Source organism: Schistocerca americana, chromosome 6 (assembly GCF_021461395.2).
Source record: "Schistocerca americana isolate TAMUIC-IGC-003095 chromosome 6, iqSchAmer2.1, whole genome shotgun sequence".
NCBI lineage: Eukaryota > Metazoa > Arthropoda > Insecta > Orthoptera > Acrididae > Schistocerca > Schistocerca americana.
Genome location: NC_060124.1, coordinates 29,689,336 through 30,266,051, shown reverse-complemented (window position 1 = coordinate 30,266,051; position 576,716 = coordinate 29,689,336). Strand labels below are relative to the sequence as shown.

The 576,716-nt window shown below is 43.8% G+C and overlaps 1 non-coding gene across 1 annotated transcript; it reads left to right on the top strand.

The window, feature by feature from the left end:
• Positions 1-471,087: 471,087 nt before the first annotated feature.
• Trnat-ugu lies at positions 471,088-471,162 on the top strand. Its single transcript has one exon. It is a non-coding gene; the product is annotated as a tRNA-Thr (tRNA).
• Positions 471,163-576,716: the final 105,554 nt, after the last annotated feature.

The following is a 576,716-nucleotide window of genomic DNA, read 5'->3' as shown; positions in this document are numbered from 1 at the left end:
CTATCACTAACGTCGATTTGCGATAGGGTTTTGGAACATGTACTATGCTCTAAATTATCAATTACTTCGAAGAAAAATATTTATTGACGAAGAGCCAACACAGATCCACATAATATCATTCTTGTGAAACACAAATAGCAATTTATGCTCATGAAGTAATGACTGCAGTTGACAAGGGACGTCAAATTGATTCAATATGTTCAGATTTTGGCACTGTTGCTCACAAGCGACTTCGAGTTGGTTGCCTATGGGGTACCGTCTCAGTTGTGTGACTGGGATACGTGATTTCCTGTCAGAGAGATCACAGCTCGTAATAACTGACGGAAAGTCATTGAGTGAAACGGAAGTAAAATCTCGCGTTTCCCGAGGAAGTGTTATATGCCCTCTGCCGTTCCTCATGTACATAAACGATTTAGGAGACAATCTGTGTAGCCTTCTTAGATTATTTGCGTATGATGCTCTCATTTGCTGTCTTAAAAAGTTATCAGATGATCAGAACTAATTGCAAAACGATTTAGACAAGATGTCCGTTTGGTGTTAAAGGAGGAATTGACTCTGAATAATGAGAAGTGTGAGCACTAAAAGGAATCTGCCAAATTTCGGTTACACGGTAAATTAGACCATTCTAAAGGCCGTAAACTCAATTAACTAGTTAGGGATTGGAATTACGAGCAACTTAAGTGGGAAAGAACACATAAATAATGTTGTGGGGGAAGCAAACTAAAGCCTGCGATTTATTGACAGAACAATAAGAACGTGTAACAGAGCTATTGAAGGGACTGCTTATACCACGTTTATCCGCTCTCTTCTGAAGTGTTACTGCTCGGTGTGGGACCCACATCGGATAGGATTTAAGGAGGACACTGAACAAGTTCAAAGACGTGCATCACGTCTTGTATTATCGCAAAATAAGGGAGAGAGTGCCACGGATATGATGCACGAATTGGGGTGGCGGTCATTGAAACAAAGGCGTTTTTCGCCTGAGGCGAGAACTTCTCTTGAAATTTAAATCGCCAACTTTCTCCTCAGAGTGTGAAAATATGTTGTTGGCGCCCACCGACATAGTCAGAAATCATCACCACAACAAAATAAGAGAAATCAGTGCTCGCACTGAAAGACTTAAGCGCTCGTTTTTCCCGAGCGTTCTTCGAGAGTGCAACGCTGGAAAAGTAGCTTGAAGGTGGTTCGATGAACTCTCTGACGGGCACTTCATTGTCAAATGCAGAGTACTCTTGTAGATGCACATGCAGAAAGTTCATGACGCACAATCGAAATCTGGAAAGTCAAATAGTAGAAAATTGAGCATTTTTCATCATCACCTGTGGTGTTCACAAACACACACATTCCGAAGAAAGAAACCACAAAGGTGTGCTACTCCGAACACGGCGACAGCGGCCGCCCACAACAGCAGACGGCTGGTGGCAACGCTATGGCCTGCAGTCGGTGCGTAGCGGAGCGCAGCGAGAACGAGCAGCGCAGTCGCTTGTTAGAAGGCGAGAAGTGTGTTAACTCCGCCGCGGATATTGCGCTGTTATTGCAAGAGGAAGGGGATGACGTTTTACTCTTATTCTTACATACCAGGCCGGCAGAAGTGGCCGAGCGGTTCTAGGCGCTACAGTCTGGAACCGCGTGACCGCTACGGTCGCAGGTTCGAATCCTGCCTCGGGCATGGATGTGTGTGATGTCCTTAGGTTAGTTAGGTTTAAGTAGTTCTACGTTCTAGGGTACTTACGACCTCAGCAGTTGAGTCCCATAGAGCTCAGAGCCACTTGAACCGTTTTACATACCAGGGAAAGACGAAAGCTGGTGTTGCCTTTATATAAAAGCAGAAGTTAGTTACACAGCGTTAATTAAAAAACATTTGTCAACTGATGGAAATATAATCAGGAGCTATTGTTGTTTAAATCAAATACAGTTTGATTTCGTGCTCAATTTTATTAAAGATGACAAAACTGCCTAAAAATACAATAAGTGCAGAAGAAAAATTAGCATTGACGTAGCGGTAAGTGTACAAAATTTTATACATTATTATGCTGTGCTGCACTTCCAGGACAAACTGCAAGAGCCGACAGTGCGAGAAATATCGCACAATTAAGTTAACAGCTTATGCATTCAACTTGCTGACAAGAATAATATACAGAAGACTGGAAAATTAGGGATCTGTTAGATGATCAGTTTGGCTTTAGGAAAGGTAAAGGCACCAGAGAGGTGCGGTTGATAATGGAAGGGAGACTGAAGAAAAATCAAGAAATGTTCATAGGATTTGTCGAACAAGAAAATGTGAATGGTGTAACATTTTCGAAATTCTGAGAGAAATTGGGTAAGCCATAGGGAAAGACGAGTAATACACAGTACGCAAAAGAAGCAATAGGGATCAACAAGAACGGAGGACCAAAAGCGAAGTGCTCGGATTAAACAGTGTGTAAGACATGAATGTAGTCTTTCGCCCTTGCTGTTCAATTTATACATCGAAGAAGGAATGACGGAAATAAAAGAAAGATTCGAGAGTGGGATTAAAATTCAAGATGAAAAGATTTCAATTATAGGACTCGCTGATGACATTGCTATTCTCAGGGACAGGGAAGAGGAATTACAGGATCTGTTGAATGGAATCAACAGTCTGATGAATACAGAATATGGATTGAGAGTAAAGCGAAGAACGGCGAAAGCAATGAGAAGTAGCAGAAATGAGAATAGCGAGAAATTTAGCATCAGACCTGGCGATCACTGAGTAGACAAATTTAATGAACTCTGCTGCCTCGGCAGCAAAATAAGCCATGACGGACGGAGTAAGGAGGACATAAAAAGGGCCACTCCTGGCCAAGAGATTGAGGACGTGGATTGCAAGTGCTTCTCCGAAATGAAAAGGCTGGTGGGCCGCATAAGAAAAAGACGACAAGGACCCTGTTCACACAGCTCCCATCGTCCATTACTTGTTTCGTAAGCGTGAGGATCATTCGTCGCGTCCCACCAGGCCACCAGTCAGCTGATCTCAGTATTATTGAGCCCTTGTGGCCTGCTATGGAGAAAAATGTGTGTGATCAAATCCACCTTCATTATTGTTCATCGAATTTGCCATTATTTTCCAGGAATAGTTGTACAAAATTCTCCTGAAAACCACACAGGACCTGTATGCATCCTTTGCGGGCCAACTAGAAGTTATTTTCAATGCAAGCGGTTTTCCTACTTCGTTTTAGGGCAGGTAATATGTTTTTTTTTTAGTATTTCCTTGTTTTTGTCGACCCCTGCTCTTTTCTCTGTAGCATTGAAAACAGCCTTCTAATAGGACTTCGTAATAGCTTGTGTAGATGCTTGTCAAGAACAGGATAATTGCGCTACAAATCACCATCCGCCTCCAGGGGAGGACAGAAAAACGAGTGCCCCTACTGTACAATACATGAGTGTTTGTAACCCAAGAGTAATTCGTATGATTATTATTATGAATTTCATTTCGAGTGCTCCCAATGTTGAACGCGGTCACTGACATTTGTTACGAAGCCATGCTGGACAAACAATAGTGCATCTTCAGTTTGATCTGGACTTATTGTTAGCACAGGCACGTTTACACAGCATTTCATGTCTTCGGGAGTCGTCGTTGTTTCCTTGTAGTCCCGATACTTTAATTTATCCCAGAGATAGGTGTTCAACGGTGTTACGTCTCTGGGCATGCAGGTTGATCGTTTTATTCCTGAACGACCGATGCAACTACCTTCAAATGTTGCGTTAAGAAGGTCGTTAATTAGCTTTGCAAAACCGGTGGGGCATACGCAATGTTCGTACCACGTCGTGTATGCTTCAGTACCTCTTGTATTCTTCCGTATTTACATGTGCCCTATCACATAGCAGGTTCCGTAGATGTTATTCGGAGAACTTTGGAGAACTTTAATCGATTCTGAAAGTCATGAAGCTCTTGATGGAGGGAAATGTGGAAAGGATTAAATTCTTTGAAATGCAGCATTCGTAGAACATTCCTTCGTCTGAGCCCAATCGTACATCCATGCTGCCTCGTCACTATATGCAAACAGTGTGTTATCGCTATTGAAATGTTACTTGCTTTTCTTTCATCAACTGCTGCTCTGTTTCGTTGGCGCATTTTATTCTTCTCAATTCCAGTCACTTGTCGTTTTTTGTAACGCTTGTAAAGACAGATCGTGAGAGCTTGGTATTACTATGACACGTTTCAGCGCCGTTGCACTACGGCTCGGTGACATTAGTCGTTAACGAGAACTGTATTCGTTTTTTCGACTGCCGTATAGCTCATGAAGGTGCGAATAGCTCCACATGCAAGTTTCCTGATCGCTGAAAGAGCAAAGTACGTGATGAGCTTCAGGTCCACAGGTAAACATATAAATCATATCCGAATTGTGTGTATGTTTATATTTGGTACAGTAGGGCACATCCCTTACGGCGGGGCACGGGTGACTGAGGCGCCGTTGTCTTATTATTCTTTGATATCTTCCATACAAGTTATGTCGTTCAAGTGCACTTCGAAGTCTATGTAAAAAGGCATAAGTGTACATCTCCATTAAAAAAATAACTGTTGTAATTAAATATTAGTTGCCTGCATTAGAAAATTCCTTACCGAAAACTGCACGGGGGTATAGTTACTCGTTGTGGATATATTTTAGGTGGCCTGTTTTAGTCTTTTACGGGTCAGTCGTTACTCTAAGCGGTATAAGAGATATATCGAGACAAGAGTTTTGTGATTTTGCGTTTGTTATTGTTCGCCGAAGGCGAACCTCTCGACACGATGCTGTTTGCAGAGAAAACTTTACTTTGTCTTCACCTTCATGTTTAACGCATTTCTCGCCAGCTTTTACCACGCTCTGCACTACAAGTTTGAGTAAAAGTCTTGTATCTAGATTGTCTTTCTCAAATATTCACGATTACCGACAGCAGAAAAACTCGGGTAACCTTATCAAACAATTGATTCTCTCCGTATGTCGGCAGATAAAACAACGAACTTTAAGTACTCGGATATTTGTCTACGATGACTTGTTGCCATGCAGTTTCTATTCAAAGAAAATATTGATTCAACAACCAACCGTATACACACAGAGAATTCCCGGAGAAAAAATACATAGGTTAAAAGCCGACGATAGGAGCTTCTCTGAAGGGAAAAGAAGCCATATGAAGAAGCAGACCGTTGCCGAGATTTCACTCTTTGTACTCACAACTAAGAGGGAAACACTCTCTAGTGAGTTGACAGACCGTTACCTGCATTGTACTGGCAATTCCTCTTCACAGCACATATTTAAAAGTGCCGTTGTCATGCATTTTGCAGCTAGTGTTGGCGTACGCTGAGTCGCTGGTTGGAGCTGGCGTCTAATTTTAGTTAGTTCACCAGTATTTAAGACTCGAGCATGTTATTACTCTAATCTACACTTTTGTCTGATGAACACGGTTTTTACTAGCACCACACAAAAATCTTGTATGTTGCCAGGCACCAAAAAACAGTCCCAATAACCCAACAGCAAGGAAAGTTTTCCTTGATGCTATCTACCACACGTCGTGAGAAGTTCTACAAGTGCTTGCGAGGACTTATACCCAAAACAATAGCTTTCTATTACTCTTGCCGTAGATGCCTTCAAGCGTCCAGTTAACTGTATCACAGAAGCCGTTGATGACTGGCGGGATTACGTAATGTAGTCTGTACACAATTCCTCATACTGTTGCCTTGTGTCGTATAACGGTTATCAAGCATTGTCAGAAAATTACTTACGGTGAAAACACCAAACGCACAACAATAGATTACACGATATGAAGCGCATCTTTTCTGTTGTCTATAGAACAAACACGACGAGCTGGTACAAATAGCAAAAAGGTCGTCAACCTGTGGCTGTGGATGTTCTCACTGGTATTCTCCGAACTGTTTCTGAAGTTGAACGATTGCGGACAGCCTCGAAGGTATGCTGAGAACGCAGAAATGTGTAAACGTCATTTCCAGTCAGTACCGACGTCGAAAAAATTATTATAGCTATTGAAATATATGCTTACTTACTAAAAGTGTATGTGATGAATAGAAGGGGAAATATGTTTCACTTTAATTTCCCTAAGCGTGATGAAAAATATAAAAGGGTACTGGTTATTATTATTCTTTAAAACTTTTCTTTGGAAGTTCTTTAAGTTTCATACGAGGTTCATGTAAGGTGGATTATTGGGAGAATAATGTACAATTCAAGCAATAGTACACGTAAAGTCGAACGTGTCACGATAATTACTATTTGCTTAAAGATGTGGCTAGCTTCATAAGACTGTGATGGCGACTAATATCTTATACAGCAGATTACATATGAGATCATGAGTTATCTTACTTTCAGAGTAAATGTAGTTTCTGCGTGTATGGTCGCTGACGACCGAGAAGTAGCTGAAAGTAGTAAACGAAAATGCGCTACGTCGTTGTTTAACCTACGCGGCTCGCAGCGTTCTGGTGTACCTGAATTAATTTAGAATTCTGTCCATATGTGTGGTGTCACCGCCAGACACCACACTTGCTAGGTGGTAGCCTTTAAATCGGCCGCGGTCCGGTAGTATACGTCGGACCCGCGTGTCGCCACTGTCAGTGATTGCAGACCGAGCGCCGCCACACGGCAGGTCTAGAGAGACTTCCTAGCACTCGCCCCAGTTGTACAGCCGACTTTGCTAGCGATGGTTCACTGACAAAATACGCTCTCATTTGCCGAGACGATAGTTAGCATAGCCTTCAGATACGTCATTTGCTACGACCTAGCAAGGCGCCATTATCATTTGCTATTTATCTTGTGATGCATGTACCGTCAGACCGATGTTCACCAATTATGGATTAAAGTTAAGTATTCCAGAAGCTACGTACCTTTTTTGCTAGTCTCAAGACTTTGTCCTGTTCCAGACCTCAGGCCAGCCTGCATGAGCTTAAACGCGTGCCTTTCGGCTTCCTGTCAAAGTGGATTGGCTGTCTTGCAAGTCCACAAAAATATGTGCTTGTACTACTTGCACATTTTACTTCTCTTGATTAATGGAGCCAGTTTTTAGCTAATATGTGGACTCCGCGCCCAGCTTTGGATGAATTTAGAGAATGTTGCACAATGTTGGCCAACAGTTAACGTACATCTGCGACTCTGAAATGGCAATAACTCCTAGGAAAGGTACTTTACACATATAAAACGTTAAATGAAATTAGTTATTTTATGTTACTCTGAGATAAACAGAAATTACCGCATCACAGACCTTTCCATCCACGTAATAAAATGTGAGCGTACAAGTTTGCGTCTTATTCTTCCAAGGACTTGTAAGTTTTAACAGTTCAAATGGTTCAAATGGCTCTGAGCACTATGGGACTAAACGTCTAGTCATCAGTTCCCTAGAACTTAGAACTAGTTAAACCTAACTAACCTAAGGACATCACATACATCCATGCCCGAGGCAGGATTCGAACCTGCGACCGTAGCGGTCGCGCGGTTTCAGACTGTAGCGCCTAGAACCGCTCGGCCACAACGGACGGCGGTTTTAATAGTATCACAGTCTTTACACACTCAGTGCTAACAATGAACATTGTACTTTCTTTCATTTTGTTGCATCGCACATACAACTGTTTCTTGATTTATTGGATTTCGTCCTTTTGTCAATTCGCGTCTTTTCACACGCAAGAAAGAAAATACATATTTATTTAGCACTTTTTCCATTTCCAGGTGACAATATACTGTGTATTATTCTGACTGAGTTCGCTCTATTTTGTGGCGATCATCAGCAGCTCCGAGTGTGGTTTTGGCGGAAGAGTAAGGTGCCGAAGCAAGAACGGTACCTCGCGACGTAACAGGAAGAAAAGACAGTTGCTATAAGCCACTTCAGCGAATGAGGTACACCGGCGTAGCCACACCCAGACACACTTTTCTGCGCTGCCGGCTGCAACTGCTTCTCTACTTATGGCCAAACACTGTACCACTCAGTCCAGCTCGACAGCATCGACTAAGACGACAGAATCGTCTTCTAGCAGGCCAGCTGTATCAGGTGATACACTGATGTTCAGAGACAGTTGTAAATACTTATGTCATTCGTGTAGAAATGAACTGTGTGAAAGTAATTCCTGTTATCTAGAGGGTGACAGTTATTGAACTATAGGAAATAAAACATTCGTAACTTCTGAACTATTTGCGTCAGGACGTTCAACCAGCACGGTTGTCCGACGGGTCTGATGGGAATTAGCACTGTTTGGTTTAGCGGCAAAGAACACTTTCATTTGGATGTGTTTGTCAATAAGCAAAATTGGCACGTTTGGATGACTTGAGAATCCGCATTTCGCGATCGAGAAGTCTCTTCATCCACAAGGGGTAACTGTGTGGCGTGCAATGTCCAGTCAAAGAGGTGCGATATGACTTGATGGCCCGTTGGCTACCGAACGGTACGAGAAAGTTTTGGAAGACTATTTCATCCCCATTAAACAAAGTGACCCTGGTTTCAACAAGATGTGGTTCATGCTCGACCTCATCGCAGCATGAGAATGTTTGATGTCCTGGAGGAGCACTTTGGGCATCGCATTCTGGCTCTGGGGTACTCAGAGGGAGTGTAAACTTGATGTCTTGCAAGAACTTTATATCTTTAGACATATGGTTAGTAACAATGGCCTCATATTAAGCGAACAACTGCAGTTAAGAAACAAGCTTGTTAAACGCCTTTAAGTTACTGCTCGCAAATGTGATGTTTTGTTTCATGTTTCCGTTTAGTTTCATTTTGGAAACATTGTTTTTCCTTTCTTTTAAGGACTCTGTAACAGCTTATTGATAGCACGCCGGTGCCGCTGTATGCACATTCAATTTTGCACATTTTGTATAAAGTATATTTCCCTCTTTTTTCTTTTTTTAGCACATTGTAACGTCTTGATAAAATTCTGCAGTACGTATCTGTAAGTAACCATTTATTCATTTTATGTTACATATTGTCGTAGTGATTTTTATAAAAATTACTTTATATCTTTTTTTTCTTTTATACATCGCTTCTACTACAGTACATACAATTTACTCTGTTTGAAACTGCAAATATGTATCATACTGATGTATTAATGTGGCAGCTGTGTATTTCGTAAAGTTAAGCGTTTATCAAGCTGCTAGCGATCAGTACGTGATGCGCTCTACCCTACGCTTACCTGGCATAACTAGATGCCACATGTTCGATCCGATGTCTGGTCTTTTAACAAGCTATACTTGTGTAACAGCTTTTACTGTGTCCATGGAGGACTATCCCATATTTTCTATTGGTTGACTTGAGTTTACTGTGTCCGTGGAGGACTATCCCATATTTTCTATTGGTTGACTTGAGCTTCTTCGCTTATCACGTATGTTTGCAATTTTAATTGGTTAGTTGGTTTTTGGGGGAGGAGACCAGACAGAGAGGTCATCGGTCTCATCGGATTAGGGGCGGATGGGGAAGGAAATCGGCCGTGCCCTTTGAAAGGAACCATCCCGGCATTTGCCTGGAGCGATTTAGGGAAATCACAGAAAACCTAAATCAGGATGGCCGGACGCGGGATTGAACCGTCGTCCTCCCGAATTGCAATTTTAATGTCATGTAATTTATGTAAGTACTAGTTTTATTCCATGTACTTCATTTCAATGTTGTAACATACTAAGTATTTTAGACGTTTATTTTATAGTATATCTAAAACTTTATAGATGACATTCCTTCTAAAGAAGTACTAGTGGTACTAAAATCTGGTTATGAATTTTACAATAAACTTACGCAACCTGTTGGTTGTATGCGTTATTCATTGAATATTTATTATTTACTTATCTGTCAGGTTCTATGGGACCATGCGATGCACAGCTACTTGCTCATAGAAAGTCTTAGTAAACAATGCCGATTAGCAAATTTATAAAAGACACAATTAATAAAACATGAGAAACTTAATAACTAATGCGAGCAATTTCTGTACAGAATAGGACTATGCCGCAAGGCAACCTTTCAACTGGGAATTGAATACGAGAAGGATTTACCTCTCAATTTTTTTTTTCAGTTCTGCTGGAAGCCTGTTGAAAATGAAAACAGCTGAACAGTGCCTACCTCTCTGTACAATCCTTAAGCAAGTGTTACCCAAGTGCAAATTGTTTTCGCCCACTGAATGATTATCGCAGTTTCTTCTGAACGAGTCAATATTGTCATCAACGTATCCCATCATTGTGTATATATATATATATATATATATATATATATATATATATATATATATATATATATATATATCGACCTGCCAGCACTTTCGTTCGGTAAGTCACATCATCTGTGTTTTTGGATATATTTTTCCCACGTGGAATGTTTCCCTCTATTATATATTCATAGGGATGTGACAGAATTCAGAAGCAACCATCTACACGAAGTTAACGAACTTACAGTGCAGATCATTCTGACCTCGCTAGCATTCTGAACTAAGAATATTCTTGGTGAGCGCAATTTGCTGACCGAAAATAAAATACCATACGAGATGCAAGTAAGCAAAGTAAACAAGCCTTCGCGTCACATTGTCAGAGTGGAGATCATTCTTATAGTGAAGATGGCAGCATTTAGTTTCTGCACAAGATCTTGAACTTGTTACTTCCAAGGGAGTCGTCCATCTACCGTCGGTCCTAATAAGTTAAAATGATAGACTTCACTAGCTGTTAGACCACCCTGAGACAGTAGAATTTGGCTTTTGTAAGAGCTCCGCACCAGACATTGTAATCATTGTTTTTTGTTGTTTTCAAGTGTTAATCTGTTATCTGAAAGCCACTTGTTACTGACTACCCTATTGGCTATATCATTTATTTTATGTTCCATTTCATTCACAATAACGCTTTTGTCAGCTGTGAGGAGAAATATTTGCATCGTCCGCCATGTTTAGAGGAAGATCATTGATATGTATCAAAAACAGCAATGAGCCTGGAACAGTACCCTGTGGCATCCCCCTCCCACCCCACCCCTTTTCAACATGACCCCAGTTGGGTGCAAATCTCTTCCCTGTTTGTGGACATTGGAGGACAATCTCCTGCTCCCTACTTTCTAGACATAAAGTGAACCACTGTTGATCTTCTTACCTAACCCCATAGTGTTCCAACTTAAGCATAAGAATTACATGGTCCACACACTCAAATGCTTTTTTTTTTTAGAAAGAAAATATTAGCTGGCAGCGTTTGTAGTGCCCCACACACAAAAGAATAAACTGCATTTTCCATGCGTGACTCTTTCCTGATGTGCAATTGTGAGTCTGACGAACGCTACAATCTTATAAATTGGTATCTCAAAACTTGAAAACATTGGCAGTAAAGAAATTTGCTAGTAATTGCCTACATTCTTCCTGGCTCGTTTTTTATAAAATGGTTTCAGAAACGAGTATTCCAGCCTGCCAGGAAATTGACCAAACTTGAAGCGAACACTGCACATGTGTCCGAGTGTAGAACTTATGTATGGTGCACTGATCTTCATGATCCTACTTGAAATTTTATCACATCAGTGTGTTTACTGTTTCAGTGCGTTGTAGTTCATACAGTTTCATCTTTGCTTATTTCCTGTAGCTGCCTGCGGTGTTGTTGTCTCGAAACATCACCTTTCAGGAGTTCAACATGTTTACCTGTGCCAAGATTTAACTCGACTATTGATCGATAAAACGGTAACAGACATGCATCGACTAGCCTTTTAATATCGGCAAGTTACGTTTAGTAACGAGCTTGCTGTGATTAACGCTATGTTTAGGTACCATTTATAGAGTAGGAATGATTTGAGGATGGACGCAAGTCAACCGAAACCTGTAATCATCTAGCTCTTATTAAATTGTATTTCGATCACGACCATCAAAATTTATGATGATTAATACATATCGTAGTACACTAGCAACGCTGTGAGGTGGCATTGTGTGTTGCGGTGAAAGTGCTCATTCTGTTTACGCTCATGAGTGGGTGTATTACTTTCCGGAAAGCTCATCATCTGACACCTGTTCTATTTCTCCTTGTAATGAATGATCCGCAAATCCTGGCTTTGTTTAACAAATCCCAGTAATTTGTCAGCAGGCGTTATTTAGAAAGTAAGCACTGCTGACCTATAATTAGTCAGAAATGAGAGGTGCAACCGAAAATCACACCAAATGGAAGAAATAAGACCGTGAATTTTGTATTGCACACGAACCGGATGGACGTGTTAAGCGCTAATGATGTCGTGTTTAGAAACGAAAGATGCAGCGTTGATGATGGTGGAGGTTGTCGCCCGTCTATCAGGAGCGAATTTCCATAGAAAACTGACAGACATACTGACGTTTGACGATATGTCAGCAATTTCTCGAGGATTTTTCTTGTTGCTTTACAACAGATTGTGAATTTAAAAAAAAAAATAGGTTTCTTAAATTTCTGTCTGGTAACTATAAAATTCAGTGGATAACTGCTTCTCCGGACTTTAGTACTATGAAACGAAAGGAAATAGTCTAAACCACAGATGAAATATGTATTTCCTACTGTAACAGAGGTATGTTCGGGGTATCGAATCAACGTGTTTAGAGCAATTACCTGTGACGTATATTATGAATTTTTATGTTTAAGTACCTATACCATTTCGGCAGTAATCTTATTTTAATCGTTGGAACATTGTCTACTGTGACAGAGCTTACATACTAATAAAGAGATGCATGTTTGTACACATCCAGACGGTAGGAGTACCAAAATACTGCCAAAATAAACTGATCGTTTATGATGACTGACAGTGATTTTGTGACAACCAATGTTGAAAATTGAATTTTATTTTAGTAAAAAATCCCTTCGTTTATGCAGTACTTTATTTCCGGTCTAAAACCATTTTATACAGTTTTCGCTTATAGACCATATCAGTGGCGTTTACGTTTCATCGTCATTATTCGAAATGAAATGTAGCCGAGTTAGAAAAATTCGTGATCGTTTCTCAAATGTGTGCACTGTTACTTGAGACATTATTCATTCCGTAGAGATGAGTTTTTTCTCAGGAGGAGGACGTAACGTGAAAAAATATTCCCACAGTATCCCTACCTCTCCTGTCTCTATGATACCGCTGTCGAAGCAAGTTACAGATCAATACGTTACTGACAGAACACTCCACACCCATCTACTTCTCCCGGCAGTCATGATAAACGGCAGAGCGTAAAACATTTTTGCACTTACTATATCGTTTACGTATGACATGCATCCATTTCAACATCATATGCCACTTCATCAGATTGGCTTCTTGCCGTTTTATGTAGAAACAGAAATAAATAAATGTTGTATGAGCCATTTGAACCATTTGTCGAATGCGCATAAAATGTATTCTTTTTGTATCTGAACACTTTTGAAGTGTGACCGTGTTGCATGAATTATCCCAATGTTCCCCTGCTTGATTCGGGAAGGTCTTCATAAATCTAAGAATGGTCGGACAGGGGTCTCAACCCAATTTCACTTTAGTACTGTTCCCCCTAACTTGGTCTTGCTTTTTGTCAAAGAACAAGAACAAAAAATTGAATCCTTTATTTAACTTCTAGTATGGCAGCTAATGAGGCCTATGCTTACAAATAAACTACGATAGGACCACGTTTCTTACAAACAATATATTGTAAAGACACTTGTGTATGTATGCATCAGAACAGAATCAAAATATTCTAATGCTGCAGGGTTTTATTCGTATTCATGATACTTGTTAGAGTTCGTGACTGACATAATTCAGAAAGACTATGAGCTAGTTTTCCACATCCATTGTTAGAATTTTTATCACGTCTGATTTTAAGATCTCAAATTATATTGTCAACATGTACGTGGACCATTTCGTCGGATAACCATGAATTTCACATTGACTGTGCAGATAAACTTTACAGTTTTAGTTTTTCGCGGTATTTACAGTCATAGATGTAGTACAGCAAGACACTCGTAAGAACGATGAAGTCTTATTGATTGAAACAAGTAGATACGCGTCACATCTATGGAAGTCGACAAACTGCTTCATGTAACTTGTCATGGATGGAATTTTAGAAGGGAAAGAAGGACAAGTAGGGTGACATGTCTGCTGAATTCATAGATGTAGTACAGCAAGACACTCGTAAAAACGATGAAATCTTATCGATTGAAACAAGTAGATACGCGTCACATCTATGGAAGTCGGCAAACTGCTTCATATAACTTGTCATGGAAGAGGGACAAGCAGGGTAACATGTCTGCTGAATTCGTTTTCGTGGAGTCGGCTACATATCGAATATCCATACGACTATCAGCAGTGTTTTATTTATTCCAATGAGAGTCACTTTCCTTGCAGATCAACATTTAATTTTATATAAACTTATCTCACGTGTGTGGTATCGAATTCAAGACAATCTCATTTTCAGGAAAGTTTAAAACACATACCACACCTGTGATTGCATACATCACTTAACTACAGATACTGATATGTAAATAAAGTAATTCAGAGAACAATTGCTGTTAGATTTGCATAAAATATTATGAATTAGGTAAATCATACTTACTGTATAGCCATGTGTCAGAGATCACCGACAAACACGTCTAGGAGCATACAAAATAGTTAATAGAGATTCCAACTAGGGGACCAAATCACTGAACTTATCAAGAAAGAAAAGGGGGAATGGTTGAGGAGCCTATTCATTTAGTACTAAAGGCGAATCTAATACCTCCATTTTAGACACTGTACAGTTCCCCATGGATACCAGTGACTACATTCTCGCAGACTATACAGTCTGCGGCGTTACACGCGTTATTTATGATGTGAGCCTTTCTAGCCGCGTGTATGTGTCTGCTTCTGTTGTTTAGGACATTTAAAATGACTTAATAGAGGACTTTTGCTTCCTTACACAGTGTTGAAGGTTGGCTCAGTTTAAAATGAGCACCAAACGTTATAATCACCAATGTTGCTGGACATAGCTAGCCAGGTATAACATAGGAAATCAGTATACACACTTTTCCACCCTTTTTCTGAAGTTGGGTGATTTATTGAAGAGAAAGAGCTTTACAAATTGATCAAGCCAATAACGCGTTGGTCCACCTCTGCCTCTTATTCAATCAGTTATTCGAGTTGGCTTTGATTGATAGAATTGTTGGATGTCCTCTGGAAGGATATTGTGCCACATTCTGTCCAATTGGTGCATTAGATCATCAAAGTTCTGAGCTGGTTGGAATGCTCTGCACATACGTCTCCAAACGGTTTCATTTTGGGAGAGCTGACGACCTTGCTGGGCAAGGTAGAGGTTATCAAGTATAAAGACAAGCAGTAGAAACACTTATCGTGTGTGGGTGTGTTTACTTTGCTGAAAAGTAAGGCCAGGATGGCTTTACATGAAGGGCAACAAAACGGGTCATAGAATATCATCGACGTACCGCTTTGCTGTAAGGGCGCGGCAGATGACAACTGAAGGTATCCTGCTATGGAAAGAAATACCACCCCATACCACCACTTCTGGTTGTTAGGCAGTATGGTGGGTGACTTGAGGCTGGTAGCCCACCACCGCCTGAGGCTTCTCTAGACACTTCTTCGCTAGTCATCAGGGCTCAGTTCGAAGTGGGATTCATCACTGAACACTATTCTACTCCAGTCAATGAGATTCCAGTCTGAAGACGTTCTGAACAGCGGTGTGATACCAACCTGACTGTCGCCCAACATATGGCGCGACAGCCAGGTCTAGTGGTCTGGGGTGCCATTCTATTTCGTAGCAGGGCCCACATAAGTCCCTAGCTGAGCACATTCGTAACATTACGTGCAGGACCACCCAACCAGAATGGGATTTTGACGATCTAACGCGCCAGCTGGACACAGTCAGGCACGTTATACCCTTAGGAGGACATTCAACAACAATCAATCCATGCCAAGCCGAATAACTGCTTTCATAAGGGCCTTAGGTAAACCAAAGCGTCCCTGAGTGGATCAATTTGTGAAGTCCTTTCTCTTGAATAAATGATCCAATTTTTCTAAAATTGTAATAATTTGTTTGTGTATTCATGTATATCACATCTAATATTTTCAGTCCCACTTGGATAATTCATTCGTGGTGCGTCGTTTCTCTTTTTGTTTTAGACTGTGTATCATTCCGCCTAATATCATCATTAGAAAGATGGTGAATATGGGCTAGGGCTCTACAATACGTTATGATCCATTTTGAAAAACTGATTGTAAAGACGTGCGGGCAGCTGAGAGGTTCTAAAAATAGGAAGTCAATCCAAATATTCTGTGCTACACGTTGCAGTAAAATATGATCCATAAACTAGGTAGTCAACCTAAATATTCTGTGCTATACGTTGCAGTAAAATATGATCCATAAACTTTCATGACTAGGAGAAGGAATGTAGCAAAATTTGGAGTAGGAATTTAAATCCAGGGAGAAGAAATAAAAACTTTGAGGTTTTCTGATAACGTAATTCTCTCAGAGAGAGCAAAGAACTTGGGAGAGCATTTGAATGGAATGGATATTGTCTTGATATGAGGACATAAGATGAACATTAACAAAAGCAAAACGAGAGTAGCGGAATGTAGTCGAATTGAATTAGGTGATGTTAAGGTAATTAGATTAGGAAATGAGGCGCTTAACGTAGTAGATAAGTTTTGCTATTTGCGAAGCAAAATAACTGATGATGGTCGAAGCAGAGAGGATATAAAGTGTAGACTGGCAATGGCAAGAAAAGTGTTTCTGATGAAGAGAAATTTGTTAACATCTAGTACAGATTTAAGTGTCAGGAAGTCATTTCTGAAGTATTTGTATGGGCTCTAGCCGTGTATGGAAGTGAAAAGTGGACGTGGAGAGAATACGCAGAAGCTTTTGAAACGTGATGCTACAGAAGAATGCTGAAGGTTAGATGGGTAAATCATGTAACTAATTATGAAGTGCTGAGTAGAATGGGGAGGAGATAAATTTGTTATACAACCTGACTAGAAAAAAGGATCTTGAGGCATCAAGAGATCACCAGTTTTGGAGAGAAGCGTGGAGGGTAAAAATCGTAGAGGGAGACCAAGAGATGAATACAGAAGCAGATTCAGAAGGATGTAGGTTGCCGTGATTACTCAGAGATGATGAGGCTTTCACAGGAAAGAGTAGGATGGAGAGCTACATCAAACCAGTCTTTGGACTGAAGATCACAACAATAACAACAGCAGCAGCAGAAGACTTTCAAACTGGAATATTGCACGATGCAGATAAAGCGGTCGATATCAGCTGTGAAGTATCATCAACAAAAGAATTTATTGTAACAGAATCTCCATCAAATCAACGTTTCGCCGGCCGAGGTGTCCGAGCGGTTCTAGGCGCTACAGTTTGGAACCGCGCGACCGCTAGGGTCACACGTTCGAATTCTGCCACGGGCATGGATGTGTGTGATGTTCTTAGTTAGTTAGGTTTAAGTAGTTCTAAGTTCTAGGGGACTGATGACCTCAGAAGTAAGTCCCATAGTGCTCAGAGCCATTTTTTGAAATTAACGTATCAAACCTGCCCTTGTCCATGCTGTTAGGTTTTCCGCGATTTCCCTAAATCGTTCTTGGTACCTTTGAAAGAGCACGGCCGGTTTCCTGTGCCGTCCTTCCTTAATCTGACCTTGCTGTCGAAGGTAGGTTACTTGTCCTCCTTCCTTCTGCCATGCAAGTGTGCAGCGCCATACTGGCTAATATCACTGGTAAATTAAAGAACATATACCGGGTGCTTATAAATGAAGAGCAGCTACTGAGGGAGGTCCAGCGTGGGCTGTAATTATCGTGTAGCAGTGAAACTTGGGGAATAAATGCATTAATGCGGAAGAGATTTACACTGGAAATAATTGGTTTCAATTTTTGCCAGCAGGTGCAAATCTGGCGCTGAACAGTATCTCGTCGACGTCTCCGGTGCTCACATTGAACAAACTGTGTAAGCGGTGGTTAATAATAAAATCAACATTACGCATTTCTCACTTGTTTGACCTTTTTGCTGCCCATGTCCTGTCCCTAATCCATTACATATGGCCGGCAGGTGTGGCCGTGCGGTTCTAGGCGCTTTAGTCTGGAACAGCGTGACCGCTACGGTCGCAGGTTCGAATCCTGCCTCGGGCATGGATGTATGTGATGTCCTTACAAGGGAACCTCCCCATCGCACCCCCCTCAGATTTAGTTATAAGTTGGCACAGTGGATAGGCCTTGATAAACTGAACACAGCTCAATTGAGAAAACAGAAAGAAGTTGTGTGGAACTGTGAAAAAATAAGCAAAATATACAAACTGAATAGTCAATGGGCCACATAAGCAATATAATGGACAATGTAAGAATAGGAGCGCCGTGGTCCCGTGGTAGCGTGCGCAGCTGCAGAACGAGAGGTCCTTACTTCAAGTCTTCCATCGACTGAAAATTTTACTTTCTTTATTTTTGCATAGTTATTATCTGTCCGTTCGTTCATTGACATTTCTGTTCACTGTAATAAGTTTAGTGTCTGTGTTTTGCGACCGCATCGCAAAACCGTGCTATTAGTAGACGAAAGGCCGTGCCTCTCCAATGGGAACAGAAAAAAATTGTCGCAAGGTCATAGGTCAACCGATTCCTCCACAGGAAAACACATCTGATATATTCTGTATGACACTGGTGACGGCATGTGCGTCACATGACACGAATATGTTGTCGACCCACCTAACTTGTACACTTGGCGAATGGGTAAAAAGATTCTTCTACCTTGCCCGATTTAGGTTTTCTTGTGGATGTGATAATCACTCCCAAAAAGTGATGAAAACATAAGAGTTTGTCACATAAACTGAAAATAAAAAACTAAACTTTTTCACTCGATGGAAAATTTGAACCTAGGACCTTTCGTTCCGCAGCTTCTCACGTTACCACGAGACCACGGCGCTCCTGCGTTCTTATCGTCCTTAATGTTGCCAATCTTCCCTTGAACTACTCGGTTTGTATATTTTGCTTATTTTTTCACAGTTCCACACAACTTCTTCTTGTTTTCTCAATTGATCTGTGTTCAGTTTTTCAAGGCCTATCCACTGTGCCAACTTATAACTAAATCTGAAGGGGGTGCGATGGGGAGGTTCCCTTGTTAGGGTAGTTAGGTTTAAGTAGTTCTAAGTTCTAGAGGACTGATGACCACAGATGTTAAGTCCCATAGTGCTCAGAGCCATTACATATGGAAACATTTTACACGCCTTTCTTTCATTCAAGGCGCCAAATTTGCACCTAGTGGCCAAAATTGGAACAAATTTTTTCAATGTAAATCAGTTCCATTTCAATGAGTTCGAATATCTGGTAAGCCAGCCTCCGTAGGTGAGTGGTCGCCGGGTCGGAGATTTGCTCCGCTCGCGGCTGTGTTGTCCTCATCATCATTGACATGCATGTCGCTCAGTGCGGCGTCAACTGAAAGGCAGCTTGGCGGCTGAATTTCCTCAGGTGACGACTCCCGGCTATCAGTGCCATACGACCATCATCATCTACCAAAGTTCGCTGTCATACGATAATTGTATCTCACACTGGATCTCAATGAGTGGCTGCACTTCAATTATTACTACTCGGTATATAGGTACATTACAAAAGCGTAGAGGTTCAGTCCGTACATTTAGACGTCCATACAGCACTATGGATGAATTACGGTCCTAGTGTTGGTGAACACAGCTGGTGTTCCAGCACAGATACGACAATAACCACACTGCTAATCCACGATATTTTAAAACTTTATCACGTAACGACCTAAAGTGAAACATACTTAAATACCAAATTACACCTTACTTCGTTCTGAGCGGACCTTGCCTGTTCTGCAGCTGCAAGACGTGGCCTTCGGAGGGAAAAGCAGGACAAGCAGCGAGGAAAAGTTGTGAGACGGCAGCGTGGCGGATGTTTACCGGCGCGTGGCCCGCACGTCTAAGAACAATGGCGTCAGAGCCAGGGCGGTAACGACCCGCGGTTCGTAATGGCCCGCTAAACCGGCAGCGGCCCCCTCTGCTAATGGCCGGCCGCACGGGCAGCCTAACTCACAGGCGCACGGCGATCGAGCCTCCGCAGGCTGTGACCGGAGGATACGGTTACTCCCACAATTACTGTCTGCCGTGCTCAGACGTTGTCTTGTGTACGTCAGTACACTACACATACAGGTAAATCCAAAAATTACTCATACCCTGGTGCACAGGGACCGAGGAAGTACACTGAATACTGTCTAATATTCAAAAGAAACAGCATTCAGTCCTCCTTTGAGGACAAAAAATTTCGAATGCTGGTAACAATTCGTATAGTTGAAAATTTTTTACCATCGAGAGGAAGGAGTGCCATGGACAACATAATAAAAATCCTGACGGGTGATGAGTATGGGGTGGGGATGGGGTGCGTTTGAGGGTCACCATTCTAGGTTTTTCTTGAATAACTCTGAAACCGCGGCTTCTACGGAAATATATCCCTGTACAAAACTGCATTAAATTTCCTATGAAAATGTCATATTAATTTTTTCTCTGGGATTAACAATTTGCGAGAAGAGAGTGAGAGAACATTTAAAATTTTGCGCTGTTTGCGTGCGCTATAGCTTGTAACACCGAAAACACAGATAAAATACCTTCGGCACCGTCCAGAATTTTTCTCCGTTTAATATCCGTTAATAGTTTGTACTTTATTTTCAATTCTGAATCTTTAAGCCTTATTACAGAAACCATATTTAATACCCATTGGATGTAATAGCGTATTTTTTTCTGGCTGCATATAATTGATTGAGCCGGCCGGAGTGACCGTGCGGTTCTAGGCGCTACAGTCTGGAGCCGAGCAGCCGCTACGGTCGCAGGTTCGAATCCTGCCTCGGGCATGGATGTGTGTGATGTCCTTAGGTTAGTTAGGTTCAATTAGTTCTAAGTTCTAGGCGACTGATGACCTCAGAAGTTAAGAGCCATTTTGAACCCATAATTGATTGAAATTATAGTGAAAATTCTGTTAACTGCTGGGTAATAGCCAAGGAACTTTATTTAAATGTATCTATAACAACAACGAAATGCCAGTATTTGTGTCATTGTTTATCTTTGCGTATGGAGACTCTCGTCGCGCTGCGAGCAGAGAGGAAAGAGCATAGCTTGAGTCTTGAAAGAGTGCGGAAGTGTTTGTTGGGCGCTCCTGCAGGTGTACGAGCACCTACTTTGTTAACCGTTGAGTATTGAGAGCACTGTCGTTGTGGACAGGCAGCAGAAGCTGCAGTTCTAAATATTACTGCCTTTACCATAATTACCCGCGGTTCTGGAAACTCGTGGTTAGCAACCAGCAGCAACAGCAGTAGCTCAGCATTGTTGGCGGCTACATTCTCCGTCGTCCGCATGGTTACAATATCGTAAAACTGTTAATTGACAAAATATAACTTATATTGTAGAGGCATTGCCCAGTGCCATTTTTTCCACAAAGTTTGGCTAACTTCCATGAATAATAATCTACAACAGTTAATACTTGTAGGGCACATATGTTGTCATTGTCCTGAGACATTATCACCAAACACGGTCCCTCTCCGTTCCGTGCAATGACCGAGTGTCGTAAAAAGATGAAAATTGATTAATTATTTACTGTCTGTTTTGTTTGCGTGCTGAAGACCAGTTTCAGGCTAAATTTTGCTGCCTCGGTAATTGTTCACTCTTGTACTGCATAACAGAGACTGAACGGATCTGCAATTCTGAGTATTAACTTCACACTTTTAAAGTAACGTAAAATTTCACTTACAAAACTAATAACTAAAAATAAGCACCAATTAAGCGTGAGTAATTTCATTTATTCTGTGTTTAGGTTAGTGAGTGACTGCTTCTCACTTGGTAATTACTTTACTGTTCTTATGTTAAAAGTAAAATTAGCTGCTCATTCGCTTGGAGTAAATACAATTCTGTCTTTCAATAATCAAAAGTAAATTGCTTGCCTTTTGCTAAATTTTGCATTACGATACACTGAGGTTACTGAAGTGGTTCTTTTTTACATAACTAAGTTCCAGTTACAATCAGTCATTTATTTAACCAGCGACTTCATTTAACTTTGCTTTCAAAATTTAAGGTTTCAGATTAAGTAACTGCAAACTCAATGCTTTCTAATTCATTTATTTTCACGTGAATAGTTGTGGAAAAGCGTCACAACTTCTGTTGCCACACCAGTGATTATCTGCTTAATTTTCTTTGCCATTACCTTTTTAGAATTCTGGATATTCATTGCCCTAGTGTATTCAAATGGTTCAAATGGCTCTAAGCACAATGGGACTTAACATCTGAGATCATTAGTCCCCTAGACTCAGAACTACTTAAACCTAACTAACCTAAGGACATCACAAACATCCATGAGCGAGGCAGGGGTCGAACCTGCGACAGTAGCAGTAGCGCGGTTCTGGGCTGCAGCGTCTAGAAGCGCTCGGCTACTGCGGCCGGCGCCTTAGTGGACTGGGGACCATTTAGATACCCTTGTTTTGCTAATCAGTATATTTTTTTATTAGTACCCTTTTTCCCTCTGTGTGGTGTGTGAGCAATTTCACTAAATTCCACATATTTCAAAATTATTATCAGTATTTGCATTAACTTTTGAACAGATTCTTCGTTCAGAATGGACCGTTGTACACATTCCTCGTACTAATCGGTACTACTTTCCTTCGGTAACGATAGCCTTACTGGGTGTAAAATTTCATTAGGTATACGAGGTCACCGTCAAGTATACCGCAGTCTAGTAGGCCGATATGGAAGGGGGAAGTTACATGCTTAGATGATTTATGTAGGCAAATTTGAGATAGTTTCCCGACTTGATAGGCCGCAGGTGGCTTGTATCAAACTGTTCATTTCGAATTCATTTATTCTACTGTAGTACATCGTAAATAGTTATCGTTTACAAAATGGTCCAAATGGATCTGAGCACTATGGGACTTAACATCTATGGTCATCAGTCCCCTAGAACTTAGAACTACTTAAACCTAACTAACCTAAGGACATCACATAACATCCAGTCATCACGAGGCAGAGAAAATCTCTGACCCCGCCGGGAACCGAACCCAGGAACCCGGGCGCGGGAACGCTACCGCACGACCACGAGCTGCGGACTATCGTTTACACTCCGAATAAAATCAGCAGGTTTGCAGGGCGCACACTGAGCCGCATCTCCCGCCGATATCTGTGGCTTGCCTTATCCGATCCCGGTATATCTGTGACAGTGTAGAAGCGTGCTGGCAACCGCTGCAGTTGATTGGCGGCGGCTTAAAGAGAGAGCGCAGCTGCTCGTTGGGGAGGCAGTTGGTACCGAGCATTGGACAGCGAGTGGCAAGGCGGTTAGTTTGGCAGCACTGCTCGGTGGGACGACATAGCGTGGCGTATTCCTGATAGCAGAACAGGTGTTTGGCTGGGGGGGGGGGGGTCGTGAAGCAGTCAAGGTTGCTGCCGAGGGCTTTAGTGGTTGTCTGCGTCCGCGGTAGCCGGTCCGGGGAAGAGGTAAAGCTGCTGCCTTGCTGCGCTGATCGAATTGATACTGTAATATTTCTGGCTTTGCAGTCATCATATTCACAAACTATAAGCACGTCGTAAAGCAGCTGAGACGGCATGAGTGGAAAGATTACGTAATGTGGTGTGAGGTACCGATGACAGATAGTTCGTTCGGTACGACTATCGTGAGGAAGACCGCCTAAATTGTGGTCCTTCTCTGCGAAAGGCTGCTGCCTTCGGAAGTTACGTAAACGCCGGCCGGAGTGGCCGAGCGGTTCTAGGCGCTACAGTCAGGAACCGCGCGACCGCTACGGTCGCAGGTTAGAATCCTGCCTCGGGCATGGATGTGTGTGATCCCCTTAGGTTAGTTAGGTTTAAGTAGTTCTAAGTTCTAGGGGACTGATGACCTCAGAATTTAAGTCCCATAGTGCTAAGAGCCATTTTTAGCCAAAAAATTAAACAGCGTACTTACTTGCATTTCATACTGAAGAGTCTCTCAAAAGCGTGCTTCCACTCCATTTTTTCAAGAGTATTAATAACTAGCAGAATAACAAACAGCTGCTAAACGAAAAGGCCGACGAAGCACTTCGGTGAGCTTCGGATAGTTGCTAATTCGTATAGCTGGCGATGTGGTTCGGCTATAAAATCAGAGCTGGACTGGCACTATCGGAGGACAGACATACTATCTGCCGCGGTCGGCATCAGGTTAAGACTTCAATAGCAGTGTATGGTTGTTTAGAAATGTAGCTGAGAATGTGATAGCAATTACGAAAACATGCAGTTCATTATTTTGCTGAAGAATGCAAATTATTTGTGACTCTAAAGTGGAATATACACTACTGCCCATTAAAATTGCTACACCACCAAGATGACGTACTACAGACACTGAATTTAACCAACAGGAAGAAGATGCTGTGATACGCAAATGATTAGCTTTCCAGAGCATTCACACAAGGTTGGCGCCGGTGGCGACACCTTCAACGTGCTGACATGAGGAACGTTTCCAACCGATTTCTCATACACAAACAGCAGTTGACCGGCGTTGCCTGGTGAAACGTTGTTGTGATGCCTCGTGTAAGCAGAGAAATGCGTACCATCACGTTTCCGACTTTGATAAATGTCGGATTGTAGCCTATCGCGATTGCGGTTTATCGTATAGCGACATTGCTGCTCGCGTTGGTCGAGATCCAATGGCTGGTAGCAGAACATGGAATCGGTGGGTTCAGGAGGGTAATACGGAACGCCGTGCTGGACCCCAACGGCCTCGTATCACTAGCAGTCGAGATGACAGGCATCTTATCCGCATGGATGTAACGGATCGTGCGGCTACGTCTCGATCCCTGACCCAACAGATGGGGACGTTTGCAAAACAACAACCATCTGCACAAACAGTTGGACGACGTTTGCAGCAGTATGGACTGTCAGCTCGGAGACCATGGCTGCGGTTACCCTTGACGCTGCATCACAGATAGGAGCGTCTGCGATGGTGTACTCAACGACGAACCTGGGTGCACGAAGGCAAAACGTCATTTTTTCGGATGAATCCAGGTTCTGTTCACAGCATCATGATGGTCGCATCCGTGTTTGGCGACATCGCGGTGAACGCACATTGGCGTATCGCCCGGCGTGATGGTATGGAGTGCCATTGGCTACAGGTCTCGGTCATCTCTTGTTCGCATTGACGGCACTTTGAACAGTGGACGTTACATTTCAGATGTGTTACGACCCGTGGCTCTACCCTTCATTCGATCCCTGTGAAACCCTACATTTCAGCAGGTTAATGCACGACCGCATGTTGCAGGTCCTGTACGGGTCTTTCTGGTGCAGAAAATGTTCAACTGCTGCCCTGGCCAGCACATTCTCCAGATCTCTCACCAATTGAAAACGTCTGGTCAATGGTGGCCGAGCAACTGGCTCGTCACAATACGCCATTCACTACTCTTGATGAACTGTGGTATCGTGTTGAAGCTGCATGGGCAGCTGTACCTCTACACGCCATCCAAGCTCTGTTTGACTCAGGGCCTAGGCGCATTTAGGCCGTTATTACGGCCACAGGTGGTTGTTCTGGGTACTGATTTCTCAGGATCTATGCACTCAAAGTGCGTGAAAATGTAATCACATGTCAGTTCTAGTATAATATATTTATCATCTGCATTTCTTCTTGGTGTAGCAATTTTGATGGCCAGAGTGTAATTGTGCAGTTTCTCGTATTCTGCTAATAAAAAGAGAGTGGCATTCCGTATAAACAAAATAATTGAAAATTTAATTATTCACATTTCAATTCCTCACTAAAAGTTTCTTACAGCCTCAAGATAACGGATTCAAGACCTACATGCTGTATCCTGCGCCCGAAAGGTAAATAGAATTTTTGCATTACAGTAAGGGCGGTGGAAGCAAGTAGGCACCTCGCGTGTACTGCAGTCTTAGTACAAATGAGATGTGCGCCCGCTTAGATGCAGTCGGCTTTCAGCCGTGTTACCGTGCGGACGGGCTCGGCGCGCCGGGCAGTGCTCCGCAGGTGTTGTTGTTTACCCGCTAGCGCGCGGTCGCGTCGTTGTCTTGCCGTATAGTACCTGTACCGACCCGACATGGCGTTCTCATATCGAAAAGCTACAATCAAACTAACGTTCAACGCATCGTACACGAGACCGAAGGCCCATGAAATTGAACGGTTTCTACGAGACATCATGCACATCGAACCACAAGAACTGATAGGAATTCATCTGTCTATTGTAACCAACACAGTGTACCTCAAACTGATTGACGAAGCGGCCTGCGACAGATTACTCCAACGATCTGCAAACGGCTTTCGCTTCTGTCACGCAGACGGTAACGTGAGCGTGGTAGGAGTTGACCATGCTGGTCTGGGGGTGCGTACCGTGCGCATCTTTGAACTACCGTTCGAAGTCCCTGCCAACCTAGTCGTTGATGCGCTGCGGCCATACGGCACAGTTCTGAGCCACACAGAGGAGAAATGGAACACATTCGAAACGTACCCTGTGCTTAACGGGGTACGACAAGTGCGCATAGAACTTAAGAAGCACGTTCCATCGTATGTTTTCGTTGGTGGCTGCCGCGCAATTGTTATATATGATGGACAACCGAGGACCTGCTCGGGCTGCGGCCAGGAGGGCCATGTTAGAACTGAGTGTTTGCAGCGCCGCCTCGTTCAGGTGCCCCGCAATGAACTTCCCCAAAGATCCACTATGACCTCTCTCCCGCTAACATATGTGGAGGCGGCACGACATGATGTGATGGATGATCAAAACCTGCTACCTCCTCAAGCCGCTGCCACCTCCGTTGGAGAGTCAGCGCCGTCGACGACGCCGCAGCCCAACGGTGCAGAGGTTCCTACAGCCTCCGCCCACCGCAGCGTCGTGGGCACCCAGCCACCGTCACTGTCGGGATCAGACACAGGGGTTCATAGCGACCGAGACTGTGTCGAGCCCCGCCCTCCAGTGGATGTCGAATCTCGGACCCGAAAGCAAAAATCACCCAAGCGACACAAGAAGAGGCGATTGTCAGCTGACGAACAGGACAGGAATGTGAAGCCGGCGGAAGACATCGACTTCGTTGACTCGCCCACAATTGCAACGGACTCCAGTGGCATCATTCACCAGAAGGTGCCTGAAGACAAGGAACAGTCCCCTAAATCTGGTGGCCCAGAAAACGAGGCGCACTGCGTCGACTCCCAAAATGTGGGCTCCTGTGAAAGCGTCCAGCCCCCAATGACATCACAATCGTCTCTTGGTGATTGGGCAGACGATATGGAGGCAGATGATGCACAGCAAACATCGATATCTCCACCAGAGCCCATGGCTGACAATGAGCCCGGAGGGCTCTGCCAGTCAGGGACTCCTACGGCACAGTAATGCACAGCATGCAGGTGGATGGCTGTGTGGCGTGTGGTGTGTGAAATCACTGTGGGATTGCACCGGCACACTGCCTCCGCCACTTGATATGTCTCAGTCATACCGTGTGGGAACAGTCAACGTAAATGGTGTCCACTCCACTGTCAAGACCCGCATGTTACACGACATGATCAGAGCGGCAGACTTGGACATTGCCCTTCTCCAGGAGGTCCGTCCCGAGCTGTGTTTAGACCTATATGGCTACACCACGTACAGCCTACCCGTAGGTGATGGCGCAGGAGGCACGGCCATCCTTCTCCGAGATGGCATAGGCGCGACGGACGCGACGTACTTGCCGAACGGGCGAGGCATCGCACTCACACTTGGCGCAGTGCGCCTCATTAACGTCTACGCTCCCTCCGGTAATTCGCACCGTGGTGACAGGCATGTCTTCTATTCGGAGGAGTTGGCCCCACTTTTGCAAGGAAATATGGACCATTACATAGTGGGCGGCGATTTTAACAGTGTTCTGCGGCCCGAGGACCAGATACCGCATTACGTCCCATGTCCCGCTCTACAAGCATTGATACGTGACCTCGCGCTCCACGACACATGGCTCTTGCATCATGGGACCCAGAGTGGATATACGCACTTTACCAGCCATTCTGCCAGTCGTCTGGACCGGATATACGTCTCGCGTGCCCTCCGCACAGCAACCCGTGATGCAGAACTCTGGCCGACGGCCTTCACGGACCATCTCGCGTACATCTGCACTGTCACCTTGCCCCGACAACTCACAAGACGCAGCAGGGGCCCGTGGACGCTGAACGTCTCCCTCCTTCGCGAGGAAGCGTGTCGGCGAGCAGTCACTGACACGTGGCGTCGATGTATCAGGCGCCTGCCTATGTATGCTTCCACGTTGCTGTGGTGGCTGGGATGTGTAAAACCTGCCCTCCGAAAGACCTTGATGGCCTACGGGCGTGACAGATCGAACTGGCAAAGGGCAACATCGGAATTTTACTATACAGCGTTACGTGAGCTGGCGACGCAACCGCCGTCTCCCGAACGTCAGATGTCCGTACAACGCATCAAAGCTCGTCTACTTCGCATCAGGACAGAGCAGCTAGACGGTGTCCGCATCCGTGCGCGAGTGCAAGACTGTATCCCCAACGAAACAGCGTCAGTGTATCACATTGTGCGCGAGAGGCGCCACCGCAAACGTCAGCTCATTACGGCGGTAAACACGGAGGACGGCGGGCGCGCAGTGACACAAGCGGACATCGCGCACACGTTCGCCAGACACTATGGGACCTTGTACATGGAAGATCCGCGAAATGTACGTGATTATGACGGGCTGTTGCACGATTTTCCCGCCCCTCGGGACGTGGCACCCGATGATAGTCTGCTGTTGCCCATTACACCCGACGAGCTGACATCGGCCTTGGCACGTGGAGCACCGAACAAGTCGCCTGGACCGGACGGTTTACCCCTGGAATTCTACCGCACTTTTTACCACCTTATGGGTGACAAGTGGCTCCAAATGTTTCAAGACCTGATCCGCCCTGATTTCACTGTCCCCACAGAATTCACAGAAGGCATCTTGATTCCAGTTCCGAAACCGAATGGTGGTTGTAGGTGGCAGGATTTTCGCCCGCTCACACTCCTCAACAACGACTACAAGCTCTTCGCCCGTATCCTCCGCGCGCGTCTCCACACCGCTATCGGGAAAGCCATCCACACCGATCAGACATGTTTAGGTGGTGTCAGCAACATTCATACGGCGTTAGGAGCATACCGCGACGTCATTGCTTTGACGGCGGCCTGCAAAATACGAGGCGCCCTTGTCGCCGTAGATTTTGACCACGCATTCGACCGCGTCGATCACGGCTTCTTACGCGCAGTTTTGCATCGCATGGGCCTCTCTCCGGAGTCTGCACAGGTGGTCCTTCGACTGGTCCACGGAGCGCGCTCCCGCATGATGGTCAACGGTTATCAGTCTGGTCACATTGTTGTTGGACGGTCAGTGCGACAAGGGTGCCCCCTGTCGGGCATATTATTTGCTGCAGCACTTGAACCAGCTTTACATGGTCTATGGCAGCGATTAACTGGTATCTCCTTGCGGGACGTGACCTTTTGTTGTGATGCATTCGCCGATGACGTGGTGTTCCTGGCCAGATCAGAGGATGAAATGCATATGGCGCTACAGTGGCTACGCCAGTACGGGGCGGTCGCTGGGAGCGTCATCAACGTGAAGAAGACCAAAATACATGGATGTCGGAGGGGGGCTTTCCCACACAACGGCGGTGCCCTTTGACAAGGTGCCCGTACTCAAGTGTTTAAGAGTGCAATTCTATAGCAATGTCCGCCGCACGGCGGCGGCTACGTACCGCCGGCTCCTACACCAGACACGTGCTCTGCTGCAGGACAACAAACTGCGTCGCTTGGATATGCTCCTCAGAACACGTTATGTGAACACCTATCTCGTCTCAAAACTGAACTATTTTGCGCATATCCTTCCCTTGACAGCTACGATGGCCGACAGATTTCAAGCAGCATATGGACATTTCGTAAGCACCGGTCTGGTTTTTAAAGTCCGATACGCCACCCTGACGCTGCCGCAGCGGGCGGGCGGTATCGGTTTAATTCACGTATATAACCGTGCGCGATCGCTTTATCTCAACACTATGCGTCGCACGTGGACCTCTGCCCACGCCACTCTGACGGGCACCCTGATAGCGGAAGTGGCACCAAACTCTCTGCATCCCCCGGTTTCTGTAGGACACATTTCGCCGGCACTCACCCACATCAGAGACTTCTTTGTTGACTTCAGCTACTTACGTTCAGAACTTCCGACGACACGGAAGCCCAGCACAAAAGACTATTATCGCCTCTATCAGCAGCAGCAACCTGTAAATACGGTCACCCACAGACACCCTGAAGTTGCCTGGAACACGGTGTGGCGAGCGGTACACACGCCTTTTCTACCTACGACGGTGCGTTCATTGTGGTACGTAGTTGTGAATGGGAAGTTCGCTACACGTCAGAGGTTACATTCCATACATCTGACGGACGACCCCTTGTGTCCGACATGCTCAGTCGCTGACTCGGATGCACACCGTCTGACGTGTGCCGCGACCAGCGAGTGCTGGCTACTGACGCAGCGCATGCTGGCATTACTCTTGCGGCGATTGCCGGAGTCTGTCTCCCCTGATGACGTATTGCGCCCCGACGTCGTATACTTTCCATCAACCAGAACGAACGCCGTTAACTGGCTAAAAGGCATGGCCGTTTACTACATATTTTGCGATGCTCCCAAAGGCACACTCGACTTTTGGTCCCTATTGATGACGACACATGCAGCTTTCAGCCGCCACCCGAAGTACAGAACTCGTTTCGCAAATTATTTAGGTTCATTATTTGCGGATCCTCCTGCTCACTGGGGCGTTCCGGGTATGAGACGCTGAAAATAAAGCAGAATCCTGGAGCATATTGATCCTCTACGGACGGAATAGGGGGGAACCCCTCCCAACAGACGAGAAGACGACTCGGACGCTCGGCTACGGCAGTTGTAGGATCTTTCTTTGTAATGAACCAAAATTAATCTATAATACACAAAAAAAATGTTATAAAAAATTAAATAAATAAATAAATAAAAAGAACAACATCGACAAACCCACTCCATCTTCTTCCTGATCCTTCGATCCTCGAACTCGAACACGTTGCTTGGGCGTGGCGGCGGAATGGCCAGGCTTCGGGTGTCGACCCCTGCCCTACCCGTCGTCCTGCTCCTGCAGCGGTTCATTTAAAAAAAAAAAAAAAAAAAAAAAAAAAAAAAAAAAAAAAAAAAAAAAAAAAAAAAAAAAAAAAAAAGATGAGTGGTAACGTGAATGCCTCTTATGCAGCGGACCTGGGTTCGATTCCCGGCAGGGTTGGTGATTTTCTCCACTCATAGACTGGGTGTTGTGTTGTTCTCATCATCTTTTCAAACTAATCACCGCCACGGAAGTCGCCCAATGTGGCGTCGACCGAAGTAAGACTTGCACTTGGTGGCCGAACTTCCCCGACTGGAGCCTTCCGGCCAATAATGCAGTACGATCACTTCATTTCATTTTCTCATTAGCACTGTTGTTCAGGATTAATAGTTGCATCGATCTGTGCGTCGTCCCAGCACGTTGTTTGGTTCTAACCGTGTCCTGGCCGTTCTTAACGTAGCATTAACAATATAGAAAGGAAACTGACTGTACTTTCTTATTGGGCTAAAGGCACTTACTTCTTTCTGTGAGGTCTCTGTTGAGAATCGTAAGAACATTGTTTTTTGTTAGTTGTTACTGTGGGACAGTCCCAGTTAACATGTTAAACAAGTGCTGCTGAAGCAGAGTTCAAAATTGTTTGTTGGCTTAATATTTCTAGTGGTTGCTTAAGCCATGCATAAAAGGTGCTGTTATAAGAATAGCGCTACTTGAAGGTTACGGGTGCAAATTTTGGATTCGGTGGTATGTTTAAGGTTCGCGCTTCTCTCTTCCTTTTGAAAACTAATTTGGAGCACGATGACTAGCTATAATTGTGTAGGTAACTTAACCACTAGTGCCCTTGTTCACGACAGTGGCCAAGCTTGTAAACTGCCAACTGGCAGATGTAGGAAGGTTTAGCTGCTGAAGCAAGCTCTGTGTGTTAATAGTGTTTTCTTATGTTTTAGATCGAGCTGTCCGTAGTCTATGTGTCCTGCCCTAGGTGCAGTGTGCGGTTGTGTGCCCAAGTTGGCTAAACGGCTTGTGCTGTCGTAAGCTGCTACGCATAACGAGCTTGTGATATCTTGACTGTTTACTTTTTTCTTTTTTATAAAGGAAGTTTTTGCTCTTGCTAGTAGTGTTAGTAACTGTAGTTTGTCCATAAAGTAAAAATTTGCTAACATCAAATGGTGGGAGTCAGGATTGGCTGTTCAGATGTAACTCGTCTAGTAAACATGGGCAATCAAACGCATGCCTTAACAACCACGAGCAGTTCAGCAGAAGAGATGTCTCACTGTAGCGAAGATGAACAAGTGCTTACACAGGGTGTCCAGAGAATGAGTCTCTGATTTCAAAACTAAACATCTCCAAACCTAAACTCGATACACGAGTTCAACAAAAGGTATATTTAATGTGAAAGCTGTAACAATTTTATGCAAAGGCTATACAGAAGTTTCGAAATAGTTCGAAAACTTGCTAACAGATGGCGCTAAATAGTGCACCACAGCGCAGAGCGATCAGTTCCACAGTTGGAACGTGAAAGGACGTTAGTGTACTGAAGGAATAGTTTGAAATCATGTATTCCATTGAACAACATGTTTCTCTTTTACTGGAATGACACAGAATACAGTCCTACGGCATCAAGATGCAGTTTTCAAACAAGACTTAATGTTCTACAAAAGAGCCCGATGCGACACACAATCGCAAGCTCTTCGTCAAATTCCAACGGACAGGCAATGTGGCTAATGAGCTAGGGATGAATGTTGGGCCCAAGCAAATTGTAATTATTCCCGAAAATGTCACCATGGTTTCTCGCACTGTTGAGCAAAATCCAAGGAAATCCTTCCGAAGAGTTGGAACAGAAACTGGTTTACGTTCCAGCGTGCAGAAAATACTGAGACGGCGACTACATGTTTCCTTTCAAAATCGAAAGCCACCAAGCCATACCTGCGCGGGCTGTGCGAAAGAGGGCTGACTTTCCAAACAGGTTCTTACAGTAATTGATATTGAAGGATTTGATGTTGGTTACATCCGGTTCTTAGATGAAGCACACGTCCAACTGATTGTAGATATGAATAAATAAACCTGAAGATTTTGAGGTCCCGAAAATCCCCATTTGTGTTAAAAGAAACCACTGTATTCTTCCAAAGTTACTGTTTGTGCTGCGGTATACAGAAGAGCCATTTTTGGTCCTTTTTTCATTAGGGAAGCGATCACTAGAGAATGTTATGTTCCAACTTTGGAACAGTTGTCGCCACACAGCTAGAGTTTGAGGATCGACCAGGCACCGAAAGGTTCATGTAAGATGGGACCGGACCACATCGCACCGCACAATTGTTTCTCTTTCTTGATTAATATTACGGGAAGGCAGTCATTATGCTGGATTATTGTGAATTTACTGGCTCAGGGATGGACTGACGTCCCTATTCGCCCGATCTGACTCGTTGTGACTAATTTTTGTGCAGCAAAGTGAAAGACACTGCAAATGAATCCATTCCAAAACGCTGGACGAACTTGGCTCCGTGACCTGTCTGGCATCTGAATCCATTTCCGTTAAGACGCTACAGGATGTGATGATAAATTTCACTCTTCGTTTGCACCACCTTCCATCATGCGAGTGGTGAACATTTCGGAAAGATTGTAATGTGATTGCAAAGACTGCTTGCAGAGGACGAGTTTAATTGTACACGCTGATACTATATGAGCTCCAAAACACACAGCGCTATCTATGTGTAGCTTTCCGAACAATTTCTAAATTTCTCTATAATATGTGTACAAAATTCTTACAGTTTTCACAATAAATATACTTTTTGTTACACTCATTTGTCGACGTTAGTTTTCAAGGTATTTCATTTTGAGGTCGGAAATTCCTTCGCTGGACACCCTGTAGCTCTTAAGGCACGCATTTTAGTCCATGTGAACTACAATTTTTTTTATTCACACAAACACCTCTGAAACGTGCCTACCCTACTATCTGAGCAACAATAGAACCGGTACATGTATCAGAATGATTTTCTCTTACAACTTTAGACACGGTCGTTTCCGGACCAGGGGCCCTGACCATAAACTTTTACATTTTACCTTCTGCACCATTCTGGAAATTTTATAACGTCATCACGGAATCACCCTGTAGCACAGTGGTAGACCGCAATCTTACTTCAATGTTTCCATTAAAATTTCAGATTGACCGAGGTTTAGTTCGTCGCTTTCTTCTTTTTTTTTTTATTGCCCCCTACAGCCTATCACGGAAATAAATCCCGACATACAACTAGTGTTTTGGTGACGGTACTCACGACTCCAGAGAGTAGCGACAACGCCATCTTAGGTGGACTGGCAGCGACAGCAATTCATAAGCCGCGCTCGAAACACTAGAAGCGTAGCAGTTGTGTGGGTTGGCAGTACGAACTATACCGAGGTTCGCCAGGGGCCGCAGCAGCCAACCCAGGGGCACCACGTGCGTGGATATGATTGGCCGATGCCACGGCGGACAGCTCTGTTCAGTGTGTCGAGTCGTGTACAGTCGCCAGTTACCGCCGAGTCTACAGGCTGCAGTGTTCGTCGGTCGTCTCCGAGACTTACGCTCTGTAGACATTGTAGGCCAGCTCTGGACTCTACGTAGACATCACTCAGAGGCACAGTGGCAGGACCGCAATATTTTAAAGGATATTTAATAAATTTAAACGTCTAATTGTGCTGGACATTTCACAATGAGAAGCATCATTTAAGTTGGGTATTTCTTCAAATTTAATAAATGTCAATTTATTACCAATTTTTGGCAATCTTTCAGTTTGAAGATAACCTACGCCGTCCGACAGCGCGACGGCAAGCACAGAAACAAAAGTGAGTCGATAAAAATAAACACTACTGATGACCACATAAAACAAAGGCCAAAGCAGCTTGAAGTAAGATGCCGATATTAAAGAAAGTTATTCAGTTTACTGGAGTTCACACCAAGTTGCGCTTCAGTTGCAAAGGAGTAAAGTTCTTTTTTAACTGCGAAGTCTGGCACGGATGTTGATAATTGGTTTCTCTTGCTTCCTTAGCAACGTAGAACTTGTAGGTTGCATCAGCAGGGAGGTGTAAAACTATAGTCTTGTAAATGAGATATGAGCAAGGAAAAGGAAGCATGAAGATTATGACAATGTGGCAAAGATACTGCTTCACTGTTGATAAATGGAAAACCGCTGGGATATGGTGAACGGGAAGCTACGCCTATCGTAAGAGATAAAGACTTCTCAAATGCTGAGGTACAGGTAACAGGGTACTTAATCCACAGTAGTTGTATGGCTGAAATGGAAAATTAATTGGTGTTGTGCAAAGCCGATCCAGCGCTGCGATTGTGGAAATATCTAGTATGTGATGTATGAGGAGCAGTCGAATAGAAAGTGGACACCCGCCACAAAGGAACCGTAGGATGTTCCATTCAAAAGTAATCACCACATAGTTCAGATATTTGTGCCACTGGAATACGAGATAATGAGTTACTGTTTCTCAGAATGCGATCAGCCGTTGACGGTCGAAAACCGCATCCACTCTTGCACTTCCTCGTCCGACCGAAACCGAGCCGGCCGCGGTGGTCTAGCGGTTCTAGGCGCTCAGTCCGGAGCCGCGCGACTGCTACGGTCGCAGGTTCGAATCCTCCCTCGGGCATGGATGTGTGTGATGTCCTCAGGTTAGTTAGGTTTAAGTAGTTCAAAGTTCTAGGGGACTGATGACCATAGATGTTAAGTCCCATAGTGCTCAGAGCCATTTGAACCATTTTAACCGAAACCGACGTCTACGCACGTCTTTTTCGATGTGATGAAAGATGTGAAGGTCACACGGAGAAAGATCTGGGCTATACGGAGGATGCTGCGCCGTTTCCCAATCAAATAGGTGAAGTATAACCTTCTCCTGATTGGCAGTGTGGGAGCGGGTGACTCCGTCCGATGCGTTCCGAGAGCACGAGGGCAAACGGCAAAGCCAACTGTGGAAACATCCCACATCTCCCCCGTCAACGAAATCTAAAGCGGTTCACGCAAGTTCCGGCAAAGTCATGATGACCTTCTTTGACTGCATCCTGCTCATCGAGTTCCTCGAGCGTGCAACCACAAGCAATACGCTACGAAGACTCTTTGCAGGAACTGCGATGCGCCATACACCCAAAACGCCAAGGAATATTGTCTGACGTAATTGTCCTGTTGCACAATAACGTCCTCTCTCACACTGGCAATGAGCGCTTCAGCGCTTGGTTGGGAAACACTGCAGTATCCGTCGTACTGCCCGGATCCTTCACCGTGTCTGTCTAACATTTTTGGCGACCTGAAGAAAGACATGGGTGGACGTAGTTTTCCGTCGGACGAAGATGTACAAAAGTCGCTATAGGTGTGGATCCTTCAACAGCCGACCGCGTTCTGTGAAACACGAACTGACTGTCTCATCTCCCAGTGAGATAAATGTCTTAACGCGTGTGATGATTATTTTTGACCAGACCATTTCAATTTTCATTTGATTGTCCATTATGTTAAGGACACCAACAAGCCAATGAAGTAAAAAGGGCGTGTGAAATGTTGTCGCCTATCCGGCCGCATCCACTCAGATTACAGCAGCTACCAATCAAATAACCGAATGTCACATCCCTCAATGTCCTACCTGTGCTACATGCGTTTCCTAAAAACATTCTTGGCGAGATGGCTGCTGGGAGTAAGTGAATCGCTGGAAACAGAATTATGTTGACTTCTTTTGAATGCTTTCCACTCACTACCAACTCTTGTTCTTGTTGTTGTGGTCTTCAGTCCTGAGACTGGTTTGATGCAGCTCTCCATGCTACTCTATCCTGTGCAAGCTTTTTCATCTCCCAGTACCTACTGCAGCCTACATCCTTCTAAATCTGCTTAGTTTATTCATCTCTTGGTCTCCCTCTACGATTTTTACCCTCCACGCTGCCCTCCAATACTAAATTGGTGTTCCCTTGATGCCTTAGAACATGTCCTACCAACCGATCCCTTCTTCTGGTCAAGTTGTGCCACATACTTCTCTTCTCCCCTATCCTATTCAATACTTTCTCATTAGTTATGTGATCTACCCATCTAATCTTCAGCATTCTTCTGTAGCACCACATTTCGAAAGCTTCTATTCTCTTCTTGTCCAAACTATTTATCGTCCGTGTTTCACTTCCATACGTGGCTACACTCCATACAAATACTTTCCGAAATGACTTTCTGACACTTAAATCTATACTCGATGTTAACAAGTTTCTCTTCTTCAGAAACGCTTTCCTTTCCATTGCCAGTCTACATTTTATATCCTCTCTACTTCGACCATCATCAGTTATTTTGCTCCGCAAATAGCAAAACTCCTTTACTACTTTAAGTGTCTCATTTCCTATTCTAATTCCCTCAGCATCACCAGACTTAATTAGACTACATTCCATTATCCTTGTTTTGCTTTTGTTGATGTTCATCTTATATCCTCCTTTCAAGACACTGTCCATTCCGTTCAACTGCTCTTCCAAGTCCTTTGCTGTCTCTGACAGAATTACAATGTCATCGGCGAACCTCAAAGTTTTTATTTCTTCTCCATGAATTTTAATACGTACTCCGAATTTTTCTTTTGTTTCCTTTACTGCATGCTCAATATACAGATTGAACAACATCGGGGAGAGGCTACAACTCTGTCTTACTCCCTTCCTAACCACTACTTCCCTTTCATGTCCCTCGACTCTTGTAACTGCCATCTGGTTTCTGTACAAATTGTAAATAGCCTTTCGCTCCCTGTACTTTACCCCTGCCACCTTTAGAATTTGAAGTATTCCAGTCAACATCGTCAAAAGCTTTCTCTAAGTCTACAAATGCTAGAAACGTAGGTTTGCCTTTCCTTAATCTTTCTCCTAAGATAAGTCGTAAAGTCAGTATTGCCTCACGTGTTCCAGTGTTTCTACGGAATCCAAACTGATCTTCCCCAAGGTTGGCTTCTGCTAGTTTTTCCATTCGTCTGTAAAGAATTCGTGTTAGTATTTTGCAGCTGTGACTTATTAAACTGATAGTTCGGTAATTTTCACATCTGTCAACACCAACTCTTAACGGTTCTAAAATCTCATTACATGATGTTATTGCAAATGTAGTTACACGTAATATTTCAGTGATGGTTAACATTACGTGTGGCTTTGATTATGTAAACGAACTGAACATAGTGTGTTCTGCCGTTATTGCTGGAACCAAAATGTGATCAATATCGTTCGATGCCATTAGAGCTGTATCGATTGAGCTGCTACGTCGCTGAGTCTTAATAGAGTGCGCGACTTGTGAGTGTCAGCATTAGAGTGCTCCGACAACTCGCACAGTGTGATTCATTGCGGGTAGAATTGATGAGTCGCCTCTACGTCTAGAAGCCGTTGATAAATCATTCTGAGTGTTTGTACTGTAAGCGTTTGGACGGCAGTATATACAGCGTGAATATTTAAATCTCTGTACACAAGTTGATTACTTCAAGGCAAGTGAAAAGTGTTAAATAAACGTATGTGTCTAATTTACACCAGCTGCTTGTACATAAGCTCCGCAACAATATTCTTGCGGATCTTATTTTCTACTTTGCTGAACGGGCTCTTCTTGGTCGGTAGATTTGTGCTGAAAGTTTCTAGTGCCGTTGTAGAGCGGTTAAATACTTCAATACATTCTGTAAATGATTCTGTGAAACTTGTGAAATTATTTCAGTACGAAATTTGTAACTCCGACAGCGTTATCTCTGGTCAGAATAAGGAGTTTTACTGGCAGGACACTTAGAAAATGCAACAGGTCTGCTAAACAAACTGCCTATGCTAAGCTCGTCCGTGCTCTGTTAAGAGTATTGCTGTTTGGTGTGGGATGCTTAACAGCTGGGATTGACGGAGGGCATCGAGAAAGTCCAACGAAGGGCACGTCGTTTTGTATTATCGCAAAATAGACCAGGACACTCGCACGGATATAATACGCGAGTTGAGAGGTGGCTATCATTGAAACCAGGGCGGTTTACGTTCTGGCGAGATTTTTGACGAAATTTGAATCACTATCTTTTTCCTCTCAATGCGAAGCTATATGAGTGATGTCAGCCTACACAGGGAGAAATGATGATCTACGTAAAATAAATCAGAGCTCGTACGGAAAGATTTAAGTGTCCATTCTTCCCGGGTGCTCTTCGTTAGTGCAACTATAGAGATATAGTCTGAAGGTGGTTCGATGAACCCCTGCTATGCACTTAAGTGCGAACTACGGACGCTGATAAGCATCGTCCAGTGCACATGTTGACGGACGCGATGAGCAAGAGTGGAATACGTGGATATTTTGTGTATTTTGCAGTCGCATAGAGTACTATAGATCGTAAGGAGCCTTCAGTTTGCCATGGTTACCTTTGTTCTTTGTATAACTTTTCTTAATCTCTTTTCAGACCCCGAAACCTCCAGGTTTCCGCCAGATGTCTCTGTGTAACATCCATGACATATACCGACAGAACGTTTGGCTAAAGACTTCTAGGGGGTGAACAAGCATGGATAAGAACGTGTACAGTACGACAGTGTGTTTTATTCTGTTCCAGTTGCATGTCATTACGAGTGGTACTCATTCTACAAGCATAATTCTTGTGATAAATAAAAGTATCATGGCATCTATAAAAATATTTAACAAATAACCAAGCAGCACATGAAGCTTTTAGAGATCCTCTTTCAGTAAAGGGCCTACGACCGTGCTATTTCTTCTGCGTAAGGGACCCAGCTATAGAAGACGCAAGGTGAGTAGAACGAACGATCGCAAAATTTTCCTTATGTGTACATGTCCACCTGCAATACTAGCGTGAAATGTCTGCCTGTTGAAAGCAGCACACATCATCGTTCTATGGGCAGTAATGTCGACTGAAGTTGTTGCAACCTTATGTCTCGTATGTTCAGACACTCATCGTCCACAAAACTGGTCCAAATGGCTCTGAGCACAATGGGACTTAACATCTCTGGTCATCAGTCCCCTAGAACATGGAACTACTTAAACCTAACTAACCTAAGGACATCACGCACCCGGGTTCCCGGGTTCGATTCCCGGCGGGCTCAGGGATTTTGTCTGCCTCGTGATGGCTGGGTGTTGTGTGATGTCCTTAGGTTAGTTAGGTTTAAGTAGTTCTAAGTTCTAGGGGACTGATGACCATAGATGTTAAGTCCCATAGTGCTCAGAGCCATTTGAACCATTTTTGACATCACGCACATCCATGCCCGAGGCAGGATTCGAACCTGCGACCGTAGCCACAAAACTGGTTTTTTATCTAGTGTACTAGGGCATCATATATATAGTTGCCATAATGTGGTTGGACGACGCAGTGGCTTGCGCCATTTTATTGTAACTGGAAGCAAAACACTGCAGAGGACATGTATTATCTTCGCTTTATAATAAAACTTAATTTGGTGTTACAACTGCAAGTCAGTTATAAGATGACCGGCTTTGTCTGCACGACCACCTCCAGTTTCAGTACTCCAATCATAATCTGTTAAAGCAGACCCGTATCGGAAAACAATCTGTTTCTGGCATATCCATTCGATCTACACTGAAGCGCCAAAGAAACTAGTATAGGCATGCGTATTCAAATACAGAGTTCCTTAAACAGGCATAATAAGGCGGTGCGCTCGGCAACGCCTACATGAAAAAACATGTGTCTGGCGCAATTATTAGATCGGTTACTGCTGCTCCAATGGCAGGTTTTCAAGAGTGAAGTGAGTTTGAACGTGGAGTTATAGTTGGCGCACGAGCGATGGGACACAGCATCTCTGAGGTAGTGATGAAATGGGGATTTTCCCTTACGACTATTTCACGAGTGTACAGTGAATATCAGGAATCCGGTAAAACACCAGATCTCCGACATCGCTGCGGCCGGTAAAAGATCCTGCAAGAACGGGACCAACGATGACTGAAGAGAACCGTTCAGCGTGACGCAAGTGCAGCCCTTCCGCAAACTGCTGCACATTTCAGTGCTGGGCCATCAGCAAGTGTAAGCGTGCGAAACATTCAACGAAATATCATCGATATGGGTTTTGTGAGCCGAAGACTCAATCGTGTACGACACAAAGCTTTGCGCCTCGCCTGGGCCCGTCAACACGGACATTTAACTGTTTGTGACTGGAAACATGCTGCCTGGTCGTATGAGTCTCGTTTCAAATTCTATCGAGTGAATGGACGTGTGCGGGTATGGAGACAACCTCATGAATCCATGGACCCTGCATGTCAGCAAGGGTCTGTTCAAGCTCTGTAATGGTGCGGGGCGTGAGCAGTTGGAGTTATATGGGACCCCTGATACGTCTAGATACGACTCTGACAGGTGACACGAACGTAAGCATCCTGTCTGATCACCTGCATCCATTCATGGCTATTGTGCATTCCGACGGACTTAGGCAATTCCAGCAGGACAATGCGACACCCCGCACGTCTAGAATATAGGCAGAGCCGCTCCAGGAACACTCTTTTGAGTTTAAACGCTTCCGCTGGCCACCAGACACCCCCAGAAACGAACATTATTGAGCATATCTGGGATGGCTTGTAACGCGCTGTTCAGAAGAGATCTCCATCCCCTCGTACTCTTACGGATTTATGGACAGCCCTGCAGGATTCATGGTGTTGATTCCCTTCAGCACTACTTCAGACATTAGTCGAGTACATGCCACTTCGAGTTGCGGCACTTCTTCGTGCTCGCGGCGGTCTTACACGATATTAGGCAGGTGTACAACTGCACCGAATAATTCAAGTTGTATAACCATGTTGTCATTCCACTGACAAACCATGCTTTTCCGAATATATCATGTGAACATTTTTACTTGATCTACATCTATATATACAAGCCGAAAGCCACTGTATTGTAGATGGCGGAGGGTATTTTTTAACGCTGCTAGTCATTTTGTTTCCTTTTTTACTTGTAAATAAAGCGAGGGATAAACAACTGACTACATCCCTCAGTAGGAGAGCTAATTTCTCTTGTCTTCGTGACCATCATGCAAAACGTACGTTGTTAGAAGCTGAATCGTTCGGAAGTCAGATTCAAAAATTTCTCAACAAGTTTTCGTGAAAAGGATGTCGTCTTCTCCCCAGGGATTCCCATTTGAGATTACAAAGCATCTCCTTAGTACTCATGTGTTGATGAGACCTACCATTCACAAATATAGCAGCACGCGTCTGAATTGCTTCGGTGTCTTCCTTTAATCTGAGCCGATGGGGATCCCAAACACTCGAGCAGTACTCAAAAATGTGTCGCATTAGTGTTCTACGCAAGGTCTTCTTTACGGATGAGCTACACTTCCCTAAAATAAGCCAAAATCAACAATCCTCTTTTAATCGACGGGACAGTGTCGGGCAGAACATCACTAATGCAATATTCGAACAATACTGGACTACGTATCTGCATTGGAGTGCATCTTTCTTCATTTAGAGCAAGCTGACATTTATCGCACCAACTAGAAATTTTGTCTAAGTCATGCTGTATCTTCCTACAGCCACTCAACGGCCACACCGTCATCGACAAACAGATTGCTGTTAACCCTGTCCATCTGATCATACTTGGCTATCTGCATTCAACATTAGTGCATATATTCCACACTGCCTGTGTAATTACTCATAAAAACTCTCGTTGTACTTTTTCATCTGCAAATCTGCAGGTCCGCTACTATTAGCAACTGAAGTAACCCAATTCTTGATTATAGCTGAGTACGATAGGTCCTCACTTTTGAGTTACATCGAATATACTAAGTACCCTCGTCATTAAATAATTCGAAAATAAGACTATATTGTCGATGACTTCACGCGTAGTATGAGGAAAGGCTACGTCGCTTGTGTTTCGCTAAATTTTTCCGTGTTTCAGCTAGCAGCAGAATTATTGAGAGGAGCGGATTCATGCTTAACACGAAATCAGGAATCAGTATTCGCCAGAGAACTCATTTCTCATAATTAACGAAAACTAATACACCTTGTGACACTATTTTGCTATCAAGCAATAATTATTCAGGCAAAGTAAGAAAGGCACAATTTTAAATCAGGATTACAAACAAAAGTAAGAGGCCACAAGCGGTAATGTCTCTTTATAAACTTTATGATAAAACTTCATCCAAAACTGTCCTTGTATTACATAAATAATTTACATTTTGTTTTTGCGGTGGCTAAATTTCGAAATAAGTCGACCAAGCACCTCACATTCAGTTCTTATTTTGCGTATAGGTGTTTTTATTTCGCTTTTTGAATTTCAGATTGGATTGAATTCGTCGCTACAATATGATTGCTAATACCGCTAATGCAAGCGGATTAAGTATGATGCTGAATATGTTGGGACAATAAATTAACTAGATCTCTGAAAATCGCAGATAAATGCTGTATAGTTAAAAGGACCGAAACAGCACAGCTATCATCGACTTTTAACCCAGTTGAGCGTGTATGTTGCAGTAGATCACACATTCAGGAAACTTACGAATCGCGAAATGACGAACTAGGTGCAGTAGCAATGTACAATAAAATCGTACATTTGAGATTTTCATATTTTTGTTCCACTGGGAAAACAGAAGTATCGGAAGGAATGACCCTAATACAATATTTAGGTATGTTTTTTGTTCAGATCCTGACGAAAATTCCTCTTGGGCGTAATCCAAAAAGCCATATCTTGAAAAGATAATATTCTTCTGTGAACTTCAACAGCTGAAGCTACGAATGGAAGCTTCAAACATTAAACAGGCGCTTGTGGAAAATCAGAACAGATGTAGAACTGGACAATTGCTTGAAAAAGATGTTTACGTAACAGACCCAATCACACAATTATATCATTGCACAAGCGCTTACGGGCGTCAAATCTACTATTTTCAGTTATATGCGAAGAACAAGAAAGTGAAAATTTATGTAATGAAAATGAAAAGTAACAATGAAAGTAGCAGAAACTAAATGAAAGTTATGGCAATTAATGTACGACAACAGTTTACTACCACAGTAGCGTTCTAGGCTCTCATATGCAAAATTAAGATTCTCTCGGACTACCAGCCGCGTCAAGTGATTTGAATTCGTATGTGCAAAAGTAATCAGAATTAGCTATTGAAGAAGGGATTAAATTTAAAAATCTCAACACCGATATAAAATGTGTTACTTGCTGGGTGTCACACACATCCTTAGTCAAAATTAAACAGACGGTAGAGGATCCTAATCTCTGATCTTTACATAAAACACTTCTAACAGAAATAACTTATGCACACGACAACTGTTCACAGTGACGATAGCCAGCCGGAATGCAAACTTTTCAAAGTGCGAGAAATTATACCACACTCATTTAAACACCTATACTGTCTGTCAAACAACAGCACAGCCAGGAGGGATACTAATAACCATTTCCTCTTCACTTGGTATTTGGAATTCGTACATCAACGACTCCATGTAACCCCAGCGGAGAAAAACGTCGGATTGAGATCTGGCTATCGTTCTGGCCATAGGACAGACATCACCTCCCCAATCGAAGAGAAGGATATCTATTATTCAGTTACGAAAATTAATACGAGAGTGTAACGGTATACCATCTCCTTCGAATCACATCCTCTCGCAAACAACAATATGTACAATATCAAAGAACTGTGGAAGCAAAACTCCAGTGAACACCAGTTAAAAATCACTATTGAAACGCGGTGCCATCAAATAAAGTCTTAAAAACAAATTAGAGCGTTCATCAGCCTGAGGGTTGGTTTGAACACCACAGTCCCCTAATTGGCATTGTCGTATTGGAGATCATTTGCCGTTGCCCCTTTCCGACCTTCGAACTCCACACCTAGATAAAGTCCTATTAGTTGGCATTGCACAATTACAGCCCACATGATGACAGACAATCATCGCTGGTGAGTGGGAACGAGAGTGTCTTTTACGTATTTTCATCACTTCAGGCTAGGCTATTGCGACAACTGAAAGCTGCATCATTATTAGAGATCTAATCCGGGATCAGCACGTTCTGCAGGGAGGTCGGTATTGCAAAGCGGTGGTGCATAATCCACATCCAGTACTGAGCTTTGAGACTAAACTAATCTGGCTCCGTTACTTGCCCACGTTGTTTGCGACGGGGGTGTAATTGCTTGTTAAACAGTACTTTCCACACTGTATTCCTCGAAAGGTGCATCTCGCATGCAAGTTACTGGTTGTTTATGCTGAGTACTCTCCCACGCAATCCAGTATGATTTCAGTGTCTCTTGACTTTCTATGCACAGCAATAAATTGCTTCCCTTTCAGAAGTGTCTGCTATTTCGCCTCATTTCATTACCTAGCGTGGTTTGTGCTGACAAGTGGCGGAAGTTGCAAAGTACCTGTTTTTGGCTTAGGCACTCTTGGTGGAAATTCTGTAGCTAGGAGGACACAGATATTGATGAAGATTAATGTTATTTTAATTGGTGAGACTGCACTATGCTCTTGCCTGCAGGGGAACATATTGCTATTATATAATTTTCTGCATTAGTTTATAACCTGTTATACTTCCGATGTTTCTTTCACTCGTGGTAAATTTACTTACTTTTATTGGCGGCTTGCATCAACCGGAAAGGTGATTCACAAATGAGTTTGAGCATCACATCCAAGTGGGCGTTATTTTTTTATAATGCTTACGCCGCCTCTCTCAGAGGGCAGCAAGTCCGTTAAATATTTTAGTGTGTTCCTGCCGAGCATCATCTTCAAATACTGTGAAGTATGTTGCTGGATAATACCTTTCTTGTGGAGCTGAAGCCCACGTTTATGAATAGTGGGTACAAGAATTTCCTTGCCTCTTGCACTAATGTACACCTCTTAATACCTCGCACTCTCTCAGTGGATTAAGTATGCTGTTACTTGACGAGTCCACTTTATACACCAGTCCTCTTTGTAAAATGCCAGAACGAAATGTCCCCTCTGTGGCGAAGTGTACACTGATATGAAACTTCCTGGCAGATTGAAACTGTGTGCCGGACCGAGACTCGAACTGGTGACCTTCGTCTTTCGTGGATAAGTGTTCTACCGGCTGAGCTACCCATGCACGACTCACGATCCGTCCTCGTAGTTTTACTTCAGGCAGTATTTCGTCTCCTTGCTTGGGTAGCTCAGTACATAGAGCACTTGCCCTCGACAGGCAAAGGTCCCGAGTTCGAGTCTCCGTCCAGCTCACAGTTTTAATCTGCCACCAAATTAAATATCAGCTCACACTCCGCTGCAGAGCGAAATTTATTTCTGAAAACATCCCCTAGAACGTGGCCAAGTTATGTCCCCGCAATATCCTTTCTTCTAGGAGTGATAGTATTGCAAGTTTCGCAGGAGAGCTTCTGTAAAGTTTGGAAGGATAGGAGACCAGATACTGACAGAAGTAAATCTTTGAGGAACGGTTGTGAGTCGTGCATGGGTAGCTCAGTCGATAGAACGTTTTTCCCCGGAAGGCAAAGGTCACCAGTTCGAGTCTCAGTCTGGCACACATGACTGGGACTAGGAAGCATAGGCACCTTCGAACTTCCCTTCAAGGTTCTGTCTGACTTTGATGCGATACGCCTATATTGAAGAGTGCTTACGTGGAAGAGAAATGGTCCAACTTCACGACCTACCCCACTCTCAACAACATTTTATTTATTTATCGTGTCAAAAGTATATATATATATATATATATATATATATATATATATGTATGTATATGTATATATATATATATATATATAGTTGACATAATTTTACACAAAAGAAGACCAAAACTTGGACACTTCAAGTGCATTTGGTGCAGCTCTCATAAGGTCTTGCATGGTGCAGGTGGTTGGTGATGACGAACACTGAGGAAATGGCTGTTAGTCTGCTCAGAGCCACACTGACAAAGAACTGAGTGCACAGAGAAACCCAATGTCTGCAGACTGGTCTTGCATTTCGTTGTGTTTGATCGTAATCTGTTGCGAGACCTCCATATAAACCACTTATCCGAATGTCCAGTGGGAAGTTCTTCCTTTGGAGCCATCCATTCTCCCAAATACCGACATTTCTCCCGCCATCGCGAGATCCTTGCCGTATTTAGGTTCTCGATGAGAGCCTCAGTAGTGGTCAAGAAGCTCTTTCTTGATTTCAACCTAGGATGTGCGGGCTGATGAAGTGTGTGGATGGGCTTCCTTCGTTGTGGCCTTACTTTTCTCATGTCTCGCACCTACCCCACGTCTGATTTCAGGAGGAGCTATGCCAGTGAGGCAATGGAGTTTGTCCACAGGAGTAGGTCTTCAGCAACCCGCGATAGTCCAGCAAGACTCATTTAGAGCCACATCTACGTTCTTGGCATCACTGGACTTGTACATGCATTCGTACACTCCAGTAACCAAATCATTGTAGCAGAACCAAAATTCATGATTAGTTCAGCTCTAATATCATCCAGTTCTGCTGCTTTTCCACATTTACATTTATTCAGGATTGAACTCAATTCTTCAAGAGAGAAAGAAGCAGATAAGATACTATTCTCTTGATCCGTTTGCCTGAATAATTGTTCCCTCTCTATATTTCTAAAAATGGTTCAAATGGCTCTGAGCACTATGGGACTTAACATCTATGGTCATCAGTCCCCTATAACTTGTTGTTGTTGTTGTTGTTGTGGTCTTCAGTCCTGAGTCTGGTTTGATGCAGCTCTCCATGCTTCTCTTTCCTGTGCAAGCTTCTTCATCTCCCAGTACTTACTGCAACCTACATCCTTCTGAATCTGCTTAGTGTATTGATCTCTTGGTCTCCCTCTACGATTTTTACCCTCCACGCTGCCCTCCAATGCTAAATTTGTGATCCCTTGATGCCTCAAAACATGTCCTACCAACCGATCCCTTCTCTTCTCCCCAATCCTATTCAATACCTCCTCATTAGTTACGTGATCTACCCACCTTATCTTCAGCATTCTTCTGTAGCACCACATTTCGAAAGCTTCTATTCTCTTCTTGTCCAAACTGGTTATCGTCCATGTTTCACTTCCATACATGGCTACACTCCATACAAATACTTTCAGAAACGACTTCCTGACACTTAAATCTATACTCGATGTTAACAAATTTCTCTGCTTCAGAAACGATTTCCTTGCCATTGCCAGTCTACATTTTATATCCTCTCTACTTCGACCATCATCAGTTATTTTACTCCCTAAATATCAAAACTCCTTTACTACTTTAAGTGGCTCATTTCCTAATCTAATTCCCTCAGCATCACCCGATTTAATTCGACTACATTCCATTATCCTCGTTTTGCTTTTGTTGATGTTCATCTTATATCCTCCTTTCAAGACACTGTCCATTCCGTTCAACTGCTCTTCCAAGTCCTTTGCTGTCTCTGACAGAATTACAGTGTCATCGGCGAACCTCAAAGTTTTTACTTCTTCTCCATGAATTTTAATACCTACTCCGAATTTTTCATTTGTTTCCTTTACTGCTTGCTCAATATACAGATTGAATAACATCGGGGAGAGGCTACAACCCTGTCTCACTCCTTTCCCAACCACTGCTTCCCTTTCCTGCCCCTCGACTCTTATAACTGCCATCTGGTTTCTGTACAAATTGTAAATAGCCTTTCGCTCCCTGTATTTTACCCCTGCCACCTTCAGAATTTGAAAGAGAGTATTCCAGTTAACGTTGTCAAAAGCTTTCTCTAAGTCTACAAATGCTAGAAACGTAGGTTTGCCTTTTCTTAATCTTTCTTCTAAGATAAGTCGTAAGGTTAGTATTGCCTCACGTGTTCCAACATTTCTGCGGAATCCAAACTGATCTTCCCCGAGGTCCGCTTCTACCAGTTTTTCCATTTGTCTGTAAAGAATTCGCGTTAGTATTTTGCAGCTGTGACTTATTAAACTGATAGTTCGGTAATTTTCACATCTGTCAACACCTGCTTTCTTTGGGATTGGAATTATTATATTCTTCTTGAAGTCTGAGGGTATTTCGCCTGTCTCATAGATCTTGCTCACCAGATGGTAGAGTTTTGTCATGACTGGCTCTCCCAAGGCCATCAGTAGTTCTAATGGAATGTTGTCTAGAACTTAGAACTACTTAAACCTAACTAACCTAAGGACATCACACACATCCATGCCCGAGGCAGGATTCGAACCTGCGACCGTAGCAGTCGCGCGGCTCCGGACTGAGCGCCTAGAACCGCTAGACCACCGCGGCCGGCTCTATATTTCTGGGTTTAGTTGATTTGCCATTAATGTGGAGTTGGTGAGCAATTTGGTGTGGTTCAATATTAACATGTGTGTTGACCTCAGTGTTAACATTATAGACATAATAGCCTCCAGGAATTTTGGTTACTTTTACTCATGTCACAGTCGACCATTAATTGTATCCATTCCTCTCTATTAGCCTCAGATATTGGAGTGAGGACATTTTGTGCAAGGCTTGATGTGGCTTCACTGAAAGGATCTTTTTAAAAATTCCTGCAGAATTCTTCAAGAAGAGCGGCCGTTTCAGGTGTTATACCCTTGATACAGTTCATTCTGCATCCCCTTGGAATTGATGCTCGGGAGGAGGCATTAACGATGTTAACAAAATTTTCATATTGATCTACCACAGGACCTATAGTTAAAATTTTCTCATCTAATAATTATGAAAATTTTTGCCAACCAGCCTTTTTGAAGTTGTTCCTTCGTCTGAAAGGGACTTCTTGAGGTCTTACTTGTGGGAGAACTTGACACATAATGGGTTGATGCTGTGTATTCGGTATGGGCTTACAGGCGGATTTAGTGCAGGTATGAAAAATACTTTCACTTACAAAAAGCAGATCCGGATTATAGCCACGTTCCCAGCGTCAAATGTAGAAAGAATGCGGTAGTTTGCTGTCATGAAGGAGGGAGAGATGGAAAGTTTCAGCCCACAGAAGGACAGCCTCACCATTTTGATCCTCTAGAGTGTACCCCCAAACATGACTGTGACTGTTGAAAGCACCTCACAATAGAAGCTTTCCCTGTAATAAAATTTTCAGGTGGGATGAAGGAAAAATCTGTTGCTGGAGGTTTATATACCGATGTGTCTGTACAGTTACTTAACTCAACAGTAACTGTCCATCGACGGATGGAGAGCAATCGTCATCTACGATGGACAACACAAAACATGCGCTGGACGTGGGGAAGAAAGCCACGTCCTTTCAGAATGGGTGCAGCAGAGGATTGTGGAAGTTCCAAATGGCGCACCCGAGACTATGTCCACGCCGACGCCACCGACACTGACGTATGTGGACGCGTTTCGAAATACAGGGCTATTACAAATGATTGAAGCGATTTCATAAATTCACTGTAGCTCCATTCATTGACGTATGGTCACGACACACTACAGATACGTAGAAAAACTCATAAAGTTTTGTTCGGCTGAAGCCGCACTTCAGGTTCCTGCCGCCAGAGCGCTCGAGAGCGCAGTGAGACAAAATGGCGACAGGAGCCGAGAAAGCGTATGTCGTGCTTGAAATGAACTCACATCAGTCAGTCATAACAGTGCAACGACACTTCAGGACGAAGTTCAACGAAGATCCACCAACTGCCAACTCCATTCGGCGATGGTATGCCCAGTTTAAAGCTTCTGGATGCCTCTGTAAGGGGAAATCAACGGGTCGGCCTGCAGTGAGCGAAGAAACGGTTGAACGCGTGCGGGCAAGTTTCACGCGTAGCCCGCGGAAGTCGACGAATAAAGCAAGCAGGGAGCTAAACCTACCACAGCCGACGGTTTGGAAAATCTTACGGAAAAGGCTAAAGCAGAAGCCTTACCGTTTACAATTGCTACAAGCCCTGACACCCGATGACAAAGTCAAACGCTTTGAATTTTCGGCGCGGTTGCAACAGCTCATGGAAGAGGATGCGTTCAGTGCGAAACTTGTTTTCAGTGATGAAGCAACACTTTTTCTTAATGGTGAAGTGAACAGACACAATGTGCGAATCTTGGCGGTAGAGAATCCTCACGCATTCGTGCAGCAAATTCGCAATTCACCAAAAGTTAACGTGTTTTGTGCAAACTCACTGTTTAAAGTTTACGGCCCCTTTTTCTTCTGCGAAAAAAACGTTACAGGACACGTGTATCTGGACATGCTGGAAAATTCGCTCATGCCACAACTGGAGACCCACAGCGCCGACTTCATCTTTCAACAGGATGGTGGTCCACTGCATTTCCATCATGATTTTCGGCATTTCTTAAACAGGAGATTGGAAAACCGATGGATCGGTCGTGGTGGAGATCATGATCAGCAATTCATGTCATGGCCTCCACGCTCTCCCGACTTAACCCCATGCGATGTCTTTCTGTGGGGTTATGTGAAAGATTCAGTGTTTAAACCTCCTCTACCAAGAAACGTGCCAGAACTGCGAGCTCGCATCAACGATGCTTTCGAACTCATTGATGGGGACATGCTGCGTCGAGTGTGGGAGGAACTTGACTATCGGCTTGATGTCTGCCGAATCACTAAAGGGGCACATATCGAACATTTGTGAATGCCTAAAAAAACTTTTTGAGTTTTTGTATGTGTGTGCAAAGCATTGTGAAAATATCTCAAATAATAAAGTTATTGTAGAGCTGTGAAATCGCTTCAATCATTTGTAATAACCCTGTAGATTACATCCCGAAGAGTGACCACCTCCACTATTATGACAGTTTACGGGGACCACCTGTGAAGAAACGACGCACACACTTCTGCCACTCCGGCTCCGGCGACGCCGTTAACCGACGAGAAAGTATCGGCAGGAGGGACCGAAACTGATGTACCGACAGCTGCTTTCGTCCCTGAGCGCCGGGAGTCAGTTCCACTCGGACACTGGGACGCGCAAGTGCAAACAACTATAGCCGAAGCGCCACGAGAAAAGACCGCTAGCGCCGTCGTATACCTGCTTTAATGCACTCCACAGCAGACGAAGATGAGTTTAAAGACGACACAGTGAATCCGGATGCGCAATGGGAGGTTCTTCTTCCCACACCGCAGTACGATGCGAGACAGGGGTTGAACACAGACCCACGAGACGAAGGTCCGCCGGTAGGAGTCGCTCCATCCACCGCAGCAACACCTTTGCCTTCGATCAGACCGGCGGGGAAAACACGACGAGAGATGGACCTTCAGCATGGGAACTGGGCCGATGAATCCGATACTTATCCACAGATCGATGATGCAGCCGCAGTGGCGGGTGCTGCGTCTACCGGATGCTAAGCAACCAGAAGATGCAGACGGTCGCATAGACAGCATGTCGCCGAGCAGCGACACAAAAGATAACATGAGCTTTCAAGTGCGCTTTACGCGCTGGGGAACAGCGGCAGGCGGATCGAATAGCCTCTACTAACATTAATACAATTAGAACACCGGTCAAAGTGCAATTGTTACGAAACCTGCTGCGTGCGTCAGACGTCGACATCGTCTTTCTGCAGGAAGTATGAATCGAGAGCTTCCAGGATACTTTTGAGTACGATACATACATGGCACCCACGACAAACGGCGGCAGCGGAACAGCGATCCTTTGACTTGAAGGCATACTAGCCGAGGACTTTGTGAACCTGCCGTCAGCGCGAGGACTGGCGGTCACAGTGCTAGAAGTATGGGTCCGCGATAAGGCGCGATCTATCCCGATTGTAAACAGAGGAGATTGCGCCACTATTCTTACAAGGGAACCTCCCCATCGCACCCCCCTCACATTTAGTTATAAGTTGGCACAGGGATAGGCCATGAAAAACTAAACGCAGATCAATCGAGAAAACAGGAAGAAGTTGTATGGAACTATGAAAAAAATAAGCAAAATATACAAACTGAGTAGTCCGTGTGCAGGATAAGCCACATTAAGGTACGTATACACAGAGGTGCACCGTGGTCCCGTGGTTACCGTGAGCAGCAACGGTGCAGAAGGTCCCTGGTTCAATCCTCCCTCGAGTGAAAAGTTTTAATTTTTTATTTTCAGACAATTATCAAAGTTCATGCACTCAGACGTGATCAACTTCGTTCTCCAAAATTCCAGGACATGTTCAGATTTGCTTGGACACATGCAGGATTTGACGGTCTACACACGGAAAAACTTGAAAACGTTAAAAACGTATGTTTTGACAGAGCACAGGGAAAACTGTGCGACTGTGAAACTGTTGCATTCATTTATTGCCATTTATGTGACAAACTCTTATGTTTTCATCACTTTTTTGGGAGTGATTATCACATCCACAAGAAAACCTAAATCGGGAAAGGTAAAAGAATCTTTTTACCCATTCGCCAAGTGTATAAGTTAGGTGGGACGACAACATATTCCTGTAATGTGACGCACATGCCGTCACCAGTGTCGTATAGAATATTTCATACGTGTTTTCCTGTGGAGGAATCGGTTGACCTATGAATTTGCGATCAAATGTTTTCGCTTCGTATTGGAGAGGCACGTCCTTTCGTCTACTAATCGCACGGTTTTGCGGTGCGGTCGCAAAACACATACACTAAACTTATTACAGTGAACAGAGACGTCAATGAATGAACGGTCAGATCGTAACTTTGCGAAAATATAGTAAGTAAAATTTCAATTCCAAGGAGGACTCGAATCATGGACCTCTCGTTCCGCAGTCGATCACAGGGACCACGGCGCTCGTCAGCTTATATAGTCCTTGATGTTGCATATCTTGCACTTGGACTACTCAGTTTGTATATTTTGCTTATTTTTTCATAGTCCCACACAACTTCTTCCTGTTTTCTCGATTGACCTGTGTTCAGTTTTTCAAGGCCTATCCACTGTGTGAATTTATAACTAAATCTGAGGGGGGTGCGATGGGGAGGTTCCCTTGTTAGACCAGTATGAAAATGTCTTCTTTGGAGGCGACTTCAGCGGTGTGCTCGCACTAAAGGTTCAGCACCCAAGCTATAATTCACACCAGGGGCCGCGGCAACTGATACACGACATGAATCTAATCGATACATGGGAGACAGTAACTGGCAACACACGCAGCTATACATGTGTTACAAGTCACTCTGAAAGTCGCCTCGATCGAATTTACGTAACATGTCGTCTCGAATACGCGATCCTCGATGGGGAATTATCATATGGCGCCTTTTTAGATCACATACCATACATATGCACACTCGCCCTACGTCGTCAACGAGTGTAGAGAAGTCGCGGTGTTTGGAAAGTGAATACTGCGCACCTCAGGGAGCCTGAGTGCATACGCATAATCGAAGACACTTGGCACATGTGTGAACGACGCCTCCCGATATATCCGACGACGCCGCATTGGTGGCTGGAATGCGTTAAGCCTGCATTGCGCCGAGCGTTGATTGCATACGGAAGGGAGTAGATGATGTGCAGGCGCCACACGACGGGATTTTATTTCACGATGCTCCGCGAATCTTCTGTACAAGCGCCTTCACAGGCTTGCCGTGCTGCTTTAAAACGAGCGCAGGCCCAAATAATTTCCATAACGCGACGCCGTCTGGAGGGGGTTCGCAGTGCGTGCGACGGCCTTTGAACGAGTCCATGGAGATTCGCCGTCGATATATCACGTTATCAGAGAAAAACGACGTAGCCGCAGAACCTTAATACAGACGATCGTACTGCCGGATGGCCGCCACATGACAACCCAAAAAGGCACTGCCAACTGTAACACCTCCGATTTACGTGTCCCGCTCGATCGGGATCTGAATAGCAGCCCAAATAAATATTAATTAATGTGACCGTGTACCTAATGGGGCTGCCAATCGGATTTGACTGCTAGGGAGTTGTTACATTCCATTTTGTCCTTCTCAAATGCTGTAATAATGAAATGTCTGGTGACAAGAAGAACGCCAACACAGCTTCACTAATCAAGACCTATATTCGTCTCAAAAACACAAGAAAAAGGAGACAGCCACTGCCTTCGTCATACATATTTAATAACGGCTAATCTCAGCACAGGCTTCCTCGCTATTCATTATCGTCACACGCAAATTCAATCACTGTAATCCAACACTGCAATCCAACACTGCAATCCAACACTGCAATCCAAATGATGCCGGCGAGGTAGACGCGAAACCAAAAATATCGGCACAGAAATATCACTGATCACTCTCGTAATTATACTTTTTCACTTTCCCGTATTATTTTAACACAAAGGGGTTAAACCGCGGCGATGGCCACTCCCTTTGTCGGTACAGCCTTGGGATATAGCCACAGGCCTCCACACGGCTCGGCCCGCAACCTGGGAACTGACTCCACTCACACTCGCTCTCGCAACACGACACACTATCGATTGTTTGCCCCCTCGACCTGTGCCGAGTGCAAACTTATAGTAAGGGCCTACGGACCCCTTACACAACGCCACTGTGGAACAATACGGCCCTCTCTATGAGGAAGCGGAATAGGACGAGGCAGCCTTCCGCGATGTCCCGCGGAATCTATCCGCGTCCCTCGATGCAACGGCCTAGCGAGAGTTAACGGGGGAAGTCACAGATGACGTAATAGAAGCGCTCGACAAGGGAGCGTCGAACAAGTCGCCGGGCCATGATAGGTTTCCGTTAGATTCTATCGGATATTTAAGGATCTCATGAGTCCGCGATGGTCTGACATGTACCGCGAATTGATGTCTCCCAACGTGTCTCTTCCGCTCGCCTTTGTGGAAATAATGGTCGTCACTATCCACAAACCATTCGGCGGTACAGGGATACAGGCTTGCCAGCCACTGACCCTACTAACTGCGACTACAAGATCTACACCAGGATACTTGCAGCACTTTTTAAACGAGTACTGCGTCAAGTGATATCACTCGCCGAAACACAGCTAGGAGGGACAGCAATATACAAACTGCACTCACCGATTACCGCGATGTGATCATATTGGCGACAACATGTCGTCTCCGGGGTGCACTGGTGTCGATAGACAAGGTGCCTTTGACAAGGTGGAAGCGATGACGCAAATGAAGGTTCCACAAAGCGTTTCACTGTCGTGATGCAACTAATCCACGGCGCTTCATCCAGAGTGCTCATCAATGGAAATATATCATTGTTCTTATACCAAAGTAGGCAGCAGCTACAAAATGTGAACAGTACCGAACCCTAAGCCTAATATCACATGCATCAAAAATTCTCATAAAAATAGTTCTGAAGAGACTTGAAGAGAAGGTGTAGGTTATGCTGAGTGAAGATCAGTTTGGTTTCAGAAGGGGATTGGGAACAAGAGAGGCGATTCTGGCACTGAGACTCGTTACCGAAAAGCAATTACAGAAAAATAAACCAGCTTCTATTGCCTTTGTAGACATGGAAAAGGCATTTGATAACGTTATCTGGTAAGAGATGTTCAGAGTGATGAAGAAAAATGGAATAAAGTACAAAGACATCCGTGTGATACTCAGTTTCCATAAGAATGAGGTGACAGTGATCAGGAACCGTCACCAGGAAAAAGAAACAAATATTAGAAAAGGGGTAAAACAAGGATGTGCTCTCTCTCCTCTTATATTCAACCTTTACATCTAGAAAGCTACAGGCCAGGTTCGAGAAACTGCTGAGTTGGGGATCAAAATTAATGGGCAAAAGATAGACATGCTATGGAATATCAGACCAGCTGTGTGGCTGGATTGAAGAGTTTTTAGCAAACAGAACACAGCATGTTGTTATCAATGGAGAGACGTCTACAGACGTTAAAGTAACCTCTGGCGTGCCACAGGGGAATGTTATGGGTCCATTGCTTTTCACAATATATATAAATGACCTAGTAGATAGTGTCGGAAGTTCCATGCGGCTTTTCGCGGATGATGCTGTAGTACACAGAGAAGTTGCAGCATTAGAAAATTGCAGCGAAATGCAGGAAGATCTGCAGCGGATAGGCACTTGGTGCAGGGAGTGGCAACTGACCCTTAACATAGACAAATGTAATGTATTGCGAATACATAGAAAGAAGGATCCTTTATTGTATGATTATATGATAGCGGAACAAACACTGGTAGCAGTTACTTCTGTAAAATATCTGGCAGTACGCGTGCGGAACGATTTGAAGTGGAATGATCATATAAAATTAATTGTTGGTAAGGCGGGTACCAGGTTGAGATTCATTGGGAGAGTGCTTAGAAAATGTAGTCCATCAACAAAGGAGGTGGCTTACAAAACACTCGTTCGACCTATACTTGAGTATTGCTCATCAGTGTGGGATCCGTACCAGATCGGGTTGACGGAGGAGATAGAGAAGATCCAAAGAAGAGCGGCGCGTTTCGTCACAGGGTTATTTGGTAACCGTGATAGCGTTACGGAGATGTTTAATAAACTCAAGTGGCAGACTCTGCAAGAGAGGCGCTCTGCATCGCGGTGTAGCTTGCTCGCCAGGTTTCGAGAGGGTGCGTTTCTGGATGAGGTATCGAATATATTGCTTCCCCGAATATATTCTTCCCGCGAACCATACGCGACTGGAACAGGAAAGGGAGGTAATGACAGTGGCACGTAAAATGCCCTCCGCCACACACCTTTGGGTGGCTTGCAGAGTATAAATGTAGATGTAGATGATATTGCTATAGTCACGGAGACAAAAGAAAATCTAGAGGAAGTCCTCAGAACAATGGTAAAAATTCTATGCAATCAGTATGGAATGAGAATAAACAAGAAAAGACTAAAGTGATGGTATGCAGTACGGGAGCAGAATATGGAACTGTGAAAATGAGAATTGGAAGAGAGGAGCTGGAAGTGATAGAGGAATTTACTTACCTGGGAAGCAAAATCACAAGGGATGGTAGAAGCCGGAAAGAAATTGCGAGCAGAATACAAAAGGCCAAAACTGCATTTAATCGGAGAAGAAACTTACTCACCAGCAACAACATCAGTCTGAAAATAAGAAAACGTATCATGAAAGGTTTCGTTTGGAGTGTGGCCCTATGCAGATGTGAAACTTGGAGAAATGGAAGAGAAGAGAGAAGACTGCTAGAGGCCCTGGAGATGTGGTGCTATAGAATGATGATGAAGATCAGCTGGAGAGACAAAGTAACAAATGATGAGGTGCTTAGAAGAGTACAGTAAACCAGATCTCTGTGGAGGCACATCTAAACAAGAAGAGACAAACTTGTAGGGCACATCCTACGACACAACATCATTGGAACAATAGCAGAAGGAGCTATTGAGGGAAGGAATCGGCGGGGGCGACCAAGCATATCATACATGCAACAGATCATGAATGACGTTGGATATAACACATACGTGACAATGAAGAGGAAGGCAGACAGGAAAGAGGAATGGTGCTCTGCTGCAAACCAACCTCAGGGTTGAACACTAAAAGAAGAACGGCATGTGATATACATTGTATCGTGACTCGAGGATGGCAGAGTACTGCTGTAGAGAGGCGAAAAGCAACAGTGACATGGTCAGTGGTACAGCGTACAGTGCACAAGTACCCCATGATACGGGAACGCGCGCACTGAGGTATCAGGTAGTAAATGGAAAACATGTGACTTGTTGTAGGTTACGTACAAGTCATACAACGAGTACGCCATTGTGTCCACAGTGCAGTGTTATACACACGGAAGAAAATCCCCTGATATGCGGGCCTTCGACGGCAGTGTAGCGTTTGATCCAAAAAATGATTGCCTTCCTCCTTCGCGTGGAGCCGTAGGCAATAGAACAACGGATACTACTTCTTCAAGATATATGTTTTCCCAGAACGAAGACCAACACTGTGACTAGGGTTCAGGGTCTTACTGAACTTTACCTTTTCCGGGGGGCAGAAAGAATGTGCTAGACGTTTGGGTCTTACTACAAGAACGTCACTCATTGATTATGCAAAATCCGAGACATCGAATACATTTCGCTAGTTTTTTTTAGGGAGTACCTTGGTTGATCCCCCACCCAGTTGGGGTGTACCGGTTAGGAGAATGTAATTATCGTATATAAGCATTCTGCACAAGAAAGGACCAGGACGGTGGAAAGAACCCACCACCATACTCGAAGACGTACCCGGCACTAACGCGAGCGAGATAGATTGGGATCATCGAGGAACGCGTCAGCGAAGAGAGACAGTGTCCGTTATTGTTTTGTACTGAACGAGGCAATTTATGTTTATTAATGTTACACCATTCATGGGGAAAAGAAAAGTTACGTTGAAAAAGTCTACTTATTTACGTTTTCTAGAAATATTTTATTTATAAGGAACATCATCTTATTTCCACACAAAAGAGATTTTTATTTGCTTCATCACTTTACCTGCAACATTTTACTTACGTAGTAGGCACTTATAAAAGTGGTCAAAGCCGGCCGAGCTGTCCGAGCGGTTCTAGGCGCTTCAGTCTGGAACCGCGCGACCGCTACGGTCGCAGATTCGAATCCTACCTCGGGCATGGATGTGTGTGATGTCCTTAGGTTAGGTTAGGTTTAAGTAGTTCTAAGTTCTAGGGGACTGATGACCTCAGATGTTAAGTCCCATAGTGCTCAGAGCCATTTGAATCAAAAGTGGTCAAAACATTAAAAACAAAAAATGGGTAGCGTCTAAGATAAAGTTCGGTAGAGCACTTTCCCTGAAAATGCAAAAAAAAAGAATAAAAACAAAATAGAAAAAAATACACCGGTTCTCCTCTGATCAAAATAAAAAAAAAGTCAGTAGAACACTTTCCCGCGAAAGACAAACGTCCCAAGTTCGATCTCGGTCCGGCACACAATTTTAATCTGGCAGTAAGTTTCCCTGTTTGTAAAATGTTAGTGACTAAGTACAGGAAAGCTAAATCAGACCTTGTGTAGGAGCGACTTTTCACAAGATCGTCTTCATCACTAAACGACTGTACCCGGCCTTCAAAATCCTGAAACAAGCAGTGCTAAGCATGTGCCTCTATTATATTAACCGTACTTTGCTCCCCAGATTTCTTGCACTGCTAGCGGCGTGATAAGTACCTTGATTACCTGTAATTTTCATCTTCACAAAGTAAATCGACAAGCAGGGCATCCATTGGGGAAGAGTACGCGAGTTGGTCATCGGCTGTGAAAGCCCATATCGACGACGTTTCGTTGAATGATTCGTACGCTGACACTTGTTGATGGCCCAGCATTAAAATCTGCAGCAATTTGCGGAAGTGTTGCACTTCTGTCACTTTGAACGGTTCTCTTCAGTCGTCGTTGATCCCGTTCATGCAGGATCTTCTTCCGACCGCTGCGATGTCGGCGTCGTGATGTTTTACTTGATTTCTGATATTCACGGTACACTCGTGAAATGGTCGTACGGGAAAATCCCCACTTCGCTACCTCGGAGATTCTGTGTCCCATCGCTTGTGCGCCGGCTATAACACCACGTTCAAACTCACTTCAATCTTGATAACCCGCCATTGTAGCACTAACTGTTCTAACAACTGCACCAGACATTTTTGTCTTATTCAGGCGTCGCCAACCGCAGCCCCGTATTCTGCCTGTTTACATAACTCTGTTTTTGAATACGCAGGTCCGTAGCAGTTTCTTTGGTGCTTCAGTGTGCATCTGAGCTAATAGCTCGAATCACTGATGCTTTCTCCAAAATCCAACAGCACCCTGATTTGCTCTCCTGAGTTGGACTTGCAGAAGGTGCGCAACATGTATTGAGGCACTAGGTAGATTTTTTGAACCGATACTGTAGATCACTGTCAAATCATGCCTAATAACATACGGTAATTTTTGAAACACCTGTATAATTTACTATGGACATACAGTACCTACATTACACCTTTAGGATAACCCTCACAATTCCACGGCGGGGGGGGGGGGGGGGGGGGGGAGGGTTGAATGATGGGTTACTTTACTGCAATCTGCTCAGTTGCTAAAAATTTTAATATCCTGAAAAAATATCCCAAAAAATTTAAGTCTGAATAGTAAATGTCACTTTCCCGAAACAATGTCGTATTCAACATTTTCCGGTCAGGACCTTCTTTACACATGAGTTCCTCTTTCAAAAGTATGTTGCGTTATAAAAAGGTTTCAGGAAAGATTCCTCACACACAAATAAAGAAATGATGTTATGTGGACATGTGTCCGGAAACGCTTAATTTCCATGTTAGAGCTTATTTTAGTTTCGTCAGTATGTACTGTACATCCTCGATTCACCACCAGTTGGCCCAATTGAAGGAAGGTAATGTTGACTTCGGTGCTTGTGTTGACATGCGACTCATTGCTCTACAGTACTAGCATCAGGCACATCAGTACGTAGCATCAACAGGTTAGTGTTCATCACGAACGTGGTTTTGCAGTCAGTGCAATGTTTACAAATACAGAGTTGGCAGATGCCCATTTTGATGTATGGATTAGCACGGGACAATAGCCGTGGCGCAGTACGTTTGTATCGAGACAGATTTCCAGAACGAAGGTGTCCCGACAGGAAGATGTTCGAAGCAATTGATCGGCGTCTTAGGGAGCACGGAACATTCCAGCCTATGACTCGCGACTGGGGAAAACCTAGAACGACGAGGACACCAGCAATGGACGAGGAAATTCTTCGTGCAGTTGATGATAACCCTAATGTCAGCGTCAGAGAAGTTGCTGCTGTACAAGGTAATGTTGACCACGTCACTGTATGGAGAGTGCTACGGGAGAACCAGTTGTTTCCGTACCATGTACAGCGTGTGCAGGCGCTATCAGCAGCTGATTGGCCTCCACGGGTACACTTCTGCGAATCGTTCATCCCACAATGTGTCAATCCTCATTTCAGTGCAAATGTCCTCTTTACGGATGAGGCTTCATTCCAACGTGATCAAATTGTAAATTTTCACAATCAACATGTGTGGGCTGACGAGAATCCGCACGCAATTGTGCAATCACGTCATCAACACAGATTTTCTGAGAACGTTTGGGCAGGCATTGTTGGTGACGTCTTGATTGGGCCCCATGTTCTTCCACCTACGCTCAGTGGAGCACGTTATCATGATTTCATACGGGATACTCTACCTGTGCTGCTAGAACATGTGCCTTTACAAGTACGACACAACATGTGGTTCATGCACGATGGAGCTCCTGTACATTTCAGTCGAAGTGTTCGTACGCTTCTTAACAACAGATTCGGTGACCGATGGATTGGTAGAGGCGGACCAATTCCATGGCCTCCACGCTCTCCTGACCTCAACCCTCTTGACTTTCATTTATGGGGGCATTTGAAAGCACTTGTCTACGCAACCCCGGTACCAAATATAGAGACTCTTCGTGCTTGTATTGTGGACGGCTGTGATACAATACGCCATTCTCCATGGCTGCATCAGCGCATCAGGGATTCCATGCGACGGAGGGTGGATGCATATATCCTCGCTAACGGAGGACATTTTGAACATTTCCTGTAACAAAGTGTTTGAAGTCACGCTGGTACGTTCTGTTGCTGTCTGTTTCTATTCCATGATTAATGTGATTTGAAGAGAAGTAATAAAATGAGCTCTAACATGGAAAGTAAGCGTTTCCGGACACATGTCAACATAACATATTTTCTTTCTTTGTGTGTGAGGAATGTTTCCTGGAAGTTTGGCCATACCTTTTTGTAACAGCCTGTATACGCCAACAACAATTACCGAATTTTTAATGGGGCGGGGGGGCATAATCTACCCTCCCGCCCTTATACACAGTGTAAACGGCACGTTTGAAATAATAATGACAGGCCTATACCGCCTACCTCAAGCTCGAGAACATTTTGCTCCTTCCTCTGTGGCCCTTTAGCTCGTAGATATGCTGAAATTGTATACTGAAATACAACATTTGAATCAGCGTCAATTACGGTAGCACAGTTATTGTAAAATCGATCCTTAATTTTTCCCCCATCTTAGGGCTGAATAATTCACGCGTTGTTTCGTAAATAAACCTATGTCATTTCCACAGCAAACGACATAAATCTACTTATCTCTTATTGTTTCAGTCAAGTGTCTGCGGTAGACATAAACTTCTATAACTTTATAACACGCACGCATTAGCTTACACTGTGCACTGAACATATCGGTTTTACTGTTATGCGGCACATATGTATACGGATTACCAATTAATTTCCTTTTACGACTCAAACTTTTTAATATCACGTCCCGCTCAGCGCTCCCACGAGTGAGCCAGGCTTCTGCTTCTCTATGCCGGGAGACCGACCCCAACCCAACACTCTTCGCCTCAACCCTCAACCGACCGCGTGCTAAAGAAACAAATGCGAAGCTAACAGCGGACTGCTTAAAATTGGACTCGCATCTGTCTCTATAGCAGATGTCGCTAACTCACGCCTTTGCAGTGGTGTCCGGTAACAAGGTGAGTCTCAAAATGTTCAAATGTGTGTGAAATCTTATGTGACTAAACTGTTATGGTCATTGTGGTGTCACCGCCAGACCCCACACTTGCTAGGTGGTAGCCTTTAAATCGGCCGCGGTCCGTTAGTATACGTCGGACCCACGTGTCGCCACTGTCAGTGATTGCAGACCGAGCGCCGCCACACGGCAGGTCTAGAGAGACTTCCTAGCACTCGCCCCAGTTGTACAGCCGACTTTGCTAGCGATGGTTCACAGACAAATTACGCTCTCATTTGCCGAGACGATAGTTAGCATAGCCTTCAGCTACGTCATTTGCTACGACCTAGCAATGCGCCATTATCATTTGCTACTTATCTTGTGATGCATGAACCGTCAGACCGATGTTCACCAATTATGGATTAAAGTTAAGTATTCCAGCAGCTATGTACTTTTCTTGCTAGTATAACTCCTTTAACTGTTCCAGACCTCACGCCAGCCTGCGTGAGCTTAAACGCGTGCCTTTCGGCTACCCGTCACTGTGGATTGGCTGTCTTGCCAGTCCACAACAGTCATCAGTCCCTACGCTTACACACTACTTAACCTAAATTATCCTAAGGACAAACACACACACCCATGCCCGAGGGAGGACTCGAACCTCCGCCGGGACCAGCCGCACATTACAAGACTTCAGCGCCTCAGACCGCTCTGCTAATCCCGCGCGGCCGGCGACTCTGCAGTACTATAATACTATTATTGATATTTACTATAATGACTTCATTTAACTCCTCTGATTTTACTTAGTGTGACTTCTGTGTAACTGTGCTCTTTGATGTAACATCGATGGAAATGTTTTATTCATTACTTACGATAATTTATGTAATTTTAATTAATCTATGGATGTAATTTCAAAATTAATATGCCATAAAGGAATGTAAAAGTTAAAACTTTAATCGTAATACTGGTTTATGCGTAGAGACAGTAGGTTTGTAATCATGTAAAACTTGGAGGGGTGTCCTCGACAACGGACCTGCCTCGGCGGGAGTAGGAAAGGTCGATCTAGCGGGCGAACTGCGAAGCTCCTTTGTGGCATAAGTCAGTCGCTGGCTAGGAGGCAAAGGATGCGCATATTGTAAACCGAAAGAGGAAATTTAAAGTGTTTAGTTCAAAGATTCTTCTTATTCAAATAATAGTGTTTTCAATTTCATGTGCTGTGTAGTTAGCAGTGTTTCCCACATTGTGTTGTGACTAAAGTGTTCAGCCCCGATCTGAGTCCACCGATGGATTAGGTTTCGGATCCCCACGCTAATAGTTGAGCTAGATTTAAAGTTCATATTACAATAACGATAATCAAGAGTAAGCAAACTGGTTACAAATATTCAAACTATCCTAGATCCAGATATCATATGTTCCGTTTGAACTAAGTAGTACGAGGGCAGTTCAATAAGTAATGCAACACTTTTTTTTCTGAAACAGGGGTTGTTTTATTCAGCTTTGAAATACACCAGGTTATTCCCCAATCTTTTAGCTACACAACACTATTTTTCAACGTAATCTCCATTCAATGCTACGGCCTTACGCCACCTTGAAATGAGGGCCTGTATGCCTGCACGGTACCATTCCACTGGTCGATGTCGGAGCCAACGTCGTACTGCATCAATAACTTCTTCATCATCCGCGTAGTGCCTCCCACGGATTGCGTCCTTCATTGGGCCAAACATATGGAAATCCGACGGTGCGAGATCGGGGCTGTAGGGTGCATGAGGAAGAACAGTCCACTGAAGTTTTGTGAGCTCCTCTCGGGTGCGAAGACTTGTGTGAGGTCTTGCGTTGTCATGAAGAAGGAGAAGTTCGTTCAGATTTTTGTGCCTACGAACACGCTGAAGTCGTTTCTTCAATTTCTGAAGAGTAGCACAATACACTTCAGAGTTGATCGTTTGACCATGGGGAAGGACATCGAACAGAATAACCCCTTCAGCGTCCCAGAAGACTGTAACCATGACTTTACCGGCTGAGGGTATGGCTTTAAACTTTTTCTTGGTAGGGGAGTGGGTGTGGCGCCACTCCATTGATTGCCGTTTTGTTTCAGGTTCGAAGTGATGAACCCATGTTTCATCGCCTGTAACAATCTTTGACAAGAAATTGTCACCCTCAGCCACATGACGAGCAAGAAATTCCGCACAGATGGTTCTCCTTTGCTCTTTATGGTGTTCGGTTAGACAACGAGGGACCCAGCGGGAACAAACCTTTGAATATCCCAACTGGTGAACAATTGTGACAGCACTACCAACAGAGATGTCAAGTTGAGCACTGAGTTGTTTGATGGTGATCCGTCGATCATCTCGAACGAGTGTGTTCGCACGCTCCGCCATTGCAGGAGTCACAGCTGTGCACGGCCGGCCCGCACGCGGGAGATCAGACTGTCTTGCTTGACCTTGCGGCGATGATGACACACGCTTTGCCGAACGACTCACCGTGCTTTTGTCCACTGCCAGATCACCGTAGACATTCTGCAAGCGCCTATGAATATCTGAGATGCCCTGGTTTTCCGCCAAAAGAAACTCGATCACTGCCCGTTGTATGCAACGCACATCCGTTACAGACGCCATTTTAACAGCTCCTACAGCGCTGCCACCTGTCGGAAGTCTATGAAACTATACGAGACGAAGCGGGAATGTTTGAAAGTATTCCACAAGAAATTTCCGGTTTTTTCAACCAAAATTGGCCGAGAAAAAAAAATGTGTTGAATTACTTATTGAACTACCCTCGTATAAGGCTGTGAATGTTCCTTGAAAACGCAAGTAATAATCACTACAAAAGATACAATTACTTCAAAACTATTTCAATAGTAGCATTTTTCTGTAATTAAATTGACTCACGTCAGTAGTGCTCCACTATTAGTAATCATTTGTTATTATCTTCCTACCGTAATGTACCCAGTAAGTGTTTCTTAAATGTGTTAATACTCCTCTTGTGTAGTTGAAGTCAAATCACTGGTAAATTAGTAGCTAAACTGTGCTACTGTTTTGTATCTTAAGAGCGAAATAGAAGTTCAGTACCAAGTAAAGTCAACCCCAAAATAGTTAACTTTCTTTATGAACCATGCTAGTACTGGGTACAAACGACTAACCTTGGTTCAATTCCCGTTTATCTTGCTACTGCTTCCTTTCAATATAAATCTTTAGGGAAACAAAATTAGTCCGATACCTTGCCATTACACACCGTCACTGCCAGAAAATAAAAGCCCTTTAACAGGAATAATGTTATCGGCATGTCACTAATTTAATAGTAGTTGGTAGTGTTATAAGTCGACTGGAATGCTAGTGGTTGGTGAGATTTTCACTGGTAACAACTGGCAAGGGGAAGAGATATCGTGACGTAAAGTTCCTGACAGTCTTTGCGCCAGTGTTCTGCTTTAAATTCCAAACCTCACAGAGTGACGACGTGTGACTCGGTTGATGGCGATCCGTCCGTCGGATAGCAACATTACGCCCGGCGGCGCCTCTGCTGCAACTGGAGAGGAGAAGGCTACGTACTGGCACCGGGTTTCAGCCCCTCTCGTCCTCATCACTTAACACAAACGTAACACCATACTACACACGCCGCCGTTGCACTCACCTGCATGCTACAAATACACATACAACACAGCTCTCGCACATCCGCAAGCAAAGTGGCCAATGTGCGCGGAGGAAGTATACCATTTCCGCTGGCGGATGAACTCCGCCGCCCAACCGTACAACACATACATTTACACTGGTTTAAATTATACGCTTAACACATCGGTTGCGTGTGAGATCTGAGTTTCTCACAGTGTATACAATGTTCAAATAACTTACAGGAATACAAGCGGTTGTCTTCGTCGATAGCCTGTGATGTTTCGACGTGAGCAGTAATTCCATATTCAAGTGAAACTGCACCAAGTGAGCGCTGAGTAACAGAATTTAAAACCTCGGTTTGCGGAGAAACTCGGAAAAGATATCGCACACATACTGTAAACACTAGCGCCATCATAAGCCAAAAATGAACAACGTCAGATGCTATCGATAGTGAAATTCATAATCAACGGGTGAGGTGGCAGCAACTCTGTCCCTCCGATTTTTTATAACAGAGAGGGTAGGATTCCAAGAAGAATTTAAAGAAAAACACACCATCTCTATTTATAAGGTAACTTGCTAATTTAATTTCAGCTGCTTCCTTAATAAGACAACCCTAATAGCTGGAAGTGCATGCCAGAATTTCAGTATTGTAGTCCATATGATGACTAGGGCATGAAAGGAAGCAGTGGTTGGGAAAGGAGTGAGACAGGGTTGTAGCCTCTCCCCGATGTTATTCAATCTGTATATTGAGCAAGCAGTAAAGGAAACAAAAGAAAAATTCGGAGTAGGTATTAAAATTCATGGAAAAGAAATAAAAACTTTGAGGTTCGCCGATGACACTGTAATTCTGTCAGAGACAGCAAAGGACTTGGAAGAGCAGTTGAACGGAATGGACAGTGTCTTGAAAGGAGGATATAACATGAACATCAACAAAAGCAAAACGAGGATAATGGAATGTAGTCAAATTAAATCGGGTGATGCTGAGGGAATTAGATTAGGAAATGAGACACTTAAAGTAGTAAAGGAGTTTTGCTATTTAGGGAGTAAAATAACTGATGATGGTCGAAGTAGAGAGGATATAAAATGTAGACTGGCAATGGCAAGGAAAGCGTTTCTGAAGAAGAGAAATTTGTTAACGTCGAGTATAGATTTAAGTGTCAGGAAGTCGTTTCTCAAAGTATTTGTATGGAGTGTAGCCATGTATGGAAGTGAAACATGGATGATAACTAATATGGACAAGAAGAGAATAGAAGCTTTCGAAATGAGGTGCTACAGAAGAATGCTGAAGATAAGGTGGGTAGATCACGTAACTAATGAGGAGGTATTGAATAGGATTGGGAGAAGAGAAGTTTGTGGCACAACTTGACTAGAAGAAGGGATCGGTTGGTAGGACATGTTTTGAGGCATAAAGGGATCACAAATTTAGCATTGGAGGGCAGCGTGGAGGGTAAAAATCGTAGAGGGAGACCAAGAGATGAATACACTAAGCAGGTTCAGAAGGATGTAGGTTGCAGTAGGTACTGGGAGATGAAGAAGCTTGCACAGGATAGAGTAGCATGGAGAGCTGCATCAAACCAGTCTCAGGACTGAAGACCACAACAACAACAACAACAACATGATGACTAGTGCCAAGAAACTGTTCTGCAATGGCGGATTTGCTCGGCTGCTGTAGGCAAGTGTGTTGCTTATTCTCAGTACGCCGTCCTCCAGAATCCTGATAGTCTGACCAATACATGACATGCTACAACTGCGAGGAATGCGATTAACACCCGCCCATACGCAAACCAAGATCATACTTTACGGAACCTAAATGGACCCTGATCTTAGCTGGTGGTCGAAAAGCACATTTCACATCATGTTTCCACAAAATACAACCAGTCATGTTCGAAATTCTTCCTGGGTCAGACAAAAGGGCTGTAGACTTTGATGCCACCTGTGTATTATAGCCACACATCCTTTGCATTGTTGGTTGATAGCGCGACGAGAGTCTGATCTGTCTCACTCTAACCAAACTGCCGAACTCGCAGGGTCCGAGATGACATGCGACCTGTGAACCAAGGTACCCCTTCAAGTTGAGCCGATTGGTGACAACTATCATCCTGCAGATACAAGTCAGTGTGAATAGGCTTCCTATAAACGACATACCCTAACGTACTATCAACCTTCCCCCTGACCAAGGTATCAAGGAAGGGAAGGCAGCAGTTTTGCTCTTGTTGAAATATCGGAGGTTGTCGACGCCGTCACCCGGATATAGGCCCGCAAAATATCTGAACACCGGTTGCATTATCAAGCGGCACACATGTACACGCAGCACCAAATTGTTGTCTTTTACCAGTCAAATAAACTATTTAACTTTGGATCCTGCTCCGCGCTTCGACGAACCAGGCTTTCGTCAGTGTGCATCGGGGGATCCTAAAACGGCCCATGGACGGTCAGTAGCAGTATTCTTCAGTATTAGTGACGTTCTCCTTAGACTGCTCAAAAATATTGACAGTATTACTGTACAATGATGCTGGGTTCTGAGTACTGTATGACACAGACGATGCTGCTGTGACGTATGATCTATTTTACTGCGAGCGCAACAAAAAGTGGACGAAAAATTGATTTAAGGGCCGTCGGAGAGCAGTCTCGAAAACTTATTGAGAGAATCTAAGTTGAAAAAAAAAGAATATTAGCGTAATTTTTGTGTGTGTGTTGATGGCCTAATATTTGATACATTACCATGAACGTTTGCGTCCCTATACATAGGCATTTACCCATCCCCCTCCATCCACCACCGGATACACTTCTGCGGACGAACATATCCCCGTCATAAAAAAGAAAAGAAAATACGATTACAGACGCAGTTACACCAAGCCTGCGTTTATCATTATTCGTGGATACCTTGCTACTGCTAATTATCTCGAAGACTTGAATTTAGCCGACCGCGGTGGCCGAGTGGTTCTAGGCACTTCAGTCCGGAACCGCGCGACTGCTATGGTCGCAGGTTCGACTCCTGCCTCTGGCATCGATGTGGTGTGATGTCATTAGATTAGTTGGGTTTAAGTAGTTCTAAGTTCTAGGGGAGTGATGACCTCAGCAGTTGAGTCCCATAGTGCTCAGAGCCATTTCAACCATTTTTTTGACCTCAGATGTTAAGTCCCATAATGCTCGGAGCCATTTGAACATATGAACTTGAATTTACAAGTGCAGTTCACCTTATAGTCTTTGAGACAGTTATGGAAACGTGTCATGCAATAAGTGTGCACTAAAGGCAAGTAACGTATACACAGCGATAAATATCTATATGTATTTCTATTCATAACTTTGTATTAATTAAAGTCTTTATAAACAACTACCTTCGTTGCCATTCTCTGTTACTTCTGGGCAATAAATCATCAGATTCATCATGAAACTTCTGTTAAAAAAAAAAAAGTTGCCTTAAGGCAAATCGTAATTTTACTTAGATGTGCGATGCAATTTAGTTCAATACTCATTTGTTATCTGTTTCCTGTAGTGGTTACATACCTTTCAAACAGAGTAGTATTAAACTAAATACTAAAATTGGTGTAGAACTGTCAAACACCTGCAGATGAGAGACCCAGGGCCCGACATGCACCACGCGCATTGAAAAAGAATGACTAAGGCTGTTTCTTCTTTATTTTGCCAAAGTAATACAGTCACGAGAGAAACACTAACAGGAATGGGTAAAATCATCTTCAGTTTTTGTACTAATCTTGCACTACCAACCGACACTGCCGGCAATGATATATACATTTCGATGCAGCCTAATAATAATGCTCGTTCGTTTTGTTTTGAACTCGTTTTCCATACAACAACAAACCTAACCTAATGTAACCTTCTTGGTCTACGTAGCACAAGAGAGAACGTCAATGATATTGACAGTGCCCCCAACCATAGAGAACACATATCTATAAAGCGAGTACAGGCTACTGCGCATGTTCTCAACATTAAACCGGGCTAGTCACGTGAATTTGGGATGACGCTGTTTGTCTACAATTTGCTGTAATAGCCCTTTGTTTTGTATACATTTCTGCACGTTTGAGTTTTAGCAACAGCTATGGTGCAGTACTGTCGTTGCTACGGATGTAAAGATAAGTATGTGAAAGGGGGGCCAGTTACTTTCCATAGGTGTGTACAACAAATGTGTAATTGTAAATGTCATATTCATATGAGGCATTTTATATGTTGAAAAATATCGAGACACGGTATTATGAAGCCTTGCGTAATAAACTGCCAGTCATTGTATACATATTGGTACTCTCTTCATATACAGATAAAATTTATACATGACATTCTGATTAATCTCCTCCAATTCAATCCTCATGTGTTTTTAAGTATTTCTGCACTAGACAGTTTTCTACACAGTTTCACTGTAACGTAATTAATTAGAAGAGATTCAGCAATGTGAATCAGTACAATACAAGACGTAAAAAAAGGTTAGCTGTCACTTCTTTTGTTATTCCTAGATTCGAGCACTGATTCTTGTGCCTTTTTTTTTTTTTTTTTTTTTTTTTTTTTTGAGCATACTGCATGGTTTTACTTTTCAGGTGGGACAGTGAAACAATGTTATAGATATTTTACTCGTCTATAAAAAGCACAAAGGTAAATAAACAAAAACTGAAAATAATAATGGACAAGCAGGTGGTACAAATCGCTTACCGTATTTACTGTAACAATTTCACAGTTCCAAATGCTTAGTATCTTCGTGACTCTTAGGCGTCGTTTACAGTGTCATTGTAACGTAATTAATTAGAACAGAGATATGAAAGACAAATAAGTGCAATAGAAAATGTAAAATAATATTGTTTGTTGCCACTTCTTATCCTGTTACTGAAAAAACGTGAATAAAATGGAATCAGCGCTGTTATACTGTGGCGCAAAAGCGCAACACGATTGCTCTTCACATCTTTGAGCCAACTTCATATCCTGCTAGTAGATTCTCAAGATGACAGTAAAATACGAATACAAAGTTTAGCGGTATTTTGAAGGTGATCTATCTGTAGCAACGACGTACTAATACCCACAATACGCTAAGCGCTATATGGACTGAAATGCGCCGTCCCAAAATCACGTGACTTGAACTGCAGGAGATATTGTGGACAGGATTCTTGTTATGCGCATCTGAATGCTGACCCCGTTATACTCTGTGCTACCCATAGACGGCACACTATTTATCATAGAGGCCTATTGCAAAAGTTTTTTTGTGTCCTAATTCTCACACCTACACATTCAATATTACTACGCATCAGGAAGTGTAGCGCACTATTACTGACCGTCTAGGGAGGGGAGCGCTTAACAATCTGCATTAACCGTCTGTCAGCGATCGTGTACTAAAGAAACAAATGCAACGCTAACCGGGGACTACTGCTACATAGAACGACATGCAGCTTAAAATTGGACTCGTATTCGGGAAGATGACGGTTCAAATCGTTGCCTGGTGATTCAGATTCCTAAATTTTCCACCGTTTACGTAACTCGCTAAAGGCAGATGTGGGTACGATTCCTGTGAAAAGAACTCCGCATACATCTACCTGCAGACAAGCAAAAAAGTCATAACGTAACTTTATTTTTTCGAGGTGATGGTTCAAATGGCTCTGAGCACTATGCGACTTAACTTCTGAAGTCATCAGTAGCCTAGAACTTAGAACTAATTAAACCTAACTAACCTAAGGACATCACACACATCCATGCCCGAGGCAGGATTCGAACCTGCGACCGTAGCGGTCGCTCGGTTCCAGACTGTAGCGCCTAGAATCGCACGGCCACTCCGGCCGGGTTCGAGGTGATAACTAAAACTTTATGACAGACCCTCGGGGGAGGGTCGGCATTGTACAGGGTGATTCAAAAAGAATACCACAACTTTAAAAATGTGTATTTAACGAAAGAAACATAATATAACCTTCTGTTTTACATCATTACAAAGAGTATTTAAAAAGGTTTTTTTTCACTCAAAAACAAGTTCAGAGATGTTCAATATGGCCCCCTCCAGACACTCGAGCAATATCAACCCGATACTCCAACTCGTTCCACACTCTCTGGAGATGTTAGAGAATTGGCTGTTCCCTCAGCTCGAACACGAAGCACAACAACTCATATTTCAGCGGGATGGAGCGCCACCACATTGGCACTTATCTGTCCGTAACTACCTGAACGTCAACTACCCGAGGCGATGGATCGGCCGCCAGGCAGCCCGTGACAGAGCACTTCATCACTGGCCTCCAAGAAGACCTGATCTTACCCCCTGCGATTTTTTCTTATGGGGGTATGTTAAGGATATGGTGTTTCGGCCACCTCTCCCAGCCACCATTGATGATTTGAAACGAGAAATAACAGCAGCTATCCAAACTGTTGCGCCCGATATGCTACAGAGAGTGTGGAACGAGTTGGAGTATCGGGTTGATATTGCTCGAGTGTCTGGAGGGGGCCATATTGAACATCTCTGAACTTGTTTTTGAGTGAAAAAAAACCTTTTTAAATACTCTTTGTAATGATGTATAACAGAAGGTTATATTATGTTTCTTTCATTAAATACACATTTTTAAAGTTGTGGTATTCTTTTTGAATCACCCTGTATTTTCCTCTTCTACTACTTGCGCCAGGTGAAGTTAAAAACCTCGTCAATTGAAACTATGTTATAGACGCTGAGTGACCGAGTGCCACTGATCTGCACAGATTCCAGAGGACGTGCTTTTTTATATTGAGGAAGGGTTTGGAAGTCTGTTACAACTAAGCTTCAAAATGCCACGTATTTTAAAAACCACAAATTGTTCCCGATGATATCGGATTGCTGAGGTCATAAGGTAAGCGTTTTTTTTTATCTCTAATTATTAACCAAATGTCTGCCAAACGAGTCTTTGAATCAGCACTCGTTGACCCTTCGAGTCGCAGATGAAAGATACAAAAATGTATAAAACAGAAAGCGAGTATTTTAGCAGTGCCGCCATCATTTTTAAAACGTTGGAGAGCTACTATACGACACAATGTGAAGAGAAAAACGTCCAGCAAGCCTATGCCGGGCACCGTGAATTAGATACAGAGAGACAAATTTTGCTAGAGAAGGGAAAGTATTCAAAGCGAGCCAGTCCGTTATTTATGCGAAACAGCGCAAAACTAAATCCGCGTGTTTACTCGCCGATGGAGGTGAGCGCACCAGGCGGGCGTGTTTGCACGGCAAGCCGGATCTCCAGAATCAATAGAGCCAACAAACACTGTCCGTCGCCGGTTAATGTATTAAGTGTGTTATTTATCCAGCGCGCGGAGACAGTGTGTGTGTGGATTTACAGTGCAGTGTTATAAAATACTGCAGGGCAAACAAGTGCCTGGGAAGGTAGCGAGGGGCGGCCGCGTGCGGCGCTCACGTGTCGGACGCGGAGCAAAATGCGTTCAGCGTTAAAAGGGGCAGGCCGGCGCGCTTCAAGGGGACTAATTGGATGGCGGCAGCCGTGAAGCGCATGTTTCCTCGGACTGCACCTTGCATCAAGCGAGGGAGAGAGACAGAGAGAGAACGCTGCCGCTTTATCTGGCGCGCCGCGCTGTGAACGAGTATTGCCGTTAGTAAGAGAAGGCTGGAGGAGCCATCTGGAGTAAAAAAAAGGAGAGGGCGAGACAACAAAGCGGAAAACTTTGCCGGGCCGCCTGTGAGAACCGCCAGTTCCCGTAATTGTGCGAGAGCAGGGGAGCCCCCTGGCTGCGGCAGCCATCTCCCCACCAACTTCATTCCCCGGACGGGCGGAGCCGCAACCCGTCTCGCTCTCCGAAGCATCCGACACAACCTTCACGCTATTGTATGTAATTTTTTCTTTCCGCCTGTCATCATTTACTCGGCTGTTTTGGACCTCTGTTATCCATCTCGTCCTAGCTTCCAGTAATCTTTTTTACGCTTCAAACTTATACACAGAGCATGCCCAGTAATCTGTTTTAATTATTTTAACTGCTTAGAAGTAGACGAACAGAGCCACAACTGTTTTTAGAGGTGAGTTTACACCTGTGCACCTTGCGCCTTGTCGCCGTCCGCCTATGCCTTCCTCACGAGCAAGTAGAGTAGAGGGTGCTTCTTTCACGCCTAGGGGGAACTACGGACGCTGCTCCAGTGATCAAGCTGCACAGAACACTACATGCGTCCTTGTGCCCGGTCAATGGACAGTGGGTTTGTTAATGAGAGTCAGTAAGCTACGCCACTGGGGTTGCCACATATAAAAGCAGAAAATCACGACTACTTTCTATATATAAACAAAAATGTGAATGTTCGTTTGTTGAAAATATCTCCGAAAGTAATTCCCGATTGCTTTCAAATTTTCACTCAACGCTACACTCAAATAGGAGTGTGTTTTTATTTGCCACATATAATACATAAATGCATATCTAATAATTATATCTGAAATCAATAAAAATGTTCGTTTGCACAAAATCGTAAGGCTACGAAAGTTCTTAGTAGATTGCTTTGAAATTTTGACACAACGTTCCATTCGAATACGCGCGTTTCAGTGTACCTGCTTTTAAATGTATATAATACGTAAATAAATATGTAAATACTGTATAAAGGTGAAATGTTATTCAAAATGATCTCAAAGTTTTCGACAGATTTACTTTAAATTCTTACACAATATCTAAATAAGATTCTAATGGGCAAAGGCTATGTATGGAAACGTTGTTAGAAAGCAGGAAAGTCAGTTGCATTTATGGCTTATTGACTTTGATTAGAATACTAAGAATACTACTACCGAATCTGAGTACGTAATAACATTAAATAAAGATAAAAATCAGACACTGGGGGGGGGGGAGGAGGGGGGTATAGGAGATGGACAGAGGCGTGGAATGAAATGGAGATAGAAACCGGGAAGATCAACAGAGACAGGCAGTAGGAGAAAATGGAGACAGAGAGGTGGAGGAGCAAATGGACACAGAAAGGGTGGACGATATGATGCACAGAGGCACAGAGACAGAGAGCAGGAAACAGAGAGATGGGAGAAGGAAGGGGTATATGGAGAGGGGGCGAAAAAACGGGGCAGATGACGATGGTGAGAAATGGTGGAGGAGAAGACAAACAGAGTGAGGGGGAAAGAGGTGGTGGGCAGAGAGAGGCAGAGAGACAGGAGAAGAAAGGGAGATAGAGAGAGAGGGGCAGGAATCAATGGTGAGAAACGGTGGTGGAGGAGACGACAGCGGGAGGGGTGAAGAGGTGTTGGGCAGAGGGGAAGGTAGGAGGGGGAATTGGACAGAGAGAGAAGGACATATATCCAACCACCATACATGTAAGAAACGTGTGCATTCTCTTTTCCTTCATTTCAGTTTAATCAGAATGAGTGTCAGAAATAGTTACTCTTAAATAGAAAAAGTCAGTTTGTTATTTCCAATATCAGTTTTTGTGAGATCGATGTAGGACACACTTATAACAATACAAATGTCAGTAAAAGTTGAATATATCTGTGTGGACACGACTGTGAAAATCCTGACATGTCTGGCAAAAGCCAGACACCTGACAAATCTATGTTCTAGCGATCAGCACTATCTAGGTTGCAGTGTAAAGGTGTCCCATAAATGCAGGCTGATGACCACATAATATTAATTGCAAAATTTCCTCTAAGAAACAAAAGACCACTAGTCTCACAGCATTTACAATGTACAGGTGAAGTGTATTTTATTTATCACGCAAAACGTGTAGCCTTTATGATGAGTTCTAAACACGACAAAACTATATATCAATAAAAGAAGTAACAGTCCTCTAATCAATATACTTGTAAACTCCTTCAGTTTACATTAAGAATGCATATTCTTGATTCGCTTGGGGAGTTCGTAGACTGAAGCATTACAACCCACGGAATTAACTAGCTGGGACAACGGAAATCCACGACAGTGCTCTTTAAATTCCATGCGTTTCTCGTTTGCCCAGTGGATCGAAGCGTTAACGCAGAGACAAACTTAAATAGGAGTGAAAAAATGAATCTTTTAACGGTGGGATGTACAGGGTGTTTCAAAAATGACCGGTATATTTGAAACGGCAATAAAAACTAAACGAGCAGCGATAGAATTACACCGTTTGTTGCAATATGCTTGGGACAACAGTACATTTTTAGGCAGACAAACTTTCGAAATTACAGTAGTTACAATTTTCAACAACAGATGGCGCTGCGGTCTGGGAAACTCTATAGTACGATATTTTCCACATATCCACCACGCGTAGCAATAATATGGCGTAGTCTCTGAATGAAATTACCCGAAACCTTTGACAACGTGTCTGGCGGAATGGCTTCACATGCAGATGAGATGTACTGCTTCAGCTGTTCAATTGTTTCTGGATTCTGGCGGTACACCTGGTCTTTCAAGTGTCCCCACAGAAAGAAGTCACAGGGGTTCATGTCTGGCGAATAGGAGGCCAACCCACGCCGCCTCCTGTATGTTTCGGATAGCCCAAAGCAATCACACGATCATCGAAATATTCATTCAGGAAATTAAAGACGTCGGCCGTGCGATGTGGCCGGGCACCATCTTGCACAAACCACGAGGTGTTCGCAGTGTCATCTAAGGCAGTTTGTACCGCCACAAATTCACGAAGAATGTCCAGATAACGTGATGCAGTAATCGTTTCGGATCTGAAAAATGGGCCAATGATTCCTTTGGAAGAAATGGCGGCCCAGACCAGTACTTTTTGAGGATGCAGGGACGATGGGACTGCAACATGGGGCTTTTCGGTTCCCCATATGCGCCAGTTCTGTTTATTGACAAAGCCGTCCAGGTAAAAATAAGCTTCGTCAGTAAACCAAATGCTGCCCACATGCATATCGCAGTCATCAATCCTGTGCACTATATCGTTAGCGAATGTCTCTCGTGCAGCAATGGTAGCGGCGCTGAGGGGTTGCCGCGTTTGAATTTTGTACGGATAGAGGTGTAAACTCTGGCGCATGAGACGATACGTGGGCGTTGGCGTCATTTGGACCACAGCTGCAACACGGCGAACGGAAACCCGAGGCCGCTGTTGGATCACCTGCTGCACTAGCTGCGCGTTGCCCTCTGTGGTTGCCGTACGCGGTCGCCCTACCTTTCCAGCACGTTCATCCGTCACGTTCCCAGTCCGTTGAAATTTTTCAAACAGATCCTTTATTGTATCGCTTTTCGGTTCTTTGGTTACATTAAACCTCCGTTGAAAACTTCGTCTTGTTGCAACAACACTGTGTTCTAGGCGGTGGAATTCCAACACCAGAAAAATCCTCTGTTCTAAGGAATAAACCATGTTGTCTACAGCACACTTGCACGTTGTGAACAGCACACGCTTACAGCAGAAAGACGACGTACAGAATGGCGCACCCACAGACTGCGTTGTCTTCTATATCTTTCACATCACTTGCATCTGTTGTTGAAAATTGTAACTACTGTAATTTCGAAAGTATGTCCACCTGAAAATGTACTGTTGTCCCAAGCATATTGCAAGAAACGGTGTATTTCTATCGCTGCTCGTTTATGTTTTATTGCCGTTTCAAATACACCGGTCGTTTTTGAAACACCCTGTAATAAAACAAATCAACATACACAGGTAACTGCTGACAGACGCACGACTGTTGCACGTGTCTCCCCGTCTGGGACGGTGAGAATCCTGCTCCTGTGCACAGTGTCTTATCTGCACAAATCAGAGGCAAGTGCGACTTTCCACCGCTACTTGTGCTTCCTTGCTTCTTCGTGCACCGTCCGCATGCGCATACTGCATACGGACGTTGCACAGATATAAGTGCACCTTAAGGGGACCTTACCGATAGGCGTACCCTGTAGCAATCAGGAACGGAGCGACTACCAGCCTAAGGTTGAGGGTTGCGCACATTCTAAACCCAGGCGTCGCTTTTACGTTAGTTCTACGTACAGTGGCTTCCTTACAGTTCAGCGAGTATGGCGAGTATTCAGAAGGTGGTGCTGCGGTTCCTTCCACTTTGTCGACTCGTTTCGTCTTACTCAAGGGTGCACGAGTGTTAAGCTAGTCGTGACGTAGTACGGAATTTGAGTGTACGATCTTGTTCTTGTAGAGTAGTACTAATAAGGCGAAAACGACCGACTGTCACTATCAAATGGCTCTGAGCACTATGGGACTTAACTTCTGGGGTCATCAGTCCCCTAGAACTTAGAACTACTTAAACCTAACTAACCTAAAGACATCACACACATCCATGCCCGAGGCAGGATTCGAACCTGCGACAGTAGCAGCAGCGCGGTTCCGGACAGAAGCGCCTAGAACCGCTCGGCCACCTCGGCCGGCTGTCATTATCAGATGGTCTTTAAGAAAGCTCTGTTTTGTGAGACTGTGGAGAGTGTAAGGCGAAAATTAAGTTCCGCTGCATACATAATTGCGAATCTGCTCCACAAGAGGAAGAAGTCTGGAAAAATTTCGATGCTATGCTTCACTTTTCAGAAGAGAAACACGCTAAGTTCTTCGAATGCAAATAAAATGATTGTATTCTTGTTTATCCCATCACCACCATATTTTTGCTCTATCAGACGAAAATAGGGCAAATAGCAACACCACTGTCAAGTCCCTGCAACCAAAAAGTGCTCTATTTGTGCTTTTATTTCATGGCAACTTACATTCATGGGTAAATAGCGAGTTGTATAGCTTCTCATCTATCTCTATAACTTCTTAGAATGTGACTAAATTCATTTAAATAATTGATTAATGTTCAGAGAATACTCTTCATCCTCACGACCTGTGTTCTTGTCTGCCTCGTGATGACTGGGTGTTGCGTGATGTCCTTAGGTTAGTTAGGTTTAAGTAGTTTTAAGTTCTAGGGGACTGATGACCATAGATGTTAAGTCCCATAGTGCTCAGACCCATTTGAACCATTTGTGTTCTTGTCCTGGCGTCACGCGCTCGAGAATGGGTGTACGCCAATATAATTTGTGTGTGTTTGCAGATGAGGCTATTCAGCTGCAAAATAATTGTTAAAATCCGTGATGAAACATTCAACTGTCGTTTATTTTGCACAATGCGCTACTAGTTTCGGCCAATGAGCATTATTAAGCTTGATAATGGTCATTGACCGAAACTAGTAGTGAATTGAGCAATGTAAATGACAGCTGAAGGTTTCACCATGAATTTTAAGAATCACCCAATATAATTGTTAAACATTTTCTGAATAGAGATTAAATATTAAATTTTTACTATCACTGAGTAACGGCTTGTTGGTCCACCTGTGGAACGCAATATAGCAGCGAATTTTCCGTGGCATAAATTCTGTAAGTCCTTGGTAGTGTTCCGGAGTAACTCAGAATGTCACACAATATTACGCGCCTGTGGTTAATGGTGATGTAACAGAAAATGTATAGATTTATTTTAAAAAGTCGTTACAGCCATATTTGTTAATGTACAGATCTAAAATTTTGCATGTGTAAAGAAAAGACTGTGTTTTAACGGAAAAGTATAATAAAATAGGCAGGTTTAATATTTTGCCAAAAATTTGATTTTTAATTCTTATTGGCTTTTTTACAAGAAGCCATAATTCAATTTCTAATCATGCAATTAATCTGAAAATTTTATTGTAGTATCCTGAGAAGGTTATACGACCACTGAACTACAGTTAGTAATTTATGGTACAAATTGTGTCATTAACAACGTTTTTAATTTTGCACATCCAAAATTAACTTTTTTTTCTACAATTTAATCATCTAAAACACAGAATCTAATTGCAGGACCTCGTATTTTTAGTTCCAGGGAGACAGCAACAAGTTGCCAACAGTTCCTGAAAATTTCAGAGCATTAGCGCATATACTTTTTGAGAAAAGGCTTCTAATAACGTAAAAAATGTAAAACAGAGAAAATGAGGTTCAAAGATTTTCTTCTCAAGCTTCTAAGTTTAATAAGCTTACCTCAATTTTAAAATTCTCCATACTGATACTCCTCATCCTCGCGGTTTGTCTTCTCTCCTCTTCGAATCTGCCTGGTCTGTATTTGCAAATGAGGCACTGATCCGTTAGCTTTCTTGACCCTGCTCTCATCGATGGTGTAAATGCTTTTGTTTAAACACACCAGGATCCATACCAACTCTCTTCAGCACTTCAATTCAGCCATTATTTTTGTTACTGTAACATAAAACTGCATCATAGACACCTATTTTGAGTACTTCAACTCCACAGAATGTCCTTTTTGAGCATCTAATCCAAATTAAATTATTGAGGCTTTCATTATCACTTTGTGTCTTTCCGTGAAGGCACTTCCTCAATAAATCATGGTTTGCAAGAAACATTAATGTGGGCTTAATTGCTTTCATAACAGATTCTGATAATGATTGTTTATGTGAATACGCCTCATTTCTGTTGCTGAACGTACACCAATCGTCCTTCGGACACAGATTGTGTATTGGTGTTTGGTCAGTGGACCGTTCGTAGAAAAAAATTGCCCACACAGCACGCCTCATTGCCTCTAAATTATGTGTGTTTTTCCTGATAGCTCTCCCATAAAAAACTAAAGAGAATCAATTTCTTTCAGAGTAAGCCTGCCTTTTCCTGCTAGTGGTTTTCCATTCTCAAGTACTTCACCTTTCTTCTCTTCCAGCAAGCAACGAAGCTTACCACCAAGCCTTTTTTGGATGTGGCCAACACATTCCGAATTTTCTATTATTGTATTCTACGGATATTTATCTGTTACAGCTTCGAACGAAGAGGAGTCCCCATCACCAAGGTATTTAGTATATATAACACCATACTGGTCCTCAGATCTGAAGAACATCCTCACAACTGCAGCAGCCTCCATGCCTCCACTTGAGCTACTATAATTTTTAGAGCATGGTACTACATGCTTTTCTTGCCACAGTTTCTCACTGCCTTCATTGCTGGACATTTTCCTTGTTGCACACTGGTGGCAGAATTTATAAATAATTCCTACATCTAAAACTTTACCTGAGTTAATACCAATAACAGAAGCAAGTCCATACAGAGATGTGTGACCCCTTTTCATCCAGATCCCATCTACAGACACACACAGGTCAGTAACATTTGCAGGAGATTCACTATCATGAATATCGACCACAGGATCTATTTCTTTTTGGTTTATTTCCACCAATTCCTCCACTGCTTTCTTCATAGAAACTTCGCAGTATCGCATGCTGCATCAGAAATTTATTTATGTATTTTTTTCAACCCTTGCGCAAGGTTGGAGGATGTTCAGAAAACCACACAACAAATTACCTCCTTACCTGCCCTGTCCAAGTTATCTCAGAGCATATGCTAACATAAAATTGCTTTCAGAAGTACCAGTGTCACTTTTTTGGACGAAAAAATGAAAATTCATTGCCCCACGAATTACAAATTAATTAAAATCATAAGCTATTCCCACTCCACTGTCTTCAACAACAATCACGCACTCCATATTTTTACAGCTAACACATGAACACGAAAACCTTTTAAAGCCTGGCAGAGAACCTCTAAATCAATAAGTCTGAATACAGTGGAATCCATATCAACATCATTCACGCACCAGTACAATTCTCCTGTCCGAAGTATAGACGCTGAAGCTGAGAGCTTATGTTCTCCATTTCGAGCTGCTTCCTCTTTTTTGTTGGTAAACATATTTCCATGAAACCTCCATTCCATAAACACAGTTTTTCCACCATCCATTATGCATCAATCTTGACTTCCATCTAAAGGTTTGCGAATCCAACATTCCACCTACTAATATGCGTTAGTGTTGCCAAAAAGTAAATAAACCACATGCAAGAAAGTTTTCAGGCTAAGACATAGATGTCAATCAGAGAAATAGATGTCTGCCAAAGATATCGAAAGAAAATAGTCTTCACACTTACAAAAATTCTGCTGAAGCAAGCAGTTTCCCGAATGTCGTAAAAGGTGGGAGTGGCCGCCAGTGCAGAGATAATCAGTTTAACAATTTAAAGGCAAGCTACTATCTCGACAAAATTGACACACAACATAGATTAAACTGTGTAGATCAAGAAAATAATAGCCGGCCGGGGTGGCCGAGCGGTTCTAGGCACTTCAACCTGGAACCGCGCGACCGCTACGGTCGCAGGTTCGAATCCTGCCTCGGGCATGGATGTGTGTGATGTCCTTAGGTTAGTTACGTTTAAGTAGTTCTAAGATCTAGGGGACTGATGACCTCAGAAGTTAAATCCCATAGTGCTCAGAGCCATTTGAACCATTTTTGAAGAAAATAATATTTTTGAAAACTCGATTTTTTGGACCAAAATCCATTACATCCCCCCTTGAAATTAGGCGGACGTGGTGGCCAAAACAAGCTCCTCAAACCACTGTAGCACAGTTCAGGCCTTGTGAAGCGGACAGTTATCCTGCTGGGAGATGCTATCTCTGCCAGGGATGGTGTTAAGGGTGAACGGCTACAGGTGACCTGCACTAATTCCACCTCCAACCTCCACGTTTTGTCATGGCTGGACGCCTAACAGCTTCTTGCCTACTTGTGGTTTCATCGTTCTTCAAGCAATTTTCACACATGTTCATTGCAGCAGTGCGCGAACAACCGAACATCTTCGTCTTCTGTATGATTCTCGTTTCCAAGCGACGGGCCGCAACAATCTGGCCTTCGTCCAAGTCCCTTAGGCCACTGCATTTTTCCCATTTGCGCCCTGTATCGTCGCTAGAGTAATTCCCCATTCGTGCCTGCTCCGTTTATGTGCTTTCCTCTCGCCGCCACGTGGCCGCAACGCTACAGGCGACAGTGAGTTTCAGTGTGGGAAAAGGTCGCAATGTTTCGCCTCATCATTGTACAGGGCTGTTACAAATGATTGAAGCGATTTCATAAATTCACTGTAGCTCCATTCATTGACATATGGACACGACACACTGCAGATACGTAGAAAAACTCATAAAGTTTTGTTCGGCTGAAGCCGCACTTCAGGTTCCTGCCGCCAGAGCTCTCGAGAGCTCAGTGAGACGAAATGGCGACAGGAGCCGAGAAAGCGTATGTCGTGCTTGAAATGCACTCACATCAGTCAGTCATAACAGTGCAACGACACTTCAGGACGAAGTTCAACAAAGATCCACCAACTGCTAACTCCATTCGGCGATGGTATGCGCAGTTTAAAGCTTCTGGATGCCTCTATAAGGGGAAATCAGCGGGTCGGCCTGCAGTGAGCGAAGAAACGGTTGAACGCGTGCGGGCAAGTTTCACGCGTAGCCCGCGGAAGTAGACGAATAAAGCAAGCAGGGAGCTAAACGTACCACAGCCGACGGTTTGGAAAATCTTACGGAAAAGGCTAAAGCAGAAGCCTTACCGTTTACAATTGCTACAAGCCCTGACACCCGATGACAAAGTCAAACGCTTTGAATTTTCGGCGCGGTTGCAACAGCTCGTGGAAGAGGATGCGTTCAGTGCGAAACTTGTTTTCAGTGATGAAGCTACATTTTTTCTTAATGGTGAAGTGAACAGACACAATGTGCGAATCTGGGCGGTAGAGAATCCTCACGCATTCGTGCAGCAAATTCGCAGTTCACCAAAAGTTAACGTGTTTTGTGCAATCTCACGGTTTAAAGTTTACGGCCCCTTTTTCTTCTGCGAAAAAAACGTTACAGGACACGTGTAACTGGACATGCTGGAAAATTGGCTCATGCCACAACTGGAGACCGACAGCGCCGACTTCATCTTTCAACAGCATGGTGCTCCACCGCACTTCCATCATGATGTTCGGCATTTCTTAAACAGGAGATTGGAAAACCGATGGATCGGTCGTGGTGGAGATCATGATCAGCGATTCATGTCATGGCCTCCACGCTCTCCCGACTTAACCCCATGCGATTTCTTTCTGTGGGGTTATGTGAAAGATTCAGTGTTTAAACCTCCTCTACCAAGAAACGTGCCAGAACTGCGAGCTCGCATCAACGATGCTTTCGAACTCATTGATGGGGACATGCTGCGCCGAGTGTGGGAGGAACTTGATTATCGGCTTGATGTCTGCCGAATCACTAAAGGGGCACATATCGAACATTTGTGAATGCCAAAAAAAACTTTTTGAGTTTTTGTATGTGTGTGCAAAGCATTGTGAAAATATCTCAAATAATAAAGTTATTGTAGAGCTGTGAAATCGCTTCAATCATTTGTAATAACCCTGTATATGAGGGATATTCGGAATGCAAGGTCCGATCGATCGTGAAATAGAAACCACAGTAAAAATCAAAAATATTTTAGTGGAAACAGTTAGCTACAACTTCTAGCTACTTCTCTATACATTCGCCGCTCCTACTGAGACATTTGTCGTCACACTGTACCGACTTTCCAATACGGTCGTCATAGAAGCCTGTACCTTCTGCCACTTCACTGCTCTGATCTTCCTTGCTGTCTGAGCCAAAATATTGTTTTCACAGCGAGTAGTTTATGTGAACAGATATGATAAACGGAGGGAGCCAAGTCCGGGCTGTATAGTGGATGACCAAGCACTGCCCATCAAAACACTGCAGGACCGTTCTCTTTTCCCCTGTTGTGAGCGGCCGAGAAATGTCGTCAAGAAATAAATGCTTGAGAATTACGTTGTGTACATGAAATCAGGTGAAATCTCTCACAGGTATTCATACTTGGCAGGAGACACTATTTTCTAGGCATCATTACGTGCATACTTGAGACCCTGTCCAACATATCAACGCAAGGCTTCATATTATTTTCACTCTAGTTTCCATTTCTCGATCTATAGGACTTCACTTTACGAATAGCGAAGTTGGACGAAGTAACGTTTTCTGACTTGCTTTGAAAGTTGAGCTCTTTGAAATTAGCATGGCTCTCCGCAATGTTCTAAGATCTCCCAAGGCACTTTGCTAAGCACATCTATGACACACCTGTGACAAATCAAGCACCCATTTTCTGAATTTCTTTTACATTTGTCGTTAATCCAGCTGATAAGGGTCGTAGGCGGACAACCACATTTGAACGAGGATTTCGTAAGTGACCTAATTCGTCCGAGAATTGCACTACCTCAGTGCCACGCAAACTCCCGTACTCAGGGTATCAGTGTAGGGAATCTAATGCAGGAGCCCTGCAGCGGCGCTAACGGCAAGGTCCTAGCGGAGGTGGTCTGGCGTTGTCTTTCCCGGAGTGTTACGAAGTGTCAAGCGTGTAGCTCTGTCGTGTGCATCACTGTGATAGGCTTTTTGGATAATGTGTTGGATTTGTGTTGTAATGGATGATATCAAGGGAGAGGCACATAGCCTACTCGTCTCGAATAACACTAAGGGGGCCGCCGAACTAGATATTCCCATCCGACGGACGGACCACCTCAGAAATGTCACATTCCCTCACTTTCTGCGACACTGTGGAATGGTTTGGAAATGAACCCAGGGCACTGGGGCAGAGACTGATGAACAGCAACTTTACACCCCCACCTCTCGTCCCGTTGTCAGCAAAAAGTCGAGGGCCACCGCGCTACCGTGTCTTAGTGACCAGCTTTTTCTTTTTTTAAAGAATTAGTGTGGTCAGTTTCAAGCTGATGGAGACAGGGTCGGCAGGGGTCGAACCCAGGGCTGGCCATGATTCCTCCCCCATCCTGTTCCTGAAAGGCCCCATCTGATTTTTTAACAGGAAGCAGGTTAAACAGACATAAGTACAATAAATACAATGTAAGGGTCGCCGTTCCAGCGATATATATATATATATATATATATATATATATATATATATGTATGTATATATATGTATATATATATATATATATATATATATATATATATATATATATATATATACACTCCTGGAAATGGAAAAAAGAACAGATTGACACCGGTGTGTCAGACCCACCATACTTGCTCCGGACACTGCTAGAGGGCTGTACAAGCAATGATCACACGCACGGCACAGCGGACATACCAGGAACCGCGGTGTTGGCCGTCGAATGGCGCTAGCTGCGCAGCATTTGTGCACCGCCGCCGTCAGTGTCAGCCAGTTCGCCGTGGCATACGGAGCTCCATCGCAGTCTTTAACACTGGTAGCATGCCGCGACAGCGTGGAAGTGAACCGTATGTGCAGTTGACGGACTTTGAGCGAGGGCGTATAGTGGGCATGCGGGAGGCCGGCTGGACGTACCGCCGAATTGCTCAACACGTGGGGCGTGAGGTCTCCACAGTACATCGATGTTGTCGCCAGTGGTCGGCGGAAGGTGCACGAGCCCGTCGACCTGGGACCGGACAGCAGCGACGCACGGATGCACGCCAAGACCGTAGGATCCTACGCAGTGCCGTAGGGGACCGCACCGCCACTTCCCAGCAAATTAGGGACACTGTTGCTCCTGGGGTATCGGCGAGGACCATTCGCAACCGTCTCCATGAAGCTGGGCTACGGTCCCGCACACCGTTAGGCCGTCTTCCGCTCACGCCCCAACATCGTGCAGCCCGCCTCCAGTGGTGTCGCGACAGGCGTGAATGGAGGGACGAATGGAGACGTGTCGTCGTCAGCGATGAGAGTCGCTTCTGCCTTGGTGCCAATGATGGTCGTATGCGTGTTTGGCGCCGTGCAGATGAGCGCCACAATCAGGACTGCATACGACCGAGGCACACAGGGCCAACACCCGGCATCATGGTGTGGGGAGCGATCTCCTACACCGGCCGTACACCACTGGTGATCGTCGAGGGGACACTGAATAGTGCACGGTACAGCCAAACCGTCATCGAACCCATCATTCTACCATTCTTAGACCGGCAAGGGAACTTGCTGTTCCAACAGGACAATGCACGTCCGCATGTATCCCGTGCCACCCAACGTGCTCTAGAAGGTGTAAGTCAACTACCCTGGCCAGCAAGATCTCCGGATCTGTCCCCCATTGAGCATGTTTGGGACTGGATGAAGCGTCGTCTCACGCGGTCTGCACGTCCAGCACGAACGCTGGTCCAACTGAGGCGCCAGGTGGAAATGGCTTGGCAAGCCGTTCCACAGGACTACATCCAGCATCTCTACGATCGTCTCCATGGGAGAATATCAGCCTGCATTGCTGCGAAAGGTGGATATACACTGTACTAGTGCCGACATTGTGCATGCTCTGTTGCCTGTGTCTATGTGCCTGTGGTTCTGTCAGTGTGATCATGTGATGTATCTGACCCCAGGAATGTGTCAATAAAGTTTCCCCTTCCTGGGACAATGAATTCACGGTGTTCTTATTTCAATTTCCAGGAGTGTATATATACCCGTATATATATATATATATATATATATATATATATATATATATATATATAAAAATCATGATGCACAAATTTTAAGTCTAAAAGATTTTTGTGCTGCAACACATGTTAAAAATAGTTACCAACTTTTTAGGAAACCTGATCCAGTTGCTGTAGAGACTTTTGTAAACCTTATCAAGGAACAAGAGTGGCAAGATGTTTATAGTGCTGATACAGTAGACGATAAATATAATGCTTTCCTCAAGACTTTTCTCGTGCTCTTTGAAAGTTGCTTTCCGTTAGAACGTTCAAAACAGGGTACTAGCACAAACAGGAAGTCTGGGTGGCTGACTAAAGGTATAAGAATATCTTGTAGAACAAAGTGGCAATTATATCAAAACGTTAGAAACAGTCACAATCTAAATGCAGCCGTCCATTACAAACAGTATTGTAGGGTGCTTAAAAAAGGAAGGAAGGCAAAAAGTATGTGGTATGCAGATAGTATAGCTAAGTCTCAGGATAAAATTAAAACCATATGGTCAGTCGTAAAGGAAGTGGCTGGTTTGCAGAGACAGGTCGAGAATATAGAATCAGTGCGTAGTGGGAATGTCCATGTTACTGATAAGTCGCATATATGTACAGTATTTAATAAGCACTTTCTGAATATAGTAGGTGAACTAAATAGAAACCTAGTCCCAACAGGGAATCATATAGCGCTCGTAGAAAAAAGTGTTCCGAGACTGTTACCTGAAATGCTCCTCCATGATACTGACATGAGTGAGATTGAGTTAATAATTAAATCACTAAAGACCAAGAACTCTCATGGATATGACGGGGTATCTAGCAGAATACTGAAGTATTGTTCCATGTATGTTAGCCCAGTACTTAGCCTTATCTGTAACTTTTCTTTTAGGAGTGGTCGGTTTCCTGACCGATTAAAGTACTCGGTAGTGAAGCCACTTTATAAAAAGGGAGACAGGGATAATGTTGATAATTATAGACCTATTTCTATGCCATCGGTGTTTGCTAAAGTTATCGAGAGGGTTGTATATATAAGGTTACTGCATCATTTAAATTCACATAATTTGCTGTGAAATGTACAGTTTGTTTTAGAAATGGCTTAACAACTGAAGATGATATAGTCTCTTTTCTCTGTGAGATTTTGGACGGATTAAATAAAAGGATGCGAACGTTAGGGGTTTTCTTTGATTTAACGAAGGCTTTTGACTGTGTTGACCACAAAATATTACTGCAGAAGTTGGAACATTATGGAGTAAGGGGAGTAGCTTACAATTGGTTCGCCTCTTACTTTAAGAACAGAAAGCAGAATGTAATTCTCCGCAATATTGCGGGTGGTAATGATTTTCAGTCCCAATGGGGCACTGTTAAATGGGGTGTTCCCCAAGGATCGGTGCTGGGGCCACTGCTGTTTCTTATTTATATAAATGATATGCCTTCTAGTATTACAGGTGATTCAAAAATATTTCTGTTTGATGATGACACCAGCTTGGTAGTGAAGGATCTTGTGTGTAATATTGAAACATTATCAAATAAATTAGTTCATGAAATAAGTTCGTGGCTTGTGGAAAATAATTTGATGCTAAATCACAGTAAGACTCAGTTTTTACTGTTTCTAACCCACAATTCAACAAGAACTGATATTTTAATCAGACAGAATGGGCATGTTATAAGCGAGACGGAACAGTTAAAGTTCCTAGGCGTACAGATAGATAGTAAGCTGTTGTGGAAAGTCCATGTTCAGGATCTTGTTCAGAAACTAAATGCCGCTTTATTTACCATTAGAACAGTATCTGAAATAAGTGACATTTCAACACGAAAAGTAGTCTACTTCGCATATTTTCATACGCTTATGTCATATGGTATTATTTTTTGGGGTAATTCTTCTGATTCAAAAAGGGTATTTTTGGCTCAAAAACGGGCTGATCGAGCTATGTGTGGTGTAAGTTCGAGAACCTCTTGTCGACCCCTATTCAATAGTCTGGGAATTTTGACATTGCCCTCACAGTATATATTTTCTTTAATGTCGTTTGTTGTTACCAATATTAGCTTATTCCCAAGAGTTAGCAGCTTTCATCAGTTAATACTAGGCAGAAATTAAATCTGCATGTGGAATGCACTTCCTTGACTCTTGTGCAGAAAGGAGTGCAGTATTCTGCTGCATCCATTTTCAATAAGCTACCACAAGAACTCAAAAATCTTAGCAGTAGCCCAAACGCTTTTAAGTTTAAACTGAAGAGTTTCCTTAAAGCTCACTCCTTCTACTCTGTCGAGACGCTCCTGGAAGAGCTAAAAAATTAAGCAAATTCCTGTGTTACATTCTTGATTTTCTTTATTTAAACTAACGACGTGTCGCCTGAATATGTTTCTTATATTTCATTTTATCTGTTTCTACAATCGTGTTGTAATTCCATGTATTGACTCGTTCCATGACCATGGAGACTTCTCTTTAATGTGGTCCCACGGAACAATAAATAAATAAATAAATAATAAAAAATTATATATATATATATATATATATATATATATATATATATATATATATATATATGTATATACGAGGTGCGACAATAAAGTAATGAGACGGATTTTCTTTGCAAAATATGGCAACCCTGTAGGCTTGTGCAGGCACTATATCTTTGACCTTGGTCTATAAGCTTCTTCTAGTCCAAGTGGCACATCGATGCAACCGCTCAGTCGTGAGTGGTACTGTAATAAGTTAACAAGTGTTTGTGTCTCTCGTCACGGAAATGGTATGCCGTTTCTTTTTGCGTTAAATTAGGTGAAAACACGACGACAACTTACGGTAAGCTTCAGAAGGCTTTTGGAGAGGAGGTTCTGTCAAGAGCTCAAGTTTTTCGTTGGCATAAAATGTTCAATGAAGGCAGAACCAATGTTGAAGATGAAGACTGTAGGGAACGACCATCAACCTCACAGACGGATGTCAACTTCGCCAGGGTGCGTGAACTCGTACGATCTGATCGAGGAATATCCATGAAAATGATTGCAGAAGAACTGAACATCAATCGAGAAACGGTTCGTCTAATAATAACTGAAGATCTTGGTATGAGAAAGATTTGTGCAAAAATGGTCTCCAAAATTCTCACATCACAACAGCTAGAAACATGGAAATATGTGGCCAGCCGATCTGTTAGAGCAAACGGAAATCAATCCATAAATTTGAGCCGTGTTATCACTGGTGATGAAAGTTGGTTTTTTCAGTACGATCCAGAGACAAAACGCCCAAGTTCACAATTCTCAAAGGGATCACCCAAACCAAAAAAAAGCTTGCATGTCAAAGTCAAAAGTGAAATGCATGCTTGTGTGCTTCTTTGATTCCAAGGGAATTGTTCATAACGAGTGGGTGGCTCCTGAACAAACAGTTAACCAATATTACCACAACGAAATTTTAGAAAGACTTCGTAAAAGAGTTCTTCGTGTCCGTGCTAGCATTGCTGATAATTGGATTCTGCATCGCGATAATGCGCCATCCCGTACTGCTCTGTCAGTACAGCAAATTTTAACCTCAAAACAAATTTCAGTACTACCACGGTCACCTTATTCACCAGATATCGCTCCGTGCGACTTTTATTCTATTTCCAAGAGTCAAAACGGCGGTCAAGGGACACCATTTTCAAACAGCACAAGATGTCTAAAAAGCTGTGACGAGGGTCTTGGAGGATATTACAGAAGATGATTTCCAGAAATGTTACCATCAATGGCAGAAGCGCTGGAAAAAGTGCATGCAATCAGAAGAGAACGACTTTGAAGGAGACAACACCAAACTTGACTGAAACGGTAAGCAGCATTTATTTTCATATCATTCTCATTACTTTATTGTTGCATCTTGTATACTTTCCTTTCCAAGTGAAGTGCCCGTCATGTCCCCAGGACTCAAGTAATCTTGCGGTGAGCAGTTACTACTTTACGATCAGTGTATTACCTAATCGATCAGTACATGATTTAGCGACGTCGTGGGTACGTGACGTACCAAATTTTTCCAGTAGCCTAGGAATAATCCCCCTATATTGCAGATTTCTTCGTATCATCAGCGTATACTCATTCGTTCGGTCTTGAACTTTGTGACAAATTTCTGTTGATCTTCACGAGAGTAACATGACATTGAGCTGAGTACGGCATCTTTCTGTCTGTGCCCGCTGATTTCTCCGGCTCTGATATTCCTGCTTTACAGGATTGGGTGCTGGGAGCCGTACTGGATATTTCCAGGATTATCAAGTACCTGCCACATCTAGCGCTTATGATCAGTATTTCTCACACTACGGATACGCCCACCTCTATTGCCTGCGCTTGGTAGCTTTCTGAAATATCTGTTGAGCATAATTATCTGATCTTAGGTTTTGTTGCTTCAAATTATTAATATTTCTGATCAGTCGAATACTTGGCTATATGCGTAATTGTGCCTGTATTGGAGATTTCTGTGTACCACTGAGAGCTTCATCATAGTGTATTTGTGTTGGCCGTATGTGATGTGGAAGACTAAATTCATTGGTTAACCTTAATGTTAGATTTTCCCATTAATATGGCCACTCGCTTTCTTGTGGCGCGATATTCTGGGAAAGTATGGCAATAAGCAGTGGAAAAAATTTTGCAGGTTAAATTGTGATATTTTTAAGTACGCCTAAGGATTTAGTATTTAATCTTTTATCTCATATTTTGTTTGTTTTATCAGAAATTTCCTGTATTTAGTATGTGTTAAAATTGTGTTGTGGATTTCCATGTCTAAATACCACGGAAGGGAACATTGCTTGTAAGATCTAATTAATAAGTACCGCCTCATAAAGGTAAGCCTTGTTTGGTTCAAGCGAGGTTCCTTGCCATATGGTTTCATCCTCTTGGTGGCTGTGCATATAGCCATCATACTGTCTTTCACTGTAGCTTGTTCCTATTTTTCCGAGAGTTTGGAATATCTTGTACCTTTCTACAAATGCGAACGATTTTTCTAGGTTGACAAATCCAATCAACATTCCTTGATTTTTCTAAATTTTTGCGTTATGAATAATAGCGTCACCACTGCCTCTCTGGTGCTTTTACCTTTCCTGAAGTCAAATTGACCGTCATCGAAGTGCTCTCCGATTTTCTTTTCAGTTTCTCGGTATGATGTTGTTGTCAGTAACTTCGAGCACGAGTCGTTAAGGTGATACGGGGATAGTTCTCGCACTTCTCTGCCATCGCAATCTTCAAGTTTCTGTGGATGAATGGAGTCTGGAGGAATGTTCCAGTCTCCTAAAGATTTCCTAGTGATTTTATGAATTCCTAAGGAATGTTATGTCACTTCGGCCTTATTTGAACGCATGTCTACTAAATTTGTTAAACTGTGCTCCTAATAGTGGATCGCCTGTGTCTTTACATATCGACTTCCACTTCTTCTTTTATCTAGTGATCAGAAAATGAAAACAGCTATAATTAAATAATACATTAACTACTGTGTTACGTGTAAGGCAATGTACCAGGCTCATAACCTGTTTGCGGAAGTAGGCCCAATAAAAAGAAATTAATGTTTTCTTCATTTTATGAGTTAAATTTAATTCATTTTGGGTTGAGGGAAACGAATATAACAAAGAACAATTTTTGCTAACTACAGTAGCTGCAAGTATTCTGTTTTAACAGATTAATAGAAAGCGTTATACTTTAATTATGTAAATCAAAAACTATGAAAGTCTATTTGACATTTTTAATGACAATTCTATTCTAAGAACTAAATTGGTTGAAGAATAGCCGTATAGTTTGTAGGCTCCCGAGTAACAACACACACAGGAAAAGCTATAAATGGTCCTTTTTTTAATTTTTCAAGCATTCTTATTATAACTGAACAAGAGTTAAATACATGAGTAGCCCATGATTCATCTTGGCCCCCTACCTCCATACCAAAATAATGCTGATGAGCAGTCTTGACAAGAGGTGTCAGATTGCGTTTCTGCAACGAAAATAATGTTTCACTACATGTGAATCAAAAAGTATTCCCCAAATTTAAACATTTTGAGACATTTTGATTTAAGAAATTTTACGCTTCAAAACCACACGAAAACCAGAAACTCTGCACTAGTTACAACACGATGTATAAAACTGGCACAGCAACAACAGTAATGTTTATAAGTTACGAAAGAGTGAGAGTGTTGTGTTCTGTCATTTATATGTGCGACACCTTCAAAAACAAAAGTACACCCAAACTAAAAATTTTGAGAATGAGATTTTCATTCTGCAGCGGAGCGTGCGCTGATATGATACTTCCTGGCAGATTAAAGCTCTGTGTCGAACCGACACTCGAACTCAGGACATTTGCTTTTCTCCGACAAGTGCTTTCCCGCAATAGCCCGCGAAAAGTAGATGTTCAGAGTTCGAGTTTCGGTGCGACACATAGCCTTAATCTAAAACTTTTGTCTGAAAAAAAAAAAGAAATGTGATTCTATCTCCAAAGTAAGAGATAACCAGTAATTTTTAGGATGATTTTTTAATTCAGCAGGTGGAAATACGGAAAGATAAGCTTTTTTTGAGCCTTAAATATTTTCACTGTTGGGTAGTGAGAAGCTTTTTTGTTTATTTTCCCGTCAGGAATCATGTGGTCCAAATGGCTCTGAGCACTATGGGACTTAACTGCTGTGGTCATCAGTCCCCTAGAACTTAGAACTACTTAAACCTAACTAACCAAAGGATATCACACACATCGTTGCCCGAGGCAGGATTCGAACCTACGACCGTAGCGGTCGTCCGATTCCAGACTGTAGCGCCTAGAACCGCTCGGCCTCTCCGGTCGACCGGAATCATGTGATAACTTAACATCCAATCTATGTATATTAAAGACCATGACCCTCTCTTGAGTAGCGAACAGAAGTCATCTGTTCGCTAACATGTACCCACTTCAACCACATACGTTTTCGAACACTCAGTTTTGATGCATTTTGTTTGCTAGACCGCTATGAGGAAAAGTATCGAAGGCTTCCTAGATGTCAGAAAACACAGCATCAACCGGAACTCCGCAATCTACTGACCTCTGTATCTCACAAGGATCCCCGGGAGAGCGAGGTGGTCGCAAGTTCAGTTTTTAGTAAGGCTCATTTGAAAGTGTTGTATTAATAATAATTATGAGTGGAAAAATATTAGCTGCTAATGACTCGACATGCACATGAGGTGCGCGACAGAAATTGAGTGGTGGTGGTGGTGGTTAGTGTTTAACGTCCCGTCGACAACGAGGTCATTAGAGACGGAGCGCAAGCTCGGGTTAGGGAAGGATTGGGAAGGAAATCGGCCGTGCCCTTTCAAAGGAACCATCCCGGCATTCGCCTGAAACGATGTAGGGAAATCACGGAAAACCTAAATCAGGATGGCCGGAGACGGGATTGAACCGTCGTCCTCCCGAATGCGAGTCCAGTGTGCTAACCACTGCGCCACCTCGCTCGGTAAAATTGAGTGTTTGGGAGCTGCAGATATGTATGTATTACACTTCACAAAATGGACATCATCGACATTCAAGAAATGTCCAAAACAAACCATTAACTTGCGCCATGAACACCGAATGAAAAATGGCGAGTCACGGTCATCACAAAGGTTCACACCATCGAAACCGATGGTAAACTCCTTGGCAGTTCAGCTAGGTATCCACTATTATACACTCTAGCGCCAAAGAAACTGCATAGGTACGCGTGCTCAAAAACAAACAGGCAGAATACGGTGCTGCGGTAGGCAACGACTATATAAGACAATTATCTGGCGCAGCTGTTAGATCGCTTACTGCTGCTACTAAAGCAATTTATCAAGTTATAAGTTTGAACGTTCAAGACTGAAGTGAGTTTGAACGTGGAGCTATAGCTGGCGCACGAGCGATGGGACGCAGCATCTCCGAGGATATCAGGAATCCGGTAAAACATCAGATCTCTGACATCGCTGCGGCCGGAAAAAGATCCTGCAAGAACGGGACCAACGACGTCTGAAGAGAATTGTTCAGCGTGACAGAAGCACACCCTTCTGCAATCTGCTGCAGATTTCAGTGCTGGGCCATCAACGAGTGTCAGCGAGCAAACCACTCAACGAAACATCATCCATATGGGCTTTCGGAGACGAAGGCCCACTCGTGTACCCTTGATGACTACATGACACAAAGTTTTACGCGTCGCCTCAGCCCGCCAACACCGACATTGATGACTGGAGAGATGTTTCCTGGTCGGACGAGTCTCGTTTCAAATTCTATCGAGTGGATGGACGTGTACGGGTATGGAGACAACCTCATGAATCCATGGAACCTGCATGTCAACAGCGGACTGTTTAAGCTGGTGAAGGTTCTGTAATGGTGTAAAGCGTGTGCTGTGATATGGGGCCCGCATCTCGTGGTCGTGCGGTAGCGTTCTCGCTTCCCACGCCCGGGTTCCCGGGTTCGATTCCCGGCGGGGTCAGGGATTTTCTCTGCCTCGTGATGGCTGGGTGTTGTGTGATGTCCTTAGGTTAGCTAGGTTTAAGTAGTTCTAAGTTCTAGGGGACTGATGACCATAGATGTTAAGTCCCATAGTGCTCAGAGCCATTTGAACCATTTGTGATATGGGACCTCAGATACGTCTAGATACGACTCCAGCAAGACAGTGCGACACCCCACACGTCCACAATTGCTACAGAGTGGCTCCAGGAACTTTCTTCTGAGTGTAAACACTTCCGCTGGCCATCAAACATGAAAATTATTGAGCGTATCTGGGATGCCCTGCAACGTGCTGTCCAGGAGAGATATCCACCCCATCGTACTATTACAGATTTATGGACAGCCCTGCAGGATTCATGGTGTGGACTCCCTCCAGCACCATTCCAGACATTTGTCGTACCCTTCCACATTGTGTTGCGGCACTTCTGCGCTCTCACGGGGGCTCTACACGATAGTAGGTGGATGTATCAGTTTCTTTGGCTCTTCAGAGTAGAATGCAAGTAGAATCACACTGATGTAACGGGATTTTGAGAACTGACGGAATTTGACGGTATGCAACCGAATGCGAAACTGTCGTGGAGCTTATCGTGAAACTAGGCATCTGTTAATGCCTAGCTCCAATAGTGCGATAATATGCTTTATAGGCACGGAAAAAAGAAACATACAGAGGCTGAATTTGTCCCTTGCTTCCAGGTTGTATGAACTGCAAAGTGACACACTTTTTAGGAGGAATTGTTTCCTCTAAAGGAATTTGATTTTTATACGCAGACCAAGAATCAAGCAAAAGAAAGTTGTTTTGATGAGATGTTGGCGAAAAGCAGAGCTCATTCTTGCACGCCTGTTTGCTGTGATGTAAATATCCCCTACTGCCCTCGCAAGATCAGGCATACGATAAAGAATCTTATAGGGCAGAGTACCTCCAACTTCTCATAGCACGATAAACAACTTGCCATCCAGTTTACCATCCAGATTAACAGTCGGCATAATTGTATGCGAATGCGTTAAGGCAATGTGGTTAGGTGATCTTGATACAACTCTCTTGGTAGCTCTAATTTCCAGGGTTCCTTTCATGTGAAAATCGATCAATGGGATACATTTGTTTATCTTATCTACAAATTTTTGGGCCTATCCAGCAGTTTGCTGACCTTTGTCAAGTTGAAGCTTTGTTTGAAATTTCGTTACCTTACGTCTCCCAATTCTGCAGCGCTGTTTGACGTTATGCAACCACCCAACGCTTCCCTTTAAATCACTGTAATCTACGTCGCGCACAGTTAGATGTTAGATGTAGTAGGTCGCTACCATGCACAGCCTATAAATTGTATCGAGCATCCATGAAACGTGCAAACATGAGTTTTTCTAACAAGTGCGTCTTGTCCTCCCTTGAGGTCCCTGCGGAGGTTCGAATCCTCCCTCGGGCATGGGTGTGTGTGTTTGTCCTTAGGATAATTTAGGTTAAGTAATGTGTAAGCTTAGGGACTGATGACCTTAGCAGTTAAGTCCCATAAGATTTCACACATATTTGAGCGCCTTGTCCTCCCTTGAATATCCTTAGTTTTTCTTACGCGTTACAATGTCATATAGTTATAGACTTACTCGAAATCTGTTCATAGTCTTCTTTAACTATACTGCGGATGATCGTCCATGTTCGTAATTGTGCTCCTTCAACAACGATTGTCCTTTACTACGTTTCACTAGAGTCCGGATTTGTGACAGCCTGCCCGACAAGGATCATGTACTACATGGCTCGACACCTCGTTCCATATCACTTTCACTTGTTGAACACGATCGTCATCTTTTTGCTCCTCATGTGCATTGCCCTCATAATTCGTATACGACACCACACATTCCAGTGACTCATCTTGCAGAAACGCTAATATTTCACCTGCCACTTCTTTCTCACTCTGCGGAATTCCATGGGTTCTTTTCTGACGAAATTTCAACTTCGGCAACTGCTGTTATACACTCATGCTCATAAATTAAGGATAAGTGCAGAAAGTGGTGCCACACAACGTGTCACTACAAAAAAACTGGCGGAAATAGCATAGACGCATAGGAAACACACACGACACAGATCTATAAGTCCACTGTATTGGTGATAAGTTGAGAAAACCGTCCCGAAACACATGTGCTACGAAACTCCACTGTTTCCTGCGCGTGTACCCAGACATCAAAATAAGATATGATAATCATGTACACGTACACACGCCGCACAACAGGTTGGCATACTTTCTATCAGGTGGTCGAGCAGCTGCTGGGGTATAGCCTCCCATTCTTGCTCCTGTCAGAGCTCCTGAAGTGTTTAGGGGTTTGAAGACGTGCAGCAATACGTGGACCGAGAGCATCCTACACGTGCTCGATTGGGTTTAGGCCTGGAGAACAGGCAGGCCACTGCACTCGCCTGATATCTTCTGTTTCAAGGTACTCCTCCACGATGGCAACTCGGTGGGGCCGTGCGTTATCATCCATCAGGAGAAAGGTGGGACCCACTGCACCCCTGAAAAGGCGGACATATTGGTGCAAAATGACGTCCCGATACAGCTGACCTGTTACAGTTCCTCTGCCAAAGACATGCAGGGGTGTACGTGCACCATTCACAATCCCAGCCCACACCATCAAATCACGACCTCCATACAGGTCCCTTTCAAGGGCATTAAGGGGTTGGTATCTGGTTCCTGGTTCACGCCAGATGAAAATCCGGCGAGACTCACTGTTCAGACTATACCCGGACTCGTCCGTAAACATAACCCGGGACCACTGTTCCAATGACCATGTACTGTGTTCTTGACACCAGGCTTTACGGGCTCTCCTGTGACAAGGGGTCGGTGGAATGCACCTTGCAGGTCTACAGGCGAATAAACCAGGTCTGTTCAGTCGTCTGTAGACTTTGTGTCTGGACACAACTGTTCCAGTGGCTGCAGTCAGGTCCCGAGCAAGGCTACCTGCAGTACTCCGTGGCCGTCTGCAGGCACTGATGGTGAGATATCGGTCTTCTTGTGGTGTTGTACACTGTGGACATCCCGCACTGTAGCGCCGGGACACGTTTCCTGTCTGCTTGAATCTTTGACATAATCTTGAGATCACACTTTGTGTCACACAGAGGACCCGAGGTACGACCTGTTGTGTTTGACCAGCCTTCAGTCGCCCTAGTAATCTACCCCTCCTAACGTCATCAGTGTGTGTTCTTTGAGCCATTTTCAACACACAGTCACCATTAGCTCGACTGAAAACGTCTGCACACTTATTCGCTGCACCGTACTCTGACATGCACCGCCGGCCGAGGTGGCCGAGCGGCTCTAGACGCTACAGTCTGGAACCACGTGACCGCTACAGTCGCAGGTTCGAATCCTGCCTCGGGCATGGATGTGTGTGAGGTCCTTACGTTAGTTAGGTTTAAGTAGTTCTAAGTTCTAGGGGATTGATGACTTCAGAAGTTAAGTCCCATAGTGCTCAGAGCCATTTGAACAATTTTTTTTTTTTTTTTTTTTTTTTTTTTTTTTTTTTTTTTTTTGACATGCACCAACACAACTCTGCATATGTGGACTGCTGCCAGCGCCAAATTGCGACGGCCGCGGGTCAAATGCACCGTATGGTCATACCCCGAGGAGATTTAAACCCGCAAACCGCCCACCAGAGCGTTGTTTCACCATGTATCAGCATTATCTTTAATATATGAGCATGAGTGTAGATATAATTCAGTGTTTGCTTTGTTTATCGTTGCCAGTGCTATGTTTTGTACAACCACCACTAGCACTATAGCACTGCTGTGAGTCACTCGTCGACTCCCTCCGTAGCCTTATGCTGTTCTCACCGTTGGATACCTCCAGTCTCGCCAGCTGTTGCTATCAGCAGCCAATATTGTGGTTGCAGCGTAGACAATGTACGGTACGTCGATTGCCATACACATTATTGGCCTTTTCGACCTCGCACTCAAGGGTGCTTCGTCAGGAACAGGTCATCCTCTGGACTGCAACTCTTCCGTATTAAATACTGCCTCTGTTAAGTCGGTGGCACTTTGCAACTGGGAATAAATATTAGAGCTGAGGAAGTGCGACGTCATTCGTGAGGGACGGCCCGCTGCTCCGGTATGCCACGGAGTTGGTCGCAGTAAGTGAGGCTGAAGTTGTGCAGAAGAGGCGCGCGTGCGCGGCTTCGCCGGCCCGCTAGCGGTGGGGCAGGGCAACTTGCGCCGCCCTAGTTGGTCACTGTGACGAGCGCCGGCCGGACTGCTCGAAATTCGAGACACGAGCCCGGATCTCCGGCGCTCAAAGGCCGGGGCGGCGCGTCGCGACGCTGGCCGACGTGAGGCGCGCCGGCGCCGGCGCCGGTGCTGCCCCCGTCTGGCGCGGCCGCGCGGGACAAAGGCGCTGCCCGCCCGCCTGCAAATCTCATTGGCGTCCGGTGCGGGGGGCGAGGGGCGGGCCGCTCAAAAGCGTCGCAACGGAACCCGGCGGCGAGGGGCGGGCGCGCTACCGCTTCAGACTGCTTATCCGTACTGTCATCCACGGTGGACGGGGTCGGCGAGACGGGGCTAGAGGGAAAACGATCTTCGTGCTCACTACACACAGGAGAAATCGTAGTAGCTTTTTACAATGGCTTCAGATTAGTAGATATATAGGGGAAAGTTGCCTATGTTGTACTGCCTCTAATTTGTACCACTGATACAAAAGTCTTACTACATGTGAGGTCAGTGTGAGCTATGTGCTTTTTAGTGCCACGCAGTCATCTTTGAGTTCTGTTTGTTGAGGAAAGATCGTCCGACGACAGCGTTCATTTTTTTGTAGTTTCCTTCCAATTTTTTTATAGACGGGGTGTTCGGAAATTTCTGTTAGAAACTTCTAGGACTTATAGAGGGGAGTGAGTAGATATTTTAAATTGGAAACCTTGTCCGGATACGTACCATTCCCGTGCTACACAATTTGAAAACATGTGTAAATAGGCTGTTTAGGTTTTTATGTCGGTAACGCCACGTAGCGCTCTGTATGAAAATCACTGACTGTGCTGTTTGCAGTCTGTGGCTGGTTTCCATTGTTGGAATATTTTCTATTGTAGTGTTGGGCAGCTGGATGCAGTCCTGGACTGTGCGGCTGGTCCCGGCGGAGGCTCGAGTCCTCCCTCGGGCATCGGGGTGTGTGTTTGTCCTTAGGGTAATTTAGATTACGTAGCACGCTTAGGGACCTTAGAAGTTAAGTCCCATAAGATTTCACACACATTTGAACATTTTGTTGCAGTTGGATGAGAACAGCGCGTAGCATTGCGCAGTTGGAGGTGAGCCGCCAACAGTGGTGGATGTGGGGAGAAATGGCGGAGTTTCGAGAGCGGAGGATCTGGACGTGGGTCCATCAGAAAGAGTAAATTTGTATATATATCAGAAAGAGTATACATATATATATATATATATATATATATATATATAAAAAATCACTTTTGAACACTATTAAGGTAAATACATTGTTTGTTCTCTATCAAGATCTTTCATTTGCTAACTATGCCTATCTGTAGTTAGTGCCTTCAGTAGTTAGAACCTTTTATTTAGCTGGCAGTATTGGGCTCGCTGTATTGCAGTAGTTCGAGTAACGAAGATTTTTGTGAGGTAAGTGATTCATGAAAGTTATAGGTTATTGTTAATCAGGGCCATTATTTTGTAGGGATTGCTGAAGGTCAGATTGCGATGCGCTAAAACTATTGTGTGTCAGTTTAGTGTTGATCAGAATAAGTAAAGAGAGAAATGTCTTAGTACGCTCAGTTCTCCTCAGCTGTTTGAAAAAAGACGTTTATATCAGCACAGTCATTTATAATTTTTTTAAGGGGACGTTTCAATTGATTAGGCATGACCCTGTACATCACCTTTTTTACAGTTCCACTCATCGATAGCCACAGAAACGGCTCATGTTTTCGATCTTCAACGTGATGCACTTCAGCCTCTTCCAAGTCGGGCATGCGATGTCTCCTAGGAGCATAGCAGTCACGCTTGCTGACGGTGAAAGTGCCCTTTCTCGAAGCCGTTGCGTAATTATGGCGAAAAGGGGTATGCGATGGAGTCGGACGCTGCGGAGGATTATCAGTATAAAAGCGAGGAGCAGCTCTTCCATTACCGTGAGCTTCACCATTCACAAGGGTCACATCGGTCTATCCTGCAAAGGTGTACTGAACCATGTTGCTCCAACACTCACTTGAATAAGGCCCGAACAAGGTCAGGGAGGTAGGATAGACGGCAGCCAATCCGACGTAAGCACCGGCCCCACCCCTTCCACTTACATACCTACCGAGATAATTTGTTTTCAAATGACTGTAGCACGGAAACGGTAGGTTTCCCAACATAGGTTCCAGTTCAAAATACTGTCTACCAAATGGTTCAAATGGCTCTAAGCACTATGGGACTTAACATCGGAGGTCATCAGTCCCCTGGACTTAGAACTACTTAAACCTAACTAACCTAAGGACATCACACACATCCATGCCCGAGGCAGGCTTCGAACCTGCGACCGTAGCAGCAGCGCGGTTCTGGACTGAAGCGCCTAGAACCTCTCGGCCTCAGCGGCCGGCTTCGGTGTGTACCGGGACTCCAAACACGTGCCTCCCATCATATCATTGATGTCTATAGAGAACAAGAACCTCCTTTCATAATTCTCTGGGGAACAAATGGCGGTACGTTTGTCTCCGACGAACAGTTACCGTTGAAAGGTGGCTACACTGAGCCACAGCGCCAGAGATTGCGCCAAAGAGTATTATTCAGCCGCCTCCACTGGCAGTGCTTGGGGAGAACTCGTAGTAGTCAGTGCTTGTTGAGATGTGCTAGTGAAGAGTGCTTGTCGAGAGGTCGTGGTGGAGAGTTCTTGTTGAGATGTGGTAGTAGAGAGTCGGTGTGGAGATATATTGTAATGATTAGAGTGATTTTGGTCAATATATGAAGGTAAAAGAAAAAAAAAATTTCCTTTTCTTTTTATTATCTCAATGTCTTAAATAATGCAGCATTACAGGTTCAGTCAACAAAGCATCTGGCTTGTGTTCTTGTATTAGAGTGTAATTCTGCTTTCCTTATGGAGTTATAGTATTTCTATTTTTTTAATTACTTCAGTATAAGTGATATTTAAAATTTCTTGTCTTAGTGAAGAAGAACCGTGCCAGATGTGTACGTTGAATCACACTTCCACACACAGAACAGCTACACTTGTGCTTTGTTGGATCTGTAGGTTTTATAGTTGCTGGGGACTTAATTAATTAATTGTGTTAACGAAAATTTTCATTTCATTCTTTGTTGTTGTTCCATGCAGTCAGATTGCGGACAAAAATTAGTCAGGGCCAACCGTTTACGAAACAGCGTAATCGGATATACAGCTAGCAAAAATAAAAATAAAAATTATTTTCAAACTTAATAATTAAGCCCCCATGCACGTGGCGACCCTGCCAGGATCGTCCTTTGGAATTCTTCTGATTGTAAAAATAGTAGACAGTAGTATTGTTGTGGTAATTTGTAGTTTAGTAATGGTAGTCTATTTTGCATGTGTAGATTTGGTAATTGTCATTCTTCTAACGGTATTTTTTTCTCAGTATTTGATTTGTTGTCTTGTATACGTGTTTGACAATTTAGGGCAATTATTTCAATTGTTTGTTAATCGTGTTTGAAGGAAACATTTCGTGTAAATGGTATTGTTGGAGATAAAGTGTCATTGTGTGTAATTTTCGTACAGTGATGAGTTTTGTATATTTTGTAAATGATAACACGATCAATGAAAAAGGCAAAAATGATGAATAGTGAGAATGACGAAATTGTTAACATGGCGATCTCGCCAACACAGGACAACAGTATGATGAATAATGGTGTTGAAAACAATTTAATAAGTCGGGAAAATAGTCCGGAAACAGTTCAAAATTTTTCAAACTCGAAAAATTCTCAGATTGCGTGGTTAACGACAGAAGAAATGGAGCAGTTGATGAGTGCTATATTAAAATTGGGATCACAAATAGGAACAATTGAAACCAAGATGAAAGCAATGACAACACGGTTAGGCTCACAAATAGGAACAAGTAAAACCGAGATGGAAACAATGGAAACACAGTTAGGCTCACGAACAGGGACATGTTTCAAATACATGAAAGACGAATAAAATAAAGAAATTAGAGAAGAAGTACAACCGATTTTGAAGGCTCACAATAATAGCTTAATTTCAACAGAAATCAGACAAGAGGACCAGGGCAGGGAACAGGAAGAAAAAGATCGCGTGATAGTACAGAAATTTTCAGAGTTAAATTTACAACGTTCAAAAGATAAGGAAGAAATACTTGAGAGAATCGAGGAATCCGTACCAAATGACAGATTAAATAACCTAACGCAACAGTGTGAACAGTCAACTACTAAATGTGACAATACCGAAACCCGTGTTGCGACACTTACGGAAGACGTAAACTTATTGGAAAGAGATGAGGAGATTTCAGATAAATCGACAAATCTTAGTTTACATGGGGACAGAGATTCGGATGATACAGCTCCGTTACCATTTGCAGAAACCGAAGAGTACCAGGACATAAATAAGCATGTTGAAAATCAGGGAAAATTTAATGATCGCGTGAAAAGGGAATTTGAGGCATTAAAAAAGCAAGTCAAACAAATTGAAGGCGAAATTGTAGGAAGAGACAGCAGAAGAAATTTAGAATCACGGATAGCAGAGGGCTTTGAAGAAAATAATTTATTTCATTTATGGGATGCAACAAGAGAGCGCCAGGCGCGCGAACTTCACAATAATCAACATTGTGACTGGGACAGACGTGGTAGGTCTTTGTCGCCATGAGGCGAAAACTTTGACTATAAACATTTTTTGACTGTTCGGAAATTTAAGATCTTCCGCAATTCTAAGAATGACATACATCCATGTTCATGGTTAGATCAATTTATGTACGCACTCCCGCCAAATTTGCCACTAAGTCACAAACTGGAAATTATGTGCGGCTATTAATGTCCTCAGGGGATTCACTACACTAAGTGAATATGTGCCGTAGCGTGCATAGGGCCCCGAGCTGTAGTGGTGCTATTTCCCTTTTAGTTTTCTGCACCGCTGCCTACTCTTTTACTATTCTTTGCATCTGTCAAAACAACTCTTCGACTATCAGTCTATCTAGAGAATCGGTAAAGAATAACCGGATATGACTATTTTACCCAAAAGTGATTTCGGAAATTACCATTTGGACTTACTGTACCTTCAGCAGCATTCATTCCTAGTTTAAAGGAAATTTTACCTGTTTATCTTCGTGACAATATTACTTCATGTGTTGACGATATTCTTATTGCTAAACATTCTTGGAGTGAACACAACAAAATTTTGGATTCATTATTACGTATTTTTGCAAGAGTTGGCATTACAGAGAACTTGGAAAAATCTGAATTTGGTCGTTCTCAGGTGAAATTTCTCGGTCACATTATTTCTACAGAAGGTACTCTTCCTGATCCAGAGAAACTAGATGCTATTCAGTTCGCAATGACATTCTTTTTAAACGAAAATCGGTCGACAACTCTGTTTGGTTAGTTTGTATTCCTGATGAGTGGGTTAATAAGCTGATTTGGTATATGCATTTCAGTTATGCACACTTTGGTCCCAGAAAATGCTTTCATAAATTACGGGAAAATTGCTACTTCAGTAATATGGAAAAACGTATTCGATCTGTTCTGGCCAAATGCAAATTATGTCAAAAGGCTAAGCCGCCAACAATTTCTCACAGAGCACCGTTGTTTCCTATCATTCCAGCGAAATTAAAGGAGATGGCTGCAGTTGATTTGTTCGGTCCAGTGGTTCGTTCTACTAATGGTTTTGCGTACATTTTCGTAGCAGTGGAGTTGACATCAAAATATGTGTGTTTTACACCTTTACGCAAAGCAACAGCTCGTTCAGTATCTAACGCTTTCATCAAACATTTTCTTAAAGAAGTTGGTCATGTTGATAAGGTTATATCAGATAATGGATCACAGTTTCGTTCTAAAATTTGGCTTCGTGCTCTACGGCGTCGTAAAATTAAACCAATTTTCATTTCACTTTTTCACCCTCAATCTAACGCTTCAGAGAGATGGATGAAGGAAATCAATAAATTGTGTCGTCTTTATTGTCATCAGAATCACAGAACTTGGAATCAGTATCTTCATATTTTTCAAAACATTCTGAATGAACTTTCTAATGACTCAACTTCTTTACCGCCTATACTAATATTAAAAAACAAAGCACCGACAAATCGCATATCTGAAATCGTTCCTTTTCCGCCTTCACGGAAACTGCGGCATTCTGAAGTTGTCAACCTGGCTCTACAAAATATTACATCTGCGGCTGCTAGAAGAGAGAATCAGCTAAGCGTCCTGGTCGTTTAAGAATCTTGTCAGTTGGTCAGAAGGTGTTAATTAAGTATCATCGTTTGTCTCACAAAGGAAAAGGCTTGTGTCGCAAATTTTTTCTGCTTTATAACGGTCCATATAGAATTCGCAAAATTATTCATGATAACACTGTTGAAGTAGAAACTCTTAAATCACGACGCTCTAAGGGAATACATCATATATCTAACGTTAAAATTTTTGTGGAATGACATACTTTAGAGAAACTAACAGCTAGATGTAAACATGCAGAGAATACAAGGATACCGCGCTGTGTTTTGGAGCGGCACATACTCAAAGCAACAGTCAAGTCTGCGCGCCGCACAAGGCAGTCGTTGACCGCAAACAATTACTTCCTACGTCACGCGCCTACAGCTGATCGAGCGCTCAGTAATTTCTCCGATTAAATTCAGTATAAAGCTATAGTGACTTGATTAATTATGTTATTAACATTCAGTATTTTTCAGGATACGGTTCTATAAAATATTTATAAACTTCAGGTAAATTCTGTGCGTGTCCGACGTTAAGACGACTTGCTATCGAGAAATTTTCAGGAAGAATGTAATTTCGAAGAAGAAACTAATAAACTAAAAAGGGTAATTGTTAATTGAGTTTATTTTTCAGGTAACATATTTCCACTTAGGTACGTACTTTAGACGTAATTTGCTGCTCGCGATTACGTGATTCATACTTTGTGCTAATTTCATGTTCTATGAATTTACTTGTGAAGCGACGTGCTTGCGTACATTTGCTGATTTTTGTCAATGTTTTATTAATGAACAGGGTTGTTATTTGTATATATTATGCATCGCTTGGCTGCACTGCTTTTTCACTGATGTCATATTTTTTAAATTATGTGCTTGCTGTGCTTATTTATTTAAATTATAATTGTCACCTGATTAATTGTGCTGACTGTGGTTATGTATGTAAGTTATGCTTTGTGATTTATCTGCTTGCGCCTTCATGTTTACTTATTAAGATGACATATGAATATTTATTTGCTTATGCTGATATGATTCTAATGACCTGTTTATTATGTTAGATAACGTATTTGGTGCCTTGCTTACGGATTGCATATTTACACATTTCTGTTTTGTTGTCATAACTACTCTTTAATTTGGTATATAGAAATGCTGATATACTGTGTATGAACATAGAGTTTAGGTCACACTATTGTATTAATTATAGATTGTTCGCTTGGCAGAGCCTCGTTGTAAGAATTGTGCTGCATCAACTTGTTGACATTCTGTTCTCTACTGGTATATTTACTCGCTATTGCATGTTTTGCTTACGCTCAGTGCCTTATATATTTAAGATAGGAAAATGAACTGCTATAATTCGACGAACGACATTAGTAGAAGAAACTTTATAGAAGTCACATGAGCTGAGGTTTTATGGAAGCTGTATAAATGTATGCTAATAGGAAGGAAGCTAACGACATGACATACCAAAACTAGGTTTAGACCATTGACAGTTATTACACTGCATTTTTCGTGAGCAATTGAAATAGGAAGTGACACTTGACACAAGAAATACTCCACATGTTTGCTTCTGCCATAATTCTTGAAGTGGTGTACACACTGTGAAATATTATGATCATTCACACTCCGTAATCGTACTTAATTACTGAGAGTTATTCGAACTAAGTCTGTTAGAGGTCATGTATGCATTTCTTTTGTTTATAATTCATAATGAGTAGAAGATTTGGGTCAGATGGATTACACAGAGGTTGTGTGTTGACAATGTGTCTTCGGATTGTATGGGATGATGAGGTTTGCATTAGGATTTTATCTGTACTTGTTCGAGGAGACTGACTAGAGGAAAGAGTTGTTATGGAAGTGAAATGATATTGGCGATAAGGTTTATATGTGTCGACGTATTGAAGAGATATTATTGAGGTATTATTGAGATTATGTGAAGTTGATGATTATTGGAGTTTTTGTGGACAAGAGGTAAGGTAAATGATATTGATGATAAGATTTATATGTATCGACGTAAGAGGTATTATTGAAGTATTGAGATTATGTGATGCTGATGATTATTGGAGTTTTGGTGGATAAGAGGTAAGTAAGTGAGGTGCATATTTTTTTTTGTTGGTCTATATGGAACAAGGAGGATGAAGATAGCAGACTAGAACACTAAAGTAGAAGGAAGATTGTCTACACACACTTGTTAAATCAATAAGCAGTACATATTTTTCTTTTTTTTTTTTGGAGAGAGGATGTATTTGCATATCTTGGCTCACTGACAGTTGTTCAGCAACAGGACATTTGATTTGGCTTGGCAAACATTGGTCTTGACATGATGACTATGACGTTGACTTAACTATTATTGACTGTTATACATTGCTGCCACTACTACTTGATACACAAGATGAACATCAAATTTTGACAGAATTGCATTTACACAGTTAACACTATTCAATTACACAGTAGTACTCAATGTGGATGAAAGATGAGTGAGTGTGTTTTGTGTGTTTTCCTTTCCTAATCCTACCCACCTATCTCCTAAATATTATTTTATTTGTTTGTACTGGCTTGCACTGACATCCATAAATATTATAGGTTTACTGATACTTGAGTATTTGTAATAGTTAATATGACAATTATCTGATATCATTTGTGTGTTTATTAGAATTTATATGTTTAGTGTGTAAAAGCATTTGTATATGTATTCAAACTATTGTTCATGCCTGAACTGTCTGATTAGTGATGGTGAATATTATGAACTGTTACCTGCACTTGTTCAGCATTGATGTGTGACACTTAGAAATGTTTAATTTCTGCTGATGAACTGTGTGATTAGTGATAGTGAATATTATGGACTGCTGTCTGCACCTGTTCAACATTACTGGGTGCCACTGATGAACTGCTTCTACTGAAATAATGTCACTTGTTGGTGTCAGCACCTGTTCAACAATGCTGGGTGTCACTATTGGAACTGCTTCTACTGACATAATGTCACTTGTTGGTGTCTGCACCTGTCCAACATTGCTAGGTGCCACTGATGGACTGCTTCTACTGAGATAATGTTACTTGTTGGTGTCTGCACCTGTTCAACATTGCTGGGTGCAACTGATGGAACTGCTTTTATTGAAATAATGTCACTTGTTGCTGTCTGCACCTGCTCAACATTGCTGGGTGCCACTGTTGGAACTGTTTCTATTGAAATGATGTTACTTCTTGCTGTCTGCACCTGCTCAACATTACTGGGTGCCACTAATGAACTGCTTCTACTGACATAATGTCACTTGTTGGTGTCTACACCTGTTTAACATTGCTGGGTGCCACTAATGGAACTGCTTCTGCTGAATGTTGTCACTTGTTGGTGTCTGCACCTGTTCAACATTGCTGGGTGCCACTGATGGACTGCTTCTACTAAAATGATGTCACTTGTTGGTGTCTGCACCTGTTGACCATTGCTGGGTGCTACTGCTGGAACTATCAATTACTTGTTTTTTTTTTTTAATCATTGAAAGCATTTTATGTGAACATTTGTATAAACTAATTTTTTGTGTATTGTGTAAACTATTATGTAAAGCCACATGTATGAAAGAATTTGTATTGCCTACTGTATTTTATATATTAGGTTATTGAAAGGTCAGTGCAAAGCCAAAATTTTATCTAATTATGTGATATTTACGTATTAATATTATCTTTTATTTTTGTCTGTATTTTTGTGGACGAATTTGGTGGTATTTTCACCACCAATGCTGGCAAAAATACCATCAAATTTTGGCCCGTGGAGGAGGGGCATATGAAAGGTGGCTACACTGAGCCACAGCGCCAGAGATTGCGCCAAAGAGTATTATTCAGCCGCCTCTACTGGCAGTGCTTGGGGAGAACTCGTAGTAGTCAGTGCTTGTTGAGATGTGCTAGTGAAGAGTGCTTGTCGAGAGGTCGTGGTGGAGAGTTCTTGTTGAGATGTGGTAGTAGAGAGTCGGTGTGGAGATATATTGTAATGATTAGAGTGATTTTGGTCAATATATGAAGGTAAAAGAAAAAAAAATTTCCTTTTCTTTTTATTATCTCAATGTCTTAAATAATGCAGCATTACAGGTTCAGTCAACAAAGCATCTGGCTTGTGTTCTTGTATTAGAGTGTAATTCTGCTTTCCTTATGGAGTTATAGTATTTCTATTTTTTTAATTACTTCAGTATAAGTGATATTTAAAATTTCTTGTCTTAGTGAAGAAGAACCGTGCCAGATGTGTACGTTGAATCACACTTCCACACACAGAACAGCTACACTTGTGCTTTGTTGGATCTGTAGGTTTTATAGTTGCTGGGGACTTAATTAATTAATTGTGTTAACGAAAATTTTCATTTCATTCTTTGTTGTTGTTCCATGCAGTCAGATTGCGGACAAAAATTAGTCAGGGCCAACCGTTTACGAATCAGCGTAATCGGATATACAGCTACCAAAAATAAAAATAAAAATTATTTTCAAACTTAATAATTAAGCCCCCATGCACCGTTCAGCACAACGTACTTCGTTCTTTTACTGAAAAACTCGTCGATTCGTTAATACTTACGCGTATGGATTCCGTACGGTCGGACCTTCTTTGACAGTCTTCAATGCAGCAATATGTGAAACTCTTTTTGGAAATTAGGAACATGGAATCTGCCTATTACCGTTCTTCCATTTTTTCGCAGAATATCGTACCAACGGCCTTGCCACCTTGGGGACAACGGTTGCCGTTAGATCATCGAGGTAAAGCAACTTGGGGCTCCGTTAGTACATGGATGAGTGGCCGTCTGGGGAAATCCGGGTGTCGTTGGCAGACGGACCCGCAGGCCGCCAGAGTGGCTTCCAGTTGAAAGACTTGCACCAGGCGGGTATGCCTCATGACGTCATTAAGTCCGCCTGCATAGCTGAGTGCTTACCTGCTCCTCTTTGCGGACGCGGGATACTTCCCCCAAGTGAAGACAAACTCCGTGAAGTGGGCATGCAGTTCACTACTTGTTTGCTTACAGCGAGAAAAATGTCCTTAATTTTTGGCATTTCCTTAATGAACGGCATTTAGCATTTGTCCACAAACCCAAATACAGATAATTTTTCTCAATTTCCCTTTGTAGTGTCTTTCTTAATCGACCCCATATTTGGCATGTTACTGCAGTGAGGAGTGGATCCACGCTTTTTCCACTCTTAGAACCGCTTATCCTCTGTTCATCGGAATGTTCTTCTCCGAAAAAGTATCCGTCGATATTCTCACAGATTCTGGCGACTTGCCGTTCACTCCTCCTCGTGACACCAGTTTCGTGATATTCTAGGTGGTATTAATAATAATTTACAAAAAAGGTAAGTAATAAATAAATAAATCATTGACATTCTTTGTACCTCTACTCAAAGTTCCCTGCACTTTTTTTGTTTCGTGGGCGGAGGGAGCGGGGCCGGCCGTTGTGGTCGAGCGGTTCTAGGTGCTACAGTCTGGAACCGCGCTACCGCTACGGTCGCAGGTTCGAATCCTGCATCGGGCATGGATGTGTGTGATGTCCTTAGGTTAGTTAGGTTTAAGTAGTTCTACGTATAGGGGACTGATGACCTCACATGTTAAGTCCCTTAGTGCTCAGAGCCATCTGAACCAATTTTGGAGGGAACGGGACTTGGCGGTGAAGCCTCGGTTTGCGACCCCTGTCCATCTTGCCACCACGCCTCCCTTAAAAAGAAGTGCCAGTTTTGAAAAAAAAAAAAAACTCCTTCGTGTCCATTTTTATTAAAAAAAATTCAGTGCCACAGAATGACATGAAAGGGGCCTGGGTTCGATTCCCGGCCGGGTCGGGGATTTTCTCCGCACGGGGAGAAGGTGTTGTGTTGCCTTCACCATCACTTCATCCTCATCGACTCGTAATTTGCCGAAGTGGCGTCCATAATCTAGAAATCACTTTGCGTTGTGTTGTTCCGCTGCTTCAGCGATTCTGTTTTTATCTCGTCAGTGGTGGCAAAACGATGTTCTTTCAAGGTTCTCTTCAGCCTTGGGGAAGCAAGGAAGTGGCAGGGGCCAAGTCCGGCGAATTCAGCAACTGATTTCGATGATGATGATGATGATGATTGGTTTGTGGGGGCGCTTGCACCAGGCGACTGGTGTACCCGAAGGGAGGCCCTAGCCACACGCGCATCTCCCTCCATTTTTCTTTTTGTATGTCAGTAAATGGGCAGCATTAACTTCGTAATGAACCTCATATTCCACAGATAGCCTTACTTGTTCGTTCCGTGGCTAAGATTTCTCTTATGTGAGGAGGCAGCGAGCACACTACAGCTACCACACATTCCGGTGTTCCCTGCTCTCCAATCTGGATCCGTGACGTGGCGCCGCTCGACCCACGAAAGACGCCGGCCGCGGAAGATTGCGCGCCGCCGTAGCGGGCGGGCGGGTTAGTGAGTGAGGGCCACTCGCCGGCGAGTTATGCGCCAGCCCGGGGACTAACAACAGTAGCGGGGCCATTCACGGCGAGCAGTATTGCCTAAATTATGCATAGCGCAATATCTGAAGATGAACCTCCCGCGGCGGTGCCCGCCCTGCAAGGAGAGCCCCAGAGTTCCACGCGGCCGGGCTGCGTCGCGGCAATAAGGAACGGTGATAGAAAATAAACAGCGGCGGCGGCAATTGGGTGGACTGATTCAGCGCGCGCATCAGCTGCTTTACGGCGTCCCGCCCGCTCTCTCTGAGACTCTGGTGTGCAGCGGCTGGCCGACGGCAGCGGGCCTCCCGGTGAAAGTTTAACTCTGCCCGGAATTAAGAGCGCTGCTTTATGGACTGTGATTACCCTGCGACGCCCGTGCTCTGCGCGTGTGTAAATTTGAGCCGTAAGCCTTCTATTTGCCTGCTGCGGAGAAATACTCGGAGAAAAAGTTCTCGCGGCGCACACAGTCGAGGTGTCGAGAAAAGGTGGCCTGCTTCCTTGTGTACATCCCACGTCCGCTAAAAGAACATTTGGTGCTGGCTATTTCAGCATCGTTATCATTCCATCCACGGCAGCTAGCAGTGTGTTAACGTCAACCTACCGAGAACTATTTAACGGCCTTAAACCTACGTTTTATTAAATAAAACTTTGAACATAGCTGCTAAGGCTCAGTGACCGTGTCAGAATTATATTGTAACAAATAAGCCCTCGGTCACAAATATTAAGTCAAAATTGACCTGGTTTCGACGCTACTATGAGCGTCGTCTTCAGAATTAGACTAACTGTACTAAAACATTAGGTATATAGTACATTAATAAAATTAAAGTTTGTACTGACTCGAAAAGATGCAGTACTTACAAGTCACATATTAAAAATGATCTAAGCCGGAAAGGCGACGTCATGAACATTTGTGAGATGGCGAGCCGCTAAGGGCTGCTCGTACTGTGAGCAAGGGTTGCAACAAGACACTTTAATTTTATTAATGTACTATATACCTAATCTTATAGTACAGTTAGTGTAATTCTGAAGACGACGCTCATAGTAGCGTCGAAACCAGGTCAATTTTGACTTAATATTTGTGACCGAGAGCTTATTTGTTACAATATAATTTTATTAAATATATTAAATACTTGATTAAAATAACTCAAGATCTGTAGGAGAAGACATCAGTAAGATTTGAGACCGTACTATCCGTCGGTAAGAACAAAGTGCTTGCAAGTCAGTGGTTCGATCAGTTGATCTCAATGTTATCAATATTATGTAAGTCTTCAGACTTTCTTGGCCGTTGTCATTGAAGTTAAAATCTTCTGGGTTATTAGGCCGCGTCATGTTTCTTCTCAAATCTTTGACGTTTCGACCCCTCTGCTGGGATCTTTCTCAGGATCTTTTGGTGTCCACTACTGCTAGAACACGGCAGTGTTCTAGCAGTAGTGGACACCAGAAGATCCTGAGGAAGAACCACTGCAGTGTTCTAGCAGTAGTGGACACCAAAAGATCCTGAGAAAGATCGCAGCAGAGGGGTCGAAACGTCAAACATTTTAGAAGAAACATGACGCGGCCTAATAACCCAGAAGATTTTAACTTCAGTTATCAATATTGTTTAATACAGGGTGATTCAAAAAGAATACCACAACTTTAGGAATTTAAAACTCTGCAACGACAAAAGGCAGAGCTAAGCACTATGTGTCGGCGAATTAAGGGAGCTATAAAGTTTCATTTAGCATGAACGTGACTCGCCTAAGGTGAACGTTTTCTGTGCCATTTCAGCCAATAAAGTTTTTGGTCCCTTTTTCTTCGAAGGTGCTACTGTAACTGGACTACAGTATCTGGAGAAGTTAGAGAATTGGCTGTTCCCTCAGCTCGAACAAGAAGCACAACAATTCATATTTCAGCAAGATGGAGCGCCACCACATTGGCACTTATCTGTCCGTAACTACCTGAACGTCAACTACCCGAGGCAATGGATCGGCCGCCAGGCAGCCCGTGACAGAGCATTTCATTACTGGCCTCCAAGAAGCCCTGATCTTACCCCCTGCGATTTTTTCTTATGGGGGTATGTTAAGGATATGGTGTTTCGGCCACCTGTCCCAGCCACCATTGATGATTTGAAACGAGAAATAACAGCAGCTATCCAAACTGTTACGCCTGATATGCTACAGAGAGTGTGGAACGAGTTGGAGTATCGGGTTGGTATTGCTCGAGTGTCTGGAGGGGGCCATATTGAACATCTCTGAACTTGTTTTTGAGTGAAAAAAAAAACCTTTTTAAATACTCTTTGTAATGATGTATAACAGAAGGTTATATTATGTTTCTTTCACTAAATACACATTTTTAAAGTTGTGGTATTCTTTTTGAATCACCCTGTATATTGGACGTGTGATCAAAAAGTAACGGGAATTTTTGATTTGCTCGAATAATCTTTATTTGTCCATCATCGTCAGCTTTGCCCCTCCAGAGTAGTACTCCTCTGATATAATATACATGCGGCAGCACTTTTTCCAATTCTGGAAGCACTTCTGGATATCTCTTTGCGTCGTGGTGTTCAGCTCCTTCAGCGATTCTGTTTTTACTTCGTCAGTGGTGGCAAAAGGGTTTCCTTTCGTGGTCTTCTTCAGCCTTGGGAATAGAAGGAAGTAGCAAGGGGTCCAGGCCCGGTGAACACGGTCACTGATGAGAATGATGATGTTTAGCTTGTGGGGCGCTCAACTGCGCGGCCATCAGCTCCATTGCAAATTCCCAATCTTTACACAGTCCAGTCTCGCCACTTTCACAAAGGATGATGAAGTGATGACAACACAAACACCCAGTCCCCGGGCGAAGAAAATCTCCAACCCGGCTGGGAATCGAACCAGAGATCCCGTGATCCAGAGCAACATAAGGCTTCTGTTTTTTTAGCCAAGAGACACAAACAAGCATTGAGGTATGAGCAGGAGCAATATCGTGACACAATTCCCACGAGTGATTTTACCACAATTCTGGTCCTTATCTTCGGGTTTCTTCTCCCAAATGGCTCATAACTTCCAGGTAGTGTTCCTTATTGACCGTACGACCGCAAGGTAGAAAGTCATGACGTACTGTTCCCTTGTATTGGAAGAATACACTAAGAAGAACCTTCACTCGTGATCGAACTTGTCAATTTTTTTCCGATCTTGGCTCTTCAGGCAGTTTCCATCGCGACGACTGGGCCATGGTTTTGACGTCACACCCGTATACCCACGTTTCGTCACCTGTTATAACCTTCTTTAAAAGTTATAGATCGTTATCGACTTCACTCAGCAATTCCTGAGCGATGTCTACGCGACGTTGCTTTTGGTCGAAATTCGACAATTTCGAAACAGACTTGGCTGCTGTACGCTTCATGCACAAAATACTGTATAAGAAACAATTGCTTGAAGTGAGCCAAACGATATGCTGACATTATCAGATACTTTTATGATGGTGCTTTGGCGATTTTCCGGAGCCATTTTCTTTACTACTTCCACATTGTCGTCAAGTAATTTTTGTAGTAGGGCGTCCAGAGCGGTCTTCTTCTCCATCAGAGTGTTCCAAACCATCTTTGGAGCGTTTATACTACTCGTAAACTCTTGTCAAACTGATAGCAGATTCGCCAAAAGCTACAGCCAACATTTCTAATGTTGTGCTGCACATTAATTCATTTTTCTAGCAAATTCTTTGATCCATTTTTTCGAAAGCAAAAATTCACCAAGCACTCGGAAAAGTCTATAACCTTCTCGACTGTCAGCAATAAACTAAATATTCAAAACAGTTGAAAATGCAAATATACCTTAGAAATATGTGTACCAATAAGATAAAAAATTTAAATCGCATGTATAAACCCCGCGAAATTAAAAAATCACTTTTTGATCACACCTCATGCATGCTGGTCACCCTGCCTGAAGTGCTTTCGAACGCCCTTTTTCATGCAGATGACGGTGTTATTGTCAACTATTCAGAGGCAGACCTACAATTACAGGCTAATACGCAAGGAAAAGTATCCAGAAGTTTCAACCTGAAAATGTCTGTAACGAAACCTAACGCTTCGAGAGAAGGCAACATTAGAAGTCTGAAATATTTGTTAGTGATAGAACTATAGAATAAGTTTTCAATCTGAATTACTTACAGTGTAATCTATCTTACTGCGCGGCAGTAAAAACAGACAATAAAATAAAATACACAAAGAATGTGTGATACAGTTAACAGAAAACTAAGGCGGAAAATCAGAAGTCGACATAAATAGTATTTCACGAGGTGGTTATATTCAGCATAGCAGGACTTTTTATAGACTATGTGAGAGGAACTTAGAAGCTACAAAGATGAGTTTTTAAAGATATATGGAGGGTTATACATACCTGAATAAAGAGTAAACGATATACGATTTCCGGAAATAGTTGGACATGTTCAAGTTAAATAACAGTAAGCATAAACTAAAATGGAAAGTGTATATCGAATGGCTGCATAAGAATATAATTCTAAGAATATTGTTGGAATACAAACTAAAAAGAGGAATGAATGTAGAACTAGCTCTGACCAGACCGGGAGAAAATTTCCCTAGCAAAACCAACAAGTCCCAGGTCTGTGACTAAATTTTTAGAGTTTTACACTAAGTTAGAGGATAAAAAGAGCAGTGGGTCGCTGAACATGTGGATGGAAGAATGACGTAAGGTGTCGTCACAGCTCCTTGAGAAATGAAATATACAGAAAATGTAAGAAGCAGAAGTAATACTGCTACGATAAATAAGTAAAATTATTGAAAGTGATATGTTCGTATTATTAATGAAGACAATGTGCATCTTTACATCTTTGCTGCTTTGGCTTAGCAGGTAGCGGAACCGAAAATTTCGGAGAAGTTATGTTGGAGGAAGCCTCGTTCAGGACGAGGAAAAAGCTGACGTTACAGAAATATGTAGTCTGTAGTTACAGAGAGTTCAAGGTAGGAAGATGATTTAACGCCCGTCGACGACGAAGTCATTAGAGAAGGTGCAGGAGTTAGGAGTTAGGAAGGAAGTCTGCCTTGGCCTTTTCTCTCTGACTTCTGAGTAAAGATGCTAAAATTGATCTTGCTGTCAACTGCGGTGTGTATTACAGTACATCGCTCCATATCAGTGGCGCCTTTCCAGTCCCGACCGTCCACTGGGTATGCTGTTGATTTCTGCATACGAGGTGCATTCAAGTTCTAAGGCCTCCGATTTTTTTTCTAATTAGCTACTCACCCGAAATCGATGAAACTGACGTTACTTCTCGACGTAATCGCCCTGCAGACGTACACATTTTTCACAACGCTGACGCCATGATTCCATGGCAGCGGCGAAGGCTTCTTTAGGAGTCTGTTTTGACCACTGGAAAATCGCTGAGGCAATAGCAGCACGGCTGGTGAAAGTGCGGCCACGGAGAGTGTCTTTCATTGTTGGAAAAAGCCAAAAGTCACTAGGAGCCAGGTCAGGTGAGTATGGAGCATGAGGAATCACTTCAAAGTTGTTATCACGAAGAAACTGTTGCGTAACGTTAGCTCGATGTGCGGGTGCGTTGTCTTGGTGAAACAGCACACGCGCAGCCCTTCACGGACGTTTTTGTTGCAGTGCAGGAAGGAATTTGTTCTTCAAAACATTTTCGTACGATGCACCTGTTACCGCAGTGCCCTTTGGAACGCAATGGGTAAGTATTACGCCCTCGCTGTCCCAGAACATGTACACCATCATTTTTTCAGCACTGGCGGTTACCCGAAATTTTTTTCGTGGCGGTGAATCTGTGTGCTTCCATTGAGCTGACTGGCGCTTTGTTTCTGGGTTGAAAAATGGCAGCCACGTCTCATCCATTATCACAACCGACGAAAATAAAGTCCCATTCGTGCTGTCGTTGCGCGTCAACATTGCTTGGCAACATGCCACACAGGCAGCCGTGTGGTCATCCGTCAGCATTCGTGGCACCCACCTGGATGACACTTTTCGCATTTTCAGGTCGTCATGCAGGATTGTGTGCACAGAACCCACAGTAATGCTAACTCTGGAGGCGATCTGTTCAACAATCATTCGGCGATCCCCCAAAACAATTCTCTCCACTTTCTCGATCATGTCGTCAGACCGGCTTGTGCGAGCCCGAGGTTGTTTCGGTTTGTTGTCACACGATGTTCTGCCTTCATTAAACTGTCGCACCCACGAACGCACTTTCGACACATCCATAACTCCATCACCACATGTCTCCTTCAACTGTCGATGAATTTCAATTGGTTTCACACCACGCAAATTCAGAAAACGAATGATTGCACGCTGTTCAAGTAAGGAAAACGTCGCCATTTTAAGTATTTAAAACAGTTCTCATTCTCGCCGCTGGCGGTAAAATTCCATCTGCCGTCCGGTGCTGCCATCTCTGGGACGTATTGACAATGAACGGGGCCTCATTTTAAAACAATGTGCATGTTTCTATCTCTTTCCAGTCCGGAGAAAAAAATCGGAGGCCTTAGAAGTTGAATGCACCTCGTAATGATTGACTGACACCACTCTGTTGAGATGGGGGGGAACCTTGACAGACCACGGTATATCTGCTACCTGTCGCTGTCTAACATGGGATTAAATATAGAGGCTATCACCTTAATACAGCTGTCTGGAAGCGTTCCCCATTGATACAGACACGTCCTGTTTACATATCCTGCGATACCCTACACATATTTTTACTTTTATTTTAATCTTTTTCACCAAAGAGATAACAACACCTCTATATTTGTGCTATTTCACGCGTGTTTTGAACAGCACCTTCCGCTGATGGTCATCACTGGAATACTAATCATGTACATGACTGGAAAATGAGGGAACAATGCTTTTCGAAACGGAGCACCGAGACATCCGCTACCCTTTCGATGGGAAGATGAGATTAACTGTACAGGTCATCACCTTCGAATAGTTGTTGGAAGCACTTTACAATACCGCAGACTCTTCCAGTTTCCATATGTTGTGATGTCTTCCACATTTTTGTCAATGCGAAACATCGCGTCTGTTTTATTTCTACCAGCCTGTAGTGTGGTAGCTGTACAGTTTATGCCATGCGATGTGCTAATGTCGGTTTAGCAGCAGCTGCCATGGGTCTCTAAGTCATGGTAGAAAAAAACAAAGTGTATGGCGGTGTTACAACTGTAAAACAATGCATTTAACTGTTCATGAAGGAGCAATACAGGAACGCTCCTGTTTGATTGATGTTCTGTTGGATATGGTTACCCTACAGTACACGTGATAAAACTTTACACCGGTCTGTGGACAGACTTCGATCACTAACTAACTGCTCAAATGTACCAATATCTGTATACTGAATGTGGTGTCACCGCCAGACACCACACTTGCTAGGTGGTAGCCTTTAAATCGGCCGAGGTCCGTTAGTATACGTCGGACCCGCGTGTCGCCACTGTCAGTGATTGCAGACCGAGCGCCGCCACACGGAAGGTCTAGAGAGACTTCCTAGCACTCGCCCCAGTTGTACAGCCGACTTTCCTAGCGATGGTTCACTGACAAATTACGCTCTCATTTGCCGAGACGATAGTTAGCATAGCCTTCAGCTACGTCATTTGCTACGACCTAGCAAGGCGCCATTATCATTTGCTATTTATCTTGTGATGCATGTACCGTCAGACCGATGTTTACCAATTATGTATTAAAGTTAAGTATTCCAGAAGTTACGTACTTTTTTTACTAGACTCAACTCCTTTAACTGTTCCAGACCTCACGCCAGCCTGCGTGAGCTTAAACGCGTGCCTTTCGGCTACCTCATAGTGACTTGGCTGTCTTGCCAAGTCACAACACTGAAAATAATTGCCACATATATTTGGGTGATAGATATGAATGCACTCTGAGAGACACAGATCTCCTTCAGAGTAGCTGTATGTAGTTTGGAGATGTGTCGCAAAATCTTCGTCCTTCCTCCATGCCATGTATGATGCGTAGTCTTCCTAATTTTCCCAACAAGGAACACCACCGTAACTGCTTATACTATCTCTCCTACTGCCTCGTGTTGCGGGGGGAAGCTTGGTTTGGTGCTGGTCTTACACGCTGTACATGGCTGGTGTACATATGACACCGCGGTCCCATGTGTATCGAGTGGTCAACACGTTATCCTGTCGCATTAACTCAGCTCGTCCTGTTTGCCTATAGGATGCAGAAGGTCTTCGATACAGTGCTCTCAGAATTCCGTACAGGTCAGACTTAAATTGGGGCGATCACATAGACTAAGCTGCATGGATGGCGGGGGCATAGACTTAGGTGCAGTTGCAAGATGCAGACGGACTCTCTAAAAAACAACGCTGGAGGTTCGGTCGTATGGGATTCTTACCAGATAGGTTCGAGAAAGGTGTCTCATTTCGAGATATGAGACTGCCATGAAAATGATTCATCAGTGGCTGTAATCATTAAAAGATGTCTCTACAGGAGCCAACACAAGTAAAAGGCTGAATGGATAGACTTGATTCAAAATCACTGACAGCATTTCCACCAGAAAGCGTAACTCTATCAGTGGCTCGTGTGTATCTGTAGACTCAAGACCGCTTTTTATCCAGGGTGACGGTGACGCGGCCGCGATCATCGTGTTTTTAATAGCAATGTCCTTGTGCGAAATGTATGTTGAGGGCTGTAGAATACCTCTGTGCCCAACACGGGATGTCATTTCTCTACAGTGCTCCTTGAAAAGGACGTCGTGTTCCCTCCGTGGATTCCCATTTGACCTAACTAGTGAGTGTAATCCGACTACAGAAAAAAAAATTCTCGCCATGCAAAGTGACTACCATGATCAGATTAATTTCGAAATACAAGGACATTCTGCGGTGATAGGTCGTTTTCACATCAAAATAGTCGAAGCTTTTTTTCCTGATTTTATGCAGGGTGGGTATGACTCTGCTGATCATTTATCATGGGTGGCGGTACACTTCGCTGGACGTCACAAAATAATGAGATGCGAGTGCATTCGAACATAAAAAAACTATACCGATTTTGCTCATAAAACTAAATGAAAATGGACTGTGTATTTTCATGCAAAGAGTACATTTATTATCGCTGACAATTTTTTTCCTTTTTTTAAATAGTTGCTTTATTATAGAAGTAAAGAAGATGTTAAATAGTACAGCACTGAATGGCTGGCGACTTCCCTACGAGATTGTGGCTCTCCCCCAGTCCCAGCTGGAGCGTCCTACATGATGTTAAACAAAAGTGTTTTCCACCCCAGAACGAGAGACCCACTGGAGGCATTGAGGACCGGTCTGATCTGTCACAGCTCGTCGTTGCAGTCGTGCTCCCTAACCATCAGAGGTGGTTGTGTCACTATAGTTTAGACGACCAATATGCATTCGGGACAACCATTCCTTTATCTCCTATTGTTTAGTTAACTATACCTGCGTTTGTGTTGGCAAAGGACGATCGTCTCAAGGCAGACAGCGGCCAGCACGTGTCGCGAGGTTGCTGGCGGAGTAGCTTCATCCCTCTGTTCATTCACTTTGTAAGTGGTTGGAGAGAGGGAGGGGAGAGGGCCTCGATTTTCGGCAGTTTGTGGCTTTACATCGAGGAGAACGCATGTTCAGCTACCGCCTCCTCTGCAGTCTTTTAGGACGACGATTTTCCCCAGTACATATGCTGCATTATGACCCGTTCAATCTAGTGCTGGTTATTTCACGACAATTTCGAAGTGTAATTCGAACTGTGACGCATTTTCTCCATCAGCTGTGATAGCGTGTATTGGCTTTGGTTAGCTGGGCTGTAGGGTGATTTCTAGTAGACGTCTGTAGCGAACTCTGACGCCAAACAACGATTGATACTGTATGCCCGCATGTAATATACTTTTTAAACTCCTCTCTGTCCAACACCTGCATCTAGTCAGTCGACTGTATTTCCCACCAAAAATAATAAAGATAGTACTTTACACCTCAGCCTTTTTCCTGCCAGCTTGTACGTGTACGGCAGAGTTCGAGTGTATCTGTCGCTGGTTGCGAGTGGTATTGCGAAATTTGTTCCCTGCAGGATAACACAATGTGTATGGTATCGTCAGTTTTTGAGTTGTATTGCGATTTTATGCCATCTTTCTGCAGCTCTATCCATATAGTTGTGTATTTAGGACCAATCTTTGTGATTAATTACGTAAATAAGATCGATATCTGTGTCAGTTTCTCGACCAAAATAAATGAAGTATACGAACCTAGCCTTCCTCTCCCGCATCTGGACAGTTTCTATGTGTTAGGAGGTGCACTTGGGCTTTCCATCCAGTAGAATCTGGGTTCGAGTCCCGAAAAGGGCACTTCCATTTTTTATTTCCCATCAATTGCAAGCGCCTCTGGTGATTTAATTGTGTTAGCTGGCTACACCTGGGCTTTCCACCCAGGAGGACTAGGGTTCGAGGCCCCGAAAGGGTACTGCCAATTTTTAATTTCCCACATAGGTTGGGCACATCAGCACAACCTTGGAACAAATAAATGTTGGTTGGGGAGGGTGTGGGTGGGTGGAGGTGAGTGGGAGGAGGAGACTGGGGCACACGTGCAGCTGGGAAATCACATGACGTCATCTGGGGGCGGGGGTGGGTGTGATTGGGTCGGGGGTCGGGATGATTTATTGATCAATTTAATTAATTTACGTATCAATTTGATATCAGAAGTGTCCTGACACCGCCACCACCCTAGTACTCACAGTAACTGTATTGGTTCAGAAACATGTGACAGAAGACCGAAACACCGAATTACCAGTTTGTTTCACCACAGGGGAACGTAATTCCGTTGCGCCGTTCAGTCATCGCACAGGGGCCGAAGTGGTATATATTGAGATAAGTGACTGCGCAACAGAGAACCAACCAGAACCGATCAACAGTACATAGGTACCTAGATCATATGAGGCACTTGGGGGTTCTATTGAGATTTAGCAAAAGAAATTACCCGAGGACTGTTCAAATTAGAAATACGCCGGGAAAACTTCAGATCGCATATCAGTGAGATGCTGATAATGACGTCTTTGTGACCCTAAGGCCATTATTATCTAACATCAACTCACCACGTCCACTGCCAATGATAACTAACGTTCACGACCGTTAGAGCGTGTATTTAAAGCAAGCGTGATCTGCGTCCTCGCAATGGCGCACTCCTCTCCTGGGATTGTGTGGTCCTTTCCTGTGCTAACCTCTTCATCTCAGAGTAGCACTTGCAACCTACGTCCTCAATTACTTGCTTGACGTATTCCAATCACTGTCTTCCTCTACAGGTTTTGCCCTCTACAGCTCCCTCTAGTACCATGGAAGTCATTCCCTCATGTCTTAGCAGATGTCCTACCATCCTGTCCCTTCTCCTTATCAGTATTTTCCACATATTCCTTTCCTCTCCGATTCTGCGTAGAATCTCCTCATTCCTTACCTTATCAGTCCACCTAATTTTCAACATTCGTCTATAGCACCACATCTCAAATGCTTCGATTCTCTTCTGTTCCGGTTTTCCCACAGTCCATGTTTCACTACCATACAATGCTGTACTCCAGACGTACATCCTCAGAAATTTCTTCCTCAAATCAAGGCCGGTATTTGATATTAGTAGACTTCTCTTGGCCAGAAATGCCTTTTTTGCCATAGCGAGTCTGCTTTTGATGTCCTCCTTGCTCCGTCCGTCATTGGTTATTTTACTGCCTAGGTAGCAGAATTCCTTAACTTCATTGACTTCGTGACCATCAATCCTGATGTTAAGTTTCTCGCTGTTCTCATTTCTACAACTTCTCATTACCTTCGTCTTTCTCCGATTTACTCTCAAACCATACTGTGTACTCATTAGACTGTTTATTCCGTTCAGCAGATCATTTAATTCTTCTTCACTTTGACTCAGGATAGCAATGTCATCAGCGAATCGTATCATTGATATCCTTTCACCTTGTATTTTAATTCCACTCCTGAACCTTTCTTTTGTTTCCATCATTGCTTCCTCGATGTACAGATTGAAGAGTAGGGGCGAAAGGCTACAGCCTTGTCTTACACCCTTCTTAATACGAGCACTTCGTTCTTGATCGTCCACTCTTATTATTCCCTCTTGGTTGTTGTACATGTTGTATATGACCCGTCTCTCCCTATAGCTTACTCCTACTTTTTTCAGAATCTCGAACAGCTTGCACCATTTTATATTGTCGAACGCTTTTTCCAGGTCGACAAATCCTATGAAAGTGTCTTGATTTTTCTTTAGCCTTGCTTCCGTTATTAGCCGCAACGTCAGAATTGCCTCTCTCGTTCCTTTACTTTTCCTAAAGCCAAACTGATCGTCACCTAGCGCATTCTCAATTTTCTTTTCCATTCTTCTGTATATTATTCTTGTAAGCAGCTTCGATGCATGAGCTGTTAAGCTGATTGTGCGATAATTCTCGCACTTGTCAGCTCTTGCCGTCTTCGGAATTGTGTGGATGATGCTTTTCTGAAAGTCAGATGGTATATCGCCAGACTCATATATTCTAAACACCAGCTTGAATAGTCGTTTAGTTGCCACTTCCCCCAATGATTTTAGAAATTCTGATGGAATGTTATCTATCCCTTCTGCCTTATTTGACCTTAAGTCCTCCAAAGCCAGGTAAGAAATGTTAATGTATATATATTTATTTATTTATTAATAGTATGTTAAGTGGAGACTTGGTATTTAAAAAGATTTTGTTCCTTTTCTTTCATGTCGAGCGTGGCAGCAAGATGATCCAGTGGGGACTCCAGACGCGGCGGACGACGAGAGCTAACCACTATTGCATCGTAGTCGACGGCCGGTGGCTGGAAGAACCGTTGAAACATCATGCTGACTATTATTAAAATATGTTTTATGTTTTTTTTTTATAAAATGAAAAGGAGTTCAATGTTGAATGCGGAATGATAAATTTTGTAATTGGATGTCAGTTGGTTATCAACTGTTAAATAAACTTCGAGTTGGAAGTTAAAACAGTCAGTGGACTCTGTTGTTACGACATACATCGTAAATATTATTTATGTGTGAAATTTGCAAATTTTATTAAAATTCAGATTTCTTGAAGATATTCTGGCAGAATTTTATCAGGAGTGTGGACGATCTCCAATAATTAACTAGTTTCAACTTTTATTAATGAGAAGTCGACACGTATTGACATTTTGAAAATAATCGATACTGTGAAGTGTATTAAAATTCTGTTTTAAAACTTTATCGGCGATTGTGGTGATGAAGATCGGTTTTAAAGTGGAATATTTCGTTAAATGAGAACAAGATTGATTCTTTAGTGACATTAATTAATTATTTAAGGAAAAATTAGGAGAATTTCGGTTTATTCTGGCAAAGATATCAAGGATTGTCAGACCGCGCAACGAACATATAGAAACTCTGTGACTTTGTTGAACTGTCAAAAATGTTTTACGATAAAACTTTTCTACAACAGGGACTGGTGAATTTTGCTGCGTCTATCCTTATCTTCTGGGTCGAATCTGCTACAGCTTAGTGTTTTTCTTTATGTATTTTTCAAGTAACTGGGAAAAGAACTTAAAATTTGATCCACTGCGGACCGTCGGTATTGGGTACACGGTTAGGCTGTTGTGAAGGCTGTTGTTCTGCAGATTGCCTTTCTTTCCACTGCTGCAGACATCGTTGCTGAGTTGCTGCGACAGGATCGGCGGTTCAGCGCAATTGGTATGACATTTGAATAGCAATCATCTTTCAGATGTAGAAAAACGCCTACCAACTTTCGTTTCCGTCCCACAACTCCTTCTTGGTGTTGCGATATTTTTCCGTCATTGTATTTATCGTCTTTCGTGACTCACAGTGAATGTATAAACCGAACACGAAACGTTGCGCTTGTGTCTCGTTCGTGAACTGTAACAGCGGCTGCAGCAAAACTTCACGGGATCACATCGACGGCGCCTAACTGTCTCACACAGTTGTGTCGTAATAAATTGGAGTGATGTGTCCTCGCTTTGTGGCACGCTGATTACGATGCCGTCCCTAGCGGACACAGGTCGGCCCGTCTGTTTCTGGCCTGCATCAAACGCTGGTTTCTAATTAAGCCAGCCAACGTCACATGTCGATCTGAGAAACTTATCGCGCCAACCCAGTCTCACGGTGGAGTCGCATGGCTGACAATTTAATATTTACGAATGAAGTGTGTAGACAGTGATTGTTCTGACATTAATTAACGAATTATTGAGCGAAGCGGAGTCGCCTTCACGTAATCCCTTGAAGAGCTTCTCATCTCCTGTAGTCCTTACTACTCATTCAAAAGCTTTCCTTTATTTATTTATATTTATTTATAAATAAATGAAAAGCACCAGTTTGCTTTTGATCTACAATATTACTTTTATTGTAAACCGGTTTTCGCCTTACAAGGCCATCTTCAGACTGAAGATGGCCTTGTAAGCCGAAAACTGGTTTACAATAAAAGTAATATTGTAGAAGAAAAGAAAACTGGTGCTTTTCATTTATTATAGTGGTGTTCTACCAAGAAACGACTGAAGATTCTGTTATTTTTAAATCCTTCTAAATTCCTAAGCAATCTACAATTTCTACTTTTATGTTTATGTTTAATAGTGACGCGTCCTGAGTGAAGTCAAGTTTGTCTCCAGCATTTTATTTAAATTTCTATTTTTAAACCATAGTCGTCTTAGTATCACCTGTGCATCTCATCTAAAATTTAAATTAGAGCACGGTTTGTAACTGTTTTTTTTTTTAACTTCATGGGTGCTCTAATAAAGTTGAATTTTACTTTGCGAATTTTCTGACATATATTTCGGCCGTAATCTTTCTTTGCCTGAGTTCAGTTCTACAATATGAGTCATCATTGATCAGGGTAAGCAGTTGTCTCTTACTGTCTTGTCAGCAGAAACAGGTCAACAATGAAACTAAATATAATTGCGTACACTTCCGCGGTCAGAGTCAGTTGACATAAGCGTTTCCTGAGTTTCCTATCGTGTCATAATGTAAAAAAAAAAAGAAAATTATAGTGGAGAAGACGTGGCCGAAACGTTGGTTTCGTCAGTATAGTCTTTTTTCTACATTATGACTCATTTTATGTCAATAAGACTAAATACTGCAGAATATGGACACACCGGAGTCATCGCGCAGTCCCGTGCGACACAACCTCCAGTCTGAATAATGAGCTCAGCTCGACGCAGAACAGAATCCAGATGCCTCTTAAGGCGTCCAACAGCCAGGTAAAGCCATTCAGATCCCATGGAGTGGCGATGTTTGTAACTAACTTCCACTTTCTGTTGCAAATATACCATTTCCTATGAGATCAGGTGATTTAGCTCACATCTCTACTTTGACATGGAATTAAGAAAAGAAACAATACATTAGTCGAACACACGTAATTTTTTCCTCAATAACCTATGTGCAATTTTAGCAAATGTCTCTGGCAAAAGGTTATCTTCATCACTTTGTGCTCCACAGTTCAATAATGCAAATGTTGACAGAAACATCAATGTATCCCTTTCAAAGGAAAAGAAGAAATATAACTGGAAAGTAGTGAATGTACTAAACTCCGCCGAAAATTAATTGTTCGGAGTCGGGATGGCCACAACAGGAGCAGAGCAATAAAAGATATCGGATTCGATTTTGACTGAATTCTCCTACTGTTGGACAAAACAAAACTCTTCCATTACCTGTTTCGTAATGGTCATTATAAAGCGAAAAAATCTTTTGGTTTACGCTAAATATATTTATCAGACTTCGTGACAAGAAATTTAGACTGTATGTTCGACTTGTATACATCGCAAATCTCCATATAATGGGGCGCGGATAGTACGCAAATCGAAGCATCACCGAACCATTCGCTTTCCAAAGCGATTAGAAATGGAAACAGAGAAAAATTCTGGACATATCACTACTAACAGGATCTCTCTTGAACTAAAAACCTTTAACTGCAACTGAATTCTATGATAATTATTTGCAATAACATAAGCAACGGGGAAAGATGCTCTTGCTTTAAGGCGGACAGATAAAGGAAGACGATTTCGGGATTCTGTTCCTACCTCAATCATTTTTTAAATTGAATACAATTGTAGCAACGTTGACTACAGAATAATACAGACACAATATACAATCCTTGAAGTATAAAAACACATTAATTAATTACAAAACGACCACATATGTGTTTCAGGTCAGTTTATTACGCCACAACCAGTTTCATTCTAAATGAACGTGTTGAGGTGGCCTGCAGTTCAGACAGATCAGGATTAGGCTGAAAGTCACTACAAGACGCACACAATATAATATATACGTAATATATGAAATACAACTCACATCGTAAGTTCACTAACAGTTGTAATTTATTTTCACAACATGGCAAAAATGTGGCGATCAGAAATGTACAATCGTCATAAACAACTCTAAAAGGTACTTTCTGGAACACCACGAACACACAAACACTTCGTCCCACGAATACGTGCAGGGATCACAGCAAAATGCTGCGCTATACTGGACTGTCCAGATAGGGCCACTCAACGAAAGAAGTGAACATGAAAATATCATGCTTGACTTCTATTGTATCCACATATCGACTGTAGTATACCATAATCGTTTCTAACAAAGATAATGATTTTAAGTGCGAGGGTAATTAATAAATACAGATGCAAGCTTAGGTTAGAGTGAAATGCAACATTACTTAATTCACTATTTACATCACAAATGCGTAAATGATATGTTTCTGCAATGTTTTAATTGTTCAGCACAATCACATTTATTTATAGCGAAATAATAACGGTAAATTCGCAGTGATAGGACTGAAGCACAGCCTCTATTTAATGAGCTGAAGAAGACCTATGTTGGATGAAATCGTATATTTCGTTAGAAGTAAATGTGATTGTACCGGACAACTAAATTATTGTAAGAAATGCTCAATCACTGTGCCTTCCACCTCCACAGTAATTTCATCCTTTCCGAAATTTGTTCGAGATGAATGAGGGACAGATGGTAGTCTGGTGTAACATACACTATAAAGTTATCCAAATAATTAGCAAAAATCGCATCCAGCCAACGCGTAGTACAACTAGCGACCTATGTCGGCTTCGGACTGTCTATCGTCGGACGAGTTGTCTGCCGTATCGGTTTACTCGTGGATCAGCCTTTCTATTCGTTAAGACCGTATCAAAATCGCTACAGTAGTTCCTGAAATTATCCCGAACATATAGACAGAAAAACCCATCGGGGACTTTGGTTTACGATAAGGAACAAAAATCAAGGAACGAAAAGCAGTACTTACAAAGCTTCAGATCGTCATTAAACTGTAAGTTCCCTGTTCGGTGCCTCGTATGCGTCTTGTGGGTGAGTTGTCTGGGGTTCGGCAGTGGTATGTGTAAGCTGCTTGCCACACTTCCCAGCTCAACGCGCTGTATTTAACATTAGGCATTGCAGGCAAAATAATACCATAAAAAATTGGCAATGTGAGTGTAGTCACGCCGCTCTGTGCATCAGTCTCCTCCCATTCGGGAATGTTCCTAATAATGACATCTATTTTACAAGGCAAAACACCTCAGTTTACAAATGTAGAAATGTACTGACGATATTTATTAATTACTAGGTCACTTCATTCGTTAATTGCAAGAAAGAAAACATGACACTAAAGTCATTCATATTCAATTAAAATACTTGATTACTCAGTGCAATTACAAATTGCTGGGTGTGAGATCAACACAAATAGACGTCCAGTTTCGAAAAAATTATCGACGTCAGTTAGCATTATTTAGGGCTACTGATTATCTTCATATGTGCCGAAGACTGCTGAAGAAAGTACCAGACGACTAGTCATAAATCCTACTAAACTCGGGAATATTTATTCACAATTCCTGTAGTGAAACCTCTGTGCGATAAATAAGAAAACAACACCCATTGCTGAATAATAGTGCAAATGACGAGCTGCACTGAGCAGAAAGAAGCTCAAAAGCTAAATGCGACGCTTACTCAAAATAACCGCACCGAAAATACGATAAGATGGAATTGGACGCCTCTGAATCTGTGTGTCGGCGGAAGTGGACTAACGGTTCTAAGTGCTACAGTCTAGAACCGCGCGTCCGCTACGGTCGCAGGTTCGAATCCTGCCTTGGGCATGGATGTCAGTGAACTCCTTAGGTTGGTCAGGTTTAAGTAGTTCCAAGTTCTAGGGGACTGATGACCTCAGAAGTTAAGTCCCATAGTGCTCAGAGCCATTTGAACCATTTGGATCTGTGTGTGCATTCATCACGTTCCCCCCACAGTCTTCAACACCGAAATCTAAATTGTAAACACCGACTGTGTCAAACACCAAGTTCTGTACCGCAGAGAGGCTGATACATATGTCCGTATACCTCGTGTGCCGAAACCTCAGCCGGCCGCGGTGGTCGCGCGGTTCTAGGCGCTGCCATGCCTCGGGCATGGATGTGTGTGATGTCCTTAGGTTAGTTAGGTTTAAGTAGTTCTAAGTTCTAGGGGACTGATGACCTAAGATGTTAAGTCCCATAGTGCTCGGAGCCATTTGAACCATTTTTTGAACCGAAACCTCAAAGACGGGTGGCTCCAGCGCTCAGTCCTGCTCCCGAACGCTACACCGTAGAGGGGAGAACCCGCAAGTTTTGCCACACTGGTAATCTAGAATTTATCCGTTCCCTTCGAAATATCGAGAAAATAACGCAGAATTTTCCCAATAAGCGGCTGTAATAGACCCGTAAACTCACTGGCGCCGTGCAAGGCTCCCGCCGTCATTGGCTGCGAATTTTTTTTTTTTTTTTTTTTTTTTTTGACAACGTGGCAGCTGTTTTGCCACGTTGTGCATGGAAACCCGACAGAAGCTCAAACATGCATGCTTAGGTGGGAGAGTACATGGCCCATGCTGGCTTCACTCGCGCCCTCTCAGGGTCCTCGCGCCTTTTTGGAAACACAGTTCGTATTTCCGGCTTAGGAACGCCACAACCTGAAGTGAGCCCATCCAAGTCTTTCGACCAGGGAAACACAGGTGTCGTTTCCCGCAATTCTTGCTTCGTGCGCGCACTACACTCAGCCCTGCTGCCAGCTACTAGGTCTACAACTTTGCTTGCGCCGTTTTTCCTCGAAGTTTGAGACTTTATTGTGAAAAACTTACGATTCAAAGTATTGGCCATCGTTGGCCAATGGGTTCTCCCAGCTTTATGGGCAGCATACGAATCCCGCAGTGTATAAATTGGGCATCTTTGGAGGGGGCCATGAATCGATCCAATTTTGCACTTGTCCACATGACCTCAAGTGCTAGTCGGCTAGGTCGTGTGTCACAGATCGAGAAAGGTGGCAGTCAGAGGGACGAATATCTGAAGAATACAGCGGGTGGGGTAGAACTTCCCACTTCAAGGTCTACAAGTATGTTTTGACGGGATTTTCGACATGGGGTCGTGCACTGTCATGCTGCAAAATCATTTTTTTTTTTCATGTCTACCGCTGTAGCGTGGCTGTTTGTCTTTCAGTGCTCACCTCAAACACATCAACTGCTTTCGATAACTATCTCCTGTGATTTTTCCCGTCGGCTGCAGCATCTAAAGCTTTCTCTCTTTCACAAACATGCCAGTCCTCAACGCCAAAATCACCTTTCTTGAAGCATGGAAACTATTTCCTGCGAAGTTTTGACACTAACAGGCGTCTCATCATAGGTCTTACCCAGCTTTCTATGAGCGTCAGCCGCAGATTTCTTCATATCAAAGCAGAAAAGTAAAACCTCCCGCAGATTGGGATCATGAGTTGACGTATTCAGTCCAGAATAACTTTATGATGCAATCAAAAATCGACTGAAATTTTGATGGTGTTATGTTGTCGAATTCCTAAGCTTACTGTATGACACGACGAACAACTTGCACCACTACTTTCCACTACTGCCGTCTATTGCAAAACGGCGGAAGCAAAGTTATAGACCTAATACTTTCGATTCTCACCAATAGCGGAGAAATTCTCTTCTCACGTTCCAGACTTAACAGATTTTAAGCCTTTTCGCAGGAAAGTCACACATAAAAAACTACAGCAGTCAATTTATATGCCGTCGCAAAGAGACATGTGACTAACAGTTACGTCGCAACAGGTGTCAAACAGATACTGTTGTTACACAAACTTATGATGTAACAACCGAAGATTACAAAAAATCTTTTCGTCTGGCCCGGAAAATATTTACAATTATACTAATGTTGGACTGATCCCTGTTAATGAAAATCATAAAAGAGGCTATAAATGGCCACTGTTGACCTCGATGCAGTGCAATTTATCAACCTACGAGACACGCGGAGCCCTTCTGCCTGAGGGCAGCAGTAAAAGCCTTTTCAGTGTTCTGTTGCAGCTCTTGCTGTATGGGAGGATCATCTGACTCCGCTTGGTCATTCGATTTGCCCCACAAAGGAAACCTCAGGGGGACAGATCAGTCGGTCGAGGTGGCGAGCAGACTGTACTGCCGGTTGTTCTCTCCTCTGCTCACAGAACACCTCATGCACTCGAGACAAGGTTTCAAGGCGGTGTAAGCTCTTGTTCCGTCTTGCTGAAAATATCCATACTATCGTTGATCCTCTGATTTGGTCCACACATGCGCTAAACAGTTTCTGCACATACCAGTTAACATTATTTCGTAGAATAATGGTCTTACGATGTGGACACCAGACACTGCTCACCAAAGGCCAATCTCCAATTATGCAACTAATCCTCAAATCATTGATGGGGATTTTCCGATCCATAGTGAGTTCACGTAACCTGGCAGTCTGAATCAGTTCTCATATCAGAAAGGAAAAACTGATTCCACTTCACTCAGAAACTACCAGCAGACCTAAACACGAGAAAGTTCGTCTCAGCACCTTAACTCATGCGCAACAGTAAATTTGTGAGAATACAGACGTAGGTCTTTAATCTTTCGCTAGTGCAGTCTCTTAAATCCCACCTGCACAGACGAACGCCGTTGAGATTTCGTCGTATTTTGTCACATCTTTCCTTCACGCGACCAATGTTTTCTGATGTTTCGCTGTAGAGCGTCATTTTGCCACTGTGCTTTCCACTGCAGACATTGCTAGAGGTTTTGTTAGGACGCTTTCTGTTAAATCCAGTCTAGTCATCAAATATGGGGTGACTAGGAAAAATGCTCTCTCGGATCGCTAGAAAACATTCAAACAAATCGTATTAACGAGTTTTATTACAAATGAAAAAGATTACAGTACTTAACTTTGGGATTACGCAGATGTCTCGCGAGCAAATGGCGACCTACGAAATAAACAAGCTTCTTCAATGTAGACAGTTCTAAGTCGCTGCTATAAAAATGCCTAATATTGAAGCTGCTATTCGACTTTGCCGCGACCATTCGGGGGTGGCGCTTATGTCCTCTTCGCCTAGAGGCCGCTACTGCCGCGTTGTCATCCTGGAGAGGGCTATTGGCTGACCTCTTCTCACAGCAGTTACGGTGGCTAGGACAGTTGCAAAGTCGAAGAGGAAGAAGAATGTTCTGCTGTTAGGTAGTTCTCATGGCAGAGGTGTAGGCCAGCAGTTGCAGGAAGTGCTGGGGCGTGAGTACCAGGTCACCAGCATTGTGAAGCCTAATGCAGGATTGGTTCAGGTGACTGCTAACTTAGGGGGGTTATGTAGGGATTTTACTAAAGGAGATCAGGTAGTGATTGTGGGTGAGGCTGGTAATAGTATTGATAGGGATGTGGAGTATGACACAGATAGCCACTCAGACTGGCAACACGAATATGCATTTCGTGGAACTGTTTCAGCGTCACGATCGGCCTCATCTTAATACAGCCGTCAGGCGTAATAACATGAGACTTAGGGGTGCGCTGATGACAGAAAGCATGGGTCACATTTCAGTGGTGTTGGTGGAGTCTATCAGCAGGACGGGGTTCACTAGACATGGCCTGCACCTCAACAGGTATGGGAAGGGGAGGTTGGCAAAGCATATAGGTGACAGCATAGGTGGGGGTGGTGGGATCACTCACGGGAAAATTCCTGCAGTAGTGGGTGTCAGAGCTGCACCTTTTTTAGATTGAAGTCAGCTGATAGGTATTCCTGCTTAAGGGAAGTCTCTCTAACAAAGGAACCACTTTTGACAAAGCTTAGAGTATATTTCATCAAAATATACAAGGTATTAGAGATAAAGTTAGTGAACTGCTTATAGATGTTGACTCTGAAATTATTGGTATATCTGAACACTTCTTAAATAAGGAGATAATTCAGAGGCTTCCTTTACCAGGATACAGGTTGGCTGGCAGCTTTTCGAGGAGCTCTTTGCGGTGTGGGGAAGTAGCCATGTATGTGAAAACCGGCATCCCATTTGAGTCAATTGATGTTTCAGAGTACTGCACTGAAATGGTGTTTGAATGTTGTGCAGGTGTGGTTAAATTTAATGGAGGTAAACTTCTAACTGTTGTTATTTATAGATCCCCAGACTCCGATTTCACAACATTTTTGCTAAAGCTAGAAGAGGTTCTTGGTTCACTTTATAGGAAATACAAAAAGGTAGTTATATGTGGTGACTTCAACGTTAATTGCATAAGTGATTGTGCAAGTAAAAGAATGCTAGTAGACCTCCTTCATTCATATAATCTTATTCAAACCGTATTCTTTTCAACGAGAGTGCAAGGGAACAGTAGAACAACCATAGACAACATTTTTGTTCATTCCTCATTACTAGAAGGGCATTCTGTTAGCAAAAAGATGAATGGACTTTCAGATCATGATGCACAAATTTTAACTCAAAAAGATTTTTGTGCTGCAACACATGTTAAATATAGTTATCAACTGTTTAGGAAAGCTGATCCAGTTGCTGTAGAGACCTTTGTAAACCTTATCAAGGAACAAGAGTGGCAAGATGTTTATAGCGCTGATACAGTAGACGATAAATATAATGCTTTTCTCAAGACTTTTCTCGTGCTCTTTGAAAGTTACTTTCCGTTAGAACGTTCAAATCAGGGTACTAGCACAAACAGGCAGCCTGGGTGGCTGAATAGAGGGATAAGAATATCTTGTAGAACAAAGTGGCAATTATATCAAAACGTTAGAAACAGTCAAAATCTAAATGCAGCAGTCCATTACAAACAGAATTGCAAGGTGCTTAAAAATGTTATTAGGAAGGCAAAAAGTATGTGGTATGCAGATAGAATAGCTAAGTCTCAGGATAAAATTAAAACCATATGGTCAGTCGTAAAGGAAGTGGCTGGTCTGCAGAGACAGGTCGAAGATATAGAATCAGTGCGTAGTGGGAATGTCTGTGTTACTGATAAGTCGCATATATGTACAGTATTTAATAATCACTTTCTGAATATAGCAGGTGAACTAAATAGAAACCTAGTCCCAACAGGGAATCATATAGCCCTCTTAGAAAAAAGTGTTCCGAGACTGTTACCTGAAATGCTCCTCCATGATACTGACAAGAGGGAGATTGAGTTAATAATCAAATCACTAAAGACCAAGAACTCTCATGGATATGACGGGGTATCTAGCAGAATACTGAAGTATTGTTCCACGTATGTTAGCTCAGTACTTAGCCATATCTGTAACTTTCCCTTTAGGAGTGGTCGGTTTCCTGACCGATTAAAGTACTCGGTAGTGAAGTGTCTCATAAAAAGGGAGACAGGGATAATGTTGACATTTTTAGACCTATTTCTATGCCATCGGTTTTTGCTAAAGTTATCGAGAAGGTTGTATATACAAAGTCACTGGAGCATTTAAATTCACATAATTTGCTGTCAAATGTACAGTTTGGTTTTAGAAATGGCTTAACAACTGAAAATGCTATAGTCTCTCTTCTCTCTGAGGTTTTCGATGGATTAAATAAAATGTTGCGAACGTTAGGTGTTTTCTTTGATTTAACGAAGGCTTTTGACTCTGTTGACCACAAAATATTACTGCAGAAGTTGGAACATTATGGAGTAAGGGGAGTAGCTTACAACTGGTTCGCCTGTTACTTTAAGAACAGAAAGCAGAAGGTAATTCTCCGCAATATTGAGAGTGGTAATGATGTTCAGTCGCAATGGGGCACTGTTAAATGGGGCGTTCCCCAAGGGTCGGTGCTGGGGCCACTGCTGTTTCTTATTTATATAAATGATATGCCTTCTAGTATTACAGGCGATTCAAAAATATTTCTGTTTGCTGATGACACCAGCTTGGTAGTGAAGGATCTTGTGTGTAATATTGAAACAGTATCAAATAATGTAGTTCATGAAATAAATTCATGGCTTGTGGAAAATAATTTGATGCTAAATCACAGTAAGACTCAGTTTTTACAGTTTCTAACTCACAATTCAACAAGAACCGATATTTTGATCAGACAGAATGGGCATATTATAAGCGAGACGGAACAGTTAAAGTTCATAGGCGTTCGGATAGATAGTAAGCTGTTGTGGAAAGCCCATGTCCAGGATCTTGTTCAAAAGCTAAATGCTGCTTTATTTACCATTAGGACAGTATCTGAAATAAGTGACAGTTCAACACGAAAAGTAGTCTACTTCGCATATTTTCATTCGCTTATGTCGTATGGTATTATTTTTTGGGGTAATTCTTCTGATTTAAAAAGGGTATTTTTGGCTCAAAAACGGGCTGTTCGAGGTATATGTGGTGTAAGTTCGAGAACCTCTTGTCGACCCCTGTTCAATACTCTGGGAATTTTGACATTGCCCTCACAGTATATATTTTCTTTAATGTCGTTTGTTGTTAGGAATATTAGCTTATTCCCAAGAGTTAGCAGCTTTCACTCAGTTAATACTAGGCAGAAATTAAATATGCATGTGGAATGCACTTCCTTGACTCTTGTGCAGAAAGGAGTGCAGTATTCACCTGCATCCATTTTCAGTAAGCTACCACATGAACTCATAAATCTTAGCAGTAGCCCAAACTCTTTTAAGTCTAAATTGAAGAGTTTCCTCATGGCTCACTCCTTCTATTCTGTCGAGGAGCTCCTGGAAGAGCTGAAAAATTAAGCAAATTCCAGTGCTACATTGTTGATTTTCTTTATTTATACTCACGACTTGTCGCCTGAATATGTTTTTTTATATTTCATTTTATCTGTTTCTACTATCGTGTTATAATTTCATGTATTGACTCGTTCCACGACCATGGAGACTTCTCCTTAATTTGGTCCCACGGAACAATAAATAAATAAATAAAATAAAATAAAATAAAAACAGCCATCTCTTCTCTCTCGTTCCCCACTGGCGTGCCGGCGCTTGACTTTACGCCGTAACAGTTCCAGTCTTGCGCAAGCAGTTTCGCCCACGTTTTCCACGGACTGCACATTGCGTAACACTCGACATTTAACAAGCGCTATTTTATCATGAGCATGTTCTGTTGCATTCAGTTGTTCACTAAACACGTCTGCTCCTCTCATTCACTCAGACGTAATAACACAACGAAGTACTCTGGACAAAGGATGTGGGTGGCAACCATGCGCAGACTTATGACAATACTTGACTGATGGACATAAATCACGGCTTCTAGCATTGTCTGTGCAGGGTAGTTATGCGAAGGCTCAGTTCAGAGCCAGTCTCAAATATTTCCCTGGTCAGTTTCATTTTGCCCAAGTAAAATATCCAATTACTCAATAAGATTGATTCACTCATATCGTTAACAACAAAGGTAGATCAGAAACAGTTATGTGTAATATAATGTAAACAGTACTTGAGATCATACAACATGGTTGTGACTGATGTACAAAACAGATTACCAAATATAGTACGATAAACGCGTGTAAAACAGTTGGATTATTACACAGGATAGGTTGAGTCGTCTGCTGTTAACAAGAATAAAACTAAATTTCGTTAGACTTCCTAAGATATGTTAAGCAAGGACGCTGCAGAACTTTAATTCAAATAGGATGAGAAACTACTGGTATACAAAGAACTCTAAAATACAGCACACATCTAGAGTAGTTTATCCACACGATTTACTAGAATAATTTTAATTTTATGTATAGCAAGTTTTCTATAAAGAACATTAAGTACATAAATTGCATCACTATTACATGGTAACAAAAAATAGCTAAATTGTCCAAAATAAGCGAATTCACTGACTGCTATTAAAAAACTACATGTGAGCTATAGTAAATGTGTAATACACTATTGGCCATTAAAATTGCTACACCAAGAAGATGACGCGCTACAGACGCGAAATTTAACCGACAGGAAGAAGATGCTGTGATATGCAAATGATTAGCTTTTCAGAGCATTCACACAAGGTTGGCGCCGGTGGCGACACCCACAACGTGCAGATATGAGGAAAGTTTCCAACCGATTTCTCATACACAAACAGCAGTTGAACGGCGTTACCTGGTGAAACGCTGTTGTGATGCCTCGTGTAGAGAGGAGAAATGCGTACCATCACGTTTCCGACTTTGATAAAGGTCGGATTGTAGCCTATCGAGATTGCGGCTTATCGTATCGCGACATTGCTGCTCGCGTTCGTCGAGATCCAATGACTGTTAGCAGAATATGGAATCGGTGGGTTCAGGAGAGTAATACGGAACGCAGTGCTGGATGCCAACGACCTCGTATCACTAGCAGTCGAGATGACAGGCATTTTATCCGCATGGCTGTAACGGATCGTGCAGCCACGTCTCGATCCCTGAGTCAACCATCTGCACGAACAGTTGGACGACGTTTGCAGCAGCTTGGACTATCAGCTCGGAGACTATGGCCGCGGTTACCCTTGACGCTGCATCACAGACAGGAACACCTGCGATGGTGAACTCAACGACGAACCTGGGTGCACGAATGGCAAAACGTCATTTTTTCGGATGAATCCAGGTTCTGTTTACAGCATCATGATGGTCGCATCCGTGTTTGGCGGCATCGTGGTGAACGCACACTGGTAGCGTGTATTCGTCATCGTCATACTGGCGTATCACCCGGCGTGATGGTATGGGATGCCATCGGTTACACATTTCGGTCACCTCTTGTTCGCATTGACGCACTTTGGACGTTACATTTCAAATGTGTTACGACTTGTGGCTCTACCCTTCATTCGATCCCTGCGAAACCCTACGTTTCAGCAGGATAACGCACGAACGCATGTTGCGGGTCCTGTACGGGCCTTTCTGGGTACAGAAAATGTTCGACTGCTGCCCTGGCCAGCACATTCTCCAGATCTCTCACCAATTGAAAACGTCTGGTCAATGGTGGCCGAGCAACTGGCTCGTCTCAATACGCCAGTCACTACTCTTGATGAACTGTGGTATCGTGTTGAAGCTGCATGGGCAGCTGTACCTGCACACGCCATCCAAGCTCTGTTTGATCAATGCCCAGGCGTATCAAGGCCGTTATTACGGTCAGAGGTGGTTGTTCTGGGTACTGATTTCTCAGGATCTGCACACCCAAATTTCGTGAAAATGTAATCACATGTCAGTTCTAGTATAATATATTTGTCCAATGAATACCCATTTGTCATCTGCATTTCTTCTCGGGGTAGCAATTTTAATGGCCAGTACTGTAGTACGCGACCAAGAACGCTGCACAGGTGATTAAGGTTCTGTTAACCCTGAATTGCTGAAATGGCGAGAACCAAGTGACCTACAGTTGCTTCTTAAACTCCTGGCACCTTATATCGATTATAATGAACGTAGACGTTTATATCCTGCTATAAAAGATTCTACTTCTTCGTCATAATATCCATTGTCCATTTGAATGGACGGTATGTTGCAACCTTCTGATGGGAGAAACGGTCACTACGATCACATTGAGCCAACTAGCGGCTTTCTTGGCAACTTGCTACCATGGCACTTGGTTGTTCCTTCATATCTGGTTATTTCTTGAAAATATCTACCTACTGGGGACAATATCTACAAGTGTCGTTTATATGGCTCAGCAATAATACATTTTGGTAGTACTGTATGTTTCTTTAATTATGGTTACGAAATAGTAGTGGCCACTGAAATGGGCTCTTGGACTTTTTCCAGCACTAATTCCTAGTCTAAGTGGTGATCATCTTCTCTAATTTTCCACACATTTCCTGTTGCGATTTTTGCTAATTGACATTATCTAATGCATTATTGTTCAGTTTCTGTAAGCAAAATAGGTAGTATGTTAACACAATCATCTTGAATAAAGAATACCCAAAGCTGAACATCTGGCAGCAGACAAGATTTTCCACAAATTTAGGACGTGGGATCTTTGACCAGACGGTGAGACAAGACAAACTAATTTCCACCGTAAAACATCATACCAAAAACCAGCCATAAGTGCATCGAGCAAGATACAGAAGCAACGTATGGATCAATGTAAACAATGCTCGAAGAACGATGGGGGATATAGTCACATTATTTGTCTACCAGTAACTGGCGACCACATTAAAAATACAGGTCGCACAGACTTGACTGACAGTATAATGAGCTAATACAGGATCTGTACCAGAACCAGAAAGTGGACTGTAAAAATCATATTTCACTTCGTTGACCTGGGATTTGGAAATAGCTTGATTCAATACAGGACTGACCGAACTGAGAATGATGAAGCAAAGGGAGTATCCAGCAGTATCTTGATTTCAAACTAAGAGATGCAGAGTATTTGTTAAGTGGTCAAGAAGAAGATATTCTGAAGAAGAAGATGACTCAACTCTAAAAAGGTAAAGACTGTTGCCCTGACAATAGCTAGAGATGTAAGAACGCTGTACAAAAACAACAAAATAAATGCTCTTCAGCTTTCATCTAATATCACAGAACATCTGTTTCTCTGAGTACCATCAAAAATAAAACTGTCAATTTATGTCTATTCTTTTAATTTGTATTCAGTGTACAATTCACGTATTATCTGCCACATAAGACTGTGTTTTGTTAAGTAAATACGAATAAAGTATTTTTTTCTTTTACATTTCTCACTCTCTTCCTGATGCTTACTTATATGTCGCCAAGGCCCAGTGTTCATTGTAATGGACACGCCCCAAAATCGTGAATTGGTTTTAAAAGTTCTAAAATTTTTGTTAATTCCCTTGTCTTCTGTTTAACAGCTACGTAAAGTCTGTTTCATACAAAGTGACGACAATTAACGCCAGCTCTCAGAAGGTTAAGACCATTTCGAAAATTAAATAGATTCCAGAAAAGTGCAAAACAGCATTAATCCAGTTGCTACACAAAAAGAGAGACAAACAAAATTTTAACAGTTACAGAGAAGTGTTACTTTCGCCAGTGGCTTAAAAAACATTATCAAAAAGTCTCAATTGAAGAAACTTTAGAGAAACAACCAGAGTAATAAGAGTGTTTTGGAAAAGGGAAAAATCCCGCGCAGATGAGATTAGTTTAAAATCAGTAATTCCCCATAGAGTGTTAACCAGAAAACCTATCCAGTAAACAGAGAAATAACAGACAAAATCTTTAGAGAACTTCATGTTAAACCAAAATTAGCAAATATAATTTTCCAATTCCAACAAATAAGATATCTAAAGTTAAATTTATGGGAGCAGTATCTCAGTCAATTGAAGTAAAAGTTTCTGTTAGACAAAGGGATAGCTTATCACTTATTGTTTAACTGAGTTTATAAAACGTAAAAATCTGTAATTTAGAGCTAAATATCACAAAATTGGACGAATGACTATGGGAAGGAAAACAAATGAAATTAAGGTAAACTGCCTGTTATTTGCAGACGCTATTCAAATACTTCCAAAAAATCTGACATGTGTAATTACTCAAATAAATCTTCTGAAAAATAACAGTGAAGTGAAATGGGCTCAAAATTTCAGCTGAAAAAAAAAACAATGGCAAATATAAGAGAGTACCTAAATATACAGAACCACAAATATGTCAAACAGAGCGAGTTAGTAAATTCAGATACCTTGGAGGCACTATACAGAAGAATGGACTGAAAAAATTTACAGCAGATGTAAAAATTAAAAAAAATGGAAAGAGCATACGGTTTGGCAAAAACGGTGGAGCACAATAAATGCATACCTAGAAAAAATTGAAAAGAAATCGAAAATAGAGTGCAGTAAAGAAAAAATAAACAACATCAAAGAAACGGAAATAAAAGAATGAAATCTTTTCAGTAGCGAAATATTGAATTTAGAAGACTTTCAAGGCAAAAGAAATAAAAAATTAGTTTTTATAGCTCCATCACATAGATGTTGATCTATTATTCGTAGGAAAAGGGACGTTAACAGCCGTAATTCTTCTTAAATTGTTTGTTTATTATTTAAGCAACCAGATTCGACGCTTCATTAGTGTTATCTTCAGGCCCATATGCAATAAACGAGTAAAAACATTCGAACATTGGTGCACACAGAATAAATACGATATATATGGAACTGGCGACTTGTACACTCGAAATGCACGACAATAACAATCGAAAATCGTACATTTGGAGAGTACACGTCGAATAAATAGACGCCCACGATATCAACATCAATTTACAGGGCACCTGGTCTATGTGCGCCAATGTTTGGATGTCTCCATCCATTATTTGCAAAGGAGCCTGAAAGTTACTATAATGAAATGTCGAAACTGGTTGCTTAAATAATAATACAAAATATTTATGAAGAATTACAGCTATTGGTAAGAGAGAAAAAGACAATATCTGGAGAAATGGAGGAGTTGTGGGAAAGCAGAAAATGCCACAGAAAGAAGAAAGGTTTAAGTTGTTAGGTGCTACTAGTCGGTCAATACGAAAGGAAAAAAAATAGTTGTACAAAAACTGAACCAGAAGCAGATGTGTGGAAGAAATGTTATTACCACAGCTTCTGACCTCCTCCGTTCGTCTTGCTAATTATTAAAGTCAAACGACTGAAATTAGTCAGCAGATATTCAATGATGTGCTGTATAGTGCATATGACAAAGCATAAACGCAGAGGCGAATGATTAGTTGCAAACAGAATACTATACAAAAAGCGATGTTTTTAGCTTACCACTTATATGCAGTCTTCTGGAAGTTTCATTTGGCTGCTCAGTGTCCATTTTGGTAAATTGCTACCTTACAAGAAGAATCCCAGGTTTTCTCCTGATTTCATCATTATATTGCATAATAAGCCGTTATGGAGCTTTCTTCATCTTCATTTATTGTTCCAGTCAGAAAATATTTAACACTTCACACTCTGACGTATAACAAAACAGAACTGGTAATATAGTACGTCACTTCTCTAACACGACTCCAAACGCGCCAGAAGTTAGACAAAGATGACCAATGACGTGAATCTCGCAGTACAAAGATATTGCAAGATATCGATATCGATTTATACATTCAGAGAAAGTAATATATACTTAATAATTTATTTTACAATTTTTTCAAATTGCCATAAAATTCAGAAATAATACTAACAATAATTGTTTTATTTTATTTCATGACTGTTACTCCTAAGATGTTACTTCTGTTCCTTTTGAGCACTCTAACGAATTTTGCTCTGAAGAGATGGAGTGTATCAACCTGTTTCAATTTACAAAATTTCTTGTGTAATTCATTATTATTTATTTTTATGCGTCCATTACCAAGCTTGTTTCATGTAATAAAAACTTTCATTTAAAATATAGCTGTTGTCTTGGCTTTTTTGCCGCTCTACGCAATTCGTGCCCTATAGAAGGTGTGTATTGCGTAGTTTCTACGTAGCAGCGTAATCAGTTGACAAACTTTTCAGTCTGATCTCATCCCTAGCGGCTTGCTAAACTTGTGGTTTTAATACTGACTTTATGAGAAAACCTTTACTTGTTTAACTTGAGCACTTGGGCTGACATGATTTTATCTCTCCATACACTGTGAGCCGATGTAAGTAATACCTATTGTTTTCAATACCTCTTGTGCTGTTTAGGATCTTGCAAATGTTAATCTTCCTATGTTGTTCAAACATTTGTATACGTAACTTTAACTTATTCTGATGGAAATGCTCTTAGCCTGTATCGAAACCAGGTCATTACAATAAAATTTGTGCGACCGACTATCTGTTTTTCCTTTGTTGTAACATAGCTGAAACTTAGCCATGTCCACGGTTTAAAGATTTTTAGCAGCCCAGCTATCCAAGACAGTGGTCAAATACAAAGATGTAAGAAGAAAATTATGCTAAACATAGGTAAGTCAATGAAGAATAACAAGTGTTGTGAAGAACTGGGCTTGTTACCTAGTTACGTAAAAGCCTTCCCCAACGTCAGATACTAAATGAAAGAACCGGTGCAAAAAATAATATCCAAAGAAGGCTGCTTTTTACAAATAGAAGGACAGAGTAAATGAAGAAGGTTACTATCTGTACTTAGAACATACAACAATTTTTCGTGTTGATTTTAATTATCAGACTGATATGCTTTGAGATTTTGTTAGTAGTAGATAAAGGTAATTGTAAAAATCTTGTCTATAGTAGGCATTAAAAGAAATTGGCAGTGCTTAAATGTGTTTTACCTGTGAAATTTTTTTGTTACCAACAGCTTTAAACTGAGACAGATTTTACTCAGGAAGAAATATCCCATTTATACAAAGAGTTAAAATACAATGTAAATGTAATTTAGTCTGATGAAGGTACCCTTAGTCGGTATCGAAACAAGGTTAGTGCAATAAAATTTGTGCATCCGATTGCATATTGTATCGTTCATTAAAATTAATAATAATAATAATAATAACACATTTAAACATCTTTTAAAATTTTTGACATATCTATTTACCACAACTTGTTTAAAGCAATTGGTTGGTTGGTTGGTTGGTTTTGGGGAAGGAGACCAGACAGCGTGGTCATCGGTCTCATCGTATTAGGGAAGGATGGGGAAGGAAGTCGGCCGTGCCCTTTCAGAGGAACCATCCCGGCATTTGCCTGGAGCGATTTAGGGAAATCACGGAAAACCTAAATCAGGATGGCCGGACGCAGGATTGAACCGTCGTCCTCCCGAATGCGAGTCCAGTGTCTAACCACTGCGCCACCCCGCTCGGTTTTAAAGCAATTCTTAATTAATCTATTTTACATATTTATACGTAAGTAGAGTGATAGTCTACAATTTATTTAATTATAATTCACAAACCGAATATTTTAAACGATTTATGATGAGTGCCTGTGTATCAAGTAATACGTTTGAGGCTATCGAGAGGTAGAATATGTATTGAAAATTTCATTTCCAGCTGAAGTCCGCTTCACTTACGTCCTTGGTCAATATTAAATTAAAGTAGCTGATAATAGCAAACAGCGGCCTGGGGCAGTGAAAGCATCTTTTGCGAAAGTCAAGGTTCTGAATTCGAGACTCTGTCTGGCACACAATTTTAATCTTTCACGAAGAGCCAGACGAACGCACACTCAAATGCAGAATGTAAATAATGTATCGTACTTGTAAATATGAATTATTGTTTGCAGGGTGCGTAAATACATTGACATGACAATAGTCATGTGATACCAGCTAAAATCGCGTCGGACCTCCTCTTGCCCTGGGTAGTGCAGCAGCCCGACCTGGGATAGACTCAACAAGTCGTTTGAAGTCCCCTCCAAAAGTACTGAGCCATGTTGCCTGTAAAGCAGTCCATAATTGCGAACGTGTGGTCGGTGCAGGAATTTGTGCATGAACTGATCTCTCGATGATGCCCCACGTGTAATCGCTGGGATTCATATCGGGCGACCTTGGTGGACGCTCGAACTGTCCAAAATATTCTTCAAATCAGTCACGAGCAGCTATGGCCCGCTGACATAGCGCACTGTCATTCACAAAAATTCAATTGTTGTTTGGGATGAAGTCCAAAATCCATGAATGGCTGTAAATGGTCATCAAGTAGCCGAACACAAACATTTCTAGTCAATGATAGATGTAAACACAGACAATTATGGAGTCACCACCAGCTTGCACAGTTCCTTGATGACAGCTTGGGTCCATGGCTTCGTGGGATCTGTGTCACACTCGAACCCTACAGTCAGCTCTTACCAATTCAAACGTAGTAATGAGCATTCCTGCAGTTTAGTAGTTACACGGAATCTATTAATCCATGACTGGCTACGTGTACATCTATACCTACATGGTTACTCTGCTATTCACGATAAAGTGCCTGGCAGACGATTCAATAAACCACCTTCAAGCTGTCTTTCTACAGGCACGCGGGAAAAGTGAGCGCTTAAATTTTTCTGTGTGAGCCCTGATTTCTCTTATTTTATCATAATTATCATTTCTCCCTATGTAGGTGGGTGCCAACAGAATGTTTTCGCAATCGGAGGAGAAAACTGGTGATTGAAATTTCATGACAAGTTCCCGTCGCAGCGAAAAACGCCTTTGTTTTAATGACTGCCACTCCACGTATCATGTCTGTGACACTATCTCCCCTATTTCGCGATAATACAAAACGAGCCGATCTTCTTTGTACTTTTTCGATGTCATCCGCCAGTGGAACCTGATGCGAGCCTCACACCGCACAGAAATTCTCCAGAATAGGGCGGTCAAGCGTGGTGAAAGCAGTCTCTTTAGTAGAACTGTTGCACCTTGTAAGTGTTCTGCCAATGAATCGCAGTCTTTGGTTAGTTCAGATGTGTGTGAAATCTTATGGGACTTAACTGCTAAGGTCATCAGTCCCTAAGCTTACACACTACTTAATCTAAATTATCCTAAGGACAAACACACACACCCATGCCCGAGGGAGGACTCGAACCTCCACCGGGACCAGCCGCACAGTCCATGACTGCAGCGCCTTAGACCGCTCGGCTAAATCTTTGGTTTGCTCTAGCCACTACATTATCTATGCGATTGTGAAAATTTAGGAGATTTGTAATTGTAATTCCTAAGTATTTACCTGAATTTACAGCCTTCAGATTTGTGTGACTTATCGTGTAATCGAAATTTAACTGATTTCTTTTAGTACAGATATGAATAACTTCACACTTTTCCTTATTCAGGGTCAATTGCCACTTTTCGCACCATACATATGTCTTACCTAAATCATTTTGCAAGTCGTTTCGATCATCTGAAGACGGTAAATGACAGCATCACCTGCAAACAATCTACGACGGCTACTAAGATTGTCTCCTATATTGTTAATATAGATCAGGATCGATAGAGGGCCTATACCATCTCCATGGGGAACGCCGGATATTACTTCTGTTTTACTCGATGACTTTCCGTCTATTACCACGAACTGTGTCCTTTCTGACAGGAAATCACGAATCCAGTCGCACAACTGAAGCGATATTTCATAGGCACGCAGTTTGGTTAGAATAGCTTGTCAGGAACGGTGTCGAACGCCTCCTGGAAACCTAAAAATATGGAACCAATTTGACATCCCCTGTCGATAGCACTCATTACTTCATGAGTATAAAGAGCTAGTCGTGATTCGCAAGAACGATATTTTCTGTATCCGTGCTCACTATGTGTCAATAAAACGTTTTCTTCGAAGTACTTTATAATGTTCGAATATAGTATATGTTCCCTACTGCAAATCGACGTTAGTGATATGGGCCTTTAATTCAATTACCCCTTTTTGGGTACTGGTGTGACTTGAGCAATTTTCAATTTTCCGGTCTTTAGGTACGGATATTTCTGTGAGCGAGCGGTTGTATACAGGGTGGTCCATTGATAGTGACCGGGCCAAATATCTCACGAAATAAGCATCAAAGGAAAAAACTACAAAGAACAAAACTTGTCTAGCTTGTAGGGGGAAACCTGATGGCGCTATGGTTGGCCCGCTAGATGGCGCTGCCATAGGTCAAACGGATATCAACTGCGTTTTTTTAAAAATAGGATTCCCCATTTTTATTACATATTTGTGTAGTACGTAAAGAAATATGAATGTATTAGCTGGACCACTTTTTTCGCTTCGTTATAGATGGCGCTGTAATAGTCACAAACGTATAAGTACGTGGTATCACGTAACATTCCGCAGGTGCGGACGGTATTTGCTTCGTGATACATTACCCGTGTTAAAATGTACCGTTTACCAATTGAGAAAATGGTCGATATCGTGTTGATGTATGGACATTGTGATCAAAATGCCAAAAGGGGGTGTGCTATATATGCTGCTCGGTAACCTGGACGACATCATCCAAGTGTCCGGACCGTTCGCCGGATAGCTACGTTATTTAAGGAAACATGAAGTGTTCAGAAACATGTGAAACGTAAACCACGACCTGCAACAAATGATGATGCCCAATTAGGTGTTTTAGCTGCTATCGCTGCTAATCCGCACATCAGTAGCAGACAAATTGCGCGAGAATCGGGAATCTCAAAAACGTCGGTGTTTAGAATGCTACACCAACATCGATTGCACCCGTACCATATTTCTATGTACCATTAATTGCATGGCAACGACTTTGAACGTCGTGGACAGTTCTGCCACTGGGCACAAGAGAAATTACGGGACGATGACAGATTTTTTGCAAGCGTTCTATTTAGCGACGAAGCGTCATTCACCAACAGCGGTAACGTAAACCGGCATAATATGCAGTATTGGGCAATGGAAAATCCACGATGGCTGGGACAAGTGGAACATCAGCGACCCTGGAGGGTTAATGTATGGTGCGGCATTATGGAAGGAAGGATAATTGGCACCCATTTTATCGATGGCAATCTAAATGGATCAATGTATGCTGATTGTCTACGTAATGTTGTACCGATGTTACTACAAGATGTTTCACTACATGACACAGCCCGCATCTCGTGGTCGTGCGGTAGCGTTCTCGCTTCCCACGCCCGGGTTCCCGGGTTCGATTCCCGGCGGGGTCAGGGATTTTCTCTGCCTCGTGATGGCTGGGTGTTGTGTGCTGTCCTTAGGTTAGTTAGGTTTAAGTAGTTCTAAGTTCTAGGGGACTGATGACCATAGATGTTAAGTCCCATAGTGCTCAGAGCCATTTACTACATGACAGAATGGCGATGTACTTCCAACATGATGGATGTCCGGCACATAGCTCGCGTGCGGTTGAAGCGGTATTGAATAGAATATTTCATGACAGGTGGACCGGTCGTCGAAGCACCATACCATGGCCCGCACGTTCACCGGATCTGACGTCCCCAGATTTCTTTCTGTGGGGAAAGTTGAATGATATTTGCTATCGTGATCCATCGACATCGCCTGACAACATGCGTCAGCGCATTGCAAATGCATGTGCGAACATTACGGAAGGCGAACTACTCCGCTGTTGAGAGGAATGTCGTTACACGTATTGCCAAATGCATTGAGGTTGACGGACACCATTTTGAGCATTTATTGCATTAATGTGGTATTTACAGGTAATCACGCTGTAACAGCATGCGTTCACAAAGGTTCATGTATCACATTGGAACAACCAAAATAAAATGTTCAAACGTACCTACGTTCTGTATTTTAATTTAAAAAACCTACTTGTTACCAACTGTTCGTCTAAAATTGTGAGCCATATGTTTGTGAAACAAGTGGGCCAACTAAAACATTCATATTTCTGTGCGTACTACACGAATATGTTATAAAAAATGTGGGTTCCTATTTTAAAAAACGCAGTTGATATCAGTTTGACCTATGGCAGCGCCATCTAGCGGGCCAACCACAGCGCCATCTGGTTTCTCCCTTCAAACTAGACAAGTTTCGTTTTTTGTATTTTTTTCGTTTGATGCTTATTTCGTGAGATATTTAGCCCGGTCACTATCAATGGACTACCCTATATAACTGCTAAATATGGAGCTATTGTATCAGCGTACTCTGAGAGGAAGCCTTGCCTTTATTAAGTGATTTAGGCGTTTCTCATCTTGGCAGTTGTTCTTGATTGGAATTCAGGAATATTTACTTCGTCTTCTTTGGTGAAGTAGTTTCGGAAAACCGTGTTTAATAGCTCTGCTTTAGTGGCACTGTCTTCAGTAACTTCACCGTTGTTAATGCGGAGTGAAGGTATTGATTGCATCTTGCCTCTGGTGTGCTTTACGTATGCCAGAGTCTCTTTGGGTTTTCCGACACATTTCTAGACAGAGTTTCGTTATGGAAATTATTAAAAGCATCTCGCATTGAAGTACGTGCTGTATTTCGAACGTCTGTAAAACTTTGCCAGTCTTGGTGATTTTGCGTTCTTTTAAATTTGGGATGCTTTTTTCGCTACTTCTGCAACAGCGATCTGACACGGTTTGTGCGCAATGGGAGATCAGTACCATCCCTTATTAATTTATGTGGTACATATATATATATATATATATATATATATATATATATATATATATCTCAATTGCTGTCGATACTATCTCTCTGAAATCATTCCACAACTTTCCCACGCTCACATGACCAGATCGGAAGGAGTGAAGACTGTGTCTTAAAAAGCGTTGAGAGAAATTTTATAAGCTTTTTTAAATAGATATAGTTTGCGTTTCTTTTTGATGGTTGTAGGTGTTACGGCATTCAGCATAGCAGCAACTGCCTTGTGGTCGGTAATCATTGTATTCGTCACAACACTCACTATTTGTCCAGGATTATTTCTTGCTAAGAGGTCAAGTATGCTTTCGCAACCATTTACGCTTCGAGTGGGCTCATGAACTAATTGTTGAAAATAATTTTCTGAGAAAGCATTCAGTACAATTTCGGATGACGTTTTATGCCTGCCGCCGGCTTTAAACGTATAATTTTTCCAGCACATCGAGGATAGACTGAAGTCACCACCGATTACAACTATATAGGTGGGGTGCCTATTTGAAATGAGACTCAAGTTTTCTTTGAACTTTTCAGCAACTATATCTTCTGAGTCGGGGGGTCGGTAAAACGATCCAATTAACAGTTTAGTCCGATTGTCAAGTATAATGTCTACCCATACTATTTCGCAGGAACTATCTACTTCAATTTGACTACACGGTAAACTACTTCTAACAGCAATAAATACTTCCCGACCAAGTGTATTTAATGTATCCTTTCTGAACACTGTTAAGTCGTTTGAAAAAATTTCGGCTGAACTTATTTCCTTCTTTAGCCAGCTTTCTGTACCTGTAACTATTTGAGTTTCAGTGCTTTCTATTATGGCTTGGAGCTCTGGTTCTTTCCCAACTCGGCTACGACAATTTACAACTACAATACGGATCGTTACTACAACTACCTTACTGTGTTTCACCTGCCCCCTTTCAGACCGACGCCCTTTCTGTGGTTCCCTGAGACGCTCTAACCTAAAACCCAGCCAGCCCCTTCCACACAGCCCCCGCTACTGGTGTAGTCGCTTCCTGTGTGTAGTGGACTCCTGACCTATTAAGCGGAACCCGGAAACCCACAACCCGATGGCACAAGTCAAGGAATCTGCAGCCTACACGGTCACAGAACCGCCTGAGCCTCAGATTCAGACCCTCCACCCGGCTCTGCACCAAAGGACCACAGTCGGTTCTGTCGATGATGCTTCAGATGGTGAACTTCGCCTTAATCTCGCAAGCAAGACTGGCAGTCTTTACCATTTCCGCTAGCCGCTCGAAACCAGAGAGAATCTTCTCCAATCCAAAGTGACACTCATCAATGGTACCGGCATGAGCCACCACCTGCAGTTGGCTGCACCCTGTACTCTTCATGGCATTAGGAAGCAGCCTTTCCACATCTGAAATGACTCCCTCCGGTTGTAACCTCCCCGCAGAAAAATGTTAAATATTAATGAAAATGGAGCCAAGCGTAACCTCCCCACAAAAAAAGTTAATGATAAATATGAGCCAAGTGTAGCCTGCCCAAAAAAAATTTATAATAAAAAAAATGAATTTTTAATATTGTGACCTCTGAACAAAATTGGCTCCCATTTATTGTCTGTGTGCAGAAATGCATTCACACTTAATATTCCCACAAAATTGTTTTCTCATTTAATGTCAAGTTCGAAACAGAAAAATTCCTAAACACCAAAATAATAAAAAAAGTTTTGTAACCTGATGAATTTTATGAGGACAGCGGCTCTGACCTTCGGCCCTGTATTCTGAATAACAAAAGCAAAAATTCTTACCTCAATAAAACTGCAATTATATCTGCTCTTAATTAGTCATTTTTCGACACAGCTTCGTGCAATGCTGGCGTATATTTTTTTTATTCTTGGATGCAATGATAATGCATTGGAAAAAATCTTTAACTTGAAATGAATGCTTTTCTTTAAAAGAGTTGCTTTATATTATAAAAATTATTATTGGGGCATTTTTTTTGAACAAATTAAATTGCAATTAACATACATTACTAGATACGCGCAAGGCTGCTTCTTTACCTTCTACAACAATACTCATCCTCCAGAGTCCTGACCAGAGTCGTGAGCAGAGCACACAGCCAACGCATGCCGACTCCGTCCGACTACTACTCGACTACTACTGTCGACTCGCGCAGACAAGCGCAGACTAGCGACAAGCAACAACTAACGATAAACTACTCTCTGGTCAGAGATTCTGTCATGCCTCGCCCATCGCCGGCAAAGCATACGTCTTACACGGTATGCACACGGAGTGCACATTGGCTTCCTTTTCCTCCTTGGCAGCCATGTTCCTAAGGGGCCCCATTATGCGCCTAACATTGGAGCTCTCAACTACCAGCAAACCCATCCTCTGTGAATGCCCAGACAATGCGGGCCGAGAAACTTCTTCTGAAACAGTGTGGACGATTGCATCCGGCTCAGACACATCGTCAGCCAAACGCCAGAAACCTGTTCGTCAAACGAACCGGGGAGGCCCTACGATCGGCCCCTCGGAAAGTCTTTCGCTGCCTGCCAGACTTTGGAATGATCTCCCACTCGACCACGGGTGAGGGGTCAACCTCGGTGCAGGCAGTACCCGGGGCGGCCGCAGCAGTGGGCCGATCGGGGGACACGTGGTACGTGCTCGATGTCCCTCCCTGACATCCCCGCGTCCGACCCCCCATAGTGATGCCGCTTGGCAGCAGCCTGAAGCTGTGTGAGGGAAGCCAACTCGCCCAACCAGGCCACGGTTTTACAGTCGTCTAGAGTCAAGCCAGTATGGTCATGAGCCCAGGAGAGGCGCTGCAGTCGATGCCGCCCTGTTAGCAAAGGCAACTGCGTCGGTCGCCTGCTGCCACAGCCCAGTAACGCCAAATTTCGCCGAATTCTCCTAACGGCTACGTTCGTCGTAAGTCGCACATTGACTTTTGCGGTTATTTCAGGCAGTGGTGCTTGTCTGTTAGCGCCGTCAACTCTACGCCAACGCCGCTGCTATTGGTCGTTACGTGAAGACCGCTGGCCACTGCGTTTTCCGTAGTGAGAAGAAATGCCTGAAAATTGATATTCTTGGCACAGACTTGATACTGTGGAACTCCGAAATGGAATGACCCATTCATCTAACTGCAACTGCCGTTCCCCGTTCATAGTCTGTTAGCTCCCGTCGTGTGGTCATTATCAAATGGTTCAAATAACTCTGAGCACTATAAGACTCAACTTTTGAGGTCATCAGTCCCCTAGAACTTAGACCTAATTGAACCTAACTAACCCGCTAACCTAACTAACGCTAACTAACGTCCGCTTAGAAAAATTTATCAATGACTGTGCTGCTAAACCCATTACATTATTTGCTTTTCAAATAGCTGAGCAAAACTGAACGTACTCAGATGTTACTCTCTTTACTTATTCTGATCAACACTAAACTGACACACAATATTTTTAGCGCAACGCAGTCTGACTTTTAATAATCCCTACAAAAGAATGGCCCTGACTAACAATAACCTATACCTTTCATGAATCACTTACCTCACAAAAATCTTCATAACTCAAACTACTGCAATACAGCGAGCGCCAATACTGCCAGCTAAATAAAAGATTCTAACTACAGAAGGCACTAACTACTGATAGGCATAGTTAGCAAATGATAAAGAACAAACAGTGTATTTACCTTAATAGTGTTCAAAAGTCACAATATAGATCAGTTCATGACATCCAGTCTTACAAACTTACTGTTTCTGATGGACACACGTCCAGATCAGCCGCTCTCAAAACTCCGCCATCTCTCTCCCGACATCCACCACTGCTGACGGGTCACCTCCAGCTGCGCAACGCTACGCGCTGTTAACAGCCAACTGCCCAACACTACAATAGCGACTATTTCAACAATGCCCACAAGTCACAGACTGCACACAGCACAGCCAGTGATTTTCATACAGAGCGCTACATGGCGTTACCAACATAAAAACCTAAACAGCCTACTTACAACCTAAGGACATCACACACATCCATGCCCGAGGCAGGATTCGAACCTGCGACCGTAGCGGCCGCGCGGTTCCAGACTGCAGCGCCTAGAACAGCTCGGCCACACCGTCCGGCGGTCATGATCAAGCCGAAAACGTTTTCACATGAATCACCAGGATACAAATGACAGCTCCGTACATGAGTTGTGCTTTTGTACCTCGTGTACGCGATATTACCGCCATCTGTACATGTGCATATCGCTATCCCATGACTCACAAGGGGAGGCCGCCAATTGTGAAATTCAGATTGGATTCATACTGCGCATAATAAGAGCTCATGGCCAGAGGTGTAATGTGGCAAAGCACCAAGATGCACTTCTCAGCCGTTGTCGAGAAAATCGGCAGTTAAAAGAAACCGTTGCGGTGAAATACTCTCTACGATTAATAATTTTCTACAGAGTCGTGGCGCAGCGGTAAGCGCTCGGGTTCGTAATCCGAAGGTTGACGGATCGAATCTCGCGCTGTGCAATTTTTTTTTAATTATTAGTTTTTTGTAATTCAAATTATATATATATATATATATCAATATAATAGAAGGAAACATTCCACGTGGGAAAAATTATATATAAAAACAAAGATGAGGTGACTTACCGAACGAAAGCGCTGGCAGGTCTTTAGACACACAAACAAACACAAACATACACACAAAATTCAAGCTTTCGCAACAAACTGTTGCCTCATCAGGAAAGAGGGAAGGAGAGGGGAAGACGAAAGGAAGTGGGTTTTAAGGGAGAGGGTAAGGAGTCATTCCAATCCCGGGAGCGGAAACACTTACCTTAGGGGGAAAAAAGGACAGGTATACACTCGCACACACGCACATATCCATCCACACATACAGACACAAGCAGACATATTTGTCATTAAATATGTCTGCTTGTGTCTGTATGTGTGGATGGATATATTTGTCTTTAAATATGTCTGCTTGTGTCTGTATGTGTGGATGGATATGTGCGTGTGTGCGAGTGTATACCTGTCCTTTTTTCCCCCTAAGGTAAGTCTTTCCGCTCCCGGGATTGGAATGACTCCTTACCCTCTCCCTTAAAACCCACTTCCTTTCGTCTTCCCCTCTCCTTCCCTCTTTCCTGATGAGGCAACAGTTTGTTGCGAAAGCTTGAATTTTGTGTGTATGTTTGTGTTTGTTTGTGTGTCTATCGACCTGCCAGCGCTTTCGTTCGGTAAGTCACCTCATCTTTGTTTTTATATAAAATTATTTATATATATATATATATATAACTATTAATGAATTGCTTATGCACGCTGGTGAAAGCGGATCGCTCTCCACTTGTACCGCCTCCATTTTTCCGCTTTTTTTTTAACAGGGTGTACCAAAGCTCTCCCGTCCCCACTGATTTTCGACAATGTTATAAGTTGCGCTAGGGACCGCATCTACCTTCTTTCGAAGTTAGCAGGCAACTACGCTGTTATGCGGCGGCTCGTTTCGGCCCATTTAACATCTGTCCTTCAAGTGTAACGAGCGAGTAACGGAGTTTATATTTCATACCTGCCACAGCGAATTTGTGTTCGTGGGGTCTCTATTCTAATTCGAACGTTTGACTTACGCTATACGTATTCCTTTCGGAATATCGTTTCTACGTCTTCCGTTAACTATACGTGGTTAACATTATGAAGACAATTAATAACATTTGTGAAATACAACTTTGTTTGCGGAAAACATAATGATGTTCGAAGTCGCCAGTTTTTCCACGACAAACGACTTTCAACAACTTATTATATGCATAATTGTTGCAACTGATTGCCGGGAATATATATATATATATATATATATATATATATATATATTTGAATTATAAAAAACAAATACTAAAAAAAATTGCATGGCGCGAGATTCGATCCGGCGACCTTCAGATTACAAACCCGAGCGCTTACCGTTGCTCCACGACGCTGTGGGAAGTTGTTAATCGTAGAGAGTATTTCACCGCAACGGTTTCTTTTAACTGTCGATTTTCTCGACAACGGCTGAGAAGTGCATCTTGGTGCTTTGCCACATTACACCTCTGGCCATGAGCTCTTATTATGCGCAGTATGAATCCAATCTGAATTTCACAACTGGCGGCCTCCCCTTGTCAGTGTATAACGGCAGGACTGCGAGGAAAGTGACGTGTGCGGAATATCAGTTGTAGGGGTTGGGAGCTCCGGAAGCGGTCCGTGGCACAGGCCGCAGGCGGCACCGGTAGCAGCGGCGGGTGACCGGTGTCAGGTGGGTGGGGGCGGGGGCGGGAGGCGGCGGTGTGTTGTGACGGCAGCGGCGGGTCCGGCCCGTGTTATGCCAGGCCAGGGCGCCGCGTTGGCGTTAATTAGCGGGCGCGCGATTTACAGAGCAAGTTGTGCTACCTGCCGCCCCGCCGCCGCTAATGAGATACAGCCAGCTGTTACCACAAGCAATATCCGCCCCGGCTTGGCCCGGGCGAGGCCTCGCGCCACCGCCCCGGATAACGAGCGGTCCCGCGCCCACTCGTAAGGAGCATTGTCCTTATCCCCTCCCCCTCCCCCCCCACCCCCGCACGCGAGGGACCCACCGAAATGGGACAAGCGGTGGAGAAAGATTGCGAAAGAGGCCGGGGCAAAAATGGGAGCGGTGGCAATCCAGCTACATACCGACAGCAAAAGCGCAGGTGCAGGTGAAAAGTAAATATCTCGAAACGCAAAATACAGAAATCTAAGAGACGTTCAATACGTAATGCAAAACTTTTTTTCCGAAGGAAGCAGATTGGTTTCATTCAGATTTCTACTACATTATGTCATTCCCCCCTCCTGTTTTTCAACATAACGTAGGGCGAACACCCCTTGTCCAGTGGTGCCGGCACGTAGCTCGTCGTGTTCGGTCAGAGGTTTAGCTGCCCTCTGTAGTAAAAAAACTGAGTTCACCGATCAACAACGAACTGAAACGGATGTCTTACGGCGTCCGCCCCGAGCCAACGCAACGAACGAAAGCGAACAAAATGAAATTTTTAAAAAAAGGGGGGGGGGGGGGAGTAGGGTCTTTCATCAATAATCAAAACGTCCTCAGTCCCGGGTTCAACACCCGTCACAACTTGAATCTTGACTAACAATCAGCATTGGCGGATGAAGACTTCTACATCTACATCCATACTCCGCAAGCCACCTGACGGTGTGTGGCGGAGGGTACCTTGAGTACCTCTATCGGTTCTCCCTTCTATTCCAGTCTCGTATTGTTCGTGGAAAGAAGGATTGTCGGTATGCCTCTGTGTGGGCTCTAATCTCTCTGATTTTATCCTCATGGTCTCTTCGCGAGATATACGTAGGAGGGAGCTATATACTGTTTGACTCTTCGGTGAAGGTATGTTCTCGAAACTTTGACAAAAGCCCGTACCGAGCTACTGAGCGTCTCTCCTGCAGAGTCTTCCACTGGAGTTTATCTAACATCTCCGTAACGCTTTCGCGATTACTAAATGATCCTGTAACGAAGCGCGCTGCTCTCCGTTGGATCTTCTCTATATCTTCTATCAACCCTATCTGGTACGGATCCCACACTGCTGAGCAGTATTCAAGCAGTGGGCGAACCAGCGTACTGTAACCTACTTCCTTTGTTTTCTGATTGCATTTCCTTAGGATTCTTCCAATGAATCTCAGTCTGGCATCTGCTTTACCGACGATCAACATTATATGATCATTCCATTTTAAATCACTCCTAATGCCTACTCCCAGATAATTTATGGATTTAACTGCTTCCAGTTGCTGACCTGCTATTTTGTAGCTAAATGATAAAGGATCTATCTTTCTGTGTATTCGCAGCACATTATACTTGTCTACATTGAGATCCAATTGCCATTCCCTGCACCATGCGTCAATTCGCTGCAGATCCTCCTGCATTTCCGTACAGTTTTCCATTGTTACAACCTCTCGATACACCACAGCATCATCTGCAAAAAGCCTCAGTGAACTTCCGATGTCATCCACAAGGTCATTTATGTACACTCCTGGAAATGGAAAAAAGAACACATTGACACCGGTGTGTCAGACCCACCATACTTGCTCCGGACACTGCGAGAGGGCTGTACAAGCAATGATCACACGCACGGCACAGCGGACACACCAGGAACCGCGGTGTTGGCCGTCGAATGGCGCTAGCTGCGCAGCATTTGTGCACCGCCGCCATCAGTGTCAGCCAGTTTGCCGTGGCATACGGAGCTTCATCGTAGTCTTTAACACTGGTAGCATGCCGCGACAGCGTGGACGTGAACCGTATGTGCAGTTGACGGACTTTGAGCGAGGGCGTATAGTGGGCATGCGGGAGGCCGGGTGGACGTACCGCCGAATTGCTCAACACGTGGGGCGTGAGGTCTCCACAGTACATCGATGTTGTCGCCAGTGGTCGGCGGAAGGTGCACGTGCCCGTCGACCTGGGACCGGACCGCAGCGACGCACGGATGCACGCCAAGACCGTAGGATCCTACGCAGTGCCGTAGGGGACCGCACCGCCACTTCCCAGCAAATTAGGGACACTGTTGCTCCTGGGGTATCGGCGAGGACCATTCGCAACCGTCTCCATGAAGCTGGGCTACGGTGCCGCACACCGTTAGGCCGTCTTCCGCTCACGCCCCAACATCGTGCAGCCCGCCTCCAGTGGTGTCGCGACAGGCGTGAATGGAGGGACGAATGGAGACGTGTCGTCTTCAGCGATGAGAGTCGCTTCTGCCTTGGTGCCAATGATGGTCGTATGCGTGTTTGGCGCCGTGCAGGTGAGCGCCACAATCAGGACTGCATAAGACCGAGGCACACAGGGCCAACACCAGGCATCATGGTGTGGGGAGCGATCTCCTACACTGGCCGTACACCACTGGTGATCGTCGAGGGGACACTGAATAGTGCACGGTACATCCAAACCGTCATCGAACCCATCGTTCTACCATTCCTAGACCGGCAAGGGAACTTGCTGTTCCAACAGGACAATGCACGTCCGCATGTATCCCGTGCCACCCAACGTGCTCTAGAAGGTGTAAGTCAACTACCCTGGCCAGCAAGATCTCCGGATCTGTCCCCCATTGAGCATGTTTGGGACTGGATGAAGCGTCGTCTCACGCGGTCTGCACGTCCAGCACGAACGCTGGTCCAACTGAGGCGCCAGGTGGAAATGGCATGGCAAGCCGTTCCACAGGACTACATCCAGCATCTCTACGATCGTCTCTATGGGAGAATAGCAGCCTGCATTGCTGCGAAAGGTGGATATACACTGTACTAGTGCCGACATTGTGCATGCTCTGTTGCCTGTGTCTATGTGCCTGTGGTTCAGTCAGTGTGATCATGTGATGTATCTGACCCCAGGAATGTGTCAATAAAGTTTCCCCTTCCTGGGACAATGAATTCACGGTGTTCTTATTTCAATTTCCAGGAGTGTATATTACGAATAGCAACGGTCCTATGACACTCCCCTGCGGCACACCTGAAATCACTCTTACTTCGGAAGACTTCTCTCCATTGAGAATGACATGCTGCGTCCTGTTATCTAGGAACTCCTCAATTCAATCACACAGTTGGTCTGATAGTCCATATGCTCTTACTTTGTTCATTAAACGACTGTGGCGAACTGTATCGAACGCCTTGCGGAAGTCAAGAAACACGGCATCTACCTGTGAGTCTCGTGGACGAATAGCGCGAGCTGGGTTTCACATGACCGTCTTTTTCGAAACCCATGCTGATTCCTACAGAGTCAGCCTCATTCTGCCAACGGCCTGTCAAAGATGGCGGAGGAGCGAGCAGAGGTACAGAGCACTCCCTTGTTCTTGAGGCGCGAAACTACCCCTAAAGGTGGAAGAATCAACAATGATCAACGGCATGAGGAATGCAGAAGGTAAAAGCAACTACTGCATTAAAGGCGCATAGCGTATATCCACAGGACATGTACCCTGTAACTAAAAAAGTGTCATGATGATCTAAACTGTTCAAATCACTCTGAGCACTATGGGACTTAACTGCTGAGGTCATCAGTTCCCTAGACTTAGAACTACTCAAACCTAACTAACCTAAGGACATCACACACATCCAATGCCAGAGACAGGATTCGAACCTGCGACCGTAGCAGCAGCGCGGTTCCCGACTGAAGCTCCTAGAACCGCTCGGCCACACGATGATCTCTCCAGTGACAAAATATCTCGGAATAGTCCCCCGTTCGGAATTCCGGTAGCGGACTTCCAAGGGGGAGGTGACCATAAGAAAAAGATTCAATAACGAACAGAAGGATAACGTTCTACGAGTCGGAGCGTGGAGTGTCAGAAACTTGAACATGGTAGGTAAGCTAGAAAATTTGAAAAGGGATACGCAGGGGCTCAACCTAGATACAGTAGGCGGCCATGAAGTGAAACATAAAAAGACAAGGATTTCTGGTCAGATGAGTTTAGGGTGACATCAACAGAAGCAGAAAATGACATAACGGAAGTAGGATTCGATACGAATAGGAAGGTAGGGCATATAGTGTGATGCTGTGAACAGTTCAGTGATAGGGTTGTTCTTACCAGTATCGACACACAAACAAACACTGAGAACGATCGTTCAGGTATATATGCCGTCGTCGCAAACTGAAGATGAAGAGACGGAGAAAGTATATGAGGATATCGAAAGGATGATGGAGTATATAAAGGGACATGAAATTCTGATAGTCATAGGGGACTGAAATGCAGTTGTAGGGGAAGGAGTAGAAGAAAAGGTTACAGGAGAATATGGGCTTCGGACTAGGAATGAGGGAGGAGAAGGACTAATTGAGTTCTGTAATAAATTTCGGCAAGTAATAGCGAATACTCTGTTCAAGAATCACAAGAGGGGAATACAGGTAGGTATCAGTTAGATCATATCATGATCAGATAGATATTCCGAAATCAGATACTGGATTGTAAGGCGTATCCAGGAACAGATACAGACTCAAATCACAATATAATCGTGTCCGGCCCCGGTTGCTGAGTGGTCAGCGCGACAGAATGTCAATCCTAAGGTCCCGGATCCGATTCCCGACTAGGTCGGAGATTTTCTCCGCTCAGGGACTGTATGCCCATATGGTGGCACTCTATTAGTGGATACCGGAGCCAGCTTCTTGCTGCATCAATAACTTCCCCTTCTGGCACGTACTACTCCCTGCGGAGTGCATCCTCCATTGGGGCAAACAGATGGCTATCGGAAGGTGCGAGATCCGAGCTGTAGGGTAAATGAGGAACAACAGTTCAATGAAGTTTTGTGAGCTCCTCTCGGATGCGCAGACTGCTGTGACGCCTTGCGTTGTCATGGAGAAAGAGAGATTCGTTTACAGTTTTGTGGCGGCGAACACGGTGAAGTTGTTCCTTTTTCCTGGGGTAGCACAATACCCGTTGTCGTTGCACCATGAAGGAAGACGGTAAACAGAATAACCCCGTCAGTCCCAGAAGACCGTCTCCACGGCTTTACCAGCTGAAGGTGCGGCTTTGAACTTCTTCTTCGTAGGAGACGTGGTATGGCGCCATTCTGTGGACTGCCATTTTGTTTCCTGTTAGAAGTGATGAACCCACGTTCCATCGGTTGAGGCTATTTTCTCCAAAAAACTGTCGCTCTTCGTTCGATCTTCTCTATCTCCTCTTTCAGTCATAGCTGATAGGGATCCGAGACAGATGAACAATACTCAAGAATCGGGCGAACAAGCGCCTTATAAGCCACTACTTTCGCGGGTGGGTTACATTTCCTTAAGATTTCCGTTGATCATCTGAGTCTGGTGTCTGCTTTTTCCACGATCTGCTTTATACGCTCATTCCACCTAAAGTCGTTCTGGGTAGTTACGCCTGGATATTTTACGGCAGACACAGTCACCAGCTGTTTGTCATCAATAGCGTAGCTGTACAGTAGTGATTTCTTTTCCTGTGTATGCGCAATATGTTACATCTATTTACGTTCAGGGACAACTGTCAGAGCCTGCATCATTCATCAATTCTCTGCAGGTCGTTCTGCACATTCTTACTATCTTCTAGCGTTGCTACTTTGGTACAGGCTACCACATCAACTGCGAATAACCTTAAAGAGCATCCGACACTTTCTTTAGATCGTTTATACAGGGTGTTTCAAAAATTACCGGTATATTTGAAACGGCAATAAAAACTAAACGAGCAGCGATAGAAATACACCGTATGTTGCAATATGCTTGGGACAACAGTACATTTTCAGGCAGACAAACTTTCGAAATTACAGTAGTTACAATTTTCAACAACAGATGGCGCTGCGGTCTGGGAAACTCTATAGTACGATATTTTCCACATATCCACCATGCGTAGCAATAATATGGCGTAGTCTCTGAATGAAATTACCCGAAACCTTTGACAACTTGTCTGGCGGAATGGCTTCACATGCAGATGAGATGTACTGCTTCAGCTGTTCAGTTGTTTCTGGATTCTGGCGGTACACCTGGTCTTTCAAGTGTCCCCACAGAAAGAAGTCACAGGGGTTCATGTCTGGCGAATAGGGAGGTCAATCCACGCCGCCTCCTGTATGTTTCGGATAGCCCAAAGCAATCACACGATCATCGAAATATTCATTCAGGAAATTAAAGACGTCGGCCGTGCGATGTGGCCGGGCACCATCTTGCATAAACCACGAGGTGTTCGCAGTGTCGTCTAAGGCAGTTTGTACCGCCACAAATTCACGAAGAATGTCCAGATAGCGTGATGCAGTAATCGTTTCGGATCTGAAAAATGGGCCAATGATTCCTTTGGAAGAAATGGCGGCCCAGACCAGTACTTTTTGAGGATGCAGGGACGATGGGACTGCTACATGGGGCTTTTCGGTTCCCCATATGCGCCAGTTCTGTTTATTGACGAAGCCGTCCAGGTAAAAATAAGCTTCGTCAGTAAACCAAATGCTGCCCACATGCATATCGCCGTCATCAATCCTGTGCACTATATCGTTAGCGAATGTCTCTCGTGCAGCAATGGTAGCGGCGCTGAGGGGTTGCCGCGTTTGAATTTTGTATGGATAGAGGTGTAAACTCTGGCACATGAGACGATACGTGGACGTTGGCGTCATTTGGACCGCAGCTGCAACACGGCGAACGGAAACCCGAGGCCGCTGTTGGATCACCTGCTGCACTAGCTGCGCGTTGCCCTCTGTGGTTGCCGTACGCAGTCGCCCTACCTTTCCAGCACGTTCATCCGTCACGTTCCCAGTCTGTTGAAATTTTTCAAACAGATCCTTTATTGTATCGCTTTTCGGTCCTTTGGTTACATTAAACCTCCGTTGAAAACTTCGTCTTGTTGCAACAACACTGTGTTCTAGGCGGTGGAATTCCAACACCAGAAAAATCCTCTGTTCTAAGGAATAAACCATGTTGTCTACAGCACACTTGCACGTTGTGAACAGCACACGCTTACAGCAGAAAGACGACGTACAGAATGGCGCACCCACAGACTGCGTTGTCTTCTATATCTTTCACATCACTTGCAGCGCCATCTGTTGTTGAAAATTGTAACCACTGTAATTTCGAAAGTTTGTCCGCCTGAAAATGTACTGTTGTCCCAAGCATATTGCAACAAACGGTGTATTTCTATCGCTGCTCGTTTAGTTTTTATTGCCGTTTCAAATATACCGGTCATTTTTGAAACACCCTGTATATACTGTAAACAGCAACGGTCCTATCACACTGCCCTGTGGTACTCCGGATATTACTGTGAAACCCGGATCTAGAGCGATTAATGCATTATATTAGTTGAATCGAAGAATGGAATGAGAAGAAGGCATCCCGCCTCGTCTCTTGTAATCGTCTCCCCTCTCCTACATATATCCTGTACCTGTTATGTAATTCCTCTCCCTCATTTTTCGTGCATCATCTGCGTAAATATGGCTTTCCTGGATTACGAGAACTTCATGCAAACAGTCGTAACAAGACACAAGTACTGTGTTGATGGCTGCGACATGTGATCACACTGAATTCGCAATGGATCGCCACGTCCAAAAATGAATAACTGTCTCGACCGAAAGTCCAACTTTTCTGTGTCAACGGTACTGCGAATATTGAATTTTTCTTCAAGTTCGGATAATCTGTGGTCACTCTGCAATAATATTGAAAAGGGTGGGCTATAAAATTTGTTGAAAACTATCTTAGTTGTGGTTTCTTCCCAGTGAATACTCGTCGTCTTTCTTTGTTTTGCCAGTTGTCGAGTTTTATGCCAAGAAACCACCCCATTCGCTAAATATCGCACCATGTGACTTTTCGTATTTTTCAGAATTAAGGACGTCCTTTGCATACCACACAAGAAAACAGGATGAATTCAAGATCATTGCAGATGAAGATTCAGGACTCGATTCGCAAGTGGATTCTCTCTGGGACGTGTATGTTAACAGAGGAGGGAAATTCTTTCCATGAGACAACAACTAAACATTTATGAAGTTGTATAAGAACATAATTTAAAAAGTTCTTTTATTTTTTCAACAAGCTTCGTACATCAATAAAATCTCCCCTCCATTTCTGTTTGAGGTCTTACGTGAGGCGATAGCAGGACAATGCCGACACAAACATTTCTCGCCTTTTGCAATGCACTCCTCAAGATATGTGGGAGCCGCTGTGGGCAGCAAGATCACGCGACCAGTGGCAACGGAGCGTGGGACATTACGAGACGGCGTCTGGTCCAGTAAGCGTAACCAGCTACTCTCCATGAGCAACTGCGACAGCAGGTAGAGACTGGAACACCACGGCATGACACGCGACGATTCTGTGACTGTAAAAGTACGATTACTGCACTGCATTGCAGCTGGTGATGGTTGTACACAACACTCTTTTCCAACGCAGCCTCTTTGTAAATATGAATACGACAGTATTGCAAGCTACAAAATTTTTAATATGAGAATAAAAGCGAACGTTTCTGCATCATTGCTTCGCGGTTCTCGTACTTTTATTTACCACAAATTTAGTAATTTCAAGCAATAAAAAAGAACTTTACGTTCATTTGACGACAGTTCCGAAATTTGCCTTAAACGATTTCAAGAAACTCCTTTTCTTTTTTTTTTCAATTATTAGTCTTCTGACTGGATTGATGCAGCCCGCCACGAATTCCTCTCCTGTGCTAACCGCTTCATCTCAGAGTATTACTTGCAACCTACGCCCTCAAGTATTGGCTGGATGTATTCCTCTACAGCTTCTACACTCTACAGTTCCCTCTAGTACAATGTAAGTTATTCCGTGATGTCTTAATAGATGTCCTATCATCCAGTCCCTTCTCCTTGTCAGTCATTTCCACATATTCCTTTCCTCTCCGATTCTGCGGAGAACCTCCTCAATCCTTACGTTGTGAGTCCACCCAATTTTTAACATTCGTCTGTAACGCCACATCTCTAATGCTTCTCTTCTCTTCCGGTTTTCCCATAGTCCATATTTCACTACTGTACCATGTTGTGGTCCGAACGTACGTTCTCAGAAATTTCTTCCTCAAATTAAGGCCTATCCTTGATCCTAGTAGACTTCTCTTGGCCAGGAATGCTCTTTTTTCCAGTAGTAGTGTGCTTTTTATGTGCTCCTTGCTCCATCCATCATGGGTAATTCTGTTGCCATTCTGGCATAATTCCCTAATTTCATCTGCTTCGTGATCCATAATTCTGATGTTAAGTTTCTCGCTGTCCTCATTTCTGCTGCTTCTCGTTATTTTCGTCTTTCTTCGATTTACTTTCAACCAATATCTTGTACTCATTATACTGTTCATTCCATTCAGCAGATCCTGCGATTCTTCTTCATTTTCACTGTGTGTAGCAATGTCATCAGCGAATCTTATCACTGATATCCTTTCACTTTGAAATTTAATCCCACTCTTCAACCTTTCATTTACTTCAGTCATTGCTTCTTCGATGTATAGATTGAACAGTACGGGCGAAATCTTACATCCCTGTCTTACACCGTTTTTTAATCCGAGCATTTCGTTCTTAGTCTTCCATTCTTATTGTTCTCTCTTGGTTCTTATTCATATTATATATTACCCGTATTACCCTATAGCATTGGTTGCATTGGTTCCGAGGATTATCAATCATTACAATGGTGGGCATCATAGAAAAGAAGTTAATTTATATTCATGGACATTTCCTGTTTTTGTACAATATTAAACAATCCTTAAGCTCATGCTGTAAAACTGCCAACTTCACTGATATGATATCTCGAACATCCGTGAACATGAAGCTGGAACTTAAAGTTACTTCCAGCACTTTCAGTATATAAATTTAGAAATCTGAATTTACTTTTACCTTTTCTCGTGTATTACAAGACAATCACGAAACACTTGGTGATAAACTGTACCCCTGATGTGCAGCTTGGGCTTCTCCCGAGTTACAGAGCGTACAAGGTATGAACGGGAATGCAGTCAGGTAACCTTCTCGACAGCCGTCGATATATTTGTAGGTAAACAGCAAGTCATTTCCAAGGCACAAAGGAAGCGAGAGACGCCGTTCATGGCAGGTACTGTTTACTGTGTGTACCATCTTCCCGAATACGCCATGTTTTGTTGTCTTGGCTGTGCAGCTCGACCCACGGAGATTTTCATTTGCTATGCGCAGTTGTCTCTCCTTTCATTTATAGCTTGCAACTCGTATAGTATAGGTTAGTTTTATGATCTATGGATCATATACACGATTAACTTAATGGTGTGGAACGTGTCACTTTACATTCATATTACACATTCATATGTAATTTTTATAAGGTCATATTTATGCAGCTGTAAATTAGTATTTCCTACTCATCACCCTTTAGTTGTTGTATCAATAGAAATTCTTCTGCAGAATAGATTACTTCATTGGACAAATGGTCAAATACGATGGTTATGCACCATTGTTTAGGATAAAGACAACTTCGATGTAAAATAATTAATGTCATTTTTTCTCCTGGGATTTTAATTATGCACATTATTGTTCCTTTTGAACTGGAATTATTGAATGAAAATACACAGATTATGTCAAGATTAACGATGGTTCGAAGTGTAAATGTGGATGAAGTTACTTGTTTTAAAAGCACAAAAACTTTTTTTGTTTAAATTGTCATCAATATGAAACAAAACTTTTGAATTTTCACCCATACTTATACTTCTTACTTTGTGTTACATTTATTGGTGTATTACGTGGATGAATCAACAAATAAGTCGCAAACTGGTATGGAGGCATCAGAGGCGTGTGTACCAATCTAAAATTTATTTTTCGTTTCAACATACTCCCCTTGTAAACTTAAACACTTATTCCATCGTTCAACGAGGCTAAAAGTCAGCGGGATAGAATTCCTGTGGCAACGTTCACATTTAACGAGTGACCCCTCGGGAATTAAGGAGTTTATTTGGTTCCTTAAATTGCTGCAAGCCACAAAACAGATTTTTCCTGTGGGCAGCGAAATACCCGCAGATGGGGAAACAATGTGCCATCACTGGATATCCAAGGTGGCGAGCACGCTCCTTTTGTGTGTTGTGTGTGTGTGTGTGTGTGTGTGTGTGTGTGTGTGTGTGCGCGCGCTTTTTTGTTGTTTGCTTAATTCCTGTATGCAACTGAACACAGAACGTCCTCTACAGACAGTCCCTCCGATCTTACCTAACGGTTTTCTGCTGCTGAATGCAGATTCTCTTCCAAACAGCGTCGCATATGAGCAACCCAGGTCAGTCTTTGCCCGTGGCTATTCATACTTTATGTTCTGGAGCTAAGCACAGCTATGTTTAAAATGAGCAGCGCGATGTAGTCATAGGGTGGAGCCACGGACGTCTCCCTTCATGCCCCCTGCTAATTGTTTGCAAATAATGACTTGCAGCTGTGATCTTCCAGTCAAATTATACGTCGCAAACTGAAGATGAAGAGACAGAGAAAGTATATGAGGATATCGAAGGATGATAGAGTACATAAAGCGACATGAAATTCTGATAGTCATAGGGGACTGAAATGCAGTTGTAGGGGAAGGAGTAGATGAAAAGGTTACAGGAGAATACGGGCTTCGGACAAGGAATGAGGGAGGAGAAGGACTAATTGAGTTCTGTAACAAATTTTGGCAAGTAATATCGAATACTCTATTCAAGAATCACAAGAGGGGAATACAGGCAGGTATAAGTTAAATCACATCATGATCAGATAGATATTCCGAAATCACATACTGGCTTGTAAGGCGTACCCAGGAGGAGATACAGACTCAAATCACAATATAATCGTGTCCGGCCCCGGTTGCTGAGTGGTCAGCGCGACAGAATGTCAATCCTAAGATCCCGGGTTCGATTCCCGAATTGTGAGTTAGTAAAATACATAGAAATATAAAATACAAGTTAACCTAATAATCTAATAACAAGAGTTCTATTCTAACATTTGTAATTGATATAGACGACAGAGAGCTATTTTGCATAATTTTTATTCACGAAAAGACATCTCAAATAAATGGGAAGAGGTCCTGCTATATTCAGTTAAAATACACACAAAAAATGCCCTTAGTAATGCAGTGAAGTTACGCTGAGAGCGTTACAGAAATGGCAGTAAAATCCCCAAACAAAATAGTCAACGAAGATACGTAGAAACTAAGTCCATTTTATAATCACAATACACGAAATATTCACCACCTCAAAACAGTTCAGAGTTCAATATGATGATTTACAAATTATCATATGCAGTACAAAGAATACTAACTTATACTCTGTCAATACTCAGTTCGGTAACACAAGCGGAAAAAGTTGGGGACCAACTCTGGGGCACATTCAGATCTCTCCCCGAAGATTCTTCAAAAGTTGAAGTATTGTAGAGGCCGTTCACCGCCCTGAGTCTATAAGCCACGATACTGAATAAAGCATTATGTCAAAGCTAGGTCTGCCTTCTTCACCTATACGATTGAATCACGCACGTTCCAAGGTCAACGTTAAAGTGTTTAGCATCGCTTCGTTGATCTCTTCACTCAAGAAGTCCCAGTCTGCACTATCCCCCTACTGTCTGGTTTTCCGTTGGCTGAAGGTCGTCCACACCAAAAATACATCGTTCTTAAGCTGCACAGACATTTTGGTACTCAACATGACTACTTCCCAGACTAAACTAATATATTACAACAATATTTAAATAAAGAAATGTCATAAACATTGGGTTACACTCAGATCATATACAATAAATATAGGTAATGGTTAATTCATAAATAAATAAGCCGGCATTCTTGCGCAAATATTCTTATGGCAAATGACATCAGACAGTTGTTGAATATTTTTTGAACGATCATTTATGAGTTCCTGACAGAAGCATTTTTTGGTTCTTTTTTCAGTTGTGGTGTCCTCTAACAAATAGGCCTAAGATCCACCACTTCCAAGTTAACACAGTTTTTAATAGCACTTGCAATCAACATTAAATAAAGTTACTGGCAAAACAGTGAACTGTTCATTAAGTAAATACACAAGTATGTTAAATTTGAGGTATTCGTAGTGAATTCATTTGCATTGTATTACTGTGGAGAATACAATGCTCTGGCAAATATTTACATAATGAAAAAGGTGTAAAAGAGGTTTTAAAGCAATAAACAAAATAGATACAGATATGTAGCTTTCAAGGATGATAACAATAGTGCAGTGCTGTCATCTGAGATATTGTTTGTTGAAACTGTATGAAGTGATTGATTCACTGTGAAATACTAACTTCTGTAGTTTTAAAGATATTGATATATTGTTTTGTCACTGGATGCGCCTTAGTTATCTTATATAGCTAACCCATTTTAAGCTGCTGGCTGGCCGGCAGTGGCCGCGACGTGGCGTCTGCCCTGGGGCAGCACAGCTAGTCCGCAGCCACACAAACAAATTCACTTCCCTTCAATACCAGTCCTAGAGGTACAAATAACGAGCCTACAAACTCGTAACGTTACATCCCTTGGCTCACAATCACATTGTTCTACTCTTGTACATATTCATAGCTTACCAGCCATCTTCAAATGGTTCAAATGGCTCTAAGCATTGTTGGACTTAACATCTGAGGTCATCAGCCCCCTAGACTTAGAACTAATTAAACCTAACTAACCTCAGGACATCACACACATCCATGCCCGAGGCAGGATTGGAACCTGCGACCGTAGCAGCAGCGCGGTTCCGGACTGAAGCGCCTAGAACCGCTCGGTCACAGCGGCTGGCCCAACCATCTTGCTCTTACTGCAGATCATTAACCATTGGCTGTGGAATCCTGTTTATAGTCTACCTTCCACGCGATTTGTGCTGCCACCTTCTAGATACGTATAGGCGTGAAATTTGAAACGATATGCGATATTCTGGTGTTTTCTTCTTATTTATTGACACACCCTCGTACTTCTAGATTCGCATACTGAATAATTTGTGTCCTTTAGAAACTGATATTGAGACTATTTGCAGAAAACCACTCAATAATACGAGTATTTTAAGTACATTATTTACCATTTCTTCTGATCAAGTATGTATGGCTTTTTCAAAATAGTAGTGTTGTCTGAAGAAATAAATAATTCTGCTTGTTTCATATTAAAATAGCGGTGCCTGCTGAGGACGCTACTCGAAAGGTACGCGGTATTTCGTCACCTTTCCTTAGATGTCCTGTTCAGTTATCGACCACAGATCTATTTCCTTGCTGCTTGGATTCCAAGCAATTTGCGAAAGGGACACGTAGCGAGCCATCATAGAGACTGCTTCCCAACACCTCCAAAGAATAAAACAGTCTCACAGAAATTTAAAACCAAAAAAGAGGTAAAGTCAACTGTCAATAAGTAAGAGAATAAAAAATGGTTCAAATGGCTCTGAGCACTATGGGACTTAACATCTGAGGTCATCAGTCCCCCAGAACTTAGAACTATTTAAACCTAACTAACCTAAGGACATCACACACATCCATGCCCGAAGCAGGATTCGAACCTGCGACCGTAGCAGCAGCGCGGTTCCGGACTGAAGCGCCTAGAACCGCTCGGTCACAGCGGCCGGCCCAACCATCTTGCTCTTTCTACCTTCCATGCGATTTGTGCTGTCACCTTCTAGATACTTATAGGCGTGAAATTTGAAACGATATGCGATATTCTGGTGTTTTCTTCTTATTTATTGACACACCCTCGTACTTCTAGATTCGCATACTGAATAATATGTGTCCTTTAGAAACTGAGATTGAGACCATTTGCAGAAAACCACTCAATAATACGAGTATTTTAAGTACATTATTTACCATTTCTTCTGATCAAGTATGTATGGCTTCTTTAAAATAGTAGTGTTGTCTGAAGAAATAAATAATTCTGCTTGTTTCATATTAAAATAGCGGTGCCTGCTGAGGACGCTACTCGAAAGGTACGCGGTATTTCGTCACCTTTCCTTAGATGTCCTGTTCAGTTATCGACCACAGATCTATTTCCTTGCTGCTTGGATTCCAAGCAATTTGCGAAAGGGACACGTAGCGAGCCATCCTAGAGACTAATCATAGCGTGTAGGCTTTCACGGCCGGCGTCTTCAGTAATTAAAACTTCCGGGCTAAGAGGCCGTGGTCCAATAGTAGAAATACTTCTCCCTGACGTTTCGTTGCCAGCTGCGGGCAACATCATCTGAGGTGAGTCTACGACTGACCTCGTAGACTCACCTCAGATGATGTTGCCCGCAGCTGGCAACGAAACGTCAGGGAGAAGTATTTCTACTATTGGACCACGGCCTCTTAGCCCGGAAGTTTTAATTACTGTCATCCTAGAGACTGTTTCCCAACACCTCCAAAGAATAAAAGTCTCACAGAAATTTAAAACCAAAAAAGAGGTAAAGTCAACTGTCAATAAGTAAGAGAATAAAAAATGGTTCAAATGGCTCTGAGCACTATGGGACTTAACATCTGAGGTCATCAGTCCCCTAGAATTTAGAACTACTTAAACCTAACTAACCTAAGGACACCATACACATCCATGCCCGAGGCAGGATTCGAACCTGCGACCGTAGCGGTCGCGCGGTTCCAGACTGAAGCGCCTAGAATCGCTCGGTCACCGCGGCCGGCTAGTAAGAGAACGTCGTAAGACAATGCATTACACTAAAAAATAATTTAATAGACACACATGCATGAGTACAGAGAGAACAATTAATTTTTCGACCTAGTTTAAGCATACTGAGCATCGGAGTCCATGTTTTACTGAGGCTAAAACCTTCTTCCCTGTTCATTAAATGACATGGCAGTCTTATCTCGCTTGCTTCTTTTGTTAAACTGTCTGGGAATATGTCGTTTACTTCACAACACCGGTATCCTCGTATTTCATTCCACGCTTACGGGTGATGCAGTGTTCGGTGACAGAAGGTGTAGTTTGCATCATGAAACGGATCTTATTATTTTATAAGTTACGTCGTAGTTCAACAGTTCTTATGACCGTACAACGTACGACATACCACATTCGCAGAGTATACGGTGTTGACTTGGTTTTTGGAGCGGTAGATAATCTTTGACGCGCCATCTTAACTCATTAAAACGAACTAGGACACAAACCAGGACATTTGTCTTTCGCCCTTTCAGGAATGATACTCGAGCAACTTCCGTGAAGTTGAAAGGGCAGAAGGGAGGTACTGGAGGAACTCTGTTTCTGAAGCCGCGTCGTGAGTAGTGACTGGGTAGCTCAGAGGGAAAGGGCATTGTTCCACGAAAGTCAAGGATTCAAGTGCTTGTACAGCACTGGTACATACCTCTCATTGTAAGGGATTGATATAAACACTAATGTCAATGCAGTTAAATCGCAGGGTCACATACATCGCCGTGTTTTCAGCATCTTCTGCGCTTCCAGAACAAATATTTCACTCTTTAGCGGAGTGTATATCGTTTTGAAACTTCCTGCCTGATTAAGACACCCCGTGAGATTGCCGGTTCGGTCTCTTTCTGGCACATAGTTTCGAATTGGAAGTAAGTTTTACACTGTGAGCGTAGGAGGATTACCGGGTTGCTGACGATATGTCTAAGAGCTTGACACACGTTGCGGATTACCTTTACAGTTTTACTTGCTCAGGTTTGATTCCGTACGCGCTATGATTCTCAGAGAGGTTTCTGTGTCAAGTTGTGAACGTGGCTTCGACTGAAGAAAAGCCGCTGGCCACAGCAGATTGTGCCTACTTGCTTTTTTCTCCAGTTTTCTGAAATCAGCTTCTTGCTTTTCTCGGTCTTGGTATTTTTTCCTTTCTACGCGATTTTGATAACTTTATTTTCGTAGAACGGAGATTCGTCACTCAGTGGGATAAATATAATTAGAATCCCGTGGGTCATCTCGTGTAGCTCCACAGGATTAATATACAATCAGCTGCGACAGAGCGAACTTACTGGATATCATTACTGTGGTTGCGCGTAATAAATTTAATACTGCGGCGACTGTGGACGTATAATTTAGTATATTTAGCAGAAATCATCAAATAACTCGAGCAATGATAAATTACAGTGTGAAACGGCTCAGCGTTAACTTTTAGTTGACTGAATTCAGGAATAGAATGGATATGTCTGTAAATTATTGATTTTGATTAAGAAGCCGGCAAAGGCGCTCTCGTGAACTGTTCTGTTTTATTCAAATAATTCACACCTGCTACCAGCAAAAGTTTAAAATTATAAAAAACAAAGCACATATGTGTTCGGCACTACGGTCGGGTTAGTTACGCAATTGTTTCTCGCTGTTAACCGAATCTTCTGGATGTGTCTGACTGCCTATAAAATATTAGCTCAAAATTATTGTTAATGTAGTGAAGAGGGGCACCAATACCTTCTTGGAAACCAGCAAAACAATAACGTTGATGGAGACGGCACTATAGAATGTAACAAAATTAAAACATAACTGTGTTTAACCACTCAGATACTGCGTAGGGTAAAGAGCGTATGGTTGTGGGGACATCCGGTGAAGTGCCGACGAGAGGGTGAAAAAAGTTGAGTAGTTCATTCAGTATTTTTATTAAGTATTTACGCATCAAATCATTTACATAGCATTACACTTTTTTACAGTGACACTAGAGTCATCAGCAACATTTTCTGCATCACCTGTTATTAATATCTTTTGTTCAATAGTTATCTTCGTATACTCAGCTGCAGAAAAGTTTCTTTTTCTCTTCAGGGTTTGTGAGAGAAACGTGGTTTATTGAGGATCTTGCAGTGTTGTTCTTAAGCAGCTCTTCCGTATCTAGTTTCCTTATTTCGTGGAAATTTTTTGCACAATCCTATTTTTATCATCTCTTCGTCGAACATCCCGAAGTGATTTAATTTCCACAACCCTTCACTTAATTGAATTCTATCATATTTATGAAACGTTTCTCCTTCAACATTTCGTCCTTTGATAACCACACACGCTCAGCCCACTGAGATATTCGCTTCAGTAGGTAAATATTTGTATTCCGCCAGTAACATATCCGAAAGATAAATATGTTTTAAACCTTTCATCGTTGATATACGACTCTCTGCAAAGATGCCGGTTTTCAGTAAACAGATATAACGTTGGTTGCACCTACTTCCTTCATATTTTGTCTATATTATATCATATGTTTTGACTTGATGCTTTCAATATCTAGAATCAAGAGTAAAAGAGGATCTCCGCTCTTAAACGCAGGAGGAAAGAATACACCGAGTGCCTCTACGAGGGGGGCGAACTATCTGATGACGTAATACAGGAAGACATAGAAGTCGACAGAGAAGACATAGAGGATCCAATGTTAAATAGCTTTGAAACATCTATGATGAAATCAGGCGAAAGACACAGATGACATTTCATCACAGTTTCTAAAATCATTGGGCAGAAGCGGCAACCAAACGGCTATTCAAGTTGGTTTGTAGAATCTATCAATCCGTAGATATACCATGTAACTTTCGGAAAAGTCCAATCCGAACGTCACGGGAGAGAACGGGGTCAGATTAGTGCGAGAACTATCGCACAATCAGCCTAATAGCACATGCATCCAAGCTGTTGGCAAGAATAATATATAGAAGAATTGAACAAGAAATTCGGCAATTATTAGTTAACAGTAAGTTTGTGTTTAGGAAAGGTAAAGTGGTCAGAGAGGCTATTCTGACGTTAGGCCTGACAACAGAAGAAATGCTCAAGAAAAATCAAGACACTTTTATAAAATCTGTCGACCTAGAAAAAGCGTTTTACACATGTAAAATGGTGCAACATGTTAGAAATTCTTAGAAAAATAGGAATAAGTCTTAAGGAAAGACGGATGATGTAGATTATGTACAAGAACTAAGAGAGAAAAATAAGAATCGAAAACCAAGAACGAAGTGCTCGGAGTAAAATGTTCAAATGTGTGTGAATTCCTAAGGGACCAAACGGCTCAGGTCATCGGTCCTTAGACTTAAACACTACTTACAGTAACTTACGCTAAGAATAACACACACACCCATGCCAGAGTGAGGATTCGAACCTCCGGCGGAAGGGGCCGCGCAATCCCTGACATGACGCCTCTAACCTAGCGGGCACTCGGCGCGGCTGCTCGGAGTAGAAAGAAAAAAAAATTGTTCAAATGACTGAGTACTATGGGACTTAACTTCTGAGGTCATCAGTCGACTAGAACTTAGAAACACTTAAACCTAACTTACCTACGGACATCACGCATATCCATGCCCGAGGCAGGATTCGAACTTGCGACCGTAGCGGTCACGTGGTTCCAGACTGTAGCGCCTAGAACTGCTCGGCCACTCCAGCCCGCGGAGTAGAAAGAGCTTAAGGTAATAATGTACTCTTTCTACCTTACTGTTCAATCCATACATTTAAGATAGGAATGATCATAGTAACAGAAATGTTCGGGAGTGGAATATATATTCAGGGTTAAAAGATAGGTATTAGATTATTTGAGACATTCCTATTATCAGTGAAAGTGAGGAAGAATTTCAGAATAAAAAGTCTACATATAATGCAAAATATGGACTAAGAGCAAACGGAAGAAAGTCGAAAACAATGAGAAGTAGCATAAATGAGATTAGCGATAAATTTAACGTCGAAACCGAAAGCCAGGAATCAGAAGAAGTTAAGGAATTCTGCTACCTCGGTCGCCAAATAACGCATGACAAACAAAACAATCAGGACATAAAAAGCAGATTAGTACAGGCAAAAAAGGCATTCCAGACTAAAAGAAGTGTACTGGTATCAAACATACGCCTTAATTCGAGAAAGAAATTTCTGAGAATGTACGTTTGAAGCAGAGAATTGTATGTTAGTGTATCACGGACCGTGGGAAAAATCGGGAAACGAGAAAATAGAAGCATTTTAAACGTCACACTACAGAAGGATATTGAAATATGGATGCACCTTCCTTCAGTAACCGGTCAAGGCCATGCGGAGAGGAGGTTTTCCACGGAGCACCTACCACGGCAGGGCTGACTAATAGGCATCAAGGCGTCGACGACAAGCTGCCTACGTGGTCTCCAAAAGCTGCCGGCAGTCGGGCGAAGTAATGTGGATCGTGTTCAGTTTCCATAGTCCACGACCGCGCCACATCCTTTGGTGGCAGAGACTGATGGCGCAGATATGTGCGGTCATGGTCAGAGAACACAGTGGGCCAGACTACCGCAGCCTGCACCCCTTGATAATATCGCGGGAGATATAAACACGATCGAGTCGGCTGGAAGAATGGCTAGTGAGGTGGGTAAACCCCGGACGACCGCAACGAACATGCTTCCAAGAATACACTAGGCTGAGGTGCTGCAGAATTGTCGCCAGCACCACGCACGGTGAGTGACACTGTAATTGGTCTTTGAGTGCAGTTGAAATCGCCTCCCATGATCAATGCATCCTGGCGACCCAGGAAGAGAGGCGTGACTGCCTCTGAGAAGAAGGTGGAAAGTGTTGTGTCTAGACAAGACAGCCTAGACACAAGGAGAGGAAGCCGAAAGGCACGCGCTAAGCTAAAGCAGGAGGGCGTGAGGTCTGAAACAGGATACGTAATGAATGCTATAAAGAAAAGTACGTAGCTCCTGGAATACTTAACTTTAATCCATCCTTTTGGTACATCTGGAGATTGTGGCGATACAAGTGAGACTCTTTAGATACATGCAATGTTACTAATGGCACCTTGCTAGGTCGTAGCCATTGACTTAGCTGAAGGCTATTCTAACTATCGGCTCGACTAAGGAGCGAGGCTTCGTCAGTATAGTCGCGAGCTACGTCGTCCGTACAACTGGGGCGAGTGCTCTCCCGTATCTCGAGACCTGCCTTGTGGTGGCGCTCGGTCTGCAATCACTGACAGTGGCGACACGCGGGTCCGACATGTACTAATGGACCGCGGCCGATTTAAAACTACCACCTAGCAAGTGTGGTGTCTGGCGGTGACACCACAGAAAGTTCACGGCGGCGGCCAGAACCAGATGGCACATAGACATTGACAATCCCGACGCCACTAAACGTGAAAGGTACACTTCTGGCATCAGGGAGACGAAGCTGCATCAGCGAGGATACCGTCACGTAAGAGTATCGCCACCACACTACCACTAGGAGAAGTATGAGAGACATATGCTGTAAAACAATGGGGAGATGTGAAAGTTGCATCATGCACCTCCTAAAGGAGAGCTACGTCCACAGCATACAGCATGTCACGGAGTAAAGCCAGTTTGTGGCGTACGAGAATAGTGTTGACATTGTTCGTGGCTACGCGATAAGTCTGGAAAGCTGCCATCACCAGGAGGACAGGCGAGTCAAACACGACGGAAGCGTAGGGAACTCCCCGTTAGGCCCCCACGGAAGGGCACTTCACTGTGATTGGATGATTATGTGTTTATAAACTGGCATGCGGTGGCGGCGATGACGATACACACGTCGACGAGGCATAGTGCTTCAATGCAGTTGCAGATAGAGCTCACAGCGGAGTGGTTCCGCTGGCGTGCATTGCCCGCTTATATAGGCAACGCCTGATCTTGGTTACGTAACGCGCTGATAACGGACTTGGACTCTGCGCTCTGCGCGCACCAGCGGGAGAGGAATATAGCGTACGCGCGCTGTGGTCGTACTAACAACGCGCGTCCGCTGGTGCGCCGGCCTAGCGCCGAGCCAGGCGGGTTGCGTAACCAGCCGGCTAGGCGCCCAGCGGGCAGTGCGGCACTATGCTTTGTTAATTCTTTCAAATTGTTGCATCCTTGAGCCCCCGATTAACAGATGTACATCTAGCGGTTCTCGGCTGACGCCCCCGGTTACAGGAGTCAAGGAAAACACTTTATTAATAATTATAATAAAATCACCAGTTACAGTTACATTTTCAGCAAGTACACCAAGTCCTTTAATCCATACATGTACGAGGTGTGGCTAGAAAAAAACCGGACTAGTACTGGTGAAACAATAAAACGAATGAAATAAGGCTGAAAGTCGCGTGGCCTGTCACGTGACTCTCGCTCCGCCTACTGCTCGAGTTTCATCTGCCTCCTGCACTCAGTCTGCCCGTGGCGTCTGTTTTAAGTAGTTGACGTTTTGTCTGTGCGTCGGAAAATGTTGAGTGTACAGAAAGAACGGCGTGTTAACATCAAATTTTGTTTCAAACTAGGGAAATCTGCAAGTGAAACGTTTGTAATGTTACAACAAGTGTACGGCGATGATTGATTATCGCGAACACAAGCGTTTGAGTGGTTTAAACGATTTAAAGATGGCCGCGAAGACACCAGTGATGACACTCGCACTGGCAGACCATTGTCAGCAAAAACTGATGCAAACATTGAAAAAATCGGTAAACTTGTTCGACAAGATCGCCGTTTAACAATCAGAGCAGTGTCTGAGTTAACAGGAGTTGACAAGGAAAGTGTTAGGCAGATTCTTCATGAAAGTTTCAACATGAACAAAGTGTGTTCAAAAATGGTTCCAAAGTGTCTCACAATTGAACAGAAGGAACGCCGAAGAATGATTTGTTCTGACATCCTGGAAAACATTGAAAGTGATCCCACCTTCTTACAAAATGTTATTACTTGCGATGAATCGTGGTTTTTTACTTACGATCCCGAAACTAAACGCCAATCGATGCATTGGAAAACTCCTGGTTCTCCACGACAAAAAAAGCACGAATGTCAAAATCGAAATTCAAGGCAATGATGATTGTTTTTTTTTTTTTGACATCAAAGGGATTGTGCACATTGATTGGGTACCAGAGGGACAAACAGTGAATCAGCATTACTACATTAGCGTCCTGGCTACCCTACGTGAGCGAGTACGGAGAAAACGGAACGATTTGTGGAGAAAAAAGTCATGGATCCTTCACCAAGACAATGCCCCAGCTCACAGTGCGTTGTCAGTGAAGACGTTTTTGGCAAAACACAACATTCCCATCTTAGATCATCCACCCTACTCACCTGATTTGGCCCCCTGTGACTTTTTTCTTATCCCTAAAGTCAAGTCAGCTTTGAAAGGAACTAGATTTGAGACTGTTGAAGCAGTAAAAGAAAAAGGGACGGAAGTAATGTATGGACTTACCGAAAATGATCTGCAGCATTGCTATGAACAGTGGAAAATTCGTATGGAGCGGTTTAGAGACCGAGGAGGAGAGTACATTGAAGGAGATAACATGAAATTGTAAATAATTGTAAATAAATGTTTTTTCCAGCATCAGTCCGGTTTTTTTCTAGCTACACCTCATATTTTCTCATCATTAGAAACTTTTATACATGAACGGGTAACAGAGTAAACGGCATATTACTATAAACAAAACTAGGTCTACTTTGCGTCTTCGCGTCGATTCCACAGTGCCAGGTCTTATAGGCGATGACATCTCGGTCGGCAAAAGATTCTAGTCCAGGTAGCGATGAGTTCTCACAGCGGACAATTGTGAATGTAAACCACCGACTGCCAGCTGCTCCAATTGCGACATCAAGTGAAAAATTAACTCGAATCTTTTGCCGACCGAGATGTCATCGCCTACAAGACATGGCACTGTGGAATCGACCCGAAGACTCAAACTAGACCTAGTTTTGTTTATAGTAATACGCCTTTTACTCTGTATACCCGTTCTTTTAGGAAAGTTTCTAATGATGAGAAAATACATGTATGGATGAAAGGACTTGGTGTACTTGCTGAAAATGTAACTGTAACTGGTGATATTACTTTGTATTACAATTATTAATAAAGTGTTATCCTTGAGGGGGGGCAGGGGGGTGGAGGGGGGAAGCTGAGCCCACAAGGAGGTTCCGTCGTGCTGTACACGTCCAGAATCATCCTCACAAGGGAACCTCCCCATCGCACCCCCCTCAGATTAAGTTATAAGTTGGCACAGTGGATAGGCCTTGATAAACTGAACACAGATCAATTGAGAAAACAGGAAGAAGTTGTGTGGAAATGTGAAAAAATAAACAAAATATACAAACTGAGTAGTCTATGGGTCACATAAGCAGTATCATGGACAATGTGAGCTCAGGAGCGCCGTGGTCCGGTGGTAGCGTGAGCAGCTGCTGAACGAGAGGTCCTCGGTTCAAGTCTTCCCTCGAGTGAAAATTTTACTTTCTTTATTTTTGCATATAAATCTGTCCGTTCGTTCATTGACGTCTCTGTTCGCTGTAATAAGTTTAGTTTCTGTGTTTTGCGACCGCATAGCAAAACCGTGCGATTAGTAGACGAAAGGACGTGCCTCTCCAATGGGAACCGAAAACATTTGATCGCAAGGTCATAGGTCAACCAATTCCTCCACAGGAAAACACATCTGATATATTCTGTACGACACTGGTGACGGCATGTGCGTCACATGACAGGAATATGTTGTCGACCCACCTAACTTGTACACTTGGCGAATCGGTAAAAAGATTCTTCTACTTTGCCCGATTTAGGTTTTCTTGTGGATGTGATAATCACTCCCAAAAAAGTGATGAAAACATAAGAGTTTGTCACATAAACTGAAAATAAAAAGTTAAAATTTTCACTCGATGGAGGATTTGAACAGAGGACCTTTCCTTCCGCATCTGCTCACGTTACCACGAGACCCCAGCGCTCCTGCGTTCTCAGTCCCCTTGATGTTGCATATCTTCGCATGAACTACTCAGTTTGTATATTTGGTTTATTTTTTCACAGTTCCACACAACTTCTTTCTGTTTTCTCAATTGATCTGTGTTCAGTTTTCTAAGGCCTATCCACTGTGCCAACTTATAACTAAATCTGAGGGGGGTGCGATGGGGAGGTTCCCTTGTCAGCATCGACGTCGTCCACCGAGGAGGAGACAAATGTGTCACTGGGCCGGTTCAGTGGAACATTATCAGAGGTGCGCCCACAGGTAGCGTCAGACACAGAAAGGGAGGCAACTGCATGAGACGCAGGCGAGGAAAGATCGGTGTGCGGAGGTGGAAACTGACTGGAGGCGAGGCAGGGAAGGACATCGCGTCTCAGGTGTCAGGGCGTCAGAGGACAGTACCACGGTCGTTATCCTGTGCAGACTTCCACTGGACGCAATCATCAGAAGGGGTACGGCGTTCTCTCTTCCTTTTCATCGGCGACCATTGCTTCCTAGCATGCTGTTCCGTGTCGGATGGTGGGCAGCTATCGTCCGACATGTGGCCAGATGGCAGAAAGGCTCCATGGTCAACCACAATGGGGTCGACACTGACAGCTTGTGCCTGCTGGCGGTCGTCGTTCAATGGTATTGCCACCGGCAGGGGTGTACAGGTGAAACGTCGGTCGCGTCGTCGAGACGATCCTACACCGGCACCGACTGATTCAGAGGGTACGTGCAGGCAGCACCGCCGCAGGTGCGTAAGACAAAGGTAACACAGTTGGCGCCGCAGGAGGAGTAACATTTCCTACCGGTGTCTGAAACAGTCTACGTCTGAGGCGCTCAGAACGGGCGTGGTCTTCCTGGCCACAACCTGAACAGGTGCTTGGCTGACCATCGTACATGACAACAGCCCTGCAGCCGGCAGTAACCAAGTAGCAAGGCACGTGTTTCCGTTTTTCAATTTTTATCTGAGACGTCTACAGACGTTAAAGTAACCTCTGGCGTGCCACAGGGGAGTGTTATGGAACCATTGCTTTTCACAATATACACTCCTGGAAATGGAAAAAAGAACACATTGACATCGGTGTGTCAGACCCACCATACTTGCTCCGGACACTGCGAGAGGGCTGTACAAGCAATGATCATACGCACGGCACAGCGGACACACCAGGAACCGCGGTGTTGGACGTCGAATGGCGCTAGCTGCGCAGCATTTGTGCACCGCCGCCGTCAGTGTCAGCCAGTTTGCCGTGGCTTACGGAGCTCCATCGCAGTCTTTAACACTGGTAGCATGCCGCGACAGCGTGGACGTGAACCATATGTGCAGTTGACGGACTTTGAGCCAGGGCGTATAGTGGGCATGCGGGAGGCCGGGTGGACGTACCGCCGAATTGCTCAACACGTGGGGCGTGAGGTCTCCACAGTACATCGATGTTGTCGCCAGTGCTCGGCGGAAGGTGCACGTGCCCGTCGACCTGGGACCGGACCGCAGCGACGCACGGATGCACGCCAAGACCGTAGGATCCTACACAGTGCCGTAGGGGACCGCACCGCCACTTCCCAGCAAATTAGGGACACTGCTGCTCCTGGGGTATCGGCGAGGACCATTCGCAACTGTCTCCATGAAGCTGGGCTACGGCCCCGCACACCGTTAGGCCGTCTTCCACTCACGCCCCAACATCGTGCAGCCCGCCTCCAGTGGTGTCGCTACAGGCGTGAATGGAGGGACGAATGGAGACGTGTCGTCTTCAGCGATGAGAGTCGCTTCTGCCTTGGTGCCAATGATGGTCGTATGCGTGTTTGGCGCCGTGCAGGTGAGCGCCACAATCAGGACTGCATACGACCGAGGCACACAGGGCCAACACCCGGCATCATGGTATGGGGAGCGATCTCCTACACTGGCCGTACACCACTGGTGATCGTCGAGGGGACACTGAATAGTGCACGGTACATCCAAACCGTCATCGAACCCATCGTTCTACCATTCCTAGACCGGCAAGGGAATTTGGTGTTCCAACAGGACAATGCACGTCCGCATGTATCCCGTGCCACCCAACGTGCTCTAGAAGGTGTACGTCAACTACCCTGGCCATCAAGATCTCCGAATCTGTCCCCCATTGAGCATGTTTGGGACTGGATGAAGCGTCGTCTCACGCGGTCTGCACGTCCAGCACGAACGCTGGTCCAACTGAGGCACCAGGTGGAAATGGCATGGCAAGGCGTTCCACAGGACTACATCCAGCATCTCTACGATCGTCTCCATGGGAGAATAGCAGCCTGCATTGCTGCGAAAGGTGGATATACACTGTACTAGTGCCGACATTGTGCATGCTCTGTTGCCTGTGTCTATGTGCCTGTGGTTCTGTCAGTGTGATCATGTGATGTATCTGACCCCAGGAATGTGTCAATAAAGTTTCCCCTTCCTGGGACAATGAATTCACGGTGTTCTTATTTCAATTTCCGGGAGTGTATATAAATGACTTAGTAGATAGTGTCGGAAGTTCCATGCGGCTTTTCGCGGATGATGCTGTAGTATACAGAGAAGTTGCTGCCTTAGAAAATTGTAGCGAAATACAGGAAGATCTGCAGCGGATAGGCACTTGGTGCAGGGAGTGGCAACTGACCCTTAACATAGACAAATGTAATGTATTGCGAATACATATAAAGAAGGACCCTTTATTGTATGATTATATGATAGCGGAACAAACACTGGTAGCAGTTACTTCTGTAAAATATCTGGGAGTATGTGTACGGAACGATTTGAAGTGGAATGATCATATAAAATTAATTGTTGGTAAGGCGGGTACCAGGTTGAGATTCATTGGGAGAGTGCTTAGAAAATGTAGTCCATCAACAAAGGAGGTGGCTTACAAAACACTCGTTCGACCTATACTTGAGTATTGCTCATCAGTGTGGGATCCGTACCAGGTCGGGTTGACGGAGGAGATAGAGAAGATCCAAAGAAGAGCGGCGCGTTTCGTCACCGGGTTATTTGGTCACCGTGATAGCGTTACGGAGATGTTTAATAAACTCAAGTGGCAGACTCTGCAAGAGAGGCGCTCTGCATCGCGGTGTAGCTTGCTCTCCAGGTTTCGAGAGGGTGCGTTTCTGGATGAGGTATCGAATATATTGCTTCCCCCTACTTATACCTCCCGAGGAGATCACGAATGTAAAATTAGAGAGATTAGAGCGCGCACGGAGGCTTTCAGACAGTCGTTCTTCCCGCGAACCATACGCGACTGGAACAGGAAAGGGAGGTAATGACAGTGGCACGTAAAGTGCCCTCCGCCACACACCGTTGGGTGGCTTGCAGAGTATCAATGTAGATGTAGATGTAGATGTAGAAGACCACTGAGGACACAGTATGTTTCGAAAGTCTTCCACGTTTCAACCACGTGACTGACGACGTTGCCGTAAGTGTAAACGTAACCTTCCGTGACCGTTGTCACAGTCAGCAAAATTCTTCTGGGTTTGAGGCCGCATTGTCAGCTATAAAATTGGAATTTTATAGTTGGCAACGCGGCTCAAGCGTTGACGTTGGCGTAAGGTTTAAAAGCGGCCACCACAGCGCGTCCGATGGTACATTAAACAGCCGTTCGAAAGCCCGCAACGTTGGGAGGCCAAAACCAGAGTGATCAACCACAACAGTCTCTCTACGTCAGTCAGAGTATCGAAGCTTGAGATCAGTAGCATGGCGCTGCGCAATGTCGGCGCACAGTTCGTTATTCGCCAACTTTATGCACACATTAGTACTGAGGATCGAGTAATATATTCCGAGAACGTTTTGTGTTAGGAGACGCATTTCATTCCGTGTAAAATGAGCAACTTCATACGCCTTCGGTTGTTTTTGATCTAATGGAAAAGTTAATTTGATTGTGGCTTGGCGGTAAGAAAACGCCATGATGATCAATGAAGTCGGACTCTGAGACAAGCCGTTCGGCGGAAGTAAACAAACGCGCTCTCGCTCGCAAGCAGCAAACAAGGCATGCGCGCCTCACCACAGCCAAAGGCCAACTGCCACAGGACCACGAGCTGCAGACTTTACGGAGCCGGCAAGCCTCAAGTTCTGTCATAGGCGTGGACGTCTAACATCTCGTTGCCTACCCGTGGTTTTACAGTCCTTCAACCCCTTTTCCAGTGTCACTTATTTCAATGTATTTCCGCATTTGCGACCCGCATCGTCGTTAGAACGATTCCCCATTCGTCTCTGCCCCGCTTGTACACTTTCCATACTCTATCTCATCCCGCAGCACCACCAGGCGATACTTATTCACGCGGTGGGCAGTGGTCATAAAGTTTTGGTGTCATCAGTGTATGAGATTAATGGTTCAAATGGCTCTGAGCACTATGGGACTTAACTGCTGTGGCCAAATTAAGCCCCCTAGAACTGAGAACTACTTAAACCTAACTAACCAAGGACATCACACACATCCATGCCCGAGGCAGGATTCGAACCTGCGACCGTAGCGGTCGCGCGGTTCCAAACTGAAGCGCGTAGAACCGCTCGGCCACAGCGGCCAGCATATGAGATTAATGCACGAGGAAATTTCATTGTGTCGTCGTGTGGATGACCGTCTCGGATATAGCGTGTCACCTATCAATGATGATAACACCAACCGATTTTAATATACAGGGTGTTTTTATAAATTAATATCGGGGTTTTATAATATTTATTTAGTTAAACTTATAAATGATATGTCAAATGAAAGAGCAACTCAAATCAGTTTTACCAAGAACCTTATAAATGTTCAATGTGAGCATCGTTTGTCACACGGCACACATCAAGTCTATAGCCGAGTTCTTCCCAAACGTTGATAGGTGTGTCTTCAGTGATTGTTGCAACAGCTGCTTCAATGCGGTTTCTTAATTCAGGAAGGTCTGCTGGTAGCGGAGGCACATACACACGATCCTTGATGAAGCCGCAAAGGAAAAATTCGCATGGCGTTGCGTCGGGTGAACGTGGAGGCCATGAAAAGCAAGCCCTGTCATTGGACCCCTTGCGGCCTATCCAGCGCTTGGGTACAGTGAAGTCCACTATGCCAGTGAGGTGGCGCGCCATTTATAAGGTTCTTGGTAAAACTGTTTGATTTGCTCTTTCATTTGACATATCATTTATAACTGTAAGTTTATTATAATAAGTATTATAAAGCGTTAAAACCCCGATATTCATTTATAAACATCCTGCATGTAAAAACTGTTTTTCAGGATTAGGCTACATGATAGAACTTTGTTCTGTATCACACAGCTCTATATGCTATTATGTTGAACACTTTCAAATCCTACATCCTGCACAGTAAAGTCGTAATTAATATGTTTTGCACTTCAAGACCCACACCACTGTTAGACCCCTCAGGGTGCCGTAAATGGCAGAAGGCAATGACGTCAGTCTCTCCCTCTATGTATATCTGTATGTCTCTATCTACCTAGTAGTCTAAAATAATTTCTGGAGCACATCAGGAGAGTTCACGACTCTTGCTTCTTTCCGCCAACTACAGCCGAATGTCATTTCCTAGCTCGGGCGTCTCACGTGTTTATTATTCCGTTGCCACACAGCAACATGCCCTACATGTCTTATTATCTAAACAACGGCGCGTCCACATAGGGTGCGTGTTCGGTAATGGAGTTGTCCGTACTGAGACGCGTGACCCCGGCGCCACCTCGTGGACACGTGCAGAATGTTGGCCGTAGCTGCCAGCCGTCTGCCTTGTCCGATACTATGCGGTCACCACTGTGCTTCTACCCATTAGACGTTTTAAATTCTCTAGTCTACCTACGCGAGTAAGGGGTCTCACACCCCACGCTCCTACCCGTAGATTCTTCTGTTTTTTTTTTTGTTTTTTTTTCGATGACGGCATCCTCTTAAACAGTCAGTCATCCTGACTGTTGCCCGTAAAATTACAGAAAAGACAGCAGCCCTTCTTCAGGAAACTCATGTTTCCCTGGCTTTCCCGTAGATACCCCTCTATTGTGGTTGCGGTAAACTATCTGTATTGTTGAGGCATTAAGGCCACCCAACCTCAGCAGGGTCCGTAATTCGTGGGGTGGATAAGTCACTTACGACCAAAAAAAATAAGATAGGAAGCGTTTGGGAAACAAGGCGAAATAGCTGCGCGGAAAATTTGAAGTATTCGAGCAAGGAATGGTCGTGGGAAGGACTAAATATCTAGAAAAGTAAAAAAAAGCCTTCTGGAAAATGAAAAGCGAGGGCTACATCATCATGAGCACAATAAAAACTGGTATTTCACGTCCCGTCGACAACGAGCTCGTTAGAAATCTGCCATGCCCTTTCAAAGGAATCTTCTCGGAATTTGTCTGAAGCGATTTAGGGAAGTCACGGAAAAGCTAAATCAGGATGGCCAGACGCGGGTTTGAAGCGTCGTCCTCTCGCGTGCGAGTCCATTGTGCTACCTACTGTGTCACCTCGCTCGGTAAAATAGAGAGAAGAGAGAGTAAATAGGTGGCTGTGGAGAGTGTTCACTGAATACCACTACGAGGGTGAGCTATAGGGAAGTACGAATAATATACAGTCTGTACAGAAACCAAGAATATTGGAAGACCAAGAGCGACGTATTCGGATTAAGTCTTACTCTCCCCACTGCTCAGTCTGTACATCGAAGAATCAAAGATGGAAATAAAACGAATGTTTCAAGAGGGGATCTAAAATTTAGGGTGAAAGGACATCAATGATAAAATTTGATTACGACATTGCTACCTTCAGTGTGAGTGGGGAAGAATTACTTTAATGGAATGAACAGTCTAATGAGTACAGAATATGGACTGAGAAACAAACGAAGAAAGACGAAAATAATGAGAAGTAGAAGAAATGAGAATTGCGAGAAACTTAAAATCAAAATTGGTGAACCTCTTTAGACGATGTTAAGGAATTCTGCTGTCTTGACAGCAAAATAACATACGAGGTGTGATTGGAAATTTTTAAGAATGGATCCGCTACTGCTTACTGGTTTGGCGGGCACGTACACGAAGGGTGGGAGTGAGTCATTGCCCTGTCCTTGAATGCCCTCTGACAGGAAACTGTCTTTCCTTTATTCAGTTCGTTATAGCAGCTTGTTGAGAGCGGGTCTGTTAGAGCTTGTTGCCAGATTCTGTCGGCGTGAAAATGGACGTAAAAACGGAGCAACAAGATGATGTGAAATTTTCTTTCAGAATCGAGAAATCAGCTTCTAAGACTTACGAACTATTAAAAACAGCTTTTGGAGATAATTGTATGAGCCAGTCAAATGTTTTCGTCTGGTTCAACAGATTTAAAAATAGCCGCGAATCATTCGAAGATGAACCACGGTCCAGCCGTCCTGCCACTTCAAAAATGAATGAAAATATTGTGAAAGTGCGCTCTGATCGTAGACTTACAATTAGGTAGATGGCTGGTGAACTTAATTTAAGTTGCTATGCAGTTCAGGCAATTTTAACTGAAAATATGAACACGCGTCGAGTGTCTTCAAAATTCATTCCAAAAGTGTTGTCAAGTGACCAGACACAAAACCGACTTGAAGTGTGCCAAGAACTGATTAATTGGACTAAAAATGACCCAGATTAGTTAAATAGGGTAATTACAGGTGACGAATAGTGGGTATATGAATATGATCCTGAAACCAAAGTGCAGTCTTCGCAGCGCAGTAGAAGACTGCAGGTTCACCACGATCGAAAAAAGCATGGCAAAGTCGATCGAAGGTGGGGACAATGTTGGTGATTTTTTTCGATTCTACCGATGTTGTGCATCATGAATTTACCCCTGGAGAACAGACAATAAACCAGGAATATTATAAATGTGCCCTTGAGCGCTTCCGCGAAAAGGTGCGGAAGAAAAGGCCTGCATTGTGGAAAGACAGGAGTTGGTTGCTACACCACGTTAGTGCTCCGGATCATCGTGCCTTTGACCAAACTCAAAATTCTTGTGCTTCCACAACCGCCATATTCCCATGATTTGGCCCCTGCAGACATCTACCTGGTTCCTAAACTGAAATTTTCACTGAAAGGGAAGTGATTTGACTCGACTGAAGACACCCAAGCAAATTACGGAGTGCGTCCTTAACACACTTCAGGAAAAAAAAATTTCAGGAATGTTTTCAAAAGTGGAAACACCGTTTGATTCGGCGTGTTCAGTCAGAAGGGGACTATTTTGAAGGAGATGCATCACAAAAAAATGGCTCTGAGCACTATGGGACTTAACTTCTGAGGTCATCAGTCCCCCTAGAACTTAGAACTACTTAAACCTAACTAACCTAAGGGCATCACACACATCCATGCCCGAGGCAGGATTCGAACCTGTGACCGTAGTAGTCGCGCGGTTCCAGACTGTAGCGCCTAGAACCGCTCGGCCACCTCGGCCGGCAGATGCATCACAGCAGCATGTAAGTACCACCACTGTACAATTACAAACCCATTCTTAAAACTTTCCAATCACACCTCCTAGGATGGACAAAGTTAGGTGAACGTAGAAGGTAAACTAAGACAAAATGGGAGTTCCTGGCGGAACAAGTCTGCTGTTATATAAAATAGGGCATACTTTTAGGACGAAATTTCTGAAAATGTACGTTCGGAGGACAGCATTGTATGGTAGCGAAATACGGACTGTGGGGAAACCAGGACAGAAGAGTATCTGAGTGTGATACTGCAGAAGAATGTTGAAAATTAGGTGAACCGATAAAGTAAAGGACTGAGGAGGTTCTTCGCAGAGTCGACAAGGGAAGGAATATATGGAAAACACTGACACGAAGAAGAAGGGGCAGCATAATAGGAAATTTTTTAAGACATCAAGGAATAACTTCCATGGTACTAGAGAGTAAAAATTCTTGGGAAGACAGAGAAGGCTTGGTGCGAAAGCTATTCTAAGTTGAAGAGATTTGCGCAATAGAGGAATTCGTTGAACGTCGCATCATATGTCAGAAGACATATGGCTCAGAACATAACGTAAGAACAGTGCAAGACGTAAGCTCCCTCAAGAGTTTTTAGCAGTGAGGACACTGACGTGTTTGTTAACACAGAACTGACCCAGGGTTCTCTGCAGGAGAATGCCATCTCCAAACACGGCCAACAACGACTGAAATATCTGTGACTACATAGTATCTTTATAAGCTCTCACAGTCAATATACTGTATTACTATTCAAAATTGAATCTTACATGCGGTCTTTCCGTTTACCTACATATATGTTTTCCAGTTTTCCTTTAGAGTCGTTCATTAGTCTCCTTGTTACTCTTTAACAATGATACAACTAAGATTTATATTACAGGGCTACTACAAATGATTGAAACGATTTCATAAATTCACTGTAGCTCCATTCATTGACATATGGTCACGACACACTACAGATACGTAGAAAAACTCATAAAGTTTTGTTTGGCTGAAGCCGCACTTCAGGTTTCTGCCGCCAGAGCGCTCGAGAGCGCAGTGAGACAAAATGGCGACTGGAGCTGAGAAAGCGTATGTCGTGCTTGAAATGCACTCACATCAGTCAGTCATAACAGTGCAACGACACTTCAGGACGAAGTTCAACAAAGATCCACCAACTGCTAACTCCATTCGGCGATGGTATGCGCAGTTTAAAGCTTCTGGATGCCTCTGTAAGGGGAAATCAACGGGTCGGCCTGCAGTGAGCGAAGAAACGGTTGAACGCGTGCGGGCAAGTTTCACGCGTAGCCCGCGGAAGTCGACGAATAAAGCAAGCAGGGAGCTGAACGTACCACAGCCGACGGTTTGGAAAATCATACGGAAAAGGCTAAAGCAGAAGCCTTACCGTTTACCATTGCTACAAGCCCTGACACCCGATGACAAAGTCAAACGCTTTGAATTTTCGGCGCGGTTGCAACAGCTCATGGAAGAGGATGCGTTCAGTGCGAAACTTGTTTTCACTGATGAAGCAACATTTTTTTCTTAATGATGAAGTGAACAGACACAATGTGCGAATTTGGGCGGTAGAGAATCCTCACGCATTCTTGCAGCAAATTCGCAATTCACGAAAAGTTAACATGTTTTGTGCAATCTCACAGTTTAAAGTTTACAGCCCCTTTTTCTTCTGCGAAAAAAACGTTACAGGACACGTGTATCTGGACATGCTGCAAAATTTGCTCATGCCACAACTGGAGACCGACAGCGCCGACTTCATCTTTCAACAGGATGGTGCTCCACCGCATTTCCATCATGATGTTTGGAATTTCTTAAACAGGAGATTGGAAAACCGATGGATCGGTGGTGGTGGAGATCATGATCAGCAAATCATGTCATGGCCTCCACGCTCTCCCGACTTAACCCCATGCGATTTCTTTGTGTGGGGTTATGTGAAAGATTCAGTGTTTAAACCTCCTCTACCAAGAAACGTGCCAGAACCGAGTTCGCATCAACGATGCTTTCGAACTCATTGATGGGGACATGCTGCGCCGAGTGTGGGAGGAACTTGATTATCGGCTTGATGTCTGCCGAATCACTAAAGGGGCACATATCGAACATTTGTGAATGCCTAAAGAAACTCTTTGAGTTTTTGTATGTGTGTGCAAAGCATTGTGAAAATATCTCAAATAATAAAGTTATTGTAGAGCTGTGAAATCGCTTCAATCATTTGTAATAACCTGTATGTACGACTATAGCAAACGACATACTTGTCAATCATCACATATTTATGACAGTAAAATTGACGTGGATCTCTGTGGCAGCCACGATGTCGTGTGTACATGTTGTACCTGTCACACGGTGAACGACCACATTTCTTGGTCTTCTGCAGACGGATGAAAATATTTTTAAATGTGAGCCGTGTTCACAAGATATCCTTTAAAAAATACTTACAAGCTGTGGAACACGAAACAATCAAGATTTTCTAAACCATATGCAAAAAGTATCCGAGTTATATAACTCTTGGCCGGCCGATGTGGCCGAGCGATTCTAGGCGCTACAGTCTGGAACCGCGCGACCGGTACGATCGCAGGTTCGAATCCTGCCTCGGGCATGGATGTGTGTGATGTCCTTAGGTTAGTTAGGTTTAAGTAGTTCTAAGTTCTAGGGAACTGATGACTTCAGAAGTTAAGTCCTATGGTGCTCAGAGCCATTTGAACCATTATGTAACTCTTGCATGCAGACGGAGCATCACCAGCATCTTGTTAGTGTGTTCTCGAGCCACGAAAAACGACACCCTCTGGTGAAAAGACGCACACGAAGATGCAAGAATGAACAAAATGTGTTGTTGTTGTGAACTGCGTTATTCTCTCACCTTCTAGTGTTTGTTTCATAAATTGACTATAACTTCACTTATTTTCGTAACTATTTTGTTGTAACACAATGATTCGATCTTCTTGAAGTGCCACATACGCATATTCTTAACCATACTTATAATTCCTTATATTACTGTGTATGTCTGTTACTGACTAACGAAGGCTAGACACAGCACATGAAACCGACGGGTTGTCTTGCAGCTGCAACTGGGATATTATACACTGTTATATGTTTCGTGTGTGTCTTCGAAGTTAGTCATCTAAGACCAAATCTTGTTTACAAAAAGTTGCAACAGCCTGGCAGCTTTATTAATTTAATATATATATCTAAAGACTCAAGTAACGAGACAGGAAGAAATGCTAGGTGAAAACTCGTCTAAACATTTGTTTCAACTGTTGAAATACATCTACATCTACATCTACATTGATACTCCGCAAGCCACCCAACGGTGTGTGGCGGAGGGCACTTTACGTGCCACTGTCATTACCTCCCTTTCCTGTTCCAGTCGCGTATGGTTCGCGGGAAGAACGACTGTCTGAAAGCCTCCGTGCGCGCTCTAATCTCTCTAATTTTACATTCGTGATCTCCTCGGGAGGTATAAGTAGGGGGAAGCAATATATTCGATACCTCATCCAGAAACGCACCCTCTCGAAACCTGGCGAGCAATCTACACCGCGATGCAGAGCGCCTCTCTTGCAGAGTCTGCCACTTGAGTTTATTAAACATCTCCGTAACGCTTTCACGGTGACCAAATAACCCTGTGACGAAACGCGCCGCTCTTCTTTGGATCTTCTCTATCTCCTCCGTCAGACCGATCTGGTACGGATCCCACACTGATGAGCAATACTCAAGTATAGGTCGAACGAGTGTTTTGTAAGCCACCTCCTTTGTTGATGGACTACATTTTCTAAGGACTCTCCCAATGAATCTCAACCTGGTACCCGCCTTACCAACAATTAATTTTATATGATCATTCCACTTCAAATCGTTCCGCACGCATACTCCCAGATATTTTACAGAAGTAACTGCTACCAGTGTTTGTTCCGCTATCATATAATCATACAATAAAGGATCCTTCTTTCTATGTATTCGCAATACATTACATTACATTACATAGTCAGAATCATTAATGATCGAAGTGAAGGGAGCGTGGAGTAATAGCTCCCAACCGTTTTCTCGTAAGATAGTGTACAAATAATTTTGGGACGACAGTACAAGGAGGAAACAAGTTGTTTTCCGAGGAATTAATAGGAAACGCTGCTGAGCTCAACGAAAAATTGTAAGAAAATTCTCATTTCTCTCCATTGGACACTGAGGTCGGTTTCGCTGAAGATAGATTTGAGCAGTTCCGTGACGCTGTAAAAGTATTTGCCTTCCTTCACAACACAAACAATCTAAGAATCCAAAGTTATAAGGAAATTAGAGGTGTTTAATGGATAAAACTTTAATTCGGTGTAACGAAGGAAGAGGAAATTATTTTGCATCCCTGAAAGCCATAATCGTTGTAGGAATTTGCCCATAACTGCCAGCTGTAAGACACTGATTAACACAAAACACAGCACGTCAGTTTAATTTGTGCTGTTCTATATGTGCACCAAGAGATTGAAAAAATGGGTCTCCTACTTCATTTTCAGCCCACACACTAATTTTAACAGTGGTTACATTGGGTAAGACCGGTTTTTTAAAGTTAATTAAAAATTACCTTCTAAGCTCAATCAACCAAAAAAGGTTGGTGAGATCTACAGTTTCAATAGCCATGTATCTTAAAAACTCAATTGTGATTTTGATAAATTTAAAAACAAGGAAAGTGCCACTCGAATGTTAAGAATCATGGGATTCTGAAGTTGATGAATATCACTTAACTTAAAATGTTGCTAGTCATCTAGAAGACTGTTTCCAGTACTGTATTGAGAAATATCCCTGAAACGTTAATAGCTCTGAATAAGTAATAAAAGAAGATTTTATTTTTACTCGGATTCCTGATTACTTTCATTTATTTGTCATATTCAGTCGAAAACTTATCGTGAATTCCAATTTCTTGATTATTACTTTTCCTGCCCACACCAGGGAGTGTGTAGCTCTCATTTCCTAATGTCTACATCAATATACATGAGCCGTGCGCACTTCCGATATCTAATCGAAAGCAAGATTCAGCGTCTTTGGCTGTAGCTAAGTAGTGGCTGCACAGCAGGCCGCGAGGGTGCACGCACGCTGTCTGCAAGGTTGACCTAATGCCGCCCCGGACCAGCTGGCTCTCACAAGGGGAGGCCGCCAATTGTGAAATTCAGATTCGATTCATACTGCGCATAATAAAAGCTCATGGCCAGAGGTGTAATGTGGCAAAGCACCAAGATGCACTTCTCAGCCGTTGTCGAGAAAACCAACAGTTAAAAAGAAACCGTTGCGGTGAAATACTCTCTACGATTAATAATTTTCTACAGCGTTGTGGCGCAGCGGTAAACGCTCGGGTTTGTAATCCGAAAGTCGCCGGATCGAATCTCGCGCCATGCAACTTTTTTTTTTAGTATTTGTTTTTTGTAATTCAAATGTGTATATATACACACACACATATATATATATAATTCCCGGCAATCAGTTGCAACAATTATGCATATAATAAGTTGTTGAAAGTCGTTTGTCGTGGAAAAAATGGCGACTTCGAACATCATTATGTTTTCCGCAAACAAAGTTGTATTTCACAAATGTTATTAATTGTCTTGATAATGTTAACCACGTATAGTTAACGGAAGACGCAGAAACGATATTCCGAAACGAATATGTACAGCGTCAGTCAAACGTTCGAATCAGAATAGAGACCCCACGAACACAAATTTGCTGTGGCAGGTATGAAATATAAACTCCGTTACTCGCTCGTTACACTTGATGGACAGATGTTGAATGGGCCGAAACGAGCCGCCGCATAACAGCGTAGTTGCCTGCTAACTTCGAAAGAAGGTAGATGCGGTCCCTAGCGCAACTTATAACATTGTCGAAAATCAGTGCGGATGGGAGAGCTCTGGTACACCATGTTAAAAAAAAAAACGGAAAAATGGAGGCGGTACAATTGGAGAGCGATCCGCCTTCACCAACATGCATAAGCAATTCATTAATAGTTTATATATATATATATATATATATATATATATATATATATATATAGTTTATATATATATATATAAACTATTAATGAATTGCTTATGCATGTTGGTGAAGGCGGATCGCTCTCCAATTGATATATATATATATATATATATATATATATTTGAATTACAAAAAACGAATAATAAAAAAAATTGCATGGTGCGAGATTCGATCCGGCGACCTTCTCATTACGAATCCGAGCGCTTACCGCTTACCGCTGCGCCATGACGCTGTAGAAAATTATTAACCGTAGAGAGTATTTCACCGTAACGGTTTCTTTAAACTGTCGATTTTCTCGACAACGGCTGAGTAGTGCATCTTGGTGCTTTGCCACATTACACCTCTGGCCATGAGCTTTTATTATGCGCAGTATGAATCAAATCTGAATTTCACAATTGGCGGCCTCCCCTTGTCAGTTGCTGCTGACCGATAACTGGACGACGGCCATGCAGCGGCAGCGGCAGCGGCAGCGGCTGGTGGCTGTTTGGGACATGTTCGCTGCGAGCAGCTACCGGTATGGAATAGCACTTAGGCCTAAGTCTGCACAGCCAACTAGTCAATTTCCACGCCTGAGAAGCACTGGTATTACGTCCATCGTTTGTTATTTACGGACACAACAACCAAAGTGGAACGGCTGAGCCATACGGATACCTCGACGATCGTGTTAATGTGTGAACTGTTCAAGAAGTTAGTTGGAGCATTGTCCGTGCCGTTGCTAAAAAGTGTTTATCTATAGATACGTTCGTAAATTTGTTTTGCTTCGCTCTTACACCTGCCTGTTGCCTTTGCGCTCTCTGGATAATTCACGAGTATTATGAGTTGTGCCTCTAATGTGTAGGGGAGACGGGGGCTAGTTGTTACACAGGGCAAGTTGTTACTTGACAATAAAAATTTCCGCGCTAGAGCAGTTTACTCGTTGCTCCGCCAGATGGTAGCACTGAGAGACCCCCTTCTCCCATCCTACCTATATCAGCTGTCAGTTGGTAACAAGGCGCTAGTGACAGAAAACGTGTTTTTTCTGTGCTGGAGTAATTTTCTTACTGTGTGAGAATTTTTTCGTAGTTCACAGGAAATTGCTAATTTCATTTTAAATTTTGCAACATATCAGCGTCCAACATTCAGGTACGTAGTAGTATACGTTAAACTTCCAAACAAAAATTTTATATTGTTGATTTCGACAAGAGAAAATGGCGTAGCATGGGGTCAGTTTTTACAAAGGCGCAGGGGCAAGTTGTTACGGTGTGACAACTTGCCCCAAAGAGTTTTTGTTTCCTTTAATGTAAGCAATTATGTCTATCAACAGGTATAATGCGTAATTATAGCAAACAAAGAGCTCAAGATCCGCTTTGATGGCGGCATTCTTCCGTATAATAGAACACCAAAGTATCTGGGCGTGACACTCGATAGAACATTGAGCTATAAACAACACCTTGTAAACACTGCTGAAAAAGTCAGAACTAGAAACAACATTGTCCAAAAGCTTTGTGGCACTAGTTGGGGGTCCACTGCCTCCGTTCTGCGTAGCTCTGCACTAGGACTTGTCTATTCTGCAGCAGAGTACTGTTCCCCAATATGGTTAAATAGTGCTCACATCAAGAAGGTGGATGCAGTCTTGGACCAAACGATGAGGATTATCTCTGGAACGATCAGGTCAACTCCCGTCCAATGGCTGCCTGTATTGAGCCATATGCCGCCGCCACATTTGCGCAGAGAACACGCACTTGTCAGGGAGTGTCGAAAAATCCAAAATAGCCCAGATCTTCCTATCCACACCCTGAGTAATGGAATTGAGCAAAATAGACTGAAATCCAGACACCCCCCTCTAGCAAGTGCCAAAGATCTGGTAAAGAACGCTTTTATTCTTGAGGACCGCTGGAGAGAAGAATGGGAGGAAAAGACACCGCCTCAGGTTAACACCTTATTGGGAACATCTAACCGACCTCGGGGCTTTGACTTGCCCCGCAAAATCTGGTCTACCCTTAACAGGATCAAGACGAGCCACGGCCGCTGTGCGGACTCCTTGTACAAATGGAGCATAGTGCCATCACCACAGTGCGACTGCGGCGCTGACAGGCAGACAATTCACCATATCGTGGTAGAATGCCCTCTGAGGGCCTACCCTGGGCCAACAAGGGACTTCATGGATGCGACTAACAGTGCAATCGATTATATTTCTAACCTAGATGTTTGTTTGTGATATTGTAACTGTTTTGTGTGTTATGTACTTTTAGATTTTTCATACGTGATTTGTACTTGCCATACGCTAAATAAAATAAATAATGCGTAATTATAAGAAGAAAACTGACAGAGACACTATTCCCAAGGAAACATATGCTGAAGCGGCAAATGAAGTTCTAAGTGGCTTTTCTTCACTGCGGAAAGCTGCCCAAAAGTACAATATAAATTTTATGACGCTGCAGAGGATTTGTAAACGAATGAAATCAACAAAGGGAGGTAGGCAGCTTATTTTTCATTGTCAGCGTCGCCAACTGTGGCGTTGTAGATTATTGGTGTTATATAACGTGCAATACATCAATATATCTAAGCAAATTAATCTCTTCTGACATAACAGATACGCGCAGAAAAACGTAGCCTATAACAGCCTATTACAATTTTTCTTGTCTGCTTACTTTCAGAATCGGGAGAGATGCTTGTGCCAAACGTTGGTTATAACCGATCTCGGCAGACTTTCTCAGACGAACAAGAAGCAGAGGTGGAAGAACACATTCAGAAAGCTGCTAAGCTCTACTATGGACTTTCTGCGAAGGAAGTGAGGAGTCTAGCATTTCAATATGCCGTGAACAATAATGTCCAGTTTCCCTTTGGTTGGAGCGATGTAGAACTAGCTTCCACTGACTGGTTTGGAGGATTCCTTAAACGAAAGAAAACGCTTTCCATCCGCACACCAGAAGCTACCAGCCTAAGCGGGGTTACAAGTTTCAATAAGCACAATGTAGGTAGATTTTTTACAAATCTAAGTGAAGTTTATGATCGATACAAATTTCAATGTCAAGCAGTGTATAATGTGGAGGAGTCTGCCGTCACCACGGTACAAACGCCTGCCAAAATTGTAGCAAGGAAAGGAGTTAAACAAGTCGGTGCTATAACGTCTGCTGGAAGAGGAACTCTAGTTACTGTTGCCTTGGCAGTAAATGCGTCTGGAAACTCAATCCCGCCTTTCTTTGTGTTTCCAAGAAAGAACTTCAGGGATTATTTCCTTTCGAAATGGGCCAGAAGGTAGCGCAGGGTCTGCGAACAAGTCAGGGTGGATGACAGGGCAAGATTTTCGCTCGTTCATGCTTCATTTCATTCATCATTCCAGGGCTACAAGAGAGCGACCGGTTCTCTTTCTTTTGGACAACCATCAATCGCACCTTGATATTTCAGTGTTGGACGTAGCCAAAGAAAACGGGGTAGTCCTCCTCTCTTTTCCGCCACATACGTCTCATAAATTGCAACCTTTAGACAGAGCTGTGTTTGGCCCATTTAAAAAATATATTAACTCTGCATCAGATGCGTGGATAAAAAGCAGTGCTGGAAACACTATGACAATATGTGACATTCCATTTATAGTTAAACAATCTTTACTTAGCGCTGCTACGCCAAGGAACATCAAGGCTGGATTTCAAGTGACTGGAATTTGGCCATTTAACAGAGGCATTTTACAGACGATGAATTTTGCCCTCTGCCGTGACGGACCGCCCATACAGGGAAGATGAAACTCTGCTTTCTGTGTCTCATACGAACTCAGTAGGGGATGGCGTTCCCAGCACATCAACAAGTGTGGAATCAAGTCCGGCGCCTTGCTCCTCAACAGTTGGTTCTGCAAACTCCATACACACACATGTGCCACCTGAAGAACTGAGGCCTTTCCCGAAACCTCCTGCCCGCAAGAAAACAGAAAGAAGGAATAAACGAGCGAGTGCTATCCTGACTGATTCAGCAGCATTGACAGTTGAGGCAAATAGACAAAAGAAACCTGCAAGACGACGACTGGTGTTGGCGCCGAAAAATCCAAACAAGAAAGCAAAAACGGTGAAACGAAAATGTGAGATCGTAGAATCATCTGATGAGGAAGACGACTGCGTGTGTATTGAGTGTGTGGAACCATACTCTCTGTCAAGACCACCAACCACATGGTTACAGTGCGCAAAATGTAAAAGGTGTGCCAAGCATGACAGTTTCTTTATTTGTAAAAACTGTAGCTCTGATAATGAACTTGATATTTCTTCATCAGATTAATGATGACTGTACGTCAATATTAGTACTGTGTTTCAAGTTTTATGATTTGTTACCAACTCTTGCGCCGGCCGAAGTGGCCGCGCGGTTCTGGCGCTGCAGTCTGGAACCGCGAGACCGCTACGGTCGCAGGTTCGAATCCTGCCTCGGGCATGGATGTGTGTGATGTCCTTAGGTTAGTTAGGTTTAACTAGTTCTAAGTTCTAGGGGACTAATGACCTCAGCAGTTGAGTCCCATAGTGCTCAGAGCCATTTGAACCACCTCTTGCATTAAAACTAATGATTAAATAAATCTGTGTTATGGAACCAAAAATACGAGGGCAGTTCAATAAGTAATGCAACACATTTTTTTTCTGAAACAGGGGTTGTTTTATTCAGCATTGAAATACACCAGGTTATTTCCCAATCTTTTAGCTACACAACACTATTTTTTAACGTAATCTCCATTCAATGCTACGGCCTTACGCCACCTTCAAATGAGGGCCTGTATGCCTGCACGGTACCATTCCACTGGTCGATGTCGGAGCCAACGTCGTACTGCATCAATAACTTCTTCATCATCCGCGTAGTGCCTCCCACGGATTGCGTCCTTCATTGGGCCAAACATATGGAAATACGACGGTGCGAGATCGGGGCTGTAGGGTGCATGAGGAAGAACAGTCCACTGAAGTTTTGTGAGATCCTCTCGGGTGCGAAGACTTGTGTGAGGTCTTGCATTGTCATGAAGAAGGAGAAGTTCGTTCAGATTTTTGTGCCTACGAACACGCTGAAGTCGTTTCTTCAATTTCTGAAGAGTAGCACAATACACTTCAGAGTTGAGCGTTTGACCATGGGGAAGGACATCGAACAGAATAACCCCTTCAGCGTCCCTGAAGATTGTAACCATGACTTTACCGGCTGAGGGTATGGCTTTAAACTTTTTCTTGGTAGGGGAGTGGGTGTGGCGCCACTCCATTGATTGCCGTTTTGTTTCAGGTTCGAAGTGATGAACCCATGTTACATCGCCTGTAACAATCTTTGACAAGAAATTGTCACCCTCAGCCACATGACGAGCAAGCAATTCCGCACAGATGGTTCTCCTTTGCTCTTTATGGTGTTCGGTTAGACAACGAGGGACCCAGCGGGAACAAACCTTTGAATATCCCAACTGGTGAACAATTGTGACAGCACTACCAACAGAGATGTCAAGTTGAGCACTGAGTTGTTTGATGGTGATCCGTCGATCATCTCGAACGAGTGTGTTCGCACGCTCCGCCATTGCAGGAGTCACAGCTGTGCACGGCCGGCCCGCACGCGGGAGATCAGACAGTCTTGCTTGACCTTGCGGCGCTGATGACACACGCTTTGCCCAACGACTCACCGTGCTTTTGTCCACTGCCAGATCACCGTAGACATTCTGCAAGCGCCTATGAATATCTGAGATGCCCTGGTTTTCCGCCAAAAGAAACTCGATCACTGCCCGTTGTTTGCAACGCACATCCGTTACAGACGCCATTTTAACAGCTCCGTACAGCGCTGCCACCTGTCGGAAGTCAATGAAACTATACGAGACGAAGCGGGAATGTTTGAAAATATTCCACAAGAAATTTCCGGTTTTTTCAACCAAAATTGGCCGAGAAAAAAAAGTGTTGCATTACTTATTGAACTGCCCTCGTATATTTTTTCTTAATTATTATGTAACAGCTAACCCCATATAGCGTAACAAGATGCGCCACAGTGGGGTAGGTTGTTACATCATACAAGTTAGCAAAAACGTTGATATAGAGCTTAACAATCAGAGCTTACATTTATGACAAAAATTTCATTGTGAAGACTAAATAATGGGCTAACTTTTGGCGTCTGTCCAATCGACATACGTGTTTTGTGTCGAGGTATACGAGATTCCAAAAAAGTTTGTAACAATTAGCCCCGGTCTCCCCTACTCAACATAAAGGCTAGTTCAGTTTTCCTGTCTTGATTGAAGTTATGGGGGCGGGTTCTGGATGAAATTATAGGTATCCACTTTGATATTAATTTGAAAGAAACATGTGTGTGTTTGCATCACAAATATTCCTCAATGTTGGCTTTGAGCCCGATCTGTAATTTAGGAGAATTATTTGTGTTGATTTGGATAAGCAGGGTCATATAAAACTACAGTTAGTTGAAACATGTTAGCCGTTGTTTCTCAAATTTATTTGTACATCTAGCCGCACGAAGTGGCCGCGTGGTTGGGGGCGCAATGTCACTGATTGTGAGGCCCCTTCCGCCGGAGGTTCGAGTCCTCTCTCGGGCATGGGTATGTGTGTTGTTCTTAGCATAAGTTAGTTTAAGTTGTGTATAAGACTAGTGACCGATGACTTCAGCAGTTTGGTCCCTTAGGAATTCACACACATTTGAACATTTTTGTACATCTTCCAGCGTTTGTTTTATACTGTTCCCTAATTGCGGTTCATTGCCTGCGCTCAGCTGGTATGTATATGTCCATTCATGTTAGTTTAATGGTATGCAACATCTGCTAATGGAAATGTTTTTCTCTATGTTTTAATTAATTCTTTGCTTGTCAAACTACGTTAAAACAAAACCATCCGGACCAGGTGAAGCTGAATAGTTTGCTACCTCCAGTTAAACTGTTCATTTTCTAATTCTAAAATTCTGTTGTATTTTTTTTTTTTTCATTAGGTGAATCGTAGTAGTTTTCTATCTTCAATTCACTTGTTCACTTTGTGAACCTAAAATTGTACTGTTCATTTTCTTGCATTAATTGAACTTACTCATTGGTTGGTTGGTTGGTTTTGGGGAAGGAGACCAGACAGCGAGGTCATCGGTCTCATCGGATTAGGGAAGGATGGGGAAGGAAGTCGGCCGTGCCCTTTTGAAAGGAACCATCCCGGCATTTGCCTGGAGCGATTTAGGGAAATCACGGAAAACCTAAATCAGGATGGCCGGACGCGGGATTGAACCGTCGTCCTCCCGAATGCGAGTCCAGTGTCTAACCACTGCGCCACCTCGCTCGGTCGAACTTACTCATTATTACTACAGAAGTGGTACAGAAATACATAAATATATGCAGTACAATTATTATAAATAAATTATCGTTTCTCTTTCAAATGTTATTTTTTTAAAACCTAGCACCTTACCATTCCCAACTCCTCGCTAGCTACAGTAATTCAACATGTAATTCGAAAGTCACAGCTTATTTCGTGGCGGAGAGTAGGCCTGCTTGGCACTAATATCAACAATTTTCTGTCCTACTTCATTGGCATATTGAGCGACAGAAGGTTGTCTATGTATTTATGTACGCACCCCATGCGATCTCATCTTATTGTCGTCGTCCCTGTGCAGTATTACTATACAAGCAGTAGTGGTAATGCAGGAGACCGTTTGTCTGGTGCAAGTCTTTCGAGCTGACGCCACTTTGGCGACTTGCTTGGCGATGGGGATGAAATAATTATGACAATGACAACACAACACCCATTCCCTGAGCGGAGAAAATCTCCGACCCAGCCGGGAATCAAACCCGGGCCGTTAGGTATGACATTTCGTCGCGCTGACCACTCAGCTACCAGGGGCGGTCATATAAGCAGTAGAATTATATAAAAGACTTCCTTGAATACCGAACCTCAAAATTTTGCGACCAGAATTTCGTAAGAATAGCACCCTTCTTCCATCTAAACTTTCGAGTGGGCTACACCGTTGTACTACAGTCCTAGCAGCTCATCTATGAATTCATTCGGTCTGCTGTCATCCTTACTTCACAGGCACCCCAAACGCTGAGACAGTAGTCTACAGCTGGTCGCACTAGTGTCTTGCATGCAATTTCTTTTACAGATGTAATGCCCATTCCCAGAACCCTTTCAACAAATCCGTTTTCTACTCGCCTTCCGTAATCCCGATTTTCCGTGCACATCTACTTGAGTTTGGTGACTATCCAGTGGCGCAACCAGTTTACGACAGGAGGGGCTTAGGCTGTCGGCGCCATTTGCGTGGAGGCGCTGTTTTTTGGCAGGGTATTATATGAGGACAGTCAAAAGAAATAGAGAAGAGGGCGAGTGAAGAAGGAGGGAGAAGAATAAAGAAGAAGAGGAAGTGAAGTGTCGGAGGACGCTAAGTGGGTGAACACGCTCGAAAGAAAGCCATGGCGAGACTGAATGGAGATGTGGAACAATTCTGTAAGTCCTATATTGTATTGCACCCTAACGGCGACTCATGTCTCTGAATCAGATATCGAGGCAGTACAAATCGTTGGCATACACTGAGGCCTGCGATAGGAGTTTCTCGCAACACTTAAGTGGCACCCTCAATTATGCAGCATATGGGCAGTTACTAGGGCCTGCATTGGCCATGCGACAACACGTACCTCACGCTGCTGCGACCGCTCTTCGAGTACGCCTCCGTGATTTCGAGCAACGCAGCTGAGATGTACGCAGGACGTCTGCGCCTTCAAAGCTCTGCTCCTCCCGCGAGACTTTCCATTCGCCGGCTTACCCAGGAGAGAGAGAGAGCGAAGAATCAGATGGACAGAACAGGAAGAGCAGATGGGCAGAGAAAGGAAAGAGAATGAGATGAACAAACACAGGGTGGAGCAAGAGATGTACAGAGAGAGAGGGAAGAGGAGGAGATGGACAGAGGAAGAAAAGAGGAGGGACAAGAAGTGCAGTGAGGGGGAGACAGAGAGCGAGAGAGACAGAAGTAGGTGGACAATAGGTGAGGGGTGAAGAGAGACAGAAGAGGAGGAAATGGACAGTGAGGAGGAGGTGATGGACAGAAGGGGAGGAAGGAACAGATGGACAGAGAGAGGAAAAGAAAAATAGAATAAATACATACACGGCCAATGACGGGTGATAAGCTAGTATTAAATAAATGATTGGGCGCGCCAGTGGCAGGGATGTATGAGGTTAGTCGCAAACATCTATTATTTTTAGAAACAGAAGTCTATTGGACCACGTCTGTACAAATACAACTGATGCACTACTACAATTTTCTGGGTCATCAGGCTTCTGACCGGCTTGGTGCGGCCCTCCACGAATCACTCTCCTGTGCCAACCTCTTCAACTCTGAGAAGTCGTTGCACCCAATATCCTCAATTATTTGTTGGAAGCATTTCAAGCTCTGTCTTCCTCTATGGTTTTTAACCTCTAAAGCCCCAGTACATATCCTACCATGCTGTCCCTTCTTCTTGTCACTGTTTTCCATAAGTTCTTTCTGCAGATAACCACCTCAGTCGTTACCCTACCAGTCCACCTGTTTGAGTGACTTCTTTAACAATGTGAGGGCGTTATCGTGTTGCAGAAGAACGCCACGTCGCCGGTCAGTTCGTTTCCGCGAGATAGTGTTGTTGTCCCGTAGCATTTGCTGGACGTGAGATTGCGCAGTCACTGTATGGTACCGATCAAGCAGTTCCTGATGGATCGCGCATGTCACGCTTTGACGTCTCTTAACCGCTTAAACCAATTTTGAGCCTCCGTAAGATGCATCGAATCTTCACCATACGCTTCACAAAACTCTTGAGCAGCTTCTGTGGCTCGTTCAGAGAGATTATTCGACAAACGGCGTAGCTGCTTTACACACAGACTGCGCCGGCCGAAGTGGACGTGCGGTTCTAGGCGCTGCAGTCTGGAACCGCGAGACCACTACGGTCGCAGGTTCGAATCGTGCCTCGAGCATGGATGTGTGTGATGTCCTTAGGTTAGATAGGTTTAACTAGTTTTAAGTTCTAGGGGACTAATGACCTCAGAAGTTGAGTCCCATAGTGCTCAGAGCCATTTGAACCATTTGAACACAGTCTGCGCGTTGTAATAAAATACATAAGCGCTCCAGGAAGGAGGGAGGAGTGGTTGAACACCACACGATTGTTGCACGGCGTGACAAATGAGTTGCCAGGAAGGAAGGAAAAAGAAGGCCAGCAAGCACGAAAGGACATTCAAAATGCAAGGCTAACCAAATTCACCACTGAGAGCGTGTAGAGGCATAACTGCATAACTGAACTCCAAAGAGAGTCAGGGGTTGCGTTATCCCCGTCATCTACACTATTAATAGTAAGTAGAACGAGAACCGACAGTGAAGCTCTCTACCGTAGCCGGTGGACTTGCATACATGCCGTTAGCTACAGCGGAGGACTTCGCATTTCAAATGCGCACGACTATTTTATTTTGGAATCCTGGATATTGCGGTTAGACTACCATGTTCCGGTTTCGGACTCGACCGTGCCTCAGCACATACAATAAGATAGGATATTTGCTTACTGTACTGTGACCGTTATTTCAGTACGTGAATAAATAAGAGTATTCGTCAAGTTCAGTACCGAATACTTGTGCCAACATTCCCTTGTTACTAATACTTTTGTTTCTTGTTTAGAATCCGAGCAGCGTGTTTTGTCATGTATCGAATTACATCAAATGAAATGTGTATCTTTGACTTTATTGTAAAGTCATGTTGAGCTGATTAAATGAATGAAGAGGCGCACCAGTGATGGTTATCTGTCGTAGCTGGCACGGGGCGTGGTTCCAACAGAAGCGACGAGCACGGTACGGTCGGTAAGACATGTTCCAGAAGAGCATAGCAGGTGCATTGTTGCCGCGCAATTGGCAGCGAAAGGCTAACGGCACTTTGTGACGGGAAGGTTTAATCACTGGCTGATTTTCAATTTATCAGTTGCTCTATAGTCATTCCTTACTCTGCATGTCGTTAGTTTTATCATTTGTGAAGGTGGTATTTGTTAGTTGAGTTTACAAATAAGGGAACAGTTTCTATTCTGATTTTTAGACATTGCATTGTAGTGCATGTAAGGACGTGGGAGCACAATGAACAAGGATCAGGCTACCATTCTTCTGGAATATTACAGCTACAGCAACGTTCCAGTTTTATGGGAATTGTTTTGTTCTTCCATACTTTTGCAGATATTCGTAAATACTCGTGCATGATCTTTTCTTTTACATTTCCTTCAACCTTATTCATTCCTACTGAAATGTCACACTCTCCATGCACGTTTTTCTACATTGCTCTAATAGCTTTAAACGATTCATCTGGCACTAGTTCTCAGTATCATTATTTTCATTATCTCTTTGAGTTTTATCTTTTGAAATACAAAAACATTTAAGCAATACTTGGAATAGTTTGACAGTTTATCTAGGAGAAATCTTGGCTGATAAAATGTATTACCTACCCATCACAAGAACCTCTTTTTTTCTTCTTCATAATCTCTCTTCAGGTGTTTCTCATATTAGGTCTTCATCGTACCTCATACCATCTCACACACATTTCTGAATAATTTTCTTCAATTCAACATTTACCTTCAAAGATGCGTCGTTCCACTTCGGAATTTCTTTGTTTTACTCATTTAGTACTGTAGTGCTTGAACTTACATTTGATGATTACAAAATATTTATATCTCTTGAGTGACATCCGCATCCGTACATAAAAATGCATATATGTACGTCCTACATCCCATAAATACTGGAAATATTTCGACCAATCTTGATACAGTTATTACTTTCTGTCTCTGTCTGGAAAGAACCACTTGGGGGCAAGAACCACCAGTCACTCAAAGAAGTGGCAGTGGGGTGTTAAAAGACAGTAGCTCACGACCCACAAATAGCCATACTATATTCATCCATTATTTGAGAAAGAGTGCTTAGTGACTTGCAATCAACTTCATACATATTTTCAAACCTGTATGAGACACATTCTTGCTGATACTTCCCACAAAATGATGAAAGAGAGAAACATTATAGCTTACTACATTTTCACTGTACAGAAAGGAGGAGATGGATATAGGATGAAGGAGCAGATAGAGGAAGATTGGAGGAGCAGATGGTCAGAAAGACGGGGGCGGGAGTACATGGACAGAGAGAGAGTAGGAGAAGGTATGGGGAAGACGAGATGGGAGATAGACGAGGAGGAGGAGATGGAGAGAGAGAGCGAAGAATCAGATGGACAGAACAGGAAGAGCAGACGGGCAGAGAAAGGAAAGAGAATGAGATGAACAAACACAGGGTGGAGCAAGAGATGTACAGAGAGAGAGGGAAGAGGAGGAGATGGACAGAGGAAGAAAAGAGGAGGAACAAGAAGTGCAGTGAGGGGGAGACAGAGAGCGAGAGAGACAGAAGTAGGTGGACAATAGGTGAGGGGTGAAGAGAGACAGAAGAGGAGGAAATGGACAGCGAGGAGGAGGTGATGGACAGCCAGCCGGTGTGGCCGTGCGGTTAAAGGCGCTTCAGTCTGGAACCGCGTGACCGCTATGGTCACAGGTTCGAATCCTGCCTCGGGCATGGATGTGTGTGATGTCCTTAGGTTAGTTAGGTTTAAGTAGTTCTAAGTTCTAGAGGACTTATGACCACAGAGGTTAAGTCCCATAGTGCTCAGAGCCATTTGAACCATTTTTTTTTTTTTTTTTTTTTTTTTTTTGGTGATGGACAGAAGGGGAGGAAGGAACAGATGGACAGAGAGAGGAAAAGAAAAACGGAATAAATACATACACGGCCAATGACGGGTGATAAGCTAGTATTAAATAAATGATTGGGAGCGCCAGTGGCAGGGATGTATGAGGTTAGTCGCAAACATCTATTATTTGTAGAAACAGAAGTCTATTGGACCACGTCTGTACAAATACAATTGATGCACTACTACAATTTTCTGGGTCATCAGGCTTCTGACAGGCTTGGTGCGGCCCTCCACGAATCACTCTCCTGTGCCAACCTCTTCAACTCTGAGAAGTCGTTGCACCCAATATTATTTGTTGGAAGCATTTCAATCTCTGTCTTCCTCTATGGTTTTTAACCTCTAAAGCCCCAATACATATCCTACCATGCTGTCCCTTCTTCTTGTCACGGTTTTCCATAAGTTCTTTCTTCGGATAACCACCACAGTCGATACCCTACCAGTCCACCTGTTTGAGTGACTTCTTTAACAATGTGAGGGCGTTATCGTGTAGCAGAGGAACGCCACGTCGCCGGTCAGTTGGTTTCCGCAAGATAGTGTTGTTGTCCCGTAGCATTTGCTGGACGTGAGATTGCGCAGTCACTGTATGGTACCGATCAAGCAGTTCCTGATGGATCACGCATGTCACGCTTTGACGTCTCTTAACCGCTTAAACCAATTCTGAGCCTCCGTAAGATGCATCGAATCTTCACCATACGCATCACAAAACTCTTGAGCAGCTTCTGTGGCTTTGGCAACTCGATCATATATTTTATTTCCCAAGTCCACATCTCTTTTTCTGAACACATACTATTCGCGCAAGGGCGAATGAGGTGTCATTAAAAGGTCTTTTAACCGGCATTTGACAATGCATGTTCCAAGCACTTACTATTTGTGGAAAATTTTAACATAAAAGGGGCTTTTAACTATTACGAGCAAAGGAGATCACGGATTCCCAGCTTCATTCCTATATTTTACGAACCTGACATTAATCACGAATAAGAGACTCCCTTTTCATATCTGATTAAAATACCATTTTACTTGTTTTAAAATACTTATTAACTGTGTAATATGTGTACAGAAATCTCGTAGATTGCTGTCTGTGACCACTGCGGTAGTCCACTATCTCTGACCGTCGTACAAGTTGATTTTTCTAAACGAATATACTTTCCTAAAACTAACATACTTGTCATCGTACCGCTGAATTTTGATTTAGCTATTGCTGCTAGGACTGACGTGCTTACTGTAACTGAAAATCGATGTCGAGTTAAAGTTACAGGTTATTTGGCCCTACTGACAGACCCTGATCTCTGCCTGTCGTTCAAGCAGGACAAATTTTCCGAATGCGAAACTTTTTTGGACGTATGAAAATGCATATGCAAGGTCATATCATAAATTCATGATTAATATTTCGTGTCGTGCGGTTCATTTTTAAAGAACTGTTCTCTTCATTCCCAACACTACCATTATCCCAACGGCTACACTTATTCCAAATACTAACTATAAAAGTGCGAAAGCTTTGCATCGGTCCCCTGGTTAATCACAAAAAGCGTAAGGTGTCGGAAATGCTCTTTTATGCCAACTTGTCACTCCATTTTAATGACCTGAATAGCATAAAGTATACGAGTATCAGCATAAAAAACTAAGCACACTATTTTGTACATCATATATTTCTCTATAAAATAACATAAAATGCTTTGCCAAACAGTTTTATTTTTCACGCAGAATTTTTACTTTGAAAGAAACCGCCATCACTTATGCACCGAACAAACATTGTTTCGCAGTTTACATTTCTGACTTACGAGTACCTCTTTTTACTTAGCTTTGTACTTATTTTCAGACTGCAGCTCACTAGTTTACGGTCGCTTGTGTCATATGTGGTTTAGGAACGGCCCGTCTTGTACAAATTGTGTATTCTTATACTAAAACTTAGTTTCATTTCGGTTTCATTCTGTCCTTGCTAAATCCATTTTATATTCACATAATGAATATTTCACTCTGCACTGTTTTGTAACTTCCTGTTAAATTAGAACTGTATGTGGGACCGGGACTGCATTTGTCTTTCATTGAAAATGCTCTTATCAACTTAGTTTGGCACGAAGAAAAGAGATAGTGGTTTTGTTTCCTTACTGAAGAGTCCGTTAAAGACAGACACATTGCTTTTCTCGAAAATGAGCTCTGTAGCTTCTGGTAAAACATTTCAAGTTTCCTTTGATCATCCTGTAGTGAGATTTTCTGAGAGTAATCAGCTTCTCTAACTATTGTTCCATCTCTTCTACCATCTCATCAGATAGTAAACACGTCGGCGTACAAGCTTTAACGGTTTCCATGGAATACATACTATTTATTTTTAGAACAAGTCTTGCAGTTTTGTGTGATAGTCTTTTAATGTATTTATTATACATTTTAACTTCCTTGTTCACGATAAAGCTACATCTCACTGTTCCTTTGATTTAAAATACACTCCTGGAAATGGAAAAAAGAACACATTGACACCGGTGTGTCAGACCCACCATACTTGCTCCGGACACTGCGAGAGGGCTGTACAAGCAATGATCACACGCACGGCACAGCGGACTCACCAGGAACCGTGGTGTTGGCCGTCGAATGGCGCTAGCTGCGCAGCATTTGTGCACCGCCGCCGTCAGTGTCAGCCAGTTTGCCGTGGCATACGGAGCTCCATCGCAGTCTTTAACACTGGTAGCATGCCGTGACAGCGTAGACGTGAACCGTATGTGCAGTTGACGGACTTTGAGCGAGGGCGTATAGTGGGCATGCGGGAGGCCGGGTGGACGTACCGCCGAATTGCTCAACACGTGGGGCGTGAGGTCTCCACAGTACATCGATGTTGTCGCCAGTGGTCGGCGGAAGGTGCACGTGCCCGTCGACCTGGGACCGGACCGCAGCGACGCACGGATGCACGCCAAGACCGTAGGATCCTACGCAGTGCCGTAGGGGACCGCACCGCCACTTCCCAGCAAATTAGGGACACTGTTGCTCCTGGGGTATCGGCGAGGACCATTCGCAACCGTCTCCATGAAGCTGGGCTACGGTCCCGCACACCGTTAGGCCGTCTTCCGCTCACGCCCCAACATCGTGCAGCCCGCCTCCAGTGGTGTCGCGACAGGCGTGAATGGAGGGACGAATGGAGACGTGTAGTCTTCAGCGATGAGAGTCGCTTCTGCCTTGGTGCCAATGATGGTCGTATGCGTGTTTGGCGCCGTGCAGGTGAGCGCCACAATCAGGACTGCATACGACCGAGGCACACAGGGCCAACACCCGGCATCATGGTGTGGGGAGCGATCTCCTACACTGGCCGTACACTACTGGTGATCGTCGAGGGGACACTGAATAGTGCACGGTACATCCAAACCGTCATCGAACCCATCGTTCTACCATTCCTAGACCGGCAAGGGAACTTGCTGTTCCAACAGGACAATGCACGTCCGCATGTATCCCGTGCCACCCAACGTGCTCTAGAAGGTGTAAGTCAACTACCCTGGCCAGCAAGATCTCCGGATCTGTCCCCCATTGAGCATGTTTGGGACTGGATGAAGCGTCGTCTCACGCGGTCTGCACGTCCAGCACGAACGCTGGTCCAACTGAGGCGCCAGGTGGAAATGGCATGGCAAGCCGTTCCACAGGACCACATCCAGCATCTCTACGATCGTCTCCATGGGAGAATAGCAGCCTGCATTGCTGCGAAAGGTGGATATACACTGTACTAGTGCCGACATTGTGCATGCTCTGTTGCCTGTGTCTATGTGCCTGTGGTTCTGTCAGTGTGATCATGTGATGTATCTGACCGCAGGAATGTGTCAATAAAGTTTCCCCTTCCTGGGACAATGAATTCACGGTGTTCTTATTTCAATTTCCAGGAGTGTATATTTAGCCTTTGTCTCTTTTCGTCCTTCTCAGAACCCTATAATATCGCATTTGATATTACTTAATTGCTCTTCCAAATCTGTCAACCTGTCTCCTGTCTTCCGTTACAGTTATTTCTAGCTAAAAGTGGTACAACCAGTTGTTTCTAATTTTGATTAATATTTATTTAGTTATGCATAGTTAAGTAAACTGGGGGTGTTGAAGAAGATGGGTGTCCTAATGGCCTGAAGCTATTGAGTAAATTTCATGTTTCAAAAGGCGATCATAAAGTTTTTATTCGAAGGTCACACAACCTCGTTGCCTATATGTCGATGCTTGTATACCCGCATCGGAGTCGCGCTGGTTTGCATATATACGCTGTAGCGACAACCTCAAAGGGAAAACCCTTTAACCGTCCCTTTCTTTAATTCCACCAGTCCATATGCGGTCATAAAGTTCTGGACGCCATTGTCTCTACATGAAAGTAGAAGCAATTCTGGCTCCATGTTATTGTGTTTTAAGCCAGATGTCGTGGAGCAGGGTGTGAGTGCAGAAGCAGCTGAGTAATCCAAACCAGAATACTGTCATCGCAGCAACTCGTTCGTGGCAGTACGCCCACAGAGAATACTTTACCACAGCGAGACACATGAAGCGTGCAGATGGTTCAAATGGCTCTAAACACTACGTGACTTAACATCTGAGGTCACCAGTTCCCTAAGACTTAGATCTACTTAAACCTAGCTAACCTAAGGACGTTACACACACCCATGCCCCAGGCAGGATTCGAACTTGCGACCGTAGCGGTCGCGCGGTTCCAGACTGTAGCGCCTAGAACCGCTCGGCCACCACGGCCGGCTTCCGGACTGAAGTGCCGAGAACCGTTCGGCCACAAGAGACCGGCAAGTGTGCAGATCCTGAGCAGAGCTATTCCCACAGCAGACTCATCAGACTCATCCTGGGCTTGCGCGCTTCTACATGAGCAGCACACGTGCTGATCACATACCAGCAGAGACATCATGTCAACTGTGTGATTTTGGAGACAGTGATGAACAAGATTTAAATACGCAACTGCCTGGTCAAACGCCATCGCACTAGAGTACGTCTATAGCCTGGAATACAAAGATGAATTATTGTGAACAAAAAGTATGTATATACTTGGGTCACTTCAAAAATTGCACTAGCGAATAGGGCTGACTATGTATACCGGACAAAAAATTAGTCACCTGTACACCAGCAGGACAGACAATGATCTCAATTGGACACGGAAGAGAGTCCTCGTTTTCTTCAAGTATCCCGGACCCAAATGAAGTCATTCACTGGTGATTAGATGTCGTAGCGCCACCAGATTGCAAGGATGTTAATAGATACGTTTCACCCTCTTTTCCAAATAGCCCCACACACTTCCCACGGGATTAAGGTCGGGTTATTTAGCGTACCAGCGATGGTGCGATAGGGTACCTCAGTGTTTGTCAAACCAGGAACCGTCGCATGCGCCCATGAAAACACGGCTGTTTTCATACTGGAAGATGGATGTGTCCACAACATACTCGCCATGTAGTCGTAAAAGAAAGGGCAGTCAATCTTTTTGCGCTGTTCTTACATCATGTTCCAAGGCTGTGGGTGGTGCATCATTCCTCGTAGACTAGTGGAACAGTTGTTTTCATTCATCAAAAGGATCAAGAGATTTAATTCAGGGTGTAGTCATGGGCTCCTCCAAATGCGATACGTGTTGCCGCTGTCTCACGTCGATCCATCTTCCTACGCTGAAATCATAGAACTGCCAGGCGTACGCTGTTTATCTGGTTGTTGTTGTTGTTGCTGCTGTTGTTTTCAGACCTAAACCTTGTTTGATGCTGTTCTCCATGCCACTCTATACAGTGCAACGCTCTTCATCACCGAGTACGTACTGCAACCTACATCGTTTCGAACCTGCTTACTGTATTCATCTCTCAGTCTCCCTCTACAATTTTTATCCACTGCCCAGTGCTATTATAATGATCCCTTGATATCTCAGAACGTGTCCCATCTTTTAATCAAGCTGTGCCACAAATTTCGTTTCTCCCCAATTCCATTCAGAGCCTCCTCATTATTGGTTTTTTTGAAAATCAGTCTTATGCAAACATAATTTGTTTATTTTTGTAATTACCCAGTCATGTTTCGACATCTATGTCTCATCTTCTGTGGGTCAAATTTTTATCTCTGTAAAGTACAATATGAAATTTATAGTAATTTATCTGTTGTGGGCCTAACAATAACAGTATGTACAATTTGCTTTGTTTTGTTTAGACGCTCACCTTAAAATTACGAGTACGTCTTTAAATGAAATGCATTATTATACACCCGTTTTTTGTGCTGCCTTTCGTAGTTTTTTTTTTTGACAGCATGTCATCTGCAAACTAGCCATGAAGAAAATTAATGCGTATTTATCAAGAACAGTGTCGTGAGTAGAGGTCATGTGCGTTTCTATACTTATTTTTTTTTTCGTCACATGACCTCTAACGACGAAAAAGTTCTTGATAAATACGCATTAATTTTATTCATGGGTAGTTTGCAGATGACATGCTGTCAAAAAAACGAAGAGCACAAAAAAACTGGTTGTATAATAATGCGGTTCATTTCGCGATGTAATTTTAAAGTGACCATTTAAACAAAACAAAGCCAATTGTACACATTGTAATTGTTACGCCTACAACAGTTAAATTATTGTAACAGAAGATGACGCATAGGTGTCCAAAACATGTCTAGGTAAATACAAAAATAAACAAATTGTTTATATAAGGCTGATTTTCAAAACAACCCAATCTTAAATCGCCAGCTCGGAAGAACATGAAGAGGAGCTTCAAACCTTAGTAAAATGAGCCTCCTCATTAGTTTCAATCATCTACCCATCTAATCTTCAGCATTGTTCTGTAGCACCATCTTTAGAAATGTCCTACCCTTTTCGTGAATGCACTGTTTATCGCCCACATTTCATTTCTTTACAAGGGTATACAACAGAAAAGATTTCCCAACACCAACAACAGTTATATCTATACTCAATGTTAATAAATTACTCTTCGTCAGAAATGCTTTTCTTGCCTTTACCGTTTTATACCACCTCTACTTCGGCCATCATCAATTATTTTACTGCCGAAATAGCAAGAAACATCCATTACTTTCAGTCTCTCGTTTCTTAATCTAATTCCCTCAGCATCGGCTGATTTAATTCGATTACATTCCATTAGCCTTGTTTTGGTTTTGTTGATGTTCATCTTGTACTCTCCTCCGAAGTCCTTTGCTGCCTCTGACGTATGGGAACTTTCGGAATTTTTATTTCTTCTTCCTTGAATTTTAATTTCTTCTCCAAATTTTTCTTTGGCTTCCCTTACTGCTTGCTCCAAGTATCGTACACATCCCGTTATTGCTATAAATTCCTCTCAGCAGTGGACAGTGACACGACCGCCTGTTACAAGTCCTGCACCACCCAAAGCGACCACGGAGCTGTTTTTAAGGGCGCGATCAGTATTTGGTAGGGCGAGTTCGTGCGCTAACGCTGTGGTAGCGCTCCATCCGGTAGCGGGCGTGGACAAGTTGTCGCTGGCGGCCGTTGCATCGGGCAGGGTTCGCAGCGAGCTCCAGAGCACCACAAGGCACCTAATTGCTGCCTATTAGCGCGCGGCTGAACTTTTAGTTGCAGGGCGCGCGGTGGGCCGACTGTAACCCCTGAATCGTGAACCCCGGAACCTCAGCGCCAGTTTCACACTCTCGTCAGCTTTGTAAACTTTATGCGGTCACTCTGCTACACCATCATAAGCCACCTCTGAAGTACTTTTTCATATAAACGTTTCTTTCCAACATACACAATCCATATTAGCAACAATAATCGCCAGAGAAAATACAGTAACTGCAACTTTATAAAGGTATCAGCTAGAAACTTCAAATAAATACCACAAACCTTTAATTGTGATATAAATAAACAACCAATGCTTCGAGCCAAAACATGCACATAGCAGCTACAAAAATATGACAATTAATTTTGTATTTTCTTCTTTCGCCAGAACGAAATACCAGTTATCCTTATTGATTCACAACATTTTCGGACTGAAAAGTAAAATTAATGGCTCATTAGCATCAAACCTGAAAGTCGTCCACTATAATTGGCCATCCTTCGTATATTCTGTTTTTACATAGCTTCGCGTAGCGAACTTGCTATTATATCTATGGCACATTGACCGACTCCCGCTTATTCACGGCTGTTTATTCACAGCTGCCTCTTTCTTGGCCTGAGGTCTTTGAGGCGAGCGTGGCTTCGTCCGCTGTCTAGTTAGGGCGTCGTCGCCTCTCGTGAGCTCAAAAAATGTGTGTGAAATCTTATGGGACTTAACTGCTAAGGTCACACTACTTAACCTAAACTATCCTAAAGACAAACACACACACCCATGCCCGAGGGAGGACTCGAACCTCCGCCGGGACCAGCCGCGCAGTCCATGACTGCAGCGCCTAAGACCGCTCGGCTAACCTCTCGTGAGTTGCCGGTGTGGAAGGGAAACAAAGCGTTCTGCTTCAGCTTAATCGATTTGGGCGACTCTGGAGTGAAGATGTGTCATAGTATGGTGTGGTAATGGTTGTGGCTGCTTTCACATACGCTGACAGAACGAGAGGGAGCCATGCCTGAAGGCAGCAATGGGCCTGTATTCACCAAGTGGTAACAACAAGCACATGCAGCTCCTCTCCAGGTGCCTGTTCTGCAACACGAGGTGATGTGTTTCTTTGTTTTACGACCTGCCGAGCTGTATTGGAACCGTATACTTGCATAGGCAATGTTGTCGAATTGGTAGCAGAGTTTCTGTGAAGATCAATGTGGAGAAAATCCCATTCTGTTTAAATGTTGTTCGACTCGTGGTCGGGTATACCACACACACACACACACACACACACACACACACACATATATATATATATATATATATATATATATATATATATATATATATATACACTCCTGGAAATTGAAATAAGAACACTGTGAATTCATTGTCCCAGGAAGGGGAAACTTTATTGACACATTCATGGGGTCAGATACATCACATGATCACACTGACAGAACCACAGGCACATAGACACAGGCAACAGAGCATGCACAATGTCGGCACTAGTACAGTGTATATCCACCTTTCGCAGCAATGCAGGCTGCTATTCTCCCATGGAGACGATCGTAGAGATGCTGGATGTAGTCCTGTGGAACGGCTTGCCATGCCATTTCCACCTGGCGCCTCAGTTGGACCAGCGTTCGTGCTGGACGTGCAGACCGCGTGAGACGACGCTTCATCCAGTCCCAAACATGCTCAATGGGGGACAGATCCGGAGATCTTGCTGGCCAGGGTAGTTGACTTACACCTTCTAGAGCACGTTGGGTGGCACGGGATACATGCGGACGTGCATTGTCCTGTTGGAACAGCAAGTTCCCTTGCCGGTCTAGGAATGGTAGAACGATGGGTTCGATGACGGTTTGGATGTACCGTGCACCATTCAGTGTCCCCTCGACGATCACCAGTGGTGTACGGCCAGTGTAGGAGATCGCTCCCCACACCATGATGCCGGGTGTTGGCCCTGTGTGCCTCGGTCGTATGCAGTCCTGATTGTGGCGCTCACCTGCACGGCGCCAAACACGCATACCACCATCATTGGCACCAAGGCAGAAGCGATTCTCATCGCTGAAGACGACACGTCTCCATTCGTCCCTCCATTCACGCCTGTCGCGACACCACTGGAGGCGGGCTGCACGATGTTGGGGCGTGAGCGGAAGACGGCCTAACGGTGTGCGGGACCGTAGCCCAGCTTCATGGAGACGGTTGTGAATGGTCCTCGCCGATACCCCAGGAGCAACAGTGTCCCTAATTTGCTGGGAAGTGGCGGTGCGGTCCCCTACGGCACTGCGTAGGATCCTACGGTCTTGGCGTGCATCCGTGCGTCGCTGCGGTCCGGTCCCAGGTCGACGGGCACGTGCACCTTCCGCCGACCACTGGCGACAACATCGATGTACTGTGGAGACCTCACGCCCCACGTATTGAGCAATTCGGCGGTACGTCCACCCGGCCTCCCGCATGCCCACTATACGCCCTCGCTCAAAGTCCGTCAACTGCACATACGGTTCACGTCCACGCTGTCGCGGCATGCTACCAGTGTTAAAGACTGCGATGGAGCTCCGTATGCCACGGCAAACTGGCTGACACTGACGGCGGCGGTGCACAAATGCTGCGCAGCTAGCGCCATTCGACGGCCAACACCGCAGTTCCTGGTGTGTCCGCTGTGCCGTGCGTGTGATCATTGCTTGTACAGCCCTCTCGCAGTGTCCGGAGCAAGTATGGTGGGTCTGACACACCGGTGTCAATGTGTTCTTTTTTCCATTTCCAGGAGTATATATATATATATATATATATATATATATATATATATATATATATATATATATCCGGTCGCTCATGCATAGAACAAATATTTAATTTAAAGACAATATTAAAACACAAAGCAATTAGAAATGCCCCCATAATTTGTACATTTGTAGATTTTAAGAAAGCCTATGACTCAATTGACCGGCAATCTTTGTTTAACATTTTAGAGGAACTTGGACTTGACTCCAAAACACTAAGGCTTATCAAAGAATCACTGACAGACACTGTATCTAAAGTTAAATTCAGGGGAGAAATCTCTGAATCTTTTCTCATAAAAACTGGAGTACGTCAAGGTGACGGGCTATCTCCACTTCTGTTTAATATAGTCCTGGATAAAGTCATTAAGGAATGGGAAAAAGAATTAAAAAATCAATCCTACTGGAAACCAATCCATCTTGGTAGAACCAAAGACAACGTGGAGATATCTTGTTTAGCATTCGCGGACGACTTGGCCATACTTGCAGATGATGAAGAAATCGCCACCAAACAAATAGAGATCCTTAAGGAATGCGCGGATAAAGTAGGTTTACAAATTTCGTTTCAAAAGACAGAATTTTTCTGTACGAAATTCCATATACACAGTTTGAACACAAAATATGGAAAAATAAATAGAGTAAAACATTTTAAATACCTAGGTGAAATTTTGGAGCCAACCGGAGGAGAGAAAGTTGCACAGAAGATCAGACAACAGAAAATGAAGAGAGCATATGGTATGACACATGAAATATACAATAAAAAATGCATCTCCTCGAACACAAAAATCAGACACTACCGCGCAGTAATTAAGCCAGCAGCACTATATGCTAGTGAAACGCTCACACTCCACACAAAATGTGATTTAGAAAAAATACTAAAAGAAGAACGCAAAATTATGAGAAAGATTTTAGGTCCAAAATTAACAGAAGAAGGATACCGGATACAATCAAGAAGAACCACAGAAACTATATCAAACCTGGCAGCAGACATAAGAAGGCGAAGATTAAAATTTTATGGACATGTCACTAGACTTCCCCCCACACGACTCACCAACAGAATTCTCACTTACATAGAAAAAGTCAAATCAACAACACCATGGATTAGCCAAGTAAAATTAGATTTACAAAAAGCAAATATTGAACTTAAAGATGTCAAAGATAGAAAAACTTTTAGAAATAAGGTGGAAAAGTGGATTGTATTGTCGGAGAAGGAAGCACTAAAGAGACCAGGAACAAAATGGACAGAAGAAAGAAAAAGAAAACATGGAGAACGAATGAAAGAAGTATGGAAGAAACGACGTCAGAAAGCTTTGCGTGATCCTTCTGGGTCCATTCGCGATAATTAATATATATATATATACCACAAGTATCTCTGGTACAACACTAGGTATTGAAAAACGACTTTCACGGGTGTTCAAAAATGGTTCAAATGGCTCTGAGTACTATGGGACTTAACAGCTGTGGTCATCAGTCCCCTAGAACTTAGAACTACTTAACCCTAACTAACCTAAGGACATCACACACATCCATGCCCGAGGCAGGATTCGAACCTGCGACCGTAGCGGTCGCTCGGTTCCAGACTGTAGCGCCTAGAACCGCTCGTCCACTCCGGTCGGCGTACATAAAAGTAAATGCTATAAGACATTGTAAATCGTAAGAAAATTTAAGTTTAAAAACAAAATTACGTTTTTTTTTTTTTAAATGCATACCCCGTATTAATTCTTATGCAATCAATAATACGAAAATCGCAAGAAGGTTGGCGTTGGCTACATTTACATGCCTCAATTACATCCCGAGAAATTGCAAAGCTAAGAAGACGCTTGAAATAAACGAAACACGCCGCTATTGTACATCACGAGATGCAAGCTTCAACCCCATCTTGCTCATAATCGCGACATGATTGACATACGTATTCGTATTTTCACAGTTTTCACGAGGGTGGAAAGTAGTAATAGCGTTTCCTGCCACAAACACTGATATGTGAGGACCACGTTTGTATATCGGGATGTGCAATAGCGGCGCGTTTCACTTATTTCAAGCGTCACGCTAGTTCAAGGGTCAACGTTATAAATATGAATAATATTCATAAAGGTACCCGTTATTCAGGAACACGAATTTTCAGTAACTTTCCAGCAGTCATACAAGGTGTAAATACCAGAGATGGGCAAACTGAAACACGTAACTGTTTCGAAACAAATGAAACAGTACAATGTAATGTTTCGATACGCTGTTTCGAAACAGTGAAACAGTTTGTGGTTAGTAATGTAATAAACCTGCACATTTTATCATCTTGAATGTCTACTGTGTAAGTATGTCTATATAAACACAAATGAGGAGCGAGAGCGAGGCGTATAGGCATTTCGTATTTCCTGCAGCAAATGCGCTGCTTTCGTGTCGTGTGACTTTCATACTTTTCAATTGACTGAGGACAGCCATAGCTGAAGACAGAAGAACCACCACGAACGGAACTGGAGGTGGGAGCAAACTGCAGAAACAACGGATATGCTACTGGGATTCCCACATTCCGTTAGTATGGGTAATATACTCATCCTGCTAATTTCCATGCACACAAAGGGAATCATTGTGGATAATAGGCCCATTGACTATAGACTCACAGATAATTCGAATAAATAACAAAATATAACAGGAAAAGATTTTGTCTTTCAAGGTGTTTCGAACCGTTACTATAAATTCAGTATGCTCCCCAGCCCTTCCCGATCACCATTACACTATAAGTGATATGTCAAACAGATTGCTTGCAATTATACCTACGTCAGATTTATGTATGTGCCTAATAACTGTCACTCTACGCCTTCTTTATTCAAAATGTTGTAGGTTTACTTGTGTTTCTTAATATGATTACTGTACATGAACAGAGAAGCGTATGTTATAAAAAAAGTGTAATTTAACTGAATGATTTTCACATATTTATTATTTTGAATGTGAATAGTATGCGTTGTTTTATTGTTTGGTTAGTGTTTATAAAGCAGATGTTACGCCATTTCGGGATAGGACAGTCAGCTATAAACGAAGCTTTATTTTTGGATATCTTAAGCTTCATGCTATTGCCTGTCAAAAAGATTTCGACACTCTTGAAAGTGTTTCATGAAGTGGTATGTTGTGTTTCAGTACCTGTGCCGGCCCGAATCTCGTCCGACACAGAGCGGAACGAAACATCACTGTTTCGATGCAATTAGTCCGTTCCAGGCACAGGTGGACTGAAACAGCCTTATTTTGAAACAACGATACAGTTTCTGTGTCTGGCTCGAGATCGAATCTGGTCCGGTTATACGAGACAGGGGCGGAATGAAACACCACTGTTTCGAAACAGTGAACCACGGCCGTTCCGAAACACTGAAACAGTTCCACGTATCGATACACTGTATCGAAACATAGAAACAGTGGCCAAGTCTAGTAAATACCAACGAAGTTCAGTTTAATAGGACTGAGCGAGGTGGCCCAGTAGTTAGCACACACTGGACTCGCATTCGGGAGGACGACGGTTCAAACCTGCGTCCGGCCATCCTCATTTAGGGTCCCCGTGATTTCCCTGAATCCCTTCAGGCAAAGGCCGGGAAGGTTCCCTTGAAAGGACACGGCTAATTTCCTTCCCCATCTTTCCCTAATACGAGATTGTGCTCCGTCTCTAATTACGTCGTTGTCGACTGGACATTAACCACTAATCTTCTCCTCCTGCTGCTCCTCCTCCTCCTCCTCTAGTTTAAAAGGAGTGTCAGCCGTGGTAAAATTTGCTGTTTTGAAGAGCGCGCCGCAGCGCGTAGTGTGAAGCAGTCGCCCTCCGTTTCTGGCGGTGGCGCACTGTGGCAACCGCAGCTTTGGTGTCTCCCTCTGGTGGGAAAGGGGAAATGTTGCCTGTTCACATGCATTTAAGGGGCGCTATGAGCTCAGAGGGGACCTCCTCCTTTTCCTTGAAAGGATACGGATCCTGTACACCTCCCGTAAACTCGATCCTCCTCACCCACTCGTCTCCCCGATCCTCTCCCACCCCCGCCCGCTGCTGCGACTGTATTCCCACGTCCCACCCGGTCTCCATCTCTCAACCCTCCTTACCCTTTCCCAAGGTGGCTTCCACCAGCTTCCCCTCCCTGATGATGTCCTCCTCCCCTCCATCTACCCCTCCTACCAACTTTGATCCTCCCTCCCTCTTCCTGTGTCTGTTCCTTTGGGCACTCTCCGTCCCTTCTCCCCACTCCTCCCCCGGGCCTCCCCTCCCCTTTCCCTCTACTCCTCCTCCCATCTCCTCCACCATTGGCATCTTTGTTCTCCCCTCTCCACCCTCTCCCCCTCCCTTCTTCCCCTCTTGACAGGTCCCCGGACTCGCACACGCTACGTGGATTTTCGCGCGCCGGAGATCGTCGCCATCTGTGTCTCGTGTGTGTGACGTCGTTTTGTGTTTTTAGTGTCCGCCGTCACGCTTCTACGTTCACTTGTGCCGTCGGATTCATCAGTGTTATGTGCGCCATGTCAACGTGTTTTCAGTGTCGTCATCGTCGAGTGTGAACGGCTCCGTGTTTTTATGTGTATCTGTGACCACTATTTTTTGCCCGTCGCTATGTTCATTTTACTTCTCCATTATTGTACTGTTATTGTCAACACTATGGCTGAAGAGCGGCGTAGTATGCCGCTGCCAGCCTACCTGATTGTTCAGGTGTTAAAATAACAATAAAGAAAAAAAAAACTCGGAGGGGGCATCATCGCCATCAGTTTCTCGTGTGTGTGCCATCGTGTTTGTGTTTAGTGTTCGCCGTCACGCTGCTACGTTCACCTGTGCCGTCGAAGTCGTCAGTGTTTGTGCGCCGTGATGACTGTTTTTCGTCGAGTGTGAACGGCTTCGTGTTTTTTTGTATTCTGTGTCGCCTGTTTTTGCCCACCATTTTGTTCAGGTTATGTGTCTTCTTCGTATTTTTCATTGTCAATCTTGAGGCTAAAGAGCAGCGTAGGATGCTGCTGCCAGCCCGTCTGGTGTACAGGTGTTTAAAATAACAATAAAGGGAAAAAAAACTCGGAGAGGGAGTCGGTCTGAGTCTGTCAGTCTCGGGGAGTCTGGTCAGCCGGGTCAGTGTGGGGCAGTCAGTGTCTGTCTGTCGTCCACGGTGCCAGTATGTGTTAGGCCGCCAGTCTGCTCGAGTTTGTTCAGGCAATGGTCATCGGCAGTTGAATCGGTCGGTTGGTCGGTCGCGCACTGGGACGCAAAATGACTTGTCCGCCTGGAGCGTCGGCCCGTGTGAGGCCGCGCCGTATAGCGATGGGTAGTGGCTGCGCGGTCGACACGAGAGCAACAGGAGCCAACCCACGCCATCGGCCAGGCCGGCGCGAGCTGCGACGCCGTGAGACGGGAGACCGGCGCGCCTTCCCGCCTCCGTTGAAGCGGCTGGCAGCGGACGGTTCGGGAGAGCGTTTTGGGGGTGCTGCGCCAGGTCTTCGCCAGACATCGCAGTTTATTAGAAGTTAAGTGATTCGTGATATGTTGTTTCATTTACTTGTTAAATTCTACTTGTTTTCTTGGTTAGTCTCTCGTCCCCAGCTTGCTCGTCTGTCTCTCGTCCTCATTTGTTAGGAAGTTAGTGTCTGTCTGTGTCTGTCGGTCTGCCGTACGTTAATAGCCGCCTCTATCATGTTTGTCGGATTCGGTGTTAACGAATTTATTGCTTAAAGGCGAATTCTTGAAATATGTTTTTGTCTTGCATATCATCTTGCGAGGTGGGATATGTGTAATGTAGAGCATGTTACATCCTGTTACTTCCTGGCAACTACTTCCACGCTGACGTACTGTGTTTAAATGTGTTGATGTTCTTGATGAATCGCTAGTAAACAAAGTAAATTCTTAAGAAAAGATTTTGAAAGTAAAATTCACGGTTCAGAGAGTAAAAACTTTCTCGCTGTCAACTCCTAGTTTGTTTTATGTTCTGTTCAGTATACTTGAGGATCTCTCCACTAGAGATCTACAGAGTGAAATGTACATTTAATCTTACCTAATTCAATTTCTTCTTCTTCTTCTATCTCGTTATCAGAGAGTTACTCTTACTCGTAGAGGATGCCCTGAGTGTACTCTTCCCAACTATCTGTTCTCTGATCTACGTTTAACAGTCAAATTTCTCTTGTATTGTTAATGTTGACGCCTTTGCTTTTGATTTTAAGGAAAGTTGTTTTGATTTTTTTTTACATTCTGAGTAAGTCTTTTCGATCTTTTACCATTTTTTCCTGGAGCCATTTCAGCTTTGCTTCCCTGCACCTCCTATCGACCCCTTCCCAAGTGACTTGTATTTCCGTATTCCTGTTTTTACTGAAATTTTTTGTACTTTCGTCTTTCTTCCATCAACTGAAGTATTTACCGTTTTACTCACGGTTTCTCCAGTTACCTTCCTTGCACCTGTTATTGTCCCTTTATGAGATGTTTATTTCTGAACTGGTTATTCTGGTGTTCGCTGCTCCAGCCGCTGCCAGCGGGCAACATGGCAAATTCACGAAGGACACATCGAACAAAATTCCACTCAGGCGGCTGAATTCGACCCCATGAATGTTAGAGTGACGGTCTCGACATCGTTCGTTCTACGCATTGTACACGATAACTGTCCTGCTCTTGGCAGCCAAATAGAGATGGAAAAATTTCTCTTACAGCTGTGAATGTAATCGGCTACCTCAGAACCGAGTAACACTGCACGAGGTACTGTTAAAAATGGCTTTTAACTCTCATGGAAAAAATGACCGTCTACGCGTAACAGTAGAATGGGTCTGGAGAACTCAGTAACTCCGAACGTGGATTAATCGTTGTGTGTCACCTGAGTAACAAAACCATGAGGGACATCTCAGCCTACTAAAGCTGTCCAAGTCGAGTGTTGGTTATTTGATCGTGAAGCGAACACCAGTAGCTACACCAAGAACAGGCTGACATCGTGTTCCGGTGGGGAAGGATATCGACGTAGTTTCCTATCATATTTGTAGTGATCGACGGCGGAGGATTTCTCTCTTCGGCGGCCTCACCTCCAAGGAAGGTCGCACCCTTTAGTTTTCCAGGTTGCGGCGGCTAGGTGATCGGCTGGAGCTTCTAAATGGCGATGGAGCCCTCGATCGGCGTGTTGGGGAGCGTCCTCTTCAGCGGCTAGCTTGCGGCGATGGTGATCTACGTCGTCCTGCACCCACATCTTCTTGTTCATCTTCGTCGTCCCGGATTTGGCGTCGGCTAAGATCAGTCTGCAATCTTCTCGCGCCGGCGTCATCAAATAGCCGCCGTCTTTCTCGACATTAGCGCACCGCATGTCCCGGTCGTCCGCCGTGGAAACGTACTGGTTGGTTATCCTGGGTCCTCCAGACGTCAGTCTTCTTTGGTGCCCAAACAGGTTCCTCATGCGGCGTTGTAGGAACGTTACTTCGCCTCGGTCTCGACTTTTTTACCGTTTTAAAGGGAAGTGAAGGATGAGAGATTGGGTTCAATGTCTGTTCCACTTCCTCCCTTATGACCTGTTGAAGCGTCTCGGTTTTTTTCCCGCCGTGCATTCCAAGTGCCTTCTGAACTTCCTCTCACTATCTGACGAAGAGCAATTGTGAAATAAGTTTCTTCCTCCATCACAGACATCGATACGACGTTTGGAAGCCGTTCAAACTTCTTGCGTGGAATTCTTTTTTGATGCATTGTCTCGATATACCCGCACCACTTCACGAAGTCGTCTGCCGTCGAGCATTGCGGAGGGTGGCTCTAAAAATCATTTACGTCCAAAGTGCTACCAGCAACGCAATAGCACAACCACTGCGCGTAGGGTGTTAAAAATAATGGGGCAGAATGGTCGAGCATTTTCTCACAAGCCGCACTTTTCTGCAATCAATCCTAAGCGACGCCCGATGTGGCGTAAAGATCGACGCCATTAGACAGTGGATGACTGGAAACGAGTGAGTTCATGAATGACGCTGTACCTTGTGGCAATCCGGTGGAAGGGTCTAAGTTTGGTGAGTGCCTGGAGAACGTACACTGCCATCACGTTTAGTGTGAGTAATGAAGAGCGGAGGAGATGGTATTGCGGTATGGGAGGGCCTTCCGTGGTTGTGATTTGGTCTCCTCACTGCGTTTAAAAAACTCTAAAGGCGGAAGGACAGGAACACATTCTGCATCATTGTGTACTGCGTGTAGGAGAAGGTGATAGTTTCTGTAAGCAAGACAATGCATCCTGTACAGGATGGCGGGTATGGGCAGGCGGTGGGCGCTATGGAATAACAGAGTAATTTTTAGAGAAAGGCCATTTATTGGCTAAAACATGTTGAAAGGGGATACCTAGGCCTAGGGAGGTGAGGGTGAGCCAGAGCTTACAATTTGGCGAACATTGTTAGCGAAGCTACCGTAAGTGGTTGTCTGCCAAAACTAAGTCCACAGTGCCGCAGCACCGGGAGAAGCGGGAGATGTTCAATGCTACAGGGCGCGCATCCGACTCGCGGGTGAGCAAGAATACAAGAGGGCGAGCCCGGCGACGGGCGGCCGGGTATGTTCGACGCACCACGCGGCTTCCTCCGCCCTGATTGGTCAGGACCGAGCAAACCGTGCGGGCGGCATGGAACTCTTTCCAGAGCGTTGCCTGCTAAGCGACGCCTGGGGCGGCGTTACCTCGTCAGCACATGAGAGAGGCGCGTGAACAAGGTGCCCTTCATCGGTGCTGACTTCCTGTTACTAGACCGTGGGACGAAAGAATTTACAGGCAGCTAACACTGCCGACCGTGGCTTGGCCGTAATGGAAAAATGAAGTTACCGTTTGGAGGCTCATATAATAAAGTAAAATCCCTTATTGTCTGGCTCATCCTTTACATCCTGTCGTAAGCAGCATCTGTGAGGCGATGGTCCGAGGGCAGTAACACTCCCGGAATAGACTGGCCTGTCCTGAGCCCCGACCTGAATGAATTACGACGTCGACTTGGCTGCGGACCCCATCTCTCAACATTAGTACCTTCTGAGATTTCGGTTTTTGAAGAAGAGTGGAATGCCATGCTTCCACAGACATTCAAGACACCTCATTGAGAATGTTTCCGGCAGATTTCAAGCCGCGATAAAGGCGAAGTTGGCTACACCCCATATTAATATCCACCAGTAGGTGTCCGTTTGATGAGATTGTGTATGCACAGGTTGGAAAATTTTTTAAACGGACAGACTCTGGACGGCGGCACGGGACTCCTAAACAAATATTTCTCTAATGCCATGTTTTCCTATGAGGGTTGTTTTGAACAGGTAGAGGGATTTTTCTGTGGAAGAAAATCAATTAAACTAACGAATTCTGAGAAGTTTGATGGGACAGTGAAAACACTTTCTCTAATGTGCTCTCCTGTGAGTACAAAAATAACACGGAGTTTTAATTCTTTACTACCAAGAGACAACAACTTCAGCACTGCACAATTAAATCAGTTGCAGTAGTGTAAGGCGTTCACCACCCTGCTGGAGCAAATGTAATCTCGATGTATTGCTCACTTGCTAGAACGAAAATTCACAGGCACTGCCTGAGACATAAAATATCTTTGCCCCTCTCAAAAGAGAGCTGCTATAGAGTCGCAGGTCAGAGCAATCTCTGCCGCAGCTGCAGTACCTCGCTGCTAGAGTGTAGTTGTAGTCTGTCGCAGGTACAGCGCAGTTTACAGTTAGTAGTTGTTAAAGTCACAGTGCAGAACAAACATTTTACTATATGGAACTGAATAATTATTGTGATCAGCCGCAGAGCTAAATGATACCATGGAATGAGATGATGATGAACAAATGAATAATTGAAACTTCCTGGCAGATTAAAACTGTGTGCCCGACCGAGACTCGAACTCGGGACCTTTGCCTCTCTCGGGCAAGTGCTCTACCATCTGAGCTACCGAAGCACGACTCACGCCCGGTACTCACAGCACAGTTTGGAAGGTAGGAGACGAGATACTGGCAGAAGTAAAGCTGCGAGTATCGGGCGTGAGTCGTGCTTCGGTAGCTCAGATGGTAGAGAACTTGCCCGTGAAAGGCAAAGGTCCCGCGTTCGAGTCTCGGTCGGGCACACAGTTTTAATCTGCCAGGAAGTTTCATATCAGCGCACACTCCGCTGCAGAGTGAAAATCTCAATCTGGAAAGATCCCCCAGGCTGTGGCTAAGCCATGTCTCCGCAGTATCCTTTCTTTCAGGAGTGCTAGTTCTGCAAGGTTCGCAGGAGAGCTTCTGCAAAGTTTGGAAGGTAGGAGACGAGATACTGGCAGAAGTAAAGCTGTGAGGTGGGGGCGTGAGTCGTGCTTCGGTAGCTCAGATGGTAGAGCACTTGCCCGCGAAAGGCAAAGGTCCCGAGTTCGAGTCTCGGTCGGGCACACAGTTTTAATCTGCCAGGAAGTTTCATATCAGCGCACACTCCGCTGCAGAGTGAAAATCTCTTTCTGGAAACATCCCCCAGACTGTGGCTAACCCATGTCTCCGCAGTATCCTTTCTTTCAGGAGTGCTAGTTCTGCAAGGTTCGCAGGAGAGCTTCTGTAAAGTTTGGAAGGTAGGAGACGAGATACTGGCAGAAGTAAAGCTGTGAGTACCGGGCGTGAGTCGTGCTTCGGTAGCTCAGATGGTAGAGCACTTGCCCGCGAAAGGCAAAGGTCCCGAGTTCGAGTCTCGGTCGGGCACACAGTTTCAATCTGCCAGGAAGTTTCATATCAGCGCACACCCCGCTGCAGAGTGAAAATCTCATTCTGGAAAATGAATAATGAAAAATCAACAGTGTAATTCACTCAACCATCTACTGTAAGGTAAATTTTATTATTTTTATTGGCATGCACGTAGTTACATCACTTGTCTCATATGTTAATATTAATTTGTTTCAATCTTTTCTTTTGTGAATCGTCAGCACCAGTTGACCCAGATATGTAATATATTCAATTTTCCCGTGTAATGGAGCGTAGATTTTTACGAATAACGTAAAAAAAAATTCAGAATATAATTGTTTTTGCCAGTCAACTATAAAAGTATAATTTCCCCTTAAGTCATTGCCAGTCCAGATCCAGTAATTTATCTAAATTAAAATATTCCAGAATTTTTGTCATTTGTGTTCTTTAGTAATCAGACGACCACCTGTGCAGCTGTGTCACTAAGTCAGTTTTTGTCGTAATTCAGATCTCAGACAAATGTTATCCAGTATTAGTAGATAGGCCAGCATTGCACTAAGCTGTGCCATTTACGAGCAGATATATAGACAGCGTTATCCGGCGACACCATCACGAGGTAGGAATTTTTCAGTTTCTTTCTCAAGGACAGATTCAGATTGATTTCACAGGGCCATGGCGTAGCGCTGCTTACGTCAAAATTTATCGGTTTTTCATGAGTTAAGATTTATCGGTTTTCATACGTCAGATTTAATTATCCAAATTTCATTATTTTTATTTTTTATTTATACGGAAAGGTTACAGTAGCAGTTTAAAAATTCCTCCGTTAACTTGTAAATAGAGGTTACACAAACGGGTCCTGTTCTGTCTAAGACGGCCATAGACTGCTGCTGCTGCTACTACTATTCGGGCAACCACATCCTCTTTTGATTCAGCCACGTTGCACGTCTCTTGTCACAGAGAAAAGTCCATAGGGGTCAAATGAGGGAATCCAGTAACCCAAGGTACAAGATCACCGCTGCCAATCTAGTTTTGTGGAAACTCTTGGTTCCAGAATGGACGCTCGGTACGGTTGAAATGCGCTGGTGCTCCGTCATTCTGAAGCTAAAGGCACTCTCTCGTAGCGAGTGGCACGTCATGCAGCAACCCTGGCAACGCTCTGGCGAGCAAATTGTAGTAATGCCTGTCATTTAATAGTCTAGATGCGAGGTAAAGCCCAGTTAAACAGTCACCAACAACAGCTGCCCACACATTCACGTAGAACGGCAATTGATGAGTGCGACTAACTTTGGTGTGCAGATCAATCTCACTTTAACACGCGAATTGTGGATGTTGAATACCCAATCACGCCCGAAGGTTGCTTCAGCTGAAATAGCACAGAGGGCAGAAACATAGGATTAAATTGACACTGTCCCACTGTTGCGAATGTGAGTGGAAATGCATAAGATTGCATTAGATGAACGCGCAGGAAGGCAACCTAACGTCAGCCAGGGCGCTGGGAAGCAGGAGAGGTTGCGTTTTTGTGGTAAGGGACGCTGGAGCTAAATGACCAACTACGACAGAATGTTATGGAAGGACGACAGGACACGAGAGACGCGCGTGACGTGGGGGATTGCATGAGACGAGCCTACATAAGCAGGGCCGCTGGTGCTGCTAGGACAGGGCTTAACAACTGGCCGGTTTTGAGCGCGAATACTCGCGTCTGCTCAGGCAGGAGCACGCGAGCAGGTGCAAGGTCGCGGAGTAGGGAGGGAGGAGAGGGAGGAGAAATGCGCGCGCACGTTTGAATAGGGCCGCAGCGTGCCTATTGAATTCGCGCCGACTGTGTAACGTTTAAAGTACTACGATCAGCTCTTAACAGTCACTTCGCTGGTTAAGAATCATGTGAAGTCGCCGTTGTGTAACCCCAACCATGCTTTCGCAGTTCAGCCCCCATTGGGAGGAATTGTATCTGTTTACTGAAAAAGATGGTGTTGCAAAATGTTTAGTATGCCACAAAATGCTGAATTCTTTTGCGAAATATAATTTGCAGCGACATTATACACTCCTGGAAATGGAAAAAAGAACACATTGACACCGGTGTGTCATACCCACCATACTTGCTCCGGACACTGCGAGAGGGCTGTACAAGCAATGATCACACGCACGGCACAGCGGACACACCAGGAACCGCGGTGTTGGCCGTCGAATGGCGCTAGCTGCGCAGCATTTGTGCACCGCCGCCGTCAGTGTCAGCCAGTTTGCCGTGGCATACGGAGCTCCATCGCAGTCTTTAACACTGGTAGCATGCCGCGACAGCGTGGACGTCAACCGTATGTGCAGTTGACGGACTTTGGGCGAGGGCGTATAGTGGGCATGCGGGAGGCCGGGTGGACGTACCGCCGAATTGCTCAACACGTGGGGCGTGAGGTCTCCACAGTACATCGATGTTGTCGCCAGTGGTCGGCGGAAGGTGCACGTGCCCGTCGACCTGGGACCGGACCGCAGCGACGCACGGATGCACGCCAAGACCGTAGGATCCTACGCAGTGCCGTAGGGGACCGCACCGCCACTTCCCAGCAAATTAGGGACACTGTTGCTCCTGGGGTATCGGCGAGGACCATTCGCAACCGTCTCCATGAAGCTGGGCTACGGTCCCGCACACCGTTAGGCCGTCTTCCGCTCACGCCCCAACATCGTGCAGCCCGCCTCCAGTGGTGTCGCGACAGGCGTGAATGGAGGGACGAATGGAGACGTGTCGTCTTCAGCGATGAGAGTCGCTTCTGCTTTGGTGCCAATGATGGTCGTATGCGTGTTTGGCGCCGTGCAGGTGAGCGCCACAATCAGGACTGCATACGACCGAGGCACACAGGGCCAACACCCGGCATCATGGTGTGGGGAGCGATCTCCTACACTGGCCGTACACCACTGGTGATCGTCGAGGGGACACTGAATAGTGCACGGTACATCCAAACCGTCATCGAACCCATCGTTCTACCATTCCTAGACCGGCAAGGGAACTTGCTGTTCCAACAGGACAATGCACGTCCGCATGTATCCCGTGCCACCCAACGTGCTCTAGAAGGTGTAAGTCAACTACCCTGGCCAGCAAGATCTCCGGATCTGTCCCCCATTGGGCATGTTTGCGACTGCATGAAGCGTCGTCTCACGCGGTCTGCACGTCCAGCACGAACGCTGGTCCAACTGAGGCGCCAGGTGGAAATGGCATGGCAAGTCGTTCCACAGGACTACATCCAGCATCTCTACGATTGTCTCCATGGGAGAATAGCAGCCTGCATTGCTGCGAAAGGTGGATATACACTGTACTAGTGCCGACATTGTGCATGCTCTGTTGCCTGTGTCTATGTGCCTGTGGTTCTGTCAGTGTGATCATGTGATGTATCTGACCCCAGGAATGTGTCAATAAAGTTTCCCCTTCCTGGGACAATGAATTCACGGTGTTCTTATTTCAATTTCCAGGAGTGTATGTCGTACCACGCGAAAGAGTACGGACGTGGAAAATGTGATTAACCAGATCGTGCACAGGAAGTTATTAAACTTAAATGGAAGCTATCAGAAGAAGAGGTGTTGATAGAGATCTTCAGGTGAGGGAGGAGCTCCTCCATGTAGTAGCCATGAAGAACACTACAACCGGAGGTGATATTTTAAGTAGTGTTGAAGAAAGTGTTGAAAATATAGGATTGTCGTGGAATTCTTTATTTTCAGTGTCTACAGATGGTAGAGGCATACACTAAGCTAATAAAATTATGTGGCACTTGTACATTCTCCTTTATTTGTTTCGTTTGTCGCAGTAATAATTCGTGAGTGATATCCCTGCAGGTGGCCGCGGATTTACATCGACTGGCGGCAGGTGTTGTGTACCCCACGTGACTCTCCCCACTCTTCGCTCTGGTCCCGTAGTGGGGGTAGCGTGCTCGCGATGCTCCTTGCTCGCGCCTTGCTGCTCACAGCTTGCTCCGCGAGCACGTATATTGTGAAGCCCTGTACTTGGAGATTCCTTCGACAGTTGCCTCAGACGCAGGACCTGTGTTACTCTGCCCTCGGGACGGGACTTAGTTTCTCGTGGCTCTTAGCTGCACAGGGTACATGCAGGACTGCACACTTTACATTCAATGTGTTGGTGCCTCTTAGGGCTCGACAGTGGTCTTGTCCTACCTCGTGTTTCGTCTCAGTTATTTCATCAGAAGTATACGTCCTTTATCCCACCGAGTTCCCTTATCTGCAAAGAATTTCCAGCTTGTTTTCCAGCACTAAGACTTCGAGTTGGACGAGCCACCTCATTACTGGATTTAGCGTCTAGCTGCGATCCTGATCAGTTCGCAGGAAACTACAGATGCGACACCACGCACAGCTGCGAAAACTGTGCTCTGAGTGGATAATCATCTGGTTCAAGTTCCTGCATACGCTATAAGTGAAATGGATTAACAATTGCTCATGGTGGTCGTGGTAAGTTCCTATGGGACCTGTCCGCAGCTCGTGGTCGTGCCGTAGCGTTCTCGCTTCCCACGCCCGGGTTCCCGCGTTCGATTCCCGGCGGGGTCAGGGATTTTCTCTGCCTCGTGATGACTGGGTGTTGTGTGATGTCCTTAGATTAGTTAGGTTTAAGTGGTTCTAAGTTCTAGGGGACTTATGACCATAGATGTTAAGTCCCATAGTGCTCAGAGCCATTTGAACCATTTTTTTGAACCTATGGGACCAAACTGGTGAGGTCATCGGTCTCTAGGTTTACACACTACTTCACGTAACTTAAACTACCTTACGCTAAGGGCAACACACACAGCCATGCTCGAGGAAGAACCCGTGCCTCCGACGGGGGGAGCAGAGGCTACTCCGCGCGGTAATTGGTCATCAAGGACGTTGCTACATTCGTCTGATTCGTTCCCATTTTACGTTCAATTGTACGAGAGCTGAGAGCGATTAGGCCTTCTACCGAATTAAAAAATGCTCAAAGGTAATTGTGACATAAGAGAAAAATGTTTGTTTGATGTCCTGTGCTAGATCCCAGAGTTTGTCGGTTCAAGCAGTTTTCAACCCGTAGATGCGTATAATGTAGATGCAATCTCAATACGTGATACATTGTGATAGTAGTTGAAACTTAACAAATTTGCTCATTTTCCAATTCAGCCAACTGCTATAGGTATGGGATGGAGAAGACTTTGTAAGCCAAGTTTCGGAATTAACAACTTCCACCGTCTCGGTTGTGTCAGAGCAGACGGTGGACGGCAGCTCAGGTAACGCATCCGGTATTCCCGCGGGTACCGTGGGAAGATTGCAGAGAGAGGTCCGGTGGATGCGCTGCGCCCTCTGCGTCTGTGGCAGGTCCGGTCTTAATCCACGGGAGGCGGGTTGAAATTCAGAGCGCGGCCCGCCGATGCGCCGTGCGCATTTCACTCGGCTATCGCCGGCGCCCGCGAGGCTCGGCCCACGGGAAAGCTGGCTTCTCCAGCACCGCACGGAGCGTCTTCCACCCAGCGCTACACTGTTCTGTAGTGTCTGCATGTAAAAAATAGAAACGAGATTTAGAAATTACTTCGTAAAGCGTAGCATGTCAAATTCGCAGTAGAACGTGCAGGAACAAACACGATACCGCCACGTAAGCTGCTGCTGTAAATTCCGAATATCTCTACTTACATCGACTGCATGCACAATTTCGAAATAAGAAGTGAGGAGGACTCTGTGCCTTATCTTCGCTAGAAGTTTTATAGGATATTTGACGACGTCATCATATCATTAAATAGACCACTGTTGCGACGGGCCATAACGCTGGAGTACAAATACAGCGGCCCAAACTCTGATCTTTAAAAGAGCATGAAAACGCGGCCATATATCCAGGAATTTATGTTTGAAGGTAACAGCGGCCGCTCGAACGAGACTAAATATTGCACCGTTGTTGCACCGTCAGCTGCTGCTGGCACAGTCACTCCAAGCCGCGAGCAGCGCGGCGGAAGTCCTTATCAGCTCTCATTAAAAACCGGAAGTTAATTTTCCGCAATTATTCGCTATCAGCGCCGTAATCTCCATAAGAATAACACAGACCGGAAGTTAATTTTTCTGCAACACGGGTCAAGTAAATATACGGGACCCCGAAAACTTCTAAGTCCGAATCAAGGTCACGCGCAGTAAGACGCGTAAGAAACGAAGTACACAAACGCCACGCACAGTAAGACGAGTAACAGAAGAAGTGAATTCTTCTGCAACACGGGCCTAGTAATACTAGGGCCCGTGTTGCGCCCGGCCTCGCTCAGCGGCTAAGTCCCGCTCAAGGTCACCCGCCTTACAGAGCGGCATACGCTTCCCCAAACATATACGACATGTCCCAGAATTTTACAAATAAGGTTTTTCAATAAATTTGCAACTTCTTTTCCAGACCTGAATAAACCAGTATCTGAATGTGTCTGTATACGATCAGTATCCTCTACTAGAACTTACGTACTGGCGGTCAGAAACGGCCTGAGAAGCTCGTAAGCCGGCCGGGCTGGCGATCCAGTCTGGAACCGTGTGACCGCTACGGTCGCAGGTTCGAATCCTGCCTCGGGCATGGATGTGTGTGATGTCCTTGGGATAGTTAGGTTTAAGTAGTTCTAAGTTCTAGGGGACTGATGACCTCAGAAGTTAAGCCCCATACTGCTCAGAGCCATTTGAACCATTTTTTTGAAAAGCTCGTAAGAGTATTGCAGGGTAGATTATGTTGAGAAACATCTGCTAAGGAAATAATTCGGTACGTTGTGCCGTTTCCGATTTAATTAGCATTGAACTTAGCCAATCGGACCGTTGCGCGCACTGATAAAGACCTCCTGTCAGATACAACCAGTCTCAGTCGTTTTCATACCGTAGATCACAGCACGAGACTGCTGCGCCGCTGACTCGGGTTCGACCCCTACAGCCGTCCCATGCCAAATTTTTGTATTTCTCTCTTCTCGGTTTTAGGAAACAAAACTAAGAACACGTTTTGTATCTCCGTCTCTGGTAGGCCGCTTGAATTGGTGCGCGCAACGACCCTATTGGCTAACTGCAGTGCTAATTAAATCGAAAACGGCGCAATGTATCAAATTATTTTCTTAAGAATTATTTCGGAGCACGGTCTACCATGCAACACCCTTAAAAGATTTTAGTCTGTTTCTGACAACGTTCTGTAGTTCAGCTCTGTGCTGATTGCTCTGGACGGTCTGCTACACTTGGCTATCATTCAATGCCTCCACTGCGTGGTTGCCGTGTCTAGACCGTAACCATGTACCATATTGTGTTCCAGTTCGTAGATTTCCAATAACCAGAGTTATTAGTCTGGCGCGGTATCGGTATTTTGCGCACCGTAGAATTGTTCATGCGGCTATCATCTTTGATCGGTATTGATTACCATGAATGGAAGACCTGGACTGTTTCCGTGCTCTATAAGAATAAGAATGGGATATAGCACTGAAGCGTAAAAACGACTCTCGCTTGAGTGTGCCATTTTGTCAGTTATATATGATTATACATGCCTTACAGAAAAGGAACAAATTTCTCACTCGGCATGCATCGTGACATCTAAACTAAAAATGATTTGAAGTGTCTAATTTACAACCGAGAATAATTTCAACACTTCTTATCAAGTCCTGACAAGGCATTTTAGTAGTCTGTAGGAGGCAGGTAACCTGCCTTCGGTGACAAGTGTTTCCTAAGAGTTTTGAAAAATTAACGCCGACCATAAACTGCAAAATTGGTGCGCCTTGCACACAGCGCAGCCTTTCACCAGCCATCGACCTCGACGTTAAAGGATTACTCTAACGTAATTATTTGAACTGAACTATAAAGACGAACCCGCAAAAATATTGTTAAATTGTAAAATTATAGCTAGAAAAAGAAAATTCCTAGAAAATCCATCTTCCTTACGAGAAACCTAGCTCTAGCAAAGCATACACCAGCCGAAGAATAATCCTGGTGAATAACAAAGTTCTGTTGCTTCCAGAGCACTGGAAGTGATGGGGATGTCACTTGCTAACTATCTTATCAAGGACGATAAAATTATTAATTACCTTTTATTCTTATGATTTGAATTCAACAACGTGTTATGTTGTTTTAGTTGCAATAAGACTTAGAGCCCTGATAAATTTCTTGAATGATATGATTGTATTGCACTGACTGATATTGTTGCTGTTGTCATGCTTTCATTTTACATTGTTCACTATGTCGCTGTTGTAACAGTATAACGTTTCTCGAATGTCTGCAACACGCAAAATGTAACACAATTAAAATACAAAATATAAAGCAATCACTGATTATTTAGCCGACTGAATAAAAAGATTACTTACAGATTACAAACAGTTAAACGCACATACTGTACGTACTTTAACTGCAGCCAATGTACTTGCCTACATCACAGTGGTGGAACCACTGCGCGGTTGGTCTGATACACAACAAAATTGAACACGAAGTAAGTAAAGTTAGAAGTGGTAAGTTTGCAATAAGGCAGATCGTAGAATAAAATGTTTAACTGCTTTACCGTTACAGGCATGACGGCAGGTGTTATGGGAACAATTGTTTCACAGTATAATCACATACATATGTAATGGGGTACTGAAGTATGACAGAGACACCTCGTGGGTAATTGGTCAGAGGTAAACCTCAGCAGAAACATCTGTTCTACGTAAAATATTTCTGAACTACGAAAGTAACTTAGCACAATACATAAGTGGCAAGAAGGGAAAAATGGAGTGTTCTGTGTGCAGGATTCAATAGGGATGTCTTCTTAAAAAAGAGATAACTGACGATTAAAGGTCTGAATTATTTGTGAAGCTGAATCCCTTCAGTAGACGAATGGAACGTAAGGCAAGACCAAGCACAATTTCCTACTTTTCTTCTTAGGAACAGCAGCAATTACGAACATCCGTATAAAATTATAAACAGTATCAATTAAATGTGGCATTTGTTTTCATAACATTCCATGTTTTATGTAGCGTACAATAATAAATATAGGGCAAGTCTAGTAGGCTCTAGTATTCCTCCGCAACAACAGCAAATATGAGAGAACCGTTGGATTAAAATACGAAAAACACCAAGGTAAAAGGCGAGGGGCTATGCCTTTACCCAAATCAGGTACCATATAACTAATACACAGTCATATATTTGACTGTTAATATGCGACGAGCTCAGTAAAACTCCGCAAATTATGAATTTTCTATCTTTCACTCCTTACGCATTTTAATTGTAAACAGCAGTTGCTGTACAGCCAAACCATGGTATATGGATGCTGCCAGGTGGCTTATTCATACACTTGTGGATGTGTAGCATACCATTCGGCATACTAGGCACCTACAGATAAACGTTTTACTTGTTACTTTGGACACATAGAGAATCATTTGGTCTTCGATCATGTTTGGCTCAAAAATATACCCGTTTAGCTGTATCATCATCATCAGGTTTTAGGGTTTATAACTTTTAGTCAGAGTTAAAGATCTTACTCAACTTCAAATGCCACTTCTTAGCTTGAAGATATTTAGCTCTGACTAGATACTATGTATCCATAATATCTGATGTTACGACGAAACTGGCCATAAGGAGTAGTGATAAAAATAATTGTGACTAAGGCAAAAGTATTTCTAAGACAAAAGTATGTTGTAAGTCTTCTTTGTTTTGTAATCGATTACAAGCAGTGAAAAGCATTTGTATTTTAAAAGCGAGACCAGAATACTGAACTCGGGAGAAAGGTTTTTTTTCATGTCTATTAAGAAATAGATACTAGAACGGCGTCTGGTCATTTGTAACGAAATGAAATGACCGAGGTCGAGTTGATTGTCAGCAGAGTAATTAGAAAAAAAGTTATAATAGGTGTTGGGGATAGACAAAGATATGCTGGTGGTGACTCCTCTGTTCGTGAACAGTGGGCCACGGTGTTGCCCTTTGCATGCTGTTTGTGGCGAATCTTGAACGTAGGCGGCAGTGTCGGTGGGAGGTCGATTATCGATCTTCCGTGTCACTGTCTCGCAGAAGTATTAAAACTACAAACTCGCACAGAAGTACGCTCAACTGGTATTGGGTAAGAGGAGAGTGAAACACCCACGCCCTTCCATTCAGACAGAGGTTGTCCCTGGTTACTCTACAGCTCTTCAGGTAAATAACAGCGTAGATTCTTTCGGAGCTAATGACAAGTTACTAGCCTACTCTTGCCAAACAACTTCCCCCGTCTCTACTGATCGCAGTGCCATCTGATACGAACTACGTGCACACCTTCAATATAGTAGGACAGACTGAACAAATGACTGAAGGCAGTCTTGTTCAAATGTAAACTTCTGATCATATGCATTCGTATTTTACGTATTTTGACTTTATTTGGTAACTATAAGGTTGGTGTAAGAGTTCGTAGCATTTTCCCGTAAGTTTAGTAAACACAACAGATACGCATAAGAGAGACTTTAGTCATCAATAATATATTCTCCTACACTATTTACAACAGTCTGCCAACACGGGGATAACTTTTCGATTTCGCGAATGTAGACATCACGCAGTTAAAGGTGAAGAACTTGTCGAGCCGCGTTCGAAGCGCTTGCAGATTGTTCGATATAGAGCAGAGAAGGCGAAAATCTGAGGGCGTAAGATAAAGTGAGTAAGTGAATGCAGAATGCCTTCCCAACCCAACCCCTGCATAGAGCTTTTTGTCAGCCTAGCAGAATGCGGGCGGGCGGTATCCTGGAGTAGCATCACTTCACGAAGCATTCCTGGTCGTTGTTCTTGGACTGTTTCTGCAGGATGTCTCAGGTGTTTACAATAAATGTCAGCAGTGATGTTTACATTCGAGGAAGAAATTCGTAGTACACCACATAGTCGCTGTTCGAGCAGAAGCATATCATTATCCATCGTGGATGCGTGAAGGTCTTTGAGCCGAAACAAAGAAGCAACTCACCGTACAACCGTTCTTTTCTTGTCCTTATCTGAACAGAAAGGCAGCATTTATCGTCACCAGTAACGATAGAAAATAGGAATGGTCGGTACTGTTCACGAGCCAATTGATGACGAGAAAACAGAGGTGCACACTTCGCTACCCGCAGATTTTTGCGATTATGGTTTAGAGCAAGTGGTTACTAACAAGGGAACCTCCCCATCGCACCCCCCTCAGATTTAGTTATAAGTTGGCACAGTGGATAGGCCTTGAAAAACTGAACACAGATCAATCCAGAAAACAGGAAGAAGTTGTGTGGAATTATGAAAAAAATAAGCAAAATATACAAACTGAGTGGTTCATGGGAAGATATGCAACATCAAGGACACTGGAACCGCAGGAGCGCAGTGGTCTCGTGGTAACGTGAGCAGCTGCGGATCGAAAGGTCCTTGGTTCAAATCTTCCATAGAGTGAAAGGTTTAATTTTTTATTTTCAGTTTATGTGACAAACTCTTATGTTTCCATCACTTTTTTGGGAGTGATTATCACATCCACAAGAAAACCTAAATCGGGCAAGGTAGAATAATCTTTTTACCCATTCGCCAAGTGTACAAGTTAGGTGGGTCGACAACATATTCCTGTCATGTGACGCACATGCCGTCACCAGTGTCGTATAGAATATATCAGATGTGTTTTCCTGTGGAGGAATCGGTTGCCCTATGACCTTGCGATCAAATGTTTTCGGTTCCCATTGGAGAGGCACGTCCTTTCGTCTACTAATCGCACGGTTTTGCGATGCGGTCGCAAAACACAGACGCTAAACTTATTGGCTCTGAGCACTATGGGACTCAACTGCTGTGGTCATAAGTCCCCCAGAACTTAGAACTACTTAAACCTAACTAACCTAAGGACAGCACACAACACCCAGCCATCACGAGGCAGAGAAAATCCCTGACCCCGCCGGGAATCGAACCCGGGAACCCGGGCGTGGGAAGCGAGAACGCTACCGCACGACCACGAGATGCGGGCGCTAAACTTATTACAGTCAACAGAGATGTCAATGAACGAACGGACAGATAATAACTATGCAAAAATAAAGAAAGTAAAATTCTCATTCGAGGGAAGAATTGAACCAAGGACCTCTCGTTCTGCAGCTGCTCACGCTACCACGGGACCACGGCGCTCCTGAGCTCACATTGTCCATGATGTTGCCTATCTTGCCCATGGACTACTCAGTTTGTATATTTTGCTTATTTTTTTCACAGTTCCACACAACTTCTTCCTGTTTTCTCAATTGATCTGTGTTCAGTTTATCAAGGCCTATCCACTGTGCCAACTTACAACTAAATCTGAGGGGGGTGCGATGGGGAGGTTCCCTTGTAAGCATCCAATTCCTGAACCTTCCCCACTGCATGTGCAGATTGGTGGAATGATCATAGTTCACACATACGCTAGCTCTCGAGTACAGTGACGTGTATCACTGTAGATTAATGCATTTAAACGATCTTCACAAACCGTGAAGGTCTTCTTGAACGTACAGGGTCAGTAATGTGAAAACGATGCTTCTTAAAATCAAAAAGCTATTTTCTTGGCATGCTCTCTCCTGTGTCGTTATCCCCATACATTGCACAAATGTTTCTGGCTGCCGCCGCTGATTTCGCCCCTCTTCTGAACTGAAACAAAAGGATATGTCGGAAATGTTCCGATTTCTCCCCTTGGCAACCCATTTTCTAGCATCCACAGCTCCACTCACTATCTCCTAGTGACAAATGACAATACGTAATCTCAGACAGCAATAGTGAACTACAAATATAAATTACAAGCCATAAATAAAGCCGTAGCAACCGGAATACCAACATGCAAAACAAAAACGCTGCGAATTTATGCACCAACCTATTACTTTGGGGTTTCAATCGGAAACGTTAAGCACTACACATTAATTTGCATAAAACTAGTTTCTTAGGCGCCACAGTGGGATGGATGAGGAGAGGCCAGAAGGCAGTTCTACACTCTGGGAGTGTATGCTACATCTGTTACTTCATATGCAGCAGCTAGAGGAGGAGGAGGAGGAGGAGGAAGAGATTAGTGTTTAACGTCCCGTCGACAAGGAGGTCATTTGCGACGGAGCGCAAGCTCAGGTGAGGGAAGGATGGGGAAGGAAATCGGCCGTGCCCTTTCAAAGGAACCATCCCGGCGTTTGCCTGAAGCGATTTAGGGAAATCACGGAAAACCTAAATCAGGATGGCCGGAGACGGGATTGAACCGTCGTCCTCCCGAATGCGAGTCCAGTGTGCTAACCACTGCGCCACCTCGCTCGGTGCTGCAGCTAGAGCCACACACTTGGTGCGAGGCACGTTTTCAAGCACAGTACGGTGTATCACTGGAACGCGCTCTGCTCGATGGGTATGAAGAATGTGCTGCCCTTGCTTCAAACAAGTTGCGTAATCCACGGAGGTACAAGTCCCTTGTTTAACTTTCAGCTATCATTTTGTATTGTAGCTGTTAAATAAACAAAAATAAAAGAACTTTCTGAAACGAATAAATACTACAGGGTAGTGATCATGGTCAAGGATACCCGAGCGTATACAGAGATAGCAGATACATTTTAACGAAAACATGCTTTAGTTGTAAGCAGGTACTTCATTAAATCCAGTGGAGCTAAAAGAGCGTCTAATAGCACTAACGCGATTTTTCATTAACTGAATACTGTTCCAGAGTAGCAGCTCTCTCATTCCCCAGTGTTCATCCCTGAGTTTGGTTTGCAGCTTTACAATGTTTCATTCGCCTGCCTGCCTTCCTTTTCATTGCGAATACGTAGGGCTGCCCGTATCATTCATAATGTGCTGCACATACCAAATCCTTGGTCGTCCCCAAGAGATTCATTCCAATAATAGCTCCTTCTATTGTTCCAGAGGCGTTACTGAGTCTTCAAAGGTTTCCTACGAGTTCGTCCCTTCTTGTCTGGATGTGCATCCAGGCAGATCTGGTTTCCTGTCCTCTTCGGAGAACTCCAGGTGATCTTCATTACCCTTCATTGCCAAATCTCCACCACATCTTCTGCTCGTCTTCACTCTTGTTTCCCTTTCATCCAAGCTTCACACCCATACAGGGCCACACTCCAAACAAATGTTTTCGTAATCCATATCTTTATTACTAGACAGTTGTCCATGTAGGTGAGTAAGTTCCTTCCGAAATTAAATTCATATCTGCTATGTTCTGCTCACAATTTCTTTCCAGCTTCCATCATCCCTTGTGACCCGCTTCCTCCCTTACTTCCCCTCTTACTTCTATCTTCTACCCATTATTTCTGATTTCCAATTCGTATTCGTAGAGGTTCTTATTCTTCCTCATTACAGCACACTTTTACTATAGTCTTTCTTTACCTTCTTCTCACATATTAACAATTACAGAAAATCGTTCCCATTGTGCTGAGGACCTTCTGTAAATCTTCATTCATCTGCGTAACGCAGCCTGTCTATCTTCTGCCCGTTAATTCTAATCCCTACCTCAGGTGATGAAAAGCTGTCGGGATTTCAGCCTAGTGCCTGTTATAAAACTGTGGTGTTTCGACGAGTGATATACTCATCACCTTCTAGCGAACTCAGGCGACGATGAGTATGTCACTCGTTGAAAGGTCGCGATTTTTAATACTGCCACCCTCCTGGAAAGACGGGAGCTTTTCATCAACTCTACGTTCACACACTACTCAGTTGTTTTAAGAGCATGAGTTATAACTCCTTGTACGAGGACCGTTCAGAAAGTAACCTCCGGTTGATTTAAAAAATACACCAAGTTAAATAAAAATATTTTAATATATACATCTTACAACTACATCTTTGCACTATTTTTCTACATAGTCTCCATAGCGATTGAGGCACTTATCGTATCTCTTCACAAGCTTTGAAATTCCTTCTGCATAAAAATCGCCCGCTTGTGCCTGGAGCCAGCCTGTGACCGCATCTTTGAGCTCTTCGTCATCAAACCGCTGTGACCCGAGCCATTTCTTCAAATCCATGAAGAGGTGATAATCACTTGGCGCCAGGTCTGGGCTGTAAGGTGGATGGTTGATAACGTCCCACTTGAAGGACTCAAGAAGGGCCGTTGTTCTGCGAGCAGAGTGAGGACGGGCGTTATCGTGCAAAAAAACGATACCGGAAGTCAGCATACCACGGCGTTTGTTCTGTATAGCCCGTCGTAACTTTTTTATTGTTTCATAGTACACGTCTTGATTAATGGTCGTACCACGTTCCATGAATTCAACCAACAACATCCCTTTGGCATCCCAAAACACCGTTGCCATCAGTTTTCTGGCAGAAAAATCTTGCGAGGCTTTTCTTGGTTTGGTAGGCGAATTTGAATGTGCCCACATCTTTGATTGTTCTTTTGTCTCAGGGTTCACGTACTTAATCCAGGTTTCGTCACCGGTCACGATTCTGTTTAACAATGGTTCTCCTTCGTCCTCATAACGTGACAGAAAGTCTAATGCAGAGGCCATTCTTTGAGTTTTGTGGTGGTCGGTAAGAATTTTGGGCACCCATCGTGCACAGAACTTACGGTAACCCAAGCTTTCTGTCACTATCTCGTACAAGAGAGTCTTAGAAATCCGTGGAAAACCAGTAGACAACTCCGACATTGAGAAACGTCGATTTTCACGAACTTTTGCATCAACTGTCTGAACGAGTTCGTCAGTCACCAATGATGGTCTACCACTCCTCTCTTCATCATGAACGTTTTCTCGTCCACTTTTAAATAAACGTACCCATTCACGGACAACTCCTTCACTCATAACTCTTGGTCCGTACACGGCACAAAGCTCACGATGAATAGCTGCTGCAGAATATCCTTTGGCTGTAAAAAACCTTATGACAGCACGCACTTCACATTTGGCGGGGTTTTCTATTGCAGCACACATTTCAAACTGCCACAAAAACTAAACTAGCGCAGGTACGACGTTCACTCGACCACGGCTTGATGCCGACTGACCTGTTGAGTGCGTGAACGCACAGATGGCGTCGCTACTCCCCCCACAACCCGCACTCTGACCAATCGGAGGTTACTTTCTGAACCGCCCTCGTATATAAGCGCTGAATATACGAACAAATAGAGCATATCCTTGTCTCCAGCCATTTGATTTTTTCTTCTTGTTCCGTATGAAAAGTCCAAATCACAGGCACTCCGGTATTATACGAACTGATTATCACCCACATTTCTTCTTATTTTGTATTGAGTGGAGAAGCTAATAAACTAAATTTCAGACATAGTCTATTGAAATTGTGTTCTTTTCAGACGGCCGACTTAGGAAGACTAACTATTCAGTAAATCAGGTTACCCTCCACTCAGAAAGTGGATGCACTCAGCCACCGTATGTGACTTATAGAGTAGTATTCAAAGAACTGTGACTGACGGCCGAACAACAGGGACTGACATCCATTGAGAACAAAAAAATAGCGCATTGAGAATGGCTATCCACTAGGCGAAATCTGGATTTGCATAATAAAATCTAAAAAGGACGAATGATTGCTGCACTCTATAATTTATATTCAATAAATGTTCTAGGCTACGTTAATAGTGGCTAATTGTTTCAGTAAATTAAATCTCGGTCCCAGCTTATTTCAAACTACACATAAACCACCGAAGGTCATGTATTATTTGTTACACTACAAATTTCTTTAAAATGTCAAAGTTACACACAGCAGCATAGTCAATACAAAGTCTGAAGTAGCTCTCGTCTGAAGAGGGAGACTAGTAACGAAATAAGTAATCAGCGACCTGTGGTGTTTTAGCTGTACAGAAATTCCTCTTTGTCTGTGTGTCTTCTGCGGGTGAAACCTGCGTCTGCTCTGCCCTGTGTTGTCACTGCAGGAGGTCCCGCTTCTACAGCATTTCTGAGACAGTTCACTGCTGAGGGCGTTCCGGGAATCCGATCTGCTGCGGTCGACTGCAAACGAAGTTTCGCGTTGGCAGACCCTGATGAAACGTTAGTGAAGCTGTAATAGAGTGAAGGGGGGAGAACATGTCTCGAGAAATCGAATTTCTGGGTATCCTAAATCCACTGTACCACCCATGACATGAAATCACTAACCCATTCTACACTAATGTCCGTTTGTATGATGTAACAGCCTCAAGCTATATCTGCCTTCTTTTGCACCAATGCTGCTGTTCTACAGCTTCGTAAAGAACACAAGCTACGACTATTCTAGAGAAAGGCTAGAGCCTTTGTATTAAGCTCATGTCAATATCTGAATGGTATTTCCTTTTGGCTTGTGATTCTAACCCTTCGTCATCCATAAAAGTGTCATCGATGAAGTAATATGGGCACTTCCGTATGGTGTTTACATTGACATGTCAGCGAAACAGTAGTGTAATCTTTATCTTAAAAGATTTACATTGCTACACAGTCCCTCGCATTTACCCTCTAATTTGCTTTCATAGCGCCGATTACAAATACGCATTAATATTAAAGCCAGCAATTCAGTGACGTCACACACAAATTAATTCATGTTACGGGATGCTTTCATAGCACCATCGCTGAAGGATTTCATATTTCACTGTCGTGCACTGCCTACACCATTCGACTTCTAGCTTGAAATATACTTCTGTATTTAATGTTCTGTACACTTGTACACACTCATGTGGCTTTCTTTCAACCTTTAACAGTGTGTGTGTCTTGTATGACGCAGTACATTGCTGTCAACTTTTATTTAAATGAAAGCCATTATATGGTTCATCTTTATAGAGATATTATCCTGCCAGAATTCACATTTCCCACTTCTTGGACTACGCAGCGTCTATGTCTAACTCTCTTATCGTTAATTCACTGTTTTTTCTGCATAAACATATTCATTCAAAACAAAATAACATTCTGTTGTTACTGACTTGAATTTAGTTTCGGAAGCTGTTAATGATAAGAATGTGGCCGTGTTTATTTAATCACATCTCTCTCAGTAGCTCTCCCTCTCGAAAGCATACTAATGGAAAATTTTATTTTCAATAACATTTTGTTCATGGTAACAAAGGTAAGTGATGCGGACTTACAAGAAACCAGGTAACCCTCACAAATTATGGTACTACATAAATCGACTGATATTAGTTGTTGTCGTTATGGTCTTCACTAGTTCGATACACCACTCATTGCCACTCTGTACTGTACAAGTCCTTTCATCCCCGAATAAATACTGAAAACTACATGTGTTTGAATATGCTTACTGTATTTATCTCTTGGTCTCACTTTACGGCCGACCGGGGTGGCCGAGCGATTATAGGCGCTACGGTCGCAGGTTAGAATCCTGCCTCGGGCATGGATGTGTGTGATGTCGTTAGGTTAGTTAGGTTTAAGTAGTTCTATCTTCTAGGGGACTGATGACCTCAGAAGTTAAGTCCCATAGTGCTCAGAGCAATTTGAACCATCACTTTAAGATTGCTACCCCTCACACTTCCCTCTAATACTAAACTGGGATCCCTTAATGTCTCAGAATGTGTCCTATCAGCTGATCCCTTCTTTTGGTCAAGTTGTGCCACAAATTTCATGTCTCCCCTATTCAGTTCAGTACCTCCTAGTTATGCGATATGCGCATCTTTTCTTCAACATTCTTCTAACTACTACCTACCTACCTACCTAACTAACTAACTAAGTAACTCCTGCCGAACAGATCATGAAGGTCCAACAGTACTGACCGGCCGCCATATCATTCTCAGCTCATAGGCTTCACTGGATGCGGATATGGAGGAGCATAGGGTCAGCACACCGCTCTCCCTGCCGTATGTCAGTTTCTGAGACCGGAGCCGCTACTTCTCAATCAAGTAGATCCTCAGTTTGCCCAACAAGGGCTGAGTGCACCCCGCTTGCCAACAGCGTTCGGCAGACCTGATGGTCACCCATCCAAGTACTAGCCCAGACCAACAGCGCTTAACTTCGGTGATCTGACTGGAACCAGTGTTACAACTGTGGCAAGGCCGCTGGCTTAAAGATTCTTCCGCACCACCATATTTCAAAAGTTTCCGTTCTCTTCCTGTCTAAACTGTTTATCGCCCATGTTTCACTTCCATACGTGGCTACACTCCAGACAAATACTTTCAGAAAAGACTTCCTAACACTTAAGTGTATATTGGATGTTAACAAGTTTGTCTTCTTCAGAAAGGCTTTTCTTGCCGTTGCCCGTCTACCTTTAATATCTTCTCTACTTTGGCCATCATCAGTTATTTTTCGGCCCAAATAGTAAACCATCTACTGCTGTAAGTGTCTCATGTCCTAATATAATACCCTCAGTATCTCCTGATTTCATTCGACTACATTCCATTATCCTTGTTTGGTGAGAGATTGGCTTGTAGCCTATTCCCGATGTTATTCAATCTGCGTATTTAACAGGCGGTAAATAAAACGAAAGAAAAATTTCGAGTGGGACTTCAAGTTCACGAAGAAGGAATAAGAACTTTGAGGTTTGCCGATGACGTGGTAATTTTGTCCGAGACGTCAAAAAACTTGGAAGAGCAGCTGAACGGAATGGATAGTGTCTTGAAACGAGGATATAAGATGAACATCAACGAAAGCAACAGAGAAAAATTACGGCTGTAGTTCCCCATTGCTTTCAGCCGTTCGCACTAGCAGCAGTGGTTGGCGATAGAAGGCCAGGAAAGTCAGTTATCCAGACTGTTGCCCCTTCAGCTACGGAAAGGCTGCTGCCGTCTTCAGGAACTACACGTTTGTCAGGCCTCTCAACAGATACCCCTCCGATATGGTGCGGCTATCGCTGAGGCACGTAATCCATCCCACCGACGGCAAGGTCCATGGTTCGTGGTGGGGTGGGGCAGGACGATTGGCTGATATCGGTTAGACAAACAATAAAACCGACAGGCAGACTGCACAAATAATTACGTTATTAATGATAGCTTTCCAAAAGGAATTAGGATAATAATAACGAAGACGATTTTGATGAATATGACGAATGTGGATGATGGAGATGATGATGATGATGATGATGATCGCTGTCACAAAAGCCCATAGGGACAAAAGTGCGTAAGGTTTACAGGAAACCGCTAGGAACATTTATAGAACGACGATACTAAAGGAAAATGAAAAATGAACAACCTGAAGCAAGCGCCCGTCGTTTAGGATTATTCAGGCATCAGAAGTTTTCAGCTATTTTGCCAACGAAACGGGAACGTTAGTTCACATATGCAATATGTCCTTGCACCTTGTGGTGATGACGAACCGGATGTCGAAACTGGCAACTGAATTTTGAAACGCTTTTGTGATTGTTGTCGCTAAATGATACGTTGGCGTGCTGAAAAGTAATGCCTCCGCATATCAATGTGCAAACTCTTAAAGCTTTCTAAATGAAACAACCGTAATCAAAATTCTACATTTTATTCTTCATTTACATATTTGCAGCCCTCTGCCGCTAAAAAATTAAAATGGAAATGCCGTGTGGTTAGGGCCTCCCGTCAGATAGACCGTTGGCCTGGTGCAAGTCTTGAGTTGACGCTACTTCGGCGACTTGCGTGTCGATGGGGATGAAATGATGAAAGGCACACAAGGGAGAGAAAATCCCTGGCCCCACCGGGAATCGAACCCGGGACCCCGTGCGCGGGAAGCGAGAACGCTACCGCAAGACCACGAGCTATAGAGCTCCGAATTGTAGTGCGTAACATGGCGGTATGTAAAATAACTATATGGTTACGTGAGAAACAGCGTGTTGTAATCGACTATCGAATTGGAAGACTTCCTCCACACATTGAGCAGGCTCTCCTTCAGTGTGACAATACCCGACCACATAGGAGCGCTGCGACATCTGCAACAATCTGACGCCTTGGGTTCTCTGTTAAAATGGCTCTGAGCACTATGGGACTTAACTTCTGAGGTCATCAGAACTTAGAAATACTTAAACCTTACTAACCTAACGACATCACACACATCCCTGCCCGAGGTAGGATTCGAAACTGCCACCTTAGCGATCGCGCGGTTCCAGACTGAAGCGCCTAGAACCGCTCGGCCACTCCGGCCGGCAGGGGTTCTCTGTCATCCTTCATACAGTCCCTACTTCATCCCAACCGATTTTCATCTGTTTCCAAAACGTAAATAACAGCTTCGAGGACTTCACTTTCAAAGTGATGAAGCGGTGCAAACAGATGTCAACGAACATTCTGTAGTGACTTTATTGACAAACTAGGGTCTCTTTGGGAGAAGTGTGTTCGTCGCCAGGGTGACTATATTGAGAAATCAACATGTAGACATGAAGAATAGAGATGCAGAATGTTAATAATGTTTGTATTATATAAAAAGATTTAATAATTTCCATAGAAAAACTTCGGTGACATTACTTTTCAGCATGACCTCGTCAAAGACTACATTTGACAGTGCAGACAGTTATAGCCACTCCTCTCGACAGATTGAGCTGGGCAAGTTCACTAACAAGTTCACTAACGCTGTTTCTCCGCTTCTAGCTACAATTCAGTCTTGCATTCGTGTACAGAGACCATTACAAAGCCCGAAAGTGTTGCACTTAACTTCTGGAGTGAGCGATTCCTGTGGCCATTTCTTCAGTTCCTGTATTATGACCCAGCCATGTGGGCTCACGTATATGTTTCAGTATTCTGACGACACTGCTTCCTTGGCCTTTATTCTACAGTCAAGGCTTTGCAGTGGTCCCTTCAGATCCGCTTCAATAACTTCACCTCCTGAGAAAGTCTCTCGCACCTCAACGGTAGCCCCGTCGAAGCTGAGACTATAATCACACGCCGCACTACATATCGCTTCCGATGTCCATAAAATCGGTAGTCATCCCATTCATTTTAATAACAGACAAAAACGGACTAAAACACGACCAGGAACTTGGCGTCCTCATCTACAAACTATCTCATAATAGAGTAAAATCCTCAAAACCACTTATTATATTTGTTCATTTAACCTGGTTAGGACTAGCAGGTTCTTTCTTATATCGGACCAGTTTTTCACATACACACAGCACCTTATTGACGTCATAGCTACCAAAAAAAATAACAATTTTAATATGACAAATGATATTTAAATGATTTGATTGTCTATAGTGGCAATGTGAGTATGTAATACTATGAACTAAGCAGCTGAATACTTGCACTACCTGTACTACCGCTGCTGCTGCCACTAATAGTGATAAGTGATAATAACAATAACAATGACAATAATAACAATAATGATAGTAGCAGATATAAAAAGAATTTACAGATCTGCAAAATATGTTTTCTGATATAGCAAAGTCTGAGGAAATGAAGTTTTAGTGAACAGTACCAGCTAAGAATACTGGAACATGCGGGAGATGTGGTTGGAAAGAAGGATGTGTAAGGGTAACGAGTGCGTACAGAGACAACAGTAATCATTATTGTTGCTTTAGTAGATATTCCATTAACTGTCACCTGAAGCCGGAGACGTCATTCAGTTCTCTAATGTACTCCAAAGTCGATTTCCTGATACTGAGAAGGAATTCGAGGAAATGGCTGAACGATGGAGTGGGACAGAAAGGATTTTGCTCTGATGGGAACGGGTGTTTCTGCCATGTTGTTCAGACAATGGCGTTACGGTCGAGCAGAGTTATGAGGGACAGTGTACGTTCATAAGACAGTAGAGAAGACAGAGGATATGGAAATCTCTGCGCTTGTCTGCACGCAGCCAAGATAGCTGTGCATATAATGGTGAAATATAATCTAAGAGTCGAACATCACAGATATACCAAACAGAGGTATTAATGGCTCTGAGCACTATGGGACTCAACTTCTGAGGTCATTAGTCCCCGAGAACTTAGAACTAGTTAAACCTAACTAACCTAAGGACATCACACACATCCATGCCCGAGGCAGGATTCGAACCTGCGACCGTAGCGGTCTCGCGGTTCCAGACTGCAGCGCCTAGAACCGCACGGCAGAGGTATTAATAACCAGTTCGAAGCGCCGTGAGCTTTCCTGAGTAACTCCTTGCAAGATATCATCGCTGTAATCGATAACAGGAAATACGTTTGTACAAGTTTCTTTTTCAGGTCGAGAGGGAAGAGCTTTTTATATTTTTGTAGGATATGGAAAGATGCTTATGCCTTCTTGCACACTGCAGTTACATACTCAGTCCAATTTATATTTGCAATCTATTATTTTTCGTAGACTCTGCTGAAGGAAAAAGTTGATATTTCTCCCATTTATGGTTGAACATGGCAGAGACTTCCGGCATTTGGGGGTAATGAGCCTTGGATGACCAGCCAGTGCCACTTGGGTTTTGGACGGGTTGAGCCAACACCCTATATCCTGCACACATTTTTGTACTACACATATGGCGTTACTGAGATTCTCGACAGCTGCCTTCAGATGGATTACTTTTGCACTTCGATATAAGTGGAGGTCATCAGCGTAAATGTCGTATTTGCAGTAGGACAACGTTTACATACAATTGAAAGAGTACAGAACTTAATATCGAACCCTGGGGAATGTCTGGTAGTATCTGTCTCCGTTGTGACTTTGTGGTGACGGACATGACGCATTGTTTGCGAGATATTTGTGGTCCTAAGTTTGGAAAGTAGACTGTCAAGGTCGACAGTGTCAAAGGATTCCCTGAAGTCTAAGAAGCACATGATGGTCGCCTCTTGTGCATCCATGGTAAGTTTCATCCGCCATCTTTATTACAGCAGACGTTGTGCTGCGAAGTTTAGGGAAACCTTATACGTATTAGTCTAGTAGGGCATTACATTATCACCGCCCCCTCCCCCCCCCCCCCCCACCACCTACAAAAGCATTATCTGATCCGTCCTTACTTTCGCTAATTTGTACTATTGGAGATGCGACAAGAAGTCGTACAAGAAGAATGCTACCATTTTGTATAATTGGAACAATACTACGCTAATGCTGAACAGGTCACTTAGTGAAACGTCATCATTTGGTGAATGAGTGACTTTAATATGACTAACTTCGGGATAATACATCATCAGATGCCAGATACATAGAGTTGCACAGATGAATTAAAGTTATGTTATATGCATAACTGTCATAGTCTGCCTTTGACAGTTATGTATGTACCAATAAAATTCAGTTCATCTGTACAACTCGATGTATCTGATATCTGATGATGGGTTGTCCGGAAACACATAATATCAAAATCTTCATTCACCAAGTGATGACGTTTCACGAAGTGACCTATTCAGCATTTGTGCTGTGTTGTTCCAATTGTAACTTATATACCCCCATCTCTAAGTCCTAGAACGTCAGACACTCCGCTTCGCTTTCGGTATTCGTTTTGTGGTTCCCACACGCATCTGCTACATGGTGACCAAAACCCTCTTCGAATTTCTCCAACATCTTCGAAAACTATATACATCCGGTGAAGTTTAAGGTTAAAAACTCCTAATATTTCAAGTCCCAGGCTGTTGCTGCGCCAATACTAGCCTGTCCTCCCCCTCCTTGCACCTCTATATGGCTCAAATGGCTCTGAGCACTATGGGACTTAACATCTGAGGTCATCAGTCCCCTAGAACTTTGAACTACTTAAACCTAACTAACCTAAGGACAATACACACATCCATGCCCGGGGCAGGATTCGAACCTCCGACCGTAGCGGTCGCGCGGTTCCAGACTGAAGCGCCTAGAACCGCTCGGCCACACTGGCCGGCGCACCTCTATACCCACCATGTTCTGTCCTAAGGAAAATTTCACAGGCTTGCTAATGAGTGGTCGAAGAACGCTTTAGAAAGACGAGGCTTCATGACATGTAGATCCACATATGGGTTGTGCTTGCTAGGTGAGTGAACGATCATCTAGCAGAAAACCTTCAATAATAGGAGAGAATACCCTAGACACTTGTCTGCTCTTTCATTTCCCTGCAGTTCTGCCAAAAAGGGAAACCGAGGCTTTCCTGGATGCATGTAGCCACAGGATGAGCTGTCACCCTCATAAGCGGCGGATGCGATCGTACGTGCACGACTGATTAAGCTGTGATATCTCAATAAACAGCATATGTTTAGGTTGCTGATCACTGAGGAGCGGAAGTATTCACATAATATACAGAGACGAAAAAAAATCGCAGCGCCAATGAGTAGTTGTGCAACATAAGCGAAAGTTGGTAGGCGTGTCGGTACACTTGAAAGATGTCTCGTCAGATTTCGCGCCAGTCGCGTAAGAGTGAGACTGGTAGCGCCACTATGAAGAATCAGGTCAGGTTTACTTTAAATACACGATATAACGGTCCTAAGCGTTAGTTACCTTGTAATGCCGGAAATGCATATCCTCGTATTTCCATCTATTCTACTATAATTTTTTCCTTACTTTATTACCTGAATATATGACGTTTCTGTGTCTTTGTATATTGTAATTGTTTTACTATTTGTATATATATGCATTTATGTCGATGTATAATTGGTTTGTTGTGTAAAGATTATTTGTATTTTTACGCTGGGTCTGGCCTAGGGAAACTATGCTATCGAACCATTACATCGATACGTCGTGTGGAGAACCAAAGTGTTTAGGATCTTTGGTAGTGTTAGCTCTGCCGCGTGGAGCGCGGGCAGAGCAGAGATGGTCTGGTTGGGGTGGTGAAGTGGAGCAGGTGTGTTGTGTGAAGCTCCCGCGAGTTGCCGCGCTTTCGGGGTTTGGCAGCATGTAATTGCGCTCGACTTGCGATGATAGTTTCTGACACGGTGTCGCGGACGGGAAGCATTAGCTGGCGCACATCAAGAGACCGTTTCGCCTGGTGACCGTGTCGAGAAGTAGGCGCGCCAACATCCAGCTTCTGCAACAGCGACGGCCGACAATGAGTGGCTGTCGCCACCTCCTCGATCGACGGCTTCAAACCTTGAATCAGCCAACAAGGAAGACTGGAAGCACGTAAAGTTTTAGAACTGTATGGCAGACCTCAGCTTTTTAAACTTTTAAAATCGTTTCATAACTAAATTACAGCAACGTAGCATGAACCTTTGTTGCTCATTGTCCCAATTGCATTGCCAAGCAGGGTCCCTTCCTTTTCCGAAATGAGCCCGAGTGTCGTTGAAATTCAAGCGCCAGCATCATTCGATTTCACTGCTTTAATTTCAAAGTTCAGTTAAGGTATTCATAGCTGGCTACAATATTTAGATTGCACAAGCACAAATTAAAAGTGCGAGTTTTGTTACCGTATTTTAGCTTACCTGTGACTGCAGCTCAGCTTGGTACGTACTAAATGTTACTATTGTTAATTGTTCAGAATCATTTAATTCAAGTTCAAAGTTAAATCTCTTATTTCTAAATTGCGTAGCTTTTGAAATGATTGTTGAGGTAGTCCAAGACTAACCGTATTTTACTGAGTTTCGATGTGCTTCAGAAAGAAAGCTCACTATTAACTTCAGTCACTAAATTAACTTTCGATTTTCCGGTTTTATTAATTCTTTTGCCAAATAAAGTCAGAGTGTAGCGAAATTTATTACTTCTGACAAACTTTCAGTTTTCACACTACACGTGTCAACTTTCAGTTGCCACGCTTCTAGTGCTAATTATATGTGTAATAACCTTTCTTTTTTCAGTTACTATAGTAATTGTCCTTAGAACTGGCGACCGTAATTTCCCCCAAATCTCAAATATCTAATTACCGCTAGTTAATTGTTAACGTAACGGCCGCACATTTACTTTCTTTATTATCTTTACCCCTTTTCAAAATTAATTTCCACCAGTTTCATTTGCATTTTTCCTTTCATTTAGATGTAACCCTTTCCTCCCTCTTTACCGACAAATTGACTTCGGTGACGATTGCTTTTTCCCAAATTTCCATTAGGTACACGCGGTTTAATTTTTCACTGTCATTAAGGTCGATAAGTGAGGGGGAGGTTACAACCTTTGAGATTGGATGCGGCGAGTTGATGTTACTCAAGAACGTCTTCAAGGCGACAAAGACACCGTTATCAGCAAATCGCTGAGTTTGAACGAGGTCGTTTAATAGGGAAGAGAAGCTTATGTTACTTCTGCAATATTGCAGGACTTGGCAGGAATGTAGCCACTGTGCACTATTTCTGGCGGAAATGGTCACGAGTATGTTCTGTAGCAAGAAGTCCGGCTTCCGGACGGCTACGTGGCACTATCGATAGCAGCAGTTGGCACCACAGTGACGCAGCGAACTGTTAAAAATCGATTACTTCGAGGACAGCCCCGAGTCAGACGCATTGTAACGTGAATTCCACTGACCCCGCAGCACCGCCGTGGTGTTAAGCGAGAGCACATTGGAGGTGACGCTGGAGGTGTGGGTTAGGAGGAGGCCAGCCGAGGGTCTGCAGCCAACCTCTCTGTGTGCTGGACACACTGGATTCACTCACGGAGTTCTGGTCTGGAGCGCAATTTCCTATAACAGCAGGAGCACTCTAGTGGATATCCCACACAGCCTGGCTGCAAATTGGCACGTCAGATCGGTGATCCGGCCTGTTGTGCTGCCATTCACGAACAGCATTGATAACGCTCGTTCACACACCTCTGGTGTAACACAGAACGCTCCATAGAGTAGCGACATGTTTCCTTGTCCTGATCGATCACGAGATCTGTCTCTAATCGAGCAGATACGGTACGTGATCGGACGACAACTGCAACGTCATCCACATTAATCGCCCTTGTATTCGACTACCAAGTGCAACTGGCATGGAACTCCATCCCGCATGCGGTACCTGTACAACACAATGCATGCACTTCTGCATGCTTGCCTTCAATATTCTGGCGGTTACACGGGTTATTATTGCACCAGCACTTCACTTTTGCATTTAGATTAACCTGCGATCTCAAAATGTTAATCACTTTAATACGTTTCCTAGAGAAATGTATTCCCAAAATGTCATTCCTCAACGTTAATTATTTTTTGATGTTGCGATTTATTTGCCGTCAGTGTAGAACGCGCAAGCGGAGTACAGAAATTCTACTATCATTCACTTTTGGAATATTTGTAACGTAATTTTAGAGCCTTTTCTGGCTCATCTTCAGGCGGGAAATACAGAAGGTAGATCTCGTAGCGTGGCTTCGACCCAGAAGGACCCCGGTTCGATTCCCAGTACGTTTTCTTTTTTTTCTTTTTTTTGGTGAACTAAGGGTCCCTGAAACTGGGTGCACTCAGCCTAAATGTGGGACTGCTTGTGTAAAGAAACTGTGGCAACAGCAGAAGTCATCCACTGGCAGTAACGGTTGGAAGGCTTGATGGGGTGTTGATCACGTCCCGCGATCGCAGATGCCTTCTCGCATTGCAGTACTGCCAGCAGTCGGACAGTTGGAACAGCTCCGATAAGCTAACCTGTGAGTGGCATTTACTTGTATCTCATGAAGTGATGCTTGCTACTGGCTTGAGGCATTGTGGGCGGCTCTGTAGTTAATATCCATCTGGCAGCTTCCTTTTCAATTGTGTTGGCCACAGCGTAAACCCTTCTTATTATATACACAAATGCTGATTTTTTACCACAAAACCCCCAATACCAGCACAGCCTGAACAACTGAGACAATGTCACCCTTACGGTCGCAAGCAAAAATCGAGCATCAGCATCAATATGTAACTTCTGACTGCTACAGCTAAAGAGGAGCTTGAAGATGCTCGAAAACTACGGTAATAACGTTGCAAAAGCGATTGGTCACACTTTCCTGTCTTTATATTCATGTAATAGACAGTCACCAGTTCTCAAATATCTACAATGGATTAACATAAACTTTAAACGTCATATTATTCATACCAAACAGATAGGGCTAAACTACAGCACATGCATTAAATAACACTGAATCTGGGGGCAACGCATAGAAGTTCAAATGGTTCAAATGGCTCTGAGCACTATGGGACTTAACTTCTGTGGTCATCAGTCCCCTAGAACTTAGAACTACTTAAACCTAACTAACCTAAGGACATCACACACATCCATGCCCGAGGCAGGATTCGAACCTGCGACCATAGCAGTCGCGCGGTTCCGGACTGAGCGCCTTAACCGCGAGACCACCGCGGCCGCCACGCATAGAAGTAGTTTACACCCAGTGAACAGATATTACTTCAATTAGTTTTACGAAACGTAATCTATATAAGCAAAAAGTGGCGACAGGTAAGTATTTATATGAAACGTGGTTTGCGCCAAGAATAAAGGATTCAGGTTACGACGAGAAATCGGCAGGCTACGTGGTCAGCACGCCGCACGGCTTTGGCCGCAGTCAAATTTGGACTGTTCGTTCATAGTGAGGGGACAACAGGTAGAGTGGAAGGATGATGATGCGAGTCGTCACACACAAGTAAACTGACCAGCGTGAAGTCGAGTGCTCTTTACGCGTACTGTACATCGAAGTGACAAGTCATGGGCTGACTCCCAACATCATGTCGGTCCTCCATTTGCCCAGCCAAGTGCAGCATCTCGACGGGCACGGACTCAATAAGTCGTTGGAAGTTCTCAACAGATATACTGAGCCGTGCTGCATCTAAGGCCGTCCATAACTGCGAGAGCGCTGCTGGTGCATGGTGAGCACCAACTGGATTATGTCCAATAAATGCTCGATATTATTCATGTCGGACGACCTGACTGGCTAAATCATTCGCTCTAATTGACCAGAATGTTTTTCAAACAAACCGCGAACAATTGTGACCGGTGACAGGACATAGTTATTTGGGAACATGAAACCTATGAATGACTGAAAAAAACCATTGCCAGTCAGTGATCGGTTCAGTTTGACCAGAGGACGCAGTCCATTCCACGTCAACACAGCCCACATCGTTAAGTAGCCACCGCAAGGTTGCACAGTGTCTTGTTGACAATAGCTTCGTGGGACCTGCGCCACACTCCAACCCTACTATAACCTCTTACCAACTGAAATAGGACTAATCTGACCAGACCATGGTCTTCCAGCTGTCTAGGGTCCAAGAGATACAGTGAGAAGCCGAGGAGAGGCGCTAAAGGCGACGTCATGCTGCTAGCAAAGGCATTCGCATCGTCGATTTGCTGTCGTAGTTCATTAACACCAAATTTGGCCGAACTGCCCAAACGGATACTTTCGTCGTTCGTCCCACATTCATTTCAGATTGCTTCACGCAGTGTTACATGTCTGTTAGCAATGACAAGTTTTGTGGAATGGCAAGACAGCCAATCCACGAGGACGGGAGGCCGAAGGGCACGCGTTTAAGCTCACGCAGGATGGCGTGAGGTCTGGAAAATGACAAGGAATTGAGACTAGCAAAAAAAGGTACATAGCTGCTGGAATACTTAACTTTAATCCATAATTGGTGAACATCGGTCTGACGGTACATTCATCACAAGATAAATAGCAATTGATAATGGCGCCTTGCTAGGTCGTAGCAAATGACGTAGCTGAAGGCTATGCTAACTATCGTCTCGGCAAATGAGAGCGTAATTTGTCAGTGAGCCATCGCTAGCAAAGTCTGCTGTACAACTGGGGCGAGTGCTAGGACGTCTCTCTAGACCTGCCGTGTGGCGGCGCTCGGTCTGCAATCACTGATAGTAGCGACACGCGGGTCCGACGTATACTAGCGGACCGCGGCCGATTTAAAGGCTACCACCTAGCAAGTGTGGTGCCTGGCGGTGACACCACAACAAGACCGCTGCTCTCAGTCGTTAAGTGAAGGCCGTTGACCACTGCGTTGTCCATGTTGGGAGGCAATGCCTGAAATTTGGTAGCTTCATCAGTCTCTTGACACTGTGAACCTCGGAATATTGAACTCCTTAACGATTTCCAAATTGGAATGTCTCCAACTATCATTCCGCGTTCGAAGTCTGTTAAGTTCGGTCGCGCGGCCATAATCAAGTCGGAGACCGTTTCACATGAACCATCTGACTCCAAATGACAGCTCCACCAATACACGACTTTTTATACCTTGTGTACGTGATACTAACGCCATCTCTACAGGGGCATATCACTGTACCATGGCTTTTGTCACCTCAGTGCAATACGCACAAGGAGACAGCAAGTAAAACAATGAGGGGCAGTTGGCATCATTATCAGGAGCTGACTGGTAACCCCGTTAAAAAAAGATTCCATCCAACGCCAGTTAAACAGAGGCAAAGACACGTGCTCCTCAGGTTGACATCACCTTACATATAAACTCTCAAAACACATTCTCCCATAGCCGGTCCGGTTGGCCGAGAGGTTCTACGTGCTACAGTCTGGAACCGCGCGACCGCTACGGTCGCAGGTTCGAATCCTGCCTCAGGCATGGATGTCCTTAGGTTAGTTAGGTTTAGTAGTTCTAAGTTCTAGGGGACTGATGACCTTAGAAGTTAAGTCCCATAGTGCGCAGAGCCATTTGAACCATTTTTAAACATTCTCCCATAACATATGTGTACCTTTCACTGTTATTCGTTATAGAAAATTAACATTTCCTTAACGAGCAGATATGATGAGTAACTAAAAGGGTACGAAATTACTTCATCGCCCAGAGAACACAATGAGGTAATTTTCGTCGCTCGCGAACTCATAAAAATATTAGATGCATATATGAAGAGTTCATAATTAACACCTTGTTGTATTACGAGTAATTACACAGTGAACATTATTTTAAGTTGTCTCCACATCGGGGTACTCTGAATGAAATGATAGCCGCAAATGTATTTGCATTACCTGTGGCCACAAATATGCGAGGGGTCTGGGTAGAGATGCTTTCTCATTTTTCAATTCGCGAGTCGTAATGTAGAAATTCAGTTGACGACTAACAGTGTTTGGGTGGTAGTTTAATGATTACTATGCATGGAGTCGGGATGTTATTACATCACGCTTCACCCTTCCTAATCTACTAAATGCAAGAATGCGATTTTTTTAAAATTGCTTAACAAATGAGCTTTCTGTTACATATTCACATCCAGTGACCGTTAGTGACGATACAATTTAACAGAAACTTGCTCATTCTTGCAAATGCTAAACCTGTTAAATGCTCATGCTTTCTCAGTTAAATTACAGTAGCTTAACTGAAATAGGTGTTTGATTTTATTACTCTCGGACCTTCATATTTTCGTCTGATGATTGAAAACCTGCGAAGTACTGGCATGCTCACACGCATGCACGGCTGTGTGATTTGTAGCACGGACGTTTCTTTAAATGGGTTGAGCAAAAGCCGCGGGACTTCTTTCGGGCAATCTTGCAGCAGACGTTACATCACAGGTAGGGAGGCACAGCGGAACTGAGTTTCGTTACCTTTGCTGCGCAGGTAGAATTAACATCAGGGTCATGACAAAACTTCATGGGGAGTGTTCAGCGAACAGAGAACACATACACATTGCCATACACACTGAAGCGCTAAAGAAACTGGTATAGGCATGCGTATTCAAATACAGAGATACGTAAACAGGCAGAATACGGCGCTTCGGTCGGCAATGCCTACATAAGACAACAATTGTCTGGCGCAGTTGCTGTATAGGTCACTGCTGCTAAAATGGCAGGTTCTCAAGATTTAGTAAGTTTGAACTTGGTTTTACAGTCGGCGCACGAGCGACGGAACACAGAATCTCCGAGGTAACGTTAAAGTGGGAATTTTCCCGTATGATCATTTCACAAGAGTGCAGTGAATCCGGTAAAACATCAAATCTCCGACATCGCTGCGGCCGGAAAAAGATTCCGCAAGAACGGGACCAACGACGACTGAAGAGAATCCTTCAGTGTGATAGAAGTGACACCCTTCCACACATTGCTGCAGATTTCAGCGCAGGGCCATCAACAAGTATCAGCGTGAGAATCATTCAACGAAACATCATCGATACGTCCAGAATTGCTACAGAGTGACTCCGGGAACACTCTTCTGAGTTTAAACATTTCCGCTGGCCACCAAGCTACCCAGACATGAACATTATTGAGCATATCTGGGATGCCTTGCAACGTGTTGTTCAGAAGCGATCTCCACCTCCTCGTGCTCTTATGGACAGCCCTGTACCAGTTTCTTTGGCTCTGTAATGTAGATGAAAATTAGTATCAATCGGTAACTGTACATCGTTTTTACAGATGTCAGTTAAAATCATGGTGTTGATAGTTGGAAAGTCACCAGTCACAGATGCTATGTCAGCCTCCCAGTTATTCTGAAAATATTGCTTACAGAAATGTACCAGAATTTATTCATAGTACTTCAGACACACGTTTGACATTCAGAAAGTTTTACAATCATATCATGTTCGTACTGGCTACTCAGCTTAAAGATTACACAGCAATTATATTTAGAATCATAAATTGGAAGGTTTAGCAGATACGTTAGAAGTGCAGAAGGGAAGGTTAGATCAAACACGAAAGCATCAATGTTCTGTGTTAGTTCTCTTTATTGCCGGTAGTAACCGTTTCTGAATATTAGTTTCCCCATCGACGACTGTCGTAATTAAACCAAGAATTCCCTTAGAATCCCGTCTATCAATACCCGGAAGCTTGCTACGTCTAACTGCAAAACATTAATGAGGGAAGGCTGTCTTGGCAGAGCTACCAGCTGCACACAGCTGAGCTCGGTTCCATCAACATACAATCTGCTGCCGTGACTTTCACTGGCGCTTTACTGAACGTTCCCGCAAGTGCGATAATGTCCGAAATGTTAATAGCATGTACGGTCCCACTTTTAAAATGTTCATGGTGATTTCTATGGGAAGCTAGTTGTAAATGGGCGTATTTTCCCGAGTGTGCTGCAACCCAATTTTTAGAATCTAATCAGACAGTGCATAGGAAATATGTGTTAAATATCCAAGCGCCACAAAGCGTACCTACTTTTGTAGGGATTATTGAAAGTCAGACTGCTTTGCGCTAAAAAAAAAAAAGTTGTGTGTCAGTTTAGTGATGAACAGAATAAGTAAAGAGAGAAATGTCTGAGTACGTTCAGTTTTGCTCAGCTGTTTGAAAATCAAATAACGTAGAGGTTTTCCAGCACTGTCATTTATAAATTTTTTTCTAAGGGGATGTTTCAGTGTGTATGTACAGGGTGTTTCAAAAATGACCGGTATATTTGAAACGGTAATAAAAACTAAACGAGCAGCGATAGAAATACACCGTTTGTTGCAATATGCTTGGGACAACAGTACATTTTCAGGCAGACAAACTTTCGAAATTACAGTAGTTACAATTGTCAACAACAGATGGCGCTGCGGTCTGGGAAACTCTATAGTACGATATTTTCCACATATCCACCATGCGTAGCAATAATATGGCGTAGTCTCTGAATGAAATTACCCGAAACTTTTGACAACGTGTCTGGCGGAATGGCTTCACATGCAGATGAGATGTACTGCTTCAGCTGTTCAATTGTTTCTGGATTCTGGCGGTACACCTGGTCTTTCAAGTGTCCCCGCAGAAAGAAGTCACAGGGGTTCATGTCTGGCGAATAGGGAGACCAATCCACGCCGCCTCCTGTATGTTTCGGATAGCCCAAAGCAATCACACGATCATCGAAATATTCATTCAGGAAATTAAAGACGTCGGCCGTGCGATGTGGCCGGGCACCATCTTGCATAAACCACGAGGTGTTCGCAGTGTCGTCTAAGGCAGTTTGTACCGCCACAAATTCACGAAGAATGTCCAGATAGCGTGATGCAGTAATCGTTTCGGACCTGAAAAATGGGCCAATGATTCTTTTGGAAGAAATGGCGGCCCAGACCAGTACTTTTTGAGAATGCAGGGACGATGGGACTGCAACATGGGGCTTTTCGGTTCCCCATATGCGCCAGTTCTGTTTATTGACGAAGCCGTCCAGGTAAAAATAAGCTTCGTCAGTAAAACAAATGCTGCCCACATGCATATCGCCGTCATCAATCCTGTGCACTATATCGTTAGCGAATGTCTCTCGTGCAGCAATGGTAGCGGCGCTGAGGGGTTGGCACATTTGAAATTTGTATGGACAGAGGTGTAAACTCTGGCGCATGAGACGATACGTGGACGTTGGCGTCATTTGGACCGCAGCTGCAACACGGCGAACGGAAACCCGAGGCCGCTGTTGGATCACCTGCTGCACTAGCTGCGCGTTGCCCTCTGTGGTTGCCGTACGCGGTCGCCCTACCTTTCCAGCACGTTCATCCGTCACGTTCCCAGTCCGTTGAAATTTTTCAAACAGATCCTTTATTGTATCGCTTTTCGGTCCTTTGGTTACATTAAACCTCCGTTGAAAACTTCGTCTTGTTGCAACAACACTGTGTTCTAGGCGGTGGAATTCCAACACCAGAAAAATCCTCTGTTCTAAGGAATAAACCATGTTGTCTACAGCACACTTGCACGTTGTGAACAGCACACGCTTACAGCAGAGAGACGACGTAAAGAATGGCGCACCCACAGACTGCGTTGTCTTCTATATCTTTCACATCACTTGCAGCGCCATCTGTTGTTGAAAATTGTAACTACTGTAATTTCGAAAGTTTGTCCACCTGAAAATGTACTGTTGTCCCAAGCATATTGCAACAAACGGTGTATTTCTATCGCTGCTCGTTTAGTTTTTATTGCCGTTTTAAATATACCGGTCATTTTTGAAACACCCTGTATAAAAGAAATGAACGAGAGAAAAATAATATGATTCTTTACAGTGTGCGCTTAGTGGCCCTGACAGACGGTCATGTAAGAGGCTTCTGGCGAGGAATGAGAGGCTACAGCTGTAAAAGTCACTGCGGAACTGAATCTCGAGCGCGTAAGTCCTCTCAGCACCAAAACAAGCCCGATAAGCGGGGAACTGCAGGGAAAGCTGGAATTCTAAAATAACTCATCATTGATGCAAATGTTGGTAACAGTACAACGTGGTGCCGAGACCATTAAAACTGGACTATGGAGCAATGGAAGAATGTCATTTGGTCGGATGAGTCTTCTGGCACACTGTTTCCAGCTTCTGGCAGAGTTTACGTCCTGAGCCTGAAACATGGCTGGCGTTCCGTGATAATTTGCGTAGCCATATTGTGGTATTCCTTGGATCTCATGGCTACTCTGCAAGATGGCTTTAAAACAAAGGATTATGTGAGGATTTAGGCTGATCAGCATGGTACAGAGTTTCTTTCCCAATGGCGATGATGTGTCCCAATAAGACAGGACGCCTGTTCATGCAGCTCACATCTTCCGGACTGACCCTTGCACCACTTTTCCATAAGAATGGTGTAAGATTCCAATCAAAACGATACAGGAGCTGTATTTATCCATTCTGACTACTAGAAGCTGTTTGGAAAGCTAGCGGTTTTCCTACACCCTATAAGGCATGGTAATGACTTTTGGTTTTGGTGTTTCCGTATTTTTCTGCGTCCCCTGTAGGTATGCACTGAACATGGCAGTAACCGACATTGAATGCAGGATGACAATCTGTGCAGGACATTTTGGTAATAAGCCAAAGACATTGGATATCACACAAGGATTGAGGTTTTCGAGGTCATCAGTGGCTGTAGTGCATTGGCTGACCACACGTTTTTGGCATACTGGCGTCACGTCGCCTCCACAAAGTCGAAAAAAAAATGTTCAAATATGTGTGAAATCTTATGGGACTTAACTGCTAAGGTCATCAGTCCCTAAGCTTACACACTACTTAACCTAAATTATCCTAAGGACGAACACACACACACACACACACACACACACACACACACACCCATGCCCGAGGGAGGACTCGAACCTCCGCCGGGACCAGCCGCACAGTCCATGACTGCAGCGCCCTAGACCACTCGGCTAATCCCATGCGGCCACAAAGTCGTTCGGGACGATCGTAGCTGTACTGTAAGTCACATTGCCGGCAGTTTGATAGTGTGGCATCAAAAGCGCATTCCTACCAGAAATGGACGCATAGGCTTCAGCAGCCGACTGTGAACATCGCATTGCATGCCTTCCCGTCTCTCTTGGCGTATTTCACAAGAATTAAAGACGATATTATCAAGGATTGGCTGAGAAATCCAACAACAAGAATGTTCATAAAGTTCAATCTTTTACCCTACAGATTGCTGATACGATTGTAGCTATGTTCCCGTCACATGTTCCCTTCACACGCGATGGACAGCTACAAACAAAGATGGCGCCTCCGGCCACGCAGTTTCCAATGTGGCCGCAAGCAGTTATCACATGCATAGTGTATACCACAGAAAACTATTGAAGCTTCCGCCACGTGACTCAGTTTGCTCAATCCGCCAACAGTTACATCAGCTGCCACAGAGGGTGCTAATGCTGCCAAAAGCATCAAAGAGCGTTTATGGATAAATGCGCTCATACAGCTTCACTCGAGCCATTTGTCGCAGGTCAGCTGTTGCCCACTAGTTCCAGTTATCGAACAGTTGTTTACAGGAACGGCAGTTCTAACCCAGCAGCTACCAGTGATCATCAGACAGTCAACACCGATAACAGAATTTGAGGCTGAACTCAGCCTGACGTAGTGGTCTAGACTGATCAACTATTAGATCAGTTAGCCAGCGTTCACTAAATAGATTACACCAGAGTTCATAACTTCAGGGCCACGCCTTATCGTCAGCAAAGAGATGAGTATTTCTACAGTGCATACTTTTATGTGTTGCGTCACGAAATATGTTGGTGCAACGAAATAAAAATTTAGACACATTCCCTGGCAAGGCAAGAAGCAGAGGGAAGTGCGCGAAATTATGACAGCCAAGTTAATTTGCAACAAGGAGAGTTCGCTGATGCTGTAAACATTACGGCTGCACTATCGAGCCAATTGCTACACATCGTATGAGTTTCTCAGTCCGAGACTCCAGTGCAGTAAAACGACATTATAAGAAAGAATAAGTCGGATGCAAGAGTAACTATTCTCAATACTGACACTGCAAAAAACAAATAAAATAAATAAAATAAAATAAAACCAGCCAGAGCGCCTGAATTGTGAGGATGGGGTTCAGGGTGTCGCTCAGAAAATTTGACCAGACAGGAAAAGCAGGCCAGGCGGTGTCATTATTGCCTTATGGTAGCAGTCTCGTGTAACTATTGCTCATTTCCAATGGGAATACTTTTAGTCTGCAGCCAACCAGCCTAGAGGAGAGGGCTATATTGGGCTACCATCTGGTCTTGTAGCTGTCTTCAAGTTTCTGTGGAACAGGAAGTTCCTCTTTGGGAACTTTGATGCTATTAGCCATCCTCCGGGATCTCATTACAACACGCGTCAGAAGTCTCTTATCCCGCACGTGATTTTACGATGAATGATTGTTATTTGTTACTTGTGATACTGCCAACATCATTTGTATTTTCACTATCGTCCAGTGACGAGTCTAGCATGTCACCAAAATACAGCCATTAACCTTTTTGTGATTGGGAGTCGCTTCCTCTTTCCTTTTACATTTGGCACCGAGCTTATTTGGTGAATGCAACAATTATGACAAGGTCTGTGCTGTTTGGACTGCAAACAGCTCTGGCAAGGATTCAGAGAGAATATGACTGCAGTTCTAAACTGGGTTGAAGTGCAATTTATGCCTTCTGTGAGATCCGTGACAAGTGGATTTGTGGAAAGGAAGAATTGCGGCACGATATTAATCCTGAATCTTGAAAAGTGTATGTTCTTGTTAGGGATATCTGTGCAAGACCACGAAGAATACGAGCTACAGCCCCGCTTCTTCAAGTCAGTCAAAGAAAAGTACCGCTAAAGAGATTTCATGGGTTTTGGGTTGCTCAGCTGTTGTCTAAGTAAACCATACATGTGCAGTCAGACTATTTTTCACTTCTGGAATATCACTGCCATAATCGCTCAACTAATAAGCGAACTTCATTCATAAAATATCAGGTGCGGCTATCGGAAGCAGAGAAAACTTCTGTATAATGTATGAGTCCTTAAGGGCTCTCTTCCTGGGAATACGCGGCTTAACGACAGTGGGTCCTGAACGGAGTTTGATGTTACTTCCACTTACAGGTGTCAAACTCTAATTTTCTTTCCTGTTGGCCTCTCTTGGCCAACTCGTATTTTTGCGACCCCAACAATATTAAGATTCGAAATCCATGGGAGTCTTTCGTTTTTTGTCCTCAACTCAGACATTCAGAATTGCTGCCTTGTAGAACAAGGTGTTGGAGCACCAAAGGCTAATTGAAGAAAACCCCGAAGAAAAAAATCTGCGCATCCTGCTGCCTTGCAGGATTAATGCTGCAGGAGCACCAGAAGCTATGAGATCCCATAATTCCGTAATAAAGACTGATGGGACAGGTTGTGGTGAAAGTAGCTGGCCTAGGGAAAGGAAAATCTTGAAAACATACCCGTCGACAGCCAGGCCAGCGGCCTATTGGAATCGTAGTTTCACTGCTCTGAGTACTAGTACTGTGCCTCGGAAAGGACGGACTGCAAATATGACGACCAGGACTAGGAACCGGTGTAAGAGATAGAAAGATAAAAATATTCCGGGAGCTGGAATACGGAACATAAAATTCTTTACTAACAAAGAAAAATGGCTTAAAGAAGAACTGAAACGTCACGAAATCTAGATATGTAGTATCCAAGAGCCAAAAAAAGAAAAGGGCACAAGTAACATAACCATTTATAGCGGAGTTGAGGAGGAGACAAGAGCTAATGCAGTAGTAGGGATAGTTATCCACAAGATGTACAAAGATCGCACTGAAAAGTGCCAATACATTTCTGAGAGAATCGTTTTACTAAAATAAACCGGCTCGTCACAAACTGAACATTATCTTCTTGTTCAGCCCTGAGGATTGTAAAACTAGAACAGAAACAGAGGCATTCTATGTGCAGTTACAAGAGGTTATCAATCTAATACCTTCAAACGAACTTGCAGTCATAGTGGGGCATTTTGATGCTCGTTTGGCAAATAGTGTCATCCCTGGAGTTGAACAACAGTAAATGATAATGACGATATTATGATCAACTTAAGCTGAAGCAACGAAGTGAGAAACAATACCTTCTATGAAAACAAAAAGCAGTACAAACACATTTTTCCGAAGGCAAAAGGTCATAAATCTACAGCGGATCACATTGTTACAAACGGGAACATCCATCCTTAGCCAGTGCAGATGTTAGCACTTTTCAACTGCCAACGTAGAGAGTAATCACAGCCTACTCACGGAAAGAATCAGACTGAATGTAGCCATGCGGAGCGGCCGCGCGGTTAGGGGCATCATATTACGGATTGCACGGCCCCTCCCACCGGAGATTCGAGTCCTCCCTCAGGCATGGATGTGTGTGTTGTTCTTAGCATAAGTTAGTTTAAGTAGTGTGTAAGTCTAGGGACCGATGACCTCAGCAGTTTGGTCCCTTAGGAATTCAGATATTTGAACATTTTTTTCAATTGCATGTAGAAAAAAAAACAAGACTGCTAAAGAACCAACCTTAAAAGAAGACAGAACTAATATGGAGTCATTACGGAATGAATCTACAAAAATTTTATATCAGAAACGATTACCAGAGAAAGTAGAAGAAAAACCCATTAATCCAGAGGGTAACGTAGATCAGGCTTGCGAGAAAATGAAAGAAAGTATTGAAGCAGCAGCTCAAGAAGCGCTAGGTACATGTGTTACACAGTAAGGCTAGAGAAAAAAATGAAGAGGACACCATGGTTTCTTAGAGAGGTTAAAGAAATGTGTAAAATAAGAGATGTGGCTATTTGAAATATAAAATACTAAATACGAGTCTCATGAAGGTTACAAAAGAACTAGTAATGAGACAAAATCACTGGCGAATAGTTTTAAACAGGAACATTGGGAAACCTTTACTAAAAATTTACAACATAAGTTCTGTGGATTGCAGAAACAAATTTGTACAATGATACGACGGCAGAGGAAAGAATTAAATGAAATTTTGAAAGGGAACGATATAAATGAGGAATCAGGTGTTAAATATTTGACAGAGGTAAAAAATCAACAGAAAATGAAGATCAGAGATCAGTACACAAGTAAATGACGACGTAGCTGTTTCACTTGCAGAGATAGAAGAAGCTGTCAATCTGTTAAAAAAAAAATAGGACGTTTCTATGATAAAATAGGATGCCCAATAAATTACTAAAGTATGGACTGTATCACTAACTGAACGGTTAACTAATTTGGTTAACGATGTTATAACTGGTAACAAAATTCCAAACGAATGGACAAATGGTATTGCAATTCCGATTTAGACAAAAGGAGATATGAAAGACCCATCCAACTACAGAGGGATAAATCTATTTAGTTTAGACCTTAAACTCATAACAAAAATAATAGGAAATAAATTAAAAAGCATTACAACCCTTGTAAAGGAGCAGTATGGTTTTAGATCCGATAGGTAATGCACAGATGCTGAAAGCATTCTTCGGCAGGTTGTAGAGAAGTCCACTGAATACAACACACCAGCTTATCTTGTTTTATTCATTTACAGAAGGCTTGCGGCGGGATGTAGGTAACAGATGTGGTAGACCTGCTCTACAAACGGGGGATTAAAACGGGGGATTTAATAAAAACAATTGAAGACATTTATTGCAGCAGCTTCATCCAGGCGAGAATTGATTCCAGGTTAACTAGCTGAACAGCTATTAATAGTGATATAAGAATGGTGACTCTTTGAGACCATTGCTTTTTAATATAGTCAAGGATGAGGAGATAGAGAAGGTACTGTAGTGGTTGTAGGATGTGAGACGAAGAAATAAAAATCGTTTGTTATGTTGACGATGCAGTTCTTCTGGCAAACAGGAAAATAGCCCGCAGAAGTTTTACACATATTTAACATGGCAGCCAACAATATAAATATGGTCATAACCACTCAGAAAACCAAAGTTATGTCGACTCGACATCTGTGGAATCAATTAGATGCAAACTGGAAGTGGACTGAAAGATTATTCAATCGCTAATGACATTTATATATCTTGGTATTGAAATGTCCAGCAGAGGAAATATCGAAAAGGAAGTTGTAACACAAGAAGCAAAAGCAAATAAAGTGGCAAGGTGTTTAAAGGATACTATACGGAAAAAAACAAGCGTATAGATAAAGATGAAAAAGCAAGAATATACAAAACAATAGTGAGAATATTTACGACATACACAGCTGAGACAAGGCCGGAGGCTTTTGGAAACCACAGAAATGAAAATATTGCGAAGGATTACAGGGAAGATACTTTGAGATAGAGAGAGAAGTGAAAGGGTGCAAAGTGGACTCCATTAACGAATAGATACATATGAGAAAGCATGAATGAAACGAACACAGACAGGGTGGACGTGCGAAAGATTGTGAAAATCTTAAGAAATGAATTATCAATTGGTTGAAGAAATACTGGCCGTGTAAGGAAAAGACGGAGCGACAACCTCAGAATACACTGAGGCGTACTGAAGGAAACAGGCTCTAGCTTGGGAAGAAGAAGAAGAAGAGGAAGAAAATAATGTATGACATTAATTTTTGTGTTGCTGTATGATCCTCTCACGTTTTTGTGTTACTCTAGCAGTATCATTAAACTTCTGGATGACAATATTTCACCCCACTGATTATACGTTATTGTTTTAATTTCCTCACTGCACTCTGGCCGTAAGACTGTTTTGAAATGATCTGATGCCGAGTATTCGTCATTAGGACGAAAGGCAATTGCCACGTGCTGTATCCTTCTGCTAGCGAATCTCTGCACACACCAGGCAGGCCTTGCGGGCAGCCGTCACGCCAGGAGAACATGTACACTCCTGGAAATGGATAAAAGAACACATTGACACCGGTGTGTGAGACCCACCATACTTGCTCCGGACACTGCGAGAGGGCTGTACAAGCAATGATCACACGCACGGCACAGCGGACACACCAGGAACCACGGTGTTGGCCATCGAATGGCGCTAGCTGCGCAGCATTTGTGCACCGCCGCCGTCAGTGTCAGCCAGTTTGCCGTGGCATACGGAGCTCCATCGCAGTCTTTAACACTGGTAGCATGCCGCGACAGCGTGGACGTGAACCGTATGTGCAGTTGACGGACTTTGAGCGAGGGCGTATAGTGGGCATGCGGGAGGCCGGGTGGACGTACCGCCGAATTGCTCAACACGTGGGGCGTGAGGTCTCCACAGTACATCGATGTTGTCGCCAGTGGTCGGCGGAAGGTGCACGTGCCCGTCGACCGGTGACCGGACCGCAGCGACGCACGGATGCACGCCAAGACCGTAGGATCCTACGCAGTGCCGTAGGGGACCGCACCGCCACTTCCCAGCAAATTAGGGACACTGTTGCTCCTGGGGTATCGGCGAGGACCATTCGCAACCGTCTCCATGAAGCTGGGCTACGGTCCCGCACACCGTTAGGCCGTCTTCCGCTCACGCCCCAACATCGTGCAGCCCGCCTCCAGTGGTGTCGCGACAGGCGTGAATGGAGGGACGAATGGAGACGTGTCGTCTTCAGCGATGAGAGTCGCTTCTGCCTTGGTGCCAATGATGGCCGTATGCGTGTTTGGCGCCGTGCAGGTGAGCGCCACAATCAGGACTGCATACGACCGAGGCACACAGGGCCAACACCCGGCATCATGGTGTGGGGAGCGATCTCCTACACTGGCCGTACACCACTGGTGATCGTCGAGGGGACACTGAATAGTGCACGGTACATCCAAACCGTCATCGAACCCATCGTTCCACCATTCCTAGACCGGCAAGGGAACTTGCTGTTCCAACAGGACAATGCACGTCCGCATGTATCCCGTGCCACCCAACGTGCTCTAGAAAGTGTAAGTCAACTACCCTGGCCAGCAAGATCTCCGGATCTGTCCCCCATTGAGCATGTTTGGGACTGGATGAAGCGTCGTCTCACGCGGTCTGCACGTCCAGCACGAACGCTGGTCCAACTGAGGCGCCAGGTGGAAATGGCATGGCAAGCCGTTCCACAGGACTACATCCAGCATCTCTACGATCGTCTCCATGGGAGAATAGCAGCCTGCATTGCTGCGAAAGGTGGATATACACTGTACTAGTGCCGACATTGTGCATGCTCTGTTGCCTGTGTCTATGTGCCTGTGGTTCTGTCAGTGTGATCATGTGATGTATCTGACCCCAGGAATGTGTCAATAAAGTTTCCCCTTCCTGGCACAATGAATTCACGGTGTTCTTATTTCAATTTCCAGGAGTGTATAAACGGCGCTGATAAATACCGAGACATTTCCCTTGTATGGCCTGGGCTGTTTAGCACGGAGCTACACGTCGCCTCCACAGCGTCTTGATAGACACGGTATGTGTCGCAGCAGAGAGCGCTGTCGTGGGGCTGCTATTCTGCCAAGCCCGATCAAGTGCCCTCACAGCACCACATGAATATCTACGCACGCCGACTATTTAGGCCACCAGTCCCAATGCTCTAAGTTAACAGTTCGAGCAGTTTCGTCTCAGAGCTCCATGTCAACAAATCCAGCCCATTTCGTCCTGGTCTTCACGAGAAGCACGTCAACCGTCACACGCCGACGGCACCGGCCCAGTAACGTCCCAGGTTTTCACGGCGGCACCTGCCATGACTAGGGTTCGTCGTGTGCGCACTTCAAAGACAGTGTCATACGAGAAATTTCTGCTGTGTGTAGTTGTGTGAATATTCATCCGAGGATATTATAATTGAGTTTTGGTTTTATTAATAAACAGTTATCCTATCAGAGTTTCTTCGAACTCTCCTTAGTACGAGGATACTTTACTAAGCGCAAGATTTGATAACCACGCCTTATACAGCTCTTCTTAGTATTCACCTCGATAAACTGTAAAGACATCTTGTGAGACGTAAATCATGTTATACCTTTTAGTTTCTGCTTGTTGAGTCAGTCCCTCGTTTCTCATGGGCATGTGCAGATATTTCAACTGTCTAATGAGATTGCTTTTGTGGTGTCACCGCCAGACACCACACTTGCTAGGTGGTAGCCTATAAATCGGCCGCGGTCCGTTAGTATACGTCGGACCCGTGTGTCGCCACTGTCAGTGATTGCAGACCGAGCGCCGCCACGCGGCAGGTCTAGAGAGACGTCCTAGCACTCGCTCCAGTTGTACAGACGACTTTGCTAGCGATGCTACGCTGTCAAATACGCTCTCATTTGCCGAGACGATAGTTAGCATAGCCTTCAGCTACGTCATTTGCTACGACCTAGCAAGGCGCCATTACTAGTTAATATTGAGATTGTTATTAATGTATCAACAAGAGCGATGTTCTCCAATTATGGATTAAAGTTAAGTATTCCAGCAGCAACGTACCTTATTGGCTATATTAATTACATTGTCCTGTTCCAGACCTCACGCCAGCTTGCGTGAGCTTAAACCCGTGCATTTCGGCCTCCTCTAGCAACACGGTGTTGGGTCTTCTGCCAACACATCAGCTTTCACAGCGTTGTCTTTCACAGTTTTGTATACTGTTGTTTTCCGTAATACATACGGATAAGTGAGAAAGATGTTCACGCCTGCTAATGCTTTTAGTCGTATTAATCAATACTGATGATCAAAATCCAACCACTTGAAAATTACCTAAGATGATAATTTCGATGTTGGAATTAAAATAAATGGCAATAATATATGTTACTGCATTTCAGAAAAAAATGCCCATGCTAGAAAAAGTGATGGTATCATAACAGTTATAATACATTATTCTGTCTACACCGAGACACTTTGACACAGTAAATAGTAACGCGAGAGTGAAGGACATGTTGAAATACGAACCACCAAAAACGGGTATTGTGAATTCTTACAAAAAGTCTTTACAGTAATATTTTCGATCGCGAACACGTTGAGAAACTGTGTATAAAATATAAATACGGACCTCCATCACAGGCCACATGCATCGGGAGCCGAGCGAGTGTGTTTTAAGAACAGTAATTTTTAAAATACAAGTACATTCTGATAGCGTAACTCTTAGACCTCTTTTTGTCGCACCCAATGTCATCGGTATATACCGCTAGGGCAAAACACCTTAAAATCACCAATTGCTCAAACAGTTAGCCGCGTAACTGAGAACTTGCCTGATAAAGATCTGGAAGCAACGATCTGCCTGTCGAAACAGTAGTGATGCCTAAAGTTTCTCTACATAGTATGCTAACTTCAGATAAATACACAAATGCAAACACAAACACCAAAACCTCACAAACAACTAAATCTGTGAGGTTTATAAAAACTGCAAGAAAAATCACACGAAAAAACCTTCATGCAACTAAAATAGAAAACAATCTGGAACTAATCTTTATCGTCGTTAGCTCCGCAGCTGATTCTCGTTAATATTAATAAAAAACTACCAGAGCTACATGATACACATTTATTATGTCACGACCGGTTTCGTTGAAAAGGACATCATACAGGTTATCTGCAGACGAACGAAACAAAATTATAGCAAAAACTATAGAATTATGCTATTATTACACTGGTGTCCAAACTTACAGCAACAAACGGAAAGTTTGCAAGGTTGCTTTTATTTTGGTGCAAAACAGTATAAACAGGTCATGGTAAAGTAGAAACAATGTATAGAATACAGAACGTAAACAACTGCAACACGCATGACGGCAGACAAAAACGTTTTTAGTTTTTTCCACTTAAATGCTTTGCACACACATTCCGACAACTGGTTAATGTGCTCAGTATGGGACGTGACCGCCTTTGGCAGCAGTACAGGTCTGACAACTACGAGGTATGCTTTGAATGACGTCATCAGTCTCATGTTGAGGCAATAACGCCCTTTCTTCCTGGAGAGCTGCTCGCAGTCTTGGAGAGTGGTTGTTGGATGCTGACGTGATGCAAGCCGTCTTCCTAGTGCATCCCAGACATGTCTATGGAATTCAAATCTGGACACCGAGCATGCCACGCCATGTGTGCAATATCTTTTCTAAGAAAACAACCACCCTTGCTGTATGAGGTCGAGCATTATCGTTCATCAATACAAAATCTGGGCTCACAGCACCTCCGCAACAACCTATGATATCCCAAGATCTCGTCACGATACCTGCCACCATTTGAACCTTGCCGATTCACCCTTACAATTTCATGAAGAGCGGGTCGAGTGGTAAACATAATCTCTAACCATATCATTAGGGATCCTCTTCGATATCAGTCTCTTTCCACAATCTTTGGATCCCGAAATCGTGTTCCACGTTACCTCCAGATGCGAATCCTTTGAGAATCACTCTCCAGACTAAATCGGGAATCGTCTTTGAAAACAACATGGGACCCTGTTCGACCGTCCAGGTGGCGTGTTGATATACCCACTCTAGACGAGTCGGAGGTACACATACAGCAGGTTTCCGACAGTAAAGGTCACCATGCCGAAGCCTTCTCCACACCTTCTGCCTCGATACAACATGTCCAGCGAATGCTGCGAGCTCACGTAGCAGTTGCCGTGCAGTACTAAGGCGGTACTGTCGTGCCCTTACAGCCAAATAACTGTCCTCTTCAAACAAATTTCGGGCTTGCAGCCGGTCGTCGTTCAATACTTCGCACGATATTTCAACTGGGCACCTGCCAGTCATCTTCAGGTGAGCCGTCGCAGACTGGCGATAACGTCCTCCGCTCCGCAATATATAGCGTACTGTAACTATTCTGCGCATGCGTCGAAAACTTGATAGTTGAACCAACACTGCCCGCCGGCAGCGCCCTCGCTGGTGGAATAGCGGAACTCAGTCGCCCTCTGCGTTGCTGTTTGCCACGGCCGTCGACGCACTCTGTCGTCTTCGATTTGAGCAAATCGTGGAGATGATGGGATTCCATGCACTGTCCAGCTGGTAGCCGCTGTCACGGTTTAACAGATTTTCCGCCAGTCGTATTTCTACGGATTCTTTAATAATGGAGTCCCAGAAAGACGTTGCTGTAGACAAAATCATTGTTTTCCCATACTCCATTGAATGTCCAGTAGAAATACAATGTTCAGCAATAGCGGACTTGCTTGGCTGCAAAAGGCGGGTGTAACGTTGATGTTCAGTGCAGCGCTCTTTCACAGTGCGTGTGGATTGACCTATGTAAGCCATACCACATTGGCACGGTATCTTGTAAATTCCGGCCTTTCGTAGTAACAGATTGTCCTTAACTGATCCCACAAGGTCCGCAATCTTCGATGGTGGGCGGAAAACCACTTTTACCTGAAATTTTTGGAGGATTCTTGCTATTTTAAACAAAGTGTTGCCAACGAAAGGAAGAAAAGCTAAAGATTGTTCCGGCATGTTCTCCTCCTTATTCACTTCCTGCTTTTTAGTTTTAACTGTTAGTGCCCTGTTAATCTGCCGGATGGAATACCCATTTTCGCTGAATACTGTCTTTAGATGGGCGAGTTCTTGAGATAAGCTATCTAGATCTGAGACAGTATGAGCTCTATGAACAAGCGTTTTAAGCAAACTCATGGTTTGCGATGGGTGATGGCAACTCGATGCTTGCAGGTACAAATCAGTATGAGTGGGTTTCCGGTAAACTGAATGCCCTAGAGAACCATCATTCTTCCTTCGAACCAGGACATCCAAGAAGTTACAGTACGCTATATATTGCGGAGCGGAGAGCTTTATCGCCAGTCTGCGACGGCTCACCTGAAGATGACTGGCAGGTGCCCAGTTGAAATATCGTGCGAAGTATTGAACGACGACCGGCTACAAGCCCGAAATTTGTTTGAACAGTCAATTCGCCGGGAAAATTTTAAAATTCACAACTGTCCTCTTTTCTGAAGTCACATGTGCTCGGCCCCGCCCTGGTCTTAGCGATACAGTTTCGGTCTCTATACACTGTCGCCACAACCGAGAAACAACAGAACGATTCACACTATGCCATCGGACCATATCAGTTTCCGACTGTCCTGCTTTCTTTCTTTCTCTGGCCCTCCACCTCAGAGAGTCTGGTAAGTATCTTCTTTATGCCAGACTGCACCGTCTGTAACTGTGTACACAGCGATTGTGGATGTGGGGCTACCCGGTGAATACTACCTCGTTTCATAGGTGCCCTGACCTCATCGTTGGCATGATTGTCCGTTGACCGGAATTCCATCTTCCGTGCAGATCACGATTGTACGGATAACTAGCTGACAGTTTGTATGATTATATCATGAATTAGAGAGAGGACGGGGAAATAGTGGTTTGTTGCTTTAATTTTGGACACCAGTCTATAATAACTGTACCACGTCAGGTTGACTTAAAATTTTTGTCTAAATTTATTGCATATACTGGTCTTGGAATGGAATGAAAGTGACAGAAGCAGGAACTCCAGACAGCAGTGGAAGAGATAAGAAATAGCAATCCAAGGGTCAGGGAATCAGATCCCTATGCCGGAGCTTCTCTTTCGTTTTCAGTTTTTATGTTACTTGTATTGCATATAAACCGAGATAATGCCCAGTGCATTATATTTGCTCATATTTTCATAAAACGCATGAAAAGGGAAGGTATATGAAGATTTGGGGTTGCATAGAGGAAGGACTTGTAAGACATATATGTCGATTTCCTATTATTTTACAGTTGATGATTTACATGTGTTATGGTAATATTCATCGTAAAAACAAGAGAAGTAATTATGCACAGCATTTTTAAAATTAGTTGAAGTTTCTAATCAAAGACAAATTTGATTTACATCCATAAATTGTTCCCTCTAGTCGCACAGTTTGCCGATAATCCACATGTAACGCCGCATTTCGCGAAACATTGGTAAGGATACATGGTGATTACAATTTAATGTATTTCCATGAAGTCTTCTAGCGACGAGATATCTTTTTCTGTATCGACGAGATAAGAGCAGTTTTGAAGCTTTCTGATCAAATTCTTCAACTGATGATGAAAATAAATACCACAGAGTTGCAATAGCGGTGTGAATCTGTGGGAAAACACTTAGTAATGGATGATAGGAATCCTTCCTCATCTCGATAAATCCCGTCATATACTTGTGGATTTGTTTACACTCTCCACGAGTCAGTCTCCTGCTCATAGGGCTTAATCACAGAAAATACAAGTCAATCAGCATTTTCTCACTTTACTTCCGCTGCGAGTAATACAAAAATTTAAAACAGAAAACACGTTTCCGCACAGGGACTCGAACCCACGAATAACCATTCTGTACTCTTCCCGCTGCGGCACTGCCTGCCTGGAGACTATGTTTACAAAAATGGCTCATGCCTCACCCGACCCGCGACGAATATAGTCGTATTACCGTCTCGAGCGCCCACTACTGTCGCTTTCATTTCTGGACACGACCTAAATGCACCATATAGTTGGACGAAATCGATGATGAAGCCTTGTCTCGCTCCCCTTATTAGTACATACAAGAACGAATATACATTTACAAACACTAGCTAGCCTTCATATTATCCGTCTGGGCATATCGTCCCGGAATTAAATTATAGATACCATCCCCCGCTGCTAAGGGTTTCGGGATATTTCTCTTGGTTGTAAGGCAAATTGCGGAACTGTAAATCATCTCTCAAGAGCTCCCAACTTGGATTCCTTTTGCCCGACAACCAGCTCACCTGATATTTAGCTGAACAGTCCCTCATTCTTGAATTGGTCATTGCTTGAAGCCTTCGCTCTACTTTTATGGCTACTGAATGGAGAGCTATAGTAAACATTCATAAATGACATGAAAGGGACACTGCCAACAGTCTTTAAAATAAATCCGCATACAGTTGTTTCAATATCATGACGAAAGATGTCTGATTATCTTCCGGTTATCTTGATGATGACGAAGTCCCATACTGCGAGGAGCATAGGGGACGATGCGATAGACCCGCACCACTGTACTAGGCAAGGTTCTAGTGGACGTGGTTTGCCATTGCCTTCCTCCGGCCGTAATGGGGATGAATGATGATGATGATGAAGACGACACAACACCCAGTCATCTCGAGGCAGGAAAAATCCCTGACCACGCTGGGAATCGAACCCGGGACCCCGTGAGCAGGAAGAGAGAACGCTACCGCAACACCACGAGCCGGTTATCTTATGTAGCGTTAAAGGCTAATTCTGGAGCGTGACAATCATACACTGACGGAAAGAGACCGCAACACCAAGAAGAAGCTGCGCGACATAAACGAAAATTGATAGGCGGGTTTCTACATCTGAAATATGATGTCTATTCAGATTTCACGCCAGTCGCATAAGAGTGGCGCTAGTAAGCGACTATTGGGATGTAAATCAGGTTTACTTTAGATATACGCTTTGACAGACGTGAGCGTTATTCACCTTTAAGACCGGACGTGGTGAGTTGGTGTTAGTCAAGAAAGCCTTTTAGGCGAAAAAGACGCCATTATCAATACCTCACTGAGTTTGAACGAGATCGTGTAATAGGGCTACAAGAAGCTGGATGTTCCTTCTGAAATATCGCAGAAAGACTTGGCTGGAATGTAGGCACTGCATATGATTGCTGGCAGCCGTGATCGCGAGAATGTACGGACGGTCATCTGGCAAAACTGCGAGAGAAGACCATCGTGTTTGACATGTGGCCCTGGAGCATCGTACTGCATCTACAACACCAGTCAGAGCGGCAGTTGGCACCACAATGACACAACGAACTGTTACAAATCGGTAACTTCAAGGACAGCTGCGAACGAGACACCCTGTAGCTTGCATTGCACCGATCCCAAACCACCGACATTTTTAACTTCAGTGATGTCAAGAGAGAGCTCATTGGAGGCCAGTGTGCAGATTCTGTTCTGTTTTCTGGTGAAAGTTGGTTCTGCCTCGGTGCCAGGGATAGCAATGTGTTGGATTGAAGGTCGCGAGTTGAGGGCCTCCAAACAACATTTCTGTGTGCTGTACACACTGGAACTACACTTCCAGTTATGGTCTCGGGTGCGATTTGGCATGACACGCATCTTGACTGCAAAATTGTACGTAAGTCTGGTGATTCGACCTGTTGCGCTGCCATTCATGAACAGCATTCCAGGGGGTGTTTTCTAACATGATAACGCTCGCTCACATACCTCTATTTTAACCCAAGATGCTTACAGTAAGTCGAAATGTTGCCTTGGCCTGCTCGATTATCAGATCTTTCTCCAATCGACAGATATGGGATATCCTCCGACGACAACACTAGCGTTATCCACAACCATCCTTAATCGTCCCTATATTGAGCGACGAGGTGCGACAGGCATGCAACTGTACCCCACAAACTGACATCTGGCACATGTAGAATACAATGAATCCAAGTTTGCATACTTCCATTTAACGTTCTGGTAGTTACAGCTGTTATTAACATACCAGCATTTCACGTTTGCATTGGCTCATCACGTGCTTAGATTAACCTCTGGTCTTGCAATGTTACTCACTTAAATATGTTACCTAGCTAAATATATTCTCAAAATTCTTTAGTTTACTTTAATTACTTTTAGGTGATGAGATTTTTTTCCATCAGTGTATAAACACCCCGTCGACTGTCTGGCATAAGTACGATGAACAGCGAATGCAGGCCACTTGGCATACTGCGTACATTAGTCTGTCCAGATATGGTTCACGAGAGAGGTAAATACTTAAACACGCAAAATATTATGCATTTATTCACATCTAAAATGTACGATAAATAAGTTAAATTAATAGGGAAGAGTTAGAATACTGGAGCGGACAGCTGTAGTTGGCCGATCGGTGAAATAACAGAGATTTCAGATAGCGTGCTGTATCACATGTATGACGGTACAGTGTAGAGGGCTGTACTACCCAACCACGATATTATTGCACTCACTGCCGTGACCGTTAACGGAAACGAAGTGACGTCACAGTAAACAAGTACTGTGGTGACTAAGGAAAGCGCATCACAGTGTGAATTATTTCAGAACAACTGTGCATATACTATCAAGAGGTTCAGCGTGTCCTCGTGAAATATCACGACAAAAACTCACAGTAAGTCAACCGAAGCGCCCTCACTCTCAGATGATCTTGTGATCAACTAATAGAGGGTTTTCACGTTTATGTAGAATGTTTAGTCGCTGCGTGCTAACGTCTGTTTCTTACCTGTGATGAAAGAACATCACATAATTAGAATCACGTTTGGTCTCCCCCACAATCCGGCGACCCCACTCACGATGACTGAAGCGGGTTGCAGCTACCGCGCTCCTTGCACGATGTTGGCCGCATGCAATCGCCCATTATCAAGAAGGATTATTAACTTCGCTTGTTAAGAAACTAAGTCTCTCGATTTTCATCTCCTTCCCTCTCGTACTTCATCACTCTTGCCTCATTACGACTCAAAATTAATGCTAAGATGCGTGGGCTCCTAACAAGGCGAATTATCTGAGTACGCACCGCCGGCTCAGCAGTTCATAAGCCTGCGGTTCCGTCGTAATTTCCTCCTTAATGCAATAAATTCAAAGAGATATTAAGATTCAAAGAGATATTAAGATTCAATGAGATATTCCTGCATTCTCGGCTTAAAAGGCTAGTTTTGAAGGTGTTAGGTTTCCATTTGGAGGAGAGCTTTTATGTACAGTACGAGTGTTTAATATCTGCAAACATCAAACACAAGAATATTTTGAACAGAAATCTCCGTCACCAGGCGTAGAAGTGAGATGTTATTTTGTCTAGTGACGAGGATATTCACTTCAAAATTTCTACATGATGTAGCGGCTCGTTAACTTCGTACCTTTCTACAAGCATGAAAAAATAAACATTTTGCATATTTCCGTCATTTTTAGTTAACCATTCTGTGGTTGTTCATTTTTTCGCTTCTTGAATCTCAAATTCTGGAACGTTATTGCTATTAGTTTTTAGTATTTCCCGAGCGTTGTCGCTAGCGTATTTTATGGAATTTTAAACTGAATTCAGTTTCGTACTCGGAGCACAGCTAAAGATTTTGTCGTTTGTTGCATTTAAATCTAGGATGAAATGGGTAGTTGCACTGAAATTTTTTGTTAAATGCAGTATATTTGTCCGATGTTGGAAGTGATTATCATCTCGATTCTCTCAAGAATATTTTTATCAGAGTTTCCTCGCATTTCAGGCCTTAACTAAATTTAACTGTTGGCTAATTACCAGTGCAGCTGAGGTGCATCTCAAATTCCGGTACCCAGTTCTAATTAACTTAGTGTGCGAAAAATTTCGATCTACTTTCCCAGAAAAGGGAGGGAATTGCTGGCATACAACTTGTAGTGTGATTGCCTAAATTTCCTAAATTACAAATATCTGGGCAGCGTTTTGTGGGGAGTGAACATAAAACACAGTTCGGCGCAATTCTTCCATCGGAGTAGATACAGAGATAGGTGGTCCGTTTGGCATGTTTCAAGAGGAGTAAATTGCGTGCAAGTATCTGCATACAGCCTGCCCCTTCCCGTTATTCCACACCCGTCCACAACAACACTCGCGACAAAACACGCGCACAGAGGACAGTTCCATGTGATTGGAAAAGAAATGGAAAATACTCGAAGGGGAGAAAGATACACATGCAAAATTATACACCAATATTCACAACGTGTGTCTGTTACGCTAACCGTCGGCATATGCTTAAGCTCCTGTGCAATGAGTTACCTAGAGCGGGAAAAGTTTATGTCCAGACGTGACCAAAAACACTGCTCGTGCGAAAGTAAGTTCCCACCATCCGCACACGATATCCTGCGAAATTTGGCTGCAGGACACTAGTACATTTTTTTTCCCTACTGTACCATCTTGTAGATTGTTAGCAAAGGTCCGAAAATATGGACCACATTCTCAAGTAAGCCACTAGTTTGAAGACTGTTTTTGTAATGAAACACAATGCGTCGACCTGAACGACGAGTGCTCATCAGAGACAATTAATTTCAGGAACGTACCAGGGAAACGTTATAGCCTTCCTTGTTCTATATGTTTTTAACCGGTAAGATATGTTGTTGTTGTTGTTGTTGTTGTGGTCTTCAGTCCTGAGACTGGTTTGATGCAGCTCTCCATGCTACTCTATCCTGTGCAAGCTTCTTCATCTCCCAGTACCAACTGCAACCTACATCCTTCTGAATCTGCTTAGTGTATTCATCTCTTCGTCTCCCTCTACGATTTTTACCCACCAAGCTGCCCTCCAATGCTAAATTTGTGATCCCTTGATGCCTCAAAACATGTCCGACCAACCGATCCCTTCTTCTAGTCAAGTTGTGCCACAAACTTCTCTTCTCCCCAATCCTATTCAATACCTCCTCATTAGTTACGTGATCTACCCACCTTATCTTCAGCATTCTTCTGTAGCACCACATTTCGAAAGCTTCTATTCTCTTCTTGTCCAAACTAGTTATCGTCCATGTTTCACTTCCATACATGGCTACACTCTATACAAATACTTTCAGAAACGACTTCCTGACACTTAAATCTATACTCGACGTTAACAAATTTCTCTTCTTCAGAAACGATTTCGTTGCCATTGCCAGTCTACATTTTATATCCTCTCCACTTCGACCATCATCAGTTATTTTACTCCCTAAATAGCAAAACTCCATTACTACTTTAAGTGTCTCATTTCCTAATCTAATTTCCTCAGCATCACCCGATTTAATTTGACTACATTCCATTATCCTCGTTTTGCTTTTGTTGTTCATCTTATATCCTCCTTTCAAGACACTGTCCATTCCGTTCAACTGCTCTTCCAAGTCCTTTGCTGTCTCTGACAGAATCACAATGTCATCGGCGAACCTCAAAGTTTTTATTTCTTCTCCATCGATTTTAATACCTACTCTGAATTTTTCTTTTGTTTCCTTTACTGCTTGCTCAATATACAGATTGAATAACATCGGGGAGAGGCTACAACCCTGTCTCACTCCTTTCCCAACCACTGCTTCCCTTGCATGCCCCTCGACTCTTATAACTGCCATCTCGTTTCTGTACAAATTGTAAGTAGCCTTTCGCTCCCTGTATTTTACCCTGCCACCTTCAGAATTTGAAAGAGAGTATTCTAGTTAACATTATCAAAAGCTTTCTCTAATTCTACAAATGCTAGAAACGTAGGTTTGCCTTTTCTTAATCTTTCTACGGAATCCAAACTGACCTTCCCCGAGGTCCGCTTCTACCAGTTTTTCCATTCGTCTGTAAAGAATTCGCGTTAGTATTTTGCAGCTGTGACTTATTAAACTGATAGTTCGGTAATTTTCACATCTGTCAACACCTGCTTTCTTTGGGATTGGAATTATTATATTCTTCTTGAAGTCTGAGGGTATTTCGCCTGTCTCATACATCTTGCTCACCAGAAGGTAGAGTTTTGTCATGACTGGCTCTCCCAAGGCCATCAGTAGATCTAATGGAATGTTGTCTACTCCGGGGGCCTTGTTTCGACTCAGGTCTTTCAGTGCTCTGTCAAACTCTTCACGCAGTATCTTATCTCCCATTTCGTCTTCATCTACATCTTCTTCCATTTCCATAATATAGTCCTCAAGCACATCGCCCTTGTATAAACCCTCTATATACTGCTTCCACCTTTCTGCCTTCCCTTCTTTGCTTAGAACTGGGTTGCCATCTGAGCTCTTGCTATTCATACAAGTGGTTCTCTTCTCTCCAAAGGCCTCTTTAATTTTCCTGTAGGCAGTATCTATCTTACCCCTAGTGAGAGAAGCCTCTACATCCTTACATTTGTCCTCTAGCCACCCCTGCTTAGCCATTTTGCACTTCCTGTCGACCTCACTTTTGAGACGTTTGTATTCCTTTTAGCCTGCTTCATTTACTGCATTTTTATATTTTCTCCTTTCATCAATTAAATTCAATATTTCTTCTGTTACCCAAGGATTTCTATTAGCCCTCGTCTTTTTACCTACTTGATCGTCTGCTGCCTTCACTACTTCATCCCTCAGAGCTACCCATTCTTCTTCTACTTTATTTCTTTCGCCCATTCCTGCCAATTGTTCCCTTATGCTCTCCCTGAAACTCTGTACAACCTCTGGTTCTTTCAGTTTATCCAGGTCCCATCTCCTTAAATTCCCACCTTTTTGCAGTTTCTTCAGTTTCAATCTGCAGTTCATAACCAATAGATTGTGGTCAGAATCCACATCTGCCCCTGGAAATGTCTTACAATTTAAAACCTGGTTCCTAAATCTCTGTCTTACCATTTTATAATCTATCTGATACCTCTTAGTATCTCCAGGATTCTTCCAGGTATACAACCTTCTTTTATGATATAGCAGGCAGTAATCTAAGATTGTTTCCTGATGATCCTGTAATCGTAGTAGGCTGATAATAGGAGCATTCGAGATGACGTGGTCACAATTTGTATTTAGTGCGGCGATGAACGGCAGCTTTCTTTGAATGTGAATTAAGTAATAGACACATTCTCCTAGCGTTCGAATACATACTGCGTGGCAGAAACAATGGAGCACCCACGTGCGGAGGAGGAAACGGAATGAAGTTGCACTAGTTAAGAGCGTGAGTAGTGTCATTTCAATAATTACCAAATAGAATCAAATTTACAAAGAACTTGGCAGAATGAGTTCACATGTCAGTACGATGTTGCAGCTCCTCTGGTCTGCATGCCTGCACTGATTCAAAATTGGTTCAAATGGCTCTGAGCACTATGGGACTTAACATCTTAGGTCTTCACTCCCCTAGAACTTACAACTACTTAAACCTAACTAACCTAAGGACATCACACACATCCATGCCCGAGGCAGGATTCGAACCTGCGACCGTAGCAGCAGCGTGGTTCCAGACTGAAGCGCCTAGAACTGCTCGGCCACAGCGACCGGCTTGCACTGATTCGATTGGGACCGTATCATAAAGTCATTTTATCGTCTCCTGAGGCAAATTGCCCCACAACTGTTATAAACTGGTCTTCATGTCGTAGATATTGGCACTGCGACAGAATTGACGGCCCCACACATGTTCATCATGGGTTCCAGACTGAAGCGCCTAGAACTACTCGGACACAGCTACCGGCTTGCACTGATTCGATTGGGACCGTATCGTAGTCATTTTATCGTCTCCTGAGGCAAATTGCCCCACAACTGTTATAAACTGGTCTTGATGTCATAGATATTGGCACTGCGACAGAATTGACGGCCCCACACATGTTCATCATGGGAAGATTTGCGGATTTTACTGGTTACTGGCTTACAGTTAATAGACACACAGTTAACAGAGTTACGATGGGCGTGGTGCATAACAAGGCGATCCTCTCTTGGTCAGACGTGGTCGAATGGTAGTTTGACGACAAGCATTCCCATCCAGTCCAACATCAGTTGATTGAAACATCTGAAAGCCCCACAAATCTCGATATTGCTCAATTCGGCCGATCGACCAAATGGAAAGCCAGAAGAACATCCGTTCTAAACTCAGTTAGACGCTGATGACGCTATCTCGCAGAAGTACGTGGCATCTTCGTGATCTCCATAAAGATCGCTCAACACGTGACGCTGTTCATACCCCTTATATACCCCATCGGGCCTGGTCTCAGAATTAATATCACGAACAACATTAATGCACTCCGGTAACCAGTTTACTTGTCACAGGGAATTGAAACTCTAGTCATTTACATACCCGCCGATGGTGTCTACACGTACGAAGTTCACCGACGTCTGGTCAGGATGTCAAATTAAACACCTTTCAGCTGACTAGTTTTGAAACTTGTTTTATCTCGATGCCAGTTTCAGCGTTTTACTACGCCATCTTCAGGTCCATGACCGACGTGTAGGAAGATTCTACCTCGGTTCTGATAAACAGAGGCCAGCAATAGTGGTATTGGTAAATTTCTGTTTGCTATAGCGATCCAGCTCTAAGAAATGGACATACCAAGACGACAGATCAAGTCTTCTGGATGCTGCATTTTTCCGGCAGGCAGTGTAGTATTGACTATATACCATTAAAAACTGCTAAACGAGACGAAATGAACAAGCTCATAAGACAGTTGCAGGGAAGGGAAATAGCCAGCGGTGGTTAACTGCGAGAATTCTCGGAAAGTATAATCCACCGATAAAATAGACCGCTTGCGAAACGCTTGTGCACGCAGTTCTTGAGTTCGATTCGATATTTGAGGTACGCACTAAGAATAAAAGAATGTAAGTTGTCTAGGTTAAGTACCGTCTTTAGCAACTGTGTAACTATGTGTCTTGAGTTCGCATTTGCACACAGCACTTCCACTCCATTTAATACATTTACTCTTCTGTGCATGTCCTCTCGTTATTCTGCATGTTTTGTTTTGCAATTGCGCAGAGAGTACACGCAAAATGACGAGACGACAGTGAAAACAATTGTAACTGTGTTAAGTGGAGTGAAATGCTGTGTACAAATACATATATTGAGCATATACAAAATGGTTAAAATGGCTCTGAGCACTTTGGGACTTAATATCTGAGGTCATCAGTTCCCTAGAAGTTAGAACTACTTAAACCTAACTAACCTAAGGACATCACACACATCCATGCCCGAGGCAGGATTCGAAGAGTAGCGCCTAGAACATATACACGTGGAAGGGGAAGAAGAATGGAATTATCAACAGAAAACCTGAACACTGAAGATGATTTAAAATAAAGCGAATCGCACCTGATCTGAATAAAAGTTTTACATCTTGTATATGTGCAACTGCAAAATAAAAGAGGGCTAAAAACAAAGAAAGCATCATGTAGATTAAAAGAATAAATCGTCGATCAGCACGAAAGTGTTATGGAAGTGCTCCGTGTGCTTATATGGGACTTGTCGGAGGAAAAAATACAACCCTCAACGGTATGTAGGGAATGTAGACTATCAGCTTTTGCAACAGAGCGTAGAAAGATTCTGCAGCCTCCTAGTGGAAGAACCAGAAGTGCAAATAAGATTTACCAACGGTACAAAGTACTCTCTACAATACCCTGCACATGTGGCATGTGGAATATCAACGCAGGTGTAAATGCAGAACTTTGTACTGATCAAGCGCTCTCGTCAAAGAAAATCTTGCGATAAAGGTACATACACTATAAATAGAGAAAAAGAGAAAAGAGCGAACCTTTCCGAAATGGCTGAGCGTGCTAGATATTCGCACGTTACTCTCGTGAAGATCAACAGAAATTTGTCGCAACGTTCAAGACCGAACGAATGAGTATACGCTGATGATATGAAGAAGTCTGAAATATAGGGCGATCATTCCTTGGCTACTGGAGAAATGTGGTACGCCACGTACTCACGATGTCACCAAATCATGTACTGATCGATTAGGTAATACTCGTATCGTGAAAGTAGTAAAGTAATAACAGCTCACCGCAAGATTAATAGAGCCGTGGGGCCCTGAGGGGCACTGAGCTTGGTAATGAAAGTATATAAGCAAAACAGAGGTGAATGGAGAATCGTTCTAGCGATAATACGGCGCATATGGCAAAATCGACTGACATGACCGACTTTAGCAACTAATAAGTGTGTTACGGCTCGGCACCTAGGAACGAGCATCTAGGAAACGTTATCATCGATGGCAAGTGAGTGATGTAAGGTCTATACTTGCAATGTTAAAATAACGCTTATAAATTACATCTTTCCTCACAAAGTATTTGAGGTAGGAAGTTGAACTTTTTACAGATTATTTATTGGAATATGGGCTACAACTTAACACAGGGATTTTACGAAATTTTAGTTCAGTTATTAAAGAAGATTTTGTTTTCAATTGTAATGAAAATTCACAACATTTTTTTGCAATTTTTTATTTATATATTCAAAAATATACAGTTTTTTGGAAAAAGGCTGTGTTAAATTATGCAGAAGGTACTGTGTAACATTTACTGAATGTTTAAAACAAATATGTTTGGAAGATCCTTAGAAAACATGTAATTAGTATGAGAAAATAAAAGTTTTGGGAATCGAGCGACAAAGATTGGATTAACTCTTTAGTGCATTCCAGGTCCATAGGATGGATTATCTTCATCCTCTGCAAACTCCTCCTCCAGCTTCCTCTTGTTCCTCCTACTGTTTACTCTTGCTTGTATTTCTAGACTCTTTACAGCCCTATCTGCAGCCCGAAGGCGTTCCTTGTCAAAAGCAAGCATCGCTCGTTTTTGTGTTCGTAGATTTTGCTACCATTTTCTTCAGTTGCAGTTACTGCAACACTGTTCCAAAAGGTGGTCATGTATGAACACTTATCACATCTCAGTTGTATTTCACTAGCAAGTCCTACGTGCTTTATTATGGAGAGTTCCAGACCAACTTCACTACAATGAATACATCTTACACAGTTTGAAAAAATTCCTTTGAGAACCGACATATCAAATATTTCATTCACATCCGATTCGCCCATAAAACATTCATAGTTTTCACTCATTGAACCAAGCTTCTTCTGTGAAGTATTTTCTTTCCCACTTTGACTGCTACGGGCAGGTGTACTTGAGAGGTTAGGTTCACTCACTTGGTTATCGTCCTTATTGTTTACAGTAATAACACATACCTTTGGCTTTCCAACATTTCTCCTTTTCTTAAAAGCCTTCAGAGGATTTCTAATAACTTTACTTTTACTCATTACTATACTTCAACAAAACAGAGACTCAAGAAACACAATTAATTACGAATATTTTCGAGATAACGACAGAGTAAATAAACATGAAACAATCGACAATCACACCAGCGATATATATTGAACCATCACAGGTTAGCCACAACACATACTTTATCTCACATCACTAAAATGTACCTGATGAACACGGACGTTAATAATAACACCATTTGACAGCAGTTTAACAGCGCCACAGTGGGTCACGCCCATGTAGAACACATTAAAAAAAATTTAAAAATAGTTGTAGTCTTCGGAATTGAATAAATTATATATCTATTAAAAGGTAATAGTCTGCAGATTCAGAAAACGCAAAAAAGTAAAAATTGAACTTCTCATGATTTTGAGCCTTTCCGGAGCCCCTTAAGAAGGCGACAAGATGTTCAACGTTCACGCCTCGTCAAAGGCATTACAGAACATGGTGGTCGGAGGGGCGCTCCTTCTGTAACGCAGGATAGGCGTCTGTGTGTGACAGATGTGACGACAGAGGAGAATGCTGGTATGGGAACGCTTCATACACTTGGATTAGCTCATATTGTTGACCATGAGGCTCCACACTAGATGATTCATAAGTGTAGATAGCCATTGAGAGTGTAGCTTGGACCAATGGAAACGTGTCAGCCGCCTTCTAGGGGAACGGCTGATCTAAACATGCCCTGCGCCGTTAACACAGGTTTGTAGGGATCGTGTTATGCTATAAGAGACGTCACCTAGACTTTAATGGGACCTGTGGTAATAATCGAAGTCCCGTGACAGCTGTGGACTGCGTCAACATGATTGTAGATGGCATCTCCGTATGCTTGAGCTCTTCCCCAAAGACTATGGCATCTCTCAGCAGGACAACTTTGTATTAGAAGACCAAAAGTTCCCGCGCCTTAGTGCGCTCGAAATTGGACTATGGAAGCATAGTTTACTCCTCTGCTCGGCCGTCTGTTCTTCGGTGTCTCGACTCTGTCCACCAACGTGGATTACGTTTAGTGTCTGGAGCTTTTTACACCAGCCCTGTGGAAAGCCTTTATGCTGAGACTGCTGAACCTCCCCTGTCCAATCGGCGAGCAGTCCTTCTGAGTCGTTATGCTAGCCATCTGTCTTCCACGTCTGCAAATCGGGCCCATGACATTTTTTTCGACGCCTCCTTTGATGTAGGGTATGCAGGCCGCCTCTCCTCCCTACTACCACCGGGAGTCCGCTTCCGTCAACTGATCCATTTTCTTTCCTTTCACTTTCCTAAACTTTCTTGACAACTTGGGGTACATCACCGCCTTGGCTCCGTCCTCGGATCTGCCTGCTCCGTGGCCTTTGTCAGTTTCCCAAGGATGGTACCCCTTCACTTGTTTATCGTCGGTCATTTGCTGCTCTACGCGCACAAATGAAGGATGTCACATTTATTTACACTGATGGCTCAAAAACATCGTTTGGAGTTGGTAGTGCCTATATTGTTGGGGACACCCCCAATCGATTTCGGCTTCCCGACCAGTGTTCGGTTTTTACTGCGGAGCTTTACGCTGTTCTCCAGGCTGTCCAATACATCCGTCGCCATCAGCGGTTACAGTATGTTATCTGCTCAGATTCGCTCAGCTCTCTCATCAGTCTCCAAGCTCTCTACCCTGTCCACTCTCTGGTCCACCGGATTCAGGACTGCCTCCACCTGCTCCACTTGGCGGGCGTCTCTGTGGCGTTCCTCTGGATCCCAGGACACGTTGGTATCTGTGGACGCCGCGCGGGATTAGCCGTGCGCTCTAAGGCGCTGCAGTCATGGACTGTGCGGCTGATCCCGGCGGAGGCTCGAGTTCTCCCTCGGGCATGGGTGTGTGTGTGTGTGTGTGTGTGTGTGTGTGTGTGTGTTTGTCCTTAGGGTAATTTAGGTTAAGTATTGTGTAAGCTTAGGGACAGATGACCTTAGCAGTTAAGTCTCATAAGATTAATAAAAAAAAAAAGTATCTGTGGAAATGAGGCGGCCGATATAGCGGCCAAGGCTGCAGTCTCTCTTCTTCAGCCAGCTATTCGCATGATTTCCTTCGCCGATCTACGGAGTGTTTTATGTCGTCGTGTTGCTCTTTTATGGCACGCACATTGGTCGACACTTCCCAATAATACATTGCGGGACGTGAAAGCTCTTCCCTGTGCTTGAACCTCTTAGTCCCGAACTCGTCGTCGGGAGGAGGTAATTTTAACTAGACTCCGAATAGGGCACTGTCTTTTTAGCCATCGACATCTTTTAAGTGGCGATCCTCCCCCACTCTGTCCCCACTGCTCTCAGCTGTGGACGGTGAGACACCTTTTACTTGAGTGCCCCTATTTTACTCCGTTACGCGCCCGTCTACAGCTGTCGCCTGATATATCTTCGATTTTAGAAGATGACACGCGCTCAGACGATCGCGTTCTCGAGTTTATTAGTGCCAGTGAGATGACGTCCGTCATTTGAAGCTCTTTTTGGGGACAAACAACCCCCCTTCTATAGTGGCTTTTTAAGCTTACCTTCTGTTTTAGTCTCCCCAATTTTTTGAGTTTCGTTCCCGTTACTGCTGGTTTCCCGTTTCGTTTTTTTTTTACCTATTCCTAAGTCACAGACCGGGCGCTAATGACCGTAGCAGTTTTGCGCCCTAAAACCATAACAAAGAAAACCGAAAGTGCTACAGTGGCTTAAGGAGCATGATTAGCTGCACTCACGATGTTTCAAACATCAAATTCGCCTGATCTGGACCCGACTGAACACATCTGGGCTGTTATGGGGGCCAACTCTGCGTCCCAGAACATGGGTCCTTTACGGGAATTGCGTGACATCTGAGAAAAAAATGCAAACCTACGTATCTCCGGAAATAAATCAAGGACTCTTCGAATTCATGCCACGCAAAACCACTGCTGAAAGTGAAGCAACACGCCACTAAGCAGATTCACCCAGGTAGATTTTTCTGCGGAAAACATCACGGGCTTCATCTAGTTCAGGCTTACATTCTGGCTGCCTTGCCCCCGCCATATTGCTCCGCCCCGACGTACACAGCAAGAGGCGCCAGGAGCTCAGTTCCATAAAATAATCGCAGACCAACAGCTTCCAGTGAATGATGACAAAAGGACAGCTACTACTCACTGATATAAGTCCAGAAGACCACTAGTTAGAATTGGAGAGTTCTTTCGTTTAAAAAAAAAATGGCTAAAGACAGTGCTATCGAAGCAAACTGTTCAGGAGGAATGATTTATTTTCCAAAATAATGATGTAGACAGTTCTTAATGGACACAAAAGATATGGGGCAATCTTCCCAAATGGTGTTAGTAGCGTACAGCGAATAAGAAATGCTACTCTGCGATCGGGCCCAGATGATCTCGCAATGTCGATTGGCCGCCGGGTCGTACTCTACGCTGTGGCGTTATTTGGATACGAAGTGGAGGGCATGGGATCAATAGACGGCTCTCCCGGTCCAGCCTCGGAGCCGCTGCTTACCATGCAAGTAGCCCCTCAATTGGCATTGCAACTGCACCGCGCTCCAGTCCTCCCATCCAGGGAAAAGCTCTGGCAGTGCCGGGAATCGAACCTGGATTTTCATGGTAGTCAGACATGGTGACCACTCAGGCGGACTCTAAAGAATATGACTCATGTTTCACCACACGATTAACCAACACTTCCAATATTTGTAACCAAAGAAACTGGGCACTGTGATTATCACATGCGTGATTATGGTGTTACTTTTAATTAATATATCATTATTAGATGTTTATAAATTTTTGTATATTACTGACATTGCGGTACTGCAGCAGCAATTAATCCATTTGAAAACTCATACACCGCACGACCGCTACGGTCGCAGGTTCGAATCCTGCCTCGGGCATGGATGTGTGTGATGTCCTTAGGTTGGTTAGGTTTAAGTAGTTCTAAGGTCTAGGGGACTTATGACCACAGCAGTTGAGTCCCATAGTGCTCAGAGCCATTTGAACCATTTTTGAAAACTCATACACTAAATAAACAATTCAATAAAAGAGTTCCGTGACAACTGACTTCATTAGAACACCTTTTATAGCTGACTACTTTAAACATGGCTGACGTTTGCAGCAAACGTATATACAAATTTGAAAATTTTGTAAAAGTCAGCCAACCGCTTGCATAGGTCTTCTATATACCCTGACCAGGTTTCGTCACCTTTTAGGGTGACTTCAACAGAAGGTAAAGGTAATTACATGGAGGACATATCGTCAAAGATGTACAGTGATTTAAGAGCTGAGTTGCTCAAGACTTTATATCATTTTCAAATTTTATAGCTGATTAAATATCCATGCGTCGCTTAAATGAAGTCTGAATTCTTTATTAATTAAATTTTAGAAAACTTATCAAGAAACCTTTACTGAGTATGAGCGCTATTTAAGCTCTGACCTTTCGATGAAAATGTCACTAAATCAACACCGAGTTTAATGGAGGCCATTTCCTGTTTTGTGCGCGGGCTGTTCCAGTGACACTCTGTCACAGTATTATCTGGACAGGCGGCAGTTTTGTGTGTTGTGATGAGTCTCATCGACGACTCTTAAATGTTTGAGAGTATCGTTGCGTTCGTTAAATGGTTATGAGGAAACAACATAACTGAATATCGAAAAACTCGCGATATTCATGGAATGAAAGTAATGGCGCTAGGATCCCAGTCAGGCTGTATGTCAATATAATTATTTGATAACAGTAGCTAAAAAAATGTCCTGGAGACAGCACACTATGAGCGTTGAAATATCTCTCAAAATGCATATTTTTAGAGGAGACTTAGATCACCAGAAAATGAGACCACAGGTCGCAGATAAAGAAATAATGTTTTCGAACAGCGCAACTTACACCACTTCACAGGACAGAAAGGAAAGAGCTATCGAATGAATGACAATGTGCTACAAACAGCAAAACGCTGAACTGTAGCTATTAAGGTGCGTTTACACTGCCATTTGTATCGGCACATGTATGAGATACATGTATATGCGACTTTGCGACATGTATCGCGACTTGTTGACAAGTATCAACCTCATACATGTATGAGCGTGCGTTTACACTGGTTGATATGTATCACTGTGCGATAGCTTTCGACGACGATTTGGAAGATTTCACATTTTTATGTGCTGGTACACTTGCTCTTTTGGAAGATGATAGGAAGAAAAGGCGGAGGAAGCGTAGGTGGTGGCAGAGAGAGTTTCTCGCGAATTAACGCTAAAGGATGGCGCATATTTTAGAAATTATGTTAGGATGAGTATGGAGGATTTCCGCGGTTTATCACTTGTGGCTCCTCTTGTGTCCAAAACCAACACAAACTTTCGGGAAGCGATTCCACCAGAGGATGAGTTGGCAGTAACACTCCGTTTTTTGGCCACTGGGGATTCCTCTTGAAACGAAGATTTCATTACAAAACATTTGCATTGTCGCGCGATTGCTAATGCCAACGTCTCACACACGATTTTCGGCATTAGCATCCGTTGTCAACATTATCACGCGAGGCCGCCGGAATAATAGCAAAAAATTGATATACGTGCCACATGCATGAAAAAATTATAGAATGTATTACATACTCTGATATATATAAGCCCGCAGCTCGTGGTCGTGCGGTAGCGTTCTCGCTTCCCGCGCCCGGGTTCCCGGGTTCGATTCCCGGCGGGGTCAGGGATTTTCTCTGCCTCGTGATGGCTGGGTGTTGTGTGATGTCCTTAGGTTAGTTAGGTTTAAGTAGTTCTAAGTTCTAGGGGACTGATGACCATAGATGTTAAGTCCCATAGTGCTCAGAGCCATTTGAACCATTTTTTTTATATATATAAAACTTTTACCTTTACTTCTTGGCATAAAACTTGCACAATAGCCTCGCAAACACGAAGATAATGTTGCATATGGCACTTTTTGATGTTCTATGCAGATACATTAACGTCGAAACGATATTCGGCACCTCCAAAACTCAAACAGCCGCCAAAGAGCGTGGTACTACGCATGCGCTAATCGTCAAAATAAGCGGCAGGCGACAAGACGACAGGAAATGATAGTACTGCGCATGCGCGAGTTCTTCAAATGTCGCTCATACATGTCGCGTATATGGCCAAAAAGCGATATACAAAATGTATACGCGACATGTATGAGCTCGAGGGTCCGCATACAAGTTCCGTGAATTTTTGTATGGGGTGATGTATCGCGACATGTCAAATTGACATGTCGCTCATACATGTCCCGATACATGTATCCCAGTGTAAACGTACCTTTATATAGACATCTAGGGAAAGATTTGCTAGACAGTTTCCACCACCCAGGGCGTACTAATTTTACTCTCTGACGATAAGAGACATCTTTGGTTAATTTAAAGAGGAATGCAACCGAAATTGATGCTGTCATCACGGCGGCAATCAAATCGGAGTCGTGCGAGAAGCTACAGCCTGAAAGGCCAGTTTGTGTCGCACGGGTCTACACGCTCCGTTCCAGTAAGACAACCATTTAGTCTTGCTTTAGAAAAGACATTCTGAATGAGAGAGACATGCGGAGTGGCGTCACTCGTTGTTTCCAGATGAGAGCGAATTCAGTGCATCCGCCATCTATAGCTGATGGCGCTTGACGAAACCTGGATCTGAACTGGGCTCCATAAACGAATGCTGCCCACGGCTAGATATATGTTGGTGGAATCATCTACGATTGCTTGACAACGAAAGATCTCAGAAATTTCAATTTATTGACAATTTACTTGCATCAGAAGATATCTGTATACCCAAAGGAACTATTTTCAAATACGATGCATGGTTATTAAGTAAGTACCGTTTTGCCACACCGCGGCCGCAGTGCTGCGGTCGGCGTTCTGCGCATGCGCACTGGGCACCTACATCTGTTGTCTACGCACTGACGCCATTACAGTCTGATTCTTCCTTGTTTACGTTGTATACTGAGTGTTTAAGATGCCTCCGATAATCGTGAGTCCCGCCGACTCTGAAGTACAGGCTGTTATATGATTTCTTAGAGCTAAAGGCCTAAAAGCGATAGATATTCATCGAACCATGGACATTGCCGTTGGTGGGGAGGCTTGCGTGCCTCAGCGATACAGATGGCCGTACCGTAGGTGCAACCACAACGGAGGGGTATCTGTTGAGAGGCCAGACAAACATGTGGTTCCTGAAGAGGGGCAGCAGCCTTTTCAGTAGTTGCAGGGGCAACAGTCTGGATGATTGACTGATCTGGCCTTGTAACATTAACCAAAACGACCTTGCTGTGCTGGTACTGCGAACGGCTGAAAGCAAGGGGAAACTACAGCCATAATTTTTCCCGAGGACATGCAGCTTTACTGTATGATTAAATGATGATGGCGTCCTCTTGGGTAAAATATTCCGGAGGTAAAATAGTCCCCCATTCGGATCTCCGGACGGGGACTACTCAAGAGGACGTCGTTATCAGGAGAAAGAAAACTGGCATTCTACGGATTGGAGCGTGGAATGTCAGATCCCGTAATCGGGCAGGTAGGTTAGAAAATTTAAAAAGGGAAATGGATAGGTTAAAGTTAGATATAGTGGGAATTAGTGAAGTTCGGTGGCAGGAGGAACAAGACTTTTGGTCAGGTGATTACAGGGTTATAAATACAAAATCAAATCTACATCTACATCTACATCTATACTCCGCGAGCCACCTTACGGTGTGTGGCGGAGGGTACTTATTGTACCACTATCTGATCCCCCCTTCCCTGTTCCATTCACGAATTGTGCGTGGGAAGAACGACTGCTTGTAAGTCTCCGTATTTGCTCTAATTTCTCGGATCTTTTCGTTGTGATCATTACGCGAGATATATGTGGGCGGTAGTAATATGTTGCCCATCTCTTCCCGGAATGTGCTCTCTCGTAATTTCGATAATAAACCTCTCCGTATTGCGTAACGCCTTTCTTGAAGTGTCCGCCACTGGAGCTTGTTCAGCATCTCCGTAACGCTCTCGCGCTGACTAAATGTCCCCATGACGAATCGCGCTGCTTTTCGCTGGATCATGTCTATCTCTTCTATTAATCCAACCTGGTAAGGGTCCCATACTGATGAGCAATACTCAAGAATCGGACGAACAAGCGTTTTGTAAGCTACTTCTTTCGTCGATGAGTCACATTTTCTTAGAATTCTTCCTATGAATCTCAACCTGGCGCCTGCTTTTCCCACTATGTGTTTTATGTGATCATTCCACTTCAGATCGCTCCGGATAGTAACTCCTAAGTATTTTACGGTCGTTACCGCTTCCAATGATTTACCACCTATGGCATAATCGTACTGGAATGGATTTCTGCCCCTATGTATGCGCATTATATTACATTTATAGGTAATGCAGGAGTAGGTTTAATAATGAATAAAAAAATAGGAGTGCGGGTTAGTTACTACAAACAGCATAGTGAACGTATTATTGTGGCCAAGATAGACACAAAGCCCACGCCTAATACAGTAGTACAAGTTTATGTGCCAACTAGCTCTGCAGATGATGAAGAAATTGATGAAATGTATGACGAGATAAAAGAAATTATTCAGGTAATGAAGGGAGACGAAAATTTAATAGTCATGGGTGAGTGGAATTCGTCAGTAGGAAAAGGGAGAGAAGGAAACACAGTAGGTGAATATGGACTGGGGGGAAGAAATGAAAGAGGAAGCCGCCTTGTAGAATTTTGCACAGAGCATAACTTAATCATAGCTAACACTTGGTTCAAGAATCATGAAAGAATGTTGTATACCTGGAAGAATCCTGGAGATACTAAAAGGTATCAGATAGATTACATAATGGTAAGACAGAGATTTAGGAACCAGGTTTTAAATTGTAAGACATTTCCAGGGGCAGATGTGGATTCTGACCACAATCTAATGGTTATGAACTGCAGATTGAAACTGAAGAAACTGCAAAAAGGAGGAAATTTAAGGAGATGGGGCTTGGATAAACTGAAAGAACCAGAGGTTGTAGAGAGTTTCAGGCAGAGCATAAGGGAACAATTGACAGGAATGGGGGAAAGAAATACAGTAGAAGAAGAATGGGTAGCTCTGAGGGTTGTAGTGAAGGCAGCAGAGGATCAAGTAGGTAAAAAGACGAGGGCTAATAGAAATCCTTGGGTAACAGAAGAAATATTGAATTTAACTGATGAAATGAGAAAATATAAAAATGCAGTAAATGAAGCAGGCAAAAAGGAATACAAACGTCTCAAAAATGAGATTGACAGGAAGTGCAAAATAGCTAAGCGGGGATGGCTAGAGTACAAATGTAAGGATGTAGAGGCTCATCTCACTAGGGGTAAGATAGATACTGCCTACAGGAAAATTAAAGAGACCTTTGGAGAGAAGAGAACCACTTGTATGAATATCAAGAGCTCAGATGACAACCCAGTTCTAAGCGAAGAAGGGAAGGCAGAAAGGTGGAATGAGTGTATAGAGGGTTTATACAAGGGCGATGTACTTGAGGACAATATTACGGAAATGGAAGAGAATGTAGATGAAGATGAAATAGGAGATATGATACTGCGTGAAGAGTTTGACAGAGCACTGAAAGACCTGAGTCGAAACAAGGCCCCGGGAGTAGACAACATTCCATTAGAACTACTGATGGCCTTGGGAGAGCCAGTCGTGACAAAACTCTACCATCTGGTGAGCAAGATGTATGAGACAGGCGAAATACCCACAGACTTTAAGAAGAATATAATAATGCCAATCCCAAAGAAAGCAGGTGTTGACAGATGTGAAAATTACCGAACTATCAGTTTAATAAGTCACAGCTGCAAAATACTAACGCGAATTCTTTACAGACGAATGGAAAAACTGGTAGAAGCGGACCTCGGGGAAGATCAGTTTGGGTTCCGTAGGAATGTTGGAACACGTGAGGCAATACTAACCTTACGATTTATCTTAGAAGAAAGATTAAGAAAAGGCAAACCTACGTTTCTAGCATTTGTAGACTTAGAGAAAGCTTTTGACAACGTTAACTGGAATACTCTTTCAAATTCTGAAGGTGGCAGGGGTAAAATACAGGGAGCGAAAGGCTATTTACAATTTGTACAGAAACCAGATGGCAGTTATAAGAGTCGAGGGGCATGAAAGGGAAGCAGTGGTTGGGAAAGGAGTGAGACAGGGTTGTAGCCTCTCCCCGATGTTATTCAATCTGTATATTGAGCAAGCAGTAAAGGAAACAAAAGAAAAATTCGGAGTAGGTATTAAAATTCATGGAGAAGAAGTAAAAATTTTGAGGTTTGCCGGTGACATTATAATTCTGTCAGAAACAGCAAAGGACTTGGAAGAGCAGTTGAACGGAACCGACAGTGTCTTGAAAGGAGGGTATAAGATGAACATCAACAAAAGCAAAACGAGGATAATGGAATGTAGTCAAATGAAATCGGGTGATGCTGAGGGGATTAGATTAGTAAATGAGACACTTAAAGTAGTAAAGGAGTTTTGCTATTAAGGGAGTAAAATAACTGATGATGGTCGAAGTAGAGAGGATATAAAATGTAGACTGGCAATGGCAAGGAAATCGTTCCTGAAGAAGAGAAATTTGTTAACATCGAGTATAGATTCAAGTATCAGGAAGTCGTTTTTGAAAGTATTTGTATGGAGTGTAGCCATGTATGGAAGTGAAACATGGACGATAACCAGTTTGGACAAGAAGAGAATAGAAGCTTTCGAAATGTGGTGCTACAGAAGAATGCTGAAGATAAGGTGGGTAGATCACGTAACTAATGAGGAGGTATTGAATAGGATTGGGGAGAAGAGAAGTTTGTGGCACAACTTGACTAGAAGAAGGGATCGGTTGGTAGGACATGTTTTGAGGCATCAAGGGATCACAAATTTAGCATTGGAGGGCAGCGTGGAGGGTAAAAATGGTAGAGGGTGACCAAGAGATCAATACACTAAGCAGATTCAGAAGGATGTAGGTTGCAGTAGGTACTGGGAGATGAAGAAGCTTGCACGGGATAGAGTAGCATGGAGAGCTGCATCAAACCAGTCTCAGGACTGAAGACCACAACAACAACAACAACAACAACATTCATCGTGAGATCTGTGCAGTTTACGGAGAAAACATTATGAGTGATGGAATGGTAAGAAAGTGGGTGAGAGCATTTAAAGATGGCCGCACAAATGTGCATGATGAACAACAGAGTGGGCGTCCTTCGGTCTTTAGTGAAAGTTTGGTGCAGGAAGTGGACAATAAGGTGACAAAAAACAGACACTTTACGATTTCCTCCTTGTGGGATGACTTTCCTAATGTTTCTCGTAGTGTTTTGTATGGCACTGTGACCGAGCACTTGAATTACCAAAAATTGTGCGTGCGTTGAGTACCGAAAAACGTTTAGACAGTGCATTGACTTCCCTTGAGCGGTACCACAACGACGGTAAAGATTTCTTAAGCCAAATTGTTACGGGCGATGAAACATGGGTGGCCTGTGTCACACCAGAATCAAAGCAACAGTCCATGGAATGGCGGCATTCAGATTCAGCCAGAGAAGTGAAGTTTAAGCGGACAATTTGTGCCTGGAAAATCATGTGCACAGCTTTTTGGGACAGAAAAGGAGTATTGCTTGTGGAATTTCTGCCTCGTAAAGAGACAATCAATGCAGCAGCGTACTGAAAGACATTGCACGATCTGCGCCGTTAAATTCGGAACAAAAGACGTGGCAAGTTGAGCAAGGGCATCGTTTTGCTGCAAGACAATGCCCGTCCGCATGTGGCGAATCAGACCAAAGATCTCATCACATCTTTTCGATGGGAAACTCTAGATCATCCTCCGTGCAGCCCCGATCTTGTGCCCAGTGACTACCAACTGTTCCTGCACTTGAAGAAAACCTGGGAGGTCAGCGTCTTCAAGACGATGACAAAGTCAAAAAAGTGGTGATGCAGTGGTTAGCAAGTCAGGCGGCAGACTTCTATGAGGAGGGTATTCAAAAACTGGTACAACGTTATGACAAGTGCCTCAATACTGACGGAAATTACGTAGGAAAGTAGATTAAGGTACAGGCTTTCATGTAAAAATAAAATTATTGAGATACCTTAGCACGTCTTTCTTTAATATCAAAACGGTATTTACTCAAAAAACAAGCCTTGTATATTGTTTGTACACATACAGAGGGACTGTTTTTAAACATCTTGTCGTACGTTAAGCGGCTGCAGGTAGCACTTGTTTCTAACATAGCGTCCATGTTCTACAGAACTGTTTTCTTGTCAGACTCCAGACCTTATATGGGACAATTCGCAATAAGAATGCCATAAAATGCCTCTACGAAGTAAACAGCAGAAGCAAAAAAATGCTCAAATGTGTGTGAAATCTTACGGGACTTAACTGCTAAGGTCATCAGTCCCTAAGCTTACACACTACTAAACCTAACATCCTAAGGACAAACACACACACACCCCTACCCGAGGGAGGACTCGAACCTCCGCCGGGACCAGCCGCACAGTCCATGACTGCAGCGCCTCAGACCGCTTGGCTAATCCCCCGCGGCAAACAGCAGAAGCAGTTCGTAAACTGTCAGATGGATCATGGGAGAGGAGACACAAGGGTCATCCTATAGGTTGAAAGAAACGCTGAAACATAACTGCATACACTGTGCCATAACCAGCTTGTTAGTTACGCCTAAGAGCACCGGCCACCTGGACAACAGATCCGTGACGTGGCACTCGGACCGAGTAGGGGAAAGCCTGTCTGCCATCAAGGAGCCAACTGTCGCTGCTCATCGGACACGCCGCTACAGGTCGCGACGTACGCGGGCTAGCTTATTGCGCACTGAAACGTGATCGAAAATAGTGCGTAAGGTGTTGTGCCGCGGGCGGCCCATTTAAGGCCTCACAGTCTTCGCGGAGTAAGCCGCTGCCCCCGAGAGGCCGGAGGCAACCGCTCTTCCACAAGCAGGAGCTTACTTCGTTGCATCCCAGGAAACACGTAGCAGTCCGCCGCTATGCCGCCGAGTCAACAAGTAGGCTCCGCACTGGTACGTGTAGCCTACGACGTCGTATCAGTAGTCTGGATCTATAAAGTATACTAGTTATTGACTTTGGTTGCCTGAGATGATACTGTAGACCAGGTGTAGTCAACATTTTTTGCCCCCTTCCCAGTTTTATATGCATCTGTGTTGGTAACTGGTCACCGATTTTACGGTAATGGTGATTTATGAAGTACGGAAAAAACGTTAGTTTATAAAATGTACAAAGCATAGTTTATAAAATGTACAAAGCAGTGTTACAGCTTATAACAATAATTAATTACCGAGCAGAATGAAATTTTTGCTCTGTAGTGGAGTTTGCACTAGGCGACCGCCGTGGCCGTGCGGTTCTAGGCGCTTCAGTCCGGAACCGCGCTGCTGCTGCAGGTTCGAATCCTGCCACGGGCATGGATGTGTGTGATGTCATTAGGTTAGTCAGGTTGTAACGCCGGAAATGCATATACACCTATTTCCATCTATTGCACTGCAAATTTTTTTCCTTACTTTGTTACCTGAAGATATAACATTTCTGTGTATTTGTATATTGTAATTGTTTTACTATTTGTATATATATATATATATATATATATATATATATATATATATGCATTTATGTCGATGTATAATTGGTTTGTTTTGTAAATATTATTTGTATTTATACGCTGGGTCTGCCCTAGGGAAAACTATGCTACCGAACGAATACATCGATAGGTCGTGTGGAGCACCAAAGTGTTTAGGATCTTTGGTAGTGTTAACTCTGCCTCGTGGAGCGCAGGAAGAGCGGAGGGAGTCTGGCGGGAATAGGTCGGCGGAGCAGGTGTGTTGTGTGACGCTCCCGCGAGTTGCCGCGCTTTCTGGGTTTGGCATCATGTAATTGCGCTCGACTTGCGATGATAGTTTCTGACATGGGGTCGCGGACGGGAAGCATTAGCTGGCGCACATCAAGAGCCCGTTTCGTCTGGTGACCGTGTCGAGAAGAAGGCGCGCCAACATCCAGCTTCTGCAACAGCGACGGCCGACAATGAGTGACTGTCCCCGCCTCCTCGATCGACGGCTTCAAACCTTCAATCAACCAACAAGGAACACTGGAAGCACGTAAAGTTTTAGAACTATATGGCAGACCTCAGCTTTTCAAACTGTTCCATTTTCGTAACTATAATTACAGCAACTTAGCATGAACATTTGTTGCTCATTGTCCCAATTGCATTACCAAGCAGGGTCCCTTCCTTTTCCGGAATGAACCCGAGAGTCGTTGAAATTCAAACGCCAGCATTAAAGTATTATTATTCCATTTCACTGCTTTAATTTCAAAGTTCAGTTAAAGTATTCATAGCTGGCTACAATATCTAGATTACACAAGCACAAATTATGAGTGCGAGTTTTGTTACCATATTTTAGTTTACCTGTGACTACAGCTCAGCTTGGTACGTACTAAATTTTACTATTGTTAATTGTTCAGAATCATTAAATTCAAGTTCAAAGCTAAATCTCTTATTTCTAAATTGCGTAGATTCAAGTAGCTTTTGAAATGATTGTTGAGGTAGCCCAAGACTAACCTTATTTTATTGAATTTCGTAGTGCTTCAGAAACAAAGCTCACTATTGATTTCAGTCACTAAATTAACTTTTGATTTTCCGGTTTTATTAATTCTTTTGCCAAATTAAGCCAGAGTGTAGCGAAATTTATTACTTCTGAGAAACTTTCAGTTTTCACACTACACGTGTCAACCTTCAGATGCCACGCTTCTAGTGCTAATTATATGTGCAATAACCTTTCTTTTTCAGTTACTATAGTAATTGTCCATAGGAATGGCGACCGTAATTTTCCCCAAATCTCAAATATCTAATTACCGCTAGTTAATTGTTAACGTAACGGCCGCACGTTTACTTTCTTTATTATCTTTACCACTTTTCAAAATTAATTTCCAAAAGTTTCATTTGCATTTTTCCTTTCATTTAGATATAACCCTTTCCTCCCTCTTTACCGACAAATTGACTTCGGTGACGATTGCTTTTTCCCAAATTTCCATTAGGTACACGCGGTTTAATTTTTCACTGTCATTAAGGTCGATAAGTGCGGGGGAGGTTACAACGTTTAAGTAGCTCTAAGTCTAGGAGACTGATGACCTCAGATATTAAGTCCCATAGTGCTCAGAGCCATTTGAACCATTTTTGAACATGTCCAACTATTTCCGGAAATCGTATATCGTTTATTCTTTATTCAGGTGTATATGACCCGCCACATACTTTAAAAATTCATCTCTGTGGCTTCTAAGTGCGTCTCATATAGTCTATAAAAAGTCCTGCTATGCTGTAATATCACCACCTTGCGAAATACTATTTATGTCGATTTCTGATTTTCCGCCTTAGTTTTCTGTTAACTGTATCAACATTCTTTGAGTATTTTATTTTACTATCAGTTTTTTACTGTCTCGCAGTAAGATACATTACATTGTAAGTATTTCAGGTTGCGAACTTATTCTATAGTTCTATCATTAACAAGTATTTCAGGCTTCTAATGTTGTCTTCTCTCTAAGTGTTAGGTTTCGTTACAGAGATTTTCAGGTAGAAACTTCTCATAGTGCTTAGAGCCATTTGAACCATTTTTTGAGCATGCACTGTAATGAAACCTCCTGGCAGATTAACCCTGCGGCTAAGCCATGCCTCCATAACACCCTATCTTCCAGGACTGATAGGCTTGCAAGTTTCTCAGCAGAGCTTCTGTGAAGTTTGGAAAGTAGTAGACGAGGTACTGGAGGAAGTAAAGCTGTGAGGACGGGTCGTGAGTCGTGTTTGGGTATCTCAGACGGTAGAGCACTTTCACACGAAAGGCACGCAATTTTAATCTGACAGGAAGTTTCACTTACTGAACACTATATTTCAATACTTTATGAAAACCTAATGAAACTGTATTTAAAACCCCAACCACATATCACCCGCCACAAAAGCTCGAACGCCCACTAGTAAGCGGTAGGGACAAGGCTGATTACTTCTGCTGAAGGCGAAAAAGTATACAAAAAGAGAGGGCTCTAAAGAGACTGGAGGGATAAGTACTTATGCAGTCACTGATTTTGTAAACAAATATTACTCTTTGGTGTAAAATAAAAATGACTGTGCACTTGTTAGGAGGGACAGCTTCACCTCTATAAGATTTTGCAGAAAGCAGTTTTTGCTATGTTTCTAAGAAACTACATGCTAAAAGGACGTAGTTTGTATTTCCTTGAGCTTTCTTCTGACATTCGCAACAAGAGTTATCCTTGGCGCCCTTCCAACATAAATGGAAGAAGCTGAAGCATGGTTGATACCCTTTCGTAACGGGATAGTTCTCAGATTCGAAATCGTCCGAAATTTTCTACAGCAGTGAGTTTCTCATTACTGGTTCAACTGCAGTGTAATATTCACCTTTATTGCGGGCGAAAAGGCTGGCAGTTTTCGATAAGCCAGCTTCCGTAATCAGTCCTTGAAATCGGCAGTGGAGTATAGGACGAGAGGCACTGCTCTTCTTCGCCACCTAATCCAACATGTCACTGTAAATGAATCCTGTATCTCCTGTGGCCCATAGAAAGGCAGTTTCCACATCTTTTACATTTTGTGCAAGTGGTGCCCCACGGTTTGGTGTTTCAAGACGGGCGAAATGTGCTGATAAAATCATTCTTTATTTACCATCTATTTTGCCATCTGATCATATTCAAGTATGCCGTATAGGCGTACCAATAGTACCACCTCGACAAACTACACGAGTATTCTTTTTTTTCTTTGCATGTGCCGTCTCCATTCCTTGTACCATCCCTCCATACATGTGGAGTCATATCTCAGTGCCACAGTGTCGTCCGCCCCTGGTAGCTGAGTGGTCAGCGCGACGGAATGTCATAATTAACGGCCCGGATTCGATTCCCGGCTGGGTCGGAGATTCTCTCCGCTCAGGGACTGGGTGTTGTGTTGTCCTTATCATCATCATCATTTCATCCCCCTCGACACGCAAGTCGCCGATGTGGCGTCATCTCGAAAGACTTGCACCAGGTGAACGGTCTACCCGACGGGAGGCCCTAGCCACACGGCATTTCCATTTTGCCACAGTGTCGCACCCCTTGTAGTACAGTAATTCGTTTTTGGAAGGTAAAAACGCTGCGACAATCTATGCTGATTTGATGGAAGGGTATGGCAACAATTCACTATTATACGACAGTGGCTAGCAGGCGGAAACCCTTCCAGTGTGGTTAAACATGTCTGAATGACAAGAACGTGGTGACAGACCGGCTCTCTGTAAGAATTGGAATCGCTAGATAAATGTAGGCTCTGGTACTCAAAGACTAGCGTACCAAAAGCGAAGCGACAGTGGAAAAACTTAAACTGAGTTATGAATCAGTTTTCAGCACCATGCACAACATACTGAGTTCCGCAGCTACTCACAACCGTTTATAAAATTTACCGAAACAAGGCAGAAGTGGAAATGTTACAGCTGTGTCAGGCCAGTGCATAAGGCATCTTAACCTGTATGATCACTTTGGAAGAACGTTGTGGTTCCGCGAGAAAGGATCAACGAAAGCAGTGGAAACATGTGGAGTCAGTGGAAACACGTGGAGTCACCACCACCGAAAAAGACGGATTACGCACAACTGCTATCGGGCAAGGTGGTAATGGGTGCTTCTTGGGACTGCCGTGGTGAGGAGCTAAACGATGAAGCTCGTAAGGGGCAGACAGTCACAGGAGCATGCTACAGAAGTCTGCTCTGCTAACGAGGTTACGGAAGTCTGTCAAGACGAAGCGTCGCTAGAAGCTGTGAAAAAGGCTGTTTTGACTCTACGGCAAAGTCCCAGATCATTCCGCACAAGCGACAAGTGATCAGATTTTGCATACCCCGTATTGTGGTGATTTGGCATCCTGGCATGAAGGGACTATTACGTGGAAACAGAATGACGACGAACTGATGTTAAAGGTAAAAACGTTCCTGAACAGCTAAAGCGCAGACACTTCCAACCAAGGCGTCCGCCAAGCCGTCAATTGCTGGGAAACATGATGTGGTATATTGAAGAGCGAATATGTGTAGCACGTCTGACACCAATTTCAACGGTCGCGCTTTGATTTTTTCAAGCTGATAATTAAAACTCTGTGACCAAAGGGTCCTTAAAAAAGCGCGCCGGGTTTGATTTCCAAAAATGCAGAAACATTTTATTTTTGGTCGAGAAAATAATGACTATTTTCGTAGTTCTAGTTTAAAAATTGGCTTAGATACGAAATATTTTCAAAAACCATTTCACCCCCCTTGAGGTGAAATTTCGAATAATCAATTCCCAACGAAGTCTACAGTATAAGATGCAATCACTCTCTAAATGCCGGCCGGAGTGGCCGAGCGGTTCTAGGCGCTACAGTCTGGAACCGCGCGACCGCTACGGTCGCAGGTTCGAATCCTGCCTCGGGCATAGATGTGTGTGATGTCCTTAGGTTAGTTAGGTTTACGTAGTTCTAAGTTCTAGGGGACTTATGACCTCAGCAGTTAAGTCCCATAGTGCTCAGAGCCTTTTGAACCATTTTTGAACTCTCTAAATTTCTTTATTCTTGGCGATTTGTCTTGGGTGGTGATGAGTCAGTCAGGACATTTCCTATACGTACAGAGATTGCTGTATGGCAATAAACCCAGGAACATCCACGGTTTAGATGAAGAAATTCAATGTGGCTAGATGAGGAAATTCAATGTCTTGTTGGAGACTTGCAAATGGAGTCTTGTCAGACAGGTATCTCTAATTTCACGTACAGTGTGTTGGATGTGAGCGCAGTAGAAGAGGTTATATGCCAAACGTCATTTTCCATACCTGAAATGAGAAAGTGTGATGAAAAAGTTTATTAATTATTAAGGTATTTAAAAATATAAAATTCATAATTTCATTATCAAAACCAACGTGCATTTTGAAGGACCCTACACATGTTGAATCCGAGCGTAGAACTCTTCATAGCGAGATGAAGAATGTTAGACTTCTGCCCATTCGTTATCGGCCAGCTCCCATGCCTTGAAATTGTACAATTATAGTCCCAGTGACACTGCCCTCCCTTTGCCAAAAGGTACACATCGTTCACTGTACACCAATCCTGTACTTGAACCGTACCATTTGTCTAAAAGGGTGATGATTTTATTTAAAAAAAATAATGAAATAAGTCGCACATCTGGACAACTGATGTATAATACTCTCCGTAGCGATATCGCCATACATAACAACTTTAACAGTGACTTGTAGTTGCCTGTTCTGAGATATGGATTTTACAGTAGGCCAACAATGACCCCATGAGCATATAATGTCGCACAGAACTATGGAACAGGAGTAATCAAAATAAAACATATTTTACTCCAATCAGTGTTTATGAAGTGAAATGTGATAATCAGACTTCATTACGGCAAGTTATGAATTATTCATTAATCATAATAGATAGGTAAGGAACATAAAACATCACATAATCGTGATGAAACTCTGCAAATTATTAGCCACGCAAATATATATTACACATGTGGCACTATTTGACAGTTCAGTTTTAAAAAGGGTGTGTGTTCTTCTGACCTGACCAGAGATAATATGTTCCGAAAAATATTTTTTAGCACACAGGTAAGGTCGTCCTCATTTCCCGCTGTGACCCAGGCTGAGTTTTAACGTTGCTGTATTCCTGGAGACCTGCCGAATGCTCGGTGCCACCCGACTGCGATTGGGACGTGTGTTGTGCGGGTCAGCCTGTATCCAGGCGACTGTCAGGTCGTAGCAGGGCCGCTTTCCATCTCTTGAGCTTATATGGGTTAAGGGCCCTGTAACTACAAAATTACTTTCACGTAAGATCCCGAGATCCGACCACTGGGCTGAAATACGTTCACCTCTATTAGATATTATTAGTAACTCCCGTCGCTAATTATAAAAGCGAAATAGAAATGCACGAAGTCGATATCAAAAAGGCTAACAAAAACTCCACTCTCAAATTTGCAGCGAAGAGCGTCACTTTTATACAACACCATATTCAGCTAGGTAATGGCTCCACTCCCTGTATGGAGTCCTCTTGTTACTGAACAATTCCAGTCTCACCAGTCCACACCACTTTGTGAGAAACGCAGGAAGATACCTTCTCAAAATTAACGGCCATGACCGGGAATGCAGTTTCGAATCATTTGTATGCTTTCTGTACTGGAAACGTAACCTTGTTGATCACAAAGAATCAGTAAATCCAGACCTCCAAAATGATAATCTCCTTGAAACATTATCTCCGCGCCAGAGGGTCCACGACTTGTCATCTCAACCACACGAGCGCTGCAGCCCGGCTCTCCAATTCTGCGAACACCAAACCGCTCTACGAAATTATTTAACATTACAGAATTTCAGCCAACCAGAATGAGAGGCAAAATGAAGGCATTCTCACTGGGCGATTCTTGCAGGAGCTGCGATTCTATAATGTGCTGCATCCCGGCAGGGCATTCAGTACTTTTTCTTCAATGGATGCTGGAAACAAATCATCACGCGGATTACTCGCCCTGGAGGTACGTTTAGTCGCCCCCGACAACTGCCAGTTTAGTAGGATTAGGGAAAACTGGCCGATCAACTGCGAGCTGAGTGCAGCCTTATTCCCCCACAAACCATCCCTCTTCTAGACAACAGCCACAGGAAGAGCACACACTTGCCGCTAGGAAATCCACAACGTATTATCAAAAGTATCTGGACATTTTATTAAGTGGGCGTAAATATGGGGTGTAACCACGCTTCGCCTTTATGACTGCAGAAACTCTGCCAGGAACACATTGACTAAGGTGTCTGAATGTCCATAGAAGAATGGCAGGCCACCCTTCCACAAGACACGAAACGAGAGCAGGTAGTGATGTTGGAGTCTGGGCTTTGGAGCGAAATCTACGTTTTAACTTATTCGAAAGGTGTCCCATTCGTTTTCACCTGAGGACTGAAACGAATGAAAGGATCCTACAGCCCTGTTGACCTGGAGTACACACCTGGGGAAGTTCGGCCACAGGGTTGCAAGTCCTTTCTCTTCATGCCAAATGATGATGAAGACAAAACAACACCCATTCCCCGGGCGAGAATCGAACCCGGGTCCGCTGCAAAGGAATCAGGCGCCCTGACCTCTTACCTCAGGAGGTGGATGATTCGGGACACTGTGCGAGCCAGCCCATTTCTAGAATGTCATTGTCCAAAAAGCACTCCCTCACAGATGCTGTATGGCAGGGTGAGAAACCCAGAACAAGGATCTGGATTAATTTAAAGGAAACACGGGGAAGGGTGGCCCAACTTTCATACGCCATTTATCAATCCGAAACAAAATATTTTTGTTTAACGACAATTCTATCGTAATGAAATTTTTCACTCTGCAGCGGAGTGTGCGCTGGTTTTGAAACTTCCTGGAAGATTAAAATTGTGTGCCGGACCGAGACTCGAAATCGAGACCTTTGCCTTTTCGCGGGCAAGTGCTTTACCAACTGAGCTACCCAAACACGACTCATGACCCGCCCTCACAATTTTACTTCCGGCAGTACCTCGCCTCGTACCTTCCAAACATCACTTACAGTTATTCTGGAGTCATATACACAGATACGGCCAACGTGATATGCTACTCTCAGAAGTTTTGGAAGATAGGAGACGAGGTACTGGCGGAAATAAAATTGTGAGGGCGGGTCGTGAGTTGTGTTTGGGTAGCTCAGTTGGTAGAGCACTTGCCCGCGAAAGGCAAAGGTCCCGAGTTCGAGTCTCGGTCCGGCACACAATTTTAATCTGCCAGGAAGTTTCAGTTCTATCATAAGCTAACTAACAGTTACCAAGATTTTTGTGCAACTCATACAAATAGTTAAAGTTTTTAAATTAATATCACAATGCATAAGAACATTTGAATTATACACAAAGTTACAAATGGTACTCGACGAACATCTCAATTGTGCATTACGATGGTGGCCGGATTACAATCAGTTAATTGATTAAATAAAGCTGCGGCGGCACTCCGTCCTCACGACTAGCATCACAACTGTGGGCTATTCAAAAATGGTTCAGATGGCTCTGAACACTATGGGACTTAACTGCTGAGGTCATCAGTCCCCTAGAACTTAGAACTACTTAAACCTAACTAACCTTAGGACACCTCACACGTCCATGCCCGAGGCACGATTCGAGCCTGCGACCGTAGCAGCTGCGTGGTTCCGGACTGGAGCGCCTAGAATCGCTCGGACACTCTGGCCGGCGTGGGCTAATCCCACAACAAAACTTACATGTAAGTTCAACAAACGTCAAATAAAAAAACAGTAAAATGCATCATCTCCACTGAAACAGTAAATTCCAGGCCTACTCCGAGGCAACAAATTAGGCACAAGTATGTATAATGTTTGTATCCAAAGTCCATTAGCCACTTCACCACTAGGAGGTACACAAACACGTTAAATTTTCTTTTTACTAACTCTAAGTTTAAACCCAGCCAAAACCTCTCAGACAAACAGAAGCTAAACGATGTCAAAGTTAGCGTAAGGAGGGTTATGCGTGAAGCCTTCAGTGAATTCGAAAGTAAAATTCTATGTACCGACTTGACAGAAAATCCTAGGAAGTTATGGTCTTATGTTAAATCAGTAAGTGGCTCGAAACAGCATATCCAGACACTCCGGGATGATGATGGCATTAAAACAGAGGTTGACACGCGTAAAGCTGAAATACTAAACACCTTTTTCCAAAGCTGTTTCACAGAGGAAGACCGGACTGGAGTTCCTTCTCTAAATCCTCGCACAAACGAAAAAATGGCTGACATCGAAATAAGTGTCCAAGGAATAGAAAAGCAACTGGAATCACTCAACCAAGGAAAGTCCACTGGACCTGACGGGATACCAATTCGATTCTACACAGAGTACGCGAAAGAACTTGCCCCCCTTCTAACAGCCGTGTACCGCAAGTCTCTAGAGGAACGGAAGGTTCCAAATGATTGGAAAAAGAGCACAGGTAGTCCCAGTCTTCAAGAAGGGTCGTCGAGCAGATGCGCAAAACTATAGACCTATATCTCTGACGTCGATCTGTTGTAGAATTTTAGAACATGTTCTTTGCTCGAGTATCATGTCGTTTTTGGAAACCCAGAATCTACTATGTAGGAATCAACATGGATTCTGGAAACAGCGATCGTGTGAGACCCAACTCGCTTTATTTGTTCATGAGACCCAGAAAATATTAGATACAGGCTCCCAGGTAGATGTTATTTTTCTTGACTTCCGGAAGGCGTTCGATACAGTTCCGCACTGTCGCCTGATAAACAAAGTAAGAGCCTACGGAATATCAGACCAGCTGTGTGGCTGGATTGAAGAGTTTTTAGCAAACAGAACACAGCATGTTGTTATCAATGGGGAGACGTCTACAGACGTTAATATAACCTCTGGCGTGCCACAGGGGAGTGTTATGGGACCATTGCTTTTCACAATATATATATAAATGACCTAGTAGATAGTGTCGGAAGTCCCATGCGGCTTTTCGCGGATGATGCTGTAGTATACAGAGAAGTTGCAGCATTAGAAAATTGTAGCGAAATGCAGGAAGATCTGCAGCGGATAGGCACTTGGTGCAGGGAGTGGCAACTGACCCTTAACATAGGCAAACGTAATGTATTGAGAATACATAGAAAGAAGGATCCTTTATTGTATGATTACATGATAGCGGAACAAACACTGGTAGCAGTTACTTCTGTAAAATATCTGGGAGTATGGGTGCGGAACGATTTGAAGTGGAATGATCATATAAAATTAATTGTTGGTAAGGCGGGTACCAGGTTGAGATTCATTGGGAGAATCCTTAGAAAATGTAGTCCATCAACAAAGGAGGTGGCTTACAAAACACTCGTTCGACCTATACTTGAGTATTGCTCATCAGTGTGGGATCCGTACCAGATCGGGTTGACGGAGGAGATAGAGAAGATCCAAAGAAGAGCGGCGCGTTTCGTCACAGGGTTATTTGGTAACCGTGATAGTGTTACGGAGATGTGTAACAAACTCAAGTGGCAGACTCTGCAAGAGAGGCGCTCTGCATCGCGGTGTAGCTTGCTCGCCAGGTTTCGAGAGGGTGCGTTTCTGGATGAGGTATCGAATATATTTCTTCCCCCTACTTATAACTCCCGAGGAGATCACGAATGTAAAATTAGAGAGATTAGAGCGCGCACGGAGGCTTTCAGACAGTCGTTCTTCCCGCGAACCATACGCGACTGGAACAGGAAAGGGAGGTAATGACAGTGGCACGTAAAGTGCCCTCCACCACACACCGTTGGGTGGCTTGCGGAGTATAAATGTAGATGTAGATACTAGCGAATGTATTTTGACAGATGACGACAGTTGTCCTATCGTAATGATATTCCGGAGCCATATTCACAGATACGGCCAGCATGATACGCTACTCACGTGTAAAAACCAAAGCAAACAGTAATACTTCACTGATTGGCCATAAGGCTGTTACACATAAATCAAGTTAAGTACTTAAGCTACCGGGCCCCTGAAACAGTGTTAAAATGATAATGAGAAACCCTAATTTTTTAAAGAAATCAAGAAACTCAGTGCTCAGTTTGCCCAAAGGCTTTCATCACACGCTCACGAGGACCTTACACTAATATAAACACTTACTTCCCCAACATCACGAAAGCAAAGTCCTAATCCGGCGACACCCCTACCGCGCCACGCTACCGAAGGAACGGCAATAAACTACTCGACTGAAAAAGGGAGATCCGCAGAATCGCTTGTGACCTGCCATCACCTACGCCTCGTGCGATGACGGAAAATGTGCCCGAAGCAGAAGGAAAACGCGTCCCTTCCCCGGACCAGCAGAACAGCAACGCCTCAGCCGCTGCCGATTCAAGGCTGTCAACAAATTCCGCACAACAAACAGTAAACAAGGTTTATAAAAATTAACACACACAGCTATAATTGAAAGGGCAATCAAAGATTGTTTTCAAGGAAACAGACTATATAAACTTCAGTACAGCAGCGGCCCGCTTATAAACATAGCAAGTTAACCTTCCTAGCTATAACAAGAAACAATGTACAAAGTCATTTAAAACAATAATCACATAATAATTCAAACAAAATTAAGTAAGCCAAGGTACACCTTTACTGGGGCATCTTAGAATCTAATAGACACTGTAATTTGGATAGTCACCAAATGACAGAAAGCCCTTTAAAATGTACACCTACAGCCGGAAGGGCTCCTCAACGCGGTGTAAGTGTCTGCAAACACCAGCATACACACACACCTGACCCACACGTGCGTGGTTTTAGGTTAAGCGCTCACAACTTTAGTTACAGTCCAAAGTCAGTAGAGACCGCTACGGCCGCAAGTTCGAATCCTGCCTCGGGCATGGATGTGTGTGATGTCCTTAGGTTAGTTACGTTTAAGTAGTTCTAAGTTCTAGGGGACTGATGTCCTCAGATGTTAAGTCCCATAGTGCTCAGAGCCATTTGAACCATTTTGAACCGAAACCAGTAACTAGACACAGGAAGGTCCATAAGGTCTACAACAAACAAAAATTACAATCAGTAGTATCAAATACTCAATAAACAATGACTTCAAGTACCAAATTAACATTACAAAATACTAGCTTTGTGCTTACAGAAACGTCTAGACTGACACATACAGCCCGAAAATGCGCCACTGAAACAGATTTCTGGTTACCTCACACCAGAGCAGAATTAACAATCTTTAAATACAGAACTTAATGAAAAGACTTCATACATAACTTGGAATAATTGCCAAGGAAGCCAACAGGACTCCAGGTAGGCACTGGATAACACTGCCCTCCTGCTCGTAGCCGCTAACAAGTGGTTCAGTCCATCTCGTCGTACTTAGTACACTGCAGTTTACTGATGCACTTCGTAACGAGACTGCACGTGACGAGAGCCACTCCCTGACCGCTAAACTCGTCAGTGGCAACGATCAACGCTGCAGGAAAACGCGGGCCACCATGCCACAGCGATCAACGGCTCAACTGTAGCAATAGTCAGACACCAAGTACTCAGGCGCACCCCTCCACCTGCGTGTTCCACAGACCACTCCGCCGGCAGGGGTGGCCGAGCCGTTCTAGGCGCTACAGTCTGGAACCGCGCGACCGCTACGGTCGTAGGTTCGAATCCTGCCTCGGGCACGGATGTGTGTGATATCCTTAAGTTAGTTAGATTTAAGAAGTTCTAAGTTTTATGGGACTGATGACCTTAGAAGTTAAGTCCCATTGTGCTCAGAGCCATATAAACCACAGACCACTCCCTACCACACAGATTGAGAGGAAACACGTAGTCAAGCAAAGATGATACGATGAGGTCCAGAATCCATGGAACGCTCGCACAAGTGGCTCCAGTAGGATAGCGCGAGCCCTCACAGAAGCTGTCACTGCATAGCGTTTTCTTGAGACCATTAACTGGAACATCCCAACTACTCAGACAGCCCCATAACGTAGCACCACACCTCTGTACTCCACTGTTGGAATTACACATGATGACAGTTTCCTAAACTCTGACCCATGCTGTCGATTTCCGCAGGATACAACATGGTTGATCACTCCAAGACATTCGTTTCGTCGTCCACTGTCCTGTGGCATCGCTGTTCACACCAACTCAAGAGCCTCTTAACACTTACTGCAGAAATGTGTAGCTCATGAGGAGCTGCTGCACCGGTGTACCCCAATCTTTTCAACTTCCTGCGCAGTATTAGAATCAGAATTTAAGAGAGCTTTGGAGGACTTAACATCAAATAAGGCAGAAGTGGGAGATAAAGTTCCATAAGAAATTATAAATGGTTGGGAGAAGTGGCAACAAAAGACTATTCACTTTGGTGAGTAGAGTCATGAATCTGGCGACATCCCGTCTGATTTTCGGAAAAATATCGTGCACACAATTCCAAAGACTGCAAGAGATGACAAGTGCGAGAATTATCGCTCAATCAGCTTAACAGCACATGCATCCAAGTTTGTTACAAGAATAATATACAGAGGAACGGAAAAGAAAATTGAGGATGTGTTAGGTAAAGATCACTTTGGCTTTAGGGAAGGTAATAGCAGCAGAGACGCAATTCTGACGATATGTTTGATTATGAAAGCAAGTCTGAAGAAAAATCAAGACGCAACCATAGTATTTGTCGGCCCGGAAAAAGCGTTCTGCAAAATAAAATGGTGCAAGATGTTCTAAATTCTGAAAGAATAGGGGTACACTATAGGGAGATACTGGTAATATATAATATGTACAAGAGCCAAGAGGGAATAATAAGAGTGAACGACCAACAACGAAGTGATCGGATTAAAATAGGTGTAAGACAGGTGTGCAGTCTTTCCCCCCTACTGTTCAATCTGTACATCGAGGAAGGAAAGATGGAAATAAAAGAAAATGTCAGGAGTGGAAATAAAATTCAAGGTGAAAGTATATCAATGATACGATTCGCTGATGTCATTGCTATCTTGAGTGAAAGTGAAGAAAAATTACATGATCTGCTGAACGGAATGAGCAGTCTAATGATCTAATGAGTACAGAGTATGGATTGAGAGTAAATCGTAGAAAGACGAAGTTGATGAGGTGTAGTAGAAATGAGGACAGAGAGAAACTTAACCTCAGGATTGATGGTCACGAAGTAGATGAAGTTAAGGAATTCTGCTACCTAGGCAGTAAAATAACCAATGACGGACGGAGCAAGGAGAACATCAAAAGCAGAGTAACAATGGCAGAAAGGGCATTCCTGGCCAAGAGAAGTCTACTAGTGTCAAACACAATAAGAAATTTCTGAGAAAATATTTTTGGAGCACAGTATTGGTTCAAATGGTTCAAATGGCTCTGAGCACTATGGGACTTAACTTCTAAGGTCATCAGCCCCCTAGAACTTAGAACTACTTAAACCTAACTAACTTAAGGACAACACACACATCCATGCCCGAAGGAAGATCCGAACCTGCGACCGTAGCGGTCGCGCGGTTCCAGACTGAAGCGCCTAGAGAATCAGGGATTGATTACACTATTATAATAGCATACGTTGTAATAGGTCCGAGCAGATGTAATTTTATCTAAGAGGCCCGAACAGATGTAATGCAGATGTAATTTTATGTAAGAGGTCCGAGCAGATGTAATTTCGATGTATTGCTCATGCGCTGCCTGCGATATGCAAGGTATAAGAGAATCGCTGACCAGAGAGCAGTGTTGACTCAGTAGGAACTGTGTAGCTGTAGCAGTAAGTTGTTGCTAGTCTGCGCTTGTCTGGAGTCTGCTGTGGTCTGGTCTGGTGTATCGTGTTGGCTGGGCCTGTCGCGGAGCAGCGATGCCGGAGCCTGAGTATTATTGTATGAGGTAAAAAAGCAGCCTCGCGCATATCTAGTAATGTTATGTGAACTCCCACGTAAGTCTTTTAAAAATGTCCTAATAATAATCTTTGTCATATAAAGTAATTTCCATCAAGCATTCATTTCAATTTAAAGAATTTACTAACTTCTCCAATCCATGATCATTCCGATTGTTGCAAATGAAAAATCAGTTGCTTCCTTTCATAAATGACAAATCTATCGCCCAGCATTGCACAGAGCTGTGCCGGAAAAAGTTATTGTAAGAGCAGATAGTTGGCGACTATATTGAGGCAAGAATTTTTGCTTTTTATTCAGAATGATCTTACAGGGCCATGACGCAGCACTGCTGTCGTCCAAAATTTACCAGGCTACTGAATTTATTTTTTATTACGAGGTTTAGGAATTTTTCTGTTTCGAGCTTACATTAAATGAGAAAAGAATTTTGTGAGTACATTAAATGGGAAACAAATTTTGTGTGGAGGTTAAATGTGAATGAATTTCTGTAGGGAGGTTATAAATGGGAACCAATTTTGTTCTGAGGTTATACAAAAAAATTAGAATCATATTAATCATATTATTATATATACAATCTTTTGTGGGGAGGTTACAACGTTGAGCATTAAATACGTGAATAACAGCAGCATGTTGATATATTTGAGATCGTTCGGAAGAAACGTTATCATTTCTGTGCATTTTTATAGTTGCGATGTAGTCATACCCGGAACAACACTAAGGGACCAGAATATTCATAGACTTTAAAAGAAATGCAACACTACACAATTTAAAAAAAAGAGTTGTTTTAGAAATAATTGGAAAACGATAATGTTCCTTCTGCCTCATGCTGCGTTCGGCCCATCAGCGTGATCGTAATTTCTGGTGATGAACTAACAAAATAATTATCATTCAAGCAAATAAGGAGATGTAAATCATCAACGTTAATTTGTTAATTTTCTAAAATAAGCACACTTATCTATAACACACTTTTTTTTAATGCTGCGTACCTTTTCATATTAAATTACAACAGATGACGATTGTGGTTAAATACTTTATACATAACAGTCAAAATGTTCCTCTTGATGCTGTCTGTTCGTAATCAGTTACAAGAAACTACATGTTTTCTGATTGTAAAAATAAGAATTAGCATATTCACTCAATATTTTCAAATAAAATATAAAATACCGTTGCGGAACGCAACAAATCCGCGTCCGCCTTTCATGGAATACAAACAGTAAAAGGTGAGGCGCCAAATGCCTCATTTGTCTTGAAACAACAGAATTATTTTTTTATATCATTAATCGATACATGTACATAGAGATTTACAGGCACCGCGCAAGAAAGGCAAAGATAAAGAATAATAGATTCTATCGCTACTATGCGATGGCTCATTTCTTTTACTTTGCAGTTCGATAACTTTAGGCCTTCAGGCGTTTACTACTGAGCGTATATTAATGTTTGTGAGGCGAAAATTACTAATATTACACCGGCCGCATCAAACCAGTGAGGAGACCAATGACAATATATACGAGGGCAGTTCAATAAGTAATGCAACACTTTTTTTTCTCGGCCAATTTTGGTTGAAAAAACCGGAAATTTCTTGTGGAATATTTTCAAACATTCCCGCTTCGTCTCGTATAGTTTCATTGACTTCCGACAGGTGGCAGCGCTGTACGGAGCTGTTAAAATGGCGTCTGTAACGGATGTGCGTTGCAAACAACGGGCAGTGATCGAGTTTCTTTTGGCGGAAAACCAGGGCATCTCAGATATTCATAGGCGCTTGCAGAATGTCTACGGTGATCTGGCAGTGGACAAAAGCACGGTGAGTCGTTGGGCAAAGCGTGTGTCATCATCGCCGCAAGGTCAAGCAAGACTGTCTGATCTCCCGCGTGCGGGCCGGCCGTGCACAGCTGTGACTCCTGCAATGGCGGAGCGTGCGAACACACTCGTTCGAGATGATCGACTGATCACCATCAAACAACTCAGTGCTCAACTTGACATCTCTGTTGGTAGTGCTGTCACAATTGTTCACCAGTTGGGATATTCAAAGGTTTGTTCCCGCTGGGTCCCTCGTTGTCTAACCGAACACTGTAAAGAGCAAAGGAGAACCATCTGTGCGGAATTGCTTGCTCGTCATGTGGCTGAGGTTGACAATTTCTTGTCAAAGATTGTTACAGGCGATGAAACATGGGTTCATCACTTCGAACCTGAAACAAAACGGCAATCAATGGAGTGGCGCCACACCCACTCCCCTACCAAGAAAAAGTTTAAAGCCATACCCTCAGCCGGTAAAGTCATGGTTACAGTCTTCTGGGACGCTGAAGGGGTTATTCTGTTCGATGTCCTTCCCCATGGTCAAACGATCAACTATGAAGTGTATTGTGCTACTCTTCAGAAATTGAAAAAATGACTTCAGTGTGTTCGTAGGCACAAAAATCTGAACGAACTTCTCCTTCTTCATGACAACGCAAGACCTCACACAAGTCTTCGCACCCGAGAGGAGCTCACAAAACTTCAGTGGACTGTTCTTCCTCATGCACCCTACAGCCCCGATCTCGCACCGTCGGATTTCCATATGTTTGGCCCAATGAAGGACGCAATCCGTGGGAGGCACTACGCGGATGATGATGAAGTTATTGATGCAGTACGACGTTGGCTCCGACATCGACCAGTGGAATGGTACCGTGCAGGCATACAAGCCCTCATTTCAAGGTGGCGTAAGGCCGTAGCATTGAATGGAGATTACGTTGAAAAATAGTGTTGTGTAGCTAAAAGATTGGGGAATAACCTGGTGTATTTCAATGATGAATAAAACAACCCCTGTTTCAGAAAAAAAATGTGTTGCATTACTTATTGAACTGCCCTCGTATATATGATTTTTTACAACCACCAATCAGAATACTCAATGGTTCCTGTCTATCAGTGCGCAAAGTCTTCCTGGTCTTGGTCTACATGTGGGTTTTCCAGTTCACAGTCTCATAGTTGATTCGGGCAGTTTTAGAAGGGCTGAAACGTCCCTCATGGATGTGTTACTCAGGTGACATCCATGAGCTGTCCACGTTCGAAGTGACTGAGCTCTTCCGGCCGACCCATTCTGGCAGCACAATACTCCCGGCCTCCTTTTATACTGTCTAGTCTGCCTCCCGTCACGTCTAGCGGTCAATTCCGCATTGCACTGAGGCGCGCGGATGCTTTCGACCAGGTGGTGTCTGTTGCCTACCCTCACAGCCTCACTTCCGCCAGTTCCTCCCTGCTACTTTCCTGCGCTGCTCGGCCCTGTAGTTTCCGCGTTCGGCGCAGTCGCGACCGCTGCTCCCCTGTGGGGCGGCGAGTGGTCCCCGCAGCAGGGGACGGCGCAGTCTGGTCAGTGCCGCAAATTAGCCGGCCGCCATCCGCCGGCCACCGGCCACTGGCCGCGGGGGACGCGGCGCCAGCAAATGAGCGGAAACGTAATTTAGCCGGCTGCGCCGCGCCGGGCCAGCGCCGGGTTTTTCCGGCCGTCTTAATAACGGAGCCCTCCGCCTGATAAACGGAGCCAGCCGGGGCCGGCAAGCCGACGTCGCTTTTTGCAGAGCCGCGCAGACGCAGCCGCGCCGGCAGCAGCGGCCGACGCGACCGTCGCACTTCCTTGGCCGCTCCGCACCGCTCTCTTAACTCACAGACTCCCCAAGAAACAGCGACTTACCAGCCGACATGTGTTCACTACGCTCGCAGAGTGGCAGGGCGTCGTTGCCGTTATTTAGGGAGGGCGTCACACAGCCTACATTTATTATCAGATAGCATAAATAATGTTTTACCCCGAAATAAAGAGAACGATAAGACGAACGTATTAAAGTCACCTGAATGAAATGGACATTATGAATGACCCACGGAATCAGCAACTATGATACATATTATGTACGATAGGAGATCGGAAAATAGAGCACAATAATTTTATTACCAAAAACTTTAATAGGTAACAAAACAAAATAATGAGCTTACTCCTTTTACCTACTCTTCTATATAGCCACCAACGTTCTCAATACATTTCTTCGAACGTGGTATCGGCATCGAATGCCTTGATCGTAGAATTGAATTAGGTAGAAGTACCGGGTGATCAAAAAGTCAGTATAAATTTGATAACTTAGTAAACCATGGAATAATGTAGACAGAGAGGTAAAAATTGACACACATGCTTGGAACGACATGGGGTTTCATTAGAACAAAAAAAAGTTCACAAAATGTCCGACAGATCTCTTGCGCGCGTCGTTTGGTGATGATCGTGTGCTCAGCCGCAACTTTCGTCATGCTTGGCCTCCCAGGTCCCAAGACCTCAGTCTGTGCGATTATTGGCTTTGGGGTTACCTGAAGTCGCAACTGTATCGTGATCGACCGACATCTCTACGGATGCTGAAAGACAACATCCGACGCCAATGCCTCACCATAACTCCGTACATGCTTTACAGTGCTGTTCACAACATTATTCCTCGACTACAGCTATTGATGACGAATGATGGTGGATATATTGAGCATTTCCTGTAAAGAACATCACCTTTGCTTTGTCTTACTTTGCAATGCTAATTATTGCTATTCTGATCAGATGAATCGCCATCTGTCGGACATTTTTTAAACTTTTGTATTTTTTTGGTTCTAATAAAACCCCATGTCATTGCAAGCATGTGTGTCGGCCAGGAATCTCTTCATGGCATCAAACACATAAATGGCCGACGGACTGCATGGTGGATGCTGGAGCACCTCGCATCAAATTCGCCAGTTTTCTCACCAACAGGAGCAGCAACATGGGGGCGAGCATTGTCGTGAAGAAGTTCGACACCGTCAACAGTAATGTTATGGTATTTGTCACAAAGCGCAATACGCAACTTAACCAAACTTTTAATACAGGCTGCAGCGTTCACAGTGGTCCCACGCTCAGCGAAGTCCACCAATAATACACCACGCCTATCCAGGATACTGCGGCAAGCATCTTCCTAGCAGACTGAATCACTCTGAATTTTCTTCGTCCTGGGAAACCAGCATGTTTCCACTCTATATAGGCCTGTTCGGTTTGGGGCTTGTAGTGGTACGTCCACGACATCATCAGTGACGATTCCTTTCAAAAAGTCATGCGCTTCTGCGGCGTAACGCGTTAAGTGATTCAAGCTTGTCATTCGCAGACCCTTGTAGCTGTCTGCCAAGTTCTTGGGCGCCCACCGAGCACCAACTTTTCGAAATTTCAGCTCGTCATGTACAATATCGTATACCGCGCCATAGATAATGTTCGCATTTCGCAGTTGCACACGCCGGTCATTCAAAATGGCCACAATGGCTTAGACATTCTGCGGAGTTGCAGCTCTTACCGGCTGCATGGAGCGTAGTGAACCACTGAGGTACACACTGTAATTTTGGAAGAACGCTCACCAGCTGGAGAAATTACTGTGTTCCATACAGTCGTCCCCCTACGCGCCACACATTTCCCTGTGACTTTCACTCGGTTTACGCTCTTTGCCCGACAAATATCGAACTAGAGCTGCACGTGAAAACAAAATACTCTCTGTACCGCAAACTTTGTCGTCGTGAAGTTTCGACATTCCAGCTGCAATACCAAAGGAGAAAAATATTATCGTGCGTTACTTTCCGATTCTTCCTCGTAAATTGCAGGCGGAGAGAGGAGAAAGGAAAGGAAACGAACTAATGATATGGGCAGCATCGGGACTGTATGCGGAATCAGCGGTTACGAGTGAAAATGTGAGCTGGAGCAGGACTCGAACCCATGATCCCTTCTTACTAGGCTGTTGTGTTGAACACTGAGCCATCCGGCCCATTGTTCATCGCAAATACGTGGACTATCTCGACACACTCCGCGGCCGACCCACATTTTCACCTATCGCCACCTATTCGCAGTTCCCATCCTAATTTCAAATTCTCACTGGAGGTCGAACGTATTGTGCATCCCCAGTGAAGGTTGAGGATTCATTACCCATCGAGGTGAATGAATTGTATGAATGCGTGGTGTATGTTCTTTCGGACATGTCCGAATGGAGAATGTCTTGAAACCAGTGTAACGTATAAAGCGTTAATCAGCAAAGCTCGATTCTTTAAGTGTCGAACTACAATGTATAAAACCGCTTCAGTCATGTGATTACTTTACAAATGGATTAATGTGTTAAATATCTGACTTTAATGTGTAAGGGTGAAAAAATTTATGAATAGTTTGAAGTTATAATTAAAGTTTGTGGAAGTCGTTAAGTGCTCTCATTACGCAACGCTGGATGCATATAATCTCGATAGTTTGAGCTCCGTTCTAAGCCAAATCTAACTTTTTACTCACCTCAATCGTTGTGGTTGTGGTTCTTTGAACTATGTACCGTACAATGATATAATTGTCAGGTACTTTCAGCGATGCACAGGGTAATTCTTATTAACGTTAAAAAAAACCGAAGCGACATAGATAACGCCGAGACAAGTACTTTAATGTAAACACGTGGGGCCGCAAGTGTCGGTAAATACCCCAAAAGAGGGAGACATGTCGAAAATGTGACGTGACTAGACGACGTACCTCGCCACACGAGCAGCGGTCGCAGTTGTCGATCCTACCCCCGACGTTAGGCAGCAGTGCTATATATCGCTCCGCTAGGCTACTCTTTTCTCGAACACCTTTTGTCAATGTGCACTGTTGCCGACATAGAAATTACAAAATTATTGTCCTTGCTGCAGCCAAGCAAAAGCTGTTCTTATTCTGTGTTTCTTTCATTTCGTCCCTTCTGCTTTTGTTTATAGACTTCATTTAAAAAGAAACTGTAGGTCATTTACCGGTAGCGACGCAATTTATAAGGTTAAACTCATTTAATTGCGGAACAATTCCCTAGGTTTTTGTTGCACTACACCTCACTATAAACTAGTGGAGACAAGGGAAACTCCCAAATAAAATACTAAATCTTACCATAATGTAAATACGTAATAGTCTAACACAATGCAAAAAATTATTGCCTGTCACACACAAGACTCGAAACCTTAGGCCTACGCGCTGGAGTTGCACACAGAGGGTCAGACCCACACTGACGTGAATACTTGACTGACACTATTGGGATGATCAGGTGCGATAGACCGATATGTTCGGCCACAGCACGTCCGGCGAGGTGCGTTGTCTAGTGACGTCACATGTTCAACATTTGTCATCCGCTTTTGAGTTATTTTCCGACATTTGCGGCCCATTGTGTCTTATATAAAATTACTTGCCTCAGCGTCATCATCTACGCTTCTGGGGTTTATAAACGTTAATACGCTACTGGTCATTAAAATTGTTACACCATGAAGAAATGCAGATGATAAACGGGTATTCATTGGACAAGTATATTATACTAGAACTGACATGTGATTACATTTTCACGTAATTTGGGTGCATAGATCCTGAGAAATCAGTACCCGGAACAACCACCTCTGGCCGCAATATCGGCCTCGATACGCCTGGACATCGAGTCAAACAGAGCTTGGATGGCGTGTACAGGTACAGCTGCGCATGCAGCTTCAACACGATACCACAGTTCATCAAGAGTAGTGACTGGCGTATTGTGACGAGCCAGTTGCTCGGACACCATTGACCAGACGTTTCCAATCGGTGAGAGATCTGGAAAATGTGCTGGCCAGGGCAGCAGTAGAACATTTTCTGTATCCAGAAAGGCCCGTACAGGACCTGCAACATGCGGTCGTGCATTATCCTGCTGAAATGTAGGTTTTCGCAGGGATCGAATGAAGGGTAGAGCCAGGGGTCGTAACACATCAGAAATGTAACGTCCACTCTTCAAAGAGCCGTCAATGCGAACAAGAGGTGACCGAGACGTGTAACCAATGGCACCCCACACCATCACGCCGGGTGATACGCCAGTATGGCGATGACGAATAAACGCGTCCAATGTGCGTTCACCGTGATGCCGCCATACACGGATGCGACCATCATGATGCTGTAAACAGAACCTGGATTCATCCGAAAAAATGACGTTTTGCCGTTCGTGCACCCAGGTTCGTCGTTGAGTACACCATCGCAGGCGCTCCTGTCTGTGATGCAGCATCGAGGGTAACCGCAGCCATGGTCTCCGAGCTGATAGTCCCTGATGCTGCAAACGTCGTCGAACTGTTTGTGCAGATGTTTGTTGTCTTGCAAACGTCCCAATTTGTTGACTCAGGGATCGAGACGTGGCTGCACGATCCGTTACAGCCATGCAGATAAGATGGCTGTCATCTCGACTGATAGTGATACGAGGCCGTTGGGATCCAGCACGGGGTTCCGTATTACCCTCCTAAACTCACCGATTCCATATTCTGCTATCTTTCATTGTATCTCGACCAACGCGAGCAGCAATGTCGCGATACGATTAACAGCAATGGCGATAGGCTACAATCCGACTTTTATCAAAGTCGGAAACGTGATGGTACGCATTTCTCCTCCTTACACGAGGCATCACAATAACGTTTCACCGGGCAACGCCGGTCAACTGCTGTTTGTGTAGGAGAAATCGGAAAGTTTCCTCATGTCAGCACTTTGTAGGTGTCGCCACCGGCGCCAACCTTGTTTGAATGCTCTGAAAAACTAATAATTTGCATATCACAGCATCTTCTTCCTGTCGCCTTAATTTTGCGTCTGTAGCACGTCATCTTCGTGGTGTAGCAATTTTAATGGCCAGTAGTGTGTGAGTCAACCTGTATGTAGATACTCTGTGCTACGGACTGTCACTCCTACAAGACTGCAACCTGCAACACACTTGGATGCAGCGGGTGGCCGCAATTCAGCCATTGTCTGCCCCAAAGGCACAAGCGTCTGCAAGCTGAACACCGATCTGCTTTCGTCTCATAGTTGATAACTGTTCCGGACGACAACAGCCGCAACAAACGACACTCACACTTGTGGACAGAGTCTCTGGCAGCCGCCTCGAGAGATGGCAACTCTGCTGCCAGTAGCACGCGCTTCCGCGACTTTGGCGCTGTGATCACAAGCACTACCTTATTAGATAATATCACGCGCCCGCCAGCGTCTCGTACCGTATTCGTACGCAGCAACAGTTTTCATACAGGCGCCCAATTATGGAATGGCCCTGTACAAACACCCGATGTGCAAATAACGTGGAAACCTCAACTACTCCCCATCCAACATAAAACCCACAACAGACTAAAACTACTAACGGAACGAACTTTGGGATTCCACCCTGCCAATGTCATCCACACCTGCAAAACCCTCATCAGATCCATCCTCTGCTATGAAAATGTTTAACGTATCCCCGCCCCACCAAAGCTCTGTAACTCCCTCCAAATTCTCGGAAGCCATGCAATTCACCTCACTTTCCATATCCGTTTACTCTCCCTCACATGGATCTTCTACCATCTCATCACAATCCCTTTTTTAACTTACATTTTCTTTAGTAGGTAGATATTTCGTTTCGTCCCCATGGGCACTATTAATTAACATCACACAGGCAACATACTTGGCATGATCGACACAAAGTTTTACCCACAATAGCCGTGCGTGCTACAGCCCCCACCTTCAGGGAAGTGGCCGCGCCAGCCGCGTTTCGAATCCTCCCGGTGAATTAATGACGAGGTCCGGTGTGCCGGCCGGCCTGGATGTGATTTTTAGGCGGTTTTTCACATTCCACCAAGTGAATGCCGGGACTCTACCCACGTACCGCCTCAGATATGCGATACGCAAATTTTGAGAAAAATCTTCTCCCACATGCAGTCAGAATTTATTCTAGACGCAGACACGTGTGTTACACTGATTCCGCAATGGGGAGGAAGGTCATGTTAATGGAGAGTGAGGACCTGCGATGTTTCCTCAAACATTGAAAAATATGTATGTCAGGTGACCTTGTGCTCGATGGGACGTTAAAGCCTAGCCTTCTATCCTTTCTTCCTTTCTTCCTTCTGTTGGCACGGACGTTTGAATTAGCTGGTGCAAGGACTTCTCAAGAGATTCTTTCAGTATCGTTGCACATGTTGCAACAAAACGACTTCTAAATCCTCTTGTCTTGGGTCGTCGGAACTTATGCATAGACTTTACCTTTGAGATACCCAGAGAAAAAAGCCCAATCGCGTCAAATCAGAGGAGCGAGCAGGCCAAATGATAACGCCAACACGTGTTAGCCACCGAGGCGAGTGAGCGCTTTCCTAGCCATAAACGAGTAGTGAGCCGGTGCCCATTGTGCTGCGACCTCGGTACCACACACACACACATCTATGCATTTCAAGTGGTACTTTCTCTAAGAGAGCCGGTAGCACTTCGCTAAAAAATTGTGCGCATCTTTTACCCGTTAAACTTTTTTCAGTGATGTACGGACCAATCATGAAGTCTCCAATAATCCTGTAGCAAACGTTTGCTACATCTCGTGTTGAGCATGTCTCGTCCGATGCAAATTCTCAGCTGCGAATAACTCATACACTAACTTTCAGCTTTCCATGATTTATAAAGGTCCCTTCACAGGTAGAGATAATTCTTTGAAGACAAAACCTACTGTCCTGATGTCATGTCAAAACCGAGAGACATCACTCTTCTTCTATTCCGCTGGTTGATGTACTGATGAAGTGACGCCTGAAGACGATGAAAGCTATATACCCGAAAACTGCATACAGTCCTGGGCTCTCTTATTCCAGTTCTCTGGAACTAAAATATGGATTACGAGCAACAACAGACAGAACATCTCTTGCTACTCGTTACAGACGCTGCTCAAGCCGTCCTCAAACGAGGCGTGTTTCTCACCGCAAAGCACGCCATACGTGGTGCCCGTCGTAATTTGTTCCCGCAGCGGTCAGCAGCAGCTGTTGTAGGCTGCATCTGACACGCTAATCACCCATTTTTTTGTGTATGAAGAGTGACGCGAGCAATAGAGTTGCTTTACCTCCGTTACGATTATCGAAAAAGAGCGGAGAAAATGGCGAAGAGGATTCTGGACTCGTCGACGATTTGATCAGCGAACTGCTGACTGAAGAACGCTGCATATGCAGCACAACGATCTGAGATATTTATTAGCGGAAGTTATTCTTTAATTCAATTCATCCTCCATCACATTTCTGGTTTTAAATCGAGTATAGTTAAAGTACAGCGTCTAATGTCAGTTTGCGCATGCATAATATTCCTATTCTCGAAGCTATGTTTACTACCATCACTCTGAATTAAGGTATTTCATCACTTAGGTTTCAAGGATCGAGGTTCGTTTCGTAATTTCATTCCAATGGAAGAGGAGACTGTCGCGAATCTATTTACCATCATTGAAAAATATATTACTGGCAAAACACAAATGTGAAGCAGTGCATAAAACCAAGATACATGTATCTTTCACACTTAGTTTCAAAACATTTTCAGTGTGTCATGTTGTAAGGTGTCAGGCAAATCCAACTCCTTCCATGAAAACCCTGACATGATAAGCAAATCCAGTAGTATGTCACATAGCTCCGAATAAATCGTGACATTAAATTAACCAAAGTAATACGAGTAACGAGTGAGCAAATGGAATACCACAGACGAACACAAGAATGCCTAAATGCATGTTGTACCTTCCCACCGTGAGACAGACGCAGTTCCGAGGGGAGAAACGATAACAGAAGCCGAGAGCAGAACCGTGTTAAGCTAGAAGGCCTTACGATAAGGGCCGGACACCCACGTCGCCAGCTAACCACCTGGACCACCCCCCAGCCCATGCTAAAAGCTAGAGCCCTCCAGAAGAACAGTATAGATCTTACGATAACACTAAAAGGGCCACACCAGCCCCAAGTTTTAGCGTGAGACTTTTTCGCGTCTCGTTACGTTTCAAAAAGTTAAAAACATTGCCCCACCACGAAAAGTATATCGTTTCTCATTGGATAGACAGAATTTTTGTAGGTGGAGCTTAAGGTTAACATTGAGACCCTGATTGGCCAGATGAAAACACAGCCAGATAGATTTTTTAAAACCAACTTCGGGAAATTGTAGTAAGGAGAAGTTAGGAGAGAGTTGCTTCCGAGACGGCGAGCCCTATGGAGCTGCGCCGGCCGCCGCCCCCTGACGAACACCAACAAGGTAATGAACGCACGCGATGCCGCATTTTTGGAGCGCATAAGGCTTCACTCAGAACTGCAGAAGTCTCATCTGTTACATCCCCTTTTCACGTAATACTAGTGTCGATCGTCAATTAAATCTCATGGCATTCACATTTGCTACGTAAGTTAAAATCTGAAACGCGATGATTTCTCTGTTATATAATTATTGAGAAGCCACATCAGCCACTGTAATTTACGACAAGTTAGATAAGTATTTAAAGATAATTGAGGGTCACTGTAGACCATTTTGATAGTTTTCTCTTTTGTGAAACTTAATTTAAACCTAGATTATAGATGTGATACGGCATAGGTCATCCTTCGATCCATTGTAGATCTTGGAAACCCACTCAGGGAATATTCGTTCACATTTTTGTTGAACGCAGTTGGTTTTTATCATCCTGTATTAAAATATTTCCTTTTATCAATAGTGCAATTTATAAACAATGTTTTGTTAGTAGAATAAAATTTCCAATGGTAAACTTAACTGCTTTTTTGACGTTATTTTGCCAGCTAACTAAAAATAGGAAAGCCTTGAACCCCTTCCACTAAATGTAGTTAGTATTAAGATTCTTTTACAGGGAGTGCAGTGGAACTGACGCTGAAATCATTAAGTATTTGGTTATATCATCGCTAGTCTCACTGAACTCTTCTGAACTCTACGTGTCATGCGTGGTCTGGCGTCTCCTTACCAGCAACAGGTCCCAGGTTCAAACTAGTCAATTCCCTAAAAAACCACGCTCAGAGCGTCGTTGCACGAAAGTGGTAGGGAGATACGACATAGAACAAACAGTCACCACGCAGAATGTTAGAATGTGTTTACTTTCTGACAGACTGGCAATCACGTTAAGATTTCTGGCCAATGGGAAAACATTGCTGTCGTTGGCCTACGAAGCAATAACAGCAGCAAATACATTATTTATAATTGAAAACACCGACTATTGTAGATAATACTTCAATTAAATTAAAAAGAAAGAGCCAGAATCTGTTAGGAAACAAAGGTGAAAGGAAACCTATCTCGATGCCATCAATTATGCTACAGCTTCGACATGGAAATAGCACCTAAGTTATATTGTGTAGAGTGTTAAAAGGCTGTAACGACAGATTTGATTAACTGAATTTTAAGCATGACAAGTTATCCCATAAATAACGCGCTTTTGATCAATCATCATTGTGCCGCAGCGTAACACGCAAGTTATAATTCGCAAAGCGTCATATACTAGAAGCCATTAACTACATGTTATTTAGCTGCATGTTCCAGGGATCATTTTGCGCGACAAATCATAATGATGTGGAACGAGTAATTTTACGTTCACATGGCAAATTAATTTGTAAATGTGGCTGTATGCTGAACATTTATAAGCGTTTTTTTTAATATACATCTGAGTTGGTAATCCCTACCCACCATATTTTAGACACTACAATAATAGAAATTCTTCTACGGAACAGGAGTTGTCGATGAGAAACTTTCAGTTTGTTTTCAGGTTTTGCTTTTCTGTCTGTCAGACATTTTATGTCACTATGCAAATGATCAAAAACTTTTATTGCAACATTGTGCTTTCCTTTTCGTGGTAAAGACTACCTCAGCGTGTAGTTATGAATTTCATTTTTTCCTTTTGGTATACATTATTATGTACATCTTTGTTCCTTTTGAACTGTAGTGGACTGTTTACAGACTTCATGAGGGAATAAATATACTGTGAAGCAGTTGTCAATAAGCCCATCTCCTTAAATATATGTCTACAAGATGATCGTGGATAAGCACCACATGTTATTCTTACAGGACGTTTTTTGAGCAATGAGTACTTTCTTTTTTAGATGAATCACGCCAGAAAGTTATATAATATGAATTAATGAATGAAAATATGCAAAATACGCCAACTTAAGATTTGTCTCTCTCCAAGATTTACAATGATTCTAAGTGCAAATGTGGGTGAACTGAGTTATTTTACGAGTTCTGAAATGTGCTTTTTCCAGTTTAAATTCTCATCAATATGGAGACCTAATAATTTTGAAGCTTCTACTCCGTTTATAATTTCCTCACTATGTGTTACACTTATCATTGGTGTACTACCTCTAGATGTGCAGAAGTGAATTTATTGTGTCTTTTTACAATTGAGGGTGAGACAATCCGCAGAAAACCAGTCAATGATAGTTTTAAGACCATTGTTTTTCTCCTGTTACTTTATATATGCTTGGACTCATTACAATAGTAGTGTCATCTGCAAAAAGAACCAATTCTGCTTGTTGTATATTAGTTGGAAGTTCATTTACATACATATAGTTTTCTGCCATTTTAATTAGTAAATCGTAACTAAAACTGCTCGTTTTTGAGAGATCTTCAATGTGCTGGTGCTTTGAAACAAACCACCAAATATGGAGTTCAACTCGGTATGTCTTAACAACATGGCGTCTACTAAATTCTGATTGACATATCATTTGGTATGTTTCTCTCCACGAGGCGAGAATCTGGCATGGTAGATTCTTCCATACACACTCCGCTATATAGTGGGATATGGAATTCCACGCTTTGACGTCACCAGCTTCTCATCCACGAAAGTTTCCATGTCCTCTGAGAGGGCATCTTTACCTTCAGCGTAGCATCCCATTGCCGTTCCAATAAGAATTTTTATTTATATATTCGCTCAATTGTTCTTGTTGGACACCGTTTATCGCGATACTTTTGTGCCTGCAACTCAACTGCTCTCTACTCTTTCTTTCCGCAATTTTTCGTAAAATGTAGGATACCTTGTTAGCCTTATCTTGTGAAACACTTTTTTTCGGTCTAACCAGCCCTCGGCACACGTGGAAGGCATATACAGACTGAGAGCCACACTTCCTCCGTGCCCCTTTTTTATGCGGGTATTGCGCTGATATGGCACTCTCTCCTCCTTAACCGATGTGACAGTTCCTTCTTTGAGTATGAAATCACGACATTCTGCACTCAGTTCCATGTTCGAAACAGCTCAGTCCTAAGTTCTAAATACTCAAACTAGTAGTCGGATTTTGAAAAGTGAAACGCCGTTCGGCTCTATTAGAACTACAATAGTAGTAGTAAAATTTACTAGGGTTTTGTTTGAAAAGCAAAATTGGTACCGATAGTCCCGAAATTAATACAGTCCGTTCTCAAATTTATTTGGGTGAAAACAGAAATACGATATTTTAAACGGTTCCGCAAATGTTTGAGGTGAACAGATGAACTGAATTATCCTGTATACACATCGCTCAACAGAATTCGTGGAACGCTTGTGTCAACGTCAGTACCTATTATTTTCTTGAAAGATTTAGGATCCGCGCTTCCGTTGTATGTAGCAATTAAAACCACATGCCACCTACTGGCTTCATTATGCAGTACAGTGTCAGGTGACCTCTCAAAAGGAAGTGACTACCGGTTTCCCAGCGTTTTCTGGTGAGGTACACAGATGTCAGTTGCCATTTATGGAACGTTTTTTTCCACCAAGCACATGCAATGCGACATCCGAATGCAGTGCAAGTTGCTAGGGCTGTCTGTCTGAGCCAGAAAGGATGAACATTCGATCGTGTTGCTGCAGATGCTAATGGCTCTCCATGTATCATCCATAGGTTGTGGACACGAGTAGGTCAGTACACAGGGGTAGTTGGACAAGATCGCAGGCGCAATACAACCCCACAATTACATGAGGAATAGGAAGGATCAATCAAGATAAAAGGCTACCAACAGAAACGGCAACAAACAATGAACCTATTACACCAAAGGCGATATTATCATAACCCCACGTGAAGACCGATACCTGGCCATCTCTGCGTTGCGGCGTCCTACGGATACTGCCAGAGCACTTCGAGACGATTTCAGAAGGACCTCTGGAGCCACTGTGTCCGATCAGAATGTAATGATCAGGTTACGAAAAGCGACCTTACGACTCATACATCCTGTTAGAGTATCCCGCTTGCCACGATGACATCTTGCAGCTCGCCTTCAGTTCTGCCGTTCCCAAATCAACTAACAATTTTGTCATTGGCGGAACGTGTTATTCACAGACGAGTCCAGCTATCCTCTGACGCAAGGGGATGTCCATGGCCAGACAGATTTCCAAGGTTCTGCGATGTTGTGGGGAGGCTTCAGTTGTAGGGATCTTGTCGCTTGACTGCTACGTACGGTGGTGACCCTGAATTCCTTCCAATGACAGAGCTTGTGTGGCGGGCGTCACCAGGGATGTCTTGCGAAGCCTGGAGATTGAATTACTAGAAGTACCGAACTTCGCCCTATCCCTAGTAGTACCATGTGGGTCATTTTTGACCCCTAGTAGAAAAACACCGTTTTATTCGAATTTGGGTAGTATTTAGAGTGTCTTCATGTTGACAATACGCCTCTGAAATAGATAGTACACTGTCAAACACAAATTTTCAGAAGTAAAGGTTTTTTTGTTTTTAATTTTACAAAGGTAATTCTACAACGTTTCATCAATCGTCGTTAAAACAATGTTATAATGTTTTTTCTTATAAAAAGACTGAAATAGAATCAATACATATTGTTTATGTGAGTCTTAATAGTACACTCATGCTCATAAATTAAGGATAATTGCAGCATGTGGTGCTACACAACGTGGCACTAAACAAAACTGGCGCTAATAGCATAGGCACATAAGGAACACACACTACACAAATCTGTAGGTTCACGGTATTGGTGATAAGTTGAGAAAACCGTCCCGAAACACATGTGCTACAAAACGTCACTGTTTCCTGCGCATATACCCCGACGTCAATGTGGGATATGATCACCATGCACACGTACACAGGCCGCACAACGGGTTGGCATACTCTGGATCAGGTGGTCGAGCAGCTGCTGGGGTATAGCCTCCCATTCTTGCACCAGTGCTTGTCAGAGCTCCTGAAGTGTCTTAAGGGTTTGAGGACGTGTAGCGATACGTCAACCGATACGTCAACAGACTTTCTCGATGGGGTTATGTCTGGAGAGCAGGCAGGCCACTACATTCACCTGATATCTTTTGTTTCAAGGTACTCCTCCACGATGGCAGCTCAGTGGGGCCGTGCTTTATCATCCTTCAGGAGGAAGGTGAGTCCCATTGCACCCCTGAAAAGGCGGACATACTGGTGCAAAATGACGTCCCGATACACCTGACCTATTACAGTTCCTCTGTCAAAGACATGCAGGGGTGTACGTGCACCAATCATAATCCCACCCATCAAACCACTACCTCCATACAGGTCCCTTTCAAGTACATTAAGCGTTTGGTATCTGGTTCCTGGTTCACGCCAGAACAGTGATCCGGCGAGAATCACTGTTCAGAATATACCTGGACACGTCTTGTGAACATAACCTGGGACCACTGTTCCAATGACCATGTGCTGTGTTCTTGACACCATGCTTTACGGGCTCTCCAGTGACCAGAGGTCAGTGGAATGCACCTTGCAGGTCTACGGGCTAATAAACCAAGTCTGTTTAGTCGTCTGTGTCTGGAGACAACTGCTCCAGTGCCTGCGGTAAGGTCCCGAGCAAGGCTACCTGCTGTACTCCGTGGCCGTCTGCGGGCACTGATGGTGAGATATCGGTCTTCTTGTGGTGTTGTACACTGTGGACGTCCCGTACTGTAGCGCCTGGACACGTTTCCTGTCTGCTGGAATCGTTGGCATAATCCTGAGATCATACATTGTGGCACACGGAGGGCCCGTGCTACGACCTGCTGTGTTTGACCAGCCTCCAATCGCCCTAGTATTCTACCCCTCACAACGTCGTCATTATGTGTTCTTTGAGCCATTTCCAACACACAGTCACCATTGGCATGTCTGAAAATGTCTGCACACTTACTCGCTGTACCGTACTCTGACACGCACCAACACACCTCTTCGTATGTGGACTGCTGCCAGCGCCACCGTGCGACGACCGCAGGTCAAATGCACCGCATGGTCATACCCCGAGGTGATTTAAACCCGCACACCGCCCACCAGAGCGTTGTTTAACCATGTATTAGCATTATCCTTAATTTATGAGCATAGGTGTATATTTACTTTTATAGAAAAATAACATAAGTATCAAATATTTTTGAAACATTCTAAAATGCAGCAGGTGACTAAAACGCCCTGCGTGTTTTCTTGCTAATTGTTCAAAATGGCTCTGAGCACTATGAGACTCAACTGCAGAGGTCATTAGTCCCCTAGAACTTAGAACTAGTTAAACCTAACTAACCTAAGGACATCACAAACATCCATGCCCGAGGCAGGATTCGAACCTGCGACCGTAGCGGCCTTGCGGTTCCAGACTGCAGCGCCTTTAACCGCACGGCCACTTCGGCCGGCTTGCTAATTGTAATAAAGGGACTAAAACAGAAGAACAAATAACTTCAGACTATAATTATAAATATTTGGAAATATTTAAGAACAAGAACTTGACAGAATTGCCTAAGCCGGTATTCAGACATTCGACAAGAGTTTTTGTTCTGCAGCTGTTGCACACATTCTTGTTGCACCTGAAGCAAACACCTAGTCTTTTATTTCCGTTTGTTGTTTTGTTGTCTGCAGGAAACCTGAATTTAACAAGACTCTCTACTTCCATGTTGGCCAGTGCCGGTATCGAGTGCCTGAAAGGGGATTTTGTAAGAGGCAGCAAGCTCATCTGCTACGCTGAGGATAAAGTCCCGACGTGAAATCTTCTTAGAGGTAAGTAACTTGAAAATTGTGTCAGCGTTGATCATGGCAAGGTCAAAAATGTTGTAACAAACACGCATAGGCTATCGGTGGGTGCCTGCTCGGACACTGTACTGTCTAGCCATTCGGTCAACTATATCGACTCCACCCTTAGTTTCGTTATAAAACTTCACAGTTTCTGGAAGTTTCTTCTCAGTATTCTCACTCATGTGACATACAGTATGCATGTTACTCAGGAACCGATCTTTTTTTCTTATTCTCTTGGTATGCTGTGAGAACATTGACGCCTGACTTGTAGTTGTGTTGCATACAATGTGTCGTCTCCACTTCGCGCAGCAGGAAGGACCTGCCTGAATGAACTCCGAAGAGCACCAACTAAACTTGTTCCCTTTTGTTTCAGCCCATCTGCCAGTTTCACGGAGGTGAAGAAGTTGTCCGTCTTTACGTTCCGTAAAGGTGACGCGCCAGACATCTGCTGTCGTGTAAGAGGTTCGCAATGCCCGAGACAGCAATGCAGAAAGGGGACGGAGGGACTCCCCACTCTATGATATGTTATTGTGTAGCTTCCCAGGATCACACCGTAGGTCTGCATGTCTCCAGTCCATAGAAAACGGAAAGCCGCGCTGTGTGAAATGTCAGCCGAACTCCGAATGCTTCGTATTTCACGTTCTTTTTGACTTGAAGGGCATCATATACTGTAACATTTCGTGAATAGCGTCGAGGCACGCCCAGAAACTATCCAGTGTCTGAAAACTGGTGTTACTGATATCAAATTGCGTTGCAATGCGTATGGGTAAAAAACGACCCACATGGTACTACTGGTATGACAAATTTTTCGTACTTATTTTTGAGCTAGGGTGAGCTGTACAACCCCATAAATGATGAAAAGTCACGGGAGCGTTTGGTCCTGCGATTATTATGAATTCCCCCCAGAAACTATCGTGGGTCGAAACTGACTCACACGGTACTCCTAGTGTTAATGGATTGGCCGGTGGCGAGTCGCGACCTAAACATCATGCATATTGGGACGTGTTTGATAGACGTGCTTGTGGTCGTCCTACAGACTCTTCAAGAGCTCCAACGGGCTCTCGCTGAAGGCCTATCGTAGACATACACAGAGGATGCCACTAAGTGTCAGGCAGAGTGAAACGTTCGTGAAGGCCATACACGTTGTCGAAGCTCTCAAAGTTCAGTGAAAAGCACCCAGGACGATGGGTTGAATGATCGTTTGCACTTCGTTTTCGACACTTGACGGACATTTTAGTTCTTTTTCTGTATACAATCAATGAGGTAATAATGTTTTGTTGTGTTCTGAATTTTGAAAGATAAAGGTATAATTTGGTAGCTTATTGAGCCCTCAGTTGTTGCTCAACGAAGTATGTCACACGTCCAGAGTCACGTTCCCCTGATTAGATTAGTTTTTCATTCCATAGATCCGTGCTAAGGAGATCCTCGTGGATGTGGAACAGGTCAATCATTTTAACAACACTAATAGTATGAGTATATACAATACATCATATTTTTAAGCTGAAATAACAATACTAATGGTATGAGTATATACAATGCATCATTTTAAGCTGAAATAACAATACTAATAGTATGAGTGTATACAATACTTCATTTGTTTCTATTAAAAAATTAGTCAATGGAGTAGGAGTTGGCCACTAGTAAGTCTTTCAGGCTCCTTTTAAACTGATCTTTATTTGTAAGTAAATGTTTTATTTTTGCTGGCAAATGATTGAATATGAGTGTTCCTGAGTAGTGGACGCCTTTTTGAACTAAAGTAAGTGCTTTTAAGTCCTTGTGCAGATCATTTTTGTTCCTGGTATTGTATGTATGAACTGATCTGTTTGTTGGAAAATGAGATATATTATTTAGGACAAATTTCATTAAGGAATAAATATACTGAGAGGCAGTAGTTAGTATACCCAGTTCTTTGAAGAGGTTTCTACAGGACATCCGCGAATTTACTCCACAAATAATACGTATTACACACTTTTGGACTCTGAAAACTTTTGTTTGACTTGAAGAGTTACCCCAAAATATTATACCATATGACATTATGGAATGAAAGTAGGCAAAGAATGCAAGCTTTTTCATTTTTATGTCGCCTATGTCTGCTAACACTCGAATTGCAAATACAGATTTGTTGAGGCGTTTCTGCAGTTCTGTGGCGTGGTCCACCCAACTGAATTTATTGTCAAGTTGTAATCCCAGGTATTCAAGACTGTCAACCTCTTCTATCTGCTCTTCTTCAAACTTTATGCATATGCTGGGTGGAAACCTCTTACAGGTTCTGAACTGCATATAGTGATTCTTTTGAGCAGCACATTATCTTTTGCTTGAACCACATGGCACAAAAGTCTATTCGCTTGGCGTTAGAGTCGTCTCAGTATTGTCGAAAAGAGATTATTCGATTTTGATCGATTCCTTACTCCGTGTTCGGCAAATTTTTGTGGCAGAGAGGGTAGAGCAGCTGAGTTTGAAACATCTGTGGACCTGATACCGAGACAGGGAGAAAACTGCTGGCGTTAAGGAAAAGTTTTGTTCCACACTGCTTGCAAGTGGCAGTCGCTAATTAAAAGCAATAACCAGCGCTACAGCGGTTCTTCCGTCTCGCTTTTATTTTGAGAGCCAGTTCGGAAGGTCCGCTTTTATTTAATTTTATGCAAACGATGTTCGTATTCCTTAACAAATTATCCACTCTGGATAGAATTAATCGCTGCCGTATTGATGGCAGCACCATGTTACTTCCTACTGCCTGACTGTGAAATGGATAGCTCGTATTGGCAGGTGCATACGTTTGTTTACATTAATGATAATCCAAGCCCAGCTGTGCATATTCCCGTGGGAGTTTTTACACTGAGAAACTAAGCCATGCAATACACAAAACATCTCTAACCAGAGCTGATTCCTTATCATTTAATTTCTAAAGTTGTAGGATGTGAGAATGAGCACGAACTGTGATTGTTTATTCTTTACTGTTCGTTCCTACAGATATAATTAACCGTAAACACTATTACTTTCGACCTATTTTAATGAGTTAGAATTTTCTCGAAATTCACATTGGGCGACGTTGCGGAGTAATGAGAGACTGGACTCGGGAGGAGTTAGTATGTACTCTACTCAGATTTAAACTTATTTTTGTTCTCCTAAATGGCATAAGACGAATCTTAGTGGTTCCTTTTAAAAGGGCAGGACCGATTCTTTCTTTTACCAGTAACCGTGCCCCCCCCCCCCCCCCCCCAACCACCACCACCCAGCTGTATAAAACAGCTGAAACGGTCTGATTCCTTTAGAAATGAGTTAATGAGTTAAAAATTTAGCAAGCGAGCAAAAGTTTAGAAACGATTAGAAATCATGTTTAGTTAAGTGAAGTCCCTCAGTGCTCTCATTATCAACACTGCATCCGTATTGAGGTGGTCCATACTGGGCTCGGAACGTAATAACTTACTCCCAGACAGAGAAAAGACAATATATATATTAATAAACACATAAAATACAATTATTACTCTGGAATCACTTGAACTGATTACAAGAACAACATTCACAATCCGTTCGTCTGGTTCACAGAGTGGTCTGAGTTTAGTTACCTCGGAGAAAACTGATATATTGACAAATAGTCAGGATGGATACAGAAAATATCCATCTTGTGAAACACGACAAGCTCTTTATGCTCATGAAGTAATTCGTAGTAGTCTGACCCCGGTAGCCGAGTGGTCAGTGTGACAGACTGTCAATCCCCGGGTTCGATTCCCGACTGGGTCGGAGATTTTCTCCGCTCAGGGACTGGGTGTTGTGTTGTCCTAGTCATCATCATTTCATCCCGATCGACGCGCAGGTCGCCGAAGTGGCGTCAAATCGAAAGACCTGCACCAGGCGAACGGTCTACCCGACGGGAGGCCCTAGCCACACGACATTTATTTTATTCGTAGTATCAGCATGGGATGTCAATTGATTCCATATTTTTAGATTTCCAGATGGCTTTGGACACAGTTTCTCACAAGCGTGTTCTTATCAATTTGCGTGCCTATGGAGTATCGCTTCATGTGTGTGACTGGATTCGTGATTTCCTATAAGAAAGGACACAGTTCGTAGTAACAAATCGAAAGTCATCGAGTAAAACAGAAGAAATATCTGGTGTTCCACAAGGAAGTGTTATAGGCTCCCTGCTGCTACTGATCTGCATAAACGACACAGGAGACAATCTTAGCAGCCCTTTGGATTGTTTGGACATGATGAAGTACTTTCCGTCTTGTAAAGTCATCAGATGATCAAAATGTATTGCAAAATGATTTAGATAAGACATCTGTAAGGCGCGAAAAGTTGTGTTGACGCTAAATAATGAAAATGTGAAGTCATTCACACGAGTACTAAAATAAATCCGCTAAATTTCGGTAACACGATAAATCACACGAATATAAAGATTGTAAATTCAGCTAAATTCTTAGGGAGTACAATTACGAATACCTTAAATTGGAATTGATGATATTGTTGTTAATACAAACCAAAACTGCGATTTATTCGTAGAACACTTAGAAAATGCAACATGTCTACTAAAGAGACTGCTTAAACCACTCTTGTCCACCACTCCTGAAGCAATGGTGTGCGCCGTGGGATCCGCATCAGATGGGACTGACAGAGGACATCGAAAGCGTTCAAGGAAGGGCAGTTCATTTTAAGTGGACCGAGTGGCGTGGACATGATATGTACATTTTGCTGGCTGTCATTGAAATAAAGACGTCTTTCGTTGCGACAGGATCTTTTCGTGAAACTTCAGTTATAAACTTTTTCCTCCGATTGCGAAAATATTCTATAGGCACCCACCTGTCTAGGGAAAAATAATTATCATGATAGAATAAATGTAATCAGAGCTCGCAAAGAAAGATTCAAGTGCTCGTTTTTTCCTCGCGCCTTTCTGGAGTGGAGCGATAGAGAAACAGCTTGAACGTTGTTTGATAAACCCTCTGCCAGGCACTCAATTATGAATTGCAGAGTAATCAGGTATAGCACCGAAATAGTCGAATAAAGATTAAAATTGCTTGTTAAGACACTGATCATTAACTAGAAATATTTATGTTCAGTTGCTTCGAGACCATTTGCAGCCATTCATTTACTTCATGTTGCCAATCAACTATATCGTGACACCGGGTCACAATTGTTAGTGATCGGTTTGGGGAACGTTCCGGACGATTCGTGCGAACGATTTGGCCACCCATATCGCCCGACGTTAATCCCATCGAACATTTATGGGACATAACCGAGAGGTGAATTCGTGCAGAGGCTCCTGTACCACACTTTCGCAATTATGGATGGCTGCATAGGCATTACGGTTCCATATTTCTGCAGCGAACTTCCTGCGACTGGTAGAGTAAATGTCACGTACTGGATGCTGCTCGCCGCCGTGTCAGAGCCTCCCGACTCGCGATCAGTAACCCGCATTTGGGGAATAAGAGGATGCTCGACAGTACTTGCTTCGAGAACACCGGCTCCCGCGCTCTATCAGCTGGTGTGCGCGGCAGTGCGGCCTGCTCTGCGGCTGTTCCAGCAGCCGGCCTCTTGTCGCTTGGAGTTGCGGCTCGCTGGCGCCCAGTAATACCGCCCCTGCTGCTGTCGCAGCGCCCGCCCCCACTGAGACGACGCCACCGCCATGTGGCGAGACTCGAAGGTTCCTCCGTTTGTAGCCGCTCCTGCCTGTCCTGCCGGGTCTTTATCGGTGGACCGTCGACTTACAAAGGAACCTCCCCATCGCACCCCCCTCAGATTTAGTTATAAGTTGGCACAGTGGATAGGCCTTGATAAACTGAACACTGATTAATTGAGAAAACAGGAAGAAGTTGTGTGGAACTGTGAAAAAATAAGCAAAATATAGAAACTGAGTAGTCCATGGGCGACATGGACAATGTGAGCTCAGGAGCGCCGTGGTCCCGTGGTAGCGTGAGCAGCTGCAGAACGAGAGGTCCTTGGTTCAAGACTTCCCTCGAGTGAAAATTTTACTTTCTTTATTTTTGCATAGTTATTATCTGTCCGTTCGTTCATTGATGTCTCTGTTCACTGTAATAAGTTTAGTGTCTGTGTTTGCGACCGCATCGCAAAACCGTGCGATTAGTAGACGAAAGGACGTGCCTCTCCAATGGGAACCGAAAACATTTGATCGCAAGGTCATAGGGCAACCGATTCCTCCACAGGAAAACACATCTGATATGTTCTATACGACACTGGTGACGGCATGTGCGTCACATGACAGGAATATGTTGTCGACCCACCTAACTTGTACACTTGGTGAATGGGTAAAAAGATTCTTCTACCTTGCCCGATTTAGGTTTTCTTGTGGATGTGATAATCACTCACAAAAAAGTGATGAAAACATAAGAGTTTGTCACATAAACTGAACATACAAAATTAAACTTTTCACTCGATGGAAAATTTGAACCAAGGACCTTTCGTTCCGCAGCTACTCACGTTACCACGAGACCACGGCGTTCCTGCGGTCCCAGTGTCCTTGATGTTGCCTATCTTCCCATGAACTACTCAGTTTGTATATTTTGCTTATATTTTCACAGTTCCACACAACTTCTTCCTGTTTTCTCAATTGATCTGTGTTCAGTTTTTCAAGGCCTATCCACTGTGCCAACTTATAACTAAATCTGAGGGGGGTGCGATGGGGAGGTTCCTTTGTTAGCATCCCTTGCGTTCCTCAAGGCCGCTAAAATGCAGAGATGGGTCTTATAACGAAACAGAATTACGGGGAAATTTGATCAACAGTATATTACGACCGTACGCCTGTTTAATGAAATTTAGGATACCATTGTTTTCAGATACGCTTTAACCTACAAGTCTGAAATACAAGAGGCGAGCCAATGAGATTGGTATATTATGTGGAAATACATATTTTAATGTCAGACACTTCCAAGTTTTTCTGTAATACTTTGGAATATTATTTTTTGTTTTTATTTTAAAAGAAGTTAATTATCCTGTAAATATCTTGTTTTATTTGACCGTAAATGGCTATTTCGCACTTCACTATATTTTGGTTATGAAATGTCTCATAGCATTGCGATAGCTATTAAATCAAGAAACCGATTCGTCAGGCTATGGAGTTTGGGACATCCCCAGAGGTGCATGAAGAGGAGCATAGATCTCTTGCCTTTATTAATTATACTCGGGGCATAACGTTTAAGACTAGAAGAAATTTAAAGTTATTCTTTGACACTGTCAAAGGGGGAGATACATGATCTGTTGATTTGAAGCCGGCCGCTGTGGCCAAGCGGTTCTAGGTGCTTCAGCCCTGAACCGGCTGCTGCGGTCGCAGGTTCGATTCCTGCCTCGGGCATTGATGTGTGTGACGTACTTAGGTTAGCTAGGTTTAAGTAGTTCTAAGTCTAGGGGACTGATGACCTCAGACGTTAAGTCCCATAGTGCTTAGAGCCATTTGAACCGTTTGTTGAATTGAAACATGTGTTTATAAAAATCCGACGTCAAGGTTGAAAATTTTCTTTGCTGATTACCAGTTTTGGCTCATTGCGGAGCAATCTTCAGATCAATCTAAAAATGTTGTTCAGTGTGTGACACTCATTACATATTGTGGTATTTTTAGAGCTAATTTGCCCTAGTGAAATAAAAATCCTAAAGTAAAGATCTTAATTGGTTATGTAACAACATTTGATTAGTGATTAACGTTGTCAGTTTACCATAACCAACTAAGATTTCCGCGTTAGGGTTCTTCATTTCAGTATGGTGACTTAACTCTACAAAATAGGAAGATGCGTAATGAGTGTCACACCCTGACAGCACTTTGGATTGATCTGAAGATGGCTCGTTAATGAGCCGAAACTGGTAATCAGTAAAGAATATTTGCGGTCTTGACGTAGGATTTTTATCCACACATGTTTTAGAATTTTATGGAGTTTTAACATTAAGAGTGTGTTCCGTCCACCTTCCAAGATTAGGGCACTACTCGGCTCTGTCAAAAGTAATTTAGCGCTTAGGAAGCCTGACATGTATAAAATTCCGTGTCAGTGTGATAAGGCTTACATCGGGTGTTCGATTTCACAGTTCAGAACAGGTGCGTGGAACACCGCCTCCATACGAGGCTAGAACAGCCTTAAAAATCGGCGGTAGCAGAAATTTGCTTAAACGAGGGATACGAGATGAAATTTGACGAGATATTAATAGTTTCCAACACTTCCGGTTTTTGGAATTGTGTTTATAAAGAGGCAATTGAAATTACGCTGGCAGACAATTTGATTAATAGAGACAATGATTGTACTCGTAGCAGGACGTGGAACCATGTACTACCTCGCATCAAGATAGAACGGTCTTCCGTGCGACCAGCCCAATGTATCGTTGCCACCGGCGCTATACTAAGGGCCGGGTCACCAGCCCAGACTCTGAGGTATGGACGTCGCGTCCACCGTGTACGATACGGAGTCCTGTATAGGACGACGATTTGCAGCCTTGGAATCAGTTTTCAGTGAGACTGAGTAGCAGCACCATTCTCCTGAAGATGGACAGTTGGATCGCCGAAATACTGAATCACGTTGTGTTTAGGGTCCGCCAACAAACTTCAGGAGACTTTCAAGACTTGTCACACTGAGAAAGCCTTCGAAGTCACAAGAACTGCTATAATTTTTCAAAATCGAATTCAATTTTTCATAAATGTTATGATTGGGCAGGTAGAAGCACTCATTCAATCGGAAAAACCACACGAGTAAGTAATCAGCGAAAACAAAGAAATCAAACACACAATTTAGCGTGAGCGAGAGCAATACTAATCACGCCGTGGACTCATCATCGGTCGAAATACGTTGGTAGTTATTAGTTGACATCTGATCGTCGCCACTAGCGAGTAACAAGATCCTTAACAGTTTCTCCAAGTAATCGGCAACATGCTACGGACTCTTCTGCTGCCCGTAGCCCTCAGGCCCGCCACAGCACGTAAATGGTTGGTTTCGAAAGTGACAACACCAGCGAACACACACGTCTTGTTAGGAGAGGAAACTGGGTCCCAGTGAGGCAGAGCTCTTGCTACGGGGATTATTTATTACCTCGGGTTTCGAAGTAAACGGCCGACTGCACCGAGGGAACTACTTTTCATAGCCAACCTGACTGTGCTTATTTGCAGAGTTTTGGGCAGATTTCTTGCTTGAGTTACGTTCTGTCAATGGCCAGGACCTCTTCCCTGCGACCTAAGGTGTATATTTCTGCGAAGGACCGTTCAAGCTTAGCACAAAGGTTTCCCTTCCTCTCTGTCGACATTTACTGACTTCTGAATTACTTGTAATTGCTACTAGCAAAATTTATGGGCGATACCACTTTACCAGGAAGTATTACTGTCAGTGATATGGAGATTCCATATTCGTAGCTTCCCGGAAAGCGTTTGATTCTGTGCCCCCCTGCTCACTGGTAATGAAGATGTGAGAGTATGGAAAATATGTGAGTGGCCCGAAGACTGCTTCAACAAAAGGACGCAATTCATTGTCCTCGACAGAGATTGTTGATCAGAGACAGAAGTATCGAGAGGACTGACCAGAGAGAGCGTGATAGGACGGCTATTTCTCTCTATATACATAAATGATTGGACGGACAAAGCGGGCAGTATCTGCAGTTGTTTCCTGACGATGGTATGGTTCACGACAAGGTGTCGTCGATGAAGTGTGAGTATGCGAGTATACACGATGACAAAATCTATAGTTGGTATGATGAGTCATAGCTAGCTTTAGATGTACAAAAGTGTAAGTTAATGCAGGTGAGTAGGAATAATCCGAAGTAGCGTGCTGCTTGACACAGTCACGTCGTTTAAATATATGGGCGTAACGTTGCAAAGTAACGTGAAACAGAACGAGTATGTAACGGTTGTAGTACGGAAGGCGAATGGTCGACCTTCGTTTGTTGTAAGAATTTTAGGTAAGTGTCGTTCATCTGTAATGGATACCGCGTTCAGAACGCTCGTGCGACCCATTCTTGAGTACCGATCGTGTGTTTGGGATCCCCGCCAGGTCGGATTGAAAAAAGACTTCAAAGCAGCTCAAAGACATACTGCTAGATTTATTAGTGGTTCGTTTGATCAACATTCAAGCACGAAGGACGTTCAATAAGTAATGCAAGACTTTTTTTCTTGGCCGATTTCGGTTGAAAAAATTAGGAATTTTTTGCGGGAATATGCGAAAATTCTCTTTGAGCCTCTATAGCTTCATGAGGTTTCGATAAATTGTGTCCGTAACGGAGATGCGTTCCAAGCAGAGAGCGAAATTTTCTTTTAGCGGAAAACCAGAGCGTCGCAGATATTCACAGGCGCTTGAGAATGTCTGTATCTACGTGATTACTCTGCTATTCACAATAAAGTGCCTGGCAGAGGGTTGAATGAACCACATTCAAGCTGTCTGTCTACCGTTATACTTTAGAACGGTTCGCGGGAAAAACGAGCACTTAAATTTTTCTATGTGAGCCCTGATTTCTCTTATTTTATAGCGATGATCATTTCTCCTTATGTAGGTGGGTGGCAACAGAATGTTTTCGCAATCGGAGGAGAAAACTGGTGATTGAAATTTCATGCGAAGATCCCGTCGCAACGAAAAACACCTTTGTTTTAACGATTGCCACTCCAATTCACGTATCATGTCTGTGACACTATCTCCCCTATCTCGCGATAAGACGAAACGACCTGCCCTTCTTTGTATTTTTTCGGTGTCATCCGTGAGTTCCACCTGATGCGCATCCCACACCGCACAGCAGTACTCCAGAACAGGGCGGACAAGCGTGGTGTAAGCAGTCTCTTTAGTAGACCTGTTGCACCTTCTAAGTGTTACGCCAATGAATCGCAGTCTTTGGTTTGCTCTACCCACAACGTTATCTACGGCCGGCCTGAGTGGCCGTGCGGTTCTAGGCGCTACAGTCTGGAACCAAGCGACCGCTACGTTCGCGGGTTCGAATCCTGCCTCGGGCATGGATGTGTGTGATGTCCTTAGGTTAGTTAGGTTTAATTAGTTCTAAGTTCTAGGCGACTGATGACCTCGGAAGTTAAGTCCCATAGTGCTCAGAGCCATTTGAACCATTATCTACGTGATCGTTCCAGTTTAGGTTATTGTAATCCCCAAGTATTTAGCTGAATTTACAGCCTTAGCCTTCAGATTTGCTTGACTTATCGCGTAATCGAAATTTAGCTGATTTCTTTTAGTACTCATGTGAATAACTTCACACATTTCTTTATTTAGGGTCGATTGCCATTATTCGCACCATACAGATATCTTATCTAAATCATTTTGCAAGTCGTTTTGATCATCCGATGACTTTACAAGACCGTAAATAACTGCATCATCTGTAAACAATCTAAGACGGCTACTCAGATTGTCTCCTATGTGGTTAACATAGATCAGGAACAATAGAGGGCCGATAACACTTCCTTTGGGAACGCCAGATATTACTTCTGTTTTACTCGATGACTTTACGTCTATTACTACAAACTGTGACCTTTCTGACAGGAAACCACTATTCCAGTCGCACAACTGAAGCGATACTCCGTAAGCACACAGTTTGGTTAGAAGACGCTAATGAGTAACTGTGTCAAAAGCCTTTTGGAAATCTAAAAATATGGAATCAATTTGACATCCCCAGTCGATAGCACTCATTAATTCATGACTATAAAGAGCTAAATGTGTTTCACAAGAACAACATTTTCTGAATCCGTGCTATGTGTCAATAAATCGTTTTCTTCGAGGTACTTCATAATGTTCGAATACAGTATACTTTCCAAAACCCTACTGCAAATGTCTACGAAGACCTGGCAGTGAACAAAACTACGGTGAGTCGTGGGCGAGGCATCTGTCATCATCGCAACAAGATTACGCAAACTTTTCACATCTCCTGGTGCTGGCCAGTCGCACACAGCTGTGACTCGTGTCATGTTGGATCGTGCGGACACTCTCATTCGAGGTGATCGACGGATCACAATCAAACACCCTGGGTGTCACTATTGGTAGTCCATCAGTTGGGGTTCTCAAATGTATGTGTCCACTGGGTAACTCGCCGCCCGACAGAAGACCATCTGTTTATCCCAACGAAGGTTGCACACCGCGGGAAGCAGTAAGGGCATGATGAGAAAGTTATTGTTGCAGCAAGATGCTGGCTCCGATGTCGACCAGTAGAAGGAAGGAAAGAAGATTGAATTAAATATGAAGATACTAACTGTTCTCGAAAGAACAGATACCATTGGTAACCGTGCAGCTCCTCTAGAAGAAATGATAATTAATTGAAACCCTCAGCTGCCGACGGGTGTTGTTGATATACCTCGATGTGGACAGCTGAAAATGCGTGCCCCGATCGGAACTCGAACCCGGGATCTCCTGCTTACATGACAGACGCTCTATCCATCTGAGCCACCGAGGGCACAGAGAACAGTGCGCCTGCAGGGACTTATCTCTTGCACGATTCCCGTGAGACCCACATTCCCAACTGTCCACAATCTACATACGTAATGTACCTAATAGATATTTGCCCATCCACTCATTACTTACGCACACTAAGGTGTCGATTCCCGTAAGAGTTCGGGCAACCTGTGCGCATTCGCACATTCAATTGCTGGGTAGCCTTTAACTAGATATATATATATATATGAAGATAGTAGCTGTTCTCGATAGAACAGACACCTCGGTGGCTCAGATGGATAGAGACTCTGCCATGTAAGCAGGAGATCCCGGATTCGAGTCCCGGTCGGGGCACACATTTTCAGCTGTCCCATCGAGGTATATGAACAACACGTGTCGGCAGCTGAGGGTTTCAATTAATTATGACTGATTGAATTTAACGTCCCGTCTACATGGATGTCATTAGACACAGAGCACAATCTCGGATTGTATCAAGTACAGAGAAAGAAATCGGGCGTGGCCCTTCGATGAAACCATCCCGGAATTTGCCCGGAGCGATTTAGGGAAATCACTGGATACCTAGATGTGGATGGACGGACGCGGGTTTGAACTATCGTCCTCCTCCCGCGCTCGGTGTCGACCAGTAGAATGGTACCATGCGGACATACAGGAGCCTCCAGTAAGGTGCCGTAAGGCAGTCGCATTAAACGGAGATGATGTCGAAAAACAGGGAATTGTTGCTGAAAGAATGCGAAATATTGGAATCCAGAATAAAACCAACTTGCTGTCGGAAAAAAAGTGTTGCATTACTTACTGAACGCCCTTCGTATCACGGAGATGCTTCGGGAACTCAAACGAGAAATCCCTGGAGGGAAGGCGTCCTTTTCGAGGATCACTGTTGAGTAAAATTAGAGAATCGGCATTTGAAACTGATTGGAGAACGATTCTGCTGCGACTAACGTACGTTTCGCGTTAGGACCGCAAAGATAAGAGAAATTAGGGAGAGGCATATAGAGATTCGTTTCCCCTTCCTCTGTGTGTGTGGAACAGGAAAGGAAATGGCTAGTAGTAGTAGTAGTAGTAGTAGTAGTACAAGGTACCCTCTACCACGCACTGTATGGCGTTTACGGACTATATATCTAGATGCACTTGCGCCCTCGCAACACGGATAAAATCAATAATCAAATTATAGGCAAAATCAATTATATCGTTACTAGCCTTAAAGGCTCGTTAATCTACAGGGTGATTCAAAAAGAATACCACAACTTTAAAAATGTGTATTTAATGAAAGAAACATAATATAACCTTCTGTTATACGTCATTACAAAGAGTATTTAAAAAGGTTTGTTTTCACTCAAAAACAAGTTCAGAGATGTTCAATATGACCCCCTCCAGACACACGAGCAATATCAACCCGATACTCCAACTCGTTCCACACTCTCTGTAGCATATCAGGCGTAACAGTTTGTATAGCTGCTGTTATTTCTCGTTTCAAATCATCAATGGTGGCTGGGAGAGGTGGCCGAAACACCATATCCTTAACATACCCCCATAAGAAAAAATCGCAGGGGGTAAGATCAGGGCTTCTTGGAGGCCAGTGATGAAGTGCTCTGTCACGGGCTGCCTGGCGGCCGATCCATCGCCTCGGGTAGCTGACGTTCAGGTAGTTACGGACAGATAAGTGCCAATGTGGTGGCGCTCCATCCTGCTGAAATATGAATTGTTGTGCTTCTTGTTCGAGCTGAGGGAACAGCCAATTCTCTAACATCTCCAGATACTGTAGTCCAGTTACAGTAGCACCTTCGAAGAAAAAGGGACCAAAAACTTTATTGGCTGAAATGGGACAGAAAACATTCACCTTAGGCGAGTCACGTTCATACTGAGATGTTTCCCGCGGATTCTCAGTGCCCCATATACAGACATTGTGACGGTTGACTTTCCCGTTTGTGTGGAAAGTTGCTTCATCACTAAACACAACCTTTGAAACGAAAGATTCATCTGTTTCCATTTGAGCAAGGATAAAAATCACAGAAACCGATTCTTTTAATCTTATCAGCTGCAGACAGTGCTTGAACCAATTTCAGACGATAAGGTTTCATAACTAACCTTTTTCGTAGGACTCTCCATACACTTGATTGTGGAATTTGCAGCTCTCTGCTAGCTCTGCGAGTCGATTTTCCTGGGCTGTGAACAAATGCTTGCTGGATGCGTGCTACATTTTCATCACTCGTTCTCGGCCGTCCAGAACTTTTCCCTTTGCACAAACACCCATTCTCTGTAAACTGTTTATACCAACGTTTAATACACCACCTATCAGGAGGTTTAACACCATACTTCGTTCGAAATGCACGCTGAACAACTGTCGTCGATTCACTTCTGCCGTACTCAATAACACAAAAAGCTTTCTGTTGAGCGGTCGCCATCTTAGCATCAACTGACGCTGACGCTTAGTCAACAGCGCCTCAAGCGAACAAATGTACAACTAAATGAAACTTTATAGCTCCCTTAATTGGCCGACAGATAGTACTTAGCTCTGCCTTTTGTCGTTGCGGAGTTTTAAATTCCTAAAGTTGTGGTATTCTTTTTGAATCACCCTGTATAATTACCTTCATTTCTGATGTGGCGATAGTAGTTCGCCGAACCTGGTGAGGGCAGCATCACAACCTGAAGGAAAAATAATTCACGCTTCCCAGTTGTGCCAGGAGGACGGTTGTAAAACTACCAATTTTCGTAGAATGCTGTTTACATATTGCGTAAAACTTGGCAGCAATGCCCAGGAGAAATCCAGTATGCGGGTGCAATGTAACGGCGCCGGAAGTTCCCGCCGGCTGCATCGGATTGAGAAGTTGCGGAGTGACGGCGCAGTGCTCCCGCGAGGGGCCGCGCGCGTGCCGGGCTGCCATTGGCTGGCTAATCTGGCGGCGGGCGGCCAGGGGAAGCCCCGGGGAGCCGTCTCACCTACTGCAGGCCGGCCCGCGCAAGGTGGCGAGCGGGCGGCCGAGCTCAAGACGCCGCGGGGTCAGTCGACAAATGCCCGCGCATAACGCGCCCGCCGAAAATAATAAAACCGAATTGCCCCAACTTGTGCCAAACGACTGCCGGCTCTCATTTCGAGGCTAGTTTCCCGGAAGAGTGGAAGTCGCGCCGCATCCTGCGCAGTCAAGTGGGCCGGGAATGGCGGAGAGGGGGCGCGAATATAAAACTGGGTTGGGGGGGGGGGGGGGGCGGAACCGTGGAGGACTCGCAAAAACAGCCGCAGCGGAGGGGCGGGGCGAGGCCGCCTCCTTAAAGACGACGCGGCGCCGTCAGCGCAGCGGGCTGCGTCGGCGCCGTTAGCGCAGTCCGCCACATTTAGCGCCAGACTAGCGTCGCGGCGGCAAATTAGATTGGCTGGCCGGACACAGCCGTGGGGGCACAGCCCAGCGGTCAGTCGGCGCCACAACAACAACAGCCAGACACAGTGGGCTTCTTCGTAGCAGTACGTGCGTGTTAAGACGTGAGGCATAACAAGTAGTGTTACTAGATGCAATCTGCAGATAATTGGATCTTATGCTGCGTTCACAGTCGCGCAGACAACGATCGTCATACGCCGTCGGCAGAGGTCGCCCGATAACATAACAGTATTTGGCGCTGTCGAAGTGGAGAGGTTAGGTTTGGTTACAATCTGTTCCACGTGTGAAGTACGTTAGATTTCAACCTCCGAGCTTGGAGTGGATATCACAACGCCTCTGCCCTTCAAGATGAGTGCTACACGGCGGATTTTGCTATTAAAAAGAAGCCACATTCATATGAATGTGCTATATCTGTCTCGAAAAGAACATGACGAGTGGTCTACAATATGATCTCAGTTATAGGAATAATACAGGGTGATTCAAAAAGAATACCACAACTTTAGGAATTTAAAACTCTGCAACGACAAAAGGCAGAGCTAAGCACTACCTGTCGGCGAATTAAGGGAGCTATAAAGTTTCATTTAGTTGTACATTTGTTCGCTTGAGGCGCTGTTGACTAGGCGTCAGCGTCAGTTGATGCTAAGATGGCGACCGCTCAACAGAAAGCTTTTTGTGTTATTGAGTACGGCAGAAGTGAATCGACGACAGTTGTTCAGCGTGCATTTCGAACGAAGTATGGTGTTAAACCTCCTGATAGGTGGTGTATTAAACGTTGGTATAAACAGTTTACAGAGAATGGGTGTTTGTACAAAGGGAGAAATTCTGGACGGCCGAGAACGAGTGATGAAAATGTACCACGCATCCAGCAAGCATTTGTTCGCAGCCCAGGAAAATCGACTCGCAGAGCTAGCAGAGAGCTGCAAATTCCACAATCAATTATTTATTGGCACTTATCTGTCCGTAACTACCTGAACGTCAACTACCCGAGGCGATGGATCGGCCGCCAGGCAGCCCGTGACAGAGCACATCATCACTGGCCTCCAAGAAGCCCTGATCTTACCCCCTGCGATTTTTTCTTATGGGGGTATGTTAAGGATATGGTGTTTCGGCCACCTCTCCCAGCCACCATTGATGATTTGAAACGTTAAATAACAGCAGCTATCCAAATTGTTACGCCTGATATGCTGCAGAAAGTGTGGAACGAGTTGGAGTATCGGGTTGATATTGCTCGTGTGTCTGGAGGGGGCCATATTGAACATCTCTGAACTTGTTTTTGAGTGAAAAAAAACCTTTTTAAATACTCTTTGTAATGATGTATAACAGAAGGTTATATTATGTTTCTTTCCTTAAATACACATTTTTAAAGTTGTGGTATCCTTTTTGAATCACCCTCTATATGAGATGACGGGAGGAAAGTTTTGTTACGTACTCGAGATGATTCGTGATGACAATGAAGATTGTGAACACTTTCGCTGCAAGCATTTAAAGTTGTGCAGCCATACATCAAGTAATTTTGAATGACCGTCTTCAGCATACGTGTGAAAGACAAGAATAAGGTCTACCATAAGATACTCTTAACATGTAAAGCACTGACACCACATTTGCAAACGATTTCATATCACTGAATCACCATTCCATCTGCATAGTAATAATAATTTGTAGACAGCTAGTACCAACCTACAACAATCCGAAAAAGATTCAGTGCATTAAGTATAGATATAGTACACGCCACATTTCGGGTAACGCGTAATTCCCAGCATCAGGTCGGCTGGTAGGGTTCACACGTACGCCCTATTACAGGCCAGACCCAGGGAGGAGTGATTGCCTGAGCTGTTACCTTCCCAAATTGCCGATTGGTCCCTCTGTCAGGTGTCCCTTTAACAAATTATTTTTTGAGATTATAATTTATGCCTAAAATTTCCGATAAAGATTTCACCTACTTGTGATTCCCAATAAACCTGCTACTTCCAGTCTATAATTCCGACCTACATCCTTATCACGATATTTTCAACCTCAGGATGCCACAATCTCAACACTCTCTCGGACTAAACTTGTCAGTTTTTTACACTCCATATTTCGTGCGTGAGGACGTCGGTCGATTTGGCCGAATAAAACAAATATTTGAATTTCACCGATTGTCGTCCTAAGTCCGTATGTTCGGGCGATGAGATCGGCTATAAAGTGACTGTGCACGTAATGGCATACTGAATTGGAAATGCCGGCCGTCTTGAGCGGATGTCAGTCTGTCGGCGGAATCTATCAATATCGCTGCCACTGTGGCTCAGCCTTAGGGACTGCTGGTTTAAATAATCGGCGGGATAAGAACCTGACTGTCGCTGGATAAGAAAATGAGCTAAATTTTAAATCATTAAATATTTCATTATATAAAGCCTGACAAAGAAGAGCAGACTGCTCTAGAGCTCCAGACGGCCATGTCGCACTACCGATAGGTATTGTCACCCCCTTGGGGTATGGCTGCAAATCATGACTGAACAAAAGCACAAACAAAGGTATCTACCTAATGCCGTGTACTGATGATTCGCAAGACGTCTTGAAAGCAGAAAAGTAATTGTCAACTGCAGACATGGAAGCAAGCTACTGGCAAATCAAATGGTTCAAATGGCTCTGAGCACTATGGCACTCAACTTCCGATGTCATCAGTCCCCTAGAATTTAGAACAACTTAAACCTAACTAACATAAGGACAGCACACACATCCATGCCCGAGGCAGGATTCGAACCTGCGACCGTAGCGGTCTCGCTGCTCCAGACTGTAGCGCCTAGAACCGCACGGCCACTCCGGCCGGCCACTGGCAAATCAAGGTTGACTGTAAGCCCAGTGATTCGAACTATTGTGCTGCCATTCATAAACAGCATTCCAGCATTCTAGGGGGCGTTCTCCAACAGGATAATGCTCGACCACAAGCCGCTAATCAAGGTTGACTATAAGCCTGGTGATTAGAACTATTGTGCTGCATTTCATTAACAGCATTCTAGGGAGCGTTTTCCAACAGGATAATGCTCGACCACACGCCGCTATTGTAACTCAATGTGCTCTACAGAGAGTATTCACATTGCCTTGGCCTGCTCGATGACGAGATCTGTCTCCAGTCCGGCACATTTGGGATATCATCGGACCACAATTCGACCGTTATCAACAAAAAGCATTAATCGTCCCTCCATTGATCGATCAAGTGCAACAGGCACGGAACTCCATCCAAACCTGATATCGCCGGCCGGGGTGGCCGAGCGGTTCTAGGCGCGCAGTCCGGAACCGTGTGACTGTTACGGTCACAGGTTCGAATCCTGCCTCGGGCATGGATGTGTGTGATGTCCTTAGGTTAGTTAGGTTTAAGTAGTTCTAAGTTCTAGGGGACTGATGACCACAGCTGTTAAGTCCCATAGTGCTCAGAGCCATTTTTGAACCTGATATCGGGCACATGTACAAGACTTTTAAACGATGCATTCAACATTCTGGCGTTTACATAGGTTATTAATGAACAGCCATTTCACATTTTCTGTGGTCTATCTCGCGTTATCGTTAACCAGTGGTCTTGCAATGTTAATCACTTAAATATATTCCCGAAATTTCCTTTATATTAATTACTTTTTTAATGTCGCGATTTTTTCCGTCAGCGCATGTGTATCAGCGCCTTTTAAAGTGCGCGTCATTTATGTTGGCGGCCGAGTTTAGGTTCGTTCTGCGCATCTGACGTCACAAAACACAGTCAGCCATTGAACAGAGAACGACGTTGCCAGATCTCGACTGCAGTGCAGAGCATGGACGAATGTCTTCAGTTTTAGAAACATTCAGTCATAAATAAAGCAATAGAACAAAAGCAATGTCTTGATAGCAGACTTTCTTTTATACTGCTTTTTCGCAATAAAGAACAGCGGTAATTGATAATTTCCTATCGTACTTCGACGAAGCGTGTGTAATTCATAGTTATACCAACAGTGTTTGTCAGTATTTTGCGTGACGTGTTACAGTCCTCATGGCATCGCGTATGCGGATGAGCCGCGATAGCGTAACGGTTAGGGTGTATGGTTTCTGTGTGAAAGGTTATGAGTTCAAACCTTGTGTGGTGCTTAATATTTTCATTATTTAAAAACAATATCGAAGTGCCTTACTTCACGAATTATATTCGTTTGAATGCAATTTCTTGAAATTTCTAGAGCTTTGTCTCTTCATTAACCCTTTCGCTGTTGCAGACACGTGCTCCCCGCATTCCGCGCTGTGGGCGATTTTGTCATCACTGCCGGCCGGTGTGGCCGTGCGGTTAAAGGCGCTTCAGTCTGGAACCGCGTGACCGCTACGGTTGCAGGTTCGAATCCTGCCTCGGGCATGGATGTGTGTGATGTCCTTAGGTTAGTTAGATTTAATTAGTTCTAAGTTCTAGGCGACTGATGACCTCGGAAGTTAAGTCGCATAGTGCTCAGAGCCATTTGAACCATTTTTGTCATCACTGCACTGCTCGCCTGTGCAGACACATGGTGTTCCCACTGCTTTGACACGCTTATCATTCGATTTCACAAAAACTATTTGGCCCAAAAATTTGATTTTTACACGTCTTCTTGGCTGATACCTTCCCCCCATAAATGACTTAATTTTGTTTCGATGTTCAACGCAGTTATTATGTAGCATTAAATGTAGTAAACCATTGCACGAAATTTTGAAGAGTTTGCAGAGGTAGATGTCCATAGCGTATACTTTCCGTATGGTCGATTTTAGTTGCCACAATGTTTAGAATGAAATGTGGACAAGCTACCTAAATTTCATATAAAGTTTACTGTATAACAATATCTCATTTGATTTAAGTACGCCATAGGTGTCGTATGTAATATTGAGAAATTTCCGTCTTTCGCGACTGTAATAAAAGTTTTATTTACACCGGACGCGTTTGGCTTCATTTTAAAGCACTTCAATCAATGAAAGGTATGGCACATACACAATGGTACTCATGTTCTCTTTCTTGTTTTTGTTCCACAGTCGCAGTTTTACCAATGGTACTGAAATATATTCCTCTTCTGCAACTGTAATAAGCGACTTATTTAGACCAGACGCGTTTTTCTCTTTTGAAGCATCTTCAGTGGACAGTATTTTGTCTCCTCCATTGCCAAGTCACCTTTCCTAGTTTTGTGCTGCGGTAACACAATATTCAACGTTTGTGTTGGCTGATCAGTGTTTTAGCAAATAAATGATGTTTGTGTGTGCCACACACAAAAATTATATTTGACATAGCTCAGAGCACTTCACTGATAGACGGTATATTCAAGTCCTAATGTTTTTGTAAGTCCACAGTTTTCTTTAATGTATTTTGTCTACTTCCTCTTGATTGATTGAAGTGCTTTAAAATAAAGCCAAACGTGCTCAGTGTAAATAAAACTTTTGTTACAGTCGCGAAAGACGGAATATTTCTCAATATTACATACGACACCTATGTGGTACTTAAAGGAGATACTGTTATGCAGTAAATTTTATATGAAGTTTAGGCATCTTGTCCACATTTCATTCTCAACATTGTGGCAACTAAAATCGACCATACGGAAAGTGTACTCTATGGACTTCTACCTCTGCAAACTCTTCAAAATTTCGTGCAATGGTTTACTATATTTAATGCTGCACAATAACTGCGTTGAACATCGAAACAAAATTAAGGCATTTGTGGGGGGAAGGTATCAGTCAAGAAGATGTGTAAAAATCTAATTTTTGGGCCAAATACGTTTTGTGAAATCGAATGATAACAGTGTCAAAGCAGTCGGAACACGATGTGTCTGCACAGGCGAGCAGTGAAGTGACAAAATCGCGCACAGCGCGGAATGCAGGGAGCACGTCTCTGTAGCAGCGAAAGGGTTAATGCGGCCGTGGTGGCTTTACTCCATGAACTGCGCGCTCCCCCCTAAACGTAAGCTTCCGAACTATGCTGTACTATGGCGCTGCTTCTATTGGCGCGTGCGTCGTGTGCAACTGGCAACGCAGCAATCTCCCGCGTCTGGGCGGGCATGCGCGAGCCGCCAAGATAAAAGAATTGAACTAGTGTACACACGCTAAGTTGATTCTGCAACACGAGTCAACTCAAAGTTCTTGTTGTCTCCGTAAGTGGCGACAGAGTGAGTGGTGCGGTACTGGCGCGCAGCCGTCCATCACGGGGCTGGCGCCATCGTCGCGAGCCTGGCTGGGCCCTGGAGCGTGGAGCACTCTGCTGATGGGCAAGCACCTCCGCGCTGATGCAAACTGAAGCCATGTCGTCACTCAAGGTCTCCGGGCCCCCTAAGAGTAACCTGCTTACTGCAGCTAGTTCTCTCTCCCGTCGGCTGCACTCCACTCGTCTTGTTGCTTTAACCGGATATAACACGCGACAGCGTCACTCTATAATATTCCCTACAGTCTTCCCCAACGGCATTGGCTGTGACATTTGACAGCTAGCGGGGGACACCCAGTTCTGTAAGGCCTAGCCCGCGGAGCTGAGTTAGCCACATCGTTATCTACAATGGTGTCCAAAATTAAAGCAACGAACTGAAATTTTGCAAGGTTGCGTTTAATTTTCCACAAAACAGCATACACACATGATAGTAAAGTTGAAACAGTGTAAAGAATACGCAAGTTAAGCAACTGCAACATGCGTAACGGTAGACAATAATGTTAATCGTTTTTTTTCCAACTTAACAGATTTGGGGTCTAGTGCAGCAGGGGATAAACCCGTCGGCTTTGAACAATGACGTCACAAGTCGCCAGAGACCATGTATTACAAAGATGAAAGAGCTGAGGAGAATGTTGAGAAACAAAGGAATGCGAGAGAGATAAACATTGATCTTGTCAAAAGCCGAGAAGCGATTCTTCTTAGTGTTGTAGCTCCCTTCAGTAGCTAATAAGTGTTTTTTGGCTTTTTAAAAAAAAATCTCACGAGATATAATAAACTGATCCTACTTTATTAAGCAATATCTTGTCAAAAGCCGAGAAGCGATTCTTCTTAGTGTTGTAGCTCCCTTCAGTAGCTGACAAGTGTTTTTTCGCTTTTTTAAAAAAAAACCTCACGAGATAGAATAAACTGTTATGTTTTAGTTTAGTTTTTTATTGATTGCTTAATAAAGTAGGATCAATTTATTCTATCTCGTGAGATTTTTTTAAAAAGCCAAAAAACGCTTATCAGCTACTGTGAGATTTAAAAAAAAGCCAAAAAACACTTATCAGCTACTGCTAAAACATAACAGCAAAAGCTGTTATGTTTTAGTTTAGTTTTTTTATTGATTGCTTAATAAAGTAGGATCAATTTATTCTATCTCGTGAGATTTTTTTTTTAAAAAGCCAAAAAACACTTATCAGCTACTGTGACATTTTTTTTAAAAAAAGCCAAAAACCACTTATCAGCTACTGAAGCATCTGTATCATAGGATCAGGTTATTATTAAGTACCGGCCGAATAAAAAACAAACAATTAAGTTAATTAAATCACACGTTTAATGACGTACCGAATATCAAGCGATCGCTTTTACATTAACATTCAATTATTTTAATGATCTTATTAGAACACAGAACTGCTTTATTATCTATGCCTCGAAGTGAAGACATTACGATCTATGACTAAGGAATGACGTCATTGTTCAAAGCCGACGGGTTGTATCCCCTGCTGCACTAGACCCCAGATTTGTATACAGACATTCTGACAATTGATAATGTGCTCAGTGTGGGGCGTGAGCACCTCCTGCAGCAATACAGACCTGACAACGACGGAGCATGCCGTGTATGATGTCATCCACCTCATGTTGAGGCAATAACGCCAATTCTTCCTGCAGAGCTGCTCGCAAGTCTCGGGAACTGGTTGGTGGATGCTGACGTGATGCAATCTGTCTCCGTGGTGCATACGAGACACACTCCGCAGGACTCATATCGGAAGAGCGGGCAGGCCACGCCATGTGTGCCACCTCTTCCGTTTCCAAGGAAACATCAACCACGCGTGCTATATGACGTCGAGCATTATTGTCCATTATTACAAAGTCTGTAACTCGCAAGAACCTCACATGAGATTCCGAGATCTCATCACGATACCTGAAACCTTGTCGATTCACCTGTAAAACATCACGAAGAGGTGACCGAGTGCTCAATATCACCCCTGCGCAAGTCATTAAGGACCGTCCGCGATATCGGTCTCTTTCGACAAAGTTTGGGTCCCGAAATCGTCTTCCACGTTCCTTCCAGATACCAATCCGTCGAGACTCACTCTACAGACCAATTCGGGACTCATCTGTGAAATAGCATTGGCCCACTGTTAGACCGTCCAGCTGGAATGCTGACTCCACTCTAGACGTTCCCTTCTATGAGGACGCGTCAGAGGTACACATACAGCAAGTCTCCGACAGTAAAGGCCACTGGGCCGAAGCCATCTATGCACCGTTTTCCCTCGACTCAACACGTCAAGTGAATGCTGCGAGATCAGATGCCACTTGTAGAGCAGTACTAAGGCAGTAGCGTTGTGCCGTTACAACCGAAAAGAGGCCTTCTCTTTCTGATGTCACACGTGGTCGGCAGTGCCCTGATCTGTGGAATACAGTCTCAGTCTTTATAAAATGTCCTTACATCCGATAAACAACAGAACGATTTACTTTAAGCGATCAGCCCACATCAGTTTGTGATTGTCCTGTTTCCAATCCTCCTACACCTCTCCACTGCAGAGAGTCTGGCAGGCGTCTTCTCTGTTCCATACGGCACCGTCTGTGACTGTGTATACAGCAATTGTGGATGTGGGCCTACTCGACAAATACTACTCAGTCTGATTGGTGCCCTGACAACATCGTTGGCGCGGTTGTCCGTTGACCGGAATGCCATCTTCCCTGCGGAACACTATCGTACGGACATCTGTTGACAGTTGGTATGATTATATCGTTTCTTAGACACATGACGGGTGATTAGCGGTTTGTTGCTTTCACTTTGGCCACCAGTGTATTATCTATGAAAGATCCCTCGAACAAAAACCTGTGCCCAGGAGTTCGAAGAAAGTACAGGTCACATGTATCTACAAGAGGGGTAGGAGAAGTGATCCACAAAACTACCAATATTGCTGACATCCATTTGTTCTACAGTCTTAGAACATATTCTGAGCTCAAACAGAGAGGTATCTCGACCAGAACGACATCATCCATGCCAACTAGCATGGATTCCTTAAACATGGATCATGTGAAATCCAGCTCACACTTTCCTCACTTGATATCCAGTAAGCTGAGGATCAGTCCAGGCAGACAGAAGTAGTATTTCTCAATTTCCGAAGAGCATTTGACCCCGTACCACAACTGTGCTTATTATCAAAAGTACTATCATATTGGGATCAGATGAAATATGTGGCTTAACTGTGTATTTCTTGGTGGAGAAGTGAATTAGGACCCTTGCAGTCAATGTTGCATATTAATGATCCCGCAGACAATACTTTTCACAGATGATGCAGTTATCTACAACGAAATACAGTCTGCCGACCGGTGTGGCCGAGCGGTTCTAGGTGCCTCTGTCTTGAACTGTGCGACCGCTACGGTCACAGGTTCGAAGCCTGCCTCGGGCATGGATGTGTGTGATGTCCTTAGGTTGGTTAGGTTTAAGTAGTTCTAAGTTCTAGGGGACTGATGACCTCAGATGTTAAGTTCCATACCGCTCAGAGCCATTTGAACCATTTTTTGAAAGACAGTCTGAAAGAAGCTGTGCAAATACTCAGTCAGACGTTGATAAGATTTCAAAGTGTGCAATGACCGGCAGCATGTTTTAAATGTTCGAACACGTAAAATTGTTCACTTCTCAAAAAAAAAAAAAAAAAAAAAAAAAAAAAAAAAAAAAAAAAAAAAGGAAACGTAATGTCCGACGAATGTAATATTAGTGACTCAGAGTTGGAATCTGTAAACGAATACTTGAGTGTAAGAGTAGGGACTTGAATTGGAACCATCATATAGGTTCAACCATGCATAAAGTAGGTAGCAATCTTCAGTTTAATGACAGAATACTACAGAAATACAGTCTACAAAGGAGTTACCTACAAATCATTCGTGCGACCCGTCCTAGAATATTGCTCAAGTGTGTGGGATCTGAACCAAATCGAACTGACAGGGGATATTGAACGTATACTGAAAGGGGGCAGCACGAATGGTCACAGGTCTGTTTGACTCATGGAAGAGTATCACCGAGATGTAGAAAGAACTGAACTGGCAGACTCTACGAGACGGATGGAAACCATCCCGACAACGTTTCAAGAACCCGCTTTAATTGCTGACTCTAGGAGTATACTATAAAATATACTACAGCCCCCTACATATTGCTCCCAAAGACATAGTGAGGATAACATTAGGATAATTACAGGACACAAAAAGGCATTTAAACAATCATTTTTCCTGCGCTAATACGTAATGGAACGGGGAAAAGGGGACGCACCCTCTGGCATGCATTTCACTGTGGTTCACAGAGTAAAGATATAGATCCAGAAATAGAATTTTATTTCGTAAAACATCTACATCAACATCTACATCCATACTGTGCGAACTAGCGTCACGTGAATGGCAGAAGGTACTTCCCGCTGTACCAAGAATGTGGGGTTTGCGTTCCATTCAAGTTCTGGAGCGCAGGGAAAGTGACTGTCTAAATGAGTGCTGTAATTAGTCTAACCTTATACGCTGGATCCCTACGGGAACGATACGTAGAGACTTTGTAGAGTATTTTTAGATGTATCGCTTGACGCTGGTTCTTGAAACCTTGTAAGTATGCTTACTCTGGAGTGTTTACGTTTATCTTACGGTGTCTGCCAATTCAGTTTGTCCAGCATTTCGCTGATACTGTCCCACGGTCGAGAAAACCTATGATCATTCGTGCCGCATTTCTTTATCTACGTTTAGTATCCACCTTAGTCCTATTTTGTTCGGGTCCCACACAATTAAGCAATATTCTGGAATGGGTCGCAAGAGTTTTTTCTACGCAGTCCCCTCTGCAGACTGCATTTCCCTACCATTCTACAAGTGAACAGAAGTCTACCACATGCTGTCCCCACTTCGAGCCCAAATCATCGCTATATCTCCACACCCACAGGTATTTGTATGCGTTGACCGGTCCCAGTTGAGGCTTGTTGATATTTTACTCATAGGGGACTACGTTTTTTCGTTTTTTGAAGTGCACTGTATTATATTTCTCGTCGTTTAAAACAAGTTTCCAATTCTTTCCACCACTCCGAAATTTTATCAAGATCCGACTGAATATTTGTGAAGATTCTTCCAAACAGTATTTCATTATAAATAACCACATCATCGGCGAAAACTCTGACGCTACCATTAATATCGCCTACAAGGTAATTAATATACACTGTCGGAAAGAAATTGGAACGGCCTTTTAGAGGTTTCCAGCTTACTAAAACTTTACTGTTGCAACAATGCATATAGAGTACAAGAAATGATTACACTTAAAAATCAGTATCACAAGCGGTTCTGAGGTACCAGGTATCGACCCACGCTAAAACATCATTTTGGTACATGGTGTAGCCTCCATGGGCGGCAATGACTCGCATCTACACCCATGATCATAAATTAAGGATAATTGCAGAAGGTGGCACCACACAAAACTGGCGGTAATAACATCGGCACATGGGGAACACACACGGCAAAGTTCTGTAAGTCCACGGATTTACTGATAAGTTGAGAAAACCGTCCTCAAACATATGCGCTAATAAACACCACTGTTTCCTGTGCATATATCCTGACATCAATATGGGATATGATCACCATGCACACGTACACAGGCCGCACAACGGGTTAGCACTCTCTGCATCAGGTGGTCGAGCAGCTGCTGGGGTTGTTGTTGTTGCTGTCTTCAGTCTGAGACTGGTTTGATGCAGTCTCCATGCTACTCTATCCTGCGCAAGCTTCTTCATCTCCCAGTACTTACTGCAACCTACATCCTTCTGAATCTGCTTAGTGTATTCATCTCTTGGTCTCTCTCTACGATTTTTACCCTCCACGCTGCCCTCTAATTCTAAATTTGTGATCCCTTGATGCCTTAGAACATGTCCTACCAACCGATCCATTCTTCTAGTCAAGTTGTGCCACAAACTCCTCTTCTCCCCAATTCTATTCAATACCTCCTCATTAGTTATGTGATCCACCCATCTAATTTTCAGCGTTCTTCTATAGCACCACATTTCTAAAGCTTCTATTCTCTTCTTGTCCAAACTATTTACCGTCCATGTTTCACTTCCATACATGGCTACACTCCATACAAATACTTTCAGAATCGACTTCCTCACACTTAAATCTATACCCGATCTTAACAAATTTCTCTTCTTCAGAAACGCTTTCCTTGCTGCTGGGGTATAGCCTCCCATTCTTGCACCAGCGCCTTTCGGAGTTCCTCAAGTGTCCTAGGGGTTTGAAGACGTGCAGCGATACATCGACCGAGAGCATCCCAGACATGCTCGATGGGGTTTAGGTCTGGAGAACAGGCAGGCCATTCGCCTGATATCTTCTGTTTCAAGGTACTCCTCCACGATGGCAGCTCGGTGGGGCCGTGCGTTATCATCCACCAGGCGGAAGGTGGGACCCACTGTAGCCCTGAAAAGGCGGAAATACTGATGCAAAATGATGTCTCGATAAACCCCTGTTACACTTCCTCTGTCAGAGACATGCAGGGGTGTACGTGCACCAATCATAATCCCACCCATCAAACCACTACCTCCATACAGGTCCCTTTCAAGGACATTAAGCGTTTCGTATCTGGTTCCTGGTTCACGCCAGATGAAAATCCGGCGAGAATCACTGTTCAGAATATACCTGGACACGTCTTGTGAACATAACCTGGGACCACTGTTCCAATGACCATGTACTGTGTTCTTGACACCAGGCTTTACGGGCTCTCCTGTGACCAGGGGTCAGTGGAATGCACCCTGCAGGTCTCCGGGCGAATAAAGCATTTCTGTTCAGTCGTCTGTAGACTGTGTGTCTGGAGACAACTGTTCCAGTGGCTGCGGTGAAGTCCCCAGCAAGGCTATCTGCAGTACTCCGTGGCCGTCTGCGGGCACTGATGGTGAGATATTGGTCGTCTTGTGGTGTTTTACACTGTGGACGTCCTGTACTGTAGCACCCCGATACGTTTCCTGTCTGCTGGAATCGCTACCACAATCTTGAGAGGGCCCATGCTACGACCTGCTGTGTTTGACCAGCATCCAGTCGCCTTGGTATTCCACCCCTCATAACGTCATCAATATGTGTTCTTTGAGCCATTTTCAACACACAGTCACCATTAGCACGTTTGAAAACGTCTGCACACTTACTCACTGCACCGTATTCTGACATGCACCAACACACCTCTGTTTATGTGGACCGCTGCCAGCGCCACCGTGCGACGACCGCAGGTCAAATGCACCGCATGGACATACCCCGAGGTGATTTAAACTCGCAAACCGCCCACCAGAGCGTTGTTTCACCATGTATCAGCATTATCCTTAATTTATGATCATTATTGTAGATAATCGTATTGATGGCGAATACTGTGACAAGTTATGCCCACTGTTCACGTAGTTCTGTAGGAATTGTTCGCACGAGCCACTTCTCGTCCCATCACATCCCACACGTGCTCGACAAGACAGAAGTGCGGAGATCGTGCTGGCCGGGGAGGTTGCTACATGTCTTTCAGAACACTTTGAGTATGAGCAAGCATTATCCTGTTGGAACAACACATCACCTTCCTGCTGAAAGAACGGCAAAAATTCGGTTCTAACGACATTCTGCTCGTGCCAACCACTGGTTGGCTTCGCCCCCCCCCCCCCCCCACCCAACAAACACCAAAGCTGAACGAGGGTTCTAGCTTATCGCACCCGAGACCATAATGCCTCGGATAGGGCCGTTCTGACTGGGACGAATGCACTTAAGAAGAGACTGCACAGCAGGTCTACGTCGTATGTGCAAACGACCGTCGCCTGCGTACAGGCGGAATATTCTAAGTGATCCTCTGACGGTACCAGTCGAACTGCACACTTTGATGCTGTGGCATGAGTGGAACACAGGATAGAGGTGTGCGTGCCAGTAGTCCCACTGCGAATAATCGGTTCGCAACAGTTCGTGTTGACACATCTGGGCTCACATGCCCTCTTATCTGTGCTGTCGTAGCTGTACGATCTGCCACTGCTGCCCTTATGGTCCTCTGTGCTGCGTGGAAGTCCAGAACGTCATATTCGAGTGTGAGAATATTTCGGGTGACTACTTAGACCAGTATTTATGCACAAAAGCAGCAGCACGTCCGACTTGTGTGGCAGTTCGAAAGGATCATCCTGCTACTCGGAAGGCCAGAATTGGACATCTTTAAAACTCGCTCAGTTTGCTTTTGGAAGCACGAAGCACGACTGCGCTTCCGTGACATGCTTGCCTGCCTGCCTGCTTCACACGTTTGCAACACACTGAGGCTCTTGGCTGTGAGTATTCCCTATTAAAGGGTAGACAGTCGGTCTTGTAGCTAAGCCACTACACCACCTGTTGCTTGGTCGACGGTACATCTATTATACCCCAGATGGAATATGTCGCCATCGGAACAAAATCGACACCGTCTTTCCAGGTGTACTAATTTTTGTTCAGGTGTACTAATTTTTGTTCCTACTAGTACATTATGAACAACAGGCCACCCAAGGTATTTCACTGAAGCACGTCGGAAATTACTTCTACATCTGTCAATGACTCTCCATCCAAGATGACATGCTTCCAAGAAACGCTAAATCCAGTCATAAATTTCGTGTGATAGACTATTTGGTCGTACTTTTGATGACCACCGTAGGTGTGGTACTGTGTCAAATGCTTTTCGGATGTCAAGAAATACTGCTATTACCCGACTCCCTTGATCCATGAGGATCTCATCTGAGAAAACTGCATGTTCGGTTTCACATGATCCATGGTCTCTGAATCCATGCTAACAAGTATTCTGAACAGTTACGAGGTCTATGGGACGACGAAACTAGCGCATCGGTTGAGGCTTTGGACATGTACTCGAGAAGAAAGAAATTCCTCTTCCCTCCCAGTCCACCCCGATAGTTGAGTGGTCAGCGCGGCGGTCTGTCACGCCAAGGGCACCGGGTTCAATTCCCGGCTGGGTCGGAGATGTTCTCCGCTCAGGGACTGGGTGTTGTGTTGCGACGGGAAACCACCTCTGGAACCACTTCCCTAGACACTCATGTGGTGGACCCCTCTGATGAGGCATCGCCCATGACAAGACCTACCATAAGGCAGAACATAAAGTTTTTTTTTCCCCTCCCAATCGTCATATAGCATGCTTCCATGGTCTCCCTAAAACAATTACCCTTAAATTAATGCCGACGTGCTTCCTTTTCAGAATTAACTTGTCGAGACATGGCGTTAATTTGTAAATTTTTGCCCAACTCTAGGTAGTTGCAACCTTAGTAGCCACTGGAATCTAGCTGGAATATGTGCATTGGTGTCGTTTTATCTGCAGATCTAGCGCTCTGTGCGGGCCATTGAAGAATTTACGTAGTGTGTAGTGACTTCTGACGTTTCAGTGAGCTGTTATTGCGCTCTCATTCACTCTCAGAAGCTGATGTACAAAGTACTATGGATATGCTTTATTTAATTTGCTATCTTCCTCTGTAGCTGCGATGGTTGGCGCACTCTTTCGCGGTGTGTCACGATCCCTGGCCGAAAAGGAATTCTCTTCATCTACATTTTGTCATCATTTTACAGTTGCTGACCTGTACTCTACACCAATATCCTTAGTTAAATCAACGATCTCTTCTTGGTATTTCACAGAGTGAAGGTACGAGGCACTGATTACTTCGATTCCTCTGCGGAATGTTACGCTATGCAGCCAGCTATGTGCTGTTCGAGAAGAGCAAAGACTTTCAGATTTCCACTACGCAACTGGCATGTTACTTTTTTTTAATTTATGATGTATAACTGTTAATTGTTTGAGAATACGTTTTGCAGCGAGTAGCAGAAATTAATTTAGCTGCGGTCATATCAGATACTTCTGTGGAAGCAAAAGAAAATATATGTATTTCAGTTACGCTCTTCCCGCGGTTACAACTTGAACCTTTTGACATTCTTTGCAAATTCCGCAATGAAGTGCAATTTTTGGTGTTATTAAATGTGATCAACGTAAATAACCTATTCAATGTGAAACTAACAATAAACTGAACTTGGCAACTTTTATGTCGGTTTTAGATTTCTACTGAATTTTGAAAATGGTTTGCTGTCTCTCCACCTTGTTACATTTCATTTTGATGTATCGAGTTCTCAATTCATCCCAAACGCCCTAACCACGGTAAACCCTATATTCCATTTTGACATACAGATCTATTTAATCCATTTGTTACATTTACAATTCTCTTCAGGCATCTATGTCTCACCATAGAATCTAAGGAATCTGTTTGCATGTAGATAACATGAAATATAAAAATTTTATGTGTTGAATGGCGACAAAATCTTCATATCCTTGGCAGAGACATTAGGCAATCACTAACTTTTTCCCTAGATATTTGAGATTTGACGTAATCATTTAACAGCATTCTTGCAATATATCATCGTCACTAGTAGTACACAGTGTAGTTACAAATGCATACGTGTGTGAATATGACCAAACAATTATGTGCTCCGTAAAACCAGAAAAATTTACGTAGGAACATTTATTTTCTCTTACCCTTGGTTTGTGTACAATTCAGAGTTGAACAGCTCATTATCATGTGATACTGGTTGCGTCTTAAGTCTAGATGTTACACACTGTGCCTAGTTAGAGACGCTGGTTTCATTCTTTAGAAAATTTTCTCACTGTGTGCCTTTCACACTAGAAAGTCCTCGTTTAATTACTTCAGAAGGATGGCGCCTATTAATTCTACTAATTGAACAAGTTTGTTACGGAAGTTTCCGAGGCATATTAAAGTTCCAAACTTATTTCGTTTACGAAACATGAAGTTGCTACATGTTACTTAACTCTAGGAAACTAAGTCTGGTGGTCTGATAATGCAAAAAGTGCGTAACAACCATACAGAAATAAAGCATATCACTTCGCTAGAGTGAAATATGTAGTAGTGAGCTTGTAGTGGGACGAAGTTGAAGCGTCAACCATCCACCAGTGTCAGCCCAGTTTGCAGATGAATATAAGTTTAATTAAGTTTTGTTTATGTATTTTTGTAATATTTGTAATGGTTGTGAAGTGTCTAAAGTTTTGTATTTTTTTTTTTATGTTTCATGTACGGAGAGGGCGGCGCAACGAACGGAGACAGCATCTTCGTTGCCGGGACCGGAGAGAAAATTGCTGGCCACTATACGTCGCGGGTCGACAGCCAAAGAGCGACAGAAGATTCTGAAACCGATTTGTTGCGTCGTGCTTCTAAAAATTGAAAATGAATAATTTGTAATGTTTTGTACAACAATGACGTCGTAGACAGTTTAATATTATTGATAATGTTAGTTTTGTCTCGTCAAGGCTCAGGTTCACGTCTGTATGTAGGAAGATAATAAACTAGTGGATGCTACTAAAGTTGAAATACGTGTTCCGAGGATTTATTTATGAAGAATTACGTGAATGAATTAATAATATATTTGACAAGATTATTGAATTTTGACAGCGTTCATCGCGACTTTGACTCTCAAAAAGTTTATTCAATGTGGTTCTATTATCGATTAAATCTGATAACGTGTATCAATATAAATTCTGAGGAGAAACAAACGACGTCTAAAATTGAAAAAGTTTACGCAAACCAATTGGCCCGAGTGACGTAATTCTGTGCATACGACTTAAATGATGTTCTACAGTTTTGTTCAAGAACCATTCTGAGACAATTTAAAAAGAATATAAATAATTTTGAAGTGGGTTGTAACTGACGTAGGTGACGAAGTCTACACACGGTCATATGTCGAAAGAAAATCATTTATAAGAAACTTACGTCGTTACAGTACAAGCTGTCGTATTTGCGTATAGTTGTATATACACACAGTCGTACTAACAAATTTTGATATTGGTATCTCAAGACCAGATTTCAACATTGTGGAGTTAAATCGTGGGTTTTCCCCTTTTTTTAAAAAAAATTTTGACACGTTGTCGAGTTACGTGGCAATCGCCAACGAACGAACTTTTGGAATAAGTGTGTTGAGAAATGTGAACTATGTAAGATCCAAGAACATTTTGCAGCGTAAATGATAACTCCATATCATTTAAACTTTCGTAAGCATCCCTTTCTTCAGTGCACGCTGATTTTATGGAGGCTCCACGTGTTATAGGCACTGCTCTGTCAGATTCTCTTTTCTCTGTGATTACATAGAAGATTTATATGTATAAAGATGGTTACTTTTAATGCTCAAGGGACTATCGATTATTTACATTTCACATTTCTGCCGAAACCATCCGTCAAATTAATAAAATAAAAATCAGAGCTATTAGCCTGCTAGCGGGATAGCGCAGCCAAGATGCTGCGCCTTACGGAAATTAAGCCAATAATCCGGACCGGTCGCAAGATCGGACAAATTATTGATGCCCACTAATGAACAGATAAGTATAAGCTCTCCACGTTGCACTCGTTTACAAATTTCGATGTAAATGCAGTGAAGTTTACCTGGCCAAAACCGAGAGTCCGATCAGCACTCCTGTGTCTCAACACGAACGTCACATGCGGCTAGGGAAACGCAGCAAATCCGCAATATCAGAACACCACCCTTCAGTTTCCAAGCATTCAGTCTGCTTGGTTGCAGCCGTGGATGCAGCAGCGGAAAATAAGAGAAGTAAATGAAATAATTAAACACTCCAACAGCATGAACTGAGAGGACGGCTACAGCTTGCAGATGACCTTACAGCCATTGATCCCAGTCTAACACTCCCCTTGTGTTCGCCAGTCAGCAAGAAGCTCCGATATGAACAAGCGGTCACATGAGAACGCTCGTGCGCCATCGACGTATTGTTGCAGGAATTCGCTGTTGCCTACCAATTATACAATAGCCTTCTGTATAGTCATCCATCCACAGGTGTGTACACTGAACTGTCCAATGACGCTCAGATGGGGCCATGAGAAATACGGGCCGCGCAACAAGCTTGTGACGTCACACTTGTTGCCTAGTCCGTCAAACATCGTGAACGCTCATCTACGTTGGGGAAGAGGCGAGAAATCAGTGTGTGAATGAAAAGGTACCAGCTAACGTCCTGAATTTTGTCACTTGTTATCGAGAGTTTGACTTGTTTAAATCAGCAGCTACGAAGTATTAAATTGGTTCGACATACTAAACTCCCTTCTCGCCGTAAACGGTCGCTGAAACTCATTAAGGCCGAAGACCTGTAGTGTTACGTGCTGGGACGCATGTCGCAGAGTCCTTATATCTCGTTCACCCCAAATTCAGGATAGTGATGTAGGTTGTGATATGACAATCGATATAGGAAGATATAAATGAATGGCCATCAGCAGAATCAACTAATTTAGTTGCCCGACGACTGCTGCTGCAATGACAATTGAAACGTCGCTTTTAATTCTCGCTTTAGTTTCAAAATGAGGCGACGTAATGCTGATGTTGATTAAATATTTAATAAGACCCCCTCCCCCCCTCCCTCCCCCCCCCCCTCCCATCTACCCATCCACAGGACGGAAGCAGTGCACCCAGTCTGTCTGAGTACAGAATAAATTCTGTGTACGAGTGCAAAGTATGAGTGCACCTGAGACTGAACATGGGAAACAGCCTGGCATCCATCTAGTATTCACCTGGTCGGACATGGGAAACCACATAAGAACCGCTCCAGGCTGGCCGGTACAGCGTCCCACCGTCGTTAATCTGCCGGAAACGGTCGTATTAACACGCGCGGCCATCAGAACGGGTGGGACGTAATGTACAAAAGAGTTTTATTCAAATTAACACGTCATGGAAGCCTAAAAACTTACATCAAGCTTTTTACAATTGATATGAGGCTCTCTGAAGGCTGCATAAGCACCGTTTATCGCCTCAGTTTTGTCTTCTTTAGCCTAATACACTCTAAGTCAAAAAAAAAAAAAAATAAACACGCGCACCACCAAGAAATTATGCGAATTGGACAGAAATAAGTGCATGTGATGTACGCTTATAGACAAACAAACAATTACAATTTCAGAAAAAAATGGATGATTTATTCACTAGAAAGAGCTTCAGAAATTGAGCAACTCAACAATTCGTTGGTCCACCTCTGGCCGTTATGCAAGCAGTTACGCGGCTTGGCATTAATGTCCTTCTCAGGGATATCGTGCCAGATTCTGTACAACTGGCGGGTTATATCGTGAAAATGCCGTGATAGCCGGAGGGTCCTCGAATCTCAGTGGCCGGAATAGAATTCCTATTAGTGATGAGACCAGCTCCGAAATGGGCCACGATAACAAGCGAAGACGTTTTTGGAGACGCCCCAGACAGCGATGGGATACCAAACTAACTATTGGCCGCCATACAGCCCGACAACCAGGAATTATGGGTTGGGGTGTCATTTATTTTCGTGGCAGGACCCCTTCGGTTGTCATCCACGGTACCGTTAGAGCACATCGGTACGTGAACAATATTCTACGCCCTGTTTCGGTGTCCTCCACGACAAATCGTCCTGGAGTTAGGTTTCTGTAAGGTAATGCCCTTCCGCACACGACCAGATATTCAGCCGCTTGTTTTCGTGCTTGACAAACCCTACCTTGGCCAAGAAGGTCACCAGACCTCTCCCGATTTGAGAACAATGGGAGCATTATGGGCAGGGCCCCCCAACCATATTGGGATTCTGCGAATCTAATGCGCCAATAGGACAGAATTTGGAGCGATATGCCTCACGAAGACGTCAACGACAAGCCGAAAAATGGTTTGCGTAAGGACTAGATATGGATCAATGCAGTATTGACTTGCTTAATTTATGAAGCCCATTTTCTTGAATAAACTGTCCAATTCTTCTGAAACTACAATCATTTGGTTGTCTATACAGGTGCGTCCCATCTGTCGACTGACACTGGACTCGCATTCGGGTGGACGACGGTACAAACCCGCGTCCGGCCATACAGATTTAGGTTTTCCATGATTTCCCTAAATCGCTTAAGGCAGACTCCGAGATGGCTCGATTTCCTTCTCCATCCCTCTCTAACCCGAGCTTCTGCTCCGTCTCTAATGATCCCGTCTCCTCCTCCATCTATCTATTTTCGTCTCGCTCGGATAATTCCTGTGTGGTGCGTTTTTTTGAGTGTATTTGTAGAATTCTGAATATGTTTGACCAAAGGCTTGTAGCGAGGAGCTGCCGCAGGAGTGTGACCGACTGCAGCTGCCCTTCTCTCTTTAATAAGTCAGAAAGTAAATACTCAAACTAACACGATGTTGCCAACTGGAGGAACGAATGGGTACCGTATAGCGAATCTGTTCGTGTAAAATAATTAATGAAAATGTCTTATCCTTGGAGAACCTGACTTTAATTAGCTAGTTAATTTTAGTAATTGTTAATTGCCTGAACAGCTACTCACCTCAACTGTTGCCCACTTTCACTTTCGTCCCAAAAAGTGCGTTGTCGACAGTTGCGAAACTTTGAAGGAGAGCTGCTACGAAGTTACGCTAGTTGTAGACATTAGGCATGTGGATGCTAGGCTTCATGACAGCTCGGCACACAAGATGCTACGGTCCACAAAGCACATCCACTGTTTTCGGCCCTATGTCTTTCTAACTGTGGGAGGTGCTTCCCCTTTGCCTGTACAAGGCAACAGTCAGGGATGATTCATCTTTGCCGCCCACTCCCGACCCCCACTCGTACTTGAGTTGGTGTCTTGAGCCAGGCAACGGAAGAACCGCTCAACGGGCAAACTTGAACGATGTATGCCTATAGAGATGCCAGTATCCGAGAGATCAGTTAGTCAGTCGCTCGCAGCCCATCTCGACCGGCCCCGCCACTGAAAGTTTATGAAGAGCAACGCCAAAATGTGGGCTCCTCTTCGATCTGGGGTCTCATCATTACCTTCCCTTGCCGCATACTCCATTCTCTCAACTCTGGTTTGGCCCTTGCTCCTTGATAAATTACTTCTTCGGGTGAAGAGCGAATATAGTATAAGTAATGTTCCATTTAATTTTATGACCCCCTTTTTGTGAATAAAACCGTCTGGACGGCTTAATAAATTTCACTTTTTATTACGTCGGTTCGTCTACTGCAAATAAGGTCAAAGGAATGTAAAGAGGGACAAGTGGTTGTTAAACCAAATGAAGCTACTAAAGACGAAATTTAAAAAGTTAAAAATACTTTTAAAAAGCTCACACGTTACAAAAAGTTGGAACTTGCATGCCAAGGTTGCTTCAGTATTAAAACCGCATGTCTAATAGGTGTATCACAAAATATTCACAATGATTGCGAACTCACACAGCAAAATTATTTCCTTTATTATAAATAATTTAAAGTCATCTTTTGTCCACAGTTAGGTATCGTCTGTAATATACTGAACACGGCTCTGAAAGGCCAATTTAACCAATTATTTCTTTCTATTTATTATTCCCTTATATAAGCCACTTTTTTCTATACATCAATTGCGGAAGAAAAGCGTAACCTTTCCTTTCAAAGACACGGTAATACAAATACACGAAGCCGCCCGCCATTGTGGCCGAGCGGTTCTAGGTGCTTCAATCCGGAACCGCGCTGCTGCTAGGGTCGCAGGTTCGAATCCTGCCTGGGCATGGATGTGTGTGATGTCTTTAGGTTAGTTAGGTTTAAGTAGTTCTAAGTATAGGGGACTGATGACCTCAGATGTTAAGTCCTATGGTGCTTTGAGCCATTTGAACCATTTTTTACACGAAGCCCTGCTGCAAGAAGTGAACTATGTCCAAATTACTTGCCGATGTGTATGGAATGATTTCACATGTTAGCAACACCTCCAAGAAGACTATTCCTCTCCCACGTTCTGCCGCCTCCTCTGCTCCCCTCCCCTTATTACCACAATGGCTGTCGTCAAAAATGAGCGGAGGACTTCCCTCGCCAAATGGACTGAATATCCGTAAAATCCACAGCCGTGGCGGAAATATTACGGAGGTGCAAAAGTTATAAACCTGGACTTTTATTCTGGAGTATCGGGCGGCACGCCACATCTGGACTCTATGTTTACAGAGCTTTCTCGAAATCCGTTCAGTCACTTGCCGGGACGATTTCTGTGAAATGCCCACACCAATTAGACTCTAACCGTTCGAAGCAATGCCATTTCATTGCATTTTCTGTGATGTTACTGCCATTACTTAGCAACAGTAATAAAACAAAGTACAGTGTCAGGGCACGTATGGCACTGATGTCCACGATTGAAATAGTTTTTGAAAATCAGAATATTGATGATAAGTAGAAGGTTCTGACAAGCAGGCCTGACACCAAGGTTAGTTCTGGTCTGACATTATTGTTACTGGTTTTGTAAAGTGTGAAGTGTCTAACGCGGTCTAGACGCCCACGTAGCGGACAAGCAGTAAAACGCTACGTGCTACCTGACCTGATGAGATCGCATTGTGGTGGATATAATATCACTTGAATGTGATCTGCAATAGATGACTGCATCCATCTAGAAACTAAGTCAGATCACGATTTTTAAAAATCGACAGGCCTCAACTTATGGGTAGGCACTACTTTGAAAAGCTTCTTTATACAGAGTATGTTTGAAAATTACCGCACAATTGTCATAATTATGTGAAATCCCCAGATATATTTATATACATATATTCACCTGTTTTGTCCTTTGTAATAAACCGTAATTTGTTGGCATGAAATGATTGCGCAATTTTAATGGTTACAAGACATAGCGTCCTAATTCGGTCGCGCATGGCAAAATACGACGGGTGTCCAGAAAGTAAGTTCCGATCAGTCGCGAAATGGAAACGACTACGAAAATCCGATAAAACTTTGCACAGATGTGTTGGACAGTGTCTCTAGTATGACCCCAGATAGCATCACGTCGCTCTTCTCATTTCTGAACTCACAGTGAGCGCGTAAACATCTCTAGAAATTAGTGTCTCCCACCAAGTACGAGAGCGTGGTGAGAAATTTCGCCTGAAGCTATGCAGCCAACATTACATAACTGTCGTGCGGTTTCTTCTTCAAGACAATTCTCAGCCGCATTCTGCAGGGGCAGTGAATCGTTTTCAGTTGGAAATGTTTGCTTACCCACAATACAGCCCGTAATTGTCTCCCTCTGAGTTTCATCTCTGCTCACATGAGCCGCTGGCTATGAAGACAACATTTTAGCACAGGCAACGAGATGTAGTCCAGCTTAGAGAATTGTCGGAAAGCACTGGCGGCTGCCTTCTATGATGAGGGTATTGGAAAATTGGTACAACGCTACAACAAATGTCTAAGTCAGAACGGCGTAGGGAAGTAGCTAGAAATTGTAGCTGACTGTTACAAATAAAACATTTCTGATTTCCACTGTGGTTTCCATTTCGCAATTAATCGGAACTTACTTTCTGGACAGCCGTCGTATTTGCAATAATTCAGTGCCGTAAGATGCTGTTTTCACTACTGCTTTGTTACTGTTATTTACTTAATGGCAAGACGAACAGTAATTATTATTAAATGATTCTAAATACATAAACGTCTTGATGATAGATATCGAAATGCACAATATAACCCTTTGTATTTGTGTAACAATTGCATATTTTCTTATTGTCATATATTACATTGAGTGTAATGATTAACACTTTCGCTTATAAGCGTCACAACAAGCCACGAGCCAGTGCGACTGACACTTATAAGCGTCCGCACTCACTGTCATATTACTCAGTCTAGCTGCAGCGTCTAAGCTAGCATCAAAGCCTGTAAACTTTTGTTTTGTGTGGTCAGTTGTCGAACGTATATTGTTCGTAATGGCGGTTAACGGACCTTCCAATGTGAAAAGGAGCAGGAAAAGTGTTTCTCTTGCTAATTTCTACACATCCGGGCGTCCCCTGGGCGGCTATGATAAATGTAGACGGCTAATTCTCTCACACCAGGAGCAAACATGTTACTAAATTGACGACCTCTATCAGAGTCAGTCTTAAAAATGCACATTTAAGGTAAATATAATTTCAGATGAATCCAGTTTCCTTTTTTTCCTTCTTAAGAATATGCGTTTTGGATTCCAAATTGTATTTTTTGTCACGTTATCAACGAATCACGAACATCTGAATGACTCCTGTGACCCAAGTGTCAGATAGCAAACAGACTTTAAAACATGTCCACAATACATTCGAAGCTTATTTGAAGTAATGTACCTAAGGTGTCATCATTAGGTGAGTATAGAACATGATCCTACAGATCTTACAAGGTCTTGGCGTCAGCCTGTAGCTGAGGTGTGCTTAGGAGCGTCGGCTCCGAGCGGTACCTGCCCTTTGACAGTGTTACCGGGCCGCACACGCACTTGCCGGGCCGCACTGGAGAGTTGCACGCCTGCACCGATGCCGCAGCGAAAGTGTTAATGAAGGTACTTCGATACTTTCTTATTGAAAAGGGGGACACGCGCTTCAATATCAGAGGTGACACTAGCGCCATCAAAAGTTACCTGGTATTACCGTTGGCTATGTTTGCCTGCAGTTTGATTCTAACCTGTTTAGTAAGCACATGTATACTGTGACATTTATCTACCAATCACTGTGCGATGCGTGTATTGCCATTTGTATATGGTTGTCATTTGAATCAGCCACTTCAGTGCAAGTATGCCTTAATCAAATAGTTAACTATTTTTCTTGTTTGTAATTCCATAGTTGTATTTCCCGTTCACTTACATTTATTTTTGTATTGTAGGTGAGGTAGTTGGAACACGTGAGGCAATACTAACCTTACGACTTATCTTAGAAGAAAGATTAAGAAAAGGCAAACCTACGTTTCTAGCATTTGTAGACTTAGAGAAAGCTTTTGACAATGTTAACTGGAATACTCTCTTTCAAATTCTGAAGATGGCAGGGGTAAAATACAGGGAGCGAAAGGCTATTTACAATTTGTACAGAAACCAGATGGCAGTTATAAGAGTCGAGGGGCATGAAAGGGAAGCAGTGGTTGGGAAAGGAGTGAGACAGGATTGTAGCCTCTCCCCGATGTTATTCAATCAGTATATTGAGCAAGCAGTAAAGGAAACAAAAGAAAAATTCGGAGTAGGTATTAAAATTCATGGAGAAGAAGTAAAAACTTTGAGGTTCGCCGATGACATTGTAATTCTGTCAGGGACAGCAAAGGACTTGGAAGAGCAGTTGAACGGAATGAACAGTGTCTTGAAAGGAGGATATAAGATGAACATCAACAAAAGCAAAACAAGGATAATGGAATGTAGTCAAATTAAATCGGGTGATGCTGAGGGAATTAGATTAGGAAATGAGACACTTAAAGTAGTAAAGGAGTTTTACTATTTAGGGAGTAAAATAACTGATGATGGTCGAAGTAGAGAGGATATAAAATGTAGACTGGCAATGGCAAGGAAATCGTTCCTGAAGAAGAGAAATTTGTTAACATCGAGTATAGATTTAAGTGTCAGGAAGTCGTTTCTGAAAGTATTTGTATGGAGTGTAGCCATGTATGGAAGTGAAACATGGACGATAACTAGTTTGGACAAGAAGAGAATAGAAGCTTTCGAAATGTGGTGCTACAGAAGAATGCTGAAGATTAGATGGGTAGATCACATAACTAATGAGGAGGTACTGAATAGGATTGGGGAGAAGAGAATTTTGTGGCACAACTTGACTAGAAGAAGGGATCGGTTGGTAGGACATGTTTTGAGGCATCAAGGGATCACAAATTTAGCATTGGAGGGCAGCGTGGAGGGTAAAAATCGTAGAGGGAGACCAAGAGATGAATACACTAAGCAGATTCAGAAGGATGTAGGTTGCAGTAGGTACTGGGAGATGAAGAAGCTTGCACAGGATAGAGTAGCATGGAGAGCTGCATCAAACCAGTCTCAGGACTGAAGACCACAACAACAACAACAACAGGTGAGGCTTGAGAATGAACGAGTCAGTCCGAAACTAGTCGCCAAAAATACACCAAAGAAAAAAAATTTGCAGTGCCAGGAGCGCGTTGTGTGGCATAAGGGAACGTTGGTGACGTGTCTGTACATCTGTCTATTTAAATTTCGCGCCAGTCGCATACGAGTGGAGCTAGTTGACTCTAAATACTCACTGTAACGGTCGTGTGCGTCAGTTACCTTCCAGATGGACGTGCTGATTTGATGTTAGTTAAGAAAGCATTTAAGCTAACGAAGACGCGGTTAACGCCTCACTGTGTTTGAACCTCACTGAGTTTGAACGTGCTAGTGTAACAGGGCAACGAGAAGCTGGATGTTCCTTCTGCGAAACTGCAGAAAGACTTGGCAAGAATGGAGCCCCTCTACACGACTGCTGATAGGGATGCTCACGAGAGTGTACGGTCGCTAGAAGGCCGGGCTCCGGGCGGCCACGTAGCACTGCCGAGAGGGAAGACCATCGTGTTCGGGGTGTGGCTCGTACTGCATCTGCAGTAGCAATTCGAGCAGCAGTTGGCACCACAGTAACGCAACGAACTTCTAGAAATTGGGTTTTTCCAAGGACGTACCCGAGCCAGATGCCCTATAACGTGCGTCCCACCGGCCCCAAACACTTGTCATATGCGACTTCAGTTGTCAAGCGAGAGCTCATTGGAGGGAAGAGCGAAGGTCTGTTGTGTTTCTCGATGAAAACTGGTTCTATCTCGGTGCCAGTGATGTCCGTATGTTGGTTATAAGGAACCCAGTTGAGGGCCTGCAACCAACCTGCCCCTATGCTAGACAAACTGTGCCTTCACGTGGAGTTTTGGTATTGGGTGCGATTTCGTATGACAGAAGGAGCTGGAACACCATAGCTCTAATGTTGTACTGATTTATTTCGCCTTTGTTTCATTTAATGTTACATCGCTGAGCTTTTGTAAATGTGTGTGATTGAATCGATAAGATAAAACTATATTTCTTTATCTGCACAAACTTTGATGTCATGGTTTGGTTCTATGCAGTCGTTTAAATGCTTTGCCCCATTTGGAGGGAACAAAACTTACTGTATATAATGTAATTTTGTGTGAATAATTTTTGGTAGAAATGTCAATATGTGCAAATGTTCTGTTTTATTTAATGTATTTGTTTACTGTTATGTAAACTGCTGATCCTCAATTAGGGTTCTTAGTTAGTTTGTATGTAAACGGTGTAGTGGTTCCCCTCGGGAACGGAACTGTGTAGCGCGCGCAAATTGTGGTTGGCCTAGGTAGGAAAGGTGGAACTGATAGTCAGTCGGAGACGAGCTAGCAGTCGGAGACGAGCTACGAGTCCGTGCACTGCCTTGTAAAAGATGCATATTGTGCTGATTCCGAGAGAGGCTTTTCCTGCTTCTTTCCAAGGCCTCGGATGGATGGAGAAATAGCTGGAACTATTCTGGAATTTGTATCTATCATCGCCACCAAGAAATGACAGAGTCCAGCAATTCTGCCTGCAATTCCACCTACCGACATGCAGTTGCCACCACATTGCGCAATCATTGCAACGTAATACTATAATGATGTACAGTGAAGGATCAGTTTAATGGATGTGCTAATGTGCTGAAATATAAGGTAATTTATATCGGAATTTATGTACCTATCTTGACTTTTCTCCTCATCATAACACCTCTCAGGGTCCTCTCCGTTTGAACTAAAGTGATTACCGAGTGTCATTACTGAAAGTACATTAAAACCCAGTTTTCTAATTAATGCCTCTTGAACATAGTGAAGAGAAAGTTAAAGTTAATGTGGCAAGAGAGTGAGTTAAAGTTAATGATGCTTGCTGAAATAATTTTCCTAGTAAAACTGCTTATTTATGTGTTGTTGCCAACTTCAAATTAAAATTTCTCAAGGCTGAGGCTTATAAAGTTTTGCTTAGTATATGATCACATTACTGCCTGTTGTTAATCGCAGAAAGTGAGTCAGTATCTTACTTAAATGTTAATTTTATGTCTCATGGTAGTAAAAGCGGAAAACTGCGTAGTAGGAAATTATATGTTCATGATTACTAAGTGTTTGTTTTTCTTGTGTGCATATTAACAGTATAAAGACCACTCAGTTTGTGTAAGCCCTGAAAGTGATAGTGTTTTTCTGTACCTGTTATAATTTTGCAAATAGTTTGTGCTGCTCCAACTGTTAGTTTCACTCTTACCGTAAACATATGAGTGTGTCAGAGTTCATTGCACTCGCGTGTGGCCAAGTATAGGTTGTGTTTACCCATTAGAGTTACTAATAACTATTTTCTTGAACGAGAATGTTAATCATTCTCTTGCCTAGTTAGGCTGGCGACCGTTTTCTTTACCAATCAAACAGTGCAGATAGGCAATATAATGTTTGTTACTTTTCGAATATTTACGTAATTCTGGCTTTCACTTCCGATAAGCCACCTCCGTTAGGTACAACACGGTCAACACAGAAAAATTCCTCTCAGAGGGTAACACTGCTCTGTTGCTTTATACCATAATTGCTATAACAAAATAATTCTGTTTTGCAAACTGACTCCTACTTTAAGGTTATGGTATAGCAGTAGCAGACAAGGACAGGAGTGTTATACGTGGCTTTTCCGTGACAGGACTATTTGTTCTGTTGGGGCATACTACGTAATAAACCAAACTTGGTATTTCATAGTATTAGCTACGTAAATACGCTGTTGTAGTGTTATAGAACACTCTCGTAGTCATCCCATGCACTCCGACTGCAAATCTGCACGTGAATCTGGTGATTCGACCTGTTGTGCTGCCGTTCATAAACAGTATTCCAGCGGGTGTTTTCCAACAGGATAACGCTCGTCCACATACCGCCGTTTCAGACCCACACGCTCCACAGGGTGTCAGCATGTTGCCTTGTCCAGCTGGATCACCATATCTGTCTCCTTGTGACACGCCAGGGGGTACAAATGGGTGGGGTACCTTAAACTGGTTGTCGTTTCGAACCGTGCGCCCTGTCCACACCACGTACCTGGTAATCCCACGGCGGTCGTACTGTTCTGCCCCACACTGTTGCTGGCTTGCCTGAAATTATCAATCGAAATATGCAAGCTAGCTTACTGAAGCCATTCAACGTCGAAACACAACACTGTCCTATGTCTGGTATGAACAACTATATTCCGAGTCGGTAAAAGAAAGTCGCAGGCTGCACTGGTTACATTCTAATTCACAAGCGTTTATCCCGATTAATGGATGATTACCAGTCCACAATATCACTCAGACGAGCGTACGCGTCACCGACACGACGCGGATGAATGTTGATGATGCGGAAGCCGAATGATGGCACGAAAGTTCCTACGCTCGTCATATTTGGTACCAGCCTTCCTTGACACCAGCAATGATACAACACTGTTCGTAAAGTTAATTTTTCAGTTCTCACTTGTACGAGCGTGCGCGTAACCGTCGCGGCGCGGCTGATTGTTGATAATGCGAAAACGCAATGATCCAACGCACGTTCTCGCGCTCGCTACAAGACACTGGCACTTGACTGCACTCTTTTTGGTAACTAATTTTTACTGATTCACATTAGTTCATTCTGGGAGACCGAACACGGCGCGGATGATTGATGCTGTGCGACACGCAACGAGAGGATAGACAAATGCGTTATTGGCGGCACTGCTCACTTTTAATTACTTCTTGACGCACTTTCCTCTTAAGCAATTCCATATTTCATCACTTTACTGTAATAGCACTTGTAGCAACACTTCAACTTCCATACTAACAATGCCTCTCACATGCAGAGCTACCCACAAAACAACATAACAGTTTCGTGTCCCGTGCTGCCGCGCGGGATTAGCAGAGCGGTGTAAGGCATTGCAGTCATGGACTGTGCGGGTGGTCCCGGCGGAGGTTCGAGTCCTCCCTCGGGCATGTGTGTGTGTGTGTGTGTGTGTGTGTGTGTGTGTGTGTGTGTGTGTGTGTGTGTGTGTGTGTGTGTGTGTGTTTGTCCTTAGGATAATTTAGGTTAAGTAGTGTGTAAGCTTAGGGACTGATGACTTTAGCAGTTATGTCCCGTAAGATTTCACACACAATTTTTTTTTTGTCCGATGCTCGACTTTCTGCAGACGCGGCTGCCGGAAAGATACTCCACAACTAAGCCGGCTATATGACAATACGCTTACATCCTATCGAGCAAATGTGGGACATCGTTGGTCAACCACTCCAGTATCTTCCACAACCAGCGTTAACCGTCCCTTCCGACCAACTGCAATAGGCATGGAATTCCATTTCACAGTCAGACACCCCGCACCTCCACAAAGTAATGCATGCCCGTTTGTATTCAACATTCCGGAGGTTACACAGTTATTAATGTTAAGCATTTCACATTTTCAATGGCTTATCTCGCTGTTACATTAACATGTGACATTGCAATATTAAGGGGCTCCGGAACGCCCTATACTTGCAATCTTAAAATAACGCTTATAAATTACATCTTTCCTCACAAAGTATTTGAGGTAGGAAGTTGAACTTTTTACAGATTATTTATTGCAATATGGGCTACAACTTAACACAGGGATTTTACAAAATTTTAGTTCAGTTATTAAAGATGATTTTTTTCAATTGTAATGAAAATTAACAACATTTTTTTTGCAATTTTTTATTTATATATTCAAAAATATACAGTTTTTTGGAAAAAGGCTGTGTTAAATTATGCAGAAGGTACTGTGTAACATTTTCTGAAAGTTTGAAACAAATATGTTTGGAAGATCCTTTGAAAACATGTAATTAGTACGAGAAAATAAAAGTTTTGGGAATCGAGCGACAAAGATTGGATTAACTTTTTAGTGCATTCCAGGTCCATAGGATGGATTATCTTCATCCTCTGCAAACTCCTCCTCCAGCTTCCTCTTGTTCCTCCTCCTGTTTACTCTTGCTTGTATTTCTAGACTCTTTACAGCCCTGTCTGCAGCCCGAAGGCGTTCCTTGTCTAAAGCAAGCATCGCTCGTTGTTGTGTTCGTAGATTTTGCTACCATTTTCTTCAGTTGCAGTTACTGCAACACTGTTCCAAAAGATGGTCATGTATGAACACTTACCACATTTCAGTTGTATTTCACTAGCAAGTCCTACGTGCTTTATTATGGAGAGTTCCAGACCAACTTCACTACAATGAATACGTCTTACAGCCCGCATCTCGTGGTCGTGCGGTAGCGTTCTCGCTTCCCACGCCCGGGTTCCCGGGTTCGATTCCCGGCGGGGTCAGGGATTTTCTCTGCCTCGTGATGGCTGGGTGTTGTGTGCTGTCCTTCGGTTAGTTAGGTTTAAGTAGTTCTAAGTTCTAGGGGACTTATGACCACAGCAGTTGAGTCCCATAGTGCTCAGAGCCATTTGAACCATTTTGAACCAATACATCTTACACAGTTTGAAAAAATTCCTTTGAGAACCGACATATCAAATATTTCATTCACATCCGATTCGCCCATAAAACATTCATAGTTTTCACTCATTGAACCAAGCTTCTTCTGTGAAGTATTTTCTTTCCCACTTTGACTGCTATGGGCAGGTGTACTTGAGAGGTTAGGTTCACTCACTTGGTTATCGTCTTTATTGTTTACAGTAATAACACATACCTTTGGCTTTCCAACATTTCTCCTTTTCTTAAAAGCCTTCAGAGGATTTCTAATAACTTTACTTTTACTCATTATTATACTTCAACAAAACAGAGACTCAAGAAACAGAATTAATTACGAATATTTTCGAGATAACGACAGAGTAAATAAACATGAAACAATCGACAATCACACCAGCGATATATATTGAACCATCACAGGTTAGCCACAACACATACTTTATCCCACATCACTAAAATGTACCTGATGAACACGGACGTTAATAATAACACCATTTGACAGCAGTTTAACAGAGCCACAGTGGGTCACGCCCATGTAGAACCCATTTCAAAAAAAATTTAAAAATAGTTGTAGTCTTCGGAATTGAATAAATTATATATCTATTAAAAGGTAATCGTCTGCAGATTCAGACAACGCAAAAAAGTAAAAATTGAACTTTTCATGATTTTGAGCCTTTCCGGAGCCCCTTAATCGCTTTAATATGTTACCTAGACAGTAATCTTCCCGAATATTAATGATATCTTGTGCTGCAGTTTTTTCTGTCAGTGTATGTAGTGCAACTGTGACAGATTTGTAATCAACTTTTCATCTAGCCGTTCTGTCGCAACCCGTGTCACGAAAAGCCTAAAGTATGGCAGCCGCTTTGGAATCTATTTGATGCAGATACTGAGCAGGCAGTTCTGCAACGCTAGCATCCGGTAGGAGTGTCCTGGCGCTGAGCTGTCTGGGAGCGGCCACTGTTCCTGCACAGTGTTGCTGCTACTGTTGTCGCTGAAAGCTTAAGTAGGCCCTCCCCGGCGATCGCCGGCCAGAGAGTCCTCCGACAGCGGCTCTCCATCACTGTCACCGCTGAAGAGTACGGCTGTCACGGGGTGGACGGGCCGCCGCTGCCGCTGACGCCTGGCCTCCTTTCAGTCTGGAGGACCGACCACGCACTCCGTCGCCACTGCCGCGATCGGCAACACTGAGACACTTCGAGTGAAGGGACGTCCCCACTGTTCGAGTACTCTCGTCTAAGTATTACATTTTTCTGATCGCTGTTGGCTTCATCGTGTATTGATGAGTTTGACATACGACCATCGAGTCGTCCCTCTGTTGTTTTGTACACTTGATCCTCATCAGATATCACGCAATACAGGAACTTAACGCTTCGTGACAAAACGTCCACATCGCCTGCAAAGGATTTCCTTTAAAAAAAATTGTGCGCACGGTTACTGATGTACATACACATCTTCAGCGGCGCTCTGTAAGTAATACACTACTGGCCATTAAAATTGCTACACCAAGAAGAAATGCAGATGATAAACGGGTATTCATTGGACTACATTGGACTACATTTTCAGGCAATTTGGGTCCATAGATCCTGAGAAATCAGTACCCAGAACAACCACCTCTGGCCGTAATAACGGCTTGATACGCCTCGGCATTGAGTCAAACAGAGCTTGGATAGTGTGTACAGGTACAGCTGCCCATGCAGCTTCAACACGGTAACACAGTTCATCAAGAGTAGTGACTGGCGTATTGTGACGAGCCAATTGCTCGGCCACCATTGACCAGACGTTTTCAGTTGGTGAGAGATCTGGAGAATGTGCTGGCCAGGGCAGCAGTCGAACATTTTCTGTATCCAGAAAGGCCCGTACAGGACCTGCAACATGCGGTCGTGCATTTTCCTCATGAAATGTAGGGTTTCGTAGGGATCGAATGAAGGGTAGAGCTGCGGGTCGTAACACGTCTGAAACGTGACGTCCACTGTTCAAAGTGCCGTCAATGCAAACAACAGGTGACCCCCATACCATCACGCCAGGTAATACGCCAGTATGGCGATGACGAATACACGCTTCCAATGTGCGTTCAGCGCGATGTCGCCAAACACGGATGCGACCATCATGATGCTGTGAACAGAACCTGGATTCAACCGAGAAAATGACGTTTTGCCAATCGTGCACCCACGTTCGTCGTTGAGTACACCGTCGCAGGCGCTTCTGTCTGTGATGCAGCTTCAAGGTTAACCGCAGCTATGGTCTCCGAGCTGATAGACCATGGTGCTGCAAACGTTGTCGAACTGTTCGTGCAGGTTGTTGTTGTCTTGCAAACATCCCCATATGTTAGCTCAGGGATCGAGACGTGGCTGCACGATCCGTTACGGCCATGCGGATAAGATGCCTGTCATCTCGACTGCTCGTGATACGAGGCCGTTGGGATCCAGCACGGCGTTCCGTATTGCCCTCCTGAACCCATCGATTCCATATTCTCTTAACAGTCATTGGATCTCGACCAGCGTGAGCAGCAATGTCGCGATACGATAAACCGCAATCGCGATAGGCTACAATCCGACCTTTATGAAAGTCGAGAACCTGATGGTGCGCATTTCTCCTCCTTACACGAGGCATCACAACAACGTTTCACCAGGCAACGCCGCTCAACTGCTGTTTGTGTATGAGAAATCGGTTGGAAACTTTCCTCATGTCAGCACGTTGTAGGTGTCGCCACCGGCGCCAACCTTGTGTGAATGCTCTGAAAAGCTAATCATTTGCATATCACAGCATCTTCTTCCTGTCTGTTAAATTTCGCGTCTGTAGCACGTAATCTTTGTGGTGTAGCATTTTTAATGGCCAATAGTGCATTACAAACTGCGACGAGCACACACTTTATTCAACATTTAAACGTTCCTACAGATATTCAGATTCAGGTTATGATGCCTGACATTATTGGCGATGATGTGGCGCAGCGAATAGCGAAATTCTACACTAACATCGATGCTGTCTGACGTTCTGAATGGTGTTCTCAGTTCAGCAATGGTTTTGGGGTTATTGCTGTACACCTTGTCTCTAATATATTTCCACAAGGAGGAGTCTCATGTGTTCAGATCCGGAGAATATGGTGACCAATCAAGGCCCTTCTTAGTGGCTTCTGGGTACCCCAGAGCCGGAATGAGGTCTCCGAAGTGCTCCTCCAAGACGTCAAACACTCTCCTGCTTCGATGGAGTCGAGCTCCGTCTTGCATGAACCACATCTTGTCGAAATCAGGGTCACTTTGGATAATGGGAATGAAATCATCATCTAAAACCTTCACGTACCATTCGGTAGTCACTGTGCCATCAAGGAATATCGCACCGATTCTTCATAACTGGGCATTCCACACCACAAAGTCACCCCTTGACGGTGAAGAGACTTCTCGATTGCAAAATTCGGACTTTTTTAGTCTCCCAAATGCGCCGAATTTGCTTATTGAGGAACCCATCCAAATGAAAGGGGGATTCGTCGCTAAACCAATACCTATAACGCATAGTAACTCCGGTCATGCCCCGCAGCCAACCAAGCAGTTTGAACGTCCCAACGAAAATCATTTAGAAGTTGCGACTATTTTATTTCACATAGTTCTAGAATTGTTATCCTCTGTCCTTAGGACATGTACTGCAAATGATCGTATAATATACTGATGCATGAGTCATGTCGTTAAAAACAAACTGTGGTGACCATAAGAACGTCCATTGAGTAATTGAGCAGATGTCCACCTTCAGTCATTATGAATGAAGTTAATCTCTGTTTGATTACGGTGCTGCTTTCTTCAGGCATGCGTATACAGGGTGTCCACAGAAAAAGGTTGTAATATTTACGGAGGATCTAACATGCATCAAGGGAAGAAAAAAAGTTCCTGTATGTTAGTAGCTATGGCCTACGTGTTTATGAGGAGCATATCTTGTTCACCGAGCGCTTTACCACGAGACTAGACTTTTATGCACTACGACGTGTTTGCATTGGTATCAAGCAGGCGCCAAACACAAGAACGGGTGCAGCATTTCACAGTAAGTATATCGCTCACGTATTTTATTCCATCCATTGTACACGTAGCGTTCATATAGTCATTGTTTGTTGTGACACAGCAGTACATTACTTAATTTACTTCCGTGTCCGTCACATCTCCGGACGGAGGCCCACAATTCAACACAGGTAATGGCAGATATGGCAAGGAAAGCGTTTCTGAAGAAGAAAAATTTGTTAACATCGTGTATAGACTTAAATGTCAGGAAGTCGTTTCTGAAAGTATTTGTATGGCGTGTAGCCATGTGTGGAAGTGAAACATGGGCGATAAATACTTTAGACAAGAGAATAGAAGCTTTCGAAATGTGGTGCTACAGAAGAATGCTGAAGATTAGATCGGTAGATCACATAACTAATGAGGAGGTATTGAATAGAATTGGGGAAAGGAGGAGCTTGTGGCACAACTTGACTAGAAGAAGGGATCGGTTGGTAGGACATGTTCTTAGACATCGAGGGATCACCAATTTAGTATTGGAGGGCAGCGTGGAAGATAAAAATCGTAGAGGGAGACCAAGAGATGAATACACTAAGCAGATTCAGAAGGATGTAGGCTGCAGTAGGGTCTGGGAGATGAAGGAGCTTGCACAGGATAGAGTAGCTTGGAGAGCTGCATCAAACCAGTCCCAGGACTGAAGACAACAACAACAACAACAACAACAACAACAACAATGGCAGATATAGTCTTTTCGCTAAGGAGAATCAGATGGAACAAACCCATGGGCATGTAACATGTACGTTGTGAAATATCCACGACGCCAAACACCATATCCAAAGATATTTAATACCCTGTTCCAGCGGATTTCGGAAACGGGATCTTTTGCACCCCGAACATGAGATTGGGGCAGATCTTGAAAAACTCGCACGCCTGATATAACGCGACAGGTATTATAACTCGTGGAGGTGAGCCCTGGAACGAGTTATGCTGGATACTGTGCCATTAAATGAACGACTGCAAATGTGGTACATACGTAATGTAGCACACACAGGCCCATTTTCAATTTCGGGTGAGTCAACGCCTCATACTAGTCTTTCAGAACTGATGGATTGGCCGGGGAGGGCGTACCTTTGCCTGTCCGTTCTCCCGACGTTAACACTGTGGACTTTTCGTTTTAGTGGCATGTAAAGACCCTGGTGTATGCATTGCCATTAAATGATGTGGAAACACTAAGAGAATGCGCGTAATAGAATAGGAATGCGATTGGAACTTCTGAAGTGGACACGGGAGGGAAGTATGTTTATGTACTAACTCCGACTGACAAAAAAGGTTCATTTCATTTCTAACGAACTGAAAATGTTTTACTGCATTTTCTTCAAAAGCTACTATGATATCTTGTAGAAAATTTATTTTCGCACAAAGCAAGCTTCAGTTCGTCAATTTACTTTTCGCAGTATTATTTATAGTGGCGTATCATAGAGTTACCATTTTTCAGTTTTGAACTGTGTACCACCAAAAAATGATAAGTCAAAATCTCTCTGTTACTCTTTCTACAATTAATCGAGATTTGTAAAATAATTATAAATATTATTGCACTACTTCACCGTATGTTATTGTAACTAGATTGAGGCAGAGTAGCGATCTCGATTAATTCACAGGTCCTGAACCACGTCTTAGGTCCTAGCCGCTGCTTGGATCTCGAATGTTAACCACTAGATATGGCAGCCACAGAATCTCCTCATTCTACTAACGGCCTTAGCAAAAGAGGGCTGAAAATCGTACTTAGGTTGAGAGCATCGCCTTACCCGCACCTATGGCTATGATCGACGGCATGAGAATGCTGATGGTAACAGAAACATCAACACAGAAGTTGGCCGATGGACATCTCCCTTGCAAAACATAGTTTAGATAAACTAGTCCTCGTAGTGTCTCCTGACAGGGACTGTTCTGGAGGGAATTATTGATTTGAAGATGAATCCATAGAGCACATCAAAGAGCTATTCTCTGAACTTTAGTGGATACCAATCGACTGTCTATCCGCAACACGTCTGTCGATCTACGAGGTGCATTCAAGTTCTAAGGCCTCCGATTTTTTTTCTTCGGACTGGAAAGAGATAGAAACATGCGCATTGTTTTAAAATGAGGTCGCGTTCATTGTCAATACGTCCCAGAGATGGCAGCACCGTACGGCAGATGGAATTTTACCGCCAGCGGCGAGAATGAGAACTGTTTTAAATACTTAAAATGGCGACGTTTTCCTTACTTGAACAATGTGCAATCATTCGTTTTCTGAATTTGCGTGGTGTGAAACCAATTGAAATTCATCGACAGTTGAAGGAGACATGTGGTGATGGAGTTATGGATGTGTCGAAAGTGCGTTCATGGGTGCGACAGTTTAATGAAGGAAGAACATCGTGTGACAACAAACCGAAACAACCTCGGGCTCGCACAAGCCGGTCTGACGACATGATCGAGAAAATGGAGAGAATTGTTTTCGGGGATCGCCGAATGACTGTTGAACAGATCGCCTCCAGAGTTAGCATTTCTGTGGGTTCTGTGCACACAATCCTGCATGACGACCCGAAAATGCGAAAAGTGTCATCCAGGTGGGTGCCACGAATGCTGACGGACGACCACATGGCTGCCCATGTGGCATGTTGCCAAGCAATGTCGACGCGCAACGACAGCATGAATGGGACTTTCTTTTCGTCGGTTGTGACAATGGATGAGACGTGGATGCCATTTTTCAATCCACAAACAAAGCGTCAGTCAGCTCAATGGAAGCACACAGATTCATAGCCACCAAAAAAATTTCGGGTAACCGCCAGTGCTGAAAAAATGATGGTGTCCATGTTCTGGAACAGCGAGGGCGTAATCCTTACCCATTGCGTTCCAAAGGGCACTACGGTAACAGGTGCATCCTACGAAAATGTTTTGAAGAACAAATTCCTTCCTGCACTGCGGACTCGCATTCGGAAGGGCGACGGTTCAATCCCGTCTCCGGCCATGCTGATTTAGGTTTTCCGTGATTTCCCTAAATCGCTTCAGGCAAATGCCGGGATGGTTCCTTTCAAAGGGCACGGCCAATTTCCTTCCCCATCCTTCCCTCACGTCCGGGAAGGGCTGCGCATGTGCTGTTTCACCAATACAACGCACCCGCACATCGACCTAACGTTACGCAACAGTTTCTGAAGTGATTCCTCATGCTCCCTACTCACCTGACCTGGCTCCTAGTGACTTTTGGCTTTTTGCAACAATGAAAGACACTCTCCGAAAGAAGCCTTCGCCGCTGCCATGGAATCATGGCGTCAGCGTTGTGAAAAATGTGTTCGTCTACAGGGCGATTAAGTCGAAAAGTAACTCCAGTTTCATCGATTTCGGGTGAGTAGTTAATTAGAAAAAAAATCGGAGGCCTTAGAACTTGAATGCACCTCGTATTATTTAATTTTTGCCGTATGGCAGGGCACAAGAATATACTCCTGGAAATTGAAATAAGAACACCGTGAATTCATTGTCCCAGGAAGGGGAAACTTTATTGACTCATTCCTGGGGTCAGATACATCACATGATCACACTGACAGAACCACAGGCACATAGACACAGGCAACAGAGCATGCACAATGTCGGCACTAGTACAGTGTATATCCACCTTTCGCAGCAATGCAGGCTGCTATTCTCCCATGGAGACGATCGTAGAGATGCTGGATGTAGTCCTGTGGAACGGCTTGCCATGCCATTTCCACCTGGCGCCTCAGTTGGACCAGCGTTCGTGCTGGACGTGCAGACCGCGTGAGACGACGCTTCATCCAGTCCCAAACATGCTCAATGGGGGACAGATTCGGAGATCTTGCTGGCCAGGGTAGTTGACTTACACCTTCTAGAGCACGTTGGGTGGCACGGGATACATGCGGACGTGCATTGTCCTGTTGGAACAGCAAGTTCCCTTGCCGGTCTAGGAATGGTAGAACGATGGGTTCGATGACGGTTTGGATGTACCGTGCACTATTCAGTGTCCCCTCGACGATCACCAGTGGCGTACGGCCAGTGTAGGAGATCGCTCCCCACACCATGATGCCGGGTGTTGGCCCTGTGTGCCTCGGTCGTATGCAGTCCTGATTGTGGCGCTCACCTGCACGGCGCCAAACACGCATACGACCATCATTGGCACCAAGGCAGAAGCGACTCTCATCGCTGAAGACGACACGTCTCCATTCGTCCCTCCATTCACGCCTGTCGCGACACCACTGGAGGTGGGCTGCACGATGTTGGGGCGTGAGCGGAAGACGGCCTAACGGTGTGCGGGACCGTAGCCCAGCTTCATGGAGACGGTTGCGAATGGTCCTCGCCGATACCCCAGGAGCAACAGTGTCCCTAATTTGCTGGGAAGTGGCGGTGCGGTCCCCTACGGCACTGCGTAGGATCCTACAGTCTTGGCGTGCATCCGTGCGTCGCTGCGGTCCGGTCCCAGGTCGACGGGCACGTGCACCTTCCGCCGACCACTGGCGACAACATCGATGTACTGTGGAGACCTCACGCCCCACGTGTTGAGCAATTCGGCGGTACGTCCACCCGGCCTCCCGCATGCCCACTATACGCCCTCGCTCAAAGTCCGTCAACTGCACATACGGTTCACGTCCACGCTGTCGCGGCATGCTACCAGTGTTAAAGACTGCGATGGAGCTCCGTATGCCACGGAAAACTGGCTGACACTGACGGCGGCGGTGCACAAATGCTGCGCAGCTAGCGCCATTCGACGGCCAACACCGCGGTTCCTGGTGTGTCCGCTGTGCCGTGCGTGTGATCATTGCTTGTACAGCCCTCTCGCAGCGTCCGGAGCAAGTATGGTGGGTCTGACACACCGGTGTCAATGTGTTCTTTTTTCCATTTCCAGGAGTGCTTATTGTATGTCATGGGATGTTGAGGGAACAGGGTGATGATGATGATGATGATGATGATGGAGAGTTCCTGGGGATCCTCATTAAAATGAAAAAAAAACAATCACTTCCAGAAGGCCTTCTCTTTCACTTGCATCAGTTCTTGCTACTAGACTAATACCTGTCTCTGTAACCGCACTCCCACTGCGACATGCAAAAAGCGAATTCAGCAAGAGAGGTCATTCCGTTCTGTCCTCTTGTCCTTCACACTGCCGATGACAAGCAAATGATTTACTAGCTTCCAGAAGGCTTCGTCATAACGCCTTACAATTTTTGTTGTGCTGCCCCTAATTTTATAAGCCTATGCTCAAACTATGAGTAGAAAACGAGACAAGTCGCCAGGATCGGACGCCATGAAAGACAGTCATAAGGAAATGTCCTGAGTCCATTCGCGAAAGTAATTCTGCAGCAAAGATGGCATTGAAAATCACGCTTGGAATATAAATTACCTACCAAAGTAGTTCCATACAAAGGGAAAAAGCGTAGGGGAACAGGTCCAGGAATCCTGCACCGCCGCCGCTCGTGGCACGGAGCTAGTGGAGGCGGTTTTTGAGTTGTCTTTCTCTGAGATGTTACGAGGTGTCAGATTCATATCTGTGTCGTGTGGATGATTGCACTGAGTGCGTGAACAGTGTGGTGTTGGTTTTGTCTTGGTATGGATGTAGGAAAGGGAGATGGAGGAAATCTGTGCCGGAAAAAAAGTACCAAGGTGGCCATCGAGTCGAACGGCCCATCCGACGGACGGATCACCATTAACATTGCCCCATGCTCTCTCTTCATGAGGCACTGCGGGTGGTTCGGAATTTAATCCAGGACGTTAACGCAAAGACTCGTGACGGGAAATTACGTCACCACCTCCCCTTACCGGCTGACACCACCAGGATTCGAACCACCTTACCTCCGGGCCGAGCGCCACCGCAGAGGCATGTGTTGGCCACTTATACTACGGAGGTGGACCTGTTGCCGATATAATTACAGCACGGAAGCCCTGTAACAAGAATGTCTGAAAAAGCCGCGCGCAGAATCGTGGTTTAGCGGAGGGGGCGGTGCAAGGTAGGGGCGAGGCGGAGTCGTGATGCTCGGTATCCATATGAGCTAGCAACATGGGGTGGAAAGTTTTTGGTTCCCTCTTACTGTAAGAGTGTTACAGTACATCAAGCAAGGTTTGCACAACGAACAAGAGCTGGCGCCGACGCAAATTATACAAATAGACTAATTCCTTTTGCAAAAGATTTTAATTGAACCGAAATTAATGCTAAGCTAATTCGTATGTGCACCGTTCGGATTTTAATGCAAAATGTCATTCTCCTTCGGATTTTACGTGTAGTCTCCTTTAAATAACTGCGGACTAGAGCGACACTGATGGTTCAAAGTCGGTCCACCATTCTGTCGGAAGTTGGCCTAAATTCGTTTTAATCGTTTGAAAAAAATCTTACTTCCTTTGGATTTTACACGCAAAAAACGCGTTTGTTTGGGATGTTTTAGAAGCGCACCATTTCTATACCTTAAACTTAAACGAATAAGTTCAAATTTTACATGAAGATAAAGTCGGCAAGAATTTTTTTGTCTAATATCTTAAATCGTTGACGAGACACGATGGTTTAAATTGGAGCTAACTGTAGTATGTAAAAACTGTTTTTACGTGAATTTAATGTACAGAATCTGTTTAGAGTGAGTCAAATGAATAAAAAAACTCGTTCTTACGGTAAAACTGAAAACTCGCTTTCAAAAATCTAGCTTCATTCGCATTTTAATTGCAAAAAACACTTTTGTGAGCTTTTTTTAAGCGCGCCATTCTGTTTCAGACTCGTGTGGATCGGTTGAAATTTTGTGACAAGGTAGACAAATAGATGTAATTAACGGTCGTCCTGTTGTTTTATGAAAGCTTTATCCATTGCCACGATATAGCGATTCAAAGTCACACATAAAATACACGTAATATCCGGTTTTACCGCGAATCACTCGTGCTGACGCGGTTTAAACTGATACATATGACAATAAAAATATATTGCTACGGTAATTACAAGAAGCGTTTACAATAATCTTTCATCTTTCGGGTTTCGCGTGCAAAAAATCACGTGTTTACACATGAAACCTTGTTTCGTAGAAATGCGTTGCACTTTAGGTGCTGCATTTGGATATAATTGAAAGAAACTGGTTATCACTGTTGATTATTGTTTCGTTGTTTACACTTTAAAGATTTTATTCGCTGGTGGCTTAAAATTATCGAAAAATTTTTCGACGTGCATAACAATGCACGTACCAAACTTGAGCCGGCCGAAGTGGCCGTGCGGTTAAAGGCGCTGCAGTCTGGAACCGCAAGACCGCTACGGTCGCAGGTACGAATCCTGCCTCGGGCATGGATGTTTCTGATGTCCATAGGTTAGTTAGGTTTAACTAGTTCTAAGTTCTAGGGGACTAATGACCTCAGCAGTTGAGTCCCATAGTGCTCAGAGCCATTTGAACCATTTGAACCAAACTTGAATTATGCCGTCCTTGTACAAAATTCTATATTGTTTGATGGAACATTTAAAGTTTTATCGGTTACCATGAAGAAAATTAAACTAACTGCAACAAATACAATGTCAGAAAAATGTTCATCTCAATGCAAACGAACTGAAAATGTTTCACTGCGTTTTCTTTAGAAACAATTATGCTACCTTGTAGAAAACTTATTTTCGTACAAAACAAGCTTTAGTTCGTCAATATTCGTGTAGGATTGCTTCAAGTTGATATTTTGTCGTGCATACATTGTTTCGCACTTCTTCTTATTTCAGTCTATCATACACTTAATTCGGATTCGTTGTTGCAACATTTCGCGCCAAAATTGTTCTGGCGTAACCACAAGCGCCGGAACGAAGATGTAGAACGCAAGAGCAGAGAAGGTGGTGAGACGAAGTCGGCCAATGGTGCACGGAAAGGAACCGCACAACGGGAGGAGAGGCGTCTACAAGGAGAGAATATAAGCGACGCTTCTGCCAGCCTCGGCCGGACAGTATTCGGACCGTATTCGGACAGTAGCAGACCGGGACTCGCAGACCAGCACAGTATTAGCACACTGTCAGGACAGCACTAGGAAAGCACCACGATGGCAGTGACGAGTGATCCACACCAATTGCTTACGTGGATCTTGTCGACAGCAAAGGATTTTGAATGTTTGCATGCCGCCCATCGCTTGCGACACCGTTCTTTCTTGTAATAAAAACTATTAATATGATTTTCTTGAATTGTTAAATAGCTATCCGAGAACGCAGCAACCTTTAGGCACCCTATAAGAGACGAGTGGGCAGGATCCCACTAAAATTATTCATGTGAGTTTTGTAGTGACGGTTTCTTAATTTTCAGTTTTTGTTGTTGCATACTTTAAAGAAACAATGACAAGAATTTTAAAGTAAGAGATAATAACAAGATGTTTGCTTTTCAGTTGCTCAGGAATCGATCAGCTCGCAATCCAGCAAACTTTTAAGCAAGTTTTTCTATGTACATGACCGTATCGTAAGTTTCGTTTACGTAATACAGTCCGCAGCTCTTGCCTCCCACGCAGGGGGTCCCGGGTTCGATTCCCGCCGGGGTCAGGGATTTTCCTCTGCCTCGAGATGACGGTGTTGTGTGTCCTACGTCATCATCATTGACTCACAAGTCGCCGAAGTGGTGTCAACTAAAAAGAACTTGCACTACGGTGGCCGAACTCCCCCGCATTGGGGATCCCGGCCAACAATGCCATACGCTCATTTCATTTGATTTTACGTAATACAGACTATTTACATAAATTATTTTCTTGAACTTCTCGCAGTATTTAATATTTAGTTCGTTATCTTTATATCCGCTTTTATTTTCTCCACTGTGTTAAGTATTTATCGTTATCTTTTTCATATGTTTGCGTATAGTCTGATCCGAATATGATTAAAATTTGTGTAACCACAAAACAAAAAGTTAAACAATAAGAAATTAAACAAAACTTAAAAATAAAAAATGTAAAACAAAATAATGAAAATAATAAAAACGATAATAATGATATTAAAAAATCAAACCAAAAGCTACCCTTGACGTGGTGGTGAGACTTTTTTTGCCCTGAGGACGCAATACTGGTCAGGTTCAAGTATACCAGGCAGGCAACCGTACTCGAGCCACACTGTCGATGTCCAGCTTAAGCAACGTGGTTCTAAAGACAATAAAGAAGGCTATACCGAGTCGGTCGTCGACCAAATCGTTTGCCAAGCTATGGTGATCCATTGTCAGAACTGTGAATAGAAGTAGAACCACAATGAAAAATTTCCTATCACAGATGAAAAAAGGCGAATATATCCTGGCAGAGCTACTGTTGCGAAAGAAGGGAACAGCATTTTTCATTCTGATTTCTTATACGATCGTAGAAATTCGTCACTACAGTTTACTTGCGAATTATTATTTTTTTCTTTCTTCGACGATGCTATGGTTTTCTACAACAGTTATTATTACTTCATTCACAAAAACTCGAAACCTCTCTTATGTCGGTGTACAGATCCGTTTCCGGCATACTTCTTGCAGGCGAGAAAAATTTACTATACATGAGCACGGGGCGCTCTACGGTTGTTCGCTTTTGTTCTGTCACTGCCACAGGTGGCTCATCTCATGAATCTCCACTCCGTCGAGTAAAACTATACACTGAAAGCTTTCGCTTAATTAGCGCGGTACATTAATTTCGTAACAGGACACAACGGCGGGTCCAGTGCCACAACAGAGATCCCACGTTTCTAACCCAGGGCATGTACAAGCGTGTTGTGGAGAGAGAATCTCCTCCACAGACAGCATACTGTGGACCACACATTTTCTGACACACTCTCTCTAAATCTCTCACTCCGGTCGTCCCGTAATCTTTCATGTCCAGAGATATTTGCGTGGCGTCCTCAGAATTTTAACTCGAGTTCTTCAGGTGATCCACGAAGCCGCTGTGATCGAGCGGTTCTACGCGCTTCAGTCCGGAACTGCGCGACTGCTACGGTCGCAGGTTCGAATCTTGCCTCGGGCATGGGTGTGAGTGATGTCCTTACGTTAGTTAAGTTTAACTAGTTCTACGTCTAAGGGACTGATGACATCAGAGGTTAAGTCTCATACTGCTCAGAGCCATTTGAACCATTTTTGCAGAGACTATACGAGATTAGATCACTTCTATGTTACGGCTGTCGACCAGATAACCTCATTTTGAATCGTGGATCTCTTCCTAGAAATCACATTTAGTATGTAGTTTCATCAAAAACAAGGGCCTGACCCCAACATGCAATATCTGATCGAAAGTATCCGAACACATTAGTATGGGATGTGTCCACCCTTCGCCTGTCAGACAGCTTGAACTCTGTTGGGAACACTTTCAGTCGGGCGTCTGAATATCTGTGGAGGAACGATAGTCCATTCTTCCTAAAGAGCAGAAACCAGACAATATAGTGATCTTGGACGCCAGATCCCGAGCGGAGTCGACTTTCCGTCTCACTCCAAAGGTATTCCATTGACCTCACGTCGGGTCTCCGGCTAGACTAGGTGTTTTCAGGCATGGTACTACCACAAAACTGTTGCCTCTCAGATACTGCTTTACGATAAGGTGCGTTGTCACGATGATACAAAAGAATCGTCGTCTCGGAACTGTTCCTCCACTGTAGGTTGTACGCTGTACGCACTGCCGTCAGATCACGCAGTACCGCCAGCTCCTATCTACCTCACTGTTGGTACTACACGAGATGGAACTTAGGGTAAATACAGGAGACGTGGCGCACATTTTCAAAATAGTATGAGTAAAGTCCCACGGTGAACTTTTGTTAAAACTTTTTTTTTTTTGTACAAGTAAACACGACAGTTGTCTTTGATCTTTCAGTGTAATATTTAAAGATAATATTTGACCGCGAAAACATCTTTACATTGTGGCATCTATCCCCTATGCTATGGCTGATATTTCGTATAAGAAAAAAATTCTACCTGAAAACCGCGAAACAATGATTGGTTATGTTATGGAACTTGTAAGTTTTGGTTACGCGAAGACTGCAGAAGTTTTGACATGTCTTTCGTTGCTTGTGGCCGAGAAAGTAGAAGGAAAACCAAATGAACTAAGTTTGGAAATGTTACTTTTGTTTTCGAGTTAATATTTCATTGAGAGTTACTGCTCAATGTTATCGACTATCAATAGGTAATCCAGTTATCTGAATCGATGAACTACTCAGATATATAAGTAAGATATCATTAAAAAGCTATTGCTAATACTTCATCGTTTTTTCTTCTCCCTACACCAAAAGTAACATTTATATATATATATATATACATATATATATATATATATATATATATATATATATATATATATATATATATATATATTACAAACATTTTTGGTTATAATATGTTGCTGGGAGAAGAAAAATAGATGAAGTATTAGCAATAGCTTCTTAATGATATCTGATTTATACATCTGAGTAGTTCACCGATTTACGTAACTGGTTTACTTATTGATAGTTGAAAACATTAAACTCTTTAACTAACACATTCAATAACTATTAGTTGAATATTACATCGAAAACAAATGTAAGATTTACTAACTTTGTTCATTTGGCTTTCATTCTATTTTCTAGGCTGCAATCGACAGAAACCATCACAAATTGTGCAGTCTTCGTGTAATTAAAACTTACAAGTTTCACAACATAACCATTGTTTTGCCGTTTTCAGGTGGACTTCTTTGCTTTCCTTACACACATAAACGGATACGTTTTTTGATTGTTTTGTGTCGTCATCCGGGTCGTCGGTATCTGAAAAATTGTGCGTGCTTAACACTTTTGAACGAAAATACAAACGAAACAATTTTTTCACTTATTTAAAACTGTTATTTGATTTGTTTGGCAAGTTTCCTAGCGAAAAAATGTGCGGCATATGTACCGGATATTATTGCGGCATGTATCCCTCGCTACAGACAGATACTTTAGACGCTGTATTAGCGGTCATACGGTATAAGGGCATCATGATATATTGCCTTTTGTTAGCGTCAGACACAAATATCCTTGCCATGCACTTCTATCCTACACACCAATCATTAAATCGCAGTCGTTCCCTGCTTAAGTACAGCATTATGGGCTCACGTATCTGCTGCACGTCGTAATTAGGAATAATTAGGAATGCCATCTGAGAATTGGTGAGGGAAGTGACAGCATCACGGCCGATTTCTCAGACAAGGTCAGCACTCGATCGTAAAATATGGAGAAAGATTTAGACAGTATTTTCAATTGTTTTGGTTCAAATGGCTCTGAGCACTATGGGGCTGAACATTTGAGGTCATCAGTCCCCTAGAACTTAGAACTACTTAAACCTAACAAACCTAAGGACATCACACACATCCATGCCCGAGGCAGGATTCGAACCTGCGACCGTAGCCGTCGCGCGCTTCCAGACTGAAGCGCCTAGAACTGCTTGGCCACACCGGGCGGCCCACTTGTTTTTCTCAACTACAGTTCACCTACCACGTGCAGACTATACACACTGATCAACCATAATCCTGTGACCACCTACCTAACAGCATGTTGCGTCGACGAGCGGTGTGCTTTACAGATCGTGAGTTGAATTCTGGGAGGCGTCGCTGAAAATGTCATGCGGGCCGGGGTTTAAAATGCAAACTAACTGTGGGATGTGCCGATGAACGTACGCAAATGTGTCCTCCAAACCTGTGAACACGGAAACTTATGACTATTAAATCAAACAATGACTCTGATTTATTACAATAAAATTACAATTCATTACAATTAAACAAGTGGCAACATGTGACAACATTAACATGGTAAAATCATAGACAGATAAATGGTAACCTATGGTTACATTAAATCCTTGACATAGGGGGTGGAGGGAAATATGCTAATAATTGTGCAAAAAATCACTTTATACCTAGTGACTGTTGTAAGGTTAATGGCAAGTTCAGAGCAGACTGTTCATCACTGTAAAACTGCCAGTCTTCAGAATGTAACTTGAAGTAAGCACATTACGAAAAAGTGACATTAATTTCCATGCACCTCGTCTCTCAGTTTCGACATGATCTCATCATAATATTGCAGGTTCTGGATGAACGGGCTGCATAATCGATCATTTTGGAATCAATGATCATCGCCAGTGGCGAAGTACAAATTAACCCAAAATGTTTTTAAATCCCCAATTCATCAGCTTAGGCAGCTCAGCTCTGCAGTGACTCAGCACCGAGGTCTGGCAGCAGAGGCTCCGGATCTCGATCTGACTAAATCGAAAGTCAATTAAAAGGAAATCCCCCACTGTCACGTGTTCGTCTCTCACTGAATTTTTTTTCTTGGCTGCACATCTTCTGAGTGCCGACCGATGAAACTGCTCTTTACAAACCACTTGTCTCCATCCACTGCTTAACCACTGACTTGCACACCGAAAAAAGTCATGACACACACTCTCTCTGCCTCTTTCTCTGGCCAATGAGGTGCTTTGATTCACCACCGTCTGCTGTCTCTTTCTAATTTAGAAATTATTTACGTTAGCCAATACTGGCATGTTTTACATCGAGCCAACATTGTTCTTTTGCAAAGTCAAAGTTTTTGGCGGTCTCTCATATTTTCAGAGACACAGGACCGAGCATTCTCCAACCGTCATTTAGATGATTATCTTTAGCTTCGAGTGATTTGCTGGGGAAATGGCCAGCCTTGTACATATCGAGTACAAAGGTGCCTGCCTACTAAAAACGTGTCTCTCCTCGTTCCATTGCCTGGTCTTAAAATGTTTTCACCAGGCGTTTCCCCTCTATATCTATAAAATGGCCTTATATCCTTCTGCAGTTCCGCACAGCAGAAGAAGCTGCCCACCAGTGGCCAGAGACCCGCAGCCCCCACCCTGCAGCCTTCCAAGACTCTGGCGCTTAAAGTGGCTATTAAGCCTAAATAGCGGCTCTGCATCTCTTCTCATCATCCAGTGTGCTTCCAGCATTTTCCCCACAGCTACACTGTATGCATTTGTGAATTAATAGTAAAAGAATAGGCTGCGTTAATTATTAACAGAGAATCTCTAGGGCTGTGGGGTATCATTTTTATTTATGTACACTACTGGCCATTAAAATTGCTACACCAACAAGAAATGCAGATGATAAACGGGTATTCATTGGACAAATACATTATACTAGAACTGACATGTGATTACATTTTCACGCAATTTGGGTGCATAGATGCTGAGAAATCAGTACACAGAACAATCACCTCTGGCCGTAATAACGGTCTTGACACGCCTGGGCATTGAGTCAAACAGAGCTTGGATGGCGTGTACAGGTACAGCTGCCCATGCACCTTCAACACGATACCACAGTTCATCAGGAGTAGTGACTGGCGTATTGTGACGAGCCAGTTGCTCGGCCACCATGGACCAGACATTTTCAGTTGGTGAGAGATCTGGAGAATGTACTGGCCATGGTAGCAATCTCACATTTTCGGTATCCAGAAAGGCCTGTACACGACCGGCAACATGCGGTCGTGCATTATCCAGCTGAAATGTGGGGTTTCGCAGGGATCGAGTGAAGGGTACAGGCACGGGTCGTAAAACATCTGAAATGTAACGTCCACTGTTCAACGTGCCGTCATTGCGAAAAGAGGTGACCGAGACCTGTAACCAATGGAACCCCATATCATCACGCCGGGTGATACGCCAGTATGGCGATGACTAATACACACTTCCAATGTGCGTTCACCGCGATGTCGCCAAACACGCATGCGACCATCATGATGCTTTAAACAAGAACTGGATTAGTCCGAAAAAATGACGTTTTGCCATTCGTGCACCCAGGTTTGTCGTTGAGTACACGATCGCAGGCGCTCCTGCCTGTGATGCAGCGTCAAGGGTAACCGCAGCCATGGTCTCTGAGCTGATAGTCCATGCTGGTGCAAACATCGTCGAACTGTTCGTGCAGATGGTTGTTGTCTTGCAAACGTCCCCATCTGTTGACTCAGGGATCGAGACGTGGCTGCACGATCCGTTACACCCATGCGGATAAGATGCCTGTCATCTCGACTGCTAGTGATACGAGGCCGTTGGGATCCAGCACGGCGTTCCGTATTACCCCCCTGAACCCACTGATTCCATATTCTGCTAACAGTCAGTGGATCTCGACCAACGCGAGCAGCAATGTCGCGATACGATAAACCTCAACCGCGATAGGCTACAATCCGACTTTTATCAGAGACGGATACGTGATGGTACGCATTTCTCCTCCTTAAACGAGGCATCACAACAACGTTTCACCAGGCAACGCCGGTCAGCTGCTGTTTGTGTATGAGAAATCGGTTGGAAACTTTCGTCATGTCAGCACGTTGTAGGTGTCGCCACCGGCGCTAACGTTGTGTGAATGCTCTGAAAAGCTAATCATTTGCATATCACAGCATCTTCTTCCTGTCGGTTAAATCTCGCGTATGTAGCACGTCATCTTCGTGGTGTAGCAATTTTAATGGCCAGTAGTGTATTCTGATCAAATGGGAGTTTCTTTAGATATCTTCTGGTAAACCTTCCGGGATGTAAGGCCGTGGTCCATGAAACTCTTCAGCTCCTAACGTTTCGTCCAGAGCTGCGCTGGACATCTTCAGAGGGGTGTTTCTCCTCCGGTGAGTCTTGCCGAGTCATCCGGTCGTGAAAGTCTTCATACTATAGTTTCTTTACAGATTTGCATATGTAGCAAGACTGTTTCCGCAAAAATCTGTCCCATAACAGTTGGTCCGCTTTTGGACAATGAATCAACTGTGTATCTGCCTGACATGGATTGGACAAGTCGTTGGTAGGTTTCTGGATGCGTCTGGCACATCAGCTGAACTGTGGCCAAGACATTAACCTGTCGGATTGCGCAGCCCCTCCAGCCTAAGGTTCGAGTCTTCCATCTGGCATGTGTGTGTGTGTGTGTGTGTGTGTGTGTGTGTGTGTGTGTGTGTGTTTTGTTCTTAGCATTATTTAGTTTAAATAGGGTGTGAGTCTATTGACCGATAAACTCAGCAGTTTGGTCCCTTAGGAATACACACACAGACACACACACACACACACACACACACACACACACACTCAGAGCACCATAGCACGACTGTGGCAATGCGACATGGGCAGTTATCCTGCTAAAAGATACTAGCGCCATCGGGAGACATCAAGCATAAAGAGATGCAAGGGGTCAACAATGACATAGCCTTTGCACGGTGCCTTCGAGTACCACCACGGGTCCCATGAAAGCACAGGTGAATGTCCGCATAGCAAAACACTGAACCCCCTGGCATAATTCGAGTGGTCGTTCTTCTGAATAATGACTCATCTGGACACCATCATCAGCCTGATGTAGCAAGAAACGTAATTCTTTGGACCAAACGAAACTTCCAATGACGTACAGTTCAACCTCTATGATCCTGTAACTATGTCGGTGGATCATCGTGGGAACACTTTGGGGGCACCCACTGCCAAGACCCATATTCAATAAAGTGCGCTGAAATGTGTGTTCTGAAACACTTAGGCCTGCAGCAGCATCTTTAAATCGTCAGGACTGTGACAGATCGATATCTACACTTCTTTACATAGCGGGCAAGCTTCCAAGATGGAAGTTCTGTGAAGAGGCTACACTCGTGGTTTCGGTCTCCCTCATCCACTTCCGGTGGCTGCTCATGACAGTAACACGCTAACAACCGACCAGCCTCGCCGAGATACTCGCTCCAGATACATAACCATCTGACAGTCGATAATGTTCATGACTGCCTTATGTGTGGCCCTTATTGCCACCAGAATGATATTCCATTCGTCTCTCTTCCGCATAAATAATTCCTTTATCGCGTCACCTGACCAGAACGTCACCGGGAGGCATTCCATCTCGCGATGGGCAATGATCCTGGTGTTTTCGTTCACTAGTCTATATGTAATCCGACGGCATTCTGTTATAAGACAAATGGTCACGTGAGTTGAAAGGCTTCACGTAATACTATGATGTGTCAAGGGAAGAGACATATCAACAGCAGGGAAGGTGTTACATGCTCGTGAAATTCTATTCCTAATCTCTTCAAGAATCTTAACGTTATCCTGCCGAACCCTGTTGCGCTGATTTTGTGTCGGGACAACAAGAAGTAGATAAAAGAGTTTGATGATAATCGTCGAAACGCTCATCCCATCCGAAAGCTGTAGCAGACCCGTCGTTACCGAACGACCGCCATGTCAACGTCTGCCAGTGCCGTCATTGGATGTGGTATGGAGCGGCGTGGGGTCAGCATACCTCTCTCCCGGCCGCTGTCAGTTTTCGGGGTGCAGCCGCTACTACTCGGGCAAGTTTCTCGTCTACTGGCCACATGATGCTCTGTGCACGCCGTTCCACGCCTCCCACGAAGGAAAAATCCCTGGCAGTACCGGCAATCGAACCCCGGTCCTCTACATGACACTCAGTCGCTCTGTCCACTCAGCTACGGAGGCGGACGGTAATCGTCGAAAGCTTGAGGTTCCGCCAAACACTGACGTCGTAAGAATTCCGTAAATAAGTTATACATATTTCATTAGTGTATGCAAAGTAAGTATTTTTTTTATCAAGACTAAAATACAGGCTATTTTTAAGATTCAACCGTGGTACGCATTATCCGCATCAGGCTATCTGTGGTAGGAAGGACACAGCCAACATCATTCGTGTTGTGAAACTCTTCTTTATTTTAACAGAAAACACTAACTTAAATTTATTAAACGTTTATTGGAAAAACACGTCCAGTAGCACTGACTATATAGAAACAGAATAATATACAATCGTATACCTGTACTAGACTGATTAATAGCAAAAACATTAAATACAAAACAAAAACTATAGCAGTAATATATATGAGCTAAAAATTCTTTCGTGAAAGAAACTTTAAGATTTACAGTCCAAAACAGAAGTAAATTTCGCTAATAAGTACAACTATACCGCCGGATAGCGGAGGTGCGCAATGAAAGCAAGGGAAATTACCAGACACAATTTATGTTAAAAATTCCGTCCTGAATGGTAATATAGTGGGAATCTTAACGAAATTAACGGATCTTAAATCTCTTAGTGTTTGACGAGTTGGAAAACCAACAGTCCTTGCAAGGAGTAAGATTAACTACCATCCAGTTGGCCGACCGACACTTTCACAAACACATTTAAGTAAATAACTCTAGTTATTACGCAATCGGCAAATTAACTAGTTAACACTCCAACGATTTACATGAACTATAGAAAGAAAAAATGAAAAATAGAACAGCAGTAGCAGGGCGATGATTAAAACACAAATAAATACACTCAAGACCCAAGGAAACTGGTACACCTGCCTAATATCCTTTAGGGCTGCCGGCCGAAATGGCCGCGCGGTTCTGGCGCTGCAGTCTGGAACCGCGAGACCGCTACGGTCGCAGCTTCGAATCCTGCCTCGGGCATGGATGTGTGTGATGTCCTTTGGTTAGTTAGGTTTAACTAGTTCTAAGTTCTAGGGGACTAATGACCTCAGCAGTTTAGTCCCATAGTGCTCAGAGCCATTTTGAGCCTTTAGGGCTGCCTAATATCGTTTAGGGCTCCCGCGGGCAAACAGAATGCCGCCACACGACGTGGAATGGACTCGACTAGCGATTGAAGTAGTGCTGGAGGGAACTGACACCTTGAATCCTACTACAGGACTGTCCACAAATCCGTACGAGTATGAGGATGTGGAGATCTCGTATTAACAGACACGTTGCAAGGCATCCCAGATAAGTTCAATAACTTTCATGTCTGCGGAGTTTGGTGCCAGCGGAAGTGTGTAAACTCAGACGAGTATTCCTGGAGCCACTCTGTAGCAATTTTTGACGTGACACACGTTGTCCTGCTGGAATGCACAAAAATGGTTCAGATGGCTCTGAGCACTATGGGACTTAACATCAGAGGTCATCAGTCCCCTAGAACTTAGAACTACTTAAACCTAACTAACCTAAGGACATCACACACATCCATGCCCGTGGCAGGATTCGAACCTGCGACCGTAGCAGTCGCGCGGTCCCAGACTGAAGCGCCTAGAACCGCTCGGCCACCGCGGCCGGCCTGGAATGCACAATGGACGTGAATGGATGCAGGTGATCAGACAGGGTACGTGTCACATGTCAGAGTCGTATCTAGACTAGTCACTCCAACTGCACCCACACCATTACAAAGCATCCACCAGCTTGAACAGCTCCCTGCTGGCATGCGGGGACCATGGATTCATGAGGTTGTCTCCATACCCGTACACGTCCATCCAGTCAGTAGGAGACGAGACTCATCCGACCAGGCAATATGTTTCCAGTCATCAATGTCGGTGTCGACAGGCCCAGGTGAGGCGCAAAGCTTTATGTTGTGCAGTCACCAAGGGTACGTGAGTGGGCCTTGAATGGTTCGCACGCTCACACTTGTTGATGGCGCAGTATTGAAATCGGCAGAAGTTTGTGCAAGGGTTTCACTTCTATAACGTTGAACGATCCTCTTCAGTCGTCGTTGGTCCGACTCTTGCAGGATCTTTTTCCGGCCGTAACGATGTCGGAGATTTGATGTTTTACCGAATTTCTGAAATTTACGATACAAAAAATGGTTCAAATGTCTCTGAGCGCTATGGGACTTAACATCTATGGTCATCAGTCCCCTAGAACTTAGAACTACTTAAACCTAAGGACAGCACACAACACCCAGCCATCACGAGGCAGAGAAAATCCCTGACCCCGCCGGGAATCGAACCCGGGAACCCGGGCGTGGGAAGCGAGAACGCTACCGTACGACCACGAGATGCGGGCTATTTACGATACACTCAAGAAATGGTCGTACGGGAAAATCCCCATTTCATCGCTACCTCGGAAATGCTGTGTCCCATCGCTAGTGCGCTGACTGTAACACCACGTTCAAAGTCGCTTACATCTTGATAACCTGCCATTGTAGCAGCAGTAACCGATCCAACAACTCCGTCAGACACTTGTTGCGCTTTTTGTCTTATATAGGCGTTGCCGAGGGCGGCGCGCTTTTCTGCCTGTTTACATATCTCTGTATTTGAATATGTTTACCTATACAAGTTTGTTTGGCGCTCCAGTGTACAACCCCTGACGTGGCATGGCGCAGTGGGCTCGGGAAGATAACATGGTGCAGGACCAAACCGACTGTCAAATCGGTCGAGTGCGGACTTTGCTCCGCTTTTGGACGTTGCGCCTGCTTTAACACCAGGCAGATTTCACCTAAATCCATCCAAAAGAAACACAAATGATAGCCTGATTAACAAAGAAATTGGGCCAGGCTTCTACTATAGAGGGGACGCTGCTGCACGACAGTCAAAATTACAGCATATAGAAAAACTAGTAAGTAATTTTTCAATGAGTTAGCTGACTCAAATCATTTAAACTCGCAAGGTGGCCAGAATGTAAAGATAGGTCTTAATACAGTTACCGAGCAAGGTGTTCGACTGCCAACCACAAATTGCAGCAAACTCGCGCCACGTGGGCGAGGGGTAATCAGGTAACCGCCACGTGGAGCAGAGCACTGAACCAACTGAACGCGTTGGATTGGAGTTAACTGACCCCTGGCCAACAGAACATAGAACATAACCTTTTGAATAACATTGCACCCACGTATAAGATAGTAGTAGTAACAAACGCAAAATAAAGTCCGCACTAACAAGGAGACCTCCCCATCGCACCCCCCCTCAGATTTAGTTATAAATTGACACAGTGGATAGGCCTTGAAAAACTGAACACAGATCAATCGAGGAAACAGGAAGAAGTTGTGTGGAACTATGAAAAAATAAGCAAAATATACAAACTGAGTAGTCCATGTGCAGGATAAGCAACATCAAGGACACTGAACTTAAAAGCGCCGTGGTCCTGTGGTTAGCGTGAGCAGCTGTGGAATGAAAGGTTCTTGGTTCGAGTCTTCCCTCAAACGAAAATTTTACTTTCTTTATTTTCGCAAAGTTACGATCTGTCCGTTCATTCATTGACGTCTCTGTTCACTGTAATAAGTTTAGTCTCTGTGTTTTGCGACCGCACCGCAAAACAGTGCGATTAGTAGACGAAAGGACGTGCCTCTCCAATAGGAACCGAAAACATTTGATCGCAAGGTCATAGGTCAACCGATTCCTCCACAGGAAAACACGTCTGATATATTCTATACAACACTGGTGACGGCATGTGCGTCACATGACAGGAATATGTTGTCAACCCACCTAACTTGCACACTTGGCGAATGGGTAAAAAGATTCTTCTACCTTGCCCGATTTAGGTTTTCTTGTGGATATGATAATCACTCCCAAAAAAGTGATGAAAACATAAGAGTTTGTCACATAAACTGCAACAAATGAATGCAACAGTTTCACAGTTTTCCCTGTGCTCTGTCAAAACATATGTTTTTTACGTTTTCAAATGTTTCCGTGTGTAGACCGTCAAATCCTGCATATGTCCAAGCAAATCTGAACATGTTCTGGAATTTTGGAGAGCGAAGTTGATTATGTGTGAGTGCCTGAACTTTGATAATTGTCTGAAAATAAAAAATTAAATTTTTCACCCGAGAGAAGACTTGAACCAGGGACCTCTCATTCCGCAGCTGCTCACGCTAACCACGAGACCACGGCGCTCGTAAGCTGAAACTCTGCTTGATGTTACCTACCTTGCGCATCGACTACTCAGTTTGTATATTTTGCTTATTTTTTTCATAGTTCCACACAACTTCTTCCTGTTTTCTCGATTGATTTGTGTTCAGTTTTTCAAGGTCTATCCCTGTGCCAACTTATAACTAAATCTGAGGGGGGTGCGATGGGGAGGTTCCCTTGTAAGAGTGACTTAATAATTGAGGTTAAGATTGTAAGCGTACTGCCATATCGCTGGCGTGGTTGCAGAGTATCTTTGCGAGTAGCCGCTTGTGCAGAGTCGAGCGCGGGACACGGAACAGTTATGTTGTGTAGTGTGTAGCTCTGCATGTGAGAACATTGTTCGCATGGAAGTTGAAGTGTTGCTGCAAGTTTTATTACAGTAAAATGATAGAATATGGAAGTGATTCAGAGGAAAGTGCGTCAAGAAGTAATTTAAAAATGAGCAGTGCTGTTGATAACGTATTTATGTATCCTCTCGTTGCGTGTCGCACAGCATCGATCATCCGCGCCGTGTTCGGTCTCCCGGAATGAAATAATGTGAATCAGTAGAAATTAGTTACCATAAAAGAGGGCAGTAAAGTGCCAGTGTCTTGTAGCGAGCGTGAGAACGTGCGTTGGATCATCGCGTTCCGCATTATCAACGATCAGCCGCGCCGTGTTCGGGCTCGTCCAAGTGATATTGTGGACAGATAATCATCAAGACTGTCAATCGGAATAAACATTTACGACTTAGAGTGTAAACAGTGCAACATGTGATTTCCATATCGCCTTAGAATATAGGTGTTCGTACCAGACATAGAACAGTGTTGTGTTTAACGTTGAGTGGCTCCCCTAACTCGCTTGCATATTTCGATAGATAATTTCAGGCAAGCAAGCAGCAGTGTGGAGCAGAACAATACGACCACCGCGGGATTACCAGGTACGTGGTGTGGATAGGGCGCACGGTCCAGAAGTGAAAAAGCCAGTTTTAGGGACCCCACCCAATTGTACTCCCGGGTGTGTTACAAGATGTCTCACCTTTACAAAAAATAAAAGAAGCAGTCGCACTTGGTAGCAGAAAAACCCAATAGGACAACAGATGAAGCTGTGCGTTCCAGTAATAGTACATGCCGGACATGGCACAAGGGATGAACCCACTTAATATACAGGGTGATTCAAAAAGAATACCACAACTTTAAAAATGTGTATTTAATGAAAGAAACATAATATAACCTTCTGTTATACATCATTACAAAGAGTATTTAAAAAGGTTTTTTTTTCACTCAAAAACAAGTACAGTGATGTTCAATATGGCCCCCTCCAGACACTCGAGATAAGAAAAAATCGCAGGGGGTAAGATCAGGGCTTCTTGGAGGCCAGTGATGAAGTGCTCTGTCACGGGCTGCCTGGCGGCCGATCCATCGCCTCGGGTAGTTGACGTTCAGGTAGTTATGGACAGATAAGTGCCAATGTGGTGGCGCTCCATCCTGCTGAAATATGAATTGTTGTGCTTCTTGTTCGAGCTGAGGGAACAGCCAATTCTCTAACATCTCCAGATACTGTAGTCCAGTTGCAGTAGCACCTTCGAAGAAAAAGGGACCAAAAACTTTATTGGCTGAAATGGCACAGAAAACGTTCACCTTAGGCGAGTCACGTTCATACTGAGTTGTTTCCCGCGGATTCTCAGTGCCCCATATACAGACATTGTGACGGTTGACTTTTCCGTTAATGTGGAAAGTTGCTTCATCACTAAACACAATCTTTGAAACGAAAGATTCATCTGTTTCCATTTGAGCAAGGATAAAATCACAGAAATCGATTCTTTTAATCTTATCAGCTGCAGATAGGGCTTCAAACAATTTCAGACGATAAGGTTTCATAACTAACCTTTTTCGTAGGACTCTCCATACAGTTGATTGTGGAATTTGCAGCTCTCTGCTAGCTCTGCGAGTCGATTTTCCTGGGCTGCGAACAAATGCTTGCTGGATGCGTGCTACATTTCCATCACTCGTTCTCGGCCGTCCAGAACTTTTTCCTTTGCACAAACACCCATTCTCTGTAAACTGTTTATACCAACGTTTAATACACCACCTATCAGGAGGTTTAACACCATATTTCGTTAGAAATGCACGCTGAAGAACTGTCGTCGATTCACTTCTGCCGTACTCAATAACACAAAAAGCTTTCTGTTGAGCGGTCGCCATCTTAGCATCAACTGACGCTGACGCTTAGTCAACAGCGCCTCAAGCGAACAAATGTACAACTAAATGAAACTTTATAGCTCCCTTAATTCGCCGACAGATTGTGCTTAGCTCTGCCTTTTGTCGTTGCAGAGTTTTAAATTCCTAAAGTTGTGGTATTCTTTTTGAATCACCCTGTATAAACGTGAGCCGCCACAAATCCGACGCCTTACAGCAGCGGACTAGGAAATTGACACCGAACTTGACAAATAAGCATTAAATTAAGAAACAAATTCAGTAGAGACAGAAGCGCCATCAGTTACCAGATGTCTGATATGCAACCGGACGTGAACCTCGAACAAACAACCAGAACACGAACTAAAAAGTCACAGTACTGGTTCAGGAAATGGCAATTACAACTACGATTGTTGCCGATGCTCGGCTCACTCGCATCCGATAAACCAAATCGGAAGCTCACCAGACACACCCGTACAACGACCCAGGTAGAACAGCATGGATCCGCCTCCAGGCGGGTCGGTCGCTGAAGCACACAACACGCTCCTCGTCTCGGAACGCGCACCTCACGTCGGAAGGTTTGCAGCCTGCCGCAACTGAGGTAATAACCCGCCTGACAAGCAAGTCTCTCTTCCCGGTAACGCTGCTACGCTCAGAGCCGGTAGCTGTTAACTTGTTCTAACCGTCAACTGTCGGCACACTACTCGCCTCGCCGCCAGGTTCCAACTCGGCCCTCTCTCCCTGAGCAAACTGTCCACCTTCCCGGTCTCGAAGTACTGCCCTTGCACTTCCGATCTCCGCGCGAGCCACGCCCTCCTCAGGCAAAAATGTTCTACTAGAGACCGTGGCGCGACCTATCGATCGCGCTACGGTCCAAATCATATAACATTATATCATCATCATAATTAAACTCAGGGCATCCAACAGGTCATTCACAAAAAGTATTAGCCGGCCGCTGATGCCGAGCGGTTCTAGGCGCTTCCGTCCGGACCCGCGCTGCTGCTACGGTCTCAGGTTCGAATCCTGCCTCGGGCATGGATGTGTGTGATGTCATTAGGTTAGTTAGGTTTATGTAGTTCTAAGTCTAGGGGCCTGATGACCTCAGATGTTGCAGCCGTTTGAACCATATGAACAAAAATATTGTTACTCATACATCAAAAACATTAGATTAACAGTGAAAATTCTCAATTTTTAAAAACAGTGAGCATGACTGACATAATACCGTTCAATAGCAGTAATTATAGCCACCATAAAGCCATTAATAACTCTTGATTGTGGATATACAGAAAATGGACTTAAAGAAACGCTTACGAACTTAGATGCCACCTGTAACACTATATCTGCTTGCAAAACCTCACATATGAAAATGTCAATGGATTACTGGATTTTTTTGATGCTTGCTATTAATTACAGTTGACTATCAAATAATTCAAATGGCTCTAAGCACTAAGAGACTGAACTTCTGAGGTCATCAGTCCCCTAGACTAAGATCTACTTAAAAACTACTTAAACCGAACTAACCTAAGGACATCACACACATCCATGCCTGGGGCAGGATTCGAACCTGCGACCTTAGCAGCAACGCAGTTCCGGACTGAAGCGCTTAGAACCGCTCGGCCACAGCTGCCAGCTAGGATTTAAAACATCGTGGATGGAGTTTGCTTAGTTTTTTCAGGTAGATCACGACTTAATTATGTGAATTAATGTCACTTTCCTTTGTGTATTGAACCATGTGATGGCAGTTCAATTGTGGTAAGTTAAGATAAGAGTGCAAGCTTCGCTACGCTTGAGTATGCAACGCATTCTGTTTCACATGCTTACCTACTATTCAGTAGCAAACAAAAATTCATTCCTCCAAGCCGTTCCACTTAAGATGTACAACCGACTACCACAACAACTTTCGTTGTCCACGCCTTAAATGTATGTCTTGTTATTGTAAAATAAACAAAGCGCTCTTCACCAAAATTTTTGTTACCGATATTGTGTTCCCTTTCGTCTAGGTGAATATGTGTACTCGTATACTATATCAAAAATTCTAAGTATTGTAATTCAGTTCCCGAAACAATAAACGTCGTAAAATTTCATTCTTTTAATCAGCGACCAATACAAAAGGTAACTTCCCAACAAGAATGAATTAAAACCGAATTTCAAAATGTATAGCTTTTACCATTCCTGCTTCTCCTGAAGTCGATTTTTATATTTCCAAATGGGTCTTGCAAATGCTCAGCAAATGTAAGAGACGACTTGTTCTTCGTTGATATATGTCGCAAGCTGGACAGGCATTGAATACTGGTATTTTCCATCCTTACATTTCTCGGTAGTGTATACTGAAGAAACTAAAGTCATCGGGTATCTCCTATTATCGTGTTGGACCTCCCTTTGTTCCTCACAGAGCAGCAAGTCGATGTGGCATGGCATCAACAAGTCGCCGAAAGTCACCTGCAGAAATATTGAGCCATGCTGTCTCTATGGCCGTCCATAGTTGCGAAAGCGTTGCGGGTGCAGGATTTTGTGCACGAACAGACCTCTCGACTATGACCCATAAGTGTTCGATGGGATTCATTTTGGGCGATCTGAGTGGCCATACCGTTCGCTCAAATTGTCCAGAATGTTCTTTAAACAAGCTGCGAACAGTTGTGGCCCAGTGGAGTGACAACATTGTTTGGAAGCATGAAGTCCGCGAATGGGTCCAAAGAGACCACAAGCAGCCGAACATAACCATTTCCAGTCAACAATCGGTTCAGTTGGACAATGTAAACACATCTTCATATAAACGCCACCCACGTGCACAGTGTCTTGTTGACAACTTGGGTCCATCTCTTCGTGGGGTCTGCGCCACACTTGAATCCTAAAATCAGCTCTCAGCAACTGAAATCTGAACTCATCTGACCAGGCCAGTGTTCTCCAGTCGTCTAGGGTCCAACCGATGTGGTGCCGAGCCCAGGAGAGGCATTGCAGTAGGGACGGGAAAAACCGACTTGTTAAACCCGCTCACTTGACGAAAGGTGTGTTCCTAAAGACTGGAAAGTAGCACAGGTCACACCAATACTCAAGAAAGGAAATAGGAGTAACCCATTGAATTACAGACCCATATCACTGACCTCAATTTGCAGTAGGATTTTGGAGCATATATAGGGTTATTACAAATGATTGAAGCGATTTCACAGCTCTACAATAACTTTATTATTTGAGATATTTTCATAATGCTTTGCACACACATACAAAAACTCAAAAAGCTTTTTTAGGCATTCACAAATGTTCGATATGTGCCCCTTTAGTGATTCGGCAGACATCAAGCCGATAATCAAGTTCCTCCCACACTCGGCGCAGCATGTCCCCATCAATGAGTTCGAAAGCATCGTTGATGCGAGCTCGCAGTTCTGGCACGTTTCTTGGTAGAGGAGGTTTAAACACTGAATCTTTCACATAACCCCACAGAAAGAAATCGCATGGGGTTAATTCGGGAGAGCGTGGAGGCCATGACATGAATTGCTGATCATGATCTCCACCACGACCGATCCATCGGTTTTCCAATCTCCTCTTTAAGAAATGCCGAACATCATGATGGAAGTGCGATGGAGCACCATCCTGTTGAAAGATGAAGTCGGCGCTGTCGGTCTCCAGTTGTGGCATGAGCCAATTTTCCAGCATGTCCAGATGCACGTGTCCTGTAACGTTTTTTTTTTTTTTCGCAGAAGAAAAAGGGGCCGTAAACTTTAAACCGTGAGATTGCACAAAACACGTTAACTTTTGATGAATTGCGAATTTGCTGCACGAATGCGTGAGGATTCTCTAGCGCCCAGATTCGCACATTGTGTCTGTTCACTTCACCATTAAGAAAAAATATTGCTTCATCACTGAAAACAAGTTTCGCAATGAACGCATCCTCTTCCATGAGCTGTTGCAACCGCGCCGAAAATTCAAAGCGTTTGACTTTGTCATCGGGTGTCAGGGCTTGTAGCAATTGTAAACGGTAAGGCTCCTGCTTTAGCCTTTTCCTTAAGATTTTCCAAACCGTCGGCTGTGGTACGTTTACCTCCCTGCTTGCTTTATTCGTCGACTTCCGCGGGCTGTGCGTGAAACTTGCCCGCACGCGTTCAACCGTTTCTTCGCTCACTGCAGGCCGACCCGTTGATTTCCCCTTACAGAGGCATCCAGAAGCTTTAAACTGCGCATACCATCGCCGAATGGAGTTAACAGTTGGTGGATCTTTGTTGAACTTCGTCCTGAAGTGTCGTTGCACTGTTATGACTGACTGATGTGAGTGCATTTCAAGCACGACATACGCTTTCTCGGCTCCTGTCGCCATTTTGTCTCACTGCGCTCTCGAGCGCTCTGGCGGCAGAAACCTGAAGTGCGGCTTCAGCCGAACAAAACTTTATGAGTTTTTCTACGTATCTGTAGTGTGTCGTGACCATATGTCAATGAATGGAGCTACAGTGAATTTATGAAATCGCTTCAATCATTTGTATTAGCCCTGTACTGTACTCTAACATTATGAATAACCTTGAAGAAAATGACTTATTGATACATAACCAACATGGATTCAGAAAATATCGTTCTTGTGCAACACAGCTAGCTCTTTATTCCATTGAAGTAATGAGTGCCGTCGACAAGCGATTTCACATTGATTCTATATTCCTAGATTTCCAGAAGGATTTTGATACCGTTCCTCAAAAACAGATTGCGTGCATACGGAGTATCGTCTCAGTTGTGTGACTGGATTCGTGATTTCCTCTCAGAGAGGCCACAGTTAGTAGTGTTGGACGGTAAATCATCGAGTAGAACAGAAGTGATATCTGGCGTTCCGCAATGTAGTGTCATAGACCCTCTGCTGTTCCTGATTTACGTAAATTACCGTCCAGTAAACTCATCAGACGATGAGTTCCAATTACAAAATGATCTGGAGAGAATTTCTGTATGGTGCGAAAAGTAGCAATTGGCAATAAACAAATGAAAGTGCGAGGTCATCCACATGGGTACTAAAAGAAATCCGATAAATTTTGGGTATACGATAAATCGCACAAATCTAAGAGCTGTCAATTCGATTAAATACCTAGGAATTACAATTACGAGTAACTTAAATTGGAAAAACAACATAGATAATATTGTGGGGAAGGCTAAACAAAGACTGCGCTTTGCTGGCAGAACACTTAGAAGACGCGACAAACCCATTAAAGAGACAGCCTACATTACACTTGTTCATCCTCTGCTGGAATACTGCTGCGTAGTGTGGGATCGTTACCGGGTAGAATTGACAGTGGACATCGAAAAAGTGCAAAGGAGGTCAGCTCGTTTCACGCTATAGCGCAGTAGGGGTGAAAGGGTCACTGATATGATATGCGAATTGGGGTGGCAGTCACTGAAACAAAGGCGGTTTTCTTTGCGGCGGGACCTATATAAGAAATTTCAATCACCAACTTTCTCTTCCGAATGTGGAAATATTTTATTGACACCCTCCTACGTAGGGAGAAATGATCATCATAATAAAATAAGAGGAATCAGAGCTCTAACGGAATCTGACGGTGTTTAGAGGTATGATTTAGGTACTCCTTTTTCATACGCGCCATTCCAGAGTGGAATGGTAGAGAAGTAGTATGAAAATGGTTCGAAGAACCCTCTGCCAGGCACTTAAGTGTGAATTGCAGAGTAACCATGTAGATGTAGATGCCGATGTTTTCGTTCTGAATAACCGGTACTGCTCGGTATTTGTTTGGGCTCTGTTGTACCTGTTTTTTTTTTTTTTTTAATTTTTCGCTAATAATCTGGTAAAAATCTATTTGTCATATTTGCACGGCTAAAATTTTTGGTTCTTAAATAAAACATTTTAAAAAATTAGTAAAGTTTATTCCTAAGATTACCAATGCTTCGAAATATTTGGTAGTTACTGATATTGGATAAAGTGATCAGCATTATTTTAATAACAACGCATGAAGCTAGAAACTAGCAACAAACACATGACATAAAAAATTACTACAGCATTGCAGAGAGAATAATGTATTGTTACCGTCTGGCGTGGCCTAAAGATGATATACGTGTACGTGTAGTGTGTAAGACTTCGCCCTGTACGGTAGTTTTTTCGGTGTCGTCCTCGGACATCAGCCGTACAGCAGAATTTTTAGGGTTTGTTTCCATCAGCAACAGCGTGCTCAGTCGCCGTACTGATTAGACTCAGTATCGGGGTTAGGGCAGCATTGGTCTTAAATAGTTTTAATATGTTTATTACAGATCGAGTGCACTGAAGATACCTACACTGTAACTGAAATCGCTCTGCAATGAAGAGATTAAAAATTTACGACCGATCTTGGCTGGTATTGCAGAATGGTGTCATCTCTACTTGGGAAGTATTTTACGAAGTGCAGCAGCAATGAAGTACGTGGCTCCATCTGCTCTAAAAGTTTAAAAGCGGGAGAAGGGAGAACAAACTCGTAACTACATATAAGGAGAAAGGAGAAAACATATACAACGTTCCTTGGAAGAGAAGGCAAATTCGACCATTAGACATGTAACTTTACTAATGCACTGTAAACTTGGGAGTATAACTGAACCCTCCATTTTATGGTTGCTTCTGGGAAAAAATTGAGACCGCCCAAAACTGACAATGCAGCGAGGTCATCAACTTGTGACCTTTCACTCTTGTGTTGCCACGCCGGTCTTCTTCTTCGCTATCTCTGCTAGAGAAAAGAAGTCCGATTTCTTTCGCAGCCACAATTCCGTATCGGTCGTGTTCTCCTACTTCTTCACATTCACTGAAGGTTTTCAACCTTTGTTCGAAGTCTATGTTTATTACTGGAAGAATTAGCAACATAATACCGAAAACCAGTTATTTCAGAAAACGGTTATTTTGAGCGGTTTTAATGATCAGGTTAAACCAGACGCGAAGAGAATCGGCGTAACCGAAAACCAGTTGTTTCAACAATAATCACCATTCCGACGCTGCCGGCGACGTCGTGCTGTTGTCAAGGGCACTCGCATCGGCCCTCTGCTGCCATAGCCCGTTAGCGCCACACTCTCCTAACGTGTATGTTCGTCCTACGTCACACATCGATTTCTGCGGTTATTTCACTCAGTCTTGCTTGTCTGTCAGCAGCGTCAACTCTACGCATACTCCGCTGTTCTCCACCGTTGAGAGAAGGCCGTCGGCCATTGCGTTGACCATAGTGAGAGGCAATGCCTGAAATTTGGTATTCTCGGCGCACTCTTGACACTGTAGATTTCTAATTATTGAATTCCCTAACGATTTCCGAAATGGTACGTCCCAAGCGTCTAGCTACAGCCACCATTCCGCATTCTAAGCCTTTTAATTCCCGTTGTGGGGCCATAATTACGCCGGAAACCTTTTTACATGAGTACAAATGACAGGTCCGCCAACGCACTGCTATATCTTATGTACGCGATACTACCGCCACCTGTGTATGTGCAAACCGCTGTACCATGACTTTAGTCACCTCGGTGGGCGTTTTTTAAAGCACTGGTCACTGTACTGCCAACTTATAGAACAATTGCGCAGAAAATTACAATTTTAAAGTTTCCATTTTACCCTCTTCTTTCATTGAAGGTACGCTTATAACAACGCCTTGAAGTTGGACGTTGTGACTACGTAGTTACAACGCGTAATTGACCGAGGTGGTAAGAAACTAGTTAGAGAAAGTAATCAGACCGGAATAGGAAGAGCGTGAAATCTGGCACGGATCGGTATCCATGGACTTCTGCTTCGAACTATGTGGACCACATCATTCGCCAGTTAGACATACGAGTACAGTGGCATGGCGAGGAATGACTGCAACTCCCTTATACGTTGTGGCTTTGCGCTTTTCGTTGATTATGAAGGTCCACCAGCCACATGCGAGAAGTCCAGAACTGTGCTGCACGCTTTCCATTTCAGCGATGCACAGAGGGGCATTTCATGCGAAAATCTGGTCATAATTCGTGTTTGGTACTTCCCCGTACTATGAGATACTAGCGAACGTATTTGTAGCATTGTTGTTGTTGTTGTTGTTGTGGTCTTCAGTCCAGAGACTGGTTTGATGCAGCTCTCTATGCTACTCTATCCTGTGCAAGCTTCAACTCCTAGTACCTACTGAAACCTACATCCTTCAGAATCTGCTTAGTGTATTCATCTCTTGGTCTCCCTCTACGATTTTTATCGTCCACGCTGCCCTCCAGTACCAAATTGGTGATCCCTTGATGCCTCAGAACATGTCCTACCAACCAAACCCTTCTTCTAGTCAAGTTCTGCCACAAATTTCTCTCCTCTCCAATTTTATTCAATACCTCCTCATTAGTTATGTGAACTACCCATCTAATCATCAGCATTCTTCTGCAGCACCACATTTCGAGAGCTTCTATTCTCTTCTTGTCGCCGGCCGGCGTGGCCGTGCGGTTCTAGGCGCTACAGTCTGGAACCGAGCGCCCGCTACGGTCGCAGGTTCGAATCCTGCCTCGGGCGTGGATGTGTGTGATGTCCTTATGTTAGTTAGGTTTAATTAGTTCTAAGTTCTGGGCGACTGATGACCTCAGAAGTTAAGTCGCATAGAGCTCCGAGCCATTTGAGCCATCTCTTCTTGTCCAAACTATTTATCGTCCATGTTTCACTTCCATACATGGCTACACTCCATACAAATACTTTCAGAAAGGACTTCCTGACAAATCTATTCTCCACGTTAACCAATTTCTCTTCTTCAGAAACGCTTTCCTTGCCTTTGCCAGTCTACATTTTATATCCTCTCTACTTCGACCATCATCAGTTATTTTGCTCCCCAAATAGCAAAACTCATTTACTACTTCAAGTGTCTTATTCCCTAATCTAATTCCCTCAGCATCGCCCGACTTAATTCGACTACATTCCATTACCCTTGTAAATTTTATAACCTACCTGCCCGATTAAAGGATCTGACATTCCACGCTCCGATCCATAAAACGCCAGTTTTCTTTCTCCTGATAACGACGTCCTCTTAAGTAGTCCCCGTCCGGAGATCCGAATGGGGGACTATTTTACCTCCGGATATTTTAACATAATAACATGAAATAAAACAAAATTGTGATGTTTACATTATATGCTTTATTTCTTGTGTAGAGTACTGTGCATTATTCAGATGACGCCTCCTTGTCTTGTTCAGCTGAGCAGTCTGTATCTATCACGGAGTACTCTTCATCATCATTTTCAGTTTGAGGTTCTTGCCTCATCCATCCTTCGCTTGAGAGTAGTGAATGTAATGTTTCTTTTAAGAAACGTTTGCTGGTTTTCTTTGGCTTCTGTCTCATACCCGTTATTAATGGATCAAGGGTCAGTATAGCCTGTTTATTTTGTCCAGATTACATTCTCCTCATCAGAGTTTCCTATGCAGACGTAAGTGCGCACTGCAGGCCTTGGCTCACTGCCTGTGGGTAAGAAGGCATTGTGGCGTTTTATTTGTGTCGGCTCGATGGTGATGGTTGTCCCCGTCTGGTTGACGTGGAACAGCGTCCATCGATCGCGACGACTCCCATCGGTAACTGCTAAAAACAAACTCCTCGCTTGGTTGATTAGTTTCAGACACTATCTCCCTTAGACTTATCAGCGTATCGATGTAGCAGCGCGGCTGAATGTGTAAGCAGCCCTTGTTTAAAATTGGAGCACTGGTGTTCGATGGCTGTCGGTCTTCTTTACTTCGAACCCACAGCGACTGCACCACTCGGTACCGCAACAACTCCTTTGATATGAAACAGTTAACCAAATATGCATCGCGTGTTCGAGACAGGCTGATAAGCTTACGCGAACTTGATAACTGTAGTTCTTATGCCCGGTTTGCGAATGAGTGTTCAAACGCAGATAATAGGACATCTTGAATTATAAAAAGTCCATCACTCAAGCCGATGCCACATCATAGTTTGCGAGGATGTTGAATCATTAATTAATATAGCGTAGTCAAGGGGTCGGTACGGTGTTAATTCAACAACTAATACGACGTAATTCCAGAGATACTGATAACGTATAGAAAGCGTCGTATTTTGGTGTAAACTTGTTGTTCACTGTTAATAAAATCACCTTTAACTTTTGCGTTCTCTCAAGAAATAGTTAATTTTACAATTACGCAGTAAATTTCCATTAAATGACTTGGCCGACACGAAGAATTAAGGTTATATTGGAGTTTATTGAACTTCGTAATTATTTAAACCTGCACATGAAAACACACCGATCTGTCATTCAGGGTCTTGAATCTATTTGCATCAGCGATTCTGATATTGACTACAGCTTCCGACAACACGGCGTAACTGTAAGTTCTTCGTGATCGCGTGTAGCTGTTTCCTACTTAAGGCTAATAATAGAGATTATGTCGGCGGTTGGTATATTGCTGTGTCCTTTGACGTTCGTGACACAGTTCACGGAGGCTAAGTCCCAACGTTAAACAGGTATCACACGGTTTCCTTTTCTTTCACATATAAGAACTACTCCGTTGTCTGGCTAAATCGTAAATGTTATTTTACTTCAGTTCGAAAGTCTGGCTAGTACGTCAAGTCGATACTGGAAAAACTTTTAAAACTTCAGATCGGTTTGAAACAATCCAGTAGCGTTCAATAGGTTTACTACTATTGTGATGTGTACAAGACAGACTGAATTAACATCTCCATTGTAGTGTTACAGTGTAGTCGCAGCGAACTTACAGCTCGATGCGGCTACAACTCTCTTCTTGAATAAATGTTATCTTTGATCTATTTATGGGCTAAGCTTTAACCTTCGTAAAGAATATATTAAGAATTATTTATTTAATGTTTCAGGCTTCGTATCATCTGATAGTGTGGTGTCACCGCCAGACACCACACTTGCTAGGTGGTAGCCTTTAAATCGGCCGCGGTCCGTTAGTATACGTCGGACCCGCGTGTCGCCACTGTCAGTGATTGCAGACCGAGCGCCGCCACACGGCAGGTCTAGAGAGACGTCCTAGCACTCGCCCCAGTTGTACAGACGACTTTGCTAGTGATGCTACACTGACAACTACGCTCTCATTTGCCGAGACGATAGTTAGCATAGCCTTCAGCTACGTCATTTGCTACGACCTAGCAAGGCGCCATAGCATTTGATATTTATCTTGTGAAGCATGTACAGTCAAGAGAGATGTTCACCAATTGTGGGTTAAAGTTAAGTATTCAAAGAACTACGTTCTTTTCTTTACAGGATAATTACTTTACCTTGTTCCAGACCTCACGCCAATCTACATGAGCTTAAAAGCGTGCATTTCGGCCTCCTCTAGCAACACGGTGTTGGCTCTTCTGCCAACGCTTCAGATAGTCTTTCATTTAGTCCTTTCTTTATAATAAACGTAATTAGTTACATAGTATTCCTGTTAGTCGAACTTGCAATAGTGTTAATTTTGTTGTCAGTAGCTCCCGTCAATGTCTGGATAACTGATTTTGCTATTTCTTTTGCTACCAAATGGCTTTCATTAGGGGTTCCATATCTGTGGTGTTACAGCATGTTCAGTGACAGACCATGCACCAAAATATTGCGTACAAAGGGAGACATAGTATGCCATGGATATAAATCGACATACACTATTGCTGTTTTAGCAGTATAAGCAGAAAACTTGTATCTATCTCATGACCACTAGAAATAGCTTCTAGAATAATTCTGAATCGGTAGATGAGTTGCACATCTACATCTGTTATTACCGCTGATGTTTCAGGATCTGCAAAAAAAAAAAAAAATCTCCCGCTGGTACTTCCATCACTGCTATTTCTGTAGCCTTGCTTGGAAACACTCACTGTGTTTGAACGAGAAGCCGGATGTCCCTTCCGCGATACCGCAGAAAAACTTGACGGGATTGTAGCCACTGTACCTGATTGCTGGCAGCAGAGGTCGCGAGCGTGTACAGTCGCAAGAAGACCGGTCTCCAGACGGCCACGTGGCACTACCGAGAGGGAAGACCATCATGATCGGCACATCGTACTGCAGCTGCAACAGCAACCTGAGCGGCAGTTGGCACCAGTGACGTAATGAACTGTTACAAACAGATTACGTCAAGGACAGCTCCGAGCCAAACGCCCTGCAACGCGCATTCCACTGACCCCAACCTACCGCCAACTGCGACTTCATTGGTGAGCGGTCATTGGAGGACAGGGTGGAAGTCTGTCGTGTTTTCTGATGACAGCTGGTTCTACCTCGGAGCCATTGAAGGCCGTGTGTTTGTTAGGCCGGTTGAGGGCCTGCAGGTAACCTGTCTGCGCGCTAGACACGCTGGACTTACACCTGGAGTTAAGGTCTGCGCTGCGATTTCGTATGACAGCACGAGCGCTCCCTTGGCTACCCCATGCACCCTGACTAAAACATTTGTACATCAGCGTGGTGGTTCATGAACAGCACTCCAGGAGGTGTTCTCCAGCAAATAACGCCCGCCCACACACCGCTGTTGTAACCCAACATTCTCTACAGAGTGTCGATACGTTGCTTCGGCCTGCGCGATCACCAGATCTGTCTCCAATGGAGCACATACGGGACTTCGTCAGACGACAATTCCAGCGTGATTCACACTCGGCACTAACCGATCTTGTACTGACCAAAAAAATGTTCAAATGTGTGTGAATCTTATGGGACTGTACTTCAAAAATGGTTCAAATGGCTCTCAGCACTATGGGACTTAACATCTAAGGTCATCAGTCCCCTAGAACTTAGAACTACTTAAACCTAACTAACCTAAGGACATCACACAACACCCAGCCATCACGAGGCAGAGAAAATCCCTGACCCCGCCGGGAATCGAACCCGGGAACCCGGGCGTGGGAAGCGAGAACGCTACCGCACGACCACGAGATGCGGGCAGGGACTGTACTGCTAAGGTCATCAGTCCCTAAGCTTACACACTACTTAACCTAAATTATCCTAAGGACACACACACACACACACACACACACACACACACACACACGCCCGAGAGAGTACTCGAACCTCCGCCGTTACCAGCCGCACGGTCCATGACTGCAGCGCCCGAGACCGCTCGGCTAATCCCGCGCGGTTTGTACTGACTGATCATGTGCAACAGGCTTGGATCTCTATTCCCAGAAACTCAGATCCGGCACCTGTACAAGACAATGCATGCACGTTTGCACGCTTTCGTTCAACATTCTGTCGGTTACACCGGTTACTAATGTACCAGCATTTCACATTTGCAATTACTTATCTTTCGTTTCAAGTAACCTTTGGTTTTGCAACTATAATCACATCAAATATGTTACCCAGATTCCAGAAATTTCATTATTCTGCATTAATTACTTTTTGATGTTGCGTTTTGTTCCGTCAGTGTATCATGATAAGCTTTATAATTTTTATGAAATGAAGATACTTTTCCACTTTTATACATCACCATTATTGTGGAGCCGGTGGGGAGTTAGAGAGTTTTACTACTAACAGAAATACAAAATCGGGCGGTAGGCAAAAAAAGTTGTCTACTCCTTTTACGGACGAAGACGCGTGCAGCGCAAATGTCTTTTCAATTTTTACGATCTGAATCTAAGTATTCAGGCAAATGAATTTTTAAATGCTAAGCATTAGCGATGAAATTACGTGAAGGACTGATATGAGCGTGGTTGTCAGTGGAACTCAGTTCAGCGACGATCTGCAACATCAGTACTTATTGTTGTGTTGAAAATATTATGTGAGTCAAAGCATAATACGTGGCAGTACGAAACATGTTTATTACTTGTAGCAAAATAATCGTTAAATGGAGTAAAGGGTGATCAGAAAGCTAGTCTGGTCGCGATTAAGCGAAGCCATGTGATTTCATGATCACACAAAAGGAAATTTCTAATACGAATTTCAATATGAATGGCGATACGTTTTGTAAAGATGGTCTAATATTCAATTAAATTCGTTACATGGTAGGCATACACGACCTCAAGCCCTCTCAAATGTTGCACGCTTGCCCACATACCGCTGTTGTAACTCAACATGCTCTACAGAGTGTCGACTTGTAACCTTGACCTACTCAATCACCAGATCTGTCTCCAATAGAGCAATTATACGACTTCGTCAGACGACAATTCCAGCGTGATTCACAAACGGCACTAATCGATCTTGTACTGACCGATCATGTGCAACAGGCCGTCAAATTCCAAATTTTACTACACAAGCGAAGGAATAACATGATCAACGTAACCAGCTTACTGTTAGTTGAAAGGGAGAGGGACTGATTTGCACAAGGTCTCACAATTGCGAAAAGCACACTTGGCTTTCATTATCGCGTGGGCCATGTTTTCGAACCTAACCGAAAGATACGCTGCATTTCATTACAGTTCAAACAATGAAGTAGCGCGAGAAATTACTCCCTGAGAAACATGATTCAAAAATATCACATATTATTCAAATATTGTGGGAATAGCGACCAGTGAAATATAATACTGAAGAGTACATGTTTTAGTCTACAGTCGGAATTCATTTCTTTTGCCGACTGGCTAACAGTTTCGGTGCTCCGTCATCCCATGCAACGCAGTCGTTTTGCTCGCTTCCCAAGCAAGTGTGTCAAATGTCGAAATTTTGACGAGCGAAGGCGCCAATTGGACAGAACTTGGCGCGATATACCTCACGATAGCATCCAAAAACTCTGTCAATCAATGTCAGGAGGAATATCTGCTTGCTTAAGCTCTTTCTCTAGAATAAATTATACAATTTATTCTAAAATTATGGAAATGGAAATGAAATCCATTGCTGCTTGACAGAGGGTATGGGAACGATGTGGGAGACCCACAGCGCCGTTCTAAGGAAGGTCCTAGCGGAGGTGGTTCGCCGTTGCCTTCCTCCGACCGTAATGGGGATGAATGATGATGACGAACACAATGCAACAACACCCAGTCATCTCGGGGCAGGTGAAAATCCCTCATCGCGACAGGAATCGAACCCGGGACCCTGTGCTCGGGAAGCGAGAACGCTACCGCGAGACCACGAGCTGCAGACGAAAATGGGATTAGTATCGTGAAACCCGGGTAATATACACGCTTCTGTCCTTGGGAATTACAGCTGCAGCGGACTTGAGTAATCACGAACCGTCAGCAGTGTCATATGCCAGCACTCAGTGAGACACTATAGGAAGGTTTTTCAAATGGTTCAAATGGCTCTGAGCACTATGAGACTCAACTGCTGAGGTCATTAGTCCCCTATAACTTAGAACTAGTTAAACCTAACTAACCTAAGGACATCACAAACATCCATGCCCGAGGCAGGATTCGAACCTGCGACCGTAGCGGTCTTGCGGTTCCAGACTGCAGCGCCTTTAACCGCACGGCCAATTCGGCCGGCGAAGGTTTTTAAATTTCATCCACCATACTGGCACATTATAGTGATCAGTAAGTTCTTATCTCTCCTCTTCTTCCGGGCTAATGCTGACAGTGAAAATTTCTCCCATGTCAAGTATTCCAACGAGCGACCTCCAAGCCGAGAGTAAATCCATAGATGTGGAATAGTGAGCTTCGCTATTGAGGGGAACCTCAGGGAAAGGAAGGACACAACACTAGTGCATCGCAACGTTACATTCTGCCTACAACTACTTATTATTTCATGACTGTCACGCGGCATTACGTGTTGCCATACCGGCTATCAGCTGCTGGGTGAAGCAGGCCCATAACGAGGGTGTGGCCCCTACCCCATTCATCTCGAGGCAGGTGAAAATCCCTGAGCGCGCCCGGAATTGAACCCGGAACCCCGTGCTCGGGAAGCGAGAACGCTATCGCGACAACACGAGCTGCAGACCTAAAATTATGGTCATTTGTTTATCCGTTCATGTAAATGACATCTACCCATTTCTTTTCCATTCAGATATATGTTTGAGGAGCGTTGTTTTTCTGTCTTCGCGTAAAAAGCAGTTGCATGACGAAACGGCAGGACAGCGTCCATACGACACCTAAACTTCATCCAGAGTGATGTCCCTTCGAAAGGACGAGGCCTTTCTAGCCGAAATTCACAATAAGGTCACCGATTGGCTCTCGCAAGGTGAAGTCATTGAACTCTCTGCGAGACATACCACGCGCGGCTACGAAGAGATAACACAGCAACTAACTAGGCAATGCAGCCTCTCGGACCCACAGTACTACGGAAGAAAAGAACTGGCGAACGGCACGCGTGCGCATTCATAAAACAAGTCGGCGCGTATAGCCGACGTATTTCAAGGAGTACGATCTTACCCAGTTGACGCAGACTCGAGGAACTGAAAGCCACTTCACAGTTAGAATCAGAATTTAACCCTTTCAGACCCTCTCGCTACAATTGTGTTCATTAATGTTTGCTGTTTTTTTTTTTTTTTTTTTTTTTGTTATAGGGTGCAAAAATTCTATGGTCATATGCGCCCGGTCCGTGACTTAGGAAACAGTAAAAACCAAAAATGGAAACCAGCAGCAATGGGAACGAAACTCAAAAAATTGGAGAAACTAAAAGCAGAAGGAAGGCTTAAAAATCCACTACAGAAAGGGGTTGGTTGTCCCCAAAAAAAACTTCGAATGACTGACGTCATTTCACTGGCACTAATAAACTAGAGAAAGCGATCGCCCGAGCGCGTGTCATCTGCTAAAATTGACGACATATCAGGCGACAGCTGTAGACGGGCGCGTAACGGAGTAAAATGGGGGCACTCAATTACAAGATGTCTTACCGTCCACAGCTGAGAGCAGTGGGGACAGAGTGGGGGAGGATCGCCGCTTAAAAGATGTCGACGGCTAAAAAGACAGTGCCCTATCCGGAGTCTAGTTAAAATTACCTCCTCCCGACGACGCGTTCGGGAGGAAGCGGTCCAAGCACAAGGAAGAGCTTTCACGTCCCGCAATTTATTATGGGGAAGTGTCGACCAACGTGCGTCCCATAAAGGAACTACACGACGACATAAAACGCTCCGTAGATCGGCGAAGGGAATCGAGTGAATAGCTGGCCGAAGAAGAGAGACTGCAGCCTTGGCCGCTATATCGGCCGCCTCATTTCCACAGATACCAAAGTGTCCCGGGAGCCAGAGGAACGCCACCGAGACGCCCCCCAGGTGGAGCAAGCACAGACAGTCCTGAATCCGGTGGACCAGAGGGTGGACAGGCTAAAGAGCTTGGAGGCTGAGGAGAGAGCTGAGAGAATCTGAACAGATAACATACTGTATCCGCTGATGGCGGCGGATGTAGTGGACAGCCTGGAGAACAGCGTAAAGCTCCGCAGTATAAACCGAACACTGGTCGGGAAGCCGAAATTGATTTGGGGTATCGCCAACAATATAGGCACTCCCTACACCTAACGATGTTTTCGAGCCATCAACGTAAATAAATGTGGCTTCCTTCATTTGTGCACATTGAGCAGAAAATGCCCGACGATAAACAAGTGAAGGTGTACCATCCTTGGGAAACTGACGAAGGTCACGGAGCAGGCAGATCCGAGGACGGAGCCAAGGCGGTGTTGTACCCCAAGTTGTCAAGAAGGTTTTAGGAAAGCTGAAGGAAAGAGAATGGAGCAGTTGACGGAAGCGGACTCCCGGTGGTAGTAGGGAGGAGGGGCGGCCTGCGTACCCTACATCAAAGGAGGCGTCGAAAAAAATGTCATGGGCTGGATTAGCAGGCATTGAAGACAGATGGCTAGCATAACGACTCAGTAGGACTGCTCGCCGATTGGACAGCGGAGGTTCAGCAGTCTCAGCATAAAGGCTTTCCACAGGGCTGGTGTAAAAAGCTCCACACACCAAACGTAATCCACGGTGGTGGATAGAGTCGAGACGACGAAGAATAGACGGCCGAGCAGAGGAGTAAACTATGCTTCCATAGTCCAATTTCGAGCGCACTAAGGCGGAGAAGGACCACTCGGTCCGCTCCCCAGGAGGTACCATTCAGGACACGGAGGGTGTTGAGGGATCGCAGACAGCGAGCCGAAAGATAGGAAACGTGCGAGGACCAGCACAGTTTTCTGTCAAACATAAGACCCAATAATTTAGCGACGTCCGAAAACGGAAGGTTGACAGGTCCTAGATGTAAGGAAGGTGGAAGAAACTCCTTACTTCGCCAAAAATTAACACAAACGGTCTTACTGGGAGAAAAACGGAAGCCGGTTTCGATGCTCCAAGAGTGGAGGCGATCGAGACATCCTTGAAGACGTCGTTCGAGAAGGCTGGTCCGTTGAGAGCTGTAGTAGATCGGAAAATCGTCCACAAAGAGGGAGCCCGAGACATCAGGAAGGAGACAATCCATAATTGGATTTATGGCAATGACAAACAGTACAACACTCAGCACGGAGCCCTGGGGTACCCAGTTTTCTTGGGAGAAAGTACGGGAGAGAGTAGTGTTCACCCGCACTCTAAATGTGCGCTCTGCCATAAATTCACGAAGAAAAAGGGGCAGCCGACCTCGAAAGCCCCAAGAGAACAGTGTGCGGAGGACGCCTGTCCTCCAACAGGTATCGTATGCTCTCTCCAGATCTAAAAATATTGCTGCTGTTTGGCGTTTCCGGAGAAAATTGTTCATGATATAAGTGGAGAGAGCAACAAGATGGTCAACTGCAGAACGATGCTTTCGGAATCCGCATTGGGCAGGTGTTAAAAGACTGCGGGACTCCAGTCACCAAGCTAAACGGCAATTCACCATACGCTCCAAAACCTTACATACACCACTCTTGAGAGAAATGGGGTGATAGCTAGAGGGGAGATGTTTGTCCTTTCCAGGTTTCGGAACAGAAACGACGATAGCTTCCCGCCATCGTCTGGGAAAAGTACTGCCGGTCCAAATTCGATTATAAAGGCGAAGGAGGTAATGCAGACTATGGGTTGATAAATGCAGCAACATTTGGACGTGGATACCATCCGGTCCTGGGGCGGAGGAGCGAGAAGAAGAGAGTGCATGTTGGAGTTCCCGCATGGAGAAAACAGTATTGTAGCTTTCGCGATTTTGAGAGCAGAAAGCAAGAGGTTGCACTACCGTCGAATCCGAGGAGGGAGTGAAGGTGTTAAATGAGCTAATAAAGAATTTCCAGCTTGCCTTCTTGCTATCGCGGATGACGTGACGGCATCGCGCACGGAACTGTTTATAGCGGATACAGTTGGCCAAAGTAGGATGGTGGCGGAAAACACGAAGAGCACGTCGCCGCTCACGTATTGCGTCACGGCATACCTCGTTCCACCAAGGAACTGTGGGGGGGGGGGGGGGGGGGGCGCCGAGGCAATTCAGTGGTGCGTGGTATTGAACGTTCCGCAGCTGTAAGAATAACGTCTGTAATATGTGTGACCTCATCGTCGACGCTAGGAAAGTGACGGTCATCGAATGTCGCTAGAGACGAAAAAAGTGTCCAGTCGGCTTGGGCAAACTTCCAGCGTCGCGGGCGCATACATGGCTGTTGAGGCTGCAGTCTAAGGACACATGGAAAGTGGTCACTCGAGTGTGTATCATCAAGGGCGAACCATTCGAAGCGGCGAGCTAGCGGAACAGTACCGACCGAAAGGTGCAAATGAGAGAAATTTGTCGTGGAGGCAGACAAAAATGTAGGGACCCCAGTGTTGAGGCAAATTAGATCCGCTTGGTGGAAGACGTCTAGCAATAGTGAGCCACGTGGACAAGGATGTGGAGATCCCCAAAGCGGGTGGTGGGCATTGAAGTCCCCAACCAGCAAATAGGGGGGTGGAAGCTGACCAAGAAGATGAAGGAGATCAGCTCGTGCCATTGATGTGGACGATGGAATGTATACAGTACAAAGAGAAAAGGTATATCCAGAAAGGGAAAGACGGACAGCGACAGTTTGGAAGGAAGTGTTTAAGGGGATTGGGTGCTAATGGAGAGTATCATGGGGAAGAATCATGATCCTCCATGGGCTGGAGTGCCTTCAACAGAGGGAGATCAAATCGGACGGACTGAAAATGGGGGAGAACAAAGCGGTCATGGGGACGCAGCTTTGTTTCCTAAAGACAGAAGATGAGTGACGAGTAGGATCGTAAGGCGATCGACAATTCATCCCGATTGCCTCGAATGCCGCGGACATTCTAATGGATAATGGACATAGGGTGAACAGAAAATGGAGGAATGTGACCAAGGTTGCCGTCAACTCAACGACTGCTCAGAGCTTGCGACCGACAGCATGGAATGGCATTCAGCCGAAGGCAGAAGATCCTGATCCGTAGGTTGTTCAGGAGCAGCTCCTGCCACCAGCGATCGGGCGGTTGATCGGCCGCCAGCAGTATGCCTCGGCGACACAGAAGACGGCCGAGGGCGATTTCCGCCAGGTGGTGCTGTAGATGAGACACGCCTTGGGGGAGAAGGAGATGAACTGGGTTTCTTATTAGCCTTCTTGGGAACATGATGTTTAGATGAAGGAGGAACCGATGGTTGTGAAGTTGGGGTACGTAAAAAATCTTCACAAGTATTTATTTTTTTCGAAGTCTTGGTGTCTGACTTTTGGGCTCGAGATTTAGCAGAACCCGATGAAGGGTAAGCCATAGAGTGGGCAGGCGAAAGTGGTGAGGTTGAACGGGCAATCTTTGCACTGGCCGATCTGACGACCGTGGCACTAAAGGTGAGGTTGCAAGTCTGCATGGCCGCCTCCTTTGTTGGCCGAGGAGAAGCAATGACAGTGCTGTATTTTCCTGTCTGAGGCACAGTGGGCTGTCTACTGGCGAATAATTTTCGAGCAGCAAAGGTCGACACCTTTTCCTTCACTCTGATTTCCTGAATGAGCTTTCCGTCTTTAAAAATGGGGCAATCTCGGGAGGAAGCAGCGTGGTCACCCATACAGTTGATGCAACGAGGGGATGGAGGTGGACAAGCACACTCATGGGCATCCTTGCCACATGTAACACATTTGGCCAGATTGGAACAGGACTGGCTGGTGTGATTGAACCGCTGACAAAGATAGGAGATTATCTCATAGCCTGCTTTGATTTTCGATGGGAGTTGAACTTTGTCAAATGTCAAGAAGATAGTGTGGGTTGGAATGATGTTCATGTCAACACTTTTCATAACTCTATGAACAGCCGTTACACCCTGGTCAGACAGGTAGTGCTGAATTTCCTCATCAGACAATCCGTCGAGGGAGCGTGTATAAACGACTCCAAGTGCGGAATTTAAAGTGCGGTGTGCTTCAACCCGAACAGGGAAGGTGTGGAGCAGTGAAGTATACAGCAATTTTTGTGCCTGGAGGGGACTGACTGTTTCTAACAACAAGGTGCCATTCCGTAATCTGGAACAAGACTTTACAGGACCTGCAATTGCCTCGACACCTTTCTGAATAATGAAAAGGTTGACAGTGGAGAAGTCGTGACCTTCGTCAGACCGAGAAACAACGAGGAACTGTGGCAACGATGGAAGAACTGTCTGTGGCTGAGACTCAGTGAATTTACGCTTGTGAGCAGACTTAGTGGAAGATGAGGAAACCATTGCGGAAGAATCCCCCATGATTACCGGCGTCTCCGATGGCGCGCTCCTCCCTTGTGGGGGCCCTCTCTGAGGGCACTCCCGCCTTAGGTGATTGTTCACACCTCAGGTCACACCTGCCGAGAAACGTACACAGGGACCAATCGGCGCTTTCGGAAGGTATCAGCTAGGGTAATCACCCCTCCCTGGGCCTGGCCATTACCAGGGGGTACATACGTTTCCTACCTGTCTACCCGGAGTGGGGAATTACGCGTTACCCCGTCACTGGCTACGCACGAAAATGCGTGGGTCGGCCTTCAGACACGCACAGGGAGGAAGAAAGAGAAAGGGAAAAACAAAGATAGGGAAAGGAAAGAAGAGAAGTCTCAAACGCCGCAGCAGAGAAAAGGGTAAAGAGAAGAGGTAAGGAAAAGAGAAGGACAAAGGAAGGATGAAGACATACAAGCAGAGAAGGCGAAGAATGCGTTACATTTACGAGCGTCCGTCTCTGGACGTAGGCACAAACGATACTCCCAGAGGGAGAGAACGGGAAGGAAAGAGCCAGAGGCGAGGGGAGGGGGAGCGAAGATGTGGGATAGCGAAGGATGCGGAAAAGGAAGGTATGCAGCCCGAAAAGGAAGGAGGGCCACATTAGCTCGGGGTCCCGTGTTCGCTACGCACGTATCCACAAAAGAGTTGCGGACCCCCTGGGGGGAATGTTTGCTGTGTATTAACTGCAACAGAAATATTTTTCTGCAATGGCAGCCTCATGTACACATTTGTGAATGTTCAATCTTTTCGGCATGCACAAGTGCTGCCACCAGTTGGGCATAACTATAAAAATACAAACAGGTGAATGTAGCAGTACGCAGCAGAATACACGGCAGTTATGTTCCTCTGTATAACTGAATATCTTTATTGTTATTTTGCATGGTAATCATTGAGTGATTAGCTTTGAATGATCCAAAATTAATTATTTTAGTCCATAAAAAGGAGCTAAGTCTACAAAGTATATTTTGGAGATAGGTACATTTATATTTGTACAAAACTTGCATCGAATATCATTAAAAAATTACCTATGAGTATTAGAGCATAAAAAAATTTTCCTTGCTGCAGAAAAAATTCATATCTGCAAGGGTTAAAACAGCACTGGACGACCTAATATAAAATAAGACAGAAAGAGCAGATAACACCCCATCAGAATCTTTGAGAGAAGTGGCGACATAGCGACTGTTCACTTCCGTGTGTAGAATCTACGAGACTGGCTGTATACCATCTGACTTTCGGAAAAACATCATCCACACAATTAATAAGATAGCAAGAGCCGACAACTGAGAGAAATACCGAACAATCAGCTTGACGGCTCATGCATCCAAACTGCTGACAAGAACAGTATACAGAAGAATCGAAAAGAAAATTGAGAATCTGTCAGATGACGATCAGTTTGGCTTTAGGAAACGTAAAGGCAGCGGAGGTAAAGTTCTGTCACTGCGGTTGATTGCGGAAGCACGACTGAAGAAAACCCAAAACACATTCGTATGATATGCTGACCTGGAAAAATCATTCGACAATGCAAAATGGAGCTAGATGTTCGAAATTCTGAGAAAAATAGGGGTGAACTATAGGGAAAGATGAGTAACATACAATGTGTACAAGAACCAAAAGGGAACAATAAGACTGGAAGACCAAGAACGAAACACCGATTGGCTACGCACTAAGCTTCATGTGAAAGGGGAGAGCAATTTCTCGTATCTCTCCCTTGACTAGCCGACCGGTGGCTGTATGATCTGAATTGGACGCAGCAGGCTATGCTTTTCTCTTAGGGGAGGTTAAGAGAAACTGAGACGAGAAGAACGAAAAACATTCTGGTACGGAATTTGAGGTGGTTTATAAGGGGCGCTGGCGCTGAGTCTTCAGTCCTGGTGGCGCATCTCAAATGGCGCAGACTCTCTCTGGGAGGTCTGTCCATCGGCTGCTGAAACGGAAATGATGGTCGCGCGTTCCACTTAGTTTCATTCCGTTAATTCAACTAGCCGCCTCTTTTTAATTCATGAGTAGACAACATCTTCGTGATTGATTGTCCAAAGCCGAGCAGATGAAATTTCTCCCCTAACATATCTTAGAGCAATATGGTTAAAACAATTGTTTTTCTACATCTACATCTACATACATACTCCGCAATCCACCATACGGTGCGTAGCGGATGGTACCTCGTACCACAACTAGCATCTTCTCTCCCTGTTTCACTTCCAAACAGAACGAGGGAAAAATGACTGCCTATATGCCTCTGCACAAGCCCTAACCTCTCTTATCTTTGTGGTCTTTCCGCGAAATGTAAGTTGGCGGCAGTAAAATTGTACTGAAGTCAGCCTTGAATGTTGGTTCTCTACATTTCCTCAGTAGCGATTCATGGAAAGAACGCCTCCTTTCCTCCAGAGACTCCCACCCGAGTTCCTGAAGCATTTCCGTAACACCCGCGTGATGATCAAGTCTACCAGTAACAAATCTAGCAGCCCGCCTCTGAATTGCTTCTATGTCCTCCCTCAATCGGACCTGATAGGGATCCCAAACGCTCGAGCAGTACTCAAGAATAGGTCGTATTAGTGTTTTATAAGCGGTCTCCTTTACAGATGAACCACATCTTCCCAAAATTCTACCAATGAACCGAAGACGACTATCCGCCTTCCCCACAACTGCCATTACATGCTTGTCCCACTTCATATCGCTCTGCAATGTTACGCCCAAATATTTAATCGACGTGACTGTGTCAAGCGCTACACTACTAATGGAGTATTCAAATATTACGGGATTCTTTTTCCTATTCATCTGCATTAATTTACATTTATCTATATTTAGAGTTAGCTGCCATTCTTTACACCAATCACAAATCCTGTCCAAGTCATCTTCTATCCTCCTACAGTCACTCAACGACGACACCTTCCCGTACACCACAGCATCATCAGCAAACAGCCGCACATTTTTGTCAGATCGCGTAGATTTTGGCCGAACTCACTCCAGGTGACAGCTTTCGTTCAACGTGCTAATTTTCCTTGCGGCCCAACCACTAATGTAGCATCTCCATTTCTTACGTTCTTTGAATATGTTAATTAAAAGTCAGGTGTCCCTTTAAGATGGAAATCATATATACAATCCTTTCTGCTATACGTATAAGAAATTTTAAACAATCTAATGTATCCTGGGCTTATAGTTTACTTCAAGAAGGTAAAATCAGCAGAGACCTTTCAAATGATGCAACTTCTTCAGACGTTGTTGTTTCTGATTTCATCCATGGCTTGTGAGAATTTGTTGCGACAGTAATTATTCTTGGCTCCTGTAAAGCTATCGTAGCAACGTGACCAGTAACGCCAGAGAAACACTTTCTTGGAAATGTTTCGCAGACGAACTATTTCGTTAGTTCTGGTTCACTTTGCAACAGCCTAAAAAGTTGACTGCTGCTTAGTGTCCAGCTCGTTAGAATAAAATCAATTTTTATTAGCTGTTGTTATGTTGCATACGGATATATCATCTCCACGATCAAAGATACCTTATACCAATTAATACTTGCCTATTTCTGAGCTTCTCTCAAATTACGCGGAATTCGCAGCTAAATGAATTCGCAGCTAAATTCTGACGTAAAGTAAATGCGACTCAACGTGCGTCTATACCCTGGTAAGTCAGATGTCGATTCTCTTAAAACAAGTTGCATTCAGTGGGTAACACACTGGACTCACATTCGGGACCACGACGGTTCAATCCCGCGTCCGGCCATCCAGATTTACGTTTCCCGTGATTTCCATAAATCTTTCCACGCAAATGTCGGCGTGGTTCCTTTCAAAGGGCACGGCCGATATCGTTGAGCCGTGAATTTACTTTGTTTACTAGCGATTCATCAAGGACATTAACACATTTAATCATACTACTGAGCGTGGAAGTAGTTGCCAGGGAGTAACTGAAGAAATCAAAATGAAATTGCTTTTTAAAAAATGGGAATTTTATTCCTAAAATATATTTTTTTAAATAAACAGATTTAAAAATTATAAGCAGAAAGCACTCTCTAAATATCAAGTAACAATTTATCCAGAGGCAGAAAGAAACAAATTTTTGAGTGTATGAGCTTTCGGGCTGAGAACCTTGCCACTCTCTTTTGACCCGGCCGTAGTCACGACCGCTCACAACAAAAAAATGGCTCTGAGCTCTATGGGACTTAACTTCTGAGGTCATCAGTCCCCTAGAACTTAGAACTACTTAAACCTAACTAACTTAAGGACATCACAATCATCCATGCCCGAGGGAGAATTCGAACCTGCGACCGTAGCGGTCTCGCGGTTCCAGATTGTAGCGCCTAGAACCGCTTGGCACCCCGGCAGGCCGCTCACAACAACCTCGGAAAGACTACACTGGTGCAAATCTACAACACACCAGATTACCTTAAAGTAAAAGTTTTAACAATTCACACAAGCACACAAACTATGCACCCCATAGGAGGGATGGAAATGGTACAAAACACTAAAATTAACTTTGCCATCGAAGGTGCAACTTGATTTTAATTTATAAGAAAAGTCTTACGGTGAAAGGGTGGCAACTTTATATACTAAAATGATCATTTAAATAAAAGCAGATAAAATTCAATTTTATATAAAATCCGACATGGTTGGCCAAACAATTTAAGATGCTCTATAGTACACAGATACCGCCTCTACAGATGATAGGCAAGGTCAAAACATATTTCAGGAATTAGGCCGTTACACTCCAAGCAATAAATTCGTTAACACGCCAAATCCGACAAACATGACAGAGGCAGCTACTAACGTACGGCAGACCGACAGACAGACAGCCGCTAACTGCCTAACAAATGCGGACGAGAGACTGACGAGCAAGCCTGGGATGAGAGACTGACCAATACAACAAGCAGAATTTAGCAAGTAAATGAAAGAACGTATCACCAATCACTTAACTTCTCATAAACGGCGATTTCTCGAGAAGACCTGGCGCAGCACCCACAAATCGCTCTCCCGAACCGTTCGCTGCCAGCCGCTTCTGCAGACGCAGGAAGGCGCGCCGATCTCCCGTCTCACGGCGTCGCAGCTCGCGCCGGCCAGACCGATGTCGTGGGTTGACTCCTGTTGCTCTCGTGTCGACCGCGAAGCCACTATCCATCGCTATACGGCGCGGCCCACTGGACTCACGTGGAGACCTCACATGCGCCGACGCTCAAGGCGGACAAGTCATCTTGTGTCTCAGTGCGCGACCGACCAACCGATCGATCCAACCGCCAATGACCGTAGCCTGAGCAAACTCGAGCAACTGGCGGCCTAACGCGCAGACTCAGATGCAGGAACTAAGGCCCCGACCGGGCGACCACTTTTCGAGTTCTCTCACTGCGCCACAAATTCGGACGAGAGACAGACTAGCATGCTGGGGGCGATAGACTGATCCAGACTGACTGGCGAGCTCAAAGCGCCCCTTAAATACCCGTGAGCAGGCTACCTTTCCCCTTTCCCACCAGAGGGAGACACCAAAGCTGCGATTGCCACAGCGGCACCACCGCCAGAAACGGAGGGCGACTGCTTCACTGTACGCGCTGTGGTGCGCTCTTCAAAACAGCAATTTTTACCACGGCTCAATCGTTGCCCATCCTTGCGTTCCGTCGATTTCGAAGGGACGTTAAATCCAATCTTCCTTCTTTCCCTCCTTTTAAGAAGACGCGTCCAGCATCGAGGATTTATGGAACAATAGCCGAGTTTGGTCGATCATAACGATATACATCGCTGACGGTTGCACGACCGCGATGAGACTCTGCAGACCTTGAAATTTAGTTACTAGATTGACACTGTGCAAAAACTTAGTCACATTTTTGAAACCCCGTCGTTTCCATCCATTGCGACCTATGTTTGAAATACGGCTCAGAACGGCCTACGACCCTCCTCTGTAATGGTGCAAAATTGTGTTCTGTGACGTCAGCCACGGACTCTGAGACGCTTCAAACAGCAAGGTGTCGACACAGGGGAGAAAAGGCCGGAGCTCAGATGTCCATGTGACGTCCCAGGTGGATTAGTGCTGTGACACTAGCACCGAATTCTTCACAGTTCTGCCCAGCGTCATATTGGACGTGTCGCACGATGGGAAGGTCAGCCTACACTCCCCTTAATCATTCTCTTGACGTCTCTGAAGGAGATGAAATCGCGGCACCCAGCGTTCAGATCACGTGATTTCCTTATGGATGGCCGAACAAAATATTTCAGACACAGCGCCTCTCAGAATGGACACGAAACTACCCCAGTAGGTGGCGTAATGGGTGTCAATGAAAGTACCCCTTCCCTTGTGGCGCTAATTTACATATATTTCCCGGCTGAAATCGACAATTTGCAGTGTGATGTGCAATTAATCGGCGTTCTTGACAACCTTAGACACTTATCACCCCCTCCAAGACATTTTCACGCCTTCTCTAAGGACGTCGTGGGGATGCAACCCCACTGAACATCACCTGATCCCAGGATTTCAAACATGGCTGAAACAGCAACTGTTCAAATTCTTCACGGTAAATGATGACAGCCAAAACACTTGCAGGATAAAGATTTATTAAAATTCTTCACCAAGGTTTCGATATATATAAATATACCTTCATCAGAAGTAAAATATCCTGAACAGGAAGACACTTTCATTAGCAAAAACTTAGCATCGGAAATGAGAAAGAAAAAAAACTGTAGCTTAAGAAACCGTAAAATTACCAGAGTGTTACAGGCACAAAAACTTTTAGTCACTTACTAAGATTACATTCTGCAATGGAGATTAATTAAACAACTGTGCCAAAGGCATTTCTTGCCTGTTCATGCCGATGAAATGCGCTTTTCCTGTCTTGTTGGGATTTTACGTATTTTTGATGTTTGTTGTTTGTGATTTTCAATGTGTATGTGTGATTAATTGACTTATGTTTTTATTCATAACGACAGATGGTTTCGTTTTACTTTAATATTTTGGTTGTTTTCGCTAGTATGTATTTACCATTTACGTTACGCGAGATTCTCGCGCATTACACAAGTGCCCTCTCTCGTTAGATGTGTTCCATAGCGCAAGCTTCATCTGCTTGACACTAGGACACAGTTAAATTGGTTTCATATTTTCTATTTTACCTAGATGTTTTTAAATGGTTCTGATATGTTTTGTTTATTAAGACAGAAGGTTTGAATTAGCACAACTTTTAATAATTTTGATGCGCATGTGTATGTATCCACGGATTTTAATGTGCGCCAGTGTTTGTATGGAGTGTAGCCATATATGGAAGTGAAACATGGACTATAAATAGTTTGGACAAGAAGAAAATAGAAGCTTTCGAAATGTGGTGCTACAGAACAATGCTGAAGATTAGATGGGTAGATCATATAAGGAGGTATTGAATAGAATTGGGGAGAAGAGGAGTTTGTGGCACAACTTGATAAGAAGAAGGGACCAGTTGGTAGGACATGTTCTGAGGCATCAAGAGATCACAAATTTAGCATTGGAGGGCAGCGTGGAGGGTAAAAATCGTAGAGGAAGACCAAGAGATTAATACACTAAGCAGATGAAGAAGGATGTAGGCTGCAGTAGGTACTGGGAGATGAAGAAGCTTGCACAGGATAGAGTAGCATGGAGAGCTGCATTAAACCAGTCTCAGGACTGAAGACCACAACGACAACAGTGTCTGGCACATACCACAAGTGCCCTCTCTCGGCGAAACCGTCTGCCCTAGGGCTTTCACACTCTCGTCACGATAATTCATAGGCGTAGTACTGATGCTAAACTGTGTTCGCATCAAAAAGGGCTCAAATGGCTCTGAGCACTATGGGACTCAACTGCTGAGGTCATTAGTCCCCTAGAACTTAGAACTAGTTAAACCTAACTAACCTAAGGACATCACAAACATCCATTCCCGAGGCAGGATTCGAACCTGCGACCGTAGCGGTCTTGCGGTTCCAGACTGCAGCGCCTTTAACCGCACGGCCACTTCGGCCGGCTGTGTTCGCATCGACCCTGTGTCCATAATCATGTTGTATAAATGGAGATGTCTTAACTACTGACGACACCTTTGCCACAATTATTTTATAAATCTCCACTGCAGGATGTAATCGTCGTAAGCGACTAAAAGTTTTTGTGCCTGTAGTACTCTGGTAATTTTACGGTTACTTAAGCTATAATTTTTTTTTTCCTCTCTCATTTCCGATGCTACGTTTTTGCTAATGAAAGTGTCCTCCTGTTGAGGATATTTTACTTCTGATGAAGGTATACTTATATACACCGAAACCTTGGTCAAGAATTTTAATAGATCTTTATCCTGCATATGTTTTGGCTGTCGTCATTTACCGTGAAGAATCTTCTGATCCTTTTGGAGGGTAGAGCAACTGAAATTTTTACTCTGATATGCATGTTGCTACTACCAGGGACTGTGCAAAACCATTCAACGAAATTTGAATGTGATCGGAAGCAGCAAAAGTTGCTTATGCTTAAAAGCCCTCCTGTTTCACGTCCTTTTATGGTGTGGTGAGGAGAGGCATAGAAGAGGGGGGGGGGGGAGGGGGGAGGGGGGGCGTTGCAATGTCAATGGACTCTTTAATAAAAAGGCAAATCCATCTGGTTCAGCAAAACCGTCGGTCACATCTGCAGACCTATGTTGATGACTTTAAAAATGTACCTCTACGGAGAGACCCCTGGAGGGGCAGTCAGCTCCTTCAATACTCTACAGTTGAGCGGCGCTACACTGCTGCTCTAGCGCCTGCTTGCGAACATGCGGAATCTGAGGATGTTGAAGATGTTGCTTGCTCATAGGTGCACGGCAGACAAGTGCTCAACACGCCATAAGAGGGCACGAAACAGGAGAACTGAAAAAGCATAAACACCCTTTACTGCTTCGGATCACATTCAAATTTCGTCGAATGGCTTTGTAGGTCCCCAATGGTTCCATACTGTACAAAGAGATCAGCTGACATTCAAAGGAGTTTCAGCTCCATGATGGCTTTAGAGGAGGGAATGGGCGTGGGGGGTCAATGTTGAGTAAGGTTGTTAAGATTTTCGTTCTCATGCACACCACACAACAAACTGTCTTCTTCGACGGCAGAATGTGTGTAAATGGACACCCCAAAGGAAGTTTTACTTTCCTTGACGCCCTTTATGCCACCTCCTGAGTCCCTTTCATGTCACTTCTGAGCGGCAAAATGAAAGCAAACCATAAGAAAACCGCGTTATTCCAAAGCTAGACGTCGCGGTTCTGACCAGCTTCCCAGAGGCGTCAACAGAAGGGCGACATGGAAAAGGGTAGGGGGAAGAGTTAACGTTCCCACTGCGTGACACGTTCACGGTGACGTCGGGCAGAATTACGCCTGAGCTCCCGGCTGTTTGACCTGTCCCCGAGCCCGAGGTGACGTCACAGGGTGCGACGCGCTTGCACCATTACAGGGGATTGTTGTAGGCACCTCTGAACCAGGTTTCAAACTCCTCTGTCACAGTGGGACAAATGATGGGCTTTCAAAAAGTTACCCTTCAATTCTTTTGTTCAGTATGGCATCCGAGAAGAAAGTCGCCAAATGCTAGTCGATTTTAACTTAGAAATATCTCCTTCCTCTTGCTTCTTTCCCTAACTTCAGCCTCCTAGGCTGTTTCATTGGTGACAAAATGAACGGTAATCTAAATCCGCGTGGCGGAATAACGACTTACAACCAAATACCTGTTGGAAAGCTACTTTGTGGCGTGCACATAGCACTTTTACGCATTGCCCATGATTCAGTTACGGCGTGATTAATAGCTAATAGGGTTTACTATATATCCCCTCTTACTCTTTCCCATAATCCAGGTTGGTCGTGGGAAAAGTCAGGGAATGAAACTTCCTGGCAGATTAAAACTGTGTGCCGGACCGAGACTCGAACTCGGGACCTTTGCTTCCGCGGGCAAGTGCTCTACCAACTGAGCTACCCAAGCACGACTCACGCGCCGTCCTCACAGCTTTACTTCTGCCAGTATCTAGTCTCCTACCTTCTAAACTTTACAGAAGCTCTCCTGCGAACCTTGCAGAACTAGCTCTCCTGAAAGAAAGGATATTGCGGTGACATGGCTTAGCCACAGCCTGTGGGATGTTTCCAGAATGAGATTTTCACTCTACAGCTGAGCGTGCGCTGATGTGAAACTTCCTGGCAGATGAAAATTGTGTGCCGGACCGAGTCTCGAACTCGGGACCTTTGCTTCCGCGGGCAAGTGCTCTACCAACTGAGCTACCCAAGCACGACTCACGCCGCGTCCTCACAGCTTCTGCCAGTACCTCGTCTCCTACCTTCTAAACTTTACAGAAGCTCTCCTGCTAACCTTGCAGAACTAACACTCCTGAAAGGAAGGATATTGCGGAGACATGGCTTAGCCACAGCCTGGAGGATGTTTCCAGAACGAGATTTTCACTCTACAGCGGAGTGTGCGCTGATATGAAACTTCCTGGCAGATTAAAACTGTGTGCCGCACCGAGACTCGAACTCGGAACCTTTGCCTTTCGCGGCCAAGTGCTCTACCAACTAGTCTCGGTCCGGCACACAGTTTTAACCTGCCAGGAAGTTTCACATCAGCGCACCCTCCGCTGCGGAGTGAAAATCTCAGTCTCGGGAATAATCGGCATCATTTAGGATAACCAATGAAATGCTTCCATGGTTTGCAGTAATAACATTTTTATGAAGACAGTGTCAAATGTTTCAACCCTATTTTATAATTACAATCTGAACATTTACAATAACCATGAGTGTTGCTATTAAGGCACAATAGTTTAAGATTGAGTTAATAATGTCGGAGACACACACACACACGGGGAGGAGCTGAGGTAATGACTTGCGTTAAAGGAAAGACGTTACCCTCTAGCATTCATCGCAGACACACATGAGAAACATGCCTCTCAATTAATTACTGTTCGCTACAGTAGAACAGAGGTGACAGACTGAGAAAACAGCACAGCCTACGAGGTGCATTCTAGTTCTAAGGCCTCCGATTTTTTTTTCCAAATTAACTACTCACCCGAAATCGATGAAACTGGCGTTACTTCTCGACGTAATCGCCCTGCAGACGTACACATTTTTCACAACGCTGACGCCATGATTCCATGGCAGCGGCGAAGGCTTGTTTAGGAGTCTGTTTTGACCACTGGAAAATCGCTGAGGCAATAGCAGCACGGCTGGTGAATGTGCGGCCACGGAGAGTGTCTTTCATTGTTGGAAAAAGCCAAAAGCCACTAGGAGCCAGGTCAGGTGAGTAGGGAGCATGAGGAATCACTTCAAAGTTGTTATCACGAAGAAACTGTTGCGTAACGTTAGCTCGATGTGCGGGTGCGTTGTCTTGGTGAATCAACACACGCGCAGCCCTTCCCGGACGTTTTTGTTGCAGTGCAGGAAGGAATTTGTCCTTCAAAACATTTTCATAGGATGCACCTGTTACCGTAGTGCCCTTTGGAACGCAATGGGTAAGGATTACGCCCTCGCTGTCCCAGAACATGGACACAATCATTTTTTCATCACTGGCGGTTACCCGAAATTTTTTTGGTGGCGGTGAATCTGTGTGCTTCCATTGAGCTGACTGGCGCTTTGTTCCTGGATTGAAAAATGGCATCCATGTCTCATCCATTGTCACAACCGACGAAAAGAAAGTCCCATTCGTGCTGTCGTTGTGCGTCAACATTGCTCAGCAACATGCCACATGGGTAGCCGTGTGGTAGTCCGTCAGCATTCGTGGCACCCACCTGGATGACACTTTTCGCATTTTCAGGTCGTCATGCAGGATTGTGTGCACAGAACCCACAGAAATGCCAACTCTGGACGCGATCTGTTCAACAGTCATTCGGCGATCCCCCAAAACAATTCTCTCCACTTTCTCGATCATGTCGTCAGACCGGCTTGTGCAAGCCCGAGGTTGTTTCAGTTTGATGTCACACGATGTTCTGCCTTCATTAAACTGTCGCACCCACGAACCACACTCGCGACACATCCATAACTCCATCACCACATGTCTCCTTCAACTGTCGATGAATTTCAATTGGTTTCACACCACGCAAATTCAGAAAACGAATGATTGCACCCTGTTCAAGTAAGGAAAACGTCGCCATTTTAAGTATTTAAAACAGTTCTCACTCTCGCCACTGGCGGTAAAATTCCATCTGCCGTATGGTGCTGCCATCTCTGGAACTTATTGACAATGAACGCGGCCTCGTTTTAAAATAATGCGCATGTTTCTATCTCTTTCCAGTCCGGAGAAAAAAAATCAGAGGCCTTAGAACTTGAATGCACGTCGTAACACCGAACAAAAGGTCCTATGAAACTCTTGTTTAATTCAGAATCACGGTAAAATGGAATAACCGTAAAACGGTTCCCTAATGTCACTGAACTAAAGTAAACATAATCGAGAACCAAGAGTCACAGAACTGACATATTCTAATACGTTTCCACGCAGAAGTACTCTGACGAGGCCATCCGCACACTTTCCCATTTCAGCCAGAAGTGATTCAAAAGCACCCGTGCTACTGAAACTGTCTCTCTGTCCTTGAGAATGAAGGGACTTGGGGGCAGGGGGGAGGGGGAAATTCGTTAACTTTGGACCGAGCAACCAAAATTTCACACTCCGGTCACTCGTTTTTCATTCTTGTCCTAGTTTCTCTCGGCCGCTTTCTTGTCTTCATCTAAACTACCCAGAGAACGACTTGTCTGTTCTAAAAGGAGAGGGAAGTAATTCGTATCTCGCTCCTGGCTTCTCGTTTTGCTACTGTTGTCAAGCCCCTTTTCTGTCATGTCTAAAACGGCTTTTACTAGACAAAATGTCCGTCTGTTTAAAAAGTATGGGGGGGGGGGCAGCTTTTAGTAGAAAAAATGTTCTTCTCTTTTAAAAGCAATGGGGCAAGAGATTCGCGGTTGTTAACTTCCACCCATCGTTGTGCCTATTATGTCCCATTCCCTTATTGCCCTCATAATTAATTACTTTTCAGGTACCCACACACTCTTTCAAGGACAGTCACTCGTGGAAAAAAAAGATAAACTACCAGGAGGTTCAACAGTACCGCCCGAGCGCAATGTCATCCTCAGCCTATAGGCGTCACTGAATACGGATATGGTGGAGCATCAGGTCAGCACACCACTCTTCCGACCATTGTCAGTTTTCGTGATCGGAGCTGCTACTTCTGAATCAAATAGCTCCTCAATTGGCCTCACAAGAGCTGAGTGCAGCCCGCATACAACAGCGCTCGGCACACTCGGCCAAGTGCTGGCCGAGTCCGACAGCGTTATACGTCGGTGATCTGACGCCAACTGTTGTTTCCAATGTGCCAAGGCCGTTGACGCGAATGAAGATAAAGGAAATTAAAATTGCAACAAATAAAATAAAACACCTATCTTGGTTCCTCTTCTCGCCACAAGCTTTAGTGCATTCTTGCAAGAGTAAGAATTCAGCGTGGCAGGCTCGACAACAGAACAAACCTGACATGCAAGTGACAAATGTAGTCAAAACTATTTGAAACGAATCGTTCGAGACGTTCCAACATTATGTAGACCAGTGGTAGTCCGTCTGGTCCCTACCGCTCACTAGTGGGCGTTCCAGCTTTCATGGTGCGCAAGAGGCGGTTGGTGGTTATACATATTTTCGTTAGGTTTTCATAAAATTTTAACTCAAGAAAATTGATAAGTAATTACACTACTGGCCATTAAAACTGCTACACCAATAAAAATGCACATGATAAACGGGTATTCATTGCATCAATTATATTATACTAGAACTGACATGTGATTACATTTTCACGCAATTTGGGTGCATAGATCCTGAGAAATCAGTACCCAGAACAACCGCCTCTGGCCGTAATAACGGCTTGATACGCCTGGGCATTGAGTCAAACACAGCTTAGATGGCTTGTACAGCTACAGCTGCCTATGCAGCTTGAACACGATACCACAGTTCATCAAGAGTAGTGACTGGCGTGTTGTGACGAGCCATTTGCTCGGCCACCATTGACCAGACGTTTTCAATTGGTGAGAGATCTGGAGGATGTGCTGGCCAGGGCAGAAGCCGAACATTTTCTGCATCCAGTAAGGCCCGTACAGGACCTGGAACATGCGGTCGTCCATTATCCTGCTCAAATGTAGGGTTTCGCAGGGATCGAATGAACGGTAGAGCCACGGGTCGTAACACGTCTGAAATGTAACGTCCACTGTTCAAAGTGCCGTCAATGCGAACAACAGGTGACCCCATACCATCACGCCAGGTAATACGCCAGTATGGCGATGACGAATACACGCTTCCAATGTGCGTTCAGCGCGATGTCGCCAAACACGGATGCGACCATCATGATGCTGCGAACAGAACCTGGATTCATCCGAGAAAATGACGTTTTGCCAATCGTGCACCCAGGTGCGTCGTTGAGTACACCATCGCAGGCGCTCCTGTCTGTGATGCAGCGTCAAGGTTAACCGCAGCCATGGTCTCCGAGCTCACAGTCCATGCTGCTGCAAAGGTCGTCGAACTGTTCGTGCAGATGGTTGTTGTCTTGCAAACGTCCCCATCTGTTGACTCAGTGATCGAGACGTGGCTGCAGGATCCGGTACAGTCATGCGGATAAGATGCCTGTCATCTCGACTGCTAGTAATACGAGAGCTTTGGAATCCAGCACGGCGTTCCGTATTACCCTCCTGAAACCACCGATTCCATATTCTGCTAACAGTCATTGGATCTCGACCAACGCGAGCAGCAATGTCGCGATACGATAAACTGCAATCGCGATAGGCTACAATCTGACCTTTATGAAAGTCCGAAACGTGATGGTACGCATTTCTCCTCCTTACACGAGGCATCACAACAACGTTTCACCAGGCAACGCCGCTCAACTGCTGTTTGTGTATGAGAAATCGGTTGGAAACTTTCCTCACTTCAGCACGTTGTAGCTGTCGCCACCGGCGCCAAACGTGTGTAAATGCTCTGAAAAGGTAATCATTTGCATATCACAGCATCTTCTTCTTGTCGTTTAAATTTCTCGTCTGTAGCCCGTCATCTTCGTTGTGTAGCAATTCTAATGGCCAGTATTGTATTATTGCATGCTTCAACTTGCTGCAACTCTAATTTATAAATTTTATAATGAAAACTTACTGTGGAACTGATGGCGGTTGGAAAAATTTGCTACAAAGAAAGATAGAAATGTGCGCCGTAGCTAAAGAAGGTCGACTACCCCTGATGCAGGCAGTATCGAAAGAAGGTGATTCACTACCAAGTATTGAAGGAAACGACAAGACGCATTGTTGTCTTAACGACAATCGTAAAAGTATCATCCGTCGAAAGCCTTCATTTGAAATTTCATCTTTTCACAGCACTGTTTCTTTAAACGCAGACTCTAAACGCACTATATGATCAGTATCGCCGGCCGCGGTGGCCGTGCGGTTCTAGGCGCTGGAGTCCGGAACCGCGGGACTGCTACATTCGCAGGTTCGAATCCTGCCTCGGGCATGAATGTGTGTGATGTCCTTAGGTTAGTTAGGTTTAAGTAGTGCTAAGTTCTAGGGGACTGATGACCTCGGATGTTAAGTCCCATAGTGCTCAGAGCCATTTGAACCATTTGATCAGGTTCGGCAATTTTACAACAAGAACAACAACAAAAAATAAATTTTGAAGCAGTAGTGATGCCACATTTGAGTGCAGCCATCTAGTGTAAGAGCTTACAAATTTACACTCGTACCTGTTCTGCTTTTTGTCTCCTGCAGATGCAAGATGCGGCGTCTAGCTCCTTAGAGAAAAGACGTTAGGTTTCCGTTACGGATATAGGGATGAAAGTAGACGATGACGTCAGTGTAACAATCCAGCATACAACTGAAGTGATTTGATGCAACTGCATAATTCCTAAATTCGTATTGGCCGGCTGAGATTTGTACCTCAATCAATCTAAATAAAACTCCACTGGAATTACAGTAGCATCTCCGCAATGGACATGTACCTACTGCACTATCCTCCGCAGCATTCTTGAAATTGTAGAAAACTTAAACAAGCGTTCGAGAAGGGACTGTTACAGATTTAAGAGTTCTTTAAGTTGAAATGTCTATCGCTAAAACTATCGTGCAACGTGACGTATGATGGTCTGTTCCTAAAAGAACAATGGATGAACGCAGAAGCATGACGAGATGTTTGCTACACCGTTCCATTGCTAATATTTCAAAGACCTGCAAACAGTTTACTCCAACACCGTGTGCGAAAAAGTTACTCCTCCGTTTCGCAAATAAATGGCAGAGAACGGCATTCGCTATTTTGAGAGCATTATTTCAGTTCACTGAACCCACTGTCATTTGTTCAAACCCGGTAGCACTACGTTTAGGAAACAAAATGTGTGGTAATCGAAGACTACTCCATTTCACTCGGATAGCCTCTCATTTATCTGGTACACTGTGGAGTATCAATAACTCGCGGATCCGTTGGCGCTCGGCTTGAGTTCCCCGCCACAGACCGGCAGCGGACAGCATTTCCTCCGCTATATTAAGCTGTCAGAGCTGGAGAGCCTACGTCATAGAGCTGTTAATAGAGTTACCGCTCGCTACTGCCGATTCCACGTAGTGTCTTTGGATGGAGAATATACCGCTTTGTATTTGCACATTATGTACCGCCAAGCTAATGCTTTCACGTTTATTTCGGATCTAAGCCTTATTTTCACTTCTGCGAGCGCACGACACACCGGAAACGAAACAGTCGGGTAAGTTGATCTTGAATAAAAGCGCAACCAACCAGCCATTAACTGATAACTTATTCTGAGCTGATTTAGCTGCACTTGTAACAACACCAACGCTATACAATTGTACATATAATAATTTTTTCTTCTGATTTTCGATAAATTAGTGTAATCGATGTTCTGATTTCATTTCTTTTTCTTTTCTTGCCATTATGTTAAAGAAACTGTAAACAATTTTCGATGTGAATATTAATGTTTATGTCAAATTTCAAGCAATATTGTAATAGAATTGAAGTGTAACCAATGTCGAGACTGTTGTAAGATGTTAAAGTTGTAATTGTGTGCCTGGTCCATACGTAGGCAATGTATTAGGATATGTAGAATGCAAAACCTCGGGTGAATACCCTGTCTGTAGGGGAGCGGTAAAAGGTGGATGGCAGGCAAGCGCGGGAAAATGCACACGGGCGCTGCACGGCATAACGGGCTCAGCAGTAGTAGTCGGAGTTGGGCATCGGTCTGAGAAACACGTTCTGGATCGAGGAGGCTCTCCTGGAAAACGTGATTTCGTTGAGCCCCGGATGTGCCGTTTCCGACGCCTACACAGCATGGCAATATTCCATAGGCACTAAACGGAAAAGTATTGCGACGCTAAGAAGAAGCAAAGTGCCGATACATCAAGAACCATGGCTGTGATTGTATGTGTGCTCTGTGCCTCGCCATCTCGCCGCCCGCCAACCGCCACATCGATACAAACAGGTTGAATCTTTTAGTACTGTATTCGTGTGGACCAGTGTTACTTTTGTTCCATACTGCTCAATAACAACTTAAATTTTACCAGAACTGTCCTATCAGTTAGTTATCCTCACAACTAACCTAGACAGGGTCCTTTCCACATGTTGTGCAATCCGAGTGTCCCGAAATGAAGATTTAAAATTTATGTTAATAATAAATACCTGCCTACCTATCTGTGTTAGAATGATGTTTAAAGAACTTTGTTGTTAATGAATATATAGGTAAATAATATAGGTCTGACAAAGTTGGAATATAATGTTGAAATTGGTTTAGTAATGAAGTTTAATTAATTTGAGACAAAAATAATGGTATTTAAATGAGCAGGAAATAAGACAAAAAGAGTAGTAACTCATATATTGGAAATCTTGAGTGCTTAATGATTTCAATAATCAAAATTTTCAATACAGTGATTATAACAGTTTCAGGGTCCCCCCCCCCCCCCTCTTTTTTATTCATTTGAATTCTGTAGTGTACTGAACTGATCTGACCAGCAAAGTTAAAGTCAATATAAAACCAAAATTTATCAGTGTTTTACCTTTTTCAAAATTGACATTGTATGTGTGTTTCGAAAGTGCTATTTCTAGGATAACCTATGCCCGATTTTAATCAGATCAATAGACAGTACGAAGTTTGTAGTAAACATTATAGTGTTTTGTTGTGTATTTATGGCTTGTCCATGTTAGTACAGAAAGTGAAATTATTAGTTCAGTAGATTTTCTGGTTCTAAAATTTACCATATTATGCAGTGTTATTACGTGTTGTTTTGTATGAACGTACGTCAACTTGTACAGGGAAGAAACTCAGTTAATGCCTAATTAGGCTAGCGACCGTATTATTAACAAATTGGTAGCATCTGCTGTGTTGTTTCTTGTCCGTCCTAACGTGTGGTTGCACTCCGGGATTGCTTGACGTATCATTGTTATTACTGAGTGGGTGTAAGTCTGATTTTACCTCCATTTAGGTACACGCGGTCAATATCTATACAAAAATCCTTACCCTTAAGGTGAAGCCCGTCAACTTACCATAGTACAGGCTTTAATGAGTATCGTGCGCCCGAGCGTAGTGTTACACACTGAAGTAGTATCTTCAGGTGGCTCTACATAGAAAAGTACAGGGTGATTCAAAAAGAATACCACAACTTTAGGAATGTAAAACTCTGCAACGACAAAAGGCAGAGCTAAGCACTATCTATCGGCGAATTAAGGGAGCTATAAAGTTTCATTTGCCGGCCGATGTGGCCGTGCGGTTAAAGGCGCTGCAGTCTGGAACCGCAAGACCGCTGCGGTCGCAGGTTCGAATCCTGCCTCGGGCATGGATGTTTGTGATGTCCTTAGGTTAGTTAGTTTTAACTAGTTCTAAGTTCTAGGGGACTAATGACCTCAGAAGTTGAGTCCCATAGTGCTCAGAGCCATTTTGAAAGTTTCATTTAGTTGTACATTTGTTCGCTTGAGGCGCTGTTGACTAGGCGTCAGCGTCAGTTGATGCTAAGATGGCGACTGCTCAACAGAAAGCTTTTTGTGTTATTGCGGCAGAAGTGAATCGACGACAGTTGTTCAGCGTGCATTTCGAACGAAGTATGGTGTTAAACCTCCTGATAGGTGGTGTATTAAACGTTGGTATAAACAGTTTACAGAGAATGGGTGTTTGTGCAAAGGGAAAAGTTCTGGACGGCCGAGAACGAGTGACGAAAATGTAGCACGCATCCAGCAAGCATTTGTTCGCAGCCCAGGAAAATCGACTCGCAGAGCTAGCAGAGAGCTGCAAATTCCACAATCAACTGTATGGAGAGTCCTACGAAAAAGGTTAGTTATGAAACCTTATCGTCTGAAATTGGTTCAAGCACTGTCTGCAGCTGATAAGATTAAAAGAATCGATTTCTGTGATTTTATCCTTGCTCAAATGGAAACAGATGAATCTTTCGTTTCAGAGATTGTGTTTAGTGATGAAGCAACTTTCCACACTAACGGGAAAGTCAACCGTCACAATGTCTGTATATGGGGCACTGAGAATCCGCGGGAAACAACTCAGTATGAACGTGACTCGCCTAAGGTGAACGTTTTCTATGCCATTTCAGCAATAAAGTTTTTGGTCCCTTTTTCTTCGAAGGTGCTACTGTAACTGGACTACAGTATCTGGAGATGTTAGAGAATTGGCTGTTCCCTCAGCTCGAACAAGAAGCACAACAGTTCATATTTCAGCAGGATGGAGCGCCACCACATTGGCACTTATCTGTCCGTAACTACCTGAACGTCAACTACCCGAGGCGATGGATCGGCCGCCAGGCAGCCCGTGACAGAGCACTTCATCACTGGCCTCCAAGAAGCCCTGATCTTACCCCCTGCGATTTTTTCTTATGGGGGTATGTTAAGGACATGGTGTTTCGGCCACCTCTCCCAGCCACCATTGATGATTTGAAACGAGAAATAACAGCAGCTATCTAAATTGTTACGCCTGATATGCTACAGAGAGTGTGGAACGAGTTGGAGTATCGGGTTGATATTGCTCGAGTGTCTGGAGGGGGCCATGTTGAACATCTGTGAACTTGTTTTTGAGTGAAAAAAAAACTTTTTAAATACTCTTTGTAATGATGTATAACAGAAGGTTATATTATGTTTCTTTCATTAAATACACATTTTTAAAGTTGTGGTATTCTTTTTGAATCACGCTGTATATTAATCTATATATTTAAGAAATTAATGAAGGACAATCAAGAAAATTAAACCTAAATAACCGCCACCAGCGTTTTACCCTCGCAACAAGGAACAACAAGCTATGTAAATTTCGCGTATTGGTATTTTTCGACGTCTACGGCGTTAGGCGGTTCATTAATCTGTTCTTCTGCTTCCTAGCCTTGCCATTGTAAGTGGGGTCCCGTGTTATCATAAGTTCATTCCCAGTCCAGCCTCGTTTGTTATTGGTAAGTGTCTTAAATAAGGTTTAAAACCTTATACATTTTTAATACTATTTGTCCTTCATCTGCATTCAATTTGCACATGGATGTACGTGTAGGCCCAACAGCTTAATTAACTCCGTGCTTCCCGATTTTCAATCTTGCGTAACTTCCTCTTTCTGAACGTTTCTGTCTTTGCAGTAACGGGGCTGGCTAATGGGTTACGGTCCTCAGCAGACACTCCACTGACAGTATCTTATTTTATGCTTCTTGTATTACATTTTCATCACATTTGCTACATTAACTACGGTTCTTTCAGCCATAGTGCCTCATGCCTTGCACTGTTCGCCCGATGGCTCTACAGATTATTATTTTTTGACTACTCACCTCTTCAAGGGGTTGTATTCTGTGACTACGAATGTTGAAGACATCTCCGTGTGTTAATCTATGTGACGCCAGTGTACGTACTTTTTATTTAAGTTTACTTTCGTTGACTGTCGTTAATTAATTTTTAAAATATATAGATTACAAGGACACTTTTCTTTCTATGTAGACCTACCTGAATATGTTACTTTCACACCCGGTCGTGAATAAAGTGTCAGTTAACAGCTGTTTGCTGTTTTATTGAAGTTCAATTTACCATGAATTTCAGCAGCCCATACTATGAAATTGTATGTGAAACAGTATGGATAGCATACTACAATGGCCATCATTTACGTTTTTGCGGTTACACATGACCGAAAATATTGAAATATAAGACAGTAAACAGCAAATATTCTGCTAACATATCGTTTCACTCATGACCTTGCAAGCTTTCGGCTACCCTCATTCGGCTTCTACAACCGGTTCTCTGTGGACGTAAAGGTGCGTTTAATTTGACGCTGAAGACCGATGTCAAAAACGAATTAAGAATTTGAAAACGGACCCATATCGTTAGCAGAATCTCTAGTATAGATTTAACACCATCCCACCGATGATTTACTGATGAATAAAAACGTATACACGATACACAGTCCAGCGTCTACTACGACGGCTTCTACCGACGACAGAGGTATTTGTTTGGGTGTCGGTAGAGTTCGATTTTGTGTGATATCTCTTCGGATCAAGCTCGCAGCAGAAAACCAATTTCTTTAATAGAATAACATACTAAGTTGTGAGATAGTCACGAAAAAGTTTCCAGCGCTCTAGGAAAATATTTGCTTTAATACTACTCCAGTCTTGGATCACAACATCAGGTTACAGGTAAACATTGCGATCCAACACTGAAATTGTAGTAAAACAGAAGAAGATATCATTAAGTTATCAAAACTTTAAGCATGAAGCAAAGATACGTACCGCAGAGAGATCGAAGAATTTGGTTAAAGTGTTGTCTCTATTTTACTCGGTGGAAAACAGCAGACTTTCGCACAAAGATTTCGCTATTGAGTATCATTACTACCTAAATCAATTTTCACTCGGAATGTGGGCAGCTTGCGATCTAATGGCAAAATAAAAAAATAATAAAATAAAATACAAACAAAATTACAAAAAAATGGCTAGCGTTGCTGCTTCTGGATCACGGGATTCCGGGTTCGATTCCCGGCCGGATTGGAGATTTTTTCTGCCCGGGAACTAGGTGTTTGTATTTCCTTCATCATTTCATCATAAAACTAGTTGGACTGAACTGTGTAAAGATTGGGACTTTATTCGGGCACTCAAGACCGAGCCGTCGAGCGCCCTACAAAGAAACATCATCATCACGACTGATGTCATGCACTCACGGCTTTACTTCGACCAGTACCTCATTTCCCACCTTCCGAATCTCAAGTTTCTTGCAGTACTACAACTCCAGGAGTGGTAGTCGCGCAAAGTATGCGGGAGAAGTGTGAAGTGTGGATGTTAAGAGATGAAGTACTGGTGGAAGTACAGCTGTGAGGGTGACGTGTGAGGTGTGCTTGGGCAGCTCAATGAGTAGAGCTCTCCCCTGTCAGGTTCGGGTCCCGATCCGGCACAAAGCTTTTATGTGGCACGCAGTTTCGAGTATTATTAGTGATCTGAAGGAATTGAAACTCTTAAGACCGTCGAAGCTGACTTATCGACGTTCATCCATCATATACTCCCAAACACTAATTAATTTTCTGACCTTTGTAGGTCAAGATAGTAGGATCCTGACATATCTTTGTAGATTAAGCTCAAAGAATCAGTTGCAAGTTTACTCGTGCCTCATGAGGCACAGTTATCCAGGATAAATAAGCTATCACCGTACAGCACATAGTAACAGAATGGATTATTAATTACTCTATAACAAGATTTAAAAAATTATTTCAGGATCTGAACTCAAACTATATGTGTAGGGACCAGAACGTCAGTCAAACTGAATGAGAAGCAGTCCCATTACTTGGAATTAATTTTGCTCATAAATACAGGGCAAAGCACATTAACAATGCATGTAAATCAATGGATCGTAAGAGCGGTAAGAGGTAAATGTAAATATAAACAGGAAATTAATAAAGGTGTGATATAAAGCCTCGTAGGATGATAGCGTCCCTTCTGGTAAATATGTATTTGTAGTTTAGCTGTCTAGGTCGCATAAAAAGTCACACAGCGGATGAAGAATGATTTATTGATCACAAAGTATACACGACCCAAATAGAAATTATTTGCATCTTCAGAACTCCAAGTGTAAAGGTGGCACAAGAACAAAATTCTTACCAGTTTGTGTAACATGAGACGACAGACTGCCCATGTAAGGTACACAACTATTTGGTAACGTTCTCGTCATTGTGCTACTTTTGCATTTGGATTTCTGAAGATGGAAATAATTCCGAAAGGCGTCGCGCATACTTTGTGACCAATAAAGTCATTCTTCACATTCTGTATGACTTTTTATGAAACCTAGCCAGCTTAACTACAGATTTACGCATATTTAAATAGAAAATTGTATGTTAGCAAAAGCAAGCAAAGATTTTGATTTATATTTTAAAAATTTAGAAATAGGCTCAATATTTCAGAAACTGATAACATAGTTAAATCTATTTTGAACACAGTGAAATAAGGGATAGGGCAAAAGGCCACGGGACCAATTAATGTACTGATCTGAACGAAAATATAGCAGGAAGCTTACGAATCAGTTACAATAGACAATAGGGGTAAGGAAATGAAACGGTCGTAAGGTTTTACTGGCCCGGCGACACCATCCGGGGTTTCCAATCAGCTAGTGAAAGTGATTCTATTAGGCGCCACTTCGTCGATTTGAGCGTCGATGAAGCTGAAATGATGACAACACAAACAAGCAGTCCTAGAGCACAGTAAGTCTACGACCCCGCCAGGAATCGAAACCGGTACCAAGAGCGCGGAAATCAGCAGAAATAACTAAAAAGTATGCTAAGAATGCGTAGCATAAAAATGTAACAATTTCTAAATCTAGCCCACTTTCCCCTCGGAAATAAAGAAAAATTTGCCTCTAACAACTCACTAATAGACGTGAAAATGTACAGTTGTGGAAAAACTGGACAAGAAAGGTGATATGGGAGATGTTAATAATTACCTAGATTTTCACTGTACACATTTTAGTTTTTGGAGAAACTAATTTGCTCTTCAGTAGTCCATGGAAAACAATAACATCACAAATCACAATATTTAGAGATTGAAAAGGGGTTACTCAACTAACATTTAATGCTATTTATACATTTATATACATTATTTTATGAGCGTTACACACTGCCTGACGTACGGGATTTTATTTCAGTGGTTGCAATATCGAGTCAAATTAAGAACCAGCTTTCCTCTACGACCCCACTTATCAATACGGCCTGGATTCATTCACTGATTCGGATGGGAAGGGCGTCATGAAGCCTGTCCTGAGACAACCTGGCCCTTACTGCTGTAACTGGTACTTCATGTCCTGGATACCGGCAGTGTGACGGAGTTGATGTCCCAGCTGGCCACACACGTGTTCTATCAGGCACAGATGTAGGGATCTCGCTGACCACTGAGTACATCAAATGATGCAGACAGTTCATAGATGCGTGCCATACGTTGACGAACGTTGTCCGTCGAGAAATGGCGCCACGATACTGTCGCATCAGAGCTAACAAGTCACAAGATGTGCGTGACGTACCATTGTGCCGTCACAGTTCCCTTGATCACTACCAGCCATTAGCTGAAGTCATACGCAATATAGCACGATGCCTGCCCGTACCAGGAAACCGGCAATAGCTCCGCTGTGCCTCTCCAAACCTTTGGAAGAACTGGATCCCTTAGTTCGCCGCCATGCTCGCCACGGTGATTATCCGACATAGTGCCGAACACAACGAGACGCTGTTTATCAACAGTCCATGCTTCCCGGTCATGGCACTACTCCAAACGCAAACCTTTGTGTCCTGTTAACGGCAGAAATACTGGAATACTCTCTTTCAAATTCTAAAGGTGGCAGGGGTAAAATACAGGGATCGAAAGGCTATTTACAACTTTTACAGAAACCAGATGGCAGTTATAAGAGTCGAAGGACATGAAAGGGAAGCAGTGGTTGGGAAGGGAGTGAGACAGGGTTGTAGCCTCTCCCCGATGTTGTTCAATCTGTATATTGAGCAAGCAGTAAAGGAAACAAAAGAAAAATTCAGAGTAGGTATTAAAATCCATGGAGAAGAAATAAAAACTTTGAGGTTCGCCGACGACATTGTAATTCTGTCAGAGACAGCAAAGGACTTGGAAGAGCAGTTGAACGGAATGGACAGTGTCTTGAAAGGAGGATATAAGATGAACATCAACAAAAGGATAATGGAATGTAGTCGAATAAAGTCGGATGATGCTGAGGGAATTAGATTAGAAAATGAGACACTTAAAGTAGTAAAGGAGTTTTGCTATTTGGGGAGCAAAATAACTGATGATGGTCGAAGTAGAGAGGATATAAAATGTAGACTGGCAATGGCAAGGAAAGCGTTTCTGAAGAAGAGAAATTTGTTAACGTCGAGTATAGATTTAAATGTTAGGAAGTCGTTTCTGAAAGTATTTGTATGGAGTGTAGCCATGTATGGAAGTGAAACATGGACGATAAATAGTTTGGACAAGAAGAGAATAGAAGGTTTCGAGATGTGGTGCTACAGAAGAATGCTGAAGATTAGATGGGTAGATCACATAACTAATGAGGAGGTATTGAATAGGATTGGGGAGAAGAGAAACTTGTGGCTCAACTTGACTAGTAGAAGGGATCGGTTGGTAGGACATGTTCTGAGGCATCAAGGGATCACCAATTTAGTACCGGAGGGCAGCGTGGAGGGTAAAAATCGTAGAGGGAGACCAAGAGATGAATGCACTAAGCAGATTCAGAAGGATTTAGGTTGCAGTAGTTACTGGGAGATGAAGCAGCTTGCACAGGATAGAGTAGCATGGAGAGCTGCATCAAACCAGTCTCAGGACTGAAGACCACAAAAACAACAACGGCAGTCTACGAAAGGGACGGTAATTCCGTAGTCCGCCTGCTGCTAGTCTCCGACCAGTGGTACGGGAAGACACAAAAAGCTGCAGTGCGGCTGTTACTTGTTCTCTGGCGGCAGGAGCAGGTGAGAAGCAGTTGCGCTGTGTTTGGTGCATAACACGGCGATTCTCCCATGTGGCGGTCACACGTGATCGACTAGAACGTTGCCGAGGAGTATGCTTGCCCTCAAGTTTTCTTGCGATTCAAGTGGGACCACTCTCATATCCGACTGCCCCACGAATCTGGATGTTCCGAGATACGATCTGCCGGCCAAATGGAGACCGTCCATGAGGTTCCTTTTAAACCTTGTCAGGTGGTGATGGCGCTCCTCTATACAAGTACGCGGCACCTCCACGTCCTGCACGGTGATCACTCGACATCTTGTGCTGTCCTTTCCTCTTGTACTCTTGCAGGCCTGGTTGCAAACACGAATAACTCTAATACACCCTGGTCGCTGTTGGCCGTTTTACCTTTAATCGTTTACACATTCACCAATGATCTGTACGTCGGCACAGACATTCGACCATGTCTTCTGTGTGTTCCACATTTTTTTATCAAGCAGTGTGTAATAAAATTAATGTAGTCTGAATCTTTTCCCTACCTAAGTTAAAAAAAATGGTTCAGATGGCTCTGAGCACTATGGGACTCAACTGCTGAGGTCATTAGTCCCTAGAACTTAGAACTAGTTAAACCTAACTAACCTAAGGACATCACAAACATCCATGCCCGAGGCAGGATTCGAACCTGCGACCGTAGCGGTCTTGCGGTTCCAGACTGCAGCGCCTTTAACCGCACGGCCACTTCGGCCGGCCCTACCTAAGTTATTTCACAGAGTAAACCATCTATTTTTTTAGAAAATTTGAGTTGGCTGGAATTAATGATGTAATTAATGAGTGTTTCACAATATATTCAACGAAAATATTGCAGAATTTTTTACTGCATAATTCATAATTGTGACTGGTACCGTTGTTATATACATGGCATTCTAATTTACAATATTCCTTCAGAATATGTTCATTTTGAAGGTGGCAAGTATCGTAATTAATTGTAATAGATAAAAAATAACTGAGAAAATTGTAAATGTATTTCAAAGAAATATTATTGACTATTTTTTCAGCAAATTATCTCTTACATTCTACATCCATCTACATCCATACTCCACAAGCCACCTGACGGTGTGTGGCGGAGGATACCTTGAGTACCTCTATCGGTTCTCCCTTCTATTCCAGTCTCGTATTGTTCGTGGAAAGAAGGATTGTCGGTATGCCTCTGTGTGGGCTCTAATCTCTCCGATTTTATCCTCATGGTTTCTTCGCGAGATATACGTACGAGGGAGCAATATACTGCTTGACTCCTCGGTGAAGGTATGTTCTCGAAACTTCAACAAAAGCCCGTACCGAGCTACTGAGCGTCTCTCCTGCAGAGTTTTCCACTGAAGTTTATGTATCATCTCGGTAACGCTTTCGCGATTACTAAATGATCCTGTAACGAAGCGCGCTGCTCTCCGCTGGATCTTTTCTATCTCTTCTATCAACCCTATCTGGTGCGGATCCCAAACTGCGGAGCAGTATTCAAGCAGTGGGCGAACAAGCGTACTGTAACCTACTTCCTTTGTTTTCGGATTGCATTTCCTTAGGATTCTTCCAATGAATCTCAGTCTGGCATCTACTTTACCGACGATCAACTTTATATGATCATTCCATTTTAAATCACTCCTAATGCGTACTCCCAGATAATGTATGGAATTAACTGCTTCCAGTTGCTGACCTGCTATATTGTAGCTAAATGATAAGGGATCTTTCTTTCTATGTATTCGCAGCACATTACACTTGTCTACATTGAGATTGCCATTCCCTGCACCATGCGTCAATTTGCTGCAGATCCTCCTGCATTTCATTACAATTTTCCATTGTTGCAACCTCTCGATATACCACAACATCATCCGCAAAAAGCCTCAGTGAACTTCCGATGTCATCCACAAGGTCATTTATGTATATTGTGAATAGCAACGGTCCTACAACACTCCCCTGCGGCACACCTGAAATCACTCTCACTTAGGAAGACTTCTCTCCGTTGAGAATGACATGCTGCGTTCTGTTATCTAGGAACTCTTCAATCCAATCACACAATTGGTCCGATAGTCCATATGCTCTTACTTTGTTCATTAAACGACTGTGGGGAACTGTATAGAACGCCTTGCGGAAGTCAAGAAACACGGCATCTACCTGGGAACCCGTGTCTATGGCCCTCTGAGTCTCGTGGACGAATAGCGCGAGCTGGGTTTCACACAATCGTCTTTTTCGAAACCCATGCTGATTCCTGCAGAGTAGATTTCTAGTCTCCAGAAAAGTTATTAAAAATGGTTCAAATGGCTCTGAGCACTATGAGACTCAACATCTTTGGTCATCAGTCCCCTAGAACTTACAACTACTTAAACCTAACTAACCTAAGGACATCACACACATCCATGCCCGAGGCAGGATTCGAACCTGCGACCGTAGCAGTCGCGCGGTTCCGGACTGAGCGCCTAGAACCGCTAGACCACCGCGGCCGGCAAAAGTTGTTATACTCTAACATAATACGTGTTCCAAAATTCTACAATTGATCGACGTTATAGATATAGGTCTATAGTTCTGCACATCTGTTCCACGTCCCTTCTTGAAAACGGGGATGACCTGTGCCCTTTTCCAATCTTTTGGAACGCTACGCTCTTATAGAGACCTACGGTACACGGCTGCAAGAAGGTGGGCAAGTTCCTTCGCGTACTCTGTGTAAAATCGAACTGGTATCCCATCAGGTCCAGCGGCCTTTCCTCTTTTGAGCTATTTTCATTGTTTCTCTATCCCTCTGTCGTCTATTTCGATATCTACCATTTTGTCATCTGTGCGACAATCTAGAGAAGGAACTACAGTACAGTCTTCCTCTGCGAAACAGCTTTGGAAAAAGACATTTAGTATTTCGGCCTTCAGTCTGTCATCCTCTGTTTCAGTACCATTTTGGCCACAGAGTGTCTCGACATTTTGTTTTGATCCACCTACCGCTTTGACATAAGACCAGAATTTCTTAGGATTTTCTGCCAAGTCAGTACATAGACCTCTACTTTCGAATTCATTGAACGCCTCTCCCATAGCCCTCCTCAAGCTACATTTCGCTTCGCGTAATTTTTGTTTGTCTGCAAGGCTTTGGCTATGTTTATGTTTGCTGTGAAGTTCCCTTTGCTTCCGCAGCAGTTTTCTAACTCGGTTGTTGTACCACGGCGGCTCTTTTCCATCTCTTACGATCTTGCTTGGCACATACTCATCTAACGCATATTGTACGATGGTTTTGAACTTTGTCCACTTATCCTCAACACTATCTGTACTTGAGACAAAACTTTTGTGCTGAGCCGTCAGGTACTCTGAAATCTGCTTTTTTTCACTTTTGCTAAACAGAAAAATCTTCCTACCTTTTTTAATATTTCTATTTACGGCTGAAATCATCGATGCAGTAACCGCTTTATGATCGCTGATTCCCTGTTCCGCGTTAACTGTTTCAAATAGTTCGGGTCTGTTTGTCACCAGAAGGTAGTTTTCAGATAAAGCACTTTAAAAAATTTCACTGGATTCTTTGTCCCTGCCACCCGTTATGAACGTTCGAGTCTCCCCGTCTATATCCGGCAAAGTAAAATCTCCACCCAGAATTATAGCATGGTGGGGAAATATACTTGAAATAATTTCCAAATTACCCTTCAGGTGCTCAGCCACAACAGCTGCTGAGCCAGGGGACCTACAGAGACATCCAATTCCATGTCTGAGCCTGCTTTAGCCGTGACCTTCACCCAAATTATTTCACATTTCGGATCTCCAACAATTTCCTTCGATACTATTGCACTTCTTATTGCTATATACACGCCTCCCCCTTTACTATCCAGCCTGTCTCTGCGGTATACATTCCAGTCTGAGTTCAGAATTTCATTATTGTTTACATCTGGTTTCAGCCAACTTTCTGTCCCTAGTACTACGTGAGAATTGTAACCGTTTGTTAATGAGACCAGTTCTGGGACATTTCTATAGACGCTTTACTATTAGCACATTAATATTCGCTCTGCTTGGGCCAAGGTACGACACCAATTACCAATTTAACGCATGGGCCAGGGTTACTAAGTATGGCTGGGCCTTCTTAATATGTGGTGGAAAATCTAAAGTGAAAAAGAGAAAACACGCTCACGCTTTATAGATTCTCCGACAGCTCTCACAGTACGTGTCATTACAAGCCATGCAGCGAGAACTGTCATACTATTAACACACTTTGTTAAAGCTCATTGACGAACGTCTTAAAGAAGTATACACTGGGTAATTTATCTTTAAGAAAGAAAACAGCTCATTGCACACAATTGTACTGAAACAGTAATATCCTATTCTTTAAGTAATTAGGAATATTAACTACAGCTTCACCATTTTTATGTTCTTAATGGATATTTATGAATAATTCGAAAGGAAAAATAATGTACTTAATTACAATACTATATGAGTAAATGACACTTATTTTTCTTCATTAAAACTGACTTTAGCCATTAAAGGAGTAAATAATACTTCTACTGAAATATTTTATTGCCTACCTAATGATATGAAATTCTAGACAGACAGTACAGCTATTTTTAAAGCAAACTCGAAGGGACCCTTTTATGCAAATTCTCCTGTACCACGTAACCCCCTTTTTTGAACTGGACAACTGTGTATGAACGACGTGCTTCTGTTATTTATTGCTATTATGTGGTTTTCGAATGTTTGATACGCAGCTACAGCATATTTAAGCTGAATGTATCTTTAACAGCCTGTAAGTTTGTTAGTTCCACACGATTAAGATGTGTCTTATAATGCCACATGATATGAAGGGCGTTCAATAAGTAATACAACATATTTATTCTCGGCCAAATTCGATTGAAAATAATGTGGCCTTCCTTGTGGGACATCGTCGAATATTCCCGCTTCAGCACCTATAGTTTCATGAAGTTGAAATGGGTGACGGCGCCATATGTAATCTTCAAACTGGCGTCCGTAACAGGGGTGCGTTCCAAGCAGAGGGCTATATTGTTCTTTTTTTTTGGCGGGAAACAAAAGCACCGGAGATATTCATATTTGCTTGTAGAATGTCTACGGAGACATGGCAGTGAACAAAAGCACGGTGAGTCGTTAGAGAAAGCGTCTGTGAGCATCGCAACAAGGTCGCGCAAACCTGACGCATCTCCCGCGTGCAGTTCGGCAGCACACAACAGTTATCTCGGCAATGTTGGAACGTGCGGACCCTCTCACTCGTGGTAGTCGATGGATCCCAACCGAACACCTCGCTGTTCAGCTGGACGTCTCTGTTCGTAGTGGCGACACACTCGTCTAGTTGGGGTACTGTTCACCTCTGTCCATCCTACAGCCCAGATCTCGCACCTTCCTTCTGTTTCGGTCAATCAAGGGTGCACTCCGTGGGGAACGTACGTGGATGATGGGGAGGTTATCGATGCAGCAGGAAGCTGACTCCGACATCGTCCAGTAGAGTGGCATACAGGCCATTGCCAGTAAGGTTGCGTTAGGCCGTCGCAGTGGACGGATATTATGCTGAAAAATAGGGGTTTGTAGCCAGGAAAGTGAAGAACAATATGGTGTATTGGAATCCCTAATAAAACCAACCTGCTTTCAGAAGAAAATGTGTTGCCTTACTTACTGAACGCTCATTGTAAATGTAACCAACCCAGTGACACCTTGGGTTTCGAAGAGCTCTCCTTGAATCTTTACTACAGCACAGCTATATTTTCACTACAACCCACATTTCAAATGGCTCGATAGGAGTGTCATATTGTATGAGCGGATAGACCTGTGTGTGTGTGTGTGTGTGTGTGTGTGTGTGTGTGTGTGCATACATCATCCACTTCCTAGTTCCAGAAATTCAGTGCAGGGTATTACATAATCGAGGCACAGTACAGCACCAGTTCTAAAAGCAACAACTACAGTAGAAAGATAATTTATTCCCTATCCACGAGGATAGGGAGCAACATTGCAGGAATGCTTGTCTTCAGTTTAATCTCAGCGAACTTGAGGAGACTTACGCCGCTGCTAAATAAGTCTCTAGAATAACTGGTCACTTTCTGTTCAGAAATTCTTATGCGTTTCGGACACAGTCAGATATAGAATCACACGTGTCAGCTGTCAGTGCTCTCTTTGATGGCTGACACATGTGGATACAAATCTTGTATGAAGACTTTTCGTTTTGATGATCTGATGCTGCGCTGTGCCCGAAACGTGTTAACAAGCAAAAACTGTTGCGCAGAAAGCGATCAGTTATTTTAGCGATCTATTCAGTAGCAGCAAATATGTCCTGAAGTTCTTCGTCTCGCACCTTAAGTAAGTCTCAGTGAACTGAAAGTGCGGTAAATTGTTCAAAAGGGGGGAATAATTAGGAGGAGACATCCATTTCCGGTATTCGCTTTACAACCAAGTTGGAACCGGCTGCTTAGATGTGGGAGTATTTGGGAGGGGATTTCCGGGTTATTTCTTTCTTCCATCATCCATTCCATATCCGAGACGGAAGAGGGGGTGTTTTAGAGCTCTGTTCTTTACATAAAATGCACCTGACCCTCAAGTGAAGCAAAGGAATATCTGGCAATGGATTTCCTGATACGGGACCCACCACCTAATAACTAATAAAAATCTCCTGGAAACCTAGGTCGTATCGGTAGGATTAGATATATGTTTTGATTTGATTCTCGGACAATGTCAGAAACTCTTATACAATTAAAAATGTGTTTGTGAGGTATATTTTGTCCTTTTTCCGCACTGGCTAATGGAAACTCTCCGGCCAATGATGTAACAGCAAGTGACAGAAAATAAGAGAGATTTCTGAATTTGCTCCATGAGTTAGACGCTTTGTGATTAGTTGGACAAATACGCAATTACTAGTTTTGTAAATAAACTGTGCCTGTGCGTCATAATGCACGTGTGAGGGACTCATCAACAGCATAAGGATTGTATATCACCTTGTATCATCAATTCCTTGACGAGAGTGCGGTACACGAAATTGAAAATGTTTCTCGAGCAAATGCGATATCTGAGACTGGTGGCAATTCAGGTCCGTATGGGCAAAAAAATTTTTTTTATGTAGTGACAAGTCACAGGCCCCTGTTTTTGAAAAGTAATCAAGCTCATGTTTTACAAAATGCATCAACTTTCTCCTCAGTGGCTGACAAAAAACATCGGCCTGACTATAAGTATCCTTGGGGCTGAAGTTTCCTTTATCAGGCACTCTGAGTGATCCACGTACGGTAGAACGAGCTAGAAAGCCCTTTCCAAATACTGGAGATTCCTCGAGTCAGAAATCCGCTACGAGTTTCTTCCTGCACAAATCCTATGCAAGCCATACAACAGCAGAGGCAAAATGACAGAACGAGCTCGACGTTTCGCAACAGTGTGCTAATGGTGTAATGTTAAGCTCATATCCCGACTGACCCTACTGCCACAAATAATTCCAGTAGAAAATGTGACTGACCAATTTTTGAATGACTATATTAGACAGTGTCCTCGTGAAATTAGAGTAAGGCGTAGTCAAATCAAAATCAGACGGATGGAAAAGAAGTAAGCTCTCTATTATGTGGGTGGGCCCACACGTCGCCAAGATTGTTCAGACTGCAGTGCTAAAGTTTCGCTGGGAATCCCTTACGCATTCTCCACGCAGTCTCGATCTCTCCCCATATGATTTCCAGATTTTTGATGCCCTGAAGAAAGTTATTCTTGGCCGTCGACTGCTTCGGACGAAGAGGTGTACGCTTGGGTACAATCAAGATTCCGTAGGCGACCGCATGCATCCATGAAAGCATTGATCGTCTTATCTCACATTTGACAAATGTATGAACAGCTATGACGATTACTTTCGAAATAAAGAAGAATTTACTCATGGTTTTTTTTTTTCGTATGTCACGTTTTCATTGACTGTCCCTAGTATAACTGAATCGTATACTTCGATCAAAGCATTGCTGTAGAGAAGACTCCAAAAACTGTTTCATTAACTTATTTTTCGCAATAAGACGTCTGAACTACGTGTTATTGAGTTAAGGACACAGTTACTGTGGGCTTTTTATATTCCTACATCGTTCTGAAAGAAACTCTTTTAAGTACCGCAGTACTGAGGAAAAAGTAATTATGATTTGAGTTCCTAGAAAGAAAAATAATAAAATCCAGGATACTTTACTTCTACGAAAATATTTGCCTTAGGAAAAGTAATTAGAAGATTATCTTTGGTCTTTTTATGTCAAATAAAGGACGAGAAAATCCAGTAATGTGTCATTTTCATTTTATGTTCGCAGGGGGATTTTAGGAGTTACAATTTCGTTAACGGATGTATTATAGCGTGTAACATACAGTTTTTGTGTTCTTTTAGGAATGACGTGTGGATCACATTCTTTTGAGAAGCCTGTACAAATTATGTGTCCCATTTCAGTCATCTGTACAACAGAAAGTAAACAGTTTGTGAGTAATGAGAGACGGACATGGGTGTTCCTAATGCGCTGCGTAAATCAGCGACAATCCCGTGTTTAACTATGTTAGTGCTGTAATAAACATATATTGGAATCAAAATATAAAACGACTGATTACAGGGTTTTTTTCTGTTGACGTCCCTAACAGTCGTGGTTATCACTATACTAAGACACTCTTATCCTGTCATTATTCGTAATCAGTATAAAATTCTGGTCTCTGTGTAAGACATCTGATGCTGCATTCCTTAGAAGTTACTCCAGTCAAGTAGTGACGAAAATTGGTTACATGATGTCCTTGAACACACATGTCACTTGTGTTCAAGAGCACGTAGAACACACTATGGTACTTGAAAAAAGTTTCCGCAAAGTAAATATTTTGGTTCTATTTGCATCAAGAGTCTTTTTAGCACTGTATTAGGTGTGTATTGGTATGAAATATATTTTATAGCGTACAGATTCCGAAATTGCAAAGAGCACCCGAAAGACTCAAAGGGAAATATCGAATGCTATATCGCTCGTCGCACGACTCAGCGTTAAGATGTTGGACTCCCATTTCTGTTTGTTCCCATCTTATTTGATCAGTAGATGGTAAGTGTGAAATTACCACGAGAGTATGCAGTAACTAGCTGATACACTGAAAGGTACTTGTTGGATTACTAAGATTAATGGTAGCAAAAATCGTTGGAAATGTCTGGGGGTTGCAATAGACAAAACTTGTGAGGAACTAGCAGATGATCGTTCCTGGCCTATCATCAGACAGCCCATCTATTTTTCTTTTTTTTTTTTTTTTTTTACAGTTTTGAATCGATAATTAACCATAAGTACGATTGTCGTACCGGTTTTATGTAGTGAAAAACGAAACACTGAAGTCCTTAATTTGAGAGAGATTTTAATCTAACCCTGCGCAACATAACGCTAACTCGGTACCGCCTGAGGGAGAAGACTACTAGACCCGTGTTTGTAATTCGTACAGTAGTTTTCTTATTTGTCCTGCCGCCTACAGCTACGTGGGACAGGGATACTGGTAATTTAATCATTGCAAACTAGAACATTTATTTACATTCTCTTGACCAACTGATACAGAATTGACAATAAAAGAATGAAAAATTACTTCATGTAATTGCGCTGTAGGCATTCGCAACTGACTAAAAATTGAGGTCGTGAAAGATCACAGTGAGGCGTCCTGTGTGCAGTGAGGAAATGGATACTGGAAATGGATACTACATAGGAGGAGATGTCAACGATGCAATCACGATACATGTTCCGCTAAAGGAATCTATAGAAGCCGAAAGCGAACATACATACTCAAGCAAAGAAAACTACAGAGCATGTACGAGACAGAGGGAGGAATTTACAGCTCCGATAATTAAGGCTTCGGCACTTATTATGGATCAGATGGACAATTTCGGGACCAAGTTTTTCCCAAAGAGCAAACCAGACACCCACGCTAACTGAGAGAATGATTGTAAATTATCTCATTATTTAACTACTCTCCAAAAGCGGAAAGAGTAACACTTATGAAGCTGTCAATTGCTCTGGTGCTAACCACGTTTGCAATTACCTATTTCTTACCATATCAGCTTGTAGGCTGATACGGCATCAGTCATCTATTCCTTCCGACAAGGATCTGATTCGTGCAGCAATAACCTCGATATTGAACTTACTCCCAGTTATTCCCCACTTTCATCAAACTATGAACAACGACGAAGCTATTCTTCATAAGATGTACAACTTCCCAACTCCACCTGACCGAACTTTATACAATTACATAATGATCTGCCTGCACTTCTAGCATCCCCATCGCTGTCTCGACTGTACTCTTCGCACCGCCAAAGCTATCATAACTCTACGTGCCCCGAAAGCTATGTCGACTGAACTGCTCGCGGTCCCAAAGCTATCACCTTCCATTTCAGCGACCAATACGGCATCTTGACCGCGTTTCTTCGCAGTCCTCTCCGACCAATCCCCTGTCACGCTTTCCTGCACGACGGTACAGACCAGTCAAAGTCTGAGAAGAGCGCTTAGGAGCACATCTTGTTTGGGGTCCTTCTGCCGACAGGAGACCGTCCCCGATGAATCCGACGACCCAAGTAAATGCTTCTCCGGAAAATTCGTCGCGGAAGTCCGTTTCTCCACAGAGCACTACCTACGAGTCGCGTAGGTCGCACAGGAATGTGCAGTTGGCCGCTCCTCCAGTCTTTTTAAGATGTCTACCTCGCAATTGTGCCACGAAAACTAATGGAGGCTCTCTGACCACCTCCACCAAGGCAGAGCGGAAATCAGTCCTAACATTCAGCTGAACTTACATTCTCGTGCACTACAGTCAACTACCACACAGTTGGAAATTTCTGTTTAGAAAGGGAACTTAAAAATTAAAACAGAACGCAGGTTATGCGAACAGAATTTGAAAACAGCGAAAAATATAAATAAATTGTTGTGGACATGTTGGGAATGTGAATCTCGCGGGGAGCGTGCAAGGGATAAGTCCCTGCAGACGCACTATCCTCTGTGCCCGCGGTGGCTCAGATGGATAGAGCGTCTGCCATGTAAGCAGGAGATCCCGGGTTCGAGTCCCGGTCGGGGCACACATTTTCAACATGTCCCCAATGAAGTGTATTAACGCCTGCTTGCAGCTAGGGTATCCATTTAATTATCATTTCATTTCTAGCAAAGCTGCATGGTCATCCACGGTAACTGTTCTTTCGGGAACAGATACTACCGTCATATATAGTTAAATGAATTAAGTTAGAGGGAAGCGGGACGATAAAGATCTAAGATCATCGTAAGAAAGAGTATACTGGCTTGGAGCACTGTATCTGATGTAGATCCAATAAACGGCTATGTTACCCTTCTCTACAAACATAACTCAAGGCAGAGTGGTAGTGAATATGCGACAGTCGGTTGAATGGAATCGTCACGTTAAGATGGAACAATGTGGAGACGTGACAGAATGTCATAAAGGAGCCGTCGCATTAGGCCCAACCATGACCACACCTTATATAAAGTTTCAGGACTTGTTGGTGTATGAAAGTTGCTAATGCAGCTTGGCTACAGGGAATCGTTTACGACTCGCAGGCATCGAACATGGCATAAGATTAATGGTTGTAAGAAGTCACTAAGTGGCAGCGACCTGAGGCGAGTGTCACCACTTGTCACCGACTATCTTCTTCAAACACGACGGAATTACTGCTGTTATTGAATGAAAACCCATCTCAACCTGTTCTCGAGTGAACACTGCAGGGTTGTTAACACTGGGCCGGCCGGGGTGGCCGAGCGGTTCTAGGCGCTTCAGTCTGGAACCTCGCGACCGCTACGGTCGCAGGTTCGAATCCTGCCTCGGGAATGGATGTGTGTGATGTCCTTAGGTTAGTTACGTTTAAGTAGTTCTAAGTTCTAGAGGACTGATGACCTCAGATGTTAAGTCCCATAGTGCTCAGAGCCATTTTTTTGTTAACACTGGACATCTGGAGTCCTGTACCTTGTAAAAGGCCACAGATCACAGTGGCACATAAATCTGCACATCTTCACAGGATCAAAAAACACAGAAATTGGACAGTAGCTGGAAACATGTGATGTGGTCCGACGTCTCGCAGTTTTGCCTCTTTCGAAATGATGCAGGGGGTCGAGTGCATTGATTCTCTTATGAGCCGTTCAGCCCATAACGTGTGAAGGAAGTAGTTCAGGCCGGAAGTGGTTCTGTGATGTTTAGGGGAGAGGTGGGTGAGCTTATGCCATGGCTTGGGCCGACTCATTTAGATTGTTGTTGTTGTTGTTGTTGTTGTTGTTGTGGTCTTCAGTCCTGGGACTGGTTTGATGCAGCTCTCCATGCTGCTCTATCCTGTGCAAGCTCCTTCATCTTCCAGTACCTACTGCAACCTACATCCTTCTGAATCTGCTTAGTGTATTCATCTCTTGGTCTCCCTCTACGATTTTTACCCTCCACGCTGCCCTCTAATGCTAAATTTGTGATCCCTTGATGCCTCAAAACATGTCCTACCAACCGATCCCTTCTTCTAGTCAAGTTGCGCCACAAACTTCTCTTCTCCCCAATCCTATTCAATACCTCCTCATTAGTTACATGATCTACCCACCTTATCTTCAGCATTCTTCTGTAGCACCACATTTCGAAAGCTTCTATTCTCTTCTTGTCCAAACTAGTTATCGTCCATGTTTCACTTCCATACATGGCTACACTCCATACAAATACTTTCAGAAACGACTTCCTGACACTTAAATCTATACTCGATGTTAACAAATTTCTCCTCTTCAGAAACGATTTCCTTGCCATCATTTAGATTACCGTATATTATTCTTGGCTACAAAGCGTTGCCCTTTGTATGTTGGGAACACTCATCTTCCAAAATGGTAACAGCCTCATATACAGGGCTGCACGCTTACGTTGCTAGTTTGACGAACATTCAGGCACTCTATTACACCTCGTATGCCTCGCTAAATCACCGCATCTTAATACCATAAAAATGCTTCGAACTATTTTAAACAGCATTAAAAACGTTGAAGTCAATATCCCCGCTCTATAGGATTATGTAGTGCTGAGCATGCTGGGGGATGGGGGAAAGGGGGTGAGTGATTGGTGGTGACAGGGCAAACACTTCGAACAGTCAACGAGAACTTTTATTGATCTTGATATGTGGTGTAGTGAGGCAGGCACACCTCTCCTCGTTGACCTTGGCTGGGCTAATGATTGGGGGGGGGGGGGGGCGGCTTCTGCCTGTTGCTGCTGAGTTGGCGCGTCGCACTGCTGAGGCCGGTAGCCGCGGTAGGCGAAAGCCACTGACGTCAGCGCGATGTCCTGCGATGGGGGCCCACTCGGAAGATGACCCCTTAGCTCTGCACGCGGCTACAGTGGTGCTGTGTGCGAGGTGCAATCCTCGGACAGAAGTTAGCCAGCGGCTAGCACAGTGGCGCCAGATCCAATTAGGAACTCGGCGGGGGCAGACAGACGACAAGTCGGCAGGGCAGTGACACAAAGTCCTCTGTGCAGCCCTGTATCGAACCCATGGCTACCGCTGGAGTAACCGAGTCATATTGCTGTTCGGCGTCGCCTCGACATTTCTTTGGTATCGACGTGGTATTACTGGCTTCTGGCGACGACAAGTGATCCCTCCCTTAAAATCCAGCCTTATTCACGCGCCTCCAGTGCCCATTTGCTTCACTAAAACCTGGTGCCTACTCATTTTGCCATAATAAGAGACTCGTCCTGTTGTTGTGACATCTCCCCACTTGCTACACAATTACCACTGCGCAGCATCGTTTACCACTGAGCTCGGCTAAACTCTCTGCTCAGTCCACTGGTATGTTTGTACTGTGATCCACATGTCGTTACATTGGTGGCTGTTAAGGGGCTCCAGAACGCCCTATACTTGCAATGTTAAAATAACACTTATAAATTACATCTTTACTCACAAAGTATTTGAGGTAGGAAGTTGAACTTTTTACAGATTATTTATTGGAATATGGGCTACAACTTAACCCTGGGATTTTACAAAATTTTAGTTCAGTTATTAAAGAAGATTTTTTTTCAATTGTAATGAAAATTCACAACATTTGTTTGCAATTTTTTATTTATATATTCAAAAATATACCGTTTTTTGGAAAAAGGCTGTGTTAAATTATGCAGAAGGTACTGTGTAACGTTTACTGAAAGTTTGAAACAAATATGTTTGGAAGATCCTTAGAAAACATGTAATTAGTATGAGAAAATAAAAGTTTTGGGAATCGAGCGACAAAGATTGGATTAACTTTTTAGTGCATTCCAGGTCCATAGGATGGATTATCTTCATCCTCTGCAAACTCCTCCTCCAGCTTCCTCTTGTTCCTCCTCCTGTTTACTCTTGCTTGTATTTCTAGACTCTTTACAGCCCTGTCTGCAGCCCGAAGGCGTTCCTTGTCTAAAGCAAGCATCGCTCGTTGTTGTGTTCGTAGATTTTGCTACAATTTTCTTCAGTTGCAGTTACTGCAACACTGTTCCAAAAGGTGGTCATGTATGAACACTTATCACATTTCAGTTGTATTTCACTAGCAAGTCCTACATGCTTTATTATGGAGAGTTCCAAACCAACTTCACTACAATGAATACATCTTACACAGTTTGAAAAAATTCCTTTGAGAACCGACATATCAAATATTTCATTCACATCCGATTCACCCATAAAACATTCATAGTTTTCACTCATTGAACCTAGCTTCTTCTGTGAAGTATTTTCTTTCCCACTTTGACTGCTATGGGCAGGTGTACTTGAGAGGTTAGGTTCACTCACTTGGTTATCGTCTTTATTGCTTACAGTAATAACACATACCTTTGGCTTTCCAACATTTCTCCTTTTCTTAAAAGCCTTCAGAGTATTTCTAATAACTTTACTTTTACTCATTATTATACTTCAACAAAACAGAGACTCAAGAAACAGAATTAATTACGAATATTTTCGAGATAACGACAGAGTAAATAAACATGAAACAATCGACAATCACACCAGTGATATATATTGAACCATCACAGGTTAGCCACAACACATACTTTATCTCACATCACTAAAATGTACCTGATGAACACGGACGTTAATAATAACACCATTTGACAGCAGTTTAACAGCGCCACAGTGGGTCACGCCCATGTAGAACACATTTCAACAAAAATTTAAAAATAGTTGTAGTCTTCGGAATTGAATAAATTATATATCTATTAAAAGGTAATAGTCTGTAGATTCAGAAAACGCAAAAAAAGTAAAAATTGAACTTTTCATGATTTTGAGCCTTTCCGGAGCCCCTTAATGCAATGCTCTATAACACTTTCATGCTTACTTCTGATAAAGACTAACAACTTTCTGACCAAATACTTGATGTAGGATGTAATCATCAATGACTGGTTTTAGGTGACTGTAACATACTTGATGAAAGTTGTGGACTCTCTTCATCGCCAAACTGCGGCCATTAACAAGGCGGAGGCAGTGTTACGCGGTATTAGCTTGACCTTTACGGGGATGACTAGTTGTGGCTGTGATTCATGTTTTTCCATTGTTGTAGTTGGTGAGGTTGTCCTTTTATTCATTGTTAGACCCAATTCACCACTGGAGAAAACCTGCTTCCAATCGCTTATAACCTCTAGCAGTAAACCCTTTTCTTCCCGCTTTCCATCCATTTACCTGTCTCAAATTTTGTTGGTGACGATGGTCCACTATACATTCCAGCTCAATTGCCATTCTTCTTTCTCACGCCTTCCCAATTGTCATTTGCTTGGATCAATGGTTCCTGTTTCATTTCTTCTGTTTTGTAAGCTTGTGTTCCAGCCACTAACATCTGTACTTTATTGTTTACTTATTTTCACGCGCACGTCATTGACATTATCCACACAGCATCTCGTCGTACGCTGTGGAAAGACTTTTTTTTAACCTTCTGTCACCGCCACTAACTTTTAGCAAGCAACGGTTTGAGGAAAATGAAACTGGCGCGGAAAATATTTGTATGACTGACACAGAACCTCCCATCACAGAAAATGCGGGAAAGCGTGAATTCGATTCTGTCACAGGCGCACATACCCTCGTGTCCCACGTGCTCTGTCCCGAGTAATTTGCTGTGCCTTACGATTGAGTGAGTGAGAGGAGCAGACTTGTTTAATAACCAGCTGAAAGCAACACAAAATGGTGCGGACGGTAAAGCAGCATGTGTTCATTGTTGCGTGTTATGCGAAACACAATTCGTGGAAAACGTGTGCGGAACTGTTTTCGCATGTTTTTAAGACTGGAAATATTTTGGCAGAATCTCCAGCCAAGTCTGCAACGCAAAACATTGTGTCAAATGGCCAGAAACTGGCTCTGTAGTGAATAAAAACCGTAACTATTAGAAAAATAGTAGTTCAACACCAGAAAATATTGCTCGATTGAAGGTAACCCTGGAACAGAGTCCTACTTCTTTTATCTATGCAAGTGGAAATAAAGAGATCATCGTGTCGAAGCATTATGAAAACGGACCTGCATCTGTAACCTTAAAAATTGTTGTGAATGACGTAAAGCGTCCGTACGAACTTGTGGATGTTGATTTCTGCCGGTGGTTTTGAAGTGAAGTGGAATCAGGACTTTTGCCTCCTCGTTTCATAAGATGAGGCCTGGTGCAGCCCGGCAGGCTATGTGACCTCACAGAAGACACGCCATTATTTATCAAAAAATCAGCATCAATACTTTGGAGAGACGTTTCACAATGTGAAAATTGATGTTTGGTGCGCAGTATCTGGTTTCCGTATCGTGACACGATTCTTTCACGAGACTCGTAATGCTAACTGGTACATCCAGAAACTGTTTAATCTATGTTTTGATCAACTCACAGAAGATGAGGAGAGGAGAAGACGAACAACAACAGCAGTGCAATCTACAAGCCACGTCGATTGCCTGGTATTTCTTCCTCCGATTTTTGCGTGTGGTGCCAATTTTATGGTCGGGTGTATTCAGATCATCCTCAAACGCTGAAGGAGCTACATCAGAACACCGAATACGCTATTGCTGACATCTCTCAGGCATATGTGCAATGTGTGTGTGTCACAGTTTGATAAATCGAGCGCAGAGACGCATGGATGTCAATGGATCCGATATCCAGTGCTTTCTGTAATATTCGTTAACAAGGGTCATTCCCGTCACTCTTATCGCAAATATTCTGCGCGCCAGTTTTATATTGCACACCGTATACTAACGTCTTTTGTGCCACTACGATTCCTTGTTCCTACTACTGCGTTAAAATCAAAATTCTGTAACCTGGATGTGCAATTCTACTGTGAGCATCTACACGAGACATCGAACGCAAGAGATCCCCTCTATGAAACTAGTTGCATATTTTCTCCCGGTGAAACACATTGGCTCATATGGCGACTGTAAACTACGATGAATAGCAAATACAAATTAAGCTGTAGCAAAATACGAGGGAAACATTAATGTGTGAAGAGCAGTGGCAGAGGTAACATGGGGTACGAATTACATCATCTGTATGAACGTATATCGCGTCCTAATGCGCTCATACATGGAGAACGGAAGTATAAACTACATCGACGGCGGATGCTATACAAAAAAAACAAAGTACAGTACAAAGCGCTTAGAGTGTGGTTTAGTGCCATGAAGTCAACAATAACAAATGCATTGACTGTGAAATGTTATGAACCACTCCAGACTTACGGCGCAGATATTTAAACATAAAATTGTTAATGAAGACAATTGTCTTTTCAGTTCCTACATCCAGAAACTTTGTATAATATGGTACATTTGTTTTATTGGTCGAGTAAGAATATGCCTCCACTAGCAAGAGAAAATATAAAGGCAGTACCGGACATTATGGCGTCTGTTCAAGTTTGAACAAATTTTCTTCGTACTTCCATTGAACTTCGTCACATTCGATCTGACAGTCACAACTACTTCAAAGCCTGCGCGAGTTCTGAGGCAGATATACACAAATAGGTATAATCTATACAGACGGCGTAAGGAACCAAGACAGCAAGATGTGCTTTCTGGGATTGTCATGTATAAGTACTCGTAGGATTTATGCACAAGTTGACAAACAAAATTTCGATAATGACGGCAGAGATCACGGCGATCTTGGAAGTCAGTAGTTCCACGCTACGGTACTGAAAGAAAGCATTATTATTACCAAACATGCAGCAACCAGTCGCAATATCATGTTTTATTTATTCGCTTTTGCAAATCGATTTCAACTGATTAACAGCCATCATCGGTGCTTTCAACCAATATATGCCCTGAGTAGTAATACTGTCTTAAGCAGAGGACAAACATAAAGTGATTCACTTTATATATGAAATAAGTGACGTACTTGGTATGTTCATACATAATTTTTCTGCTACCGTCACGATTTTCTTTTACTCATATTTTACGTGACGCGTTTCGGGAAAATATTTCCCTTTTCAGGTGCGTTTTCTCTGTGTACTATGCCCTTTTTACGTAAGGGTTTCGATGTGTGCTGTTCTGGTTTGTGTTGTTGCTTTACTTCAACGTATAAAAAACGCGCGATTTTTAAGTGTAGTTTGTGGCGAAATTTGGAAGAACTTGTACTTACAGTTTTTTATGGTCCATTTGTGCAGAGTCCCGCATATGTTAAGCACCGCACACAATTTTCTGTAGACAGTGAACATCAAGAATAACTTGCATAAACAAGCCGTTGCAGAGATGTTTTTAGATGCAGTCGACAAAGGTGATGTTATAGGTCTTCCACAGAGAATGACATACTTTTGCGAAGGGTATATCTATCTTAACAAGCTTGATTGTAATTTGCTTACCCCTGTTTTACAGTGGTTCTTATTTCTATATGGTGACATTTTTACTTGAGTATAACGTCAAAGCATCTCAATAAATTCACTGATTCACTTTCAAGTTTTCATTTTAACATTTTATCGTCGCATTTTCCCTAGTGTGAATATATCTCCAGTTATTCTAACAGATTCACACTGTGTTATTTAGTCGGTGGAGTACTTTGACATTTTACTCTACTTTTCCAAATGCATGTCCTGTACTATATATGAGTGTGGCTATTGCTGAAGTGTCCTGTTATGAGGGTAGGCTTTAATGTATTCTGTGTACCTGCTGTTGAAATGTCGGCGTGTTTGTCCCAGGCAGAACATGCAGCATTCCTGGCATGTTGCTTTGTATATTCCAGAGCCTGAGTACGGGTCATGATTAAATTTTATATTATGTACTAGCTTTAGTTGTAAATTATTAAATGTAGAAAACCCAGAATGAACTGTGTGGTTTTTTGAAAATATTTGCAGTTTTCTGTGACATATGGTCAATGTATGTGAAGTTGGATTACATTTGTTTTGTCTTTTTGTTCTATGGTGCATTTTGTGTTTGGGTCTTTCTTCACTTTGTCTAGAACTGTGTCAACATGGAATCATATAATCATTGGTTACTGCAATCTATTCCCTATGTTTGTTACTTGTTGCATATTTTCTTGGTTCAAAGCAATTTGAAGATCCTCCTCAGAGGCCTTCAGTGTACTCTTTGCATCAATTCGCCATTTCCTCGGTTTAGCAGTGGAACTGCCATTACACTCTTAATGTTACCACCCTTGCTTTTATTTCACCGAAATCTTTCTTCACTTTTCTGTATGCTGAGTCAGTCCTTCCGACGATTATTTTTTTTTTCTATTTCTTCGCGTCTATCCTGCAGCTATTACGACTTTTCTGCAACGCACTCCTTATTTATTTATTTCCGAAGTGGTTTGTATTGCTGTATTCCTGCCTTTCGCTGAACTTCTTGTACTTCCTTCTGTCGATTTCTTCCTTCTCTTACACAAGGTTCCTTCGGTGTTACCTCCCTTGTACCTATCTCCATCATCTGTGATTACACTTTTTTATAAATGTCTACTCCTCTTCTACTGAACTGCCTACTGTGATATTCCTTATGGCAGTGTCCACGTTCTTAGCGAACTTCAAACGCGTCTCATTATTCCTCAGCATTTCAGTTTCCCTCTGCCTCAAACGCCGATTTTTTCGACGATTCTCTTAATCTTCAGTCCACTCTTTAGCATTACTAAATTATCACCGATGGCTTTATGTGCTCTTGGGTAAGCCTTACAACTCAATACCCGATTTTTGGCCGGCCGAAGTGGCCGTGCGGTTAAAGGCGCTGCAGTCTGGAACCGCAAGACCGCTACGGTCGCAGGTTCGAATCCTGCCTCGGGCATGGATGTTTGTGATGTCCTTAGGTTAGTTAGGTTTAACTAGTTCATAGTGCTCAGAGCCATTTGAACCATTTGAACCCGATTTTTGGAATCTCTTTCTGACCACCATGTAATATAACTGGAATCGTGCCGTGTCTCCTGGTATTTTCCAAGCATACTTCCTTCTCTTGCGATTCTTCAACAGAGTATTCGCTGCTCCCAACTGAAACATATTGTAGAACTCAGTCTCTCCTCTCTCGTTATAACTGCTATAGACCATATTCTCCTGGGACTTTCTTCTACTCTTTCCCTTATAGCCACTTTCGAATTCTCCATGATTAGTAGAGCTTCATCTACCTCTACATACTGAATTACCCTTTCAATATCCACACATATATTCTATACTTCTTCATATTCTGCTTGACAACTGAAGGCCAATCTCAGAAACTACTGTAGGAACTCTGATAATGTTTTCACTAACAGGTTGGTTCACGAGGAAGGTTTGCGCATATAATTTGTTACCGCTGTACCACAGGATGCATTCGGCCGATGATACTTAGTGCTACGCGTGCGAAGCCGGGCCGGGTCGATTGCACATATTAACTTACAAAATATGCTTACACTAGTAATTACGAATCTTTTAGTGCACATTTTAAAATTTTACTTATCTCATGCAGTTTCAAATAGTATTTTGGTGAAACAATAGAATATTACTTACAGAATGAGATTTTCACACTGCAGCGGAGTGTGCGCTGATATGAAACTTCCTGGCAGATTAAAACTGTGTGCCCGACCGAGACTCGAACTCGAGACCTTTGCCTTTCGCGGGCAAGTGCTCTACCATCTGAGCTACCGAAGCACGACTCACACCCGGTACTCACAGCTTTACTTTTGCCAGTATCTCGTCTCCTACCTTCTAAACTTTACAGAAGCTCTCCTGCGAACCTTGCAGAACTAGCACTCCTGAAAGAAAGGATATAGCGGAGTTTGGAAGGTAGGAGACGAGATACTGGCAGAAGTAAAGCTGTGAGTACCGGGCGTGAGTCGTGCTTCGGTAGCTCAGATGGTAGAGCACTTGCCCGCGATAGGCAAAGGTCCCGAGTTAGAGTCTCGGTCGGGCACACAGTTTTAATCTGCCAGGAAGTTTCAATAGAATATTACTTATTTACAGTGTCCTTTAATAGGGCAAAATAGTAATCTGTATGGTGTACGTTACGTATAAAATTGGCCTTTAGTGGATTTTTTGCTGAATTTGAAGTAGACGGTCTTGACAGATTTCGATGCGATGAACAGGAATATCACGTTTAAAATTGTCCCTTAGCTCAGAGTTTCAATTAAGTTGGGACTTAAGTTTCTCGTATGTTGCTGTCGTAATCAGTAGAATACAATCATAAATTGAACACCGTTTCTTTGCCTTCTTCGTAGAGGTGGTGTCTATATCATCTTTCTGTAGCATCCAGCAGAAATTCTCCTACGTAGCAGAAATCGACAGTCCTGCGTACCGCTGTCCCATGAGAGAAATATCCTGGTAGAACCGCTCGCCGCGCTCGTCACTGAATGCATAGCAGTTCTGTGGGAACACATCGGGGTGGGAATAGGTAAAGTGCATCTGCAGGGTCTTGTTGCAACCAATGACTTTATAAGCATGAATGCACTCGTCCACAAGGTTCCTGTAACTGTCGGCTCTCGTATTCCCCAAGAACAATATCGTCACGTTACGGAAACAATGCCACACGTGCAGCTGATCAGGCGTTGGAGCGGAGTCAAAGTACCCCGCAGCAGCTGGGATATCTGTGGACCAATGAGTATCCTCTCTGCTATCTCCTCTCTGCAGTCGTGAAAACTTCTTACTCAAGTGCTGAAATGTTGCTTCATTCCTGTACACAGATTCAAGAGATGCTGTCATGAGTCCCATCTTTATGTGCAATTTTTTTCGTGTTCACTAGAGGTTCTTCCACAAAACTTTTTGACCCAGGCAGCAGAGCTGTTCGTGTTGTAGTACTTTTCTCTCGCGTGAAAGTCCCACTCATACAAGTAGAGGCAATACTGATTGTAACCTCCTTGCAAACCCAACAGCATCGCAATGACTTTAAAATCTCCACATAACGACCATTGTAATTAATGCAGTTTAGAACGGATTTCAACATGGCACAACTTTCCTTAGCTAAGGCAATACATGCCACAGAAGGTGGGTGGCCTTTCATTATTATTGTGTAACAGTACTGCCTTCAGGCTTATTTTTGAGTCTCTTGTTAAGAGTCGCCCTCGTATGGTTTGTATGTAATGTTCAGATCTTCCAAGAAACCATCAATGTAACTAAATAATCTAATGTCGCCTTCAGTAGTGAAATGAAACTCAAGTTTTCTCTGACGTTGCTGGAACATAGACACATGTACTGTGTCAGCGAGGAGTTGTGGGGCCAAGAGTTCGGCTTTACACTTTGGAAGATCCAGTCTCTAAGCAGATCAATGAGTTCACACTAAATGACTTTGCGTGGTTCTTCAGATGTTGATGTTGGCGGTCGATGTAGGGTCAGTGTTACTGGCGGACGATTGCACTTTTCCGCAGTATGTTTTGTTCATCTCATCGGTATCACTGCTTTATGGTGGTACATGTAGGGGAAAAGGAAATGGAAATACTTCACCGTGGGCCAAGGGACGAATGACAGACAGAATGTCAGGGTATTGAACAGTGCTCTTCCTCCCGGTACTGAATCCTTTCTTCGAGGCAGATACCATGCATAAATTCCAAACCAATTCATGATTTATGGGTTCATGCCAAATAGTAGGCGCACCAAACTGCATGTTTTTATCGTGAATACAGGCATTCAGTGTAGATGAACACGAGGTGCAACACATGTGTGGAGCACACGATTTATCTTTGTCACCCACTCGACACCGAAATACAAGGTATGCGGTTGTTTCGCTGCTTTAGCCAATGGTCGCCTTCTTGAATCACAAAAGTCATCTGCACAAATGTAAAGAAGATATCGCGTACACATTAACACTTCACCTAACATACATTCGCTGCCAACCAAGATGTCACTTGTTCCAGTGACAAGTGAACTGATGCAGCACAACGGCACGCAGCCACTACGGACAATTAAAATCGCGCCTGCTTTCTACGTACGACAGTGCACGCGTGACTGGGTGGTTGGCAAGTGAGCTGTGGTGTAAAAAAGTGTTTCTGAAATATACTGAAGTGTCCACCTCATTTATGGCAGAAGAACACTTTATAACATCCACGATATATATATATATATATATATATATATATATATATATATATTATTACGAGTGGACTATGAACGTGTGGATAATATTCATTCAATTATGCAATTATTTCTTAAAAAGATGATAATTATGTAAAACAGAGACAATATTTGTCTGGCAGTCTTTGTTAATCTATGTCATTCTTTTCTTTTGTTTTGTACCCTTTTGTCGTCTTCTTCTGATGTACATCGCCGACGCAAGACGAGAATCGATTTGAGGTCTGTTAAATGAAAAATATTTAATGTAAAATTATTGTACTTTTATGTTCATTTGCTGGTAAAAACAAATAGAGCCAAATGCGTTAAAACTATTTATGATTAATTATTGAAGATCCATTTCCTCTTTTAATTATAATTTTGTATTAATTGTTTTATCATAGCCGCAAGAATCGCAGCCATTGTTAGTTGCGATTATATAGCAACTTCGTCTATACTTCTAGTTGAAAATAGCATGGGTTTGTGTTAAACTAATTTTCAAAAGAATTTAATAATTTTTTTGGTGGCATCAATTTAAATGATTTAAATGATTTATTGGGAAAAGGAAAATCTTAATTAAAAAAGAAATCCTCTGTCTTTTGTTGACCGCCATCTTAACTTTTATCACAGAGGCAAATTTAAATTACTTGAAACTGCAAACTTTCAAAATTCCGATGTGTAAGAAATAAATGTGCACCGGTGGTACTGAACTCTATTTATAAAAGAAAAAATTAATCGAATCAGACTGCATTTTCTAAGAACTGTGCTGATGGTATTTATTGTTGAACAAGATTTTATTGCTGATGTATGTGGCCAAAATTAAACTACGCACGAATCACGGAGAAAAATATTTCTGGTAGCGTACGTCATTGTTGTGTGCGGCAGGTATTCTGTGGTTCCCTTTCATGATCAATTTGCTAAGAATAATTAAATCCATCGAAGACAAAAATTATAAAAGCTCTGATGTACGATCTGTAATTTTAGTGATATGAACACAGCTCACTGTCAACATTATTACACTACGTTGGGTGGAATTCTTGTGCAATTTGAACAAAATAATTATCCGGGAGAAGTAGTATGAATAATACATGTGTATAACATCGTCAGTGTCATTTACAAAATCAAATCAATGCAACTGCTAAAAAAAAAAAAAAAAAAAAAAAAAAAAAAAAAAAAAAAAAAAAAAAAACCAGAGTGAATTAGAACCACAGAATACCACAGAGTATCGTATCATCCATATTCATTGCACTTGTCGATGTTGATGATACACAAAAACCGCCACAACTTGTCGCAATGCCATTCCATGTAGCTCTCATAATGTCCCATGACTGTGAAACGCGAACACCTAATTTACTTGTAACACTGTGCTAGGATACAATTTTGAATTCTACATTCGTGATCAGTGCATCTAAATTTACAAAGAATGGCTACATTCATTTCTGTAAAAAAAAAGTGAGAATTTGTGGACCAGTCAAATTGAATAACATGTCTCAAGAGTACTGTTCCATGTTACACACATCGAGCTTCTAAATATAAAAATGGCGACTGCATGGCCGGCCCTTTCCGACTACAATCTGGCTTGCCTTCATCCTTCCATTTTTCACTTTCAGACGAGTAAACGGATTACATCTACTTTCAACAGAGGAGCGGTTGCATGACGGCTAATTTCAGCTTCGCAAAGTGCTTCGCAAGGCGCAAGAAGAAACATTTAGAAGCGCTTCGTCAAGGTGGTTGTATAGCCATCACAAACGTGTCTCCAGGATATGCTGTTTTCAAGGATTTCTCTTCATATCCAGGTTTTTTGAGGGTACCCAAATATTTTCCTTTCTCTCTCGCTGCTGCTGTTCAAGCAGCCGGCTCAGGTCGTCGTAGCGAGGCGCCAGACGGCCGTGTCGCGGACGCAGAGCATCCGGATAAGTTTTCTAAACTTCACCGCTCGCGGCTTGCAACAAGGAATATCGACTGCTAAGACACAATGAGGTGATTAATAGTGGAAGCGGGACTTCAGGGACTTACAGAGAGCGGGGCGCACCACTCAACATTTTAGCGCTGCTCGTTGTTAATGAATGAAAACTAATTTCACGTTAGCAGCTAACAGGATAGACTCTTCAATTTTCCAGCACAGCGAATCAGTATTTGTAATAACAGGTTACGTTAAATGAATAAGCTACCCACTCTTTTGGGGCAGTGAAGCAAAAATGAGACAGATGGCAATAAGTTTTGTTAATGTTTAGGTTGTTATCCATCGTCAGCCGTTTAGTTTTTTATCCCGTCATTTATCAGACAGCAAAAGCAAGGAAGACTTTCTCTGGTTTGAAAATAAAGTTAGTTTTCTTGCATGTTACTCCCTTCCGTTCCTACCCGATCTTCCGAAAATCGTCGGCTGTGCTACCAACAGGCCAGGAAAATTCAGAACTATGGCTTCCACTTAATATTTGTCCTATTTCTACATCATCGTTTTGTCACCCCACTCCTGGAAGTGCTATGTGTGTCTTACCCCTACGGTATTATTTACTGCCTAATAAGTTAAATGTGTATCTACTAAATTTAGATGAAATTTCTTCATGCCCTCCAAAGCTATTATTACATCGAACCCCTATCCCATCCCTACCCTACACTGAAAGCAAACCGTAGGAGTGTTAGAGGTGTCCCGTTCATACTGTGTTTCGTTTGCAAAGTAGAAGTCAAATGTGTACCAAGGTTCGACTGAAATTACTCCTAGGTCTGTAGAGTTATGCTGTGCAAGTCACACTGTAAGTAGGCTGTTACTATGTAAGTATGCTGTTTAGGTTTTTTTATTGGCAACGCCACCTCTGTATAAAAATCACTGGCTGTGCTGTGTGCAGCCTGTGGCTAGTTTGCATTGTTGTCTGCCATTGTAGTGTTGGGCAGCGGCAGCTGGATGTGAAGAGCGCGTAGCATTGCGCAGTTGGAGGTGAGCCGCCAGCAGTGGTGGATGTGGGGAGAGAGATGGCGGAGTTTTGTATTTTGTCATGAACTGCTATATATATTATGACTATTAAGGTAAATACATTGTTTGTTCTCTATTAATATCTTTCATTTGCTAACTATCCCTATCAGTAGTTAGTGCCTTCCGTAGTTTGAATCTTTTATTTAGCTGGCAGTAGTGGTGCTCGCTTTATTGCAGTAGCTCGAGTAACCAAGATTTATGTGAGGTAAGCGATTTGTGAAATGCATAGGTTAATGTTAGTCAGGGCCATTCTTTTGTAGGGATTTTTGAAAGTCAGATTGCGTTGCGCTAAAAATATTGTGTGTCAGGATAAGCACAGACTTGTATAATTGTTAAAAGGGGACGTTTCAACACTTCCTAGCTCCACCACTACCCTAAGGGGTTCAATGTCTTCGGGACAGTCGCATATCATCTCAGCAACACCAAACACTTGCTTCACATTATTATTTAAGGTCACTTCCTTCATCTAAGAGAGTGACAGATATACATATCATATTAGGTTGAAACACACACACTATACGGGGTGGTCCATTGATAGTGACTGGGCCAAATATCTCACGAAATAAGCGTCAAACGAAAAGACTACAAAGAACGAAACTCGTCTAGCTTGAAGGGGGAAACCAGATGGCGCTATGGTTGGCCAGCTAGATGGCGCTGCCATAGGTCAAACGGATATCAACTGCGTTTTTTAAATAAGGAACCTCCATGTTTTATTACATTAATGATTTAGTTGGACCACTTTTTTCGCTTTGTGATAGATGGCGCTGTAATAGTCACAAATGTAGAAGGACGAGGTATCACCTAACATTCCGCCAGTGCGCACGGTATTTGCTTAGTGATACATTACCCATGTTAAAATGGACCGTTTACCAATTCCGGAAAAGGTCGATGTCATGTTAATGTATGGCTATTGTGATCAAAATCCCCAACGGGCGTGTGCTATGTATGCTGCTCGCTATCCTGGACGACATCATCCAATTGTCCGGCCCGTTCGCCGGATAGTTACGTTATTTAAGGAAACAGTGAGTGTGCAGCCACACGTGAAACGTCAGCCACGACCTACAACAAATGATGATGCCCACGTAGATGTTTTAGCTGCTGTCGCGGTTAATCCGCACATCAGTAGCAGACAAATTGGCGAGAATCGGGAATCTCAAAACCGTCGATGTTGAGAATGCTACATCAACATCGATTGCACCCGTACCATATTTCTGTGCACCAGGAATTGCATGGCAACGACTTTGAACGTCGTGTACACTTCTGCCACTGGTCACAAGAGAAATTACGGGACGGTGACAGATTTTTTGCACGCGTTCTATTTAGGGACGAAGCGTCATTCACCAACAGCGGTAACGTAAACCGGCATAATATGCACTATTGTGCAACGGAAAAATCCACGATGGCCGCAACAAGTGGAACATCAGCGACCTTGGCGGGTTAATGTATGGTGCGGCATTATGGGAGGAATGGTAACTGGCCCCCATTTTATCGATGGCAATCTAAATGATGCAATGTATGTTGATTTCCTATGTAATGTTCTACAGATGTTACTACAAGATGTTTAACTGCATGACAGAATGGCGATGCACTTCCAACATGATGGATGTCCGGCACATAGCTGGCTTGCGGTTAAAGCGGTATTGAATAGCATATTTCATGACAGGTGGATTGGTCGTCGAAGCACCATACCATGGCCCGCACGTTCACCGGATCTGACGTCCCCGGATTTCTTTCTGTGGGGAAAGTTGAAAGATATTTGCTATCGTGATCCACCGACAACACCTGACAACATGCGTCAGCGCATTGTCAATGCATGTCCGAACATTACGGAAGGCGAACTACTCGCTGTTGAGAGGAATGTCGTTACACGTATTGCCAAATGCATTGAGGTTGACGGACATCATTTTGAGCACTTATTGCATTAATGTGGTATTTACAGGTAATCACGCTGTAACAGCATGAGTCCTCAGAAAAGATAAGTTCACAAAGGTACATGTATCGCATTGGAAGAACCGAAATAAAATGTTCCAACGTACGTAGGTCCTGTATTTTAATTTAGAAAATTTACCTATCACCAACTGTTCGTCTAAAATTGTGGGCCGTATGTTTGTGACAATTACAGCGCCATCTATCACAAAGCGAAAAAAGTGGTCCAACTAGAACATTCATATTTCTTTACGTACTACACGAATATGTAATAAAAGACTGGGTTCCTATTTAAAAAAAAACGCGGTTGATATCCGTTTGACCTATGGCACCGCCATCTAGCGGGTCTACCATAGCGTCATCTGGTTTCCCCCTTCAAGCTAGACGAGTTTCTTTCTTTGTAGTTTTTTCGTTTGACGCTTATTTCGTGAGATATTTGGCCCGGTCACTACCAATGGACCACCCTATATATATATAAAATACTGACCACCGCATATGTTCGACGTCAACATGTGATAACCACTAACAGGCGGCAGGCGCCATCACTAGCAGCAACGGGTATACGAAGCGTGTTATGGGGGACGCGGAAAACAGTGCAGCCGTTGTCGTAATGCGGAAATGAACTAGTTTACCTGAACTCCAAAACAGCGTGATCGTTGGCTGCAAGGGTGGAAGCATTTCCGAAACGGCTAGGTTCGTAAACTGTTCGGGGGGCGCCATGATTAACGTGTACCGCGCATGATAAAATGACCCCGACCAAAACCGTGGCTGGCACAAGTGTGGTGCACCACGGACCATAGATGACAGGGGTGAACGACGGCTGAAGAGATGTGCACGGGCGAACAGAATACAGCAGTTGAGCAACTGGCCGCCCAGATGAACCATGGTTCTACCAAAACCGTCTCCCCAACGACCGCTCGGCGAACGTTGGTGCATAAGGGCCGCTGCAGCAGCCGCCTGGTTGATACACCCACACTGACTGCTGTACGGGGCTGGGATGTGCTCGACAGTACCGAAACTGGAAATCTACTGAGTTGCGACAGGAGGCCTTTTCAGACGAATCACGTTTTATGCTCCAACGGAGACATGGCCGTGAAACTTTTGAAATACACTCCTGGAAAATGAAATAAGAACACCGTGAATTCATTGTCCCAGGAAGGGGAAACTTTATTGACACATTCCTGGGGTCAGATACATCACATGATCACACTGACAGAACCACAGGCACATAGACACAGGCAACAGAGCATGCACAATGTCGGCACTAGTACAGTGTATATCCACCTTTCGCAGCAATGCTGGCTGCTATTCTCCCATGGAGACGATCGTAGAGATGCTGGATGTAGTCCTGTGGAACGGCTTGCCGTGCCATTTCCACCTGGCGCCTCAGTTGGACCAGCGTTCGTGCTGGACGTGCAGACCGCGTGAGACGACGCTTCATCCAGTCCCAAACATGCTCAATGGGGGACAGATCTGGAGATCTTGCTGGCCAGGGTAGTTGACTTACACCTTCTAGAGCACGTTGGGTGGCACGGGATACATGCGGACGTGCATTGTCCTGTTGGAACAGCAAGTTCCCTTGCCGGTCTAGGAATGGTAGAACGATGGGTTCGATGACGGTTTGGATGTACCGTGCACTATTCAGTGTCCCCTCGACGATCACCAGTGGTGTACGGCCAGTGTAGGAGATCGCTCCCCACACCATGATGCCGGGTGTTGGCCCTGTGTGCCTCGGTCGTATGCGGTCCTGATTGTGGCGCTCACCTGCACGGCGCCAAACACGCATACGACCATCATTGGCACCAAGGCAGAAGCGACTCTCATCGCTGAAGACGACACGTCTCCATTCGTCCCTCCATTCACGCCTGTCGCGACACCACTGGAGGCGGGCTGCACGATGTTGGGGCGTGAGCGGAAGACGGCCTAACGGTGTGCGGGACCGTAGCCCAGATTCATGGAGATGGTTGCAAATGGTCCTCGCCGATACCCCAGGAGCAACAGTGTCCCTAATTTGCTGGGACGTGGCGGTGCGGTCCCCTACGGCACTGCGTAGGATCCTACGGTCTTGGCGTGCATCCGTGCGTCACTGCGGTCCGGTCCCAGGTCGACGGGCACGTGCACCTTCCGCCGACCACTGGCGACAACATCGATGTACTGTGGAGACCTCACGCCCCACGTGTTGAACAATTCGGCGGTACGTCCACCCGGCCTCCCGCATGCCCACTATACGCCCTCGCTCAAAGTCCGTCAACTGCACATACGGTTCACGTCCATGCTGTCGCGGCATGCTACCAGTGTTAAAGACTGCGATGGAGCTCCGTATGCCACGGCAAACTGGCTGACACTGACGGCGGCGGTGCACAAATGCTGCGCAGCTAGCGCCATTCGACGGCCAACACCGCGGTTCCTGTTGTGTCCGCTGTGCCGTGCGTGTGATCATTGCTTGTACAGCCCTCTCGCAGTGTCCGGAGCAAGTATGGTGGGTCTGACACACCGGTGTCAATGTGTTCTTTTTTCCATTTCCAGGAGTGTAGTAACGGTCTAGTCTCGTGGCGTTCTCTGGGCCATTTAACCATTCTGGGAGGCACAGTGGATGCATCGATCATTGGGAACCATGTCCAACTATGCAACCAGCTTGTTTTTCCTCGACACGATGGCGTCTACCAGCAAGATGGTGCAACGTGTCACACAGTTCGCAGTGGCTCGAAGAACACCAGGATGCTTTGCCGTACTCCTCTAGCCTCCAAACCTCCGGATTTACAACCAATCGAAAATCTCTGGGACCATCGCGACCGGGCTGTTCGCGCCTTGAATCCTTCACCGAGAAACCAAGAGCAGCTGGGACACGGCCCTGAAGTCGGTATGGCTCCACATCCGTACCGGTACCTTCCCTGAACGTCATCGACACTCTTGCTCCAAGTCTCGGTGCGGTCCACGTTGCAAAAGGTGGTTGTTCAGGCTTCTGAGAGATCGTCACATTAATGAGACTGTACAGTATACATAGGCATACAAACATGCATTTATATGTATAAATATTATTCCAAATCACTGACAGACCGAGAAGATATTCGTGACAAGACACCGCACTCGTTTTTCGGATGAACGGAATTAAAATCACTGTTCTGACACCCTGATTTGCCGCGTCCGCCCCGTTCGCTGAGTGGTTAGTGCAATCACATCTTCATCATCATCGACACTCAAATTACCCACTGTGGCGTCAACCGAAAATACATTCCGGCGGCGCAGTTTTCCCCAAGGGGGGGGGGGGGGGGGCGGCTCATGGCCATCAATGCCATACGATGATTTCATTTTTTCCACCATTATTGCAGCTACTGACCACTCAGCCCACACACGGATGTGCCAAAACATTACATCCACTGCACATATTGAGACTGAGTTCCACCACCTGACGTTGCGGGCACGTGTCGCGGTAAGGAAAGTGTACATGAGGAGTAGAGACGAATGGGGAATCATTCTAACGACGGTACTTCACTGACCTAAGGAAGGGCAGAGACGTATGGGCTGTCGTCTGGGAAAGAGCATCAGGGGAACGAGGAAGTTATTCGGCTTTTCGTCTGCTATTGTCGTGAGCATCTACAGAAAATGGTGGAAGGACAATGAAGCCACGAGAAGGCTAAAATGTCCGCTCTGTAAAGCATGATCTGTTAGATGTGACGGATCAGACGAAAGATACAGTTCTGATACAGGCACAGATGTTTCGGAGCACAACGTTCATCGTACATTGTTGAACTTGGACCTCCGCAGCAGATGACCAAAATCTTCCCGCATTCACCGAACGACATCGTCAATTACGTTTGCATTGCGCATGGTATCCTCGAGACTGGATCGGCAATCAACGAAAAGATGCCGCGTGGACTGATGAACCCACTGCTCTGTTACAGCAATTCGATGGTCTTGTCTGGATACACCGTCATGCAGGTGAGCGGCTGCTCGAAGCATGCACTGCGCCACGGACAAAAACCGGTGAGAGCATATTACTGGGTGGTGACGTGTGCCCGGAGGGGGGGGGGGGGGCGGCATTCAGCCGAGCCGGGTCCCATGCGACCTGTGATAGTAATCGGAGGCAAGACAGCTGTGGACTATGTGAAATTTATTGCGGGCCGCTTGCATCCTTTTCCTGCTTTTCGTCTTCCGCGATGGCGATAACATCCTCCAGCAACATAACTGTCCGCATCACAAGGCCAAAACCGTGCACCTGTTGTTCCATAAATATGATAGTGAACTCCTGTTGATGTCTTGACCACCACATTCACATGACCTGAACCCAATGAGTTCCACGCAAACGATTGGGACGCTATCGGGCGTCGGTTCAACCCCTACGAACTATTGGCGCGTCATTGACAGAATTGCTTGACCTGTGTATAGACATCTCGTGCCACAGACCTCCCGAAACCTATGAAGGTTTTGTCGAATTCACGTTTCACAGAATCGCTGTTTTACTGCCTTCCAAAAGTGAACGAACACCTTAGTCAGCTGGTGTCGTAACGTTTTGGCTCATGAGCGTGAGATGGTGCAGTGTTTAGCACTCTGGACTCGCATTAGCAAGGACGATGGTTCAAACTCGTTTCCAGCCATCCAGATTTAGGTTTCCCGTGATTTCCCAATACAGTTTCAGCCAAATGCAGGAATGGTTCCTCTGAAAGGCAAAGGTCCATTTTCTTCCACATCCTTGAAACAATATGAACTTGTGCTCCGTCCCCAATTACCACGGTGTTGATAGGATGTTAAACTCTAACCTATGTTCCTTTGTTCCATTCCTCTGGGTAGACATGTTTAATTTTGAGGACTTGGAGAATTTTTATCCAGGAACTGTTAGTCTACCGCGTCTTCTTTGTTTCGATGTTCGTCCTACGCCAGCAAACTGCGGGAATCCAGTAAAAAATTTCCTTGGTCCATTTCCCTCACTTAAGTCCCCCCCCCCCCTCCCCCTCTACATCTAATTTTGTAATTACATCTTCCTCTTCGGTCTATTCTCTGTCCCATGTGTTTCCTCCATCCGGTTTTTACTATCTGTAGAAAATATCTGGATAGCTGTTAGTGGACATTAATGTGGGACGTGTCCTAATTTCACCTTTATAACAGTCGGAAAAAATTTGGAAATTTGTGGGAAGATCTTATCGGACCAAACTGCTCAGTTCATCAGTCCCTAAGCTTACACAATACTTAATTTAACTTAAACTAACTTACGCTAAGGACAACACACACACACCCATGTCCAAGGGAGGACTCGAACCTCCGACGGGGGGAGCCACGTGGACCGCGACAAGGCGCTTAAGACCGCGCGGCTATGACAGTCGGAGAATGGGGACCCTCTTCAAGAGGTTTTTTAATGTCTGCGAAGGAATAAAAAGCTATTCTTTCTCAAGAACCGAAACCAGAAGCGGTAGTGATGTTGGCCGCTGGAGTCTGAAGAGAAGACGACGTTCTAACTCGTCCCTAAAGGTGTTCGGTTGGGTTCAGGTCGGGACTCTGTGCAGACCAGTCGACTGCAGGAACCTTATTGTCCTCAAACCATTGGCTCACAGACGCTAGTTTATGCCAGGGTGCATTATCATGCTGATACAAACAATAATCGTCTCCGAACGGTTCCTCTACTGTAGGCAGTGCAAAATGCTGTAAAATGTGTTCGTATCCCTCTACAATTCGCAGTTTCGTAAGCATATTAAGGGGAACTCCCCCTAACATCCAATAGCAAATCATCAGCTCCTCTGTTTTCTCTGTTTTTCGCTGTCGGCACTACACCTGAGGACACGTGAGTGCAGGTAACGTTCTCTAGGCATTCATCAAACCCAAACCCTTCCCTAGGATTGCCGCGTGCTTCATCACTCCAAATCACTCGCTTCCAGTCATCCACTGAACAGTGAGCTCACTCTATGCGCAGCCTCAAGCGCTGCCCGGCACTCACCACAGAAATGTGTGCTCTATGAGGAGCTCCTAGACCCCTGTGATCCATTCTTTTTAACTCCAAACGCCGAGTCATTGTGCTAGCTTGCTTATTGGTACCACTTTCGAAGTCACTAGTAATTCCTTACACTCATTTTTATGACCATCCTCTGCTGTGCTTGACGAACCGCCAGTACATGAAACCTGGCTGATCTTGGTTTAGCTGAGGGTGTTGTTTCGCGTTTCCACTTCACAATGACATCTTCAGCTGTCGATTTGGGCTGCAAAACGAAGGTACCTCGAATGCCTTGCAGAGGTCAAGTATCACAGTGTCAAACAAGTCTCCTCTGCCTATGGCGTCATAGATCTTATGGAGGAACAGAACGAGTCGAGTCCCAAAATTTGCGAAGTGCTTACTGATGTTTGAAGAGTATTTCGTTCTCCAAAAACGTCATACTGCTGGAACATAAAGAATATTCCATAACCCAACAGATTGACGTCCAAGGTACGGACATGTTGTTACAAAGGGACTTCAACAATAAGCCATACATTATTGTAGCAACGAAGTTACTTTTATTGAATGCTGTATCACACTTTAAACCGACACAGCTACATTGCCCCAATTTTATGAATACACTGCTGGCCACCGTAAATGCAACACCCTGAAGGAAGCATCCGAATCAAGTGAAATTTACGCCATGAGTTTGCAGCGATGAGATATGCAACTGATTAGAATTTCAGCGCAGACGCACATCACGCGCGCCTGTGGCGCCACCTCATAGCGCCATTTAAGGCTTGGCGATTTCGACGAGTGTACGTTCGGCACGTGTGTTTACCTTGTGGTTGTTTCACAAGACGATCAGTTATGCCTCGTAGACAACAGCGAACATCTTTTGATCGAGTATCCGAGTTCGACAGAGGAAGGATAGTGGCTTATCGAGATTGTGGATTATCATACAGAGAAATCGCTGGTCGTGTTGGACGAAACCAAACAACTGTAATGCGGATGTGTGACCATTGGATGCAGGAGGGTACGACGGACCGACGTGGTCGATCGCATTCACCTCGGTGCACCACTGCACGTGCTGATAGGCAAATTGTGCGCATGGCAGTGACGGATCGCTCAGTGACATCCCGAACCATAGCACAGCACATTGCGTCTGTAACGCATCATCCAGTGTCTGCGCGTACCATTCGACGCCGTTTACAGCAGAGTGGTCTGTCCGCAAGACGTCCATTGCTTCGTCTACCATTGACGCAGAACCACAGACGTCTCCGTCGCCAATGGTGTGATGACAGACGGATGTGGACGGCAGAATGGAGTGACGTTGTCTTTACTGACGAGGCACGCTTCTGTCTGCAGCACCACGATGGTCGGATTCGAGTGTGGAGAGAGGATGCTGGACAGCTGCATTATGCACCGCCACACTGGTCTTGCACCGGGTATTATGGTATGGGGCGGTATTGGATATTACTCTCGCACGCCTCTGTACGCATTGCCGGTACTTTAAATAGCCGGCGCTACATATCTGAGGTGCTGGAGCCAGTTGTCCTTCCTTACCTTCAGGGCCCGGCCACAGCCATATTTCAACAGGATAATGCGCGACCACACGTGGCACGCATTGTCCAAAGGTTCTTCGTCCATAACCAGTTTGAAGTGCTTCCCTGGCCGCCTCGCTCTCCGATGGAAAACATGTGGTCCATGGTTGCTCAACGAGTGACCCAGATTACATCCCCAGCTGCCACACCAGATGATCTTTGGCAACGTGTGGAAGCTGCTTGGGCTGCTGTACCCCAGGAACACACCCAACGTCTCTTTGACTCAATGCCGAGACGTGTGGCAGCGGTGATCTCCAACAATGGCGGCTACTCTGGCTACTGATTCTGGCAGGAACCACATGTCACAGACGTCTGTAAACGTAATCATTTGATACTTGGTCAACATCTTATCTACAAAATAAATTTTGTTGTGCTACCTCTTGTCTTTCTTGGTGTTGCACTTATGGTAGCCAGCAGTGTAGTTGTGAGGTAACAGGTGAGTTGCGGCGCCCTGAAAATATGCTAAGTTGGGAGTTGGCGTGGCCACGCGGGGGCCCCTTGGCAGGCCGTGGCCTGGCAGCAGCCACGTGGTGCCGAACGTCAGCTGAGCATGAGGGGCGGCCCCAGCACGTGGTCCAGCCGTGTGGCTGGGAATTCCATGGTGACGCTGTGCCGATGAAGGAGACACGCCGGGAGAGCCAAAGGTGGCGGACTTCGTAAAACCACAATGGCTGACATTTCACAGTTCACATAGAAATTAATAATAGCCAGAGGAACATGATACCTCAAAAAGAAACATGTACATTACCATTACTTGCACGACGATTCTGATGGTGTAATCAGATTTTCAATATCTTTATTAGTTTAAAGTTTAGTATCTGACTGTAAATTACACAAGTAACACCCAGCAACTAATTTCCAAAATACAAACGCTTCATCCGATTTCGTCTGATCGACGCGTCTTTAGAAAGCTATTAGTGTAAACCTAAATTTGGATAAATTACAGGCATGTACCTTGGGTCGTACATGAGTTATTGGAGGTCAAAGTGGCCGATTACTATCGATCGCGTCAGGCTGTAAGTACTCCACACTTACACGAAAAAACGGTAGCAGCATGCTTATAAATATATTTATTCATCAATGTCTTTGTTTATGTCAGATATATGCTATTCATGAAGAAATTGGTCAATTATTTACTGTGCTTTAAACAGCACCGAGACATTGGGCTGCCGGCCTAAGTGGCCAAGCGGTTCTAGGCGCTACAGTCTGGAACGGCGCGGCCGCTACGGTCGCAGGTTCGAATCCTGCCTCGGACATGGATGTGTGTGATGTCCTTAGGTTAGTTAGGTTTAAGTAGTTCTAAGTTGTAGGGGACTGATGACCGCAGCAGTTAAGTCCCATAGTGCTCAAAGCTATTTGAACCATTTTTTCCCCTGTTATTCAACTTATATTTTATTTAATTGCTGGACCATCGACACCAATAAGTGTTTTGCAGAAATATACTGCATTTTCAAAAGTAATTCTACTATCGTACCCATCATCTAAAGTAGTTAAAATAGTAGCTGCAGATTTTATTTAATTGCAGTCTTTCATTTATAAATTTCTATATTAATTCGCAATTGCCGAATGATAGGAACATTCGACCATTCGATTCATGTGTGTATTCATATTGTATATTCTAGACTCAGCAGTATTTGGCTTGTAATGCGGCAACTACGTATCCCAGCCCATAGACAACGAAACCAGCCAAAACTTGTAATATTTGAACTCTGAGTCTAAGGCTACGTAGTTGAGGCCCACCACCACACCATCTTTTCTTTTCCTTTTTTGAAAGCCCTCATAGTCACCGAGTCTCTCCAAGCAACGGTCGGAACATTCTGCCAGTTGTAAAATCCTCGACGCTGAAAATTCACTCCTCTTTCACGGAGCCACTCGAGAACCCCTGTGTGAACGTCGCCATCATTGGAAGATCTCTTCCCCCTACAGACGCGCGAAATCTGGCACGGACTTCAATGCGAGATGCCTTTAATAGGTTCCACAACGAAACATTGTCTCGAAATTTGGTAGAAAATACGAAAAATCCTGGTCGTATGTAAAGTACACAAGCGGCAAGACGCAGTCAATACCTTCGCTGCGCAGTGCCGATGGTACTGTTACCGACGACTGTGCCGCTAAAGCGGAGTTATTGGACGCAGTTTTCCGAAATTCGTTCACCAGGAAAGACGAATGGAATATTCCAGAATTTGAAACACGAACAGCTGCTAGCACGAGTTCCTTAGAAGTAAATACCTTAAGGGTTGCGTAGCAACTCAAATCGCTTGATATTGGCAAGTCTTCAGGTCCAGATTGTATACCGATTAGGTTCCTTTCAGATTACGCTGATACAATAGCTCCCTACTTAGCAATCATATGCAACCGCTCGCTCACCGATAGATCTGTACCTACAGAGTGGAAAATTGCGCAGGTCGCACAAGTGTTTAAGAAGGGTAGTAGGAGTAATCCATCGAACTACAGACCGATATCATTGACGTCGGTTTGCAGTAGGGTTTTGGAGCATATACTGTATTCAAACATTATGAATCACCTCGAAGGGAACGATCTATTGATACGTAATCAGCATGGTTTCAGAAAACATCGTTCTTGTGCAACGCAGCAAGCTCTTTATTCGCACGAAGTAATGGCCGCTATCGAAAGGGCATGTCAAGTTGATTCCGTATTGCTAGATTTCCGGAAAGCTTTTGACACCGTTCCTCACAAGCGACTTCTAATCAAGCTGCGGGCCTATGGGGTATCGTCTCAGTTGCGCGACTGGATTCGTGATTTCCTGTCAGGAAGGTCGCAGTTCGTAGTAATAGACGGCAAATCATCGAGTAAAACTGAAGTGATATCAGGTGTTCCCCAGGAAGCGTCCTGGGACCTCTGCTGTTCCTGATCTATATAAATGACCTGGATGACAATCTGAGCAGTTCTCTTAGGTTGTTCGCAGATGATGCTGTAATTTACCGTCTAGTAAGGTCATCCCAAGACCAGTATCAGTTCCAAAGCGAATTAGAAAAGATTGCTGTATGGTGTGGCAGGTGGCAGTTGACGCTAAATAACGAAAAATGTGAGGTGATCCACATGAGTTCCAAAATAAATCCGTTGGAATTCGATTACTCGATAAATAGTACAATTCTCAAGGCTGTCAATTCAACTAAGTACCTGGGTGTAAAAATTACGAACAACTTCAGTTGGAAAGACCACATAGATAATATTGTGCGGAAGGCGAGCCAAAGGTTGCGTTTCATTGGCAGGACACTTAGAAGATGCAACAAGCCCACTAAAGAGACAGCTTACACTACACTCGTTCGTCCTCTGTTAGAATATAGCTGCGCGATGTGGGATCCTTACCAGGTGGGATTGACGGAGGACATTGAAAGGGTGCAAAAAAGGGCAGCTCGTTTTGTATTATCACGCAATAGGGGAGAGAGTGTGGCAGATATGATACGCGAGTTGGGATGGAAGTCATTAAAGCAAAGACGTTTTTCGTCGCGGCGAGATCTATTTACGAAATTTCAGACACCACCTTTCTCTTCCGAATGCGAAAATATTTTGTTGAGCCCAACGTACACAGGTAGGAATGATCATCAAAATAAAATAAGAGGAATCAGACCTCGAACAGAAAGGTTTAGGTGTTCTTTTTCCCGCGAGCTGTTCGGGAGTGGAATGGTAGAGAGATAGTATGATTGTGGTTCTTTGAACCCTCTGCCAAGCACTCGAATGTGAATTGCAGAGAAATCATGTAGATGTAGATGTTCTTTCAGCTTGCCGAAGAGATGGAAATCGGAGGGTGCAAGGTCTCGATTTGAGGATCAGCATCACCTACGTCTGTGCAGCCGTTTCGCTACGTCTCAACGTGACATTACATTTCGCCCATATAGGTCAGCATCGCCCGTCCAGTGAATGTGTTTGCAATTTATACAGTTAGTTCTGGCGCTGCAGTCCGGAACCGCGGGACTGCTACGGTCGCAGGTTCGAATCCTGCCTCGGGCATGGGTGTGTGTGATGTCCTTAGGTTAGTTAGGTTTAAGTAGTTCTAATTTCTAGGGGACTTATGACCTAAGATGTTGAGTCCCATAGTGCTCAGAGCCATTTGAACCATTTATACGGTTAGACAGCAAGAATCGTACTTAAACTTTGGAACAATTTTCCCGTCACATACTGTGACGTATCTGTCAGCCATACAGTTCTGTAGGAAACTCGGTACATGTACCCTGCGTTGGGACAAAACGCCAGTCTTGTTGCTCAATGAGCAACTTACTTTCTGAAGACCCTACGATATGTACACCTCTCCGCCACCCTTCTTGCAAACGGAAATGGCCCGCGCACAGTCGCTAGCTGCCCTTCGTTACTGCAGCGACCAATGATAGACTGCTGCTGCAAGGGGAACAAGTTCTTCAGTAATCTCTGTAAACACTCGCAGGTATCTCAACCAGTCGAGATGCCTTTGCACTGTTGACTAATTACCGCTATCATTTACCTAAATATTTCCCATTTCAGGATTCTTGCAACTACTCAACCGGAAAACAATTTCAGGAAGACTAAAACCCGTGTTATGGGATTTTCTGTCACCTAAAGAGAAACACTTGGCCTGGTGCCAGTAGTACACGCGCTGGGAGCATTCCGTACAAACTTAATTAAGTAAATCAACAATTGATCAAACCCATGGACCCAGAAAAACGAAGATTTTTGCCTGTTATCGACGCTGATACTGGCGCGATGTTGGTTCCGCAATTCCAAGCCTTTTGAGAATGTTTTAAGTTTGAAATCGAATAGCAAAGGGCAAAGAAATACCTTCTTTCATGTGATATCGTTAAAAATAGGCAATTTTCGGATTTTTTCGTTTACTTTTATAGTGAAAGATTTCTGCTCGCCAAACTTCACGATACTAGGTAATCGGGAAGATTTGATGAGTGAGTTTGCACGTATCATAATATGCGACATAAATGGGAGTATCTTTCCATTGCGTTTACTTAGACGCTTAAGTGTTCATGCACCGCCAGGGATCATGAGCCTTAGTATGTGACACCGAGCGAGGTGGCGCAGCGGTTAGACACTGGACTCGCATTCGGGAGGACGACGGTTCAATCCCGCGTCCGGCCATCCTGAGTTAGGTTTTCCGTGATTTCCCTAAATCGCTCCAGGCAAACGCCGAGATGGTTCCTTTGAACGGGCACGGCCGACTTCCTTCTCCATCCTTCCCTAATCCGATGAGACCGATGACCTCGCTGTCTGTTCTCCTTCCCCAAACAATCCAAACCCCCCCCCCCCCCCCCCCCCAAACCCTTAGGATACACGTTTGAAGTTGAAATTTGTCACATACTATCTTGAGAAAAAGGGGTCGTAACTGACGGACGGACAGAGTTTTACAACAAATGACAATGTTTTCTCGTGTTACGTAATTACAAAATATCAGTTTTCGTTTTTTTTTTTTTTTTGTTTTAGTTGTACTGGGAAACCTCGGTTCTTCCCCAAATTCATTATTCTAGGTGAAGCACCCTATAGGTTTTAATGAACGAGTTTCTGAGTATCGAAATACACTACTGCCATTAAAATGCTACACCACGAAGATGACGAGCTACTGACGCGAAATTTAACCGACCGGAAGAAGATGCTGTGATATGCAAATGATTAGCTTTTCAGAGCATTCACACAAGGTTGACGCCGGTGGCGACACCTACAACGTGCTGACATGAGGAAAGTTTCCAGCCGATTTCTCATACACAAACAGCAGTTGACCGGCGTTGCCTGGTGAAACGTTGTTGTGATGCCTCGTTTAAGGAGGAGAAATGCGTACCATCGCGTTTCCGACTTTGATAAAGGTCGGATTGTAGCCCTCGGTGGGTTCAGGAGGGTTATACGGAACGCCCTGCTGGATCTCAACGGCCTCGTATCACTATCAGTCGAGATGACAGGCATCTTATCCGCATGGCTGTAGCGGATCGTGCAGCCACGTCTCGATCCCTGAATCAAAGGATGGGGCCGTTTGCAAGACAACCACCACCTGCACGAACAATTCGACGACGTTTGCAGCAGCATGCACTATCAGCTCGGAGACCATGGCTGCAGTTACCCTTGACGCTGCATCACAGACAGGAGTGCCTGCAATGGTGTACTCAACGACGAACCTGGGTGCACGAATGGCAAAACGTCATTTTTTCGGATGAATCCAGGTTTTGTTTACAGCATCATGATGGTCACATCCCTATTTGGCGACATAGCGGTGAACGTACATTGGAAGCATGTATTCGTCATCACCATACTGGCGTATCACCCGGCGTAATGGTATGGCGTGCCATTGGTTACACGTCTCGGTCACCTCTTGTTCGCATTGACGGCACTTTGAACAGTGGACGTTACATTTCAGATGTGTTACGACCCGTGGCTCTACCCTTCATTCGATCCCTGCAAAACCCTACATTTCAGCAGGATAATGCACGACCGCATGTTGTAGGTCGTGTACGGGCCTTTCTGGTACAGAAAATATTCGACTGCTGCCCTGGCCAGCACATTCTCCAGATCTCTCACCAACTGAAAACGTTTGGTCAGTGGTGGCCGAGCAACTGGCTCGGTGCAATACGCCAGCCACTACTCTTGATGAACTGTGGTATCGTGTTGAAGCTGCATGGGCAACTGTACCTGTACACGCCATCCAAGCACTGTTTAACTCAATGCCCAGGCGTTTCAAGGCCGTTATTACGGCCAGATGTGGTTGTTCTGGGTACTGATTTCTCAGGATCTATGCATAGAAATTGTGTGAAAATGTAATCACATGTGAGTTCTGGCATAATTTATTTGTCCAATGAATACCCGTTTATTATCCGCGTTTCTTCTTTGTGTAGCAATTTTAATGGCCAGTAGTGTATGACATAAAAGGAAGCATCTTTTGGTTGCATTGACGTAGAAGATTCAGTTTCTTACAGCGGAAAGGGACGACAGACCTTCGTATGTGACAAAGATTTCCACTTGGTACGTCTACCCGTTCGTGAGAAAAAGGCTTTTAAGCAGCTGAACATAGAGAGACGGTGATCCTGTAAGGGTTCTGTTTTACCGATTGATTTACAGAACCCTAAAAAAAGTGTAGTAGATTTTGACCAACACACTCATCTGAAATGGTTTATTTACTTATTTATTTATTTAGTTTTGTTTGGTAAGTGAAAAAATTTGGGGGAATAGTTTTTCGCATTGCATGTAGCAAAGTTCTATGACATCTTTGTTGCCCATATTGTTGGTGCGTGACACCTGCGCTCTTTCCCGGTTATTCATCATAATTTTCTGCTCAGAATAATCTGCAGTAAACTGTGGTCAGCAGTGGAGCAAATTCAGCTGCAAATTTCGCATCCTGAACCGACAGTTTTCAGACGCAAGTCGTCGCAACTCCGGCAACATCAATTAGCACAGGTCGACCGCCTCATCGACGCTAGTTCCGCATGGCTACCCACTCGTAGTACTGCGAAGCAGAAATTGTGTTATATACTAATTCTGGCAGCTCGGCGCGAGGACGCTAGCGAGGTAGAAACGTGCTTCACGTGGCTTTTCCCCTCGACAGGACAAGACTCACAGCCAGAGCGCGATAACTCTCCGAATCGAGGGAAGTAATTCATTTGCTTGCGAATGGTCTAAATAAGCGGTAGACTGAGAATGGCAAAAGAGGTAAGTGCTGTAATTTGCGTATAAAAAAGTTTCCTTTGGAAAATATTTTGCAGCTGGGTTTCGGCGCCGTAGAATTTTCTGACTGCTGAGAAGCAGGAATAAACGTCGTTGAAGCGACAGGCACCAGCCATTCCCTGGGCGGGCTGTGTGGAATTAGCTTCGTCTCGCCTGCCTCCTTAGCCGAATAACAAGTACTCGCTGTAAAAATGTCGGCTCTTTTCAAAGTGTTTCCAGAGAAATAATGAGTAACGGTTTCAGTAAACGCAATGAGGGTCGAAATTCGCATTGTCAGGAAGGCTGTTAAATTTGAACAATTGATTTCCCACAGTTGGAACTGGTCTCTCGTACGTGACTTTCGTCGTCAGAAACGAAGTTGGTAGCCTACAAAGTTTTCGGTAGTGCAGCGCGATATTTGAACTCTAAAAGACCTCGAGCGGATATAACTAACAGTTTCAAATGCCTGCCACTGTCTTAAGCTACATCTCTCTCACCATGTCGTGTGACAGAGTTTCGTGACGTAGTTGATTTCTTTCATTAATATTTCGGCCGCACACCTTGAGCCTAGCTTTCGAATGGGTAAAAATACTGAAGGGTTGTATATAAAACTTTGTTTATCTGTCATTTTCATTATAATTATAGGTGTGCTCTACGGATTCACCAGATGGTGTAGATAGTAATTACTACGCAACGAACTGACGAGTCTGTAATACCTAATGCTTTAGAACTATCATTTTTTGTTTTCATTGAACGTAGCAGAGACCATATTAACCGTCGTCCATTTGCTATCCTTCGACGGGCACAGCACGAACTTATTCTTTCGATGTAGACTTCTTTAATCATCTTCAAATATCTTTAACACTGCCTCCTGAAGTTTTTTCCACGTTGTCGAGGTTCTCAAAGTAGTTAATTAGTAATTTTCCCCTTTACTTCCTAGAATATTTGAAAACTTCCTGTATATCGCAACTTTTAGAATTAGTAGTTTACCGCAAGGAGCTATATAATTTACCAGTTCATGTACTTTACGGTTTTTCGTATTATTTTACTGAAAATCTGTTAATGTAACCACAGAATAACACTATGACTTTTGTTAAATCAATAAATATCAGCACATAAGCTGAACTATAAATCAAACCCTAAAGAATAGGACGAGGATAGATACAAAAATTAACGTTTTACTAAATAACGAGTTTGCCTGTCTTGCTCTGTGGCAGTGAATCTTGGATTTAAAAAAGACGGAAGTAGCACACTATCGGCTGAAATGAGATTTTTAAGCTGTGAAAGGGTGCTCATAGGATCTTGTAAGAAGTAACTTAAACGACAAAGTGGAAGAAAACAGGGAAAAATGGAAACATCTTGAACGTATGGTTAGAGACAGAATTCCATTCATTGTAAACAAGGAATAAAAGACGCTGGAAGGCAGAGAAAAAAATGTTCATAAAAATGTGAAGTCGGAACAGAAACACAGCTTAAACCTTGAAGTAAAGATGAAGAACAAGAAGACTGTCCCTAAAAGCTTGGTGAGATTTCTCGATGAGATTTCCTCGATCTTACACAGCTCAACATTTTTTCGTTGCCTACTTAATACACGAACTAATAATAAAAGTTTCGTCACTGTCATAACACACACAGCTTGTGTGTTATGAATCCTCTTCTTAGATTCTCTTTGTATCACAGCATTTCGCTGCATACGCCTACCTGTGTAGTGGAGGTAGAAAGAGGCGTGCATAATTTCCTGTGGCTCAACGAAGACTAGCGTGTCCCCTAACCTATCAACGCAATGCTACCGGGGAAAAGGAACCTAACAGTTACACGTGATATCTGAACCATGTGTTGTTCTTGGCGGATCTCCACATCATTGAGAGATGAATGGGCAATTGAAAGCAAACATTCTATGGTCTGTCCGCGATTTAATCTCGCAGCCTTTCGGTTTCCGGGTACGTACTTTACCGCTAGACTATCTGGCTCAATCTTATTGCGGTTCAAAAGAGCACTTAGTGGTCTCCAATAATGAACGAGGCAATGCTGCTTGTTTAGTCTATTTAGCGTTTCAGCGTTCCTTGAAAAGACATTGCGAAGTCGTGCACACACTTTACTGCACTAACGCTTGTCAGCACTGACAGTTGTGCACTGAACTGAAGAATATCCCAGTGAAATTTTCTGAGATGCATTAGGAAAGAGACGAGCCGGAGGCTGTAAAATAAAAACTGTCGAAAGGATCGCACGTCGCCTCCTGGATAATATTCATGCTTTCTATTAGATGCTAGAATTCGTCGTTTGTTGTTTACTATTTCACTTGTGTTTCGTAGTACCATCCTTCGGAGTTACAGTACAAACCGTTCAGCACCTCAACAACCGTCATCATACGCCTTGTCTAGGAATATTAATAAATGACTGTGCTGATAAACCTCTTACGTTATTTGATTTTCAAACAGCTGAGCAGAACTGAACGTACACAGATATTTCGCTCTTTACTTATTCTGATCAACACTAAACCGACATACAATATTTTTAGCGCAACGCAATCTGACATTCAATAATCTCTACAAAAGAATGGCCCTGACTAACAATAACCTATACCTTTCATGAATCACTTACCCCACAAAAATCTTCGTTACTCGAACTACTGCAATACAGCGAGCGCCAATACTGCCAGCTAAATAAAAGATTCTAACTACTGAAGGCACTAACTACTGATAGGCATACTTAGCAAATGAAAGATTTTGATAGAGAACAAACAATGTATTTAGCTTAATAGTATTTAAAAGTCATAATACAGCCTATATATATCAGTTCATGACATCCAGTCTTACGAATTTACTGTATCTGATGGACACACGTCCAGATCATCCGCTCTCAAAACTCCGCCATCTCTCTCCCCACATCCACCGCTGCTGGCGGCTCACCTCCAACTGTGCAACGCTACGCGCTGTTCACATCCAACTGCCCAACACTACAGTAGCAAATATTCCAACAGTGCCAACCAGCCACAGACTGCACACAGCACAGCCAGTGATTTTCATACAGAGCGCTACGTGACGCTACCAACATAAAAACCTAAACAGCCTACTGACAGTATTGTAACAGTACAGACCACATACAGGGTGATTTAGCTGCCCCTACCAATAGGTTTTATGCAACCTGCAATGCCTTCCAAAACCATGTACGAGATTTTCGTATTGTCGCGCTTGCTATGTGCAAACTACTTGTCCTACAGAAAAAATGAAAGGGACCTATTCGTAGGAAATTTGACGTAGTTAAATTTTGTACTGGGATAAGATTTATACGTAAACTGAAGGTGGAGAGAAGAAGAAAGGAAAGGAGAGGCATCACTGCTGTTAGCTGCAGCAGGACATTACGCGGAATCGACGGTGACGAGTGAAAATGTGTACCGGACCGGGATTCGAACCCAGAATCTGCTGCTTACTAGGCAGGCGCGTTAACCAGTGCGCCATTCGGGACACAGTGTTATCGCAATGGCGCGAACTATTTCGGATCAGCTCAGGGCCGATCCTCGCTCCCATCGACCGTCACCTATCCGTCACCTATCCGTCACCCCTGTCCATTTCCTCCATACCCGCTCTTCCGAGATTCCCACATGAGGTCGGACGCATTTGTGCAATCGCACTGAAGAAGGTTCATTCATTGCCCAGCTAGGCCTATCAGTTTATATGAAAATGTGGTGTGTGTCCATTCGAACATGTCCGATTCGCGGGAATTCAAGGTTTTCAAGTTATTTTTGTACGTTTTTCTTAATTCGAAAAAACAACCTCCAGCGAAAACGTATCCCACTACAAAATGTATTTATAATAATTGGTCTACAAAAAGGTCCTGTTCATTTTTTTTTTGGTACCTAGTACTGACAAGCAAGAAAATATGAAAATCTGGTACGTGGTATTTGAAGGCTTCGGGATTGCATAAAACCTATGGATGGGGAAACCGAATTATCTTGTATATGTAGGAACTACGGAAAATAACTTATACAAGTCGTCCCATGCTAAGACCATTGCGCAAAACGGATGATCCAGCTTCTCGGCAGAGAAAATTTTGTTGTGGTGCAGATAACAGATCTGTCAGTGTGTGCGACTGAGATGGTGTGGCAACTGGAAACATACTCCGAATTTTAAGTAGGCAGGACAGTTCGATTCTTGTGGTCACGACGTTTAAATTGCACACCGGCTCACTGTGAAATTCCGACAGTATATGTGGTGCTACAGAAGACTGCTGAAGATTAGATGGGTAGATCACATAACTAATGAGGAGGTACTGAACAGGATTGGGGAGAAGAGAAGTTTGTGGTACAACTTGACTAGAAGAAGGAATCGGTTGGTAGGACATGTTCTGAGGCATCAAGGGATCACCAATTTAGCTTTGGGGGGGGGGGGCAGTGTGGAGGGTAAAAATCGTAGAGGGAGACCAAGAGATGAATACACTACGCAGAATCAGAAGGATGTAGGTTGCAGTAGGTACTGAGAGATGAAGAAGCTTGCACAGGATAGAGTAGCATGGAGAGCTGCATCAAACCAGTCTCAGGACTGAAGACAACAACAACAACAACAACATGGACCAAATACAATGTTAAGCCTAACCGCAGTAAAATGGCGCCAACAATTCGCCCAAGGTCACACGGACGTGGGTGACGCTGACCGGGAAGCACAGACCTACACTTCCACATTTTCGAGAAGCTGGAATAACATTTGGAGGGGGAGGAGGGGGGACAGAACGGGGAGAGACTAGGGGAGGATAAGGATGGACAGACAATTGTGCTCGAATATCTGTGACTAAAGAGCGGATTCCTGTCGTCGAGGAACTGAGCGTTTGGTAGACCGTTGTTCACATAGACCTGCTGACTACGTTGAAAAATAGTGTCGAGTATCTGTGCCATTTTTAAGTGTAGTGCAGTACTCAATAAAATCTACTTTGTCTGTTATACCAATGTATTATGTACTTTTTGGAGCCCGCGTACAACGAAACAGCAAGTTTAATGTCAGATGTTGTGGCTGAACTCCACAATGGTGTTTACCGAAGTGGAAAGTCGGCCGCAGGTGACACGTAGCAGCCCTTTCTGAATGAGTAGCTGGTATGCGATTTCGCCGAAGGGGTGTCGCTAGACATAACCAATAACCTCACAAGGGTGGGACTCAAACGGTCCAGCCGGCCATGGGTGCCTGATACTTATTAGAAGTTGGCCAAAAACGGAAAAGAAACCTAGCCCAGTATTTAAATTGTGTAATTCCTATTTAATACAAAATAGCTGGCCACCTCCGAGTAGGAATCGCGCACTGAGGGTTCCGTACAAACTTAATTACGTATACAGACATTTCATCCATTCCGAGAGTGGAGGATCTCAACGATATTTAGTTGTAATTGACATTGTTACTGGCAACATATCAGCCCCATGGGTTGAAGACTTTCGATAATATTTTAATCTCAAGTCTGAACTCGGATAACAAATGAAAAAGAAATATTTTTCGTGTAATATAATTACAAATTAACAGCTTTCTGATTTTTTTCCTTTACTTGTACAGTGAAACCTTGTTTCTTTCCAAAATTCATGATTATAGACCAATGGGAAGTACCCCACAGGTTTTGATGACTGAGTTTGGGAGTATCGAAATACGTGACAAAGATTTTTTTTTGTTATCGTTTTAGGGCGCCAAACTGCTACGGTCATTAGAGCCTGGTCTGTGACTTAGGAAAAGGTGAAAAAAACGAAACTGGAAACCAGCAGCAATGGGAACGAAACTCAAAAAATTGGAGAAACAAAAAACAGAAGGATAGCTTAAAAAACCACTATAGAAGCGGGTTGGTAGTCCCCAAAAAGAGCTTCAAATGACTGACGTCATCTCACTGGCACCAATAAACTCGAGAACGTGATCGGCGGAGCGCGTGTCATCTACTAAAATGGAAGATATGTCAGGCAACAGCTGTAGACGGGCGCGTAGCGGAGTAAAATAGGGCCACTCAAGTAAAAGGTGTCTCACCGTCCACAGCTGGGAGCAGTGGGGACAGAGTGGGGGAGGATCACCACTTAAAAGATGTCGATGGTTAAAAAGACAGTGCCCTATCGGGAGACTAGTTAGAATTACTTCCTCCCGACGACGCGTTGCCGGCCGGTGTGTCCAAGCGGTTCTAGGCTCTTCAGTCTGGAACCGCGCGACCGCTACGGTCGCAGGGTCGAATCATGCCTCGGGCATGGGTGTGTGTGATGTCCTTAGGTTAGTTAGGTTTAAGTAGTTCTAAGTTCTAGGGGACTGATGACCTGAGAAGTTAAGTCCCATAGTGCTCAGAGCCATTTGACGACGCATACGGGAGAAAGAGGTCCAAGCACAGGGAAGAGCTTTCACGTCGCGCAATTTATTATTGGGAAGTGTCGACCAATGTGCGTGCCATAAAACAACAACACGACGACATAAAACACTCCGTAGATCGGCGAAGGGAATCGTGCTAATAGCTGGCCGAAGAAGGGAGACTGCAGCCTTGGCCGCTACATCATTTCCATAGATACCAAAGTGTCCTGGGATCCAGAGGAACGCCACAGAGACGCCCTCTAAGTGGAGCAAGCGTAGGCAGTCCTGAATCCGGTGGACCAGAGGGTGGACAGGGTAGAGAGCTTGGAGACTGAGGAGAGAGCTGAGAGAATCAGAACAGATAACATACTGTATCCGCTGATGGCAACGGATGTATTGGACAGCCTGGAGAACAGCGTAAAGCTCCGCAGTATAAACCGAACACTGGTCGGGAAGCCGAAATCGATTTGGGGTGTCGCCAACAACATAGGCACTCCCTACACCAAACGATGCTTTCGAGCCATCAGTGTAAATAAATGTGGCTTCCTTCATTTGTGCACATAGAGCAGAAAATGCCCGACGATAAACAAGTGAAGGGGTACCATCCCTGGGAAACTGACAAAGGTCACGGAGCTGGCAGGTCCGGGGACGGAGCCAAGGCGGTGCTGTGCCCCAAGTTGTCAAGAAAGTTTTAGGAAAGCGGAAGGAAAGAGAATTGAGCAGTTGACGTAAGCGGACTCCCGGTGGTAGTAAAGAGGAAGGGCGGCTTGCATACCCTAAATCCAAGGAGGCGTCGAAAAAAAATGTCATGGGCCGGCTTAGCAGGCATGGAAGAAAGATGGCTAGCATAACGACTCAGAAGTACAGCTCACCGATTGGACAGGGCTGGTGTAAAAAGCCTCAGACACTAAACGTAATCCACGGTGGTGGACAGAGTCGAGACACCGAAGAACAGACGGCCGACCAGAGGAGTAAATTATGCTTCTATAGTACAATTTCGGGCGCACTAAGGCGCGATAGAGGCGGAGAAGGACCACTCGGTCCGCTCCTCAGGAGGTACCAAATGGTTCAAATGGCCCTGAGCACTATGGGACTTAACAGCTGTGGTCATCAGTCCCCTAGAACTTAGGACTACTTAAACCTAACTAACCTATGGACATCACACACATCCATGCCCGAGGCAGGATTCGAACCTGCGACCCTAGCAGCCGCGCGGTTCCGGACTGCGTGCCTAGAACTGCGAGATCACCGCGGCCGGCGGGAGGTACCATTCAGGACACGGAGGGTGTTGAGGGATCGCAGACAGCGACCCGAAAGATAGGAAACGTGGAAGCACCAGCACAGTTTTCTGTCAAACAAACCCAAGAATTTAGCGACGTCCGAAAACGGAAGGTTGACACGTCCTAGATGTAAGGAAGGTGGAAGAAACTCCGTACGACGCCAAAAATTAACACAAACGTTCTTACTGGGAGAAAAGCGGAAGCCTGTTTCGATGCTCCAAGAGTTGAGGCGATCGAGACAGCCTTGAAGATGTCGTTCAAGAAAGCTGGTCCGTTGAGAGTTGTAGTAGATCGCAAAATCGTCCACAAAGAGGGAGCCCGAGACATCAGGAAGGAGACAATCCATAATTGGATATATGGCAATGGCAAACAGTACAACACTTAGAACGGAGCCCTGGGGTACACCGTTTTCTTGGGAGAAAGTACGGGAGAGAGTAGTGTTCACCCGCAATATAAATGTGCGCTCTGCCATAAATTCACGAAGAAAAAGGGGCAGCCGACCTCGAAAGCCCCAAGAGAACAGGGTGCGGAGGATGCCTGTCCTCCAACAGGTATCGTATTCTCTCTCCAGATCAAAAAATATTGCTACTATTTGGTGTTTCCGGAGAAAATTGTTCATGATATAAGTGGAGAGAGCAACAAGATGGTCAACTGCAGAACGATTCTTTCGGAATCCGCATTGGGCAGGTGTTAAAAGACTGCGGGATTCCAGCCACCACGCTAAATGGTAATTCACCATACGCTCCAAAACATTACATACACTACTCGTGAGAGAAATGGAGCGATAGCTAGAGGGGAGACGTTTGTCCTTTCCAGGTTTCGGAACAGGAACGACGATAGCTTCCCGCCATCGTCTGGGAAAAGTACTATCGGTCCAAATTCTATTATAAAGGCGAAGGAGGTAACGCAGACTATGGTATGATAAATGCGGCACCATTTGGATGTGGATACCATCCGGTCCTGGGGCGGAGGAGCTAGGAGAAGAGAGTGCATGTTGGAGTTCCCGCATGGAGAAAACAGTATTGTAGCTTTCGCAGTTTTGAGAGGAGAAAGCAAGAGGTTGCACTTCCGATGCACGTTTCTTCAGGAGAAACGCTGGCGGGTAATTTGAAGGGCTCGAAATCTCAGCAAAGTGTTGACCCAATGAGTTAGAAATTGCGTTGGGGTCCACTAATGTATCGTGCACGACAGTGAGCCCAGAGACCGGGGAGAAACTAGGCGCGCCAGATAACCGTCGAATCCGACTCCAAACTTCCGAGGAGGGAGTGAAGGTGTTAAATGAGCTAGTAAATAAGTCCCAGCTTGCCTTCTTGATATCGCGGATGACGCGACGGCATCGCGCACGGAACAGCTTATAGCGAATACAGTTGGCCAAAGTAGGATGGTGTCTGAAAACGCGAAGAGCACGTCGCCGCTCACGTATTGCGTCACGGCATAACTCGTTCCACCAAGGAACTGGGGGGCGCCGGGGCAATTCGGAGGTGCGAGGTATTGAACGTTCCGCAACTGTAAGAATAACGTCTGTAATATGAGTGACCTCATCGTCAACGCTAGGAAAGTGACGGTCATCGAATGTCGCTAGACACGAAAAAAGTGTCCAATCGGCTTGGGCAAACTTCCAGTGTTGCAGGCGCATATACGGCAGTTGTGGCTGCAATAGATGGACACATGGAAAGTGGTCACTCGAGTGTGTATCAGCAAGGGCGAACCATTCGAAGCGCCGAGCTAGTGAAACAGTACCGATTGAAAGGTCCAAATGAGAGACAAAGGCAGACAAAAATGTAGGGTCCCCAGTGTTGAGGCAAGCAAGATCCGCTTGGTGGAAGACTTCTATCAATAGTGAGCCATGCGGACAAGGATGTGGAGATTCCCAAAGCGGGTGGTGGGCATTGAAGTCCCCAACCAGCAAATAAGGGGGTGGAAGCTGACGAAGAAGATGAAGGAGATCAGCTCGTGCCATTGGTGTGCACGATGGAATGTATACAGTACAAAGAGAAAAGGTATATCCAGAAAGGGAAAGACAGACAGCGACTGCTTGGAAGGAAGTATTTAAGGGGATTGGGTGATAATGGAGAGTATCATGGGGAAGAATTATGAGTCCTCCATGAGCTGGAGTGCCTTCAACAGAGGTGAGATCAAATCGGACAGACTGAAAATGGGGGAGAACAAAGCGGTCATGGGGATGCAGCTTTGTTTTCTGAAGACAGAAGATGACTGGCGAGTAGGATCGTAAGAGGATCGACAATTCATCCCGATTGGCTCGAATGCCGCAGACATTCTAGTGGATAATGGACATAGGGTGAACAGAAAATGGAGGAATGTGACCAAGGTTGCCGTCAACTCAACGACTGCTCAGAGCTTGCGACCGACAGCATGGAATGGCATTCAGCCGAAGGCAGAAGATCCTGATCCATAGGTTGTTCAGGAGCAGCTCCTGCCACCAGCAATCGGCCGGTTGACCAGCCGCCAGCAGTGTGCCTCGGCGACACAGAAGACGGCCGAGGGCGGCTACCGCCAGGTGGTGCTGTAGATGAGACACGCCGTGCTGGAGAAGGAGAGGAACTGGGTTTATTATTAGCCTTCTTGGAAACAGGCTGTTTAGATGAAGGAGGAACCGATGGTTGTGAAGTTGGGGTATGTAAAAAATCTTCATGAGTAGGCTCTTTTTTGGAAGTCCGGATGTCTGACTTTTGGGCTCGAGATTTAGCAGAATCCAATGAAGGGTGAGCCATAGAGTGAGCAGGCGAAAGTGGGGAGGTCGAACGGGCGATCTTTGCGCTGGCCGATCTGACGACCGTGGCACTAAAGGTGAGATCACAAGCGTGGCAAGGACAGTGCTGTATTTTCCTGTCTGAGGCACAGTGGGCTTTCGACTGGCGAATAATTTTCGAGCTGCAAAGGTCGACACCTTTACCTTCACTCTGATTTCCTGAATGAGCTTTCCGTCTTTAAAAATGGGGCAATCTCTAGAGGAGGCTGCAAGGTCACCCATACAGTTGATGCAACGAGGGGATGGAGGTGGACAAGCACCCTCATGGGCATCGTTGCCACACGTAACACATTTGGCCGGGTTGTAACAGGACTGGCTGGTATGATTGAACCGCTGACACCGATAGCAACGTGTAGGGTTTGGGACGTAAGGGCGAACGGACATTATCTCATAGCCCACTTTTATGTTAGATGTCAAATGCCAAGAAGACAGTATGGGTTGGACTGATGTTCGTGTCAACCCTTTTCATGACTCTATGAGCAGCAGTTATGCCCTGGTCAGACAGGTAATGTTGAATTTCCTCGTCGGACAATCCGTCGAGGGAGCGTGTATAAACTACTCCAAGTGAGGAATTTAAAGTGCGGTGCACTTCCACCTGGACAGGGAAGGTGTGTAGCAGTGAAGTACGCAGCAATTTTTGTGCCTGGAGTTCACTGACTGTTTGTAACAACAAGGTGCCATTCCGTAATCTGGAACAAGACTTTACAGGACCTGCAATTGCGTCGACACCTTTCTGAATAATGAAAGGGTTGACCGTGGAGAAGTCGTGACCTTCGTCAGACCGGGAAACAACAAGGAACTGTGGCAACGATGGAAGACGATGGAAGAACTGTCTGTGGCTGAGACTCGGTGAACTTACGCTTGTGAGCAGACATAGCGGAAGATGAGGAAACCATTGTGGAAGTATCCCCCATGATTGCCGGCGTCTCTGATGGCGCGCTCCTCCCTTGTGGGGGCCCTCTCTGAGGGCACTCCCACCTTAGGTGATTGTTCACACCTCAGGTGACACCTGCCGAGGAACGGACGGAGGGACCAATCGGCACTTTTGGAAGGTGTCAGCTCGGGTAATCACCCCTCCCTGGGCCTGGCCGTTACCAGAGGGTACGTATGTGTCCTACCTGTCTACCCAGGGCGGGGAATTACACGTTACCCCGTCACCGGCTACGCATGGAAATGCGTGGGTCGGCCTTCAGACACGCACAGGGAGGAAGAAAGAGAAAGGGAAAAACAAAGAAAGGGAAAGAGAGGAAGAGAGGTCTCAAACGCCACAGCGGAGAAAAGGGTAAAGAGAAGAGGTAAGGAAAAGAGAGGGACAAAGGAAGGATGAAGACTTGCAAGCAGAGAAAACGAAGAATGTGTTACATTCTCGAGTGTCCCTCTCCGGACGTAGGCACAGAACATACTCCCAGGGAGGAAGAGGTGAGGGGGGGGGGGGCGAAGATGGGGGATGGGGAAGGATGCGGAAAAGGAAGGTATGCAGCCCGGAAAGGAAGGAGGGCCACATTAGCTCGGGGTTCCGTGCTCGCTACGCACGTATCCACAAAAGAGTTGTGGACCCCCTGGGGGGACGTGACAAACATGTCCGTCTCTTTTGGCTCCACTGATTTACCAGCTAACATTTATTATATCCCCAAAGTACCGTAGACTTGATAGTACGTGACAGTAACTTAATCTTGATACGTCTAGCGTTCGTGAGAAAAAGAGTTTTTAACAGTCGGACAGGCAGACACACGGGCAGCAAAGTGATCCCTATACGTGTTCCGTTTTTACCGATTCAGGCAACGAAACATAAAAATTAATTCCTAAATTGAAGACATATAAGCGAAGAAGAGCGGTGTCCCAACTGCATCTACATCTACATCCATTCTCGGCAGACCCCTAACAACTGCATGACTCTTCTGGGTGATTCAATTGAACTTCGAAGAAGGTCGGAGATTCTCGTAAGTGGAAATACGCTTCACAATTTTGATCACCGTAGCCCCAGTGTTGTATCATTGCTCCATCCCACTAACTAGATCTGCGGTTGAGACAATCAGTTGTTACCTGGTGATGGCATAAAAAGACAAAAGCGGTTAGTGAATAGTGAATAAATAAAAACTGTTGCAGCACATCCGGTAAGTGTTTGTGTTTTTTATTGCTTCAATTGAGCTCTTGTCGGTATGTGGCAAAACGAGATAAGAACTCGCATTTATACAAAGATATTTTGATTCACAAGATTGCGAACAGAGGAGCTGTTAGAGCAGTCGAAATAAAATAACTTTAGAATAGTAACGATCTTGAGTATAATCCTCAGACAGTAAAAGCTTTGAAATATCAAGAACAACAAGAACAAACGCCACATGCACGACTTGAACTTCAGCAAAGATAACTACTCTTTCTGTGTACGGAAAGTTGGACGCAACTAGGCGGGGCACTCGCAAACTTTCCTGTCCAAGTACGTACGTTGCCAAATTCCACATACCCCCGGAGTTGTTTCGGAAACTTAGGTCCAATTACATGGACACCTCGTCCTCCTCTCCCTCTCTCCCCCCCTCTATCTATCTATCCATCTGTATCTATCTGCCTGTCTATCTCTCTGTGGCATATCCTTAGCCCAAATTTCCGACGAAGAAATACTTCTCTCCAGGATAATTACAGCAGTTGATGAGGTCCGTAAGATACTTAGTGTACTATGTAGAAGATGTAATGCTCGCACTGAATGTGGTGGTTACCATTTTGAGCAACTTCTCTAACATACAATACTGCTGAATAAATAATACATTATCTTTGCAATGGTGCCCTTGTTGTTCCAGATATTCCGAAGCTTTCACGGATTCTTGATTACTTTCACGACCACAGTTCCTGTTCTACAGTTGTTCTATTTCGATTCCCCTGTGGGGGCGAACTTTTAATTCGCCGTGTATAAAAATGAATCACGTCCGCCTGTATAAAGCAGTAATTTTCGGATAGATGTGCCACACGGCGCGCCGTGGCTTACCGGCAGACGCCATCGTGCTGAGAGAAGAAAGCTTCGTGCGGACCCGTGACGTTTCTGCCGATGATACTGTCTCACAACGCGGGGCCAAGTTCGCACGAAGTTGGCTTCACAGGCAGTTGGAAGTTCACATTCACTACGCACAGCTGTGAGGCGTCACGCAACATTAAAGGGCTCAACTTGGTCGCCATGATCGTGTTGCTGGCCACGCGATGAGAAGGACGACTTTTCAGGCGGGCAGTCTCTCTGGTGCGTGAGGTCGATGTTAGTGGTTATTAATTTGCAGACAGCAGTTATTATGATATGACAGCCGCTCCGTTTTAGACTACCATTCTTTCCTAATCCCTGAAAACATAATTACCGGTCAGTTTTTCGTGATATAACGGCAATTTAAAGTTATTTCTAGAAGAACAACGCCGGAATCGCTTTGTTAGTTACCTCTGAACTGTAAAACACGCCGTTTGGAGAACGCCAAACAATAGGCACAAGAGATATCGTCCTCCTGTTACTAAATATTGAAAGCCAGGAGCTGTAAAAATGATAACATTCATCAAATTGTAGATAAAATACCCCTCATGAATGCCAAGATATCTGAATAAAGCCGAATTTATAAACCCACCTAGAAATACTGATGAAACAAGTTTCATCGACCGATCATTATGAGGTAATACGAAATTATTTATTGGATTGGTGCATAAGTTTGTAGAGTTTTTTCACAAGTTCAGTCAATATAACGGATCACATAAGGCACTTTAGTCATAATATACACTCACGCTCATAAATTAAGGATAACTGCAGAATGTGGTTCAATTGGCTCTGAGCAGTATGCGACTTAACTTCTGAGGTCATCAGTCGCCTAGAACTTAGAACTAATTAAACCTAACTAACCTAAGGGCATCGCACACATCCATGCCCGAGGCAGGATTCGAACCTGCGACCGTAGCGGTCGCTCGGTTCCAGACTGTAGCGCCTAGAACCGCACGGCCAAAATGTGGTGCCACACAACGTGGCACTCCACAAAACTGGCGCTAATAAAATAGGAACATAGGGAACACACACGACACAGATCTGTAGCTCCACGATATTGGTGATAAGTTGAGAAAACCGTCCCGAAGCACTTGTGCTACAAAACGCCACTGTTTCCTGCGTATGTGCCCCGACATCAGTATGGGATATGATCACCATGCACACGAACACAGGCCGCACAACGGGTTGGCATACTCTGAATCAGGTGGTCGAGCAGCTGCTGGGGTATAGCCTCCCATTCATGCACCAGTGCCTGCCGGAGCTCCTGAAGTGCCGTAGAGGCTTGAAGACGTGCAGCGATACATCGACCGAGAACATCCCAGACGTGCTCGATGAGGTTTAGGTCTAGGGTACAGGCAGGCCACCCCTTTCGCCTGATATCTTCTGTTTCAAGGTACTCCTCCACGATGGCAGCTCGGTGGGGCCGTGTGTTATTACCCATCAGGAGGAAGGTGGGACCCACTGCAACCCTGAAAAGGCGGACATACTGGTGCAAAATGACGTCCCGTTACACCAGACTTGTTACAGTTCCACTGTCAAAGACATGCAGGGGTGTACGTGCACCAATCATAATCCCACCCCACACCATCAAACCACGACCTCCATACAGGTCCCTTTCAAAGTCATTAAGGGGTTGGTATCTGGTTCCTGGTTCACGCCAGATGAAAACCCCGCGGGAATCACTATTCAGACGATACCTGGACTCGTCTGTGAACATAACCTGGGACCACTCTTCCAATTACCATGTACTATGTTATTTACAACAGGTTTTAAGGGCTTTCCTATGACCAGGGGTCACTGCAATGCACCTTGCAGTTCTCCGGGCGAATAAACCATGTCTATTCAGTCGTCTGTAGACTGTGTGTCTGGAGACAGCTGTTCCAGTGGCTGCGGTAAGGTTCCGAGCAAGGCTACCTGCAGCACTCCGTAGCCGTCTGCGGGCACTGATGGTGAGATATCGGTCTTCTTGTGGTGCTGTACACTGTGGACGTCCCGTAATGTAGCGCCTGGACACGTTTCCTGTCTGCTGAAATCGTTGGCATAATCTTGAGATCATACTTTATTGCACACGGCGTGCCCCTGCTACGACCTGCTGTGCTTGACCAGCCTCCAATCGCCCTAGTATTCTACCCTTCACAACGTCATCAATATGTGTTATTTGAGCCATTTTAAACACACAGTCACGATTAGCACGGCTGAAAACGTTTGCACACTAACTCGCTACACCGTACTCTGACACGCACCAACACACCTCTGCGTATGTGGACTGCTGCCAGCGCCACCGTGCGGCGGCCGCAGGTCAAATGCACCGCATGGTCATACCCCGAGGTGATTTAAACCCGCAAACCGCCCACCAGAGCGTTGTTTCACCATGTATCAGCATTATCCTTAATTTATGAGCATGAGTGTAGTCTCCTTCACTATTTACAACAGTCTGCCAACGCTGGGGTAACTTTTCAATTCCGCGACTGTAGAAATCGCGTGGTTTTGAGGCGAAGAACACGTCGAGCTATGTCCTTGTAGCATTTTCGTCCGGAAAGGAAGTCCCTTGAAGGTCGTTCGACAGAGAGCAGAAAAGGTGAAAATATGAGGGTGCAAGTTCAGGTGAATGAAGTGGCTGCGGTAAGAGTTCCAACCCAACTCCTGTATAGCGTTTTTTGTCAGTCTAACAGAATGCACGCGGGCGTTAACGTGCAGTGCGTCACTTCACTCAGCCTTCCTGGTCGTTGTTCTTGAATTGCGTCTGCAAGACATCTCAGTCCTTGACAAAGTCAGTAGTGATGGTTACACCCCAGGGGATGCAATTCGCATTACACCACACCGTCGCTTTTCCACCAGATGCATAACGTTATCTTCTGTGGATGCGCGCAGACCTTTAGACGGGGAGTTGCTGCTTTGTTTGAGCTTAATCATTCCATTCTTCCTCTTATGTTAGCATAATACACCATTTCTTATCACTAGTAACGATATAGGATAAGAACGGTCGGTGATGTTTACGAGCAAATTGATGGCTAGCAAAGGCAGTTTAACGGTGTTAGCAAACATCTCGGAAAGTTCTTGATCGATTTATTGCAATTTTTTACACATTACTCTAATAAACGTTCTGTCAGACATGGTCTACATATTCTTTAAACCTTCGGGGAGATGCAGGCTATATATTTTTTGAGTGTATGTGGTATACGAACATATGTAGATACCTAAAATTCGCACCACAAATATTGCGAAAATGGAAAGCGCTATTGATGTGCGATTTTCACAGAATGGGTTGCTAGTCAGGTACTAGTATTGTTAGGCAAGAAACAGAGTGCCATGACCACCTGTTGATTTTTGTATTTTTGGCTTAGAGCATGCGATACCCATGCACCCGATTTTTGAACCTTCCTTACAGCACGTAAATGTCGACAGGGAAAACTCGCGTTAACTGCACATAGGAGTAGGCCAAATTTGAACTGCAGTATGAATACAAAATTTTCTTTAGCAAAACATTGCACCAAGCCACCACGCTTCGGACCGGCACAAATTTAAGCACTTGCCCGAAATACCTGGGCCTTACTACCTTGAATCCTCAGTAACATGTCCAAGCTTATGAAGATGACAAAATTCAATTAATCTACTAACTGCGTAGCACAGGAAATTTACAGATATGTTGAATATATATTTTTCAATAAAGTAGTAGGTAGGAGACAAATTTAAATTACCATGAGCTGTAACGCTGCGCAGTAAAATTCCGGAATTTAAAACGAGGCAAATTAAGCTTCAGTAGCTTAAAGTTTACCACAGTTACAGCAGTGAGCCCACGAGTAAATAACAGGTCATACACACCCAGCAGAACAACCGTCGGATGACGTAAACGCAGTTTAAAATTAGCAGTACGTGGGCAATACTAGAACACGCCAAAATTTCCTTACGTTTTCAGTGTAAATAAATGCACGAATTTAAAAACTATTCACTCACATACAGACTTAAACAATACACATAACACACAGCCGGAGCCAAAGCAGGCTAAGGAAGTCATTTAAGATACAATCTCAAGCCAATTCTCAACCACGCTGGCAATAGTAATGTAGAAGGAAGTAATTACAGTGCTTGGATCCAGAGTTCGAAGCAGTAATACCTTCGCCTTTTAATATTTCTAAAATTTAAAGAACCTCTCTCACACCGGCCTGATTTAGCTTCACTGATCAGAATAGTAAAAAACATGCGTATATTAAGGGAATTTTCATTGACAGAGCAGGCTTATCACATTCACACAGTTCAATACTGTTCTATCCTGATTAAATTGAGCTTAACTTAAATTCCATAAGGCAGTGAAGCAATTTCGAAGTCTCGGTGCGACGAAAATTGTCAGTCGATCTCCTGGAAACATTTGTAATAATTATTAACTTTCGGTGATCACATGGGGAAGACCGGAGATCTGCTGGTAAGACCGTGTTAGCCTATTTATTTGAAGTAACTGGATATCTTGAGCATACAAAACGGCAGGTTCGCCCAGTGTAAATCAGACGTTCCCCACTGATCCCGTGCAACACAGCGTAGTAATCAGACACTGTCAATAATAATAATCCGTTAAATAATACGCGAACACACTTACTCGAGTTTAGTTCATGTATTAAATTCCTTCTCATACAGAATCTCATCAAGATGGCGACTATCTCAACAATACATACATATACATCCTTCTTTCACGACTAATCGGCAAGAAGTCCCCTATTCTTTTTCCTAAGAGAAAACATAGATAGCAGAGAAGCTATTCCATGGAGTAAATGGACGCTCCAAGGAATAATTGGGCTTGAAACTATTTTGCATTGATAATTGGTAAGATAAGAAGAGATATTTCGAGATATGTACTGAGTTATATAATTTATAAAATTTCTGAAAATATCGTGGAGAGACCGCTGCAAGAGACATTACATCCTCCAGAAGATCGGCTTCTTTCTACGCAAATATATCTTTAATGGACAAACTGAGGGCATTAAAAATCAATTCTGAGCATCGGCTAACGTGCAACAAAAATACGGCACGACCATGGTGATAGTGAGCCAGCCCACACAGCCTGTGGATCTACCGCGGCGTGCAGCACGCCCAGCATTCCACACTTCCCCGTAACCGTTCTAAGCGAGCTCGGTGCTCTCGCCTCAGTGCCGCCACGCCAACTCTTGGTTGGTTGGTTGGTTGGTTGTTCGGGGTTTAAGGGACCAAACAGCAAGGTCATCAGTCCCTTGTTTCAAATTTGGCTCATTCCGCGAGTGTGACATCTCAGCAAAGTCAGAACAATAAAAGGGAAAAGGCTAAAAATGTAAAAGGGCAGTCATGTTGTCAATGGTAAAAACAAAATGAGGGAAGTCAGCAAGAGAACGAACCCAACGCTATGCTGAAGCAGCAGAGGCAAGACCACCTGCCACTTAAAAGGTGCAACCGCTAGAATGTAGAAGTACGTATGGGAAAAGGAAACTAAGGGGCTAAAAACAGAGTAAAAGGGGAAGAAAAGAGGATAGCGGTCAGGGAGGTGAGTCGGGAATCTCCAAACACGGCTTACAGTGGGAGATACCCCAACACTCACCGCCCTGCCCCAACACCAGAGAGAGAGAAATTAAAAACCTTAAAACTGAGAATAAAAACCACTTTCCCGGAGGAAACCGAGAACCAGAGAGACCATCCGGGAATCGTCAGCCAACATCAAAGGTAAAGTGCGGGGGAGTCTGTACTTAGCACGCAGGGCCAAAAGAAGGAGGCATTCTACCAAAATGTGTGCTACTGACTGGAAGGCTCCACAACCACAAAGTGGGGGTGGCTTATCACGCAAAAGAAAACCATGGGTCAGCCTGGTATGGCCAATGCGGAGACGACACAGTGTGGTCGCGTCCTTTCGGGAGAGGCGAAAGGAAGAACGCCACGGGCCTGGTGTCACCTTAATTGCACGAAGTTTATTAGACAGGGGAGTAGCCTCCCAAGAGTTGGCCCATGACTGCGCGAAGTGGGATTTGATGTGAAGCCGTAAATCCGCTGCAGGAGGGGTTACAGAGAAGGAGGGGTAAGTGACTGCTCCCCCAGCCAAACGATCAGCAAGCTCATTACCTGGGATACCCACATGGCCAGGCACCCAAAGAAAGTCAACGGAACAAGCAGCATGGAGAAGATCAGCGAGATGGTCATGGATGACAGAGACCAAGGGATGGCACGAAAAACACCGGTCAGTAGCCAAGGGCCACTCATTGAATCTGTACATAACAAAACGCGGTTGTGTTGGGACTGTTTAATAAAGGTAAGGGCCTGGGAAATTCCCATCAATTCCGCAGTAAACACCCCACATGCAGGTGGCAGCAGACGATTTTCCGTTCCAACAGAGGACGTGAAGGCATACCCCACATGATCAGCAGATTTAGAGCCATCAGTGTAAAAAACAACTGCACCCCGAAACTCCCATAAAATTTCACGCCAACTCTCTTCGCTTAACTCACCTCCCCGGCAGCAATGCGCCACCTAGCCACACCACGCGGCAGCAAATCAAAGACACGCAACACGCAGGCAGCGACAGATCGACTCGAAAGGAGCCGCCTTGGCACAAGGCTCATGAAGATTTCGAAAGGACAGGCAACCCACTCACCAAAGAAAAAATACTCCAAGCCATCGACTAGTCTCGTAAAGGAAGATGCCATAAAGTCAAACAAAAATCTGGACTTCACCAAAAGCAGTAGAGAGGCCTGGTCTCTTCTGCGGAAACTGGGGGAACTGCCACTCCTTGAATGGAGGGCCTGAAATGGCATCCCCTTAGAATAGCTTTGTACATAAAAACCACTTGCAGAAAATGTTTCAATCGACTCACCATGAGAAAAAGACCTTAATCGGCGGTTGGAACGTGCCAGACGGACTGCAACTTATTCTTGCTATAAAAGAGACCATATCTGGCTACTGAAATTTTACGATGGTATACTGAACAGTTGTGGTAACCTCTAACAATTCATAGTATTGCAGGTTATTTCCATCCTAAAAACAGGGAAGCCTCCAGAAGATCCAGCGAGCTACCGTCCCGTAGCCTTGCTGACAACAAGCTACAAATTACTGGAAAGGCTCCTTTATAACAGGATATACCATCTCATTGATGACGTAACTCACCAACACCACGCAGTTTCAAATGGAAACGAAACAGCTGCGAGCATATCTTGTCTCTGATGTCACTCATTCAAGCAGTTTTCCAGAAGAAAAATGAAGACATCAGTAGCATTCATTGATCTGTAGGCAGCGACCGTTTGGATCGATGGGCTTACGCTAACATTGATAAAAACTTTCCACTCCACAGGTCTTGTAGCAAGAATGGAAATCACGCTAAAAAAACGTCTCAGTGGGGGATTACAAAAGCAAATGATACAAGATCAAAAATGACCGACCTCAGGGATCAGATTTAGTACCACTTCTATTTAATCTTTACATCAGCGACATGTCTGACACGAAAGCTGAAAAGTTTAGTTACGCTGACAATCTAGTGATAGTAACCCATATCAATAAGTTTGAAGAACGCAAACAAACATTTACCAGTGACCCGAAGAACTTAGAAGAGTTTTACAGAACGTTGGTTGGTTGGTTGGTTGGGGAAGGAGACCAGACAGCATGGTCATCGGTCTCATCGGATTAGGGGAGGATGGGGAAGGAAGTCGGCCGTGCCCTTTCGGAGGAACCATCCCGGCATTTGCCTGAAGTGATTTAGGGAAATCACGGAAAACCTAAATCAGGATGGCCGGACGCGGGATTGAACCGTCGTCCTCCCGAATGCGAGTCCAGTGTCTAACCACTGCGCCACCTCGCTCGGTTTTACAGAAAGTGGAGACTGTGATGTAACCCCTGTAAAACCGAGATCAGTGCTTTCCATCTTGACAGCCGTCAAACTAACACTGCTGAACGTGGAACACGTCAATAGAATCGATGTTCATTTGTACGATACAATGCGATTGATATCTGGAACTCTATAGATTTCATGATCTGGAGAAATTAAACAACCTGACATTCCTAAAAAACTTTCCATTCCACGAAATACTTAATAACTTATCACGAACTATACTGAAGTCTCGGAACCAGTGTGTACAATAGTACAGCTGGCAGCATTCAGCCTATAAGATGAGTGGAAAAAACAATGGAACTGTTATCACGCGCACGAGTGAACGGCAAAAATGGATCCCACTGTACCCCTCCCAGGACTGAACGTCCCAAGGAACTCTATACGTGCAAAATGGCCGACGACCCCAATGTGACTGTGGAAACCAAAGAACAATCACTAACGCACATCATATATCGAACGCCAACGAGAAAGTTTGTAGGAACTATGAAGGATTTCATCGATGCTCCGCCTGATGCTCAACAGATACACAACTGGGATAATAAGATACTTTGAGGTTTGTAAATATCTGACCCGCTCGGTCTGACCTTTTTGATGTTCAGTGATTTTACATCGATGTGCAGTTTACAGTGGGACTTTCATAAATTTGTAATTAACTGTATTAATATCTGTTAATAACACAATTTACTGATCGTTATATACAGTATCTCTACACTTTAAATAAGTAATTTACATGTATCATATGATTCTGTAGATAAGCCATACACTAAATAAACAAACTGCAGATGTCAATCATTCTGATTGAATGTCTACTCTTAGTGTCTTGTTTCGATACAGTTCTTTCAGTGCACTGTCGAAAGTCAAGACCCATGTTATCAGTAAGTTAGTTATATTTTTCATAGATCATCTAAATGTTATTTTTTATCGAACTTCAGTGGAAGGAGTCAGATTACAGAATATGTATACATTATTAATGTCAATCAACAGATTATTTTTTAGTCTTCTTCATGCAACTATGTTTAAAACTAAGCCCATAGAATAGAATAATTGTCCAGGAGAAATGATTTTACCTTACATTTAAAATCTGCTAAGATCTTCTGTTTGCTAAATCGTTCATTTCCTAATAATGTGCAAAAGTGAAGTTCCAAGATATCTGAAAATAGTTTACGCTCATTGTGGATTGGATTGGATTGTTTGGGGGAGGAGACCAGACAGCAAGGTCATCGGTCTCATCGGATTAGGGAAGGACGGGGAAGGAAGCCAGCCGTGCCATTTCAAAGGAACCATCCCGGCATTTGCCTGGAGCGATTTATGGAAATCACGGAAAACCTAAATCAGGATGGCCGGACGCGGGATTGAACCGTCGTCCTCCCGAATGCGAGTCCAGTGTGCTAGCCACTGCCTCACCTCGCTCGGTCACTCATTGTGGGTTCACCAGACAAAGTATTAGTTAACACATTAAAAAAGCTTGCTGGTTGAGCCGTGACTGCCTCTCGTCATGCCTTGTTTTTTTTTTATCATAGGTTGCAGTCCAGTGGTGTCTTATTTCTTCTTCGGTTACCGCCATAACATTGCTGTCTTCCCTCCGTGAGTGGCAGCAGCAGCAGCAGTAGCGTGTATCGATACCAGTACGGCTGTACTGTTTTTCGTGTGGCGGGTATTTTATCCGGCTGCGCGGTGTGTGGCGGTCGACTGCTTGGGGCAGAGCAGTGAGGAAGGCTCCGTGGCGTGTTGTCAGGCAGGAACCGCTGACGGCGTGTACCCGCGGTTGGAGTTGGGAGGCGCTTCTTGCGAGGGTTACGAAGTTCGTCGCCCACTGATGATGGACACTAAAGTTGAGTGCTCAGTTCTGCCTTGTGGCCGTTGATGTTCCGGTGACCTGCCCTGGTCGTTGACGTAGTTTTCGGCAGTGTATTTTCCTCGTCGTGTTTACGCTGTCCAGCACGGCGTGTAGTTCGACAGCTGAGGTGTTGTTTGTAGTTTTGGGCGTTTATTCTGTCTTGGCTGGATGGGGCACCAGTATCCAGAACGTTGTGCTATTGACATCTTGTTGTTGTTTTGCTGGTCGGGTGGCTTTCGGTTGGGCTGCCTTCCGATTAAGAGGTTGTCAGTCTGGCTGCCTGTCTCACCTAAACGTGCGTTAGTGTTATCTTCCCAGGCTGATCTTTGGAACCTTCTGTTTTCAATAGTGATTTCCCTTTTAGTCTTAAGTACTCTGTGTGGCCTTCAGCAGAGTTTTAGCTTATTAAAATTGCAAGGCTTTTCTTCTTAGGCCTTAAGCCGTAAAAAAAAAAATTGTTTTTTGTTTGGTATGTGGCCTTCAGCCGAGTTTCAGCCTTTCAAAATTAAAATTGAAAAATCCTTGTGACTGAGTCTTAAGCCGTAAATTTGTTTCAAGTTGGTATGTGGCCTTCAGAGAGTTTTCAGCCTTTTCAAATCAAAAGCTGAAAAATTTTTGTTTAGGTTTTAAGCAGTAAGAAATACACTCCTGGAAATTGAAATAAGAACACCGTGAATTCATTGTCCCAGGAAGGGGAAACTTTATTGACACATTCCTGGGGTCAGATACATCACATGATCACACTGACAGAACCACAGGCACATACACACAGGCAACAGAGCATGCACAATGTCGGCACTAGTACAGTGTATATCCACCTTTCGCAGCAATGCAGGCTGCTATTCTCCCATGGAGACGATCGTAGAGATGCTGGATGTAGTCCTGTGGAACGGCTTGCCATGCCATTTCCACCTGGCGCCTCAGTTGGACCAGCGTTCGTGCTGGACGTGCAGACCGCGTGAGACGACGCTTCATCCAGTCCCAAACATGCTCAATGGGGGACAGATCCGGAGATCTTGCTGGCCAGGGTAGTTGACTTACACCTTCTAGAGCACGTTGGGTGGCACGGGATACATGCGGACGTGCATTGTCCTGTTGGAACAGCAAGTTCCCTTGCCGGTCTAGGAATGGTAGAACGATGGGTTCGATGACGGTTTGGATGTACCGTGCACTATTCAGTGTCCCATCGACGATCACCAGTGGTGTATGGCCAGTGTAGGAGATCGCTCCCCACACCATGATGCCGGGTGTTGGCCCTGTGTGCCTCGGTCGTATGCAGTCCTGATTGTGGCGCTCACCTGCACGGCGCCAAACACGCATACGACCATCATTGGCACCAAGGCAGAAGCGACTCTCATCGCTGAAGACGACACGTCTCCATTCGTCCCTCCATTCACGCCTGTCGCGACACCACTGGAGGCGGGCTGCACGATGTTGGGGCGTGAGCGGAAGACGGCCTAACGGTGTGCGGGACCGTAGCCCAGCTTCATGGAGACGGTTGCGAACGGTCCTCGCCGATACCCCAGGAGCAACAGTGTCCCTAATTTGCTGGGAAGTGGCGGTGCGGTCCCCTACGGCACTGCGTAGGATCCTACGGTCTTGGCGTGCATCCGTGCGTCGCTGCGGTCCGGTCCCAGGTCGACGGGCACGTGGACCTTCCGCCGACCACTGGCGACAACATCGATGTACTGTGGAGACCTCACGCCCCACGTGTTGAGCAATTCGGCGGTACGTCCACCTGCCCTCCCGCATGCCCACTATACGCCCTCGCTCAAAGTCCGTCAACTGCACATACGGTTCACGTCCACGCTGTCGCGGCATGCTACCAGTGTTAAAGACTGCGATGGAGCTCCGTATGCCACGGCAAACTGGCTGACACTGACGGCGGCGGTGCACAAATGCTGCGCAGCTAGCGCCATTCGACGGCCAACACCGCGGTTCCTGGTGTGTCCGCTGTGCCGTGCGTGTGATCATTGCTTGTACAGCTCTCTCGCAGTGTCCGGAGCAAGTATGGTGGGTCTGACACACCGGTGTCAATGTGTTCTTTTTTCCATTTCCAGGAGTGTATTTTCTAGTTTGTATGTGACCTTCAGCCGAGTTTTATGTGAAGCATCTTAGGATAAAGCCTCTAGCGTATTTTAGTTGAAATTTAGAGGCTCTTCCCATTAGTCTTGAAGCCGTAAAATTGTTTTCTGTATAACGTGTGGCCTTCAGCCGAGTTTTAGTCTCTCTTAAATTACATTGAAAATCCTTGTCTTGCCTTTAAGTCATAAGATTGTTATTCATTAGTATCAGGCCTTCAGCCGAGTTTTACACGAAATATTTTAAGATAAGGCTTTCAGCCTTTTCAAGTTGAAAGCTCTTTTTCCTAGGCCTTAAGCTGTTAAATTGTTTTGTTGATAAGCGGCCTTCAGCTGAGTTTTCAGCATATTTAGATTAAACATTGAAAATCTTTGTCTCGGCCTTAAGCCGTAACGCTGTTCTTGATTAATGTGAGGCCTTCAGCCGAGTGCTATGGGAAAAATTTAAGCTAAGACTTTCAGCCTCTTTATATTGAAGATAAAAATGTTTTTTTTCTAAAGAAGTGAAACCTCCAGAAGAACTCCCGCACCTCAATTCCTTGCTTAGGCCTTGTGCCTTGGATTGTCAGTGTGGCCTTCAGCTGATCTAAATTAAATCAAAGGCCTTTCGTTGAAAAACTTTGAGAAGTTTTGATTCTTGCTTATGTGATTGTCTGTTTTAAGAAATAAAGTTTATATGTTGAGTGCAACTGACAGTAACTTATTTTGGCCCTTTTCCACAAATATAGCCTAATACGCTCTGTCCTGCTAGCACAGGGATTTCACCGGTAACTTTAATTGTCTTAGAGGGTGTAGAATTCGTACAAAGCTACCTCGCAGCACTCCACCCATATAATGCAGTGAAGTGGTGTGTGAGAGACATTTGATTGTATGGAAGCAGCGTAATAAGGCGGGTTGATGAAAATAGGTGACGGAATGGTGAAAAAAGCCATCACGTTTTGGTGTGTCCATGTCAACACCGTGATTAAAGTTCCCAGAATTTTGGTGTAAAAGAAATATGAATGTTTTAGTTGGACCACTTTTTTCGCTTTGTGACACATGGCGCTGTAATAGTCACAAACATGTGGCTCACAGTTTTAGACGAATAGTCGGTAACAGGTAAGTTTTTAAATTAAAATACAGAACGTAGGTACGTTTGAACATTTTATTTCGGTTGTTCCAATGTGATATATGTACCTTTGTGAACTTGTTCTTTCTGAGGATAAGTTACAGCGTGATTACCTGTAAATACCACATTATTGAAATAATTGCTCAAAATGATGTCCGTCAACCTCAATGCATTTGGCAGTACGTGTAACGGCATTCTTCTCAACAGCGAGTAGTTCGCCTTCCGTGATGTTCGCAAAAGCATTGACAATGCGCTGACCCACGTTGTCAGGCGTTGTCGGTGGATCACGATAGCAAATATCCATCAACTTTCCCCACAGAATGAAATCCGAGGACGTCAGATCCGGTGAACGTGCGGGCTTCGACGACCAATCCACCTGTCATGAAATATGCTGTTCAATACCGCTTCAACCGCACGCGAGCTATGTGCCGGACAGCCATCATGTTGTAAGTTCATCGCCATTCTGTCATGCAGTGAAACATCTTGTAGTTACATCGGTAGAACATTACCATTTAGATTGCCATCGATAAAATGGGGGCCAATTATCCTTCCTCCCATAAAGCCGCACCATACATTAACCCGCCAAGGTCGCTGATGTCCCACTTGTCGCAGTCATCGTGGATTTTCCGTTGCTCAATAGTGCATATTGTGCCGGTTTACGTTACCGATGTTGGTGAATGACGCTTCGTCGCTAAATAGAACGCGTGCAAAAAATCTGTCAACCTCCCGTAATTTCTCTTGTGCCCAGTGGCAGAACTGTACACGACGTTCAAAGTCGTCGCCATGCAATTCCTGGTGCATAGAAATATGGTACGGGTGCAATCGATGTTGGTGTAGCATTCTCAACACCGACGTTTATGAGATTCCCGATTCTCGCGCAATTTGTCTGCTACTGATGTGCGGATTAGCCGCAACAGCAGCTAAAACACCTACTTGGGCATCATTTGTTGCAGGTCGTGGTTGATTTTTCACATGTAGCTGAACACTTCCTGTTTCCTTAAATAACGTAACTATCCCGCGAACGGTCCGAACACTTGGATAATGTCGTCCCGGATACCGAGCAGGATACATACCACACGCCCGTTGGGCATTTTGATCACAATAGCCATACATCAACACGATATCGACCTTTTCCACATTTGGTAAACGGTCCATTTTAACACGGGTAAGGTATCAAGAACAAATACCGTCCGCACTGGCGGAATGTTACGTGATACCATGTACTTATACGTTTGTGACTATTACAGAGCCATCTATCACAAAGCGAAAAATGTGGTCCAACTAAAACATTCATATTTCTTTACGTACTGCACGAATATGTAATAAAAATGGGGCTTCTATTTAAAAAAACGCAGTTGATATCCGTTTGACCAATGGCAGCGCCATCTAGCGGGCCAATCATAGCGCCATCCGGTTTCCCCCTTCTAGCTAGACGAGTTTCGTTCTTTGTAGATTTTTCGTTTGATGCTTATTTCGTGAGATATTTGGCCCGGTCATTATCAATGGACCACCCTGTATATCCTGTAAACTGACTCGTTCAACATCAGTTTGATAAAAGAATAGTTCAAATGATCAATGGAACATGTAACTAACTTACGTTCCCGGTCTGAGGAACACTGAGGTACATTATTGCATCCCGACAGGCGTGCTACATCACCAGATGTCTGACCCTATTCTTGTTAACTAGATGTGTTTCGATTTAGCACATTTGTTAAAGAATTTAATCCTTCTTTAATTCAATGGATTAAGTCTAATGGTTGCTGGGGCGCCTATGCGTTCGTTATTTCACTGCTGTTTTAAACTAATTCAGTCTGCGCCTCTGTTTTCAGTGTGAGAGCACCTCCGTTCATTAAAAGTGCTTAGGTTTTATATCAATTTCGGGTATGTATTTAATTTGTCTATCAAAGTTGTGAATAATCTAACGTAAAAGTTGTAATTGTTGTTTGATTGCATGTGCGTTCGCCAAATTTTGACACGTTTGCTATTAATCTTTGTGTATATCCAATTTGCGTTTTGCACCTGTTGATAACTGATTTTAGGTGTGTATCCTGATCGACGCTGTCAAAGCATGTACGTTCTAAAAATTCTTTGGGGTTGATTCCATTCAAAGGTAGCCGGCCGGGGTGGCCGAGCGGTTCTAGACGCTACAGTCTGGAACCGCGAGACCGCTACGGTCGCAGGTTCGAATCCTGCCTAGGGCATGGGTGTGTGTGATGTCCTTAGGTTAGTTGGGTTTAAGTATTGCTAGGGGACTGATTACCTCATAAGTTAAGTCCCATAGTGCTCAGAGCCATTTTGAACCATTCAAAGATAAGTACCGTTTGTTTTCGAGAGGAAGAGATTCTTGTGACTGGGCATAGTGATTAGCGCGTTAACTTGACCCATTGTTAAGGCATCCATTGCAAGGTTGTTCTCCGTGTATGTTCTAGAATGAGATGGTGTCTGAGTTCTTCGACCAGCCTAAATTCTGAAGCTTCCCGATTAGCTGCAGGCGTCGGAGCTTAAGCTTATTTTCTCCTAATTGAACTGACATTATTCATTTGCACCGTTAATGTTACACTGTCAAGGAACTTTGTTACTGAAACAAAGTGTGTTTAAAACCAGCGGAAAAATTGTCCTATAGGAGCACAAAAAATTTGAATGTGGGCCTGTTTATTTAAAAGACTGTCACAGAAAACTGTGGTACCAACTGCCTTATTCCACCTTCCTCAGAACCCTTAAAAATTTTCACACAAATTTTGGCACGTGAACATATTCGTGCCTTTTTTAACACGAAACTCATCCCATACTCCCACAAGCTCCCCTAGCTGTAACTTACTCACACCCACTAGTCCATCGCTCAGAGCCATCCACTCCTGTTGCCCTTCCTAACTCACTCATTCAGTGCAAGTCATTGTCACGATCTCTTTTCCCCTCGGTTATTGTCTCCTGTTACAGTCATAGCCCCTTCGTCTGTCCTACTACTATAGTTTCCACGCTCTTTCATCTTCTCCCTCCTGTTCTCTCTTACTACTACTATCTCATTCCTTCCGTCCTACTGTTGCTGTCTATTCTCACTGCCTCTCTCTCTCTCTCTCTCTCTCTCTCTCTCTCTCTCTCTCTCTCTCTGTCCTTCGTTGTCTTTGTCATGTATTCTATCTCATTATCACTGGCTCTCATCCACTTCTCCTCTTTGTACTTATTTCCCTCCCCCCTCCGGCACTACGCCCTTTACTCATTTTCTGACACTATTCTGTCACTGTCAATAATGTTCCACTGCCACAATGTTGCTCTCTTTCTCTCTCGCTGCCATTATCTCCTTCGCTCTTTCTACAACACAACCACTGTCTACTATATTCCAGTACTTACTACTTTTCAGTCTCTTTGCCACTGCCACTGTCCTCTTCCCCCTCAGCATAAAAAAATCACAAACATGTTCGAATGCCAAAATTTTTGGGAAAAATTTTGAAGGTGCTGGGGAAGATAGAATGATGTGACTGGTACTTCACTCTTCAATCAAGCTTTGAAATAAACAGGAACATATTCGCATTTTTTGTGTCCCCATAGGAGCATTTTTCCGCTGGTTCCCTTATCTTTCCTGCTGCGCCAAGTCATGTAACTCATATCAAAAGAAATGTATTGCAGAGTGAAAATTTCATTCTGGAAATGTATTGGTCAATAAAATTTGGATATAATTGCGTAGGCTTCCACGGCCAGAGTCAGTCGACATAAAAATTTTCTGGGTATGGTACCGCGTCATTATATATATATATATATATATATATATATATATATATATATATATATATATATATATATATATATATATATATAAAGGACACTGCATAGCTAACACGCACCTTTAGACCTAGAAGAAGGCCGCTGCAATCGTGGCCGAAACGTTGGTTTTTCTCCAGCAGCAGTATTTCTTTTTCTTTTTTTTTTACATTTGACGCGGTACCATACCCAGAAAACTTTTATGTCGACGAAATTTAGAGAATTATTTACTTATGTGAAATTAAAGTAATGCAAACCTAATTTTGCATCTCGGACCGGATTTTACGTGCAAAAAGAACTTTGCATGTGCTTCAGCATTACAACATGGGATTCCCAGATGGTAACGGTGACACTTTCCATGATATTGGGGGCAATTTATAAACTACATTTTCACCTCATACCCGATTTTACGTACGTATTTTACGTGTATAAGTAGAGTAACTTTTAATGTACATTCTCGGAAACGGATAAGGATGTGAAGAATATTTTCGGTCTTGTTTGCGGTCGAGAGCTTAGGAATACATCATAAAAATTGCAGCCGTTTTCTGGGGGTATTTCTTGATAACGGATAAAGATGTTTGAACACGGAGAGAGAGCTCTTCTAGGTACATGCCTAGAGAATATATCGTTCAAATTTGAACACTCTGATACGGTTATTTATTATTTTTAGATTTCGCCTCACGCTGGATTTTATATGAAGAAGTGTAGTAAATATGAACTTCTTTACCTTGGAAACGGCTAAAGATATCAAGAAAGGTTCTTACGGATCGTGATCTTAGCAATGCGTCGTATAACTTCGAGCCATTTGCTTTCTATAGCCGGTTTGGAACCCTCAGTTTTGTTTTGTTCTGCTGTTTACGGCGAAAATATAGTAAGAAAACCATTCTTTTGGGGTTTTCCGAGTAAGTACGCATGAATTAATGGTGCCTCCATAAGTTCCATCAAGCCCACCGTAGACCATATCAAATGCGAAAAAGAAAAAGAAACCAATAACAGCCGATTAGCTTCATTTGCTTAAGCGGGATGAAGTGTGTAATATTGGTACTTTAACACTGTACGGTAAGATAGTGACACTAAGATGATCATCCCGTTGGCTATATAAATGGTTCCTAGCCCCAGGGCTGTCAAAAACATTTGACCCTATCTTTTTACCACCAATGGAACCTGAGGTATGAGCATTCGAAAATTCCGTTTTTATGTGCGGCGTTTTGGAACATACTTAGGTACGCATGCTGCCGCATTAGTACTGATTTATTTGTGTCACGAACGGTATTCATTACCTGTTTACTTATTTCTTTCTTTCCCTTGGGAACCAAGCGGCTGATCTCGTTTCAAGTGGCTTCGGCTGGATTTGGTATACCTGAAAAAGTCGTGGACGCTGTTCTTCGCCGAATTAAGGCGTTATCAGATCTAGAAGCGGTCCTACACGTTGTTAGTGTGATGCCTACTTCTCTGTGTGCTTAGTTTAGGTAAAGACAGTCGTTATGTGGAGGTGACACGTGTCGTGAACTGTGAAGCACCAGCGACGGTTAGCGGATGTTAAAGACACGAAGAATTTGACCGGCTGCATTCGAGGCGCTCATTGCCGTCCAGTCGATAGTGGAGAGGGCCGGTTCACCTTCATTAAAAGTTGTCGGATTCTTCAGCAGCGGCAGCGGCGGCGGCGATGGCGGGCGGCAGCAGAGGCCGGCTGCGGTGAATCGGACACCGCGGCTAACTGTAAGACTGGGCGGGCTGCGGGCGCAACCATTAGACCCTGGCGGCCGACCGACGGCCCCAATTACCAGCGCAGCCAGGGCGGCCGCAATCCTCTGCAGCGCCTCTGCGGGCCGACGCGCAAAATTGCGCCAAACAGGAAACTGCGATAAACCAAAATTCACTGCTCCTCTCTCGCGACAATAAACAGATTTGGACATTTTAACTCCAGGCTTGTTCACGTTAGGTCAGCAGTTAAGTCAAATGGCGGGTCATTTAGCAACTAAACGTCTATTCGCAACCCTGACTATGCTCCTCCGAGCACGCATAAAGTACAGGGTGTCGGGGCTAGAGGTACACACAAACAAATCGACACTACTGGCCACTAAAATTGCTACACCAAGAAGAAATGCAGATGATACACGGGTTCTCATTGGACAGATATATTATACCAGAAATGCGTGTGATTACATTTTCCCGCAATTTGGGTGCATAGATTCTGAGAAATCAGTACCCAGAACAACCACCTCTGGCCGTAATAACGGCCTTGTTACGCCTGGGCATTGAGTCAAACAGAGCTTGGATGGCGTGTACAGGTACAGCTGCCCATGCAGCTCCAACACGATACCACAGTTCATCAAGAGTAGTGGCTGGCGTATTGTGACGAGCCAGTTGCTCGGCCACCATTGACCAGACGTTTTCAGTTGGTGAGAGATCTGGAGAATGTGCTGGTCATGGCAGCAGTCGAATATTTTCTGTACCAGAAAGGCCCGTACACGACCTGCAACATGCGGTCGTGCATTATCCTGCTGAAATGTAGGGTTTCGCAGGGATCGAATGAAGGGTAGAACCACGGGTCGTAACACATCTGAAATGTAACGTCCACTGTTTGAAGTGCCGTCAATGCGAACAAGAGGTGACCGAGACGTGTAACCAATGGCACCCCTTACCATCACGCCGAGTGATAACGCCAGTATGGCGATGACGAATACACGCTTCCAATGTGCGTTCACCGCGATGTCGCCAAACACGGATGCGACCATCATGGCGCTGTAAACAGAACCTGGATTCATCCGAAAAAATGACATTTTGCCATTCGTGCACCCAGGTTCGTCGTTGAGTACAGCATCGCAGGCGCTCCTGTCTGTGATGCAGCGTCAGGGGTAACCGCAGCCATGGTCTCCGAGCTGATAGTCCGTGCTGCTGCAAACGTCGTCGAACTGTTCGTGCAGATGGTTGTTGTCTGTCAAACGTCCCCATGTGTTGACTCAGGGATCGAGACGTGGCTGCACGATCCGTTACAGCGATGCGGATAAGATGCCTGTCATCTCGACTGCTAGTGATACGAGGCCGTTGGGATCCAGCACGGCGTTCCGTATTACCCTCCTGAACCCACCCATTCCATATTCTGCTAACAGTCATTGGATCTCGACCAACGTGAGTAGCAATGTCGCGATACGATAAACCGCAATCGCGATAGGCTACAATCCGACCTTTATCAAAGTCGGAAACGTGATGGTACGCATTTCTGCTCCTTACACAAGGCATCACAACAACGTTTCATCGGGCAACGCCGGTCAACTGCTGTGTGTGTATGAGAAATCGGTTGGAAACTTTCCTCTTGTTTGCACGTTGTATGTGTCACCACCGGCGCCAACCATGTGTGAATGCTCTGAAAAGCTGATCATTTGCATATCACAGTATCGTCTTCCTGTCGATTAAATTTCGCGTGTGTAGCACGTCGTCTTCCTGGTATAGCAATTTTAATGGCCAGTAGTGTATATAACGAAAAAATCTGCGTTTGTATTGTTGGGTAAATACGCAGCTGTGAACAGAATCTCTCCAAGGTGTAATCCTCACCATTTCATGAACAGCGCTGTGTAACATGGCGCATGCGCGCTACTAACAGGACACAGCTGTCTCAACATGTTCGCGGGTTATGCAGTTCCACAGATTCCACCCGACGTCGTTTTCCAGCAGGATGGTGCCCCACCCCACTATCGTAGGGATGTTACGTTTCTCCATGAGACGTGTCCTCAGCTTTGGATCAGAAAGCGGGCGGGAGGCCCACTGCCTGGCCCCCACGGTTCCCCGTTCTGACTCCGACGGATTTCAGTGCGTGGTGATTTATTTATCAGTGACATTCTTTACAGAACAAGGGTTGCGATTTGGTAGATTTGAGACAACAGGTCTGCGCAGCAGTATAAGCCATATCTGTCATGCTTATGAGCGTGTGGCGAGAAGTGGAGTACCTTTTCGGTACATGTCGAGCTACAAACGGTGCCCACGTTGAACTGTACCAATTATGCACAAAATGTTTGAGCTCCTCTTCAAAATGTTGGATGAATAAATTTATAAATTTTAATACGTACCGACATATAAACAAATGTTTTTGTATGCTTCTAGCCCGGACACTCTGTATATTAGCTATGAATGAACGTTCGCAAAATTTCTCACTGAATAAAGTACATAGGATGATTTTGCAAATTCTGGAGGAACTGCAGGGGACGATTCTTGAGAAGATAAGGAGCACAAAAGGTCATATGGGTGTATTTTAAGTCATTTTACGAACAGCAGCGATCTGTCGTATTCCAATGAAAGTAAACAATAGTGATCCTAAATGTCTTATTTCATTATTCGTACTGAAACTGAAATTTTATTACCAGTATTGAAACACAACATATTTGCGATCAGGACCGATTCTTTTCATCTGGATATGGACATACACTGATGGAAAAAAAATCCAAACACCAAGAAATAATTAAAGTAGAGTAACGAAATTTCGGGAAAACATTCGTGTAGTAACATATTTTGCAAACTTGCAAGCAATGCGTCGTAAAAGTGTCGGATGCCAGTTTATGTGATGGAGTTCCATGGCTGCTCCACTTGGTCGATCAATACAGGGACGGTAAATGGTGGTTATGGATGATGCTGGAGATGTCGTTCGAGGATATGTGCTCTACAGGAGACACACCTGGTGATCGAGCAGGCCAAGGCAACGTGTGCACACTCTGCGAAACATGATGGTTAAATCCTCCTGGAATTCCGTTCATGAATGGCAGTACAACAGGTCGAATCACCAGACTGACGCACATTTTTGCAGTCAGGGTGCGTGGGAAAACTACGAGAGTGCTCTTGCAGTCATACGAAATCGTACTCCTAACCATATTTCCAGCTGTACAGGGCTATTACAAATGATTGAAGCGATTTCATAAATTCACTGTAGCTCCATTCATTGACATACGGTCACGACACACTACAGATACGTAGAAAAACTCAAAGTTTTGTTCGGCTGAAGCCGCACTTCAGGTTTCAGCCGCCAGAGCGCTCGAGAGCGCAGTGAGACAAAATGGCGACAGGAGCCGAGCAAGTGTATGTCGTGCTTGAAATGCACTCACATCAGTCAGTCATAACAGTGCAACGACACTACAGGACGAAGTTCAACAAAGATCCACCAACTACTAACACCATTCGGCGATGGTATGCGCAGTTTAAAGCTTCTGGATGCCTCTGTAAGGGGAAATCAACGGGTCGGCCTGCAGTGAGCGAAGAAACGGTTGAACGCGTGCGGGCAAGTTTCACGCGTAGCCCGAGGAAGTCCACGAATAAAGCAAGCAGGGAGCTAAACGTACCACAGCCGACGGTTTGGAAAATCGTACGGAAAAGGCTAAAGCAGAAGCCTTACCGTTTACAATTGCTACAAGCCCTGACACCCGATGACAAAGTCAAACGCTTTGAATTTTCGGCGCGGTTGCAACAGCTCATGGAAGAGGATCCGTTCAGTGCGAAACTTGTTTTCAGTGATGAAGCAACATTTTTTCTTAATGGTGAAGTGAACAGACACAATGTGCGAATCTGGGCGGTAGAGAATCCTCACGCATTCGTGCAGCAAATTCGCAATTCACCAAAAGTTAACGTGTTTTGTGCAATCTCACGGTTTAAAGTTTACGGCCCCTTTTTCTTCTGCGAAAAAAACGTTACAGAACACGTGTATCTGGACATGCTGGAAAATTGGCTCATGCCACAACTGGAGACCGACAGCGCCGACTTCGTCTTTCAACAGGATGGTGCTCCACCGCACTTCCATCGTGATGTTCGGCATTTCTTAAACAGGAGATTGGAAAACCGATGGATCGGTCGTGGTGGAGATCACGATCAGCAATTCATGTCATGGCCTCCACGCTCTCCCGACTTAACCCCATGCGATTTCTTTCTGTGGGGTTATGTGAAAGATTCAGTGTTTAAACCTCCTCTACCAAGAAACGCGCCAGAACTGCGAGCTCGCATCAACCATGCTTTCGAACTCATTGATGGGGACATGCTGCGCCGAGTGTGGGAGGAACTCGATTATCGGCTTGATGTCTGCCGAATCACTAAAGGGGCACATATCGAACATTTGTGAATGCCTAAAAAAACTTTTTGAGTTTTTGTATGTGTGTGCAAAGCATTGTGAAAATATCTCAAATAATAAAGTTATTGTAGAGCTGTGAAATCGCTTCAATCATTTGTAATAACCCTGTAAGTCTAGTGAGCCTAGGCCACAGACAGGCTGTTTACAAAGGGCTCAACTGGGCTGCTGCTCAGTCATCGCTGCCACCGTGGCAGGACCGCATTTCATCAGGAAACACAGCAGACTTAAACTCCGACCTCCAATGAGCTCTCGCTTGACACTATCGAAGTTGAAAAGGCGGTGGTTTGAGTTCAGTAGAATGCACGGTACAGGGCGCCTGGTTGGGGGCTGTCCTTGAAATAACAGATTTGTAACAGTTTGTTGCGTCACCGTGGCGCGAACTGCATGCTGCTGCAGACGCAGTACGATGTGACAGAGCTATACGCCGAACACGATGGTCTCCGCTCTCGGTAAGGCAACGTGGCCGCCCGGAGCTTCGTCTTCCTTCGACCGCACTTTTCCGTGAACATCGCTGCCAGCAGTCATGTACAGTGACTACAGTTCTGCCAACTCTTTCTGAAATATCACGAAAGGGACATTCAGCTTCACGCAACCCTATTACACGACCTTTATAAAACTCTTTGAGCTGGCGATAATGTCTTCTTCGTTGTTTCAAAGATTTTTGGCTAATATAAACTCATCGCATCCAATCTCAGAGGTAATCAACGCTCGTGACTGTTATAGCGCGTATTTAAAATGTAACGTCCCCTTTGAACAATTATACATGACTGTGCTTAAACTGACACACAATATTTTGTTAGCGCAACGCAATCTGACTTTTAAAATTCCCTACAAAAGAATGGCCCTGACTAACATTAAACTATACCTTTCACAAATCACTTACCTCACAAAAATCTTCGCTGCTCAAGCTACTGCAATACAGCGAGCGCCACTACTGCCAGCTAAATAAAAGATTCAAACTATGGAAGGCACTAACTACTGATAGGGATAGTTAGCAAATCAAAGATATTAATAGAGAACAAACAATGTATTTACCTTGATATCATCATATATAAATATAGCAGTTCATGACAAATTTCAAAACTCCGCCATCTCTCTCCCCACATCCACCACTGCTGGCGGCTCACCTCCAACTGCGCAACGCTACGCGCTGTTCACATCCAGCTGCCGCTGCCCAACACTACAATGGCAGACAACAATGCAAACTAGCCACAGACTGCACACAGGTGGCGTTACCAATAAAAAACCTAAACAGCCTACTTACAAAAACAACGTGATTTGCATCCACATAGTGGAGTTACTGGCGTCACTGTTATGCGACTGGCGCAAAATTTGAATAGCCGTCATCTTTCGGATGTAGCAACACACCTACCCACTTTCATTTCTCTCGCAAACTCCTCCTTCTTGGCGTTGGAACTTTTTGCCGTCAGTGTAAGTTTCGAAATGCGTTCCAAGGAAGGTACGTCCACTTGGACGTGGGCATAAAAGATCTTTGAGGGTGCCCCCGTATTAGGAGCAGGTAGTGGTGCCTAAGCATGGGATAAGCCAGACGGCCGATGTAATGTCTCTTGCAGCGGTCTCTCCGCGATATTTTCAGAAATTTTATAAATTATATAACTCAGTACATATCTCGATATATCTATTCTTATCTTACCGATTATCAATGCAAAGTAGTTTCAAGCCCAATTATTCCTTGGAGCGTCCATTTACTCCATGGAATAGCTTCTCTGCTGAAACTTCCTGGCAGATTAAAACTGTGTGCCCGACCGAGACTCGAACTCGGGACCTTTACCTTTCGCGGGCAAGTGCTCTACCAACAGAGCTACCGAAGCACGACTCACGTCCGGTACTCACAGCTTTACTTCTGCCAGTAGCTACTTCTCCTACCTTCTCGGTCGGGCACACAGTTTTAATCTGCCAGGAAGTTTCATATCAGCGCAGAGTGAAAATCTCATTCTGGGAGCTTCTCTGCTATCTATGTTTTCTCTTAGGAAAAAGAATAGAGGACTTCTTGCCGATTAGTCGTGAAAGAAAGAGGATGTATATGTATGTATTGTTGGGCTAGTCACCATCTTGATGAGATTCTGTATGAGAAGGAATTTAATACATGAACTAAACTAAAGTAAGTGTGTTCGCGTATTATTTAACTGATTATTATTGACAGTGTCTGCTTACTACGCTGTGTTGCACGGGATCAGTGGGGAACGTCTGATTTACACTGGACGAACCTGCCGTTTTGTATGCTCAAGATATCTAGTTACTTGAAATAAATAGGCTAACACGGTCTTACCAACAGATTTCCGGTCTTCCCCATGTGATCACCGAAAGTTAATAATTATTACAAATGTTTCCAGGAGATCGACTGACAATTTTCGTCGCACCGAGACTTCGAAATTGCTTCACTGCCTTATGGAATTTAAGTTAAGCTCAATTTAATCATGATAGAACAGTATTGAACTGTGTGAATGTAATAAGCCTGCTTTGTCAATGAAAATTCCCTTAATATACGCATGTTTTTACTATCCTGATCAGTGAAGCTAAATCAGGCCGGTGTGAGAGAGGTTTTTAAATTTTAGATCCCACACAAAAATATATTAAACCGTGTTTTACATTCTTCACAACTACTACCACTGTCTGTATCACTAACAATGCATAACTGCCTTATAAGCTGCAGACTTTGTGGCGGTGGTTTTGTCGCTGTGGTAGGTTCCTAGGGGACCAAACTGCTGAGGTCATCGGTCACTAAGCTTACACACTACTTAATCTAACTTAAACTAACTTACGCTATGGACAATACACACACCCATGGCCGAGGGAGGCATTTTGTCGCACCCACATCTGGGCTCTGGGGATTCTGTCCTTCAGCACTGGTTCAGCCTCAAGGTCTGGGTGGGGAGTATTGGCGAGTGCCTCGTGTGGTCGGTCACAAAGCCTCAAAGCCGAGGCATGTCTGCACTTTCTGTGGGTGACACTGCCTCCCCTGCTGGAACACTGGTCTTTGGTGGTACGAATGGGAGTGTCGCTACTACGTGGTGGTTGTCTGACTCTTGTGGAGTTTAAACACTAATACAGACAGAGCATTGCCACGTGCCTGGTATGTTCTCATCTGTGCTTTCAGTCAATGAATTCTACATCGTCAAAAATCTTTTATTTCCACCTACAAGTGAGTGCACCTCCCTTTGAACACATTTCCGGCAATGTGTCCAGTTGACGTTTTCCACTCCTCTTAATGAGAAGCAGAAGACATGAGGACTGTGAGAAACTTAACATCAGGACTGGTGATAACGAAGTAGATGAAGTTAAGGAGTATGCAAAATAACCTATGACGGACGGAATAAGGAAGACATAAAAAGCAGACTATCACAGGCGAAAAGGGCATTCCTGGCCAAGAGAAGTCTACTAACATCAAACATAGGCCTTAAAGTGAAGAAGAAATTTCTGAAAATATACGTTTGGAGCACAGCATTGTATGGTAGCGAAACATGGACTATGCGAAAACCAGAAGAGAAGAGAATCGAAGCATTTGAGATGTAGTGCTACTGAAGAACGTTGAAAATTACGTGGGCTGATAAGCTAAGGAATGAGGAGGTTCTCCGGAGAATCGGAGACGAACAGAACATATAGAAAACACTGACAAGAAGAAGAGACAGGATGACAGGACATCTGTTAGGATATTACGGAATAACTTCCAGGGTGCTAGAGAGAGCTGTAGAGGAAAAAACTGTAGAGGAAGACACAGACTGGAATACATCCAGCAAATGATTTCAGGACATAGCTTGTAAACGCTACTCTAGGTTGAAGAGGTTGGTACAGGAGAGTAATTTGTAGCGGGCCGCATCAAACCAATCGGAAGACTAATGACACGAAAAAAAATCCTGTCAGGAATAGTTTCCTGAAATTTTCCATTTAGCAGAATCATCTTTCATACAATACTTAAGTCACTTCTGAGATCACGTCAGACAATACTGATTAGTTATGACACTATCACAGTCACATCATCGATGAGTGTGGTGGGCGAGCTCAACTCTTCATACAAGCTGGCAGGAGGTCCGCCTCCTAACTAGACCTAAACACAAGGCAGGCGAAGGCATACTGAGCTCTCGTTCCGCCCGAGTGATTGTCGCAGCAAAATACTGCGACAAAGACGTCCTCTGGCTCATCACTGCTCTTTCGGGCCGGAACTGCACGTCGTCCCGCTGCATACGCCTGTTGCGCAGGCAACCCGCAGACTCTGAAGTACCGCGTGGTGCCTCTGTGCGCCGCGGACGCGGCAGTTTACCGGTTCAGTGAAACAGTTCAGTGCTCAGATCCTGTAAGATGGATAGTAGCAAGTCGAGCCGTTTTCCACACACCATCTCACTTCTCACTGTGACACGACACCTCAAGTCAGCATCGCCACGTGCCAAGTCGCACACATGGGCGTCCTTGTTAGGTCAAACAAAGAAAGAGGCCCCAATTAATTACGAGGCGTATTCCAAAACTAAGTTCCGGTTGCCAATATTTAACCGAGCGAAGTTTCACGCGTACATCGCTGTCTAAGGACTCTTTAGGAAATGCTGCAGTGCTGATTTGATTAAGTACGTTTGTCAGTCGGTGAGAGCAGATGGCAATGGCGGAGACAATCTTAGATCCACCAGTTGTGAAGCACGTGGTGTGTTAAGATTTTTGTTGGTAAAAGTATCTTCATCTGCTGAAATCCAGCTTGAGTTATGCCAAGTATACGGCTCTGAAATAATGCGTGACAAACAAGTTCTAAAATGGTGACGAGAATTTCAAAATGGCAGCACAAAATAATGTTCACGATGAACAGCGGAGTGGCAGGCTTAGTATTCGGACCGACGTCATTGATCAAGTGAACCGAAACCTTTGAAGTGATCGTCGATTGGCGGTAAGCGGTCTAGCTAATGAATTCCCAAATGTCGCTCGAACTTCAATGTACAGGATTGTCATTGAACGGCTTGGATATCACAAACTGTGGGTTCAAAATTTCTCAAAAAAATGGTTCAAATGGCTCTGAGCACTATGGGACTTAACATCTATGGCCATCAGTCCCCTAGAACTTAGAACTACTTAAAACTAACTAACCTAAGGACAGCACACAACACCCAGCCATCACGAGGCAGAGGAAATCCCTGACCCCGCCGGGAATCGAACCCGGGAACCCGGGGGTGGGAAGCGAGAACGCTACCGCACGACCACGAGATGCGGGCTCAAAATTTCTCACTAATCAGCACAAACGGCAAAGAACGCGTAGCGCACGACAGTTTTCCGGAGCGTTATACACAAGCTGGAAACGATTTGTTTCCCACGTTGTTACGGGTGACGAGACCTGGATATCGTACCCCATCGTAGAATCTAAACAACAGTCAACGCAGTGGCTCCATTGAAGTTCACCCAAACCAACAATATTCAAGCAGTCTCCGTTCTCGAATCGAAAACTAATATCTACCGTTTTTTTTAAGACGGAAAGGGTGTCCACAGTTACAGCTGACGTATACTGTGAAACACTAACCAGACTGAGACGTGCGATTTAAAATCGACGCCGTTGGATAGGCACGACGTCTTTTTCACGGTCCTCGTTCACTTTTCTTCGCCAGGAATGGGCAGAAGGCAAAAGGTGTGGTTCGCACACGTTGTGCACAAATTGTTGTACAGGACTGTGCACCGATTTCCTGCACCGTTAGCAGATTGAATCGATGCTCGTGTTTATGTTTACTGAGTCGTCATGCACGCCTCGTTTCTTTGGCTCTGTCATTTTAAGAATAGTGTATTACCTGTATGCTCTGCATGATTCTTTTCTTGGCTTAATCTTCTGGCCAGCGTTCTCTCTCAAAAAATTTCACATGGTTATGTTTCTATGGTTGCGTTATGTGCGCAGTTGTACCGCATACCTATTTCAGGAGTCTACGCCTTATCCAGCTAAAAAGTAAGTGTTGGTCTTAAAGTTCTTATGCAAGAAAACAAACTGTTTCAATATTTGTTTTGTCCACCCCTGGTAGACGAGTGGTCAGCGTGACGGAATGTCATGCCTAACGGCCCGGATTCGATTCTCGTCTGGGTCGGAGATTTTCTCCGCTCAGGGACTGGGTGTTGTGTTGTTCTTATCATCGTCCTTTCATCCCCATCGACCCCCAAGTGTCAGAAGTGGCGTCAACTCGAAAGACTTGCACCAGAGGGAACGGTCTACACGACGGGAGGCCCTAGCCGTACGGCATTTCCAATATTTGCTTTCGTGATGTTTTATAAGCTGGTTTGTCTGGTATTACTCTTTCCCAGCCCTTTTAAGCACGTTGTGAGCTACAGTTAATGGTAAGACCAGAGCGAGTTGTTTATTACCTTCCTTACTGGAAGAAATTACAGCTCTCTTTCTTTAGTTCTCTGTTAGCGAATCTTGTTTCTTAGAGTGTATGAACTTATTGGAAACGTTCTGTAGGTGCAATCGTGGTTAAACCATAACTTTACTTCTAGTGTAATCCAGTCACGTATCTTTCTTGCTGTTAACAGCACTTAGTAAGTTGCTGGGAGAGTGTTTCGCCGGCCTGAGAGGCCGAGCGGTTCTAGGCGCTACAGTCTGGAACCGCGCGACCGCTACGGTCGCAGATTCGAATCCTGCCTCGGGCATAGATGTGTGTGATGTCCTTAGGTTGGTTAGGTTTAAGTAGTTCTAAGTTCTAGGGGACTGATGACCTCAGAAGTTAAGTCCCATAGTGCTTAGAGCTATTTGAACCATTTGAGAGTGTTTCGTGTTGGCGGATTCTCGCCACGTGGCTCTGGCTTATTTGCGGCCGTGTGCACTGCTCGATCATTTCCTGCGCGGCTTGCCGCTTTTTTGCAGTCATGCGTCCTGGATGTCTGTGCTCAAACTGAGTATCTTGTATTATCTGTCTTCCGCTGTAAACGACATTTTGCTGTCGGCCATGTCCTTGATTAATTGACTTCTCACAATAAGTTTTCCCTTTAATGTCTAATACATATTGTAATCTTCTTCTAAGTTTATTGTTAATCTTTTGATGCTAACCTTTTGCAGATCTGTCTAATGTTTTGAAGAGATTTATCTAGAACCGTTTTAATTATGTTAATTTGCTGGTTTATTTAAAATCGTTTAATTTTAAAATTTTTAAAATGATAGATATTGTTAAGGTCTTATTTCTTGAATTGGTTTGAGTTATTGTAATTCAACGGCTGTCTCATTCACTATTTTGAAGACCATCTTTGTAATGTCAGATCAACTTTAATTTTCTTAACTGTTTTTTCAGAGGGGACCTGTTATTACCAAAAATAATTTATAAAAATAAATGTTGTTGAAAGATAAATGATGCTAGTTAAATGTGCGCAGTCCTTCCCTGTCATTTCCCTGATCTGGTAATTCTCCATTTCATGCGTATATATTGAATCTCGGGTGTCTTGAGAAAATAGGAGCTACCTACTGCGGCATCTATCATAAAAGCAGGATTAAAAACTATGCCGGTGGCGCTGAAACATGCTTCGAAAAACACTGTGGATTTGACGGTGATAGCATCTCATTCAAAAGCACCACAGCAAATAGTACAAGACCACCGTAGGCAACGGCACAATAACAGATTAGTGTTCAAGACGATTCAGCAGATTGATATTCTACAGGAGAACGCCATTGCAGCTTTCAGGGCAACGAACTGGCGGACAGGCTACCAACCAACGTGACCATTGGAGTAGCAGAGAGTGTGTGACAAAGTCCCGAACGTAGAGTTTGTTGTGGCTTGGGAGGTATCGCTAACAGACTAGTGGGCTATTGACTGGAGAACCGCTGCCGCGCTCGTATTGCGAGCTGGCTACACCCTGTGTCCCAGCCACATAGTGGCATTCCAAACAAACTATTCCATTCAGGTTTCGTGTGACGACAATAAGCCTGAAATTTAACTACGGACGGCACAAAACATCTGCTGACTCCGAGGGGTTCCCCACTTTTAATGCTTACAGAAAGGAGATGAGACACTTGGGTGACAACGACGAAATCAAGCGACGACGTCCAACTCCTACAGTTGAGTAGAATTCAGCGCGAAAACGTTTCTGGAAACAACGGACATTAATATCCTCAAATTATTGTCGAATTACCTTGCGGCGGTAGAACGCTTACAGAGCTTAGTTCTTCCACGGTAGGCGATCTTAAATAAACTTCGTTACTGTAGTGTTGGCAGAAGAGCCAACACTGTCTTTCTAGAGGAGGCCGAAATGCACGCGTTTAATTACACGCTGACTGGCGTGAGGTCTGGAACAGGACAATATCTTGAGAATTGCAAATAAAGTACGTAGTTGATATAATACTTAACTTTAATCCACAATTGTAGAACATCTCTCGTTACGGTACATGCTTCATAATATTAATTATCAATTGAATACGGCGCCTTGCTAGGTCGTAGCAAATGCAGCTGAAGGCTATGCTAACTATCGTCTCGGCAAATGAGAGCGTAGTTGTCAGTGAACCTTTGCTATGAACGTCGGCTGTACAACTGGGGCGAGTGCTAGTACGTCTCTCTAGACCTGCCGTGTGGTGGCGCTCGGTCTGCTATCACTGACTGGCGACACGCGGGTTCGACGTATACTAATGGACCGCGGCCGATTTAAAGGCTACCACCTAGCAAGTGTGGTGTCTGGCGGTGACACCACAGTTACGTTATTGTTTATGTATATGATATCGTACTATTTTGTAATTTGTGTGTTTGATCAGGTTCGTACAAGACATAATCAACCCAGCCAGTGTCGTTCAGTTACGTCATGACAGTTACGAATTGCAAACTTGTGAATGAAATATTGTGTGTGATTCGAATATGCCATACTGCCTATTTTATATATGACACAGTTTAAATAAACAAGATTCTTCGTGATACTCTGGATGCGGATGCATAGTTTTAAAAATCTAAGCCAATAAAATGATTAACAAATACTGTGACACTTTCAAGTACTTCACGTATCCCGGCGACTGATGTGAAAGTTCTTTCGTGTGACCTACATATATTCTCGTCCAGCCTCCTTATGGTGTGTGGTGGAGGGTACTTGGTGGACCAGTGTCACATTTCCTGTTCCAGTCGCGTAGGGCTTTCGGGAAAAACTGTTGCTCTCACAGGTTTTATGTTCGTGGTCGTTTCGCGAGAGATTCGGAGGAGGAAACAATGTGCTGGTTGACTCTTCTAGGGACGTACGCTCTCGGAATTTTAACAATAGACCACACCGTGACACGGAACGCCTGTCTTGTATTGTCTGCCACCGGAATTGGTTGGGCATCTCCGTGACGCTTTCGCGCTTACTACAGCGACAGAACAATTAAATACCTTCCGAACAAAACGTCGAAACAAGGCATATCACATGCAATCATCAACATCTAACCAGTATAGGTAACTAAAGATTCATTTACGAAGGATCCAGAAATGTAGGTAGTGTGCATAACACACGAAGAGGGGAAGCTGCATACAGGGATAAATGGATCCAAAAATTCTTCGCTAACAGTGTGTCGTATGTTACTTTAGGACAGCAACATCGAAAGACATGTTCAAGTTCATAACTATTTAATTTGACTTTACAGATTCCGAAGTCCCTAGCCCAAATGTTTAGCGGAGCATTCCATACATTCTGTTTAATTTTAGAATGCTTTTACTGAATCGTCCTTTACAAGTGAAACAGAAGTGTGTATTGATTACTTTCAAACATAGTTTTCAGTAAGAGACAATAACATAAAATTACGTAAAACTACAAGCTGTTTCGAATACGAAATAACAATAAAACAAAAAGAATGAAAATTATACAGAAATAATTTTGGTTTATACTGTACTAGTGGTTTAGGATCAATACACATTGTGGTGTCACCGCCAGACACCACACTTGCTAGGTGGTAGCCTTTAAATCGGCCGCGGTCCGTTAGTATACGTCGGACCCGCGTGTCGCCACTATCAGTGATTGCAGACCGAGCGCCGCCACACGGCAGGTCTAGAGAGACTCCCTAACACTCGCCCCAGTTGTACAGCCGACTTTGCTAGCTATGGTTCACTGTCTGCATACGCTCTCATTTCTAGAGACGACAGTTTAGCATAGCCTTCAGCTGCGTCATTTGCTACGACCTAGGAAGCCGCCATATTCAGTTACTATTCTGAACAGATAATATTGTGAATCATGTACCGTCAAGAGCGACGTCCATCGTTAATGGATTAAAGTTAAGTATCAAACTAATTACGTCCGCTTTCTGAATTCTAATTCCTTGTCATGTTCCAGACCTCATGTCAGTAGACACCTTCCCTACTCACGCCGGCTTGCGTGAGCTAAAACGCGTGCATTTCGGCCGCCTATAGTAAGTAGTGAAGGCAGCAGAGGATCAAGTAGGTAAAAAGACGAGGGCTAATAGAAATCCTTGGGTAACAGAAGAAATATTGAATTTAATTGATGAAAGGAGAAAATATAAAAATGCAGTAAATGAAGCAGGCAAACAGGAATACAAACGTCTCAAAAATGAGATCGACAGGAAGTGCAAAATGGCTAAGCAGGGATGGCTAGAGGACAAATGTAAGGATGTAGAGGCTTGTCTCACTAGGGGTAAGATAGATACTGCCTAAAGGAAAATTAAAGAGACCTTTGGAGAGAAGAGAACCACTTGTATGAATATCAAGAGCTCAGATGGAAACCCAGTTCTAAGCAAAGAAGGGAAGGCAGAAAGGTGGAAGGAGTATATAGAGGGTTTATACAAGGGCGATGTACTTGAGGACAATATTATGGAAATGGAAGAGGATGTAGATGAAGATGAAATGGGAGATAAGATACTGCGTGAAGAGTTTGACAGAGCACTGAAAGACCTGAGTCGAAACAAGGCCCCGGGAGTAGACAACATTCCATTAGAACTACTGATGGCCTTGGGAGAGCCAGTCATGACAAAACTCTACCATCTGGTGAGCAAGATGTATGAGACAGGCGAAATACCCACAGACTTCAAGAAGAATATAATAATTCCAGTCCCAAAGACAGCAGGTGTTGACAAATGTGAAAATTACCGAACTATCAGTTTAATAAGTCACAGCTGCAAAATACTAACGCGAATTATTTACAGACGAATGGAAAAACTGGTAGAAGTGGACCTCGGGGAAGATCAGTTTGGATTCCGTAGAAATGTTGGAACACGTGAGGCAATACTAACCTTACGACTTATCTTAGAAGAAAGATTAAGAAAAGGCAAACCTACGTTTCTAGCATTTGTAGACTTAGAGAAAGCTTTTGACAACGTTAACTGGAATACTCTCTTTCAAATTCTGAAGGTGGCAGGGGTAAAATACGGGGAGCGAAAGCTATTTACAATTTGTACAGAAACCAGATGGCAGTTATAAGAGTCGAGGGGCATGAAAGGGAAGCAGTGGTTGGGAAAGGAGTGAGACAGGGTTGTAGCCTCTCCCCGATGTTATTCAATCTGTATATTGAGCAAGCAATAAAGGAAACATAAGAAAAATTCGGAGTAGGTATTAAAATTCATGGAGAAGAAGTAAAAACTTTGAGGTTCGCCGATGACATTGTAATTCTGTCAGAGACAGCAAAGGACTTGGAAGAGCAGTTGAACGGAATGGACAGTGTCTTGAAAGGAGGATATAAGATGAACATCAACGAAAGCAAAACGAGGATAATGGAGTGTAGTCAAATTAAATCGGGTGATGCTGAGGGGATTAGATTAGGAAATGAGACACTTAAAGTAGTAAAGGAGTTTTGCTATTTAGGGAGTAAAATAACTGATGATGGTCGAAGTAGAGAGGATATAAAATGTAGACTGGCAATGGCAAGGAAATCGTTTCTGAAGAAGAGAAATTCGTTAACATCGAGTATAGATTTAAGTGTCAGGAAGTCGTTTCTGAAAGTATTTGTATGGAGTGTAGCCATGTATGGAAGTGAAACATGGACGATAACCAGTTTGGACAAGAAGAGAATAGTAGCTTTCGAAATGTGGTGCTACAGAAGAATGCTGGAGATAAGGTGGGTAGATCACGTAACTAATGAGGAGGTATTGAATAGGATTGGGGAGAAGAGAAGTTTGTGGCACAACTTGACTAGAAGAAGGGATCGGTTGGTAGGACATGTTTTGAGGCATCAAGGGATCACAAATTTAGCATTGGAGGGCAGTGTGGAGGGTAAAAATCGTAGAGGGAAACCAAGAGATCAATACACTAAGCAGATTCAGACGGATGTAGGTTGCAGTAGGTACTGGGAGATGAAGAAGCTTGCACAGGATAGAGTAGCATGGAGAGCTGCATCAAACCAGTCTCAGGACTGAAGACCACAACAACAACAACATAGTAACACGGTGTTGGCTCTTCTGCCAAAACAACACACACAACGCATACAAAACGAGGTTCAGAGCAGAGAGGAAAAGCACTGGCGAAGCAATCATCTTTCAAGGTTTATGTTATTCCCACACATAAGAAACGAGACCGCTCACCCCACTTAGAAACCAAGTGTTGCCACACACATCACAGGAATCGAAGTCCGAATGTCCGGGAGGATATTTCAACCTCGTTCCCCCGGAAAGCGAGTGCAGTGCATAGCCACTGCTATACCTTCATCAGTCGAACTTTAAAAAATATTTTTAAATGTTGTGCGTGTTTGTTCCAGAAATATTCTCCGAACCAGTCTTAAGTGGAAGGATAAATACAACTATATTATCAATAAATCCACGTTGGAGCTCTAGTCTGGCACACAGTTCTGAGTTGTCACATGTAATGAATGCTGGGTCGGCTCATCAAAAAAATGGTTCAAATGGCTCTGAGCACTATGGGACTTAACGTCTGAGGTCATCAGTCCCCTAGAACTTAGAACTACTTAAACCTAACCTAACCTAAGGACATCACACACATCCATGCCCGAGGCAGGATTCGAACTTGCGACCGTTGCGGTTGCGCGGTTCCAGACTGTAGCACCTAGAACCGATCGGCCACCCCCGCCGGTGGTCGGCTCATCAAGAGAGAGACGAATTACGTCTCATATGTACAACGGTTTACATGTGAATAAAGTACGTAAATTTCCTATGTGGAAAGAGCCTAGCTGTCAGCGGAGCCTCCCGCAACACTGATATCGAAACGATATAATATTTTAAAAGAGATACAAGTTTCCGGCGCCGACAACTAACTGGTAAGTTTGGCAAGTGATTGTGAATCATTAATTGAAAAAGTTAAATCCTGACTGAAAAAAGCATCGTGCGCATCTTCGTCGTAACCGAAGTAAGATTTTCGCAGCTTCTGCGGGCGGATATTGTGTGCATGCCTCTGCAACAGGTATCATCCCTCCAAGGGCGTCGTCAGACCTGATGGAGGAGGAGACCAGCCCCGGAGGCAAATGGGGTACCCTGTTCTCTGTCTTAACACAGGTACTAGCAGTTGGGCAAAGGAGGTTTTCTGTGGGCGATGTTCCGCAGTTTCTGAATATTTCAATTACGAGGGTTATTCCAAAAGTAAGGTCCGATTGATTGCCAAATTGAAACCACAGTGAACATCAGAAATGTTTTACTTGTAACAATTAGCTACACCTTTCAGCTACTTCTCTACGTAGTCGCCGTTCTGACTTAGACTTTTGTCATAGCGTTGTACCAACTTTTCAATAGCCTCATCATAGAAGGCAGCCGCCAGTGCTTTCCGCCAATTCTCCACGCTGGCCTACACCTCGTTGTCTGTGTCAAAATGTTGTCTTCAAAGACAGCGGTTCATGTGACCAGAGATGAAACTCAGGGGGAGACAATTGCGGACTGTATTGTGGGTAATCTCACATTTCCATTTGAAAACGATGCAGGAGCATCTTCATTGCCCCTGCAGAATGCGGCTGAGTATTGTCGTGAAGACGAAACAGCACGACAGTTATGTAATGTTGGCTGCATAGCTTCAGGCGAAATTTCTCACCAGGCCCTCGTACTTGGCGGCAGACACTATTTTCTAGACATCTTTACGCACTCACTGCGAGCTCAGAAATGAGAAGAGCGACGTGATGCTAACTGGGGTTATACTAGAGACACTACCCAACACATCTGTGCAAAGCTTTATCGGATTTTCATAGTCGTTTCCATTTCGCGACCGATCGGACCTTACTTTTGGAATAACCCTCGTACATCATTATCAACCACTGAAAAACTACTGCGAGCGCAGTCTTCATTGTCGGGACTTGTTTCGAAATCAAATCATATTCGGTAGACGAATCAGCTGTTTCAGCCAAAAATACTTGCGTTATTTGTAAAAGTGAAGCGTAGGGAAGTGGATGTTATGCACTGTTACGGTGAGCTGTCATGAGATAGCGATATGCACAAAAACATATAGCGGTAGAAAAGCGTACACGAGCTTTAAAAGAGCACTCAATTGGCGGAGTTGTCATTTGTACTCGTGTGATTCATGTGAAAAGATTTTCCCACGTGATTATGGCCGCACGACGGGGAATAACAGATTTCGAACGCGCAATAGCAGTTGGAGCTAAACGCATGGCACTTTCTACTTCGAAAATCGTTAAGGAATTCAACCTTTCGAAATACACAATGTAATGAGTGTGCCGAAATACCAGATTTCGCGCATAATCTCTCACCACTGACTACGTACTGGCCGACAACCTCTAATTAACGACCGAGAGCAGCGGCGTTTGCGTAGAGTTGTAAGTGCTAAGAAAAATAAGTAACACTGCATGAAATAACCGCAGAATTCAATTTGGGACGTACGACGACCGTATCCGTCAGGAAAGTGCAGCGAAATTTGGTGTCAATGGGCTGTGGCAGCAGACGACTGACGTGTCTAAAAACATGACATCGCCTGCTGCGCCTCTCCTGGACTTGGACCCTAGACGACCGGAAAATAACGGCTCGGTCAGGCAAGTCTCTATTTCAGTTGCTACGAGAAGATGCTAGTGTTTAGGCTACGTTCACACTGCCGGCCGGGCCGGGCCGGGCCGGGCTGGGCTGACGCGTACTGGCTCGGCTCGTGCCTATCCAGTTCAGGCCGACGTGTAGTGCATTCACATTGCGCGCCGCGCCGAGCCCGGTCGGCGGAATGGGGGAAAATCCACTTCTCCGATTTTCATGTTCTAAAAATTCTTAGCGGTATATAAGACAGCGCCACATCGTTTTATGAACTCATTTTTTCCTTAAAAGCGTTACTTACGTCGTGAAAAAAGAAAAAGTCTACTTTTCGTTTCGCGTGATTTCTTAGTTTCGTAACGCTTCCCAACCGATTTCGAAGAAAGTATGCGGCTAAAAAAATCTGATTTTTGTACACGTGCTACTGTAACATCTTAGCTTCATATTGAATCATTTATCTTTTCATATTTCTTAACAGTCACTGTGAAATGATGCTATTTGTCAACGTTGTGCACTTGATTTACAAATCTTGTAGTGAAAAAGTTATGTAGCGCATAGCTTACTGTTAGATCCGTTTTAGATCATACATTGTTGCGAATGAAATGTAGCTAAAAGTACCAAAAAGTTTTTGAAATGATAATGACACTGATATCTGTCTCTGGTCACAAGTAATGCGAGATATTCAGTGGCGTCAGTGCCGCGTCCGCAAGCCACGGAGTTCGAGCGGTTACAGCTTGGTTTAATGTAGTCATATAATGCAGGACAGAAAAAAACTAATTACTAGTGATCAGTAGTGTAAAACTAATCACAAAAACAAACTGGAGATTTGTGATTCGTTTACTGCAGAAACTGAAGCGAAATTCTGTAGTCTCGTTGTCTACTTTGACAGAAAAAATAATGGAGAGTTAATGAAACTACTGTACATCGACACAGATGTGCGTTTCATTGTTCTTCATTGTTTTTTTTTCTTCCTTGGCGGGCTGCGCTGCACTGTCAAGGTAATCCCCACTCTTTGGCTAAATGGATGTCAGCTGCCGGAGGCCAAATAAATAAATTTTAAAAAATCCCCACCCTTCGACAGCTGACAAGCAAGTCAGTAGAAAACGCAGCTGCAGCCAACAGCTGCTCACCTTTCTAGTCTGTGCTGTCGTGTAGAACAATGTCTTCACTCTTTTATTCGTATTGTTTTGAATCTGCTGTAACTCGTTGAGTTTTGAAGTACAGAAAAACTAGGAGGTTATGGATTCATCCCATAAATAGCGACAGACATTTAGGAGAGTTTTTTTCTTTACATGAAGAACATAAAAACTATCCTGAAAAATTTTATTCTTATTGCAGAATGAATCATAATACATTTTAGTATGTGCTGCAGAACATTCAAGACAAAATTTCGAAACAGAACACAAATTTAAATGTAAATACGGTAGATTAAATAAATGAAATAAAAGTAATTTCTCATTTATCATTATAATAAACGTAATTTTTCCTCACTGATTGTGAAATGTGAGGTAACATCTTAAAATAAAAGACGTGTGCAGTCACACTTGTGATGAAAGCAGAAGGGAGATGTGTGGTGCGTGTACTGCAGAAGCTGTAGTGCTGCTCCACAGGCTCGCGCCTGCGGTCGGCTCGCGCCGGCAATATTAAACATTCGAGATGTCGCCGGCTTGGCTCCGGGAGGCTCACGGCGTGTCGGCGCGGCCCGGCCGCCAGTGTGAACACCGCAGTTCAAAATCATGTGTTTGATATCAAAGCGGGCGGCGGCCCGGCCAGGCTCGGCTCCGCCCGGCCGGCAGTGTGAACGCAGCCTTAAGAGTGTGGCGCAGTTCCCAAGAAGCCACGAACCCAAGATGTAACAAGGCACTGTGCAAGCCTGCAGTGGCTCCATAATGGTGTGGTCTGTGTTTACATGGAATTAAATGGGTCCTCTGGTTCAACTGAACCGACCATTGACTGGACATGGTTATGTTCGGCGACCTGGAGACCATTTGCAGCCATTCATGTTCCCGAACACGATATGACTTTTACGGGTGACAATGCGACACGCCACCGGGCCGCAATTGTTTGCGACTGGTTTGAGGGACATTCTTGACAAATCGAATGAATGATTTGGCCTCACAGGAAGACCGACATGAATCCCCTAGAACATTTGTGGGACCTAATAGAAAGGTCAGTTCGTGCACAAGATCTTGCACCGGCAACTCTTTAGAAGTTATGAGCGGCTGTAGAGGCAGCATGGCCCAGTATTTCTGCAGGGGGCTTACAACGACCTGTCGAGTCCACGCCACGTCGAGCTGCTGCACTGAGCCGGGCAAAAAGAGGTCCGACAGGATATTAGGCGGTTCCGAAAACACTCTCGATCTCTTAGCCACAAATAATCCTGATTTAATAGAGAGCGTCAGACGGATACAGGGATTAGTGAACACAAGGTCCTTGTGGCGAGGCTCAAAACCATATCAGCCAAAACCACTAAAAATAAACGCAATATAAAAAAATGGTTCAAATGGATCTGAGCACTATGGGACTCAACATCTTAGGTCATAAGTCCCCTAGAACTTAGAACTACTTAAACCTAACTAACCTAAGGACATCACACACACCCATGCCCGAGGCAGGATTCGAACCTGCGACCGTAGCAGCCTCGCGGTTCCGGACTGCAGCGCCAGAACCGCACGGCCACCGCGGCCGGCAAAAAACGCAATATATATCTGTTTAAAACAGCAGATAAAAATTCGCTTCATGCCTTCCTAAGAGAGAGTCTCCATTCCTTCCAAGCTAATTATGTAAATGTAGACCAGATATGGCTCAAATTCAAATATGCCGTATCAACAGCAATACATAGATTCATACCACATAAGTTAATAAGAGACAGGACTGATCCACCATTGTACACAAAACACGTCAGAACACTGTTGCAGAACCAACGAAAACAGCATGACAAATTCAGAAGAAAGCAAAATCCCCAAGACTGGCTAAGTTTCACGGAAGCTCGAAATTTAGTGAGGACGTCAATGCGAGATGCTTTTAATTGTTTCCACAATGAAACATTGTCTCAAAATATAGTAGAAAACCCAAAGAGATTCTGGCAGTATGTAAAGTACACCAGTGGCAAAAAAACAGTCAATGCCGTCACTGCCCGATAGCGATGGAAATGTTACCAATGATAGTGCCACTAAAGCGGAGTTACTAAATACAGGTTTCCTCATTCCTTCACGAAAGTAGGCGAAGTAAATACTCCAGAATTCGAAACCAGAACAGCTGTTATCATGAGTGACATAAAAGTAACAAATCACTTAAAAAAATGGCTCTGAGCACTATGGGACTTAACATCTGTGGTCATCAGTCCCCTAGAACTTAGACCTACTTAAACCTAACTAATCTAAGGACATCACACACATCCATGCCCGAGGCAGGTTTCGAACCTGCGACCGTAGCAGTCGCGCGGTTCCAGACTGACAAATCACTTAAGGAAGGCAAGTCTTCCAGTCCAGATGGTATGCCAATCAGGTTTATTTCAGAGTATGCAGACACAACAGTGCCTTTCTTAACAATCATATACAACCGCTCATTTGACGAAAGGTCTGTTCCTAAATACTGGAAAGTAGCATAGGTCACACCAATATTCAAGAAAGGAAATAGGAGTAACCCACTGAATTACAGGCCCATGTCATTGACCTCAATTTGCAGTGGTATTTTGGAGCATATACTGTACTCGACATTATAAATCACCTTGAAGAAAATGACTTATTGATACATAACCAACACGGATTCAGAAAATATCGTTCTTGTGCAACACAGGTAGCTCTGTATTCCCATGAAGTAATGAGTGCTGTTGACAATGGATCTCAGATAGATTCCATATTCCTACAGTTCCAGAAGGCTTTTGATACCGTTCCTCACAAGCGATTACTAATCAAATTGCGTGCATATGGAATATCGTCTGAGTTGTGTGACTAGATTCGTGATTTCCTCTCAGAGAGGTCACGGTTCGTAGTGATAGACGGTAAATCATCGAGTAGAACAGAAGTGACATCTGGCGTTCCGCAAGGTAGTGTCATAGGCCCTCTGTTGTTCCTGATTTACATAAATGAACTAGATGATAATCTGAACAGTCACTGAAACAAGGGCGGTTTTCTTTGCGGCGAGATCTATTTACGAAATTTCAATCATCCACCTTCTCTTCCGAATGCGAAAATATTTTGTTGACATCCACCTACGTAGAGAGAAATTATCATCACAGTAAAATAAGAGAAATCAGAGCTCGAACGGAAAGATTTAGATGTTCCTTTTTCCCACGCGCCATTCGAGTGTGGAATGGTAGAGAAGTAGTATGAAAATGGTTCGAAGAACCCTCTGCCAGGCACTTAAGTGTGAATTGTAGAGTAACCATGTAGATGTAGATCCCATGACTTTTGTGCCGTCCGAGGTGCCCGAGCGGTTCTAAGCGCTACAGTCTGGAACCGCGCGAGCGCTACAGTCGCAGGTTCGAATCCTACCTCGGGCATGGATGTGTGTGATGTCCTTAGGTTAATTAGGTTTAAGTAGTTCTAAGTTCTAGGGGACTTATGGCCTCAGCAGTTAAGTCCCATAGTGCTCAGAGCCTTTCGAACCATGACTTTTGTCACCTCAGTATGTATTTCTTAGTTAACCAGTTTTGGGCTGCCATAGGTCATCGCCAGACTATAACTATTTTTGTCGTCAAACGACCTTCGGAAAAGATATTACAACTTCGGTAGTGCAACTGTACTATAATTGCAATCACTTATCCAAAACCGTAAAGAAATGTGAAGGGAGCATACGAGGCATTGTTGTTATTGCTGTGGCCTTTAGTCCGAAGACTGATTCGATGCAACACTCCGTGCTAATATACTCTGCACAAGCATCTTCATCGCAGCCTATATCCATTTGAACTTGTTTACGGTATTAAAGCCTTCACCTTCGTCTATAATTTTAACCCACACTTCCTTACTCTACCAAACTGGTAATTCCTTGTTGCCTCAGGATGTGTCATAACTTAGGCAAGTGATTCCAGAAATTTCTTTTTTCTCCATTTAGAATCAGTATCTTCTGATTTGTTATTCGATTTACGTACTTAGTAAGTAGCACCACATTTCAAAAATTTCTATTCTCTTTTCTGAACTGCTTGTTGTCCTTACATTACTTCTGCACAAGACTACGTTCCAGATGAATACCTTCAGAAAAGACTTCTTAACACTTATATTCGATGCTAAATTTGCTGCGCAAATAGCAGAATTCATTTCTACTTTTAGTGTTTCGCTTCCTAATCTAATTTCATCAACGTCACCTAATTTAACCTGTCTAAATCCCATTTGTCTTATTTTTATTGATACTCATCTCATAACCACTTTTTTAAACACTATCCATCCGGTTAAACTTTCTTCCAAGACCTCTGCTGTCTCTGACAATTGTACTGCCATCGGCGAACCAAAAAGTACTTATTTCTTCTCCCTGATCTTCAATTCCCTTCCCAAATTTCTCCTTGATTTCCTTCACAGCTTGCCCAATGTACCGATTGAATAACACCTGAGATAGGCCACAGCTCTATCACACTCCCTTCTCAACCTAAGATTTCTTTTCATGCTCTTCGACTCTTATATTGTAGGGTGGTTTCTGTATGAATTGTAAGCGCCCTATGAATCTCTGTATTTTATCCCCGCTACCATCAAATTTCAAAGAGCGTAGTCGAGCTCAAGTTGTCAAGAGCTTTCTCAAAATCAACAAACGCCGTAAATGTGGGTTTTCATTCAACCTATCTTCTAAGACAAGTCGTAGCCTCGCGTGTTCCTTCGTTCCTCCGGAACCCAAATCGGTCTTCGATAAAGTCGGGCTCTACCAGTTTTCCCATGGTTCTGTAAGTAACCCGCGTCAATATTTGGCAACCATCACTTGTTAAACTGATGGTTCGGTAATACTGACATTTGTTAGCATTTTTCTTGTTTGAATTTGGAATTCTTACATTAACGTCTTTCGTCCGTCTCATATCTCTTGCACGCCAGGTGTAATTATTTTGTTGTTGCTCACACGACCAAGTATATCAATTATTCTGAGGGAATGTTGTCTATTCCAGCAGCGTATTTCCGCCTACGTCGTTCAGTTCTTTTTCACATTCTTCTGCCAATATCATACCTCGTTTCAGATCTTCATTTACTTTCCCTTCTCTTTCTACAATATTCTTCTAGAGTTTGTAATTTTATATGATTTCTTACGATTTTTGATAGTTCCGTTCTTACTTTAGCATTCAGAAATTCTTAGAAATTTTGATGCTGATATATGTAAAACCGTACTGACGGTGGGGCGATAAGCCCATGACACCTCCCTCCCAAACCCCCCCCCCCCCCCTACCCACCCTGCCTCTTAGGGGAAATTCAGCCGCTTGGCCACCTCAGTGCAGGATCAAACAGTTCTGCTCTGGCTTTGTTTCTTGCGAGGCTTATTCATTTTTGTTCCAAAAATAATGTTCCATTCAAATTTTTCCGTAAATGAAATACACTGCCCAAAGATACTGGTACAGGCTGCCTTTTCAACTACAGAGATATGTAAACAGGAAGAAAAAGACGCTACGATCGGCAGCGCTTACATAAGACAAGAGTCTGACGCAGTCGTTATATCTGTTACTGCTGCTATGATGGCATGTTATCAAGATTTATGTGAGTTTGAACGTGGTGCTATAGTCGGCGCACGAGCGATGGGACACAGCATCTACGAGGTAGCGATGAAGTAGGGATTTTCCCGTATGACCTTTTCACGAGTGTACCATAAATACGAGGTGTGGCTAGAAAAAAACCGGACTAGTACTGGTGAAACAATAAAACGAATGCAATAAGGCTGAAAGTCGCGTGGCCTGTCACGTGACTCTCGCTCCGCCTACTGCTCGAGTTTCATCTGCCTCCTGCACTCAGTCTGCCCGTGGCGTCTGTTTTAAGTAGTTGACGTTTTGTCTGTGCGTCGGAAAATGTTGAGTGTACAGAAAGAACAGCGTGTTAACATCAAATTTTGTTTCAAACTAGGAAAATCTGCAAGTGAAACGTTTGTAATGTTACAACAAGTGTACGGCGATGATTGTTTATCGCGAACACAAGTGTTTGAGTGGTTTAAACGATTTAAAGATGGCCGCGAAGACACCAGTGATGACACTCGCACTGGCAGACCATTGTCAGCAAAAACTGATGCAAACATTGAAAAAATCGGTAAACTTGTTCGACAAGATCGCCGTTTAACAATCAGAGCAGTGTCTGAGTTAACAGGAGTTGACAAGGAAAGTGTTAGGCAGATTCTTCATGAAAGTTTCAACATGAACAAAGTGTGTTCAAAAATGGTTCCAAAGTGTCTCACAATTGAACAGAAGGAACGCCGAAGAATGATTTGTTCTGGCATCTTGGAAAACATTGAAAGTGATCCCACCTTCTTACAAAATCGATGCATTGGAAAACTCCTGGTTCTCCACGACAAAAAAAAGCACGAATGTCAAAATCGAAATTCAAGGCAATGATGATTGTTTTTTTTTTGACATCAAAGGGATTGTGCACATTGATTGGGTACCAGAGGGACAAACAGTGAATCAGCATTACTACATTAGCGTCCTGGCTACCCTACGTGAGCGAGTACGGAGAAAACGGAACGATTTGTGGAGAAAAAAGTCGTGGATCCTTCACCAAGACAATGCCCCAGCTCACAGTGCGTTGTCAGTGAAGACGTTGTTGGCAAAACACAACATTCCCATCTTAGGTCATCCACCCTACTCACCTGATTTGGTCCCCTGTGACTTTTTTCTTTTCCCTAAAGTCAAGTCAGCTTTGAAAGGAACTAGATTTGAGACCGTTGAAGCAGTAAAAGAAAAAGCGACGGAAGTAATGTATGGACTTACCGAAAATGATCTGCAGCATTGCTATGAACAGTGGAAAATTCGTATGGAGCGGTGTAGAGACCGAGAAGGAGAGTACATTGTAAATAAATGTTTTTTCCAGCATCAGTCCGGTTTTTTTTCTAGCCGCACCTCGTATCAGTAATCCTGGACATCAAATCTCCGACATCGCTGCGGCCGGGAAAAGATCCTGCAAGAACGGGACCAACGACGACTGAAGACAATCGTTCAGCGTGACAGAAGTGCAACCCTTCCGCAAATTGCTGCAGATTTCAATGCTGGGCCATCAACAAGTGTCAGCGTACGATCCACTCGACTAAACATCATCGATATGGGCTTTCGGAACTGAAGGCCCACTCGTGTGCCCTTGATGACTGCACGACATAAAGCTTTACGCCTCGCCTGGGCCCGTCAACACCGACATTGGACTGTTGATGACTGGAAACATGTCGCCTGGTCGGGCGAGTCTCGTTTCAAATTGTATCGAGCGGTTGCACGTGTACGGCTATGGAGACAACCTCATGAATCCATGGACTCTGCATGTCAGCAGGGAACTATTCAAGCTGGTGGAGGCTCTGTAATGGTTTGGGGCGTGTGCAGTTGGAGTGATATGTGACCTCTGACATGTCTAGATAGGACTCTGACAGTTGACACGTATGTGAGCATCCTGTTTGATCACCTGCATCCATTCATGTCCATTTTGCATTTGTACGTACTTGAGCAATTCCAGGAGCACAATGCAACACCCCACACTTCCAGAATTGCTACAGAGTTACTCCAGGAACACTCTTCTCAGCTTAAACATTTCCACTGTCCACCAAACTCGCCAGACATGAAAATTATTGAGCATATCTGGGGTGCCTTGTAGCGTGCTGTTCAGAAGAGATCTCCACCCCCTCGTACTGTTACGGATTTATGGACAGCCCTGCAGCATTCAGGGTGTCAGTTCCCTCCAGCACTTCTTCAGAAATTAGTCGAGTCTATACCAAGTCGTATTGCGGCACTTCTGCGTGCTCGCGTGGTTCCTACACGACATTAGGCAGGTGCACGAAGAACGTAATGCCTGGGAGGTGTTACGTAAAAATAATCTACCTCATCAAAAAACGACATTGATATTCTAAAGTACAAAAGCATTTAATAAAAAAAAAGGACATCTGATCCTTGTGTTTTATGCGTTGTTAGGACTGGATAGATCAAATACTTTGGTTGACTTCGTTGGTGCCTGTATTTTTTTCATCAACACAGCAAAAAAAACATATCTCCGCCAGAATCCATTTTGCAACTATATCGTGCCATCGTATGTCTAACTTTAGTTAAAGAGATTGAGCTACGCAGCTGAATCGCGCAATTGTTGAGATTTTCAGTATCCCAGCCGCGGGACAGATCCGCCAGCGTGGAACGAGCCAAAAATTTCTAAAGAGAAAAATATTCTCGAGAAGCAGAAAAAGTTCCAAGTTGAAGTCCTGAACTTTAGGATTTTTAGACTTGATTTTTGCCAATCTATCAAGTCACAATATCGGCTTTTAGAATGAAAAACTCCCTTTAACATCCGACTTCATTCAACAGATGGCTTCCCCCCAACCATTTGTCACGAGTAAAGTTGACATTTCTTGACACTGAAACAGTGCCCTAATCCGGAATTGACTCGGACCTTTGACATTCTAATAAGTGCTGAGAATCGCCCGAAAACACCTCTATGCAAAAAAAGGCAAACCATATAAATTATATCGTAAACATCAAACCATCCCATCACCCCATGCGCAAATACGTTCGACTGTCCGAGAAATATTTTCTGTAAGTATGTAAGGCCACACTATATGGTCTGTCGAGAAGGCGACTGGGGCGAATCGATGATTCACAATATACGACAAAATTAACGATAGTTTTATTCGCGCACATTTGCTGCTCTGCGAAGTATGTGCACCATGGAACGCATTGAAGGATTATATTTCACCAGAATAAACGTCGAGGAAATATCGAAAGAACGCACTCAAAGCTTCTCTGGAAAGGGCAATCCCCATGTGTTTAGAGGAGCGACATGTGTTAGGGATTATTTAATGATATAATTGCATAGGCTTCCGCGGCCAGAGTCAGTCGACATAAAAGTTTTCTGGGTTTGGTACCGCGTCATAATAGCAGCAGTAGTTTTACATTATGACGCGGTACCAAACCCAGAAAACTTTTATGTCGATTATTTAATGAGTTCGATCTTGTGCCAACAGGTAATGATCTTCAAAAAGGGGATTTCTAGCTGAAATAGTCCAACAAATTTAGTGTGCGACTTTTACTAAGTAAATTTTGGAATGCAAGAAATATTACACTAGTATTCCTTTCCATAAATGCATATGATTAATGAAGAGTACCATGATCCTCCAAAAGAAAGTCACAAAACAAAATCGGCACAAATTAACAAAAGTTGGTGGTTGCGCAACAGCACATAAACTGGATAGCACTCTGGCATCAAACTGACAACGTCATCTTTCCAGCTAGTGTCTTTGACCTGTTACATCTTTGCCAAGATGAAAGATTTGCATCACACGTGATCCTCCTCAACAAACGCATGCCTATTAGGTGTAGTCATTTTTTTCAACCAGGAGAATGTAGTCATAAGAAAATCAAAAACGACCACCGTTACTATTCACTTTATTTATAAATGATAACGTTGGTAGTTTTGTGTCTATTCGACGCAACCGCAGTCGCATCAGAAGAAATTCATTACCGCATCCAGATTGATGCGAAGACTGGCAGTTCACACTCAGAGGAACCATATGAGATATAATACGATTAAAGAGGGAAAAAGATGTGTTACTACATCTCCGACACAGTTGGAAAGATCACGGAAGTATAGGAGTTGTGAATTCATATCACAGACTTAGCGAATGAATCCTGAAAATAAACATCCACGAATGAGAAGCCACCTATAAAACTCTCGCCTGAGCGATTCTTGGGTATTTTTTTGTCATTGTGTGATTCGTTGCACTTTTGAGTAAAGGACGGATACAAAACATTCAGAGAAGACATGAACGATCCGCCAGTCTTCTACAGTCAGGCAAGAGAGCCAGATAGACGCTCATAACAACTCCAGTTGCTGTTCCACTACATTTAAAGAGTTATTTTTAAAATTGCGGTCTCAAATGTTTCAAGACAGAAACTTTATCCATTTACAAATAGAATAGTGGCTTTGGCGGGTAATATACAAAAATTCGAGCTTGTAGAGAGGTATACTGATAATCGTGCTTTCTGTGCAGCACTTGACAATGGAACAAGAGACAGAGAAACCAGTATTGGTGTGCTATGAACTCTCCCCTACAGATCATTCATTGATTTGCGACGTGGAGACAATAGCAGATTACACCTATATCTGTGTACATATTCCGCATGCCACCGCAGAGGGTATGCTGTATCACAACTAGTCTTTCCCTTTCCTGTTCCACACGCAGACAGAGCGAAGGAGAAACGATTATCTATATCCCTCTGTTCAGCTCCAATTTCTCATATCTTCGAGAAGATCAGTTTGGATTCCGTAGAAATATCGAAACACGTGAGGCAATACTGACCTTACGACTTATCTTAGAAGATAGAATAAGGAAAGGCAAACCTACTTTTCTAGCATTTGTAGACTTAGAGACAGCTTTTGACAATGTTGACTGGAATACTCTCTTTCACATTCTAAAGGTGGCAGGGGTAAAATACAGTGAGCGAAAGGCTATTTACAATTTGTACAGAAACCAGATGGCAGTTATAAGAGTCGAGGGACAGGAAAGGGAAGCAGTTTTTGGGAAGGGAGTGAGACAGGGTTGTAGCCTCTCCCCGATGTTATTCAATCTGTGTATTGAGCAAGCAGTAAAGGAAACAAAAGAAAAATTCGGAGTAGATATTAAAATAAATGGAGAAGAAATAAAAACTTTGAGGTTCGCCAATGACATTGTAATTCTGTCAGAGACAGCAAAGGACTTGGAAGAGCAGTTGACCGGAATGGAATGTCTTGAAAGGAGGATATAAGATGAACATCAACAAAAGCAAAACGAAGGTAATAGAATGTAGTCGAATTAAGTCGGGTGATGCTGAGGGAATTAGATTAGGAAATGAGACACTTAAAGTAGTAAAGGAGTTTTGCTATTTGGGGAGCAAAATAACTGATGATGGTCGAAATAGAGAGGATATAAAATGTAGACTGGCAATGGAAAGAAAAGCCTTTCTGAAGAAGAGAAATTTGTTAACATCGAGTATAGATTTAAGTGTCAGGAAGTCGTTTCTGAAAGTATTTGTATGGAGTGTAGCCATGTATGGAAGTGAAACATGGAGGATAAATAGTTTGGATAAGAAGAGAATATAAGCTTTCTAAATGTAGTGCTACAGAAGAATGCTTAAGATTAGATGGTTGGATCACCTAACTAATGAGGAGGTACTGAATAGAATTAGGGAGAAGAGAAATTTGTGGCACATCTTGACTAGAAGAAGGGATCGGTTGGTAGGACATGTTCTGAGGCATGAAGGGACCACCAATTTAGTACTGGAGAGCAGCGTGGAGGGTAAAAATCATGGAGAGAGACCAAGAGATGAATACACTATGCAGAATCAGAAGGATGTAGGTTGCAGTAGGTACTGGGAGATGATGAAGCTTGTACAGGATAGAGTGGCATAGAGAGCCGCATCAAACCAGCCCCTGGACTAAAGACCACAACAACAACATCTTCGTGATATGTAGATATGTAGGTGGCAGTAGGATGGTTCTGCAGTCAACATCAAATGCCGGTTCTCAGTGGTGTTCTTCGAAATGAATGTCTTCTTCCCTCCATAGATTCCCACTCGAGATCATATCCGTAACACCTGCATGCTGACCGAACCTACCGGTCACAAATCTAGCAGCTCACCTCTGAACTGCTTAAGTGTCTTCTTTCAATCCGACCGGGTGCGGATCCCACACAGTCGAGCATAATAGGTCCCACCAGCGCCCTATATGCGGTCTCCTTTACAGGTGAACAGCTCTTTCCTAAAATTCTCCCAATAAACCAAAGTCGACTATTCACCTTCCCTAACAAAATCCTCACATGCTCATTCCATTTCATATCACTTCACAACGTTACACCCAGGTATCTAAACGACGTGACTGTCACACACGATACTACTAATTCGTTTCCGAACATTACGGGTTTCTTTCTCCTACTCACACTCATGAACTTACATTTTTCTACATTTAAAGCCAGCTGCCATTCATCACACCCACTACAAATTCTGTCTATGTCATCTTGTATCACCCTCTTCAGCACCTTCCTGTGCACTACAGCATCATCAGCGAACAACCGCAGATTGCTGCCCATTGTGTCCGCCACATTATTCGCGTATACAGAAAATAGTAATGGTCCTATAACACTTCCCTAGGGCACTACTGATGTTACCCCCGTCTCCGATGAGCACTCACCGTCGAGTACAACATACTAGGATCTAGCATTTAAGAAATCTTCTAGCCAGTCACACGTTTGGGAGCCTATCCCGTAAGCTCGTACCTTCGTTAACAGTCCGCAGTGGGGAAATCTGGAAATGTGGAAACTGCATGTTGCCCTTGCCCCATAGTTCGCAGTATATCATGTGAGGAAAGAGTACACTGGTTTTCGCAAGAGATACTTTCTAAAGCCGTGCTGATCCGTAGACATGATCTTTTCGGTCTCTAGGAAATCGTCGTATTCGAACTCAGAATACGCTCTAGAATTCTGCAGCAAACCGATGTTAAGGATATTGCTCTGTGATTTTGTGGGTCCGTTCTATTATATGCAGGAGTCACCTGCGCATTTTTCCAGTCGCTTGGCACTTTACGCTGGTGGAAAGATTCGTGGTAAATGCTAACAAAGTAAGGGGGCAATGACGTATAGTACTCTTTCTAAAACCAAATTGGTATTCCATCCGGAGCTGGTAACTTATTTATTTTCAATTCTTTCAGTTGTTTCTCTACGCCAGGGATGCTTATTACCACGTCATCCATACGGGACTATGTGCGATAGTCAACCGACGATATGTTTTTACAATTGTCCTATGTAAAATCTAGAGTAAAGAAGCAGACACTAAACGGCAAAACTGAAAATCGAAACACACCGCGGTTCCGCCTTATAAGGATCGGAATCCTACGTACTTTTGCAACTCTTGGCTCATTCAAATGATCTCTCTATCAAATTTGCGTGTTTTGTTCAACTTCAGCTGGTCTGTTCCTCTTTTGAAATGGTGTCGGATTTGCCCCTCTCGTATTCATCAGCTTTGAATGTACGTAGAAGCGTAAAGTGTTTAGTTTCCGCTTATTACTAAGAATGGGCTTGGGTCACCAGAAATATTGTCGATTCCCTATCCCACTCCTTTCAATGTGGAGCTAAAGCTGCGTGTTGCGATTGTCGAATTGTCAAACACAACCCCCCCCCCCCCCCCCCATTTTATAAAAAACGAACTCCCGTATTCGAAACAGTTTGGAACGCATCTCTACCTTAGAAAAGAGTTAATGTGTTCAATATTTCACGTTGAGCATTTAATCGAGAAAAACTTTAGAAAAGATTTGAAATTACGTTTACTGTCTGAAGTGGCTAAGTGCTCTCATTATGAAATACTGGATAATTTGCGTACCATTTTAAGCGAAAGCCAGCTTTCACGCATCTGAATGTTCATGACGTTGCATTTCATGAACTATATTACGGATCGTACAATGACATAATTTTGCATCTATTTTGGTATATGGGAATACTGTCTGCAATTTTTTTTGTGAATAGAATTAGTACCGGTAGTAAAGGAGTAACAAATTAGAGCGTTCGTGCCTGTATCCTTTCATCAATTTGTGGGGGGGGGAGGGGAGGGGGGGGTCTGTCAGCGAGAAAGACGTTTTGTGTAAAATTTGTTGGAAGTCGCTAAATGCTCTCATTTTAAAATTGGATGAATATAGTCTGGGTAATTTGAAGCCATTAGTTACGCTGCCTCAAGATATACACTCAGTTTCTGACTGTAGTACCTGTCTTACTGTGTTAAACGTTTAATATAAGATTAGCTCTTAATGAGTGGATTATGACAGCATTTTAAATTCTTAAATGCTGCCAATAGTTATATAAAGTATTAAAATTCAATTTTTTGTTGACCCTGGAAGTCGTTATGTAGGCAACCTGCGACTGGAAACGTGCACCATGAACGGGGTCAGCCGTGTAGTAATACAGATGATGGAAAAAATGCTGATGTTGTTGGAAGACTGCGTATAGCCGCAATCTGCAATACTCCCCTAGGTGTGTGCGGTCTATTACCATCTCCCTCTTTCCCATTCATATCACCGACTGGCGCGACGGAAAGCAGCAGGAATGTCGATAGGCTTACGTTCCGAAATTTCGACGCTCCGTAGCCCTCTAATTATGCAATTCCGGAGATGGGAGAGATTCCCTCTTGAAAATGATGAGTCACCTTGACCCTCCTTCACAACATACTAAGCGATGTCGATTTTCTTACACACCTGGGGCTCGTATAGCGTTATATAAATAGTACTCCCAACTGTATCGAGATACTTAACAGACCACGCATTTTTTGATAAAGTGACGTCATCAGCAAAGAATGTAAATGAGAAACATGCTTCCAATAAAACTTTTTACAAAAATAGTTGGAATTGTGTGTTTACATGACAGGTGTCTACTAAAACATTGTAAGTACCATACCGCTCGACTCGCATGTAAACAACATATGAATTGCGCTGTAGTTGTGAGTGCGCGCCACCTGTTACGTAATCACTTTTCCGAAACGTTGCGCTGTAAACATTGTACGCCAACTGCGCTAACGAAGTACACTGTTCCATTAAAATATTGATTATTGTTAACCGTACTGCGAAACACCCTTACACGTGCACCATCATTTATCACGGCTTCCCGCTACGCTTTGTCAGTGCACATCTGTGGTACTAATCCGAGGCAGACGTTCTGCTTTTGACAAACAACATGTTGACAACTAACGTAATCGTTACGTGCATGATCACTGATGTCCAACGTCACTAGACGACGTGAAACAAGAAGCAGTATAAAACATAGCACTTGAGCACGTCTTTGACTCTATAAGAGAAGTTGAAAATCTGAAACCGCTACTGCCTTTGCCCGTCGAAAAGAAAACGGTCCAGCAGTTTTCACGGCGATACTAACAATCTGTCACCATATCAATTAGGCAAATGTGCTCTAAAGGGCACCGTTTTATGGTCTTAAACTACCGTCAATCAATTAACCAATGAAATACAAGAACGAAAACCTTCTAAAGATGAATACACATTTTTAATGGAATAGTTTAATGGTATCTTCATTTCCATCGGTCCACTTCCTTGAATTAGTGTCCATTCTGGAGATACAACAATAAATATGTTTAATGCATTACATGTGCTAGTGCCTTCACTTTTTTTAGCAACACGTAAATACCTAAACTAAGTTATACATAGTAAAGTGCGTATTTGCATAGAGTCAAAAACTATATCGCTATCACGTACGTCCTATCATTTTACTTAAACACGTAACATGGTATGAGGGCCTAGTTCGCTGATCTAAACGTGCTTCCTTCTGCTATTTTGACTCACAAAGAGATTATTCTTTAACAGTGCTTGGAATCTATCGTTCTTCGCTCTATGTGATTGCAAATAGCAGCATCTGTATCCATCGGATCATTATTTTTCTAAGAAGAGGGAAGAAATGCATAGGTATCTCGTTAAATTACGGTCTCTTTTTTCGTAACTTCCTTTCGTTGTAACGACACATATTTCTTCTTTTTGAACGAGACAGGTCGTAAATAACTTCCAAATAAAACAAATTACGTTCATAAAATCCGAATAATCTGAAAACTAATCATTTAAAACAAAAATATATATCATGGTTTGAGAAAGAAACTCCCTGTAGAGGTTAGCAGTCTTGTATGTTGGCAATGATTTGCAGCAATGTCTCGATCGCAATTTATCAAGACATTGTCACATATGACTGAGTGCCAAAACATACCATATTTTTACCAAAACAGTCATTATGTGTCCATTTGACCATATTAAATATTCAACCGACGTAGCGAACAAAGTCTATTTTGAAACTTCCTGGCAGATTAAAACTGTGTGCCCGACCGAGACTCGAACTCGGGACCTTTGCCTTTCGCGAGCAAGTGCTCTATCAGCGCACACTCCGCTGCAGAGTGAAAATCTCATTCTGGAAAGTCTATTTTTTTCGAAAGCAGCTGATCACACGGGTGCGTCTCCTTAACTTCGTTTTTCCTTATGTCGCTTAATTAAAAGTTAGCAGCTTCTCCATCGTCAGATTTACATATAGAATTGTTATCTGTAATCTAAGGTACATTGTATGATGGAGGCCATAAGTGTAAGAGTACGTTATCTCCTTCTCTTGACTCACTCGAAGGCAATGTGCGACAAGCAGTAGAATCAGTACAGCACCATGTAAGCCGCAGGATTAAGCACGCAGCGCTTAAACTGCGGACCCATATTTTCGAGGAGAGGTATTCAATTCCTTGTCCGGTCATCCGAGGATTTCTGGTTCTCGTTCTTTTCCAACTCAACTGAGACGAACACCAGGATAATTCCGTAAAGATGATCATGATTGATTCTCTTCACTATGTTTTCCTACCCGAGTTAGCCCCCCACTCCGGTAATGACCCTGTTGTCGACGGCAAGTATTACTTGAACTTTTCACCTTTCCAAAGAAGCTCATATTTCTATAACTTTTCATCAATCGTCACTGTGCGAGATGTTTGCGCAAGGAAATACGGTGTTACGATTTTTGACTAGTCTTGGAATTTTAAGCGTTAAGGTTTACCGTGAGCTGAGTGAAGTAGCGTCATAGGTAGGTTATAGATATCCTATGTGCTGTGTCGATTTCTACCCGAAAGTAAAATCAGTTGCGTGCTTCCATAACGGGAATAGTTCTCATACAGATACAAGACAGCTGTTTCGCAAAAGGTATAGTTTCCCTGTAATCATACTGGTAGAACTTATTCTGCAAGTCATTTGAATGATTTTTTGTACGTTTTGAAAGTTCTTTTTAAACAGCCAATGTATTATTTATGGTTCCATGCTAGTTGAAACTCACCAAGGAAAACAAAGAAATTGCAAAAGAGAGTTCGGAGAGTACTGGACATACGTTAGTATATTGTGGACATTCTGGAGGGAAATATTAGGCAAAGACATGTTCTAGTACTGACGATTTTAGAGATACTGTGATCTGAAACTTTGGAAATGGAACAGTGCAGGTATTGTTGAATTAGCACACGGCTTCCGGTTGTGCTACACTGTCGATTTCTCCTGCCTGCCCGTGCTGAAAAATGCCACCACCAATTTCAGTGGGCATGGCTGTTCATATTCACAGGTCTCCTGTGGTTAATACCAATTATTTAATTAATAGTATTATTTAAATATAATCAATTATTTCGTTTATAGTAATATAATAATTAAGTCATATTATTTTCATTTATTCCCTTTTAATGCGTGAACAAGTGCTTGAAAGGCGAACACGCAGTTTCCCCCACTGTATATACTTCTTGCAGCTTACTAGGATCTATAATGAAAAAATGATAATCTAGAGCAGAAACTGGAGTGAATAAAATGCAGTCTCCATGTTTCAAACTATTTGACACGCCGAACTGAGATGCAGCTGCCGAATCTACATTAATATCGTGTATACGTTTTTGGGCGCTGTCAAGAGCTAAACGTCTACGCTTAGCAACAGTTCATAATGTTAAACGGCGATTAATCAAACCGATTAACAGCAAACTGTCACATCTGCCATCGAAGGCAGTTCCTCCTATCACTTTCCACGCACGCTCGCAGTGGGAGCTAACAATACGCACTACACTGAACTGCAATGTGGGTGTACCCAGCTAGTTCACGCTAAAGACAGGGGTGTAGTTTACGTTGTAGAATAGTAGTTGCATCTTCTGCGTCGTTGAGAACACAGAGTACTTCAGATTTCACCTTCAAAATGGTCCACGTATGTCAGTTTGTTCAGTGAGGTTGGGAATCAGTATTCTTGCTGAATACTTTCATCCAAATGTCATTTTCAGATGTTTAGTTGTGGTGTTGGACGTGATATGTATCAGACATATTCATGAACGTCATGACATAGCTGCCAAAATCATTACGTTGCTACCAGGTTCAACAGGTTTCGTCGGCAGTTCGCGAACCTGGACGCAATACATCATATGACCCGACAGTTTTCTGAAAGGAGAGGTAAATATAATATATAAAAGACCTATATAATTAAGTATTTATCTTAGAATTTAAAAATGTGTATATTGCGTGTTCATTATTTTACAGTATGAAAGTTGCGTATGTAGTTAGTGTTGTTGACGAAACTGGGACTATAGACACAGGCATGAAACACATCATAACTGTGGTACTACTAATCAAATAGCTATAGTTCACATTCAAGCACAAAACTGCGTTGTGTATGCACGGCGTCACGTATCCAACAACACATCTGAATTGCGGGGTCATATATAGCCATATGCCAGACAGATATGTCGGACTACCAACACATGTGAGGAATATGTTTAACACTGACCTATTTCGTTATCTATATTACATACATTTTCGACATACAATAAATCAGAACAGAAAAAGTGTGTTGCAATACGTCACATAATTCTTATACAAATCAAGTTTTGCATAAAATCTCAAATCTTTTCTATTGTACTAAAATACCAGTCTTCAGTATTCTTAAAAAAATTTATTCAGAAAAACAACTCTGCAATACATGACATATAGCATTTGTTGATACGTACTACCAGGTTCTGATGTATATTGTGGTTTTATTAATAGGCCTACTTGCCTCAACAGCACCACCTAGCTATGTAACGTAATTCGCCGTAATGCTCATGTAGACTCCAGAAAGAAATATATAATAGGTTTACTATTAAACGTGTCTTTTCTTTGATAGAATTGTATGCTCGTATGCATCATGTCTAGATTTGCCAAATAGTGACGTAAACAATCTAATCTACGAGAGCGTACTGAGAAGTAATCCCTCCAAATTTTTCATGTGAGAACTCTTAAAGCTTCTTAAATAAAAGACACCTTATTAGCATTCAACATCTTTATTCTTCATGTCAACATATTTGCTAGAGGGCTCCGAATCGTAGCGTGTAACTTGGCGGTGCGTAACGTAACTCTATCGGTGACTGAGAAAAAGCGTGCCGCAATCGAGTTTCGAATTCGAAGGGTTCGACACACAGAGTGCTGCGGTACCTGCAACAATCCGGCGCCTTGGGTTCTCTGTCAGCGATCGTCCTTCTCACAGTTTTGACTTGGTCACGTTCGGTTTTCATCTGTCTGCAAAACTTGAAGAGCACGTTCAACGACTTCATTTTGATGGTGCTGAAGTGGTGCCAGGAGAGCTGAGGTCGTAGCTCCATCCACAAAGTGAAATATTCTACGGTGATGGTATTAATAAACTGGTAGAAATGTGTTCGTGACTATGTTGAGAAATAAATATGTGGACATGAAGAATAAAGATGTAAAGAGTGTTAGTAAAGTTTTTTTATTTAAAGAGATTTAAGTGTTTTCACATAAAAAATTCGGGGCATTACCTTTCAACACGCCCTCGTACGTAATATTAGCACTCAATTTTCTGAAAGAAAGGTAAATGTAATTCATAAGAGTATTGTATCATTTAGTACTTACTTTAGCGCTTAAAGGTGTATATATCTCATGTCCATTATTTAAAAATATGTACATTTGCAGGTGGTGCTGGCGAAGGAAGTGAGGCTACAGTCACAGCCATGTTACACATCACAACCGTGGTTCTACTTATCAAACAAGTACACTTCACATTCAGTCACAAAACTACGTTGAGTTCGGCACGTGACTTAACCCATAAACATCTCTCCTGTCATACGCCACACATGGCATACCAGACTATCATCGTATGTGACGAATACGACTGAGGATCCTGACTTACTTCGTTATCTATGTTACATAGAATTTCGACGTACAGTGTACCAGAAGAGAAAAAAGATTGTTATGTCACGAAATTCTTAATCAAAAACTAGTTTTCATAAAATCTTAAAACTTTTAAACTGTTCAAAATAGTAGTCATGTTTATCCTCACAAATGTTTATTCGCAGAAACAACTCCACAATACGTGAGATGTAGCAGCTATTTGGTGTGGAGCGTACAGTTCTGATAGGTATTATGGTTGTAAAAGTAGGATCACTTGCTTCCACAGCACTACCTAGATATGTAACATCATTTGCCGTAATGCACGCGCGGTAGACACAAAATGACTCTACAGAAAATACGTAGTCATGTAATAGAATTACTTCTCAAATGTGTCTTTCGTATTGTGTACGAACTTGCCAGATTCTGATTTGAACTATCGAGTCCAGTTGCGATTTGTTAGCATCTTTGCGATGGAATACACAAAAATATCTTTTATAGAATCTGTGCCACACGACCTAAGGAAAACTTTATGAAGAGTTTCACTCACAGCACCTACCGATAAGGACTCGAAATAATGTGCACGAAAATGTATTCGTCAATCTGATTGACGTTGGTGTGACCTTCAGACCTAAGACTGGTTTGGTGCAGCTCTTTATGCTAGTGTATACTGTACAAGCTTTTTCATGTATACATAACAACAGTTTATTGTATTCAACCCTTGGGCTTCCTCTACAACTTTTACCCCCCCCCCCCCCTCCAAGGTCTCTCCATTATCACACTAATGAATCTTTGATATCTCAGGATATATCCCATCAACTGATCACTTATTTTAATCAAGTTGTGCCATAAATATGTTTTCTCCCCAATTGGAGTCAGTACCTGTTCATTAGATATCCCATCCACTCATCTAATGTTCAGGCTGCTTCTGCTGCACCACTTTTCGAAAGTGTTGATCGTCCATGTTTTACTTTCGTACAAAGCAACTCTCCAAACAAATACCTTTAGACATCTGCAAGTACTTTTATCAGTAGTCTCCTCGGTAAAAATTCATAAATCTCAATTAGCCAATCGTAAAATTTCTCTCCTTCATTCATGCAAGACACGTCTGAGGTCGACAATTAGAAATGTGGTTGCATGCTGTTACTTACCTTTCGCGACGAGTATCAGCACCAACAACAGAGAGCAAATCATCGTGTGTAGATGAAGCGTCGATGTTCCTAAGAATTAGGCGTCGCAACGGTGAACCAGGCTGTCCTCGTGAGATCCAACGATGCCGAATAAGGACAGGTGTCCACAATGTATCACGGTCGCAGCGGCGCCGAAAGAGAACATACTACAGTGTGCGAGAGGGTGGCGGGCCGCGCGGCGCGGCGCGGCGGAGGACACGTGTTCGCGGGGGCGGCAGCGGCGGGGGCGGCGCGGGCAGCGGTCGGGCGCAGCAGGTGGGACTGTCGCCGAGCCGTGCGCTGGCGAGACACTGGCGTCCCGACGCCACGCGCCCAGGCGTGCCGCGACGC